At 38.7% G+C, this 560,212-nt stretch overlaps 4 protein-coding genes and 1 long non-coding RNA gene across 14 annotated transcripts; 3 read left to right on the forward strand and 2 right to left on the reverse strand.

The window, feature by feature from the left end:
• Positions 1 to 176,446: 176,446 nt before the first annotated feature.
• Positions 176,447 to 449,342, forward strand: MYCBP2 (MYC binding protein 2). 8 transcript variants are annotated; one of them, XM_070408907.1, is made up of 86 exons: positions 176,447 to 177,046; positions 207,103 to 207,178; positions 213,306 to 213,521; positions 219,763 to 219,916; positions 224,955 to 225,151; positions 229,466 to 229,708; positions 229,933 to 230,004; positions 231,756 to 231,852; positions 235,781 to 235,854; positions 235,994 to 236,132; positions 237,502 to 237,578; positions 239,945 to 240,149; positions 241,491 to 241,655; positions 243,654 to 243,812; positions 249,958 to 250,162; positions 253,344 to 253,489; positions 254,065 to 254,166; positions 263,460 to 263,567; positions 269,802 to 269,921; positions 271,075 to 271,156; positions 280,302 to 280,419; positions 285,009 to 285,213; positions 286,356 to 286,509; positions 289,570 to 289,742; positions 290,862 to 290,987; positions 291,082 to 291,209; positions 297,284 to 297,375; positions 298,109 to 298,243; positions 298,984 to 299,067; positions 300,388 to 300,484; positions 303,153 to 303,345; positions 303,947 to 304,221; positions 307,411 to 307,632; positions 309,143 to 309,334; positions 313,734 to 313,940; positions 314,761 to 314,892; positions 316,248 to 316,426; positions 319,241 to 319,383; positions 321,560 to 321,660; positions 322,355 to 322,573; positions 326,342 to 326,567; positions 328,028 to 328,146; positions 328,737 to 328,824; positions 331,541 to 331,593; positions 333,685 to 333,857; positions 336,377 to 336,521; positions 339,859 to 340,074; positions 344,489 to 344,544; positions 347,747 to 347,862; positions 356,019 to 356,116; positions 356,822 to 356,938; positions 357,887 to 358,027; positions 366,719 to 366,793; positions 369,629 to 369,853; positions 370,701 to 370,833; positions 374,398 to 374,520; positions 377,765 to 377,920; positions 387,936 to 388,037; positions 391,710 to 393,353; positions 394,222 to 394,391; positions 395,135 to 395,376; positions 397,286 to 397,453; positions 398,814 to 398,971; positions 400,477 to 400,676; positions 401,526 to 401,675; positions 407,029 to 407,189; positions 408,579 to 408,735; positions 408,860 to 409,084; positions 413,661 to 413,726; positions 415,492 to 415,731; positions 416,040 to 416,138; positions 421,093 to 421,173; positions 422,682 to 422,948; positions 423,438 to 423,721; positions 425,090 to 425,186; positions 426,704 to 426,823; positions 432,926 to 433,027; positions 433,988 to 434,116; positions 434,465 to 434,597; positions 437,100 to 437,203; positions 438,261 to 438,449; positions 439,145 to 439,252; positions 440,515 to 440,724; positions 443,612 to 443,719; positions 444,313 to 444,478; positions 448,516 to 449,342. In XM_070408907.1, exons 1-86 carry the CDS (start codon positions 176,748 to 176,750, stop codon positions 448,629 to 448,631), a joined length of 14,367 nt encoding a protein of 4,788 aa, XP_070265008.1. In that variant the 5' UTR covers positions 176,447 to 176,747; the 3' UTR covers positions 448,632 to 449,342. The 8 variants fall into 8 exon arrangements, with proteins under 8 accessions (XP_070265008.1, XP_070265009.1, XP_070265011.1 ...); XM_070408908.1 differs by lacking the exon at positions 387,936 to 388,037 and having other exon boundaries at positions 377,741 to 377,920; XM_070408910.1 differs by lacking the exon at positions 387,936 to 388,037.
• A 9,054-nt stretch (positions 449,343 to 458,396) lies between these two features.
• FBXL3 (F-box and leucine rich repeat protein 3) lies at positions 458,397 to 482,512 on the forward strand. The gene is made up of 5 exons (XM_070408915.1): positions 458,397 to 459,021; positions 463,992 to 464,340; positions 467,687 to 467,809; positions 471,150 to 471,321; positions 480,033 to 482,512. Exons 2-5 carry the CDS (start codon positions 463,993 to 463,995, stop codon positions 480,674 to 480,676), a joined length of 1,287 nt encoding a protein of 428 aa, XP_070265016.1. The 5' UTR covers positions 458,397 to 459,021; position 463,992; the 3' UTR covers positions 480,677 to 482,512.
• Positions 463,993 to 497,883, reverse strand: CLN5 (CLN5 intracellular trafficking protein). Of its 2 annotated transcripts, none has more exons than XM_070408917.1 (4): positions 497,707 to 497,883; positions 494,409 to 494,574; positions 493,306 to 493,531; positions 463,993 to 465,873 (listed from the first exon to the last, which is right to left on the reverse strand). In XM_070408917.1, exons 1-4 carry the CDS (start codon positions 497,859 to 497,861, stop codon positions 465,674 to 465,676), a joined length of 747 nt encoding a protein of 248 aa, XP_070265018.1. In that variant the 5' UTR covers positions 497,862 to 497,883; the 3' UTR covers positions 463,993 to 465,673. The 2 variants fall into 2 exon arrangements, with proteins under 2 accessions (XP_070265018.1, XP_070265017.1); XM_070408916.1 differs by lacking the exon at positions 463,993 to 465,873 and adding an exon at positions 487,483 to 490,234.
• Positions 497,884 to 500,072: 2,189 nt separating this feature from the next.
• On the forward strand, positions 500,073 to 508,941 carry LOC139004996 (uncharacterized). The gene is made up of 3 exons (XR_011470635.1): positions 500,073 to 500,650; positions 505,732 to 505,918; positions 508,371 to 508,941. It is a non-coding gene; the product is annotated as an uncharacterized lncRNA (long non-coding RNA).
• Positions 508,942 to 514,276: 5,335 nt separating this feature from the next.
• Positions 514,277 to 521,256, reverse strand: ACOD1 (aconitate decarboxylase 1). 2 transcript variants are annotated; one of them, XM_070407445.1, is made up of 5 exons: positions 521,172 to 521,256; positions 518,852 to 519,013; positions 518,006 to 518,095; positions 516,486 to 516,691; positions 514,277 to 515,652 (listed from the first exon to the last, which is right to left on the reverse strand). In XM_070407445.1, the coding sequence occupies exons 1-5, from the start codon at positions 521,181 to 521,183 to the stop codon at positions 514,707 to 514,709; spliced, it is 1,416 nt and encodes a 471-aa protein (XP_070263546.1). In that variant the 5' UTR covers positions 521,184 to 521,256; the 3' UTR covers positions 514,277 to 514,706. The 2 variants fall into 2 exon arrangements, with proteins under 2 accessions (XP_070263546.1, XP_070263545.1); XM_070407444.1 differs by lacking the exon at positions 521,172 to 521,256 and having other exon boundaries at positions 518,852 to 519,069.
• Between the last annotated feature and the right edge of the window lie 38,956 nt (positions 521,257 to 560,212).

Here is a 560,212-nt window from a genome sequence, read left to right on the forward strand (position 1 = left end):
CCAGGCTGGCCACACACCCCCAGCGGGGACCCTCACCCCATGGTGGTGTGGCCGGCCTGCAAACCACCACAGGCCCCTCACCCAGGCTGCCCCACGCCCCAAGGGAACCCCCACTCTGATCCGGGACACCCTTCAGGGCAAACCAGCCGGCCCCCACCTGTGCACCAGGCCTCTATCTATACTAATAAAAGGGTAATATGCTAATTAGACTGAGAGACCTTCCAGGAGACCTTCCGGACGTTCTTCTGGACGAAGCCATGGTGGCAGGGCCAAGGTAGAGGCAGTTAGAGGCTCAAAGGGGAGGGCAGTTGTGGGTGATCAGGCTGGTGGGGGGCGGGGCCGTTGGGGGCAAGCAGGCCATCAGTGGGGATCATTTGGAGGCGATCAGGACAGCGGGCGGGGACAGTTTGGAGTGAGCAGGCCAGCAGGGGGGGCAGTTGGGGGTGATCAGGCTGGTGGCAGGGGGCAGTTGGGGGCAAGCAGGCCAGCAGGCAGAGTGGTTAGGGACAATCAGGCAAGCAGGCAGGCAGGCAGGTGAGCGGTTAGGAGTCAGCAGTCCTGGATTGTGAGAGGGATGTCCGACTGCCAGTTTAGGCCCAATCCCTGTAAACCAGAAGTAGGACATCCTTCGAGAGGTCCCAGATTGGAGAGGGTGCAGGCTGGGCTGAGGAACACCCCCTCCCCCGTGCACGAATTTCATGCACCGGGTCACTTAGTTATATATATAATAGAACAAATCAGCATCTCTAATCTATTATGCTGGGACTTTCTGGGGTTGAAAGGGTTGAAAGATAGAGGGTCCCCAATCTCCCTCCCAGGTGGAGAAAGTAAATGTTATGTGCATGTTAAAACAAGAGACTTATCATTATGGTGATAATTACAGAACCAGTTTCTCTTTGGCTGGGAGTGGACAGAGGTCAGTGCTGCAGGAGCTGGTGCATTGCTTCATCCACTTCGATGGCACCGCCGTGATGCAGATGTGGAGCACAGCAGAGAGCCCTCAGGAGCCTGACACCCATTTTCTGTGCAGACCCACTATTCACTATGGCAAAGCTCTTATCCCTTCTGCCCAGGTCTTCCTTGGTGCCATCAGACCAATGAGTCAATCTCTTTATCAACTGGACAGATCACAATGACGGTGTCAGGTGTTTTAAACCAGGGCTCCGAGCCTGTGCTCCAATAGAGGACATAACGAGGGACCAAGAAGTCAGGCCAGAGTTCCTAAGTGAGGCTTTCTGACTCTTCCTCATGCTTCAAACCAGCAACTACTCTTGCCCAAAGAAACCAGCAGAGATTAGGCGTGGCAGATGATAATGGTAACAGTAACAACACAACAACAGTTTTAGTGTGTGCCAATCAGTGCTAAGTGCTCTACATGTAGTATTTCATTTGGTCCTCACAAAAGCCCTACAATATAGGAACTGCTGTTATATCCATGATAGAGATAAAAAACCAAAGCCCAAGGTCACATAACTAGGAAATAGATGTGTCTAAAATCCCAGGCTAGGCAGGCTGACTTCGAGCCCACATTCTTGGGTATGAGGCTCCAAAGTGCCAGAAAAGAGCACAGGCACTTGGGCCAGGAGACTGTGGCCAGACTGCAGGGTGAGCTAAATTTACAGCAGGCCTGAGCCCGACTACTAGGTGACAGAAAAGTGCAGTGGCTAATGGCAGGAAATGTATGTATATATGCATGGATGTATGCACCTATCCACTCACAGCACCAACAATAATATACCACAGCCCACATACATTAAGTCACAATGTCAGACCACAGAATGACCAGGAATCACTTCAGAATTTAGGGCCCTTGAATGATAGTGTAAATCTAACTACTAGTGGGGTTTTTTTTCTTCCTTTTTAAATAGACTACATTTAGAACAATTTTAAGTTCACAGCAAAATGAAGAGGTACAGAGAGTTCCTATATACTCCTGCCCTTATACATGCAGAGCCTCCTCTATTATCAACATCTCCCACCAGAGTGGTACATTTGTCACAACTGATGAACCTACACTGACACATCATAATCACCCAATGTCCCTAATTTGCATTAGGGTATCACTCTTGGTGCTGTACATTTTAGGGGTTTGATGAATGTATAATGACATGTATCTGCCATTGTACTATCATGCAGAATAGTTTTACAGTCTTAAAAATCCTCTGCGCTCTGCCTAGTCATCCCTCTCTACCACAGAGCCCCTGGCAACTATTGACTATTTTTACTGTCTACACAATTTTGTCTTTTCCAAAATGTCATATAGTTGGAATCACAGCATGTAGCCTTTTCAGATTGGTTTCTTTCGCTTAATAATATGCATTTAAGTTTTCTATATGTCTTTCATGGCTTCACAACTCCTTTTTTTTTTTTTTAGCACTGAATAATACTTCATTGTCTTGGTATATCACAGTTTATTTATTCATTCACTTAATGAAGCCAACTTGGCTGCTACCAAGTCTTGGCAATGTTTATAAAGTTTCTCTAATCATCCAAAGGCAGTTTTGTGTTGTTGTTTTTTTAATCCTCACACATGTGCCTGGATTGCCTGGGTATGTGTCAGGAATCAAACCTGCAACCCTTTGATGTATGGGACAACACTCTAACCACTGAACCATACTGGCCAGGGCATATGCAGGTTTTAAAAATATTATTTACACAATATTTTGAATCAGTCATTTATTTATATTTTTCAGAAATTAAAAGTATAAAAAGGAATATAATTAAAAGCCTTTCTCTCCCTCCAAATAAAAAGTAGTTATTAGTTTCATCTGGGTCCTTTCAAATATATATATAATACAAATGTAAGATATAGATATTTCCTCCATTTTTACACTATTTTTTGTGTATTACACTGTTCTGAATCTTGCTTTATTCCTTTAACATTATATCCTGAAGACCTTTCTATATTGTAATTTTCACAGCTGCTTGGCATTCCACAATATGAATTATTCCATAATCTATTTCATCAATATTAGTGGACATTTCCGTCATCTCCAAGCTTTTGCTAACAAACAATGCTAAAGTGAATAGCACTTTACACAAATCTTTGGCACATGTTTGTACTGTATATGACTGTAGGATTAATTTTTAGAGATGTAATTGCTGGATCTAAGGATTAGTACATTTTAACTTTGGTAGATAAATGTTACCAGATTGTCCTCTGTAATGGATTTACCAACTTATCCCTCTTACTTTATTTAGCTTCTTTCATTATTTGTTCATTTAAGATATTAGGCACTCAGTATGCTTTTAGTACTGTTTCAGGTCCAAGGGATAGAAAAATTAGTGAGACCTAGTACTTGCTCTCCAAGAGTTCACCATGTTTCGGGAGACAGACATTGGATTAAATAGCCATACTACACCAGAAGTCATGCAGAGCAATTTTCAATGCTGGGTATGGTATAGCAGAGAGACTGAAGAAGTCTACCTGAACCTGGGAGGTGATGTTGACCGACTTTAAGGTTAAGTGGGCAGTAATTAGATGGTCAAGTGGAAAAAGAGTCACTCATCCACTCTGTCTTCCCAGATCTTCTTCTTAATGTCTTCCAGATTTCTGTTCTTCTTATGGATATAGTTCACAGTTTGGCAATCTGAGCAATCATTAATCACTCCAATTAGTGAGAGAAGTAGGAGCAGAGCTATAATTGGGTAAACAGGACTCACAGCCAAACTCTCCTTAATAGTGCCAACACTGAGAAACCCTGCTTAAAAGTTTTTCTACTCATTCCTACCCACCAAACCCAGCATTTTTGCAGCCCAGCAATACTCAGGGGGCTTAAAATTTCCTAGTCTCATGGTCTTCTTTAGAGAAACATGAGATTCACTACAGATATACTGCAATCCTCCTGGCCACAGGCTGAAATAAACCATTTCACAAAGATTGAAAGAATCATTCTTTCTTCCATTGAAAAACTTAGACTCACAAATCTAATCTTATAATTAAAATCTTACCTTTATATCTAGATTGTTATTTTGTAATTTCATGACTATCATTTCTGATTTTTTCTTTTTTTTTTAAATTAAATCTTTATTGTTCAGATTACATTTGTTCCTCTTCCCCCTCCCCCCATACCTCCCCTCCTTCCAGTTCCCGCCCCACCCTCCGCCTTCACTCCCCACCCACTGTCCTCATCCATAGGTGCACGATTTTTGTCCAGTCTCTTCCTGCATCTCCCATTCCCCTTTCCCCCCCAAGAATAGTCTGTCCATTCCCTTTCTATGTCCTTGATTCATTATAATCACCAGTTCATTCTGTACATCAGATTATTTATTCACTTGATTTTTAGATTCACTTGTTGATAGATGCATGTTTGTTGTTCACAATTTGTATCTTTACCTTTTTCTTCTTCCTCTTCTTAAAGGATACCGTTCAGCATTTCGTATAATACTGGTTTAGTGGTGATGAACTCCTTTAGCTTTTCCTTATCTGTGAAGCTCTTTATCTGACCTTCAATTCTGAATGATAGCTTTGCTGGATAAAGTACTCTTGGTTGTAGGTTCTTGGTATTCATCACTTTGAATATTTCTTGCCATTCCCTTCTGGCCTGCAAAGTTTCTGTTGAGAAATCAGCTGACAGTCGTATGGGTATTCCCTTGTAGGTAATTGAGTCTCTTTCTCTTGCTGCTTTTAAGATTCTCTCTTTGTCTTTTGCTCTTGGCATTTTAATGATGATGTGTCTTGGTGTGGTCCTCTTTGGATTCCTTTTGTTTGGGGTTCTCTGCGCTTCTTGGACCTGTAAGTCCATTTCTTTCACCAGGTGGGGGAAGTTTTCTGCCATTATTTCTTCAAATAGGTTTTCAATATCTTGCTGTCTCTCATCTTCTGGCACTCCTATTATTCTAATATTAGTCCGCTTGAAGTTGTCCCAGAGGCTCCTTACACTATCTTCACACTTTCAGATTCTTTTTTCATTTTGCTTTTCCAGTTGGGTGTTTTTTGCTTTCAAATCTTTGGTTTGATTCTTGTGCTCCTCTGGTCTGCTATTGGGTATAATATTCTTTATTTCAGTCCATGTATGCTTACTTTCTAATTTCTTTATCGTAGCATTGAGGGTCTCATTAGTTTTCGTGAGGCTCTGCTCAAGTTTATTGCAAGCCCTCAAAATTGCAATTTTTAGCTCCCTATCCTCCATTTCTGTCATGTTTTTTGTCTCCGCATCTTTTATGCTTTCTTGGTGCACCCCCTTGTGGTCTTTGTGCACAGTCTTGTTCTAGTTAAGCCTTAATTGTTGTAGTTAATACTAGAGGGATTTGACCACCAGGCCGACTGGCTGTGAGAATCAGCTTTGGGAAAACTTCAGTCCTCTGGGGAGGTGCTAATCTAGCCTTTGCCTGAGGCGATTCGGCAAATGCCTCTGCGCAGGGCTTGGGCGGGGCGGGCTCAACAGGGTGGGTGGAGGGAGCAGCTATGGCTGCTCTCAGTCCGTCCCCAGGGGCTCCGCCTCTCTGTCCCAGCAACCGCTGCAAACCTCGGAGGGACCGTAGCCAGACAGTCCCGCTTCTCCCGTTTGAGTCTGGGTCCCTAGAGACTCGCCCGAATCTGTAGCCCAGAGTCTGAGACTCCCTCCTGATTGAAAACGACAACCGCGCCCTCAGCCACCAGCCCGCTTTGCACGCGCACCACCGTACCTTTAAATTTTCCACACTGCGCCTCTTCTGAGCCTCGTAATGCTGTTGTTTTTCCTTCTAGTTGAAGAGTCTCTCCTCAGCCAGCCTTCCTGTGGTTCTGGTTGATGTCCGTTCCGTCTTTTAGTTGTATTTTTGAAGTGGTTGTTTGTGGCAGCAGTCTCCGGTGTTTACCTATGCCGCCATCTTCGATTCTCCTCCATTTCTGATTTTTTCAATTTGCAGTCAATTCATCCACTTTGCACTAGTCTCTTCATCGCTAAATATTCCGTAGTATTATATCATAAGCCTTTTGAGATTAGAGACCAGGCCTTTAAATTAGTCTTTATTCTAAATACATAGAACAGTTTTTGACTCATAATAGAATTCAGTAATTGTTCATTGAATGAAGGAGTGAAGATCATAAACAGTAAGTATGAATACACAAAGGGTATCCACCGTTTTCCAAAAATTTGGATTATCTGTTTTATAAATCTGATTTTCTTATCAGACAAGTCTATCTCTGGCTAAATTATAGACTATAATATGCTCAAGACTATAAAATTAGCTCTTCAACTCACTTGTAACACTGACTATTCTCTTAAAACAGTAGAAGGTTTCTCTAGATTATATAGAGATTGCTCAAATAACAATTACCATAGCTAAATTTATTGCCCAAGGTTGGAACCTCCTCCCTCACTCTCTTCACATCCACATCCAATTAAATGGTCACTAGCCTACCACTGCCGATTCTATCTTCCAATTCAGTCTAACGCTCACCTCCCGTTGACTCTCACGACCCCTGCTTTGGTTCCAACCTAATCATCTCGAGGGAATACTACTTTAATGACCTGCTTATTGGGCTCTTCCCTGTTCACATCTTTCCTCTGCTTTGTCAGCCTCCTTCAGACTATAAAGATGAGAGATAAGCTCCAGAAAACTCAGTTGATAGGAACCCACTAATAGTGGCCGTTCAACAGGGAAGACCCACAGCACCCAAAATGATAATACCTAGAAATCTGCACTTTATTATAGGAAAGAGATGCAATGTAGCAATCACATTAAAGATAAGCGTCACAGCTAAGGCTGTCTCATAGTAACAGGTCAGAGGAGACACTTGCAAGCTCCCTGGAAGTTATCTTCTTCCTGGAAGCATCTTTATAGGATCCACTTGTTCAGACCAAGAACCACTGAATTCATAAGGAAAAAATGCACAAAAAAGGAAGGAAGGAAGGAAGGAAGGAAGGAAGGAAGGAAGGAAGGAAGGAAGGAAAGGAGGAAGGAGAGAGAGAGAGAGAGAGAGAGAGAGAGAGAACCAAAAGGAAATTGTGGAGAAAGTCTATAATATTCTGTACCTTTCAATTGGTAGAAAAATGTCTAAATCATGCACTCATGCACCTAACCCCCAAATCAAGCAAATTAAAGTTTTTCACTTCATGGAAAATAAATAAATAAATAAATAATAAATAAGAACACTGACTTGTGAAGAGAACACCCAAAGGGATCTCAGTTGGAATTCCTTACACCATGCTAGTCACATAGGCACATTCCTGCTAGGTGACCAGGCCTTCTGATGTCTGTCCCTAAAGAATGCTGACAAGCCATCCTGAAACGCAGAGGTGCATGGTTACTATTCCTCAGTGTTCTCTATAATTTTGTGTATTTTTACAATTTAAAAAGCTAAACATTTTGTTAAGTAACCAAAAGTTCAAAATGCATGCAATTATTTGATTTAGTGAATTTAAAAAAAAATCTATGCTCTTAAAAATAAGTGACATTTTTAGGATTGTGTCTAAAATTTGATATTTTAAAAATCATAAAATGCTAGAAACACATGCAATATTTTAAACAGTTGTTTTCTACATTCCAATTATGAGTAAGATTAACAATATTAATTTAATAGGCATGTTTTCAAAATATCACTGGTTGCTTGAGTATTGGTTACCAGCTAAGTCTTAGGGGAAACATACATAAGCTGTACATATAAGCAAACATATATACATACCTTCATATACATGCATACCTCCATATATTCATATTCACACATGTAATACATATATTTATGCACGCATCTCATATATATTAGATTTACACACATAGAGCACATGTATATTAGATTTATATATACCCATCAATAGTTCTACCTGTACTTATCTCCCCTATTAGAATGTAAATGTCTTTTCCCAGCCAGCATGCTCAGTGGTTAGAGTGTCAGCCTGCACATGGAAGGGTCATGGGTTCAATTCCCGGTAAAGGACACATACTTGGTTTGCAGGTTCAATCTTGGCCCCAGTCAGGGCTCGTGCAGGAGCAACCATTCAATGTGCCTTTCTCACATTGATGTTTCTCTCTCTCTCTCTCTCTCTCTCTCTCTCTCCCCCTAGCCGCCCCCCTTTCCACTTTCTTTAAAAATCAATGGAATAATAATCCTCGGGTAAGGTTTAACAAAAAAGAAAAATGTAAACGTCTTTAGTCAGGAGCCCAAGTGTCTACACTGGGCCTGATCTAGCCAGTTCTCAATGTAATTTCTTTTCTCTCTCTCTTTTTTTTTAAAAAGGAGCTTTTCATTTTCCATTTATTTATTTTTTATTGATTTTAGAGATAGAGGAAGGGAAAGGGAGAGAAACATCAATGCAAGAGAGAAATATCAACTGGTTGCCTCTCTTACCCACCCTAACCAGGGATGGAACCCACAACCTGGCATGTGCCCTGACAAGGAATCAAACCAATGACCTTTCAGTGCACTGGAGACTCTCAACCATGTGAGCAACAATGGCCAGGACTCAGTGATTGTTTCTTAATTGAACATACTCACATTACCATGTGGCACATGGGAACATGGACTGAAGACTCCTGACAAGAAAATGAAATCATCAGACCCTTTCTTCTCTTGCATCTACCTTGTCGGTATCTCAGCCTTTGATAGACTCCTTCATGCCTATGACTCTATTGTCATTTACCTCTTACACATTCTGACTGACTGAATTTCTCCCAAATTGTGTCTCTCCACACATAATGTCTGAAGAGCCCCCACTGACCATAACTTCAGCCTCTCCCACTCATTTCCTGCACCCATTCCTCCCACCCACTTCCTCCCCCTCTCACAGTCCTTCTCACAATTCATCTCAAAATGGTCTTCCATTTCTTTCACTTTGTATAAGCAAAGTGTAAATCCTGTAAAAGAGAGCAGAGATTCTAGAAAAAGTTTAATTTCCAAACATTATTTAAACTAATGGATTAGCCTTTACTGAAACAAAATTTATGACATTAATGATGTCCCTAAAAAACAGTGATTTTTAAATTCTTTGGAGTTGATGTGCATTATTATCACTTTGACTTCACAATTCCCCCTGCCGACACTCCAGTCCTCTCCTTAAAAAATTATATATGTTTATACATTCAGATGTCTACCATAAAAACACATCTTGACTTTCACCAGTTCTAACGCTAATGCCTAAAGAAAAAGAAAGAAATAAAGAATAAAGAAAGTGAGGAAAGTTTCAACTAACAAACCAGTCAAATCCTTAAGACATACTAAAAAGTAATCGAAAGACTCAACTAAATTCATTTTTATACATAAAAGGCACTACTAACCTATAATTCCAAAGTCAATACTGTTTAAAATATTAGTTACTTTTTAAAAAAACGCATCATATAGAACATTTCCTCCCAATTAGAGAAACCATCAAGATCCTTATTCACAAACCCTACATTAGCCAATAAAATATGACAGTCCTTGGCTCTGAGCACAGAAAGAAACCAAGATTGATATGGTAGCATCAAACAGAATAAAAATGTTATAAAATAAAAAATATAAAGCTTTTTATTAACATAACTGATACAACTCAGAATCAACCCTCCTCTTTGTTCTTTTTCCTTATGGCCACAGGTTAGCAATCCTTTCCTTAAAGGGCCAGATAGCAAATATTTTATTTTAGACTTTGTGAGCAATGTCCAAAAACTCACCTCTGCTGTTGTAGCATAAAGCAGCCATAGACAATATGGTAAAGAATGAGCAGGGGAAGAATGGTCTGGAGTGGCTGGAGCTGGCAGTGCTGGGCCAGTCTCTGGTCTGTGCAACTAACCCTATGGGGGAAAAAGCAAAACAAAACAAAACATAACAAAACAAACAAACAAAACAAAAAAAAACATGCCTCTTATTGTGTCTCCTCCCCTGTGGAGAGGGAATGCTAAAAAGGTCATTAAGTTGAAACTTCACTTTCAAAACAAAAATACTGAGGTTCTGAATGGTCAGGTGACTTGCCAAAGACCCCACAAGTTCATCTGTGTGGCAGTCAGAACAGAGCCCATTCAAAATGATGCAACACTTCTTGATCACTTACCATGCCTGGTAAGCTTAGAAGCACTTACACCTTATCTGATTTCATCGTAACAACTTTCTAAAGTGACACTGACATCTTCATTTCACAAATGAAGAAACTGAGATTCAGAGAAGTTAAGCAACGTGCTTCGAGTTTCACAGCAGGCACATGGTAGAGAAAGAGTCAGGGTTTTTAACCCTCTGCTACTGGCTGTGGCTCCTCCTGCTGCTGCTGTTGCAACATGCCTGCCATTCCACCCTCCACTGCTACTATCCCATGATCCCCTCGAGGAAAAGCCTTCTCATTTTAGTCTGTGTATTGTCTGTCCTTGGAAGCCAACAGTAGACTTCCCACTGTTGCATCTGACCTAAGGTGTCATGGCTAGGAATTTCTCCCCCAGAAGTGCTCACATCACCTGACTTGTCAATCCAGTCTAACTGTAATTCTGCAACACAGAAACAGGGAGTGGACCTTGACTTCACACACCCACGGCCAACCCCACGTAGAAAGGCTGAGAATGGAAGTGTTTGGTGTTTGCTTCTGCAACACCAATCCCAGAAGCCCCACCTAAGTGTCCCTCCTACTCTGTTAGCTGCTTGGAGCAACTCTGGGGCTCACTCCAGTGTCTGTCACCAGGCATCCAGGGAAGGCCTCAGACAAGCTGGACTGTAATTCCCTTTTGTCTCACAGCTAAAATGTGTGATTCTTTTAGGAAGTCCGGCCTTTCCGGCACCCCTAACATTGTACTACATCAGCATCCACCCACTCTACCCTCTTTGTTTCTTCATAAGCTCTGTGGAACAAGTAGGTGTAGAAAATGTAGGAAGAAATAAAGAGACATTCAGTGCACACTTCTTATCTGAATAAATGTATTTCCTCCTGAAGGTTTGGAAAGTGTCACACCATTAAAAGAAAAGGCCATCACAGATGGCAAGCTCTGAGCTGAAAAAGAGAAAGTTTTATAAACTGATGTGTTCATGTCAGAGAATTCAGTATTAATCTTCATGGATCCTACGCATGAATGTACGCCACCATTACTTGTCCATTTACTTAAGAAGTTATGTGGTCTGCCCACTTTTATTTCCATCTTAGACTGTAGGAAAGGGTATCTATAAAGTGTATGATCCTCAGATTACTGAAACCTAGAAGCATACACTGAGTGGCCAGATTATTATGACCACCCCATCAGTACTTCATTGACACTTCCAAAAATACTGAATATTGAAAACTTCCTAAGCAAATACTCTCAAAGTTTTATTATTATTTGCATAACTAATTCACTTCATTGTACTGATGGGGTGGTCATAATAATCTGGCCATTCAGATTCCTTCTCTGCCTTTCCTTTCCCAACCAAGCCCATTTGCCTCTGTTAAAATAGATAGGTTCAAATGGGAGCCAACTTCTATCTTGCAGCAAGGTCTAATAAAGCTACTCCATAGTGTCTGTTGTCCTTTACTCTTTCATCCAAATCCGTATTTCTCCAACAGTAACGGAGAAAAAAATCTGGAGTCAAATTAGGTGAGACAGCCCATAGGAATCTCCAATAAAGTAGGACAAGACTGGGATAATGAAGCAATGGGTCCTATCATCAAAACAGCTGTATTACTAGCAAATGCCTTCCTTTTCCTTTCACTCACCCAGCAGAGCCCATGGCAGAGAGAAACAGTGCGGATGGGTTTCTTTCAGGGACTTCCTGGGTTAACTCCAAAGATTAGAAGGAAAGAAAGCCAACATATTTCACATAACCATATAATTTGTCAAGATAGCAGAGGCAAATCAAGAAATGTTAAAAAATTATGTCGTTGAAGTCATTTACTGAAGGTAAACAGAGTTATTTTAAAATAACTAAAAAATTTTACCACCAAGAGGATCTCACTGGAGCACTTCAGATACCTCTGGGCAAATGCCTAACCACAGTAAACAAACCCGAATGTCCTACCTGAAGTTTCCACAGCCATGTGCGTGGCTGGCAGCTTCCTGGGTCTCCCAGGGAAGGTATGCAGCCCGCCCTGTGGGCTGACCCACCCTGCACAGCCAAAGCTGACAGGGCCTGAGCAAATACACTGGCAAAGGCAAAAGCAGAGGAATTTGGCAGCTCTGCCTTCCTCACAAGGTGTGGCATAAGGAGCAAGTCCCTCAGCCAGGGGCGATGGATTATCTACAGCCTCTCTACAGGAAAGTACTATTAAATTGTCTTTATCCAGAAATCCACATTCACATTAAAACACCTGTAGCTTTGCTTTCCTTCCCTACTGACATCTTTAAACCATTGAAACAAAATTCAAAGCAAAACAAAACTTACTCTGGCAAATGTACTGAACCAAGTACATGGTGGAACTAATACAGGATCTTTTACATAAATATCATATCTGCTTCCCTTCATGGAACACCAGAGACAGCTCCTGACATTCGGGGTGCATCGTGGGAACCCAGTAAGGATGACGCAAGTACCTCTAACATCCCACAGGGAATGATAGGCTTCAGGCCCAGAACAGGCCCTCCTCTATAGGGACCATTTCCAGTTCTAAAGGGCACTATGTGTATAGGGAGATAATAATGTCTCTAACTATACCCTTGTTTCCACAGGCCACATCAATCACGGAAAATGCCAAAGGCTTGAGAGGAGTTTGGTTCCAGCCCCTATCTTTTTATCTCAAGGATTCCTATTAGATGCAACGTGGAGTTGGTCACTATCCTTACGGTTTTGTTGTGGTTCTGCTTACTTTGGACACAATCCAATGTTGGGTCATAAAGGTACTCTGTTGGCCTGCATGTGGGTAAAACTCCTTCTCTAATGGAGGGGAGGAATGTTATGCTGAGTGAGGAATCAGGGAGACTGAAGAGGTAAGCTGAGTTGTCACTGAGCAAAGGGCTGAGTCTCCTCTTGTTTCTCAATGGAAATCAATTGTCATGGTCCTGTGAATCACTGGTGACCTAAGTATGACCCTCTTGAAAAAACATCGGGTGGGTGGAGCACTGAAGTGTTCTTTTTGTTGTTATTTTGTTTTTTTCAATAAGGAAGACTGACTTACCATAGGTAGGGGTAAATGAAACAATAAGCCAGTTCCTGGAGACCAAAAAAACAAACTAATAGACAACAAGGAAGTCTGGATGTAACTGGACAACCAAGGAATCCAGGCTGCCTGTCACTATTTCAGCCAATTAAGCAGAGACAGGGGTGACTCATATATGAGCATTTATTCCAATAATGCTGGCAGCATGGGAGAGCAGCAGGTTATCCACAAAAATCTGCTCTGCCTCTCCCATAAGCCAGCTGCTTATATTTGATAGAAGGTCAAAAATTATGTAGGAAAGTAGGAATTATAGGTATGAGAAAGTAGGCACTGGATAATCATTACAGGTTACAAGTCATGCAGTCTAGGGGTGGTGGGGGGTGCGGGTATAAAGAGCAGGTGACTCCGGGACTAGATTGTTTCAGCTACCAGGTTGTAAATCTTTCCATAATGATAGGCAACTCTCAGGACAGGAGGATGGACTGCATTCCAATGTTAGCTCCCATGTCCCAGGGCGTTCAACTCTCAGCCAGGTTAGAATGTGCTTTCTCTAATCAGAACAGAACAATCATGGTTAACAGAGCATGATTGATATTTCTTATAATTCTAGCTGGTCCCCAATATTCTATTTCTGCCCCTAATATTTTCCACTGCTATTTCTATCATCTCATATCTATGAGATTAGTTTTAGCTGAAAAGTCTCATCCTACTGGATTTCCTTTGCTTTTGTCTTGAAAGAAGTTCATGGGGATGGAAAATAGGGAATGCAGGATCTAAAAAGAGGAAGACATTGAACAAGCAGTAAGCAATCAGTCTACAAAAATAAACAGGGGAAAAATCAAGCCTGATTCTCTAGAACTGCTTCCCTGACCTGGCTTAGCTCTTGATTTATCCCATGTACACACCTGGAGGTGGCATTCAGGGCTTTTACCATGCTACAAGCCAGTCCAGTCACTTCCGCATTAAGGGAACCTACAATTACCAGCATAACATAAATGGTTAAAGCAACAGATTCAGCAGGGCTCCACAGGTGATCGTTTTGCAGTCAGTGAGAAGGTCTCTTTTGGTTCGGACCCTCGGTGTTTCTGGGGAACAAGGCCCCCTGGTGAAGTTGGCAGGGATATAGGAATAAACAGTTACCCCACATATCAGAAACAATCAGCCAGCACCTTAGTATGTCTATTACTATAAGGGAGAGTGGAATTATCAGAAGAGTTTATATTGTAGTTATTAGAAACTTAAAAACTAGAACACCCATTAAAAGTCAGACAGTCACCCTAGGAAGCTACTACAGCAACCTTTAGAGAAAACATTCCTGCATCCTTTTTCCAGACAGTGTGTCCCAACACATAAAGGTCTCCGTATGTGACTTTCCTCCCAAAATGAATAGAATGAGTATAATTCTATATATTAGTAATAGGTGCCCCAACTCCTACTTGGCAAGATTAAAAGTCTCTTCTACAAAGGTTCCTCCCCTTGCCAGCTTCAGAGCAGCTGGAGTGGTGAGAAGCACCTCTCACCATTTCTCCTCCGGTTGGCCCATCATCCTTGCTCTGCTCATGTCTGTCTAACTGCCTACCACATCCCCTCAAGGATCTTGGCACTGAATTCTTTCAGAGAAAAGGGGTGTAGGGTCACTTCCATAACTGCTTCATATTGAGGAAGGATGAAGTTTTCTTTCAGAGCCAAGAGATCCTTATAGTAATGGACATACTAAGGGCCAATGGAAGGAGTCTAGAGGTGGTCTTCCCTGAGTACGGGTAGGGCTTGTACCCTGGTGGAGACAAACTGTGTTATAACTTTTAGTATTATTGGGGTAAAAGCTAGAGATAAATCCAGGATCCATTTCAATTCATAAGTGAAAAATAAAGCTTTGAACCTAATATTCACAACTGTGCATTATAGACTCTACTGAAACACAATTTTCCCCCTAAAATCACCCTCATTTTCATTAAGGAGCCAAATTAAGACCAACTTATTTACTATTTTAAGTCTAGTTTTGTTTCCATGAATACAATAAGAATAGAAATTGATCATATAAGCTTTAATAAAAAATCTACTTTGCTGGAATCTCATGATTGAGCTTTAATTAGCCCCTCAGGACAAAGAAGCTGAGCCACTTAGTTGCCATCAGGTTTTCCTGCAATACCTGTAGATTGCAGTGAATTCCTCACATTCTTGAGGTTCCTTCCTTGCCATCTCTCAGGAAAGCAACTTTCATTCCTTACTTGGAAAGACTGCTATGAACCATTGACCAAGCAAGGTACCAGGCTATTTCTCCAAGGCACTCCTACTGGCTTCAAAGTCAGTCTTCATTCTTTAAAACTTTCTGGCAACATCCAGAGTCCAGGCATGTCTCTTTTAGACATGACATTTCAGTCAAAGTCATGGTTAATAAAACCATAATCAAAAACTGATCTTATTGAATTCATACAAAGGAATGTCTTGCCATGACTCACTTATTAAGAATTGCCAAATTCTGGGGGGATCGGGTAGGGAGAAAAATACATAATTTACTGAATTGTTTTAAGAAAAGAAATGTTTCCTTATGTCTGAAAAACAAAAATTAAAAATCAGCAATACTTTCAACAAAAGTAGAAAACTATATAATTATTTTCAGTTCATTCAGTCCCATAATCAATTTTTGTTTCTCTATTTGACTCACCAGTACTGCTATAAATCCAGATAAATTTATAGACTCCTGGAGATTTTTGCATCTATTTTAATAATACGCATATATAAATACTAGAAGCCTGGTGCATGAATTCATGCATGGGTGGGGCCTGGCCAGCCCGCCCCAATCAGGCTGACTGGGGTGGGGCTGGCTGGGAGGAGGGGCTTCAGGCAGTTGGCCGGCTGGCCCTACCCTGTGGTTGAACTCCCAGCTGAACTCCCGGTCAAACTCCTGATCAAGGGGACAATTTGCATATTAGCCTTTTATTATATAGGATAATATAGTTATTATTTCTTTATTTGACAAAGCTTCCCATGTACTGTAAGTATAAAATTTTCCTTCATAAGGAGAGAAAACAAATCCTTAAGGCATTCTAGGGCCTATTGAAATGACCAAAAGCCAATTATAGGTCAAAAAAGTTTCTTAAAATTCAAACCCTGGGAAGGTTGTCAAACTTATTTCACCAAAAGATTATATATCATCCTTATTATTATGAAACAGTATTAGATTATTCATTCAAAGTGACAAAAGGGTATTCAACACAAACATGGGCTAGCAAAACTTCAGTTCCTGCAATTAAGAAGACAGCCTTTTTAAGTAATCAAATACCTGATTAATATAACATAATATATAATCATTTTAATAACTTATAGAACTTTTGCTTCCTGTGCAAAAACAGGAAAGACCTTTTCCCCTTTTAACAGACTAGAAAAGAATAAACAAATTCTGCATTAGCTTACTTTAGTTTTATTTATCTAATTAAATTTATTATCCAGATTACCTATAATTTCCTTTTAAGATTTCTCTTCATAACCTTTCAACTTTCACAAACCTTCTTACCCATTTAGAGATAACCAGCTTTAGAACTCACTTTATTTTTTCCTTTAAAATGCATCTCCATGCCTCATGCTTTCTATTACCTAAACTATACAATTTCTTTTCACTTGGTTAGAATTCTTAACTCTTAGAAATCTTAATTTTTAGGCGATCACTAAAAAGTAAGCAGTTAGCATTCTTTAGATTGGCAAATACATTTATACTTTTGAGAGACATATTTCTAATAAAAAACATTCACTAATAGTTCCAAGTTTTTTCTAACTTTTCTGTAATAAAAGGTCAAAAGTAGATAAACTCAAATAAATTAATATTTCAGTATCCTGTTATTTCAAAATACCTAGATATTTAATAATTTCTACTATTTAAACAGCAGAACTCCAAAGTTTTAAGTTATCAAAGTCTTTACTATTTTATTTTTCCCTTTACAAAGTAGGAGTGGTCCCTGCACGAGGGCACTTCTACAGATCTGGCCCTTCTAGGAGAAAAACTTGGGGGGTTTAGAGGGTTTATTTCTTATAATTTTCTTTCTGAGTAGACTGTAGCAACATGAAATCTTGCATATAAGAAGAAATCGTATCCTATTTCAAGACAGAAACAAAAACAATTCCTAAAGTAAATAAATGAGTACTCCCAAAAGGAGGGACTGGGACATTAGCCTGAGAATCCCAAACAGCAAATAACCTTTGGTTCTGAGTGGCACAAAGCCCAAATAGCAGAGACAGAGGATTCCCTGTGTTCATAAAATGGTGAAGAGTAAACTAAGTCCCTAAAAGGTAAGAAAGCAAGCAAAGAACATCCTTATCCAAAGTTACATTACAGACAGACAAAACTCTTACTAGCTAAGCATTTGGGGTGGCTGGTGCCTTGAGAAGGAGAGCAGGGAGGGTCCCCAAGATTAAAAACTCAGCAGTTCCTAGGAAGTTCTTGCAATCCATGCCACAGGTTCAGCCTGTCACAAGCAGCTAGGGCCCCCCAGCAAAATGAAATATGCCCCATCTTTAAAAAAAATTAAACCAGGTTGGGAACGACTAGGGAGAGATCAATGGGGGGAAAAGGAGACATATGTAATACTTTAAGCAATAAAGAATTTTTAAAAATTAAACCAAACAACAAAGAGACATAAAACAATCAATAGAGATACTCTTATATACAATACTGCTGGCATGCACAACCCACAGACAAGAGCTTCACACCATGCATTTCTCAACAGTAATCTCCACTTCTCTCCAAATAAGAGGCTATTTAAGAATGAGGCCAAGTAGTATTGCAGTAAGACACCCTTTTCCTTTTTTCATTGATGGATAAACATAAGTAGCCCAATACCCCAAGATCCGTACCAATGGAGTATCTTTTGGGATCGAGCCACTAGCACCCATCCTTGAACAATTTAAGCAAGATTCCAGGCAAAGTTACAACAGGCTAAAACCACCCTAATATACAATATTTATGAGTGCGCACAACAGACAGACAATCATTGTGGCTAACTGCACAGCCAGACCTTACCATGCACAGCCAGACAAAATACCAAGGCAAGAACCTTTCGACTCGCAGCGGTTCTCAACCTGTGGGTCGCGACCCCTTTGGGGGTCGAACGACCCTTTCACAGGGGTCGCCTAAGACCATCCTGCATATGAGATATTTACATTATGATTCATAACAGTAGCAACATTACAGTTATGAAGTAGCAATGAAAATAATTTTATGGTTGGGTCACAACATGAGGAACTGTATTTAAAGGGCCAGAAGGTTGAGAACTACTGCTTTAGGGGCTGTTTGCAACCAGGAACTGATCAAACTCACCCCAAACAGGAGGCAACAGACAACTGGCTTCCCCCATTACAGAGTTTCAGAACGGGAAAATTCCTGGCAGTGCTACAAATAAAAAAGGTCAGGCCTCAGCCCTGGAGATCCCCAGTCCAGAGAGCAAACAGGATCCTCCATACTCACCCAAGAGAACGCCCCACTTGTGTCCCACCAGAGTCATCAAATTATGTAACTGGACAACCAAAGGGTCCAGGCTGCCTGTTACTACCTCAGACAATTAAGCAGAGACAGAATTGAATCATATATGAGCATTTCTTCCAATAATGCCGGCAGCATCGGAGAGCTGCAGGTCATCCACAAAAATCTGCTCTGCCTCTTCCCAGAAGCCAGCAGCTTTTGTTGGGTAGAAGGATAAATATTACGTTCGAAAGTAGGCAACGGATAATCATGCGGGCTGGGAGGGGGGAAGGTTGCAGAGGGCTGGCGCCTTTAGGCACCCTGGGACCAGATTATAGGCAATAGGGGCTGAGGGCTGTAAGGAGCGGGTGCCTCCGGGACTAGACTGTGTCAGCCACCAGGTTGTAAATCTTTCCATAATAATAGGCAGCTCTCAGGACAGGAGGATGGACTGCATTCCGATGTTAGCTCCCATGTCCCAGGGCGTACAACTCTCAGCCAGGTTAGAATGTGCTTTCTCTTATCAGAACAGAACAATCATAGTTAACAGAGCATTTCTTATCATTGTAGCTGGTCCCCAAAATTCTATTTCTGCCCCTAACATGGAGAAAGAAGTTATACAAAATGCATGTGGGATGCTATCAACCCTTTGGGATTAGACTAGAGTTAGCTCAGATACAGAAAGCTGTACTATCTATAATTATTTCTGTTTTTGTGTGCTGAAGCAAATATATTAATGAAGAGGGTTTTTTAGTCTTCCCTTCTCCCCAGCCCTTATTAGAGCATTTGAACATTGCTCACTCAACTGTACCCTCTACTGTCTATATTTCTGGTCAATTTTCAGGAAGAACGTATTTATAGCCAAAGATCAACTATACATCATAGGACCTGCAAAGGATGGAGGAGGAGGAAATTGATGCATTCTGTAAGTCTGTTGTGTCCTAAACATTTACTGAAGTCACCTTTTTGAAGAATGTGATAAAAAATCAAAATGTTAGGGAAAAGAATTACGAATTAGAGAGTAACTAGGGAATAAGAGAGTGAGAGACTCCCTAGAGTTACTGGGCTCTAGAAAAGTACAATCCAAAATTTTTTTATTACATATAAGAGGCCCGGCGCATGAAATTCATGCACTGATAGGGTTCCTAGGTCTGGCCTATGATCAGGGCTGATTTCCCTGGCTGCCGGCAACTAGACCTGCCCCCCACCACTGACACCAGTAGCCCTCTGTGTTTGGGGCAACCAGCAGGGCGATCAGGGCCTGCTCGCTCACACCCATCTTGGCCTGGCACCGCCCGTGTCTGCTGCCACCCATCCCCAGTTCCCCATTCCCCATTGAGCAATCAGAGCTTGTAGGCCAGGGGGAGGGACCGAGAGATTGGCTGTTCCTGCCTGCTCACCAGCCCCGCCCCTGCTGCTGGTTGCCCTCTGTGTGTGGGGCGACTGGCAGGGGAATTAGGGTCCCACTCACTCACACCCGCCTTGGCCTGGTGTCGCCTGCATACACCACAATCCACCCCCCCCCCCCCCCCCCCCGAGCCTGCCAGCTGGGGAGAGGGACTGAAAGGTTGGCCGGCAGGCCCTAATTGAGCAATCGGGGCCTGCAGGCTGGGGGCAGCTCCTGCATTGAGCGTCTGCCCCCTGGTGGTCAGTACGTGTCATAGCAACCAGTCATTCTGCCATCTGGTTGATTTGCATATTACTCTTTTGTATATATATAGATCTCCATCAACATTAAAACATTTCAAGTGCATATACCTATATAGTATATTGACTTTATTTTTGTATTTTTTGTTGTGCAAATTATCTGTGGTTAACCCAATACTCTTTACCGCCCAAGATCTCTTATTAACAAGGGCTAGACTAGGAACAACATTCTCAGAATCCCTGCTTCAGGGTTTTACATTATATTCTAACACCAGCTTTAGAAGGTGGGAGAGAAGCAGAAATCATAATATTGTTCCTCTCTCCCTTGAAGGCATATCATGTTCTTTGGCAGATTTTAGATGTAAGATGTTTCTAGAAGCTTCTGGGCATCCTCATGTGAATTATTTCATTTCAGTGCTAAACAGATAGCTAAATCATAGTCAGCCATTTCTTGCATTTCCTGCAAGTCCTGATTTCCTGAAAGCCATCAGCAGCTCTGCTCTTCATTCTCCCAGCCTTTATGTTTTCTTAGCAAAAATCTTATTGATACGTATTTCTTATAAAGCATTCCTTATTAGACATACACCATAGAAATAAAAAAGAATAGCATAAAAGCATTTTTCTCAATAAAAATATTAGTTTATAGTTAATTCTTTTCTATTAATAGCATATTTGAATATTTGATTCTAATAGCTATAAGAGCTTTCAAAAGTCCCACAAATATATATAGATTAAAATGGGAGGTGAACCTCATTATGCTTACTAAATTGTGATATGCAAGAAAATTATGATATGCAGCCTGGATGGTGTGGCTCAGTTGGTTGAGCATCATCCCATGCACCAGGAGGTCGCCAGTCTGATTCCTGGCCAAAGTACGTGCCTGGGTTGCAAGCTCGATCCTCAGTAGGCGGCATGCAGGAGACAGCTAATCGATGTTTCTCTCTCATTGATGTTTCTATTTCTCTTACCCTTCCTCTCTCTGAAATCATTAAAAAACATACTTAAAATATTTAAAAATAAAAATAAATAAATTAAATTAAAAAATAAAAAAGACTATAAAAATTAAAATTATGATATGCAGAAAATTATGAAACTTTCTAGGACATCTAATCTAATAAAAGACAAAAAGGGTAATTGACTATACCTTCGCTACGCTTCCCATTGGCTAATCAGGGCGATATGCAAATTAACTGCCAAGAAAGATAGCGGTTAACTGCCAACAAAGATGGCAGTTAATTTGCACATGTAGGCACAATGATGAGAGGCGAAAGGGGAAGGACGGTTATTGGAAACCCAGGTGGCAAGCAAGAGCCAGGAGGCAGGCAAGAGCCAAGATCCTGGGGGTCACCTTAGCCCTGCCCCCCGGCCCTGGATCGGAGAACCAGGGCCGCCTTTGCTCGACCCCCAGCCGGTGATCGGAGAAGCTGCGACAATCCCACAGCAGGCAAGGGCAGCCTGCAGCCAGCCCCCGTGTGCACCTGCCCCTGGGTCGCCACAGCAATCCCACAGCAGGAAAGGATGGCCCCACCCTAGCCACAGCTCAAGGGAGAGTACAACACACAGTGGAGCCAGAAGCCTGAGAGATCAACACAGAGGGGCGCCTGCTCCAAGCCTCCACAGTGTGGCTGAGTGCAGGTCCCCAGCAGACACACACACACACACACACACACACACACACACACACACGGGACGCCTGCTCCGAGCCTCTGCTGCCAGACTGTAGCCATCAGTAGGACATCCACTGAGGGCTCCCGGACTGAGGGGCGGGCTGGGCTGAGGGAACCCCACCCCCCAGTGCGCGAATTTCGTGCACCGGGCCTCTAGTCTTATATAACAAAAGCCTAATATGCAAATTGTCCCCTCGGGAGGCCATTCGACCAGGAGTTCAACCAGGAGACCGAAAGTTTGACTGCTCTCTATGACATGTGCTGACCACCAGGGGGTAGTGACCAGGTGGCGGGTGGGGGGCTGCAACCTCTCACCAGCTACATGGGAGTGGGGGTGATGGAGATGGAGGTGCAGTGAGAATACAGGGTGTCTGCCAAGCTTGCTCTCACTCCCTCTGTTACCCTCGCCTGGGACACCAAGGCTCACGCACTGGGGAAGCCCCCACACTCAGGTGCTGGGCGCCCGTGAGGAGCCTGCCTCACACCTGCACAGCATCTTCCATCTTCCAAGTGAGCCAGGCTGCAGCCACTGGGACTGCAGAGGCCAGTCAGGCTCCCCATGGGTTTGCTGGCCAGCTGGGAGACAGCACGCTACCTGCCTGGCTTCCAAGCAGCGCCACTGGGCAGCCCAGAGGCCCACGCTGTGCCCAGGCCTGTAGTGTCCAGCTACACTCACCACATCTCTGCATGGGGACTCGGGTGCCACAACTCAGGTGGAAGAGGGCGTGCGGGGGCTCGGGGGCCCAGGTGCTGCCTAAGGCCCAGAGGTCAGCTGGGAGCTGCCTTCCCATGCCAGACGCTTGCACTTTGATCGCCAGCCAGGCCTAGGGACCACACCTGTGCATGAATTTCGTGCACCGGGCCTCTAGTTAAATAATCCTATATAATAAAAGGCTAATATGCAAATTGTCCCTTGACCGGAGTTCTACCAGGGGATGGGGCTGGCCAGCCAACTGCCCGTGGCCCCTCCCCCCAGTTAGCCCTGCCTCCAATCGGCCCCCTCTACCCTGATTGGGGCAGATTGGCTGGACCCCACCTGTGCACAAATTTTGCACCAGGCCTCTAGTCTATAATAATAAAAGCATAATATGCTAATTAGATTGGACAGCTGAACAACCTTCCAGACGACCTTCTGGATGAAGCTGGGGCTGTGAGGGCTGAGGCAGCCACCATGGCTGCGAGGGCTGAGCCCCTTGCACGAATTTCATGCATCAGGCCTCTAGTAATTAAGTAAAATGGAAACAGATCTTGTGTACTTGGATAGGAAGATTTAATAGTAGAAAGACAGTAATTTTCCCCAAAATAATCTATACACTTAATGTAATTCCAATCAAAGCATCATGGATGTCAATGAGTTGATTTCATAGAAGAGAGAGAATACCCTAGAACTTTCTCAATAAGAAGACAGTGTTGGCCCTAGCAGGTTTGGCTCATCGGTCCACAGACTGCAGGATGCCAAGTTTGATTCCGGTCAAGGACCCATACCTTAGTTGCAGACTCAATCTCTGGCCCTGGTTGGGGTGTGTGTGGGAAGCAACCAATTCATCACTCTCATGTAGATGTTTCTTTCTCTGTATCTCTACCACTCCCCTCCCCTCTCTCTGAAAAAATCAATGGAAAAATATCCTCAGGTGGGGATTTACAAAGAGAGAGAGAGAGAGAGAAGACAATGTTGGGGTGCAGGACTTATCCCTTCAGATGTAAGAACTTGTTATAAAGCTGTACTAATTAATACAGTATAAGGATAGCTAAGTTGATTCATTGCACAATTACCATAGAAGAAAACCCACAAGAATATTTAACTTTTTATACAACAGAGTAGTATGTATTAAGCCACCCAATTCATAGTACTTTATTATGGCAACGCTATCTAACTACCATAGTCCCCAAGCTGAATTTCTAGCAGCACTCTTCCATATTTCCAGTTTTGTATGAGGGTACAGCGAAGACCGAAACAAACCAACACTTTCTGCAGAATGACTTTTTGGCATTGTTACAGAAAAAGGAAACTGATAAATATTATTAGATTCTAAACTCATCAAATTCTCTTCTGGTTGTAAAATGTCACCTAGTTGCTGCAAATGTGTGTATCAGTCCTACATTTTGCTCCTTTTTGGTGATAATTAGCAGGTATTATGTTGACAACAGACCACAAGCCTGTCATTATTAATACCTACATAATATGCCTTTATGTTCATGAAATGTATAAAATGACTGGCATGAAAAGGTTATGCTGTCATCATAAATGGTTACCAGGGAAACGACATGAAACACAGACTGCAAGAGACATTGGAACCACCCTTGAAAACTACACTTCCCATCAGAGCCAGCCACCTCCAGGCTGCTGCTCTCTCTATCCTTCTGAGCCAAGAGAAACCAAGAGAGCAGAACATAGAGGCAGCTAGGCAACAAGGACACAGTTTCAGGGCATGGCTACATGGTTACACTCAGAATAAGAGAAGCCATTCTCCAAGTCACATAATGACAGGCACAAGAATTTTGCTGAGGATCATAGAGCAACTGCAGTGCAATGTGATATAGGTGATTGAGATCACTGTCCTAAAGACGCAGAGAAAGAGACTCATTTGTCCTGACCAATAAGGGCCCTGATATAAAACATGACCTCCTTGTCAGAGTGACTCAAATTTCTTCCCTGAGCTGTGTTTTTGTGGCCACAGAAAGCTAGTAAGACTACTAGTATATGCCTTCCCAGGAGTCAGGTCAGAAACACGGCTGCTACTCCACAGCTAGGGAACTAGGAGGCTCAGGGAAGAGCAGGCACAAGTGAGGAGTTTGCTAATCTGAACTCAGATTCAGTGGGCTGGCCACTGAGAACAGTCCAGAAAAATCTGTAGCTCTGTAGCTCTCAGGAGGGTACACAAGGCAGAAGGAAACTTGCCCCGGCAGATCTGTGAGAGTTTATTTTAAAGATGGCTTGAAAAGCACTCATTGAAAGCCAAATAAAATACAGGAGTAGACAAAAGTAGGTTTACAGTTATGAATACGCAAAACACAGAGTTTATTCTTGTAATATTATTTATTAATTATTGTATTATTTTCCATGTGAACAACTGTAAACCTACTTTTGCCCCACCCTGTATAATTGTTTTCTACTTCCGAAAATCTCCAAATTTATTATAACTTTTAAAAAGCAGAAAAAAAAACAGTTGATCAAAACAACAAAAAACCCTTTGACAATATTTAGATCAGCTTCTAGAAGATAAAGTAATTAATATCTGTGCCAGGTGTGTTTGGAAAGCTCACATTAATATATAGGCTCTCTGTTTCTCTAGTTGATTTTTTCTAGATTTGAAACTTGCAATTTTTAAATTAATAGACTTTATTTTTTAAAGAGTTTTTTAGGTTTACAGAAGAACTAGGCAAAATGTACAGTTCCTATATGCTCCCTTGCCCATTCCACCCACCTCATTTCCTTTATTTTTATCCTCTTGCCTAAGTGTGGTGCATTTGTTAGAGTTGATGAGGCAATATTGATAGATTATTATTAACTGAAGTTCATAGTTTACATTAGGGTTCACTCTTGGTGTTTTACCATTCTATGGATTTTGATAAATGCATAATGTCATGTATCCATCATTATACATTACAAAAATAGTTACACTGCCCTAAAAATTCCATGCTCTACCTATCCCCTTTCCCTCTCCCCACCAATCCTCTGGCAACCACTAATCTTTTTATTGCCTCTATAGTTTTGCCTCTTCCAGAGTAACATATACTTGGAATCATATATATGTAGCCTTTTCAAACTGGCTTCTTTCACCTAGCAGTGTTCATTCAAGGTACAACTTGCTATTTTTCTTTATGGAGTGGGGAAAAGGGAAAAGGACAAAGAGAACACAGTCAATTTTAAAAGAAATACTCTTAGTGCCTTGCCAATAAATTCTCTCTCTCTCTCTCTCTCTCTCTCTCTCTCTCTCTCTCCTACACACACCACTCACACACATATTCACACACCAGTCATTGAGGATTTACACTCAACAAGGTGAATGTGCCAAATACAGGGAACACTGAAGCTTGTAGTAAGGACTATTTCCACATTAAATTTATAGTCTCAGGCCAATAGTAGCTACAAACCCCACACTGGTGATTTTGAAATTTGTTCTCCCATTAATATAATATTTATGGGATGGAAAATTTTGTAAATAAATGCTAAGTTCTTTTTAGTAGATATATTTATTGTAGAGGTTTGAGTGAAGTGATTCTGAAACAATTGAGATATTTTATAGGATTTAGCAATGAGTAACTCTTAATTTCTAAAATGTTGAAATTGTATATGCATGTGTTTATGCATATACAGATGTACATGCATGTACACACATCTCTGTTTGTATGTATATGTCAATATACATATATATGTATACATAGATACATATTTCCTAGCTTTGTGTACCAGAAGAGCCAAGAAGCAGAGACATCTAAGTAATCAAAAGCATACCTAATCCCAAAATTTGTCCTCTAATACCAATCCAACTAAAAGGAACTAGGGCTCAACTTCATGAAGATATGCTGAGCTAAATACTTTTAAATTAATATCTAACTTATCTGCACAAAGACTTGCAATATCACTTAGGCTAAGGATTCAAAGACATGATGTGGTACTCACTAATCACCCACAAGGTGAGTAAGGAAAGTATTGTTATGTCTGCAAGTGAAGAAGTGCCCTAAAATAAAATGATAGGGTCTTGCAACAAGGACAAGGAACCAACTTGAATAGGCCTTCAGTTGCCAAATCAAATTGGGGATAATTTGAGCACCAAATTATTAAGTACAGTAATGAATTATAAACCATTGAAAAATATGAGCTAATAAGTGTTACTGTTAAAGAATAGATAAAAAAGTAAATGAGAGAGAAAGGAGGTTTCATGCTTTTAAGGCAGAATGGGGAGTGCTGACTGGTTAACATGGAAGTGGCACTACATTTGGATCATTGTTTCGCAGCATCATTGTAAAGATTAGACCTAATCTAGAGAGAAAATTGTATGAAAATCAGGAACTTGGAATGAACTTAAAGTGCCTTATCACAAACTGCTAATTAGTTTCAAGTGAAAAAAAAAGTAATTATACAGGGGAGAAGCCAGTCAACACCTTCAGTGGAAGATTAATATTAATGCCACTGGGGTGAAGAGTAGATGGCCATTGTGTGCCTCCAGGTGGGATGTCTTGAGAAGAACACTGCATTGCCAATGAAGTATTTGGTTTAGAATGTATAAACTGATTCTAATTATGAGGAACATCAGGCCAATGAGGACTAGTCTATTTAAAATGTCATTGGCATCATCCTTTAGAATTGCTCCAGGAGCTCCAGCCATCCTAGCCACATTCCAGCTATTTATTCCCACACTAAGTAGACTTCCCAGAAGTCCAATCCCAAAACTTCCACTTGCATCTCATTAGCCAAAACTTACTCTCTTGGCCACATCTAGCTGCAAGCTGGATAGAAAAATGCAGCTTTTAACAGCATTTTTTCAACCTGGTATAAAATTGGAGTTCTTTTATAAGAAAGAAAGGAGGGATTAATACTGGGTAGGCAATTATCAGTCTCTGAATACCCCTGTGTTGTGAAATTTTTCATTATTCTGTACATATTCCATTATTACAAGGTACTATTTATTTATTTATTTATTTATTTATTTATTTAAGGGAGGAGAGGGACACCCACCTAGCCAGCCAGATCAGCCAAATCAACCCTGGTGATCAATGGGGTAACAGATGTTATAGCCAGATCACCCTCACATCCACAAGGTATCATATTTTGTTTGTAGTCATGTCACTATCCTATCACTAAACTATAGTATACAATTTTTGGATATGAGATATCTGTGTTGACTTTTAATTGCTCCAATGCCTGGTTCAGGGCCAGTCCCACAGTAATTGCTCATGTAAAGTTGATGAAATTAAAGGAGTTGATATTCAAGATATTCCAGATACATACATTTGATATTTCACAGGAATTTCCTGTAATTATGAAAAGCCCTTGAGAACCAACTTCTCAAAGTTTACTTTGGTTGTAAGACCCAAGTTTAATGTTGGTGCTGGTAAAGCTCCCTGATGATGACAGGGCATAGAGTATAGAAAATAGTTTACAACTAAAGGTTTTAACAGCAAAATACAATCCTTTGCCTTAGTTTCAATGACTCATGCTTTGTAGACTCTGAATCCAGAGAGTTCCTTCATTTATTAAATGTCATAAAACAATCAGTGAAGAAGTAGTTTTAGGAACAACCTAATTGCCATGCTCAACAAGGAGCAACAGAATAGGAAACAGGAAGCAAGGGATTTCGGATTTCTGAAGGATGTGTCATCTTCATAGGCACACAATACACTGCAGAACCCAACTCATCTTCAGAAAAGAGCAATAGGTCAGTCTTTTTATATGAAAACACTAACTCAAAAAGAATGTTCATGCACAGAAAAAAACTTACTGCTCATGTAGCCATTAAACATATTTGAGCTTTCACTGTGTGTTAGACCACTTGCTAGATACAAAAGGCAGAATGGCATAAAAGAAAAGAGAGATTCTTAATTTCATGAAGTCTTTAACCTCCGAGAGTTCTCCCAACTAGTAACTGGTCAGCATGTTTTCAGCCTCAAGGTTGTATACTTCCAAAACCCATGCACTTGACACTATATTTTTACATTAAGAATGAAATCATTAAATACTTCCATCCTAAATGTTGGTCAAGTTTTAGTGGAAGATCCTAAATTGCTGCCTTTTGCAATGTCATTGCCATTAAAAAAAAAAATGAAGCTGGTGGCCATGGGTAAGAGAACTGGAATAATTTTTTAAGTAAAGTAAGATGTTTATTTATATATATTTTGAAGTCTCACTTTACTGAGTTCTACATAAATGAGTTGCCAAAATTTTGGAGTGTTAAGATTGCTTTATGGTTTGTCTCACCATCACAACCAAAATTCTGAACTTCGAGGCAATAATCTTTCTAATGGATGCTAAAAATTAAAATTATTCAATTTTTTCCCCTAAGTTGACCAGGTAATTTGGCACTGTGAGAAGCCTCAGCACAGCTGCCAGAGAAATTGGAGAAAATATTATCCAAAATAAGAGGTGGGGCTCCAGAATGAGTAAAATGAAAGCTGTGCCAAGAAAGATAAACACACACCCTCCTTTGAAGATTACTGCCAAGTAATCTTTGAAATAATGCCAAAGAAAACTTCTCATCCAGGTTGACTTTATCTCACCCTTGCCGGCTCGAATTCTAAATAACCAGGATGTCACCTGCTACACAGCAGTTCTGTCGTGGACTGTACAAACAAATTAGAAAACTGACTGACTGAAAGTCAAGTGATGCTGTTTTATTGTGTTTCCTGATTATCATCTGATAGAGAACAGGCAAGAGGTGTGAATTTGAAGTTAAGACCACAAAAGGTCAAGGTTGGACAAGCTCACAGTGTATCTGTGAGTTTCCCTGTTGGCTTGTCTAGTACCTTCCTTTCTGAGAAGAGGACAAAGCCATCGCCTGACTGGTTGTCACACCTAGATTCTCTAATGAATAAACCTGTCATTGTGGAGAGTTGTCCAGTATGCACTGTGAGATCATCAAACCCTGGAAAAGCTATAAAATATCATTTGGTCATATGTACCTTAAGGAGCCTCCTGCCAAAAGGCATTTTAAGCAGCTCTGAACCCCAGTTCCAGAGAACCAGCCCAGAGTGACTGCAAAGCATATTGATCCTCATTTAGAATATCAATAAGGTAGTAATTCTCCCCCAAAGTAATAATTCTTGCTATGGTAGCAAGTCCTGATCATTGTTCTTTCTTAAGATCAGGGGAAAGACTCCTATTGTCTCAGATGCTCAAGAATGATCAGAAATATGACAAGGATGGAGACTCTGGGTCAAAAATAGAATGCTTGGCCCCTGAAATCCATATATTAATCCAATTCCCTCTTTTAAAAATCCTATCTGTATATGTTATTTTGGCATAATAAAGTGGATATTTGTATTAAGGCTTACATTAATTTGATTGTATTAACCTATAAGCTACAAATCGTTCCAATTTGAACCTAATACCTGCACATCATCATAATTTGCAGCACTATTAAATTCAGACATAATACCAGGACCAGGCAGAAGACATGGAAACAAACACAGTCTCTTGAAATCTGAGTACAACCAGGACAAGAGGTATGTAGGGGTGCTGGTGAGTTGGGGAAGAAGAGGGAGTTCCAGACATCATCCTGAATGGGGTAATAATGCCAGATAAAGGGACAATAAGAGTGAATATTCCCAGTTCCTTTTAAATGAACAAATACCTTTGAGTTAGACATGTCTCTCTATATAATCCTCATGTACTTTGCACTTTGGAGCACTAGAGGGAAACAAAGTAAGAAAAATGAGAAAATCTAGTGTATTAAACTAAGAGAACACTCCCCTCCCCCCCCTTTTATTAATGTATATTTCTGCTTCTTTAGGGGAGAAAAAAGCTTTCAACTGGTAGCCTGGTTCCAAAATATACCAGTTTGGATTTTATTTCATAATATTTCAGTCCTGTTTCTCAGGGACAAATCTACAGCTGGAATCTCAGAAGAACCATTACCCCCAAAGAGAGCAGAAAAAATAGTGAAGCTGAAAGTCAGGTCAGAGAAGGATTTGGGGTTACACAAGCTTATGATGAAAGGCCTATTTAAATTCTCTTTAGGAAAGTACTTTCCCAATTACATGTAGGAGCATATATTTTACTGTTATTAAGAACAGGAGGCAACCACCATTTCTGACTTCAGTTTCCTTTTTAAGTATGCCAATAGGAAGTTCATGTCTTTCAGAAATAAAAAAAATTTAAAAAGACACATCACAAGTTAGTGCACACATTTCATCACTATCTTCCCATAAAGAAAATATGTCTGGGGTTTTCGTTGTCGATGATGACAAGTGTCATTAAACCTTTTTGGGAGTTCACAGTCTCTAACCCTCCCATCTGCTGTCCATTCCCATCTTCTAGTGGAGCAAAATCTTCAATAAAGTAAGCCTCATCTTCTAAGTCTACCACAGTGACTATTTTAAATTGTGTTTTATGTATATATAATACTTTTATAACTCATTTGGTATTGAAATGTAATAATGTTTGAACTTGTAACTGGCCTTACTCAACCAAACTTCAAATTAGGGATTATTCTTACTGGGTGATGGGGGAGGGTGAGAGAAAGGAAACCTCACTGGGTCCCAGTAAATTTACTCAAAGTACTTGGTGAAGTAACACCTGACTATAAAATGTATACATGGAATGTGTGTGTTAATAGTTTGTCAAGAGCCAGCCATTGTTAAAATAGGAAAACGAAGTGATAAATGCCAATCTTACTTATTTGAATTCTTTTTATAAAAACAAAGTATGTATTTTGAGACCTGGTGTACATTTGGTATTTATTTGCAGAGCTGAATGAGTATAAATCTAATCCTTAGTCTTGCCTGGGTCCTTAAAATCTGGGGATTTATAAATTAAAAGATGTTTAACGCCACTAAATTTTTTTCATGTATTAATAGAATGACTCTGAAAAGGTAACTAATGCTTCATTTCATTTATTCCTGAGTTTCCAAACTTAACAGCTCTCACAAATCCCATGGGTTATTATAATTAAACTAGAGGCCCGATGCACAAAAATTTGTGCGCTCGGGGCGGGGGGGGGGGTTCCCCAGCCCGGCCTGTGCCCTCTCGAAGTCTGGGACCCCTCGGGAGATAACAACCTGCTGGCTTAGGCCTGCTCCCGGGTGGCAGAGGGCAGGCCCAATCCCTAAGTGCAGCCCCTGGTCAGGCTCAGAGCAGAGCCGATTGGGGAGTTGGGGGGCCGCCCCGTCATGCACAGAGTAGGGCAGATCGGGAGGTTACGATGCCACCCTCAGTCATGCTCAGGGTAGGGCCGATTGGGGGGTTGGGGCACCGCCCCCTGTCACACTCAAGGCAGGGTCGATGGGGAGGTTGCGGCGCCACCCCCTGTCATGCACAGAGCAGGGCCTATCAGGGGGTTGGGGAGCTCCCCCCTGTCACGCACAGAGTAGGGGCGATAGGGGAGTTGGGGCACCGCCCCCTGTCACACACAGAGCAGGGTGGATCAGGGGGTTGGGGCGCTGCACCCTGTCACACTCAGGGCAGGGCCAATGGGTTATGGCTCTACCCTGTCACACACAGAGCAAGGCCCGTGGAGGGGGGTTGGGGTGCCACCCTCTATCACCCACAGAGCAGGGCCGATAAGGGGGTTGGTGCGCTGCACCCTGTCAAACACAGAGCCGCAGGGCAATCAGGGGATTGGGGAGCTCTCCCCTATCAGGCACAGAGCAGGGCCTGTTGGGGGGGGGGGTTGGGGTGCCTTCCCCTGTCATGAACAGAGCAGGGTGGATAGGGAGGTTGTGCCCCCGCCCCCGTCACACACAGAGCCGCAGGGCAATCAGGGGGTTTGGTCGCTGCCCCCTGTCACACTGATCCCAGTGCCGGGAGCCTCGCTGCTCCGCTGATCCCGGTGCTGGGAGGCATATTACTCTTTTACTATATAGGATAGAGGCCTGGTGCATGGGTGGGGGCCGGCTGGTTTGCCCTGAAGTGTGTCCTGGATCAGGGTGGGGGTCCCCACTGGGGTGCCTGGCCAGTCTGGTTGAGGGACTGAGGGCTGTTTTCCGGAAGCGAGTGACTGAAGCTTCCAACCCCTCCTTGTTTTCTTTTCTTTTTTCTTTTTATTCTGGGTCGGCTTTAGCTCTGAGGCCTTGCTGCTGAAAACATCGATACAATCTTGCGGTCCAGCTGGATGAAGCCCGGCTGAATGAAAGCCGGTTTCTGGGGTTTTGTTTAGCTTCTTATTTGCAACATAGTACATAGCTGCTTAGAGTTGCAGCTGAGAGGCCAGCAAGTTAGGCGGGGAACGTTGGAGTCTGCAGTTACTGAAGCAAGCAAGCCTCATGTTCGCTTCCAGCTGCCTGGCTGCCGGCCGCCATCTTGGCTGACAGTTAATTTGCATAAGGATATGCTGATTAGCCAATAGGAAGGGTAGCGGTCGTACGCTAATTACCATGTTTCTCTTTTATTAGTGTAGATAACAATAGCAGCATTTTTTCTTTTGATCGTCGAGTTTTGTGTTTGTATGCTTACATAGAAGTTACAGAAATGCAGCAAGCCATGCCCTATAGAAATTTTTCTGAAACAGAAAGGAAAAGTGAATGTTGCAAACACACTTACAATTTAGATAGTTATTACTAGGATGTAAGCTCCCTGAGAATAGCGTCTCTCTCTGACTTGCTCAGTATTGTTTGTCACCAGGATAGTGCTGAGCACATGGAGGACACTCAGTCTTGACTGAATAAACGTAAGTTGGGCTTGAGAAATGGAAATGGGAAACCTGTCCTCATCTTTAAAACAGGAGAGTTTAAGTTGCATAAGTTCTATATAGATTAGTCTTGGCTAGCAACTCAGGGTTCCCTAGGAAATGGACTGATCACACAGTGCCTTCTATCTGACCCTAAAAGCTGTGGGAGTGATTAGGGAAAGAACCATTAATAAAATGCCCATTTTATAGATGAGAAAACTGATTTACTCTAGTTTGCATAGAAGTAATTGGCAGAGATGGGACTTAAACTCTGTTAACACAAAACGTGCGGGCTTTACCACTGTTCCAGTTTAGGCCCAGGTAAGAAACAAAATAAGGGATATAGTAATTTAAACAGTATTGTTACTTTCTCACCAAAGGCAAGACCAAAGCTCATGACTAATAAACGGGAGAGAAGACAGAATTAGGGAACATAGAATTTTTTAATAAATTGGTTGAAACAGACAGTGAGATCCATCACTATGACATAACTATTTCTAAAATGTGAATAAAACACATGATGTTAAATACTCTTCAACTCAATGTCTCTCTGGGGATCTCGTCATAAAGCAGATTCTGACTTAGTTTTTTAGGGTGGGGCCTGAGATTCTGCATTTCCAGCAGGCTCTTGGATGATGTTGATATGCTGACCCACAAACTGCTCTGTGTGTGGCAAAGCTTTAGCTGATACCTGTTTGAAACACCAGGTAAGAACTGCATCTCTTTACTTTCTCAAATGGAGCAAGAACTCTTTAGGTTTCACCAGCTTGAAATGGGCACGGTAATAGCCAGTTGCACCAGAAATCAAAGCAGGCCTAACGTGAGATTTGGGAGATTAGAATTGGGGTTTAGGTGGAGTAATAATTATGTAAATATTCTGGAACACATCCCTTTGGGTTTCCTTATTGGACCTGGCATATCCACTTAACTTCTCATCACTCTTAAAACTAGAGTATAAACACCACAGTAATGAAGCTGAGTGCTATGTGATGGTAGAACATGCCATGAATCATGATTTTGTGGTCATCAGAGGCAGAGGGTAGGAGGAGGGAATTGGATGAAGGTGGTCGAAACATGCACACTTCCAGTTATAAAGTGATAAAAAGTATGACATATATGAAAGTTGTTAAGAGAGTAGATCCTAAGAGTTTTTATCACAAGCAAAAATATTTTTGTGTCCATATGATATGATGGGTGTTAAGTACATTTATTGTGGTAATCACTTCATGATATTGTAAATCAAATCATTATGCTGACACCTTAAACTTACACAGTGCTATGTGTACTATGAAGAATCATGCTATGTTGTTGGTTTTTCTTTATCTGATATGTGATTCCTCACTTGCTCATTTAAAAAACAGCAATGAAGTTATAGTTAGATTAGTATCTTCCTTGCTTTTTTAAGCTGGTATTTATTAAGGACATGTAATGTGTAGATAATACACTAAGTATTTAAATGAATTATTTCCTTTCTATTCAGAATAACCCTATAAGCACTACTCTCATACCCATTTTAAAGATGAGAAAACAGGTTTAAGGAGATGATGCAGCTTTCACATAGCAGATAAGTGAGACAGTCAGGGTTCCCTGAGAGCTTCCTGAATCCAAATCCCACACTTTTATCCACTTTGCCTTGACAGTTTCTTTCCTGAAAGAAAGGAGTACATTGTATATTAAATATTTGTGAAGAGCAAGTTTGAGGATCCTTTTTGTAAGCCATTTTTAAGCAAAAAAAGGAACTCCTGGCTTGCTGCATGAAGTCATGTTACTCATCCTGGCCTGGATGGCCAATAATATCCAGTCAAGTATACGTGACTTTGCAAGATGATGATGGTGTATATGTTTGTTCCTGTGAGGAATCCTTTACGCTATGCATCAGTCAATTCCAATTTAATTTGTAGTTGCAGCTACCATAAGCAGTGTCATCCCACTGACAGCCCATCCATCTTGGACTGTGTCTCTACAATGACAAATATATAAGGACTTAGGTTTCAGGGGGAGGAGGTTTGCATCATACAAATAGGACTTAGAATGAGCCATGGAACCTCTCCTGTCATCTGGATCATTAGCTATATGAAGATATAGGCTTTCTGAAAGGGACTGGAATAGGAAAGCAGAAACACAGAGGATAAGACACCCCAGCAGAACAAGCAGTGCAGAGATCTGCAGGCAGTGCCCGGAAGCCCAGAGTGGCCTAATGGTTCACAGTGGGTACCAGTTAGGTGTCTCAGCACCAGGGAACAGTACCAGGTCGTCCAGGGAATGTAAACCTGGATGCGGATGACATCTCAGGGACAGATGCTGACATGACCTCAGAGACAGGCTTAGGGCATTTGTTCCCACAGAGGAATGCTGAGAACACTGGTCCTAGAGGACCCATTAATGAAGTTCACGGCAGGGGCTTGTTTATTTAAGAAAAAGTCAAAGTTTAGAAGCGGTTCAAGTGTCTAAGAGGGAAATCCACAAAATGTGCCCTGATGCTGAGCACCCGTGCCTAGATTTCTCTCTACTTTTTCCAGCTTATCATGGAATTAATCCTCCAGTCAGGTATGTTCTGGGAAACGTCTATGGGAATTTAACAATTGTGGGTTTAGGAAGCTAAAATCACCAAAATTACATCTTCTTTGCTTAAACGTATAATTCACTGATTGAAATAGATAAGCATCTTTTGTGATAATTAAGTGCTATATTTTAGGAAACTGAGCAGTTGTAGATGTTGCTGAAATACTTAGATGTACATTTAAGTTCATGTACATTGTATCTTATTGTACAGGTTGACTCAGAGTCCCCCTAGATCCAGGATGGCAAAGGCTGCATAGCTGGTCTCCCTTCTGCCTTGGTACATCACTGTTCATAATAACAGTAAAGCTCTGTTTCCCTTACAAGTAGACATACCCCTGTGCCTAAGTTCTGGCTAGTGGGATGTGAGTGGAGTATTGTGCGAAGCACCAGAAAGTGTCCTTGGGCATGTCAAGAAGTGGAGCTTCCTGCCATCAGAGTCATGAAATGCCTACGTCCAGGCATTAATGTGAGAGAGAAATGAACTTTCTTGATAAAAGTGCTGTCATTTGAGTTTTATTGATAGTTACAACCAAACCCAATTCTAAGTAATTCACTGTGCCATCATCTTGTAAAAGTCGCATCCAGAAAAAAAGTATTAATGCTATGTGTTCATAGTGGCTATCAAGATACAACGTGTTAGAAAGAGGATAAATCTTCGGAAAATCAGATCATCTGTTTTAGCCATTTAACATCCCACTTAAGGCAGCATACAAGTTGAGCAGTGACATTGACACTCCCCAAATAAAGCATGATTACTTCCCTCACTTTTCTTTGAGAAATTTTCAATCATCAAATTTTCTTACAAAGACATATAATAGACATTAAAGAACCTTTATAGTCCCATTGCTTAGTACCAAAAGCTTAGTTAAATTAATGAAACTGAAGTGGGGGGAAACTAACTAAGGGAACCGGAAAACTCTCTCACTGACAAACAAAAGAATAGTGGACTATAATTTGAGAGAGATTTACACTAATCTTTCTCTGGGAATCACAGTGGTAAAGGTGCTTTAATTAGTGTGGCTGGATGCAAAATTATGAAAATTAATAACTGACACCCACTACCCCTCAGGGTGGGCTCTTTATGTTATTTTCTAGCACTCCCACTGTTTCAGCCCTAATGTCCTTATGACGTCCCTTGGCTGCTACACACACACACACACACATACCCCTCACTAAGGTCTGATTCCATTCTCCAGACATTTCCTCTCATCAACGTAATAGGTGTTGATACTTATATAGTGTTTATATATATTAGCTCATTCAACCTTATGAAGTATATGACTATGAGGTAGCCTTATTACCCCAAACCCCAATACACACACACCTTAAAAGATGAGAGTGTGAGTCACAGAGCTGGTAAATGGTGGAGCTGAAATCCAAAAGCAGGCAGCCTGGCTCAAAGTGAGTCTGTTCTACAAATACATTCCATTCATTCAGGAATATTTGCAAAATAAATATGGTTGGCATTATTTATCAGGTAATCACATCTTCCACAAAACAGAACTCCTTAGCTTAGCTAAAATGTGTTTTCTCAAGGAGAATACAGAACTGAGCCGTCTATTGAAATAGTACTTGGGGAAGGGAGCTACCTGTACCCCTCAAATCACACTCTGTAGACACATCCATTTAGTGCAAGTTTTTCTTCCATCAGAATCTTATATGTAACTAAGTTCGACCTATTAATATACAACATGAACATTAGAAAGTAAGTTAAATTTGCAATTTTTAAAGTGAGATTAGAAAGAGCAAACCCTGCTTTCCCTGAGCCCAAATTCTTAAAATGGTTTCTTTTTCTCTTTTATGAGGCCCAAGTCTTTGATCTAAGGAAATTGCGGGAATTTTATTATTTCCAGCTTAGTATTGAGCTGCTGTTCTTTAATATCATTTATACTTTATTGTTATATTCAGTCTACCATTGATTTTTTTCTCTGTGTTACCAGCCTTTTGATCCTGGCAAGCACAGACATTAAAAAGACCTTTTATCTATTGTAATGATGACACACTTTATATTTTTGAATTCTGATGCAGAGTTTTTCTGTAAAGGCTGAAGCTACTCCTTATAAAATAGTGTATGTCAAATGATAACTGATATCTTGCATTCCATGAGATAGATTTTTGTTCCTGTTTGCAGATGAAGAAAGTGATTCTCAGAGAGAGATCATGCATCGCCAGGATTAACCATGACTTGGGGCAGGAGCCAGACTCATCCAGATCACCTGACTCCAAACTTTGTGCTCTTTCTACAACACGATGGTGTCTTTACCCTTTAAGGGTCTACGTTCATAACAGTAAGAAGTCCATGAATTATATCTTTGAAGTTATAAAGTCAATGAAAATCATGGTTTGATTTGTAAAAACTCACTTAAGATTCAATGTTTCTATCCACATATTCACTTACATCTTTTGCAGTACAGGTTTTATGGTGTCCACTGGTTGGAAACTGGGAAACTGACTGACCATACCTGGTGAAAGACAGCAACCATATTGAGTCCCTGGGATCTCACCCCAGACCCCTGTAAATAGAATGTGAGCAGAGCATGGCATCTGCATAAAAACAGCCAATCCACTGGCCTGCTAGGAACTGATAGAATGGAAGAGATTCCTTTCTTGAGAATACGGGACTGAGTTAGCAATAGTGTCAGAGCTATCATGTATAAAGTATCAAGACGACCATGGTAATAAATTGGGGGAATTGCTATGATATAATGGTAATGATAAAAGAGTAGACCTCAAATATTATGCACTACAGAATGATGACTATTGCTGAAACTGGATGGTGGAGTTCATGAGAGTTTAATCTTCTTTCTATTTTAGTGTATATTTGAAACTTTAAATAATACAAAGGAAAAATGTTATGGCAAGCCCGGTGCATGAAATTCGTGCACAGGATGGGTCCCCTCAGCTCAGCCTGCACCCTCTTCAATCTGGGAACCCTCGGGGGATGTCCAACTACCGGTTTAGGCCCGATCCTGGGGATTGGACCTAAACCGGCAGTCAGACATCCCTCTCACAATCCTGGACCACTGGCTCCTAATCACTCACCTGCCTGCCTGCCTGCCTGGTCACCTCTAACTGCCCCCCTGCTGGTCTGATCACCCCTCACTGCCTCTGCATGCCAGCCTGATCGCCCCTAACTGCCCCCACTGCTGACCTGATCACCCCCAACTTCCCCCTCCCTGCTGGCCTGGTCACCCCCAACTGCCCTCCTCTGCTGACCTGGTCACCCCCAGCTGCCCCCTTGCCAGCCTAGTCGTCCCTCACTGCCTCCCCGCTAGCCTAATCACCCTCAACTTCCCCCCCCCCCCACTGGCCTGTTCACCTTTTACTGCCCCCCTGCCAGCCTGGTCGTGGGCAGCCATCTTGTGAGGGTGTGAGGGTTAATTTGCATATTACCTCCTTATTATATAGGATAATTTGAGTATTATTTTTCTGTGGTGGCAGAATTCTAAGAGTGCCCATGTGTTTGTTAACCAAACTGTGAATAAGATGAGCTCCTATATCTGTGATTAAGATACATTTGGCAAAAATGAAGGAATTTTGCAGTGGTAACCAAAGTCCCTTCTCAGCTGACTTTGAGTTAATAACAAAGGAGATTATCCTGGGTGGGTCTGGCCTAATCAAGTGAGCTCTTTAAAAAACAAAACCACAACAACATAAAACCCTGGATCTTCCCTCAAAGGAGCGACTGCCATGATGAAGCGGCGCCACCATGAGCAGTAGTGCTGCAGGAAATGAATTCTGCCAGCAGTGACTTGAGCTTGGAATCAGACCCTGAATCTCAGATGAGACCACAGACCTGACCAGCCCCACGAGGGCAGCCTCTGAGCAGAGGGCCCAGTGAAGCTGTGCCCACGCTCCTGACCCATGGAATCTGTGAGACCATAAATATGTGTTGTTTTAAGCCACTAAGCCTGTGATAATTTCTCACGCATCAATAGCGAATTAATACATTTCCTTTCCACCTTTCTGATTTTCCAGATTTTCTGTAATAAATGTTTATTTTGTAGCAGAATAAAAAATTGATAACATTTTTTTTAATTACTGTAGATCAATTCAGGACAACTGTCATATTTTGCAAAAGAGTGGGATTGACATCATTTTTTTAAGGTTGTTAACAAAGAGCTACATTAAATAGGAGGAAATCTCTTTTTTTGTATTTTAATGCTTGGGCTTGATTCCAAAGTTACCCAGCTCAAGGACAAAAGCTAATACACTCTATATAATCAAACTGGCTTGGTTCTGAAAACAAACGCACTGAAAGATAGACCTTTGCATAAATCATTCTTCTCTTGCTGTACTAAGCATCCATGAAACCATCCTGAACAAACAGATTTTAATTTCAGGTTAGACACCAACACACAACAGGCTACCCTGCTGATTAATGATGATAAAACTGAGTGGAAAGGGAAGCCATTCATGAAAGGAACAATATAACAAACAATCAAGCCCACAGCTGATAATATTCAAATACTGTATAGTACTTGACTCTCTAGCACCACTCCATGGAGACCTGCTGAGCTGCTAAACACTTAAAATTACTACCAAAATTATCAGTGCAATGAGCTGGCTTCTCTCTCTGTTGCATGCTTAGCTTAAATCCTAAAATAGAAACACAAACACTTTTTTCTCCAATACCAATCTGCCTCCTGCATCTGCCACATAGACAAGCTAAATGGAGATCAGATAGGAAATAATCACCCTGTATCTTTTAAGCCCTTGGTGGTGACTGTGATTCCTTCTGTCACGTGAAATTGTTTGTTTGTTTGTTTATTATTTTTTGCATTTGGTATTGGATATTATTTCATTGTTCCTTCAACCTACATTGGTCACCATAAGAGGTCCAGGGCCCCCACATCAGCCCCCATTTCCTTGATTTTGATACCAATTAGCTGTATGAGAAATGAAGCAATCCCTCCACATCCCACCCCACTCCAGATTTTTTTTTCATAGCATTAATCACTACCTGACAATTATTTGGTCTTCTTCCTCTAGTATTTTTGTTCCATTAAGGCAAAAATGTTTGTTTGTTTTGTTACTAATAAATTACCAGTGCATAGTGTCTAACACATAGTAATCAATCAACAAAAATTTGTTGAAAAAAATGAACAAATAAATAGTATTTTTGGGGGGGCGGGCATTAGGAAGAATCCAGGGGATCTGACTCAGCTCTTCTAATCATAATAACCCTTATTCCATGTGTCAGGAAGTCAACAAGGAGATTTTGTGGTTGCTGGGGGTTTTAATCTCAATCATAAAATCAGGAACAGAGTTAAAAAACAGAGCCCAGGTTCCATTAAGGTAGATTCAGCTCAAAACCTCATTTGTTACCTGGTCCCCATAGCCCTCACACTAACTGATAGGGCACAGTGGTGTTCTGGATCCCCACCCCCACCCCGGAAACAGTGTTAGCTCAGAGCAGCTGTTGTATTACACCTGAAAGGTCTGGACTTTTGCCTTTTCCAAAGTATAGTCATCCCAAGAGACAAAGGTCCCTTGGCAGAAGACTAGGAGAAATACACACTTACAATAACATCACAAATTTATTTTCAAGAACCTAGCCTTCTGCATTGCAATGGAGTTTAAGTTTGAAAATTGGGTAAAAGGCCAACCCTTTCATATGGGTTAGTTCAAGTTGGGACCATGATTGCCATACCTCGAGTTTCTGTGTTTTGGTTGGTGTTGGTGTTGTTTTACAAATTGAATGTTCATACAGTTCATGTCTAGAATACCTATGACTGATTAGCAAACACAAAGATGTCGGAGGTTGGACCATTTTGATTACTACACTGACCTGCCCTCTCCCTCCCCATGCACCTGCCCAACTCTAATGGCCTCCAATGTTTACACGCTGTTACATGGCTGCTGCCACTCTGGGATTCTAGTATCTCAGTGAAATCAGAAAGCTCATTTCACTGCATTTTAGGCCCATGAATCTCCTCTCACTGCATTTTAGGCCCATGAAGAACAGTCTCTATAGAGATTTTCTAAAAGGCTGGGTCTCTCCTCACCAATGTGTTTTTCAAGGCATGGCTCAGTGAAGGCCTTGGGGCTACAGGGAATGAATTGCAAACCAGAAACTCACTCCCACTTCTATACATCTTTTAGTTTTTTTAATGTCTTCCTCTCTATTATGCCAGAGATGTCGAGGTCACTGTTGAGTTCAAGTTTAGCAGTAGTCTAAAAAAAGTAGCCAAAATCACCCCCAGATGAATATACATTTACATATAGGTACCTGTACACATAGTGACATATTCTTCTTGATCTAAATCTCATTCCTCCATCCTTGGCCAACAATCCTCAAAACTCACTCCCACATGTATCAGCCAGATTTCTGCAATATAAGTTTAAAAAATGTTGTAATTCTTTTGAGTTGACTTTGTAATAGGCCTTGGGGCATGCTTTCACTGAGGGAAAGGGGCGGAGAGAATGGGGGCTCAGTGGCTTTGAATGTTTGAACACTGAGCAACCCAACTCTTCTCACATATCTACACCCTATGTCAGGATCTCTGCTTAGCATCTTATGTTAGTCAAAGTAGAAATGGTCACATAAGAGACTAGGAAATGTTATACTAGATTGATGTAAGCAACATGGAGGATTAAACCTTTGAGTATCGGTTCCAATGACCTCAGCACTGTGACTAAAAGAGATTATACATTCTTTGAGAACCATTAGAAAGTGACTAGCTTTCAGTTGGGGTCTTGAACTGAGAGCCAAGGAGTGAATTGGTCATTTTCTGTTGGTAAACTGTCTATTGCACCACTATTCAGTCCTTGAACTATCCTCTTGCAGCAATCACTTTGTCTCACAAACCCAGCCTTTAATGGGACTATCACTTAAGGGAACAAAGGGTGACAATTTAATTAGCTGTTTTTTTCACAAATTTCAATAGTTGCTCAGGTCTAGTTTCTTAACATCAACTTGACTTCCATTTCCCCTTACTCCTTCCAAGGACAGGTAATAAATTCCAGTTTCCTCCTTTTTTGTCTGAAGGTCTATTACCTGTAACCTCTCCTGGTACACTTTCCAGTAGCAATCAGGTTTGGGGATGCTAATAAAAGAAACTGACTCTGGCTAATGTAAATTATTCAAAAGATATGGGATAGCTCATATATTCTCTTGAGAAGACTGAAAAAGCAAACTTAGGAATTTTACAGCAACAAACAATTCCCAAAAGCAAACCACAGGACTAATCAAGTAAAGACATCTTTAAACTCCTTCTGGGCAGATGCTGCAGCACATTCAGGCGGCCTCGGCAACCAGACACCCCAACCCCACATGTTGCCCACTTACATTCTGGGCGGCCCCTGCTTCTGGGTGTCACTGGTCACTGATTCATACTTTGGAGAGCAGGTGGATCTGATTGGCAGAACCCCTAACCCCACACCCTAACTGCAAGGAACCTGCAAAGGTGAGTACCTGGCAAGGCATCATAGGGGAGAACGTTTTTCAAACACAGAAAGTGGATCCTGGTACTTGGATGAACAGAAAATGATAAATGCCCACTGCAGATGCTTTATGAGAAATGGCGGGGCTGTGGCTACAGACAGACCCAGATTTAATTTGCACACCCCCTTCACTTTCTCTTAATATCTCTTAATTTTATTTTTTCTTATAAGCAAAACGGATATGAAATCTCTCTTACAGGAATTAAAAGTAAGGTGTGTGGACTAGATGTTCAAACACTGAAAGATATTACTTGAAAAATCAATAAAAATATACACTATTTTGAGAGTCCTCATCTTGGTAAAATATTTCACTTTTAATGAAATTTTCATACACTTATGCTTTTCCTCCCCAACTAAAGATCACTTTAGATTATTGACCATGATACTCTTTATTTCCCACACCATTGCGCGCGCACGCACACACACACAATGAACTAATATCTCATAAATCTCCATGAGATATAGCAATGTTTTATTCTATGGCAGTAAATCGCAGAATGTGTAAGTACAGGATATATCACACTCCAACTATAAAGTGGGTGCCTAGGAAGACTCCATGGATGACTGTGCAGTAACAGGTGTGCTGTTCTGCATTGCAATGGGCTCTAAAGGTCACTGAGCATGAATGATACCAAACTGCTCAACCCTGTCAAGTGCAACTCAAAAGTTTCAACTATCTGAACTAAGCCAATTCAAGGAGAAACAAACGGCACTATCTGGAAATATGGTAGTAGCAAAAGGGTGTAATATGTTTCTTGTACACGTCAAAAACAGAAATCCTGCAAATAAAACTAGCTTGAATTAATAAAAGCACAGTGAGAAATGTTTTGACTAGATATAGTTTTTTTAATTCACTCAGAGTGCTCAGGAATACTCCTACTAGAATAACTTTCTAAAGTGTAAATCTAATCATTTCACTGTCCTCCTCAAATTCCCCTCTGATTTTCAAAATAGACCCTACTTGAAATGGAGATTGTACATAAAGAAAAGGCAAATTAAATTTGACTTAAATTTTTAAAAAATTCCTCTTTCATTTACCCGGTACTAAAGAATGGAGTTTTTGCTACTGTCTCTACCAAATATTAATGATTCTACAATAATTCATCCAAAGAGAGAAAACGTGGCTTCCTATTTCTGCTTCCACGGGCGGCCTTGGCAAGCCACTTGGCCTCTGTAAATCCCATCTCCACGCTGCAAAATAAAGAAATTGGACAAGATTCTTTCCAGCCCTGAAAGACTGTCAACTCTATTTGGGCCAAAGTTCACTTGCTTGTGCCCTGCCCCCACCTAAAGTGGGCCCTATTTCCATTTGGCTTGATTGATCAAGGTAATCAGCCAAAGGAGATAAAACACAAATTGTAAAGTTGCCAATGCTGAGTCATACAAGCAAAAAATAACCTAGTTACTCAGCATTCCCATAATGCTTTATTATATTTTTAATAGTATTTAGACATAAATTAATACAAATTGTAAACACAGACTATAAGGGAAGACCCAGAGATGAAGAAAATTGTCATTGATAAAATTTGCCAAACAGGTCAAAAGCAGAGAAAATGCATTTAAAAATTGTGGGTCAATAATCCCAGGCGGGACTGGGTACCACATGCATTGTTGGTTGGTACAGGGTCGCAACATAAAGCTCAGATGAGAGAAGGACACCAGTCTCACAATCTGAATTGGGCCCTACTTCTTGGGTCCTCATCCCAGCTCTATTCCACTCCCCTGGGCTCCCCTGGAGCAGGGATGATGACAGTTACTCTCCCACCTGATAACCAGGAACCATTAATCTGACCTTCCCACCCATCCACCCTTGTTACAGTTAGATAATTCATTCAGTCTTCCATGAGCATTTGTTATGCATGCCAATGTTTCACATAACTCCCAAACAAATAAATCTTCCCTCACCCGCATCACCTCTCTAGCCTCCACTCTCTCCCCTGTTCTGCTCCAGTAACCCTGGCCTCTCTTCCCCTTCACGGTAGAAGTCTCCGTGTTTCCCCCTCCCCACCTCTTCCTTGGACTGTACCCATCTGTGTCTGTCCAGTTCCATCTCTGTCTCTTCCTGTTCTCCTAGCCCTACTTTCCCCCTTATAACAGCCATCCCTAAACCTTGGCCTTTATCTTGCATGTGTGGGACTCCCTTAAGGTTCAGTTTGGTATTCCTCAGATATATCTCCCTCTCTTCATTTAAATTTCAACCAGATGGTTTTTAAATTTATTGTGGTGATCACCTTGTTAGGTATATAAATGTTGAATAACTATGTTGTACACCTGAAACTAAAATAATATTGCATGTTAACTATACTTTAATAAAAAAAATTTTCAAATAATATGTTAGAAAAAATTTTTTTTCAATCAGATTAGAGGTGACATTGAACAGTGACTGAACCTTAATTTCTGGTAAGGAAGTAACTTATAGAATTTCAGGATAAAACTTGTACTCTTAAATAGTAATAACATATTAGGAATTATATTTCTAAAAATTAATAATTTATTCAGTGAAAATATAATGGAATCATACTTTAGTCAATAAATATTTAGTGCCTACAGTGGTTCTCAACCTGTGGGTCACAACCCCTTTGGTGGTCGAACGACCCTTTCACAGGGGTCGCCTAAGACCATCCTGCATAGCAGATATTTACATTATGATTCATAATAGTAGCAACATTACAGTTATGAAGTAGCAATGAAAATAATTTTATGGTTGGGTCACAACAAGAGGAACTGTATTTAAAGGGCCAGAAGGTTGAGAACCACTGGCTAATATATCCTGGGTATAAAAAGGTGAGTAAGATATATTCTTGAGCTCAAAAAGACAGAGGTAGATATGCAAACAACTAACTCATAATGGCATAGTTGCTGCAATAGAGATATGATTTAGATGGAGGAAAATGCAAGGTATCGCTCTGTCGTAGCTCTATCATGGTACTATTTACTGGAAGATATTAAAGTTGTATATTTATGTCTCTGCTTCTCCCTTTAAATTATAGGCTATTGAGGAACAAAACAATGTCTTTGACATCTTTGATATCTCTAGGACCTAATACTATAATTTGCATAATAACCACTTAATAAGTATTGACCTGAATTTTAAGTTCTGCCTGGGGCAGGGGAAAGATTCCTGGATGGGTTTATAGAAAAGGTAACATCTGAGCTGAATCTTAAAAGGTGAGTTGTAATTTTCTATGAAGATAAAGGAATATATCTGTGAAATCATGAAAGGCATAAAATAGTAGTAATAGCAGCTAACATATAATATATAAGGAATTATGCTAATCACTTATTGCATTATGATTTTATTCTTACATCAACCAAATGACATAGGTACAATTTTTACAAAGGAGGAGAGTGAGGAGATAGCAGTTAAAAATTATGTCCCATTTCACCCAGCAGGTGAGTGGTGAAGCTGGGATTTATCTCAGCTCCTGGATCCTCTGACTCCAAAGTCTGTGAGCTAGGTAACACTACATGCTCCTCTGGAACTGAGCCAGCTCCACTGCCCCAAGCAATCCAGCACATATGGTCACCAGTTGCTTCATCACCCCCTGAGTGGACACCAATCTATTCCTTCTCACAACTCTACCATTTTCATGACAGTATCTCTATGTTCCAGCTGTTCTTTGAGTCTATCCCATCTTTGCTTCTCTTGGCTATTGCTTCTATGTTTCTACTGCTTTCTATTTCTCTTTTCTCTGTGTCTCATGTCCTTGCTCTTCAGAAGAGCATCTCATTGTGTTAGAGAACTATTTATAGTTACCATTTCTTTTTTTTTATTTTCTATCCTATCTAATAATAGACAAACATGGTAATTGACTGTACCTTCACTACGCCTCCCATTGGCTAACCCGTGCAATATGCAAATTAACCACCAACAAAGATGGTGGCTAATTTGCACACTGCAGGCAGGTAACTATTTATAGTTACCATTTCTTGGTGTGGGCTGTCCAGCATCCAATTCCTGTTAACACTCCCATTTCCTTTTAGGGGAATCTCTTACTTACTATGCATAGAATGCAAGGAGCCCTGCATTCTCTTCCTAAATGGCCTGGCTGTGGGGAAGCACATCAGTTGGCCTAGGCCAGTCAGACAAGTGTAGGGACAACTGCAGACCACCCCCATTGAAGGGGCAGCAGCAGAAGCAGCAGGCTCACACACTGCTCTTCTTGTTTACCTTTTGCTGCGCTTCCCACTGTACTCTTCAGAGCACCTTGGTTTTTTCTTCTTTTCTAAGCCAAGTCCTCCAGGCCCCTGCAGATATGTGAACCACAGACATCCTTCCAGTGAATATCTATTGAGGTGAAATTAGCCAGAATAGCTTTCTATTGCTGGCAAACAGGAACCCAAACAGGACTCAGACACCATGTAGTTTTGGCTCTCCCATCTGAACTGCCTTTAGCTATGGCCCCTATTCATAACCCAAATCCCTGAGGCCAGGGTGGCAGCGCCACATAACCCAAAGCTTGGCAACTTCTGTCAAAGCAGCCACCTGTGGCCTCTGTGTTCAGGAGGGAGCTGGGGGCCCTCACCTGGACTCTCAGGGACCCTAACTCAATACTTCTCTGCAAGAGATTGTGTCAGGTTTATATGCTGACAGAACTAAGTCAGTGACCAGTAGGAGGTTGAAGATATGTGAGAGAGAAGAGACAAGGATGGAGCAAGGGCTCTGAGGAAATGAGAGTGAGGTGGAGGAGTTGGTCTTGGAAAATTCAGGAGTCTCCTTGCCCCCCACCCAGACCCCACTCTTGACATGGCAGAGATAGGTATGTTTATTGAGTGGAAGGAACTTGAAGGCGTTATTGCAAGTAGAGACTTTCTTCTGTTAGCCAAGAGCCAAGGTAATCTGCTGATGTGAGTGTAGGGAGCTGAGGGGATATTTGAAGAGAAGGATGAAGACTTGGGAAAGCCACAAAGAGAACAGGAGAGGGGAACAGGCAAAAGGATCATTAAGCTGCATTGAGGCAACTGATTCTATTTGCATTCACTAATAGCAATTAGCCACTCTGGAGACATTTTTTTTTTTTTAACAAGGACCCTAACAAAGGACAACAGAAGCCTTCCCTGAAACTGCTTCAGTGTAAAATTGGGGATTTGGCAAAAATTTAACAAATTTTACAAAGCAGAAAAAACGTTTAACCTGACTTCTCAGTTTTGCAATTTTATAGGTTTGGAACTTTTCAGAGTAAGCTCCTTTGCTGCCCAGAAGGCAATAATTACTGGATGAGAAAATAAAATTTAAAGATAGTAGAAATTTGTTCTTAAGGAATCTGGATTCTGTCTGATTTAGTTCTTCTTCACCCTAAGAAGTTGGTCCATTTTATACACAAAAGTATAAAAGAAAAGTTGGGGGGGAAAAAGGACATTTAAGGCCTTACAGAAATATTTAGTGATACTTATATTGACAAATTTATTCACAGTGGTCTTTATTATTCTTGATGAAAAATGTAACCACCCAAATAATCCTTGTTGAAATGCAAATAGACAAAGGAAAGCTCCTCTCTAAAGGGTAATAACCACGCCTTATGCGTGTGATTATGTCTGATGATTCAGCACGCTGAATTAATCCTTAACATGCCCTGCCTGCTGGTCCTGGTGAGCAACTCAACCGATACATAAATGATAGACTTCGTTTTAGATTGTTGGTTAGATTCATGAAGTAAAGATGTGCTTCTGACATGTTACAAGTAAACGAACAATTGCTCTGCATCGGTTAGCGTGTCGTAAAAGAAGACAGCACCTGGATAAACTTCAACATACAATTTTAGCTTCTGGCACATTTTGAATAGAAATAGTTGGCTGAACAACTACCTACTTAAATTATTGAAAGCTGGTGATTACAAATAAGCATCCTGGCTAATCATTAGAGTGGCAGTAAAAATCATTCGGAGTGTGAAGAGCTTGGATAGGATTCTAGAAGTAGTTGTCCCTTAAACTGAGTGGTGCAGACAAAAGCAGTTTGTTTTTCAAAGAACGAGGGAAAACTATTGCATTCACTGGGGGAGGCTGCACAGACGGTGGGTAAATTTACGTAGCCATTTCAGAGGTCTGGGGTTTTCAAACTGCAACAAAGATGAGGCAAAACAGAGATTAGAATTCATCATTATTCTTGGTTCTTTTTCAAACATGAAGGCATTGCATTCTTAAAGGGCGACTCCCAGCAGACAGGTTTTTATTTGAGACTCAGGAAAGAAACAAAACAATAAATTCTTTTTGAAACATAAGAGGATTCAGAATAGCCGCTAGAGGACAGTCAAAACACTGGGGATGTGACAAGGCAAGTCCTTAGATCCGACCTTTAAAATGAAAGCTGTTTTGCCAGATTTTTAAAGCATTTATTTGGTTGTTTAAGGGGCTAGGGGTGTAGAGAGAATCTTCTTGATCACATTAATGTGCCACTAATGAGAAACAGCAGTGACAATATCACACAAGCCTGAGCGGATTTTTACTGGCGCACATTTTTATGACGATGGGACGGCAATGCAAATCTGCCCGGTGCCTTGGGGACAGCAGTAGTAGGACAGTGATTCAGCACATGTAATGTAATGAGGTCAGTCTCCCAGCACACTGCGATTTAACGCTGCTTCCAAGACAGAAAATCAAGGATAATACACCAAAACACAAATCACTGGTGTCGGCCGCATGGAACATTTACAGTCAGCTGTATTGGTAGGTCTTTTGCTGTTTATGTGTGTTTTTAATGAAAGTGGTGTCTTTTTAGATTCTGAAGTCAGAATGCTTACTCTTAAAAAAAAAAATCCGTGTGGCTCTATTTTACCCACGTTATTTGTGGGAGGTGAGGAAGAAATGACTCAGGGGATTGCTAAAATGCTTATGAAAATGCAGATAAAATGGTGCCAGACATTGGAGCACTCAGCTTATTCTTTAAAAAATCTTTCCAAAAAGAGAATTGGGCTAGGAGGAAGGAGGCCATAACCAGGAATCCTAAGCATTACATAGCACCCTAGACTTCAAAACCAAAAAGTATTTAAGGGCCTCAGCATATACTATTTTCCATTATTTCCAGCCTGTAGTTTTTCCTCACAGTCATTTTAAAGTAGAACAATCTGTATGCCATGACATTACATGCAAGAAGCATTTTTCCAAATCAGCTACTGCTGAATGGCCCTTGGAAATGTGGCTATAACTGTAGTTTACAATTGTTCAAAGTATCTAAGAATCGTTAGCAATTCTAGGCATAAGTGAATGAATTAGGACAGACGTCAGGGCCAATCTGTTTTGATTTCCGGAAGCAGAGCGCTGCCAGCTGTGTGGGGACTTCAACGGCACCCTGGCTCCTAGGAGGAAATGGCTCTGGGCACTTCAAACCGAGACAATGGGAAATGACCACATCCTGTTCCCCAGATTGAGATGACTGATCCTCACTTGCTGACAGTACAAGGGAGAAAGCATGATACTTGGTCCAAGACAGTTTCTTCGATCTGTCTGAATTATAACTGCAATTAATATATTGAACATATTCACATATTTTTATCAGGAAATACTTTTTTTTTTTCAAATGAATGCACAGAAAAGCAAATCATTGAGTCTAATGCAAGGCATCTTATAGTAGACTTTCTGACATTTTATTCTAATCGCCTCTCTAATAATCCACATGACTTTCGTTTGCCTTTCCTTTTCTTTCCATAAAAGAGAGTTGCATGTGAGCAGTAGAATCAGGCACGCCTTAAATATTTGGCCCCTTGGAATCACTGGATTCATTCTAGTTACTGGAAGAGATAGAAAACCTAAATTAGTGAATCCTAAGATTCCTGAAGAGGCCTTTATAAACTACAGTGACTATGAGCACCAAAGGATTTTTTTATATCTGTTTCTACTGCAAGCAAAAAAACCTAGCCTATAGGACAGGTTGTAAAATTAAAATTAGCCATAAACAATGATAAAAGTTATGATTCTAAAGTGCCTGCCAAGTTTGAGACCTGAGGGGCTCAGTTAAAGTATGCAGTGGAATCGATTCTAGAAATTTCTCTCAGAAGCTTCCCTCTTATTGCCAAATACCAGAGAGATGTGCAACCCCAGTGGTCCTAATTGTATCTTTCAGATGGCCCCAGCCATTTTATATTACAGTTACTGTACACTCCTAAAAAGCAGGTTGTGTTTCACATATCATTCAATTACCCCCGGCTGTCTTGTACACTTGTAATTCAATAAATGTTGACTGGGTGAATGAGATTGCAAGGTAGAAGGAAGCAAAGAATGGGGCCCACCCAGCATACTTCCCTGGGTGCTTTGCTTCTCATGCAATTTAATCTTCTATCCAGAAGTAAGACCCTGAGCTTCCATGGATGGTGCTCCACTTTGTTCACAGGTGTCTGTGCTGTCTCAGGCCATGCCCTCTAGATGCACCCGCTGTTCAGCCTTTGCCAATGATTTTAAGGTTCTTGAACTGCTGGACAGTGTTAGCTGATATTCCTCAATCTGATGTATTGACTGACTTGTGTCTAGTCCAGTGTCTCTCACATTGGAAGTGCTCTATGCGAGAGGAAGGAACAAAAGAATGGCTAGATAAAAAAAGCCACTAAGCTTTAGTTCCTTGAATATAGAAAGAATTTTCAACACCAAACCTGTCAGACTGCTAGTGAGGCCACTTGTTGTTCTATTCTGAGCCCTTTCTGTCTCTTCCACCTTCAGGCCCAATAATGCCATTTGAATGAGCCATTTAGCTTCTCAGACAACAGTTTCATAAACTTAAATGCTTCAAGAGAATATTGGGTTCTTTGATCTCTTATCAGGTTTGTAGCTATGTTTCTACTTATTCTTTGCAGGCTCTGTCTATTCTTCTTCCCAAACTTCCTTCAGGTTACGGTGTTTGTGAAATTGCTTGCACTTTATTGTTTTTAATGTGTATGCCACCAGAAGCACACAGAACTCCTGTACTAGGAGTCCTGCCTGCGTGAATGCTGGTAGACAGAGGAATGAGCTGGTATAACTAAACAAAAAGAAAATAATTAAACCTGATGCCAAAATAAACACTGAAATAAAATTCTGCCCATTATCTATTCACAGTTAGGAGAAATTTTTCAAAAATAATGGGATCAATCATTTAAGAAAACAGCACCAAAATGGTCATAAGTGTGGGAGTGCTTATATACTATGATTTTTTTTCCTTCCTTCCTTTCTCCCTCCCTTTCTTCCTTCTTTCCTCACTTCTTTCTTCCTTCCTTCCCTTTTTTCTTGCTTTAACTTGTTCATTCATTTTTTCATGATTATACATATAAGCAGATAAAATAAAGGGGCTTTTCTACTTTTGAAAATATCAAAAATGAGAGAAATGGAAAAGGGTCAAACTGTCTTCAATGTATGCTATAAAACTGTTAATTGTTTTGCCATGAGAAAATTTTAACATAGTGGCAAAGTCACAATTCTGGTATACCAATTATGCATATTTTAAAATTTAATATGCTTTCATATACTTAATTTCATTTCTATAATTCGGTATATCAGAGTATAATGTTATTCCAACTGTAAGAATTTTTGAGGACTTTGTATAAACCCTTTAAGGCTGCCTTACTTTTTCTTTAACACTTTAGTTAGAATCATTTGACAAATAGAAAGAGACTCACTAATGGCATCTCTGCCAGCAACGAGGTAGTTGTTCACCAAACAATTATTCCTTTCATCCCAAGGACACTGTGATATGTCACAGCCTCCTTTCCACTTGGATGTCGCCTGGTGACGGGGTGTTGGTCAATGAAATAGGAACATAGTGAATAGTAATAGTATATGAATCGTGATATATATGACTTTTAGGCCTCACGTACAAATTTCTCTCTCTTTTTCCCGTGTACCCATTGAGTGGCGACATCTAAGGATCAAGAGAATGATGCAGAGCCTACCTTGCTGCTTGGAGGAAAGCTGCCCAGTAGAGCCAGCCAACCAAACTAAGAATGTAATATGAGTGACAAACTTTTATTTTGGATTCTTAATCCAAATTTTAAACATTGATGTTTTTAAACTGTGTGCTCTGGCAGCTGACCTGTTCCAACGCATACACCAGTCTGAGAAAACTGATGTTGTTCTAAAGATCTTGGACATGAGCTGGAATGGCAAAACCAAGCTGCTGGGAATGTGTGTGACTGTAGAGAACTGCTGTTTTCTCCCTCTCTCTGTCACTGGTCCATGAAGCACGAGACTAAAGTAAGATAGCTGTGCCAAGATTCTGTGAATATTCAATTCAAAACATTTAGTAAGCACAAGCCACGTGCCAGAAACTAACAGGAAGGGTCTTCGCCTATTTAGTCACCAAATGAGTGTGGTGAATCGTTCTTCTGAAAAGGGTAGAGACCCAGAAAACAACACAGCTGACTAAGACAATTAACTTAGTTGAGTAATAAGAAACAATCCAGGTATGAAAAAATTAGAGATTTAGGGAGGAGGGATACCAGAAAAGGAGGCATGGAACAGGCTTAAGAAGCCAGGGTTGGAGAGTTTACTTGAGGTACTCCAGGGATTTTCAAAGGGACCTTGAGGTCCTGCCCAGGGCGGGGAGGGGGCGGGGGAAGAGTAAAAATAAAATCATCAATACTGGATCTGATGCTTTCAGTCTTCTCTTCATTATTCCCCATCTTCTTTAATCTTCTCTCATAAGTGTTATTTTCTAACCATTTAACTATTTCATTCCCTTAGCTCTCTTTCAAAATAGATAGACTATTTCCTGGTTTTGCATAGACATTTTCAATTAAAATCACCTAACTCAGTGGTCGGCAAACTGCAGCTCGAGAGCCACACGTGGCTCTTTGGTCACTTGAGTGTGGCTCTTCCACAAAATACCAACTTCTGAGCATGGGCCACGAAGTTTCAATCGCACTGTATGTGCGTACCCGCATGTGGTATTTTGTGGAAGAGCCACACTCAAGGGGCCAAAGAGCCGCATGTGGCTCGCGAGCCGCAGTTTGCCGACCACTGACCTAACCGAATACAGGCTAAAAGACTAACCAGGGGGAGCACTTCCCCATAGTTCCCCAAGCCGTGATCCATAGTTATACTTCAAGGATACGCCAGATATCGGTCGGAGGCTTGAGGACACTCTCACACCAATCAGGCAATAACAACTCTGGATCTGTCCCTGCCACAGTGAAGCACAGGCCACAGTGCAGTGCCTTAGATTTCTGTGCGGTTCTTTTTGTAAGATATGAAAACAATAAATCATGCCCTAATTTTTGTGATTTTTCTAGAGTTGGCTGCCACCAAACAAGCTTGAGCAATCTATTTCTCTGAAGGGAACACCCATATTTCTGGGAAAAATCAGGCACATTCCTTCCTAGAAGAGAAGGGAAAGACTAAGTGGCCTTTGGCAGAATTGTAAGACCAACTATCTAAAAAAATGACATTTTACAATGATGAGATGGTGTGGCAGTGAACATTTTGCTTTGATGTTGCCCACTAGCTTCAAAAGATTCACAGTGCTCTTGTACAAACATCATGTAGCCCTAATATCCTTAGTTTGGTAATGCCTCACTTACAGAGCAAGGTAGGTTATTTGTCCAAGGTTTCCCAGAGACTATTATAGGCCTAGAACTGGTGCTTTTGTTCAAGGAATAACTAGACATATGCTGGAATTCTCGTATTATCCTTTTTGAGTTAAAGGGCCTTGAGTAGGATGGGTAAGTCTGATCTCTGGATCTTTCTCTGTGAAATGAGAATAAAATGGGTGGACCAATTTCCCTTCCAACTCACTCCTTTGATTCATCCCATTGCATCCCATGGGTCAAGTCAGGTTCTCTTCATTTCCACTCTCACCTTGGAGAAGAAGGATTTGTAATATAATTTTACGAACTTTACTGACTTCCCAATCTAAAATAAACATTCAGTAATTCTGCATCACATTACCCTGATTTATTTTCTTTATATATATTTTTTATTAATTTCAGAGAGGAGGGAAGAGGGAGAGAGAGATAGAAACATCAATGATGAGAGAGAATCATTGATTGGCTGCCTCCTGCACGCTCCGCACTGGGAAACAAACCCACAACCCAGGCATGTGCCCTTGACCGGAATCAAACCTGGGACCTTTTAGTCTGCAGGTCAATGGTCTAACCACTGAGAAAACTGGCTAGGGCTCACTGGTTTATTTTCTTCAGAGAATTCATCATTATCTGAAATTATCTTTCTTTTTAATTTATTGGTTCACTGGTCAATCATTGGCACCACCACCTCTCCACCCCTTGCCCCCCACACACACATTTTAGAACACAAGCTCCATGCCTGCTTGCTCAGCAGTGCATAGTACAGTGGTTACTCAGGTGAATAAATCCACGATGCATTTTGGGAAGTGATCAGCATTAACTTTTGTTGGTCTCATGGGTACTTTCTCAAAATGAGGAGACACAGTGCAAAGAGAACTTGCCCACAGAGGTAAAAGTAGTATAGCGACATAAAGTCAGAACTGAGGGAGAGAGCCCCTCTGAGGGCAAACTTGGCAGTGACTGGAAGGCAGCTAAGGGGAGTAGTAGAGGAACATCTGCATTTTCATTTGTACATCAAGGAGATTCCTAATAGATGTGTAAACCTGGGCCTTTCTCATTAGACTTTCAAGCCATTTGAAATGTAACAAGATGTTAAAACTGTGATACTTATCCCTAGTGGTGTTGAGAGGATTGAAATGGATTAAGTATATAATACCCTTAATACCCCATTACAGAATAAGTAGTAGCCCCAACTCCTTGAATCTCTCATCTCCCAGGCATCTTCCACGTCTCCTCTCCTCATTATTCCCATCAGCATTCAGACTGCTCACTTCTATGTTTTAAATAAACTCTTTGTTCCTGCATCTATCTCTAGTTACCTCTCTGCTTCTCTACTCCCCTTCACAACTAAACTTTCAAAAAAGAAATGGTCTTCTCCTCTCCCCTCCTAATTGGTCTACCATGATCAAATTACAAAAACTGCCTTGCTAAAGAACCCAATAACTGCTCTGATGTCTCTCTCTCGCATCAATGTCCCTTTCTCTCTCTCTCTCTCCCCCCTCCCTCCCTTTCTCTCTCTCTAAAAATCAGTGAAAAGACATGTCTTGGGTGAGAATTTAAAAATAAAATGGGCCTGCCTTTTGGCCCAGCGATCAAACTGCTTGGAATATATCCTAATAATCTCACCAATCAGAAAGAAGATATGCACCCCTATGTTCATAGCAGCTTATTTACAATGGCCAAGACCGGGAAACAGCCAAGTGCTCATAAGTAGATAAGTGCATTAAAAAGTTTTAGTACAGTGCTGACCAGTGTGGCTCAGTTGGTTGGAGTATTGTCCCTGCACCAGAAGGTCATGGGTTCGATTCCAGGTCAGGGCACATAACTAGGTTGAGGGTTTGACCCCCGGCTGGGGGTCATGTGTAGGAGGCAACTAAATGATGTTTCTCTTTCATATCAATCTCTCTCTCTCTCTCTCTCCCCCTCTCTCTCTCTCTCTCTCTCTCTCGTTCCCTTTCTGGAATCAATTTTTTAAAATGCTGTGGCATATTTAAACAATGGAATACTATACAGCTGTAAAAAAGAAAGAACTCTTACTCTTTGAGAAAGCTTGGATGGACCTGAAAATTATCATGCTAAACAAAATAAGCTAGTCAAAGAAAGACAAATACGATATTATCTCATGTATATGTGGAATCTAATAAACAAAGTAAACTGACAAACAAAATAGGACCAGAGGTATGGATACATGGAACAGACAGATCTCAGAGTGGAGGGAAGTGGGGGAACAGAAGAGGTTAACCAAAGAACACATATGCATGTACTAGTATACATAGCCCAAGGACATACACAACAATGCGATGAAGGCCAGGGGTGTGAAGGGGGCTGGGAAGAGGAGAACAAAGGGGAGGGGGCCACCTGTTATAGTATCAACAACAACAACAAAAACACCTCCCCATTTTGTAACAGACTTGGGAGGAAAAATAAAATTAAGGAATCTGTCCAAAGCCAGAGTTGCTGCTGCCCAAGATGCATTTTACAATACTTGTTCTGCTTTGCCTATCTCCACCCCCGTTTCCACTCAGGACATGCAGTACTTCTCTGCTAATAACATTCCTAAAACTTCCAACTGTGTTTTGCTTGCATTGTAAATGCTTTCACCTTTAAATTCAATGCAATGCTACCAATTATTGCTTATTCTTTGTAATAATTGCTTTATTTTAAATCATTTTACCTATAAAAGAATTAAGCATTTAGGAAAAATATCTCTCAAAATTTAATAACATACTCATAAAAAAAGGAACTAATCTAGAGGAAAATTTCAAGATGCTTTCCATTTCATCCAAAATATGTCTGTATATACGTGCTTGGAGTCCTCCTACTTTTTTTTTTTTTTTTTTTTTTTTTTTTTTGCCACCATCCTGAAAGTGTGGGGGCAACATCTTCTAAAATAAATATCATACATGTTTTTGGATGGGAACCAGAATTTTAAAGCACCTGATAAGTTACTGTGACTTGTCCTTAAAAATGGAAAAATAATTCTCACTTTAGTGTTATTGTCATGAAACTATAGTGTTATTTGGCATGAAAATTTACATCAGAAATCTGAGTTATTACATCAGAAAATAAACAGAAAAATAAGCAACTTTGGGATGTATTATTAGAATACTTTAAGCATCATATAAAAGTAAGAGTAATATTTGGTCAAACATTCATAAGGAAACAAGAAACATAACATCAATAAGTGGGGTTCACTTAGAAATTAGAAAATATTTTATAAGTATCTTTAACTTGATGTTGAAATGTGCATTTAAAAATGTGTTCCATAATAAGAAAACATGGTAATATTACATCTTTAATGGAAACTGTTATGTACACAATCTCCTAAAGGGCAATTTTCTATGATAACATTATTTTCTTAATTTACCTTCCATATTTGTAATTGTAATTATAAAACAAAAACTGGATACAACTCTATCTTATCTGACTTCAGAGCCACAGAATTTTGGAGAAATGAAACATTCCCCTCTTAAATTAGGAAAAAAGATAAGCATGAAGTCATTATTTTCTTAAATGTTATAACATAAAATTTGCCATTTTAAGCATTGTGCACAGTTCTGTGGCTTTAAGTACACCCACATTGTTATGCAACCATCACCACTACCCATCTCCAAACTTTTTTTCACTTCTGAAACTGAAACTCTGTTTCCATTAAACACTAACTTCCCATTCCCCCCTCTCCCAGCACCTGGTAATCACCATTCTACTTTCTGTCACTGTAAGTTGGACTATTAGGTACCCCATGTAAGGGGAATCACACAAAATTTGTTCTTTTCTGACTGGCTTATTTCACTTTCAGAATGTGTCAGAATTTCATTCCCTTTTAAGGCTGAATAATAATAGTCCCTTGTATGTATATTACATTTGTTCATCCATTCATCTGTCAATGATACTTACTTGGATTACTTTCATCATTGGGCTATTATGAATAATATGTTTTCTTGTAAAATATTGGCTAGAAAAATTTCTCAGTAGGATAAAACAGACACCCTTTGCTTCAAGAGGAAATCTATTCAGTCAGGAAAGAAAGTCCATGTTGCTGAGTAATCCTACAATCAGCTTCCCACAAGTCGAGTTATTTTTATTAGGTGAAAGCATACTGTCCTCTTAACCTCCTCCCCTCCTACTTAGCTTTATAACTCATGTAATATAGAGATTATAATAAAAACATTCTCCTGTTGTTAACTAAATGTATGACAACAATTTGCCAAATTCACCGAGTTAGCAACAAGAATGGAGAATAAAACTTTATCTCCTAATTTTTCAGGGAACTAATTTTACATTAACTTTGTGGATACATGTGTGCTTCAGAATCACAACAGTCCAACTACATCATAGATTCTAGGATGCATTTAAGTCTATCTTAAACTCCCCATAAGGAGGTATATTATTAATTTCACCTTAATATGGTCCCTTTGATACTGTTGTAATAATCTGGTTATTATTTAACAGGAAAGGAATAAAGCAAAGACTAAGTAATATAAGCATGCCATTTATACAGCTTTGCCAGAAAGCTGTAATTTAACATTCTCCAAGTCTCTTCCCCACAAATCAATTGGGGAAGGAACTGGGCAAGAGACACATGCCCAGTAAAGTCTGGATGACGAGGGAAGGTGCTTATCTATCAGTCACACCTGGGAACAAGTCAGTGGCCAGAATAGGTGTGGCCACTGCAAGGGTTTAAAACCTGAATATTTAAACTCCTAGACAAAGGGAGTTCTCTCCCTTGGCTCTTGGCCTCTAGCTCTCTTGGGACTCCTGTTGCAGAGAGTACACTCTCTTGCATTCACCCACGTGGCCCACAGCCATGGGGACTCCACACAATGGACTAATGGTCTTTAATTAGCCTGATGCTGAACTGCGACATGGAACGGAAGCTCTGGACATTGGCCCTGCTTCTGACTTTGCTGAGTCCACAGCTGCCCCTTTTTCAGGACTCAGTTAAGGGCCATGGGACTTTGCCACCTGAGGAATGTAACTCCATGCAAATAAAGTCTTTTACCACATCTCAGTCTCCCCTGGGGGATTCTGGAAAATGCTTATTTCACTGGTACCCTAAGAACCCCATCCCCATGAGCGATGGCAAAATCTGGCTCACTAATTTCTCCGGCAACAACTTGTAATGAAGTTTTAAAAAACAGACTCCCCAAATTTTTTTCATAAAAAGTGTGATATGGAAGACACCTCAGAAATTATCTCATTTTACTTCAGGCCAAGTAGTAGTATTTCCCCATTATATTATTCTAGAGGCCCGATGCACGAAATTTGTGCAAGAGTAGGCCTTCTTTCCCCCGGCTGCTGGCACCAGCTTCCCTCTGGCACCCGGGACCTGGGCTTCCCTCACAGCCCTGGCTTCATCCAGAAGGTCATCTGGTCTAATTAGCATATTACCCTTTTATTATTATAGATAGCCAGTTGCCAGAAATCATTTCAGAAATAAATAGAAAGTTGGGGGGGGGGGGTGTGGAAAAGGTAAAGGGATTAAGCAAAATAAATAAAATAAAATGAACCTCATAGACAGACAGCAGTATGGAGATTAGCAGAGAAAAAAGAGGGTGTGGGGGGAGGTAGAAGAGGGTATGGGGGGATAAATAGTGATGGAAGGAGACTTCACATGGGGTAGTAAACCCACAATACAATATACAGATGATGTATTATAAAATTGTACCCCCTGAAACCTATATAATTTTATTAAACAACTAGAGGCCTGGTGCACAAAATTCATGCACAGGTGCAGTCCCTAGGCCTGGCCAGCATTCGAAGCACAAGCATCTGGCATGGAAGGGCAGGTCCCAGCTGACCTCTGGGCCCTGGGCAGCACCTGGGTCCCCAGGCCCCCATGCACCTCCCTCCGCCTGAGTCACAGCGCCCGAGTTCCCACACAGAGATGCAGTAAGCGCAGCCGGACACCGCGGGCTGAGGCACTGCACGGAAGCCAGGTGGGCAGCATGCTTTCTCCCAGCCGGCCGGCCTCACAGACCGGCTCCTGTGCAAACCCAAGAGGAACCCAACCTGCCCCTGTGGTCCCGGCAGCTGTGGCCCGGCTCACCCAGAAGACGCCACACGGGTATGGGGCAGGCTCCTCGCGGGCACCTGCCACCTGAGCGCAAGGGCTTTCCTGGTGCATGAGCCCTGGTGTCCCAGGGGTGGGTAACAGGGGGAGTGAGAGCGAGCTCAGCAGACACCCTGCATTCTCACTGGACCTCTGTTCCTGTCACCCCCAACCCCAGGTAGCTGGCAAGAAGTCACAGCATGTCGCTGACACCCGCCATGTTTTGCGCCACCCTCTGGTGGTCAGTGCATGTCATAGCAAGTGATCGAACTCCCGGTCGAGGGGACAATTTGCATATTAGGCTTTTATTATATAAGATGATAAATTCAATAAAAAAATAAAATAGAAAAAAAATTACCAAAAGAAGAGGGAGTTGAATTAATTAGTAACATCTTCTGTCTTTCTTCTGTCTAAAAGAAGATTCTAGCATAATTTTATGGGTTTAGAGGCAGCTTTTCATCTTTTCAGGCTTCAGAGATTGAGTGCCATGAATCTCTTTCCTTGAAAGAAACCAAACCTTTCATCTCAGGAACTGCTATTAAAGTGAATGCGTTTATCAAAGGCCAGATCTTGTTGATAGTTCCACTGATTGAATGCTTGTTGGAGGTGAACTATTCATGTGGGAGAGTCATCACATTGCTCAATAATACATGCAATTATCTTCTCGAACATCTAGTGCTATTTCCTTAGATGAAAATTATACTGCTCTCCTCACACTCGCCTTTCTTCCCAATCACTGAATTAATGTTGCCTCTCAATGTGATTTCATCAGGGAGGCACAGAGGAATAACTCTGAGGTTCATACTGTAAAGAAATCATAATAAAACACTACTGTTGTTACTAAATTTATGCCACTCAATGGTGACACTTTGTCATCTGTTTAAAAATACCGAGCTTAGTCTCTCAAATAATGTCACATAAAAAGTAAGCCAGAGGGAAAAAATTAATTCACCTTTTTGTCAACTAAAGAATTCAGTGCTGGCAGCAAATGTGGAACAAGCAGGTATTCCTTACTTTAAAGGGGAACACGCTGCTCTTAACAATTCTAAATTTGCAAAATCAATAAATTGGGAAAATTGTTATTTATATTTCAAAGGTATTCTTATTTTTTTCATATATGGATTCACTGAGCCTTATTCTACCTTCAGAACCTTGTATGAATTCATTTCATTGACAGAATATATAATGTGCACCCAGAACATCAACAGAAAAGGAGTCTGGGAAATAAGGTTCTCAGGCTTCTAGCCCTGTGAAGGGGAGAGCATAAAAGAGTGTGGAAATAAATGCTGATGATTGATGATAGATGATAGATAGATAGATAGATAGATAGATAGATGATAGATAGATAGATAGATAGATAGATAGATAGATAGATAGATAGATAATACATACATACACAGTAATAGAGAGAATAGAGGCCTGGTGCACGGATTCATGCACTGGTGGGGTCCCTCAGCCTGGCCTGCACGATTGGGGCCAGAGAGAGACAGCAGGAGGGCTCCAGGGAGTGTCTGGCCCATCTCACCCAGTCCCCATTGGCCAGACTCCAGAAGCAAGCTAACCTACCGGTCGGACTGTCTGACCCCTGATGGTCAGTGTACATCATAGCAACTGGTCCAGTTGAATAAATGGTCAGACACTTAGCATATTAGGCTTTTATTATATACTAGAGGCCCGGTGCACAAAAATTTGTGCACTCAGGGGGGTGGGGGTCCCTCAGCCTGGCCTAAGCTTGCAGTCAGACATCCTTCTGGCAGCCAGGGAGCCCTCGGGGGATGTCCAACTAAAGGCTTAGGCCCCCAACGGATCAGGTCTAAACCATTAGTTGGACATTCTTAGTGCTGCCACGGAGGTGGGAGAGGCTCCTGCCACCACCTCTGCGCTGGCCAGCCATGAGCCAGCTTCTGGCTGAGTGGCACTCCCCATATGGATCTTCTGGGTCCTGCCCTGCCTTGCCTTTTTTTTTTTTCTAAGACATTTCACTTTATTTAAAAGAAGCCAATATACAGGATATAAAGGGTATGATATTTACAATAGTACAGTAAACAGGTTGGTTTCCCAGTAGGATCAGTAGTCTTTCAGTAAGTATAAACCCTCCTTCCCCTTGATGCTCAACCCAGCTGGCAGACAAACAGCAACAGTGGGGTGGGATGGGACTGCAGGATAGAAAGTCTCCCTGAAGGGATTAAAAATCATGTAGATGCTAAAATGTCCACGAAGGGGTCTTGGGGGTGAGGGGTGCCTCTGCCTCATTCCTTTGAGGGCTTGGCAGCAGGAATGTTGAGGGATTTGCCCCAAACTAACACATGGCCCACCCTGAGCCTGTAAATCTTCCATCCATGGAATATTCCCTTCCTGAGAGAATCAGCCCTAATCTCTCAGCCAGGGCCTGGAGGAGCAGCCCAGGTCGTGGGCACAGCCAGGACTGTGGACATTTCATGGCCTTTCCACTCCCACTCCAGCTGCCTAGCAACTCTGCACTGCTCCCCTTGCCCACCTCCCCCGTCACCCCAACAGGACACCGTGCACAGGAGGGGACACTGGTTTTCCCATGCACATTGGGAACTGGCTGTTTCTGTTTTCTGAAGTAAAAAGGTTCCTGTGGGTTGGGTAAGCTCTCTGCTTGGCAAGAAGTTCTGTAACAGAGCCACTGACCACACCCACCTCCTCTGGGCATGGAGAAGTTTGGGCCCTTGGAGCTCATCTCTCCAGCAGAATTAAAGGGAAGACTGTGTGTACCCTTCTGTCCCTCACCTTTCACATGCCCAGAACCATCAGTGTCACACTTCCTAATTCCTATCACTGTATTTCATTAGTGCCATACTGTTTTACTAATCCTGAATCTAAACAGATTGGTTCAAAATGAGATTGTTCTATTCTTAAAGTATTTAGTGATGTACCTGTGAGCTTTGCATGGACGAACTAAGCACATGACCCTTTCTTGTACATCAGAACCTGCACACACATGTAAAAAGAAGATCCGTTTTTGACAGATGTGAAACCACCGTTTATTTGTAATAAATAATTACACAATCTAAAAAAAAAAAAAAGACCTGTTCTGGGTCCCTCCCTGCCTCCAGGGGTCACCAATCACCACCGGGGTGGGGGCAGGGAAGAGGCAGACACTGGCGGCCTCTTCTCTGCCCCGCCTGGCTTCTCTGATCACCAGCTGGGGGGCAGGCCTTTGCCCGGGTTCTTGGATCCAGGGCAGGGGACAGGGAAAAGTGCCTTTACCCTGCCACCTGGCTCTTGCCTGCCGCCTGGGTTTCTGATCACTGTTCTTCTGTCCTTCCCCTTTCGCCTCCCATCATTGAGCTTACATATGCAAATTAGCTGCCATCTTTGTTGGCAGTTAACCGCCATCTTTGTTGGCAGTTAATTTGCATATAGCCCTGATTAGCCAATGAGAAGGGTAGCAAGTTATGGTTAATTACCATGTTTGTCTATTATTAGATAGGATGATTATATAGGACATGTATATGGAGAAAGAGAGAGTCATAATATGGAATACATTACAACAAATTCATTTGAGACATGCCAACTACACTTCCAAGTGGAATAAAACATGGTTTGGCTAAGGGTGGAAAGTGGATGCAGATCTAATGACTCAAGGTAGTAGTTCCCAAACATCATCATTTGTGCCCTGGCTACAGTTTCTATAACCATATTTAATGTGACCCTAACCCATCTCTCTGCTGGAAGGAAGGAAGGAAAGAAGGAAGGAAGGAAGGAAGGAAGGAAGGAAGGAAGGAAGGAAGGAAGGAAGGAAGGAAGGAAGGAAGGGAGGAGGGAGGGAGGGAGGGAGGGAGGGAGGGAGGGAGGGAGGGAGGAAGGAAGGGTTTCTAAGATTTCAAAACTTGTGGATTTTGTAGAAATGGGCTACTGAGAGGAAATATGTTATGAATCCTAGAATGTAATTCAAATTTTTAAAACTGAAAAAAAATAGTTTAAATAAAAAAATTAACAGGAATGAGATGTAGAAAGCATACAGAAAAACAGCCTTACTTGACTGAGATCTCATTGGGAGCATGTATCAGTTTTATTCATTTTTCTGTACCCATGCCCTAGCATAGTACCTAATATAAAGTAGGAGCTTACTGAGTATTTGTTGCACGAATAAATATAGGCTCTAGAGAAGTAGGCTCCAGGGAAGGAGGAGGGAGTTTGTTGCATCCACAGGGTACCCAGTGCAGTGAGCAGTGCAGTGAGTATACCTGCTCAGTGAAGGACGGAATGTCTGGTAAGCAAGGCTGGAGCCAAAGTTTTCTTTCCAGAGACCAATCTTTCTTCTGGTTTAATAAATTAGTATAGCCAGTGTGCACACGAGAGACAGGGAGAGCTCTGATCCATTTCCAGATTGAGTAACGATGGAGGCAGGCAGAGTTAGCATTTGGTTAACAGTTTAGTCATCCCTTCTTTAGTTTACTAACCATTGTCCCGGCAACGCTCAGAGCCAACTCCCTCTCAGAGCCAGGAAGGTCAGATCTTCAGTGCCTGTGGCAAATTTAAGCAAGGAGCGGGCAGAGGGTTGCGACATTGTACAAATTTAGAAGAAAGTCAAATGGGGAACTGTTACTTGTATCTCATGACTTTGGCTAGGTTAAACTTTTTTTTAACAGCACTTTTTTATAAATTAGAAAATATCTTGAGTGCCAGCTTAAGGAAATTTTATGAAGTCGACAAAATGATTTTGATCTTCTCACGCTGCTTCTTGGCTTGCTCCCCTACCCTCCTCTTGCCTTGCTCAGCTCAGACAGACGCTCCCTGTATTTCTTCCTCTGTCAGGTCTTGCTGCAAAGAGCCTCCCCATTCCCAGCTGACTAGAAAATGCTGAGCTCTCCAGCTCTTCCCAGCCGATCCCTGTTAGCAGCCTGAGATGTTCCTCCCTACCAGGGAGTGCACAGAGACCTTTCCTGGGCCTCAAGAAATGCAACTTGGCATACATGATTCTCACTAAAAAGGCTTCTCACCCAGCAGAAGTCTGATTGTAAATTTGATAATGGCTCCCCCTCTGGAAGGCCTGTCTCTGTGAATGTTACCCTCCAGGAGTCAGACAAGGGGCATCACAGCATGCAGAGATCCAATCATGTGCAGGAAGACTCTTTCTATTGCCTTGCAAATAAGATGATGGAGGAAAAGTAAAACTATATTCTGTCACGTGCTGCTCTGGTGTATTATTGCCCTGTATATCAGGTTCATTTTTGAAATATCCAACAAACATCTCAAGGGTGTCTGCTTCTGTGTCATGATTTTGTAAACGTAACATTTTCCGCTTACCAAGATGTTCTTCTTTGGAAAGCAGTCTAACAGAATTTCACTGCATTACAAAGAGCTCTGCCCAGGGTATATTTTTAATCTCCTTTAGAGACTTCAGAATATATCTAAATCAGAATGAGCAAAAAAATTTTTTTTAATGAGATCTGGCCCACCAGTATAAACTCTTTTTTTTTTAAATATGTTTTATTGATTTTTTACAGAGAAGAAGGGAGAGGGATAGAGAGTTAGAAACATTGATGAGAGAGAAACATTTATCAGCTGCCTCCTGCACACTTCCCACTGGGAATGTGCACGCAACCAAGGTATATGCCCTTGACTGGAATCGAACCTGGGACCCTTGAGTCCGCAGGCCGATGCTCTATCCACTGAGCCAAACTGGTTAGGGCAACAAATTTTTAAACAGATTACATACAGGGGCTTTTTTAGGAAGTGATACTATTTTCAAAGTGATACAAACTATGTAAATGCTGCTGCTACATATAACATGCTGACCCAAGACATATAGCGGATAGAAAATTCATTTTGGGAAATAGTTTGTATAATATAACCAGTATCATCTTCCTCATAGCTTGTTTGCAATGACATACATGTCCTGAGGTTGACTTGCCAAGCCCTGGGAAGAGGTTCATTAGTGGAATAGGGTTGTGTAGGTAGGTTTGTCAATATGTCTGAAGTGGCATGTGTAGCAATCGTTTTTATGGCTATAAGCACTAGTGAGGATATTTTAAAATCACAACTAGGGAGAGATAAAAACATGGACTGTAATCATCGTGGTTGTTGCCTGTCATTTTAGATCTATTCTTTTGTTGGTTGCCACTAGCAACAAGAAAATCAAGCTGAAGAAATTTTAATCAAATAAATACTGCTCTTTCCTTCCCTGATCATATACTTCACCTCATTGCACTGAAAAGTAGGCAATAGAAATCAATAATCTGAGATGTGAATTCTTTGGATGAATTTTTTAATGGTAAAACAACAATCATCAATCATAAAGATTAGGTTCTTGGAGCCATGAAAAATAACCTCCATTGAGCTCCGCAGGGTAGGGAACAATGAAATTGGCTTCTCTAGCACTCATAAAGAGAGGCACAGATAAAATTGAATATCCAATACATGAACCAGAAATTGATCTGAGCTCTACCATTGCTGATTTCAATTCTAAGGGTTTTGATCATTAGAACACAGTGAAAATAGAAGGCACCTTGGGGAAAAAAACATAAAAAAATCTTAATATAATGATATAACTAAAGCTACTCTTTTTTTAAAAAGTGCCAAAACTATTTTATTTTTTTAAGTTATAACTTTATAAGAATTTACCCATAGGCATTACATATCACATCAAAATCTTATTTCTTCTTTCAAAAATAACCTTAAGGTTTCATTTTCCCCGTACAACTGTAATGTAACAGTAGGTAAATGGGAATGAAGTAATCTAAGAGAATTATCTGAACCAGGATTAGAAACCATGGATTTACCTTGAGAAATAATTCCCAATTCCTTATAAATTATATCAATTATATCACCTCTATAATTATTTTAATACTGCTTATGTCTATCTCTAGCATGACCTCTTTAAAAATCAAAACCCCTCTTTTTGTGAGTAGCAAAATCATTTTCACTGATATAAGGTAAGCCTTTGATTCTCTCACATTCCTAAAATGCCTTTGCAAATTTTTAAAAATCATTTATTATTTTTCAATAATAATTGACATACAATATTATATTAGTTTCAGGTGTACACTCCAGTGATTAGACATTACATAATTTACTAAGTGATCATCCCAATAAATCTCATAACCATCTGACACCATACATAGTTATTAGAATATTATTGGTTATATTCCTTATGCTGTTCTTTATTCCCCCATGACTATTTGGTTACTACCAATTTGTACCAATTCTTAATCCCTTCACTTTTTTCACCCAACCCCCAAACCCCCTCCCATTTGGAAACCATCAATATGTTTTCTGTATCCATCAGTCTATTTCTGTTCTGCTTGTTTGTTTATTTTGTGTTTTAGACTCAATTGTTGACAGATATGTATTTATTGACATTTTATTATTCATATTTTTAATTCTTCTTTTTCTCTTTCTTCTAGAAGACTCTGAGAAACTATATGTCCTTCGGTTATAAATGATAGCTTGGCTGAGTAAAGTAATCTTGGTTGTAGGGCCCCTGCTTTTCATCACTTTGAATATGTTTTGCCACTCCCTTCTGGCCTGAAAAGTTCCTGTTCAGAAATAATCTGCAGTCTTACGGGAGCTCCCTTATAGGTAACTAACTGCTTTTCTCTTACTGCTTTTAAGAATCTCTCTTCGTCTTTCACTCTTTGCATTTTAATTATGATGTGTCTTGATTTGGGCCTCTTGGGGTTAATTTTGTTTGGGACTCTTTGCACTTCCTGGACTTGAATGTCTATTTCCTTCACTAGGTTAGGAAAGTTTCCGTCATTATTTTTTCAAATAGGTTTTCAATTTCTTATTTTCTCTTTTCTCCTTCTGGCACCCTGATAATACAAGTATTGGTACACCTGAAGTTGTCTTAGAGGCTCCTTACACTATCCTCATTTTTTAAATTCTTTTTTCTTTTTTCTGTTCTGATTGGGTATTTTCTGCTTTCTTATCTTTCAAACCGCTGATTCAGTCCTCTGCTTCTTCTCTTCCACTGTTGATTCCTTGTAATGTATCCTTCATTTCAGTTACTGTATCCTTCATTTCTAACTGATAATTTTTATGGTTTCCATGTCCTTTTTTATGTTGTTGAGGTTCTCACCAAGTTTATCTACTCTCCCCCTACATTCATTGAGCATCCTTTTAACCAGTGTTTTGAACTCTGCATCTAACAGATTGCTTGTCTCCATTTTGTTTAGTCTTTTCATGGAGTTTTGTTATCTTCTTTCATTTGATACATGTTTCTTTGTCTCCTCTTTTGGCAGCCTCCCTGTGTTTTTTTCTACGCATTAGGTAGAGCTTCAACATCTCCTGGGCTTGGTTATGTGACCTAATGTAGTAGGTGTCCTTTAGGGTCCTGTGGCATAGCCTCCCCATTCATCCAAGCTGGGCACTCCAGCTGTGCCCCAACGTGTGGACTGTGTACACACTCTTGTTGTAGTTGAACATTGATTGCTATTGGCACATCAATGGTAGGGGTTTATCCCAAAGCCTATTGGCTGCAAGGACTGGCTGTTACTTCTATGGAGGATCAAGTCTGTAGGGGCCCACCCCACAGAGCAGGATTAACTTCAGCAGGGCTCTGGCACCTGCTGAGTTCACCCCTGAGTATGTCACTTGTGGAGGTGGTTGAGTGGTGTTTCAACATAGTCTGAAGCTGTCCACTGAGTGTGCTGGCTCTGGAGCCTCCCCCAAGAGGTGCAGGCTAAGGTCAGCCACTGCTTGTGTTCTGTCTGGGGCAACCAGGCATGATCTACAAAGCAATTTGCAGATGACTTCTACTTGTGCTGGGCTTGGAGGTGTCCAGGAGAGAACAAACAGCAAACCATGGCCAGCTGCCACTAGTGCTGGGCCTGGAGCCACTTAGCAAGAGGTACAGGGCATGCTGAGGTCAGATGCTGCATGTTTAAGAGATTTTAGGAAAGTCTGAAGTATGAGCCAAGACAGACTATTCCTATGGAAAAGTCATTGGAAACCAACTGAAGAATTAATACACCAGGCACTGTGCTACACATTTACATATCATAACTCCTTGTGTCTGCAAATACAATCTTTTTTTTTATCCTCGCTCGAGGATTCGTTTCTATTGATTTTAGAGAGAGAGGGAGAGGGAGAGATAGAAAGAGAGAGAGAGAAAGAGAGAGAGAGAGATCAATGTGAGAGAGAGAAACATCCATTGGTTGCTTACCGTACTCATCCTGACCATGGATTAAACTCACAACCTAGGTACGTGCCCTGACTGGGAATTGAACCCACAATCTTTTGGTGTATGGACAACATTCCAACCACCTGAGCCACCTGAGCCAATCTTTTTTATATACATGGGGAAACAGAGAGTTAAAGAGGCTAAAGTCAGACAGCCAATGAGTGGCAAGGAGAGTGAGGTTGATTTTGTGCAACTACAAAGGCCTTGCTCTTTCCACTGTGCCACACTAGCTCCCTGAAATTACAGAAAGTCACTAGTTGTTAATGGTATATTATTATATTATAGGTCAAGGAGGAAAGAAAACAGAGGACCTCCTATGTGCCAGGCACTTCACATACTTTATCATTTACATACATATAGGTGTCCCCCAAAAGGTATACACACACTTTGAATAATTATAAAGGCAGTGTTTATTAAAATACACTTCATTTTCAAAATTGAACCCTTGAAGTGTCTATAAATTTGGGGTGGAAACCTTGTATAAAGCACAGTGTAAGCTTGCAAAGCAGAAATATTGACCTTTTAAGGGACATAGTCAAGATTGCAGAAATAGTAGGTGGCTCAGCTAGTATTTGAAACCATGTCTGTTTGACACAAAGGCATGTTCTTTCTGCTCTCCCATCCCACCTCCTACAAAGTGGAGCTTTATATAATGCTGGTATTTGTGAATTGAATAATTATCACCTTATATGAGGCTTTTTAAAAAATAAAATGTAGTTATGTTTCAGAAAATATTTGACTTATGGCATAGCCAAATCTGTATCCATCACAAATTGTTATATATCAAAGTTGTTCTGTATTTTTTAGTTTCCATTTTAGAGGTCAAAAATCTACTTTAAAATAATTTTTTCTTTTTCTTCTCTTTCTACTTCCGTGATAAAAAGGCAAGAAAGGCACAGTGGAACAAAAGAATGTTATGGTTAAATGGTATAAGAATAAAATGCAATTACTTATGCATGACCTACTTAAACTTTTATTGAGTCTTATGAATGCCACTTAAGAAAAAACTGTTTAAATTGAAGCTCAAATTCAAATGGAAACTAACCAAAATTTCATTAATCAAATTGCCATTTCCTATAGACTGTATTGTTACTTACATTCTTACAAGTGTACATTGGATTTGCAAATTTCAGCAGCATGTTAAACTCAAGCAAGAATAGGTAGCCCTCTCTTCTAGATGGTATTTTCCTGGAGACCCTTAGCCAAGACCAAAACCAGCCCTAAAGGCACTACATTTTGAATGTAATATACATTAGTTTGCATATTGCTGAGAATCAGCAAAGGTAATGGGAGTGAGAAACCAAGTAGAGGATCTCATCGTCTGAATACACCAAGGTTGCAGGTTCGATCCCAGGTCAAGGTACATACAAGAAGCAACCAATGAATTCATAAATATGTGGAACAACAAGTCAGTGTTTCTCTCCCACCCCCTTCCTCTCTCTCTCTCTCTCTAAAATCAATAAAATCTATAATAATAAAAGGGTAATATGCTAATTAGACTGGATGTTCTTCTGGACATCATTCTGGACGAAGCTGGGGCCAGAGAGAAGCCTGGGTCCCGGGTGTCTGGGGGTGGCTGGAGAGAAGCCAGCTGGGATCCTGGGTGCCAGAGGGAAGCCGGTGGTGCTGGCAGCCAGGGGAAGGAAGGCCTACTCTTGCACGAATTTCGTGCATCGGGCCTCTAGTAATAAAATAAAATAAAGAGGTTCTCATCAACAGTGGTGAACGGCAAAGAGAGAAAGGAGAAGCATAGAAAAGTGGAAGTCACTACCTTTATTTTGAATGATATAAAATTATGCCAATATTTTAAATTATAAAATGCTGTTAAAAATAATATATGCCTCACAACACTTTGTATACAAGCAAAACAATAGTGTCAATAAGACCCCTCACATGACAGGGTGTTTTCCACAAAGACCTGATGGCACGTGGGGCATTCTCCGCCTCAGACCACTGTTCCACATGGTTGGCATCCCCAGATCACTCAGCTTCTTTCCCTCTGACCCTGGGCTTTGATAAATTTCTTATGTTCTTCAATTTAATTGATTTTTGTTCTTATCTTTATTTCTTTCCTTTTATTTCTTTTCATGTTACTTTGCTTTTCATTTTCAACCTGTGGTAGGCAGTTAGACAGACATGTGCAGAACAAGGACAATGGGGCCAGGTACAGACCATTACCAAGGTGGAAAGCCCCAGGTGCCTAGCAAAAGAAAATTATAGGGTAGAACTCATCACCACCCCCACCCGCACCCCGCCCCAGGGTGATCTTCCTCTCCTAGCTTATCGCTAGTCTTGTGGTTGACCCCTGACTTTTCCTCCCTAGAGATAACATCTAGGCCACAGTTCTATTTCAGCTCCAGACCCAGAAAGCAGCAAAACCAGACAAGTGACCCCATGGCTGACCTCAGGACCAACTGCATAGGATAATGACACCTTGCCCTCGCACCGACCAATGAATCATTGGAGACCTAGACCCAGAAAGGACATACCTGGAAAGCTGCTGAATATTCTATAGAGATCTTCCCCTGGGACCTCCCCTAAAATCTCCAGCCTTAAAACCCTTAGGACACAGGACCCAAGGACATCCCCTTTTCCCATGCTCCCTCCTGGGAGCTTGCTAGAGCCTTTCCCTTCCCCCTCTCCCTCAGCCTTCCCTCCAGGCACCTTACCTCACTCCCAAACTCCAAGGGCCCTTCCTTTACTTCTATAACTTGTTTCCTAATCCCACTAATTCTACAAATAACTTCTTCTACCTCTGTGATTTTCCAAATAAATGTTCTCTTATAGTTTGGGTCTTGGCTCTGAATTCTTTCCTAGCCAGCACTCAAGTGCTGAGGTTTCTGAACTTAGGTCTGGTCCTATCCCACCAGTCTAGCCCTGCTGCTGTTCCCACTGCCTACAACAAACCTTCCTAAGATGGTACTTTACATCATTGATTTGAGACCGTTTTTCTTTCCTAATATAAGCCTTTAAAATTTTAAATTTCTAAGTCCTGCTTTTGCTGTAGCTCACAAATTTAGATACATTGTCATTTTGTTCTCAGTTTGAAGTGTTTTCTAATTTTCCTTATTATTTCTTTGATCCATAGGTTATTTATAAGCTTGTTGTTTAATTTCCAAAATTTGGGATTTTCCTTAAAGATATCATTGTTGTTGATTCTGGGGGGCAGGAAAAATAATATTTCTTCTACCCTTCTATGTTCTTCTGGTTGGTCTAATAATCAAATTAACATGAGACAGATTAATAGAAAAGAATGACCAAATTTATTACATATGTACATACAGGGTTTCACTAAGAATATGGAACCCAAGACAGGTTGGGCAGTAAAGCTTATATGTCAACTCGAGCAAAGGAGAAAGGGAAAGGGGGAGTTTTATGGTTTGGGGCTTCAAAGGGGAGGGAGGAAGGCAATTCACATGGAGATTAAAAAGCAAATGTCTGGCAAATAAATGTTCTGCTATCTTGAACAATAGGATACAGAGAGGACTGATCAAATGGGCCCCTTGCTAGTTTCTCCCTATTACATGTAGTTCATATTAAACTATAGTTATCTATGATAATAGCTCCCTTCCTGATTCTTTTAGGCAATTAGGTGGAAATATATAAAAAAAAAAATTCCTAAAGCTTTTATTTCTTAAAAATAACCAGTTTAAAATAATCAAATATCTTTAAAAAAAAAAAAAAAGACATATTTGGGGTTAGCAAACTCTGCTTCCCCTTAATCCCTAATTGAATTGTGGTTAGAAAATGTACTCTGGCCCTAACCGGTTTGGCTCAGTGGATAGAGCATCAGCCTGCAGACTCAAAAGTCCCAGGTTCGATTCCGGTCAAGGGCATGTACTTTGGTTGCAGGCACATCCCCAGTAGGGAGTGTGCAGGAAGCAGCTGATCGATGTTTCTCTCTCATCGATGTTTCTAACTCTCTATCCCTCTCCCTTCCTCTCTGTAAAAAATCAATAAAATATATACTTAGAAAATGTACTCTGTATGATTTTAATCCTTTTAAATTTATTGAGGCTTATTTTATAGCCTAGCATAGTGTATGTTGTACATTTTTTTAAATATGCATTTTACAGTTGCTGAGTGTAGTGTTCTATAAATATCAGCTAGATTGTGATGGTTGATAGTGTTGTTCACATCTTCTATGTCCTTACCGATTCCTTTGTCTAGTTCAGTGATGGCAAACCTATGACATGCGTGTCAGAGGTGACACGCGAACTCATTTTTTTGGTTGATTTTTCTTTGTTAAATGGCATTTAAATATATAAAATAAATATCAAAAATATAAGTCTTTAACTATGGTTGCAAATATCAAAAAATTTCTATATGTGACACGGCACCAGAGTTAAGTTAGCGTTTTTCAAAATGCTGATACGCCGATCTCAAAAGGTTCGCCATTACTGGTCTAGTTGCTCTATCGATGAATGAGAATGGAGTTTTAACATCTCCAAATTGATTGTGGACTTGTTTATTTCTCCTTTTAATTCTGTGAATTCTGCTTTGTAAATTTGGAGTCTTTGTTACTAGCTATAGTGGCATAATAAAAAATAAATATTTGACTTTGCCTCCAATTCCTGGCACAGAGCTCCTAATTTACCACCTTCTTTATGTTTATAAGGTGATCCATGGAAGGGCCCTACATAGCTTCAAGAAAAGCCAATCAAGTGACTAGAGCAGTGGTTCTCAACCTTCCTAATGCCGCAACCCTTTAATATAGTTCCTCATGTTGTGGTAACCCCCAATTTCATTGTTACAAATTGAACATAATTAAAGCATAGTGATTAATCACAAAAACAATATGTAATTATATATGTGTTTTTCCGATGGTCTTAGGCAATCCCTGTGAAAGGGTCGTTCGACCCCCAAAGGGGTCGCGACCCACAGGTTGAGGACCGCTGGATTAGAGGTTTAGACCTCTGGGAAGCAAGAGGAGGTAGAGATAGTTCAATCACCAATGGCTAACGATTTAATGAGTAGTGATACATAAAATTTTCATTAAAACCCTGAAAGACAGAGTTGGGAGCTTGTGAGTTGGTGAACACCTCAGCATGCTGGGAGGGGGTGCGCCTGGAGAGGGCCTGGAAGCTCTGCACTGCTTTCCCCTGTGCATTGCCCAGTGCATTGCTTCCATTTGCCTGTTCCTGAGTTGTCTCCTTTATAATAAACCAGTAACTGAAGTAAAGTGCTTTCCTGAGTTCTGTGATTCATCTTAGTGAATTATTGACTCTGAGGGAGGGCCTTAGCAATCCAAAATCTGTAGTCAATCTAGAAGAAATGTAGGTCTCCTGGGGACCCCATTTGTGGCTGGTGTCTGAATTGGGACAGTCTGTGGACTTCAGCCTTTACTTGTGGTGTCTGCACCAGGTCTGGGTAGTTATTGTCAGAATTGAAGTGAATTCAATTGTAGGATCCCCAGTTGGTGTCAGTTTTGGAGAATTGGTTGGTGTCAGGAAAAAACACCCAGGTGTATAAACATATATAATTGTAATGGTTTTCTGCTGAATTGACTCTTTTAGCATTAAGAATTTTCCTATTTGTCTTTAATAATACTCTGTCTTCCAGCCTGTTTTACCTAACATTTGTATGCCATCTCTTTTTGTATTCTTGCACATAATACATAATCGAATCTCTCTTCATTTAAAAACCCATTTTGAAAAAAATAAAATAATAAATTTAAAAAATAAATAAATAAATAAATATCCATTTTGACTGTTTCTGTTTCCAACATTGTCTAGAACTTTCTGCCTTGATGGAAATGTTTCACATCTGCACCATCCAATATGGTAGTCACTCTCCACGTGTAGCTATTGAGCATTTGAAATGTTGCTAGTGCAACTGAGAAACTGAATTTTAATTATATTTAATTTTAATAAATTTAAAATAGTCACATGTGGCAATGACAGCCATATTAAAAAGCACTGGTTTAGATCATTAACATTTAATGTAATTACTGATATGGGATGTAGGGAGTGGCTATAGGGTTAAGCCTCTGACTGACCTGTTGGCAAAGCCACAAACAAGTCCCAGCTTAGAGGGCACAGCCCTCTTAGCATAATTAGGCTGGACCATCTTGTGGTGGCCATCTTGTGATGACATCACGCACAAGAGCGCAAGGACCGCCTAGGCTTTTATTAGTATAGGTAACTTTTCTTTGTCCAAACCAAGAAAAAGCCTAAACTAACAACCTTTCATGACAACTGTAAAATCCACCACATATTTATTTCACTGCAGGCCCATTCATTCTCAAACAAGTAGAATTCTTGTTCCACAAGGACAAATGGAATAATAGCTCATCAACTCATTAACTTCAATGTAGGTCAATAATGGAAATTACAGGTGCATGTTAGTTGATACATGTTCTTTCTTTCCTTTGCAACTTTCATAGTTCTTTTTTATCATTTTTAAGTTTTATTTTATTATTTTATTTATAAATTTTTTTATTTATGATTAAGGTATTACATATGTGTCCTTATCCCCTCATTGTCCCCCCACCCCCCAACCCCCACTAATACCCTCATCCCCCTGGTGTCTGTTTAAATGTACATATTTAAAGTGCCTGGCAAATAAAGTTTATGTTGAAAAAATAGAAATTGTCAATGTTATTAATTTTTTAAGTATTATAACTATTGTTTTCATTTATAGCATACATTTAGACAAATGCATTGGAACCAATTTAGGGCATATTAAGGCTGATTTGATCATTATTCTTGGCAATATATTCTTTTTTGCACGAATTCAAAAGTCTCCAAAGTTTCATTTTATTCTAGCTATTCCTAGCACTTATAATTCAACCTATGAGAAGGGAATTTCAGACCGAAAAAGAGTCTTCAGGATAACAGGTCAACAGCAGAAAAAGGTGTCACTTACCAAGCCCTGACCATGTGCCAGGTACCATGCTAGTGCTTTACCTGCATTACCTAATTTACTCCTTACAACAACCATTTTAGGCAGGATTGTTGCAAAAGAAGAAAACAAAGCTTTTGAGAGGCTGAACAACTTGCCCAAGTTCATACAGTGAAATACAAAGCTGGGACTCCAAGTCATATCTCTAAAGCCCTCGCCCTTTAATTGCCACTCAATACTGTTTTCCAGATGATCCAAACCCTCTGTTCTCCAATCCTGCTAGCTCACTGGGAGCCAATCCAGGGTTTGCACCTCCTTAACCATAAAGCTAACAGTAAAACCAACATGAACCAGAAAAGAAACCACATTATTTTACAGGTGCCAAAGATTACTTCTTCTAACAAAGCAAGGGACAACCAGTATTGGTAGGCTTTAACAGTCCCGACATAGGATTAGCTTTTCTTCCAAACACTTAGCTATGTATTGCACTAACACTCAAAAGGGTCTCCTGACTGAGCTGTCTCTGGCCCTGTTTATCAACAGAGAGAGCAGAGCCTGCTTCTGCCCACAGACACTGCCCACACAACAGACTGAATCACCCTCAGAGCTAGTGAAAGCACAAGTCCTCTTTCTCATCATCAGAATTCTTTCCACTTTGTTGCTTCAGCTTAATTAATGAGAAACTTCTGTAGAAAGAAGATAAGGATTAAAAGGAACAACAAGAGAAACTGAGATCCATCCACAGAGATCACATTTTTTAAGGCATTTGGGGACAGAAAAATCAATGTTCCAACCAGAGAGCATGCAAACTAAATTGAAACATCCTCTTCTCCAAAGAATGTTTAAACTTGAAAAATTCTGTAGTCTTTATTTAAGGTAAATACAAATATTCCTCTTGAAAGGCATGTTATAGCACAGTGATATTCAAGGCCAAAGGCTTTCATTGGCTTTTCCTTTAGTCAAGAAAGGAATTTTGGGTTTAATTCTTTGATTTTTGTAGTGTGTGTGTGTGTGTGTGTGTGCGTGTGTGTGTGTGTGTGTGCAAGTGATATGAAGTAGAGTTTTAACATATCAGCTTTAATAAATTCTTCCTGGAAAACTTACTATGATGATCATTTGTAATTAATTGGAGATGCTTAGAGAACCACTTATTCCAAATGAAATTGTTTCTTGCTATGAATCAGGTTGCCCCTAAATTCCCACTTAGTGCAGAAAAGCTGTGTGTGTGTGTGTGTGTGTGTGTGTGTGTGTGTGTGTGAAAGAAAGAGAGAGAGAGAGAGAGAGAATAAATCTGGAAGAGAAATATGATTTCATGTCTTTTAGAATCTGGCTTTAGCTACTTTTTTTTTTCTACTGGTTCATCTAACACAAAATAAGAATGGCACAAGATCAGTAGAACATTTGCAGAATGTTCCAATACTAAAATACCCAGGTTTGGAGTTCAATATTTTTGGTTTCTAAAATCTGATCCTATAAAAATTATTTATAGATTGAAGTATAAGGAGGGAAGGAACTAGTCTACCTAATGCACTCTCCTTGAGAACTGAAAAGACTGACATGGGTGTTTAATACAGTATCAATCCATAGGATATAATTATTTTACATCTTTTTTCAAATGGAGCAGACTATTACTCTTGATTAAGAAAGACAAAAGAACTCTTGCCCTCCTCTCCAAAATCAAGGGGAGATGAAGTAAACTAGACCACCCCATCCAGTTGGACATTTTGTGTACTGCTGCAACATGCCTGAGCAAGGGGGCAAATGGTTGGAAATCTAAGCTCTATTTGCTTAACTGAACTCCGTGAGTCTCTAGAGCAGGCTCTCTGCCAGGTGGGCCAAGTCAGACAGAGCACATCTACCTAGTAGGTGACTTGTCCTACTTGAAAAAGGCCCTATAGAGGTTGGCTATGGCCTGATAAAAAGACCACATTCTTTATGATATACATTTTCTTTGTTTAAATCTAAAATTGCCTGTGCTCAATTTCTTATATGCTTTATTCACTCAACAAGTATTTATTGGTCCCTTGGTGATGCCAGACGCTGATACACGCAGGAACAAACCATAGATCCTGACCACAGGGAGCTTTTTAGTCTGGGGACATGGAGAAAAGCAACAACAGATTACAATGTGTAGTCTCTTGTGTGGTCATGCCCCTGAAACTACCACGACTGTCTAACTGAAGCTTGCAAAATGAAGATCTAATTTATATATATAAAAGCCTAAACGACCGAACAACCGAACAACCGAACAACCGAACCACTGGTCGACCAGTCGCTATGATGCACAGTGACCAACTGGGGACAGACGCTCAACACAGGAGCTGCCCCCTGGTGGTCAGTGCATTCCCATAGCGGGAGTGCTGCTCAGCTGCTGGGCACCAGATGCCAGGCTCACGGCTGGCAAGCGCAGCTGCGGCAGCACTACCAAGCAGCAGCGGCGGGGAAGGCGCAGCGGGGCGCGGATGAGCAGGAATGGCGTGGCACCCAGCCCCAGGCTCCTCCCCGGCCACATTGCAGCTTCTCGCACTACTACATCCTCCAAGGGGTCCCAGATTGGGACAGGGTACAGGCCAGGCTGAGGGACCCAATGGTGCACAAATCTGTGCACCGGGCCTCTAGTAGTAAATATTTCTATTGACTAATTCTATTCAATTATTCAGAAACCATTGCTGCATTCCTATGATTTTGAAATCTGTGGGATTTTCTAGCAATTCCATAATTTCTGGATTCTCTAGTTCTTATACAAACTTATCCTTTATTAGTACATGAACTGGGGCAGGTTCTGTGCCTCAGTTCCTCACTTGTTAGATATGATTATATTAATGTATTTGCCTTACAAAATTGTTATGAGGATTAAATAAGATAAATCATATAAAGTGACTAGTACATAATAAATATTTTCTCTTTTCTGCATTTATTTTAAAGCTTATAAATATAAGTTGCTGGCAAGTTTAAGTATAATGAGTGCTTTGGGTTCTGGGGTTTTAAAACAATTTTCCCCTTGGTTTATTTTCATAATTTTAAATACAATTTGTATTTTCATGAACCTTTCACAAGTATAATAGTTGAGAACTGATTGATTCTCTGAATTTGAAGAGCAGAGCATAGTGATAAAAATATTGCTGCTGAAGTCGTACAGTTCTGAGTTCAAACTAGCCTCTGCCACACCTCAATTCAAATGCATTTGACATCTGAATCTTAGAATTAATGTGTGTGGATAAGGCCATGTTTCCCTCTCTCCCTGAAAAGCTATTGCTAAACCAATAGTGTTTTGGTTGTTAGAGTTTTTTTTGTGTTTAGAGTCTTTTCCCCCCTTGTTTTGTTTTATTTTTACAACCAATGATATCTGACATTTAGAAAAACAATAATTTGTGTAATGATAAGCAATTGCTTTAAACTCCTTAAGTTTCTATTTCTTTTATTTGTAAATTTGTTTTACGCATAAACCTAGTTCTTAAAGTTAATATGAGAAGTAAATGAAATAATGACTATATGGTGCCTGGCATAGTGCCTGGCATGTAGTGATGATTTATACATGTTAGCCTTTAATCATTTGTATCTACATTTTTCCATTGAAATGATGAGATATAAACCGATCCTATTTCTCTGCAGTAAACCATAAAGCTGCCCCCAGAAGGGTTTATACGAGGGGGAATCTTCATCATGTCCTTTAAAAAAGGGAAATACATTAGAAGATTAGAGATCTCACATTTGAAGGCTATTTCAATAGGATGAGTAGAATCCAAAGAGAATTTGCAGATCAGGCCCCTAGAGATCATCTATGGAAATCATCCTTGAGAAAGTGACAGACTAGGACAGACTAGGACCTAGAGGAGGAGCAGGAGTTAGCAAGGTAAGCACAGGGAAAAGATGGGTATGTTAGAGACTAAGTAATGCTATTAATAAAACTTTACTAGATTTACAAAGCACACTGCCTATTTGACCATTAGTAATCAATGCACTTCTGTGAAGATTAGGGGATCATTCCTAAATTACAGACCTCTAGATTCTTAAAGAGCTTAGAGATTAAATTAAAGCCTTTTGTTTTTGTGATAAGAAAACCAAAGTTAAGAGATGAAAGAAAGGGAAGAGGGGGAGATAAAGAGAATGTAGCTAACATGATGGGCACCTATTATCTACACTAATAAAAGAGAAACATGCAAATTGGTGTCATTCCACTATGCCCACCAGCCAATCAGATGAGTATGCAAATTAACCCAACAAAGATGGTGGTTAATTTGCATATGCAGGCACCGAGCAAAGACTGAAGACAACATAGAAGGAACCCAAGAGCTGCAGAAGGGAGCAAAGCTGCGGAGAAGCAAGTGGGGTGGCGGAGGCAGGAGGGAAGCAAGCGGGGCGGTGGAGGTGGGAGCGAAGCCTGCCTTGGGGGGTTTCACTCCCTTTTCTGCTTCGCTCCGGCCGCAGGAAGCCCTATTCTTTCAGGAATCTTCCTGCAACGGGCCTCTAGTGTATAAAATAAGTGACATTATGCACATACTAGAGGCCTGGTGCACAAAATTTGTGCATGGGTAGGGTCCCTAGGCCTGGTTGGCAATCAGGGCTAATTTTTGGGGTGACCAGCAGGGCGATCAGGGGGCCCCCACTGGCACCTGTTATGCCCAGATTTCAAGATCCCCAGCAGACCAACAGGGAGCCAGCCAGTCCGATGCAAAAGCAAAGAGTCCTTTATATTTCAAGCTAGCTTGAGCTCCCCGTCCACCACACTCACCGACACAACGGCAAGCCAAGTGGCCGAGAGAGCGAACCCTGCGTAGAGACGGGTTTTATGGGGGGGGGGGGGGGTTGGAATAAGGGGAGGAGAAAGGACTGTGCTCTTCCGATTGACCAGGCGCAAGTCAGTGACTTGTTCCTGGGTGTGGTTAGCAGAGTCTTAGACTTCCGGGAAGAAGCTCCTTGCCAAGCACGTGGCCAAGGTAAGATGGAGGGCGTAGCCCTTACCCTGGGGCAAGATGGAGGGCCTAGCCCTCACCCTTTCAGCACCCACCTTGGCTGGTGGCCTGGCACTGCCCACTAGCCAGCCCCACCCCCCACCGCCGCCGCCGCCGCCACTGTCAGTTGGGGCCTGTGAGCTGGGGGCAGCTCCTGCACTGAGTATCTGCCCCCTGGTGGTCAGTGCATGTCATAGTGACCAGTCGTTCCTCCAGTTGTTCCATTGTTCGTCTAATTTGCATATTAGGGTTTTATGATATAGGATAATAGATAAGGAGGCTGAGACAGAGAGAGATGTTAAATAACTCACTCAAAGCTATAGCTTTAATAAGAGTAGAGCCAGAATTCAAATTTCGATCTATGATCCTCCAGATTCTTGGATCATTTTCACTAGAATTTGTGTGAGTTCATCCACGTGTGACTTTATCTCCACATTGGCATTGTAATTGCTTGTGTATTTACTTCTACACTAGTCTAAAGGAGAAAACCAATCTGACTTCAAAGAAAATTTTTTATTTTCAAGTATATTTCCTGGCAGATGGACAAATCTAACAAGAGATCAGATGATTCGATGGATGGATGGATGGATGAATGGACGGATGGACAAATGAGCATTTGAGAGATTACTTGGGTGAACTTTTCTGAGGGTCTATCCAATTATCCCTCAAGCATATTGTGATACTCCCAGATATATTTCTAAATCTAATTAATCATCTACATTACAAAAAATCAATAAGAAATCTACCACAATTTTAAACTTTAAAAATGTAAAATGGAGTGGTTCTGAATAAAGTAATAAGTGGCAAATTCAGGAATAGAAGTTCCTAGCAGATACAGTCCATGGCCAATTCACCCTTTGTCCCTAATATCTGTCCCCTGAACATATTTGGCATGCAAATACTGAACAGTTCTGGTTAGAGTTATGCATTGCTGGCCTTTTAAATGATTGAAACAGTCTAATTCTGAAAACAAAAATTTTTGGTGGGAAAATAATTCTAAAATGATTCCTAAAGGAAGAAAAGAGCTCATATTTTACCACATAAAGGATCTACATTTACTATCTTCATACTGAGACTCCAATGATACTATTACAGACCTCTAGATTCTTAAGGAGCTTAGAAATCAGATTAAAGCCTTTTGTTTTTGTGATAAGAAAACCAAAGTTTAGAGATGAATGAAAGGGAAGAGGCGGAGATAAAGCGAAGGTAGCTAACATGATGGGCACCTATTATGTGTCAAATAAGTGACATTATGCTCATACTAGAGGCCTGATGCACGAAATTCATTGATTATGGGTGGGAATGACATGGAACATATCTAACCACTGGTACATGTAGGCACCAACCAGTCAGAACAGCTGCCTTGGTCTCGCAGAAGATTGCCTCAATACATCAGAACAGATGCCAGTGTAAGTGAACAGTCCACTGCACTACATAGGCATGATTATCAGCCCTGCTCAGAGTTTCCTTGGAAATGAGGGACAGAGATGTGGAAGATAAGGAGCAGAGAGAAATTGATAAGAGGATAGAGGCCCATAAAACTAGGCTATAATGTGAGGGCTTGTTTAATCCATATCAATCTTGTAGCAAGGCACAGGGGTTACTTTAGCAAGAATCAGATGCTTGCTTATTTGGTGCTTGATAACCTGAGTATTGACCTGGAGGTCCTGACCAAGGATGGGGTTGGTCCAATGGTCTCTGGGTTAAATTAAACCGCTAGATGGAGACTACTTGATTCAGCTGTGGGGAAAAGAGAAAACCAATCTGACTTCAAAAAGACTATCATATGCGTTAGCAGGATCAGCTTCCTTTCTTCTTTCCCTCTTTTGCTTCTCTTCTGTCTGAGTTACCTAGAATCAGTTTCTGTTGTTTGTAATCAGAGAATAACTGTTACATAAAATACTTTGCCTTATTCTTGACACAATATCCCTATTAATTCTATCTAAGTTCATTAGCTATTTGGAACAACCCACTGTTTACTCATTAGGTATTTCTATAGATGCTCATGTAATTTGTGGATTTTGTCCTAAAATATTTTGATTCAAGATAATGGACAAAAACTACTTGCATAAGATTCATCAATACATGTAACAGACTTTCCCCCATGGCTTTTTATTGAAGAGGCCATTGTGAGTACTGGTCACCCAAGTTCCAGTACGCTTTCTCCACAGATCCATCCCTTGGTTCATGCTGCTTTTTCTCACAGAAATGCTCTTGATAATACCTCTACCTGTAAAGAGCATATTTATCCTTAAAGAACTGATTTAAATACCAGCTCTGCAAAGCCTTCCTTATTTCACAAGATAGAACTATCACTCTACATCTGTGATTCCTGGAAACATCACCACTGTTGGAACAAGGCCCTGGTGGGCCTTGCACTGCAGATAACCGGACTCCTCAAGAATTCACCTTAGGTTACCCAGGGCTACAATATATATTAAAAGTTACATTTATGACACATTGGCATAAGTATGAATATATTAATGTTACATTCTAAAAATTGACTTTGACCTAAAAGTTCATTTTTTCTTTCAATTTCAAAAGAAATTAAGCCATATTCATGGACCCCTTGGCACCGAACCCAAGGTCTAATGAGTAAGGTTCCCTGTGTGCATGTGCTCTTACTCACACATTTTTCTCACTAATATAATCTACAGCTTAAAGGGGCTTTTCTAAAGAAGGCCAGGATTGGTTCCAGAATGTGGGACCAAACCTGAGGTAAGGGTAAAATGATTCGGCTTCAAGCAGGTTATCTTAAAAGAATATTATACTCTTGTTCAAACTGAATGATTCAAACATATAATGATTTTTTGAAGAGATTCTAAACCCATTTACAGTTTGCTAGGGCTACTACAGGCATTAGCAGTCATGTCCTTTGTTTGAGCAATATTTGAGTTAACCTGAACTAAAATAACTATACTTTGCATAATGCTTTATAATTTACAAAGCACTTTCACACATTATTCCTTTAATCTGCACATACAGCCAGAAGGTTAGCATCTTTTATTTTTCATTTGACAGGAAAGAAAAACAAGCCTCAGATGGATTGAGTGACTTACCCAAGGTCACACAGCTGGTGGTGCAGAGTTTGGGATTCATGCCCAGTTGTTCTAGTTCCAGAATCTCATATTCTTTCCACTATGTCATGCTGCCCATGGGGGGGTGGGGAGGGGAGGATCTATGTAAACATATACACAGAAATGTTGAGCTCATACTTCTAAATAGATTGATGTACTTTTAGAAAACCTAGTGGTATTTCTGGAGATGTAACTGTGTTGTGGGTTTATTTCTAAATCATTTTAATGCCTTGTGAAGAAGATGGCTGACAAAATTTGTTTTTTAATGGAAGTCCAAATAAACTGAACAATATTTTGAATTTACATGAAATTCTATGGATCATGAATTCTGGTCAAAATTATAGTAAATATAATGGGAATGTACAGGCAGGTACATATTTTTAACTCCAAGTTCCAAATCTTTATTCTGTGGTTTGTTAGATATCCATTCTCTTCCATTCTCGTCTCAGTCTCTTGAGCCTCACCTCGCAGGTAGGCTCCTTTCAGATTCTCATTTGGTAAACAAACTAAAACAAACTTGACTGTGAGAAGTATGTGTTATCAACTCCTTTGCTCCTGAAAGGGGTAATTTCCTCACAAAAGAAACAAGTGGAAGGAAAGAAATGGCACTGAGCAAGTCTTAGCTTGAAAAAGGCAAAATCCTGCAAATCCTGATGACTAAATCATACATTACAGCTTGGGTATTCACTCTTCATAAGAAAGTTGGGCTAAACAAAGAATGAGACTTCAGAAACTTCAGAAGGACATGTGACACAATGCCATACAATCCATAAATGAACTATTTCAAGTATACATTCAATATTAGTTCCCTAGTTCTAAAACTTAGTCTGACCATAAGCTAAGTTTGCAAGGTCAGGAAGTAAATAATTGCTTATGTGAACATGTCATCTCAGTTCAACCTCATTGTGATTACCCACAGAGAAGTGTCAGGAAATAGTTAGAAAACATTTCAGGTATGCACCTCTAAAGCTTTAAAATACATGTGTATTATTTTACTCAGAAATAAAAATCAAGTTAATTTTACAATGGTTTTATGTATCTTAGCATGTTTTGATTTTACATATCATACAGTATGTTATTCTCATTTGCCATAAGAACACAGATAATTACATGAATGATTTTTTTACATGAATGATTTTTAAATATGTAACCTAATTTCTTTTTACATTCTATATTCCTCAACTTTTTAGTTTCTGGATCACACAATAAAAGACATATTGTAAAGCTGCACAAACGGCTTTATCTACAACAGACATCCCAACCAGAAAGTCAGCAAGTCAACCAAATGTTCCAATGAAGTCCTTGAAGCCATGTTTGCATAGTGTGTGTTCCTTGTACTCAGGCAATTTGTTGCTGTAGTAGTGAATTTCATTTGAAAAATCTAAGAAAAATATTTGCTCCCCCAACTGATTCGTACATGGAATCATCTCAAGAATTTGAATAAACACAATTGGAACTAAGAGAAAATACTCAATCCAGATGAGATGTTTTCCAGGGCAGATGGGCACTTTGGGGATACTGTTATTTTTTAAATGTTATAGAATTCATTGAGGTGACATTGGTTCATAAAGTTATATAGGTTTCTAGTGTACAATTCTAAAATACATCATCCGTATATTGTATTGTGTGTTAACCGCCCAAAGTCAGTCCCCTTCTGACTCCATTTATCCCCCTTCACCCTCTTATACCTACCCCCACCCCCTTTCTCTCTGAAAAGTCTGCTGTGGGTCAGGTGTGTGTCCAGCACGAGGATAAAGAAGACATAACCCCAAACCACAAAGGACTATCTTATCTTCAAAATCGATCTTGATGGTTGGCACGTAACAGGTACTGAATAAATCTGCTGAATCAGTGGGAGACCTGCTACTATTACAGAGACTACAACAAACATAAACACACTAGGAAGCTCTAAGCCAGAGGGTCAGAGTAAGTAGAAGGAGGAGGCATGAATGGAATGAAGGAAGTAATAATAGGTGTGGCTGGTATTAGACAACATGGAAGCAAAATGTGATGTGGAAAATATTCTTAAATTGAAATATGTAAGTGAATCCTAAGAGAAAAAAGAAGCCAATGAAGACACTAGCAAAAAATTTGCACTAGAAAACCAAATTTACTTTGAAACTGAAAATTTAACTTCATTAATGAATATAAAAATGTTGTGCCAACTTAAAGTGTAAAATTTAAAACACAAATTGGAGACTTTATCATAACTTGCCATTAACAAAATCATCCATGTTTATTTGTAATGTATCTTTATTGTTGAAAGTTCCCTTCCTCCCCCCCGCATTGAATCCCTCCACCCCTTCCTCACCCCACCACTCTCCCCCCCGAGGCCTTCACCACACTAATTTTTGCAACCATTTGTGCTTTTATGTTGACTAAGGATAGATTATTAAACATTGTTCCTCCATAGTATTCCTTAAATGTTTTTTTTAAGTTTTTTGAAACTTAGAGAAGGAATGTTGTGTTATAGATGGTGATGAGAACTGTCAAAAGTAAAATTGATAAAGAGCATACTTTAGGAAAAACTAGCACTGACATAATGTATGACTATCCCAGGAAAAATCTTAGTTTAATTTTTATTTTACTTTTAATAAAATTACACAAAACAATAAGTGGAAATGATTTGCACAAGCATACTGAAAATACTTTTTTCATTTTCACAATTACATTTTTATCTATTAAACTTAATAGGATTGGAATCAGAAACACAAAGAAGCCATCAACTTTAATTGTTGAAATCTGCCAAGGTTCAGAGAGCAATTGGCAAAACAGAAAAAGCAGAAAATGCAAGCATTTGATATTTCAGATCTTAGTGACATTTTGGCTATAGGAGTTATTTGGATTGGAACACATGATTTGTTGACATATAAATTAATAGGAGATTCTGACAGATTTATTCATTCTAATGGCTAAAATTTACCCAATAATCAAAGAATTATCTGCTGCTAAGACAGCTCTTATTTTGTTATTGCCAATGGAGACTTTTCTATTCTAAAAATCTAACAATGATAAAGCCCTTTCAAAAAGGCCTTGACTTCCTAATCCTATCTAATAAAAGAGAAACATGGTAATTAGCCATACCTCCGCTACCCTTCCCATTGGCTAATCAGGGCGATATGCAAATTAACTGCCAGCCAAGATGGCAGCCGGCAGCCAGGCAGCTGGAAGCGAACAAGAGGCTTGCTTGCTTCAGTGACGGAGGACTCCAACGTTCCCTGCCTGTCGCTGCCGGCCTCTGAGCTTGCAGTTTGAAACATTGTTACAAATATAGAAGCTAAACAAAACCCCAGAAACCTGCTTTCAGCCAGCCGGGATCTCAGAGCTGGAGTTGAAACAGTGTTTCGATTATAGAACCCAAACAAACCAGATACCTGCTTTCAGCAGCCGAGGCCTAAGAGCTGGAGCCAAGCCTCAGAGCTAAAGCTGGCCCAGAATAAAAAAAAAAGAAAAGAAAAAAAGGAGCAGTTGGGAGCTTCAGTCACCCGCCAGCCTAAAAACAGCCCTCAGCCCCTCACCCAGACTGGCCAGGCACCCCAGTGGGGACCCCCACCCTGATCCAGGACACCCTTCAGGGCAAACCAGCCGGCCCCCACCCGTGCACCAGGCCTCTATCCTATATAGTAAAAGGGTAATATGCCTCCCAGCACCGGGATCAGCGGAGCCACGAGGCCTCCCGGCACTGGGATCAGCATGACGGGGGCAGCGCCCAAACCCCCTGATCGCCCTGTGGCTCTGTATGTGACAGGGGGAGGGGCCACAACCTCCCTATCTGCCCTGCTCTGTTCGTGACAGGGGAAGGTGCCCCAACCCCCTGATCCACCCTGCTCTGTGAGTGACAGGGGGCGGTGCCCTAACTCCCCTATCAGCCCTACTCTGAGTGACAGGGGGGAGCTCCTCAACCCCCTGATGGGTCCTGCTCTGTGCGTGACAGGGGGGAGCTCCCCAACCCCCTGATCAACCCTGCTCTGTGCGTGACAGGGTACGGAGTCCCAACCCCCCTGATGGGCCCTGCTCTGTGTGTGACAGGGGGCAGCGCCCCAACCCCCTGATTGGCCCTGCTCTGTGTGTGACAGGGGGCAGCGCCCCAACCCCCTGATTGGCCCTGCTCTGTGCATGACAGGGGGTGGTACCACAACCTCCCCATCGATCCTGCCTTGAGTGTGACAGGGGGCAGTGCCCCAACCCCCTAATTGGCCCTACCCTGAGCGTGACTGAGGGTGGCATCGCAACCTCCCAATCCGCCCTGCTCTGTGCATGACGGGGGCAGCGCCCCAACTCCCCAATTGGCCCTGCTCTGAGCCCGACCAGGGGCTGCACCTAGGGATTGGGCCTGCCCTCTGCCACCCGGGAGCAGGCCTAAGCCAGCAGGTCGTTATCTCCCGAGGGGTCCCAGACTGCGAGAGGGCACAGGCCAGGCTGAGGGACCCCCCCGCCCCGAGTGCACAAATTTTTGTGCACAGGGCTTCTAGTAAAATATATTTATGCTTTCTTTACACAGTAAAATCATACAGTCATGACACATATTTAACCAAAGATTTATACAATATTAATTGCATTTATTTCATTTTAATCTTTTTTTCGTTAACCAGAAAAATTCTGAATTGCAAAGGACAAATTTGAACTGCTCAGTGATTTTTTTAGAGGTGAATTTTATATTTTACTAGAGACCCAGTGCACAACATTCACGCATGGGTGGGGTCCAGCCGGCCCCGCCCCAATGGGGGTGGACTGGGGCCAGGCCTGTTGGGAGGAGGAGACAGTGGGAGGTTGGCCGGCTGGCCCACCCCCACCCCAATCGGGGCCTGACCAGCATCAGGCCAGCTGGGGGGAGGAGCCGAGGGCAATTGGCCAGCGGGCCCCACCCCTGATAGGGATGGGGGCTGATTGGAGGTGGGGCCAGCTGTGGGGAGAGGCTGTAGGTGGTGGGCTGGCCAGCCCCACCCCCAATTGGTGTGTGGGAGGGCCAATTGGGGGCAGAGATGGCTGAAGGGAGGGGCCGTGGGCTGATCAGGGTGGTTGGGGTCCATTGGGGCATGGGGCCAGCTGGGGGGGGGGGGGGCGTGGGAGGTTGGCCAGCTGGCCCCACCCCCCGACCACAGTGGGCGTCATGGCGACTGGTTGTTCTGGTAGTTATGGCATTCCAGTCTCTGGCTTTTTATACATATATACTAGAGGCCCAGTACACAACATTTGTGTATTTGGGGGGTCCCTCAACCAGGCCTGCGCCCTTATAGCATATGGACTCCAGTGTATCTCAAGGCAGCAATAACAAGTTTTCCTCTATTTTATATATGTATATATACATTAATCCACACTGAAGGATACACTAGTAATTTTTATTGATTTTTTTTTAGAGAGAGAAAGAGGGTGGGAGAGACAGAGAGAGAAAGAGAGAGAGAGAGAGAGAGAGAGAGAAACATCGATGTGAGAGAAACATCGATCAGTTGCCTGACACATGCATTCCACCCAGGGATCAAACCTACAACCAAGCCCTGACCAGGAATCAAACCTGCAACCTTTTTGGTGTATGGAACAACAGTCCAACCAACTGAACCACCTGACTGGGGTAAGTTTTCCTCTATTTTAAATAAAATTTTAAAAATAGATTTGGCGCAAGCTGGTTTGGCTCAGTGGATAGAGTGTCAGCCTTCAGACTAAAGGCTGATTCTGGTCAAGGGCATATACCTTGGTTGCACGCTCCACCCCAGCCTGGGCCCCGGTCGGGGCTCCTGCAGGTGGCAACCAATCGATGTGTTTCTCTCACATGGATGTTTCTCTCTGTCTTTCCCTCTCTCTTCCACTCTCCCTAAAAAAAAATTAAAAAAAAAAATCAATGGAAAAATATCCTCAGGTAAGGATTAACAAAAATAAATGAATAAATAAAAATAAAAAATAGATTTGAACTTATGAATTCATTTTGGAAATAAAGGGAATAATTCCACTAGAAACAATAGGAGCAACATTGGAATAAAGACCCTTCCATTGGAAGCAAAATGAATATTTTCTACAATACTGGGAAGAGACTACTGAGAAGATGCTAATGTTCTGAAGGCATTAAGGGAAGTCTAACCAAGAACAAATGACTTGCAGAAGGTCAAGAAAGGCAAGATGTTGCAGTTCCAGAAAGTACTAAGGTTCAGGAAATTTAAAAAGAGATGATAGGAATAGAGCATAGAAAGGTTTGGTTCAGAAAAAATTGCTTTGAATTTAACTAAAATAGAGAATGGTTGCTTCTTTTCTGCAAACATCTTCTCAGTACCTTAAGGAAAGACCTAGATGTTCATTTGCATCTCTTCCTGTAAGTGTGTGACAACATCTCCTTGACTACAGGAAGTGTATTGCTGTATCTAAGACAAAAACCAACAGAATCAATGAAAATAATTATATGATATACTTATTTCCTGTAATTAGCTATGGGTTTTTTGTTTGTTAAAACTTAATAGACTCTATCTGGAAAACTATGTGATTTCAAATAAATCAACATTCCTATAACTCCTACTAAAAATTGTTCACTATCATAAAATACGTTCTTATGTTGCTAGCAAATAAACACTCTAGACAATTGAATTCAATTACTCTACAATCGAAACAGTTTTGTTAGAAAAATCAGCATTTTAACTGTCATTACTAAACATCCTCCCATTCTCCCATTTTATTTCTTTACAAGAGAACACTCATTTTACTCCACTAGTATTATTTGAAATTTGGGAACTAAATTATTTTTGAAATCCTCTAATAGCATAATTTATCTGAAATGATAGAGGATAGTGAGAAATGTGTAAAGTACAAAATTAGCAAATATTTAGGCAAACAAATGAAGAACCTAAAAGGGGAATTTATTCTTTTTTTTCCTATGCCTGGAAATTCAAAAGAGCTCATAATCATCTTTCCTTCATACTCTCTCCATTTCATTTTGTATTATTGCCTTCTAATGAGTGAGTTATCTTGTGTGCACATCTTATCTTCCTTGCCAGGGACTTTCCCATGCCCACATATTCACATCTGCAGCACTAGAATAATAATGAGTCAAAATAAGTTGATTAAATTACCCACTCCAGTGAGTTCCCATCAACTAGAGTATTTTCATCTCTATTGATAAGGCAATGAAAGGATTTCTGTGAACCTTGTCTGCTTTCATAACAGGATTAGATCCTGGCTCAAGTTGGCTAGACCTTAACTTTGGTGTGGAACTTTCTTTTTTTTTAAAATATATTTTTAAAATTGATTTTAGAGAGAGGAAAAGAGAGGGAGAGATAGAAACATCAATGATGAGAGAGAATCACTGATTGGCTGCCTTCTGCACACCCCACACTAGGGATCAAGCCTGTACCCCAAGCATGTACTCTGACCGGGAATCAAAGCATGACCTTATGGTTCATAAATCAACCCTCAAGCACTGAACCACACCGGCCAGGTGGGGTGGGCCTTTCTTTAATAAGAAGGTGTAGAGGGGATAAATGGTGATGGAAAGAGACTCTACTTGGAGTAGTAAACCGATAATATACCGTTGATGTACTATAGAATTGTACACCTGAAACCTATATAATTTTATTAATCTATGTCACCCCAATAAAGTCAATTTTTTAAGAGAAAGTTTCTTTAGAACATCACAGAAGCAGTAAAAGTGAGCCAGCTGGGCTGTGCAGGCTCAGGAAACAAGTTACAGAACCAAAAGAAGGGCTCTTGGAGCTTAGCAAGAGAACAGTAAAGGTAAAGCAGATGGGGGGAAGAAGAGGGGAGAGAGAAAGGCATGGGTCTGCTCCTGAGAGGAAGAGCTTGCCAATAAATTCAATTGCTTAAAAAATGTATTAATTATGAACCTAACGAACATAGCATGTTATATTCCCCTGACATGTAAAATATGTCATCCTTTTTTCTATTGAAATAGGTTCTCTTATGAGAACAATAGCTTTTCAATGTACTGTATGGTAGGTTTTTGTTTTTGTTTGTTTTTCTTGCTTGTTTTTGTCTCGACTAAGATGCACTAGTATCTGCAAGCTTTGACATGACAGTTCCTAAGAGCACAGCAAAGTTTACTGCAACAAATGTGTTTACTTCCAAAGGGCAAATTTACCAGAACACTTTTCAGCTGCTGGCTTTGTTTGTTGCCTGGGAATGGACTTGAGGAGCCGCACTAAAAGACCTTGTTACTCTGAGTGCTATTCATGAAAGAACCCAAGTGTGTCCTACCCTCTGATTTACCATCTCCATATCTCCTCCTCAGGACTGTCTCATTTTCTCTGTGTGCTCTGGGAGGGGTGGCTCAACCTTACAGTAATCAAACATGGTAGGGGCTTCCTACTAAATCCAGTGGTTTTAAAGGGAATTCTATTTGCAATATCTGGAGGATCTCACTCAGTCTTCTTTGAATTTTTCCAAAGCAACTTATCTGCATATCTTTTGTGACCCTTATGTAGTTTATATGCTGAAGTGCAAATTCTCAGTACCTTGGAATGTGGCTGTGTTTGGCCATAGGATCTTTACAGAGGTAATTAAGGTACAAATGAAGTCATTAGGGTGGGCCTTACCTCAATATGGCTTGTGTCCTTAGTAGAAGAGAAGATTAAGACACAGACATGCACAGAAGGAAGGCCATGTGAAGACACAGGAAGAAGGGGGAACATCTGCAAGCCAGAGAGAGCGATCTCAGAAGAAACCAACCCTGATGACACCTAGAATAATACCTATTATGATGTTATGTTATATATGATAATAATTTGATATAGATAATAATAATTAGTTTCCTATGGCTGCTGTAACAAATTATCAAATTAATGGCTTAAACTAGCACATTTATTTTCTTTCGGTTCTAGAAGTCAGAATTCTAAAATCAAGGTGTTGCCTGGACCAGATCCTTCTGGAGCAGTGGTCAGCAAACTGCGGCTCTCGAGCCACATGTGGCTCTTTGGCCCCTTGAGTGTGGCTCTTCCTAAGCCTTAGGAGTACCCTAATTAAGTTAATAACAATGTACCTACCTATATAGTTTAAGTTTAACAAATTTGGCTCTCAAAAGAAATTTCAATCGTTGTACTGTTGATATTTGGCTCTGTTGACTAATGAGTTTGCCGACCACTATTCTGGAGGCTTCAGGGGAGAACCTGCTTCCTTCCCTTTCCCAGCTTCTCAAAGCCACCTGCTTAGCTTGGCTTCTGGCTCATTCTCTGCCCTTGCTAATGGCCCATCGTCTCCTGCTGCTCTACACTCTAAATGCTCCTCTGTAAATGGTTTTCTTTGTCTTTGTTATAGCTTGTCAAAGTAGCTTGTCTGTCTGCTCTTTGCATGGTAGAACTAAGATCACTCCAACCTCTGGTTCTCTGGTCACTACTTTTTCTGACTTTGATCCTCCTGCCTCCCTTGCCATTACATTGGGCCCACCTAGATAATCCATGACAACCTCCCCATCTCAGAATCTTTAATTTAGTCAGCCCGCCACAATCTTGGGTCAGGATCTGAGACTAGTAATGCTGTCATAGAGGCACACAAAGAGGCTCAGGCAGCCTTGGAGACTCACAGAAAAGGAAGTGGAGAAGGGAACCTGCTCAAATAGTGAGAACTAGTAAGAGCAACTGGCTAGGCTGAGGGCCAGTGTTTAAAAAGCTCAAGGGTGGTCTGCACATATGGCAAACTCTTTTTCTTAACAGTTTTCTCATAATTGCATATTAACCATAAGTGCTCCTTTACCCGGCTAAGGTCTGCCTGTCCTGTCCGCATTGCAGTGGGTACCACTAGCACCCACTGGTTATGTGTGGAAAACACTGAGGCATGTTTGTAGAGAACAGATGGGTGCATATGGTTGTAGGCAGTCCTGTCTTCCCTGAAGAACCAGCTTGTTCTGGCAGAAGGGTTTAGAAAATGAGCGGAAGGAACCACTTTGTTCAGACAAAGCAAAAACACTATCATTTCCCTTTCACATGCATAACTGGACACTACATGCTTTACACCTCCTGATTGCAAAAAGCCAGTAAACAAGTGGAATATTGACAGTTTTCTGCTACCAAATGAGAATGAACTAGGTTACTGGGGACTAGGGTGGGGAAAGGCACATTGTCTCACTAAAGATTGTTGAAAATAAAACAAATTTGGTCATCGATGCTACTAAAGTCTTTAGAAAACAAAACATCCCCTGACCACTAACCGAAGTTTGACTCACGATGAAGATAATGGTTGCATAGACAAAACAAAAGCAAAATTTTTTTTAAAAAAGCAAAATTTAAGCAATTATCTAATTATCTATATGAAAGACATAATCTGAGCTGCTTTGACCACCAATATGCTTTTTCTTTTGGGGAGGGGGGTGTCTCTCCCTTAAAATCAGGCACATAAAATGGAAAATCTAGGTAATTTCATTTAAAGCAAAGTAGGAAATAGTTTTTCAGGAAAAAATCACATTCTCAAGTGAGTGCCAAGAAAAGACAATGTTCTTCCTCATTTGTTTGTTTTTTTCTGGCTTGTTACTCATCACCTCATCACTGATCACAGGGACAAGACTGGCACATTTACCAATGGACAGGTGTCCTTCCTTAGACCTAGCATGTGATTACAAAGAAAGCTAAAATTGAAAGAACATAGGCAAACAACTTTGAACATAGTTGCTCAGAGTCTGTTTAAGGCAAGCTGGTGGATACAGGCAGAAGTCCAAATTGCCCAAACACTTGAAGGTTTGTAGTATCACAGAACATTAGATTTTGAAGGGTAGGCTGACATTCTAACACCCAAAGCGGAAGCACCCAAAACAAGTTTCCAGGCACAAGATACAGCTCTCTCGCTTGTCTTGCCCCAGTGGTGAGAATTACAGTATTTGACAGATAAATGACAGATCCTTTAGGCAATTGCATACCTATGAATATTAGATATTCATGTATATGAGACTATTACTCCTTTAAACTAAGTTTTAAATATAGATATTCACATTAATTTTGTTCCTCAAAGTGGGGTTTTTGAAAATGATTGAGTAGCAAGGCCATCAGGTTAACATATTTGGTAGGAAACCTGAGTATAGCTAGTCTATGTTTCTAACTATGTGCAAATCTACAGTCTTTCCAATCAACTAGTGATTATCTTGTATGAGTGCTGAAAAAGCTAAACTAGGACTCATGGACACCAAACATATCCATGGAGATGCAATAAACATTGCCATTGTGGACATCAATCACCTCTTAAGCTAGCAGTTAAACATCACTCTTGGGATAACATATTACTTAAATTAAAAAAGAGAGAGTTCCAATATTACTTTATGATAATTTTTTATTTTTCACTAAAATAGACGAAGATGTCTATTATTTCATTGTGTATGAGTGTGTGTGTGTGTGTGTGTGTGTGTGTGCGTGTGTGTGAAAACTGGAGCAAATTAACCCAGCAAGGTAAGAGAACGATTGAATTAGAAATAATTTCTTCATGCTAAACTGCTCTACCTGATGCCTAAGCAACTAGACACTTCAGTTAAAACCAGTGATTGAGAGTAGAGAGGGCAAATAACTATGTGATTGAATTTTCCACTTTCAGCCAGTCTGCTTCATAAAGCTAGTAGTAAATTTTTTCAACTATCTCATCTGCAGAACAGTACAAGTCTCAAGGAACAATTTCAAAATTCTTTGTGAAGATAAGCCATTGAGCAACAAAATCTACAAATTACTTGCTACTAAAAGACAGGCAAAATTATATTTTCTTTCACATGACATCAGACAGAAATCACTCAAATTCAAAATAAAGCATTAGGTCTGTGATGTAACCAGATTATCTTAATTTTATAAGCCAAATGTTTTTCTATTGCATTATGGAAGCAAAACAGCAGGACTGTTACTGTTGCATGTTCATAGGTCAATATGCAGCTCCTTGGAGATGTTTATGTAGACATGTAATAATTTTAAAATCAGAAAGGTTGCCTAATCTTTTACTGGAGAAGAAAAAAGGACAATGTCTTGAGCATATCTTCTCTATCAGATCAGTTCATCTCTCAGATGTATTTTAAATTTTATTCAAAATTGTTTTCCATAAAATTTTTATGTGATATATGATATATCCATAAAATGAAAAAGGATTCAAGGTAATAGAATACTAATGAATTTTAAATCTGCACACAACCAAAGGTATTTCATATTAAACACATAAAAGCTTTTGCTAACATTGTACTGGCTGTCATGGAAATGCAAAGATATTCTACAAAAATATCTATGAAAGATATTCTACCAAATTCCATTTTAAAAAAAAGATCTGATTGGCTTTATATGACAATTCATGAGTCAGTCAGCATCCAGTATAGCAACTAGAAGGGTGCCCCCTAAATTCCCTTTTTTAACATACAACTTGCCCCTGCTTTGGTAAACATGAGCCTTCCTAGTCATGTTGTAAGAACTAAAGTTCCAATCTGTGAAAAGATTTCACAACGTTTAAGCTGATGTTTGAACATCTGTTTCTCAGTAAACAAACAAAAAGTGAACAGGCCCTTCAGAGAGGTGCCCCATGTGACAACATTGCTTGTGCTGTGTTTCGCGGTCAGTTTTGCATATTGGAAAATGTGCCCAGAGGCCTGAAATAGCTAAAAGGTGACATATGCCTCAACCACAAACAACGATGTCCACAATGACTGTTTAGGGCAAAGACCATGCTGGATTCAGAGCAGACTGCAGGTGGGTATGAATTAGTGAACAGTCATCAAATATTTTAATATGAATCAAACAGAGTGAAGGAAGGAAAGCTGACTCCCCACGGGGACAGTCTGAGAGCTGCTTGCCAGTCTCTGAGGAAGAGGCTGATGTAATGGTGTCTAACCTTCAGGTCACGGAGCTACAGAGAATAGCCCAAGGGGCCCTGCGCAAAGATGATGTTGCTTTCATCTGGTCTCAGGTGGAAACATGTAAGTGGGAAATCAGAACTGAAAGGGTTGCCTACATAGGAATCAGATAACCTGGATTTTTAAATCTGTTCTAAGTGTGCTCTGGATGTGCCTGTGCCCAAGTCCCAGTCCTGAGGGTCTCGGTGTAGGGCCTGTGTGGTGGGATAATGGTACCTTTTATGGGGCTTTTAGGAAGACTCTGGGGAAGAGCTCTGAACAGGGAGTTCAGATGTAGCCGCAGGTTAGTCCTCACCTGTAAACCTCTCTTTCATTTCTGTTTGTATTTTTTGTCAATTTCCTTTTTGATTGATTATCTTTTTCATATTTATTAAAGGAATGTTAGTAAAATTTGGATATTAACCTTTTGTCTTTACATATATTTTTCTCCCATTTACTCACTTATCTTTAAATTTTATTTTTATCTTCTCAAATAAAAGTATTTTAATTTTTAATATGTTCATTTTTATGGTCTGAGTTTATTGTGTATGTGTAAGTTGGTGGTCTAGTTTCATCTTTTTGCATGTGTCTGTCCAGTTTTGCCAACACCATCTGTAGACTTCATCTGAAAGGCAGCAAAAATGTCTATGGTCTCTAGGGCTTAAAAAGATAAATAGAAGTATGCTCAAGAAACTCTGATTTACTTATTAAAAACCAATTATATTCAAAAGCACACACACAATGATGTTTAATAAGTTCTTTTAAAATATTTCAAAATATGTTGTTTAAATTAATATGCAAAATACATTGCAGAAAGTATTTCTTTTTAACATCTCACCATCTGGTTGAAAAAGAAAAGCTTTTCCAAAGAGCAATTTTCTGTCATTTCTTTAAATTATTACTACCACAATTTACAGTTCATGTCATGACACAGCTTCAATTAGAAAACAACTTAGTCTGTCCAGTGAGACAGAATAAATGGCTCGCAGTGGCAGTCTATTTTGCCATTGCCAGGCCTCTAACCCAACAGAAATACAATTTTTTTCACAGATGGGTAGTTCCCAAGACACCATGACTCTGCAATCTTCTCTCAGAGTTTGTCTTCATTAATAGATATATATATATATATACATATACATATATATATATATATATATATATATATATATATATATATCTTTGTTTCAACACAAAAGAAACAATTTTATACTAAGCATTATTCTTACTGGCACCAAAGTATGAGAAAAGATACTTTTTTAAAAGATTGTTTAATAATCTAGACAGAGCTAGAAAAAGGATATTATCAATGAGGAGTTTTTATTGGCATAAGATATTATAGTATAAACCCAACCACTCCTTCAGCAACAGTGAACATTCACTAGAAGAAAAAAGGGCATGGGGACAGGGTAGCAAAGAGACACCACAAAACCACGACTTCAACTCAGAAGGCTAGTCTTCCGGACTCCTCCATGTCTGCGCCATTGTTATGCGGTATAAACATCTTCGAAAGGAGAATGAATGGAAATGTGCACAAGCCAATGAATTATTAATGTTTTTCACACTGTGAAGTTAAGTGATGAAATGTTCCCTAAATTAGCTTGACATGAAGATGTGGGTTTTTTCACCACTAGGCTGTCTTTGTAGCTGCTGAAGAATATTCAAGTAAAGGTCATACATAGTAGAATACTTTTTGAGATCAGATCTTCTAAAGAATGTAATATCAATTGGAATCACTGAACATCCCCCACCTCCATAAAAAGACATAGATTAAGTGTTCCCAAGGGAGTGTCAGCATCTGGCTTCACACTCGATTGTCTGCTTCTTCAAATTGATAGAGATAATTAAGCTAGGCATAATTTGCATCTTGAGTATATATCTATTCTTTTTCTTAGCCAACACCATGCCATTACTATTAACACTGCTTTCTTATCCTTTAAAGACTGTATTGGCTACCCTGCTTTGTGCCCATATCTATGTGTAATTTTCTTAATCCCTCTACACTAGTAAAACACTGACTATGTTTTACTCATTTGTATATCCCAAACTCATTTTTATAACCCTTACAGCATATTGCCTTGCACAGAGTAAACATAGTAGGTGAATTATATGAAATATTTTCTAGAATAATATGAACTAGGTGGTCACCTAGTCCAATATGATTCATATAAGAAGTCAGTGCTCCTTCAAAATGTAATATTTAATGTAAAAAGATAGTCATCAGATTTTTTTAAACCACTGTGTAGAATAACAGTTTACAGATATGAATTGTAAATCAGATAAGTCTCAAATTCTTTTGGATTAGCTCTTGTGTTACATACCAAAAGAATGAAATGGACATCTAACACCTTAAACATATACCTGCTTGTTCCTCTATACATTAAGAATTTAATAGTTACTACATTAGTTGTGCTCTTATGCAAATTTCTTTATATAGCCCTCAAAACTAAGCAGGAAACACTTTAAACACTTAAAAGAAAGGTAACGAACTGATACCATAGTAATTAACCTAGTTATTAACAACAGGAAAGGCACAAAGGAAAGGCCAGATATAGTAGGCATGTTATTTAGGCAGCTTCATTAGGAAGCTAAAATTTTACATTCCTCAGGGAGCCACCATTCTATTCCTCTGCAGATCACTGGGGGAAGGTATGGATAGGGAGGAGAACAGACCCATGCCCAGTAAAGTTTGGGTGATGTTGGGAAGGTACTTGTCTGCCAGTCACACCTGGAAAAGGTCATTAGCCAGAATGGGCGTGGCTACTGCAAGGGTTTGAAATTTGGGATATTTAATCCCCAAAACAAAGGAGATTGTTCTCTTGTGCCCTTATGCTCTTGGTTCCTCTTATGCTCTTGGGATTCTTATTGCTCAGGATGTGCTCTCCTGGTTTTGCCCACATGGCCCACTGCCATGTGGACCCCCACACACAATGGACTAGTGGACTGAAAGTAGTCTGATGCTGAACTGGACTCAGCTCCAACATGGAAAGGAAACTCTGGACACTGGCTTTGCTTTTAGCTTTACTGAAACCCCAGCTACACTTCTTTTATGGCTGGAATGGTACGCTGGAAACCCAGGGATGTAGTTCCATGCAAATAATCACTCATCCTGCCGGGGCTGACCAGCAGACCCTGAATGATGGATGAGCAGATTGCTCTGACACACGTTTCTGTGAAAGAGAGGGCTAAGGCACTACCTGGTTATTGCCACCAAGTAGCCCTGTTGGCCTGCCTCCTTTGGCTTTTATTGTCATAACAGCTTGAACTAAAATTAAGCTCTAGATACAATTAGCAGGGTAAGTATCCTCTAGAAAGTATATGCTTCTACAAGGTCGGGTCTTTATAGACTAAACATAGAGATTCTATCAAAACACCCCAGGGATGGGATTTGTTTAGAAAAGTCAAGGTAGGGGCTGCCGCCTTCCACAAGGTCCCGTCAAAGGCCCCTGACATTTTGGAGAATCCTCCTTATAGACATTCCAACCAAGTCCAGTGCTTCCTCACATCATCCTCCCATGTGAGCCTCAGAAAATACTGTAAGGACTCCACTCCTACCACCCACTGGAGAAGAAGACACACCAGTATCTCTGATAACAAAACTGCAGGTCAATTATCTAATACTTGGGTGGCTCTCCTTAGAACCACAGCCATATCAGTTTTATGGTTCTAAGTTGTTGTTGTTTTTTTAACTTAATAGGTATTTTAGAGAGAATTCCAAGAAAAGGGGTTGACAGGGTTAAGAAAGAATATAGGATCCCATACAAGATGGCTAAGGTTAGAAGCATAACATCCATTCTGAAGGAGAAACTAGAATACAGAAAAAGAAATCATGACAAGAATTTTGTCATTTTACAATATATGCTATATCATTATGTTATGGAGGATATATGAAATCTTATGCTAACCAATAAAATAACCTCCTTGATTAAATAACATGTAATAAACAATGCTTCTCCCCAAATCCAGGAAAAGGATGTATGCCTTAAAATAACGTCCCATTTATCATGCCTGCCATAAATCATTAATAGCCTTTACAGCATATTATAGGATCTAGCTTCAAGGAAGAAGGCTCACTCCAACAACTGGCCATTCTGGCTCCAAGAGACTTGCTGACTCACAACCATAAAAACTGAACCTCAGTTTGACCAGTTTCAAGATAATCATTGGAACAAACTGTGCTGACTTACACATAGAGAACCTTCAACCTCCCTCCCCCTAATTTCTTCATTGTGCTTTCCCTCTCTCTCCTGATAAAAACTCTTGCCTTCACTGAAATGTTAAATGAGCTTTGGGACAAGAGTTCCCCATCTTCTCAGGTGGCCTGCACTTGAATAAACCACTTTCTTTCTTACCAGCACCTGTCTCACAAGTTTGGCTTTTGCTGTAGCAGGTAGCCAAACCTGTGTTCAGTTATAATTATGCTGTACATCCTTAAACTTATACAATGCTGCATGTCAATTCTGTCTTAATAAAAATGAGAAAGAAAAAATAATTTTGTCATAGATTTGTACAAACACAATGAGAGGACTGGGAGTCAGGATAATGGTTAAGGGGGTGGTTCTTAGGGAGATGCTACTCAACTTAGACTCATTCCAGACCCTACCATCAGCTACTTTTGAAAATGGTGATATATTGTTGCCTTGCAAGAGATTACTTCAGAGGCGGGGCAGGAGAGGAGCCTGTTACATACATCCTCTGTATGGTCAGCTGAATGGATCTGGGACAGGCAGAAACAGACCAAGGCATTACATTTATTAATGGACGAGCATTCTCTCCCCACTATCCCACTCATACCCAGTGACCATATCCTAAATTTAAATATACTGCTTTAAAATATTCATTTTAAGTAATGAAATCATCATTTTATCATCATTCTCTTTTAAAGATGGTAGGAGTTGATGAGATAAACAAGGAGAGTAGGTGGAAATTTACATAAAATGTGTAAAATAATTTGTAAAACTGATTTTATGGTTTGAATTACATGATGTAATGTCCATCAAGCTTATAAACAATGTATGAAGTGAATATCAGTATAAAGCTACCCTTGGGCCTATTCTATGAAATTGTTTTTAAATTTATTTAAATATATATTTATTAAAATATATATTTACACTTCATCCAATAAATTATGTGAGGTAGGATAAAGAAGATTCCATTTTATACCAAATTTCCCTCCACCAAGGATTGTAACAGACTACCATGGACTGGATTCTGGAAAAAAGACCTTGGAACAGGAAAATAAAAATTAGTATCATGGTAAAACACTCTAGGTCAAGGTCAGAAACCTGAATCAGAATAACCAGCAAAATGAAGAGAGTAGTAAAACAGTACGGAAAACAGCCAAAAGAAGCAAAACTAGATTTAGATTCTAAAATACAGTAAGAGTCCAAATAAGGGTTCAAAATAATATGATTACTAGATCAAAATGCCAGGAAAACATAAACCAGTGATAGATTAATGGGCTATCACTCATTAAAGAGAATTCTGAGACTTGGTGTTTGTGAGAGATTGTTGAGAGCAGGTGTAAGACGACGGCTTACCATCCCCTTATCAGAACAGGCTAGCTGGTCAGCCTCAAAATAGTCTAAATAGTTAATAAACTTTAAACTTAAAAGAAAAAAAAAACAATTCCAGGGTATTTTGTGAAAGTATATTAGAAAAGCTTTCAGTAAAATCTTACCTTTGCTTAACCTAATCTTATCTACCTCATTCTATAATATGAGCCCACTAAAACAGACTTACTCATATCTCCCAAACATGCCTTGTATCTTTCTACCTATATATCTTTTGCTAGATATTCTCCTAGTCAAATAATGGCTTCAATCATACTCCCCTTTACCCAAGCATTCTCTATCCAATAGGACCAATTCAAATCCCACATCTATCATGAAGCCCTTTTTATTCATCCCAACTTGAAATCATTTCTCACTCCTCTGAACTCAGGTCAGTCCATAGACCTTCACATTAATATTATTTTCCTGTTCCTGTGATTCACTGGATTGCTAGCTATGTGAGGAGACAGTGATTGTATATCACCACCTCTGGATCTCTATTGTACATTAAAGCACTCAATGAGGGTTTACTGGAAGTAAAATGAACTGGTAGTCATGTCTTAGAGTATATATCTCTATCTTTCCAGGCCCAGCACACACTTTGCTATAAAGCTAAGCAACTCAAAATAATACCCAGTACTGGCTGTGATACGTTAAAATACAAAATTTTCTTTTGCCAGTACATTTCTTCTTTCCAAAACAACATCATATTGCTAGAATTTGAAAATTCTCTACCAAATGGAATTAGTCCCAAACTACATACTACAGAGGGAAAGGTACAAATCATATTGTAGTGATCTTATTTCCTTATTTCCAAAATCATAAATAATCATTACAGAAAAAAATAGTAAATAGAGAAACACAAAAATATATATATATAAATAATTTATAATCCCACCACTCAAAAATTGCCACTATTAATTTTCTGGTACCTAATCTTTCCTTACTAAAGTTATATTATGTAGCCTATCTGCCTAGGTCTTTCTAAATGAAATTACACTACCTACACCCTTTAACATATGCAATTTATCACCCCAGCTCAGCACCCCAGCCTCGGGTGGCATCTCCCTAAAGGAGGTAATCCAGAAACAAATCCAGACCAATAAAATAAGCCAAACAATAGGCTCTATCTTGAGAATTTAAACTAAAAACAGTTAGCAGTAAGATCTGAAACCAAAAGGTTATGAATTGGAAAAAACCATAATGTGATACAGGTGAGTTAAATTTACAAAGAGCAGATTATAATGAGTAAATTGAAAGTACAACAGAAATAAGTCGTACTCAAGGGGAATATTAGAGGGAAGGCTCTGAACTTTGATCCCCCAGAGCAGTGGTCGGCAAACTGTGGCCCCTTGAGTGTGGCTCTTCCACAAAATACCACGTGTGGGCGCACACGTAAAGTGCGATTGAAACTTTGTGGCCACACTCAAGGGGCGAAAGAGCCGCATGTGGCTCGAGAGCCACAGTTTGCCGACCTCCGCCCTAGAGCAGTGGTTCTCAACCTTGGCTGCACAATAGAATCACCTGGGAATCTTTTTAAAATCCTGATTACTGGGCCTCATGCTCTGGAAATTCTGTTTCTTTGTTATGGGGTGGGGCCACAACATTAGTAACAAAGAAACAGAATTTCCGGAGGATGAGGCCCAGAAATCAGGATTTTAAAAAGATTCCCAAGTGATTCTAATATGCAGCCAAGGTTGAGAACCACTGCCCTAGAGCCTCCTTAAATCCAGAACTACCTCTAACTCCATACACAATGATGTCAGGAGATTTCCTTTAAATTTTCTTATGTGGCACATCAATGAGTATCAGTTGAGTAGTATCTTCCTAAGAATCACTCCCTCAACCATCATTCTGACCCCCAAGCCTCTCATTGTGTTTGCACAAATGTGAATTATTGATACACTCCCCAAAAAAGATGAATCTAAACTAATTATGCCCAGTGAAAGAAGACAGACAAAAAGAGTACATACTACACAATTACTTTTATATTAAATTCTAAAACATGCAAACTAATCTATAGTGACAAAAAGCAGATCATGGTTTCTTAGGGATACAAGGTATGGAGGGAGGGTAGAGAGAAGGGGTTATAAGGCACAAAAAACTTTTAGCTGTGGTAGATTTATTCACTATCATGATTATGGTATATAAGTAAGCTAAAACTTATATTTTATACTTCAAATATATGCAGTATATTGTATTTCAATTATACCACAATAATGCTGTTAAAAAAACACACAAAACACACAAAAAATCTTTCCCAGACTATCAAATGGCAAATATCACTTGAAGTTTCAAATTGGCAGCAACATTAAAAATTGCTAATATTCATGTCAACTTTCTAATTTCTAAATAGTCTGCAGTAGCCTGAAATAAATGGTTATTTGGAATTAAAGAAAGCCATTGACTTAGCAATAGGATGGTAACACTTTTATCTCATCTATATTATAGGTTGTTCACTCTACTATGTGCCAGGCCTACTATGTATACCAAGCATACAAGAGTAATTATAAGGTCTCTACCTGAAGCAACTCATACTTTAGCATTATCATAATATCAACAATCAATGCTATTATGTAATGAACATAATTTAGAAGACATATTGCTAAGAATAAGTTGCAACACTATAATTGCAGAAATAATTGCTTTGGATTTATAAGGAAGATGGTTGTATGCCCATGAAAGAATAAAGATTACTGGAGTATGGTTTTGACTTGGCAACACCCTGTCAATCAGGCATTTTAATACAAAAGAAACCAAGCACAGAACATAAATAGTGCAAAGAAAAATGAAAATCTAACATTGTGTAAAAAATTATCTTTTCACTAGGCCTAAATTAACTTTAAGTTGAATTTGTTCTTGCCAAATGCAAAAATTGCTGCTTCCATATAGGCTTTCTATTGACATCTGTAGAATGTTTCAAGTTGACTCATTACCTTGGTGATAGACTTCAAATTCTATTTCAAGGCTTTTTAAAATTTTTGCAGATGCCAGGATGAAAACTAACTCCCCCTGTGATCATTTCTCAAATTAGAAAGTATTTTGCATCATTCACATAGATGTGTCCAAGATTATGACCAACAGGTTTAAATAAACAAATGCATCTAATGGGTGTAGTACTGGTAAATGAGTGTGATTAGGCAGGCATTTCCCTGTCATTAGTTTGTAACCTTTCACAACAACCCTCCCTCCCATTAATAAGCCTTTTTTTTTATTTTGCACTTAATCCTGCTTCTGAAATTTGAGTTAAATTCTAAATACTCTAACCATATCTACACAACACAGAGCAAACTAAAGATCCAGGGAAGTAAAGCTTGCTACAGTAAATCTGAATGATTCACATTCAAGTATATTGCTAATATTTGAAAGCTAAGTCACTATTCAATCCTAAATTGTCTCTTCCACTAGAAGTTAAAAAATTAATTCAGCTAATACAAATTAGAAATAATTATATATTGTATCTCTGGTTAACATGTCCAATCTTAATTCTAAGAGGTGTCTCAGCTCATTCTATGATTTCAAATTTTCATTTCAAACACCAAATACTATAAAAAGAAAGTACAATAGAAAAACTATATTCTGAGTTTAGTAATACAAAATAACATATTATTTTCAAGACTAACATTAGTTGAGCTAGAAACTACATTACCATACTCACAGAACACTTTAAAAGTGTTTCATTCTCTCATTCTTTTTCTTTTTTCAAAAAGGTTTTCCTTATAAAAAACAAAACGAAAACAAAAAAAAACCTGTTTTTATTGATTTCAGAGAGACGAAGGGAGAGGGAGAGAGAAACATCCATCTGCTGCCTCCCACCGGGGATTGAGCCCACAATCCGGCCTTGTGCCCTGACCAGGAATCAAATCGGTGACTTCCTGGTACATGGACCATGCTCAACCAACTGAGCCTCACCGGCCAGGCAATTCTCTCATTCTTAGATAACATCAATCATAGCAAGTACAGTGATGCTGTAGAAGCTTATTTTTAACATCAAGAACCAAAGTAAAATCAATACACACTGATTTAGCTTACTGGAGTACATTCTTAGAGTAAATAAATATCAACTTGACTTCAGTTTTTTTGTTTTCAATTTGCTTACACACTGAAATCTTGGTATACTGTTTTCAATGCTAATAAACTGAATACATGTAGAGAATTACTAACAGTACATTTATTTCTCCTCCAGTGTTCTCTGCCCTCTTAATTATATATTTCAATTGCATTAACATTACCTCTTTGGAGAATTTCCCATTAACTGATCAATCTGTCCATTAGGACATTTTCCCTAAAATAATATTGAGCTCCTGTTCTCATTTGCTATTTTGCTCCCATTAGTGCTAATTAGGTCCCCTTGGATGAGGGAGATAATACTGTCCCATCATGTCATTCTCTTTCAAATGCTGAAGACAATGATGCACAGCTTTATTTATTATGCACTGAATATTGTTAAATTGTCCTGAATAATTCTGTCTGAGATTGTAATTATGTTGACTTTACACTCTTCCTTGACAGTTCTTAAACTTTCTGATCTTTTCAAAGCTAAGGTATATAAATGTTAATATATTAGAAAAAGGTGTCAGCTTTCATACCAATGACTTCTGATTGTAGCTAGAGAAGAAAATAAAGAAGGGAAGGAAGGAAGGAAGGAATGAAGGAGGGAGGGAGGGAGGGGAGAGAAAAGAAGGGAAAGGAGAAAGAGAGAAAGAGGGGAAAAAAGTGTGATTTACCAAAGAAAATTACATAATTTAACACAAAATAAATTTATGACCATTTTAATTATGAGATTGATTAACTAAATCTCGAATTTAAAACAAAAATATTAGAAATTTAAAATTAGCTCAGGTCTTATACTTAATGAGCTTAAATAGTTGATGATTTTGTCTTTTTTCCTTTTTGTATTCCTCCTTTCCTCTACTGTTATCCTCTCAAAATGTCTTTTGCTCAAACCATCTTAGACATTCAATAAATATTGGTTAATTGTTAAGTACATTTCTGATGGATAAGAAATACAAATAGGATTAAAATATCTTACTTTCATAGGATTTAATGTGTGCCAGGGGTTGCCATAATTTAAGTATCTATGGGAACCCCTCTTTTAATTGTTTTAATTATTACTAAATTACAGCAAGTTAATGGCATGAAAACACTGAGATAGACTGTTCTAGGTTAAAAGAGGGAAGAAAAGATCTAAAAATCCTATATAATAAAGAGGTAATATGCAAATTGACCGTCACACCCTCGCACAAATGGCCAGCAGGGAGGGTAGTTGTGGGCAATCAGGCCAGCAGGGGAGGGCAGTTGGGAGCAACCAGACCTGCAGGGGAGAGAAGTTGGAGGGGACCAGGCCTGCAGGGGAGGGCATTTGGGGGCAAAATCAGGCTGGCAGGGGAGGGCAGTTGGGAACAATCAGGCCACCAGGGGAGGGCAGTTGGGGGCAATCGGGCAGGGAGGGGAGCAGTTAGGTGTCTTTCAGGCTGGCAGGGGAGTAGTTAGGGGCAATCAAGCAGGCAGGCAGTTGAGTGGTTGGGAGCCAGCAGTCCTGGACTGTGAGAGGGATGTCCGACTGCTGGTTTAGGCCGGATCCCTCAGGCATCAGGCCTAAACCGGCAGTTGGAATCTTTTGAGGGGGTGCCAGATTGGAGAGGGTGCAGGTTGGGTTGAGGGATAACTCCCAATGCACAAATTTCATGCACCGGGCCTCTAGTTAAATATAATATGAGAACCTTGCTTGATCCTATTTTAAATAAACCAACTATATAAAGACATTTTCAAGGCAATTGGTAAATCTGATTATGGATTGGGTGTTTCATGATACCAAGGGATTATTGTCAATTTGTGAGGTAAGATAATGGCACTTGGTTGTGTAATAAAATTTCTATAATTCTTATTCATGCATACTGAGTTAGGAGTGAAATGGTATGCTGTCTGAGATTACCAGTAAGGTATTTTAACAAAGGAAAAAAAACAAGTCGGGACTATATAAAGTAAATAAGGTAAAATACTGATAATTATTGATTATGATACATGCAGAGTGGGACAAAAGTAGGTTTACAGTTATGGGTATGCAAAACACAGTTTACTCTTATGTTATTATTTATTAGCTAGAGGCCCAGTGCACAAAATTTGTGCATGGATAGGGTCCCTAGGCCTGGCCAGTGATCAGGGCCAATCTGTGGGGCAACCAGTGTGGCAATCAAGGAGCCACACTGTTGACATCTGCCTTGGCCGGCCTGGCATTACCTGCTCACCGGCCCCGCCCCCAATTGCCCTGCCACTGCTGCCGCCGGTTGCCTCCCTCTTTGGGGTGACCAGTGGGACAATTGGGGGACCCCCACTGGCACCCACCTTGATTGTCTGCCCCCTGGTGGTCAGTGTGCATCATAGCAATCAGTTGTTCCACTGGCGGTCGTTCTGCCATTTGGTCAATTTGAATATTAGGCTTTTATTATATAGGACTAGAGGCCCAGTGCACAAAATTCATGCACAGGAAGGGGTGTCCCTCAGCCCAGCCTGCACCTTTTCCAATCTGGGACCCCTCAGGGGATTTCCAACATTCCTCTCATAATCCGGGACTGCTGGCTCCTGCTCCCCTGCCTGCCGGCCTGATCGCCCCCAACTGCCCTCCCCTGCTGGCCTGATCGCCCACGACTGCCCTCCCCTGCTACGACCCATCTCCTCCACCAGGACCTGCCTCCTCCACGTGAGGCAGCAGAGACACCGAGACCAGCCTCCTCTGTGCTGCACGTAGCCGTGGGACCCACAGGCCTCACCATGTGAAGTGGCCACTGGACCCCACCTCCACTGTGCACACAGCCATCTTGTGGCGGCCATCTTGTGACAATGTTGAGCGCAAGGGCCACCTAGGCTTTTATTAGTATAGATTATTGTATTATTTTCCATACAAACAACTATAAATCTACTTTTGCTATACCCTGTATATAGAGATACATTATTCTATTTTCTACTTTTGCATACATTAAAAAATTTCATTAAAAAATGTTTTAAATAATATAAAAGTGATACATATTCAGTATATGAAAGTACAAATAATACAAGGTATGTATAAGTTAAAATGCAAAAGTTCTCCCTCACCATCACCCAATCCTACTCATAGGAGGAAACCACTATTAACATTTTGGTATGTATACCAATATGAACATTTCTATCAACATATATACATATAGAGATATTTAATATTTTACCAAAATGCTTGTTAATTTTTTCTATATTAAAATTATATATTGGATATTTTACCATGTCAGTAAGTTTAAGTCTACATTATTCTTACTAGCTGGTGCATAGTATTCCATTTTTTGCATATTTTTCATGGGTGACTTTATTTTTACAGTCTCAGATGAATGAATATTTAGTCTATTCCCAGTTTTTAATTATTGCAAGCAATAGTTCAGGGGAGTGTTTTGTACACGCCTCTTCATAAACGTGTGTGACCATGTCTGTAGAATGAGATTTTACAAGTAGAACTGAGAGGCAGTCTAAATTAGTGGACACTCCAGTTAGGCTGCCTGGGTCCTATTCTCAGAGCTGTTACTGACCATCTGCATGATCATGGGCATATTATCTAACTCTCCGAATGTTGGTTTTCCTTCTGAAAATAGGATCAATAATAATCTTATTCACTTCATAACATTATAATAAGAATAAACAATATATAAAGTGTTTAGAATGACTGTAAAATAATAAAAAATATATACATATTGGTCTGTGTTCCCAGTTCCTGCTACTATTTGGTCTTTGATCTCATTTCCTGACACAGAGCTCCTACAATCTTTGTAACTTCCTGAGTGATAGGAGTATCTCACACAGAAAATCCTTTGGAATTTCCTGGGTAATAGCAACTTCTTTTGTTCTAATGATGTGACTTGGTGGGCTCCTGCATGGGGGCTGGCCACTAGAAAGACCAAGTCATGATCATAAGCTTGGAACTTTCAGTCCCACACCCCTACCCTGTTCTCTGGAGAGAGGAGAGGAGCTAAAAATTGAATTAATAATTATTATCATGCCTACGTGATGAAGCCTCCATAAAAATCCTTAAAGTATAGGGTTTGGAGAGCTTCTGGATTAGTAAACACACACACTGGAAGGGTGGCACACCCCAACTCCACAGCCACGGAAGCTCCTGTGCTGAGAACCTCTTTGGCCTCACCCTATGTAGCTCTTCACCTAACTCTCCATCTGTATCCCTTATTACTCCCTTTATAATAAAATGTAAATGTAAATAAGGGGTTCCTTGATTTTTGTGAGCTATTCTAGAAAACATATAGCTAGTCATAGAGGTGACAACCTGGGACATTTTTTTGGTGTCTGGAGTGTGGGTAGTCTTGTGGGATTGAACCTTTTGCTTGTGGGATCTGATGCTAACTCCAGGTAGTCTCAAAACTGAACTGAATTGTAAGACATGCAGCTGATGTCAGAGAATTGGTAATGTAGCAAAAACCCCGCACACCTGGTCATAGAAGTGTTCTGTATGAGTGTAGTAAGTAAGGGGGGGGGGGGGCGCGGGGAGACACACCCATTTTCCCCTTAACTTGGTATAGAGAGTATTTTCCTTCCTATAAAACAGGTCGTGACACATACAAGAAGTGCTCAATAAATGTCAGTTATCATTATTGTTCATGTAGATTGGGTTGATGTACATTTCCACCTATAGTAAGAAAACATTTTTTTCCCTGGTAGAAGAAAACTATCTCCTTGCTTCAATTTCTACTTTCTTAATATTTATTGAGGTTGAACATTTGTTTAGAGATTTCCTGACCACTTTTATATTATTCCTGTGAACTATAAATTAATTTCCTTTGCCCATTTTTTCACTGAGACAAAATTTAGCGATGGCACATTCCAGAGAGATGAACAGTCACCTACAAGTTCTGATCAGACCTGAATTTCCAGGTAAGAGAATATGTATACATTAGCTTCAACCTGGTTTTTAAAAATTCCAGAGAACATCTACTTCCAGGTATGTATCAGATCAACACTCTCACCATTAATCTAAACAAATTTTTATAAAAGAAATAAACTACTTGAAGGCACTAGAGAGCAATATAGGCAGCCAACTCTTAGAGGAAAGATAAGGGAAGCACATAAATGTGAGCTCACCATTCCCCTCCACTTTGTCCCTTTAAAAATTGGCTAATATTTAAGCAGCACAGGGCTTAGTAGCCAGGCAGAGCATTCACCTTTCCAGCTCAGAGCTTTCAGCATGTTAATGGAAAAAAAAATGATGCTCAAGAACCATCAGGTACACACCTTGGCTTTTCCTTAGAAACCAGAAATGCTGTGTCCCAGCATTGAGAACAAACCAAAATATGCCAGACCCTACATAGACTTAAATTCCACCACAAATCATCTTAATCATGGATTAAATCAAAGAGATTGTCTGCCTTCCAACAGAATAGTAAATCCTCTTTGGAAGAAATATAAAATCATCCAAATGCCTATACATTTTTATAGCTAATATATAGCACTCAATAAAATAATATTAGGCATTCCAGGAGACACGACCAAATCACTAACAACTAAAAGCCAAAAGAACAACAGCAACAGTAGGAACAAAATGGACAACAGAAATGGATCCACAGATAGTCAAATAAAAAAGTTTTTATAACAAAGAAACAAGAAACATTTCCTTCAAATAAGCAATAATAATATTGATGACTGACCTTTTATCATAAATGTTAAAAGAAAAAATGTCAAGCTATATTTCTATACCCACCAAAATAAAAAGCAAAGGAGAAATTTTGCAAGATAAAAAAGTTCTAGATATTGGTTTCATGACAAAGTGGATATACTTAACACTACTGAACTATACAGTTAAAAAAAAAGTTAAGATGGTAAATTTTTATATTGTGTATTTTATCATAAATTTTTTGAAGTGAAGAAGAGTTAAAAATAGAGTAAAGAATAAGGTAACTTTTGTGTATGTAAATTGTACCTCATTAAAGCTGGGGTTTTTTTTAAGTGAAGAAGAAATATATATTTTAAAATAAGAAAATTCATCATTAGCAGACCAACATTAAATGAAATAGTAAAGGTAGTTTTTCAGACAGAAAAAAATAATACCAGATAAAAACACAGAAATGTAAGACAGGATGAAATGCAATGGAAAGGAACTATATTAATTGTAATGGTAAGAAACAATAATACTCTTGAATATGTACATATATATGAAAACATAAGGAAACTGTCAAGAGTGTAGTACATGGAGTCAAAGTATTCTAATGTCCTGACATTGTTAAGATGGGGTAAAAGTACTAACTTTTATACAATACTCTAATAAGTCAAGAAAGCATGTTGTAATGTCAATGGTAACAACTAGAAAATATTATAAAATAACATAATCAACAATTAATATAGAAGAAAATAGATTTATGAAAATAATTAATCAATTTAAATGAGACTAGAGGGGAATGAAAGAAAACACAAAGACAAATAGGAAACAAATAATAATATGGTAAATTTAAAACCCAAAAATATCAGCAATTTGAATAAAATCTTCTAAATAAAGAAACCATCAGACTAGATTAAAAAATAAAACTCAACTATGTATTTCTTACAAGAGACATACCTTAAACATAAGGACAAAGAAGTGCTAAAAACAAAATATTGGAAAAAGACATAATGCAAAAAAAAGTTGCTATATCTATATTAATATCTGGAAGAAAAGAAGCATTACTATAAGTAGCAAATATTTTATAAAGATAGAAGAGTCAATCCACAAATTGACTTAATGAATAAAAATGTATGTGCTGATAATAACACAGCCTCATAGAATCAAAGAAAAAATTAGTGCATCACAATTACATTTGAAGATGTGATGCATTTCTTCCAGTTAAGGAGAGAGCAAACAAAAATAAATCATGGGATTTAGAAGATTTTAACAACATGATTAATGAGCCTCATTTAACTGCTGTATATAACACAATAGCATACATGTTTTTTTCAAGTGCACATAAACCATTTGCCAAAATTAACCAAATGTTGGACCATAAATCAAGTCTCAGCAAATTTCAAAGCATTTAAATTATTAATATTATGAAATAAGGCTGGGAATCGATAATAAAATATAACTAGAAAAAGCCCAAATGTTTGGGTAAAAGGCAGTACACTTCTTAACCCACTGGTCAAAAAAAAAAAAAAAACACAATTAAAAATTTTGAACTGAATTATAACAGAAAATATGACATATCAAAATGTATGAGATGCAACTCAAACTGTGATTTAAAGCCTTAAATGCTGACATTTGGGAAACAAAGGGCTACATTTCAATGATCCAAGCATCCATCACAATAAATGAACATCCACTTTTAACTTCTCCAATTTTAAGTAAGTATGTCCTACTTCAATTTTTAAAAGTTTACTTAAAAACTTTTAAAAAATCCTTTATTGTTTAAAGTATTACATATGTCTCCTTTCTACCCCCCATTGACCTCTCCCCAGCCACTCCCACCCCCCAGCACATGCCCTCACCCCCCTAGTGTCTATGTCCATTGGTTATGTTTATATGCATGCATACAAACCCTTTGGTTGATCTCTTATCCCCTAAAAACTTTGTTTTTTCAAGAAAAGTAAGCTCCCCAAGGTCCAGTCTCTGGTTGTACACCATCAAAAGATCTCAAAATCTGTGAATGTGCTTGATAAGCCAGTCAGCTCTATACTCTCCTTAGAATGCATTTAAAATCTAATGCAACCCAGCTGGCATGGCTCAGTGGTTGAGCCTCGACCTACGAACCAGGAGATCACGGTTTAAGAGGTCACAGTTAGATTCCTGGTTAGGGCAAATGTCAGGGTTGTGGGCTCCATCCCCGTGTGGGGCATGCAGGAGGCAGCTGATCAATGATTCTTTCTCATCAGTGATGTTTCTATCTCTCTCTCTCTCCCCCCGTCTCTGAAATCAACACAAATATATTTTTTATAAAAATAAAATCAAATCTAATGCATACTCTAATCTCCTAGTGCAGTGATGGCGAACCTATGACACGTGTGATAGAGGTGACACGCGAACTCATTTTTTGGGTTGATTTTTCTTTGTGAAATGGCATTTAAATATATCAAATAAATATCAAAAATATAAATCTTTGTTTTACTATGGTTGCAAATATCAAAAAATTTCTATATGTGACATGGCACCAGAGTTAAGTTAGGGTTTTTTAAAATGCTGACATGCCGAGCTCAAAAGGTTCACCATCACTGTCCTAGTGTGTTGAGGGGCTTTTTTGGTGTGTTTCGGTTTTCCCCCCATTTTACGTATGATTTAAGGTTAGGATAGCCTATTTAGAACCATTCTGCAGCAGAAAAAAAAAACAACAACAAACGGAAAAAAAAACACACACACACAACCAAACACTGCATGGTTCAGGCTCATTGTTCCAGAAACAGGCTTATAAGAAAAAAAAAAAGTTACTTGCAAGTAGTTATCTCACCATACTCATTCAGCAAGAAATATCTGTTTAGCATATGCTATTACATTAGCCTCAAACCAAGATTTGCTTAGTATATTACATAGGCAGTATCTTTAAAAAGTTTCTGACATTTTTTCGTAACATAATCTATATAGATAAAAAGCCAGTGACCAGAATGACTGGTCACTATGACACCCACTGCGGCCAGCAAACTGGCCCAATCTGGGGGTGGGGCTGGCTAGCCAACCTCCCACAGCCCCTCCCCCAAGCCAGCCCCACCCCTGATACCCCCCCATCCCAATAGGGGGCAGGGCCAGCCAGCCAACCTCCCTTCCCCCAGCCGGCCCCGCCCCTGATGGGCCCCCACCACCCCAATTGGCCCACATCCCCTCCCCCCAGCCAGCTCTGCCCCATCAGCTGCCCCCACACCAATCAAGTGTGGGGCTGGCCAGCCAACTTCCCATGGCACCTCCCACAGCCCCACCCCAAATCGTCCCCCCAACCCAATCGGGGGTGGGGCCCGCCAGCCAATCATTCGCTGCCCCTCCCCCCAGCTGGCCCGGCCCTGCTCGGGCCCTGATGGGGTGGGCTGGCCAGCCAACCTCCCGCCATCTCCTCCTCCCAACAGGCCTGGCCCCGATCTGGCCCGAATGGGGCCGTGCCGGCCAGACCCCACCTGTGCACAAATTCGTGCACTGGGCCTCTAGTAATATATAAAGTTAAAAGTCTATATTAGCTGCATGTTTTAAATTATTAAGCAACAGACATTTCATCACTATAATCTATTGTGATTGACACTACTAATGTACCTTATTCATGAAATTGAATATTGCTATGAGAAAAACAATTAATTCAGTATTTTAGTTCTAGAACTTAATAACTAAAGTACTAAAAGATAATTTTCATAATGTACTTTTGAATTTGAATTTTTTGGTGTGGCTATGTGTATATTGTAAAGGTATCCAAATTTCTATCCCCATAAATAGATTTAGATGATCTGTGAATGCTAATTAGAAAGACTTCATTGAAAACATCAGATAAACATTATAAACATAATTCCCAGCTGCATTAAATATTCAAGAACTTCAAGTTTTTCTTGCCTTCATTTCAACTACCAGTACGGCACCGGTCTCTTTATATCATTTATATTAAATAAAATGCTAGGAAATTGCTTCTTCATTAAAATTACTAACTTCAGCCAGGCCAGCATGGCTCAGCAGTTGATAGTGAAACCAGAAACCAAGAGGTCGCACCAGTTCTATTCTGGATCAGGGCACATGCCAGGGTTGCAGGCTCAACCCCCAGTGCAGGTGCGTGCAAGAGGCAGCATTTACCTCTCTCATCCATATTTCTATCTCTCCATCCTTCTCCCTTCCTCTCTCTAAAAATCAATAAAAGCATATTTTTAAAAATTACCAATTTTCTACTTATAGAAATAATAGAGGCCTGTTGCACGAAATCTGTGCAAGGGGCTTGGCCCTCACAGCCCTGTCTTTGTCCAGAAGGGCGATTGGCTATCTGGTCTAATTAGCATGTTATGCTTTTATTATTATAGACTAGACTCCCGGTGCATGAAATTCATGCAAGAGCAGGCCTTCCTTTTCCCAGCTGCTGGCACTGGCTTCCCTCTGGCACCCAGGAACCGGGCTTCCCTCAAAGCCCCTGCTTCATCTGGAAGGTCATCCGGAAGGACGTCCAGAAGGTCATTCGGCTGTATAGTCTAATAAATATATTATGCTTTTATTACTATCGATTATTAGAAAGAATACTCTTGATAAATCTGAGGTCAAAGCTCCCCGCTGAGTACAAGCAATGTATTTCCTTGATCATGGAAGGTCAAAGAAACCTCACCCCGCCCTGCACCTTGATTCCTGTGGGAGCAGGTCACCTCTGCCCACCATTACATGACTTCTTTAGTGAGGACAGAAAAATCGGGGGCAGGGATGGAGTCTCTGCTCTAGCCAGTTCTCCTCGGCAGGTTTCCGAGGCTCAAGACAATGTCCACTGCCCTGGGAAACTATGAAAGAAAGATGCTTCTTCCCACAGAAAACACACAAAGATTCTCTCTGGAGGTTCAAGACAGCTTGGTAAGCAGGAAGGAGGAGCTAATTTTATTCCAGACATTGATCATTGCCAAAGGGAAGATCTGTGCCCTTTTCGCAACACTCATGCATGGAGCACCACCCTTTGTTGAAAGATTAGCATCTCGCTTATCTTCATCCACCTCAACCTATTTCCTCACTTCCCATCTCCCTTGCACATTTAAACTATTAAGACAGACAGGCATGCTGCTCCTACTGCTCCTACTGCTCCCACTAATTCTGATCTGATCTGACCTGCTCCCTGTCTGGTTTCTGCACTCATTTTTTAATGCACCCTTGTAAATTACCAATACCTTTCAGCGAAACCTAAAGCTCTCTTTTAAAGCCATTTATCTTTTTAAAAAATTGCTACCTACTTCAATGCTCCTGCATCAAAATATATTGACTTATGAAATCAAATATCTGTCCATTTGCAAATAGAGCTCTAAATACAGATAAAGAAAGGAACACTAAATATTATTCAAAGTATTGAGACACTATTTAAAAAGTCCTAAATGACAGCACTTTTAACAGTTGGGTTTTTTTTTTTTTTGTTTTGCATGTCAATGTTTCATTGAAGTGTCTTTAATACCATGGTAACTCATTCCTAGTTAAATTATATATTTCAGAAAAAAATGATTATTTTTAGAAAGCTAGACAACTAGCTTAGGAGCAAGTCAACTAATAACACCTTATGTTTATACAGCATCCTAGTAACACTTCATTTTCACATACGTCCTGTAATTTAACCTTTCAAATAACCACTGGAGGTGGGCAAGGCATACCTCATCATTTGCATTCCAGCACCAGGGCCATCAGAATCTTGCGGCTAATATAACATTCTAGCACTTTCACTTTAACACACACTCTGCCTTCTCAAGCATTCATAGCAGCAATCCTTCACTATAGCTACTATCTAAGCAATACTAAACAAACATGACATTCTCATTTTCTGTAACATCTTTAGATCATACAGGAAGACACTAAATATGAATTCAGCCCAAGGACTGTAGGACCTAAAGGATATGACAGCTTTGTCTCCAGGGAGGGTTGGGCGGGGTGGGGGGGGGGGGGGGTTCAATTGCCATAAACACATGACCCAGAGTCTGCTATTTATTTTGACAGGTATGGGTCCACATCCTCTGCTAAGGAGAGGGCTTATGAAGAAAGTCATCGTGGGTTTAGCCAGGTATGCTGGTTGGTGACTTTATTCCAAAGACTTGAGAGGGAGGAGGGCTAGAACCTCAGCATGTGGGTCTATGTGTAATGAAGAGGTCATTTCTACTCTCCCCCTCTACCCCCATCCCTTGAAGAGAGAGCTTGGACTCTATTTTGTGGTGAGGACAAAATCCTAGCAAGGTTAAGCTTGCCTAGAGAAGAGCCAAAATATAAATAAGAGAGCCACTCTCACCCATGATTGGAGCCGGTCTGAGAGACCTAACAGTGAGTGGTTGAGTGTCTCTACCAAAATCAAGATGCTTCTTACGGCTCTCCAGCCTCCGCTACCCTGAAATCTTGAAGGTTCCTGAATGTATCATGCTCTCTCTGAAGTCACAGGCTTCGCACAAACCTCAGTTTAGAACAAGATTCACCTTTACTTATCCCTTTTGATCACTGCCTCCTGCAGAAAGCCCGCTTCACAATCTGCATTCCTCACCACCACTTTGCATGCACCTGGAGGACCTTGGGCTTATCTTTAGCATTGTGCCTACCACACTGGATGGCAATCAGCTAGTCTAGTTTACCTACCAGACTCTAAATTATTGGAGGGCACGGGCTATGTCTTATTTTTGTATTCCCAAAGCATAGCATAGACCTGGGCATGTACGGAGTGGGGCAAAAGCAGGTTTACATTAGTTCGTATGGGAAATAACACAACAATTAATGAATAGGAATATAAGAATAATCTGTGTTTTGTGTATACACAACTATAAACCTACTTTTGCCCCACCCTGTATTAGACACTGAATGGATGAAGGAATGCAGGAAAGCTTATCTCTGACCCCATTCCAGAAATTCTGATATCTCCTGGCCTTTCAGTTTGGCAATATATACACATCCCTCTGAATCACTGCCTTTAGCTGTAGCTTTACTCCTGCTTGTACTCGCCCTGTATTTTGGTTGAGAGGCTTTTGACAACACAAACCTGGTGGGAACCTCCCAGTTGGGGGAACTTTGTCCTCAAGCCAAAGGAGAGAGATACAAACAGCCCTTCTTGTTCCAGTTGCTCCTAACATCACTGCTCTCACCAGGCAGTTCCACCCAGTCCCAGAACAAACTGGGTTCCAGTTTGGCAGGTTATTCGTAGCTCCCTCTCCTCCTACTGTGCTTTGTTAAAATAGTCAGGCTCTCACTGTCTGGGGGTGTTTTGCTGTATTATCCTATCTGCACCCTGAGCTGCCAATTTGCCTGAATGGTCCTTCTGCCCATATTTGCTTTTCCCAGTTTCTGCCATGAAGCTGAACTTTCTTTTGTCTTCCTGCACTTCAGATCAGATGGGCTTCCCTCTTAACAAGCTGTCCTTGAAACCAAGTGTGACCCAAAATTCCTGACGCCGTGTCATTCTGTCTGTTCTCTTGGACTGCCTTCCCCCTTCGCCCTTCAATTTCCACACCCCCTTTCAAATTCGGTTTATGACAGCCAGTTCTGCTCTGGACCAGGACCTGGACTCCACCTGGAGTTTTTTCCACTTATGTTTGTTTTTTTAAATTTTTATTCCAAATTCATCTTCTAGAAGCACGTTCCCACTGAAGATAAGAATAATCAAACTGAAGGGCGACATAGGAGATTATATACTTCCAAAATACTTAAACTACCCCTACATGTTCCCCTTAAAGTAATACAAATTTTATTTTTTGCCCATTCTAAATGGCTGACCCACCATTTAGAAGGTCACATAAATCAGACCAAAATTAAGAGTTCGAAATAGCTGGAGAAGTTTTCTCCGCAAACTTTCGTGTGATGACACTGTGGCCATTGCGTTTCACGACGGCCGTTTTTATAAGGCTATTTATGAGTCCTGGGAGCCTTCGCCGCCACCGCCTTGGTTGCCAGCTTGGACTGACTGGGCCGACTGCTGCTATTTTAACCACATCCCCCTTCAGAAAGAGCACAGCCAACTGTTCCAAATTCCTGAGGGAACCATAACTGTTTATACTGAGAAAACCGAATGACACATCATTGGGAAATTTGTTACTATTTAAGCCACTATTGACTTTTTTTTTTTTCCCCAGAGTAATCTTTTAAGGGCCAAAGTGCCATACTTCCACCCGGACACTCAGCATGATGGGTCCCAGGAATGGAAGACAGTCCTGGAAAAGAACCTGGACAACTGGACACCAGGAACCACCACACCCTAAAAAAGGAAAGTCTTGGGGCTCAGCTAACATTCCCCACCAGGCAAAAACACCATTTTCTCTTAAACACTAACAGTGAAAATGACTACAGCCTGCCATGTCTGGGGCTAAAAAAGTCCAAGAACTTAGCAACTTTAAGAACTCAAAGTCTTACTTAAGGATCCCTTTGGAGGAGGGAAAAGAACCCAATCTGTATGAAAAGGAATCAGGTGGTTTCTGCTAACCTGCTTCCAACCACTTGTGTCTGGGATATGTGCTTATCTGGGCCATCCTAACCTGAGGGCTACTCATTTCCTAGTCTGACTATTCCTCATTCCACTCTGAACTGAGCTGAGGTGGCTTTTCTTAGATAATATGTACCTGATAAGCCCTGTTTACTTGATATTTGCCTGGGTTTGCATCACAGCCGAGAAACTCTGAGCTTTGGAAACCCAATCCCTTTTTTTAAAAAAAAAAATTGTATTGATTTCAGAGAGGAAGTCATAGGGAGAGGGAGATAGGCCTCCTGCATGCCCCCCACTGGGGATCGAACCCACAACCCAGGCATGTGCCTGACCTGGAATCGAACTGTGACTTCCTGGTTCATAGGTTGACACTCAAACACTGAGCCACACCTGTTGGGCAACCCCAATCTTTACTATAAAAGATTGATCCGACCCTAGCCGGTTTGGCTCAGGGGATAAGGCATTGGCCTGCGGACTGAAGGGTCCCAGGTTTGATTCTGGTCAAAGGCACGTGCCGGATTGCAGGCTCGATCCCCAGTAGGGAGCATGCAGAAGGCAGTCGGTCAATGATTCTCTCTCATCATTGATATTTCTATCTCTCTCTCCCTCTCCCTTCCTCTTAGAATAAATAGAAATATACTAAAAAAAAATAAAAAAGATTGGGCGGCCAGAAAACCTGTCCAAAGTTGCTCCAGAGGAAGACATTATTTTTATTATACTGGACAGCAAAATAACTGAACCTCTACTCCTGAAGGAGATACTATCTGCTAACGTACCCCCTGTTCACTATCAAACATCTTTGAGAAGATCATCCAGAACAAATGGCTTTCAGTGCCTCTGCTAACAAGATACAAAGAAAAATGAGAAATCCAAGGGAATTGCCTTTTAAGAGTAAGTTGAGCCCTAACCAGTTTGGCTCAGTGGATAGAGCGTCAGCCTGTGGACTCGAGGGTTCCAGGTTCGATTCCAGTCAAGGGCACATACCCAGTAGGGAATGTGCAGGAGGCAGCTGATCGATGTTTCTAACTCTCTATCCCTCTCCCTTCCTCTCTGTAAAAAAATCAATAAAATATATTTTTAAAAAAAATTTTAAAAAAGAGTAAGTTGAAAAAATGAGGGAATGAATGAATGACACAATTTACAGACATCTTAGAAAAACACACAGAGCAATGAGTATTCAATACCAATAGTACATTCATTCTCTACTTCTCTAAATAAGCACATAAGCATCTGTCAACAGAGGTCATTTCTGCTCACCAAGATTCTCATTTTATTTTATTATTTTAAATGTATGTCACTCTTCCAATAATTGGTACTCATTCGATAAAGCCTCAAAAACGTAACTTACCAAATGCCATCTACTTCATGAAAACAAATTGTTTCAAATATTATTCCAACGTACCACCCATACGTTATATGTCTTTTGATTCTAAAAAATGCTTATTCCCCAAACTTAAAGGCAAATGACACAGAGACTGAAATTAGCCAAAATGAAGAAGGAATACAGAAATCTGTACTTAAAGACTGTGCTTCCAACTTCAAAGTGGAGAGCTGACCACAGGCCTTGGAGGACAGATAGACATAGGTTTGAGTCACAAAATTAGTTCACAAGTCCCCCACCGTCTTTTACGCCTTCCTTCTTATCTGTGTCTTGGAATATTTTTTTGAGTATGAGTCCTTTTCTAAACAAATTAAGTTATTCCATTCAGAAGTGAGTGACATTCAAGACATTCCAAGCATTATGACAGCTAAACAAAGCATTTATAAACAGTATTCTAGGGAACACAGTACTTTTATGGTATTAATAAATACTCTATCATCCAAAAAAAATTCCTTGGCCAACTAAGTTTGGTAAATGATGCTGAAAACTGGTTTCTCATTGCATAATTCTTCAGAGCCTCTAATTGGGTTAATGTCATTCTAATTGGGCTAATGAGGTTAATTTATCATTGAATTTCCTATAGGTGGATTAGGGATGCGGTTTGAAACATTTCCTTAACTTGTTTCACCATACAATATTTTTAACATCAGATGTTTTTGTCTTAGAGACATGCTTTATATTAGGGAACACAAGAGTTCCATAGAACACAAAAAGACTCTGGACCAGGACCCAGGCTAGATGTGGGACAGAAACCATGAAGGCGAGAAAGTTGGGAGTTAGTTTTGCAAAGGACCTTGAATTATGCTAAGATATTTGGAGTTTATTTTGTATTTGGTATGTTCATTTTAGTCCAAAACATATTAAACGATCCTAGGAAGTTTCTATTGTGTCATAGGTTCCTCCACAGAAGAAGAGATCTATAGAGGAGAATTACCTCTGTAAACATCCAATTTCAAAGCTTAGCAGCCTTCAAGGTTAAGAAAGTCTTCTTTATGTCTAAGGATTCCTATTTAGTAGATTAATTTTACTTTTTTCATCTCTTCTGTGTTCATTGTACTTCCTTTTTTCTGAATTCCAGCTCTACAACTTAAGCTTGCAACAGGGACCAGCTGAGACACCACATCCATTTATGAATTGTCCCAGTCTGGATAAACTCATGCTCCAGGTTTTCATGACTGAGGCTTATATTTCAAAGTTTGATCATAGTCAGGACTATGTTGGATATTCTAACCAAGTTTCTTTGTTCTGTCATTTAAGGAATCTTTAATGAGCCCCTACCTGATATAAAGCATTGTAATAAGAAATAAAGGAGGATTTAGACATATCCCCCTTAAAACTTGCATACATTTTGGAATATTTTGCTTTAAGATCCAATCAACTTAATTTATTTAAAGTTTGACTCATTTGTGCAACCAGTAAGGACCAAGTATATAAAGAACAACTCCGTGCATCAGTCAGTGAATATTTATTGAACTCCTACAATATGCCAAACATCATGTTAGGTGCTGGGGATGCAGAATGAGCATGACAGACCTAGTACCTGCCCTCATAGAGCTCATTTATATCTAGTTGTGGCTAAAGACAATAAAATGAGTGTGAAATTTTTATTAGTTATTTGTTCTAAACACTTTTAAAAGGCTATTAATTATAAAGGGGGATAAAACATGATGGCAAAATGTTAACAACTTGTGAACCTAGGAGAACAGGATATTGATACTCATTTTACTATTCTTTTATTATCTTTCTGTTGAGTTGAAAATTTTTAAAATAAGAAGATGGATGAAAGTTTAATAAGTATAGTAAAAAAAATAAAACATGTGGAGTCAGATTTCTCCCATAATTTAAGAAGACTCTGTGCTTAGTTGTGACATTTCAGTGTTCTATGACTTCTGATTTGGTTATTTCCATATGAGAACCCACAAGGCAGAAGTCAAAGCATTATCATAAGAATACAAGAAAAGACTTGGATTACATTTTTCCTACCACAGAATGTCTTGCTACAAGTGAACACTGTGTCTCTTGAATTTGACCATCACTTTCATTAAACGCTCTGTAAAATATGACCCCATACTCAGTCTGTGGCTAAGTAAATAAGGAGAATTACAGTGACCAGACATGCTATTTGCTGTCATTCATTTGGCATTTCTTAAACCAGCAGTTCAACCTTTTTTATCTCATGGCACACATAAACTAATTACTAAAATTGTGTGGCACACCAAAAAATATAATTTTTTGCCTATCTGACAAAAAATATGCATAATTTTGATTCTTTCATACCAGATGGCTATTGCTATTGTTGGCTGTTGTCATTTTTTTTATTTGACAATCTAAAGGAAAAGAGGTCAGTGCTCCTGACTAAACAGTCTGGTATTGTATGTTTTAAACATTCTTGTGGCACACCAGTGTTCCTGGTTGAAAATCGCTGTCTTAAACCATTCTCAAAGGCATATATATATATATATATATATATATATATAAAATTTAATAACTTAAAACAAAGAACAAGGTCAATGTATTTGGTGTATCATGCTAAAATGCACAAAGCAAAAACTCTTAATTTTACTAAAGCAAGGACAGGATTAACACCACCTATAGTATATCCAAACAAACAATAGGTTAGAGAAAGTATGGATAAATTTTAATGGCTTTTAATAATTTCTTCCCATGACTTTTAACCCCCAATTCACCAAATAGATGTTATTATTTGCATTTTTATTTTCTTGCCATTTCAAGTTGCCAGATACAACTTTGTCTCTGATGCACAATATAGCTGTATTTTCAGCAAGGGATGCATACAGAAAAAAAAAATAAGTGCATAAAAGTGCAGGGCAGTGATTAAAAGGGAAAAGGAACATGAAGAAATTTTATGGGGGAAGTAAATGTGAAACCAAAGAGCTGCTACAGGTATTCCTAAAGAATAAGGCAACAGGCAAGTGACATATTTCCTCTATTCATGTATTTAAAAAATGCATCCCCTGTCTGCCTTGTGTCAGATACTATGCCAGTGGAGATTAAGCATGCAATATAGTCTCTACCTTTAAAAAAAACTAACCAGATCTAAATAATCAGACTGGCAAAAGAGAATTCAATGTGCATGGTGGAGATAAGAGAGGCAAAGAGAGGCGATAAGTGTAGTGGAAACAGCAACGTGGGCCTACGACTCAAACTCAAATTAAGTTTCTGTCATTGATAAACTTAAAACTAGTATGTTGTCCAAATTACCTAACCTTTCTAAGCTTCAAGTTCTCCATCTTTAACGCAAATAGTAATATCTGCCTTGTCCTACAGTTAAGAATTAGTCATAAGATATGCAAAATGTTGGGCACACGAAAGTACTCAAAAACATTACTACAAATATTTCAATAGAGATATGTACATAATAACTAAGGAACACAAAATTTACCCCTCCTAAAATTTTATGACCTGAGAAATCCCAAAAGTTATGCTACCAAACAGTAGCCTAAAGGAAAGAAGTTTTGAGTAGAAATTAATGAAGGGACTTTTAAGGGATGAGGGCAGGGTTGGAGGACCCAACAAGGCACACTGAGTCCTCCAGTGGCCAGCAATGCAAGGGAACTATTACCACCCTGAGGCCTGAGTCCAGTGAGAGGAAGACACTTGGAAGAGGATCATCCCCTTCACAGACATGACAAAATGAAACCTGAGGGAGCTTTTGCTCTTATAATAATGTGAAAGTAATAGTCTAACTATTGCCCTAATAGTGAACATTGAACTGATTCCAATTGAGTCTTAATTATTAATCAGACGGTGACAAACATCTTTTTGCATGGAGAGGCTCTGTTTCCACCATCCATTGTGCTGATTGAGCAGAATCCTGGAAATCATCCTTTCAAGAATGGCTTCCCACTCCCATCTGCATTCCACCACCCTCCCATGTAATTATAAATTGATTGTCTTTCAGTCTGCAACTCAAATTTAGTCCTCATTCCACATCCACTCTTAACCAAGTTCTCTGGTGTCCCACCTTCTTAGAAACATATTCCTTTCCTTTTGAATATTCATCTTTATAATAATACCTGTCTCCCCCATAAAATTTTAAACTCCATGAGGGCAAAGACTCTCTCCATTTTTCTTATTACTGAATATTTAGCCCCTGTCAAAGTGTAAGCACATAGTAGGTACTAATTAATTATTTGCTAAAGGCAGGAAAGTGAGCCAGAAGAAAGGAAGCCCTCTGCACAGTAATATATAAAACTATTTCCCACACAGAATTGTGTTACATTCAGACATTTTGTTCCTTATAACGTGAATGAATTTATTTCATTTACATGATACATTAGCTAAGCTTTTTAAAATTGTAACAAACAAATTCTGGATAACTTAAACATGAAAAGTGGAGAGAGGGATTTACTGAATGAATACTCTGGCATCTTACACGTCCTGTGGAAGAAGCAATCAAACCCCAGGAAGACAGAGGCAAGGTCAACTAGGAAACCCCAGAGCAAGAGTTCATAGATCTTTACTCTGGGCACTGCCATAATACAACAGGTTTCCAATAAGACTAGTCTACATGCCTCTCTCTTTGAAGTTTTAAATTGCAAGAAGAAAGAGTGTGACTGGTCCAGCTTGTGTCAACTGTCTGCCTATACTTGGATCAGTCAACTTTGGCTGAAGTCTCAGTAGTCACCTAGTATAGGCATGGTGATTAGAGGCCCACTCCTGTGTTTTGATCCATTTCCAGAAAAGAGAAACTATTGTGAACAAAGTGGCCAACCTTGATGACATCCCTTTTAGATAAGGACAGGACAAATCGTGCAAGAAGGGGTAATTTCAGGGGTCCATTCTGTTAACAAACGAGTATTTGCATTTAGAGGTTTTTTATATCTATTACTTATATATTAGTATATATATAATTTATATTTATAATATAACTTTTATTATGGAAATTTTCAATAAAGTACAATGCCCCAATGTGCTCATCACCCAGTTTTATCAATTACCAATATTTTATTATCCTTATTTTATTTTCTCTGTATCCCAAAATGTGTTTCCTAGGTACTCTTAAATAAAGCTCAGATATCATATTTTATCTTATAAATATTTCAGTATATATCTCAATTAGATAAAGAATTATAAAACCATAACCATATCATTATAATACTAAACAAAGTAATAATAATTCATTAATGTTAGAAGTAATTGGTATACATCCAATTCTATAAGACTTTTACCCTGCTATCAAAGAGTTTACAATTTAGAAAGTTATGGCTACCACCTGTATCAGTTAGAATCCTATCAGGATACAGTATAGAGAAAGTTTAATGGAGAGATCCTTAGAAAGGGTGGGCAGTGCGAAGGAAATCAAAAAGTGATAATGAAACACCCATGGCTAAAATAATTGGGAATTATTATCAGCCCTAGATCTGAAAGAGCCAGAGCAGCACTTGGAACCTGAAAAGGGTTCTAACTCTATGTTTTGGAAAAAGATACTTAGAAGAAGTTGCGAACTCAGGTAGAGTAAAGCAGATGTGAGGCCCTGCAGAGAAGGGACTGAGTGAATAAATACACTAATCTTACTCCTGCCCTTCAGATTTCCTTCCAATGCCTCCTATTGGCTGAACCCAAGTGGAAGCCAGAGGACAGGGAGCAAATTGAATCAGTCCATAAAGATCAGTCAGAGTAGGATGGACGTGGTCTGGAAGGGCAACGGGAAATCTCACACACATCCCTTTCCACCACGATAAAGCCAGTTTGACTAGCCTTACACCATTTTCAACAGTTTCTTTCATCCCTACGACGGTCAAATAAAGAAGCAATCTCATTTGTATTTAGGAAGTCTATCCATATTCTAGCACTACATTAAACTCTTACAGAAAAATATAAAGAAATACAAGACATGGATTCTTTCCCCAACATAAAGACTGTGGAACAAATGGGATATATATATATAACAAGTTATAGATCATGAAAAGATTGAAGATTTGGTTTCAGGCAAGACCATGTGTGTCCTCTAAGGCAGTTTTTAGAAGGTTGTGTTGTGTAAGGTGCAGTTTTTGTAATTTTTGTACATAATGCAGGACAAGAAAGTTTCAGAGCAAAGATGTTCTTTGGAAGTGACAGTAACCTAACATCCTTAGGAACACTCTAGTAGCAACCTGGAGCTTTGCCCAGTCCATTTTGCTGAGTAACCTGTTCTAGGAGAGAAAAGCTAAAGGAAATTGCCTATTCTTTTTGTCCTCTTACTATGAACATTTCCAGAAAGAGCAAAGACTGAGAATCATCATAATACCTGTTTTCAATAGTTGCAGGACCATCACATAAAAGCTAAAGCCAACATCAACTGGTGAAGGGTATTTTCTCTACCCCAAATTCTTTCCCCACTTCCTCATTGTGCAGATGCCCATTCATTTTTCAAGACTCCACTCAAACATGAACTCTACATAGCTTTTTCTGAGCAGTCCAAGCAAAGCCAGACCCTCCTCTGAACTACAACTTCTAAAATAATTAAAAGGCATATCTTTTCAATAGTATCCTGGTTTGTATAATCATTTTTTACAGTTTTTTTTGAAATGCTTGTTTTTTCCCCCCTTTATTAAGATATTACAAATGTGTCCTTATCCCCCCAATGTCCTCTCATCCCCCCAATCCTGCCCTCACCCTGACCCCCTGTTGTCCACATCTATCGCTTATGCTTATATGCATGCATACAAGTCCTTTGGTTGGTCTCTCCCCCTCACCTCCACCCTCCCCTACCTTCCCTCTGAATTTTGAGCATCTGATCGATGCTTCTCTGTCTCTACATCTGTTTTTGTTCATCAGTTTATGTTGTTCATTATAATCCACAAATGAGTGAGAGCATGTGATATTTATCTTTCTCTCACTGACTTATTTCACTTAGCATAATGCTCTCCAGTTCCATCCATGCTGTTGCAAATGGTAGGAGTTCCTTCCTTTTTACAGCAGCATAGTATTCCATTGTGTAGATGTGTCAAAGTTTTTAATCCATTCATCTGCTGATGGGCACTTAGGCTGATTCCAAATCTTAGCTATTGTAAATTGTGCTGCTATGAACATAGGGGTGCATATATCCTTTCTGATTAGTGTTTCTGGTTTCTTGGGATATATTCCTAGAAGTGGGATCACAGGGTCAAATGGGAGTTCCATTTTTAGTTTTTTGAGGAAACTCCATACTGTCTTCCATAGTGGCTGCACCAGTCTGCATTCCCACCAGCAGTGCACAAGTGTTCCTTTTTCTCCACATCCTCTCCAGCACTTGTCGTTGGTTGATTTGTTAATGATAGCCAGTATGACAGGTGTGAGATGGTACCTCATTGTTGTTTTGATTTGCATTTCTCGGATGATTAGTGACTTTGAGCATGTTTTCATATGTCTCTCAGCCTTATGTATGTCCTCTTTCAAAAAGTGTCTATTTAGGTCCGTTAGGTTTTTTGATTGGGTTGTTTATCTTCCTTTTGTTAAGTTGTATGAGTTCCCTGTAAATATTGGAGATTAAACCTTTATCAGAGATATCATTGGCAAATATGTTCTCCCATGCAGTGAGCTTTCTTGTTGTTTTGTTGATGGTTTCTTTTGCTGTGCAGAAGCTTTTTATTTTGATATAGTCCCATTTGTTTATTTTCCCTTTAGTTTCCACATAATCATTTTTGAAGAAGCTATTATTTTTTACTGTGGAATAAATGGGAGATATATACAACAAGTTATAGATCATGAAAAGACTGACGATTTCATAAAATATATATATGACTTGTTTGTTCAGGATCAAGCCATCGCCCCATGATCGCACCACAGAGGGAGACCCAGGCCACCAGCCAGAGGGCGATCGATGTGGGGTGGGGGGGGGCTCCACGATCGCCCCAAAGAGGGAGGCCCAGGCCGCCTTCTGCAGGGAGCTCCATGGAACCAGGGGTGTGTGGTGGACGCGAGCAGCGCCAGGCCAAGGCAGGTGTGGGCAGGGGGCGGGGCCACAAGGCAGCCGAGGCTGCGAAGGCCTACCCTTACACAAATTTCGTGCATCGGGCCTGTAGTAATAGTTCTTTTTTATGGTTAATAAAATTTTCTAAAAGATAAAAATAAAAACTTGCAATAACCATTGTACCTTCTAAGACAATAACTCTAAATTTAAAATATGAAAGCTTTTGGTGTAGCAGTGAAAGAAAAACTCGGCCGGCAGGGCTCAGTGGTTGAGTGTGGACCTATGAACTAGGACAGTGATGGCAAACCTTTTGAGCTCACGTGTCAGCATTTTGAAAAACCCCTAACTTAACTCTGGTGCCATGTCACATATAGAAATTTTTTGATATTTGCAACTATAGTAAAACAAAGACTTATATTTTTGATATTTATTTGATATATTTAAATGCCATTTAACAAAGAAAAATCAACCAAAAAAATGAGTTCGCGTGTCACCTCTGACACGCGTGTCATAGGTTCACCATCACTGAACTAGGAGGTCACAGTTTGATTCCTGGTCAGGGGCACATGCCTGGGTTGCGGGCTCAATCCCAGTGTGGGACATGCAGGAGGCAGCCAATTGATGATTCTATCTCATCATTGATTTTTCTCTCTCTCTCTCTCTCCCTCTCCCTTCTTCACTGAAATCAATAAAAATATATTTCTTTAAAAAAGAAAGAAAAAATCTCTTCTTCCATTAAATATCTCATTCTTTGTCGAATGAAAAGCTATTACCCAACCAACAGATATTTATTTTTATAGATTTTTCACAGCAATAAGGTTGTCACTTTCTTGTTTTGTAAGCATTCCTACAGGATCTAATGACTTCATAACTTAAAGCCATCAGTAAGCCTGGTTAGTTTTGAGAGAGAATACAGAAATTACTTATAGATTCTCAATAATTACCTTTTTAGTTGAAAACCAACCATGATGAAACTGGGGAGGGTAGGTCAGGGAACTACATAGAGCAAAATAATCTAAATAGAATGAAAAGCTAAATAAAATTCATATAAATACTAGAGGCCCGGTGCACAAAATTCATGCATGGGGGGGGGGGGTCCCTTAGCCCGGTCTGCACCCTCTCGCAATCCAGGACCACTGGCTCCTAACCACTCACCTGCCTGCCTGATCATCCCTACCCATTAACTTCCTGCCTGATGACCCCTAACTGCTTGCCTGCCTGCCTGATTGCCCCTAACCGCCTCTGCCTCAGCCCCCGCCTCCATGGCTTCATGTGGAAGGTTGTCGGGAAGGACGTCTGGAATGATGTCTGGAAGGTCGTTCGGTTGTCTGGTCTAATTAGCATATTATGCTTTTATTATTATAGATGATGAAAAAATATTTTTCATTTAAAATTTTGATGTAAGATTTTACAAAGTATGACCATTTGGAATCCAAAACAAGTTGGAGATGGGTGAGACAGTTAAATAGCCGCAACCTTATCCATTTTTCCATTTGAAACTGGCAAGTGTCTGGTGTGAATATAGAACTGTTCACTTAAACCAGGTAAAAAGCCACAACTTTCTGTGAAATTTGAGAAAAATTGGTGCTATTCATTCATTCTTTAAAGATTTATTAAGTGCTTGTTCTGGCCCATAGGCTGTGCTACATCTTTCCCTGCCTGTGTCATCTAGTGGGAGATATAAGCATATTAAAAGTATACATGTTATATGCTGAAAGGGGAAGCAAAGAGTTTTTAGCATCTATTAATGGGCATAGCACATTGGATACAGAATCCTATTTAATCCTCACAATGACCCTATGAGCTAGGTACTATTTGTCCAATTTTACAAGTGGGAAACCAAGGTTAGAGAGACTCAATGAGTCATCAAGTTTACCCCCCTAATGAGTGATAGGGTTTAAATTCCAACTAAGATAGGTCTGAATCCATCGTACCTTCTCTTTTCTCTATCCACTGAAGGAAAGTAAATCTGGAGGCACCTCTGCATACATTACCTTACAGTGTATACAGTGTGAAAAACCACTGTCAGACACTATGCCTAGAAGAGCAGAGATAGGAGTAATTGATTCTGTGTGGTAGAGCCAGGTCTGTGTTCACAGAGAAAATGAACAGAAACCGGACAGGCTAAGGTAGGGAAGGGAATTCCAGGGAAAGAAATAAAAATATTGCCTACTTTGTACAAACATTAAAGACCACAGCTAATTTGGAGAAGTCTAATCTCTGGGCTAGGCAGGTGGTATGAATGGAAAGTGAGGCTGAGTCACATTACAAAAGTTTAAGAGGCATTTAGCCATGCTGACAGGTAGCATGATGGTGTATTACATACCCAAATTCAGATTTTAGAAAATAATGGAAAGATTAAAAAATATTAATTTAAAAATATTAATGTGTCCTACAGACACCAAACCTTTCATTAAGAAAAACCCAGCTTGGTTGGTGTGGCTCAGTAGTTGAGTGTCGACCTATGAATTGCGGGAAGTCAAGGTTCAATTCCCTGTCAGGGCACATGCCTGAGTTGCAGGCTGGATCCCTAGTAGGGGGCATGCAGGAGGCAGCAGATGGATGATTCTCTCTCATCAATGTTTCTATCTCTCTCTCCTTCTCCCTTCCTCTCTGAAATCAATAAAATATACTAAAAGAGAGAGAGAGAGAAAATCAAATGCCAAGTTTTTCCAAAGCCAAGGAAATTATTGTTATGCAAATTGCTGTTGTGTTTCTGTTAGGCTTGTTCTCAATGGAAAAAGAAAAGTTATCTTTAAAAATAGTAATTAAACAAATTTTAAAATATACAGTGACACTCAACAAAATTGCAAAGCCTGTTTTCTATAATTAACACTTTTTAGTGACTCCGTTTTCTCCGCTGTCAGTATACAGTGTCCCCACAATTGTGTTTTTGTCATTCATTAGTATTCAGTAATTTAGTAGTTTTATCTTTCAGTGATAGTAAATCCCCATGATTTGCTATAACTTTTACAAAAAGCAAACAGAAGTTCATGTGGAAGATGAATAAGCATTTAACAACACTTTTAAAAATTCCTCCCAAGCCAAAAATATAAGGCTAGGGTTGTTTAATTTATTTGTTTACTCCTGGCTAATTGGATCTGGAGTTAATTCTGTAACCTATGCTTAGTACTTAAGACAAACTTTGGAATTCCATGAGTTCTAAAAATGAAGAATTTTCCTCACGCTCAACAATATCATCTAGTCTATGTGGCTGGTCTTGTGGCCCAAGTCCTGTCTCCTGCATTGAGACAAAGGTCTGTACACTTTCCTGCTAGGACTCTGGTTCTGACATTCTTGCCAGACCCTCCACTAGGGGAATGGACTGATAGCCAAGTTCTGCTCCATACTGAGTATATCTTTGCAAATCATGATGCCACTTCTAGCCAGATGGTTTGAGTATCATCCCTGCCAAGATATTCCTGCTGCTATGCTCACTAAGACTACCACTCACCTGGCCAGCATGGCTCAGTGGTTGAGCATCAACCTATGAACCAGGATGTCATGGTTTGATTCCCAGTCAGGGCACAAGCCCCAGTTGCAGGCTAGAGCCCCAGTGTGGGGCATGCAGGAGGCAGCCAATCAATGATTCTCTCACATCATTAATATTTCTCTCTCTCCCTCTCCCTTCCTCTCTAAAATCAATAAAATGTATATTTTTAAAAAGACTGCCACTCACCCCATCCTCACTCCAACATCCAAGCACCCTTCATTTGGCTTCTTTCTCCTCCTAATAGCAGGTACCCTGAGATGCCAGCAAGTCTCATATAATCAGATGACTTTTGTCACTGTCACTGAGCTCGTTCAACTTTGCTAAAAGTGAAAAATGTAGGTATTTTTTGTTTTATGTTAATGAGCATTAACATAAATGAGGCAAAGGTACTAGGCTGGCAAGGCCATAAGCAAAAATAGAAAAGTTGCTTTCTACTAGTCATCAACATTTATATCTTTGTATGATTGACATCAAATATTCAACCCTTCAAACCCTATTACTAAAACATTTTGCAATGGCAATAACTTTATTATTAGTTGATAGCCACTAACATTTTAGGATTATTTTCATGGCATATTTTTATTGAGATATACTTTACATACCATAAAAAGAGCCATTTTAAAGTGAATTAGTGATTGTTAGTATAATAACAAGGTTGTACGACCATCACCACTATCTAATCAAGAAAATTTTCTTCACTTCAAAAAGAAACTTCATAATTCTGTAATGCCCTGCATTGGTCATTTGGCAAATATTGGCTCACTGAGTTATACAGATCTTCCAAATGTTGGCACCGTTCATTATATATTTTTAAAAATCAGATCCATTAATTTCACCAACAATCTCATTAGAAATTCTTTAAGTGTTATGATGCAGTCAGACTTATGGTGGTAAATAAAAGTTTTTCAAAATCCTAATTTTATCAATGGCAATAAAAATATTGTTTTCCTAAAGGGATAGACTCATTTCATTCACTATCAAGAAGATATATACCAACTTGCTAAGGGTAAATATATTGATATGGCTGTCAGTTGTTCTCTCACATAAAAATGATGTTCTATGGGGAGGGAAAAAGCTGGTTCAGCCTCAATCCAAACAATTGTGCAAGTGTTTTCCTTGAGAGAACTGCACGTGTTGATGGGAAGTAGAAGTGTTTTATTTGTGCTTTCAGTTCCATCACGCTGATTATAAAAAAGCTGCACACTTAAGGGTCAAGATTTAATAAAATTGGAGAGAAATCGAAGATGGCGGCATAGGTAAACACCGGAGACTGCCGCCGTGGACAACCACTTCAAAAATACAACTAAAAGTCGGAGCGGACATCAACCAGAACCACGGAGAGGCTGGCTGAGGAGAGTCTCTTCAACTAGAAGCAAAAACAACAGCATTCCGATGCTCAGCGGAGGCGCAGTGTGGAAAATTTAAAGGTACGGCAGTGTGGTGGTGAGGGTGCGCGCGCAAAGCGGGCTGGCGGCTGAGGGCGCGATTGTCGTTTTCAATCAGGAGCGAGTCTCAGACTCTGGGCTACAGATCCGGGCGAGTCTCTAAGGACCCAGACTCAAACGGGAGAAGCGGGACTGTTTGGCTACGGCCCCTCCGAGGTTTGCAGCGATTGCTGGGACAGAGAGGCAGAGCCCCTGGGGACCGACTGAGAGCGGCCATAGCTGCTCCCTCCCCCCGCCCTGTTGAGCCCGCCCCGCCCAAACCCTGCGCACAGCCATTTGCCGATCGCCTCAGGCAAGGGCTGGACTAGCGCCTCCCCTGAGGACTGAAGTTTTCCCACAGCTGATTTCCACAGCCAGTCGGCCTGGTGGTCAAATCCCTCTAGTGTTAACTACAACAATTAAGGCTTGGCTAGAACAAGACTGCGCACAGAGACCACAAGGGGGTGCACCAAGAAAGCATAAAAGATGCGGAGACAAAAAAACATGACAGAAATGGAGGATATGGAGCTAAGAATCGCAATTTTGAGGGCTTGCCATAAATTTGTGCAGAGCCTCACGAAAACTAATGAGACCCTCGATGCTACGATAAAGAAATTAGAAAGTAAGCATACACGGACTGAAATAAAGAATATTATACCCAATAGCAGACCAGAGGAGCACAAGAATCAAACCAAAGATTTGACAAAAAACACCCAATTGGAAAGCAAAATGAAAAAAGAATCCGAAAGTGTGAAGATAGTGTAAGGAGCCTCTGGGATAGCTTTAAGCGGACTAATATCAGAGTCATTGGAGTGCCAGAAGATGAGAGACAGCAAGATATTGAAAACCTATTTCAAGAAATAATGGCAGAAAACTTCCCCCACCTGGAGAAAGAAATGGACTTACAGGTCCAAGAAGCGCAGAGAACCCCAAACAAAAGGAATCCAAAGAGGACCACACCAAGACACATCATCATTAAAATGCCAAGAGCAAAAGACAAAGAGAAAATCTTAAAAGCAGCAAGAGAAAGAGGCTCAATTACCTACAAGGGAATACCCATACAACTGTCAGCTGATTTCTCAACAGAAACTTTGCAGGCCAGAAGGGAATGGCAAGAAATATTCAAAGTGCTGAATACCAAGAACCTACAACCAAGATTACTTTATCCAGCAAAGCTATCATTCAGAATTGAAGGTCAGATAAAGAGCTTCACAGATAAGGAAAAACTAAAGGAGTTCATCACCGCCAAACCAGTATTATATGAAATGCTGAAAGGTATCCTTTAAGAAGAGGAAGAAGAAGAAAAAGGTAAAGATACAAATTATGAACAACAAATATGCATCTATCAACAAATGAATCTAAGAATCAAGTGAATAAATAACCTGATGTACAGAATGAACTGGTGACTATAATGAATCAGGGACATAGAAAGGGAATGGACTGACTATTCTTGGGGGAAAAGGGGTGTGGGAGATGCGGGAAGTGACTGGACAAAAATCATGCACCTATGGATGAACTCAGTGGGTGGGGAGTGAGGGTGGAGGGTGGGGTGGGAGCTGGAAGGAGGGGAGTTATGGGGGGAAAAAAAAGAGGAACAAATGTAATAATCTGAACAATAAAGATTTATAAAAAAAAAAGATTTAATAAAATTAATACTTTTTACTCTATCATCAAGATATTCTTATGTGAATTAGCTGCTTTTTTCTTCCCACAAGTGTATGGGTAAAGAATACAATGATTCCTACGTATTACTGACACAGTTTAGAGCCACTTCCTTGATTTATGCTAAGGATCAATTTTAGCCATTATCACTTTTCACCATGGTCATATGGGCAAATAACTTCTTAGTATTGTTATGGACATAGCAGATTTGCTGCAAGTGTCTCAAGACCCCAGCTGTTCATACGTTGAGGATTACTACCTTAGGCAGCCGCTAAATTCACTATGGAAAAGAATACTTCTGAATGAGATATATTGGTATGTACACTATCAAGAAAATTGAATGAGTTACTTTGGAGAGAAGTGGATATTTCTTCTTCTCCTTCTTCTTCTTCTTCTTCTTCTTCTTCTTCTTCTTCTTCTCCTTCTCCTTCTCCTCCTCCTCCTCCTCCTCCTCCTCCTCCTCCTCCTCCTCCTCCTCCTCCTCCTTCTCCTCTTTCTCCTCCTTCTCCTTCTTCTTTTTGTTAATCCTCACCTTAGGATATTTTTGCATTGACTTTTTTTCTTTTTTAATTTTATCTTTATTGTTTAAAGTATTATAGATGTCCCTTTTTTTCCCATTGATCTCCCACCCCACTCCCATTCCCACTCTAGGCCTTCACCCCACTACTGTCTGTCTCCATGGGTTATGACTAGGCATACGAGTTCTTTGGTTGATCTCTTTCCTCCCATCCTCCTTTCCTCTGAGGATCCTCAGTCTGTTGCATGCTTCCATGTCTCTGGATCTATTTTGTTCATTACTTTATTTTGTTTATTAGATTCCACATATAAGTGAGATCATGTGATACTTGTCTTATTCTGACTAACTTATTTCACTTAGATAATACTCTCCAGGTCCCTCCATGCTGCCTCAAAGGGTAAGAGATCCCACTTTTTTACAGCTGCACAATATTCTATTGTGTAAATGTACCACATTTTTTTTATCCACTCATCTACTGATGGGCACTTGGGCTATTTCCAGATCTTAGCTATTGTAAATAGTGCTGCTATGAACATCAGGGTGCATATGTTCTTTCTGATTGGTGATATATTCCTAGAAGTGGGATAACTGGGTCAAATAGCAGTTCTATTTTTTATTCTTAAAGAAATCCACACTGATTCCCATAGTGGCTGTACAGTCTGCATTCCCACCAGCTGTGCACTAGGGTTCCTTTTTCTCCACATCCTCACCAGCATTTGTTGTTTGTTGATTTATTGGTGACAGCCATTCTGACAGTGTGAGGTGGCACCTCATTGTTGTTTTCATTTGCATCTCTCTGATGATTAATGACAACTTCTCCACTGACTTTCAGAAAGAGTGGAAGGGTGGGGGAGAGACAGAAACATCAACGTGAGAGACACACATTGATTGGCTGCAACCACCGACTGGGGCCAGGGAACAAGTCTGCAACCAAGGCACGTGCCATTGACTGGAATAGAACCTATGACCCTTCAGTCCATAGGCCAGTGCTCTATCCACTGAGCAAAACTGGCTGGAGCGAGAAGTGGATCCTTTAAGGAAGTTCTAGAATTTAATATCTGCAATTATCTCACCTATTCTTTCACCTACTTTGCTACAGATACTAAGTTCGGGTACCTATCATTTTATAATTGGATAACTCCTTGGATTGTTCATTTCTCTGCCTTGAAAATCTCCTTTCTCCAAATGCTCTCCTACACAAACTCTAGTTCATAAGTATTCCTAAAACCCACTTTGATCTCTTTGTGCAGAAATTTCCAGTGACCTTTTCTGCCTACCAAATAAAATCTAAATGCCTTAGTTTGATTTCCAGAGTTCCCCTTGTTCTAGGTCCAACTTCCAGAGTGTTTTCCCACTCACTCTCCATGTTTTCCATCCCCAGAATATACATAGCATCTCCCAACTTGTAGTGTCTTTGTCTAGCACCCTTTCATGCCTGGGCACTCCTCACCTTTTGAATCTTCATATACAACAGAGTCTACCTCTCGCTAAAAAACCTACAAAGAATGGATACTTGCTTTCCCAAACAGTGTAGTGGTTAGGACATGGGTACATGAGCAAGACTCAGCCAATCCTCAGGATCAAACGCTGGAGCTAGTGACATAAACAGCCATAAAGACGTTGAGATGGCAGATAAATCTGCCAGTGTTGGGGGAAGGCAACGCACCACATTGGTTGCTCCAGTAGCATCCGGTGTCCAAGGGGCTACTGTGGTGTCAGTGCCAGCAGCAGTGGTGCCCAAGCATATCTGGTGGTGCCAGTGGCATTGGAGCTGCAAGCTGTAAAGTCTGGCTCTTCGCCTCCCCTGCATGAACTTGGCTGGAGGGACTGCTCCTACCGAAGAGGAAATGGGTTTTGCTGCTGCACAGTAAAGTCAAGGGGCAAAATCAACAGGCCCCAAATAAATTTGTATTCACGTTTGCCATGTAAGAGAGAAAAGAGTGGAAGGTCATATAGAAGATTTTTATCTTCAGCCAGTTATTTCCGGATAGTTTATTCGAGCTCAGAACTAATGAGGGAACAGTCACTATTCTAAAGGCCAGGAAGTTAAGTCAGCTGTTCTGAGCTGTTGGTCACACACCAGAGGTGGCAGGTAGTCATAGTATAGTCCCAGCATAAGGAAATATTTGGGTCAATGTCAATATTAAGATCACATGCTAAATGCATGGTTCAGTGAATCAGTTTGAGTGTCTTTTTATATGAGAACTAGAGTCCATTGACTACATATGCCCCTTAAAACCTAATCTTGCAGAAAATTCCACTTATTTCAGGAAATTTGAATTGGCACTCACTTCCTTGCTACTTATACCGGTACACTAAGGGAAGAGAAACATTTCCCCACTATTAGGCTCACAGGATGACTAACACAAAGGAGCCCACGTTAAACAAACCCTCTGCCCTAGAAGGCTGATGCAGGCGGTTATTAGGCCTTTACTAATTTCTTTCATTCCCTAAGTTTGCTCTTGTTTTTATGATTCCACTGACCTCTGGATCCCACAAGTATACAAATGACTCACACTGTGCAAACAACAATGCATTAGTCAGAACTTTTGTAAAGTTCTGCATGGCAATTTTGAGAAAGTCCATTCTAAAGGAGTAGATATAATTTAAAGTTTCATAGTAAGAAGTGTGAGTAAAGGAGTTAAATTTATATGACCTGAAGTAAAAAAGGTTTAAGAGAGACAGACTTTTATTTTTGAGTATGTTTTCTATAAGTGATAGAAAACAATTATTTCCAATAACATATGGCAGACAAAAATTACAGCATGAAGAATTTAAACTAAGTATTAGAAGCTCTCTAAGAATTGTGAAATGTGGGTATATATTGCCACAGGATTATAGTTTTTGTTTTGTTTTGTTTTAAATACTTTTATTGATTTTAGAGAGGGAAGGAGAGAAGGGGAGAGAGAAACGTCAATGATGACAGATAATCATTGATTGGCCGCCTCCTGCACGCCCCACACTGAAAATTGAGCCCGCAGCCCAGGCATGTGCCCCTGACCGAACTAAACTCGAGATCCTTCAGTCCACAGGCTGATGCTTTATCCACTGAGCCAAACCAGCTAGGGCTATAGTTTTTTAATATATCAATTTTAATTAAAAATAACATCTTTCTAGCCCTGGCCAGTTTGGTTCAGTGCTTAGAGTGCCGACCCTCAATTCCAAGTCAAGGGCACGTACTTTGGTTGCAGGCTTGATCCCCACACCAGTTAGGGTGCGTGCAGGAAGCAACAGTCAAGGTGTGTGTCTTTAACATTGCTGTTCCTCTCTTTCTCTCTCCTCCTCCTCCCTCACCTTCACTGTCTCTAAAAATAAAAAAAGATCAATGGAAAAAATAGCCTAGGGTGAGGATAAAAACAAATAAGTAAATAAATAAAAAGTCTTTCTTGATAAATAATTACAACATTGTATTTTTGGATAACTGGAATAACTCACAATTGAGGGAAAGACATTGACTCCCTTTGAAAAAGCAATTAAGTTATATTTTTAAAAAAAACAGGATAGAGTTGATAGCTATTTTAAAATATTTTTAACATAAACTAAAAATAGAATGATCAGTTAAATTTTCTAAAATGAAAATCCACACCAAGACTCTTCGCAGGGATGGAGTAATGTGACGTGTTTCTGCCCTCAGAGAGTTACAATATTGAAAGGAGATTGAACAGAATTAGGCAAATATAAAAGTAACTGCAAAATACAGCAAATTATAACTGACAAACACCAAAAAGAAAACCCCGTATTTCTGCAGATCATGTAATTTTAATAACAACTTATCAGGTTACATCGCTGGTGACAAAAACTATGATTCAGACGTCTCAGCCCAGAGAGCACTGTTTGCCTCTCAGAGTGGAGCTGAGCATTGGTGTAATGACCATTAGATGAACCCACGACAGAAAATAAAAAGAAGCTGCCATTCGACTATGCTGTACAGAAATATTATTTAACACAATTTGGTAAGCAGGGTTGAGCATTTTTGGTTTTCTCATCTTTGAGGAAGTGCATATATAAGGAAGGACGAGGTTTCAAGTTAGCAAAGCTTATAGAAGGAAGATGTGCTTAAAGAAGAATTTTACATTTCAAAAATTCCAATTTTAAAAATAGGCCTAGAAGAATTATAATTTTAAAGTTTCTCCAGTATGTCCATGGATACGTGACTATGATCATTGAAAGCATGACCATATCAAAAATACCATAAGGCAGTGGTTCTCAACCTTCCTAATGCCGCGACCCTTTATACAGTTCCTCATATTGTGGTGACCCACAACCATAAAATTATTTTTGTTGCTACTTCATAACTGTAATTTTGCAACTGTAAACAATATGTAATTATACATGTGTTTTTCGATGGTCTTAGGTGACCCCTGTGAAAGGGTCATTCGACCCCTAAAGGGGTCTTGACCCACAGGTTGAGAACCACTGCCATAAGGGCACTCTACAGAGGAGACAAGTAGCAATGAAAGTAGTTTTAAAACTTGTTCCATGCTCAGTACTATGCTTTGGATCCTTAGTATGTATATATTCAGATTCACTGAAGAAATATTTACTAAAATCAAATACCCACTTAGAAATGGCATTGCCTTTGAAATCACTTAGCCTGCCTGATCCTCATATGTGTGTGCTACAAACAAGCCTTCTGGAACCAAGATGCAGAGAAACCCTCCCCCCCGCGCGCCCCCCCCCCCCCCCCCATACACACACACATTTCCTAGTGTCCCTCTAGAGCTGGCAAGATCATGGAAACAGCCTTGTTCAAAAGTCAAACTGGAAAAAATAATTTGCATTGAAATATAATTTAACATACAGTTAGTCAACATTCATTATACAAATTAAAACAGATCAAACATTTGAAGTCAAATGTCTGCAAAATTTTGAATTTGGAAATTATGTCAACATTTCTTTCTTTCTTTCTTTTTTTTGTAATGTTGTAGTCCAAAAATAAACATTGGGCTCATAAAAAAAAAAAATACTGAAACTGCAGTAGAAAAGTTAGAAATGGTATAACCAAAATAATGTACAGAAAAGTTACACTTATTACAAAATAAATGAAAAAATGTAAGCAAAGAAATACAAATAAAACATTTTTTCTATTATATTCAGAAAAGATTTTTAATTTTAATGATTAGCATTGAGAAGTATGATATTTAAATGAACACTCACAAACAGGTGGTGTCAGTGAAACTTGGTAGACTCTTTATGGAAAGCTAACCAGGAATTCAGATCCTAATCCTTAAATTCTATAACCTTGACCAAGTTTTTCTACTTTTAAGAATTTACCCTAATGGTGCAGCCATTATGAAAAACAGTAGGAGAATCCTCAAAAAATTAAAAATAGAACTACCACATCATCCAGCAATTTCACTCTGGGTAGATATCTAAAAGCAATGAAAACATGACCTTGAAGAAATGTTTGTACTCCCACATATACTGCAGCATTATTTACCGTGGCAAATAAATAAAAACAACTTCAGTGTTCAATGAATGAATGGATATAGAAAATGTTTTATACATATACTAGAGGCCCGGTGCACAAAAATTTGTCCACTCGCTGGGGAGAGGGGGGTCCCTCAGCCTGGCCTGTGCTCTCTCGCAGTCTGGGACCTCTCGGGAGATAATGACCTGTTGGCTTAGGCCTGCTCCCTGGTGGCAGAGGGCAGGCCCAATCCCTAGGTGCAGCCCCTGGTCGGGCTCAGAGCAGGGCTGATTGGGGAGTTGGGGTGCCGCCCCCTGTCATGCACAGAGCAGGGCGGATGAGGAGGTTGCGATGCCACCCCTAGTCACGCTCAGGGTAGGGCCAATTGGGGGGTTAGGGCACTGTCACACTCAAGGTAGGGTCGATAGGGAGGTTGTGGCGCCACCCCCTGTCATGCACAGAGCAGGACCGATCAGGGGGTTGGGGCCCTGCCCCCTATCACGCACAGAGCAGGGCCCATCAGGGGGTTGAGGAGCTCCCCCCTGTCACACACAGAGCAGGGACCATCAGGGGGTTGAGGAGCTCCCCCCTGTCACGCATGAGCAGGGCCGATCAGGGGGTTGAGGAGCTCCCCCCTGTCACTCACAGAGCAGGGCTGATAGGGGAGTTGGGGCACCGCCCCCTGTCACACACAGAGCAGAGCGGATCAGGGGGTTGGGGCGCTGCACCCTGTCACACACAGAGCTGCAGGGTGATCAGTGGGTTGGGGAGCTACCCCCTGTCACGCACAGAGCAGGGCCGATCAGGGGGTTGAGGAGCTCCCCCGTCACGAACAGAGCAGGGCGGACAGGGAGGTTGTGGCCCCACCCCCTGTCACACACAGAGCTGCAGGGCGATCAGGGGGTTTGGTCGCTGCCCCCTGTCACACTGATCCCCGTGCCGGGAGGCCTCGCTGCTCCGCTGATCCCGGTGCTGGGAGGCATATTACCCTTTTACTATATAGGATAGAAGCCTGGTGCACGGGTGGGGGCCGGCTGGTTTGCCCTGAAGGGTGTCCTGGATCAGGGTGGGGGTCCCGCTTGGGTGCCTGGCTAGCCTGGGTGAGGGGATGATGGCTGTTTGCATCTGGTCGCACCCCCTTTAGGGTGGGGGTCCCCACTGGGGTGCCTGGCCAGCCTGGGTGAGGGGATGAGGGCCATTTTCGGGTGACTGAAGCTCCCAACCTGTCCTTTTTTCCTTTTTTTTTTATTCTGGGCCAGCTTTAGCTCTGAGGCTCAGCTCCAGCTATGAGAGCTCCGCTGCTGGCCTTTGTTTACCTTTCTGTATTTGAAACAATGTTGCGGTCCTGCTGGCTGAAGCCCGGGGTTTTGTTTAGCTTCTATATTTGTTACAATGTTGCTTAGAGTGCAGCTGAGAGGCCAGCAAGGCAGGCGGGGAAGCTTGGCTTCCTCCGTCACTGAAGCAAGCAAGCCTCCCTCTTCATGTCAGCTGCCTGGCTGCCGGCCGCCATCTTGGTTGGCAGTTAATTTGCATATCGCCCTGATTAGCCAATGGGAAGGGTAGCGGCCATACGGCTAATTACCATGTTTCTCTTTTATTAGATAGGATATGTAATAGAGGCCTGGTGTACAAAATTCGTGCACTCGGGGGGGGGGGTTAGGGTTAGGGTTAGTGCGCATCATAGCAACCAGTCGTTCTGCCATTTGATTGATTTGCATATTAGCCTTTTATTATATAGGACTAGGGCCCAGTGCACAAATTCTTGCACCTTAAAAGGAACTGTAGGCCATGAGGCTGTGATGGGCATAGGCGTGGGTCTCAGCCCATCCTCCGCGCCCCTGCCCAGCCTCTACCATCGTGGCCCCCAACCCCCTGTCTGCCGGCAGCCTCACTCCTGCCGCTGCCACTCCCATGCACTGCCAGCACTGGCCCTGCTCACACCCGCTGACAGCACAGAGCAATTGGGACCGGTGCTGGGCGCTGGCAGTGGGTGCGAGCGGGGCCGGTGCTGGCAGCAGGTGTGATCACTGGGCAGGACCGCGGCTTGAGGGAGCAAAGAATTTTTAGTAACCATCAGAGGCTCGTCTAGATAACAGTGACCTGCACCCCGCCTTGGTCTGGCATTCCCACTCACCTGATCCATCATCCTGCCGTGGCCGACACCCGCCACATTCCACGCTCTGGCACCTGCTGCCAGCACCCTCCATGTTCCGCACGCACCCCCTGGTGGTCAGCGCACTTCATAATGACCGGTTGTTCGGTTGTTCCACTGCTGGTCTATTTGCATATTAGCCTTTTATTATATAGGATGTACATATGTATACATATACACACACGCTGAAATATTATTCAGTCATGACAAGAACATCCTGCTGTTTGCAACAACATTGATGGACTGTGAAGGGCATTATGCTAAAGAAAATAAGTCAGACAGAGAAAACAAATACCATGTGATATCAAATATACGTAATCTATAAAAGCCAAACTCATAGAAACAGAGACTAGATGGTGGTTACCAGGGGCTGAGGGTGAGGGAAAGGAGAGATGTTGGTCAAAGCGTACAGACTGCCAGTTGTAAGATGAGTAAGCTCTGGGGATCTAAGATACAACATAGTGATTATAGTTAATATTGTATTATATACTTGAGAGTTGCTAAGAGACTGGATCTTAAATGTTCTCATCACAAAAAAGAAATGGTAATTATATGATGTGTTGCAGGTGTTAGCTAGCACTATGGTGGAAATCAATTAAGTATATCAAATTAACACATTGTACATCTTAAAGTTACACAATGCTATATGTAAATTAAATCTCAATAAAGGTGGGGGAGGAGAAAAAGAATTTATATTAAGTAGAAAGATCTATACTCAACAATATTCACTCTTTATTAATAGTGGAAAGTTGGCCCCATAAATGAGAATGCTTTATTTAGGATCACCTTTGTCTACACTGTAATGACTACACAAAAAATAGTTTCATTTCCTTCGAAATTTGGTATGAGTGGGGCTGGGACAAGGGGTTCTATAATACTTAGAAAACTATATATTAGTGTACTCAGGCTGCCATTTCAAAATGCTGTAGACTAAGTGACTTAAATAACAGAAAGTTATTTTCTCACAGTTCTAGAGGCTGGATATCCAAGAGATCAGAGAGCCAGTATGGTAAGGGTCTGGTGAGAGTTCTCTTCCTGGCTTGCGGACAGACACCTTTCTCTGTGTCCTCACTTGATCGGTGGGGGGGTGGGGGAAGAGAGGGGGGTTAAGGTTAGAGAAATAGAGGGAGGGAGAGAGAAAGAGAGAGAGAGAGCTCTATGGGGTCTCTTCCTTTAAGAATACTAATCCCATGAAAAGGACTCTACCCTCATGACCTTATCTAAACCTAATAATGTCCCAAAGGCTTCATCTCCAAATACTATCACATTGAGGGGTTAGGGCTTCAACATATGAATTTTGTGGGAACAATTTATTCCATAATTAGCATTATATTAAAGAATAATATTTCTAGGTCAACCTATATAATAAAACTATCCTATATAATAAAAGCCTGATATGCTAAGTGTCTATCCGTTTGACTGTTTGCTATGATGCACACTGACCACCAGGGGGCAGATGCTCCGACAAGTAGGTTAGCTTGCTGCTGGGGACTGGCTTATCAGGGTTTGGCGAGTGGGGCCAGACATGTCCTGGGACCCCACTGGTGCACAAATCTGTGCACTGGGCCTCTATAGAACAATAATAAATGATAATCATGTTAAATTTTAAGTCATTTATATAAACTAAAGACCTAGCACCCTAATGCAATTCTTTAAAACAAAATAAAGGTACTGAAAAGAAAAAATTTCCCTTTAGTATGACAGAATTAGAAAATCGAGATTTCACAATACCTAGTAGGTGGGTACTACAACCATTGAATGGGACGCTATTGGGAAAACAGGATATTCCCACAGTGCCCAAGTACGTATTACCTCTCAGATTGCTTATTAATTCCAAAGGTTAAAGGCACCTCTGCCATGTGGCAATCTGGCAGTAGCCATCCAAATTTAACAATCACACAAAGTATCACTAGTAGTAGGACAACCTGACATTATATGTCTCCTGAAGAGTTGTGAAGTCACAACATTACCTGTGTTGTGAAAGAAGGATTCTGGAAAAATAGGTTTTAGCTAAAATTAATCAAATCTAGACCTAAATTTCAGTCTACATGAAGTACAGAACAGGCTTAAGAACAACCTGGAAAACAATCAGGATATATAAAAAACACTGGCCTGGATTCTTCAAGGTCATGAATAAAGGAGTCAAAAATTGTTCTGAATTAAAAGAGACAACCATTAAATTCAATGTATCAAATTCAATGCATTCAAATATACATCTATAAAAAGCATTTGAAAATAATTGGGAGAATTTGAATATGGAGTGGATATTAAATAGCAATATAAAATTATTATTATATTTTTCTTAGGTATAATAATGGCATTGGGATTAAATAACACATTCTTATCCTTATGGGTGTATGGTGAAATAGTAAGAGTGGAGTTTCATATTTCTGAAAATGACTTTCATATTATTCAGCAATAAATCAAATTTATGCATGTACATTGAAATATTTCTAAATTTGGTAATGTTAACAATTGTTAAATTTAGTGGGGGTATATGAATTTTTTTTGTATTACTCTTTCAACTTTTCCCTGTATTTAAATTTTTTAAATAAAAAGGTTATCAGTTAATTAAGAACTTTTTCATTTAAAAATAAATACTAAGTAAACAATATATACAATAAGTATGTTGTTATAAAACATAAATACCCATAAATATACCACCCAACCCAAGATCTAGAACACTAACAATGTCATTAAATCTCTCTCTCTCTCTCTCTCTCTCTCTCTATATATATATATATATATATATATATATATATATATAGCCTTCCCCATCCTATTCCTTAAACTCTTCCCCAACTACCTTGATATTTTTTTAATTTCTTATGGAAATTTTCAAATACATACAAAAAAGCTCTAGCCCCAGCTTTGAAGTTTTTGGGTGTGGTTTTTTATTTTTCATTTTAAGGGTTATCCTTAGAGACTTCCCCTATCATTTGCAAAATGAGTAGTAGTGCCTCCAAGGTTTATACTTTACATGTTCTGTAAAGGAAGATACTCTCAGAGCAATTTAGACCAAGGTATCTGAAGGAGAAATCCATAATGCAGATTTTTTAAACTTTTTGTGGACGGATATACATTATTCCGGTTGGGATCAGTGCTAAACATTAGCATTGTTTTGGATAAAATGATTCTTTCTATGCAAAAACAAATAGATTTTTAATATGAAATACAGAATGTCTTGTAACTAACAACACTTGAAGAGCTGATCTAGTATTTCATTCAGTTTAATTCATTACTATGGTGAAATGAGCTTGTAAAACAGAAATGAAATTTAGTTCTTTGTTCTGAAAACCAATTGAATGGAAAGCAAGTATGCCAATCAGAAGATTGATATTCTTGGTCTTAAATAATTAAATAGCTAGCACTTAGTCAAGGATAAAAAAAAGAATTCTAGTTAGTAAATGAAATGAATCTAGCAGAACATTGAATGATTAAGAACAAGAAGCATTAACAAAACGAAAGAAGGAACTAAGTCAAAGTTTAGAGTACTGCTAAATCAGAAATTAGAAAAGGAAGTGGTTTATAAAGTCAGGGTTTTTATGTATTATCTTAAGATTTTTACCTCTATTGACAGGAAATGCACACACATATATACTTTAAATATGTGTATAATACATATACATACATATATTTTTAAATACCACTCTAGTAAACCAAAAATGACAAACATCACATCCATTTTGTCTATCAACTTGGCAAATTTATTTTATTGTTGGCAAGATTGTTATGACATCGGTGTTTCCATAATTGCTCAATGGAGTCAAAATTGACATCATCTTTCTTAAGAGCAATGTATAGTATGCAAAAGCTTCAAAAAGAAAACCTGTTCATCTAGTATGTCCATGTCCAGGAATCTAGACCTACAGAAATAAAATGTAAGAGCATAATAAAATGTTATGGAAAAGAATGTACATTTAAATATTTTTTATAAGGGATGAAGAATGGGAACAATTGAACAACAGGGGAATTATTGAATAAAACATTGTACTTTCATACATTACTTGTTATGCAGCCATTAAAATAAGTTTCTCAATTATTAATTATATAAAAATGATTACAGCATAATTTTTAGGGGGGAAAGCAAGATATAATGCTGGATATCTATACTAATAAAAGCTTAGGTGGCCCTTGCACCCTTGCACCCTCGTGCAACATCCTCATGTCATCACAAGATGAACAGCCCCACGTCATCACAAGATGGCCACCACAAGATGGCCAGCGGGGGTGGGGGGGCAGTTGTGGGCAATCAGGCTGGCAGGGGAGGGCAGTTGGGGGCAACCAGGCTGGCAGGGAGCAGTTAGGGAGCGATCAGGCTGGCAGGCAGGCGAGTGGTTAGGAGCCAGCAGTCCTGGATTGTGAGAGGGATGTCCAACTGCCAGTTTAGGCCCGATCCCACAGTGATCGGGCCTAAACCGGCAATTGGACATTCCCCAAGGGGTCCCAGATTGGAGAGGGTGCAGGCTGGGTTGAGGGACAACCCCCTGCACAAATTTCATGCACCAGGCCTCTAGTCTATATAGTAAAAGCCTAAGTGACCGTTATGGTGGAATGACCAGAACAATTGGTCGCTATGATGCACACTGACCACCAGGGGGCAGATGCTCAATGCAGGAGCTGCCCCTGGTGGTCAGAGAGCTCCCACAGGGGGAGGCCGCTCAGCCAGAAGCCGGGCTCACAGCTGGCGAGCGCAACGGCAGTGGTGGGAGCCTCTCCCACCTCTGCAGCAGCACTAAGGAGCAGCGAGCTGAGCAGTAAGGAGCAGCGAGCAGGCAGTGGTAAGGAGCGAGGGCTCCCAGACTGCAAGAGGGATGTCCGACTGCCAGCTTAGGCCTGTTCCCCATGCGTGCCTAAGCCAGCAGTCAAACATCCCCCTATGGGTTCTGGACTGCAAGAGGGATCAGGCCAGGCTGAGGGACCCTCCCACCCCAGTGCACAAATTTCATGCACCAGGCCTCTAGTAAAGTTTAATCATTGAATATTTTTAGAAATTTATACATACATAGAGAAGAAATATTAAACAAAATAAAAATTCACCAAAATATTAACATGTTATTTCTATGTTGTGTATTTATGGGTGAATTTTTATACTGCATTCCCAAAATTTTCTGTAAGTGTGCACATGTTAATGTATAATAAAAAACTATAAATCTGATATTTTAAATGTCAAGGTTTAGCATCTTTTATTGATATACCAGTAGTAGTAATAATGATTCCTATTAAAGAATAAAGTCTCAACCCTTGGATTCACTTACTTTTAAAATTTATTTGCCCATACCAACATTTTGTATATTTTCACTCTTCTTCCTAGTAATTATTCAAATCTTCTGCTTCTTTTTGATTTGGTCATGGCATATTGTATGTTTCTAAGAATATTTCCATTTCTTCTAGGTTGTCCAGTTTGTTGGCATGTAGTTTTTCATAGCAGACTCTTATGACCCTTTGTATTTCTGTATCATCAGCTGTAATGTTTCCTTTTTCATTTTTAACTTTATTGATTTGTGTCCTCTTTTTTCCTTGGTTAGTCCAGCTAAGGTTTTGTCAATTTTCTTTATCTTTTTCAAAGAACCAACTCTTAGTTTAGTTAATCTTTTCTATTGTTTTTCTGTTTCTATTTCATTTACTCTTGCTCTAATCTTTATTATTTCCTTCCTTCTGCTATCTTTGGGCTCAGTTTTTTCTTTTTCTAGTCTGTTAAGACATAGAGCTGGGTTGTTTATTTGGGACCTTTCTTTCTTCCTCTCCTCCTCCTCCTCCTCTTCCTCCTCCTCCTCCTCCTCCTCCTCCTCCTCCTCCTTCTTCTTCTTCTTCTCTTGATGTATTGATTATATATTTTTTATATTCGTTTCTTATTGTCTAAAGTTTCACATATGTCTCCTTTTTCCCTCTTGACCCCCCGCCAAAGTCATTCCCACCCCGGGCAAACCCCCACTGCCCCAGTGTCCATTGGTTATACTAATATGCATGCATACAAGTCCTTTGGTGGCTCTCTATCCCCCCCTCCCCTGCCATTTGTCTCTGGATCTATTCTTGTTCATCAAGTTATGTTGATCATTATATCCCACATATGAGTGAAATTATGTAATATTTGTCTTTCTCCAACTGGCTTATTTCGCTTAGCATAATGCTCTCCAGTTTCATCCATGCTGTTGCAAATGATAAAAGTTCCTTCTTTTTTATAGCGGCTTAGTATTCCATTGTGTAGATGTACCACAATTTTTTAATCCACATCTACTGATGGGCACTTAAGTTGTTTCTAAATCTTAGCTATTGTAAATTTCTTTCTTGCTTCTTAATGCAGGCATTTATTGCATGAACTTCCCTCTGAGAACTGCTTTGCTACAGCCCATAAGTTTTGACATGTTGTGTTTTCATTTTTGTTTGTCTCAAGAAACTTTTTATTTCCCCCTTAATTTCTTTCTTTCTTGTTTTTTTTTTTTTTTTTGGAAGTTTTTTAAATTTTATTTTATGTACAAAGGGATAGCATTCTGCTTCAAGGGTCAAATTGATACTAAGTTCAGAGTCTTTTGTTATGTTCCTAATCACTTTATCCTTCATTTTTAAAAAACAAACAATTCTATATTTTTTATTTCAAAATTTGAAGGTAACCACAATTATGTTTTCCTCACAATGGTATATTCAAAAGAGTATAAAGGTGGCAGCTTTAGTCTCAATATTAACAAATATTCAACTGTTACAATGGATGTTATTCTTAAAAGATAATGTAACAAATTATCTCAGAAAGCAGAAACAGATACAGCAATATCTTTCCCACTCCAGACAGATAAACACTTCATTACAACATGAACAGCTAAAGAAATAGCAACAGTTTTATTGCATGCACACACACACACAGAAAAGAACCCTCCCTTCCCCCACTGTACTCTTCCCCCATAAAGTTTGTTATGAAATTACAATCTATATATATATAAAAGGCTAATATGCAAAGTGTCCCTTTGGAAATTCGACCAGGAGAACAGTTCAATTGCTCGCTATGACGTGCGCTGACCACCAGGGGATGGCACGGAACATGGCAGGCGACCAGGGGTGGCGGCAGCAGGGTGCTGAAGTAATGAGGGAAGGAGGAGGTTTGGAGGCAGGAGGGGGGGACCACGCAGTGGTGGGTGGTGACACAGGTGGCTAGGAAAGGAGAAGGCGGGGAGGCGGGGAGGCAGGGAACCTGATTGGCCCTGATGGCTGGCCAGGCTTAGAGACCCTACCTGTGCACATTTTTCATGCACCGGGCCTCTATTCCTATATAATAAAAGTGTAGTATGCAAATTGTCCCCTCAGCAGAAGTTCTTCTGGGAGTTTCATCAGGCGGCAGGCAGCTGGGGAAAGGGAGGGAGGTCCTGGCCAGCTGCAGTGGCAGGCGGCTGGGGGAATGAAGGGAGGCCCTGGTCTGCAGTCAGCAACCAGCAGCCGCTAAGGACCCTACCCGTACATGAATTTCATACACTGGGCCTCTAGTTAATAGTAAATGTCACTGTATATATCCATCTTGGCATCTGCTTCCTAGAGAAACCAAACTAACAAAGAATGAACAGGCAATTTACTAAAAAAACAAACAAAAAAACCTCTCAGTGTAAGTATACAAAGGTACGTATGCAAATGAAACTAAACAACTTTCTTACACTATATACAAAAATAAACTCAAAATGGATTAAAGACTTAAATATAAGACCTGAAATCACTCCTGGAAGAAAACATAGGCAATAAACTCTTTAATAGCAGTCTTAGCAATATTTGGGGGGATATAGATCTCCTTGGGCAAGGCAACAAACCAAAAATAAAAAAGGGAACTACATAAAACTAAAAAGCTTTTACACAGTGAAGGAAACCATTAACAAGACTAAAAGGCAATCTAATGAATGGTAGAAAATATTTGAAGATGATATATCCAATAAGGGATTAATATCCAAATGTATATAAAGAACTCTTACAACTCAACATTAAAAGAACACAATCCAATTAAAAATTTGGCAAAGAATTTGAATAAACCTTTCTCCAAAGAAAACATATAAATGACCAAGAGACACATGAAAAAAATGCTCAACATCACTAATCATCAGAGAAATGCAAGTCAAAACCACAAAGAGATATCACCTCACACTTGCCAGAATGGCTATTATGAAAAAGACAACAAATAACAGGTGTGGAGAAAAGGGAACACTTATGCACTATTGGTGGGGTTGCAAATTAGTTCAGTCACTATGGAAAACAGTATGTAGATTTCTCCAAGAATTAAAAATATAACTACAATACAATCAGCAATTTCACTTCTGGGTATTTATTTTATTTTAAAAAACTACAGTTCAGAAAGGAATATGCACCTCTTTTATTGCTGCATTGTTTATAATAGGCAAAATATGGAAGCAACCAAGGTGTCCATTAACAGATAAATAGAGAAAGAAGATGTGGTGTATATATATACAGGGGTGACCAAAAGTACATTTACAGTTGTGAGTATGCAAAAGAATTTATTCTTGCCCTGCTGTGGTGGCTCAGTGGACTGAGCACCGTCCCATAGACCAAGAGATCCTGGGTTTGATTCCCAGTCAGGGCACATGCCTGGGTTGCGGGCTTGATTCCCAGTGGGGGGTGTGCAGGAGGCAGCCAATCACAGATTCCCTCTCATCATTGATGTTTCTATCTCTCTCTCCTTCTCCCTTCCTCTTGGAAACCAATACAAATATATTTTTTAAAAATAATTTATTCTTATATTATTTATTAATTATTGCATAATTGATTTATATTATTTGTCTTCATATTATTATTATTTTGTATCCTTACTAATGGTTTATCTTTTAGGTAATGATGGCTGATAATTTACCTACTTTTGTATAACCCCGTATATACAATGGAATATTACTCAGTTACAAAAAGAATGAAATCTTGCCTTTTGCAACAATATGGATTGACCTAGAAAGTATGATATTAAGTGAAATAACTTGGACAGAGAAGGACAAACACCATATGATTCCACTTATATGTGGAATCTAGAAAATAAATGAACATACAAAATGAAACAGAAACAAACTCACAGATACAGAGTACTAACTGATGGTTGCCAGAGGGGAGGGGAGAGGGAGGTTGGGTGGAAGGGGAAAGGAAATTAAGTGCAAGCTTCCAGTTATAAATTACAGGGATGTAATGAACAGCATAGAGAATAAAGGCAATAATATTGTAATAATTTATGTACAGTGACAGATTGTTACTAGACTTATTGTAGTTATCACTCTGAAAGGCATATAAAAGTTGAATCACTATGTTATACAACTGAAACTAATATAAAACTGTATATCAACTATAGTCCTATATAATAAAAGGCTAATATGCAAATTGACTGAATGGCAGAATGACTGGTCGCTATGACACGCACTAACCACCAGGGGGGCAGACGCTCAACGCAGGAGCTGCCCCCTGGTGGTCAGTGTGCTCCCACAGGGGGAACGCCACTCAGCTAGAAGCCGGGCTCACGGCTGGCAAGCGCAGTGGCGGTGGCAGGAGCCTCTCCCGCCTCCACAGCAGTGCTATGGATGTCCGACTGACAGCTTAGGCCCTCTCCTTGTTATCTCTATGTCCTATCCTCTCACATTTTAACTCTCCAATATGATTATTATCACTTTACGAACTAGGGTTGTTTTCTTTCTGAATTTTAGCTGTATTAAGGAGTCTAATAAATTAAATGGTACAATGGCCCCAGATGTATTTTGGCTTTTTAAATTTATTAATAGGGCTACATCATGATCCCACACAGTAATTAGCTCATTTCATATAAAACTGTTTACTGTGGTATTCTAAAACTGCATTGTTCTATCACTAATTACATAAGAGTATGGGATCATAGCAGTGAGCTTTACATCGTTTGTTATCAGAACTGTGCAATTATATAAAACTAATAACTAATAAGTGGAAATCCATAAAATAACCTTAATATTTTGAATATTAAAATTGTAATACTACTATTCACTAATGTGCTTATTATTTTTAAATGAGTCTCATGCTACACTTTGAATTTGGGGATGCATTTTCCCTGTACAGGATAGGAAGTTGATTCTTTCCTTTGTACTATTTTATGTTTTTATATCATAGTAAAGAAAGTAATGATGTAGGGATGGTGCTCTGTTCTGTGATGGTGGCTAGAAAATGAATTAATGAGGCAAGACATTGTACACACACTTTGAGACAATGCTTCTGTTTGTCAATAGAATTAATTTTCTCTTTCATTCTGTAAACATCCTTGGAACAGGCCAATGTTCACTTCTAGAACCTTATATTGCTTTGAAATAATAAAGAATATCAGAGATATAATATTAACTCAAAGAGACTATGCACCTATATTATGAACAATATTGGTGTGTTGTTCTAAAATTTACTTTATTTGGTTTTCTTCTTATATTTTCCTTGGTTCAAAGATTAAGCAAAGTTAACTTTTTTCTTTTACTCCTCACCGAGGATATTTTCCCATTGATTTTTAGAGAGAGTGGGCAGAATGGATAGAGGGAGGGAGAAAGAGAGCAAAAGAAACATCTATATGTGTGAGAGAGACAGAGACATCGATGTGAGAGAGACACATCAATTGGTTGTTTCCTGCATGCACCCGACAGGCCAGGGATTGAGCTTGCAACCGAAGTATGTGCCCTTGACCCAGAATCAAACCCACAACCCTTTGGTCCTCGAGCCGACACTCTAACCATTGAGCTAACTGGCCAGGGCGAGCAAAGTTAACTTTTTTTTAATTAATTTTTTTAAAGTTATCTTTATTGTTGAAAGTATTACAGATGTCTGCTTTGTTTTTGTGTGTGCATATGTGTGTGTGTGTGTTTTCAACATTGACCCCCTTTTCCCTACTCCCATCCCTTCCAAGCCTTCGCCACACTATTGTCTGTGTCCATGGGCTATGCATATATCATATAAGTTCCCCGATTAATCCCCCTGCCCCAACTCCCACCACCACAAAGTTAACTTTTTAACACACTGATTTGTGTCAAGAGGAGTAAAAAGGTGACAAAGGAAATGAGTATGTCAAAAAAAATTTGTAATAGCTTTCAATACTGTATGTTGCCAATGTTTTAAGAATTAATGGTTAAATTAGTCACTATTTGCACTTATAAGGAGCCAGACTAATTTTTCTCTTACCACAACAGAACAGAGGCTGACCTAGTTCCCCAAACTAAAACTGAAGTAGACGCAGTGGTTGGCTTAGAGTGGGGATTTTCTCTGTGGTTGAATGTTCGAGGGGTTTTCACGCCAGTCTTCAGCTTATAAACTATGTCAATAAAGCTTGATGAGAAGCTGGATTTCTCTTGCCCCTGCTCAAAACAGTTTAGGAGGGAAATGCTAGTGTTTATCTGAGCCTACTATGGTAACAGTAGTTAAGTAATTATGTCTCTTCCATCCTTTTCATGATATACTTCTTAGGGGCCATTTATGCCTTACACCAGTGGAAACTAACAAAGAATCATTTACTCTGTTTTCTGAGCAGAAGCTGAGTGATGATTTATAGAACAGCTTTAGATTGAGACCTTGCTCCTTTGGTGCTCTATCAGACCAGAAGGGCAAAATCTGTCCACTAGACCAGGAAAGTAGCATCTTACCTAATAATAGACAAACATGTAAATTGACCATTCCTCTGCTACGCTTACCAGCCAACCAGGAGAGCATGCAAATTAACCCAACAAAGATGGCGGTTAATTTGCATACGTAGGCACAAAGCGGCAGAGCGAAGATGGAAGCCTTCAGGCTGGAGCAAAGGCCTGGGTCCGAAGTGCCAGAGGAAAACCTATGCCGGCAGCCAGGGGAAGGGAAGGCCTATTGCACAAATATCTTCATGCAATAGGCCTCTAGTCTATCTATAAACAAGGAAGTAGAACATGTCTACCAGACCAGGAAGAGAGAATCTGCGAAGCAGACCAGGAGAGTAGCACCTGTCTAGCAGATCAGGAGGTTATTATCTCCTAGACCAGGAGGGGAGTATCTGTCTACCAGAACCAATCTATCCTATATAATAAAAGGGTAATATGCAAATTGACCCTAACAGCAGAACGACTGGGAATGACTGGTCACTATGACACACACTGACCACTAGGGGGCAGATGCTCAATGCAGGAGCTATCCCCTGGTGGTCAGTGCGCTCCCACAGGGGGAGCTCTGCTCAGCCACAAGCCAGGCTTATGGCTGCCAGCACAGCGGTGGTGGCGGGAGCTTCTCCCGCCTCCTCAGCAGCACTAAGGATGTCCAACTACAGCTTAGATCTGCTCCCTGCTGTTAAGTGGACATCCCCCGAGGGCTGCCAGGCTGCCAGAGGGATGTCTGACTGCCAGCTTGGGCCCGATCCCCCAGGGAGCAGGCCTAAGCCAGCAGGTGGACATCCTCCAAGGGGTCCCAGACTGCAAGAGGGCATAGTTCAGGCTGAGGGACCCCCCGAGTGCACAAATTTTTGTGCATATATATATATATATAGTTAATATGCAAAGTGTCCCCTCGAGAGTTGGACAGGAAGACCAAGAGTTCGATCGCTCGGTATAATGTGCACTGACCACCAAGGGGTGACACGGAATAAAGGAAGGCCCCAGCCGGCAGCCAGCAGCTGGGGAGGGGGCCCCCCCAGCCAGCAGCTGGAAGAAAGGCCCCGGCCAGCAGCCGGAAGGCCCTGATTGGCCCTGATCACCAGCCAGGCCTAGGGACCCTACACGTGCAGAAATCACTGGGCCTCTAGTGTCTAATATCTATCCAACAACCGGGAGAACAGCTTTTGCCTCCCAGACCAGGGTGAGTAGCATTTTTCAGAGCCCACGGCATAGGACATTAAGTAAATTTGGTTTTTATATTTGTCTACTTGATTAAAAAATCATGTTATAGGAAATTCTGGTGACTTAATAATCAGACTCATTTATATATTTTGGTATGAAAGTATAAATATTAGAAAGCAAACTTTTAAATATAGAATAATGTATTAAACCTGTATAAGTAGTACAAGGTCACAAGTGCAGATTATCAGTACTTACAGCTCTATAGAATTTAGTTTCAGATGGAAAATATATCCTAAGTATAGTATTTACTCAGCTTGATATTTAAGGAAAGCTATGGAATAAGTACATTTGTAGGCTGGCTTCACTAAAAGGTATAATGATTTTTTTTCTTGAGGATATCTTAATATGAGATAAAACACTTTGCAATGCCAGAAATCTAAAATAGTTATGTATAATTTCAGTCTTATTTCAAAAATATGATTATGTAGTAGATAAATTAAGGAATGATTCATATCCAGGTACACTAATAAAATATGTTATATGACACATATATAGACATTCTTATTAATCTGGTCCAAATTAGAAAGTAACACATGACTATTTCTGTGGGAGAAAACACAGTTTTAAAAGATAAATGCCTTATTTTCTATAAGAATTATATATTTTAATAATTGGGGAAATATAGACACAGAACTGCTATTTACTTAATAATTCATTAATTTATATCCCTATAAAGATCCCCTTAGAGATTGGAGTTGATTTATGTCAGGAGAACATACTGTGAGTTAACAAAATATAAATCAGAGTAAAAAATGAAGATCAAGAAGAAAACAAATATGCAAACTGAAAGGGAATCCCAGAGTATCAGCCCGGTTCCCATAGATCAGTGATCTTTCTCAACACTATTATATAATACTAGAAGCCTGGTGCATGAAATTCGTGCACTCAGGTACTTAGCCCGGCCTGTGCCCTCTTGCAGTCCAGAAGCCCTTGGGGAATGTCCTACATCTTTAGTGCTGCCGAGAGAGGCTCCCACCACCAACACTGCACTTGTCAGCCATGAGCCTGGCTGAGCCGCACTCCCCCTGTAGGAGCTCACTGACCACCAGGGGGTAGCTCCTGCCTTGAGCATCTGTCCCCTGGTGGTCAGTGTGTGTCATAGTGACCAGTTGTTCTATGGTTAGGTCAATTTGCATATTATCCTTTATTATATTGGATTTGCTATAAGTAGCAGATGTAGTAACAACTTCTTTACTATCTTAATATAAATTAATAAATATAACATCTTTTGACAGTGGTTCTCAACCAGTGGGTCGCGACCCCTTTGAGGGTCAAAAGACCCTTTCACAGGGGTCGCCTAAGACCATCGGAAAACACATATATAATTACATTTTGTTTTTGTGATTAATCACTATGCTTTAATTATGTTTAATTTGTAACAATGAAAATACATCCTACATATCAGATATTTACATTACAATTCATAACAGTAGCAAAATTATAGTTATGAAGTAGCAATGAAAATAATTTTATGGCTGGGGGTCACCACAACATGAGGAACTGTATTAAAGGGTTGCAGCATTAGGAAGGTTGAGAACCACTGCCCTAAGATAAAGAAAAACTAAAATGAAAGTTTGTAACTATCTACCTTTCTATATGTAAATATTTTGATGTTATATATCCTATATAATAAAAAGGATACTATGCAAATAGACCAAGCGGCAGAACAACTGAACAACAGGTCACTATGACGTGCGCTGACCACCAGGCAACAGAGAGTGGAACATGGCAGGCGTCGGCTGTGGCAGGATGGTGGAGCAGGTGAGTGGGGGTGCAGACCAAGGCAGGGTGCCGGTCGCTGTCATTGGGGCGAGCCTCTGGTGGTTACTGAAAATTCTTTATCCCCATGTGCCATGGTCCCACCCAGCGCTTGCCCCCACTGCCGGCCTCGATCGCTCAGCACTGTCAGTGGGTGTGAGTGGAGGCTGCCAGCCCCGATTGCCCCTGAGGGCGTCTCCACCTTGCCCTGCTCCTGAGGGGCAATCAGGGCAGCAGCCGCCACTCACACCTGCTGCTGGCACTGGCCCCAATCGGTCTTTACCATCAGCAACGCAAGCAGGGCCAGCGTGTCAGCACATGGGAGCGGTGGCGGCGGCGGGAGTGGGGCTGCTGGCAGACAGAGAACCAAGGGCTGTGGCAGGAGGGGACAGGCAGGGGCACAGAGGATGGGCCAAGACCTGTCCCTGTGCCCACTGCAGCCTCAAGGCCCACAGTTCCTTTCAAGGTGCACAAATTCATGCACTGGGCCCCTAGTATATTTAATAAATAAGATAAATATAGTTATAGTTATAATTTTATAAAATATAATTATTTTCATATATAAATATGCATATATATATATATATATATATAAAATAAATATTTATAAAGATTTCACTAGGAGACTTAAAAGAAATAATCTGATACTTGGATGTAAATGTTGCCTCACCAGGAATGTGACAACTACAAAGGCAGACTGATGCTGGTATTTTACAGTGGTGACTCAAATACAATGAATAAAATGCCAAACAAAACAAAGGTCAATTTCCTCTTGATTTATACCTTTGTTATATATTTAGAAAATTCTTAAAACAGGACAAAAATCACTTAGTGTCTACAATCTCTACTCTCCAAAGATTGCCCTTAATATCTTCTCCTTCCTGTATAGGCAAGCAGCCTCTCACATCAAGAGGGGGCGTTTATTTGTCCTTACCTAAATTTGGACTGGGCTTGACCAATGGAAAGCAGCCCAAGTGCTGTTCTGGAACTTCTGAGCCCAAGCCTGAAGGAGACTGGCAGCTTCCACGTGCCACCTTTTGGAACCAGCCACTATGATATGAGACACCTAAGCCATGTAGAGAGACCACATGAGGGAGGCGCTCCAATCAACAGCTCCAGGTCAACTTCCTCCCAAGGGCCAGTGGTTGTCAAGCCCAACTGCAGCAAGTCAACATCCCCTGGAACAAAACTGCCCTTCTGAGCCAGTCATGCCACAGGATCGCAGGAGACAATAAACTCTTGTTGTTTTAAGCCTCTATGTTTTGGGCTGTTTTATTATACAGCAATAAAAACAGCATTTGTATGTAAAGCTGAAGTGGGTTCTAAGTTCAGGCCCATATGGACTGATTTTTTTCATCTATTTGAAAATCTAGTAGAACCTAAAAACATCTTGCAGATAGAAAAGAGTTCTTCATTACGAGGGACTGCACTACATACGCAGGATATTTATTATCTCTAGTCCCTACCCTAAATGTCAGTAGTGTTTCCTGGTTATTATGACAACCAAAAACACTTCTACAAATTTCCAAAATGCTCTCTAGGTCAGTGATGGCGAACCTTTTGAGCTCAGCGTGTCAGCATTTTGAAAAACCCTAACTTAACTCTGGTGCTGTGTCACATATAGAAATTTTTTGATATTTGCAACCATAGTAAAACAAAGACTTATATTTTTGATATTTATTTTATATATTTAAATGCCATTTAACAAAGAAAAATCAACCAAAAAATGAGTTCGCGTGTCATAGGTTCGCCATCACTGCTCTAGGGGGATGGTACTGACTTTGCTAAGAACTGCTAACTATATAGAATAATTATTTGTAAAGTGACTACAATGTTAGGGAATGGAAAGAGAGAAATGAAATCTAATCCATGCCTTCAAGAAACTCGCAGCTCAGTTGACAAGATAACAAAACGAATGACATTATAACAGAATGATAAAGATTTCGCAGTGCCAGGAGATATTTTCCTGGCACTGTGGTAGTACACAGAACCAACAGTTAAACTAGTCAGGGTAAGTGTCCTGGAGGAGTTAATTATTGAGTTGAGTTAGCCAGTTGGAGAAGAGATTGAATAGAAACTCAGAGGAAAGAGCTTGTGCAAAAGCACAGTGAGACACTAGCAGCCATAAGGGTGACAAGGTAGGCTGGGGCCAGATGGTGATGTATCTGTAATGCTTTGCTAAAGAGTTCATTTAAACCTGAAGGCAACTTTGAAGTACTAGCCAGAGATAATGTCATATATTCACCACACCACGATCCCAGCCTCTCTTGCAGTTGGCTTGGTGCCCTGTGACTTGCTCTGGGCATTGAATGTGGGTGGAAGAGATGTAAGCCAGTGCAGCCCTGGTTCTTGATAGCATCCCCTGCAATCCTCTAATTCACTCTTTTCCTGCCTTATTTTGGAGGCCACACGGTCCAGATGGCAAAGCTCCAAGAAGCAAGAAGGCTATCTGACTTGTATCAGATATATGAGAGGTCTACTTTTATTGTATTAAGCCACTGAGGTTTTGGGGTTATCCCTCAGAATTCTGCCAGGAAACAAATCACTCCAGATGGTTCAAATGAAGAGACTCTAATGAAGGAAATCCTTTCAGAGGTGTGGACAGGGTGAGCAAGGGAAGAAACACGGGAGTCAGGAAGCTGTTCTCACTCTTAGAACTGAAGAGGCAAAGAGAGGAAATAGACTTGTTAGAGCCTGAGAGCTGGTGCCAAGGAGGAGGAGCCAGCAGCGGGAACTCTGGTCATGGAGCATTGTCACCACTGCCAGAAGGAGGCGGAAAGCTGGGACAATATACCCTGACCTGCCTTTCTCCTGTCCTGTAGTCTCCTGAGAGGTTGTTCCCACTGGCGGAACAAAATCAGAATGCAGCCCCAAGGGAGCCCAGGCAATGCTCCTGCGGGGGGTTGGGCGGGGGGGGGGGGGGGGGGGGGGGGGGGCTGTTAAAGAAGGTAAGTAGTTCCTGAGGTTTGTCTGTTGTGGCAACTAGCTTTAATTACACTAATACAAAATCCAAAATCACTGGAGGTTTTAAAGCAGATTTTTAAAATAAGTTTCCTTAAACAATTTACACACAGTAAAGTTCATCCTTTTGAAGTGTACAAGTCAGTGGTTTTTAGTATATTCACACAGTTGTATAATCATCCACACTATCTAATTTTAGGACAATTTCATCACATCCTCCCCCCTCCCCAATCCCACACCCATCAAGTAGTCCCTCCCCATCCTCCCCATTCCCCCAGCCACTGGCAACCACCGATCTACTTTCTGTTTCAATGCATTTGTCTATTCTGGATTTAAATGCAGTCTTATAGTATGTGGCCTCTATGTTTGGCTTCTTTAATTTAGCATAACACCTTCAAGCTTCATCCATGCTATAACATGTATTCCTTTTTAATGCTGAGTAATATTTCATTGCATATGGAACAGTTTTCAAAGATGACAGCTATGTAGAGAATAGGTTGGAGTGAGCCAAAAATCAATGGCAGAGGAATGTGTGTAATTTAGGGAGTGATCACATTCTCTAAAAACATTCTCTCAAATTATTTTTAGACCCAGAAACAAGTGAGGGGCGATAAATAGCACTCTTCGTCTCCTATCCTAAAATAGCCTCCTTTTCCTGGGTTCCCTTCTCAATGAATGACATCATTATCCACCAAGAATCTGGGAGTCATGTCAGAATCCTCCATGTCTCTCACCCTCCACATTAGATCCCTTTTTTGCTATGCATCCTACCTCTTGAACATTGCCTTAGTTGAGACCCTCAACAGGTCATGGTGAACTACAACAATAAGTGCCTAACTGGTATTCTTTGTCCATGGTACCCAGGTACAGTCTATCCTCAGGTACAGCAATGATGACAGAAGACAGATGGATGGGTGGGTGGGTGGGGTGCAGAAATCAGGCATTTTATACCCTAGCCCCTTCTTCCTTTTATTCAATTGAGAGGTAGGTGCCTTTGGTGAGCACACAGTCTCTTCCCCATTGCTTAAGGGGGACTGCCCGGCTAAAATTGCTAATATCTGGGGTTCAGCAGAGAGAGAGATTGATTCTTAGGTTTTCCATTAAGCTCTGTCCTCTCACTTATTATTGTAATGAAAACGAGTTTTTGCCTCAATTTGCGACAGACCATTTTGCTTTTATTTTTTTCAGAACTTAAAAAGGGACTATAGCAAATTTACTATTTCTCAGTAGCTAAATGTAAATGGAATCATGATCAATTATGAAAAAGAACAGGTTTTAGGAAAAGTAATGTTTTTCTGGGTATTTAAATGTTAGGTAAAATTTGGAACATGGCACGTTATAAATGTCATCAAAACTTCAAGTATCCTTGCCAACACTTGTTTGTTGATTTGTTGATGATAGCCATTCTGAGATGAACAAAAAAGGATCCAGAGACATAGAAGCATGGAACAGGCTGTCAAACCTCAGAGGGAAGACAGGGGAGGGTGGGTGGGAAGAGATCAACCAATGAACTTGAATGCATATATGCATAACCCATGGCCACAGACAATAGGGTGGTGAAGGCCTGAGGTGGGGGGCAGGGGCAGGCTGGAAGAGATCAATGGGGGGGGGGGGGCATATGTAATACTTTCAACAATAAAGATTTTTAAAAGCCCACAAAAACAAAACAAAATATTTCAAACAAATGCAATGACAAATTTTATATATTTTAATCACAGTAATTACCTTATTTTAACTTCCCCAGGAAGTCAGCTCTGAAACAAATACTTGAATGCAGGAAGAACACAAGGGAGTACACTTAGGAACAACATCTGTAAAGAAGTGAGGGAAATAGTTTAAGTAGGTTTAGGGAGAAGTGGAACTGAAGATCAGTTAAAAAGAGAAGCATCAGCCAAACCCACAGAGAGCTCTGGACTTGCGAAGATCCTTAGAGTTCTCCCCAAATTAAGGCAACAGGGCTAGGCCTCTGTACCTCTTCAATGTTAAGTCATTGAAGCAACTGCACCTCAGGGAAGAGATGTAACTATGGTTCAGGCAGCAACCTTCTGCTGAAGACAATGCTCAGAGAGGGGCTCAGCTGTGAGCTGTCAGCAGCCAACACTTGTAACCAATGGGAAATAATTGACTCAGTCCCAAAAGTGCAGTAATCAGGGCAATAATTATAGTATCCATTTCAATCCACCCATAGCATTGCTTCTTTAGAGAATTCACTTTATATCAAGGACCCTGGGTAGTCTTTTTTTCTGCAGAAACCTAAAAGAGGAGAAGTGGAATGAAACACAGACCTAGTTGCTGCAGCTGGTCTCAATTGTAACACAAATTCATATTGAGCCTCCTCCACACCTGTTCTAGATTGCCTTCACCTCAATTAAAACCATTGCTAGTCTAGGTGCTTTACCTTGTAAGGTCACCTACACCCTCATCCTGATAACTCTGGGTAAAGCCATGGGGACTGTACCTGTTCATTTAACACCAAAATTGTGCTGAGAGACACACCCATGGCTCACCTAAGTGCTATACATACTCTTCTCTGCTCCCACATGTAACAGCAACACTATCTGCTTCTGATCATAGGGGTCAGTTACTCCTGCCAGTATAGGGACTCCTTTCTTGGTCTGCTGGTCTCTTGGACTGAGGAGCCTGAAGTGACTGAGAGCAACCATAATCTACCAAGCAAAACAGAGACAGTCTCATGCATACAGAGCAAGCAGACAGCTCTAGTGGTGTGTGTGTGTGTGTGTGTGTCGGGGGGGCGGGGGGCGATTGAGCAAAAAAGAAAAAAAAAGAGAACTTATTGCCCAGGGGAGGAGCAGGGGGGAGGGGGTGGGGGCTGGGGGGAGAGGGAGGTGTAAGAGGGCATCGAAGGGATAAATGGTGATGAAAAAAATAAAATAAAGTCCAATGGGGTCCTTACTATGTTCTCTGATGAAAGCGTTAGACATTTGGGAAACAGGAATTCTAAAGCTACAGAGCCTGAGCAGGACAAAAAGCACCTATTCTTCAAGGGGTCACTGGGAGTAGGGCCACTTCTATTTTCAGTTCTCAGACTCACATGTTCTACCTATTAGGGACCCAGCTGTTAATTCAAAGTGTATTATGTGTAGCTTGTGTCCCAACGGCATCTACAATTCTATCAATAGCAGGTTCTGAGCGGCATTTTATGTGATAGAAGGGTATTCAATGGACATTATTAGTTTCCTTTTGCTGCTGGAACAAGTTTACTGGGTTAAAAAAAATAACAAATTTACTAACTTACATTTCTGGCACTCTGAAGTCCAAAATCAAGTTGTTGTGGGGCTATATTTCCTCAGGAGGTTCTAGGGAAGATCTTTTCCAGCTTTTGGAGACCACCTATATTTCTTGGCTCACGGCTCCTCCTCCACCATCAAAGCTCCTCCTCCACCATCAAAGCTAGCAGCACAGCATCTTCAACAAATCTCTCTTCTCTGCTTCTGTCATCACATCTTTGCTAACTCTTTTCCTACTGTTACATTACCTTCTCTCACTCTGACCCTCCTGCCTCACTCTTATAACAGTGGTTCTCAACCTTGGCTGCACATTAGAATCACCTGGGAATCTTTTTAAAATCCTGATTTCCGGGCCTCATCCTCTGGAAATTCTGTTTCTTTGTTACTAATGTTGTGGCCCCACCCCATAACAAAGAAACAGAATTTCCGGAGGATGAGGCCTGGAAATCAGGATTTTAAAAAGATTCCCAGGTGATTCTAATGTGCAGCCAAGGTTGAGAACTACCATCTTATAAGAACTCTTGTGACTATATTGGTCCCACCTGGATAATCCAGGATAATCTCCCCATCTGAAGATCCTCAACTTAACTACACCTGCAAAGCCTCTTTTGCCACATCCTATATAATCCTATATAATAAAAGGCTAATATGCAAATTGTCCCCTCAACCAGGAGTTTGACCAAGAGTTCAACAGGGAGTTCAACCAGGGGGCAGGGCCGGTAGGCCAACCACCCATGGCCCTGATTGGGTGGTTGGGTGGGCCAGCCAGGCCTAATTGGCCCCGATTGGGGCGGGTGGGCCAGACCCCACCCATGCACGAATTCGTGCACCGGCCTCTAGTAAGATAATATATTCCAAGTTCTGAGGATTACAATGTGGATAATTTTGGAAAGAGTCATTAGTCTACAGCAGACATATACATGCTAGCATGCCTCATGGTCGGAGACAATGCTTTTTAGGATCCATACAGATCCTTCAGATAATGGTTTTGGTCAATGTGGGCAAAAAGGGCAAATCTGTAGCAGAATATGTATCAATTCTAGCCAAGTTGAATCACTGGCCCATCCAGGTAGAATATAAATCAACGATCCAGTGAGTGGCTGGCTGGTTCCTTTTCGGGATAGTGCTGCATTGGGGGCTTAGTGTCGGTCTCTTGTGCTGCCATGTTGTACACTTGGCAGTAGCAGGAGCCAGGTCAGCACTGTGAAGTAAGAGCCTTCCCTGTAAATTCCACGCAGAGAACTTCCACCCTTGCCACCAGGCACAGCTTCCATCTCTATGGCTACTCTGCATGTGCCCTCTGTGACCCCACTAGGTGGACAAAAGCAGAGTCTAGCTGATATGACTGACGGAATCATCATGTCTATGTGGTCATTTATTGTCTCTTCCATGATGGTACATTACCTGATGGACACCACCATGTGATTCAGGTAGCCACACTTTGTGCCCATTCACATGCCTCCTCCACAGGCCTTCTCCTCATTCATCCAACATTTCTACTTCCAGGCACCTATGAAATAGCCAGGCCATATGCCACTACCCAGGAGTCTTACATATTCTTACTTTAGGCCACTTCTCATCATGTGCGAAATGGATGACCACGGGCAGTGCATGAGGTTTGAACCACTGGGAGGATTTTGCTTGATCACTACCAGGTCAGTGTGCAGCAGCAGCTCATTTCAGTTTGCACCTCCTTACCAATTCAACCATACTTGATCCAAGCTCAGCCTTTTTTCTGGTGTCAGTCATAAGGGACACCCCAATTGCATGCAGATTTGTATTTGACCAGGTATCATTAATGACATAGTACTCTGGCCACACATTCATGCAGCTTACTTATATTCTGGCCCTGCACATGTCCAATCCTGGGTATATTACCTCCAACTTACCATAGGTTTTTGCTGGGTTCACCAGACCTCATGAGTTGGTGGGTCTGGCAAAAACCCAGCTTCTGATGGGTAATTATAACCACCTGCCATCTCATGGTGAGGTATCTCTTGCAGGGCTGAAATAGCCTTCCAGGAATCATTTTTAAATAGTGTTGTTTTTTGTTTGTTTGTTTGTTTTGTGTGTGGTTTTTGTGTGTGTTTTTTTTTTTTTTTTTTTTGCTAAAAAATGTTTGCCTTTGGCCCTGGCCGGTGTGGCTCAGTTGGTTGGAGCATCATCCCATACACCAGGGTACATACCCAGGTTGTGGGTTTGTTCCCCAGTTAGGGCACAATCAATGTTTTTCTCTCACATCAATGTTTCTTTCTCTCTTTCTCTCTCTCTCTCCCCCATCCTCTTCTCTCTCAGATGAATTGAACATTTTATTTTGCCTTGGTCCAGAACCTTTGGATTTCTCCATTGAAACTTCCCATTCATTCTACACCACCTTTCCCCACCTCTGATACATCTAATAGCATAGATTCTATTGCATTGTATGGTCTGAGAAGCAGAAATGCTTGCCCCAAAGTTAAGAGATAATGTTAAGCGCTTTCCTGCTCTGGATACCACTTAAAGTCATTCAGGAAATGTGTCAGAGCAATATTCTCAAGTAAATGTTATGCCTGCAGAACCCAGAGAAGCCTAGCGGGTATTGTCCCTCCTTTGTGGTAGGAAGTGCAAGATGTGATAAATTACCCTTCATGTCTCATGCCGTCAGAACCTTAACTTTCAGCATTTCATTGTCTTTCTTCAGTGTATCTTTGGACGTCATCAAGAGAATTCTACTTCCATGTCTTTATAATGAACACTTACCTCGAACCTCTCAAAAGCTTGCAAGTGCATTCCCACCTGCAAGTGTCACATCTTAATTCACCTCCAGTGAAATTTCAGCAGCTGCACAATTCCACCCATCATATGTCAGGCCTATCAATGTTCCATCTAGCATCGATGATAGTCTATTCGTTTTCTATTGCTGCACAGCAATATTATCACAAACATAGTGGCTTAATATGATGCACATTAACTAGTTGTTCAGTTTCTGTGAATTAGAAGACTAGGAATGGTTTAGCTCTGTCCTCTGCAAGGCTGCAATCAAGGTGTCAGCTGGGGCTACAGTCTCATCTGAGACTAAACTGGGAAAGGAAATATTTCCAAACATATGGTTTTTGGTGGAATTTAGTTCCTTGCCAGACTGAGGGACTGGGTCCTTGTTGATTGTTGGCCAGAGGCTACCATCAGCTCCTAGCCACCTGTACCTCTCCATGTGCTGGCTCACAATATGGCACCTTACACCTTCAAAGTCAGCAAGGGAGAGGGGTTCCAGCAAGATGAGAGGGATGATATTATGTAACTTAATCACATATGTGTCATCATGTACATCCTGTCACTTATTCTGTGTTCTGTTGGTTAGGAGAAATTTGTAGGGCCTGCCCACACATAAGGGGAGAAATTTTTACAGGGTGGGGATACGAAGAGATGGATATCATGGGGTCTGTCACCTTAGAAACAATCTGTCACAGATTGGGTCCTTATTGCTGCCTAACAGTGGATGATCCAGCTCCCAAATCCCATGTTAGAGTCCACTTCTTCCTAGTAAACAGACTCAGAGATGGAGACTTGCATGTAAGAAGTTTACTGTGGAGTGCTTTCAATAATGTTGCCTGTGAATGAGTGAGAAAAACAGGATCAGTCAAGAGAAAAAAAGAAAATGAATGGCAATGCAGTTGCGACAAAAGCCTTAGCTAATTTCATGGGGAGATCTAGAGCATGGTTGACTCTTCTGAGTATTCTTGAATTAAGGTCAGAGGACCAGGTCTTTGCCTACCACATGAGGAGGGTTGGCACTTTGGGTGAGACAGCTCCTTAAGACCCAGAGCAATTTATGGGAAGAGGCACAGCTGTAAGCAACCAACAATCAAAACTCCCAGCAGCTGGGGGAATCAGTGCCTCAGGCCTGGAAGGGTATCTGGGAGACACATCACAGTAGAAATCTTTAATAAACCAAAGGTGTGATATAAAATAAAATGTAGGGAACTTTCTGATGGTTGACTTGAGTAAAACAAACAAACAAACAAACAAAAATGTAGGCCCTAAGAAAGAGAATGGATTTTTATGCTTTTTAAATTATTTTCCATAAATATTTTTTTTTTCCCCAGAAAGACTACTGATAGAAGCTAGAGGGTGTCCTCTTTGATAAGATGTTGAGGTTGGTACATCTGGTAAAAACATTTTTAATTACAAGTAACAGAATACTTTGATAACAGTCACTGAGACAATTTGGAGTTTTTTTCTTGCACAAAAATAAGTTTGAAACTTTGTTCAATTGCCCTGCAATGTCAAGGCTAAGTCAGTGATGCTCTTGGCCTTTATCTCAGACCTAGTGTCTCATGGCTACAAAATCAACCATCCTGCTCATCTTTAAGAAAGAAAGACAGAAGTAGTGCCAGCAGACTTTCTTCCATCTGACTGGCCCGAATTGTGTCCCAAAGTCAACCCTAGATGCAGGAGAGGCTTATAGAAAGAATATTTCCTACCTTTTAGTTTTTATAGTAGAGGCAGGCAAGGAAGAAGGGGATATGGAATAGGTACAGGTGAGTCAATCCATATTGCTTTCAAAGCATTTTTCTGTTTTGCTGATTGAGGTCAGATCCATAAACTTCGAAGGCTAGATGAAAAATGACAGATACCATCATTTGGCTGAGAAGTCAAATCAGGTCTATTATTTGAATGGAAGATTCTCTGTATCATTCAGGATCCAAACAGGAAAACAGAGAAGTGCATGCCAGGTCATTAAGAGAGGGAACTGAATACATATGGGGAACTAATTGCAAGAGTGTTAAAGGAGCTGAGAAACCAAACAAGGTACAGAGACATTAACATCAGCAGGAAGCCACTACAATCCCCCAAGCTGAAGAGACCAAAGGAAGAGATGCTGTTACCAGATTCCAGGAGCAAGGGCTGCCCAGTGAGAACTGGTTCCACATCAGAGTTTACCTGGCTGGAGCTGGATCATGGAGGGAGAAGCTGCCCAGCAGGAGTTGGAACCACAGAGATGATATTGTGCAAGCAGAAAGAGGCAAAGAAGGGGGAGGGGGAACATGATTTCTCCCCTTCCCACTTTCCATCTCACCCACAGGTTGAACCTAACTTGAAGCTAGCTGGCCTGGAAAATGTAGTTTGCAGGAGTCATTCCCCTGCTGTACACAGCAGAGCAGGGAAATGAAGAGGAAGGGACTCAAATGCAAACAAGCAAACTACTGGCACACCATCCCACACCCACGTAGAGGTGGACTTTCGGAATACCCGTAGGGAAACCACAGTTTTCCCCTGGAAGCAGTGTGGTCTCTACCACATAAAGAATTAACTCAGTTCCCAATATTTGACATCCTACAGATAAGATTATTCTGCCTAAACTGAAGAAAAGCTGTCACATGTTACAAATTAGTCTAGAAAAAATATAAACAAATTTTCATAAATTGTGTGTTCTAAATACTTTTAAAATAGTTTCTGGCCCAGTTTGAAGGCAAACCTGACATGATTTGTAAAAAAAAAAAAAAAGGGTGTGTGTGTGTGTGTGTGCGCGATTTGAACTATTTTTAAGAGAATTACTTATGAACAACTAATAACTTGACTCCTTTTTACTCTCAAAATATAGAAGTAAAAATATTGATCAAAACAGGAAGTTGAACTAGGTGGGGCTAAGATTTTGATGTTATTACAAAAAAATTAACAGAGAGTGTGAGTCATGGATGATAATTTTTGACCCTAAAAGTGTACTATAGCACTTGAGGAGAAACTATAATCTGTTTTAATTATTGTGTGTCAAATTGTAGCCATCAGTTAAAATTGTAATAACTCACCCTTCACCCCGCCCGTGTTGTTCAGTGGTTGAGCACCCACCCATGAACCAGGGGGGTCACGATTCCTACCCCACCCCCTCTTCCACATGCCTGGGTTTGGGGCTCCATCCCCAGTAGGGGTTGTGTAGGAGCCAGCCGCTCAATGAATCTCTCTCATCATTGATGTTTCTAGCTCTCTCTCCATCTCCCTTCCTCTCTCTGAAATCAATAAAAATATATTTTTTTAAAAACTCGAAAACCTCACTATACTGAAGAAGTTTTTGAAATTATAATGATGTGGTTCTTCCATTTCTCTCAAGGAGTTATACTTTTAAAATATATATATATATGTATATATATTTTATTGATTTTTTTACAGAGAGGAAAGGAGAGGGATAGAGAGCTAGAAACATCGATCAGCTGCCTCCTGCACACCTGCTAATGGGGATGTGCCTGCAACCAAGGTACATGCCTTGACTGGAATTGAACCTGGGACCCTTCAGTCTGCAAGCCAACGCTCTATCCACTGAGCAAACTGGTCAGGGCTCAAGGAGTTAATCTTTATATGACTTTCTATACCAGCTGTGAAAGCATCCTATAGTCTAAAATGCATCACAACAATGTGGTTAAAAAAATGTGACACATTAAATATAGAGTGTTCCAAAAATGTATACACACACTTTGAATAATCATAAAGGCAGTGTTTATTAAAATACATTTCATTTTCAAAATTGAGTGATTAGCTGTTTAAGTGTGTATACTTATTTTGGGGACACCCTGTATATATTATTGAATTCACTACTTCAAAGAATACTCTCACCCACTAACAAATATTTTAGTATAAATTTTCAGCGACAAAAATGTTCATTTATAAGCCAGGCTCCCTAAATATAAATTTTTTATCTGTAGGAAAACTTGGACATATAATTTGTATATATTTAAAACTTTAAAAAGTAATATGAATAAAAATGAAAAAGATTCAGTCTTCATGCTTACAAATTACTGAATCTTCTAAGGCTCTAAAAATACAGCTGTTTAAAGCAAGAGTCAAGATTTCTAGGGAAGCCAACATGTAACTTATGTTTAAAAGAATTTCAATTGCCATGTTGAATTTTCCTGTTCAGCTTTATTTATAAATAGATTATATAAAATATATTTTATTTTAAAGTGCAATATGGTCATATTTTTAAAGGATCCAGAATCCTGTGGTCCTTAAAAAGCAAAGATGACTGAGGGGTGAAGCAGTTCTTCACTCTTTAAGCTTGAGCATTTTTTTCCCTTCCTCATTGTTCTCAGCTACCCAAGTTTGTTTTAAAATGTTCTCAACTACCAATTTTATTTTTAATACATCATTATACAAACGGGAGAAATCAACTCAGACTCTTGTCCACAGCATTTTCAACAGTCTAGATTAGTGATGGCGAACCTTTTGAGCTTGGCGTGTCAGCATTTTGAAAAACCCTAACTTAACTCTGGTGCCGTGTCACATATAGAAATTTTTTGATATTTGCAACCATAGTAAAACAAAGACTTATATTTTTGATATTTATTTTATATATTTAAATGCCATTTAACAAAGAAAAATCAACCAAAAAAATGAGTTCGCGTGTCACCTCTGACGTGCGTGTCATAGGTTCGCCATCACTGGTCTAGATGTTCCTGATAATATACATGCTTCCTGTGTTTGTAATCTTGAAACATTAGTACAATATTAACCTCTAGAATGAATCTAACAACATCAACCATTGTCCACTTACATACACTTCATGGTTTCTGCTATGTTTTTAAATATGTCAGTGCTGATGGCCTTCTTTAAAAAAACAAAACAAAAAAAAACATACCCTTAAAGAAACAGGGTGTAAAATCTGTAAATCTGTAGAGAGTTTAGAACATTATATAGTCGCAGGCTTCAAATCTCAATGTAAAGAGTGACAAAATCTGTGACCACACCAACGAAAGACGAGGCCATAGCCTTATATGATCATAGACTAGAGAGATAGATGCTTTTGAGAAATGAACATGATACCAACCACAAAGCCTACAACATACTACGCATGTTTTTTAAATAATAAAATGGTGAAAACCAGGATTTGCCTTAGTCCAATGTTGAGGACAGCTGTGCCCTGAACTCCCATCTAGCCAATTCTGACACCCAACCTGCCCAGTGCTCCTTCCATCCACTCTCCCCCAAGCCTCTAGCCCCCCTCCTAACCCAAACGCGCACACCCCAGCCTGGAGAGAAGATAAAGCTAAGATGGCAGCGCGGAAAGTGCAGGAGCCGCACTCAGTGGGACAGGAAAAACAAAGCAATGTTCTTTCATTCTGCACATTTCTTTAATAACCAGACCCCACCCACCTCACCTCCAGCACAGCAGCGGAAGACACTGAATAGTAGGGTGTGCAAAATTGGCGGGAGGGAAGGCTTGCTTTGCATATTGCCAGAAACCCAAATCATCCGTCAGCGGGGACGGTTCAGGTGACCCTTGCGACTTGCCTTGGGGGCCACCCTCCCTTCAAGTCCCCTTGACAGTGGAATTAAAGGAGACTCCAATCGTTTTTTTGTTTTGTTTTTTGTTTTTCTCCTTCCCGGCCACCCAGGGAAGCCTTCCAAGGTGCCCAGCTGCCAAGGCAGAAGCTGTAGCAGTTGCAGTGACCGGGGAGTGCACACTGCAGAGGCAGGAAGAGGAGGAGGAGGAGGAAAGAAAACGCAGCGTCTGCTATTAATTTACAGTATCGCTGCCGCCCGCTGTTGCTGCCGCGGCGGTGGAAGGATACGCCACCCTGGGTCAGAAACCGAAGTGAGCAAGTGTGGGTATTGCGCACGCCTAGCTGTGCTGCTCAATGACAAGGGGTTCCTTATGAAATTCTCCAGTTACCGGGTTTTGTGTGTACCCAGAGGCTCAGGAAAGGGCCTGCCTGGGACTGAAGGGTATGGCGAAGCCCCAGGTGAAATGAAGGAAGGGGTGGGAAGAACTTGAGACCAGTGCAGCCCATAGGGTCAGTCCCACTAGATACTGTACATGGACAATGACTGCACATGCTGCCACCTAAGACTAAGCTGGAAATGGTTTTCTGGGTACTCATCATCCATCCATCCATTCAACCAATATGTATTTCCCTCCTGCTGAGGGCTAGAGCCTGTGTAGAAGGATCTGGGAATGTAATGGGGGGACACAGACGCCATACTTGTCCTTATGAAAAATATTTAGAATGTTTTGTTTTGTGTGCTACCACTTGCACAAAGCCATGTGCCAAGGTGGACATCCTAGATGCTTGAAGCCCTCCCATAATATCATGTAGTATTATTTTGACCATTATTCATTCAGAAGTTGAAACTTGCCCAAAGACACAAATAGAAGGGTTAGGATCCAAACCCTGGTCTGTCAGAGCCTTTTGGCTACCTCCTCGACTTCTGCAACAGTGAGGAGCCTTATAGCAGCTCCTACATGCAGTTCAGGCCTTTAACTCCACCTGCCATTAGCTGCCTCTCTACCTGTGTCTTAGCTCTCATCCCAGGGTTGGGGAAGAGGGCTTCCTGTTCAATACTGAACTTGTAACTCTGCTGAAACTTGAGAACAAATACTAATTGAATACTTTCTATGTACAAGGGTCTATACAAGAAGCTAAGGAAGACACAAAGATAAATAAGAATCTCTGAAGGAGCTTATAGAATAGTTGAAGAAATAAGACAAAAATTGTTTAACAGGGCTACTCACTGTACGAAAATACTATAATTCTGCAGGCCTGCCCTTGGTCCCTATGTTTTTATTATCCCACTTCTGGCTATTTTGTTTTTTAATGTTATTAAAAATGACATCCGTCTATCATTTAAAGCCCCAGAAAAAATGCATTCCTTTACCACTTGCTCCCCTCCCCTCCAACTAGAATTAATTTACTTACCCAAGGTTTTTTTTTGTTTTTTGTTTTTTTTTAATTCTTTTTAAGTGAAGGACGTTCAGGGAAGAGGCACAGACATAGGAGCTAGTAATTGGATAAAGAATATAGTACTGGGAGGCCAGGACTTAATGATTTTGTCAGGAGTATAAATTTATACTCTTCAAATAAAGATAAAACTAATAGGAAACAGGATGCATTGGCAAATATAATTCTAGAGCATTTACTTAGAAGGGGTTAGTAGAATAGCTTGGAACAGGGAACTCAGCAAGTGTTACATTATATAGATAACAATGATAAGATCTTTGGTAGATATGACATTTCCAGATGTTGTACAAACACAGTCACAACTATAGTTTCAGGCCATATTCAAGAATTATCTTTAGTAATGTAAGTCTAGGCAGAAAAAGATAAGCCATTAAGCAACCACTTTTAAGAGAATGTGGAGTCAACAAAAGAGTATTTAAGAATAGAATAATGCCTTAAGATTTAACTCTGATGTAAATGTTGAGAACAATACTTTTGGAATGACTCTGGCTTGTGAATACTGTCCTAACTGTGAATTCTACTTTCACAGGAAAAAAAAAAAAAAAAGAATGCACTAATTTACTACCTGTCTTTTGTAAGTAAATGCCATTTTAAATAGACTTAAATCCTAAAGACAAAAATTCTGCAAAGGGACTTGTAATCCGGTTGGCCTTCTGGGCCTTGAATTCGGAATTGATCAGCACTGCTCAGGCCGGGAGAGGTGGCAGGGTTACGTAACACTCTACTCTGGCGGGAGGCACGTTCCCTCTGTTGCGGGTCCCAGCTCTCCCACCTGGTTGGAAACCATTACCTGCAGCCCAGCGTCTACAGCTGACAGCCTGCCTAGCACTCTCCTCACTCTTCCTCAAGCTGCTAGTAAAGCCCGGAGAAGTGGATTTCTTTCAGGTTCCGTAGGGACTCACAGCCCCACTCCCGAAGCCGAGAGGCAGAGGGAGTGGCGGAGGAGAGGGGGAGGGGAGGGGAACAGGCTGGAGTTACTGAGCATGTGCGGGGCGTAGCGCATGCCCAGTGCAGCCGGCAGCTTCCCATTGCGGGCAGTCCGGGCGGTGGGAGCGGTGGTGGCGGCAGCTGCGGCGGCTACGCCTCCTCCTTACACTCCGGAGGTGGCGGGGTTAGATGAGCGGCCCCGGTAGCGGCGAAGGCGGCGCGGGGGGGAGGAGGAAAAGAAGGAGGAGAAGAAGGAGGAGGTCGTCGCTGTCTTTGTAGTCTCCCGGCTGCTGGAGCGAGAGGCCACTGCCGGAGCCGTCGTCGTTGGAAAAGCTGTGTGTGCGCGCGCGTGTCTGCCTGTCCGGCCCGCGGGGACCAGGCAGCGGCGGCGGCGAGGAGGATGATGTGCGCAGCGACTGCCTCCCCCGCCGCCTCCTCCTCGGGGCCCGGCGGGGACGGATTCTTCCAAGCCGCCACCATCTCTTCCTTCCCGGCGCCGGGGGCGCTGTTCATGCCGGTTCCCGAGGGCTCCGTGGCTGCCGCGGGGCTGGGGCTGGGGCTGCCCGCCGCGGACTCCCGGGGTCACTACCAGCTGCTGCTGTCAGGCCGGGCCTTGGCCGACCGCTACCGGAGGATTTACACAGCTGCGCTCAGTGACAGGGACCAGGGAGGCAGCGGCGCTGGACACTCGGCCTCCAGGTGCGTGTCCGGGTGCCCTTCCTTGCGCCACATGCTGCATGCGCTCCCGTGTGCGTGTGTGTGTGTGTGCGCGCGCGTGTCTACGTACCTATTGACTGAGCTCCCTTTCAGCAATGCCTGATGCTGTGCGGTAGAAACCCTTAATTGAAGTAGGAGGGTGCGGTGGCAGCAGTTTCTGCTCTTAGTGTGTGTCTTTGTGGGTGGTTGGCGAGGGTGGGAGGATAGCGTGTGATGTTCCAGAAAAGGTGATGGCGCGGGTCGGTTATGACACGTGTGTGTATTGTTGAGAAAGGAGGAGGGATGGGTAAAGAGTAAGGGGGTAATTAATACACGGAGAGAATTTGCAAGAGTGGTGAAGGCAGTGGCGTTTCCAGTGTCTGTCGCAATAGGATTTGCAAGAATTTCTCACCCCTCCCATCCCCCATGACATTCCATCCTCCCCTTTCCAACTCCCCCTAAAAAAAAAAAAAAAGTAAATAAAAAAAATCTGCCAACCTTTCACTTAGGGGTGGAATGGTATAGGCTAAGGATATTGTCGTGTGTGTGTGTGTGTGTGTGTATACATATATACATATATTTATGTATATGACGAGTTTTAGATAATCAGGCAGTTGGATAAGGCATGGAGTTTCAATGTAAGAGAATTAAGCAAGAGGGATGCAGATGGAGATTTACGTGGATGCCAAAGGTATTTGATTCAGATCTCTAGAGCTGCACTTTGATAACTGGTCTTCTAGAAATGTGGTTGCAGCTGCTCTTGTGTTCTGATGTCCCATCAGCCATTTCATTCGTCTGTCACAGGCTTTAGAATAGAGCGGGTTTTGTGGGAAAAGGGGAACGCTGAACTTCAAAATATGACAGCTGGGTAGGAAGTGTTCAGCTGTCACCAATGAGAAAATTTGAATAGCTCCTAGATCTTTTCCTAGACTCCCTGTTCCTTTAGCTTCCGTGATATGTAGGAGATGTTAAATCACTTTCATTTTCTTTTTCTTAAAATATGGGTGTCTTTCTGCTGAGGGCTCTTCTGTGGTTTTCTTTTCCATGCCCTTACATGCCACACACCCTGAAGGAGGGTGACTGACTCGTTTCACCAGCTTGGCTTTTGACAGTGGTATTTGGGAGTTAGCATCATCATTTTTCTCACAGCTTCTTGCAATATATGGGGAAATGGGGAAAGCATTGTAGAATTTTGTTAAATGTCACCGAGTTTACTGTATTTATTGAATGCGCAGTTTGTTAGGCAATAACCAGATGTCATTTTCTCCCAATATGAGAGGGGTAGGTTGTAAGTATTGGAATTTTACCAGTATGTACTGTGGCTCTATCTATTGCAGAGTTGTAAAGGTGGAGCTTTGTTCACACTTTTTTCTGGGTAAACCTGTCTTCTCATATCTGTGATTGTTTACAGGATTAGATGCATGAGTAGTTTTATCATATGGTTATAAATGTATTTAACTACCTTATGCTATCTAAGCTAAAGGCCATAATGGCACAAATCTGTTTCTTGCTAATGTTTTTTAAAATAGAAAACCTTACACTGTGCTCTGATAATTAGGTGTAATTTTGAGCTATGAGTCTCTAAATTATGGTACTAAGGATACATCTTTACAAAGCTCTTCCAAAGAATTTGAATTTACTTTGTATGTTATTTCCTGACTTACACAATAACGTGCGACTGGTATAATCCTATTTTAACTTCTTACTATTATTATACTTGTGTAATGCAATTTCTATATATCTAGAACTGTATTCAAGTTTTAAAATTTGTGAATGTTTTTTAGCTTTTGGCCCATTCTTGTACAAGCTGTCAGTTAAAATTAATGAAGAATTAGTTCAAGTATATCAAGAAGTACTCATGGAAACTGCCTTAACTTGTATAATATTACCTTCAACAGCATGTTCAGAACATTATTGTTTATTATCGTTCACATTATTTTTTCTAAGTCTTAGCCTGCAACCAACCTTTATTGAGAATTTGCTTAAAAATTCAATCACATTTCTTAATAAATATGATGGGAAAGTGGAAATGGGATTTAGGTACTGAATGAATAATATTATTATAACTAGCTGAGTTGGAGGAGCAAATGAGATATTTCAGAGACAGAGAGAGCAAGAATAGAAGACAAAGCTCTAGTGAGATGAAGTTTAAAGGATGAGAGAAAGGAAACAGGAAGAAAGCTTTAAAAAAATAAAAATATTAGGAAGAGAGCCATGAGATCGTAGCATTTCTGGTCCTAGGAAAGTAGATTGAAAGTCCACAGCAGTGTTAAATGATGAAGAAAGTGAGAACACTTTCCAGGTCACTGATGACTTTTGAGGAAGTGGTCATAGTAGAGAGATGTGGTGAAGAGTCAGTGGGAGATGTTGAGGAAATGGGGAGATTAACAGGTTATCAGTAAGTGGAGAAGGAGAAATTAAAGAAGTGAGAAGAAGGATAATTGATGGGGAGTGGTCAAAGGGAGATCTCAGGGACTGGTTTAAGATGTCAGGTGGAGCCTCGCAGGTGGGGATCAGTGGTTGAGCATTGACTATGAACCCGGAGGTCACAGTTTGATTCCTGGTCAGGGCATATGCCTTGGGTTGCAGGCTCGATATCCAGTGCAGGAGGCAGCTGATCAGTGATTCTCGCTCATCAGTGATGTTTCCATCTCTCTATCCCTCTTCTAGCCCTCTCCCTTCCTCTCTAAAATCAATAAAAATATTTAAAAAAAAACACAGGTAGAGTGGTTACCTGTTAAAAAAAGTAAGGAGCTAGTCTTTAATATACAAGAGGAGGAGGTGTTTAAAAATATAAAAACTAAGAGTTTATTGAGAATAAGAATTATATCCTATTTATTTTGGTAATTCAAATATCTAGAACAATATTTGGCATCCATTCTGTAAATATCAATGCCTCCTGTGAGCCAGGCACTGGTTTAGATGCATAAGATACAGCATTGAGCAAGATACACAAGGTCTCCACTCTCTTGGAACTTCTACTCCAGTGGGGAGAAATGAAAAACTGATAATATCAGGCAGTGATAAATATAGAGAAAATAAAACCAATTTCGTTGATAGACAATTTGTAGGTGGTGGTGGGGGGGGTGCTGTTTTAGGTAGGGTGGTCAGGATAGGTCTCTGGGAATTGACATTTAAGTGGAATTGTAATAATGGGAAGACAGATCTAGAGGAAGAGTCTTTTAGGTAATTATAATAAAGGCTCAGGTGAGAACAAGCTTGTGTTTAAGGAACAAAACAAGGTGAGTTAGTTATCAGTCAGTAGCGAATGAATTCATTACCATGGATTATTTTTTATGTGTATAGTAGAGACATTGAGGGATGCACACCTAATGGAGTTAATGACTTTGATGGTATTATGGTGAAGTGGGTAAGAGCTTAGATTCTTAAGTCCACTAGTTTGTTTTTTTAAATATATTTTATTGATTTTTTACAGAGAGGAAGGGAGAGGGACAAAGAGTTAGAAACATCAATGAGAGAGAAACATCGATCAGCTGCCTCCTGCACACCTCCTATTGGGGATGTGCCCGCAACCAAGGTACATGCCCTTGACCGGAATCGAACCTGGGACCTTTCAGTCCACAGGCCGACGTTCTATCCACCGAGCCAAACCGGTTAGGGCACGTCCACTAGTCTTAAATATTGGCTCTGCCACTTTTTAGCTGTGTGACCTTGCATACGTTACATAACTTCTATACCTCAATTTTCTTAATTATTTATTTTAAGTTGAGATGTAATTGATATATAACCTTAATTTCAGGTATATAACATAACAGTTCCTTTTTTGTATATATTGTGAAATGAATCACCATTACCACACATAGTTATAATTTTTTTCTTATGATGAAAACTAAGATTTATTCTCAGCATTTTCAAATACAAGGCAGGGCAAAAGTAGATTTATAGTTGTTCATATGGAAAATAATGCAATAATTAATAAATAATAATACAAGAATAAACTCTTTGTTTTGCATACTTACAACTGTAAACCTACTTTTATCTCACCCTGTATACAATACTGTATTATTAACTATAGTCACCCTGCTGTCCATTGGATCTCCATGACTTATTTATATCTGGAAGTTTGTACATCTTCACCCATTTTGCCCAATCTTCCCTCCCTTGCCCATCCCCCACCCCCTTCTGGCAACTACTATTTTATTCTCTGTATCTATGAGTTTGGTTTTTGTGTTCTGGATTTCACATATAAGTGAGATCATATGGTATTTGTCATTCTCTGAGGTATTTCACATAGCATCATGCTCTTAAGATCTATCTGTGGTGTTGCAAATGGCAAGATTTTTGTTTTTCAATGGCTGAATAATAATAGTATTTTCTTTATTCATTCATCCAATGATGGGCACTTAGGCTTAGGTTGCTTCCATGTGTTGGCTATTGTAGATAGCTGCTGCAGAGAATAAGGAGGGAGGTGCAGATATCTTATTGAGTTAGTGTTTTCCTTTCCTTTTGGATAAATACCCAGAAGTAGAATTGCTGGATCATGTGGTAGTCCAATTTTTAATTTTTTGAGGAACCTCCATACTGTTTTCCATAGTGGCTGCACCAATTTACAGTCCCACCAACAGTGCACAAGAGTTCCTTTTTCTCCACATGGCCACCCACAGTTGTTATCACTTGTTTATTTTGATAACAGCCATTCTGACAGGTGTAAAGTGATACCTCCTTGTGGTTTTGATTTGCATTTCCCTGATGATTAGTTATGTTGAGTGCCCTTTTTCATGTGCCTGTTGGCCATATGTATTTTTTTCTTGGAATTCTTTACTGGGATTGCTTGTTTTGTTGTTACTGAATTATATTAGAGTGTGTGTGTGTGTGTGTGTGTGTGTAGGATGTCTCCCAAAAATGTATAAACACACTTTGAATAATTATAAAGGCAGTGTTTATTAAAATACATTTCATTTTCAAAATTGAGCTATTAGCCCTGGCCATTGTGGCTCAGTTGGTTGAGTATCGTCCCATGTACCAGGAGGTTGCAGGTTAGATTCCCGGTCAAGGGCACATGCCCCATTGAGGGGCATGCAGGAGGCAGCCAATTAGTGAATCTCTCTCATCGTTGTTTCTATCTCTCCCTCTCACTTCCTCTCTGAAATCAATAAAAATATATTTTAAAAAATTGGGTTATCAGCTGTTAAAGCTTGTATACATTTTTTGGCACACCCTGTGTGTGTGTGTGTGTGTGTGTGTGTATGTGTGTGTATATATATATATATATAATTTGGATATTAACCCCTTATCAGATATATGATTTGCAAATGTTTTTCACATTCTGTAGATTGTCTTTTCATTTTGTTGATTTTTTTTTCCTGCGCAAAAGCTTTTTAGATTGTTGTAGTTCCACTTGTTTATTACTTTTGTTTATCGCTTTGTTTTCTTGTATGTAGAATGAAGTTAATAATAAGGATTGTTTTTGTAGAGTAAATGAATCCATATATGTAAAGTGCTTGGCACATTAAGTGCTATTAAATATTAGTTATTGATTTCTGCTGAGAGTGAGGGGGCATATGGAATTTGGGGACTTAAAGAGAAGGCAAGGATCATGTCTTGTTCTTTTATTTTTGGTCCCAGTGACTATGTTGAACGTGGGAATAAGTATTTCATTTATTCAGTGATTGAATACATATATTTTGTATCAATGAACCAATCAAAATGAGAATATCAGTTGGGGAAAGAAATGGGACAGGAAATGAATAAAGGAATGTTTGATCAGTTCTGTGTGTGAATGGCAGCACAACAGTGCACTTGGATGAAACCATAGCTCAGTGGCTAAATCTACTCTGGAGACAGATTACCTTAGTTCAAATCCTAGTTCTACCTTTTTCTATCTTAAGTTGAGCAAGTTAACTAGTATTCCTTTGTCTGTTTCTTTACTTGTAACCTTATTAGTATTGAAAGGACATTGTGCCTGTGCATGATAAGTGCTTAGTAAGTAAAGTTAGCTGTTGGCTGCTGCTGTTATCATTATGGTTATTATTATCATCAAAATCACATATTTAAAATTCTAATCAGCATGATAAGTTTTTCCACAAAAAAGAGAAATGGCTAGTTGAGTTGATTCAAAGTTGAAGTGTGGGCTCAAATTAAAAACAACAACACAGAGCCTACCAGCCATTTCTGCAAAGGAGCCTCTCATGCAAATTGCACTTCCTGGAGAAGCCTGGGCTGAACTGCCTGCCTATACTGTGTTTCTGCCATCTGAGCCAATCCTTACTAGGTGTACCAGTTAATAATGTGGATTTTTTTCAATAGATGGAGTTACACATATGATGATATATAAGCGATTTGATATGTATGCTATTTTGTTGTATTGACAACAAGCTTCAAAACTTCATATGTCAAATTTGCTGAAGGTGTTAACATCATAGATATTTTTACACTTAAACGTTGAATTTCATGCCAAAAAAAGAGCATTTGCAGGAAGTTATAATTCATTACTTTATTTTGAAAAGTGTTGCTGAGTAGTTTGGGAAGTTTATGGTGAACATGCTCCATCTTAAGATACTTGTGAACTCTGGTTTAAACACTTTAAAAGTGATGATTTCGATGGGAAAGACAAAGATGTCCAGGTCAACCAAAAAAGTTAGAAGACCAACAATTACAAGCATTGTTGGATGAAGATGCATATCAAATTCAAAAACAACTTGCAGAAAGATTAAATGTTGCTCAGCAAACAATTTCTGATCATTTATAAGCAAAGGGAAAGATTTTAAAGGAAGGAAAATGGGTGCCACATCAACCTAACGAAAGACAAATGGAAAACTGAAAAGTCAGCAGTAAAATGTTGCTTCAACGGCACGAAAGAAAGTCTTTTTTACATCGAATTGTGACTGGCGATGAAAAGTGGATTTATTTTGAGAATCCCAAATGCACAAGATCATGGGTTGATCCAGGTTAACCATCAACATCGACTGCAAGGCCAAATCGCTTTGGAAAGAAGACAATGCTCTGCATTTGGTGGGATCAGGAAGGTGTGGTGTATTATGAGCTTCTAAAACCAGATGAAACCGTTAATAATGATTGCTACTGACAACAAATAATCAATTTGAACCATGCTTTGATCGTGAAACGACCAGAATGTTCCAGAAGACACAGCAAAGTAATTTTGCTTCATGATGATGCACCATCACACACTTCAAAACCAGCTAAAGACACGTCACTCGCTGTATTCACCAGGCCTTGCTCCTTCAGATTACCACTTGTTCTGATCAATGGGGCACACACTTTCTGAGCAGCACTTCAAAACATAGCAAGAAGTAGAAAATTGGGCCTCTGAATGGTTTGCCTCAAAACAATAATAGTTCTATTGGGACAGTATCCACAAATTACCTGAAAGATGGGGAAATGTGTAGCTAGAGATGGACATTACTTTGAATGAAGCACTTTTGATATTTCTCTTGAAATTACCATGTTTTCTTTGATTACAAAATCCCCATTATTAACTGGTACACCTGCTATAAAGGTTTCCTGGAATCTTATTTCAACCATTAGGATTGAGGCTTTCCTCATCTAGTCATAGCTGTGCAGCTCTGACCAATCTGAGCGACTCTATACTGACCCATCAGGACGGTGCCTTTTGGACCAGTCAAACTGCAGGGTTTTGGAGTCCTCATTTGCATGAGCATGGACCAATCAGGGACCTGGGGTGGGAACTCCTGTCTTTATGAGCCAGCTTCTTGAAAGTACATCCCCCCCCCCCCCCGCCATTGATTAATGGAGACTGTCTCCTTGTCTGAGCTGAAACATGGAAGATGTCTCCTAGAGCAGAGTGAAGCACACTGGCACAAAGAGTAAGAGAGAAGACCATCCTGGTGCGGGGCAAACTCACGCATTGCAAAGCAGACCAGTCTAACTAGAGAGGGGTCTGGCCCCAGGGCCCTTCTACAGTTGTGCTGTTTTCACAGCTGTGCTGTATCACAATAGAACTGTTTTGCACTAAATCAAGTTTCCTTTTTCACTGCACCCCCTTCCCCCAAAGTTGAAGTGTGATGGAAGATCAAAGAAAAAAAGTGATATTGTGGTTAAAGGGGGGAATTGCTTTTCTTCTCTAAGCTAAACCCACTCAGTTCTGTTAGCTGCTTTATCTCTTTGTTGTTAAAAATTATATTTGAGCCTGTATTTCAGATGCATGGAATTTTGGTTGTAAGAAGTTAAGTAGTCAGTTAATCCAAAAAAGGTTCAGGGATTATTACTGTTGGCCCTGTAGAGATTTATAAGACAAAGTTTCTACACTTCAGTTTATTGTCTGGATGGGGGTGAAAGATACAAAGGAGGTACTGATAAAAGTGTTAAATGAAACCATTGTGAAAGCCTAGTGTATTATGACAAAGGGATGGCATTCCCTGCTGGCTCAAAAGCATGAGCAAGAGGTGAGAAAGCATAGTTTGTGTGCAGATAATGGTAAGAATCCCATTAGAGCTGGAATGTAGGTATTATGAGGGAGACCAGTGGGAATTCATTCTGGAAATGGAGACTGTGGCCAGAGGGCAGGGAAGATTGAACAGCAAGGTAAGAATTTGGTTTTATTCAGTAGACACTGATAGGTTTGAGTTATTGGAGATTATTGTAGGAGTGTTTTAGGAAGTGATGTAGGATTGATACCCTATATTTGTGGATAGGTAGTAATTTAGTTCATGTAGTTGTTACATCTATGGAATTGTATATCAACACATGTTAAGACAAAAACTGTTCTTTTAGTGTATTGGTAGGTAGAAATATGAAATGAATTACTCTCTTAGCTTAACATAAGAAAAATCTTGCCTTTGCGCTTATAAAGTAAATAAAAATGTTAATTTAAAAATACTTTTGCACTTTAAGATACTTGTTTAAAAATATCAACAGAAAAGTCTGTTTTATTCAAAAACATTAAACATTCAGGTTTTTGGAGGAGGGAATCCATTATCGAGATTTCATTTACATGCAATAAAATTCATTCTTTTAAAAGTATTCATATGAGGGGTCTTAGAGCTATCACTAGTCAAGTATAGAACATTTACATCACTCTAAAAAGTTTCTTCAGTTAATTCCCTCCTCCTCTCTTAACCCATTTTTTGTCACTTAATATTTTACCTTTTCTAGAGTATCTTATAAATCCAGTTCCTTAAGGACAGGTGTCCCCAGATATTGTTAATCTCTATCTTCCATCCCATATCTCCTATAAGTGGAAGTTAGTTTTAAAGCTTCATTAGGTTTTGGTTAAACATTTTTTTAGCAATTGTATTTTGTACGTAGCTATGGATATTGCATATTGCATCCTATCTAGAGGTTGGCTAAGGCCATCAGAGATTTTCAAATTGTCTCACTGTTTAATAATGCTCAGTCTAATTACTTGGGTAAGATGGTAGGCACCCTTTAGATCTCTTTTCTATAAATGTATGCCTTTTCCATTTGCAATGAGTAATCATGGGTAGTAACTTTTGCATACTGTGTATATCTTTCACCTAATGGGTTTGACATCCTTTAATAATCCTTGTCTGAGTCAATAATTTTATTAGGGGTTTCAAAATGATGATTTTTATAATTCTATTATTTCTTCTATGTTTATTAGCTGGTTCTGTTCTGCAAAGAAGCGTTTCCCTCATCAACTAGTGATGAATTGTAGTTTCTCCTAAGAAATCAGGATAAATGTTTAATTCTCTCCCTTCGTTAGCCAAATTGGTGTACTAGTCCAGTAGTGGTATAGCAGGTGCTGTGGTTCACCACTCAGATCCCTCTGTTCAGGTACAGGTTCCCCTAGCTGTTGTGAATATTGGCAGCTAAAACTGATTGTCTCCAAGTCCCTCTCCAGGCATTCCCCTTAGCCAACAGATCTGCTTCCCTCTAAGTCAGTGGTTCTCAACCTTCCTAATGCCGCAGCCCTTTAATACAGTTCCTCACCTTGTGGTGACCCCCAATTTCATTGTTACAAATTGAACATAATTAAAGCATAGTGATTAATCACAAAAACAATATGTAATTATATATATGTTTTCCAATGGTCTTAGGTGACCCCTGTGAAAGGGTCGTTCGACCCCCAAAGAGATCGTGACCCACAGGTTGAGAACCGCTGCTCTAAGTCATGCTTCTTCTTCAGGGTCAGCTAGTAGCCAATGCCTGTATTATGTGAGGATATAAATACCTAGCCCTTTTACACTAAGACAGGACAACTTTGAAGATCCCAACTCCAAAGCCCCCCAGGGGATTGGCTGAGGCCATCCTGTGATTTTATTGTAATTCAACTCCTTTCTCTGTTCAGATCTTACTTTCTTCACTCTCCCACAGTTGTTGATTTGGGAGGCATTCTTCAATAAACTTCTGGTGTGCAAATCTCCAGTTCAGAGTCTGTTTCCTGAGGAACCTTACCCAAGACAATTATGGTACCAGGAATGGTCTGAGGAAGTAGACTTTAAAAAATGGAATTTTGGGGCTAGATTATCTGCTGGTGGCTGGCTGGCAATGTTTGAACCCCACTACAGGTTGTATAAGATGGAGCACTGGTACTGATAACCTTTGGCATGCCCTTTAGCTGTGCAACTGTTTAAACTTTCACAGGTGGTGAATTATAATAGGATACCTGTAGAAGGAAATGTACTGATTGGTATAATATCTCAGGCTTTTAAGAGGTTTGGGGAAGTTGTTAATTATAAGGATACTAGAGGCCTGGTGCATGGATTTGTGTGCTGGTGGGGTCCCTCAGCCCGGCCTGCGCCCTCTCTCAATCCAGGACCCCTTGGGGGATGTTGGACTGCGGTTTCGGAAACTGGCAGTCCGACATCCCCTGAGGGTTGTAGTAGCGCGCAAAGTGGCAGGTGGCCAGGGATGAGCCTGCACCGCTCCGCTCATCCCAGCCCTGCTGCGCCTGCCACTGAGCTGCTCGTTAAGCTCGCCGAGCGTTGCTCCATCTGTGGGAGTGCACTGACCACCAGGGGGAAGCTCCTGTTTGAGCATCTGCCCCCTGGTGATCAGTGCACATCATAGTGACTGGTCATCTGGTTGGCCTTTTGGTAGTTTGGTTGCTTTGGCTTTTATATATCCTATCTAATAAAAGGCTAATATGCAAATTGACCGAACAGCGGAACGACCGGTCACTATCACGTGCACTGATCACCAGAGGGCAGACACTCAATGCAGGAGCTGCCCCCTGGTGGTCAGTGCACTCCCACAGGGGGAGCACCGCTCAGCCAGAAGTCCTGAGCCAGGCTCATGGCTGGTGAGCACAAAGGCAGTGGCAGGAGCCTCTACTGCCTCCATGCAGAGCTAAGCATGTACAACTGATGGCTTAGGCCCTATCTCCATAGGAGCGGGCCTAAGCCATCAGTTGGACATCACTCGAGGGCTTCCAGACTGTGAGAGATCACAGGACAGGCTCAGGGGACCCCCCTCCCTCCCCCCGCAAGTGCACGAATTTTGTGCACCAGGCCTCTACTATAGAAGATAAGGATAGTGTGATCAAATGGCTGTTGGTGAGTGACATTGTTAGAATGGAGACAGACAATGAAAGGCCGAAGGTAATTGGGAGGCAAAATGAGAAAATTAGGTGATTTCTTCAGTATTATGTAAGGAAACTTACTTTTGTAGTAGGAAGAAAGAAAAGCTAATGATTAGGCCCAAGACTTAATTTTAAGTGTAGTAGAGCTCCTGGATGTGTTGAATTCTTAGCAAGTCTGCCATGCCAGTGTCTGTTCTCTAGTTAGAAGTGGGGGTGGACCCTGACTCTCAGAATGGAATATCTGAGTTATCGAATATGAAAACTTTTTTTGTTAATCCTCACCCGAGGATATTTTTCCATTGATTTTTAGAGAGAGTACAGGGGGAGAGACAGAGAGAGAAACATCGATGTGAGAGAGACACATTGATTGGTTGCCTCCCACTCAGGGTTGGAATCTGCAACTGAGGTATGTGCCCTTGACTAGACTTGAACCTGGGACCTTTCAGTCCGAGGGCCGACGCTCTGTCCACTAAGTCAAACTGGCTAAGACTGAAATCTTTGAAACCCCAAATTCCCCTGAGTCCTCTGGGCTTACAGAAGTGAACTGCTTCCTCTGGATAGAGGGTAGTTGCTTGAAGACTATACTGCTGCTACAACCTCCATCTGCTCTTGTCCTAACTACTGCTATCACCAAACCAATAATTAGAGGTAAGTTAAAACAAAATCTATTAGGAGGTGTTAGCCTGCTAAGGGAGGAAAGGGACTGTATATATGTGCTTATGGCCGTACACACACACACACATAGATTCTCAAACTGTGTGCTGAGGCACCCCAAAACACCACAGCAGAAACACATGAATACCATGGGATATTTCAGAATTTCAAAGGAAACACAGCAACATCTATTGCAAACTACTAGCTTAAGGTAGTTCACATTTTTGACATTAGGTCATGCTAATATTCCTTTTGAGGATGTCGTAACTTTTCAAAGTTTTTTGGTACTTGCTGTGATACTAATCAAGCACTGCACAAAAATCAGTGTGGAACAGGAAAGGAGTATGGCATGTTCAATATGATTCCAAGTTTGGGAAGTTGTGCAGTGCCTAGAAGGTGTACATGTCCTATTATTAAGGAACTATAGTTATTTAAGAATGAAAAAAAATACTGTTTTTCAATTTATGTGTATTTTTTTTCAAAGTTCTTAGGATATAAATTCTTTTTTTAAAGAATTTTTTTAAACATATTTTTATTGATTTCAGAGAGGAAGGGAGAGAGAGAGATAGAAACATCCATGATGAGAGAGAATCATGGATTGGCTGCCTCCTGCAAGTCCCCCACTGGGGATCAAGTCCACAATCCGGGCATGTGCCCTTGACCAGAATTGAGTGATGGTCAATTTGCATATTACCTCTTTATTGTATAGGATATATATATACACATACACACATATATATATCAATTTGTCCATATATATTATATATTTATATATATATTCATTTTTGCTTTTTAATGCCCCAAGAATGTTTGGATGGACACACACACACACACACACACACACCATTCACAGCATATTTACAGTTGCTATTGTACTACATCATTTAAAATGGAGAAAATTTACAGTCATATAGATCCTTTATTTTCCTTCTGCTGTCCCCCTCCCCTTTTATGTTATAGTTGTCACATGTGTTATGGCTATATACTTTGAAAACCTCAACATACAATTAATAGTTTTTGCTGTCAAAAGTCATATATATTTTAAAGAACTTAAATGAAAAAAGTAAGATTTTATGTTTACTTATTTATTTCTTTTGTTCTTCCTTCATTCCCGAAGATGCTAAATTTCCTTTCAACCTAAAGTACTTACTTTAGCATTTCTTGTAGAGTAGTCTGTTGGGGATAAACTCTGCTTGATCTGAGAATGTCTTTATTTGGCTTTTATTCCTAAAGGATATTTTTGGAGCATATAGAATTCTGAGCAGACACTTGTTCCCTTTCAGTATTTTAATCATGTTCCGACTTTTCACCATTATGATTTCTGAGAGAAACTTGTGGTAATTTGAATTATATTTCCTTCTATAGTATACCATTTTTTTCAGTCTGCTTTCAATAACATTTTCTTTGTTTTTCAGCAGTTTGATTTGATCTGTCAAGTGATTTTCTTTTGAGTTTTATCCTCTTTGGAGAATGCTCAGCTTCTTGAATCTGGAGATTTGTCTTTCATCAAATTTGGGATGCTTTCTGCCGTTGCTTCTTTTCTGTTTGTTTTCTGTGTGTGTGTGTGTGTGTGTGTGTGTGTGTGTGTGTACCAGTATGTGTGTGTGTTAATCCTCACCTGAGAATATTTTTTCCATTGATTTTTAGAGAGAGTGGAAGGGAGAGAGAAAGAGAAAGAGAGAGAGAGAGACAAAAACATTGATGTGACACACATTGATTGGGTTCCTCCTGCATGCACCTTGACCAGGGCTGCAGGACCAGATTGAACCTATAACCCAGGTAAGTGCCCTTGACTGGGAATCAAACCTGCGACCCTTCAGTGCAGAGGCCCATGCTCTAACCACTAAGCCACACAGGCCAGGGCCTGCTAATGTTTCTTAAAATATTCTGCCCTAGTTTCTTTCTTTACTTCTTTCAAGATTCCAATGACAATTACGATAAAACTCTTGAGATAGTCCCACAAGTATCTGTTTATTTTTCCTTTGTCAATATTTTTTTCTTTTTGTTCTTCAGATTGGATTATTTTATTGATTCATTTTTAGATTCACATTTTCCTCTATCATCTCCATTCTCTTACTGAGTCCAGGGAATTTTTTTTATTTCAAATATTACATTGTTCAGTTTTAAAATTTACATTTTAAAAATAATTTCTCTTTGTCTTCCGAAAACTATTTTCCATTCAGTTCAAGTGTATTTGCCTTTACTTGATGGAACATACTTACAGGAGTTGCTCTAGAGCAGCAGTTCTCAACCTGTGGGTCGTGACCCCTTTGGGGGTCAAATGACCCTTTCACAGGAGTCGCCTAAGATCATTGGAAAACACATATATAATTACATATTGTTTTTGTGATTAATCACTATGCTTTAATTATGTTCAATTTGTAACAATGAAATTGGGGGTCACCACAACATGAGGAACTGTATTAAAGGGTCGCGGCATTAGGAGGGTTGAGAACCACTGCTCTAGAGGTATTGTTGGATTACAGCATCTGGATCATCTCAGGGTTGGCATCTATTGTTTTTTTCCTTGAAATGTATCATATTTTTTCTTGATTTTTGCATTGTGAGAATTTTGAGTTGTGAATGTTATGTTTTATAAACTCGGGCTTATCACAATTCTTTGGAGAACATTGATTTTTGTTGTTTCTATTAGCAGACTATCAACCCATTTCGGTTCAGATGGCAGATTTGGTCTTGCCTTCTGTGAGTAGTGGTTCAAATTTGAGTTCAATTCTCAGAGCCTTTGCTATGTTTGTACATACCTGTACAACTCCAAAGTAAGCCCAAAATTTGTGTTGGCTTATAGACAGAATTAGGGAATCTTCTTTTCGATCTTTTCTCCTTTCCAGGTTTTCTTCCACCTTCTCTAGCAGGCATGAGCCCCTTTCCCCCAATTTCTGTGGCCAGAAAAATAAGGTTTCTCTTGGAATTTTAATTTCTGGATTGTTGCTTTGTATGCAGTGATTGCTTCCTGGCCTTTGGGCAAAACTATTAGAAAAAGAAAAAAAAAAGGAGAACAAAAAACAAAACCAGGATGGGAAGCTCACTCTAACTATGGGTCATTTTTCTAAGTTTGACTCCCCTCCACAATCTGCTTTTGTTTGCTTTTCAGAGTTCTCAAGTAATTCATCCTCCCTTCCTCTCTTTCTCCTTCCTTCTTTCCTTTTCTTTTTTCTTTTTGGTATTTTGTCTAGTTTTTAATTGTAAACAGTGGGAAAGACAAGCTGTATCACATTGGAACTAGAATTCCTTCTCTGGCTGTTTTGAAGATGTTCCTCTTTATATTTAATTTTTAGTAATTTGACTATACAGTGCCTAAATATTTTTTTGTGTGTATATCCTGTGCTTAGTGTTCATTGAACTTCTTAGCTCTGCATAATGTGAATTTTTGTTTAATTTGTCACATTTTGGCCATTATCTCCTCAAATGTTATTTCAAACCCAACCTCTTATTTCCTTCTCAGAATCCAGTTATACATATATGAGACTGCTTGATATGGATGAGGGGGTCAGCAAATTTATTTTGTAAAGGGCAAGATACTAAATACTTTAGGCTTTGCAGGCAATATAGTCTCTGTTCCAACTATTCTACCCTGTGGTTAAAGCTTGAAAGCAGCCATAGTCAGTATGTAAATAGAGGAACATGGCTGTGTTTCACTATAATTGTATTTACAGAAATAGATGGCAGGCTAGATTTGAACTGTAGGCTGTAGTTTGCTGACTCCTGAGGTAGACAGTGAAAATCGTTGGAGCAATATTGTGAATTCAGGGGTAAAATCAAATAAGTGAAGAACACAAATATTGGCAATAATTAATGTTTGGGGAACTGGGTGAATGAGGATAAGGGTGTAGAAGAGACTAGAAAGAAAAGTTTAGGACCGGGTTATTATGTTCTAGGTACTGGTTTACTTGAGAACAGTAGTTAAACTTTCAATTTATAAAAATATCTCTAATAACATTCTGGAGGCTGAAAGGGTGCAGATTCCCAAAGCAGGACTATCTTTAAAGTAGCAGTTATAGTATTGACAGGTGATAATGAATCCTGGGAAATGGCAGTCAGAACAGATGAAATAGAACAAGTTTGAGAGACATTTTGGTGTGAATGTGTAACAGGTACTAGATTTCAAGAAATAATGCCTTTCCTCTAGATAGCATGGGAGGAAGAACTAGTTTCTCAAGAGTCCATTTTTTGGTACCCTTCTATATAAATTTCTTTCTTGGCTATTTCAGCCAGTTCTATGATTTCAATTATTGCCTAAATATTTCTGACTTCCTGGTCTGTGGTTTGTAGCTAAAACCTTTCCCAGGATACCTGGATTTTGACAGTTCTAATGCTGGGAGTCTCTCAATCCTGTCAGTATATTAAAAGGTTCCTCATGAATATACTATTACTTAGAACCTACCTCTTTTTCTGTAGGTCTGAGACATTATCTTGAAGTTGGCATTAAGAGATCATAATGATCTAACACCCACTCACTCCTACCTTTTGTACAGAAGGCAGGGAGAAGCAACATTTTATTGGGAAAGTGAATTGAGGTCAGAGAAGGGACTAGAGAATTTAGAAATTAATGTTTAAAGGGAAAGAGGAAGGAGACAAAGAATTAATTTATCTTTTGGATAAGAGACTTTGTAGCTGGTGTTCTTAGTGTCCTAGCCATATGTCTTTGACATTCATCTCCATACTGTCTACTTACATCTCTGACTTTCTGCCTGAGACCTTTCGTACTGCCCATGGAGACATGCTTGAAATACCAGAAGGTAAATCCCTTCAGAAGGACTTCAACCAGTGATGGGTGAGGAGTTGGTGGATAAATACCTCATTTTTCTCATCCTTTAGTTAGGATAACTGAGCCATGTTCTTTACCAGCGGTTCTCAACCTGTGGGTTGCTTCCCCTTTGGCAGTTGAACGACCCTTTCACAGGGGTCGCCTAAGACCATCCTGCATATCAGATATTTACATTACAATTCATAACAGTAGCAACATTACAGTTATGAAGTAGCAACGAAAATAATTTTATGGTTGGGTCACAACATGAGGAACTATATTTAAAGGGCCAGAAGGTTGAGAACCACTGTTCTATACCATCTATTAGAGTTCTCCAGTAGGATCATGCTCTAGTTGCCCATCTCAGGGTAACTGCATGGTCTAAAGTCATAACTTTTCAAAGATTTATTTCCTTACTATCCTCCTACCCTCTTCCCCACCCTTTTGCTTTATCTTTTGTTCTCCCCTCCTTTTTATTTTTTTTCTTCTGCTGCCCTGCCCACTACAATGGTAGCTTTATTTATAATTCTTACTCCTACCTCTCAACCCTATGTGAAGATTTCCAAATAAGATTAAGAGACTGAAGCTATATATAGGGAATCAGTTTGCATCTTGCCCTTAGATCAACTTAAAATCTCATTTCTTGTTGAGTAAATAAAAGTTTTCTACTTAGTAATTAGATGACTATTCCTCTCTAATTTACTTGGTGATGCTTGAACGCAGAGATGAAAGTATCATTACATTAATTACACAGAAGTCTGCTTCTATAGAAAAGCTTCAGTTTACATATAGTGTTTTATAAATTACTTGATTTTTAAAAATTGGTGTTATATTCAGTGACTTCGATAATTCAATTTTTAATTCCTTATTGTTTGTGGATTATTTTTAAATTTCTATAAAAGTAATTATGTTATCCTATATAATAAAGAGGTAATATGCAAATTGACCATCATGCCCTCACACAAGATGGCCGCCCCCATGTGGTCACAAGATGGCTGGCAGGGGAGGGCAGTTGTGGGCGATCAGGCCACTAGGGGAGGGCAGTTAGGGGCAACCAGGCCAGCAGGGGAGGACAGTAGGGGCGACCAGGCCAGCAGGGGAGAGCAGGTGGGGGTGACCGGACTGGCAGGGGAGGGCAGTTGGAGGCAATCGGGCTGGTAGGGGAGTGGTTTGGTGGTGATCAGGTTGGCAGGCAGAAGCGGTTAGGGTCAATCAGGCAGGCAGGCAGGCGAGTGGTTGGGAGCCAGCAGTCCGGATTGTGGGTCCCAGATTGGAGAGGGTGCAGGCTGGGCTGAGGGACACCTCCCCTCCGCCCCCACTGCCAGTGCATGAATTTCGTGCACTGGGCCTCTAGTTTTACAAATAAAGGTGCTTTACTTTTTCCTTTCAACCATTATGACTTTTTTTTTTTTTTTTTTTTTTTTTGTCTTGACTTACTTCCAGTACAGTATTAAGTAGATGTGGTGGTGATAGTATAAGTCCATCTGTTTTTTTCCCATACTTAGTGGAGGTATTTAATTTTTCATCATTGAATATAATTAATGTTAGTACAGGTTTTTTAATAGATAATCTTTACCAGATTAAGTAACATCTTTTTCTAGCTCACTGAGGCATGCCATCATAAATAGTTGTTTTAAAAAATTTTTTCTGCTAATATAGTTTCTAGTTTTTGAAAATACTTTTTATGCTACTATTGAAGTGATCATATTCTTCTCCCTCCCCCCATTCTGATATTATGTTGAATTGCATCAATTGGATTTTTTATTTTACCTATTTTCCCTTTTGTATGTTTCTGGACATTGAGATTATTTTTAGGTTGATGACTTTTTTCTTCTTATTTTTTAATGAGATATAATTCACATAACCATAAAATATACCTTATAAAAGTATACAACTTAGTGGTTTTTAGTATATTCACAAAGTTGTACAAGCAGACTATTTCTTTTTCACTCCAGAAAAGAAATTCCATACCTATTAATAATCACTCCCCTTCTCATTTCCATAGCCCCTGGCAACCACTAATCAACTTCTTGTTTCTATGTATTTGTGTGTCTGGACATCTATAATAATAAAAGTGTAATATGCTAATTAGACCGGTTGTCCTTCCTTCCAGACAAAGCCACAGTGAGTGGGGGCCAAGGCGGAGGTGGCAGTGGCCCCTGGCCTTGGTGGTGGGCGGGGGCCAGAGTGGCGAGGCCGGGGCCAAGGCCCTTGCATGAATTTCGTGCATCGGGCCTCAAGTTTCATATAAATGGAATCATACAATTTGTGACCTTTCCTGGTCTTTGTTTCTTTCACTTTGCGTAATTTTTTTAAGCTTTGTTTATATTGTAGCATGTGTCTACTTCATTCCTAATTATGGCTGACTAATATTTCATTAAGTGGATGTCTCACATTTTGTTTATCTATTTATCAATTGATGAACATTTGGGTTATTTCCACTTTTGGCCTGTGTGGCATTTTTTGTTTCTTGGTTCATGGGAGATATTGGCCTGAAATTTCCTTATTTCAAAATACCCTTTTTAAAAGATTTTGTATGATTTGTTTTGTATGAAATGTTTCTTCTTTTTATATTCTTAGGAAGAGTTCATCTAAGATCAGTATTGTTTAAAAGAATGTATCAGCTAATTCCTTAAATGTTTGGAGGAATTCACTGGCAAAGCCATCTAAGTCCAGAGTTTTCTTTGTGGCAAGGTTTTGATTAGAGATTCAGATACTGTATTTTTTCCTTGGTTAGTGTTTGGAAGTTATATTTTTCAAGAAATTTGTTCATCTTATTTAAGTTATGCAACTTATGGGCACATCTGTAGTGACATCCCCCTTTTTATTTCTCAAATTGGTAATACACACTTTTATTTTTTTCCTGCTCAATCTTGCTAGAGGTTTATTATATTTATTAATTTTTGGCTCTTTGATTTTCTTTCTTGAACGTTTGTTCTCCATTTCATTGATAACTGCTCTTATTTTATATTCCTCTCTTTTTACAACCTTTCCATTCAATTTGCTGCATTTTTGTTTTTACTAGCTTCTTAAGTTGTAAGCCTGGATAATTTATTTTCATACTTGATTTTCATTATATGCATTTATGTATTTGCAAAAGCTATATGTTTCCCATGGGCAAATACTTTGGCTGCATTTCATAAGTTTTTATATGTCATATTTCATTTTCATTTAATTGAACATATTTTCTAATTTCCATTGTAACTTTTTATTATATCTCTTCGACACATAGTTTATTTAGAAATCTTGTTTTTAGGTTACCAGACATTTGGGAATTTCTTAATTTTCTTTCTGTTGATTTCTAGTTTAATTTTCCAGTGATCACAGTCCTTGTAAATTTGTTGTGACTTTGTGGTCCAGCATATTGTTGATTTTGGTAAGTATTCTACATACATTAGAAAATAATGTGCATTCTTCAGTTGTTGGTTGTGTTTTTCTTTATATGTCAATTAGGTCAAGTTGATTATGTTTTTGAATTTTTCTGTACCCATGCTATTTTGTCCTCTTCTTGTTCTGTCAGTTGGAAGATACGTTAAAATCTGCCCTTTTGTGAATGTTTTTTCTACTATTCTCAATTTTGCTTCATATGTTTTGAAGCTATGTTATTAATAGATGCATTTAAATTTAGAATTGTTATGTTTTCCTTTTATTTGACCCTTTTAGCATTATGAACTGCTTTGCTCATCTTTAATAATACTTGGAGCCTTAAATATTACTTTGTCAAATACTACTATTTGGGGAGGCTGGTGAATTGAATTTATTGAGGTGGTATTGGTTAAGAAAATTGTATAGGTTTCGAGTGTACAGTTCTATAATACATCATCTGTATATTGTATTCTGTGTTCACCACTCAAAGTCAAGTCTCCTGTCACCATAGTAATTATTAAAGGAAGACTTTCCTTTTGTTATTTTAGTTTGTTTTATTTATTTTTTATTATTGACATTATTACAGATGTCCCCTATTCTTCCCCCCACTTCCTCCCTCCACCCAGCCCCCACCTCACCCCATATATCGCTATGCAAATATGAATATAAGTTCTTTGATTTATTTCTTCTGCCCCCCCCCCCCCCCCCCGCCCCACACACACACCGCTCTCCCTTCTGAGATGTTAGTCTTTTCCATGCATCTGGACCTATTTTGTTCATCAGTTTATTTTGTTCATTAGATTCCAAATCTGACTAGCTTATTTCACTCAGCATAATTGTCTCCAGGTCTATCCATGCTTTTGCAAAGGGTAAGAAATCCTTCTTTTTTATAGCCACATAGTATTCTATTGTGTAGATGTGCCATAGCACTTTTATCCCTGACTGGGAATCGAACCATGACCTACTGATGGGCACTTGGGCTGTTTCCAGATCTTAACTACTGTAAATAATGCTGCTATGAACATAGGGGTGCACATAGTCTTTCTGATTGGTGTTTCGGGTTTCTTCTTATCAGAAGGGGAATCGCTGGGTCAAATGGCAGTTCCATTTTTTTTTTTTTTTTGAGGAGACTTCATACTGCTTCCCATAGTGGCTGCACCAGTCTGCCTCCCACCAGCAGTGTACTAGGGATCCCTTTTCTCACCATCCTTGCCAGCACTTATTGTTTGCTGATTATTGATGGTAGCCACTCTGGCAGGTGTGAGGTGATATCTCATTGTAGTCTTTTTTAAAATCTTTATTGTTGAAAGTATTTCATGTGTCCCCATTTCCCCCTATTAACTCCTTCTAGCCCACTCCCACCCATTGCCCCAGGCCTTCACTATCCTATTATCTGTGTCCATGGGTTATGCATATATACATACAAGTTCTTTGGTTGATCTCTTCGCACCCACCCACCCATCCACCCCTGCCTTCCCTCTGAGAGTCAGCAGTCTGTTTCATGCTTCTATGTCTCTGGAACTATTTTGTTCATCAGTTTATTTTGTTCATTAGATTCCACATATGAGTGAGATCATGTGATATTTGTCTTTCTCTGACGGGCTTATTTTACTTAGCATAATACTCATTGTAGTTTTAATTTGCATCTCTCTAAGTTTGTATTTCTGATAGTGTTGGCATGTTGATAATGAATTATATCAGGTTTTGTGGGTTTAAAATATCTCTATTTTTGTCTTTGTTTTTAAAGGATATATAAAGGATATATTTGATAGGTATATAGTTCTAGATTACTAGGTCTCTCCCCCACCCCCCACAAGCACTTTTCAGCACAAAGAATGGAAGTGATCAATCTTATTGTTGTTCCCTTGAGTCTATCATTTATCTCTGGATGCTTTAAGATTTTTTTTCTTTATCCTTCAATTCAGCAGTTTGTGCCTAGCATTTGGTGTGCCAAGGTGTAGTTTTTCTTTACATTTTCCTGATTTTCTTGCATCTGGGTGGTTGATTTCTTCCCTCACTTTTGTAAAATTGTCATGAATTATCTATCTCTTCACATAGTGCTTTTGGCTCATTCTTTTTTCCTTTTTGTTTTGTCTTGGATTCCTATTACATAAATATGAGACCATATGACTTTGTCCCACATGTTACACTCTCTATTTTGTTCATCTGTTCTCTCTTTTTTTTAAATATGTTTTTTAAAGAATATATCTTTATTGATTTCAGAGAGGAAGGGAGAGGGAGAGAGAGAGAGAACCATCGATGAGAGAGAGACATTGATTGGGTGCCTCCTGCACTCGCCCTATTGGGGATCAAGCCCTGCAACCCGGGCATATGCCCTATCTGGGAATCAAACCGTGACCTCCTGGTTCATAGGTTGATGCTCAACCACTGAGCCACACCAGCTGAACATCAGTTGCCTCTTGTATGCACCCTGCTTGGGGATCGAACCTCTTGATTATCTGTATCATTCTTTTGTTTCTTTGGATGTCTCATAATGTTTACTGGTATTGTGTGCCTAACGTTGTGTGTAAAAGAACAGTTATTTTCTTTCAGAGAAGTTTGTTCTTTGCTGTGTTAGACAGATAGGGTGAAGTATTGACTACCTCAGTCCAATCAAGGATTAAATAGACTTCTCTCTCTACTGGGATTTTGTCTTTTAAACGCTGGGAGACTGTGAGAAATTGACTTTGGCCTATTGGCATAGTCTTCTTATTCTTCCTCCATTCCCCATCACTAAGCAGATCTACCATTGGGAAAACTGGCCACATATTTGGGGCTTTTCTTGATTTCAAGTCCATCATTCCAACCCATGCAAGACATCTAAAGCACCAGTAGCTTCTGGTTTCCCTTAGTAGAGTACCTTGTTTAAGCTAAGCTCGATTTTCACTTGTCCCCAAACTCTGCAAATGCCCCCTTGGAAGAATATGAATACCCTTGGAAGTGCTCTTTCATCTCTGGATTTTTAGTTCATCTAGTCCTAAATTACTTCCATAGCTTCTTATGTTTAAATTTATCTTTATTATTGAAATATTACAGATGTCTCCCTTTTTTCCCCATTGACCCCCTCCACACACCCCCCCCCCCCCAAGCCTTCATGGCACTATTGTCTGTGTCCATGGGTTTTGCATATCCTATATAATAAAAGCCTAATATGCGAATTGTCCCCTCTGGCGGTCGTTCTACTGAGAGACTGGGAGTTCGACCGCTCGCTATGATGTGCGCTGACCAGCAGGGGGTGGCGCGGAACATGGCAAGCATTGGCGACACGCTGTGACCTCTCACCGGCTACCCGGGGGCGGGGGTGATGGGGACGGAGAATGCGGGGTGTCCGCCGAGTTCGCTCTCACTCCCCCTGCTACTCTCCCCTGGGACACCAGGGTGCGCTGGGGAAACCCCTGCGCTCAGATGCCGGTGCCCGCGAGGAGCCTGCCCCGCACCCACGCAGCCTCTTCAGGGTTAGCTGGGCTGTAGCTGCTGGGACCACAGGGCCAGTCAGGTGTCACTAAGGAGCCAATCTGCGAGGTCGGCTGTGAGAGAGCGTTCTGCCGGCCAGGCTTCCGTGTGGCACCACTGGGTGGCCCAGAGGCCCACGCTGCACCCTGGCCCGCAGCCAGCTGCGCTTACCGCATCTCTGCATGGGGACTCTGGTGTTGTGACTCAGGTGGAGGAGGGCGCATGGAGGCCTGGGGGCCCAGGTGCTGCCCAGGGCCCAGAGGTCAGCTGGGACCTTCCCTTCCACACCAGATGCTTGCACTTCGATAGCTGGCCAGGCCTTAGGGACCACACCCATGCATGAATTTCGTGCACCGGGCTTCTAGTATACATATAAGTTCTTTGCTTAATCTTCTCCTGACCCTTTTCCCCTTTCCTCTGAGACTTGTCAGTCTGTTCCATGCTTCCATATCTCTGGATCTATTTTTTTCATCAGTTTACTTTATTCATTAGATTCCACATATGAGTGAGATCATGTGATACCTGTCTTTCTCTGACTGTCTTATTTTTGAAGGAAGAGTAGTGGCTTGCCCCTATCTAGTATCCTACTTTAGAAAAGTGGAAGTCAGGAGTTAATCTTGGTAAAAAGAAAAGGCAGATAATTTTAGAGTGCTTATTTGTATAAGCATAGTGATGTTTTGAATAGTTTTATCTGTGTTGCATACAGTAGGTCCTCGGGTTATGTTGGAGATCTGTTCATACGGCATGACATAACATGATTTCCGCCATAAGTCGGAACCCACCTACGTCATAAGCACCTGCGTCACTCACATGGAGCACATACACAGCAGTAATGAAGTGAAACAGTGAAAAAAATTTAAAAGAAAGATGACAATTCCTTACCTTTACTTGTGGTAAATAAATAATAAAAAACATAAAGCACATATGTACATATGTCAAAATGACGGAACTTTTTTTTTTTTTTTTTTTTACAAATGGAGATGGCGATGTAACCATGAAACGATGTATGTTGAGTCCGACGTAACCCGAGGACTGCCTGTACTATTAATTATGGCGTTTTTTTTTCTTTCTGACATGAGCCTGTTAATCAAAATATGTTCTAGACTGGGAGTCGTCAAACTGGTCCACAGACCAGATCAGCACAATTCCTGTTTTTGTATGACCTGTGAGCTAAGAAAACATTCTCCCAGAAATAAAGTTTTATTGTAATACAACTATGCTCATCTATGTGCTGTCTATGGATGTTTTTATGCTGTAAAAGTTGAGTAGTTGCAACAGAGATTCAATGGTCTACAAAGGATAAAATATTTGCTATCTGATCTTTTACAGAAAAAAAAAATATTTGCCTTTTCCTTCCTTAGACCATAGATTTCGGGAATTTTTAAATTTCTCATTGCTAAGGCAAATTGAACAAAAGATTGAAACCCATGGCTCTGTGGTTGAGCGTTGACCTATGAACCAATAGGTCATGGTTTGATTCCTGGTCAGAGCATATGCTCGGGTTGTGGGCTTGATCCCCAGTGTGGGGCATGCAGGAGGCAGCTGATCAGTGATTCTTTCTCATCACTGATGTTTCTGTCTCTCTCTCCCTCTCCCTTCCTCTCTGAAATCAACAAAAATATATTTTAAAAAAACACCCTCTTATTCCTGAAGTTCTTTGAATTTGGATTTACTAAAATCCTAGCATTTTAGAATTAAAAGGAATCTCAGAGATAATCTCCTTAATCTTGTTATTTTCCAGATGAAGAAACAGATTCAGAGAGAGGTTTTACAATTAAATTATGACTAATTTTTGTTTTGTTAGAAAACAGACTCAGTAGTAATCTGGTAGAGAAACTAATGAACTATATCATGGAATAACTTGCAAAATTCATTGGTCCTCATATTGCAGAGTGTTTGGTTTTCCTTAAACAGTGATTGTCATTATGAATGTTCCTTCTTTGGCATTTTTAAAGTAAACATTTTAAAATAAATATTTAAAGCATGTTAATAGCCTTTGCCTTTCATTACTACACATAATTCTTTCAAATCTCATGGGTAGGGGGTTCTTTGTGTGAAAAGACTAAAAATCTTATAGGATCAATTCCAGACATTCTTCATTAAGCTCCTATTTGATACAGGATTTAAAGTGCTAAATTACCAGAAATTCCAAGATGAATTGTTCATCTGTAAGACTGCTTTCTAGAGTTTTTCTTTTATCCATTCTCAGATATTATGAAAAATTTATTTAAGCTTAGTTTTCAAATGCAGTCATGTAATGGGATCTTATCCTATCTAATAAAGAGGGAATATGCTAATTGACCCTCATGCTGTTGCAAAGATGGTGGCGCCCACAGCCAATAAGGAAGGAATATGCTATTTGACTGCCCCGCCCTCAAAGATGGCAGTGCCCACAGCCAGTAAGGAGGGAATATGCTAATGGACTGCCATGCCCTCAAAGATGGCCACGTGCCTGCCTCCAGAATCCCCCAGTCCCCTTAGCTCCCCAGTCTCCTAGGGCCACTTTAGTTGCAGGCAAGCCTCAGATGGCGGCTGCCCAGCCGCCCAGGGCTGCTCGAGGCTCAGGTAACCAGGGCCCGCTGAGGCTTGCGCTGCTGGCAGTGGTAGCTGCCGGCAGTGGCAGCAGCAGAGGTATGATGGGGGCATCGCCTTCCCCTGATCGCTGGGTTGCCTCCCGCCCCTAAGGGCTCCCGGACTGTGAGAGGGGGCAGGCCAGGCTGAGGGACCCCCCTCCAGTGCATGAATTTTCATGCACTGGGCCTTTAGTACTACTAATAAATAGCATTTTTATTTTCTAATGTTGAAATGAGTTTTCATTATATAATGTTTAATTTATTACTGGCTCTTTTTGATAGCCCTCTACTTCTAAAACAATCCAAATCAACAAAGAACACACACAGTAAAATTAATTTCTGGGGATTTGGGAAAGCTGATTCTTCAGCTGATCTATATTCAGGAATTAGTAGGTTCAGTTTTATTTAAATTGTTATAACTAATTAAATGTAAAATGCATAGAAAGAACTCTCTCTTGTAATTTGAACATTCAAGAAGTCCATTAAAGCCCGCCTGGTGTGGCTCCAGTGGTTGAGTGTCATCCCAGGTACCAGGAGGTCACAGGTTCAATTCCTGGTCAGGGCACATACCCTGGTTATGGGCTTGATACCCTGTAGAAGGTGTGCAGGAGGGAGCCTTCCTCTCATCAGTGTTTCTAACTCTCTCCCTCTCCCTTTTCTCTCTCTGAAATCAATTAAAAAATTTTTGAAGTCTGTTAAGCAAGGCAGATAAAAATATTGATGTATACTGGTGAAAATTTAGGTTCATGATAACTAGGCTTCAGGAAATTCATCTTAATTTGGATTTATATATTCGTTCCTCTGACAGTTCATTTTGAGTGAACTTTGATGCTTTTATAAATTGCATAGAAGGAGCTAACCTTTTAGCAGTTACATACTCCTGTTGCTCAGATAACTGATTTCACTCAAGTAAACCTTAGTATAAAGGGAGGTTGGTTTCCTAAGTCATATATGAGAAATATTTTCATTAATGTGTTTGTTCATCTAATATTTCTTGAACATCCATGATGTGTCAGACACTGATGCAGGTGCTGAAAGTGTGGAGTTGAAGTAGACATTCTTCATGCTCTCACATTACTCGTAGTTGAATAGATTATGTAAGCAGGTATATCTGCTCATGTGTAGCATTTGATAGCTGTTGGTCACTCTCTTTACTTTTGTAGCTTACTCTACTGGGGAAATCTCATTCACATACGTGGTTTCCATTACCTTTTTTGCACCACAATCTGCATAAAATAATTCTATGGGTAACTCCTTAATGGACATTTCTGGCTAGATATCCTTTAATGTTTGGTCTATCTATGGATCTATCCTTTGTTCTCTCCTTATTTACTCTTTGTGTGAGGCTCATAGCTATAGCTCTGAACTTTCTTTCAACCCTTCCTTTCTCTTTCATCCTACTTTCTCTTTCTCAAAATAGTATTGGGTTCCAGGTACTATTCTGGGCAAAGAGCTAGAGTAATAAAAAAGACATGGTCTCCGCACTCTTGAGGTATACAGGTTGTGAGGGAGTGATGCATTTAACAGATAATCCCATACACAATTATATTTGTAGATTACACAATGAAACACAAGTACAAAATGAAATGAGGGTGTGTATTAGGGAAACTAACCCAGTCTGGGACATTCCTGAGTAAGTGACTCATATACTGGGACCTCAGAGAATAAGAGTGGTTAGCAGGGAATGTGGGAGAGAATTCCAGGTAGAGGGAGAACCTCTTTGAAAGTCCCTGAGGAGCTTAGCCAGTCCAGACCATTGAAAAAGATGTCTTTGTGGCTCGAGTATGAAGAACAAGTTGGAAATGACTGCATAATGAGGCAGGAGAGACTGGCAGAGGTCAGATATCGGTAGAGGAGCTTTTAAGCCTTCATTTCCTTTAGACCAGTGGTTCTCAACCTTCTGGCCCTTTAAATACAGTTCCTCATGTTGTGACCCAACCATAAAATTATTGTCGTTGCTACTTCATAACTGTAATGTTGCTACTGTTATGAATCATAATGTAAATATCTGATATGCAGGGATTGTCTTAGGCGACCCCTGTGAAAGGGTCGTTTGACCGCCAAAGGGGTCGTGACCCACAGGTTGAGAACCACTGCTTTAGACTTTATCCTAAGAGAATCGAGAAGATATTAATAGAGTTGTTTGGTATGTGTGTGTTGTTGTTGTTTTCTATGTTTTTGGTGTATTTTTTTTCATTTGTTTCTTTTTGTCAATAGTTTTAGGTGGGGGAATTACCTACTCAGATTTGTGTTTTAAGGAGTTGACTTGCGTTTTTAATGTGAAGAATGGATTGAAGGGGACGCAAATATCAATGTGCAGAAATGTGTTATGAAGGTTTTGCAGTGGTCCAGGCAGGATGTGGTGGTGACTTAGATTATTAGCTTAGCAGCAGTAGAGATGTAGGTAAATTCAAGAACTGTATGATATACAATTGACAGGATTTCTTGATTATTTTGGTTTATGGAGTGAAGCTGAAGGAAGTGTCAAGGAAAAAATTTACATATGCTTGTTCACATCTATCTTGTTAACATTTTAGAATCTTCAAAATCTTTTTCATTAGTCAAACATCTTCAAAATCAAATCCATTTTTTTCTTTCGCAAAGTAATTCTTCCTTTTGACTTCCATACTTTTGTGAATGACATCCCTACCTCTAAGTGACTTAGCCTTACTACAGCTTCCACTAATTGCTTACCAAGTGTTATGGATTTGAACTCTGTATCATGTAGAGTCTCTTTCTTCTCCTCTTCCTCCTCCTCTTCCTCTCCCCTTCTCCTCCTGCTTCTCCTCCCTCTTCACATTTTGTCTTTATTATAGCAATAGCACCCTCTTGCTTTTTATCCAAGTCACTGAGCTCCTTGAGGGCTAGAACTGTCTTTTTTATCTAAATTTAGTACCTAGAAGTGTGAACTTCAGCATGATAGACATAAAAAATATTAAATGAAATTAAAATAAAATGTTTTCTTTGAGTCATATTTCTTCCACTCTAATTCTCATTATTTGCCTCATTTATTTTTTCTTTCTCAGAGTCATTTAGGGACTTCCTTTGCTTATAAGAATAATTTGGCCTCAGGGCTGTGAGGTAGTGAAAAACTGGCTGCTGGATGTGAGAAGTCTATGAGTTGGGGTTTATTTATAGTAATTTGCCAAAAATGGACTCCTGGCCATTTTTGCACTGTAGTCCTCTCTACTACAAAGAGCAGATTTTTCTGGGAAGGGAACATAGTTGATATTTATTAGCATTTCCACTGTTAAATAAAGTTTAAAAACCTCTATTTGATGCCTTTAAATTTTTTTAAATTTTATAAAACTATTTGCAGAATTCAAGTCTTTTATCATTTCATGTGTATTGCTTAGATAATCTAGTATTGTGTTATTTCAATAGCTACATTATATGGTAGTATCTTACATGTATATCTAGAGCAGGGGTCCTCAAACATTTTAAACAGGGGGCCAGTTCACTGTCCCTCAGACCGTTGGAGGGCCGGACTATAGTTAAAAAAAAAAGACTATGAACAAATTCCTATGCACAGTGCACAAATCTTATTTTGAAGTAAAAAACAAAATGGGAACAAATACAATATTTGTATTTGCATGTGGCCTGCGGGCCATAGTTTGAGGACCCCTGATCTAGAGTATATTGTTTCATAGAAAGAAAGTTTGTAGGATACATATTTAAGTCTCTACTTTGGAAGTACCTATTTTTAATAGCTTTGTATGTTCTAATATTGAACTTTCATAATTTTTCCACGTTTTTGCATTTTTAGGAATAAGAAAATTTTAAATAAGAAGAAGTTGAAAAGAAAACAGAAGAGCAAATCAAAAGTCAAGACAAGAAGCAAGGTAAAACTGCTGGCAGTTTATCAGAAATAAGGAATTTTTTTATATAGTAATTTGAATTACAATGCCAAGATTAAAAAGGTGTGAGTATAATTAGCACATCATTTCACGTCTCTGTGTTAAAGTAATTTTTTAGAAGCCTCTTAGTATTTAATTACACTGCTTAGCTTCATATTTTGATCAGTAGCCTAGAAGTTAATAACTGGATCCTGAAAATTGTTTATTATTTATTCTTATTTTTGATTTGGGGGAAACATAATCATTTCTCTTCTTTTTTACACTCTGACTACCTGTACTACAAACTGAGTAAAATTGGCTTGTGAGTTGGGACCTGAATTTGGGTTCATCATATGCCTATGCATGTGTCATGAATTACGGAGAATCTTGGTGCATCTATATTGCTCTGAGATTCTTTTGACTGGGTGGCAGTGCAAAAGAAAATGCAATATAGAATATTTCAATTAGATGGGATCTTAGCAATCAAAGATCTCATTTTCTACCTAATACAAAAATCTTTGCTATAAAATCCATCTAGTTTTTTCTTAAACATTTTCAGGGTCCAGATTCTGCTTTCTATATAAGAGTCTCTTTTCTTTTGAACAGTACTAAGAAGCCTAGATAGGAGGAAGAGAAGAGTCATAACTATGATTTCTGAACAGCTCCACTTTTGGTTAATATAGCTTACCTTGGCCTGTATATTATATTTAAGTTCTAGAGACAGTTTCCTGCTCTTTCCAATTAGTATTCTTGCTATTGTAACTGAGAGAAATCAACTTTAAAGTAGTAAACAAACAAAAAACTTCCAAAAGGATAAGGGACAAAATTTATTTGGTGGCTCTGTCTTGAGACAGAGATGGATTCAGGGATTAAATAATTCATCAAATCTATGTCTTTGTCTCTTGCTTCGGTGTGGGCTTATTGCCTGTGGCTGAGCACTAAGGCTGCTGGCAGCTCCATCTTCATTTTCTTTGAGCAAGAGACATCTCTCCTACTGGTTCTAGCAGAATGTCTTGGGTATGATTTTTTTATTAACCTGTATCATTTACATTGGTGTTGGAGATTAGGTACTTTGGTTAGAGGTGAGCACCCCAATGAGCAGGCCATGTAAAATGGGAGAAGGGTTACCCTAAGGAAAATGTTGCTGGGTGGGCAGATAATATATTTTCACTCTATCACCTCTTACTACTTCTGCTTTTGATATAGAAGAGGAAAGTGGAGAGCATTCTTAATATACTTACTATATATATAAAAAAATTAACAGATTTATATTCATTTAGATTTCCAACCTCCTTTACCCCTTCTCCACTTTTTGGATTTATGTGCAGAGTCATAGTATGGGAATCTTGAAGATCTTTTTAAGTTCTTTTAAGCTTTCATTTAGTGATATTCCTAAAGGTGGTAGTATATGATATCAGGATAATGTGGCATAGTGAAGATTTTTTTGTCCCTTTCAATTCTGTCTCTATCTGTGTGCCCTTTGTAATTCTCAGTTCTTGTCTAGCTTCAGGTTTTATATCTGCTATCGCCTTTATAGGAGCAGCTTGTAATAAGAATGATATAAAAATGCATTCTTTTATTCCTCAAATATTAATTGCATACTGACTATGTGTAGGTATTATGCTAGATATTTGGGATAGGAACATAAATAAGAAACATTTCCTACTTATGGTAAGCATATAAAATAGTAACATTTTTTTAGTCACCTTGCCCTCTGTTACTGTTTTTGGACTATTTTTCATCCACCCTCTTTTTTAAAAAGTTATGTAAAAAATGCCAATGGGCTTTTTTTCCCATATTTTTTAAAAACAAGTATTTCTTTTCAGCAAAACAAACTAACAAAAAATCCATTTATCTATACTACCATATCTCCTTTCTTACTGTCATTGACCCCTCTACTAGTATTTCTCCTCATCCATTAGCCATGTCCTTTATTTAATTCCTTCTTATTCAGTTTAGTTACCACAGTTGTTGGTTTTTTGTTTTTTTTTGGAATAACTCTTGCTTAATTAATCTACAGTATTAGTTCCCTATGGCTGCTGTACCAAATCACACAAACTTGCTGGTTTAAAACAGTGCAAATTATCTTACAGTTCTCAAAGTCTGAAGTTCAAAATGAGTCTCACTGGACTAAAGTTAAGATGTATGTGAGGCTATATTCCTCTGGAGTCTCTAGGAGAGAATTCTTTTTTTTTTTTTTTTTTTTTTTTTTTTTTACCTTTTCCAGCTTTAGAGGCTGCCTGTATCCCCTTCTTCAGGCAGGGGATACAGGCAGCCTCTAAAGCTTAGTATTGCAAACTCAAAGCCAGCAATGGTTGGTTGAGTTTTCTCATGCTGCATCAGTCCAACACTTTCTCCTTCTCTGACTGTCCTGACACCCTCTCACATTTATAAGGACCCTTGTGATTAATTGGACCCACCCAGGTAATCCACATAAATCTCTCCATCCTAAGATTTAATTTAATCATGTCTTAAGGGCCCTTTTACCAGGTGAGGTAACATAGTCACAGGTTCCTGGGATTAGGGTGAATACATTTTTGCAGGCCATTATTCTGCCTACCACATTTTCCTTTCCTCCATCTATATTTGTTGCATCCATCTTACAAAACTCAATCTTATACGAATCCAGCTGTTTTCTCTTCTCCTTCAGAGAATATCATGTGCTGCTAAGAGGAGTTTAAAAAAGAGTTAATTGGTACCAGTACATGTTCAAATGAACCTTCCATAGCCAGACTATCTTCTTATTTTTTCTGGTCAATTAGGTCTTTCATTTTCTCCTATTACTATTTCAGACCTTTGCTAGTCTCCTCAGACTTCTGATAAATCCTACCCTCTAGCAAATGACTTTACTTTTTTATAGGAGAAATAAAATCCGTTACACAGGAAATTTCCTCAACATCCTGCTTCAAATGGGTCTTTAGGTCAGTATCTTAGTAGCAGAACCTGAGACTGGGATTTGAAGTGTACATTTTAGTGAGTTTTGAATGATACAATCAAGGTTCAGAAAATTTTCATCATCCCTGGGAGTTTCCTCTTCCTTTGCTGCATTCCATTTCTCCCTGAAGCCCTGGGTGTAGGCAACCACAGATGTATTTTTTGTGTGGTTATAGATTATTTGTCATTTTCTAGAATTTCATATAAATGTGATCATACAGTGTGTACTTTTTAATATCTGGCTTCTTTCCCTCAGGATAGTGATTTTGAGTTGTGTACATGTTGTGCATATTAATCAGCTTAGTCTATTTTTTGCTGATTAGTTATCCCATTATATGGATATATCCTGATTTGTTAATCCATTCACCCTTTTGACATTTACATGTTGTTTCCAGTTTATGGCCATTGCAGATGAAGCTTTTATGAACATTTATCTAGTAGTCTTTGTGTGAATATATGTGTTGGTGGGTTTTTTTTCGGGGGGGGGGGGGGGGGATGGTGTAAATATCTAGGAGTAGAATGATTAGGTAGTGTTTCCTTCCATGACTTGCCAGAGGATTCAGAAGACCCAAAGCAATTTATACTAATGACTAAGACTTAGTACAACAAAAGGTACATACAGAGTAGGCAGCAGGAAAAAAATGTTTTGGAGGTGTCTAAGGAGTTATGGCACAGGCTTCCTAATTTTCCCTTGGACATGCTTCCTCTTAGGCAGTGAACTACAGGGGTATGTGTAGAATGTTTCTGCCCAGGAAAGCTCATTAGAGTCAGGATCCAAGACTTTTATGGGGGTCTGGTCATATAGTTATATCCTGCTGTGTAGCCAGCATGGCAAGTGAATCTCAGGTGATATCACATAGTATATCACAGATTGAAACTCAGGTTCAATCTTGATATTTGTACAAAGCAATAGGACAAGCCAGAATCATCCATAGCTAACAAAGAAAACTCTAAAGACCACATTCCCAAGGATTTACCAAGGATCAGTCATGGTTCCCTTGGAGAATTACAAGGAATAAGAAATCATACCTGCAATGTTAACTCTTTCCTCACAGGAGTACAATTGCTGGAATTTATTGTAAGCACATGTTTAATTTTATAAGAAACTGCCACACTTTTTCCAAGGTAGCAGTATCATTTTACATTCCTTTTAGCAATGTGTGAGAGATCCAGTTTCTCCACATTCTCACCAGCATTTGTTATCACTATTTTTTATTCTAGCCAGTGTGATAGGTATGTTATATATATATATATGTATATATATATATATATATATACACATATATATGTATATATATATACATATATATATAATTTTGTTTTAATTTATATTTCCTAATGGTTTATGATATTGAACCTTTTTCTATGTGCTTATTTTATTTGCCTTCTGTGTATCTTCTTTAGTGATATGTCTGTTAATGTGTTTTGCCCATTTTTTTGACTGGATTACCTGTTTGTTTTTTACTGTTGAGTTTTGAAAATTCTTTGTATATTCTAGATGCTAGTCCTTTGTCGGGTATATGGTTTGCCAATATTTTCTCCCAGTCTGTAACTTACTTTATTTTTAATCCTCACCCAAGGACATGCTTATTGATTTTAGAAAGAGGGGAAGAAGGGATGGGGGGGGGGGGAGGGGGAAGAGAGAGAGAGAAAGAAAGAGAGAGAGAGAGAGAGAACATTGATGTGAGAAGAACATCTATTGGTTGGGATCAAACTTGAAACCTAGGAATGTGCCCTGACCTTTTAATATATGGGATGATGCTCCAACCAACTGATTCAACTGATTTGCTCTGACCAGGGCTCCCAGTCTGTAACTGTAATGTTATTTTAAAATTACATTTTCAGTTATTCACTTCTAGTATACAGATATATTACTCATTTTTATATAGAGAGCTGGTATCCTGTGACTTGGCTAAATCTACACCTTATTTCTAATGGCTTTTTTTGCAGACTTCTTAAGATTCTTTAAGCATCTTCTGCAAATAAAGGCATTTTGTTTTCTAGAAGATACTTTCTAAGTATACTTTTTATTTCTTTTTCTTGGCTTATTGCACTGGCATATCTGGTACAGTTTTGAATCAAATTGCTTAGAATAGATATCTTTGCCTTGTTTGCAGTCTTAGTTTGCAAGCATTGTTTTTTACTGTGTTAGCTATGGTATGCATATGGGAAATTACACTGCTTTTCCAGTGTTGAGCCAACCTTGATTTTGGGTTATCATGATGTGTTATCTTTTTATATATTGTTAGATTTGGATTGCTAATATTTTCTTTTTTAAATATCTCTAGAGGACATATTCACATATTATGTCTCAGTTAACTTTAGTACATTTTTTATTTAATAAAGAGTTTTTCATTTTTCACCAATTATTTATGGAAGAAGTGTAGCATATTTTGAGATCAAGTGTTTTTGGTACTTGAGTTATTTTATTTATCTTGCATACTTCCTAGAAATACTCTAATTATTGGAACTTGCATTTGTAGAATATCTTAAACCAGTCATCTGTATATTTATAATGTAAATGTTGATATAAAAGAGTGGTTGTAGTCTGATGAATAAAATGCTGGGAGAAGACAGAAATTATTTAATTTTAACAATTAAATTACTAAGCATGTGATTTTTATCAAGTATTTATCAAGACTGATAGCAAAGAAACAGCTTTAGGAAAGTGTATGTTCATAATCTACAGTTTTCATAGTATTGCCACTATTTGAATGAGAATGAAATTTGAAGAATTAACTAAAATTAAGGGTTTTTCTTTTTAGCCCTATTATCTGTTTAGCCCTTATATCTACTTTTAAAAGAAATAAAAATGTAATACAACATTTGTGGTAAGTCATTGAGACTTTACAATACATTTGGTGTCTCTTAGAAAAGCCCCCAATTAATGTCCTTTGAGACTATAGCAGTTAAGCTATATTGGCTCAATTCCCATCATGGGATAATAAGGTATTCCTAAGTTCTTCACCTACCCCTTTCTAGCCCTTGTCAAGTTGGTTATTGCTGTGTTACTCAGAAAGTAATGAAGTATAGTAGAAAGGGCACTGTAAGTAGATTTAGATTATTTTTGCTCTGCCAATTATGTGACTTCTGCAGGTCATCTAGCCTGTCTAATTCTAATTTTTTTATTTTTTTATTTAAAATTAGAATTGATGATGGAAAGGAATATGAAATTGAAGTATTATATCTTGTATTTCAGTCTGAAAACTTGGAGAATACAGTAATCATACCAGATATCAAACTACATAGCAATCCTTCTGCATTTAATATTTATTGCAATGTACGCCATTGCGTTCTGGAATGGCAGAAAAAGGAAACATCATTGGCAGCTGCATCTAAGAACTCTGTTCAGAGTGGAGAATCAGATAGTGATGAAGAGGAGGAATCCAAAGAGCCCCCTATCAAGCTTCCAAAGGTAAGTCACTAAGTTCCACTTAGATGCATAACGTATGGGTGTCTTGGCTATTACACATATATTTGCATTGCTAAAATACCTTGCTTTTTATAAGACTGTGCACTAAAAATGACGTGGCTTAAGAGTAAAAATAGGTTCGGAGCAGACCAGGAAAGCTCTATGCAACTTTGTAACTGGAGTGCTAACAAAGTTAATAATTGGTAACTCAAAGGAGTACTTGGAAAACCCAGGAAAGGGAGATCAATAAGTTGGAGTCTATACAGTGGAAATGGTGCTTTGAAGGCATGGAGTTACTGCTGATGGAAGTGGAGATCTGAGCCTGTGGGCTGCCATTATGGTGGGCTCAGGAGAAGTGCCAGCTACCATAAAGCCAAGAAAAACCACGGAAAGCTGGGGGTGCTGCCCGCTGGGGAGGGAGCTCTTGTACAGGTACACATTTTTATTTTTCTTGAAATAGAACTAGAAGGGCTCCTGTCTGTGCAGTAGCTGAGCTGAGAGCTTTTACCTTTTTTTCCTAAGGTTATTGTTGTACTATTGCTATTCTGGCTCCCTTGCCTAGAAAAAATTACATATGAACCAACAAAACTTCCACATTGTTCCGAGATTGCTCCCTTATTTACCAGAGGCATGTAAGCTAATTGATGTAATAGAAATAGGTACTACAGTAGAACAAACTATTCTTAAAGTACTCTGTTCTATTAAAGTATTGGTATATTTCAAGACTATAATGTTATTATATATATTTTTTTCTTTTCTGTATAGTAGGTGTAGTTAGTAATTCTAAAAAGAATGGGCAAAAATGTAGACATTTAAAAAATGTACCTTTGTCATAAATGATGTATGCGTCTGCTTTTTTCTAAATACAGACATTTTAGAATGATTTTTTTGTAAATGATTCATGTATGTTGTCCTTTTACTAAAGTAATACCTTAAGACTATGCCTTGAAAATGTCTTTATATGTGTATATGGCATATCATATAAATATTTTATTACTTGGAAATAGCAGCTAAGGTACAACCTGTGTTTCTGATCTGGTTTCTTTCACACACTTCACGGTGGATATTTCTAAGGGTACCACTGTCCTTAATCATTACTGTTGATTTCTTCTCACCTTATTCTCAGCAGATGACTTGCTTCCTATTTCATAGGGTAATAGAGGTTTTGTGACTTTCCTCATTCAGCCTATTAACAACCATCTTCAGGTGTCCTTATCTCTTCTCTTTCCCTTAGTCCCTATCTCTTCAGTGTCCTTAATTGTACCTCCTCCAGTAGCTTCTTTCTTTAACTTAAAACAAACTGGCTCATCTTTCCATGTGAACTTCTCCAGTTAGAGATCCTGGTCTCTAATTCTTATTTCTTATACTTAATTAGGGGAGGTTGAGGAAAAATACATTGTTAAGTTAGGATATGAGCCTATGTAATATACTTTTGATAGCAATTCTATTCTATGTGTGGGTAATTCACACTGTACTATAATTACCCAGCTTAAGTTTAGCATTGGGAAGGAAAATAAAAACCCTGAGAAATCTTTCACACAGATCTTCAGATTTTGAACAGTAAGCTGTAGTTGAAATGAAAAGATACTGCACAGTTGAAAACAACCAACCCTTAGAATGGTTTTAATGAGTATTAAAAAAATAAAATATCAGGCATTTTTTAACATAGTTGAAACTATAAAAAGATTCTAAGTCAAAAGGGATCTTTCAAAGAAAATCAGATAATCCAAATAATTAAAAAGAGTTTTTCATCAAATACTGATCCATCAGGAAAAAGGGTATACAGATTAAGAACATGGGGAGTAGAGTCAAACTGCCTGGGTTCAAGCACTCACCATTAAACATACTAGCTGTGTGAATCTGGGAAAGTTATTCAACCTCTGTGTGCCTTAGTTTTGACATGTATGAAATGGGGATAATACCTATTCAGAGTTGTAGTGTGAAGATTCTGTGAATTAGTAAATGTCAAATGCATGCCTGCTCAATAAATGATATCTGTAGTTATAAATATCAGTTAGGTACAAACAAGAAAATGTGTAGGTGCAAATAAATTTTATTACTTTTCAAGGAACTCTTCATTTTATTAGGAAATACTTTATATCCAGGGAAATGAAGCTTCTTGCATGCCCACCACTGCCACTACACTAATTCCAACCCCCATTAATACTTTTTAGACTACTGCCGTACTGTCTGCTCTAATCTCACCACTCTCTCATGGATCTGTCTTACTAACAACCAGTATCTTTACTAAGAAATACAAGTTTGATCAAACTCTTTTGTTCAAAATCTTCAATAATTCCAATTCACAAGACAAAATCTGAAAGTGGTTACATGACATCTAAGGCCCTTCATGGGCCAAACTTCTGCTCTCTGCCTTTTGCCCTAATCCGCCACTCCACTCTAGCCAAAATAGACCACTGGTACTTTCCTAATGATGCTGTTTCTTCTGCCTAAAAGTGCATCTTCAGTCAATGTTGCATCCTTACTCCCCGGTGTGTTCCACTATACCTACCATGCCCCTGTCAACCCTTAAGACACTAGACGTGCCTCTTATCCTTACTACACATAACTTCCTTAAGGGTTGGGACAGTGTTGCGTCATTTTGAATATAATATAATATAATATAATATAATATAATATAATATAATATAATAATATAATATAATTAATATAATGTAATAAATATAAGCTAAGCTATAAACTCAAAAACTTTTACTGAATTAAGAAGTAAATTAGTCTATGTAAGTCTACTTCTTTTAATAAAATATCTGGCATGACTAGCCTCAAATATGATTAGATGGGAAGTGTGAATCCTAAATTTCATTATTACAAATTATGTAGCTACCCAGGCCAGTGTGGCTTAGTGGTTGAGTGTGGATCAATGAACCAGGAGGTCACAGTTAGATTCCCGGTCAGAGTACATGCCCGGGTTGCATTCTCGATTCTCAGTAGGGGGCATGCAGGAGGCAGCTGATCAATGATTCTCTCTCATCATGGATGCTTCTATCCCTCTCTCCCTCTCCCTTCCTCTCTCCAAAATCAATAATAATAAAACAATTATGTAGCTATAAAATTTGGAACTCTAGAGGATCTGGAAATTAGATAATTAAAGACAATTTGAGCTGTGTAAAACTGTTTTGAGTAAAAAAAACTTAATATAGAAACATTTAGGTGGGGATTAAAAAAAAGTCCTTTTTAAAATGTTAATGATTAATGATCCACAAAAAACATAAACCAAAAAAACCCTGACAAGCAAGGTCTATATAACAAATTTATTTTAACTTTTAAAAGTCAAAAAGAGGAAAAAATTGTTTCAAAAGGATACTTTAACAACAAAAAAAACCTCTCTCCATTATGTGAGAGAAAAAGGAAGAGAGAAAGAAACCTTAGGTGAGGAGAAGGAAAGTAAGTCACACATCAGGAGGAGCACGAGAGGAACAACAGAGAAAATGAAAGAACTGACATAAAAGACTAGCATCTGGAACAAAGGCACAGACCTGTCAAAAGAAAAGCAAAATGCCAGCATTTCTTGCCTACCCTCAAATTCCAATCACTTCAAACCCTAAAGACCTCATCATCTCTTCTGTGTCAATCCTTTATGTCATGTAAATGGCTGCCAAAAACATCACCTGTTTCACTCCCCACCCTGCCCGAACCCATAGCATTCTGACTGCCTCTCTCTCCCCTCTAGATTTTTATTTTTTTGTTATTTGTAAATGTTGTCTGTACCAGATGTTTACTTTATATAAAAAGTTTTTAAGAAAACAGTATACTTCACTCGATAGTAGTATATAAATCTGCTTCTGTTTTCCTCTTGAACTTTTAAAAATGTATTTTGGAAGTACTAGAACTGATAATCAGGATTGTAATAGAATAGGATACAAGTTCTAATGGCAGAGAGATAATTATTAAATCTAAATGTGATGTAATTAAATTCTCTTGTTCACACTTATTAGTGAAATAATAAAATCACCTTTGGAAATATATGATTGGAGGAGAGGAAAATAAAACTTTGAAAGGCTCATTCAATCATTTTTCTTATGCCAAGTATGTTTTTATCTCACTTTTCCCAGTAGTGATATTGGATTGGCTGTATCAGGGAGTTATTTGGATTTTGTGTTCTTTCAGGTATAATAGAGAGCCTTCATGATTTAATTATTTGAAAGCAACAGTAAAGGTAAAATTCAGAAAATTCACAAAAGACTGTTTTCTGAAGAGAAGTAGAAGACCATGTTCATTGGTAGTTATGGTTTATTATTGAATGTATTAAAGCTTATTGCGTTATCTGATTATCATAATGAACCACTTAAAAGTTACATTTATTGATTTATTTAGCTAATTATAAAGATAGTACATATTGTAGATAATTAAAAAATGCAGAAAATTTTTTATAAAGAGGAAATATGAATTAAAAGTTAGAAAGTACTTCTAAAATCCTAATAACCAAAAATACCCACTAGAAACTTTTTTATATACACACATTAAAAATATATGTTTGCACAAATGAAATCTTACTGTATTTGATGTATTACATAGTTTTCTCCTTATATACCCTTTCTTCCTAATATTGAGGGAGCAGGAAGTATAGTGTGCTGTTCTCAGTGACTGTAAGTCAGGCTTCAAAGTGTAAAGTGTGTTTGCTGCACAACCCGCAGCTGGTGGAGCGAGTGGCAGCCTATCCAGGTGTGCGGCGCAGCTCACTACCTTGGCCCTGCTGCAGGCCCAGCCATGCAGCCAGGACTCGGCCCGGCATCTGGGAGGGTCCAGGTTCGATTCTGATTAAGGACATGTTCCTAGGTTGCAGGCTCCTCCCTGGCCGGAGCCCAGGTCAGGGCTCATGCAGGAGGCAACCAATCGAAGTGTCCCTCTTACATTGATGGTTCTCTATGTCTTTTCCTTCTCTTCTACGCTCTCTAAAAATCAATGGAAAAATATCCTCAGGTGAGGATAAAAAAAAAAGAAAGAAAGAAATGTCATATACTATGAAAGAGACATCTTGAAAATGCCTAAAGAAAGTTGTTATTTTTTCGTGGTGAAGGGACTGGAGTCCATGTTGATGAAAACAGCTTGGTGGCTGCGGCAGCCGGCAGTGGCAGCAGCAGCAGGGTGATGGGGGTGGCGTCCTCTTCTGATCAGCCCGGTCGCCTCCCACAGAGGGAGGCCAGCTGCAGCTAAGCTGTCAGTAGGACATCCCCTGAGGGCTCTCGGACTATGAGAGGGGGCAGGCTGAACTGAGGGACCCCCCCCCTCCTCCAGTGCACGAATTTTGTGCACTGAGTCTGTCTGTGTGTGTGTGTGTGTGTGCATATATATGTGTGTGTGTGTGTGTGTGTGTGTATGTATGCATATATATAATATGTATGAATTAATGCACACATCTCAGTAGAGAGAATACTCTTCCATTGTTATATCTAATGGTATTAATGCTTTGATAAATTTATACTAATTATTCTTACTTTAACTTTTTATGTTACTTCTCCAAATTTAACACCTGAAAATATCATATACCTGGCATTAACTGAGAAGTGGAATTTCATTATCTATTGGTATATCAGTCTGAAGCTACCTGCTTATACCAGTTCATCACATTTCTCTCTAATTCTTTAGTTACTGCCTTATTTATCTTTGGCTAGATCCTGATAAGGAATAATAAGATAAAGTACAAGTAGTAGTGATATTTTAGCTAGACAGTTTTAAATCCTTTTCATGATAAAACTTAAAAGAAGAAGGGCCACTGTCTATAAATAATAATATGACAATTGTGCCATAATAGGATAGGGTAAGGTGAAAAACTCCTACTTTCATCTTTTCACCATGTATGCTTTGTAGACTTTTTTTCCTGGCTATAAGTAGCAATTAACATGATCATGAACAAAAAGAATGCTGATTTGCTTGAGTATAGCCAAATGAACTTTGTAAATTAATAGTTTATTTTTTCTGAGTGAATGCATTCTGTAGTACTTAGTTCACTGTTACAAACAATTTTCATGATATTTTATTATGGCTTCATTCTAAAATTCCTTTTTAAACAGTGCCACTATTTTTTAACCATCCATTTAACTGAATGGTTTTTTAAACCTAAATCTTAAAATTAAACATATTTGGGTCTTCCTTTTTTTAAAAAAAAATGTGTTTCTTTTTGCTTTTTAAATATTGCAGCATTAATAATTTGCTTTGGAAGTAAGCTGTTCCTATTAAACTGTCTGGTTATAAGGTATAATTTTTTTTTTCCCATCTTAAATAGATCATTGAGGTTGGACTTTGTGAAGTTTTTGAACTGATCAAGGAGACACGATTTTCTCATCCATCCCTGTGCCTCAGGAGTCTCCAAGCCCTGCTGAACGTGCTTCAGGGTCAGCAGCCAGAAGGCCTCCAGTCAGAGCCACCAGAGGTCCTAGGTAAGAACTCAGGGGCATTGAAGTCTTTAATGTAAAGAGTTTCTCCTGAAGCACATACAGCAACCTGTAATTCAGTCTTTGTTTAATTATGGTATTGAAACAGCAGGGATATAAATTTTAAGGTATTTTGCTATATTCTACCATAGTTATGGTTCAAGAGTTACAGTTCATGTACAGACAGACATATTTTTATTATTCTGATGATAAATAGCAAAACATAAATCCTTGGTACCCAGAAGTAATCCTCAAGCTTTATAGTCACTATTAACTTAAATTATTCTTATTAAACTTTTGGCCAAAATATCTTATACTGACTTTTTCTAACTTTATATGTTGCTCTGGACAATTAAAAAGATAGGAAAAACAGGACAAATGCTACCAACCCAAACAGTGCGATATGTTTCTAAGCAAAGGGCTTTTAAAAAAAATTCATAATAGATAAAAGTATAGTTTTGTTATAAAGCTTCTAAATTAGTAGCAACTTCTATTAAATAAAAATCTTTGCTTTCTTTTAAAGTGTATTAGAATTCTATAAATACTTGCTTACATGCCATTGACTTAGGAGTTCTTAAGAAATAGAAATAGAGATGGAGACCTAATTTTGAAATTGGTAATTGCTTTTCTCTGAAGCTATCCATGCCTTTGAAGAGTTTGCATTTTTTTAAAATCTCAAGCATCAAGCATGTATCAGTCACATGGGCCCCATCTGTGGAATTTCTGGTTCTCTAGATTTGGAGCGGGACCCAGGAATTTGCATTTGGAATAGTTTTTGGCTGATGCCAATACTCCCAGTCTAGGGATCACACTGCTGATCTGGACTAGAGTTTGATCCTTCTTCTTTACTTGACTATTTGGAATAGTAATTTGGAAATTACTATTTGAGAAGTAATTTCATGAACTTAATTACATGTCAGATTATTCTTTTTCGGTCATATATGATGATTAGTTTTTGTAATTGATGTTTGTTGTTTTATTTTAGTGGGGGAAGGGAGTGCTGGCTATGAAAGCAAGCTGAGGATTTTTAAAAACAATAGCCATCCCCAACCACCCCCGGCTTCCCACCCCATGTTATTAAATGCTACTACCAAATAAAAGCTGTCATGCTTGTTGGTTATTAACATGGTAGCACAAGTATTACTGTTGTAATGCACTACTTGATTTCATGGCATTTTACTGAAGAATTTATTGATTAATTGATTAATTTTACTTAAGAATATTTTACTAGTTATTCTTAGCTATGGTTTGTCAATTAACAAATTGAAATATTAAAAATATCCACTAACACCTGTATATCCTATTTCTTACTTTTAACAACATGATAATCATTCTTCTCCTAGACCTTTTACCATTCTGTTGTCTTTTATCAGTTGTTATATACTTTTTTCTGTATCTAGCCTACACCTAAATACTCCCTTTCATTTATTCTTTTAAAAATAGATCTTGTTCATAATACTGAGTTTTGAAATTATAATGTGTGCTTTAGCTTAATCATCTTCTATCAAAACTTTCAACTGATTAATTTGTTTGCCTTTATTTTCTTGTTAACCTTTGTTCTCTCTTCTATCCTTTTTTTTTTAAATACTTCAATACTTATTTATTCTTCCACATATATTTTAGGATGCATTTAAAAGAAAAAACCATTTTTGGTATTAAATTAAATTCATAACTTAATTTTAGGATTGACATTTGATGATATAATATCTATTGAGGAAATATTTTTACTTGTTACCTTATCTCCTGTATTTTAAAAAATTACATTGCTGGATTTGATTTGCTAGTCTCTTCTATCCTTTAAGTGCTTCTTTCTGATTACTACTTTGACTTATTTTTCTTTTGAAGGATTTATGATCACTTCATATATTTTATTTTGTTTCATTAGATCAAAGATGTAAGTAATTTTTTTTAACTAAATTTATATTGAAATCTGTCGCTTTTTTCTTTTGCTCTAATATAACCACATTAGTTATACTTTTTTTCTACTTTGGTATATTTCATTAAATGTATGTATATGTTTCACTTTTGCTATTGGAATAGCTTGATGATTATTATACACTAAGTTTCTTTTTTTTTTAAATGGATTTTGGTTTACAAATTGTATAGTTAAAAAAATATTCCTTTATATCATACTTCTGTTCAATTTAAGGTTATAATATATGTTCTCAAGTAGTTACTTAAATGTAATAGCACCTCCTATGTTCTGTGCTAAGAGCTATCATTCAAGGGTAATCAATCCAGACATAGTTATTGCTGTTATGGGACTTAGCACCAGACAGTTGGACACATATATGATTTCAAATGTGGAGTAGCATAGAAGAAAGCAGAGGGAATTCTGAGAGTCTATAACAGACTTTCCTCAAGATGTGGCATTTGAGATTTAAAGGGTAAGTAGGAAGCAATTAACTAAGTTTCTAGGCAGAAAGGACAGCATGCGGGAAGGCTCTGAGACAGGAAGGAAAATGACTAAAAAGAGAGACAGCTTTGCCAGAGGTGAGGAAAAAGTCAGGGACTAGATCATGTGGCGTTTGATAGGCCATGTTAAAGGAGTCTGATTAGTGCTCTAGAAGGAATGGAAAATTACTCTCTATTTTCTTATGCTTTAAAACATTATTTTATATCACTTACACTGTTTCCTTTCACTTGAATCTAACATTTGATGACAGAAGCATTCTTTGTCTTGTTTGCCAATGTACTATGCTAACCTTGAATAGTTCCTGATGTATAGGAAGAATTCAGCAAGTATTTACTGAATAATTAAAAGATTAATGGACCGAAGGATAATAATAGAAGGAAGGAAGGACAAAGGATGGAAAGAAGGATGGAGGAAAGGAGGAAAAGGTGGAGGGAAGGCAAAGGGGAAGGTTAGATGGAAAAAGGAAACACAAGTGAAGAAAGGGACGGAGACTAGAAAGAAGGAAGAGGAGCAAAAAGGAATTAACAAAGAAGAAAATGGATACTAAGTGAAAAACCAAATTTTTGGTTTGAAAATTTTCTTTGGCTATAAAGAGGAAAAAGTGAATGGTAGGAGCTAAAATTTATGAACACTTTTTAGTAGTCTGATTAAGAGATGAAGACAGGCCCTAACCAGTTTGGCTCAGTGGATAGAGCGTCAGCCTGCGGACTAAAGGGTCCCAGGTTCGATTCCGGTCAAGGGCATGTACCTTGGTTGCGGGCACATCCCCAGTAGGGAGTGTGCAGGAGGCAGCTGATTAATGTTTCTCTCTCATTGATGTTTCTAACTCTATCCCTCTCCCTTCTTCTCTGTAAAAAATCAATAAAATATATTTTTTAAAAAAGAGATGAAGATAGCATGTGTTGGGAAGATAGTACTGAGATAGAAAAGTGGAGGAATTAATTAGGAAGCAAAATTGGCAGGACTTAATTAGGGATCAGGTATGGATGATGAGGAATAGAGGAAGCCTAGATTTCCATGAGTTAGCAAAACCCCCCAACCCCCCAAAGAAACAAACTAAATGGCTTCGTAATTTTAAGAGAATTGTGATACATTAATTCTCTTTTTCTCGTTCTCCTTCTTCCTTCCCCTTTCCTTCTCCCTCTCTTTATCTTTCTCAGTTTTTCTGTCTTTTTCTGACTGAGTAGTCACTCTTTAAAGATTTTCAAATTCCCCTTCCCTTCTAGAAAAGAGGTATCCAGAAGTCTGTTGATTAAATCTTGGGCAGAGTTGTTCAGGGAATTTTGTGTGGAGACTTCTGATAGCCATAGAACATTCATGTGTTATTTTTCCATTTTTGCCACTACATGGGTTTATGATTTAGGAGAATCTTTTAACCTCCCTGTGCTTCCATTTTCATTACTAATCAAAGGAGGAGGACATCTGTTTTTTTGGATTGGAGGTTTTTCTAGGGTATAAAATGAATTACATATCACCTCTGTAAGTGTGAACTGCTATGTTAGCAATAAAGGTAGTCTATATATATAAACTACCAAAATGACGTTAACGACCAGAACAACTGGTTGCTATGATGCCCACTGCAGCCAGCGAACCGGCTGGATGGGGTGGGACTGGCCAGCCAACCTCCCGTGGCCCCTCCCCCAAGTCTGCCCTGCCCCTGATCGCCCCCCCCCCCCCATAGGGGGTGGGACCAGCTGGATAACCTTCTGCAGCTCCTATCCCTGCCCAGCCACACCCCAGATCAGCCCCCCTACCCAAATCAGGGGCAGGGCTAGCTGGCCAACCACTGTGGCCCCTCCCCCTGGCCAGCCCCGCCCCGTTGGGCTCTCACCACCCTGATTGGCCTGCGGCCCTCCCCCAAGCAAGCTGTGCCCCCAATTGGCCCCCCCCCCCCACTCCGATCAGGGGCAGGACTGGCTGGCCAACCACCCATAGCCCCGCCTCATGGCTGGCCCCACACCCAATCAGCCTCCCCACCCCAATCGGGGGCGGGAGTCACCAGCTAATCGCCCACAGCCCCTCCCCCCAGATGGCCAAGCCCTGATTGGGCCCCGATCTGGGCGGGCTGGCCAGCCAACCTCCCACTGTCTCCTCCTCCAGACAGGCCCAGCCCGATCCACCCCGGTTGGGGTCAGGCCGGCTGGCCCTCACCTGTGCACAAATTCATGCACTGGGCCTCTAGTTTTATAATAAAGTAAATTACAGCACATATTTTATGTATTCTGTTGTTTTGCAAATAAATACATAATTTTCTGGGCACTTAACATTTTAAGAAGCTCGTATTTTTCCCTTAAAGATAAAATCAGTGCAATAAATAGTCTATTACTTAATAGGATGTTTCTGGCATATGTGAATGCCTCAAGGAAAGTTTCTTATAAATTACCTTGGATATATTCCATGTCTTTATTGATAAAAATGAGGAACTGAACTAATGTTTTCTAAGGTCCTCTGTATATAAATCTTCTAACTTCTTTGAAAAAAAGGGTAACTAGAAGGAACTAATGCAAAAATAAGTATTCAAGCTGCCTTAAATATTTTTTTTTGTAATGAGGCAAAGGTAAAAATAAATATATGCATATAATGTTCTGTCTGTTGAGTGAATATAATTGAATTCTATTTTATCTACAGAGTCTCTCTTCCAACTCCTTTTGGAAATCACTGTTCGAAGTACTGGCATGAATGACAGCACAGGACAGTCTCTGACAGCACTTTCCTGTGCTTGCCTCTTTAGTCTGGTGGCTTCTTGGGGAGAAACAGGAAGGACACTTCAGGCCATCTCTGCTATCCTCACCAACAATGGCAGCCATGCTTGCCAAACTATTCAGGTATTTCATGTTTATAGCTGCTTTGAAAATGATAAGATACTGATTTCATCTTGATTTCTATCGGTAGGAGTTCCTGATTTTTCTCAGTCTGTGTAATAGTTTGATCTGTCCAAAGTTGATATATAAGTAATGTATCATATTCAAGCTAAGCTACATGTGTGTTTAACTCTGTAGCATTAAAGGTAATAAATGAAATTTGGCAAAAATGCAGATCTTGAGCTTAGTTTTGTGTCAGCACCACAGCCTTATCTTTCTCTCTGGCATCATGCTCTCCAACCTCTCCCACCTCTCTTGCCCTAAATTTTCAAATATGGAATTTCTTCATAGTTTCCAAACATCTTTTCTCTGTTTAAAGAAAAAGATATGGTATTATTCTACTATATTTTTGATCGGTTGATTATAGTTTTTCATGATTTGTTTCTGAGCTACTTTAACTTGCATAATACATTTTAAGCTTTTAATATTTATGGAATAAAGTTTCTGTCATTGTTAGTGGTGGGAAATATCATCCTAATATGTAAACTTGATTTAATTATTTTGGATGGTTTTGGAAATTGAGTAAGAAGTTACTACTTTTCTCTGGCCCCTTGGATAAGCTCCAGAACACATGGAAAGGCTACCTCCATCCTGTTTTAAGCAGGCCAAAGATAGCAAAAGGAGTATAATGAATCATTTCTGGGACTTACTCAGTGATATTGAACTCTCCTTATCAAACATGAGTTGTGCCCTTACTTTAATTTTCTATTCTTACTCTTTTTCCTCTTTCTGTCCTGCCTGAAATCCTCTTTTCCCTCTTTATGATCCTTCATTTTTGTTGTTGTTAATCCTCACCCGAGGATATTTTTCCATTAATTTTTAGAGAGAGTGGAAGGGACAGGGAAAGACAGAGAGAGAAACATTGATGTGAGAGGGACACATCATCGGTTGCCTCCCATACAGTCACCCTGGCCAGGGCCAGAGATCAAACCTACAAACGAGGTACGTGCCTTTGATCAGAATCCGAACCCTTGACCCTTCGGTTTGCAGGTCAACACTCTATCCACTGAGCCAAACCAACTAGGGTTATCCTGAATTATTTTGAAGTTCCTCTATGCAGTGTTTTTCAAAATATGTTCTGCTGCTGTGCTTTAAAAGTTTGGCAAAAATTTTAATATAAATATATACTGAAATATATAAATACTTCTTAAATTTTAATAAAATAACAAACATTCTGATATCATATACCAAATTTTAAAAGTATAGTGAACATAAACACATGAGCTTATTAGGCACCCATGTGATTTGTGTGTGTGTGTGTGTGTGTGTTTTGTTCTTGTTTTTTTTAACCAGGATATGAGGTGAGATTTAAATGATGAGTTAAAAATGAGACACTCCAGAGGCAGGAGGTGTTAGTGTTGGGGGTATGGAGAGAATATTCTTGGTATCACTGTGCTATGGCATGGAGGTAAGAATAAGAGTGGAATGTTGAAGACTGAAAAACGTTTAGTATAGTTGTAATATAGAAGATCAGGTTGAAGAGGTCCTCAGAAAATAAGAGAAAGAGAAGGGAGGTGGGGAGGAGAGACAGCGAAAAGGGGTGGGTAGAGGGGGGAGGAGAGGAAAGAGAATTGGTGAATGGGAGAGAGGGAGAGAGAGAGATGTGTAACATAAAATAAAATTAGAGGATCCAACTAGGAAATCCAATATCTAGGTATCCAGCAGAGAGGAAGAAATTACCCAAGAAAATTTACAAAGAAAACTTCTTCACCACAAATATAAACATTTCATATTGACAAAAAAAAAAAAAAAATGCACTGAGTGCCTAATACAATGAATGAAAAAGGCTTACACTAGACATACCTTACAAAATCAGAACAGTGGTAATAAAGAGATGATAAAGCTTCCAGAAAGCAAAGACAGGTTGTGTACCAAAAAGATCAAGCAGAATGGCCTTGCACTTCTCAGAAGCAACACTGACATAGAAAATAGCTGAACAGTGCCTTTAAAGAGAGGGAGGTGGGGAAATGCTGTTTACCATCCCTAGCTCAATCATCGGTCATGTTTGGGTAAAGATAACGATGCATTCAAACATGGTAGGTATGGAACAATTTTTACTTTTATGTTTGCTACTGTCCTTAGTCTCTACTAAAGCAGGGGAAAAATGGAAATGATGTTTTACTTTATTGAGAGGAGTATGGGTAACACTTAAAGATAGTTATAGAGATAACTTGTGGGTCAGTTGTTGACTGGACAAAACAAAGAAAAGTTATGTAAGGTGAGAAATGTTTTATAATTTGACTTAGTTCTTGAATATGATTACACATTCATAACAAAGTGACCTCTGTATACTGATTTAACCAGAAATTATTAACCCATTGTACACCATAAGCGTCCATTGACGCAAGTGGCGGACCTTCCCCACAAGCCACGTGTGTCTATTAAAAAAAAATAAATCTTTTCCCTAAGTGGCAGCCTCGACTAACTATAAATCCTTTTTAGTGAGAATTTTCAGCTGAAAATATTCAAGAACACCTGAATTGTGAGTAATATATTTATTTTTATAGTATTCATTGCAAATTGATTTTTTAAATTAAATTCAAAATATCGTGGCATGTGGGGATGGTTTCCATTTTGGATGCGTGTTAGTTAACTGGTTAAGTAGCTCCATTTTGAGGATTAGGAAGGGGAGGGGCATCATCTTTCATAGTAGACATCAATATAAAGTATCTGAAACAAAAAGTAAAAATGAAAACTTTCATATGTTGTATGAATGAAACTCTAGGTTCATTGCAAGTGACAAGTTTTCATTCTTTTTTATGACTAAGTAATATTCCATTGTTTATGTGTACTACATCTTGTCTATCCATTCATCTATTGATGAGCACTGAGGTTGCTTCCATATCTTGGCTATTGTAAATAATGCTGCAGTGAATATTAGGGTGCATATATCATTTCAAATTAGTGTCTTCAGTTCCTTTGGATAAATACCAAGAAGTGTGATTGCTGGATTGTATGCTAGTTCTTTTTTTAAATATTTGAGGAACACCTCTATACTGTTTTCCATAGTGGCTGTACCAATTTACATTCTCACTAACAGTGCACAATGGTTTCCTTTTTGCCAGATCCTTGCCAACACTATTGTTAATTGTTTTTATGATGATAATCATTCCCACAGGTGTGAGGTGATATCTCATTGTGGTTTTAATTTGCATTTCCCTGACGATTAGTGATGTTGAGCATCTTTTCATGTATTTGTTGGTCATTTGTATATCTTCTTCGGAAAAATATCTATTTAGGTCCTCTTCTCATTTTTTATCAGATTTTTTATCTGTTTAATTGTATGGGTTCTTTATATATTTTGGATATCTGATATAGCATTTGCAAATATCTTTTCTCATTTACTAGGTTGCCTTTTTGTTTTGTTGATGGTTTTCTTCACTATGCAAAGCTTTTTAGTTCCATATAGTCCCATTTGTTTATTTTTTTGCTTTTGTTCCCCTTGCCATAGGAGACAAATCCAAAAAAAATATTGCTAAGAATGATGTCAAAGAGTTTGTTGCTTATATTTTTTTAGAATAATTTTTTGGTTTCACGTTGCATATCTTAGTCTTTAATCCATTTTGAATTTATTTTTATATATGGTGTAAGGAAGTGGTCCTGTTTCATGTTTTTATATGTGTCTGTTCAGTTTTGCCAACAACACTTATTGAAGAGACTTACTTTTCCCCATTGTTTCTTGCTTCCTTTGTCATAGATTTATTGACCATGTAAACATGGGTTTATTTCTGGGCTCTCTATTCTGTTCCATTAATCCGTGTGTCTGTTTTTGTGCCAGCATCATACTGTTTTGGTTACTATAGCTTTGTAGTATAGTTTGAAATCAGGACGTGTGATATCTTTAGCTTTGTTTTTCTTTCTCAAGATTGCTTTGTCTAGTCAGGGTCTTTTGTGACTCTATATACATTTTAGGACTATTTGTTCTATTTCTGTGAAAAATGTCATTAGTATTTTGATAGGGATTTCATTGAATCTGTAGATTACTTGGATAGTATTGGCATTTTAACAATATTAATTCTAATCTATGAACAGTATATTTTTCCATTTGTTGTGTCGTCTTTAATTTCTTTTATTAGTGTCTTATAGTTTTCAGATTACAGGTCTTTAACATCATTGATTAAATTTATTCCTAGGTATTTTATTCTATTGATGCAATTGTAACAATTTATTTTCTTATAAATGATTATACATGATTAAAGTGTCTTTATTTTGTCTGTTTTATGTTTGCCACATTTAACAATGTCTTTTTATGGTTTTTTTTCCTTCTCTTTTGTATAGGTGCCAACGATACTAAATTCACTACAGAGAAGTGTGCAGGCAGTGTTGGTGGGAAAAATTCAAATTCAGGACTGGTTTAGCAACGGCATTAAGAAAGCAGCTTTAATGCACAGGTGGCCATTAAAAGAAATATCTGTTGATGAAGATGATCAGTGTCTACTTCAGAATGATGGATTTTTTCTTTATCTGCTATGCAAGGATGGATTATACAAAATAGGCTCTGGATACAGTGGAACAGTTAGGGTAATGTGATTTCTTATGGTTCTTAATCATAACAGAAATTATATCCACACTGATTTGTGTTCTGTTTGTTTCTAGCTTCATTTTCAGAGTACCATCTAATTTTGATATAATAGTATTTCTTTGAAAAATTATAATGGAAACAAATATGTTAAATATCATTCATCTATTTTTTATTGGTTATTAATGATGAAACTATTGGTAGACTAACTTTTGTTATTTTGCAGGGCCATATATATAATTCTACATCTCGCATCAGAAACAGAAAAGAAAAAAAGTCTTGGTTAGGGTATGCTCAGGTAGGAGAATATCGACAAAACTTTTCTTTCTCATTTTTTAAAAACGTGGTTTGTACTTGTTTAATCAATAAATAATATCGCTTCTATTTAAATTGATATGGTATATTTTTAATAATATGTCTATAACAGTGGCATGGTATAGTGTAAAGAACTTGGCTTAGAATTCATTAGATGCCTACTTTTAATTTTTGCCCTGCTTCTTACTAGCTATGTGACTTTGGTCAACTCAGTTAAATTATTTTATTGTCTATGATTTAGCTGTGAAATGGGGATAAAATGTCTTCTGTTGGACTTCTCTTTTAAGTGAGTCTTTAGATAAAAATCAAAGACTGCCTTTATCATTAGCAAATCTGCAATAGGAATATAGCTGTGACCTGAGGCCAAGTTAGAACTTCCTGTAAACTCGTTTATTCTTCATCTAAACAAGTACCTTACAGGGAACAGTGTATAGTCTTTCCAGTAGATAGCTACCTACACAGAGGATCATGCAAAGTATCACAAAAGAGAAAAAAGAGCTGGGCCTATGTTGCTTTCTTAATGCTGCTGTCTTATCACCTGACTAACATGGCCAAATGGGTGTCCACGATCAGATACATCACTCCTCCTCCTCTGGAGAGAAGCAAATAAACGATGCACAGAGGGGTCAGAAGTGTTGATTTCTATACTATCCCTATTTGAGAAGTGAAGCCAAAGTAGAGAATAAAGACGTCCCTTGCCCAGCTCACTGTTTGTTGTTAGTATCAAATAGTAAAAGATATTCAAAAGCATTTTGAAAATTAAAGAAATTACTATTGTTAAATGAAAAATAATCCTACTATACCAACTATTGGGGGGATTTTGAAATTAAAATTTAAAATGTCAGTTTCTCAGTAATTGTCTCTTAAAACTTAACCTGGTTTAAAATGTCTCATCGAATTTTTATTTGCCACTACTATATTTTATCTAAGAAATAATTCCATGGAAAATAATCATTACAAAAATATGTTCAGGGGCATATCACTATCTAAAACTACTACTTTATTTATTTTTAAATACTAACTTAAATATTTCTGTTATTGTTCCTTAAAATATTTGTTAAACTAACAGTGGTCATTTCTATTATTTACTTAGCAAGTGATATAATAATTTTGAACAAAATGTGCTCTCCAGTGCAGAACCTATATATATAAAAGCCTAAGCAACTGTTATGACTGAAAGACTGGAACAGATGGTTGCTATGATGCGCAGTGACCATCAGGGGGCAGACGCTCAATGCAGGAACTGCCCCCTGATGATCAGTGCGCTCCCACAGCTAACCTCCTGTGGTCCCTCCCCCCTGCCAGCCAACCTCCTGCGGTCCCTCCCCCCTGGCCGGCCAACCTCCGGCGGTCCCTCCCCCCTGGCCGGTTAACCTCCCGCAGCTCCTCCCCCTGGCCAGCCAACTTCCCATGGTCCCTTCCCCAGCTGGCCAACCTCCCATGGTTCTCCCCACCCCCATACACGAATTCGTGCACTGGGCCTCTAGGGTCTAATAAATGTATCTGAGAATATAACAGGTTAATTGATACCCAATGATATACAATTTCTCCTTATTAAAGTTTACCCATGTTCTTATATATTTTTAATCTTTACCCTATTTTACACATCAATAGTGATGTATTATTGTATCTCAAAAAACCATAATACACAACTGTATGACTACTTTTACTGCTAAGTTGGTAATGAAAAAAAAAATTAACACATAATATAGCAAAATTTTTTGTTGTTATCAGGGTTATTTATTGTATAGAGATGTGAATAACCACAGCATGACAGCCATAAGAATAAGCCCTGAAACACTGGAACAAGATGGTACTGTCATGTTACCAGGTATGTTAGTGAACACCTCATTTTTTTCTTCATATTTGATTTTAAGAGATGTGCATGTTAAGCCATTTAGACATATAAAGAATGAGTAGCAAGGAAAAGTGCTTGTTTACAAATAGGTTAAAAAAAATCTTGACATGCAAAATATTTTATAGTCTATATAAAGTTAATACATCTAAGGAAAACAAACATCAAGGATATAGTATAAGCTGGTCAATGTTTCTCTCTCATTGATGTTTCTAACTCTCTATCCCTCTCTCTTCCTCTCTGTAAAAAATCAATAAAATATATTTAAAAAAAAAAAAAGGATATAGTATAAAGTGTTTTCTTATTTTATTTTAAATTATTGCCCATGTGCAGCCTGACCCCCCACCAAGGCTATTTCAGTTGCTGAATTAGTGGGGTGATGTTTGTTGTTCTTGATAAAACCACAGCTTTGGCTCTCATAGCTGGAATAAAGAACCTCCTGTTTATTTTTACTTCAACAATGCACTTTGGGTTTTCTTCTATTTTTAAAAGGTTTTCACACAAAGATTTCAGGGCAGGTCAGGAATTTTTAAAAATTCCATTTATGCTTTTAATAATACTCTGATAAGATTCCTTTGGTTTAATTGTGAGGTTTTACTCATATTTATCACTCAAATCACTGAGCTGTCTAAATTCTGAGGGAGTAGATCTTAAATTTTGTGGAATATTGGGCAAATGTATAATATATTCTCAATTGGAAAGTCTTTGAATTTGCTTATACCTTTAGTAGATTCTGAAAGACTTTATATTAAAATATTGAATACTTAATATATTTATCAATAATTTCATGGTAAGCAGCAATATTACCTCTTGTGCACTTCGTCATCTGAAAATGATAGAGAACTACTTCTGAAGATCACATTGGGAAGGATAGTTGCTCCCAGCCTGCTTGTGAATTTTTTAATATATTTTTATAACTTCATCAAACATTTATTTGAGCATTGCTATATATACACATATCCAAATTAGTATAAATGACACTCTGTTAAAGAAAATGCCACATTTTATGTGTGTTTCATAAAAAAAGCTACTTTGGAAAACAGATGACTTATTAAAACAATTTGTAAATAGTCATCTGTTTTTTAGATATCTGTTCAGAATTTTTTTTAATATCACAAGTTTGGACCATGTCTCTGGTTTGAATAACAGTAATAATAGTAATATTACATATTTTAAAGTAATAATGTGTGTCCCCATATAAAAGGGATTATACAGGGTCAGGGAAAGTAGATTTATAATTGTAAATACACAAAACACAGTTTGTTCTTGTATTATTATTTATTAATTGTATTTTCCATACAAACAACTGTAAACCTACTTTTGTCCCACCTTGTATTTAATGTATAGTATTATCTAAACAAAAAGAATAAAATTCATTGTAACTCCACTTCCCATATATAAATATTATAACATATTGGTGAATGCCCTTCCTATCTTTTTCCTATGTATGTGTACATACTTGTAAAAAAGTGATTTTATGCTACATACTGCTTTTTAACCTATCCTGTTCACTAATCATTATGAATAAATTTCCAGGCTATTAGTCTTCCACAATATAATTTTAATGTTACAAAATATATTCCATTCATTAACATATTGAGATGGAAGTTTCTTCCAATTTTTTGCAATATAAATTACACCATAATGAGTGTCCCTATTGCTCTGTCTTTGTGCAAGTTATTTTAGGATAATATACTGAAAGAAATTCTTAACCTTCATCCAACAGATGGATACTAATATAAACAATTTACTTCTGAAAAACCCTCATTTAATAGAGATTGACTGAGAAGACCATTTTTAAATGGTCTATCTTCAGCCATTGTATTTATTACACCATGATAAAAAATAACTTACTACTGTCTTCAGCTTACATTATTTAACATATGAAATGCGACTTTTTACCAATATAAGTGTGGCTTTCTGTGTTTCATAAATATGTATCATATTCACGGTGAAGAATGAAACAAACTTTGGGAGGATAGTCCCATGTTGTGTGCCTTACGAACTGGCAGATGTTGCTCGATATTTCCTGAAGATGCTGTCTTATAACATTACATGATGGATAAAGAAAGGATAAAGAGAAAACCTTTTTGAAATCACACAGCAGGAAGACTTGCCCTCAAGCCTGAAGAAGCCTTTTTCCATCTTTCCATTTCTTTGACCTGGACTGCAATTTCTTCAACAGCACTTTTTTTTTCTTCTCTCTTTCTAGCTACAGGCAGCTCTACCCTATAGCTTTATAATCAAGTACAAGCAGAAGTGAATTGTCTGGATATAGACAGAATTGAATACCATGTTTAAAATTGATATAAATCTGGTAATTCTTTGAACTTCATGATCCAACTTGTCTTATAGTCTAGTTCATAAATTAGTTGTTTTAAACCTAGCATTGATGAACTTAAAACGTAATTTTTCCCCTATTAATTGTTATTTTAGCCTTTATGTGTTGGCATATTTTTTGTATTGTATCCTTATGTCATTTACTCTCCATGTCTGGTGACAGGTTGCCTCAGATCATGAGGGTTTTTGCTACTCTTCTTGCGCCGCTTCAGTCCTCACCCCTGCAATTATCTGAATTATAATGAGTTTTTCTTCTTTGCTTTTTAGTTTAAAATCTTACTGCTTAGAGCTTGAGAAGCATCTTTCTTGCGCCTCTTTGTATTCTGTACAGTGGACTAGGAACTCTTTCTTTCGATTTCTCCTCTCTTTGATTACCAAGTCTCTTGGGCTACCAGTGGGCCTTGTCTCCCAGTTTCTATTTCCAGTTTGTGATCACTGAATTCTCTATTTGGTAAGGGTCTGCCTGTGTTTTGCATATTTATAATAAAGAAGTATGCTAGTATGAAGCTCCTGGGCAAAGATACAGAGTAATCCATCTTATTTGGGTGGGTTCCATTACTGCATTCCAAAAACAGAATTTTATGTTTTGTTGATTCAGGTGCAAATAGAAATTAAATATTATTTTCTTGGTATTGTAAATTAATGGAGTGATTCATCCTAGTTCTCTGCAGTTATTTTGGGAAGCGTGTGTGCTTTTTTACTTGCTTGCTGAACATTTATTTTTCCAAAAGGATACAGTTTATGCTTAGATGTTGATTTTGCTTGTAGATTCATGTTATTTAGTAGCAGTCACTAACACATGCCCCAGTGGTCCTTCTGTAATACTGGTATCCCTTGTTATAATCGTGCTTGTGCATTATTTTGATCAAAGTATATAGTATACTGTTCCACATACGGACATATTGACAAAATATGGTATTCCAGCCAAAATTTATGAGCACTTTCAGACAAAAAGAACTACATAAGCATAGATTTGTCTGTTCTATGAAGGATGAACATTTAAAAATTGTATAACATGCTAACTGTTAAAAATGCTGGGAATAAGCATGAAACGTCTAAGTAGAAACTGTAAACCCAGTTCTGTTTTATAAAGCAAGGGATATCTGTAGTTGGGCACCATAGACTCAAGTACAGAAGTTTTAGGTCCGTCTGTATTTTTCTGTGACACTAATACCTGTTATGTATGTCCGAGGAAGAGTGTTGCTTACATTCGCATGTGATTGTATTGAAATGATTATAACCAATGACTGTAGTTTGTTTATTGTGGTGCATGTTTATGATCAGACTTTAATACTAATTCATTTTGAAAGTAGGTGGGCTCTGAGTTTCTTGATTATGGAAGATTTATAAATGTAAGCACAAAATGTAATAAGTATTATTAGTTGAATTATTTAGTTCCTGCTAATTTGTAATTCTTTATTAAAAAGCACAGTCTCCCTTTGAGTTTTAAGTTTATCCTTATTGCGTGGAAAAGTCTCATTCTGACTTCATCAGAGGAGTAAAGTCATTTTGTGAGGTGTTGGTTTATATTGTAAAAGAATTACTTTTTCTTCCTTCTGCACAGATTGCCACACTGAAGGTCAAAATATTTTATTCACTGATGGAGAATATATTAATCAGATAGCTGCTTCAAGAGATGTAAGTACTCTGAATCATGAGTAGCTGATGTAAATGGAATTCCTTTCTTATATATTACTTGATTTGTGTTAAATGGAATATAGAGCCTTAAAAGATCAATTTATGCAACATAATACTGTGGATGTTTTATTTGTTTTAGGATGGCTTTGTTGTCAGAATATTTGCCACCAGCACTGAACCTGTTCTACAACAAGAATTACAACTTAAACTGGCCAGAAAATGCTTACACGCCTGTGGTATCTCGCTATTTGATCTGGAAAAGGACTTGCATATTATAAGTACGATGGTCAAATAAGCCTTTATTCCATATTTTAATTTTTAAGTTCTTTATTCTTTTGAAGACTAGCACTGTTTTCAGCAGTGTAGCTTATATTTTAGCAGCTATTTTGCTGTTATTTTAAAGAACACTTATGAATTAATATGTATAAGTATCCAGGAAATATGGCCTTTAAACAGTATGATATATGAATGCCATTTTAAGGAAGTGACTAATAATTTTCCATTTTCATTTTCAATAGATCAAAAGAAAATAAGTTTTCATTTGATAAGACTTAGATGGACAACACTTGTGGACATCATTAGTTTATATGCTCCATCTATATTCAATTATTTAAAATTTGAACACTTCTTTTGTAAAATTTTACTACAGTGATATACATAGTTATCTTTTTGAAACATTTAATTTTGGTTTGAAAATATTTTCAGGATAGCCATAGAATGATCCTATAAATTGTGGAAATGGTAATTGACCTAACAAATTGATTAATAATCTTTCATTTTGATACAGATATAGAGACAACCTCAGTGTATTTCTCAGACTTAGTGTAATTATTCTTGCAGTGTTGTAGTAGTGATTAGTACTACTAGTTTCTGTGGGGTTTCACTTTTGGGTTAAACCTGCTGCAGGGTTAATAGTGCCCCTTTTTAACATACAGTGATTTACTTTGCATACTAATTGAATTTTGTAGTATTTTTTCATAGAAAAATATTGAATTGAAATGATAGTTTTAAAATTTAACAATGCTATGAGCTAATTAATTAGTAGTTTGTATAATTGGACAAAATCATAAAATGTGCCATATATAATTATTTACTATTAGTTTTATAATTTGAAAATGCACACATATGTGCTCAAATTCATAAAAATTTTCTGTAGTAAAAAGCATGGAATGGAGAATTTGAAGTACCTTAATTTAGATATTTGCATGGCATTATTCATGCTCAAAGGTCTGGACAACCCTCATCAAGCTTTATATTTATTTATTTAGAAACTAGACAGTATAATTGTGAGGATCAAATAGAATAAGGTTAAATGCATTCTATAATGTCTGCGCACTAAAAATGTGTTATTCGTTCAATAATTCAAGGCATATTGCTGGCATTGCTTTAAAAAACTTTTTTATATTTAAAAAATTAATCTGGCACTAGTTTGGAGCAAATTAAGAAGTTTATGGTAACCATATCTTTTCTTGGAGTAATGTACCTATTGTTAATAATTTTCAAAAATTCAGGCATATGACATTTTGTCGTACTTGTTTTTGTTTATATTAATTGAATTGACTTTTTAATTACTCAAAATAGTCCAATTTGTGCGTGAAAATATTTCTATTAAAATAATAGAATTTATTAGTCTTGTTGTATTATCAGGTACAGGATTTGATGAGGAGTCAGCAATTCTTGGTGCAGGACGAGAGTTTGCACTAATGAAAACGGCAAATGGAAAGGTAAATTACTATTTTAGGATTAAAAATTAACATTCTCTGCTTTAAGAGATAGTCAGTACAATCAGTTGATTAGTTTATATAGTTCACATGTGTAAACAATCTTTTTAAATTTTGATTTAAATTATTTCATGTTATATGGTAAAATTTTGTGCTGAAGTATGAAAGAAAATTGACATTTAAGAATATAAAACTTTATGAAATCTTATATTTTTATAAATATTTACTTTTTAATTATGGGACTCTGTGTAATATTTTGAGTTGGGGATAAATTCACATTTTGTGTTTATTTTGATGAATAGGATATCCATTGCAAATTTCTATAAATGAGCAGAAATATACAGACTACAAGTTGGAGGAAGTAGGAGCATGTGTAATTCAGTTATAGATTGTAGAGGTCAATCTATGGACTTGAAAACTTTTTTCTTATCTAGTGCCTCTGAGGATAAAGTAAGGTAATTAAAATAATTCTAAAATTTCTATGCAAACACAGTGTTTTTGTATATAGGGCTTTTTATACTGGAGAAAATGACTTGAGAATTTTCTGAACTTGTTAAGTGTTTTAAGTTTTGTGTATATTTATTAAACATATTTTTTCATATTTATCCAGGATACTTATAAAGTATCTTATAAAATTGAAAGATGATCTGTCAGTCTGTGCCATGCTTCCATGCCTGTGGGCCTATTTTGTTTGTGGATTTATTTTGTTCATTAGATTATACCTGTAAGTGAAATCATGTGATACTTGTCTTTCTCTGACTGGCTTATTTTACTTAGCATAATACTCTCCATGTCCCTCCATGGTGTCTGAAAGGGTAAGAGATCCTTCTTTTGTACAGCTGCATAGTATTCCATTCTGTAAATGTATCACAGCTTTTTTAATCTTCTCATCTACTTTGGACAGTTTGGCTGTTTTCAAATCTTAGCTATTGTAAATAGCATTGTTGTGAATATAGGGGTGCCTATATTCTTTCTGGTTGGTGTTTTGGGATTCTTAGGATATATTCCTGTAAGTGGGATCATTGGATCACATATTTAATTTTTTTAGGAAATTCCATATTCTTTTCCATAGTGGCTTACCAGTTTGCATTCCCACCATCAGTGTACTAGGTTCCCTTTTCTCTATATCCTTGTCAACACTTGTTGTTTCTTGATTTATTGGTGGTAGCCAATTTGGCAGGTGGGAGGTGATACCTCATTGTCATTTTAATTTGTATCTCTCTGATGATTAGTGCCTTTGAGCACTTTTTTATATGCTGTCCATATGTCCTCTTTGGATTCCTTTTGTTGAGTTTGAGTTGTAAAGTAAACCAAGGAACAAAATAGGCCCAGAGGCATGGAAGTATGGCTGGGACTGATGGATCTCAGAGGGAAGTGTGTGTGTGTGTGTGTGTGTGTATATGTGTGCGCGCGCGTGGAGCCAGCTCAGACAAGGGTTCGAAAGCCTGAGTGAGGGCGGCGAATGGATGAAGAAATGACAAAGAGAATAAGCTGGGTCTAGGTGGATCTTCCTGTGCCTGACTGAGGCCACAGAGAGAGATCCAGAGGCAAGCTGAGCCTTTATTTTATAGCCAGAGGTAAACAAGGTAGTGGTCACCATAGTTACAATGTTCTTGTGAGTTTCATTTGTTTTGGCAGGGCTTGCTGCATCTCCCACAGCCTATTAGCTTCCCAGATAAGGACTAGGGAGCATCATAAGGTCAAGCCTAATTATGCTAAGAGGACTGTGCCTCTAAGCTGGGACTTGTTTGTGGCTTTGCCAACAGGTCAGATCGAGGCTTAACCCTATAGCTGCGCCCTACATATATGTGTGGGGGGGGGTGGGGGTGTGTGTGAGGGGAAACACAGAGAATAACCAAATAATTTATTTGCATATATGCATATTCCATGGACATAGGCAATAGCTTGGTTAAGGCCTGAGGAGGGGCAATGGGGGGAAATGGGGGACATCAACAATAAAGATAAATATTTTTTCTTAAAAAAAGCTAAATTAAATTAAGGCATCAATTTAATTTTTGTAGATTTTATTTTTATAATACTCTCAACAATAAAGATAAATGATTTTTTTAAAGAAATACTAAAAAATAAAATTGAGAGACAAAAGATAAGTATTCTGAATAGATAGGAAAAACCTATTATGAACTCTGTCTTTTTGGAAAAATATGCCTGTTTCTGTCCTCAGCTCACGTAAGTCAAATAGTATTAAAAAAGAGTTTGGGTTCTTGTTATTTTTGTTCTTCAATAAAACATGGAAGGTTGTTTTTTTCTGTCAGGTAAAACCTGGTGCACTACTCCAAAAGTCATTATAAGTCCTGTTTTCTATTCTTTCTTCTTCTTCTTCTTCTTCTTTTTTTTTTTTTACATATCAGATATATTACACTGGAAAATACCAGAGTCTTGGAATCAAACAAGGTGGTCCTTCAGCAGGAAAATGGGTTGAACTACCAATTACAAAATCTCCAAAGATTGTGCATTTTTCCGTTGGACATGATGGCTCTCATGCCCTTTTAGTTGCAGAGGATGGAAGCATATTTTTTACAGGATCTGCTAGTAAAGGAGAAGATGGAGAGTCAAGTAAGTAAACTAATCAACTGGATAGTCAGTAAAAATAGTGTAGAATTTATTAACATAAGGCATATCAATTTTAACCGCAGTTACCTCACCAAGTTAATAGAGGATTTTAAATTGGGGCTTATTCAGTTAATGGTGGTGGTATACTGTTTATTAAAGAACTGTGATTGCAGATTGTATTCTGCAGTTCATATGCATGAATTTTTATATGCTTTATGTTTAATTGGCTATTTCTCTGTTTTTGTCAGTTGTTACTATTTTTACAAACTTACTTATTTCAATGTATTATTTTAAGTAACCCCAAATTTTGAGAGCAATATATATTTCAGAATAAAGTAAACCTTATGTAACCTTCTGTATTAGTGTCAGTTATTGATGGATCACTGCTCTTGGTGTTATTTCTCTAAGATGAAAGCAAACCCTTAGCAATGAAGTCTTCCTCAAAGTGTCCTGTTTCTCTTTTTATAACTTTGCATTTACTTTATACAGTCTAGCACACTGGGGTAGCATCTTATGAGGAGTAGGTTTGAAGTCAACATCTAATGTAAAAATCATGTGTAAATAAAAAGACCTTGAAAGAAATCCCTTAAAATAGTCAGAAGCTTTAGCACAGCCACTTTTTCCTTCTAGCATTCAGAGTACCAAATAACACAGTTGCTGTGTATCTATGTGGATAGTGCTATATGAAAAGATATAATGGCATTTTTAAGTCCCAGAACTGTACCCCGCACAGCAGAATGTTTTATTCTGAAAGGCATGCAAAATTCGGGTTGAATAAAGAAACAGGAAGATGGATATTTCCCATATTTTACTGATTTTAGGGATTTAGGTTTAGAAAGCAGAGGTTGCTTGAATCCTCTACCTTGAATTTATTTACTTTCCCTCCTTCTGTATATTTCCCTTTCTTACACATTGACTATGTGTAGCTACTTAATATGCTTTGAATGAATGAGGAACTGATTTTACTTTCAAGGTTCTAACATAAGAATATATGTAAGATAGAGTTTGAGAGAAAAGGGAATTTTTAAACATATGGTAATGAAATGGTTTTGATAATGTAAATAGCTAATCTTGAGATTGGGCTTCCCAGAAGTTTGGTAGAAGATTGTGTTTCCCATTGGGAATTTCATTGTGCTACAAAGAAGATATGACACTGATAGCCTAAATTTAATTAACTAGATGAGGCTTGTAAGGTTGACACATTTTAATTAACATGTTGGGAAACCTAGGCCTTTGTGAAAATAAAGTGTGTCATAAGTGCAAATAACATGTCTTTTTCCCTTGTGGTTTATATACAAATTATTTTTACTTGTACATTGATGCCTTAATTTAACTTTTTTAAAGCTAAGAGCAGACGGCAATCAAAACCCTATAAACCTAAAAAGATAATTAAGATGGAAGGAAAAATTGTGGTGTATACTGCCTGCAATAATGGAAGTAGTTCTGTTATTTCTAAAGATGGAGAGTTATACATGTTTGGAAAAGATGCCATTTACTCTGATAGTTCAAGTAAGTTAAATTTAAACACTATTTCACTTTTATGCAAAGAAAGTTCAAGACTAGACATTATGTATTGCATAGATATGTCTAGAAAATTAATATTTATAGACTGCTTTCTCTACATTTTTCACATTTACTTACAAATACAACATTTTGTGATTCCTTCCTGAATTATTTTTGGGAACACACTCTCGTTTTATCAGAATGAATTATGGCACTTGGCTAGTGCAGCTGTATTTCAGCTGTTACTTTATCTGGAAAGCTTTCCCTAAGCTCAGTTAGATGCTCATGTGACATGTTTCTGGTAGTGCTGTGGGGAAATTATTTTTATAACACAACTGATTTATATATGATAAATTACTTATCTCCTCTCCTCCCCCTGTTAGGTAGTTAGGGAGAGATTCTCTTCCCCCTATTTACTACTAGAGGCCCGGTGCACTGGTGGGGTCCCTCGGCTTGGCCTGCAGGGATTGGGCCGAAACTGGCTCTCCAACATCTCCCGAGGGGTCCCAGATTGCAAGAGGGTGTAAGCCAGGCCGAGGGACCCCACCGGTGCATCATCGGGGCAGGGAGGGACCACGGGAGGGCTCCAGGGAGTGTACAGCCCATCTCACCCAGTCCCGATCAGCCAGACCCTAGCAGCAAGCTAACCTACTGGTTGGAGCATCTGCCCCCTGGTGGTCAGTGTGCATCATAGCAACTGGCTGAATGGTCAAACGAATGATCAAGACATTTAGCATATTAGGCTTTTATTACATAGTACTAGAAGCCCATTGCATGAAGATTCGCGGAATAGGCCTTCCTTCCCCTGGCTGCTGGCACCGGTTTTCCTCTGGCACCCGGGACCCAGGCCTTTGGTCCAGCCGCAGCAGAGATGCCAAACCTCGAGGCTAGGCTTTTCCCCTCTGGCTGCAGCGAGGCTTGGCTTCTCCGCTGCAGCTACAGCGGAGAAGCCAAGCCTCTTCAGTCTTCAGTCTTCAGTCTTCACTTCGGCTGGACCCTTCTGTCTTTGCTCCACGCCCGCATATGCAAATTAACCGCCATCTTTGTTGAATTAATTTGCATAGTCGCTCTGATTGGCTGCTGGGCATAGCGGAGTGACACCAATTTTCATGTTTCTCTTTTATTAGCGTAGATTATATCCCCAGTGCCCAGCACAGCATCTGATGCATAATAGGGGCTGAAGAATTACTTGTTAAGTGATTGAGTGACATGTAAGACAAAAGCTTAAGAAGTGAATATGAAGGATAGAACTAACTAGATAGTTTTTTATTTATGAATTTTGATTTTAAAAACATCGTATTTGTTTGCTAGGTTTTCTTTCTGGCACTTAGAATTGAGTATAATGATTGGGCAACCCACTTAGTAGGTGTTTATATGAGGTAAACATGTAAAGCCTAGGGAAATGACGTATAGCAAACATTCATAGCAATTATTAAGTTGAAATGTGCTCAGGTGATATGTGAGTTGCTTAATGTGGTAATAATTAGATTTGTAGTTGGCCTTTATGTCAAATGAATCAAAATTTTGGGATGGGCTCATGTATAGTTTAAAAATAATACTCAGTGTAACTATTGCTTGCTAAAATCCTTTTGGCTAGGGATTCATTATAACATTACAAAATTAATTTAGTACCAGTCTTATGACCACTTATTTCTCATGTTGGTGGGTTATTTTATCCCAGAAATGAAAAGTTCTGCATTGAGCCCTGGTGTTGTTTGGCTAAGTGGTTAGAGCATCGGCCCTTGGACCCAAGGGTCACAGTTCAATTCCCTGTCAAGGGTGTGTTTGATCCCCGGCTTCAGTTGAGGAGTGTGTGGGAGGCAACCAGTGTCTCTCGCACATTGATGTTTCTCTCTCCCCCATCTCCTTCCCTTCCATTCTCTAAGATCAATTGAAAAAATACCTTTGGGTGAGGATTTAAAAAAAAAAAAAGTTCAGCATTGAGGTGGTAGGCTCAGAAAGGCTTTTTTGTTGTTTCTTATTAAATTCATATCTTTCCTATAGGTTTGGTAACAGATTTGAAGGGCCATTTTGTAATTCAGGTAGCTATGGGCAAAGCACACACTTGTGTTTTAATGAAGAATGGAGAAGTTTGGACCTTTGGTGTAAATAATAAAGGACAGTGTGGACGAGACACTGGTGCCATGAACCAAGGTGGGAAAGGTAGGTGTTACTGTATTAATGTTAACTTGTGTGTAGCCTTTCATTAGCTTTTCAGAACAACATGGTAAAGAATCTTACTATTTTCAAAACAAGTGACGCCTTGATTTCACACTCACAAATTAGGAAAACCACTGAATTTCTTGTTTATTTGACAGTATATCACTGGAATAATCAAATATACTTTACACCTTTAATTTCTGAGCAAGTGTTTTTTACTTGTATGTTTTCTTAATTTTATATAAATATAAGAGCACTTCTTTGATTTAGCATCTTTGGTGACTAAATTTTTCTAAAAAAGCATTTTCAAACCATTTTTGGCAGCAGTCTGTCTGGCAAGTATTATCTTCCCGTTTAACAGTATACACTGCCTGTAATTCAGTCAGTTCTTAACAATTAAGAATGATCCTTAAGAATATTTGACCCTTTATCAAGTCATAAATTGTGGATACCCCCCATCCACCGTATCCTTTGCTTAAACACTAAAGGTATTGAAGGTAAGCGAGGCATTGATCCATGCTTGTTGTGATTTTGTTTTTATAATAGTTTGTGTCTACTTCATTCTTGCTCTCAAGTTTTACTGTAGCTGCTATCAGTGCCTTCTTATACCCTTCCCTCCAATGTCTGGTTTTCTTTTTTTAATTTTGTGTGGACTTGAGAATAGGAAATATATACATATTATTAGAACTAAGTATTAAGCTGTGTTTAAAGTACAAATACTTTAAACTATGGCCTACATAGTTTCAGGATTAATATTTGTATAAATTAACAAAATCAAGTTTAGCTCTTTGGGGGTCTTCTTGATGGCAGACCCATCTGGATATTAAAGCCTACTGGTTTTTCCCCCCTTAGCTTCTTTATATATGTGTGTTTTTACAATTCTTTAGTTTTTTTAAATTCTTTTGTTTTTAAAAAAGTAAGTCTGTTAGAGGAATATTAATTTTTTAAAAAGAAGGAAGAACAAAAGAAAAAAAAATGGATAACTCCAAAATAGAAATATTGCTAAACTAGTGAACCACAGTTTTGGATAAGACCTACTAGGCAAAGAGGAGAGAACCCTTTTAGTTTCCTCTATTTAAATATGTATTCAAATTATGTTTTATAAGACTTGTGAGCTGAACAAAATTGTTTCTTTATTATTCTGAAACTTTTGTGAAATTTGGCATACATTTACAACTATATTGTAGATTCTTAGCGTAAATTTTGTAATAATCAAAATTAAATTGTTAAAATATTTTTTATTTACTAGAAGTCACACCTATTCTGTAAGTATTGAATTAGAAAGCATGCGAAGATAGTAGTGTAAGACACATAATGAATACAGATTCCTGACTCATAAAGAACATAAAGGGATTTTTAAAAGTTTAAAAAACTTGAAAAGTATAGAAAATAATAATGAAATATTAAAAAGTTGTATGTCTACCACCATGTCTTATAATTTTTCAATTTAAAAAATTATAGATAAGATTCCAGTGTCCTGTATTCCTATTCCAAGGCTTAATATTATACTCTCTCTCCAGAACTAACCACATCATGACTTTGATTAATATTCTTTCAGTTGTGTTCTATTTATTTTTTCTTTTTAAATTTTATTTACTTATTTGTTTGTTTGTTTGCTTCTCTATTTTAAAATCTTTATTGCTGAGAATAGTACAGATGACCTTTTATCCCCCATTGCCCCCTTCCATCTGGTTCCCTCCCCGCCCCAAGCTTTCGCCATAGGTAGTGTCTGTGTCCATAGGTAATGCATATATGCATATAAGATCTTTGTTTAATCCCCCCCGCCCCCCCGCATCCCCTTCCCTCTGAAAATCATCAGTCTGTTCCATTTCCATGTCTCTGATTCTATTTTTATTCACCAGTTTATTCTGTTCATTAGATGTTTTTAAAATATATATTTTATTGATTTTTTACAGAGAGGAAGGGAGAGGGATAGAGAGTTAGAAACATTGACGAGAGAGAAACATCAATCAGCTGCCTCCCGCACACTCCCTACTGGGTATGTGCCTGCAACCACGGTACATGCCCTTGACCGGAATTGAACCTGGGACCCTTGAGTCCGCAGGCTGACGCTCTATCCACTGAGCCAAACTGGTTAGGGCTCATTAGATCTTTTATTTCTTTATTTTGATTTTTAGAATCAATTGTTGATAGGTATTTATTGCCTTTTTATTGTTCATATTTTTTATGTTGTTGTTGTTGTTCTTCTTCCTCCTCCTCCTCCTCCTCCTCCTCCTCCTCCTCCTCCTCCTCCTTTCTTCCTTCTTCTTCTTCTTCTTCCTTCTTTCCTTCTTCCCTCCCTTCTTTCCTTCTTTCCTTCTTCCCTCCCTCCTTCCTTCCTTCCTTCCTTCCTTCCTTCCTTCCTTCCTTCCTTCCTCCCTTCCTTCCTCCCTTCCCTTCCCTTCCCTTCCCTTCCCTTCCCTTCCCTTCCCTTCCTTCCTTCCCTTCCTTTCTTCCCTTCCTTTCTTCCCTTTCTTTCTTTCCTTTCTTTCTTTCCTTTCTTTCTTTTCTTTCTTTCTCTTTCTTTCTTTCTTTCTTTCTTTCTTTCTTTCTTTCTTTCTTTCTTTCTTTCTTTCTTTCTTTCCTTTCTTTCCTTTCTTTCCTTTCTTTCCTTTCTTTCCTTTCTTTTCTTTCTTTCCTTTCTTTCCTTTCTCTCCTCCTCCTCCTCCTCTTAAAGAATACCCTTTAACATTTCATGTAATACTGGTTTGGTGGTGATGAACTTTTGCTTTTTCTTGTCTGTGAAGCTCTTTATCTAACCTGCAATTCTAAATGATAGCTTTGCTGGGTAGAGTAATCTTGGTTGTAGGTCTTAATTATTCATCACTTTGAATATTTCTTGCCACTCCCTTCTAGCCTGCATAGTTTCTGTTGAGAAATAAGTTTACAGTCATATGGGTACTCCCTTGTAGGTTGTTCTTATATTTTATGTGAAATACATTGCACACATATATTTTACAAATAAAAGTAAAGTACTTTATAAGTGCTTATCTAGAAGTGACCAAATGACCAGTTGACTGGACAACCAGTCGTTATGACGCTCACTGACCACCAGGGGGCAGACACTCAACGCAGGAGCTGCCTCCTGGTGGTCAGTGCACTCCCACAGCAAACTCACCGCAGTCAGCTAACCTCTTGTGGTCCCTTCCCCTGGCAGGCTGAGCCTCCTGTGGCCCCTCCCCATGGCCAACCTCCCTCGGCCCCATTTGGGGCCCCTGAACGCCAGCCAGGCTGAGGGACCCCACCCATGCATGAATTCATGCACTGGGCCTCTAGTCTATTCATATTTTTCTGCAAAATTTTTTTTGTCTTTTCACCATCATGTTTGAAATATGTCCATGTTGGTACACATAAAACTAGATGATTCATGTTAATTGCTGTGTAATAAAAACCATAACACTAACAGACCACAATACATTCATTCTCCTGCTAATAGATGAATTTATTTCTAATTTTTCACTATTATAAATAATTTTAAAACCTTTATACATATTTCTTGGTAAACATGTGAGACTTTTTCTAGTGAAATTACTATGCTATAAATTTCAGCTTTGTGCTAGATTTTTCTTGGAAGAGATTGTACCAATTTATACTCTTACTAATAGAGTTTGATTTTCCACATTACTCAAGCAGTCAATATTGACAGACTCTGATTTTTGCCAGTGTAATGGCTGTGACATTGTAATTTTTTACTTGTTATATTGAAGTATAATATATGTGCAGAAAAATACACCTAGCATAGGTATATATTTTTATGAATTTTCACAAACTGAACATATTCTCGTAATCTGCACCCAGGTTAAGAAAGTTTCTTAACAGTACCCAAAGAAGTCCCTTTTATGTTCCTCTCCAGTTGCTACCCTCCTCTTCAGTTAACACTGTACATTACTTTTGCATACTTTTGTACTTTATAGATGGAATTATGTAGTATCAATTCTTTTATGTCTGGTTTCTTTTCATTCAGCTTTACTTCATGAGATTCATCTATGTTGATATGGTTAGCTGTAAGTTGTTCATTATCATCATTGTGTAAATATGCCACAGTTTTAAAACTTTTGCTAGTATTATGAACATTTGGGTAGTTTCTAGTTTGGGTTATTATGAATAGTGTTGCTCTGAACATTTCTAGTAAATATTGGTGAAAATATGTTTGCATTTCTTTGGGGTATACAATTAGGAAAATTTCTGGGTCTCTCATTTTTCTTTTAATTTGTATTCCATTGGTTATGAATTGTGAGTTAGACTATCTTTTCAAATTTTTCTTACTTTTCTAGCTTTTTCTTATTAATTTGTAGGAATATTTAATATATTATGTTGTATGTGTTACAAATATTTTTTACTAATTTGTGGATTCTCTCTTATATTTATGGTTTTACTTGTATATAACTTTTCAATTTTGATGGCAAGTTTTTTGTGTTTGTTTTTTTAATAAATTTTTGCTTTATGTAGTTAGGTTGGGCCTTTTTTCCATATGGATGAGAGTATGCTTTTCTACTTGGCAATGTGATTGATATTGCTTTGAATTTTAGAGATTATTTTGAGGATAATAATTATAGTACAGTTGGGATGATTAAGTATTATATATAGACCCAAATAAGTGCTCAATATATTTTAGCTCCTGTTCTTATGAAAAATAGTCACTTTGGCCGTCTTTGGGATTGCTTTATTTTAACTGTAGACATGCATAGTTATCCAATACATGGTTATCTAATTTTCCAGCCTGTACATAGATTAGAAGTGGCAAAAATAAAAAAGGTTATATATCCCATGAGTTTATTTCTTGATTTGACAGACCTATATACTGAGTCTATTATAGGTATAAGTGTAAAAGAGAATAAGGTTGACTAAGTTAAGAGGTAATGTGAGTAAGGTAATACCTTGTCTTTGAGGATCTAAGTCTAATAGAAAAGACAAAGATTAAAAATAATTACCTGATTCCCACAGATTTGTTTTTTTATTATATGCTCGTGTAGCACTATATGTTCCTTTATAAGTCTATCAAAGTTGTAGATTTACTCTTTTCTGTATGGCTGTTCAATTAATGTGTGTCTTTATCACTAAGTTATAAGGTTTATAATAAATAGTTCATTATCATAGTCCTCAGTGCCTAAAGCAGAGACCTACAAGCCATCTGCTCAATAGCCTGTTTTTGTATGGCCTTCCAAGCTAAAAATGGATTTTCTACTTTTAAAGGGTTATTTTTAAAAAGTGTGACATGGACTTAATATGGCCCATAAAGCCTGTATTATTCACAATCTGGCCCTTTACAAAAAATGATTTGTCTCTGCCATCAAGGGAAATGCCTGCGGCATTTAGGTAGGTATTCAGTAAAAAAAAGAATAGTTGAAGGAATTATAACACAATTAAGTTGTAATTGAGGTATAAACAGGTTTGAGAAGATAGTGTCTGTTTCCTTCAGAAAAGTGGTAAGTGCTTTCCTAGGAAATGACGTCTGAGCTGAGTGTTTGAGGGCTGAAAACCGCTCTGGTTGATGAGGTGTAGAGAGGCAGGTATATGAGATAGAAAGAGAGATGGAGCAGGATTGAGCAAAGGCCTAGAGCATGAGAAAGGACACAGGATGTTTAGAAAGCAGAGGGAATTTAGGTTTGGGTAGAATGCAGTTTGCATGGAAGAAGTGAGTTTGGAGAAAATTGGGAGCCATCTTGTCAATGACTGTATCTTGCTGAGGAATTTTGTAAATTGTGAAGTCATAGGATCAAGTATATGTTTTACAAAGCTGATTGCTAGCAGTGGGAGGATGTTCTAGTTGGAGGGACTCTTAGCTTAAAGTGTGGTTAGGAATCATTCTTTGGTCTATTGGACAAAAGTGTTGGCAGTGAAGATGGAAAAGAGGGACTAAAATTAAAATCCGAAAAAATTAAAAATATGATTGACAGAAAGCAACAACAGCTAAGAGATGTTTCTGTCTTCCCTCTTTTTGCAGAAAGGGAAATGGGGAGAGCACTTACTAGTAGTCCCTCAACTAAATTTCATTTTTCTTGCTCTTCTATTTTAGCATTTCTTTGTATACTCATTTGTATTAGTATATGTTATATGTACATACAGTATTTAATTGGGAAATATAAATGTCAGTTTTCTAGACATGGAAATAATCTACTAAAATGTTATAAATTGATCTCTCCAATAGGGTTTGGAGTTGAAAATATGGCCACAGCAATGGATGAAGACCTAGAAGAAGAACTAGATGAAAAAGATGAGAAGTCTATGATGTGCCCTCCAGGCATGCATAAGTGGAAGCTGGAGCAGTGCATGGTGTGTACTGTGTGTGGAGATTGTACAGGTTATGGAGCCAGCTGTGTCAGTAGTGGGCGTCCAGACAGAGTTCCTGGAGGGTAAGAAAAAGAATTAATATTGAAGAAATAAAAAGTTACTAGAAAATGCATACAACACATTTCTTTTCAATATTATTTCAGAGTATTCTGTGTTATTTCTTTTTTTCTTTTTTCTTTTTAATCCTCACCTGAGGACATACTTAGAGCAGGGGTGGGGAATTATAATCAATTCTAATTTAGTGTCATTTTTATATAATTTGATCCATTTAAAGCATTATTTTTAAAAAGGTCATCTTTTTCAAGGCTTGGGCTGTGCCTTCATTTGTATTTTTTTTTTTTAAATATGTTTTTATTGATTTCAGAGAAAGGAAGGGAAAGGGACAATGATTCGAGAGAATCATTGATGGGCTACCTCCTACACTCCCCACACTGGGGATTGAGCTTGCAACTGGAGCATGTGCCCTGACCAGGAATCGAACCATAACCTCCTGGTTCATAGGTTGAAGCTCAACCACTGAGCCATTTGTATTCTTTCTAAGACTGCTTTAATAACACATAAGAATTTTTTTCTGAGTAGAATTGTAAAAAAAACACATATAGAATGTTTTATTAGGGATATATCCTTTTAAATTGAATTTACTTTTTGCAATTTTAGGAGTTCTAGGAACTATGGTGGCTCAAGTTGCATTGCACCTGCTACATATAGTTTTTATTCTTACTGGACCACTTTTTTTTTCAGGGTCTGTATTGTCGTTTTAAAGTTAAGGTGTGAGTGAGGCACAATCAGAATGCAGATTTTTCCCTAGAATGTTAGGGATGATTTTGATTCTTATTTTTGTGTTGCCATTTGTAGCCAATGTAACATAATGGGGTATCCTTTGTAAGATTAAATTAATTATGGTAGATCTTTGTATTATGATATATCTGATCTTTATAAGATCAGATTTTGATAATTAGTTTACTTTGGAAATTAAAGGGAATCTTGTGGGAAAAATATCAGCCATGGTGAGGACAGCCAACCAACCCCTATAGTTGACCTTCCTATTTGACATCTCCTTAGTATAGTCAGGTGCTTCATCCCAAATAATGTCTGGATCTACTCTGAGTACATTTCCAGAATTATACTATGGCCTAACATAGTGAAATAGATCTTAAATAACAGGTCTTTTCTCTTAAACTACTGAAACACTATGATTTTTAAACAGTACATTTGATTTGCTTTTTTAGTATATGTTAAAATATTTTGGCTCTCTTTATCAAAGGATAATTTTTCTTTTTTTCCTTTTTTTTTTTTTTTTTTTGTTAATCCTCACCCAAGGATATTTTTTCCATTGATTTTTAGAGAGAGTGGAAGGGAGAGGGAGAGAAAGATAGACTGGTTGCCTCCCGCACCACACGCCTGGACCAGGCCAGGAATTGAACCTGCAACCCAAGTATGTGTCCTTGACTGGGAATTGAACCTGTGACCCTTTGGTGCATGGGCCAATGCTCTAACCACTGAGCTGCCAACCAGAGCTAAAGATAATATTTCTTTTATAAGGAGTTGAAATTTATCCTCCTGGAGATGTCTCAATCTATTTCCATTAAAATTAAATGTCTCCAATATCTGAACTTAAGTAATCAATGCATATTATAAATGAATTTACAATTCTCTTATCCTTCCTGAAATTATTCATTCTTCTTTATATGCTTCCCCCCCTGAGATTTACTGTCAGTTTTCAATAATTATTTATAGATCAAATGGACAATACCTAACCAAGTACAATAATTTCTTTACTAATGAAGCAGAAATGAATACATGAATAAAGTCAACATAGGAATTTGTGCCGGGACATTAAGCACTATTAAAAATGACTTCAGTAATAAAATTATGACTATATATTTTAGAATAAGTTTAGAAATAAACATTATTTTTTAAATAGTGCCCACATACAATTCATTAGGGCTTTTTAAAAAAATAGATTTTATTGATTTTTTACAGAAAGGAAGGGAGAGGGATAGACAGTTAGAAACATCGATGAGTGAGAAACTTCGATCAGCTGTCTCCTACACACCCCCAACTCAGGATGTGCCCGCAACCAAGGTACATGCCCTTGACTGGAATCGAACCTGGGACCTTTCAGTCCTCAGGCCGACGCTTTAGCCACTGAGCCAAACCGGTTAGGGCAGTAGGGCTTTATTTTTTATTTAAATACATTTCATTGATTTTTTACAGAGAGGAAGGGAGAGGAATAGATAGTTAGAAACATCGATTAGAGAGAAACATCGATGAGCTGCCTCCTGCACACTCCTTATTGGTGATGTGCCCGCAACCAAGGTACATGCCCTTGACCGAAATAGAACCTGGTCCACAGGCTGAGTCTCCATCCACCAAGCCAAACTGGCTAGTGCTCAGTAGGGCTTTTTATCCTTTTTAGGATAGGGAGGGAAATGGAGAGTAATACATTAAGCTGGCAAGGTGGGCTGTCCACACCTCCCTTAACTTATCTGGTAGGTAGGAATATTTGTTTGTTTACTAACCAAGCCATCCAGACCACTTAATAGTAAAGCTGCTGGTCCTTCAATAATTGTGAAAACGTGAAAAATACTTGTTAATAGCAGCTTTGAAGATAGAATACATTTGTATTTTCTGTAGAAATATGAGGAACTTAATAAGCTTTTTTTAAAATTATTCATATATTCATACCTTTCCTTAAAAATTGACACATCCTGCTCCTGATCTGAAGGGTTAATTTCATTTTTGCCTCATTTAATTTAATCTCAAAAATGCAGAAAATTTTTTTTTCCAATTCTTTATTCTTGAAAGTATTACATATGTCCCCTTCCCCCCCCATTGTCCTCTCCCAGCCTGCCCCTGCTCCCCAGCCCTAGCCTCCCCCCAACCCCCATTGTCTGTGTCCATTGGTTATGAACATAGGGATGCATATGTTCTTTCTGATTGGTGTTTCTGACTTTTGGGAATATATTCCTAGAAGTGGGATCACTGGGTCAAATGGGAGTTCCATTTTTAATTTTTGAGGAAACTCCATACTGTTTCCCACAGTGGCTGCACGTCTGCATTTCCACCAGCAGTGTGCGAGGGTTCCCTTTTCTCCACATCCTTGCCAGCACTTGTTGTTTGTTGATTTGTTGATGATAGCCATTCTGACAGGTGTGAGATGGTACCTCATTATAGAAAAGTGTTTTAAGGAAAGAGTAGAAGGATTTCAGTTAATTCTTTTTTTTGTTTGTTTGTTTTAAGTATCTGTGGTTGTGGTTCCGGAGAATCTGGCTGTGCTGTGTGTGGATGTTGCAAGGCTTGTGCAAGAGAGTTGGATGGTCAAGAGGCAAGACAAAGAGGAATTCTTGATGCGGTGAAAGAGATGATACCTTTAGACCTTCTATTAGGTAATTTGCTTTATTGTACCAAACATCTTGTCCTCATCTCAGTAATAAGGATAGTTTATACAATTTCTATTAGGTATGTGCTAAAAAGTTAAGATAATCCTATATAATGAAAGGCTAATGTGCATATTGTCCCTTTGGGAGTTCGACAGACCAGAAGTTCGACCGCTCGCTATGACATGCGCTGACCACCAGGGGGTGGTGCAGAACAGAGGAAGGCCCCAGCCGGCAGCTGGAAGGCCCTGATAGGCCCTGATTGCCGGCCAGGCCTAGTGAACCTACCTGTGCATGAATTTCATGCACCAGGCCTCTAGTAGTTAATAATATAATACCACATGTATTGTAACTGAAAATATGTCATTAATAAAGGGAAGAAATTATTTTTTTCCTTTTTGCTAAGATTTTTGCATTAAAAATAATTTTTTTAGACTATTTTCGTTAGCTTTTATGTTCTTGAATTTCATATAGTTCTGTTATGTCTATTATCATATCTATTATATTATGGGTTTGTGTGTGTATAAACATATATCTATATATATTTATATAACTATCTATAAATTTTTTTGGTCAATCATTAGCTGTCCCAGTGCCTGGGGTTAACATTGAAGAACACCTTCAGTTAAGACAAGAAGAAAAACGGCAGCGAGTAATCAGGAGACACAGATTAGAGGAAGGAAGAGGTAAGATGTAGCTGCAGAGAAAAAGTATTTGAAAATCCATTTTCTTACCCTCTACTGAGACCACTGAAGATACAGAATAGGCTGATTTGGTAAGAAATTGAAGTTAAAGTTAGTAACATTCTAGTACTCATGAAAATAATGTGAAAATATTCAGGGTATTTATGATTGTGCTAATTAATAACATACATTTAATTCAGTACAGTAAAGTGTTTATGGCAAAAATAAATTGTTTTAAGAATTGTTGTGCCATCAGCCAAGCATTAAAAACTATTAGCAAAGGCAATTATTTAAAAACTATACATTCTAAGAACTAGTTCTTCACCCAGATTTTGGAATCATCTATCCTATATAATAAAAGGCAAATATGCAAATTGTCCCCTCGGGAGTTCAACCAGCAGACCGGGAGTTTGATCACTCGTTATGATGTGTGCTGACCATGAGGGGGTGACGTGGAACATGGCAGGCGACCAGCAGTGGAGGTGGGGTGCTGAGGGTGCAAGGGAAGGAGGAGGCAGGGAGGCAGGGAACCTGATTGGCCCTGATCACCAGCCAGGCCTGGGGACCCTACCAGTGCACAGATTTCATGCTCCCGACCTCTAGTTTAATAATAAACTAGATTTTCTGTTTTCTTACTAATTTGTAATCATTATCATTTGGGCATAGTCCTACTACCTTTCATTTCAATCCAGTGCATAGCTATGCTATTATATGTCTTTTTTGTTTGTTTGTTTGAAAAATCTTATTCTGGTTATGTACAAGAAGGAGTGTATGCAGGTGTTAATTGTGAAGATAGATTTATTATTTAACTAGTCCTCTTTGTTTGTGATAATTTTTCAGGCTAAGATACATTTAATGGTGATTATAATAGGTGTTTGAGTATATATACAATAAACATAAATATGTGTTACTAAAGCTCTTTATGCTTAATAGAATCGTTTGTTGTAGGATTAAGATGGATTATTACAGAGGTCTGTGATTTTATTTCTCTGCTAGGCAAAAGATTGATTAGAAACATTTATTGATATTGTATATTTTAAACACTTATTAGAAATGATATATTATTTAATACATGATATAGAACCTATTATTCATTAACCATCATTACAAATTGTTTTTTTCTAGGCAGTTTTTAATGTAAAATGTAATAAGCAATGAAATATATAGCATAAGTGGTACATTCCATTTTTATTACACTTAAGTTGTAAAATATATGCTTGGATTACTCTTTATCAGAGCCTGATAAGCAGTGTTGATTAATTGGTAACAGTGATTATTTGCTGTTGGTTTGGCTTTGTTTACGTAAAGTCTTTGCCTTTAAATGATATTTTAATAAGATTAATGTATATACTGTTATTGTTTACATAATAAAAATACATGGAAAATTGCACATTAAATGTTTTATAGAAAATAGGGTAAAATTTAACTTTTGGGTCTTATGACTTATGGTAATTGGATGGTAATTCCTCAATGATATGATTTGCCTAAAGTTAATTATCAGTGTATCTTTTTACTACCTGTTTTTTCTCTTTTTAAAACTATTAGGTTGAATCATATGAATTGACCTACAAAACTCACCAAATCCTTGTGATGACATTTTTCACTTGCCTAATGCTGTGTATTTTGTTCATCTTTTTCTATAAAAAGCTGTTCTTCTCTTGCTAGAGTATATTCTGCATATCAAAAGTAAAGACATTGATTATGCATTGGTTATTCAATAAAACTTTGTAATTACAGAATATTCTTTTACCATTTATTTTTAAAATGTAAACTCTAATCTTTTATAAAGATTTAAAACTCTATTATTTAAATATTTACAGAATTTATGTTGTTGTATCTGATTTTATAAGCACAGACTTAGGTTCCAGGTTGGGAGGCAACCGATAGATGTTTCTCTCTCACATGAATGTTTCTCTGCCTCTCTCCCCCTTTCTCTCTCTTTCTCTAAAAAAAAAAAATAATAAAATCAGTAAACATCCTCAGGTGAAGATTAAAAAGTATCTATTTATAGATATATATAGAGATTGGTTCTAAGGCATTAATATTTTAACTTTGTTTTAAAAAATACTTTTAATTGGATGGAGTAATCCCTTTTAGGTACTATGCTTTAATTATTTCGGCTCAGGGGTTATTAAAGTGCTCTCATAGGGACCAACTTGACTTGGGCTTTAGTTACAATTGCCTATTCTTGCCCTGGCTCAGTTGGTTGAACGTCATCCCATGCACAAAAAGTCATAGGTTCAATTCTAGGTCAGAGCACATACCCAGGTTGTGGGTTTGGTCTCCTGTCGGAGTGTGTGCAGGAGGCAACCAACCTTTCCCCCCCCCCCCTCTTCCTTTCTCTCTCTCTCAAATCATTAAAAATATATTTCAAAAAGTGGACCCATAACAATTAACCAAGAAATGTAGTACTTAAAAAACACACACAATTACCTTTTCTCAGGTCCCATCCCAGAATTACTGAATCAAAAACTCAGGACCCAGCAAACTATTTAAACAAGCCCACCAGGTGATGCTGATGGTGCTGAAGTGTGAGAACCACTGCTCTAGGGATTTTCTACATAAGCATCAAATGGGTCTAATGAAATAGAATTTCTGCATGAGAGTCCTGGATACAGATTTGAGTCACATGTACAGTACTGCAGGGCTCGTTTGGCTCCATGCTAGGATTGTTAGTCTTGTTTTGTCCTTACGAGGAACAGGAATTTCAAAAAAATTTAGTGTTCCAACTGCCATACATACATGTGTTTTTTTTTTTCTTCTTGGCTTCTGCTTGTTACTTTTTTAGATACTAAGAGTTTAGTAATATGTTAATAATTATGCTCATTAGTAATTGGCTTTTACCTATGTTGAAATTTCTTAACTTCAGGGTTATGTTATGTTAAATATTTTTATTTAACTTGTTTATCTTATCTTCTTTACCAAGCTTGTGTTAACTGTTTCAAAGTGGATCAAAATTTCAGGACCACGCTTTTAACAACCAACACAAAGGTCTCTGTATCTTTGTGTCTGTTTCTGTTCTCCTTGGTCATTTTGTTTGTAGATTCAGTTGCTAGATATGTGTTTATTGCCATTTTATTGTTCATATATTTTTTATATTTTTTCTTTGTTATTTATTTTTAATTCATCACAGAGAGAGGAAGGGAGAGGGAGAGATGGAAACATCGATGATGAAAGAGAATCATTAATCGGCTGCTTCCTGCATGCCCCCTACTGGTGATTGCGCCCACAACCCAGGCATGTGCCCTGATGGGAATAAAAACCATGATCTCCTGGCTCATAGGTTGATGCTCAACCACTGAGCTACACCAGCCAGTGATCTTTTTTCTTCTTAAATAAGACCTTTTAACATCCTATATAATAAAGAGCTAATATGAAAATGGTCATCACGCCCTCACACTGTAACAGCTCAGACACTCAACACTGGGGAGAGAGGAATGGGGACCAGCCAGGCACAAATGAGCTCTCAAGAGAGGAATGGGGACCAGCCAGGCACAAATGAGCTCTCAAGAGAGGAATGGGGACCAGCCGGGCTGCGGCCCAGGAGAGGGACAAGCTGTCCATCCCACAGTCCCAGGCGCCAGCGGCTGGGGCTGTGGCCTGGGAGAGGAACAAGCCACCCACCCCGCGGTCCCGGATGCCAGTGGCTGGGACTGTGGCCTGGGAGAGGAACAAGCCACCCACCCTGCGGTCCCAGATGCCAGTGGCTGGGACTGTGGCCCTGGAGAGGGACAAGCCACCCGTCCTGCGGTCCCGGATGCCAGTGGCTGGGACTGTGGCCCTGGAGAGGGACAAGCCGCCCGCCCCGTGGTCCCGGGCGCCAGCGCCTGTGGCTACGGCCCAGGAGAGGTATAAGCTGCCTGCCCCGCGATCCTGGTCGCCTGCACTGCGGCCCAGGTGAAGACGCCCACCCACGGTCCCCTGTGGCTGCGGTCAGCCTAGGTGAAGCCGGCCCGGGTCCTGGGTGCCTGCGACTGGCTGGAGGAGGGAATCCTGGGTCCCAGGTGTGGGGCGAGGCAGAGGCAGTTAGGGGTGATCAGGTCAGCAGGGGAGCAGTTAGGGGTGATCAGGCAGGCAGGGAGGTTAGGGGCAATTAGGCAGGCAGGCAGAGGGGTTAGGGGCGATCAGGCAGGCAAGCAGTTAGGAGCCAGCGGTTCTAGATTGCGAGAGGTAGTCGGACATCCCTTGAGGGGTCCTGGATTGGAGAGGGTGAAGACTGGGCTTAGGAACCGCCCCCCTCCAATGCCAAATTTCATGCACTAGGCCTTAGTTTCATATAATATTGGTTTGGTGGTGCTCTGTCCTCTGATTCTAAATGATAGCTTTGCAGGGTCAAGTAATATTGGTTGTAGGTCCTTGCTTTTATCACTTTGAATATTTCTTGCCACTCCCTTCTGGCCTGCAAGGTTTCTATTGAGAAAACAACTGACAGTCCTATTGGAGTTCCCTTGTAGATAACTAACTGAATTTCTCTTGTTGCTTTTAAGATTCTCTCTTTATCTTTAAACTTTTGCATTTTAATTTTAATGTATCTTGGTGTGGGCCTTTTAGGGTTCATCTTGTTTGAGACTATCTGTGCTTCCCGAACTTGTATGTCTGTTTCTTTCACCAGGTTAGGGAAGTTTTATGTCATTTTTTCAAATAAGTTTTCAATTTCTTGCTCTTCCTCTTCTCCTCTGGCATCCCCGTGATGTGAATGTTGGTACACAGAGGCTCCTTACACTATCCTCATTATTTATTACTAGAGGCCTGGTACACGACATTCATGCACTGGGGGCTGTGGGGGCCCCTCAGCCCGAACTGCACCCTCTCCAATCTGGGAGCCCTCAGGGGAGCCCTCTCCAATCCGGGAGTTTCTGTCTGTCTTTGCAATTATATGAGCGAATTGTCTGAGACCCCAACACAGTTTGGTTTATTGCTCACAGAATAATAGAGGCATTTTTTTTCCTTTGCTTCATTGGTGGAGATTTCCTGGAAGTTTTAGGATATCTTCCCTTTAATTATTCCTAGACACTCTGATTTTACTTATGTCTCTCACCTTTGCTTTCCCTCCATCCCCCACTGCAACAGTAATTTGCTCCAGGCTCACTTTGCTATAGTGCAGTGGTTCTCAACCTTCTGGCCCTTTAAATACAGTTCCTCATGTTGTGACCCAACCATAAAATTATTTTCGTTGTGCCCTAACTGGTTTGGCTCAGTGGATAGAGCGTCAGCCTGCAGACTCAAGGGTCCCAGGTTCGATTCCGGTCAAGGGCATGTACCTTGTTTATGGGCACATCCCCAGTGGGGAGTGTGCAGGAGGCAGCTGATCTATGTTTCTCTCTCATTGATGTTTCTAACTCTCTATTCCTCTCCCTTCCTCTCTGTAAAAAAATCAATAAAATATATTTAAAAATAAAAATTATTTTCGTTGCTACTTCATAACTGTAATGTTGCTACTGTTATGAATTGTAATGTAAATATCTGATATGCAGGATGGTCTTAGGCGACCCCTGTGAAAGGGTCATTCCACCGCCAAAGGGGTTGCAACCCACAGGTTGAGAACCGCTGCTCTAGTGTCTAGGAGATCCGTCTGCCACCAGAACTACAATTCCCAGCATTCCTAGTGCTCCCCATGCTCTGGGCTTCTGGTCCTGGGGCTGCCACCAGAACTACTATTCCCAGAATTCCTAGTGCTCCCCACGCTCTTGGTTTTCCTTTCCTGCTCTGTCTCCATCCCATGGCCTCCCTCTCTGCCAAGTCCTCCAAGCCGCCAGCTGTCCTTCTCTGCTCTCCCTCTGGCAGCTTGGGGAGCCAAGTTCCCCAAGCCGCTACACTTTCTGCCAGCTCTCCTGCTCTGCTCTCCACCCAGCGGCTTGGGGGAGCGACCGAGGGAGTCATGTCCCCACAAGCCGCTGGCTCTCCCGCTCTGCTCTTCGCCGGGCACTTGTGTATGCAAATTAACCCACCATCTTTGTCGGGTTAATTTGCATACTCCTGATTGGCTGGTGAGCGTCGTGGAGGGACGGTCAATTTACATGTTTCTCTTTTACTATATAGGATTTTTTCTTTTTGCCATTTTCATTGGCTATTTTTTGCTTTCTTATATTCCAAATCGCTGATTGAATCTCAGCTTCATCTACTCTGTTGTTGATTCCCTATAAATTATTCTTTATTTTAATTAGTGTAGCCTTCATTTCTAAATGTTGTTGTTTTTTTTAATGCTGTTGAGGTCCTCACTAAGTTCCTTGAGCATCCTTATAACCAATGTTTTGAACTCTGCATCTAGTAGATTGCTTATCTCCATTTTGTTTAATTATTTTTCTGGAGTTTTATTCTGTTGTTTCATTTGGGCCATGTTTCTTTGTCTCCTCATTGTGGCAGCCTCCCTGTGTTTGTTTCTATGTATTAGGTAGAGCTGCTACATCTCCTAGGCTTGATAGCTTGGCCTAATATAGTAGGTGTCCTGTAGGTTCCAGAGGCACAGCCTCCTTGATCACCCCAGCTGGGCACTTGTGGTGGGCTCCCCATGTGGTCTGTACACCCTCCTATTGTAGTTGAGTCTTGATTGCTCTTGGCATGTCAATGGGAGGGATTTATCCATGCCAGTCAGCTGCAAGGACTGGCTGTGACCTTTAACCTCCTTGGAAGTTCAGCTGTGCAGGGGCCCACTACACAGAGCAGGACTTACTTCATCAGGGCTCTGATGCCCGCTGAGTCTGCCTTGAGTGTGTTGCTTATGGAGGTGGTTGGGTGGTGGTGCTTTGACATGGTCTGAAGCTGTCAACTGGGTGTGCTGGCTCTGGAGCCTTCCAGGTGGTGCAGGCCAAGGTCATCTGCTGCCTGTGTTCTGCCCAGGGCCACCAGGCATAAGCTACAAAGCGATCTGCAGACGGCTGCTTCTTGTGTTTGAAGGTGCCCAGGCAAGGCCAACCTGTGAACCAGGTAAGGCCAGCTGCTTCTAGTGCCAGTCCTGGGGTCACTTAGCTAGAGGTACAGGGCTTGCTGAGGCCAGATGCTGCTCATTTGAGAGATTTTAGTTAAATCTGAAGCATGAGCCAAGACAGGCCATTCCAATGGGAAAGCCACTGGAAACAGCTTGGGTGGGCCTGAAAGTTGGGTGAGCAAGGTTTCAGGGAATCAACAGTGTGCTGTAAATCCTATGTGCCAAGTTGATGGAGCCTCAGATATGGCTCTATAAGGGAGGGCTCATCAAGGGAATAATGACTCTGTCAGCACTTCTGTCTGGGAGAAAGCTGTCCCTCCAGCTCTCTCTGATCCCAAACAATTCAGTTCCTCCCTGTATGTCTCTGGTGCTTTCAAGATGCTGTCCCTGTGATGGAGCTCAGAGGAAGTGACTCTTTGCGCTGGCCCTTTAAGAGGAGCTGCCTGGGACTGCAGCAGCCCTTAGTCTCATTCAGCCTCAATCCCCACTGGTTTTCACAGGCAGAAGTTAAGGGGACTTACTTCCTGGGACTGGGACCCCATGCTCCTCAGGGGGGACCTCCTCAGCCAAGGTATCCCTCCTGATTTTTATCCACCACACATGGGTGTGGGACCACCCATTGTGAGCCTCTGCCTCTTGTACCAGTCTCAGTGCGGCTGCTTCTTTCATTTCTTAGTTGTAGGACTTGCATTCAGCCAGATTCAGGTGGTTCTGAAAGAGGGTTGTTCTGTATTTTAGTTGTAATTTTGATGTGGTTGTGGGAGGATGTGAGTACTGCATTTACTTATGCCGCCATCATGGTTCCTCCCCATTTACTACATTTTAAAAAGAGCTCAATTTAAATAGCTTTCGTCTAAAAAGAATTGATACTGTATTACTGGGAAATAATACAGGGTGGGGCAAAAGTAGTTTTACAGTGTTTATGTGCAAAATAATACAGTAATAAATAATACAAAGCATAAACTTTTGCATACTCAAAACTGTAGACCTACTTTTGCCTCATTCGTTATTGGATTAGCATATTTCTTTGTAATAATCATAGAATATGTTTGTTATTCTTGTTGTCTTTATAGAACTGGTACTGCTTGTATTTTTATCTATATCTAAAGACATAATGAAATATATTTTCTGTACCCATTTTTAAATGTTTATAAAGGGTATTTTGGTATTTTAATTTGACATTTGTCAAATTTTATAAAAGGGCAGTAGTTTTGTTTTAATCCATTGTTAGAAAAAGTAATTATAGCTGAAGATCTCTAGAGAATTATGAATTAAAAATGTTCACTGTTTCACAGTATATAATGTCAATTTTCTTTTCAAATACTTCTTAACTGTCAAATTTAGAGTGTTTTGAAATTTGTAGGCATATTGCTAAAACTTAAGGAAGCAGTTCTGTACTATAAAAAAAAGAACTGAAAATTTAAGGTATAATTTAAAGTTTCCTTTCTTTTCAAGGGGAAAAGCAATTTTTAAATTTTATTGAAATTACTTTTGCTACACATTTTTTTCATTTAATACTAAAAAGTGGAAATAATGGTGCTCTATGTGACTATGTATTTGTGTATGTTTGTGTATATACATAGTGGAGCTTCAGAAGGAAATTATTTTATGAGAGATGACTACTGTTCTATAAATGTTACTGGGTTTAGATTCCCCTCCTTAGCATCAATATGAAGCTCACTTTATCCTTGTTTCTGATTTTGTGTATGTGGTTAAAGAAATTATAAAGTTAGATTTAACGTTTTTAGAAAGTTAAATAAGTGTGTATCAGATCATACTAAATTTTTGTGTGTTTTTTTTTGTTTTGGCCGTCTTGTTTCCTTACTTCTGTGACAGAATGTAGTTAAGTCAATAACACTTACCTTAATTTTGTAGTAAGACTGATATGTATATTAAATCTTCAAGACCCAATTTAAATTTAATCCTGAATTTAAAAATGAGTTGGTTTTTGGTATTGCAGTTTATTTCATTGCAGTATGAAAGATATTTTTTAATGATCATGTAGATTACTAAGTTTGAATATATATAATGTTAAAAATATTTGTAAGGTAAAATATTTCATTTATTCTGTTTGAACTTTTTCTAATTGTTTACTTGAGACTGTTAGTAGCTACCTGATAATTTTATAAGTATAAAAGATAGAATTTGTACTATATAAACTATAAGACATTAAAGATATTAAAACTTGTGTGTGGAATGGTAAATAGGTTATAGTTGGGGGTGGGAGAGTTAATGTGGGGGAATTGGGAGAAAAGTATGTTGTCTGAAACAATAAGGAATAAATTTCCATGCTTTTTAGTTTGACTTTTTTTCATTGTAGTGTTTTCATTTTGTGAGCTTTTCTATGCACATACAAAATGTTTCTCCTCAGGCCCCCTTGTATTTGCTGGTCCTATTTTTATGAACCATCGAGAACAGGCTCTAGCCAGACTCAGATCCCATCCAGCACAGCTAAAGCATAAACGGGACAAGCACAAAGGTATTTGGTCTTCCTTATCACTAGGTGGGACACTTTCCCAATTTCTTCCACTCATTTGAGTTTCATCTCTGGGAAAATGCACAAACCTAATTCTTCCACTTTGCTTCTCTCATTACTATATATAGCCTGAGGAGAAAGAACATGCTGAATGTTGTACTGTTTGTTGATGACTATCAATCTTATTTCTTTTTTTGTTGTTAAATTTAAGACATTTTATGGTATATCTTTTTCTTTTCCATTTCTTTTCGATTTTCATACAGTTAAGGGAAGGTGGAAAAAGTAATTATTGCTTCCTATTTTTATCCTTTGTTATCTGTTCTTAATTGACTGCCATCTGGCATTTTACTTGTTTAAAATGCTGTGTATTTGCTTTAGAATTAACAAAACTACTCAATTCATTTATAAAGTAATAATGAGTTGACTGCGATTATGCTTTTCCATTGTTTTAATATTAAAGTTTATGTTTTAATATACAACACACATGACTTACTTGATAGTGGAGGGTTAAGTAGTGATAGGTGTAAGAAACAGTTATGTAGACCTACTCTAGATCTCAGAAAATGACAGAAGTCTAAAAAAGTTGGTGAGGAAGCTGTTTATATACAATTCTTTGAGGTATCAGAGTTATGTATTAATTAAAAATATATAAAGCAAGCTTATTTACTTTTAAACCACAGATTATGGGTCAACTAAGATCAGGAAGGAATTGAATATAGAGAATTTATAAATTGACATATAAATTCTGTCTTGACTCCTAGCATGTGAACCAGGGGTCTTTGACTAGTGAAACTTATACTTGCTATTTTCTTAAATGCCTGAGATATACCACCAAATAGAATAGAAAGTTTTAAAATCACACATTCTGTATAGTCAAATTTATCTAATGTGTCTGCCTTAAAATTTTGGGGGGTTGCAAAACTGTTATAGACTAATTTTATTTTTAAACTTTCACATAAAATATAATCAACTTTAATTTTATTTGTCTCTCTCACTTTGTCAGTTTGCCACTCAAAGCAAAGGCCAAAGAGACAAAACCCCTGTATTTAGTATAAAAACAAGTAGAGCAATCCTTAAGATGCTTTATTTACTGATTGCTGTAACAATACCATAAATATTTAAATATAAGGAATGATATTTGGGATATGCTATGAAAAAATATTTTAGTATTTGCCAGAATCTCTGATCTCATATTTTCCACTATGCCACTAATTAGAACAGATACTCTCAGTGTCTCCCCCTCTGCTCCTAATTATATAAAAGTGAAGTTTTTCCAGTGCTTTACCTGAGGTTAAATATTGACAATACACAAAACAGTTTAAAACTTTTTCAGCTCCATGTTTCAGCTCCTTGTGGACAAACATCTTTATTTTTTCCAAAAATTTAAAATGAAATGCCAAATGAAGACTAAGGTTACAAATTTAAAACACATTTTACATTGTCACATTGATTAGCTGTAGAAATTACTCAACAATAGGTAGCCCTCCATCTTTTCTGACACAGGGTTATTTCATAACAAGACTCTTTGTTTATTCGTGGCAGCCTTTTTGGAAGGACTTATTTTATAGTATGGTGGCCGGCCAGTTTTTTAAAAAACAGATTTTATGGTTTCATTGTGTGAAACAGTTTATCCCTTTACCACCAAAATTTAAAGTAATGGTGCCCTATTTTATATAAAGAGTATTAACTCTTTCTAACTAAATCCTATATACCAATAAATTCCCTCTCTCTTACCCCTATAGCATTCACTATTAGTAACTAGCATTTAATTATCTAACTATTCACTGCTTTTTACTCTTGATACATATACTGTCTTTTTAAAAAAATTTATTGGTTGACTTTTTAAATTTTTATTTTTAGAGAGTGAGAGAAAGAGACAGACAAACATTGATTTATTGTTCCACTTATTTACCCATTCATTGGTTGATTCTTGTATGTGCCCTAGCCAGGGATTGAACCTGCAACTTTGGCATATCGGGATGATGCTTTAACCAACTAAGCTACCTGGCCAGGGCATAGTCAGTCTTTTAATAATATTTTTTCTACATATTTTTCCCCTCTCTTTTTTTTTAACCCTATTTGTCTTCCCGTGAAAAATTCACTATATTAATTGCTGTGTTCTGTTTTACAATCAGTTATGTTGATGGTACAAATTGTGGGATGATGATAATTAAAATTTTCTAGATTATGATTTTTTGTTTGGGGGTGTATGGAGGGTAAGCACTGTGGATTTATTGTTAACAGGAGTGAGTTCTAAGATGGAATGTTGGAGAGCTTCTGGCTGATTGGAGAGAATTCAGAGAAGGTCACGGAATCCATCCTATGCAGGCAAATTTTGATTAGAGGCATAATAGAGTATTTAAGGCTGAATCAATAAGTATAACATATATAATCCATGTAACATATAGTAAGTTATTTTTTAAATGTAACCATAGACTATATTTCAAACAGATATCTAGATTAATATATATATTTTTTAGCAGTTTAGTGCCTTACATATAAAAGGATATTAACATAATATTTTAGTTAGGAACATCTGAATTGTTCTGGAGGTAGTCTTGAAAGGCCTTAGTTTTAATCCTAAATTTTTCATGTACAAGAACTGTGTGGCCATTCATAAATTTCTTAAATTTTTTATCTTTAGTTTTCTTATTTTAAAAATAAGAATGATAATTTCTGACTATGTTGATATGAAGATTAAATTAAGATACAGATGTGGATGTATATAAATACATGTATATATTCTTTGCAAATAGAAATCCTCCATGAATACTTTAATTCTTTAAATTGAATTCTTTGCTTTCTCTTTTATTATTATTCTAAAGTTACAAAATTTGAGATTTTTTAAATACACAATAAGTTTATTTTTTCAAAAAAGTTTAAAATGTAAGTCATTTGGTGGTGGTAAAATGCATGAGCCTTATTTTTTATCAGTCTCTAAAACTGCTCTATTTATAAGCCATAGTTTTCCCAACTGCAAAATGCAATAACAGTACCTATATCATCAGATTATTGTATTGACTAAAGAAAGCAATAGTAGTGAATATTGATTGAGCACTTTCCGTACATTATTTTACTTAATCTTCATAAGAGCCTTGTGAGGTGGTGTACAATTATTGCTATTTAATAGATGGGAAAGCTAACTAAGACTTACAAAATCCAGTCATCATACAACTAGCGAATAGGAGAGCCAGAATTCCAATCCAGGTCTCTTAGGCCCTAGTGCCCCAAAGCATTTATCCACTGTGCTATTTAAGTTTTCAGTGTATAGCACAGAGCCAAGTGGTTAGCAAATTGTACTTACTACTGCTTTGCTCTTTTATTTAGTGATTTTGCTTAAAGTACTCACTGTGTTATATATACATTTTGTGATATACATGACCATAAGGTTACCCCAAAAATAAATAGATTTAAATAAAAATTAAAATAAGTTGGAGTCCTTTAGGTACTGAGTCTTTTCTCTATGTATGTATACAAATGTGCATGAACTATATATATATACATATGCATATCCAAACAATATTTTAGATACATCTGTCAAAACTTTATAGCTATTATAATTTCAATATCATATAATGTATATATGAACCTTCTTATATTAGGAAAATTATAGATATTCTTATACCTAAATGGTCACTTATAAGAATATTCAGAACAATGATTTTTCATACAAATGTGAGATTAATTTTACTGCTGCTTATTAACACATTACTGAATAATGAACTTGAGCAGAATTAATCTCCCTGAGTTTCACTTGGAATTTACACTAAATTTTTGCCTACTTATTAGGCACATTTTTTATAAACTTTAATAAATTTCTAAATTATTAGAATTGTATTGGATTTAATTGACATCAATTACAGATATCTTTTTAATTCTGCCACTGATGCTGATAATGATCAAAAGCCTCATCCTTATTTTTTTGCTTCTTAACCAACTATAATAATATTTTAACCAACTATAATAATTGAGAAATTATATAGATATAGGTTTGTTTAGATGAACTTGAACAAAATGTTTCTAGTATTATTTTTACTTTTAAATACTAGCTGAAACTCTTTTAATCACTATGGTTTTAATCGGTAAATTACTAGGCTTTTTTTTCTCCTTCCCTGATGCTATGTCTCTATTGTGGGATTTGTATCTATATTTAATCTCTGACTTAAGGAAGAGGGCAAATTGCTAAATTCAGAGGTAAAAGATTGTACTAGGCCTCAATCCATTTACATAAAGTGGAATGATACTTGTAATAATTGAATTTAGTTAAGTTTGGTAACATCGTATGAACGCAATTTGTTTTCTATGTTAAATCAGATTTGGTTTTAGTAATTAGATATTTTTAACAATGGAGATAAAGTTGTGAAATTTCTATACATCTTTCATCTTCTTTAAATAGTCTTTGGAAGCTGGTTGTTTCTTTTGTATTGGCCTTTGTTTATGTTTAACCATTCCACTGTCTTTCCAAATTGAGGAGTCATTGAACTAAGACTATATTTTGTTTTGGGTGAAGTGAAACTAAATGTTGTAATCTTTTTTTTGTAGTCCATCCAGTCTTGTCAAACCCGCATTAGATAATTTAGCAGAAGTGGAATCGTATTCTTTATCCTATTAAAGTAAAACCTCTCACTAATTCAGAATTTATTATACTACAGATGCAGTATTTGTGATCTTTTTTGAGTAAAAATTCAAAGTAATTTCTTCCTCTGAATTTTCAGGGTCATACTTATAAGGGGAAACCTGTCTAAAATCACTAGCTTTTCAAACCAAGGGCTCAAGAAATGAAGGATTCCTTCAACGTGCCTTCAACCTCTGGGTCGAGCAATTAATTCTTGTATGTTAAAGGACTTTTATGTTTATGGTACATTTTTATGTAATATAGGCCTATTTTGAGTTATAATGTAGGTAACCACCTTTCATTTATTGTAGCATTTAGTTTATAATCTGTACTGCTTCCAGGTAATAAAATTGAATTTTTTCTTAAATGTTCTATGACTGAGACCTTTTCAGTAAGTCATATAGGCCAAACCTTTCTATGTTATTCCGAATTAGTGAGGTTTTACTGTCCTAGTGTTATAAGGAGTGGGAAGCTTTTCAGAACGATAGTCATTTTGTTATAGAAAGGAAAGTCATAATTTAGGCCAATCTGGTCTGACCTGGATATTACTAATGTGAGAAATAGGAGATAAAAAAAGAAAGGATAACATGAACATGATTTGATGTTATTCTGTTTAGCTTTCTAAAATGGGCAATGAAAATGTAGAATTAAAAATGTGTGTGTCTGTAGATCCACATGTTTACCTGCATGTTATATAGATTTGTTTAGAGTGCTATGCCACAGTAGAGTGGCTTAGATTGATATTTATTCCAAGGAATAAATTCCTTATACAAATGTACAAGGAATTTGAATCTTGATGATACAGAGGTCATGTTTTAGTGATGTGTAGTTTTAGATTAGGAAAAATAGATTACCTCCCTTTTTTATGCATTCTAAATTAAAATATTTATATTCTGGTGTGTGTTTTTTAACTTTATAGTTAGAATGCCAGAATATTAAAATCAAATGTAGAAATCAGGGAAGGTGTAAAGCAAGCTTAAGGGAGGAAATTATAAGAAGGGAAGAGGAAAAAAGAAATGAAAGCAGAAAGATTTGGTTGAGAGTAGTTAGTGGTTGGGGGCCAGAAGGTGGGGCAGGGAAAAAGAATGAGCTAGTTAGTGTTCATACATTTTTTAAAGTTTAATTGAGTTTAGCAATACTGATAGATAGGGTAGCCTTTCTAAGATTGGAAAATAAAAGTTATTTTTGAGTCAACTAGGAATTTTTTTTAATGACTAGTACTAACAATATCACTAAGTATAAAATAATTATTAAATGACATTGCATGCAGTTATTTTTTGTGCAAACTAAATTTTCCCATACAAATTGTTATATTTGTAATTTTATTTTTATAACACATGGATTTGTTTATATTATATAACTGATTAGCTTAATAGGTTTTATTCATAATTAGATTTCTGTTTTTATTGATTTAGCAATATTTGCAAGCAGAACTGTATAGTACTATATCTCTTCAAAATTGCTTCTTTGCAGGTAGATTCTTGATCTATCACTTCTAACAGTTGCAGATTCTTCTTGCTTGTTCCTTTTAACATTTTTCTCTTGTTCTTCCATAGTAAACTGATTTAAAATTTTATTTTGAAGATGAATAATGGCTTACTTACAAATTATAACACTTACAGATGGAAGTGGAGAACGAGGAGAAAAGGATGCAAGCAAAATCACGACATATCCTCCAGGCTCTGTGCGATTTGATTGTGAGCTCCGGGCAGTACAAGTCAGCTGTGGATTTCACCATTCAGGTAGCAGCTGGAACTTTAGGGTATAACTGCATTTTTACAATTGTGCTAAATCAATTATTTGTTTAGTATAGACCAGTGGTCGGCAAACTCATTAGTCAACAGAGCCAAATATCAACAGTACAACGATTGAAATTTCTTTTGAGAGCCAAATTTTTTAAACTTAAACTATATAGGTAGGTACATTGTTATTAACTTAATTAGGGTACTCCTAAGGCTTAGGAAGAGCCACACTCAAGGGGCCAAAGAGCCGCATGTAGCTCACGAGCCACAGTTTACCGACCACTGGAGATGAATGTAGTCAGTTAAATGTGTGTTAAAATCTATAGTGTGGCTATACCTCTCAAATATAAACAAAAAAGCTTTGTATTTATTACAGAATTCCTTTTAAAAACTAGGGCATGATGAAATAGGTACTTGTCTAGAGATCTAACTTTTATTCTGTCTTCTGATGGATTTATATTATAATTCAATTCAGAAAATTCCTGAAGATGAAATAATCTCTGAAATTTTTTTAGACTCTAGAATTCTTAGTTTTTATAATCAGGTAACCTATTTTGTTACTGTTTATTGAGAAATGTATATCAATAAATTTCTTTATTTTTTAAATTTAAAAAGTAATTAATTGCTTAGTAAATTATTGCATTTAGGTTATATAGCTTAGGTTGTACTATTCAACCTTTATAAAAATAAAAAATGTTAAATTTTTCTTTGATGCCAAATATATTTCCTTATTCAATAAGGCATTGGCAGTTATTGAAGTTCTGACCGTTCATTGATGTTGTACATAATTATGCAGAGCTCAGATCTGTCTGTTACCTATATAATTATCCTAGATTTGAGATAAAAATATTTTATATGTAGTTACTTACAATTACAAACTTTACAGTTGACCCAAACCAATGTTTCATGTTATTCAATAGCATTTATTTAAATTTTACAGTATTTATTATGAAAAACACTGCATTTTTGTAACCTACAAAAATATCTTTCTGACCTAAAATTATATTTTTTATTAAATATAAACATATTTCAATTGCCTATTTTAATGGCTCTATAAATTTTAAATAGTGAAAATTGCACTGCTTTTACTATAGTGTGATAGAAATATAAAATGTACATAATGAAATAATAAAGCTCTCTTTTTTGGTTTCAGTGGTTTTAATGGAAAACGGAGATGTCTATACGTTTGGATATGGACAACATGGGCAGCTAGGACATGGAGATGTCAATTCCAGGTACTCTGACTCAGCGGTCGCCCACCGGTGGTCTGCAGACCACTGGTGTTCTGCGAGGTCCGAAAGGTTGGCGACCGCTGCTCTGACTTATTGTTTGAAGATACTGGGATTGTTTTTTTTCTTTTCCTTTCTTTTTTCTTTCCTTCTTTTTTGTCTAAATATATATTTCTATACTTAAAATAGTATTTATACCACTGTTTTATAGAGTGTGGCCTGTAAAATTATAGGTGATTCTTGATTTTATGGTTGAGTGTTTTTATGGGGATAGATTTATAGTTTCAGTAGAAAAAATTATTTACATTCTATACATTTAAAATATAAGTGATTATGATTATCACAAAAATTCTATATTTTTAATAATTATCTTTTTAAAGGTTGCTCGTGGCAATAAAAAAGACAGTGAATATCCCCAGATTGCATTTTTAAAAATCAGTAATGGATTTATTTATATTACTTGATGTTGGTTCAGAATTAAAAAGAAGATATTGAAGCTTTTGAATAATTTTTAAGTAAAACAATGGTCTCTCAGAGAAACAGTTTTGACTTACCCAGAATAGTGAAGAGCTAATTGTGGTGGAGACAGCTAGACATTTCCTAATACCCATTCTTTTCTATTCATTGGGTAGTCAAGTATTAGTGGTGACATAGCAAGGCAGCTAAAGACTTCAGTTCCCTACCTTATTGCAGCAAGATAAGGCTTTGAGAACTAAAGAGATAGATGCAACATTGGAATCATGCAGTTAAAAGGAAGGTGGAATCCCTTCATTTCCCCTTCTCCTCTCCCAGCTTGCTGCCTGGAATCCATGCACGGTTGCAGGAACTGGAGAAGTCGTCATCATAGTGATCATAAGTTGGAAACCATGTATTGAGAACACCAGAGCTACATAATAGAAATAGCCTGGATCCCTGACACCATGGAACTGCCACCTCAGCTCTTTGCAATTGGATGCTTAACTAAATCAAAAATAGACTTCTGTCTTAAGTCCCTGTTTTTTGGCTTTCCTTATAACAGCTGAATCCATTTCCTGCTTACTACAGTGAGAGTGCTTTTGGTCAAAAGTATAGAAAATCCTTCTTTATTAGTTCAGGTCTTCCAAGAAGTAGATTCTAAGACAGGATTAAATGTTCAAAGAATTTATTGGGAGAAAACTCCTATGAAAGATAAAAGGGAAAAGAGCAGAAATAGGCAGGGAAAACCCTCTAGGCATGATGTAGGTCTGACTCCTGTGAAAAGAATGAAGAAAAATGGAGTAGGCAGAATCTAGAATAGTGTGCAGTTCAGAGAGAGGTCAGCCAGGCCAGTGGGTGTCCTCAAGCCAATATTACCTCTGAAAGAGGCCCAGCTTGGGCAGCATGGGCAGTTTAATACCCTCACTGTGCTCAGTCGCAGGCTGTTAGCATCCCGGGAAAGAATGGCCTTATGAATCCAAAGAGACAGCCTCTAAGGATCAGTCAGCTATGCTCCCTGCAGCAGATTGTCTTGAAGATCTGAGTGATCCATGTGTGTGGCTGCCCACCATTGAAACCAGGCTTCTTCATCAAGTCTGGAGAGATATAGGGGGCTTCAGGCCAGACTTGACTCATTAATGCAATTTACCACAAGAACCTTCTTTCTTTTTGCCTTTCCACAATGTCTTATTCTCCCTATAGTCTTAAGATACCCCCAGAATCAAGTGGGCCTACATGGCTTCTCATTTACATACGTGAATTACTCTAATCTATCTATAATAATAAAAGCGTAATATGCAAATAGACTGAACAACCAAACAGCAGAATGACCGTCCTGACAACCTTCCTGACGACCACGCTATGACACGCACTGGCACCAAGCCAGCCAAGGCGGGTGCAATGCGATTGGTCGGGGGGCCCCGCCATCACCCCAAGATCGCCCTGCTGAGGGAGGCCCAGGACACCCTCTTGCGGCGATCGATCATGGAGTCCCAGCTGAGTGGGCGGGGCCTCTCTCTGCACAGTGATTGATCGCGGAGCTCTGCGATCAATCACCCCAAAGCAGGAGGCCCAGGCCACCAGCCAGCAACACTGTGACGGTGTGCAGACCTGGCAAGTGATTGCCCTGCAGCGGGAGGCCCAGGCCTGCCAAATGATCACACCCCATGACTGTCGCCCACAGAAGGTGGCAGGGGAGAGGGGTAGTGTTGCACAGATGGCAAGCAGTGGCGGGGGCGGGGGCGGGGGCAGCTGCTGGCAGCCAGGGGAAGGAAAGCCCTGATAGGCCCTGATTGCCAGCCAGGCCTAGGGACCCTACCTGAGGGGTCCCTGATTGCGAGAGGGCGTAGGCCAGGCTGAGGGACAGCCCCCCCCCCCCCCCCCCCGCGCCCCCGTGCACAAATTTCATGCACTGGGCCTCTTATCTACACTAATAAAAGAGAAACATGGTAATTAGCGTACGACCACTACCCTTTTCATTGGCTAATCAGTGAGTATATGCAAATGAACTGTCAGCCAAGATGGTGGCCGGCAGCCAGGCAGCTGGAAGCAAACATGAGGCTTGCTTGCTTCAGTGAAGGAGGACTCCAACGTTCCCCGCCTTCGCTGCCGGCCTCTGAGCTGGCAGTTTGAAACTTTGTAACAAATATAGAAGCTAAACAAAACCACGGGATCTCAGAGCTGGAGTTACACATTGTTTCGATTATAGAATGCAAACAAACCAGTGGAAGCCTCAGAGCTAGAGCCAGAGCTAAAGCTGGCCCAGAATAAAAAAAGAAAAAAGAAAAAAAGGAGCGGTTGGGAGCTTCAGTCAATCGCCAGCCTTAAGGCAGCCCTCAGCCCCTCACCCAGACTGGCCAGGCACCCCAGTGGGGACCACTACCCTGAAAGGTGTGTGACCAGCTGCAAACAGCCATCATCCCCTCATCCAGGCTGTACAGCCACCCCAGTGGGGACCCCCACCCTGACCCAGGACACCCTTCAGGGCAAACCAGCCTGCCCCCAGGCCTCTATCCTATATAGTAAAAGGGTAATATGCCTCCCAGCACCGGGATCAGCAGAGCAGCGAGGCCTCCTGGCATCGGATCAGCGTGACAGAGGGTAGCGCCCAACCCCCTGATCGCCCTGCGGCTCTGTGTGTGACAGGGTGCGGCGTCCCAACTCCCTGATCCGCCCTGCTCTGTGTGTGACAGGGGGCAGTGCCCTAACTCCCCTATCGGCCTTACTCTGTGAGTGACAGGGGGGAGCTCCTCAACCCCCTGATGGGCCCTGCTCTGTGAGTGACAGTGGGGAGCTCCCCAACCCCCTGATGGGCCCTGCTCTGTGCATGACAGGGGGGAGCTCCTCAACCCCCTGATGGGCCCTGCTCTGTGAGTGACAAGGTACGGAGCCCCAACCCCCTAATGGGCCCTGCTCTGTGCATGACAGTGGGTGGCACCGCAACCCCCCCATCGACCCTGCCTTGAGTGTGACAGGGGGCGGTGCTCCAACCCCCCAATCGGCCCCACCCTGAGCGTGACTGAGGGTGGCATCGCAACCTCCCAATCCGCCCTGCTCTGTGCATGACAGGGGGCGGCGCCCCAACTCCGCAATCGGCCCTGCTCTGAGCCTGACCAGGGGCTGCACCTAGGGATGGGGCCTGCCCTCTGCTACCCGGGAGCAGGCCTAAGCCAGCAGGTCGTTATCTCCTGAGGGGTCCCAGACTGCGAGAGGGCATAGGCCAGGCTGAGGGACCCCCTTTCCCCCCCGAGTGCACAAATTTTTGTGCACCGGGCCTCTAGTATGTACATAAAGGCCTAAGGGACGGAACAACTGGTCGACCGGTCGCTATGACACACACCACCAGGGGTCAGTGTGCTCCCACAGTGGGAGTGCCGCTCAGCTGACCGACGGCCGCCATACGCCTGGCTCACTGCTGGCATGAGCCTCTCTTGCCTCCGTAGCAGCACTACTGAGCAGGAGCAGTGTGGCACCTGACCCAGGCTTGGGCTCCTCCCCGGCTGCCTGCTGCTTCTCCCATTACTACATCCTCGGGAGTCCCGGATTGTGAGAGGGTGCAGGCCAGACTGAGGGACCCCACCAATGCACAAATCTGTGCACCGGGCCTCTAGTTATTACATAAAATCCATATTGCTACTTTGGTCTGAAATCATTCCATTATGGTGACAGGGATGGAATTATGCCAACTACATAGTAAAGATTCATGATTCTTAATCCTGGCTGCACACTAAATTCACTTGGACAACTTCAGAAATACCATGTATAGATTCTACAGCTAGAATTTCTAAGAGGTTTGTGTTGGGGGTGAGGGTTGGTATTAGAGGCAGTTAGTGCAGTCCTATATAGGATGGCAGCAACTGTCTTTTAAAAGCCCCAGATTCTAATGCTCGTCCAGAATTGAGAACTCCTGTTTATCCCGAGAGGATTGGGTCAGGTTCATTTGCAATGCACAGAAAATGAGGATGAACAGAATGTCCTCAGTTACTTTGATGAATGTTGTTGCTAATGAGAAGGGATGATTGAGGTATAATTGAGTTAAGCTCACTAAAAATACCAGAGCAACATACATTTGACATTATTGTCAAGAGGTTTGTAAGACTATCACAATCTTAATGACAAATACTGTGCTTGTAAAGAGAGCAAAAGGTCTTTGGCAAAATTACTTTTATCAAATGTCACTGGACATGACATTTGGATATTGGACACTGCATATGACAGAATATGAATGGCTTGCAAGGTTGAGCAATTACTTTCACAGATGTTAGAGGCAGCATATATTTTGCTTCACCTTTGAATGGCCTCACTGATGTGTAGAGACTGAGTCAGGGCTTATAGTTTGTGTGAAAGAGAATTTAGCAACTTTTTGTTCTGTTTCTCACTGAAGACTCACAACATAGAACAAGAGGGTTTATTATCATGACATTATCAGTATTGCTGCTGTTATTTAGCTGGTGATTATTTTGTGAGTCATGATATAAACTGGGAAAGGTGCATTGTAGTTAGACATGACGGAGCATTGATCATGTTTGCAGCAAGGAGAGCAGTTCTCCACAGATCAGACTGTACTTGGTTGTCATTCCACAGAAAATGGGTAAATCGTTATATTTCATGGTCTTGACTTCTTGGAAGGGAAATTGTGAAAATCATGACTATAATAAAAATCACAGACCTCTGGTAACTGTGAAATATGAAGAATGAACAGCATAAGCCAAGATCCTGCCATACCACATTAAGGTGTAATTGCTATTGAAAGGGAAGGTGCTCATGTCAGTTTTTAATATGAAGAGGTTACCCAAAAACTTGACCTCAGTGTCCTGATTATACCAATGCGCACCATCCTTGATTAGCAGTGACTTGTTCGGGTGATAATACCAACAATCTTCTGAGTATGTTAAATAGCTTGAATTGATCATTTTCATGAATATGATAGCTTTTGATGTTAAAAATAAAATATTAGGATTTGTTAAGAAAATTAAACTCTAGTGAGTTTTGCTTTAACTGCCCAAAGTTGTTCTTTTCTAATGTGTAAATGTCCACTTCTGTTTCCATTGATTGAGTTGTAACTGTAAGGCTGAGTATATGTGCTGTGTGGAGAGCTAAGATGGATAGCCCAGTGAAATAATGCCTACACACTGTGCCTGGTGGATCAAGCAATTATTCAAAACCATTTTTGCTGTAAACATTCTAGTTACCCTCTTTGTCCTAATGTATTAGGACTTGGAAGGCAGGAGTAAAGAGCTGGGTTATTGATTCAAAAAGGAATTGACCCACTTTTATGGTGGAGCAATCCCAGGAGGAGTAAAGCCCCTGTAGCCAACATATTAACTACCACAAAGCAAAACATTTATAGACAGTTGAAATAAGTGTAGAGTTGGTGAGTCTTTTTTTAAGTTTCCAGTAATCAAGTGCTTTTAACTGGAATTTATTGTATAGCACACATTGATAATGGGTGATTAATGTCAGATAAATATTGCAGTGTGCATGATGATAAAGATAGATAAATATTATTTGTATTTTCTTTATTTAATGTATTGACTTGCCAAAATGACTGAGCTCAATCTCTAGTTTGGGTCCTGATTCTATCACTTGGTACCTATATGACCTTGGCCAAGTTACTTGACTTTCCTATGTCTCAATTGCTTTCTCTATTAAATGGGAGTAAGTATATTTCCCTCAGAAGGTTGTTGTGAGAATTCAGTGAGATGATGCACTTAGCACAGGGCGTAGCCCATAGTAAGTGCTCAACAAATGTTAGTTGTTGTTATTCTCTCTTCTTAAAGTGAATGTAAGAAAAGTTTATGATGGCTTTTATACATTCACTTATGACATGAGTCTACCAACCCACTTTTTTGCTTATTTTGTCCAGTATGCTTCTAAATTTCTGAATTCCAAATTCTTTTACCATTTTCAATAAATTTAAACCTGGATGTTGGGAAATAAATTATATAGTTTAGATGTTTTTATTCTTCTTTTCCAATAGAATTTTGCTAGTTTTTATAATGTTTCTGAGTTTCATCTTTTTCTTGCTATACTGTTCTCCTTCTGCATTAATATTGTATGCCATCATTGTGTCTGGAACAATTTAGACAAGGTTCAAATCTTTGCTTCATCTCTTACCAACTATATGACTGTAATTTATTAAGCCTTAGTTTGAATAAAGATTGTTGAGAAATTAAAATTCATCTCTTACACAACCATAATCTGATCACAATTTCTCCTTCTTTTACTTAGCTTTACTTAACTTTACTTGGCCATTGACATTATCAGTACTCAGTTCCCTATAGCCCTCTGCTTTTTTACTCTTTCACCCTTTTATTTATTTATTTATTTATTTTATTACCTAAGTTAGAGATTATTTATTCTCTTCACCTATACTCTTGCCAGTATCCTCATTTTCTTTACCCTCTTGGTCTTGATGCTAAGGCATGGCAAAACTTCAGGCATAAATCAATCTGTATATTTTTCATGTCTAACTTGGGTTTCAGAAAAAAATTCACATGTGTACAGTTTATTATATGGTTTCCAGGTTCAATTAATTCCACTATGATGGGCAGTAATCCTCCTGTTTTGTTGTTTTAAACTATTTGGTTTGAGATCTTTTGAGAATTTGATGAAAGATATGTGCTCTCTCTTCAGAATAGATACAAGAGCATATACACAGAAATTGACTTACAGATTTAGGAGATTCACAGATCTCCTGAAGCTCATTAAAAGACTGTCCAGAAGCCCTTTGGATTGGGTTTAAAACTTCTGATCTCAGTATTTTATTTGTTCCATTCAGCATCGTACCTTTTCGGTAATCTTCAGATTCTCTACTCACCTATTTCCTTTTCCATCTCAGCACATGACCTCTATTAGAACAAAAATAAAAACTGTTAAGTGGGAAATTCTTTAGCCGGCCAACTCTACAAACATACTTGCATCTATACTACTACTTTGCTACTTTTTAATGTAATATTTATGAAGCCTATCTACACCTTTTCCTTAGGGATCTAGTTCTGTTTCTTGTCTCCTCTCTGACCTGTATCTTTAGCCTCTTTGTTTTTATTCTTTTAAACTTCAACTCTCCATCATTTTAAAGGACCAAAGTCTCTCCTTCAACTTCATTTTCCCTTTAGCTGGTGGTTCTTTCTTTTTCTCTTTCCTGCTGAGATGCCTAAGGGATTTTGCGTAGTCTCTGACCCCACTGTTAACTTCTTGTCTGCTACAGTGTTGTGCCTACTCCTACCAGAGACTTTCTTCTTGCTAAAAAGTTGAGTGGTCAGTTGATATCTCTCTAAAGCATTTGGCATGTAGAGTATTTCCCCCTTCTTGAAACCATCTCTTCCAATAACTCACTTCATTTTCCAGAATTCATTATTCCTCATTGGTATGTCATAGATTTCTACTGGTATTTCTTTCTCTGTCCATACTGACAGTGTTAGGAGAGACTCAGAATGAAAACCAGGATTTCTTCTTTTCTCTTTTTAATCATCTTCATTCTCATAGCTTAAGAATGTTACCACTGTGTACCTTTTTACATAAGCAAAAATCCTTCCTGGCCTCATATCAATCATTTGCCAAGTCCAATCGTTTGGGTTTTGTTTGTTTGTTTGTTTTTTAGATAGCTGTCAAGTTCATTCATTGCTTTCAATCCACTCTGTTCCTAGTTTGTGCCTTCATCTTAACTCACCCAGTTATTGTGAAATTTTTTAACTAGGTTTCCAGCTGTTAATCTTGCCTCTTTCAATTCATTTTTTCATTGCAGCCTGAAAAATTATTAAAAATATATTTTATGTAATTTTTAAAGTTTAAAGTATCATAATAACATTGTCTCAAAATCAGAGCCCTTCTGTTATGTGTGGATTATATCTATAGTGATGATTATTCTAATTACAGACAATGAGTACTAAAAATGGTTAATAAATGGTAAATAGAGTGATATAAGAATCGATATAAGGATGTTATTTATCATAATTGTTTATCATTTATTAAGTGTTAACTGTGTGCCAAGCACTTGACATATGTGAGCTTCCTTATTGTTCATAAGAACCCTATGGATTATTAGTATCTTCTGTGTTATAGCAGAGAAAAATGAAATGCAGAAAGGATGAGTAACTTGTTCAAAGTCATGGTCATGTTGGTGTTACTTATTGGAGCCAGGTTTCACACCCATATCTTTAAGCTTAAGCTTTTAGCAACTGCTGCAGAGCCTCTCATGATACTGTATTCTGATTCATTAACTACTGTGTTAAAATCTTAAGTTATAGTCTAGTGAAAAAAAGTAGAAAAGAGGACATAAAAATCAGTTGTTTCTTATAGTTCCTGGATTGAATTCCTGTTAAATTATTGCATGATTATATCATCCAATAAATATTTATAGAGATCTTTAACATGCTATTCACTGGTAAAGATTAAAGAAATTTCTTCTACAACAAAAGTAGCACCAATCTTTCAGAACAATTAAAAATTTTGTCTATAATTAGGATAATAAATTTAGGAAATCTTTTAAATAATCTCCTTAAAATCAGTGATTATGTCATTTTCATCTTTGTGTCCTGAGCACCTAGAATGGAGACAGGAATATAGCACTTAAATAAGTTTTTACTGATTATTCATATTAGTGCCTATTATCTCTTTTCCTTATGCATTGTTTGTTTATGGTTTTTTATTTCAGTTGGGTCTTTTAAGATACTGACTTAATTTTTTTTTAACCTAGGGGATGTCCCACTCTTGTTCAAGCATTGCCAGGCCCTAGCACACAAGTTACTGCAGGCAGCAACCATACGGCAGTACTTTTAATGGATGGACAGGTCTTCACATTTGGAAGTTTTTCTGTAAGGAATTTTTAAAGCATTGATAATATTCATTGTACCATTGTCTTACAATTTGTCTACGTAAGCTATTTTTTCTGGTTTCAGTGAAATTCTTGTATTATAATTATTGCATTTGCATATTTCCTGTCTCCAACCTCAATATACACAAAACTTGAATGACATTACTTTGAAATAATTTACTTTTCTAGTTTAGTATTAGAATTTATTGAATTTAACAGCTATGTTATAATTAGAATGTTTATTCCACGTCAAAGTCCTTTAAGCTTTCATTAGAGCTAATTCTGTCATTTGAAAACTCATTTCTCATCTAATTTGTAAAGATTCATTTTTCTTTAACATATAGAATTCTATCTTAGAACTTTTTAAAAGTCTAGTTTTATTAGATTTGTTTAAAATTATAGCTTCCTTTTTCTTCTTTCTCCATTTGCCTGTCCGCTTCATTCTCTTTCTATTGACTACAGTAGAGATCAAGGAAAAGCTCCATAAGATTGCTAATAAACCTGTATCATCTCTGACATGGATAAATATTCAGAACTCTGTAACCTAAGTCCTTGGGATGCAATTTGCAACTCTTGATTATTTAAAAATTTTTAATGTGAACTTTAAAAAAATATTTTATTTGGAAATTATTTTACGCATATAAAAAGGTTGTTTAGTTCCTCTAGTTATGTCCCTGGCAATTTTGAGCTGCTGCCTCTGTGCTGGGAGTGCGTTTATGAGTGAGCGACTTCATGGGCCAGCCCTTTAAGGGGAGCATCTCAGTTTCCCACAGCCCTTTGTCTTTCTCAGATGTAACCCCCACTGGTCTGGCAGCCAAATGTTATGGCTGGTTCCTGGGCTGGAGAGCCCGGTTTGAGGCTGAAAGCTCTGAAGCTGTTATCCCTCCTGATTCTTTTTTAAAAAAAATTATTTCTTTATTGATTTCAGAGAAAAAGGGAGAGGGAGAAAGAGAGAAACATTAATGATGAGAGAGAATAATTGATTGGCTGCCTCCTGCACACCACCTATTGGGGATGGAGCCTGCAACCTAGGCATGTGCCCTTGGCTGGAATTGAACCAGCTGTCTCTCTGTCTGCTGAGCCAAACTGGCTAGGGCCCTCCTGATTCTTAATCGCCAAACTGTGGGTGTGGGACCTGCCCAGTCTGCATCTCCACCCCTCCTACCAGTCTAGACGTGGTTTCTTCTTTTTATCCTTAGTTATAGGAACTCTGTTCAGCTAGTCTTCAGGTGGTTCTCAGTGTTAGTTGTTTTAGAATCCTATCTAATAAAGAGGGAATATGCTAAATGACTCTCATGCCGTCGCAACGATGGCGGCACCCACAGCCAATAAGGAGGGAATATGCTAATTGATTGCCATGCCCTCAAAGATGGTGGCACTCACAGCCACAAGATGGTGGCATCCAGTCCCCTCAGCCCCGCCAGGGTGGCAGGCGTGTGGCAAGGCCGGGCCCACCCCCAGGTGGGCCCAGCCGCTCCGCGCGCCTGCCTCCAGAGTCCCCCAGTCCCCTCAGCCCCCCAGCCTCCCAGGGCCACCTGAGGTGCAGGCAAGCCTCGGATGGCGGCTGCCCAGCCGCCCAGGGCCGCCCAAGGCTCAGGTAACCAGGGCCGGCCGAGGTTTGTGCTGCCAGCAGTGGCAGTAGCAGAGGTGTGATGGGGCGTCGTCTTCCCCTGATCGCCAGGTTGCCTACTACCCCTGAGGGCTCCCGGACTGTGAGAGGGGGCAGGCAGGGCTGAGGGACCCCCCTCCAGTGCATGAATTTTCATGCAACGGGCCTCTAGTTTAGTTATAATTTTGATGTGGTCATGGGAGAAGGCTAGCTCAGAGTTTACTTTCTCTGCCATCTTGACCGGAAGTCTCAAGATCTCTTTTTTTTTTTTTACATCTACATAATACTCCACTTTGAATATATACTATAGTTTTTTCAATTAATTTTTATATAGTTAAAGAACAAAATTTTATTCAGGGGTCTGAAAATTTGCAAATCATAAAACAGGAGCAGGTAACAACCAGAGTATTTTGAAGGAAAGAGAAAAATTGACAGTTTTTATAGTAAAAAGTACGTTCTTGAAATGAGTAAGTCCTACAGTCTTAGCTTCTGGATTAGTTTTAGATTGTAATCTTCCAGATGTCTGGTGGTATGGACACATGAACATTCTTTCCTAAATTCTTCAGAGCATAATCTTTAGGATTTATATTCTAGTACATATCTCCAGGAATTGATAAATAACGGAAAAGTTCAAAAGTTTATGTCTTTGGGCTAGTTATCATAAAATAAAACCTATTCCTCATGTTTCAGTACATTCTGATTTAAATGGTTTTTGTTAGCTTTGATCTGGTGATTCAATCAATTTTTTATGCTTGGTTATTTAAGTATTTTCCAATATTTTGCAGTGATAGCAATAAATATTGTTAGAGATGTATCTGTGAGGAAAATTTTTAAAAGTAAGATTGCTGGGTTGAAGGTTAAATACCTAGGTAGTTTTGTGAGATAGTATCAATTCCCTTCTCTTTTGTAGTCTCACCAGCAGTGTATGAGGTTGCCTATTTGTTCACAATCTTGTCAACAAAATGTGTTAGCAAACTTTTTAATTTACATCAGTCAGATGGGTGGAAAAACGGCCCTGAATACTGTGAGAAGTCTTTTTCTTGTAGCTAGTGCTGTGAACCTTCAAGTCTTTACCCGTATTTAGTTTTCTGACATTAAGGGTTGGATTTTCTTTTTGTGGGGATGCTTTTGCCAGTGCCTTTTCTAAGACCTGCATACTCTTCTTCTCAAGCTCCCCATACCCCTTTGTGCTCTCCACCCCACAGGCTTGCAGTGGCACGTGGCTGAAAAAAAACTCTGTTGAATTAGTTTTTCCCTCTGGTTACAGATAACTTAAGGTTATGAAATCTGCTTTTTCTTAAAACTGCTGAAGGCTTGATTTATTTGTAGTTTTATTTGGTCTGTGTGTTGGTTTTGGGGGGAATGTGAATGGTAATACTTGAAATCAGACAGTCATTATTGTCCTCTAGTGCCAAAAGTCCTATTTGTGAACTTTAATGAACTTAAATATGGTTTATTTATAATCAGGCATCTATCATATTTTTGGTCTGCTTTCACGTTAGTTGGTTGATAGTAAAGGAATAGATATTTATTTCAAAAGTCAATGAAAAATATTTCTTTTCTCTCCCAAAGCATAATATATATCCCTGAATATGATGCACTTTGCTCACTGTTACATTTTTATGCTCTTCTTTTTCTTTGTCAAAAAATAAGGATAGTCATTGAAAGAAGCTGAGAGAGAACACTGAATTATTTTGGCTTCTTCTCCAGTCATGTGCTTGAATTTTTGGGCTGTTTCCAGCCATTTTACCTTCCCCTGTTTATCAAGGGGTTGAACCTCAGGTGCTTTTACAGTCAGTTTATAGCTGTATTTTCTTTCTGTGGTATTGAAGGAGTAACAACAAAACTCATGAGAAACCTGGTAGTTGGCTCAGAACTTAACTAAGCTATGGGCAGTACACAGGTATTTTTGTTCTTTTTTAAAAAATATAGTTTATAATTCCCATTACTTATAAATATCCCTGGGTACTCTGATGCAGCATTTTCTGCCCTCCAGAGGATTTTTGGAAGAGGGACACTATGGGGAGAGAGAAAGATCCTATGCCAGGGGGTGGATAAATATTTACCAATCCATCTACATTCTTTTACAGCTAGTAGCATAGAGAAATTTCCTGTTACTTTTCAAATTAAATTCTTACCAAACCAGGTACCTGTAGACAGCAAATAAGTGAATTAGCAGTTATTTGCTTAAGACATCATTCCTTACTGTTGATTCTGTTGTTTATATTGAACCATAAATGAAATGACATGATCATGTGAAAATGTACTTTTCTAGTTGTATTCACAGTTGTGGTATTTGTTAGTTTGGTCTTTTACTCAAATGTTTCCAGATTGTGTGAATTCAATAGATTTTCTGTGATGCTGTCAACTTTAAAATGGTAAAGTGATTTTTTAAATGTGCTATTTGTAATACTAATTTTTAAATATATTATGCATTTATATTCTTTTCATTTAAATATAAATGAAGACAGTCACAGTATTTCAGGGAGATTTCTTACATGGAAAAGTATTTCAAGTTTGTTATTATTTTTTTAATAATACACTTTGTGCCGCCAGCGTGGCTCAGTGGTTGAGCGTCTATCTATGAACCAGGAGGTTGCTGGTTTGATTCCTGGTCAGGGCACATGCCCAGGTTGTGAGCTTGATCTCCAGTAGGGGGCGTGCAGGAGGCAGCCAATCAATGATTCTCTCTCATCATTAATGTTTCTATCTCTCTCCCTCTCCCTTCCTCTCTGAAATCAATAAAAATATGTTTTAAAAAATAATACACTGTGATTTCTTAGGAGAAGAATTCCTAGGAATAATAAAAATTATTTTATACCTTTATAAATATTTGGTATAAATTTCACATGAATTTATTTTAAAAATTAACAATTGATGACTAATAATGTCTTATAGAGCTGTTTTTAACTACTGTCTCACTTTATAAAAATTATAGATTGTTCAGTAATATTGTTAATATGGTGTATTTAATCTTTTAGAAAGGACAGCTGGGCAGACCAATTCTGGATGTGCCATATTGGAATGCAAAACCAGCTCCCATGCCTAACATTGGATCAAAATATGGAAGAAAAGCTACCTGGATAGGTGCAAGTGGGGACCAGACTTTCTTACGAATTGATGAAGCACTTATTAATTCTCATGTGCTTGCTACATCCGAAATTTTTGCCAGTAAACACATAATAGGTAATACCCAAAACAAACCGACATCCCCACTGTAAATCCTTATCTTGATTAATAGTAAATGGTTCATTTTTCCCTATTATGAGATATAATCTTATAGCTTTTTGTTTTCTTTCTGTCTGAAGAAATTTAAAAGAAGCTTCTGAGTGTCTTTTTTATATTTGTCTGTTTGCTGGAAGATTGCAATAACTGGGAGATCAAGAAACAAAGTATAAGCTAGAGAGTGGTAGAAATATAAGCTACATTGTAACCTAATTGAAAGGAGGAATTTTTCTATATTGGTTCTTATAAATTATAGAAATTAATTTTAGAAGGTTTCATAAATCAAACTTATCAATCCATACTTGTGTCCATGATATCATCCTATATAATAAAAGCCAAGTGACCAAAAGGACCAGAGACCAGAATGACCATGGCCCCTCACCCCAGCGGGCAGCCCCCCAGTGAGCGGATAGGGACGATCAGGCAGGCAGGCGAGCAGTTAGGGGTGATCAGGGAGGAAGACAGAGTAGTAGTTAGGGGCAATCAGGCAGGCAGAGTGCTTAGGGGCAGTCAGGCAGGCAGAGGTGGTTAGGGGTGATCAGGCAGGCAGAGGCAGTTAGGGGCAATCAGGCAAGCAGGCAGAGGTGGTTAGGGATAATCGGGCAGGCAAGTGAGTGGTTAGGGGTGATCAGGCAGGCAGAGGTGGTTAGGGGTGATCAGGCAGGCAGGTGAGTGGTTAGGAACTATTAGGCAGGCAGGTGAATGGTTAGGGGCGATCAGGCAGGCAAGTGAGCAGTTAGGGGCCAGTGTCCCGGATTGCAAGAGTAATGTCTGGCAGTTGGACATCCCCTGCAGGCCGGGTTGAGGGCCTCCCCCTCTGCTCCTCTCCCCCACCCCTCTCCCCTGGTGCATGAATTTCATGCACCGGGCCTCTAGTTAATTATATAATAGAGTAGTATAGTGTAGAAATTAACAGCATGTGTTGTAGATTTAGACAGCCTGAGATTTTAGTCCTAATTCTGCTATTTAAAGGTTTTTAGTTATTTAACCTCTTTAACTTTCAGTTTCTTCGTCTGTAAAATGGAGAAAATAATAATACTTGTAAGTTGGGGAAATATAAAAAAGTAATGCATCTTTAAAATATGTAAATATTTTTTCTCAAGGTTTGGTACCTGCTTCTATGTCAGAACCTCCTCCATTTAAATGTCTTCTGATAAATAAAGTGGATGGGAGTTGTAAAACGTTTAATGACTCTGAACAAGAGGATCTGCAAGGATTTGGTGTGTGTCTTGATCCTGTATATGATGTCATTTGGAGGTAAGCTTCTCTTTTTATAAACTAGAGTAGTAAATAAATTTTGATCAAATTCCCTTCTTGTGGTACTATGAAATTTATGTATGGATAGACTTTTCATACCTGAGAACTCCTGTTTAACTATTAACTACACTTTTATCATAGTGATTTATAGGGACCCTTACAGTATAGTGTATTGACTAAGAGCAAGTGTTCCAGGCCAAACTGCCTATAGGTGTATTCCAGCTCTACACTTTACTTTCTGTGTGCCTTTGGAAAAGTTATTGTGACTCTGTGTTCCTCACTTTTTTCACTTATAAAATAACTAGTGTCCTGATGCACGAAAATTCATGCAAGAGTAGGCCTTCCTTCCCCCAGCTGCCGGCACCGGCTTTCCTCCCTCCGCCGCCCGCAGGCACCCGGGACTGCGGGCGGCTTTCCCTAGGCTGGGCCCTGGCTTTGTCAGGAAGGATGTCCTGTAGACGCCTGGTCTGTCTGGTCTAATTAGCATGTTACCCTTTTTTAGTATAGATAATAGTCAGTCTACCTCCTAGATTGGTATGAGAATTGGGGAACTTAGAGGCACATAGTAAGTGCTGTAGAAGTGTTTGCTACTGTCTTTATAATTAGAAGTTTTACTTTCAAGAGTTCTGTTGATTATTTTAGTCTGTCAGCAATGTTATCTAAAATTGTATAGAATTCAATGTTTATTGATGCCATAAATATCTAATTATTACTAACTCTGTAGCAGAAATTATGCCAAAGACATTCGAGAATAAGATATGAGCTTGCCCTTCAGGAATGTACATAACCAAATTCCCATATTAGTAGAGAAATATGCAGGGTTATTAAACTCTAGAAATTATAAAAAATGGAGAGGTGGATATAGGTACTCAAGAAATTATATTGCATTTGTTTATGATTTATTATGGCACTTTATATACAAAATGAGTAAAGAAAAGAGTTATCCTCAGAAATTTTAGCTTTGAATGCTATAGGAAGTGTACCCTGCCATTACCAGAGTGGCTCATCAAAGCATTTACTATTTTTTCCCCCCACTTGCTTAGTTTATTTGGCCTGTATAGTTTAGTAGGCCAGAATTCAGATAAGTTGAAAGGTCGAAGTGGTATGAGTGAGGAGGGGGAAAGACTTTTTCATGGTCTTCCTTCTGCCCGTGCCTGCTTTCACTTCTATCAGTCCACCAAGAGGGATGTTTTTTATCAGTCCTGAGGCCTGCATTCAGAGTGAAGGATTACAGTGCTCCCCAGGTTGCTGATCAGCTTACTATCTTATTTGGGCATTTCATTGGAAGTGCTGGAGGCCAGAATTGAATTGAGTAGTGCTTTTGGATCTTCCTGGAAGCTTTATACAATATAAATTAAATAACAAGAGACTAGAGGTGAGTCATGTGTAGTAATTCTTATGAAGACAATGAGGTACTAAGAACCAAAATTAGAGTGTTTACAGTGCAATAGAATGGATAGAATGGCGGGGATAGAGAGGCGAATTGTGTACAGATAGAATTATTTACTGATTAGAAGTCAATGTACAAGAGATTTAGTTTTATTTTCTATATTCCTTATATATTTTATTTTTAAATGAAGTAAATTTGCATTAAAAAAAAGTAAAAGTTGGCAGTTTGCAATTTGTTTCTAGGCACATTCACTAAATTAGAAATGCATTCTCTGAACTAGAGATTATAGAACTAAGGTTCTAAACAGCCATTTCCCTGGGGTCTTAGCAGAACTCTGAAGTGTGAAGTGTAGTGTACAGTTAGTTGAACCTTGCCTTTTTCACAAATGGTGGCAGCAATGGGACAGATGATCTTAAATACCTTGCCAGGTCCTTGATCCAAAATAGATATTAAAAGATGAAGGACAGTCTTCTCCATGTTCTAGTAAACTAGCTAGAATGTGTTTTTCTTTCATTAGGATCAGACTTCCATTTTATTATCCTAACTTCTGTCTGCTTTGTGTTTTTTAGTAGTGTATTTTTGTTTTACAGCTCTTAAGGCATTTTGAATTTTTTATAATTTTTACTAGAGGCCCGATGCACGAAATTCGTGCAAGAGTAGGACTTTGCAGCCCCGGCTGCCTCGGCCCTTGCAGCCCTGGCTTCATCCAAAAGGGTTGTTCCACTGTTAGGCCATTCAGTCGATTTGCATATTACGCTTTTATTATTATAGACTAGTGGCCCCATGTATGAAATTCATGCACAGGTGTTGGGGGGAGCTGTGTCCCTCAGCCTAGCCTGAACCTTCTCCAATCTGGGACCCCTCGGCGGGTGTCCGACTGCTGGTTTAAGCCCGAAACAGCAGTTGGACATCCCTCTCGCAATTTGGGACCGCTGGCTCCTAACTGCTCACCTGCCTGCCTGTCTAATCGCCCCTTACCACTCTGCCTGCTGGCCTGATCGCACCCAACTGCCACCCCCTGCTGGCCTGCTTGCCCCTAACTACCACCCCCTGCTTGCCCCCAGTGGCCCTCCCCTGCTGGCCTGATCGCCCCTAACCACCTCTGCCTTGGCCCGACCACCATGGCTTTGTCTGGAAGGATGTCCAGAAGGTCTCCCTGAAGGTCTCCCTGTATAATTAGCATATTACCCTTTTATTAGTATAGATTGCTGCTTTACTGTTAGTAGGGTTGAACATCTGCATAATTCTGTTTGTGCTTGCTTTTTGAGAACAGCATTCCATGTCTTTTGACCATCATTGATTGTCTCTTACTGGCTTTCAGGAGCTCTTATAATTGTGGATATTGTTTTACCTCATATTTTCTTTTGACATGTCCTTTGTCTTTCAACTTTTAAAATGGAATTTTTATTGTACACATGCTTCATACCTATATGTATGCATCAGTTAAGTATACTGTTGCTCTATATTCATGAAGTATTGTGATCTATATTACTATTTTATTTAAATTGTTTTACTTATAAGTGACATAAGTTCTTTATATGTTTAGTTCAGATATGAAAATAATGAGCTATATTTGTCCTGTTTAAACTGCCTTATTCTCTTTGTATCATCAATTATGTTTTACAAATGAAACTGTATGTTGAGGTGCTGTAATTATTCTCTCTTGAAAGGTTTCGACCAAATACTAGAGAACTGTGGTGTTACAATGCAGTGGTTGCTGATGCCAGACTTCCTTCTGCAACAGACATGCAGTCCAGATGCAGTATTCTAAGTCCTGAACTTGCATTACCAACAGGATCAAGGGCTCTCACCACCCGATCTCATGCAGCTTTGCACATTCTAGGTAGGGCTGCTATACGATGATCAGATAATTTTAGCTAATTTTCATTGTGTGCCGAGTATTTTTAAAGAGAATTTAATTTTGTATATTATTTTGTCATGTTTGTTAAACAATATGCTAGATGTAAAATAGGTTATATCCTATTGAGAGATTTTTGCTACAGAAAGCAATACCTCAAACTTGTACCAACACCATGAAAGATTCATATATACCAAATATAAAGCAGCCTGGATATAATTTTCCAATATAACTATTGTAGATATTTAAAACTAATTTTAGCTCAACCCGAATACATAAAGTTTAGAGATCTACACTGGATATTCAAATGTAAAAGTATATTTAATTTATATACATTATTTTAAATTCTATAAAATATTATATTAATTTTATAGATTACTTCTCTTTATACAGTACAGTTTTCCACAGCACATCAACTTCATCTCTATTTAATTAATTTGGGATATAGCATTCTCTCTCTTCTTATATATATGTATGTGTGTGTGCATATATATCTATATGCATACACATACATACATACATACATACATACACGCTGTTGTGGAAATTTTATACTTTTACACATAACTGCTTATTCCATTTCTTTAAAAATACCCTTAAAAAGATTCAATTATGTTTATGTAGAATTTTCAATTGTGAAATCGTATCTCTAAGCATAATTACTAGATCACAAATATAATTGCTTGCTTTTTTCACAAATTTCATCTGTTAACCATTGTGAACATCCAGAACTACCATCAGTTGAAGTTATCTCAGGCTAATGTGTTTTCTTCAAATAGTATTTTAAAATGAAACTAAAATAATTCAGAGTTTTATAAAAGGAAGAAGTTTGTAAGGTCTCAAAGATTAAGCAATTTCATCTTTTCAGAGATACGGTTTTGTGCAGTACATTGTCATACCATGTATTTTTAAATATAATAATGACCCGATGGAGAGTGTTTATTCATTGCATATGTCCATGAAATGCTGTTCAACGCTTTGAATACATTTGTTGAGCACACTTATAGTTTATTATTTTAATTTATCCCCTATAGTATTTCATCTCATTAATATAATGGGAGATTATAACTTAAAGGAATTGAGTGCTTGCTTATTTGTTTTTAGGTTGTCTTGATACCTTAGCAACTATGCAGGATTTAAAAATGGGTGTTGCAAGTACGGAGGAGGAGACTCAAGCAGTAATGAAGGTTTACTCCAAAGAAGATTATAATGTAGTGAACAGGTTTGAAAGTATGTATATTTACATTTAGGAGATATTGTCTTCTAACTGAAATATGTCTGACTATTTTAAAACATGAATCGTCTTTTTTTTTTTTTTTTTTAGGTCATGGAGGGGGCTGGGGTTACTCTGCTCATTCAGTAGAAGCTATACGTTTTAGTGCTGACACTGACATTTTACTTGGTGGTCTTGGTCTGTTTGGCGGTAGAGGAGAATATACTGCTAAAATTAAGGTAAGCAGTTCATTGACACTGTTGCCTTTTTTGTTTAAAGATGTTTTGACTTGGTTCATTCTTTTCATATTGCTTTCATTTAAAAAGAACTTGCAGAAACTGGTAAAATCTATAAGTATTAATACTTTATATACTACTAAAATCTTATGTACAATAATACTAAGTCATTAATTCATTAAAAACTTAAAAGTTAAGTAAGAAGGGATCAAATAAGTGGAAGATGATTTTTTTAATAGCCTTGCTATATATAGTAATGTTGGTTTCAGATACTTGCTTTTCATTACATTGAATACTTCATGCCATTCCCTTCTGGCCTGTAGAGTTTCTGATGAGAAATCACTTATAACCTTACTAGAGGTCTGGTGCACAAAATTTGTGCACTTGGGTTGTCCCTCAGGCTGGCCTGTGCCCTCTCACAGTCCAGGACCACTCGGGGGATGTCCGACTGATGGCAGGGAATGGGCTTAAGCAGGCTGTTGGACATCCTTAGTGCTGTTGCAGAGGCGGGAGAGGTTCCACCACTGCTACTGCACTCGTCAGCCATGAGCCTGGCTTCTGGCTGAGCAGTGCTCCCCCTGTGGGAGTGCACTGACCACCAGGGGGCATATCCTGCATCGAGTGTCTGCCCCCTGGTGGTCAGTGTGCATCACAGCAACCGGTTCTTCCACCATTCAGTCAATTTGCATATTAGCCTTTTATTATATAGGACTAGAGGACCGGTGCACAAAAATTTGTGCACTCGGGAGGTGGGGAGGGGGGTCCCCTAGCCCGGCCTGTGCCCTCTCACAGTCTGGGACCCCTCGGGAGATAACGACCTGCTGGCTTAGGCCTGCTCCCGGGTGGCAGAGGGCACATCCAATCCCTAGGTGCAGCCCCTGGTCAGGCTCAGAGCAGGGCCGATTGGGGAGTTGGGGCGCCGCCCCCTGTCATGCACAGAGAAGGGCGGATCGGAAGGTTGCGATGCCACCCTCAGTCACACTCAGGGTAGGGCTGATTGGGGGGTTGGGGCATCGCCCCCTATCACACTCAAGGCAGGGTCGATGGGGAGGTTGCAATGCCACCCCCTGTCACGCACAGAGCAGGGCCAATCAGGGGGTTGGGGTGCTGCCCCCTGTCACTCACAGAGCAGGGCCAATCGGGGTTGGGGCGCTGCCCCCTGTCACTCACAGAGCAGGGCCCATCAGGGGGTTGAGGAGCTCCCCCCTGTCACTCACAGAGTAGGGCCAATAGGGGAGTAGAGGCACCGCCCCCGTCACACACAGAGCAGGGCAGATCAGGGGGTTGGGGTGCTGCACCCTGTCACACTCAGGGCTGGGTCAATGGGGAGGTTATGGCTCTACCCTGTCACACACAGAGCAAGGCCCATGGAGGGGGGTTGGGGCGCCACCCTCTATCACCCACAGAGCAGGGCTGATCAGTGGGTTGGGGCACCGCCACTGTCACACTCGGGACAGGGCCGATGGAGAGGTTATGGCTCTATCCTGTCACACACAGAGCAGGGCCCGTGGGGGCGGGGGGGTTGGGGCACCTTCCCCTGTCACACACAGAGCAGGGCCGATCAGGGGGTTAGCGTGCTGCACCCTGTCAAATACAGAGCCGCAGGGCAATCAGGGGATTGGGGAGCTCCCCCCTATCAGGCACAGAGCAGGTCTGATCAGGGGGTTGGGGCGCCTTCCCCTGTCACGAACAGAGCAGGCCAGATAGGGAGGTTGTGGCCCCGTCCCCTGTCACACACAGAGCCACAGGGTGATCAGGGGATTGGGGAGCTCCACCCTATCAGGCACAGAGCAGGGCTGTTCAGGGGGTTGGGGCGCCTTACCCTGTCACGCTGATCCCAGTGCCGGGAGCCTCGCTGCTCCGCTGATCCCGGTGCCGGCAGGCATATTACCCTTTTACTATATAGGATAGAGGCCTGGTGCATGGGTAGGGGCTGGCTGGTTTGCCCTGAAGGGTGTCCTGGATCAAGGTGGGGGTCCCCACTGAGATGCCTGGCCAGTCTGGGTCAGGGGCTGAGGGCTGTTTTCCGGAAGCGGGTGACTGAAGCTCCCAACTGCTCCTTTTTTTCTTTTTTTTTTTTTTATTCTGGGCCAGCTTTAGCTCTGAGGCCTTGCTGCTGAAAACATCGATACAATGTTTCGGTTCGGCTGGCTGAAGCCTGGCTGAATGAAAGCCGATTTCTGGGGTTTTGTTTAGCTTCTTATTTGCAACATAGTACATAGTTCCTTAGAGTTGCAGCTGAGAGGCCGGCAGTGGCAGGCGGGGAACATTGGAGTTCGCCGTCACTGGAGCAAGCAAGCCTCCCTGCTCGCTTCAGTGCATGGCTGCCGGCCGCCATCTTGGCTGACAGTTAATTTGCATAAGGATATGCTGATTAGCCAATGGGAAGGGTAGCGGTCGTATGCTAATTACCATGTTTCTCTTTTATTAATGTAGATAGGAGCTCCTTTGTAGGCAACTACCTGCTTTTCTTCTGCTGCCTTTATGATTCTCTCTCTGTCTTTAATTTTTGGCATTTTAATTATGATGTGTCTGGGCATAGATCTGTTTGGGTTCTTCTTGTTTGGGACTCTTTGCCTCCTAGACTTGTGTGACGTTTTTCTTCACCAGGTTTGGGATGTTTTCTGCCATTATTTCTTCAAACAGGTTCTCTAGCCCTTGCTCAATTTCTTCATTTCTTGGTACTTCTCTGATGCAAATATTGGTATATTTTATGGTGTCCCACAGCTCCCTTAAGCTGTCCTCCTGTTTTTTAATTGTTTTTTTTTTCTTTTTGCTTCTCTGATTGAGTGATTTTCTCTACCCTATTTCCTAATTCACTGATATAATCCTTGACTTCCCCTAATCTGCTTTGTATTCCTTCCAATGTGTTCTTTATTAGTGCTGTGTCATTCTTCATTCCTGACTGGGCTTTTATTTGTTACCATATCTTTTCTCATGCTAGTGAGCATCCTTGCTATCATTATTCTAAACTCTATATCTGATAAAGTTCTTATCTCTATTTCCTTTAGCTCTTCTTCTAGAGAATTCTCTTGTTCTTTCATTTGGGGCTTGTTTTTTTGTCTCCCCATTTTGGCTGCCTGTTTGAGTTTGTGTCTGTGTATTAGATAGATCTGCTATGAATCCCAATCTCTAGTGCAGGACAGTGTCAGACACTGTTTGTGACTGGCCCTGAGTGCCCTTTTTGGATCTATCAGCAATCCACAGTTGTGGCTCTGTCAGCTGGGACTGGAAACTTTTGGAAAGGACCAATATGTGCACCAAGATCTGCTTTTCCTAGCCCCTAGCCCTCAATTAGATCAGGCAAAGACTCAAAGCCTCCAGAGATCCATATCTCTCTGTTTCCTGATTGTTACTCAGTTTTGATTAGCCTGAGGCTATCCACCACAGGGTGGAACAAGAGGTTTTCCAACAGGGTGGGGCAGTTGCATCTGCCTGCAGGCTGGTTGTTATTCTCAGTCTCTTAATGGGCCTCAGAAACTCCACAGGGTGGGGCAAAGGTGTTTCCAATAGGGTGGAGCAATTGCTTCCCCCTCAGGCAAAACTGCCTGGATGGTAAAGGTCTCTAGAGAAAGGTGTCCTTTGCAGTATGAAGAATGACTCAGCACAAGAAATCAGGGTGTCTGCCTTCTGAGCTCTAACCCCAGACTCTCCAACTCTGGCTTTTGCTCACACAGCTCCATTCCACTCTGCCCTCCCTCTGCCAGAGCCCAAGGTGAGCAGCTACAAACCAGATTTTGTGGCTTGGCCCTTTAAGAGGGTGCTTGCATTTCCAGCCCCCATTTTTTGTTTGTATCATTCACCCCTGTATGCCCAGTTCCTAGAACTGTATGTATTCAAAGAGATTTGTTAAAAATAAGCAAGGGAGCCAGGTTGGGGCGACTTATTAAGGAGTTTTATATCATGCTGCAAAGATAGAAATGAGAAACTGCTACATAACTTTAAGGAAGTATGCTGATCAATTGTTCATTTTAAAACATTAAAAGAAGAAATTCTCAGCTTTGTGGAATATGGGTTAGAGCAAGGAGAGAAAGGAGATAAGACTAATTACTTGTTGTTGAGCTATTCTAGCAAATACCAGTGGATATGGGTGAACCAACCAGCTTTGGTACCAGGAATAGAGTGGACATAGTGATGGTAGAGAGGTATGGAAAAAGGGAGCATTCCAGGTCTCTTCTCTCAGTAACTAGCAAAGAATGATAGTGCCATTTATCAGAATGTTGAAGGCAGGAGGAGGGAGAGATGAGTCACTTCAGAATGAGTAAGATGGAGCTGCTGGGGGAATCATTGGACTGTGGAGATTAAGATCTGCGCTGGAGATGGATTTCAAATTATCCTGTATAATAAAAGCCCAGCAACCGAAATGGCGGAATGACCAGAGACCAGAATGACCACGGCCCCTTGCTCCAGCCAGCCCCGCCCCCCAGGAGGGACCCCACCCCAATCGGGGGCATGGCCGGCCAGCAAACCACGCCCGGCCCCTGGTGCCCCAGCGGGGACCCCCGCCCTGACCGGGGGTGTGGGCAGCCCCTTGCTCCTGCCAGCCCCGCCCCTGAGCAAGGACCCCAAGCCCAATCCAGGGCCCCCATCAGGGCAGGCCAGCCAGCCCCTACCCATGCACAGGGCCTCTATCCTATATAATAAAAAGGGTAATATGCAAATTGACCCTAACGGCAGAACGACCACTCGACCAGTCACTGTGAGGTGCACTGACCACCTTTCGGTCCCTTTCCCTGGCCAGTAGGCTCTGATCGCCCAATGGTGAACATGGAACCTGGAGTGGATGGCAGGGGACCTGGGTGGTGCCAGGCCAAAGCCCCCCCGCCCCCCCACTAGTCGCCCCACACACAGGGGGCAGGGCCGGCGAGCAGGCAGGAACGGCTGACTTCTTGGTCCCTTCCCCCAGCCGTCAAGCTCCGATTGCCCAATGGCAAATGGAGATCTGGGGAGGGTGGCAGCGTGGGGTGGGGCTGGCGAGTGGGTGGAACGGCTGACCTCTTGGTTCCTCCCCCCGGCTCCCATCACCCAATGGAAAACAGGGAACCAGGGGTGGGTGGCGGCAGGGGGTGGGGCCAGCTGCAGGTAGCTGGGGAAGACCCTGATCTCAGGCCAGGCCTAGGGACCGTACCTGCGCACGGATTTGTGCGCCAGGCCTCTAGTTAGTGTATAATTGAAAAATCAAGACATGCACACAATAATTGTGCAGTAAATTTTAATGCTCATTTCTTTTCCTTCTGAGTATTTTATCCACCTTTCTTATAGTTTGCCTGCTATAATTCTTCAGAGAAATAGGGAATTTTTTAAATGTATTAGTTCATTAAAAAAATAAACTCTTCCTCATAATACTCTATTTTTACTTGATCTCATAACCTTTGCTAATTTGATATCTTCTCTTTTATTCCTTTTCAGAGACTCTGTGTCCTCTCCTTTTTTTATAACCATTTTATTCACACTCTTCATCTCTCCTTTTCCCATGCCATATTATTTTGAACTGTTTTTTCATTACCTGTGTTTTTAACGATTTTTATTTTCTATTATTCCTCTCTCTCTCCATAGCTAACATTTTCTAGCCTTTTTTTCTGGGCATTTTTCTGAGCATTTTTCCACAAATATTATTCCATTTAATTTTCACAGTTATTATTGAAGTAGGCTGTGTTAGTATCCATCTCTTTTTTATGGATAAGAAAACTGGTTCCTAGGATCTCTCAGCTAGTAAATGTTGAAGCAAGATTTAACCTCACTTAGATATATACTTTGATTGAGTGCTCTCTTTCAAATTATAAACTTCTCTCCTCAGAGGTTTATATTTGGTACAGAACTATTTGGAGCACTTGACATTAAATAAATTAATAGGAAGGAAAACAGATTAATATAGACTGTAAGTCATGGTATGTGTTTCTTAACTTAATTATATATGTCTGTATATTTTCCTTAATAACGTTTAAAAATAGGTGCTCTGATTTTTCACATTTTGCAGTGTTCAGAAAATATTGAGACATGCAAAATTATGAGCATGTTATTCAGCAGATTTATGTGACCGAAAGATTGAGCACAGTATGTTTTTCCCCTTCCCCCAGCTGTTTGAGTTGGGACCTGATGGAGGAGATCATGAAACTGATGGAGACCTTCTTGCAGAGACTGATGTGCTGGCTTATGACTGTGCTGCTAGGTAATGATTTTTTCATTATTCAGTGTAGTCCTTTCAGATATTTAATGTGAAAAATTCATTATAAATAAGTAAACATAATTTTAAAAGGAAGTTTTAAGTAATCAGTGATCACATACTTGAGAAATTAAATTATATATTAGATAATGTGTTGCTTTTAACAATGCCACATTAAAAATAATAGTATTTCTACATTGAAGATAAGATGAAAATATTATACATAACATTTTGCACACTTTTATTTTTATGCATTGCTTAGAAAACACCTAATATGCTAATGCTCTATTGATGCGATGCAATTATTTACTACCTAACATTATATATATAGTGTCAAATAGTCATACTGGGCCATAATTCAGATCAACTGTATACTTTAACGTCATGCATATAATATCTGCTTAATTATAACACACTTGGAGGGAGGTAGTCGGCTTTACTGTTTTTTTTTAAAACAATTTTTAAAAATTTGGTCTTATTTTAATATAAAAGTTTTATAGCACTTAAGCAAGTTTTAGGATTCAAGATGGAGGAGGAAGAAATGTCATGTTATGACCACAACACAAGTAAATATTATTTGTGTTCTTGTCTAGGCATTTTTAAATAAAGGGTTTTAAATACTTGACACAGGTCTTATAATGCAATGGATTTCATGTTTTATTTATAAAGGATTTTAAAAACAAATGTTTGTAGTGGAAATGCAAAGACATTGTTTTTGATTCACTATTTTTTTTCGCAGAGAAAAATACGCAATGATGTTTGATGAACCAGTTCTTCTGCAAGCTGGGTGGTGGTACGTAGCCTGGGCTCGAGTGTCAGGACCCAGCAGTGACTGTGGATCTCATGGACAAGCTTCTATCACCACAGATGATGGGTAAGTGGAATGTTTAAGTGTTCTTTAAGCAGCTCTCATTTTTGGTAGTGGAATATTGTTTAGAAATCTCAGAAGTTTTTTTGGTAGGATAAAATCTTAGTAAGGCTAGAGCATAATATGACTTCTAAAATTAAATTCATATAATCTTATACCAAATTAAAGTCTAGACCAGTGATGGCGAACCTTTTGAGCTCGGCGTGTCAACATTTTGAAAAACCGTAACTTAACTCTGGTGCCGTGTCACATATAGAAATTTTTTTATATTTGCAACCATAGTAAAACAAAGACTTATATTTTTGATATTTATTTTATATATTTAAATGCCATTTAACAAAGAAAAATCAACCAAAAAAATGAGTTCGCTTGTCACCTCTGACACGCGTGTCATAGGTTCGCCATCACTGGTCTAGACAGTAAAGGGAGATAATGGCACTGCAATTCTTAGCTCTTGTCAGGTGGCATTTGTGTATATTTCTGGGTGTTACATCACATTACTAAATTAGAAATTATATAGAGGAAAGTGACAATGATGGGGGAGTTTGGAAACCATAAAAAAAGAAATATATACGTGTTATAAAATTTGACAGTGCTTATGAAAACAGTTTATTAATTGCAAAGCTTCAGTAGTATGAAATGGTATGGCGTTAATAAAATGTTGGGGGAACATTGTTGAATTATTACTTTCAATGAATCCTGCACCATGTTGGTTTTGATATCATTGTTATTTTTTCTCTTCTTAGGGTTGTTTTCCAATTTAAGAGTTCAAAGAAATCAAATAATGGTACAGATGTTAACGCTGGTCAGATACCTCAATTACTATACAGGTATTTAGCATGCTTATTGTTAATTAATAAGGTTTATTCTTTTGCTATAATGAACTAGGATCACTATAAAATATATACACATTTGAAGCATTCAGAACATTTTAATATAATAGAAATATGGGTGCATTTAACAAAATCATTTAATGTTTTGTATATTTTAAATTATTTTCTGCATCAAGCTTAATTTTAAATTTTACCTCATAACTCAGATTATTCGTATTATGCCAGTAACATTTTAATGACTTATACAGGGCAAGGCAGATGTAGGTTTACAGTTGTTTGTGAACCAGGGTTTATCTTGCATTATTTATTATTATTTTCCATATGAACAACTGAAAACCTACTTTTACCCCACACTGTATTTTTAATGTCTTTATTATTTTACCAGTTTCAGAATGTTGTAAACTAATAAAATTTGTCTTAGAGAAATTAAATTATGGTGTTAGATGGAGACTTTGGAGTAGGCCTGATTTATTTGCTGCAGTCTTATGTTTTCTTGTTCATCTTGTGATGCAGTGAATTGGAAAATCCCTTACTGCTGAAAATTTGGGGGAGGGAACGTGGGTGGTTGGCCGGCCAGCCCTTTGCTTGATATATCAAATAATAACTTGCTTATGTATAATATTTATTGTATTTTACCAATATTTAAGAGTTTTAATTACATTATGGTAATTGATACATATATGGAGGCGTATGTCTCCACCTACTTGTAGACATTTACTGCAATAATTTTTAGAATAAAGTATGCAAATAGATATAAAACCTCACTAAAAAATGTCATTCTTACTTTATGTAGTAAAAATCAAAGGAAGTACTTCTAGAACAGTGATTCTCTGTCTCCTATATCTTCCTTTCTAGTAATCACTTCAAGAATCTGGATGATATGTGTAAACTTAATTTACCCAAGAAGGGATTTTTGTTTATTTTTATGCTCTTTATTATAGTTACTATTTGTAATATGTAGTATTATGAACATAACAAGTTGCTGGGGTGACTTCTGGGTACACTTGTTGAATAACTTTTAAATAGTAGAATTTAGTAGTGGCATTACTACAGAACATAAGTTACATATGTTGTCTAGTAAGAGATACTTTACTACCCAGTCTTACAAATGTGGGATTTAAATGCTGAAATGCTCAGATGCTAACAATTTTGCTTAGCATTGGAAAATGTTTTTTAAAAGCCCCATATTGTAATTTTACCTAACAAAAATATTTAAATACATAATTCAATTTTTTATTATTGCAAAAATGTATATTATGAACAGAAAAATGTCATTGGCCTTTGCAGCATAAATTTATGTTTGTCTGCTACCTTCAGACTTCCAACCAGTGATGGCAGCGCTTCAAAAGGCAAACAGCAAACAAGTGAACCGGTACACATTTTAAAGAGATCTTTTGCAAGAACTGTCTCAGTGGTGAGCCATTTTTTTAAATTTCAGCTTTTCTATTCAATGCTCAGTTTCATTTTGATGCTTTAGCATTTAGCCACTCCTCTTAGTTGTTATTTCAGCATAGCAATAAGCTTTATGAACTCTAATTTGTTTTTGTATTGGCATTGACAGTCTAGGCCAAATAGCATGCACTTTAAATAATGGGAAAATAGAGATCGTGACTGATTTTAACATGTCTTGCTATTTCTGAAATAACTGCTCAATTTTCTGATAAATCATGTATGAATGAATATATATGCTGAAAGAGTTAGAAAGTGAAGGATAACTTAAGGGTGGTGTTGACCAAAAAGTTTTATTTTATTGCTTTAGGAAATAGAAGTCTCATATCTAACTCTAGGGACTTTATTGAACTACTTGACATCACCATTCTACATTTAAAGATACAACATGCTATTGGGGCTACCTTTGTAGAATGGAAAGTCAGCATGATGTAATTGAAATATGGCATGTTCAGGAAGTCTTGCTCTTTCATTTATTAGTTGTGGATGTTTACACAGCTTACCTGCATAAATATGTCATAGCGTCATTATGAATTTTAATGACATAAGGGATGCAAAAATTCTTTTTAAATTGTAAGGCACTATATGACTGTGATTTACCAATGTAGCTGGTAATCTGTTCTATTAGTAAAAGGCTTTGGGAAATGCTTTTCTTCTTTTTTATTAATTTTTTAAAACAAAATTAATACATATCCCTTGTGAAATAAGGTAGAGTAGGAATAAAACCAAGCTAAATGTATATTAAACTTTCCCCTATAATCACCCTGTTTTTACTATATATAACTACTATTTACATTTTGATGTATATTCTTTCAGACTATATTTTTATACATACACATACTTATTATTCTGCATATACAATATGCTGTGAACCTTCTTATTTATGTTTGATCATACTGCAGGTTTTGCATTTTCTTTTTTAAAAATTTCATAGTCTATGCTGTGGACACATTTGGCCCTATTTTAATCTTTTCTAATGTTTGCATCATATTCCATCGAATGGTTGTACAGTAAGTCCTCACTTAATGTTATTGATAATAGATTCTGCACCTTAAGCTAAATGATGTATAATGAAACCAATTTTACCATAGGCTAATTGATAAAAACAAGAGCTAAGCTCCTACACATCTCATGAATGTTAAAAGAAATGATGTTGAATGAAATGACATTATTTGAAGACCCTCTGTATTGGACTCTATTCCTATCAAAGGACTGTTTATTTCTCATTTTTACTATTATATTGATACGTATGTCTTTGAAATTACTTATGCATTTATGTCAACATTTCTACTGGAAGTGTCATTTAAAATTTGGTATATTATGCTGCATTAGCCCTCCAAAAGAGATGGGACAGTTTACAGAGAATGTGCTTTGAATAAAAGAGCACAAGAATTTTTGCTACTTGGTAACTTGGATCCTTTAGTATTATGATCAGTTTGGTATCTTTTGATTCAAATAAGTATCTTTGATTCTGTTGCGTGTGTTTTTTAGTGATACTTTATTTTGTGCTTAGTAATTTTTTTGTATTTATGTATGAGTGGTTTTATGGTTATTAGGTAATTGAAATCTTTATATAGGAAACTTATAAATCATTTCTTTAAAAGTTAAGGTATAAACTCTTATTCTTGGTATTACTATACGAGAGGATGAAAATTTGGTGGGAGTGAGAGAATAAGTGCTTTTCTTTAAGATTCATCTAGTATCCATTATCATGTAAGCATGATAAAACCTGCAGACCAACTAGAACTACAGGGATGCTCAACCCTCCAAACCCATATTTTGGAATTTTAAAAATATCCAAGTAAGAATTTTTATTATTTTTATAGTCAATTTTTATCTTCTGTTAACTTGTTTATCAAGAATTGGCTTCGGTTGTATTGTAAAATTTAATAGGTAGATACAAAATAAGCTTTTTATGTTGTTGATATGCTAAAGTGGTTTATTATATTAAAAATTATTTAACTGTTAAAATACTTTTGGTTTATTTACACATTACTACCTTGAAAATGTAGAGTGTAATTTTCCTTTCAAGTAAACATCCTATATAATAAAAGGCTAATATGCAAATTGTCCCCTCGACCAGGAGTTTGACCCCAACAAGCCCCACTCCTGATCGCCAACTGCCCACGCGCCCCCCCCCCCCCCCCCCCACTGGCCATGCCCTTGATCTACCCCACCACCTTGATCGGGGGCGGGGCTGGCCGGCCAACCACCCACGTTCCCTTCCCCAAGCCAGCCCAGCCCTATGGGCCCCGATCGGGGCAGCCTGGCCAGACCCCATCCATACACAAATTCGTGCACCAGGCCTCTAATTTATTTATAAGTGATTTTCTTTTATTTCTTTACTTATATGACAAACTAGATAGGTTGGTAGCAGAGAAACTTAGAAATGTATTTTTAAATAAGAAAATATTAAAGAATGTTGTTTTATAGATGCCTAACTACTTTACTATTTTTGTCAAGCTTCAGAAATGCTCCTAATGGTAATTTAATGAATGAACTAATAAGATGTCTTTTAATTGGTCTACCAAAACTCAACAAAAAATGTCAAGTTCAAATAAAGCTTTCGATTTGATTCATCTTATAGTATAATTTGGACTAATTTGTATCTAATTCTTCGTGTTTTGGATTAGGAATGTTTTGAGTCATTGTTGAGTATTCTTCACTGGAGCTGGACCACCTTAGTCTTAGGAGTTGAAGAACTTAGAGGATTAAAAGGATTCCAGTTTACAGCTACCCTTCTAGATTTGGAGAGACTGCGCTTTGTGGGTACCTGTTGTCTGAGGTTACTGCGTGTCTATACCTGTGAAATTTACCCAGTGTCAGGTATGATCTTTTTTTAAAATGTCTTTGAGGAGAAAATATATGAGAACTGAGAAGGTTTATGTAGGGATATCCAAGAGTTTAAGATCCCTTGGTGAACACACAATACAATATCCAGATGATGTATTATAGAATTGTACACCTGAAACCTATATAATTGTATTAACCAATGTCACTCCAATAAATTCAATTTTAAAAAAGCCCTAACTGCCTCATCTTGCTTCTTAAAAGAGGGGAGAAAGTCAGCTTGCTGGGATACTTGTAAAGAATAAAATACATTACATGTCATTCTGATAACAAAAAATCATGTTGGACTAAAATTAAATACTCTTAATAAAGTGGTTTTTTAAACAGGTTCTGTCAAATAGAAATTTTTGAACAACTGATTTGGATTTACATGCAGAAACCAGTGTTTTGTTTATTTTTCTATATAGGTTTTAAAAAGAAATAAGTTTGGACCATACTTAATTTCTAAATTGTTTCCTTTCTAGGTTATGAGTACTTAAGATTTTTAGTTATATGGGAAATTACATGAATTATATTGAATGTTTTCATGCATATTTATTATTCTATTCAATTAGCAGCCTGTTTTGTTTCCTTAAAGCTACAGGAAAAGCAGTTGTAGAAGAAACTAGCAAATTAGCAGAATGTATTGGAAAAACCAGAACTTTGTTAAGGAAAATCTTATCAGAAGGAGTTGATCACTGCATGGTGAAGTTGGATAATGATCCTCAAGGATATCTCAGTCAACCCTTGAGTCTCCTGGAAGCTGTCCTTCAGGAGTGTCATAACACCTTTACTGCCTGCTTCCATTCCTTCTACCCAACCCCTGCCTTGCAGTGGGCTTGCCTTTGTGATCTGCTGAATTGTTTGGATCAGGTAATTTAAGTTTATAAAATGTTAGTTGATATAAAATAAGTATGGTATACTTACTTAATAAGTACTCTTCAAGATAATAAATATCAGTTGCCTCAGTCTTTCTAACTTTTATAAAAGGTAAATCAGGAAATCAGTTTGGTATGTGAGATTTAATAATCAATGTTCAAAAAATATTTTTTCTATTTGCTTTATTATTATTTTTAGTTATAAAATTGGCAGGCACAATGTACAGCTGCTGATTTGCTCTTTAAACCTGTGTGTGTGTGTGTGTGTGTGTGTATGTGTGTAAGAGGGAAAGAACAATAGTGAGTGAATATGTGAGAGCCAGTATAGTACTAGAAGGGTAGCCCCCACCACTCCATATCTGCAAAACCGTCAGGAGAGAAAGCTGTGAGTGAACTTGCACGTTGACATCCGTTCCCTCATAAGGAAACCACACCCTCATAAATGCACATGCCCCAAATCACAGTTTCAAACCATCTGAGGCAAAACAGTTATAAAACTACAGGGAAAAATAGACAAATTCACATTGATAGTTGGAGACTTCAATACTGCTTCTTCAGTAATTTATAGAACAACTAGACAAAAAAAATCAGTAGGTTTATAGGGATTTGAACAGTACTATCAACCCCCTTGGTCTAAGTGACATTTAAGAAGCAGAAGGTGCAACTGCAATATACATATTCTTTCCAACTATACATATAATATTCACAAAGATAGATCCTAGATGAGTTGGTAGGTCATAAAATGTCTTGGTAAACTTCATAATATTAAAATTTTAAGGGAAGTGTTTTCAGAGCACAATAGAATTAAATTAGAAGTAAATAGCAAAATATATCAAGAAAAGCACCAAATATTTGGAAAATAGACACACTTTTAAAAACCTATAAATCAAAGAACAAATCCAAGTAAATTAAAAAATATTTCACACTGAAAGATAAAAATATAATATAAAAATTTGTAAGAAGTAGGTATAGCATTGCTTTTAGAGGAAATGTATGCTTTTACATGCTTACTAGTATACAAACACAGAAAGGTTTAAAACCAATGATCTTAGTTTCTACCTTAAGAAGCCAGAAAGAAAAGCAAATCAAATCCAAAGAAAGAAGAAAGTAACAAAGAGAAAGGAAAGAAATAAAGGTAAGGACAGAAATTTGTAAAATAGTAAATAGAGAAAATTAATAAAGTCAGAAGTTGGTTCTTTGAAAATATAACAAAATTTTAAAACTCCTAGAAAGTCTGACTGAGAGACAAGAGAAAGAAAAAATATAAAATACCATTATCAGGAATAAAATAGGAAATATCACTATAGATCCAACAGACATCAAAATGATAAGAAGGGAATATTATGAACAAGTTTATACCAATAAATTATAACTTTTAATAAAAAAATTCTTGAAAAATATAACTTAAGCAAATCTTGCACAATAAGAAAGAGAAAATCTGAATTGCCTTATATCTGTTAAAAATTGAATTCATTATCAAAGACTAATACAAGGAAAATTCCAGCCCTAGATATTGTCATTGGAGAATTCTTTTAAACATATAAGAGAGCAATAATAACAATCTTTTACAAACTCTTTCAGAAAATACAGGAGGCAACACTTCCCAACTAATTCATCAAGTTAGCTTTATCCTGATACCAAAATTTGACAAAGATATTAAAATATTAGGATAGACAAATATTACTCAGAAACATAGATGGAAAAGTTCTTAAAAATATTGTCAAATCAAATCGAACAATATAAAAAATGTATCATACCAAGTGGGATTTATCTCAGAAATGCAAGGGTAGATTAATATTCAAAATTCATTGTAATTCACCATATTAACTAAGTAAAGAGGGAAAATTATATGATCCTCTCCATAGATGCAGAAAAAGTATAGTTGACCCTTGAACAATATGAGGGTTAGGTGGGCTGACCACCCACACAATGGAAAATTGCATGTAACTTAGGTCAGCACTTCAAATACGCAGATTCCCAACTGCAGATTGAAAATAGTATTTGACAAAATTTTATTCAGCGATAAAAATTCAGCAAACTAGGATTTAAGGAAACTTTCTAAAGAAAGATAAAGAATATCTACAGCTAACATAAAAATTAATGGTGAAATATTTATTGTTTCCCTAAATTTGGGAACAATATACAAGGTATCTATTCTCACCACTCCTACTCAACATTGTACTGGAAGTTATAGAGCCCCCTCTCAAGCTCACCCCTCCCACAAAAAAGAAATTCACTGGCATCAATCACCAGGGTATCCTAGCCTAGTGGAAAGGTATTCTAGTAATGACATCTGGGTGGGCAACTTTGTTTTTATTTTATTTAGCCATTTAGATACTGACCTTATTTTTCTTGGCATTTTAAAAAAGTGTTATTGTGGTAAGGACACTTAACATAAGATGTACCCTCTCAACACATATTGAGTGTGTAAGTACAATATTGTTATCTGTAGGTACAATGTTATGTAGCAGATCTCTAGCACTTACCTTTCATAGCTAAATGCTGCTGAGTAGACTGACTTTGACAAACATTGGTTTAACATTTAGAATATTTTACTTTTAGCCTGTCTTTGTGACACGTGTTTAATGAACTAAGTAATGTGTGCAGTGCATACACAAATTCCTTTGTGAATTAGGATATCCTGTGCAGATAACTCTTTAAATCTTTGTTTTAAAATTTTACATGTTTGCTTACTACTTTTCCTGAATAAACTGTGCAATGTGATGGCATAATTTTGTGATCTTAGTGAGATGTTAACATTAGTGAAATGTTATAGGAGCACAGAATTACAATTTAATTTATTTGAGGAAAGTAGTTTCAATGCTTGTTACTGGAAATGCTTCAGATATATACTAATTGGGGCCTTTTTTATGTCTTTGAGAATATTGCTGGACATAACTGTGATTCTGAAGATACAGAAATATATATAAGCTCATTTACTAGAGAACAGGAGTTGGTTTTTCTTGACCATATTTAATAGTTTTCCATTGTCATTGGGTAGTAACTTAAACAAGTGTTTCAAAGTATTGATGTAATATTATTCTGTAACAACACAATTACAATGATTGAACTCTAGAAAATTTTGGTATGATTTAAAATGGTGTTTCCCATTTGTATATCCAGAAACTTGCATTATATTGATGCAGTATTTTTTTAGTGGGTTACATATTTTTGTTTTTAAAAGGACATTCAAGAAGCAAACTTCAAGACATCAAGTAGTCGACTCCTAGCAGCTGTTATGTCAGCTCTGTGTCACACCTCTGTTAAACTGACTTCTATCTTCCCTATTGCTTATGATGGAGAAGTACTACTACGATCAATTGTTAAACAAGTTAGCACAGAGAATGACTCAACACTAGTTCACCGTTTTCCCCTTTTGGTAGCCCAGATGGAAAAACTCAGCCAGGTAGGTTTTCTAAAATATATTTTATATTGAAGCAATAAAACTGTCAAATGGAGACATATTTAGCTTAGTGCTTATTCTTCTATATCAGTAAATATATTTACCAAATAATTTTGTGTTTCACAAAAAAGACTAAAATTAAGGCAAAAAAAAGTCACATGTTTACCTATAAATAAGTACTCTTTTTTCTCTAATTTTTTTTTGAATGATTCCTAACCTATAAGAAATTTAAGAGTGTTATATAAAGCATTCCTGTGTAATTTTTTTGGCTGAACCATTTGAAAATTGCAGATATTATAAAACACTTGTATCTTCTAATATATTTTATATTGCCAAGATAGAATTCTAAGGAAATAAATAACTTTTAAAACATTTTCTGTAACATTTTGTTATATTAAAATAAGCATTACAAAACAATAGTCATAGAACATTCTTTATAATTTTTAATTAAATCTTTATTGTGAAAGTATTACATATATCCCTCTTTTTCCCTCATTGACCCCTTGATGAAATTAAATACATTTTGCTTTCTGTCCACAACTGGCTAAGAAATATTGAGGTTGGTAAAGGAGATAAATAATGTTCATGCTGGACATCAATTAAAATCAATTATCATCTTTTTCCTTTTTTTCTGGAGGAAAAAAGTATTCTCCCATTCATCTTTCTTTTTAAAAAATATGTTTTTATTTATTTCAGAGAAGGGGGAGGGAGGGAGGAAAGGAGGAAGAGAGATAGAAACATCAATGATGAGAGAGAATCATTGATTGGTTGCCTCCTGCCCACCCCCAACTGGGGATGGAGGCCACAACCCGAGCATGTGCCCTGACTGGGAATTGAACCATGACCTTTTGGTTCATAAGTCAACACTCAACCACTGAGCCATGCCGTTTGGACTTCCCATTGGTCTTTAGTGAGAGTCTGTAATTTCTTATTTTGATTTTTTTCCATTGGTAGGTGTTAGAATTTTTCTCTCTTTGTTTATGAAGTCAAATACATAGAAGTTATAAAATTGTATAGGAATAGTTATAGAATTCCATATTTTTATTACATACACGTACAGAAAGAATTTTGTTAGAAAATAGATTTGCAGAGATTACAATGTTTCTTAGTTGCTTTACCTCTAAATATACCAGAAATAATTATCTGAGATTGGAATCTTGTCTAAAGAGAAAGCTTTTTAAATGGGAAGAGTTTTATTCTGTTTGTCATAAAGAATTGTTACTGAAAAGTTAAGAAAATAAGTTAAAATGACAAAAAGCTAATAAAACATAGCTTGTAAATGTGTGATACTTTTATGATACACAGAGGCTAATAATTTAAAAAGAACTGCTAAGTGAAAAATAGATATAATGACTCCACGTACAACTGGATAGATTTATGGAATTAGACTCAAGTCTGAATTTTAAGGTTCTCTTCTAGAAAGACAAGATTTTGAAATTGAGTGTCCCTGAGAAGGAAAACAAAGCAGTATCTTGGAACTGTTTTTGTTGTTGTTTTTTTTAATGTATCACAGAGTGAAGAGAACATCTCTGGGATGACAAGCTTCCGTGAAGTTCTGGAGAAAATGCTAGTTATTGTTGTGCTCCCAGTCAGGAACAGCCTGAGGAGGGAAAATGAGCTGTTCTCCTCCCACCTCGTCTACAACACCTGTGGATTACTGGCCAGTATTGTCAGTGAACTGACAGCCTCAGCCCTGGGATCTGAGGTAATGTTCTACTTTGAGATTGGATAATAAGCACATGTTTAAACTTTCCACATAGTTTCTTTTTTCAAATATTTTGGTTTCATAGAAACTGATTTCAGTCCCACTGTTGTTTTTTTACTTTAAAAAAATACATTTAAGCTAACTAGGCTGTTTTCCCCTTTCTTATACCTCTTCTTTGCTCTTATTTGCTTCCTCTCTCACCAGTTTACCCAGGATGTCACACATATACAAATATATATGTTTTTCTCTTAGCTGCTTCATTGCACTATCCCAGTAAATGAAAGTTTGGCCCTGGCTGGTGTTGCTCAGTTAGTCGAGTATCGTCCCATGCACCTAAGGGTCATCAGTTCGAGATTCCCAGTCAGGGCACATGCCAGGATTGCCAGCTCCATCCCCAGTGCGGGGCATGCAGGAGGCAGCCAATCAATGTTTCTCTCTCTCTCTCCCTTCCTCTCTCTCAGAATCAATTAAAATATATAATATGTGTGTGTGTGTGTGTGTGTGTGTATATATATATATATACACACACACACACACATATATACACTAGAGGCCCGGTGCACAAAAATTTGTGCACTCGGGAGGGTCCCTCAGCCCGGCCTGTGCCCTCTCGCAATCTGGTACCCCTCGGGGGATGACCACCTGCTGGCTTAGGCCCGCTCCTAGGAGGATTGGGCCTAAGCTGGCAGTCAGACATCCCTCTGGCAGCCCAGGAGCCCTCGGGGGATGTCCACTTGCCAGAGGGGAGCAGGCCTAGCTGCAGTCGGACATCCTTAGCCCTGCTGAGGAGGTGGGAGAGGCTCCCACCACCACCGCTGTACTGGCAGCCATCAGCCTGGCTTGTGACTGAGCAGAGCTCCCCCTGTGGGAGCACACTGACCACCAGGGGGCAACTCCTGCATTAAGCATCTGCCCCCTGGTGGTCAGTGTGTGTCATAGTGACCAGTGATTCCCAGTCGCTCTGCTGTTAGGGTCAATTTGCATATTACCCTTTTATTATATAGGACTAGAGGCCCAGTGCACAAAAATTTATGCACTCGGGGGGGGGGGGGGAGGGGGGAGTCCCTCAGCCCGGCCTGTGCCCTCTCGCAGTCTGGGACCCCTCAGGAGATAACGACCTGCTGGCTTAGGCCTGCTCCCGGGTGACAGAGGGCAGGCCCAATCCCTAGGTGCAGCCCCTGGTCGGGCTCAGAGCAGGGCCGATTGGGGAGTTGGGGCACCGCCCCCTGTCATGCACAGAGCAGGACGGATTGGGAGGTTGTGATGCCACCCTCAGTCATGCTCAGGGTAGGGCCGATTGGGGGGTTGGGGCACTGCCCCTGTCACAGAGCAGGGCCCATCAGGGAGGTTGGGGAGCTCCCCCCTGTCACTCACAGAGCTGGGCCTATCAGGGGGTTGGGGAGCTCCCCCCTGTCACGCACAGAGCAGGGCCCATCAGGGGGTTGGGGAACTCCCCCCTGTCACGCACAGAGTAGGGCCGATAGGGGAGTTGGGGCACCGCCCCCTGTCACACACAGAGCAGGGCGGATCAGGGGGTTGGGGCACCGCCCTCTATCACCCACAGAGCAGGACCGATCAGGGGGTTGGGGCGCTGCCACTCTCACACTCAGGGCAGGGCCGATGGGGAGGTTATGGCTCTACCCCGTCACACACAGAGCAGGGCCCGTGGGGGGGGGTGTTGGGGCGCCACACCCTGTCACACACAGAGCCACAGGGCGATCAGGGGGTTGGGGAGCTTCCCCCTATCAGGCACAGAGCAGGGCTGATCTGGGGCGCCTTCCCCTGTCACGAACAGAGCAGGGCGGATAGGGAAATTGTGGCCCCGCCCCCTGTCACACACAGAGCCGCAGGGCAATCAGGGGGTTTGGGCACTGCCCCCTGTCACTCTGATCCTGGTGCCAGGAGGCCTGCGGCTCCGCTGATCCCGGTGCTGGGAGGCATATTACCCTTTTACTATATAGGACAGAGGCCTGGTGCATGGGTAGGGGCTGGCTGGTTTGCCCTGAAGGGTGTCCTGGATCAGAGTGGGGGTCCCCACTGGGGTGGCTGTACAGCCTGGATGAGGGGATGATGGCTGTTTGCAGCTGGTCACACACCCTTCAGGGTGGTGGTCCCCACTGGGGTGCCTGGCCAGTCTGGGTGAGGGACTGAGGGCTGTTTTCAGGCTGGTGGGTGACTGAAGCTCTCAACTGCTCCTTTTTTTCTTTCTTTTTTTATTCTGTGCCAAGGCCTCTGCTGCTAAAAGCAGGTATCTGGTTTGTTTCGGTTCTATAATCGAAACACTGTATAACTCCAGCTCTGAGATCCCAGCCAGCTGAAAGCTGGTTTCTGGCATTTTGTTTAGCTTCTATATTTGTTACAATGTTTCAAACTGCCAGCTCAGAGGCCGGCAAGGCAGGCGAGGAATGTTGGAGTCCTCCTTCACTGAAGCAAGCAAGCCTCATGTTCGCTTCCAGCTGCCTGGCTGCGGCTGCCATCTTGGCTGGCAGTTAATTTGCATATCGCCCTGATTAGCCAATGTGAACAGTAGCGGTCGTACGCTAATTACCATGTTTCTCTTTTATTAGATAGGATATATATATATGTATATATATATATAAAATAAAATATATAATAAAATAATTTGCGTTGCTGCATAATGAGTAATGGAAGTAGGACTATTACTAAAGAATGAATGGCATGGAAAGGGTAAAAAGGTAGCTATGCCCACTTGATTGACTCTAGACAAATACACATGTAAAATGGGAATAATAATTTTTATCTTACCTAAGTCACAAAGTATTTTTAATGTAGTAAAATATAAATAACATAAAATTTATTCTAATTTTCTGTGTATAGTTCAATGGCATTGAGTACAGTACATTCACATTGTTGTATAGCCATAACACAAAGTTTTAAAAGGATCAAATATTATGTTTGAGAAAACCATTTTAAGTGCCTTTACATTTTGTAAAGTAGCATTATATTTCACTATTTCACTGGTCTATAGTATCTGTTTTATAATTTATCTAAACATTTTGGCTGTATTTGGTAAGTGATTTTATTTTTCCCCCCAAAAGTAGATAGTACATTGGTCTTGAAAATCATGTCATGATATGAATTATCTTATATCATTGGAATGAATATTTAATAACTAGCATATATTCAGTGGTCCCAGGTCTCAAATTTTTTACAAAGGAACTTTTTTTCTCTATTTTACTTTCATAATTCCTAGTCTTTGCTTTTTCTTACTTTTAGATTTATTTTAGAATCTATTCTGAATTAGCCCATTTAGTCTACACTCATTATTGATTAATTGTGACAGTTTAGCCTTTAGGATTTCCTAGTGATTATATGCACCTAAGCAGTTTAGTATCTCACCTGGGAAGCCTTCCCCCAGTTCTTAGTTAGCTTAGGCTTTGGCCTCAGGTGCCATTAAAGCCCTGTCAGAACATTAAAAAAAATTTTAAGTTATTAATTCAGCCTATATAATATGCTTATCTTCTGTAGTAGATCTGATAGAGAAAGTTTGTAGTGCACACATAGGTCCCACCCAGAATGTTACTATATACTTATCCCCTATGAACTAACCTGTCTAGTGAAAAGGAATGCTCAAAATTGCAGGTTCCTAATATACAGCCTTTGGAGTTCCCAATAGTCCTGTCTAGACGTTCATATATCTTTCTTTCCCAGAGCAGTTTTTCTTTCTCTTCAATTTTCTTTCTCAAATTTCTGAAGCCAACTTAGATCAGCAACAAGGTTTATAATTAAAAAGAGTGGTTTTAAACCAAAGTAAGTTCTCTGATCCTCTCTAATGAAAGTCTGTGTGGTTGTATTTGTGTGTGTGTGTGTGTATTCAAAATTTTTTGAATGCCAAGTTTTAATATCACTATACACTAGTGTTCTTCAGACCTAAGAGAACATTTTCTGCAAATGAAGTCTTACTTGTAAACTTACAGATAAAAGGAGTGGTGGTCTGACTGAAGAGGGGAACCTGAGTTTACTACTTTCTTGAATACCTATCTGCAGAATTCCTAGAGCTCTGTGTGGTATAGTTTGCAATTTGTTGGTCTATAGAATATTGATGACATTTTTTTGCTATCTGTTTTCAAAGTGAGTGTTCATTCATATGGTATGACTGTAATAACAAGTTTATAGTTCTGGCATTATAAATTAAGTGAAATGCATCATTTAATATGCCTAAGAGAAGAAAATACTCTCAAGTGATAATGATGTATAAATATAGAATGAGAAAATCTGCTTTTATTGCTGGATATCTTTTAATAGAAATGTACCATTTGGAAGGTTTTACCTCACGTATTAAATGTAGGTTACTTAACTGAACTTAGAAACCTTTGCATAGATTTTTTTAAAGGTATGTTATTAACACTACTGTTGTAATTGCTTTTGTCATTCACAGATCGATGGACTTAATTCTCTGCACTCTGTTAAAGCCAGTGCCAACCGATTTACAAAAACAAGTCAGGGAAGAAGTTGGAACACTGGGAATGGGTCTCCTGATGCAATCTGTTTTTCAGTTGACAAGCCTGGAATAGTTGTGGTTGGTTTTTCTGTCTATGGAGGAGGTGGAATTCATGAATATGAATTAGAGGTGCTGGTTGATGATGTAAGTACCACTCTCAGAGTGTTCATGTTGCTGTGTGGGTTGTGTATCAGGATGTCTTATCATAGTATGATAGTCCAAATCTTTGAGGGTAGATCAGTCATAGATGGAAGATTTTAAGAAAATTGAAAGAGAGTGATTCTACCCGATTGCTATAGGCCATCTTGGATCACTCCTGCCTCATATTTTTTACACTTCCAGGAAAGATTTTAAATGATAAGACTAGAAATAATATAGCTGAGCCTCTGATTACAGTCTTGAGTAAATTTTTTTCTGCTATTGTAAGTTCTCCAGAAACAAGAACAATATTCTCATATTACTACCTGTATCTGTGGTTAAGCATTTTTGTCATAGTGTACTAATAGATGATTCTTGTAAAGATACTTATTGATTGTTTTAGCTGTATTTTGCTATATGCTCTAAATAGAAGTACCTGAGTTTTCACAAAGCTTTATTAATGGAACAGAAAGTAGTTTTTCCTAATATATAGTAATTTGTCTGTGTTTTATATTTTTAAACAGTTAAATTAATTCTTTATTTCATTAGGCTTTATAATTATATATAGCATTATTCTTATGAAGAACTAGGAATCCCTTGAGGACATCAGATGAGAAAAGTGCATTTATATGATTTCGGTTTTAGACTCCACAAGAAATCAGATAAAAGTAAATAGTTTATAGAGTACAAAGAATTTTTTGTGTGATATAAATGAGGAAGTGCTAATACCTAATGTTATATGCTTTAAAACAGTTAGGGATTATACATCAAAACTGTTCTTGTAATAAAGAGTGTGATGGACTTTGTTTTGTCTTATTTTAATTAGAGTGAACATGCAGGAGATTCTACTCATTCTCATAGATGGACATCTCTAGAATTAGTCAAAGGAACCTATACAACAGATGATTCACCCAGTGATATCGCTGAAATCAGACTTGACAAAGTTGTTCCTTTAAAGGTAGCTTTACTAATATGTTTCTTTTGTAAATAATAGGTATTATTATGTAGTTTACTTAAAAATATCAAAAAGTACTCCTTATGTGGTGCTTTAAATGTTTAGGGAGTACATTTATATTCTTGTCATTGTACTGTATAATATTCCTAATTGCAAAAGATCTCTTAAAGTCTGGTATAGTAAAAAGTACAGTATAATGAAAGGTATTGTTAGATTTGGGAGTCAAACAGATCTAGCTTCTTCAGATACCCGCTCTTTCACATATTAGCTCCAAGATATTGGACATGTCATCATTTAACCAGTTTGAGACATCCTGTAGATTGGGAAGGATAATATCTATATTGTAGTGCTGTTCAGATTACATAATGGAATTAAGTACTTATCTCACTGTCTAGTACAGTTTAGAAACTCAATAAATATTAATTCCTGCCCTTTCTTCTCTTCTGTGCCAGAACTCTTTAAAAAATAATTAATATTAACAAATAGTATTCACTATTAAAGTTACATTATATAACTTAAATATCTAGCAGTAAATAACTTTAACTTTATCAAAACAGAAATTTTACTTAATACTAAAATACTTATTAATAAAGTAATGCTGCAGTCAACTGTAATAATTTTCATTATAGAGCAGAATTTTAGGTAAGTTCACCAGAAACCTCACCAAAGAGTTCAGATACCAGAAACCAAAAACCTTTATTGTGAATTTTATATCATGAATCATAAGTTATCAGTATCTGTATCTTACATTTTCTATATATAGTGCATCATATTTTGGACAACTTTTTCCTATGGATATTTCTTGTATATCTGCCTATTTATTTCTGTCTCTGAGTATATTTTCTTAAAATAAAAATATAATGGACTCACCATTATTTTTCTCTCTTTTAAATTATTTCAAAAGTTAAATTCAAAGAAAATATTGTCTTATGTATTTATAATCTTTTAGTATGGCTAATTCTTGGTAGTGTTATTAAGAGCAAGAACTAGAATCACACTGCCTGTATTCAAATCCTAGTTCCATTTTTTACTAGCTTTGTGACTACAGGCAAGTTACTTAACTTCTCTGTGCCTCAAATGCCTCATCTATAAAATAGGGATAATAACAGTACTTCATGAGGTTTTTTTAATGATTAATTTAATTAAATCACACAAAGTACTCAGGACAGCTTCTGTTAAAAAATAAATATCAATAAGTGTTAGTTACCCTGTTTGATTCATTAAAAACTCATGTAAACAAATTATCTATATAAATGACAATGAAATTCAATATATTTGCCCAGTTTACTTGAGAGATCCTTCTGTATATTTCTACACATTATGAATAAACATAAACATGTTTTACATTTATTGTGAAGGAAAATGTTAAATATGCTGTGCGCTTGAGGAATTATGGAAGCCGAACGGCCAATGGAGATGGAGGAATGACCACAGTTCAGTGCCCTGATGGTGTGACGTTTACATTCAGCACGTGCAGCTTGAGTAGTAATGGCACAAACCAAACCAGAGGACAGATTCCACAAATACTTTACTATCGGTAGGTGTGTGTATAGAAATCAGCAACTATTTTAAAGTAGTAGAACATACATAATTTACTCTCTAGTTAAATACGCTGAATGGGTAAATTATAATTAAATTATACAGTATCTCTTCTTTGCACATAGTACTTGTGCTAATTAATATTTAAAAAGTCTCATTTTTAATATCTAAATTCAGTTTCATCTTAAAGGTGAATACTTTGAAATTTTCATTATTTCGATAATATATTTGAAACTTTTATGTTGTCACTTTTATAGTTTGTGGTCTGCAGTTTCTAATTTAAATGGAATGTATTTTTTTCCAAAAATACCTAAAAATGGTGATCAATCAATTCTACCCGAGTACTAGTATTGCCTTGATTCTGTTGTCCAGTCTGCAGAATATTTTTATGTCTATGACTCTAGTACTAGAGTATAAAATTATATATTTCTTATGTGTTTAACAAAAACCATTTCTTATGTAAATAGTGAGACATAAAAAAATATTATTTTGGTTTAAAAAACTTCTAAGTATACATTTCTGAGTCTAAATTTTTGTTTTAACAACTTAGCTGGAATCCTAAGGAGTAGTGTGTACCAATCACTTTTGTCCTCAACCTGACTTTGCATCAAATTACTGAAATTGCATATCACTTTCAGAGGTTTGCTGTTTTCTGTTTCTTCATAAACAATCTGGAGAAACTGCTTGGGCAATTAGCACAAAATAGTTTCCCTGAGTGTAGACTTTCTACCTCCTTTCTCCATGTGAAATAGGATACAAATAATACACATTAAATAGCTACATTGGCATGTTGCTGCTGAGTACAAAAGGTTTTTTTAAGCATTTCACCCGTCATGAAAACTGTCACATAGCACTACAGGAAACACTACATTATTCTTTTCACAAATCATAGAGTAAAAACTATGTTATACACAAAAGAAGATATATCTTTAATTGACATATCTTCTACATAATACAGTGCTTCAGGTGTCTTGATTGTTTTTTACCAAGCTTTAACATAAATACACTTAGCTTCAATTTAAAAAAATAGTTAAGTTTAAAGATTAAAATCTCTTAACTTTAAATACCATTTTACTCTGAGGCTCCCAAGGTTATATCTTTAGTTTTTATCTCATCTGAGCCCCAGACTGAATATCTAGTTTCCACTTTGATATCTTTATTTGAGTGACAGTAATAGAAATGATGGTGATAGTTAATGTAGGATGAGCACTTACTGTATGCCATGCAATGCTCTCAGTGTTTTACCTGTGCTGTCAGCTAGTCCTCACAGTAACCTGATGAGGGGTAGGCTCTTTTCCTATCCCTGCTTTACTGATGAGGAACTGAGACAGTGATTAAACACCTTGCCTACAGACATGCTTCTAGTAGAATTGTGGCCCTGGGATTGCAGGCAGGAAATCAAACACTCACTCTTACCTCTATGTCATATATCCACTTTAAGGCTGCTCTAGGTAGTTGGCTAATAGAAATCTTAATGTGTCCAAAGTAATTCTTCTCATCTACAGTTTCAGCCAAACTCCTTGGAGTCTTGTTTCTTTTTCTTTTGGTTTTTAAAATAACTTTTTTTTTAAAGTTAACATGTGCATATAATAGTAAACTGAAAACACAAGAAATAAAGAACAAAGTCATCCATAACCACAAGCAGCTTACAGTCTGACTTATTTTTTTAATTCCCCTGTGTATCTACACAACTAAGCTTCCATTTTTGTGTAATTAAGATGGTACAGTTTTATATATCATACTTTTTTACACATCATGAATATATACCATTTCAAAGTCCCAGAACTATATGAGTATTTTGATAATCCAGAATACACTACACTAACTCAACCTGGAAGAAAAAAAAGTGTAATCCTGCCTTTTGTGGTGACAAGATATTGGCAAAGTTACAATTAAAATACTGCATTCCCTAATGCTCAATAAAAAATGAGACACAGAGAAACAGAGTATACAAAGTATGATGCTTCTAAGAGAATCCATTATGATCTATACTTTTAAAATACTAGCAAGGAGGCAGATTCAACTTAATTACTAATAATGTATTCCGATAGTACGGTACACAAGAAGAGGTGCATGCTCATCAGTGGTCGTGCCTTCTTTTTTCTCTTACTTTACATCTAGTTCATCAAGTACTGACAGCTGTACCTTTAAAATGTCAGATTACTCCCATGATTAACAGTTACTTCAAGCCATCACTTCTACCTGGATAACTGTAATAGCCTCTAAACCAGTCTCCCTCCTGTTGTGTTGCCCTCCTAGAGTCAGTTCTCAACAGCACAGCCAGAGTGATCTACTGAAAATGTAAATCATTTCAAGTTCTGCCCTTGCTCAAAATCCTCTCATAAATTTCCATCCCCATTCCAGTATAAAATGTAAAGTTGTTATTTGGCATACTCATTTCACGTGATCTAACTTTCCCACCTTGTCACTTGTTCTCCTTTCATTCCAGATACCCTTATCTGCATTCTGGTCCTTGAACTCACCAATCTTGTTCCTTTCTGAAATTTTATCTTACTGTTCCTTTTGCCTGAATACTTTTCCCTCAGAATTTTTAAAAATACATAATTCAGGCCTTTGTTTAATAGCAGTTTTAAGATAGACTGTCCTTGATCTTATTTAAAATAACTTTATATCCTATGTTCTTTTTTTTGATGCCCTGTTGCTCCTTGAAATTATATAATTACCTATTTACTTTTTAAAATTTTAACTTTTTAAACTGTATATGAGGAGCTCTGATTTAGATATGATTCCTAGAGTTAGATCATGTTTTGCCTACCATGTAAAATAATCTCATGTGTTATTCATGTTCTAGGAGTGAATTTGATGGAGATTTACAGTCCCAACTTCTGAGTAAAGCCAATGAGGAAGATAAAAACTGTAGCAGAGCTCTCTCTGTGGTAAGCACCGTTGTTCGAGCTGCAAAAGACCTTTTGCACAGAGCTCTTGCTGTGGATGGTAAGACTTTTACTTTCTTAATAATCATCATATTAGGTTAATTATGCACAGTTACTGAAGAGGAACCATCTGGTAGACTTCCAGAGTGTTTTGTTCATTGTAGATCTACACATACACATACAATCATTTTGGATCAGTCATATACTTCATACAGCATTGCAGACTTTTTTAGAATGTTCAAAAGCCTGGTAATTATTATTTTCTTAAACTAGTAAAAGAAAAACTCTTGATTAAACTGAGTGTAAACTTTATCTTTTCATAGTCAAAAAGCATTTTGTTTTCTCCTTTAGACCAATTTTTCTTCCTATATGTCTTATTTCCAGTAATGTTATTGCCATTTACCCAAAGTCTGAGTAACCCTAGACATTTCCCCTAATTCATCTGTCTAAATTGAGCTTTATGAGTTCTCCCACCGGAAACTCCAGTTTGTATTCTCCATTCTGTCTGTTCTCTCCTAGTTCAGGGTGCCATGGTGCAAGCATATGTCCTCTTTTTTATGGGTGGATCACAGCCTAATAATCTCACTGCCACCTTTCCCTTATTCCCTGTCTAGTTATCGAGGCCTCTTCCTCACTGGCAATAGAGTTATATTTACAAAAACATTCACTGTTACACACCCACCTTACTGTTACTTATAACACTTGTTCCTAAGCCTAGCTGCATATCAGAATTACCTGAGAAACTTGCTAAAAATGAAGAATATTTGGCCCATTCAAATTATGGGTTTTGGCTGGGCTAGGAATCTGTATCCTATCTACACTAATAAAAGAGAAAGATGCAAATTGACCGTACCTTAGTGACACCCACCAGTCAATCAGGCGTGAGTATGCAAATTAACCCAACAAAGATGGCTGGTTAATTTGCATACACAGACACTGAGCAGCCAGGGGAGGGGTGGGATGCTTGTGTCATCGCCATGGCGACGATGTAGGAGTTCCGCACCACCCCAGCTGCTCCGGGCCTCTGGGCAGCGTGGGAAGGCAGAAAGGCAGCTCCGGGCTGGAACGAAGGCAGTGCTGGCAGCCAGGGGAAGGAAGGCCCATTCTGCACGAATCTTCATGCATTGGGTCTCTAGTCCTATTATAATAAAAGGCTAATATGCAAATCAACCGAACAGCGGAATGGCCGGTCGCTATGACACACACTGACCACAAGGGGGCAGAAGCTCAATGCAGGAGCTGCTCCCTGGTGGTCAGTGTGCGCCCACAGCGGGAGTGCCACTCAGCCAGAAGCCCTGAGTTGGGCTCACAGCTGGTGAGCACAGTGGCAGTGGCGGGAGCCTCTCCTGCCTCCGTGGCAGCGCTAAGGATGTCTGACTGCCGGCTTAGGCCCTCTCTCCCCGGAGAACAGGCCTAAGTTATCAGTTGGACATCCCCGAGGGCTCCTGGACTGCGAGAGGTCACAGGCCGGGCTGAGGGACAACCCCCCCACTCCCCAAGTGCATGAATTTCATGCACTGGACCTCTAGTTTTTAAATAAGCACCTAGCCTATTCTGATGCAATAGCTGACTTAAAAACAAGTATTTTGGAATAATTGATTGGCTTTCAACGTAAAAGTCTTTATAGTGTAGACTCAATTTATTTTTCAGCACCATGTGCATGGGTAAAAATGAGTAAAATGTCCATCAGCAAAGTACTTTACATGGGAAAACAGAAGGCATTATAGCTTAACAGCAAACATTTTTGGAGTGCTTAATATGTATAGGAATTGTTCTAAGTATTTTAGGTATATTAACTCACTTAATCTTTATAACATCATATAAGGGAAGTACTGTTAATATCCTTTTTTATAGGTGATTACTGAGGCATATACAGATTAAGTAATTTGCCTAATGTCACAAAAAGCCAGGTGTGATACCAAGAGTAGTGGTTTAAAATCATGACTGTTACTCTAGGTTTTAATCCTGGCTCTATCATTTTACAGATGTGTGATTTTGGGCAAGGTACTTAAACACTATGTGCCTTGGTTTCCCTTCTAAAAAGTAGTGATAATAAAAGTTTCTTATTGATTGAGATAATACATGTAAATAAAGCCCTTACAATAGTGTCAGGTCCTGATAAGCACTCGTCGACATCAACTATAATTTTGCTTAAAATAATAAAATATAAATTTAGTACAGCATATATTCATTACAGTGAAATTACTTTCTAATTATAGTTTTAATACCCTTTTTAGCTGATGACATTCCAGAACTGCTTAGCTCTTCCAGTCTGTTTTCCATGCTGCTTCCCCTTATTATAGCCTACATAGGACCAGTAGCTGCTGCTATTCCCAAGGTATGTAATTTAATTTTATAACTTTGAATCTTTTTTTAAACAAAATCATTTTTTTAGACTTTGTATCCTTTCTTTAAGAATATTTTAATCTTTGAAGTACCTGGGTTACAGGTAACAAGCAGAGATAGACATGTTAATTGATAGAAATTATTAAATCTCTTTGTGTTATTGGTATTGTTTACTGCATTGCTATGCTTACTTATTGGCTTTACATTTGAAAAATTTGGGAATAGGAAATATATTTTAGAAATATGGCATGTAAGGGAAGCTTAAGTTAACTGAAATTTTTAAATTTATGAGATTGATGCCAAATTTCCATTTTGAATAAAAATAGCCAGTATAAAAGGAGAGGAGTATTTTTTAAATTGTGAAATAGTCAAGACAAGGAAGAAATGATAAACTATTGATGCTTTGCCATAATTATTGAGTGAACTTAATTTACTGTAGATCACAAAAAGGCAAAAGTATTTAAAAATACAGACTAATTTATCTTCATATAACATTTAAGACATCTATGATAAATCTTTTTTTCTCATTGAACAAATTTCTTGTTAAACAAACACGTAGCTAAAAGAAACTCTAGATGGGAATTCTTAATAATAAGAATAACCAATAATTATAATAATAATTTTAAAGCAACTTTCACATTTATTATCTCACTTAATCTTTTCTTTTATATATGTAAATGTACTAGGTTGCTGTAGAAGTCTTTGGCCTTGTCCAACAGCTGCTTCCCTCAGTTGCCATTTTGAATCAGAAGTATGCGCCTCCTGCGTTCAATCCTAATCAGTCAACTGATAGCACCACAGGAAACCAGCCCGAACAAGGCCTCTCTGCTTGTACAACCTCTAATCACTATGCTGTCATAGAGAGTGAACACCCCTATAAACCTGCATGTGTGATGCACTACAAGGTAGGCACCGATTTTTAAGGAGAGTTTAAAACTTGGTTTGATGTTCTATAATGATATCTTAAAGGATACTTAGCCTCTGCTCAGAAGTGTAACTTCGTCTGTATTATTTAAACATAGAGAATCACAAGGTAATTAGGCATTGTCAGATACACAAAAGAACGGAATTTTTATCATTAAAGAGCAGTTTTGCAGGGTTTATAAGAGTTGTTCTCATAGTTTTTACAAGTACAGTGCAGTATATAATGCTTAACTGCATATTATATATTTTAATAGTAGATAGAACCATTAAAACTTAAAAAGCATACTTTTGGAACTGAAATTGTTTGTACTATAGCCTCAGCTCTCACAATTTATATATATAATGTAGGATTTAAAGTACTCTATTAATGGGAGGTTAAAAGTTTACTGCTGTTGCCAGAAAAAGTATTTATACAGATAATGGATGAACTACAACTTTTTAATAGTACAAATGAACCTCTTCATGTTTCTTTCTTTTTTTAATCCTCACCTGAGGATATTTTTCCCTTGATTTTCAGACAGAGTGGAAGGGAGGGAGAAGGAGGAAAGAGAGAGAGAAACATCAATGTGAAAGAAATACACTGATTGGTTGCCTTCCACACATGCCCAGACCAGGGCTGGGGATTGAACCCGCAACTGAGGTATATGCCCTTGACTGAAATTGAACCTATGACTCTTCAGTCCTCAGGCCGACGCTCTAACCATTGAGAAAACTGGCCAGGGCCCTCTTCATGTTTCTTAACCATTCTTTGTGGTTGGCCTGTTTGCTTTTTAAAGTGTAAATAAAAGTGTCTGGATTAAAAAAGAAAAAGTAATCTTTTGTACATAATGTAAAAAATACATGAAACATTTATAAATATAATATAGAGTATTCAAAATCTTTATTTCTTGCTTTTTAAATTGTATCATGTAAATTGAAGAGAATTGAATTATAAGTTTGTTTTATGTGTTTATAAAGTATTTAGCTTTTTATTGTAGACTATGGTAAACATAAAATGACAAACTAGTACAGTTACCTCATTTTATCCATCATCCTAGATTCAACAGTTAGTTATCACCTCTTGGCCTAACCTATTTCATTTATTTTCTGCCCATTTTGTTCTTTCGTAAATTGTTTTAAAGCACAACCATGGATATTTCATTATGTATCTTTAAAATATGAGGACCCATAAAAAATAGCCATATTATCACACTAAAAAACTAATAGTTCCTTTCTAACACCAAATATGCATATTTTAATTATTTGAATTACAATCCAGATAAGATCCATACATTGTGATTGGTTCTATCTCTTAAGTTCATAGGTTTCCCTCCATCTCTCTTTTTTTGTTTCCTTGAATTTTATTTAAGAAGTTAGATCATAGGTCTTTGTTGGATAGGAGCCTCTAGCTCGCTTCCTGTGTTCATTAGACACCCTGTTGTCATTCATAGCATTCTTTCTCTCTGGTATGATAAGATGTTCTAGGATCATTTTATACATTTCTTGCCTCATATCTGAAACCAGCCATTTTTTTCAAAGTGCCCTGGTTCCTTTTAAGGGTGATGGGTATTTAAAAGCCGAAATCTAGCACTAGAGTTGCTCATTTCTCCTGGGTTGGTCATTGTTTTTAAATATTTATAGTGCCATAACTAATACATACACTCACACATAAACACATGTTTATACACACAGGCAATTGTTATTTTATATATGTATATGTTTATATATTTCTATACAAATTTATGTAGTCATCGTTTAAAAATATACAATATGTGTATATGTATATACACTTATTTTCCTTCTTTATTTAAAAATGGTAGCACAATATATATACTATTTTGTACTTTGTTTTTTTTAACAATGTGTATAGAAATCTCCCTATATCCATTTAAAGAGATTTAAAAAAAAGTTTATTCATTCAGTCTTATGGGTGTGTGCATTCAAGGTGTTTTTAGTATTTTGCTTTTTTTTTCCTTTTGCAATGAATAATTTGTGTATATGTTTGGGTGTTTTTTTTCATGTTGTTGGAAGCATATCTTCAAAGTAAATTTTAGAAGTGGGATTGCTGGGTTAAACAAATGTAAAATAAGGAACCTTGTGTTTCGTAGATCTGGGATAGCTGATTCAGAGTGTGAATGCATATGTAGTTTTGCTAGTTGTGGATAAATTCCCTTACACAGAGGTTTATACTGTTCCATGTCCCTCCCCCCAACCCCAACAATGAATGAGAGTACTTGTTTTCTCAAGGCCTCCCTTAACACAGAGTATGTGCTTAAATTTGGGGCTGTTTGCCAATATAATGGGAGAAATGGTATCTCAGTTGAGTTTTAATTTACATATATGTTATTTTGAACAAAGTTGAACTTTTAATTTAAATGGATAATTTTAAAAATCCTTTACTAAAAATGTTTGCCTTAGTTCTAGGTAATTTTTTTAGATTAATATTATATTTAAGAAATAGTTAAGGCTCATTTTATACTCTACAACCAATTCATAGTTTACTATTTAACATGGACCTACTTAACTGTAATTTGACTACCATGACAGAATTCTGTCTGTGGTGATGGTGACCAAAGCTTAAAAGTGGCCTTAAAAATACATGTAATTATGTGCCATTATAAACTCATATATACAGTAAAACTTCAGGTTAGGTAAATCTAAAAATCTACGTTTTTACCATGTGTGTAAGTTCTGTGTGTGTGTGTTTACTAGTATATTTTCCTAATATATGAAGGTTTTTTTCCTAATGAAAAGAAGCATTTGTAATAGATACTATGAATGCTAGATAACTTAAAAGTGACTAAAACCTTACATTTTAGTAATTTATTCATTTTCCATTAAATCTTTATATTTTATAGGTAAAATATTATTTTAATTTATCTACTTATATTCCTTAAATGTATACTTACTGAAATGGAAAATTTATTAAATAAGTAAACTATTCCATAAAAACTCATATAGCTAAATGTTTATGGATATTAAGTAGCTTTGTAATGTTTTTTATGATATCAATGTGTATTTACAAATATTATTAATTTTTTAAAATCTTTATTGTTCAGATTATTACAGTTGTTCCTCTTTTTTACCCCCATAGCTCCCCTCCACCCGGTTCCCATCCCACCCTCTGCCCTTACCCCCCCTCCCCCACTGTCCTCGTCCATAGGTGTACAATTTTTCCCCAGTCTCTTCCCACACCCCCCCACACCCCTTTCCCCCCAAGAATTGTCAGTCCACTCCCTTTCTATGCCCCTGATTTTATTATATTCACCAGTTTATTCTGTTCAACAGATTTTTTATTCACTTGATTTTTAGATTCACTTGTTGATAGATATGTATTTGTTCATAATTTTTATCTTTACCTTTTTCTTCTTCTTCCTCTTCTTAAAGAATACCTTTCAGCATTTCATATTACACTGGTTTGGTGGTGATGAACTCCTTTAGTTTTGCTTTTTCTTATCTGAGAAGCTCTTTATCTGACCTTCAATTCTGAATGATAGCTTTGCTGGGTAAATAATCTTGGTTGTAGATTCTATGTAATGTCAACCAAATATTAGGTAGAGAGCAATAAGTATTGCAAGTGGGAACAGTTTATATTGAACATTAATAACTTGAGTTCTTATATTAATCTACTTGATTAGTTTTCTATGTAAAAATCATTTTTTAAATGTTGAAAATATCGTCTTTGAAGTATGATGTCCTGTTTTTAAGAGAGAGAGCAAAATCTAATTCTTCTTAACAAATGCAAGTGTCCTGTTGCCTGCTGATCTCAGGTGACATTTCCAGAGTGTGTACGGTGGATGACCATCGAGTTTGACCCTCAGTGTGGTACTGCACAATCAGAAGATGTCCTGCGTTTGTTGATTCCAGTCAGAACTATTCAGAATTTAGGATATGGACCAAAATTGACATCTATTCACGAAAATCTTAATTCATGGATCGAATTAAAGAAATTTTCAGGATCTTCTGGGTGGCCTACTATGGTTTTAGTGTTGCCAGGTAAGTTATATTTTTTCTCTTCTGTTTAATATGGTAATATATATACATTTATGGTAATTATGATTAGTACGGATAAATTATTAAAAATGTTTATTTAAGTTTTAAAAGAATTTCTTCAAGTCCTACTATGTATCTGGATTACAAGGGAAAAGTAAGGAAAAATGGATAAGGAGTGGCATATCATGACCAAGTTTTAGAAGAGAGAATGTTAGCTTGATTGGAGCAGAGACTTAATATTGAGGGGGTGCAGTTTATAATTGAGATCAAACTATAGACAAAGTGGATTAGATCTTTTTTCCCAGTAGGTGTCCTGTTGCCTGCTGACCTCAGGTGACATTACTCAAGAACTTCCTAGAATTCCTTTCTTTCAAAAAATTGGTGAACCATGTAGCCTACAAAGCTATTGTTTTGTTTTTTAAATATTTTTATTGATTTCAGAGAGGAAAGAAGAGGAAGAGAGAGATAGAAACATCAATGATGAGAGAGAATCATTGACTGGCTGCCTCCTGCATCCTCCACAGTGGGGATCAAATCTGCAACCCTGCATGTGCCCTGGCCAGGAATCAAACTGTCACCTCCTGGTTCATAGGTTGGCATTCAACCCCTGGGCAAAGCCATCACTTGTAGTCCTTAAAATGTATGAGAGAGAGAGAGAGAGAGAGAGAGAGAGAGAGAGAGAGAGAGAATGTGTGTGTGTGTGTGTGTGAGAGAGAGAGAGAGAGAGAGGCAGAGAGAGAAAGAGAGAGAGAAGAACCTTTGTTATTGTTATTGCTGGTGTTTTTCTTTAAAAGAAAGTTTGTTTTTAAAAGTATATGTAATCTATTGTGTTTTTAACCAGCTATCTATAACTACTCGTATAATCCCTCAAACTAATAACCAGTTTGAATTCAGAAGCTTTTTTTCTTCTAGTCAGACCTGTTTTGTTTGTGAAGACATCCGACTAAGTCAAATACCAGGGTATTGAATAACTCACTTTAGTAATTGACAGATAATTGATTGCTCGTGTAACTTAAAGGTAGGATGTTTGATTAAGGAGAATTTGATCATAAAGAAAAATCACAGTTCACTTGGGTGGTTCCATTATTTCTAGGGTTGTTTTAGCACAGGTTTATTCAAGTAAATACAGGAACCCTTCCAAAATGACTAGGTTTTTAGAATCTAATTGGTATTGCTACCAATCCTGGGATAGATAAAAGATACAAGTTGAGCCCAACCAGTGTGGCTCAGTGGTTGAGCATCAACCTATGAACAAGGAGCTCACAGTTTGATTCCCATTCAGGGTACAGGCCTGAGTTGGGGCTCGATCCTCAATAGGGGGAGAGCAGGAGGCAACCGATCAATGATTCTCATCATTGATGTTTCTCTCTCTCCCTCTCCCTTCCTCTCTGAAATCAATAAAAAAATATAAGAAGGTAAGAGTTGTTTCAGATTTTGAATTCAATGTTACCTTTTTTTCTTAGGAAATGAGGCCCTTTTTTCATTGGAGACTGCATCAGATTATGTGAAAGATGACAAAGCTTCTTTCTATGGTTTCAAATGTTTTGCAATTGGGTATGAATTTAGCCCTGGACCTGATGAGGTAAGAATGAATTATCTCATTCTGTTAAGGAAGATTATGTTTCTGCGGCTGCTATTGACTTAAATTTATTTGTTGCCTATATTTAAGAAGTCTGAAGTGTATTTTAAGCTAGATTATATACTTTAAAATAGTTTTGTATTCTGTGCAGTAATCTGTTTTTGCTACTTTTAATACATGAAGAGATTGGAGTCTGTGCAACATGACTCAGCCTTTGACAACTTAGTATAGTTGCACCTGTTCCAAACTAGCTCAGGTGTTTATACTTTTTTGAGTAAATAATTGAACTTGTTAGTAACTCTTCTAAATGTTTTAATTCATACAGTAAAATATAATCAAGGTGAAAAATGATTATGTTTCCTCAAAGAAAACGAAAAATTCTTTTGATGATGAACCTGTGGGCCCAAACTTTATAACCAGCATAAGACATAAAATTTAACCTCTTTCACTCTTAATTTAACCATTAGCTAGCTAATGACATGCTTCCTTCCAGTTTCAAAAGTTATGCTGAATGCAAGTCACATTTGTTGATTATCCACATTATATTTCAAACATTTTTTAAAACAGCTGATAACGTTTTTGCAATTCTACAGGGAGTCATTCAGTTGGAAAAAGAATTAGCCAACCTTGGTGGGGTTTGTGCAGCAGCTTTGATGAAAAAGGATCTAGCACTTCCTATTGGTAAGTCTAGTCAAATACTAGGTGTTTGTTTATGATTTTTTTAATTTTAGGAATAGAATATGCGTATTATAGAACATTCTGAAAATTGATAAATAGATTAGCAAATGACTTTTATAGTCACACACACTCATGAGCAATAACTGCTTAATATATTGATAGTTTGGGATTTTTAAAATGGAGTCTAGAGACTGAGGCGTATTCTCTAGTCCAGTGATGGCGAACCTATGACACGCGTGTCAGAGGTGACACGCGAACTCATTTTTTTGGTTGATTTTTCTTTGTTAAATGGCATTTAAATATATAAAATACATATCAAAAATATAAGTCTTTGTTTTACTATGGTTGCAAATATAAAAAAATTTCTATATGTGACACGGTACCAGAGTTAAGTTAGGGTTTTTCAAAATGCTGACATGCCGAGCTCAAAAGGTTCGCCATCACTGCTCTAGTCTTTTAAATACACTCACACACACACACACACACACACAAACATACACCACATCCTCCCTCATCCACATACATGCTTTGTGCCAGGCACTGGTTTAGGCACTAGATACATAGTATGAAACCAAAAGTTTGAGATATTTTTTAAATATTCTAGTGGACATACCAAGTGGACAATTGGAACTAGTCTGGAGTTCGGGGAACAAGTCAATGCAAATGTCATTTAAACATAGTTGATACTTAAACACATGGGGCCATATGAAAGATGATTAGGAAGAGAATGCAAATGAGAAAGATAAGAGCCCAGGAACAAAGCTGGGACTTTCCAAAACTTCAGAGGTAGACAGAATAGAAAAAAGAAACTGCAAAAAAGATTGGGAAGGAACAGTAGCCAATGTGGTAGGAGTAAAACCCAGAGAGTGGGATTTTCTAAGCTGCTGAGAAGTCAATTAAAATCTTTCCTTGATTGATAAACTTGCTGCTTATATACTCAGTAAGAAGTATATCATTAAGCCCTGGCCCGTGTGGCTCAGTTGGTTGGGCATTGTCCTATCACTGAAGAGTTGCTGGTTTGATTCCAGATTAGGGCATATGCCTGGGTTGCAGGCTCAATCCAAGTAGGGGGCATGCAGGAAGCAGCTGATCAATATTTCGCTCTTGCATCAGTGTTTTTCTCTCTCCTCCACCCCTCTCCTTTACTCTCTCTAAAAATAAAAATAAATATTTTTTTAAAAGAAATGTATCAGTCAAATGAAAAAGAGAGAGATAAGCCCTTTTAAAGTTCAGTGAGAGAATAGAAAGTCAGGAAGGGGAGTCAGGCTGAACATGGATAGCTCTTTGGAAGAGTTTTCATGTGAGCAGAACAGAGAATTGAGGCCGTGGCAGAAATGGTACCTCCTTCTAAAGTGCAAATATGTATGATATGTAAGTAGACTTAAAATCAAGGTGGCAAAGACAAAAATAAAGTTAAAAATATTTACTAATTCTATGATGTTTATACATAGATTAGCATTTTATCTCATAGTATTTGGGGAATAAAAGGTATTATTATTTGATTTCCCTAGTGCTCATCTCCAAAAGTTTATATGTATCTCTTCCATCAGGGACTACCCTTCCTACTTGATCCTTCCTTTCTTCCCTTCACTTTCTCTACTTTCGTCTTGTCTGTTTCCTTTCTCCTTCAGCTCCCTTGTTCCTACTTAATATTGATATATATGTGAGGAAATGAGAAATCTTATATTCTATTCATATGAGGAAAATGAGTACAATGTCTTTGGAGACTATGTGTCAATAACTTCAGATTTTACATGCTTATAGTTTTTGATGTAGCAATTTTTTTATACATACTTGTACAAGTGCTCAAAAATATATGTTGTAAGATAGATTAATGTAACAATACTGGTGATTGTACTATGTCTAAGTAATCAAAATGCATATCGTTGGAAACTGGTTAAGTAAGTAATGTTATAGCCATGCATTGAAATGTATGCAGCTGTTAAAAAACAACAAAAAAGTATGTCCTAACCAAGAAAGATGTCCAAATTATATTAACCGAGAAAAGCAAGTTGAAGGGTCCCATTTTTGCCAACATTATCTTATATATGTTATTTATTATATATATGTAAGTTGACACATACATATATACATTTATTATTTGCAACAAAATCTCTATATCAATACATAAGAAACTGTTGATACTATTTATGTTTGGGAGGGGGCTAGTAGCAGAATTATTCTGTACCTTAATATAATTTGAATATTTTCCTTTAAACATGTATTACTTCAGTAGTAATAATATATACATTATACTATCAAAGAAAATTCAATAAATAAAATATGTTCTATATTAAGCAATAAAAGAGAAAATGACTAGAGGATGCAATCACTATCTCTGTTTTCCTGCAAGTTACTGTTGTTTACTAAAAGTATATCTCTTTTATAAGACAACCAAAATAAAAAGGCTCAGATTCTGAATAATTAGTTTCCTTATATTTTTTTGTAAAAAAGTAAGTACTCAAAATTACAAATTTATATGCATAAATATAGTGTAAGTCTTTTATACATCACTCAATGGATGCATTTTGAGTATTATTTTGAGAATTATAGCTTGTATTCACACTGAAAATTTAAAATGTAAACCACTGAGATTTATCCAGAATGATAATAGTTCTTTTCATTCTGGGATATTAGAATTGTGAACAAAGTATAAAGAATGCAAAAGACTGAAAAATTAAGTATTGCTTTATTTTAGTAAAACTTTTTATTTATACAGCAGGTAATGAATTAGAGGAAGATCTTGAAATTCTTGAAGAGGCTGCATTACAGGTATTGCCCCAAACATTGTATGGATAAATTTTGTACATTAATTTAAAACCAATATATTCACTTAGATCAACCCTATTTTTCTTGAACATAGGACTCATTCATTAAATACTTCATGCTATTCATTGGCAGTTATAAAGATAAATAACTTATAATTTTCCCCTGTGATGGGAGAGACTATGTGAGCCCTCGCTTTACTGTATGATGGGTTTAATTCCGAAGTGAGACATAAATCCTTTGGGAGAAAGAAGCTCTCCCAAGTGCCAAGGGGCTCAGGGAAGGCATTGCAGAGCTGTGGGCATGTGAAATGGGTCCTGAAAGTTTTATTAACCACTTAGAAAGGGGGAAATGAGGTGTTGGTAATTTAAATAACATCTGCAGAACACTCTCAAATTTACAGTATCTTTATCTATTTTTGCAGTTTTACTTTGAGGTCAGTATTATCTCTTGTATTTTACAATTACAATAACTGAAGTTCAGAAAGTTATACAACTTGTCTAAGAATTCAGCTAATTGGGAAAAAGAGCCTAGCATTTAGGTCTTCTAATACCTACAACTAGTGGTTAGTTATATTGTATTTCCTGAGATAAACTTATCACAGCAGTAATAATAAAAACAAACATTTATTTGATCTTAATTTTATCAAGTACTATTTCAAACATTTTGCATACTTTTAACTCATTTAGCCTTCGACAACCATATGAATTACATTATCTCCATTTACAGAGAAGAAAACTGAAGCAGGGAGAACTTAAATAATTTTTAGGCATCACACAGCTAATGAGCAACTGGGCTAAAGTTTGACCTCTGGCAATTTGGTGATAAAGTGCATAACCTTGATCACTATGCTTTAATCACAGAGAGTCATGGTGTCCTCATAATGTTAAAAAAAATAGCTTTTTAAAAAAAGGAGTTAAATCTTAGTATATTAATATACAAAAATAAAAATTAATTTAATAAAAATTTAATAAACACAGTATTCTAGTTAAAGAGAACCATCAAAGAGTTCATATATTATTCATCATTATAGGGATTATTATTTATAAAATGTCATTTAGGCCAGATATAAATAGATCTTTATTGTACTGTGGTTCAACAACAACAAAAAATGATGTCCAAAATTGCCCACCTTTGACGCATATAAAGTAGTTGTGATGGTGGTCTAACGTATTAAACAACTTCTACTTCTTAGGTAAAGTAGTGTGCATTTTATTTGTGTTATTTAATTTAACTTTTATAATAACCACAAAAAAGAGATATTATTTCATCACCAGTTTATAAATTTTACAGATTTAGGAAGGTCTATAACTTGTTAGCTCATGAGCTCACAGCTATGACTTGTCCAGAGCCAGGATTCAAACTCAAGTCTGTTTGATTTTAAAGATTATGATTTTTGAAATTGCATAGATTTTAGAATGCAAAAGGTAACATTGTATAAATTAGATAGTACTGGAAGTATAATCCTTTTCCATGAAAAATGTTTTGTTTTGAAATTTATAGTATAGTCATTAAAAAATTTCTAGAGTTTTCAGCATTGAAAGCAGGTCTTCCCAAAACATAGGCTTGCTTGTCAGATAGGTGAGAATTAAATTTTCAGTTTTATCTGCTTCTTTTTCTTTACTTCAGTCAGGCTTAGACAGACTACTGCAATTTATATGCCACCACAGTAAAGCTTCCATCCACTTTTTGCCCAAGTCTAGACCGTAGTACCCACCCATCCATGACAGCAGACACAACCTACACATGATAGCTGCCAATAATGGGGAGACAAAAAGAAAGAGACTTCCACAGCTGCCTACAGGAGGGAGCCATGGCCCTGACAAATGGGGATGTAGCATGTAGAGGGCTAGAATGGAAGGAGGAGTTAACACCATTTCAACTGACATGCAGAGCTCATAAGTCACTTTTTTGTGGAAGGAGATTGAAAGTATTTTTTCATTTTTTCCTCATGGAAGATGTCTACTTTATAGGCTAAAGGAATACGGGGAGAAAATGATTTCCCCAAAAAGGCCTAGCAAAATTTGTTTGCAAGTTCAAAAATTCATGTATTTAAAGTTTTATATTTTAAAATAAATGTTCTCTTTTATCCAACAGGTGTGCAAAACCCATTCTGGTATTCTTGGAAAGGGGTTAGCTCTTTCTCATTCACCAACTATATTAGAGGCACTTGAAGGAAACTTACCACTACAAATCCAAAGCAATGAACAGTCCTTCCTGGATGATTTTATTGCTTGTGTTCCAGGCTCAAGTGGTGGAAGGCTTGCAAGGTAATATTCTTTTAGTACTACGATTACTTTCTTTCAGGGCTTGTCTCAGTTGAAAGGGGAATCATTAGGATGTAAAAATGCTACCTAAGATAGTCATATTTTTGTGTTTTGAATCTATTGAAACATAAAATGGTAGTTAATATTTCAAAATATTTTTTAAATATGTGATAGTTCTTAGTTGATTATCTTAAAGTTTCATACATGAACTTTTATTTTAAAAATATGTGGAATATGTGGTGTAATTGAGAAGTGTTGTGTTTTGGATAGTGACTTTTAATAATTCACTAAACTAAGTTTATCACTATATTCTATTTTAATGATTTTTTTTTCAAATCTACACCTAATAGAAGTATAAACTTATAATTAAAATCAAATCATTTGAGATTGTAGAGTTCTCATTTGTTTTTGTTTTTTAAGCTAAAGAAAAAAATATTTTTCAATATGGAAACCTAACTTAATTCTGATTTTAACTTTTGTGGGGAAGCACGGGGCTTGGTTGGAAAGTTTGTAGGGAGGAATCTCTGAAAGGTCGAGGGCCCCTAGGGCAGTGATGGCGAACCTATGACACGCGTGTCAGAGGTGACACGCAAACTCATTTTTTTTGGTTGATTTTTCTTTGTTAAATGGCATTTAAATATATAAAATAAATATCAAAAATATAAGTCTTTGTTTTACTATGGTTGCAAATATAAAAAAATTTCTATATGTGACATGGCACCAGAGTTAAGTTAGGGTTTTTCAAAATGTTGACACGCTGAGCTCAAAAGGTTCGCCATCACTGGTCTAGGGGGACCTTGCCGAAGGCGGTAGCCCTTGCCTTGCCTTGCCTTTTCCAAACAAGTCTGAGCCCCTGGGTGTTTTACTGAAATCTTTGTTTCATCTTTAGATGTTCTTGCTTAAAGGACACTGCAGATATATGTGTTTTCTCAAGGATGCTTACCCAGCTGATAGTACCTAGAAGTTAATTTTAGTTTAAGCTGTTGTTACAATAAAAGCCTAACGAGGCAGGCGAACAGGGCTGTTTGGTTTCTCAAGCCAAGCAGTTCCTTAGCCCTCTCTTTCACAGAAATGTGTGTCAGAGTAATCATTCATCCGTTGCTCAGGGTCTGCCTGTCAGCCCTGGCAAGGAGGCTCTGGCTCTTGGCAATCCCCATGGAACTGGGCATTGGCAAGTTTACAAGGATATATTGGGACGTCTGTACTTGGTAAGGCCAGGGGGCAATTAACAGCAGGTTAATCATAGTCTACTCACTTATTTACTTAGTCATTTTTTGATGAAGTCAATAACTTTTGGATGGATTTTTAATCCCTGTGAGGCACCTACGATGTGAAGGTGACAATAGGTAATTAACAAGGCAACAGGTGACAAATGACAGTGACCTTACAAGGAAGAGAAAGTCCTGTCCCCAATCTCTTGGTTTCATAAACAGAGAAAATATTTTGAGAAAGTTAAAACCGGTGATATAGAAGATGTCAAGAGAGAACATCACCTTGTAAACCTCATTGTGACTGATGCAGCTTTAGAAAACGCAAACTTTTATCATCTTTGTGGCATTATTAGAACTAGAGAATCAAGACTAAAGAACTATAAGCTGTTGCCCTTTGTGTTGGAAGCAATCAGACTACTCTAGTCACTCTCTCAGAGAGGTACAAGGGCCAATCTGAAGCTAGTGATGTGGATATTTAGGAAGAGGGCTGTGATAATAAACCCTAGCTCACAGGGATTGATGCCAAGGTAGCTCAAATTTAGGGAGAACCAAGCACCTGCTTGGGAAGGCAAAGCAAGGAAACATATGAGAGACCCCCAGTCCTGGAGCTCAGGATGTCCATGGCTTAGATTCTCTCCTCCTCTGGCCTTCGCTGGAAGCAGTGTCCTGGATGGCCTGTTGATGGCAGCAAGTCTGGTGGGCTTGCCTGCTTTGCAGTCTCAGAATATTGCATGGATGAGACAGCAGTTGCCAAGTCAGACTCCAGGGGTAGAGTAGCTTAGGAGGTTTCCTATAGAAAGGTCACTAACCAGGCAAGCCACCAGGAGGCCACAGGAGAACCAGCTTGTATTTTGCCAAGAACCATTTATCTGTGCCTTAGTCCATCATGGCTGAATAGCTAATCTGTGCCTGATGCCAGAAGATTACACATCTGCCTCAGATTAAATCCCAGGTGGGGGGTATAAGGCCTTTACCCTTCCCAGAAAGTTGCTGCCAGGTAGTAATGAAAAAGTAGTTTCAGGATTTCCAAAATAAAACAGCTTATTTGAAAAATTTTTGATAGAGAAATGATAGATTTGCAGTGCAGGTCACACTATAAGGTGGCTGTAAATCCCCTGGGGATCTTGTTTAAATGCAGATTCTGGCTCAGCATGTCTGGGGCAGGCCTGACATGCTACACTTTAACAAGCTCCCAAAGTGATGCTGCTACTAGTGATCCCAGGCCACTGCTGGCTTAGTTTCAGGTTAATCATTGAAGATATTGATGAATTTTTTATTTGTTTGTTTGCTTGTTTTTTTCATTACTGCTAGGTGGCTTCAGCCAGATTCCTATGCAGATCCTCAGAAAACATCTTTGATCCTGAATAAGGATGATATTCGTTGTGGTTGGCCTACCACCATAACTGTTCAAACAAAAGACCAGTATGGGGATGTGGTGCATGTTCCCAATATGAAGGTAATTATATCAAAATTAAAGTAGTGGACATCTATGCACTGATTGTGACTAATAAAATTTTAGAAATGGTAAGTGTCTAGAAGCCATTTGCCAGACCTTCTTTACATATATGTAATGGAGGAAGCAAAAAAAATTTTGTTTATATTATTAGCATCTGATTTTCCAAGTTATATATTTTTTTGTTTTTTACATTTTGCTGGGTGCTATCGTGATGCAAAGGAAGGATAAAAGAAGTGTCCATAATAAAGAGTGCCAAGCACATAGAAGGAAGGCCCTCAATGCATAGTGATAGAATTAATCAATAAAAGAAGACATTGTAAAATTTTATGTGTGTATATATATATTTTTTAATATATTTTATTGATTTTTTACATAGAGGAAGGGAGAGGGATAGACAGTTAGAAACATCGATGAGAGAGAAACATCGATCAGCTGCCTCCTGCACACCTCCCACTGGGGATGTGCCCGCAACTGAGGTACATGCCCTTGACCAGAATCAAACCTGGGGCCCCTAAGTTCGCAGGCTGACGCTCTATCCACTGAACCAAATGGGTCAGGGCTGTATATATTTTTTAAAATTCAAATACATTCTGCATTCTGTGCTATTGAATAAACATTGAAAATATAATAGTGATACTTATTAAATAAATTAGAAATAAATGAATTTGGATTGTAAAAGAATGAAGAATGTAAATAATCATGTGCTGTATTGATGAATATAGTTCTTTGGATACCTTTTCCCCAAGACATTAACACTTGGAGTGCGGGAAATGAGTTAAGTCGGCTCGCGTGAATTGCGCGTACTCCGAGGGAGCCGTCTTTAACTCGGTTCATATAGATTTGCGGTGGAGTGCGGGAAACGTGTAAACTCGGGCCGATTGTAACTGCGTATTACCAAATATTTGTTTGTAATCCACCCTTTTGGTGGATGGAACAAAACCAAAAGACAGAGCCATCTTATATTTTGGCGGGAAATTCACCCGCACTCCAAGTGTTAATAAAGACATTTAGACTATATCGTAATGTATAAAGTTAAGTCCTTTGTGATATAATCTATTAATGTAAATATCTCATTTTAAACTTTTATTATATTTCTGAGAAAAATCAATATTGAATGAAAATTTGTATAGGCAAACCCCAGCTGCCCCCACACCTCACTCAAAGTTACTGTATTACAAAGTGATTTGATTGTTTGGAGTTTAGCGTTTATCAGTCCACAAAATCCCTGTTAATTACATAGCAGATAATTTTACCTTAATATTACTTTTAGTAGAAATATTACAACTACTTGGTATATTCTTTGATTTATATCACAAAGAAGTACAATGCCAGTGGAACCTTTTACCTGACTCTTAGTAAAAAAGACAAGAGCCTTGTATGAAGACCAATAAGTAAACCTGTATGGGAAAGTATTTAAACCTGATACTAAACAAAAATCAGGCTTTACCAGTGTCGTTTAAAGTTTTGACAATGACTCACACCATTAGGATTTGCACCAGGTCCCAAACATACATATATAGGATGAAATATTATATGCTCTTTATTTATATACAACATATATAATACATATTTACACAATATGTTGCACTATGGTTGTTTTCTATTTGATTTTTTTATGGAAGGTAATGCCCCATCAAAATGATTTTATAGCCACTGTGAATTACTCTGTGGAATGGAAAAAGAAAATTATAAGGAAAAAAATTGCAAAGAGAAAAAAATAATCCTGATAGTGACACAGACACACAAAAAAGATGCTTGAGGAAAGAATTTTTATCAAAATACAATACACATTAATATATTGAGGGGAGAATGTATTATTCACTGATGAATATCTCACCTAAGTGTATGTAGTGAGTTGTTAAAATCCAGTCTTTGAGCCCACAATAAGTTCCTTATTTGTATGACTACATTGTAATAACATTTTCCAGGTCAGCATAACATTTTAATGTTAATATTGTTATGTGTATAGTATTTCTTTCATTGTATTTTTTTATGTTTCCTCCTTTGCACCTTTTATTGTATTTTATTCCATTTTGGTATCTGGGTTATTTATATCTTACATTTCAAAGTCAGACTTTATGCTTTTATCTTTTGCTTTCTTCCTTTTTGGTTTCTTTTTTTGCCCACATGATCTATGTATCTTCTGGACTCCCTTTTTTTTCTCCTACTCTGTCCTCCGTTATACTAAACTTCTCATTCATTATACTCAAAATCCATATCAGATTTATCTCTAATTTGGAAGCCATATCTAGGAAATTTCTGTAAATACTATTTAGGAAAAGTGATTTCCATACCTATTGATGTTTAATTTATCAATATATTGTCATATTAGCTGAAAAATGCGTTTTTAGTTTTAGCAGCACATGAAGTTTTAAGAACATTTTAGACTTACCAAAATTATTGAAGGATCCTTACCTAATAATAGCCAGTTTTTGAAACATAAAAATTTGTAGCTAATATTTCAGTGAGATCTGAAATGCCTTTTTAAGCAGCAACTGTTTGTTATTTAGTGAACAAAAAAGTCACATTGGAAATAAAGAATAACAAAAATTATTTAAAGGAAGCACAGTTTGTAAAAGAAAGCAGAGTACTTACCATTCTATAATATCTTAATACTTAGTGTGCAAAAGTGTTCAGTGGTTTACTTCAAGGTTAATGGACAAATACACTTCTAATGTTAATTTATTTAGGGTGAATGTAGTTGTTTAAAACAATATTAAATCAAAATAGCATATATAAAAAGTGGCTATAATTTAAAATCAAATATTTTGAAATATGAAGCTTTTTCTTTTTAAAAAGTTTAAAGCTTTTAATGGTGGCCATGTATATATGAGTTTAAGAAGTATACTATATATCTTTAAACTTCTGTTTTAATTTTAGATGGATTTTTTTATATTTTTAGGGCATTATGTCAGTTCAAATACTGATCTGCTTGGGTGTGTTTTGCTACCTTCCAAACCACTGCTTCATCCTCTACACTGTTGATTCTCTGTAATGTATTCTTCATTTCAGTTATTGCAGTCTTAATTTCTCATTTTTATAGGTGGCTCATTTTTACAGTTTTTATCTTCATTGTTATGTTTCTTATCTCTTTGTTGAAGTTCTCACTTAATTCATCTACTCTTTCACTAAATTCATTCAGCATCCTTATAATCAGGGTTTTGAACTCTGCATCTCATCTGGCAGTTGAATAAGCCTTTGACAGGAATGCCCAAGATGGACCAATGATAACATATTTATAAAACTATGAGTCCATAATTATAAATTGCTTCTTTTCATATGTCACAGACAATTATATAATATAATATTTGGGTTTTTTTTATAATATCATGGTTAGGTGGAAGTGAAAGCTGTTCCTGTTTCTCAGAAAAAAACATCTTTACAACAAGAGCAAGTAAAGAAACCTCAAAGGATTCCTGGCAGTCCTGCCATAACAGCTGTATCTTCTAATACTGACAAGACTTTTGGTGGATTGGCATCACCAAAGCTAGATGTTTCATATGAACCAATGATAGTGAAGGAGGCCCGATATATTGCCATAACAATGATGAAGGTAATTTATTTTTCTTATCAGAAAAATTTTATTTCTTACCAATTATTCACTTAGTAAACATTTCAGTCATTCAAATTCAGACATAAAATTATAGGACTATAGAGCTGTTGGTAGTTGGAAAACTTGTAACATATTGTTGAGGATGGTGTTATTTTTCTTCAAAGAGGGTTTTCATTTGTTTTTGGAAGACATCTAGAAGGGATTGCCAATAATAGATCAAATTGATTCAATCAGAGATTGAAATGGTTGAAAATTATATTTCAGTTCCTACAGAAGTACTTGTTTGTTTTTAATTTACCATTGCTCTTAGGACATAGCCCTTCAGAGATTCAGTTTACCTAACCAGCCCCCTTCAATTTTGGAATTCTCCCAAATGCCACCTTCATCTCTGTTGGTTTCTTCAGGCTTTTTAGCCTCCTGATATCTTCAGACAGATTTTTAAAAAATATTTTGTCCAGCTTTTTAATTCTCTTCAGAGGCAGCTTTAGTCTAAATTACCAACATGTTATTAATTAAAGCAGAAATTGTTATCATTAATTGAAGCCGAAACTGGTAATTTTGCCATTATTAGAATGAAGTGGTAAGCCATTCAACGCTTTCATTTAGAGGAATGGCATAATTAGGTTTGTGTTTTATAAAGATCATGGTGGATTATAGAGAATGTGATTGGGTAGATGATCAAGAGTCATGGTTTAGTTTAAGTCTCTTTAGGAGACTCTTGATTTAGTCTTTTGGGATATGCTGATGCCTTGGACTACAGAGTTGTCGAAATAGATTCCAGAGATATTTAGACTCAATGGGAATGGTGGCTAATGGGGTTGGAGTAAAGAGAAAGAAATAGGAAATAAAAAATGAAGTTAACATTTTGAGCTTCAGCAGTGAAATTGATAATCTAGGAGGAGAAGCGTCTTTTGGTTGAGGAAAATAATAGTTATGGATGTGATGAGTTTTAGATATCTCTGAAATAACCATATGAAAATATATATAAAAGGAAGTTGGATAGAAACTTGGAATGATCACAGTCTGACCACAAGAACAGAATTTGAGGACAGTTAGCACTTGAACTCCTCATGAAGATAGATATCTACTTTCATGAGTGAAAAGAGAAGTTCCAGGACAGAATCCTGAGAAAAACCAGTAGAGTGATTCTCAAATTTTGTCTACATCATATAAATGAATAAATAGTTTAAGAAAACAAACTTTTGTCTATATCAGAATAATCTGAAGCACCTATTTAAAAGAAAAAGATCTTTCATTCATCCAAAGACTTAGATCCATTAAATCTAGAGAGAGGTTCAAGAATTTGCTAAAAATCATATGCAGAGTGTTTCAAGTTTAAAACCTAAACTTTGAGAAATATTGATTTACAAGATAGATAAGAAAAAGAAAGAAGGAAAAGAAAAAAACACACACAAACATTGATAAGAATACCAGCCAAGGAGCTAAGACATAAACTAGTACCAACGATTACTATTGCCACTTTTACCACCACTTTACATATGGTAATTCATTTACCCCTCATAAGAACCCTATAGATTTTGTTTTCATTCCCATTTTACATATGTGGAAACTGAAGCATGGAGAGGTTAAATAACATCTACGGCTAGGAGTCTGACTCCAGATTTAATTTTCCTACCTGACCCTAACTGCCTTATGGCATGTTTTGAAAGTCAAGGAAAGAATCCTGCAGGAGTGAAGTTTTGAAAAGGATCTAGCAACAATGAATTCATCAATGTTCTTGGTAATAGCAGTTTTACAGGCATAGTGGATTGATGAAGAGGAAGTGAAGATAGCTAAAGGCAAAATGAGTATAGTTTTTTAAGATGTCTGGTTATAAAAAGAAACAGGAAACAGAATTGAGTGAAAACTTTTGAGACGGGATTGAATATAGAAAGATAAGTTTTAATACTGATGAGGAGAAAATTGAAAGGAATGAAACCATGAAGACAGTCTGGGAGAGATTAAAAAAAAAATAGAGTTTAGGTGGAGAGATTAGCCTTAAATAGAAGGAATATTGCCTCTTTTCTTCAGTCAGGAAATAGAATTAATACAGATCCTAGTAAATCTGGAGGTTGTGCAGTAATTTATAATTACTTATAATAGTAATTGTTTTTTAGGCAGGAGAGGGAAGTAAGGAATCTTAGGGTCAGGAATTTGAAACAAAGGGAAAAAATAAAATATTCATTGTGGAGAATTAAGGAGAACTGATTTGAAAGATTTTCAGTCATCCTTGAAGAATCAGTTGAAATTGATGATCTACAGTGCAGTGTGAGTCATATAAACATGGGTAATATAATTATGGGATTGATTCAGAATTGAATATTGTCAGCTAATTCAACACATGAATAGTGAGAGAAGGGAGTTGAGCACATGGTGGTTAAAGAAAGCAACAACGACCTTAAACAACACACTAGATCTGATGGAGTTAATTGATATTTACAGAACATTTAATCCCAAAGCTGCGGAATATACATTCTTCTCAAGTGCACATGGAACATTCTGAAAAAAAAAAAAAAAAAGTATTAACAGATTCAAGAAGATTGAAATCATCTCAAGCATGTTCTCAGATCACAATGTCTTGAAACCAGAAATCAACTACAATAAAAAAAAAACCCACTTTAAACACATGGAGGCTAAATAGCATTTTATTAAACAATGAATGAGTTACCAATAAAGAAATAAAAAATTACCTGGAAGCAAATGAAAATGAGCACACAACAACCCCAAATCTATGGGACATAGTGAAAGCAGTCATGAGAGGAAATTCATAGCATTATAGGCCTACCTTGAGAAGCAAGAAATATCTCAAACAATCTACCCCTAAAAAGAACTGATAAAAGAACAAGAAATGCTCAGAGTAAGCAGAAGGAAGGACGTAATAAAGATCAGACTGGATATAAATGACATAGAGACTAAAAAACAATACAAAAGATCGGTGCAACCAGGAGCTGGTTCTTTGAAAAGATAAATTAAGATTGATGAACCTTTAACCATACTCATCAAAAAAAAAAAGAGAGAGAGGACTGAATAAATGAAGTCAGAAATGAAACAAGAGAAGTAACACCTGACATAGAAATACAGAGGATTGTAGGAAAGTATCATACAACTATATGCCAACAAATTAGACAACCTGGGCAAAATGGACAAATTCCTAGAAACATACAGTCTTTCAAAACTGAATCAGGATGATTCAGAAAACCTGAGGAAGCCAATTTAAAAAAGCAGTAAACAAAAAACTCCCAGCAAACTAAAGTCCTGGACCAGATGGCTTCACAGGCAAATTTTACCAAACATTCAGAGAAGAACTAACATCTCCCCTTCTCAAATACTGCAAAAAATTTAAGAGGAGGGAAGACTTCCAAGCTCTTTTTACGAGGCCAGCATTATCCTAATTTCAAAACCAGATAAAGTCACTACAAAGAAATAAAATTATAGTCCAATATCCTTGATGAACATACATGCTAAAATCCTCAACAAAATATAAGCAAATTGGATCCAGCAGTACATTAAAAATATTATATACCATGATCAAGTGGGATTTATTCTGGGGTGCAAAGTTAGTACAATATTCACAAATTAGTAAATATATATGGAACCAAAAAAGACCCCAACTATTCCAGTATATTAACTGTTCCGTCATTTTCACATTCTCCTGTTGATGGACATTTAAGTTGTTTCTAGTTTTTTTCACTATTATAAACTGTACTGAAATAAACATACTTGTATATGTTTCCTTTTCTATGTGTGCAAGAGGTTTTTTTTTTTCCTCAAAGATATATCTAGAGGTAGGATTGCTGGATTATAGGGCATGGCTGTCTTCAGCTATATCAAATATGATCAAAATTTATACTCCACCAGCGTTGTATAAAAGTACTAGGAACTTAATATTCTCATCAGCATATGATTCTTACCAACACAGTTTGATAACTGTAATATGATTATTTTGTTGTTTTAATTCACATTTCCTTCATTCCCAGTCTAGTTGAATCAGATTTCTTCTTCATTGACATGTCTTTACACACTTTTCATTTATGTTTCTCTTTTTTGTATTCATTTATTTTTTTATATATTAATGATACATATCACATTTTAGTTATGTGAATTACAAATCTCCTTCTTCCAAGGGAAAGCTTATCTTTGCCCTTTCTTTATAGTGTCTTTGTTTTAGAGAAATTTAAATTTTAATGTACTCAGATTTCTTCTAAATTTGTAGGTGCTGTTATTTTTACATTTGGGTCTTAAACACACCTAGAATTTATTTTTGTAAATTGTGTGATGTAGCTAATTGAGGTTTTACTTTTTCACTTATGCGGATAACCATTTCTCTCTGCACCATTTGTTGGATGTTCTATCACTGAATTAAACAAGAATGTTCCTAATGATTTTGTGATTCTTACTGGTCTCTTTCTTAAAGGTTTATGAAAACTACTCATTTGAAGAACTACGTTTTGCATCACCAACTCCTAAGAGGTAAGGATCCTTTCCTCCACACATATCCAAAATGTGTTGTCAACTGGATTTCAACTTTATTTTCCACAAATAAATATAGCATTTTTAAAGTTTTTCCGTAGAGATCTACTAAAAATTGTATAATGTGTAGATTATCAGCTACAGTACTGCTAGCTGATAATATGTTACATAATTATTAAGGTAATAGAGAACAAATAATATCTATACAGTTGATGTGCTATAGAATTGTACACCTGAAACATATAATTTTATTAACCAGTGTCTCCCCAATAAATTCAATTTCAAAAATAAATATAAATTAAGAAAGAAAGAAAGAAAGAAAGAAAAAAAGGAATGTAAAAAAAGTCTCATGAATAATTTTTAATATTGATTACCTATGGAAATTTTTTTGATATATTGGGTTAAATGAAATATATCACTAAAATTTAAAAAAGAATAATATCTAAAAGATATAATTTGGCTCGTTGAGGGCTAGGTGTTGTTCTTTTTTCTGTTTTTGCTTCCTTCTCTCCATCTGATGAGCTGCAGAGCACTTAGTGTTTTTTTTATTATGAAGTCTTAATTTTTCAGCCCCTGATTAATTCTGTTAACACCAGATTTAAGCATATATTTTTACCTACTGTTTTAGTTGGTGGTTAGGAGAAATACTTTTTAGAATAGATGCTTGGGGGGGTGGAAATTTAGATGGATTATACTTTAAAGATCACATCCATAGAATTTAGAAAAAGGTCTAAAGTGAGTCTGAAAAAGTATAATTATATGTTTTATTGTATCATATCACATGACTTACCAGGAATTAGCAGGTTACTATGACTTCCTTTTGATGTATGCACAGTAGAGTTTTAATGCATAGTCTAGAGAGTTTTTTGTCAAAATAGCCCAAGTTTTGAGAGTGTATCTTTGTCTAGAAATAGGGAAGGTAGTATTTTATTCTCTGGTGTAATTTTAGTTACAAAATGTCTATACAGTGGAAGTATATGCTTTTTATGAAATAAATATTAACTGTATATACGTATATAGCATGTTAAATAAGAACTGATTGACCATTTGCTAGTAAATAAGTTTTCATATGCATTGTGCATTTTAAACCTAATTAAAATAGTATTTTATCTAAATAAATACATTTATTCATCAAATACTGTTAAGCATCTGCTCTGTGAAATACACTGGTATAGGCCATGGCATATATTTCTGAACAAGATAGACAAGGTACTGGCTGGTTCTCATAGCATTTATGTTGCTGTAGAGAAGCAAACTATGAATAAGTAACCAAAATAGTAATAATAAATAAGGTTACTTAATAGTGAGGGGGTTGGGGAAAGTTCATTCTAGGCAATGAAAAAATTGGTGAATGAAGCTTTTGATGTGTTTGAGGAACAGAAACATAATGTGGCCGGGAAATAGTGAGCAAGAGAAAATGATCGAAGATGACACTATAGAACTATATGATGGCCATATTATATAGAAACTGGTAGGCTATCTTAAGGAGTTGACATTTTTCCTAAGTGAGTGTATTTGGAGGGTTTTAAGCAGGGGAATTATATAATCTGATTTATAGTTTTAAAAGATTATTCTGCTACTTTCTGGAGAATGAATTATAGGGGATCAAGAGTGGGAACAGAGAGATTAGTTTGACTATTAAGGAGTGGAATGGAACTGAAGAAATGGGTGGATTTGGGATATATTTAGAAGGCAAAGCCAATAGCCTTGCTGCTAGACTAGAAATAGGGGATGAAGGAAAGAGAAGAATCAAGAATGTTTATAGATTTCTTCAGCTTTAGCAACAGTATAGCGTATTTGCTGTAAAGGGGTCAGCCAACTTTGGCCTGCAGACTAATTCGGACCTGTTTTTTAAAATAAAGTTGTATTGGATACAGCCTTACTCGTTAGCTTAAATTTTGTCTATGGCTTCTTTCCCACTATGTGTAATTGTGACAGACTATTTAGCATAGTAGATTAAAGTATTATTACAGAAAATGCATTTGACCCCTGGTATAGATTATCATGATTTTTACGAGGATCAAAAAGCCTCAGAAATTAACAAGTGTTTTTTATTCTGTTTTGTTTTGTTAGATGGTAGGATGAGTAGGAAATAAGAGTCCTTCTTAGGATATATTGCAGTTGAGATGCCAGGATGCCTCTTAGTTTTCTAAGTAGGGGTATTTCCAGAGCAACTAGAAATAATCAGTTTGGAATTCAGGGGACAAATAATTTTGGAGTCATCTATATAGAGATGGCATTTAAAACTGAGTAATAGGTGAATGATCAACTAGAGAGATGCTATTCAAAGGGAGGAAAAAAAAAAAAAGACCTAGACCAAAATCTTGGGACATTCCATAGTTAAAGGGTGGTCAAGAGAGAGAGAGCCAACAAGACACTTAGAATGGTCAGTGAGATTAGAGGAACCAGGAGCAAAAAGCAGGCATTTCAGGAAATCAAAAGTTGTCAGCCATCAAGTATTACTGAGAGATTGCTGAAGACGAAGAAAACAACTGTTTAAATTGGTGGTGTGATAATGACTTTGCCATAAGCAATTGCAGTGAAGTGTTGGGAACAAAAGCCTAGTTAGGATAAATTGTAGAAGAGAATTGGAAATGAGGAAATAAACATGGTGATTATAGACAATTGTTTAGGTAAGTTTTGATATAAATGGAAAAAAAGAGATAAGACTTTATTTGAAAGGGCTGTATATCAAGAAGTGGTTAGAATAAGAGATTCTGAGGCTTCTTTGTATAGAAATAAAAGAGAAATAGAAATGATCCAGTAAAGTGAGAGAAATTGATGATGAATGAGAGAGAGCAAGGTAATTGTAGCATGGAAGTGCTGAGGGAATGAGATTCACAGCACAAGTGAGGGGCTGACTTTGAATAAGACCCAGGATACTTCTACCATTGTAACAAGATAGAAGGTAGAGGAAAGTAGGTTTATTAATCTTATTGCAACTTTGAGGTTGTATCTCTAGCTTCTGCTTCTCACTGAAGAAAGTGATGTCATGATCAACAGAGGAGGTTTGAAGTGAGAAAGAAAAAAATGAAACTCAGTCATTTTGGAGAGTAGGAAAACCTACTATGGCGGAACAGTAGGATTGTCATTTATTGTAATAATTCAATCAGAAATTAAATGTTTGCTGATATATTTTAATGATATTGTCAGCTGTTTAACTACAGGTAAATTTTCCAATATTCATCATATTTCTTTTCAGACCCAGTGAGAATATGTTGATCCGTGTCAATAATGATGGCACTTATTGTGCAAATTGGACTCCAGGGGCTATTGGACTCTACACTATTCATGTTACCATTGATGGCATTGAAATAGGTAATTTTTTTGAAATAGGTATTTTTTTAAAGTTATGAGTTACTAAGTCCAAAGAACTAGAATCAAAATTATCTATCTGTTCTATTTTGCTCTTTAACTTGTATCATAGACATGGACAAATTTCATAACTTATTTGGGGCTTTGTTTTCTCCTTTATAATGAGTAGCGAATTAGTATATTCATAAGGCCTTAAAATTTTGTAATAATTTTGTGGTGTCATTATAGCCCCCATGATTCCTTCCCTTCATTCCCTGATGTGACTGATTAGGTATGATATCCTTCAAGCTGCTATATAACTGTGCACATACCTTGCATCCACCTCATGGTATATCTGTCTTCCTTTCCTGTCTTCCTTTCCTGTCTCTGATCCATTCATCTTTGGATCTCCCAATCTAGCTCAGTGCCTGGCACATAATGGCTGCCTGATAAATACTTGTTGCATGAATGAATTTTCTTTATCGACTACTAACTTGGGATAGTTTACTGCTTTTACTTTGGATATTAATCTTTTTTATTTTTTTTAACTATCCATATAATAGGATAACAGTAGAACAAGAAAACTCTAATAAGTGTCTGTCAATATGAATTCCTTGTGGCACTATCTTTCCTGATGCTCCTTAAGAAAAAGGGCTCCTATGTTCAGGTGGATTTAGAAAACCTCGTGTACTGTGGTCTCAGCTTAGACACTCATACCATGCACATTCACACATTAGAGATTCCAAGAAGTTCTGAAATTAAGAATCTTGTCTCAGATGGAAAAAGTCAAGAACCACATGAGTTCACTGATATATAGGATATAAAACTGAAAGCAACAAATGAACAGACAAAATAATTATAAATAAGAACGTATAGACAGAGATAGCAGTATGGTCATTATCAAAGGGGGGGTGAGGGGTAGTAGAAGAGTGTAAAGGGGGAAAACGTGATAGAAGAAAACTTGACTTTGGGGTGGAGAACACACAATACACTATACAAACGATGTATTATAGAATTGTATGCTTGAAAACTATATAATTTTATTAACCAATCTCACTCCAGTAGATTTAATAAAAAAAAATTTTTTTAAAGAATATTTGTTTAATCCTTACATGAAACCCTTGAATGTGAGGAAAAGGGAGACAAGTAGAGATAAAAATAATCCTGGTTAACATTCCACCAGGATATCCTTTGGGAAACTAGTACAAGTAGTTTGTTTTTACAGTGAAGGTAAAGGGGTACTTTACATTGATGTAACTATAAGGAATATACATTAATGAGCTATCTGTAGAATCAGATATCTCAAATTCATCTATCTCATTCCAAAGACCTTTATCCTCAGCCTTTGTTACACTCTCCTTTATTTCAACATATCCATAAAGCCTTAATTCAGCAAACTTTTTGGTTCTGAGGTGTACAAACTGTCAGTAGACTGGGGCCTTATTTGAGCATAGAAAAGGGCAGATATTAGAATGATCTTTAATAATAAAAGCATAATATGCTAATTAGACCGGATGTCCTTCTAGATGTCCTTCTTTCTGGACAAAGCCACAGTGGGCTGGGGCCACGGCAGAGGCAGCAGAGGCCCCCAGCCACAGTGGCGGCGGCGGGCAGGGGCCGAGGCCAAGGCACTTGCACAAATTTTGTGCATCAGGCCTCTAGTTATAATAATAATAGCTAACATTTATTGAGCACTTAATATATGTCCAACCTTATATATTTTAAATAATTTCATTCTCACAACAGCATAGTCAGGTAGGTGCTGTTCTTGCACAGAGAATCACATAGCAGCAGAAATGGGTACAAACAAGACAGTCTAATGTATGCACTCCAGTTCTTAACCATCATACTGTGTTATACCTTAGTGATAGAGGTGATTGCTATAGATAATGAGTCACACTCTGGTCTGATGTTGCGAGATAATGTTTAATCATGCAAGGGTTTCTTTTTCTTTTTAATTTTTTCATTATGATTTCTTTCTGTTTTGGGGGGGAGAGGGCTCACAATTTATTCTTTTTTTTTTTTTTTTTTTTACTGTTTAAAGTATAAAAATAGTAATACATATGTCTCCTTTTTTCCCCTATTTACCTCACTCGGGCTCCCGTCACATGCCCTCACCCCTCTAGTGTCTGTGTCCATTGGATATGCTTATATGCATGCATACAAGTTTTTTGGTTGATCTTTTACGCCTCCCCCCAACTCTCTCCTGCCTTCCCGCTGAAGTTTGACAGTCTGTTCAATGCTTCTTTGTCTCTGTATCTATTTTTGTTCATCGCTTTATGATGTTCTTTATATTCCACAAATGAGTGAGATCATGTGATATTTATCTTTCTCTGCCTGGCTTATTTCGCTTAGCATAATGCTCTCCAGTTCCATCCATGCTGTTGCAAATGGAAGAATTCCTTCTTTTTTACCGCAGCGTAGTATTCCATTGTGTAGATGTACCACAGTTTCCTAATCCATTCATCTGCTGATGGGCACTTAGGCTGTTTCCAGATCTTAGTATGGTGAATTGTGCTGCTATGAACAGGGGGGGTGGGGGGGCATATATCCTTTCTGATTGGTGTTTCTGGTTTTTTGGGATATATCCTTTCTGATTGGTGTTTCTGGTTTTTTGGGATATATTCCTAGAAGTGAGATCACAGGGTCAAATGGGAGTTCCATTTTTAGTTTTTTGAGGAAACTCCATACTGTTTTCCTCAGTGGCTGCACCAGTCTGCATTCCCACCAGCAGTGCAAGGGGGTTCCTTTTTCTCCACATCCTCTCCAGCACTTGTCGTTTGTTGATTTGTTGATGATAGCCATTCTGACAGGTGTGAGATGGTACCTCATTGTTGTTTTGATTTGCATCTCTTGGATGATTAGTGACTTTGAGCAAGTTTTCATATGTCTCTTGGCTTTCTGAATGTCCTCTTTTGAAAGGTGTCTATTTAGGTCCTTTGCCCATTTTTTGATTGGATTGTTTATCTTCCTTTTGTTAAGTTGTATAAGTTCCCTATAAATGTTGGAGATTAAACCCTTATCGGTGATAACATTGGCTAATATATTCTCCCATGCAGTGGGCTTTCTTGTTGTTTTGTTGATGGTTTTTTTTGCTGTGCAGAAGGTTTTATTTTGATGTAGTCCCATTTGTTTATTTTCTCCATAGTTTCCATTGCTCTAGGAGCTGTATCAGTAAAGATATTGCTACGACAAATGTCTGCTATTTTGCTGCCTATGACTTTTTCTAAGATTTTTATGGTTTCCCTACTTACATTTAAGTTTTTTATCCATTTTTAGTTTATTTTTGTGTATGGTGTAAGTTGGTGGCCTAGTTTCATTTTTTTGCATGTTTCTGTCCAATTTTCCCAACACCGTTTATTGAAGTGACTGTCTTGACTCCATTGTATGCTGTTGCCTCCTTTGTCAAATATTAAGTGAGCATAATGGCTTGGGTCAATTTCTGGGTTCTCTATTCTGTTCCACTGGTCTATATGTCTGTTCTTGTGCCAGTACCAGGCAGTTTTGAGAACGGCGGCTTTGTAGTATAGCTAGATATCTGGTATTGTGATCTCTCCAACTTTGTTCTTTCTCAAGATTACTGCAGCTACTCAAGGTCTTTTTTATATCAGATGAATTTTTGGAGAGTTTGTTTTAGGTTTTGGAAATATGCCATTGGTATTTTAATGGGAATTGCATTGAACTTACAGATTGCTTTGGGTAGTATGGACATTTTAATGATGTTGATTCTACCAATCCAAGAACATGATATATTCTTCCATTGGTTTATGTCTTCTTCTGTCTCTTTTTGTCTGTGTCCTGTAATTTTCTGAGTACAGGTCTCTTACCTCCTTGGTTAAATTTATTCCTAGGTATCTTAATTATTTTGTTGCAATAGTAAATGGGATTTTTTTTAGTTTCTCTTTCTGTGAGTTCATTATTGGTGTATAAAAAAGCCATAGATTTCAGGGTGTTAATTTTGTATCCTGCTATATTGCCAAATTCATTTTTTAATTCTAGTAGTTTTTTGATGGAATCTTTAGGATTTTCTATGTCAATATCATGTCATATGCAGATAAGGACAGTTTTACTTCTTCTTTTCCAATTTGAATGTCTTTTATTTCTTCTTCTTGTCTAATCGCTATGGCTAGTACTTCTAGTGCTATGTGGAACAGGAGTGGTGAGAGCGGGCATCCCTATTTGTTCCTGTTCTTAGGGGAAATGGTTTTAGTTTTTGCCCATTGAGTATGATGTTTGCTGTAGGTTTGTCACATATGGCTTAATATGTTGAGGTATAATCCTTCTATTCCTACCTTGCTGAGAGTTTTTATCAAGAAAGGGTGTTGGATTTTGTCAAATGTTTTTTCTGCATCAATAATATGATTATTTGGTTTTTATTTCTCAATTTGCTTATGTGGTATATCATGTTTATTGATTTGCAGATATTGTACCATCCTTGCATGCCTGGAATAAATCCTACTTGGTCATGGTGTATGATCTTTCTGATGTACTGCTGGATCCGATTTGCTAGAATTTTGTTGATAATTTTGGCATCTATGTTCATGAGGGGTATTTTTTGAAATAGTCTGAGTAGGATAGGTTTAAATTCTTCTTTGAATGCTTGAGAAAACTCCCCTGTTAAGTTGTCTGGTCCAGGGCTTTTGTTTGTTGGAATTTTTTTTATTACTGCTTCAATTTCCTCCATAGTTATCGGCCTACTCAGATTTTTTTATTCTTCCTGATTGAGTTTTGGAAGGTCGTATTTTTCTAGGAATATGTCCATTTCTTCTAGGTTTACCAGTTTGTTGAAATAGAGTTGCTCATAGTTTGTTTGTTTTTTTACGATTCTTCTTATTTCTGTGGGGTCTGTTGTTATTTTGCCTCTTTCATTTCTGATTTTGTTTATTTGGGTCTTCTCTCTTTGCTTCTTGGTGAGCCTGGCTAGAGGTTCATCAATCTTGTTTATCCTTTCAAAGAACCAGCTCTTGGTTTCATTGATCTTTTGTATTGTTTTTTGGTCACCATGTCATTTTTTCCACTCTGATCTTTATTATTTTCTTCCTTCTGCTCATTCTGGGATTTTCTTGTTGCTCTCTTTCTAATTCTTCACGTTGCTGAGTTAAATGGTTTATTCTCAGTTTTTCTGTTTTTTTGAGGTAGGCCTGTAATGCTATGAACTTCCCTCTCAGGACTGCTTTCACTGTGCCCCATAGAGTTTGAATTGTTGTGTTGTCATTGTCATTTGTTTCCAGGATGTTTTTTATTTCTTCTTTGATCTCTTTGGTAACCCAATCATTGTTTAATAGCATGCCATTCAGCCTTCAAATGTTTGGGTTTTTTTCATTGTTTGTATTGTAGTTGATTTCTAATTTTATGTCATTGTGATCTGAGAAGATGCTTGATATGATATTAACCTTCTTGAATTTGAAGAGACTTTGCTTGTGTTCCAATATGTGGTCTATCTTTGAAAATGTCCCATCTGCACTTGAGAAGAATGTATATTCTGTAGCTTTGGGTTGGAATGTCCTGAAGATGTTAATTAAGTCCATCTGATCCCATGAGTCATTTAAGATTGCTGTTTCTTTGCTGAATTTTTGTCTAGAGTATTTACCCAGTGTTGTCAGTGCAGTATTAGTCCCATACTATGACTGTATTGCTGTCAATTCTCTCCCTTGATATCTTCCAAAAGTTTTTTTATCTATTTGGGTGATCCTGCATTGGGTGCATATATGTTTACCAGAGCTATATCCTCTTGTTGTATCAATCCCTTTAGGATTATGAAGTGGCCTTACTTGTCTCTTGTTATGGCCTTCACTTTGAGATCTATTTTGTCCGATATAAGTATTACTACCCCAGCTTTTATTTCATTTCCATTTGTCTGAAAGATATTTTTCTATCCTTTCAGTCTGTATGAGTCCCTTGTTTTGAGGTGGGTCTCTTGTAGACAGCATATATATGGGTCATGTTTCCTTATCCAGTCACTCGATGTCTTTTGATTAGAGCATTTAGTCCATTTACATTTAATGTTATTATTGATAGGTACTTGTCTGTAGCCATTTATATTCTTTATGCCTGTGTTCCTTCTTCCCTTTCTATTCTTTTTACAACAGTCCCTTTAGCATTTCTTGCATTGCTGGCTTGGTAGTGATAAACTCCCTTAGCCTTTTTTTGTCTGTGAAGCTCCTGATTTCCCCTTCAATTTTGATTGATATCCTTGCTGGATAGAGTATTCTTGGGTTCAGTTCCTTGCTTTGCATCGCTTTGTATACTTTATTCCATTTCCTTCTGGCCTGATATGTTTCTGTTGAGAAATCATTTGATAATCTGATGGGAGATCCTTTGTAGGTAACTCTCTGTCTCTCTCTCTTGCAGCCTTTAAGATTCTCTCTTTGTTGTTAATGTTTGCCTTTGTAATGATGATGTGTTTTGGTGTGGGTCTTTTTGGGTTCATCTTATTTGGGACCTTGTGCTTGTGTGACTTTTTCTTCCGCATCTCAGAGAAGTTTTCTGTCTTATTTCTTCAGATAATCCTTGTTGCTCATCTTGTCCTTCTGGCACCCCTATTATGTGTATGTTACTTCGTTTCATGTTGTCCCAAAGCTCCCTTAGGCTCCTGCTTTTTAATTTTTTTCTCCAATTGCTGTTCAGATTGGGCTTGTTTCTCTACTTAATTTAACTCACTAATTCAGTCCTCTACTTCTAGTCTACTGTTGAAACCTTCCATCGTGTTCCTTAGTGTAGCTATCTAACTTTTGATTTCCTCCTGATTCTTGCATAGGTTGTTGACTTTCTCGTCCATCCGGTTTATGAACTGTATGACCATTACTCTGAATCCTTTTTCTGACATATTGCATGCCTCTTTTTTTAAATATATTTTCTCGATTTTTTTACAGAGAGGTAGGGAGAGGGATAGAGAGTTAGAAACATCAATGAGAGAGAAACACCGATCAGCTGCCTCCTGCACACCCCCCACTGGGGATGTGCCGGCAACCAAGGTACATGCCCTTGACCAGAATCGAACCTGGGACCTTCAGTCCACAAGCCAATGCTCTATCCACTGAGCCAAACCGGTTAGGGCTTGCATGCCTCTTTTACATTTAGCTCCTTTCTTGTTGATTCCTCCTTTTCTTTCCTTTTTTTGATTTTTTTCTTGTCTCCCCATTTTGGCTATCACCAGAAGGTCCAAGTGCAGAATTGCAGGGGCCTGAGCCACGTGCGTGCGGTGGGAGCGTTGCGCAACCCGAGCACAGGCGCCCAGGCGCATAGCTGCCTTGGGTTGGCGGGAGTCACGAGCACCGAGAATCAGAGTCCCCGCATGCATGCGCTGAGAATCAGTCATTGGTGCTGGGTTCGGCTTCGCGCACGTGCCGAGAATCAGATTTCCCACGCACACTTGCACCGAGAATCCAAGCCCCCGCGTCTGGATCACTGGTGCTTGATGCGGCCACGCGTGCACTGATTATCAGAATCCCTGCCCACGTGTGCTGAGAATCAGAGTCCCTGTGCACTCATACGCTGAGACTTAGAGTCACTGGCGCTCAGTGTGGCCTCTCCCGCACGCCAAGAGTCAGAGTCCCCATATGTATGCACTGAGACTCTGAGTCATTGGCGCTCCTTGCAGCCTCGCACAGGTGCCAAGAATCAGAGTTGCAGGCCTGCTAGGGGACTGGGTTGCACTGGGCGCCTTGTGTCAGCGGGAGGCCCACTCATGCACTATGGGTTAGGCAGGCCCTATGCTGCTGCAGCGGGCCAGCGGGAGGGGGATGCACTCTGTGACTCACAGGAATCTGCGGCCAGGATGCCTGGAGTTTCGGTGTCCATGGGTCTGCAGCTGTGGTAACAGGTCTTTGTCCATAGAGGCTGTAGGGTCCCAGTTTGCATCTGAGGCCAGTCTGGGTGGTGGTGAGTTTGGGTTTCCCTTCACAGCAGTTCTGCCCTTCAGGATCTCATTATGATTTCATGTGTCCAGATAAAGAATGTGAACTCTTTTCCTTGAACTCTAAGACACCAATTTGGAATCTCAGGGCCATGTTTCAAATACTTCTCTTTGTTAACTATAAATATCAGTGACCTTAGAAGAACAGAATTCAGATATTTGTTTCAACTGTTTAAAATAGCCTGTGATAGTTTATAAGGTTAGGTATAAGAATCCTCCCTTTCTTGTATTCTCAAACATTACAGTTCACTTCCTTTTCTTACAGATGCTGGCCTAGAAGTAAAAGTCAAAGACCCACCTAAAGGGATGATACCACCGGGAACTCAGCTGGTCAAACCAAAGACTGAACCTCAACCAAATAAGGTTAGGATAGGATGAAATCAGAATCTGAATCAGTCAGAGATTTATTAATTTTCTTCATTGTTGCTGCAGGTGGCCATCAAACATCTGATATTTTATTTGACTTTAATATTTGAATTCTATATCTCCCTCAATAATTTTAAAGAGTTGTCCATGGTAATTCTAATCATTTCTAAATAGTATAACCTGTACTTTTTGGCTTCTTTGTATAAGACTTAAGTAATTTATAGGCCTTGTGTACTTTCTGTTCATTGAAAATTTACAACTAACAAAAAGTCTACTGCTCAGAAGTGTATAAAGTTTGCAAAGTTAAAGTATCCTTGCTACTAAGAAAAATTAATTTCCTAACATTGAAAGTAAATAGAGGAATTTTTGTAAACTTTATTAAAAAGGAAACATTGGTAAAGAATTTATATTATACTTTTCTAACAATAAAATTATAGTTCTTTTCTCCTTTTTATCATGTTTTCAAAATTTAGAGAGGAAAATATAAATATATATTAATAATTTTCTAATTTTTTTAGTAATGTACACTTTAATACTTTTGTTATAAACAAACCACTGTTACTTGCACAAGGAAAGCAGCTACCAATAATTTTAGAAACTTTATTAGAATTAATAATACATTCAAATCTGTTTAATTTTATCTCTTACTACTTATGTGATCTCTATCCCATGATTTTCCCTATCTATCTTTGCTTTTCTCAGGTTCGAAAATTTGTGGCCAAGGACAGTGCAGGGCTCCGTATCCGCAGTCACCCTTCCCTTCAGAGTGAGCAGATAGGCATAGTGAAAGTCAATGGAACGATCACTTTTATTGATGAGGTAATTTATAATGAAACACCTGGTAATCTTGAACAGAAAGTTTTTGCTTTTGTTTGCACAATAATAAGGTTACTAAATTTTTTGTTAGAATATCTTTTAACTAGTTTGGGTAGTGTTTGGAAAATTGTTTTTCAAAATGTGTTCATTGAGTTTTAAGCATTACATTTATTTTTCTTTATCAATAAGAAAATAACTAAAGAGATAGATAGACTAGATAGATAGATAGATAGATAGATAGATAGATAGATAGATAGATTTCAGAGAGGAAGGGAAAGGGAGAAAAGGAGAGACAAAAACATCAATGATGAGAGAGAATCATTGACTGACTGGCTGCCTCCTGCAAGCCCCTCACTGGATGGATCCCACAACCCAGGCATGTGCCCTGACTGGGAATCAAACTGTGACCTCCTGGTTCATAGGTTAATACTCAACCACTAAGCCATCCTGTCTGACTAAAATTATATTTTTAAAATGAAAGGAACTCAGTTAACATAGCAGTCAGAATCTGTATAAGCACTCATTGAAAATGCATATAGTTCATGTTGTTTATTTTTAAATGTGTTTATTGCTTTAACTTTGACAGTATATTTTTCTAATAAAACAACCAAATAAGTTCTGATTATTAAAACCTAAATTGAGGGGAAGGAAGACATGTTTTTTTGGGAAACATCTGGTTTTATGTTTCAAGTTTTTATTTTAAAGTGTAATATCTTTGTCCTTTTACTCCTACGTGACATTATTTTTACAATCTCACCATGTGAAATATATTGCTTGGTGTGCCCTTGATGCTTTTTTCCTTAAAGGTTCTCTCATACTTACCTTCTGCAAAACTAGATGCTTAATCTCCATGTCCACCATTATTTGCCTGCTTTGTAGCCTTTCAGCCCTTGCTAGCCTCATAGGAGTTACAGGAGGCCATGGCTCGTTTTTGATGCTTATTTCTCACAGATTCACAATGATGATGGTGTATGGCTGAGACTGAATGATGAGACAATAAAGAAGTATGTTCCTAATATGAATGGTTACACTGAAGCCTGGTGCCTCTCTTTTAATCAACATCTTGGCAAGAGTCTTCTGGTCCCTATTGACGTAAGTAAAGGGTTATTTTTAAAAGCATTATAGGTGCACTCTGTCCTCATCACAGGACTTTAAGCTAATTAAGGCTTTTCAGTTCTGAGGTATACCACAACTAAATAACTTTTACTTTAAAAGTTCTTGAATTCTTGAGAGCTTCTATGTAATAAAGGTGGAGTTGGCAAGGCTGAGCACCTTAATACTATGATCCATCACAGGCAGAAAGTAATAATTGAAAACTGGGTCTACTGAGTTCCTTTCAAAGAGGTGGGAATGAGAGTGGTTGCATTTTCTTTTATTTTAACTTTCTTATTCACACTACTGTTTGGAATGAATTCCGCACTAAATTTATGAATTCAGTATTATTATATACATTAAAAAATATGTATAATTATTTGTTTCTTATGTTGGCATTTTGTAATTAGTTCTCTGTGTTTTGTCTAAGTTTGAATGTTTCCTTCTTAGCTTATAATATTGTGTTAAAATAAGATGGATTTTTAGACTTGTGGTGCTCCAGTATTCTAGCTGAAGCTTGATCTTACTGTCTGAGAGAATTCATTGAACCTCTTTAATAAATGCATTAGAAAATTCACAAGATTGCTACATCACTAAATGTGATAGTAATCCACAACTCTTTATAATTTAAACATAAAAGTATGATTTTCTTTCTTTTCATCACAATCAAATGTATGTATTCCTTATGACACTGCGAATAAATAGCACTATTAAAATTTTATTTTTAAAAAACCTTAACATTTTAAACAGATTAATTTCTTACAAATCAATGTATAAAGTTAGTGTGATATCAAACCATTCAATATGTTGTTTGTTTTTCTTCTTGGTAGTCCAGAGTAATCTTCTCCAATGGGGCAGTTATACATGATGATTCTTTGGAAAAGAAAATACAAGAACTTCTATTTATATTTATTGATCGAATTCTTTTTATATTTTATTTATGCTTTATAGTAGTACAGTGAGGAGAGATATATCTGTATATATTTTTACTAATAGGTCTGTTATTCAAAAAAAGCTTGGAGTGTGTTGGCCTCCTGTTTTACTGAGGTTAAGCTAAAAAATGACAAATCTATAATTAAAATATAAAATTTTAAATAAATGAGATCTTCTTAAATTTTCCACTGATTTGTATCTGCAGGTAATAATGAAAAGGATTTTGATCCTCTTGAAAAGAGGTACTTCTCTGAAAGAGAAATAAGAATTCTTTATCATCTATGGCTAATAGGTTGGCTTTAAATTGTTTGAAATAATTTTTCCATTATAGTAACCAAATATTCCTCAGGATTATGAAAATTATATTTTATTTTATTTTATTTTTTAAATATATTTTGTTGATTTTTTACAGAGAGGAAGGGAGAGAGATAGAGAGTTAGAAACATCGATGAGAGAGAAACATCGATCAGCTGCCTCCTGCACATCCCTCACCGGGGATGTGCCCGCAACCCAGGTACATGCCCTTGACCTGAATCGAATCTGGGACCCTTCAGTCCACAGGCCGACGCTCTATCCACCGAGCCAAACCGGCTTTGGCGAAAATTATATTTTAAATGAATAACTGTAACCGCCATTTTATTTCTTCTGTTTAGAGCTTACTTTTAAAATTTTCACCAATTTAGACTTTTTTGTATTTAAACCCCTAATAAGGCATTATCTTTACTACCTCCCCCATCCAAAACTGTTTTCCTAATTCCTTTGCTTGTTCATTTGAAGAGATGCTTTTGAGAGAGGAAGGCATTCATAGGTAAAACAAGAGAATAAACAGGAGAAAGAAAGAGCAAGAAGTGCTGTGTGTTGAAGTTCTAAATGCCATGGTTCATTTTGGAACCTTTGTGTTCCGTTATTTGACGATTTGAAACCCCATCCAAAAGACATTTTTTAGTAGACAGTATTCTTGAGGCCAGAGAGAGAAGGCCAGTAACAAAGGTAAGAAAGAAAGCTAAAGGGAGTGAGCCATACAGATACTTGTTGTGGGTTTTCACTGGAATGTGAATGAGAAGGTTGTCACTGACTTACTTTAAAAAATCTTGATGTAGAATATTGGAGATAGAAAGTGAAATGAAGTAAGCGGCTTTGGAATTTTCTGGTTTTTATGTTTAAGAATGACACGAGTTCTCTTTTCATGTAAATAATTCAGAGTGTTTAGTATCACTAAGGAGACTGAGGTTTTTCTGGTTCCTTTATTTTAAAGATGGTAGCAACTTGAGATTTTTATAAATTGAAGTCGCCAGTAGGAAAGAGGTAAATTAAAGATGTACATAGAAATCTGAAGACTGAAAAAGGAGGAGAAAATGGAATTAAGGCCATATTTGGAGAGGTGTTTCTGTGAAGGAGGAGGGGATGTATGTGGCAGTAGATATGTTTTTAGGGAAGGAGGGAAGACAGGGAGAGGTTGAAGGAGGATGCCATGATACTTCATAGACTAGAAGAGAGCAAGCCATCAGTTGGGATAGAAACAAATGAGTTATGTTAAAGGATTCAGAAATGTCATAATTTGGAATAATGTTTGATAGAAGTAGAAGAGGGATCTGACGTAGAAACTACTTGTTTGGGGATTATTGGTCCACTAAGGACCCAGTGAGACCACTGGATCGACCCATTCTGGACGACCTTCCTCCCACATAGCCCTAAGTGTTTAGAATTAAAAGAGCTAAGAAAGCAGATTCTAGCACTAACTGGAATTATCCAAAGTGCTGTGACAGAAAAATAGGGTTGAAGAGGAATTACAGATGGTGATGGAGGAGCAGTTGAGATCATCAGCTGGGAACTGGCCTGAGTTATAAATGTGAAAGGACAAATGGAGGGCCCAAGGGACTTGGGGGACTTAATACGATCCCAGAACAACATAGTGAGTGCACTGTAGTTAAAGAGTTGGAAGGATATAGGCAGTTTGTGTGTGAAAGTAGAATATTTTAATTTGACTTAATAGTTAGAACATTTTATTGAATGGATGGCCCATTACTGTGACCACACAAAGGTAGCTGAAGTGCAGTGAAAGTCATTGGAACTGCTTTAGTCTAAGAACTAATAGGCAAGGCAGCTGGATGATCATTCACATCGATAGGAAGACACACATGTGATGGCAACACTGTGACCTGCAAGGTTTAAGATAAAAGTGAGTTTGTTTACCATTACATACAGTATAAAGTTATGGGGCAAATGGGAATAGTTTGATATTGGATCAGGAAAAAGCATAGAGCAGTTTTGGTGTAAAAATAAGAGAAGAGGTAGATGATATAAGGGTTTTGTTTTTGTGTGGTGACTCAAGATGGCAGGATACAGTGTAGCAAAATTAACTGGTCTAGGGCTCCAAACAGATCTAATATAAGGTTACTTCAATGCAGGTGTTAGATGATGACCAACACAGAGTTAGAAGCTGGCATCGGTAAGGACGGGCTTCTTTTCCAGGGTTTTGTCGTAGGGAATGAGGCAGGCAGGCCCTTATACAGTCAATAAGTTTTTAATGAGTACCTTACTCTACAATGCTAAACGTGGTAAGGCACAGGGGGAATAATGATATTTGCACAGAGGAAATAACAGTTCCATCTCATCCCCTAAAGCAGTGGTTCTCAACCTTGGCTGCACATTAGAATCACCTGGGAATCTTTTTAAAATCCTGATTTCTGGGCCTCATCCTCCGGAAATTCTGTATCTTTACTAATGATGAGGCCCAGAAATCAGGATTTTAAAAAGATTCCCAGGTGATTCTAATGTGCAGCCAAGGTTGAGAACCACTGCCCTAAAGGAACTAATACAGCCAAATAAATGCATTGTATTACTTTTCCCTTTGCATCTCAAAACATTTACTTCTGGGAAAGCACTTTACACTATTTTTTCTTTTTACTTCAGTCCATTTGTAAATAAGTCAACTATAATTCTGGCTTATAATTGCAAAACACTGATAAATTAAAAAATGAAGAACCAATGTCACTAACTTAAGATGCAAAAGTACAGAAACGTTGCCCTCAGCAATCTTTACATCTGCCCTTCAACCTGTTCTAGTTTAAAATTTTTTTCATTTACTTCAGTGTTTTTTCATATTTGGGTCCTGACTCAAACAAACTGTTGGGAAGAGTGTGGATAAGGATTGGAAATTTAAATAGTGCTTAAATACTTGATTAACTACTATTTTTTTTAAAAAAGATGAACATAGTCATATTTAGAATAAGCTTTAAAGTTATTTTTGTTGAACTGTCTTGTTTATTTACTCATATTATAGAACTTTTCTTTTCATTGTACATATGTACTTTAGCTAAATTTTAGCCACCTAGCAAGTTCTATTTAAACATCATTACTTTACTAAGAAACAGTGGCATCCTAACTTAGTTCAAATGGGACTTTAACTAAAGTTTTAGCATGTTATGTTCTAATTTAGAGATTAAATAGCATTAGACATTTGTATTATAACTAGGTATTTTAAAAATATTTTTAAGTAATGGAAAAAATAGGGATAAATATGAAGGATGCAGATTCTTTTCTGTGAGGTGCTCATGGTCTATTAGAACTTCTCGCCCTTTTGAATCATCGTGGGCAGAGTTCAATTTTACATCCTACAGTCTTTGTTTATGTTGTTTCCTTTGTCCAGAATGCTTTTGCTCCCATTTTTCCCCCTAACCTTGCTAATATTTTCGTAGTTGACAGGGCTAAAAGTTTCCCTTGACATTTTTCTTCTCTGTAATTCCCAATAATTCTGTAGTTATTTATTAATTGTTCATTCAACAAATATTTATTGGGTCCTAATTATGTGCCAAACACTAAGCTGAGAAGTAGGTGTTGGGTGGAGAGGCAGAGGAGAGGGATACAAAATAAATAAGATGTAGTAAAGTTTTTGTTCTTGAGGTACTCGCTATCTGGTGTGATAGACATACTATATTCAATAATTAAGTTGCATTTTGATAAGTTTTAAAATGGCTTCACTTAGGAGGACATTTGAAGAGGTCTTAAAGAAAAGTTGCCAAGAAAAAGAGAAGGAATTTCTAGACATAGACTCAAATTCCAAATTTATGGAGGTATACTATGTTTGGGAACTGATAGTTTATATGAATGAAGCAATGAACTGGGGAAGGAAAGCGTGTAAGTTCTAGGGAAATTAGGTTTCCCTCCCCCTTCTCAGGTAGCACTTAGTCTGTAAAAGTAGAAAGGCCTTACTTCTCTTTCCAACTACCCATAATGTTGTTTTCTTTTTTCTTGCCTTGAGCTCATTTGTATTTATATACCTTTTATTTCTGTTAAGGACTCACAAGGGTCCCTTCTTACTCATATTTGTTTCTCCCCAGTGTTAAGTATTACACATTTTGCTCATGGAAGGCTTTCAGTGTTTGTTGAATACTAAATTTGAATTCTTGGTATTTGGTATGATCATACTGTTTTAAAGAATTCCTAACATATATGCTCTTTATCTTAATTCTCTCACTTAATTCTGTGTGATTTTGTGATGTTAAGTATTTTAACATTCTCATTTTTTTATGATAAAAGGTAGCTTCTCCCCCAAGATCACAAGTAGAAAGTAGTGGAGCTACTAGAACCCCAGTTGATGTGATTAAAGCCCATGCTTTTATGTATAGTCTACCTTAATCTAGTAAAGAGAAAAGGATAAATATAGTTATAAAGAGATAAAGTAAATATACCTATAAAAATCATATTACTTTTATTACATCTCCCAAATTAAATAAATATGAATATTCATGACCTTAATAGTTGAATGAGGACTGTGATATATGTTGAAGGTGACATGGATGAGTTTGAGAAGGCAAATTAAAATTGTGAACATTTGGAAACTACAAAGTGTGAACTAGTAGAATGTTTCATCAAGGAAAATGTAAGTAAAAAGAAGAGAGAATTTGTTAAGCACATGACATGGGAGATATTTGACTGCCTAGGACTAGAACTTAAATTTTTGGAAAACCATTTTACTTCTAGGATAAGGAGATATTTAGTGATTTGAAACTTAGAGGCACAATTCTATGGATACTTAGTCAAAAATGAAGTATCGCAACATTATGAAGTAAGTTGAATAGTAGAGAAAGTTTATATCAAGGAAAGTAGATGGTACCTCATTAGAAGTGTTCTAAGATATCTTCATAAAGTCCGTATTACCTGAATTCTTGCAGAAGCAACACTAGTCTCTGAACATCTCCATGCATTATTTATATAAACCACTTCTTACCTGCTTAAGCCAAATGGAGTTCAAATATGGAAAGTAGGTTGATTTTTTTCCAAAATTGAGAGCCCTGAAGATTTGGAGGAGAAATGAAGGGAAAATATTTGGAAATCTCTCTTAGAGTATTACCCAGGGTAATTGGTAAAATTAGAAAATGTTTCTGGCATTTTATGTTCAGTTTCATGCTTTTGGGATACCTACTGGTGTCTGATAGTCACAGCTTCAAGCATACACCAAGTTTCTTGGTTTGTTTTGTTAATAGGTCTGTGTGTATGTGTATGCGTAACCTATTTTTCAATCTTAGTAAATTATAAATATTTACTCAATGTAGCATTAGTAAATGTGCTGTCCTTGATGATTATTTATTATCTTTTTTTTTTTTGCATGAGCATTTGACGTGTTTGGTCATGTATTTTCACCATGAAAATTTTTCACTTATTTGATCTCTTCTATGCCTTGAAAGATTATCAGCTTGGAGTTGCGATTTGGTAATCATTAATTTACTTAGGTTTTTAATATGCTTTACTTTTCTTCACACAACTCTTTTTGCCTTTAAAATAATCTTTGAGAATAAAATGATTTAGATTTTTGTAGCTATATGTGTGTATATATACATGCATATATACTAAACTTTCCTAAATATTCAAAAGAACACTTTGCAAGTACATTTTATTTTTAAACTCCAGCTTTCTATTTGGTAAATCTTTTATTTCTAATAAATGCAATTTTGTCAGGTTACTACATTTTGAAAATAACCTTAATACTCTTATAGTAAACCACTGCAGACTAAGAATTTTCTATAAATGCAGAACAAAGGCAAAAAAAGTGTGAAATTTGAATCCACACATAATTAACATGTATAAAATAGAATTTTATTCACAATATATAACTGTGATTAGCACTTACATGACTTTGACATATCCATGTACATATTAACTCATGTACTCAGACTTAGAAAATACTTGTTTGCACTTTGAAATTTAAAAAAAAAGGTGCAAGCTTTAAATATTGTCAGTCGCCACATTGCTTCTTTATAACTAACTCCATCGGCATTACTTTTCATATTATTTTAATACTAAAAAAAATTAACCTAAAAAATAAAAAATGCTTTAAAAACTCTTTATGCTGTTTTGTCAACAATCTGCAACACCATTCCCTGTGAAGGAGAAAAACCATTGAGCAAACATTTCACAAATTCTTATATAGTACATGGATGAGTTAGTAAGGGCATTCCCCCCCCCCCCCCCCAAAAAAAAAAAAAACCACACAAACAAACAAAAAAACAAACAAAGAACATCATTTCAAAATGCTTTGAAACATGTTTCCAATTCACCTAAAGAGAAAGGACCCTATCCTTTATCCATTTTTAAATGTGGAAGGGGATTTGGTTTGGGGGTTTGATTTTGTTTTATATTTATTTGTAGGTATATTATTAGAAACTCGTTTTTAGGGCTTTTATGTGTCTTATATTTATGAATTAGCATATATGTATGTATATGGGTGTGTGTCTATGTCTGTCTATACACATATATACATGAGGAGATTACAGAACTAGAGCATACTAAATAAAATCTTGTTATCTAAAATGGTTTATAATTGGATGGGAATTATATTCTTTCCTTTGTGTTGCAGTCTTTAGATGATGACAGCTTTTATTAACATTTTGAATGTCCTCATTTTCTCCAAAATAACCATTTATCACAGTATTTACATAAGCAGTAAAATCGTATAATTACCACTCACTGGGAAGATTTTAATTTAAGATCAGATAAATACAATAGAATGATATATCTATGTAAAATGTATATCATTGTGAAAATATTTCTTCTGGGACTATGCTGCTTTAACAAAATATTTTTAGACTTTTACATAGTGACTAAATGATCTGTGTATTTCCTAAACTTTGAAATGGAGAAAACTTGGCCTGTCTTTTGATAAAAGATTCAGATTGTGTGTTTTTCTTTATGCTTGCTTAACAAAATTTGCTAACGGCTTTCAATAACATTTCCAAATGATTTTTTCCATTTATAGAAGACAGAAAAATTACTTAAGATTTTTTTATTTATTTACTTTTGGGGGAGTATTTTAAGAGGTGATAACTAGTTCACATATACTACATGCCATTATTATTCATAGTAATAGTTGCACTATCTATGCAATCTGTATTCACATTTTCTTTATAAAACTGCACTGTTTTCTGTCATGAAACAAATCTGGTTATTTTGGAACAGATAAGTTGTCAGATAAGGGGTTTTAAGGTTTCCTTCTTGCATTGATGGTGTTAAGCTTTCAGTCAATTTTAGTAAATGGCATGACACACTATATCCATGGAAAGCTTTTGACAAAACTTATTTATCAGAATTTCCTTGATGTATGGTTTACTCAGGTGGCTTCAGTTTCCCTTTAATAAAATAATATTTCAGTGCTGGTGCTAGAGTACAGAACAATGTTGTTACTGTGAACGCATCTTCTGCAGCTGATATCCTGTTCCCTTTCTTTGTTGATATTTTTCTTTCTTAAACTTTGTTGCTCAGAATATCTTTAATGCTAGCCAAGGAGTCAGGGATTTGGACGTATTTTCATGGACTTCCAAAGCTTTTTCCCCCCAGGTGAGTTAACTGTAAGGAACAATCATATATTATTCAGGTATTTCAGCATGTATAACAAATTTACATGATATCCTTTGAAGTCTTTGCTTAAAATTAATAATTTTTTTAACCAAAAAAGACCTATACAAAGTGCTGCAGTTGAGTTTCCCCTGTAACCCTTTCCCCTCTACTTCTCCCAGAGAGTGTATTATTAGTTTTTAAGTTAAACTTTTACATGACTTCAAATTCATTGTTTAATTTTATAACCAGTTTCTCCCACAATTACATCCAAGTCTAGCTTTTTCAGAACCAGCTTATGTAAGTGGGAGAAACTTGACCCTATGGTTCTTCTTTTTTTTTCATATTCTTTCACAATGCCTTCTTGAATGTTTATCTGAGAATGGGGAGGGACTACAAATAATATTCTGGTACCAGTCTTATTTTACTGTGTTGAATTAAACATGTACTTTAGGATTGCTTGAGAGTGAAAAGCACAGTTCTGACTTTATGTCTGTCAGTTCTTTTTATACTGTTTAATATTGAAAAGTTGGATAGACTTTGTTTTACATTTATTAATTAATATAGTTTATTCAATTAGGTATTTTAATAAAAGTTCTCATATATTACCTTTCAGTGAATAACTTGCAAATATTATTAGTTTTTGCCAACACACCTCTCATTGTTACCCTGAATAACCAAAAGTTGGAAATACTATTATAATAAAACGCTCCAGATGTATCATTAAATACCAATGAGATTATTTTTTCTCTAAATCTATTAATATTTGCTTGTGGTTTTTGATCTTATACTATGTAATTTTTTAACTTCAGTTGTAATAAGGACTAACTTGCCTTTATCCAACTTTGAAATAGCATGATGTATTTACTAAAATTGCTCACCAACAACAAAACGTTTTTAAATGTTTACTGAAATCCTTGTGAGTGCAATAGCACAATTTAAACTTTAGACCCTACTCTCAATTCATGAGTGCTCTTTGTATTCATATTGAAGTGTTTGCAAGTATACATGCATGGGTATATAAAATGGATATTTTAAGCTTATTTTAGATTGTGAATCTAGTCTGAATTTTTCAAGTAAAATTCTCATTTCCATTAAATTGCCTATATATAGATAAAAATTTTAGGATAAGTAAAGTATGATAATTATAGTAAATGTAAATAAATATTGTCCATAGTGCATATTTGTATAATTACAAAGTAATAATTATTAATCACCACAATGATATATACAAAATATAATGTGAAGGTTGCTAGTTGCTCTAAAATTTTCCCTGCCCAAACATACTGAATTAAAGCCACAAGTACACAGAATTATTGAATCTACATTTTTTTTAACCTCAGGATTTTATTTTTTATTTCCTACTACATAATGAACATATTTACATACCTCTTAATATGAGACTATTTATAGTGATAGAGCTAATTAATAATATTTTATCTTGTATAATGTGTTACTGTTTTTTTATTTTATTCTAACATTACTAAATATTAATTCTTTAAAAAGTTGATTTTTTAAATCCTCATCCAAGGATATGTTTATTGATTTAGAAAGAGAGGAAGAAGAGAAAGAGAGAGAGAGAGAGAAAAGCATAGATGTGAGAGAAACATTGATCAGTTGCCTCCCATACAAGTCCAGACCAGAGACCAAACCCGAAACCCGAACCTAGGTATGTGCCCTGACTAGGAATGGAATCTGCAACTTTTTGGTGTATGGGATGATGCTCTAACCAACTGAGCCACCCAGCCAGGGCTACTAAATATTAATTTTAACTTCATGTTTAAGTAAGTATCTCATTATGATAATCTTTTACTGACTTTCTATATAGAGCAATTTGTAGAGTGCATATTACTGTATTTAAGATTGTAGTTTAAATCTGTTTTAAAGAAGTAATGATGAAAATGGAAGAATTCTTGGTGTGGAACTTTGATTTACATTTAGTTGGGAGAACAAAAAATATGGGAAGGTTGTTATTCCTCTTCATTGCATTTACATAGGAACAATTCATCACAGCACAGTCAACAGAAAATTTAGGGCATGTTCTTTTCTTTCATTGTGGAAATGACTCTTTCATATCCAAATGCATTATATCTATGTAAAAATGTCTCTTTAATGTTAATCTGTCCTCTTTACTAAAAGTATAATTATTTTCTAAAAGTCCTCTTTACTAAAAGTATAATTAATAATGGCCTAATCTAGCAAGACATTTTTATTTATACTATATTAAGAAGTATGAGTTGTTAAAATCTTATAAACATTCTTATTTCATTCATAACTAGTAAATATTAACATGTAGGTATATTTTATGTACATTTCATCATTGTTATCTCTGTTGATAGCTAAGTCTCCAGAGCCTTCGCACTTATTTTCTCTATTTTTAAATAATTATTACAGACAAAAATGGAAGGAAATGAATATTTAGGCTTTTTAACCCATACCAACATGCAGTAATACAGTAATAATGATTCAAAATTATTCAGCTATGGTTCACATAGTAAATTATTTTTGTTTCTCCTACTGTTAAATATTTTATTAAAAGAAAAATCAAGTACTATTATAGTTCTCAAATTGTGGTATGGTAGTCAAAAGTCTGGGGTTCAATAGCTGTTCTGCTATATTTTCTTCAACTTTATTTTAATTATTATTTAGCATTGAAAAACTGAATGACTCTTTAATGGTAGTATTGACTAATACTTCAGTTATCTTTGTTTGTATATTCTCTTTCTTAATTGACAGTACCTGCATTATAGAATTGTTGTGAAAGCTATTAATAAGAATATGTTGCAAGTGATAATAGATTGTATTTTGTTTATTTTCTTTTCCTATTCAAATTTTCAGGAACCTAAAACTAATACTGATGACTTTTTCAAAGACATAAACTCCTGCTGCCCACAGGAAGCAACAATGCAAGAACAAGATATGCCGTTCTTGCGAGGAGGTCCGGGCATGTACAAGGTAGTAAAGACGGGACCTTCCGGCCACAACATCAGAAGCTGCCCTAACCTTAGAGGTATCCCAATTGGAATGTTAGTTCTGGGAAACAAAGTCAAAGCAGTGGGAGAGGTATGGATTCTTGTAGCTTCATGACTTTAAGATACTCATTTTTAATGTAGTACAATCAAAGCATCTCTTTTTTCCAAAGGTTGCCATTTCCATCCCAGGTTTTTTAATGCTAATGTTATTTATCTTTATTTGTATTGGAAATACTAATGTAATTTTTCTGTGCTTTTCTAATAATTTTGTTCTCATAATTATCCTTGTGAAAACAATATGTATATTAACAAAATGATGTGTCTGTATATATAAGTGTTTGGTATTACATATATCTTTTTCTTATTATAAATGTACTATACTGTCATGGATTAACAGCACTTTAAAATATTTGCTATGGATCAGTATGGAGATGTGATATATACAAGAGGTTTCAGTTCTTTGTTCCCATTCATGTGTCTTACTGAAGTCCTGAGCAAATAAAATTACCATTTCATCAACTGTGGCATTTGCCTCAGATGATGAGCTTGAAGATGTAGTGTGTCATGCTATTTCTTAGTGTCAGGGTCATTTTCAAGTTGCATTATAGGCACTACCTAAATAATGGAGTATGTTGTGTTATGACATTTTAGGTGTCTAAAAAAAGAGCCATGTGTTTTTGGATAACACTTAAAATTATTTAGGGATTATCCTTGTGCCTTAAAAATTATTTTAACAAGTCATAAATAAGCAGTATTTTACATAACTTTTATTGATTTTTGTCTTACCTTGGGCAGTGGTTTTAATTTCAGAAACTAATTTCATGGTAGATATTCATTGGAATGATTACACTGTTCAAACTCTTAAACTTTTGCTGCTTTTCAGCCTGAATGCCCTGAAAGAATCAAGCCAATCAATCATGCTTTTTGTTATGTACTAGGTAACCAATTCTGAAGGTACATGGGTGCAGCTGGATAAGAACAGCATGGTAGAGTTCTGTGAGAGTGATGAAGGAGAGGCATGGTCCTTAGCTAGAGACAGAGGCGGAAACCAGTACCTCCGACATGAAGATGGCAAGTTGGCTTACATTTGTGATTTATTCTGATTAACCTTTGAAAGCAGAAGTTTAAAGTCTATTTCTTTTATCATAAAGAGCTTTTCAAGTGTTTATTTTTTTTAAAATATGTTTTATTGATTTTTTACAGAGAGGAAGGGGGAGGGATAGAGAGTTAGAAACATCGATGAGAGAGAAACATTGATCAGCTGCCTCCTGCACACCTCCTACTGGGGATGTGCCCGCAACCAAGGTACCTGCCCTTGACCAGAATCGAACCTGGGACCCTTGAGTCCGCAGGCTGACGCTCTACCCACTGAGCCAAACCGGTTAGGGCTGTGTGTTTATTTTTTTTAAGTAAAAGCAAAGCTAAGCATAATAAAATCTTGCAATTGTTAATATTTATTTGTAAAATACATGGGTACTAAATGAATGCACATCAAAGAAGAGAATTAAAAGAAAATGTAGAACATATGAATCCATCTCTGTAAGAAATGCTTTTCATTAATATGAATCTGTGAGATCATTCTTCTGTGCCAGTCCAGGACTGAATTTACCCTTCCTACCACTAAATGGAAGTTTGGTTCTCAAACCATCAATCATAGCACTTCTCCCAGGCAGTTTCATTTGATTGAATTTTGTCTCAGGAAAAAACATTGAATAAATGCAAAGCATCTTCTGGGGGTTTCCTATTTTGTTGTTAGAGTTTCAACTTGAAACTTCATTTACGTTTTTCAACAGTGATCTCATTTAATAAAATATTTTCCATTTTGTCTCCCTTTCTATTCACATGATGGAAAAACTTGTTCTTCAGAGTTCAGACCACACTGATCTGACAGAGTCAAGAATTCCCTCAGTGTTCCTAAAGAACTGTATTCACCACTGGAGCAAAACTGATACTATATTGAAGTTAATTTTTACTTCTGCATACCCAGATTCTTCCTATGGACAGGCGCAGAGTTTTTTGCTCACTAAGTTTATAACTTTAAGTTGAGTCACAAAAATATTATTAAGGACATCAAAATAAATGGGTAAATTAAGCATATACTTTTCTACCAAATCCCAAAAATATAGAATAATGTCAGATAGATAATACTATATGCTTTTTTATCTAAGAAAGAATAAACGTAAAATATTCATTATCCAAGAGGCAATATGGCCATAAATATAAATTCAAAACAGTTTGAAACCTGCTTGAATGATAGAGTACATTTAGATGTATTAGAATTATAAATAAAACATTCCCCCTTTTTTCCACAATAAGCCTTTGTGATAGGTTATATAATCTTCATTTTACTGGTAAGGAAACTAAAACTCATAAAATTTAAAATTACTTTGCCTACGATTATACAACTGGATAGATGGCAGATATAAGACTTGAGCCAGAATCTTCATTTCTGTTTCAAAATCTGTGCTCATTACACCATACCTACTGTATCAGTAATTCATGGAACGCAGGGAGAGGTCAATGGGGAAAAAAGGAGACATATGTAATACTTTAAACAATAAAGAATTTAAGTAAAAAATAATAATTCATTGAACATTATTTGGGAACCTACTCCCTTGTCTTTACAGATAAATTTTTCTTAGAGATGATGTGGTCATAAAATGTTGACATGGTAGAACTATTTTGAAAAAGAAAAAGTCTCCATTTGATGTAAATCTGACATTTTACAAAATGACCTCATTTATAACATACTACATATTACAGTATATTAACTACATATTCATAAATTCTCAAAGATTTTCATTTTATAGGCATATTCAGATATAAATTAAAATACCTGAAGTGAGATCAGATTTATGTAGGATATAGTTAAATAATATGAGAATGGTTTAAGTGACTAGCAAAGGGTCTTTTCTAGCTTAATAGTCATTTTACCTGGCCATGTAGTTTAATGTATAAGAGAGGACTCTGGAGCTGGACTGCCAGGGCACAGACGCCAACTCTACAACTTTTCTAGTTATGAGACCTCAGCCAGTTTACCTAGTAGCTCTGTGCCTCAGTTTTCTCATTTACAAAACGAAGATACTTTGTGAGTTTGATATGAAAGACAAATGAACAAATAACAGTCACGTAATGCTTTGCTCTTTATCTATACATATAGTCATAATGTGAGTCTTAATATTTTTTTACATAAACACTGAGGTGAAAAGGAAAGAAATGATAAGAAGTTAGTGCTTTAAAACCACTAAGATTAGTTGATACAGTATCCAAATAGTCTGCTCATTGGTATTAGTATGTAACTATTTAATATGGAAATAAGAGGACTTGGCATTATAGTAATTTATTTCTATAAAGTAGTATGAGCAAAACAAAGGCTTTCCTCTTTGTAAAAATTCTTTATTGGTCTTTGGTATCCATAGTTAAAACCTAGTAAGCAAAGTTACTGCTATGGTCAAAACAGTTTACACTTGGTGCCAGACCATTTTGACTCTACAGGGTGAAAGCGATGCTATCTTTTCCATTCAGATGACTGTTCATGAGTGTTTTCCAGAAGAAATATTCCACTGCTGAAATATCTTATACTAAAGACCATTGCCTAAGGGAAGTGCTATGATTGGTTTATTAAAAAAAGTCTAAAAATGCTGGTAAAGGGTAGATTGTACACTACCATAGTTACAGCAGAATTCCAATTTACCCCACCATGTTCTTCTAGTTCTGTTTTCTATTTAAAGGGATGTTGACTTTTAAAAAATAAATTTAAAACTTTTTATTATTTATAAAGTTATTTTTAAAGAAGTACTTTTCCTTTTTACCTTTCATTCAGCAGTTTTTATTTTTGCTTTCTTTTAGCTGGCATTATATGACTTTAATTAAGATATTAGTGTTTTTAGTATTATATCAGTTAGAATTTTATAGCCACTGGATTGTTAATAGAGGATTAATTTAGCTTACCAATTTTATGTTGTATTGTTGCAATTGGTAAACTAGGTAAAATATTTGCCATTTCTTTCTTGAAATAAGAATTCTGATACATTTGTTGACTTCAGGATGCATTAATAACTCTGACTGCATGTCCTGGTTTATTATCTTTTTATTTAGGGGAAACTATCTTTATATAATAAGTAAAAGTAAGTTAAAATTTAAATTTTCAATAATTTTTGCATTCAAAACTTAAAATATTTCACAAGTGAAAATTTCTTTTGGTACCATATCCTTAGACATTTTGAAGATGTTTTTCCTGTTTGAATAAAAATATACAAAATATTTTGATTTCTGGTTATAGGGCATCTATTTTTGTTTTGTAAAATGCCCTTGTTTAAATTTGTTATAAATATGAGTTTCTGGTCCAGAAATATTAGTGTACTATATTCAGTGATGTATTTCTACCACAATAAAAGTAAATTGGCTCCATAAGAGAATATCCCATTTATAAATTTTACTGTGTATTTAATAAATGAAAACAAAGATTTGTCATGTACTTTGTCAGTAACCTAATTGGTAAACTTATTATCAGATCTAAATGTGAGGTATTTTTAAATCTGACTATCATAAACATTTTCTTGAATTATCTCTTTGTTCTTTGAACAGGGGATAACACATAAAAAACTAATTTTATAGCTTTGCCTTTTATTGTAGAACAAGTTCTTCTGGATCAAAATTCTCAAACTCCTCCTCCAAGCCCTTTCTCAGTACAAGCGTTTAATAAAGGGGCAAGTTGCAGTGCCCAAGGATTTGATTATGGACTTGGAAATAATAAAGGTAGGTTTTTAAAAGTAGTCTTTGACATACCTTATTTTAATATTTTTATTACCTTCTCTTGTACTCATTTTAATTATTCTTGACCTACAAAACTTCATTAAAGTTTGTTCCTAGAAAACCAAGAGCCAAATGTTTACAAAGATGTTTCTTTAGTATTTGTGTTTTTGTCAGTTTTAGTTTAAGTTTATAATTAAGTTTACTTATTTGTTACTATTTTAGAGACACTCATTTTGAACTTGCATCATAAAGATTTTGTGTCACTATAGTCAAAGAATTCTAATTATTAGGAGTAATGTTAATAAGCAAAAAAGAACTTTCTAAAATGATCCACTTAAAATAAAAACATTTTAAGTAATATTTTTAAATAATATTGTATATCAGTTTTATTAAATTTGTGGGGTTTTGAATGTCTAACCAAGTTATCTTAGTTCATTTACAATTGCATTACATTATATCTTTGGGTTTGGTATGTATAATGAACCCTAAGCCATCTATAATAATAAAAGCATAATGTACTAATTAGACTGGACAGCCGAAAGACCTTCCGGGCGTCATTCCAGATGACCTTCTGGACGAAGCTGCGGTGGCAGGGGCCGAGGCAGAGGCGGCCGCCACAGTGGGCGGGGGCCAAGGCAGAGTGGTTAGGGGCAATTAGGCAGGCATGCAGAGTGGTTAGGGGCGATCAGGCAGGCGAGCAGTTAGGGGTGATCAGGCAGGCAGGCGAGCAGTTAGGGGTGATCAGGCAGGCAGGTGAGTGGTTAGGGGAGATCAAGCAGGTAGAGGCAGTTGGGGCGATCAGGCAGGCAGGCAGAGGGTTTAGGAGCAATTGGGCAGGCAGGCAGAGTGGTTAGGGGCGATCAGGCAGGTAGGCAGGCCAGCAGTTAGGAGCCAGTGGTCCTGGATTGCGAGAGGGTGCAGGCCAGGCTAAGGGACCCCCCCCCGCCCGCACTAATTTCGTGCATCGGACCTCTAGTATGGATACAAAATGTATGTAACTTTTTGAGCTACATGAATGGAAAAGAGCAGCATCATGGACAGTTGAAACAACAGTTATTTTGAAACTAGAAGCCCGATGCATGAAATTTGTGCAAGGGGCTCGGCCCTCGCAGCCCTTGCTGCCCTGGCCCTCACAGCCCTGGCTTTATCCTTAAGGTTGTCTGGACGTTCGTCCGGAAGTTCATCTGGACAGTTGTTCTGCTCTTTGTTCTAATTAGTATATTAGCTTTTTATTATTTTGAAATAATTTATACCTGAATTTTAATCAAAATTTCATTTGTATATCAGTTCAGAAACATTCATGTTCTTTCCTATGAGTCTGACTCCTGCAAAATTAGCCATATAGTCAACAGGTTGCATTCAGTTGGATGATAGGTAAGAGGGAGAATAATTCATGGAAATAATTTTAATTTAAAGTGTTATTTAAACTAATTCTCCTGATGATTTCAAGAAATAAATAGTTTCATTATACCTTTCTTACAGAGCAAGTAAAATAATGAGTCTATAAAAAATAAAATTACCTCAATTAGAGGAAATATTCCATTTAAAATAAAGCCACTTCATATATTATTTTCCACAGAATATTTATATGAAGGAAGCCTAACCACAAGATTTCCTTTTGGTTTGGCTCTCCCTGCTCTGTTGTGCTGATCTCTTCTACAGGTTTGCGTACCATATGCTTACTCATTTCTGGTAGTTCAGATTTCAACTAACTTTAGCTAGATCTTCATATTTAAGTAGGGTAAATTCTTGGTGGTGTTTTCTTTATGTCCCTTTCAACCTTTGTCAATCCTTAAGTTAAAATATCGACGCTTACTTACCACTACTATACTTCTGTAGTAATCTGTTTTAAAGCCATGTTTAGTTCAATTTGTATGTTTTCAGTCTCTAAAATGTCTAAATTGTACTGGTGGCTATCACTTTAAAATCAGCATTTAAAATATAATTTATAGGGCATCCATAAAAATCAACTTTTAAGAGATACAAACGTTGCCGACAACATGTGTTATTAATAAAAATGATATATTACTTTTTAGAAATGTAATTTGCTAATATGGCTCAAAAATAGCATGTAATTATTAATAGGCTTTTAAAGTATTTAGGTGAAGCAAAGAAATATTAAGAACTTTAATCTGAATAAATATCTAACATTTATTTATTATCATACCTTTAATAATAGTTCCCATTTTATTTAACTCATACTATTCAAGATCAAGAAATTATTTTTCTTTATAAAATTCATCATAATCTTTAAAATCCTTTTTTAACCTATAGCATTAATTTTTTTAAAAACAGTAAAAATGTACAGCTTGTGTGCACAGCTCTTTCCATATAAGTCTATTCCTGTTGGTGCTTCATTTGAAATGTTCATTCATGAAGGTTTATTATACATAAGAAATGTGGCTCTGAGAGGTGCTGTTTTCCAGTTGTGCCTTTGTCTGGGAATATTTTTTTCTCTTTAGCATCATTTAAACTATTTTATATATATTCTCATAAATGAGAAACTATTATCTATCCAGTTACATTACTTCATATATTTTAAAATGTTCTTCTGTTATTTTCCTTTATATTTAAGTTTAAGGGAAAATGTCAGAATTCATATTTGAGATACTATTCTAATAAATTAGATACCTCATATTCCTTTTTATATTATTGTCATATAGATTTTTATATTACTCATTAAAGCAAAAGAGATCATGCTTTTCAAAATGTATAATTTCTTCAACATTAACTTTTAAAAATGAAAATTTTAACTATAATATAAATATATTACTAAGTTAATAACATATACTTTGCCACCCTTGAATTCCACATTTTAAAAAAACAAAACCTCATCTTATTTGCTTATTTTTTGCCTGAAGTGTACTGTATATGAGGTAGGGTGATATTTAGTCATTGTCAGGTACTACATACAAGACATTTAGATCTTCACTTATTCTTACATGATGTTCAATGTATCATAGGTTCTTCATAGACTTGGTATTCTCACATGCTGCTGCTAGATGGTGTATATGAATTTAAATCGATTTGGGCTATTATAATAGATTTTGTGGGGTGCTTCCAATAGTAAAACAACATGAAACTTTTGGTCCCTAATTTCAGGATAATGATCACCAACTTCCACGTATTTCTGAACTGGCATAGTTTTATTTAGTGTTTGACTATCTGAATGTCATAAAACACGGCTTACTTTGCCATTTTGGGTGTTAATAACAAGTTGTAGTTTTGACTGTTTTGCCCACTGCAGGTGACCAACTGAGTGCCATATTGAATTCAATTCAGTCACGGCCCAATCTCCCAGCTCCTTCCATCTTTGATCAAGCTGCAAAACCTCCCTCTTCCCTAGTCCACAGCCCATTTGTGTTCGGACAGCCCCTTTCCTTCCAGCAGCCTCAGCTTCAGAGTAAGTCTGTCAGTCTTACCTGCCTCATTAAGCTATTGCTGAAGCTTTGTTTTGAGTTGTTTATCAGTTACTAATTATTTATCAACTCAACAGATTGGTTTTACTTAATGAGGACTGTTATTCCTTCCCACATTTTTTAAGCATTTAAGCTATTCTGAGCTAAGACATTCTGCAGCTAAGACATTTGTTTTTAATCACACTTTTTAAAGTGTAGTTATTAAAATATGACTTACACTTTCTAATTCCTGTATTCGCAAATATGTACCATAAAACATGTTAGAAAAAACATATTTAATTTAAAATTTTATTTTATAATATGCATGACTATGCTAAGCACCAGTTATAGGGATAATGTTCTTTGTTTTATGTTGGATTTCTGTTACTTAGAGATTCCCCAAGAGAATAAACCTATTTCACTATTCCAGTAGGTGGAGGAGAGAATGTACTGGGCACGTTTGTTTCATTTAAGTGAATTTGTTGCTCATAAAAATGTATAGCAATTTAGGTTTCCAAATTTTTTCAAATTGGTTTTTCTTCTCTTGCTTTTTATTTTTTTGCTGCTGTTCTCATTCTTAACACATTAAACTGATCATTTGATTCCAGTTCAGCCTCCTAGGATTACTCTAGCCTTTCATCCATGATAATACCTCACACCAATATGGAAAATAAACCCAAAAAAATTACACTTAACTGAGTGTTCCTTTATCTTAATGACCTCCTGATGCTTCCACGTAAACTTCTCTAAGCTCCTTACAATATGACAGTATGTTCTTCTTGGCCTTCAGTTCACATGTTGGCTATATAATATATAAATACACTCACTGAGTGAGATAGTTTATCAAAGTCTTAGCTTACACAACCATTATTTGGATTCAAATGCATGACCTCTTTGCTTTAATAAACTACATCCACACTGATGTCTAAGTTATTTTTCTTCAAAATTACTTTGATAACTGTTATTAGGATTACTTAAGATAATGCTAGTTCATTTAGTTTTTATTAGGAACCAGGGTAGTATATATATAGTTAGCAAATGATGGTATTCACTGTGATATAATTATCTAACTAAGGTAAAACATATGCAAGATTATAAACTTCTAGATTTGTGCTATATATTAGGTAAGTTCAACTAATGAAGTTAGTTTAGAAATATAAGCAGTATCAATTTAGCTAATCATCTCTATATATGACATTCACTTGAGTGTCTCTTAAAAGAATTTTGAAGAAATACAATAGTGTCACATGTATGAAATAGTTTTTTTTTCTTTCTTGATAAGCATTATTGAAGGATATAGAGGAGTAAAGACTTAATTAGTTTATTCATTTTATGGAGCAATAGACTTTTTTATTTAGATGTATTCAGATTGCAGGAAGTTTTAAAGGTAAGAACAAGGGAAAAAAACAAAGGAAAATAAGTCATAATCAGGAAATTCATATTATATGTATAAATTTTAAACAGAAATTACTCTGATAATGTCTTGGTGACAATAGGCAGGAGAACTAAGAATAAGGAGCTGTTTGTTCTATCTAAAGCAGGGGTAGGAAACCCTTTTTTTCCCCCAAAGACCATTGGATATTTATGTCATTTGCGGGCCATCCAAAATTATCAACTTAAAAATTAGCCTGCTGTATTTGGTCAAACATTTAATTAATTCACTCCTAATGGTTTGGCAGGAGCATTCCAAATTATTTTGTAAGTTTTTTGCGGCCCATGGGTCGGATGTTTCCCACCCCTGATCTAAAGGGTCATTACAAGTCTTCTCAAAAACAAGTGTAATACTATTTTTATTTTACTAAGTTATTTAATGAAATATTTTTAAATGAACTATAAAGACTAAGATAAATCAGATTTGTCTCTTCGAAAGGATAAATTTCCTGCCGGCAGGTGTCAATAGAATTTTATGCATATTGTGTCTAAGTGTTATCAATATCCCCACTTCTTTGCCACCGTCTTGGGATAAATTTGAAATTGTTGCCTAGAAATGTCTCACGAATTTTCTGAATCATTACTTGCCTGTACTGTAACAGGAATTACTTAGATCTTTTTATATACCTCTTATTCTCAGCAGCATTTCACTGAAGTTTGACTTCCAAATTCCAGAAACCAGAAGATTTAATCTTTAGCATAACTAAAAAAAGGCTATGGAATCCAAAAATAGTTTTTAATATGTTGGAAATAAATTAGAATTGTATTCATCATATCTTATTAGGAAAATTAAATGTGGCAGAGTGCCCATTATTAGGACTACCTGAGTAAGTTATCCTTTCCTGAACTTCACTGCCATCCATTCCACCAGCATTTCATCTTGCTTTAGAAGGTGGATTGCGTATACTGCCTTTACTAGTTAGTAAAATGAGAATCACTTTTGTCTTATACTTTTGTGATACTAAAATAAAACATATAGGAAATCATATTGTTAATTTTTGCTAGTATGGATCATCATCACTGTGTATTAAACACTGTACTTAAGCACTCTAATACATCCTCATTTGAGATAATGTCTCCATTTTACAGATAAGGAAACAAGCTTAGAGAAGATAAATGATTTACTATAGAAACAGTCATAGTAAGATGGTATATCCAGAACATGAGGTAGTTCTATTAACTACAAAGGCCATGTTTTCAAATATTCAACTTTGCCTACTGATGATTAATACAAAATCTATTCATATACATAATTTCTGCTTACATTTAGTTCTAGCATCTAGAGCAGTGGTTCTCAACCTTCCTAATGCCGAGACCCTTTAATACAGTTCCTCACGTTGCGGTGACCCCCAATTTCATTGTTATAAATTGAACATAATTAAAGCATAGTGATTAATCACAAAAACAATATGTAATTATATATGTATTTTCCAATGGTCTTAGGTGACCCCTGTGAAAGGGTCATTCGACCTCCCAAAGGGGTCACGACCCACAGGTTGAGAACCGCTGATCTAGAGTATTAGCTTTAGATTGGTTATTTTCCCCTTTATAGTTTAATTTTAAGAATGTAGCTTGGTTTGAAAGGAAAAGATTTCCAAAATGTCATAACTCAAGTTCCCAGCTAAGTAGATGAGCTCTACAGAAATACACATGAACTACCCCCATGTCAACTTTATCTAACATTTCTATGAGCATTATTAGTAACTAGAGGCCCGGTGCATGAAATTTGTGCACTGGGCGGGGGAGGAGGGGGAGCTTCCCACAGCCCAACCTGCACCTTCTCCAGTCTGGGACTCCTCGGGGGATATCCAACTGCCGGTTTAGGGATTGGGCCTAAACTGACAGTCGAACATCACTCTCACAATCCGGGACTGCTGGCTCCCAACCGCTCACCTGCCTGCCTGCCTGATTGCCCCTAACCACTCCCCTGCCAGCCTGATCAATGCCTAACTGCTCCCCTGCCATCCCATTCGCCCCCAACTGCCCTCCCCTGCCAGCCCAGTTGCCCCCAACTGCCCTGCCATGCTGGCCCAGTCGCCCTCAACTGCCCTCCCCTGCCGGCCTGGTCGCCCCCATCTTTGAGGGCATGGCAGTCAATTAGTATATTCCCTCCTTATTGGTTGTGGGCGCCGCCATCTTTGTGACGGCATGAGGGTCAATTAGCTTATTCCCTCTTTATTAGATAGGATTCTTTAGGGTGTGTTTTTTCTGAAGCATAGTTTTTTTCACTAATCTCTGCAATTTGAAATAATATGGCAAATTAATTTGTTGATTTTTTAATTAGCAAAATTATTTTATTATAAATGTACACATACCTATATATATAAACAAGTTACTTCACCAGTTATTCTAGTGAAATAGAAAAATTTCAGAAATGAAAGTTATAAATTTTCCTTGTCTTACCATGCATGAGAGAGAAAGAAGTATGTTCTATAATTTACTTTTTTATTTCAAAATTATTTGTGTAGTTTTTAGACCTAGTAAGCAAATCGGCAATAAGATTCTAGTGGACTGAGGTAGAGAATGACATCTGTACCTGCTCTCTTAAGATTTACTCTACAGGGAAAAGAAAACAAAGTGAAACTAGGAGAGATGATGTGACGTCTGGAGATGTTTTTGACTTACTTGTTTTTTAATGGAAAAAAATAATATCAAGGTTGTTTTCTAAGGAGAATGATCCAATAGAGAGAGTGAGAAATTGATGATGCAAGAGACAGGAGAATTGCTTGAACAATATTCTTGCATAGGAGAGAGGATGAAATCTAGCACCAAGTGGGAAGGTCGGCTAAGTAGGAGCACACATCGTTTATCTGTCATAACAGGAGAGAAAGAAGAAGGTATAGTGTTAGGAGCTTGAGGATGTTCTTTTGTGTTTGTTTGTTTGTTTGTTTGTTTGTTTCAGTAAAAAAGGAAGCTGGTAACATCCCAGAGTTAACATATGGAGAGTATGTTGGTAGTTTGAGGAAAGAAGAAAAGGTATGAAATAGAAATGGCAAACACATTTCAAACATTTACCATATAACAGACACCATTTTAACCACTTCGTATGAATCAGCTCATTTGATCATGCTGGAAAACATGCTTCAGTTGAGAAACTTAATGCATTTGTAGCTGAGAGTGTTAATGCCCTAGTGGCAGCATTTTAAACTAGGGAGAATGGGGCCATTGTAAAGGGTCTTATAAGCCATACTTAGTAGATTAGATTTTATCCTCTAAGTATAGGAAATAAGAGGGAGGGAGCAGAGGAGGGAAATATGTAGCTCCACAGAATTTTAAACAAAAGAGTGACAGGATCAGTTTTACATTTATGCAAGAACTGAAAATATTATGAAAAAGATCCTGGAGAAAGGGTGAAAGTTAGAGGCAAGAAGTCCAAAGAAATGCTGAGTAGGGCTTTTAAACTAAGTAAATTACAGTGGGAATGTAAAGGTAGAAACAAGTTTAGAAATATTTAGGCTATAAAATGCACAGGACATGCTAATCACAGTTAGGGGAGCCAGTCTAGAAGGAAGTCAGTTTTCTTGTTTTTGTTTTGAAAGATAAAATTCTTACCTAATATCATTAACAGAATAAAAAGTAGATTTTAAGAAAAAAATTAGGTCATTTGGGTAATTTAGCTCCAGTAAACTGTAATATAATTTGAATATGAAAAGCATATTTGGGAAAAACATATTGGCATTTTCATAACTAACAAATTGCTGACTGATAAGTTGTAAATACACCATCAAATTATTTCTATGTACATTTAGAGTAAAAATGAATCATTAAAGTATTTTCATGATTTGCAATTAATTTAATTTAGAAAGCTTTTTTTTTTTCAATCCTCACCCAAAGACATTTTTTTTCATTGATTCCAGAGAGAAAGAAAAAGGTGAGAGGGAGAGGGAGAAACATTGATGTGAAAGAGAAACATCAATTGACTGCCTCATACACCCTAATTGGGGATAGAATCTGCAACCTGGGTTTGTGCTCTGACCGGGAATCGAACCCATGATCCTTTGGTGTGAGGGACAATGTTCTAATCACTGAGATACATCAGCCATGACTAGAAAACAGTTCTCAAAGAATTTAAATTCTACTTTCATATTAGGTCTTCCTTATTTCTCACTTTTCTCTAAAACTTCTACACTGTAGTATATCTCATTGCTTAGACTTAGCAAAATTAAAACTATATATTGTTACAGCTTAATTGAAATTTAAATGTATACATTTTGATGAGTTTGAACATATGCATACACCATGATACCATCACCAAAGTCAACTAAATATTTATCTTTTTAAATGAGACTTTTCATCACTTATCATTAGGGAATGACTTTCTTCTCCCTCTCCCTTCAGTTTATTTAAGGAATATGTCATATGATGGCATAATTAATTGCTAGTGTTCAAGATGCATAAAAAGTCATCCAGCTCTTATTTTGGAGATACAAGAATTCTCAGTGACTTGCCCAAAGTTATAGTTAACTGGTAACTGGAAAACCTAAGACTTAAATAAGAGAGACTTAACTCCAGTAATTTTGTTTTTCCAATTACATCTCAATTACCTTACATAAACTGTAAAAATTGGAAAAGCCAAGAGGTCATTTCCTCTAACCTTCTTATTTGTACCTTAAATCCCTTGGCAACATCCCTGATAAACTACTAGATGGGAAAGTCACACTGTCACAGGCTGCTCTGGTTGTCTGCTCTCAGTTTGATAGAGAATATGGAAACAAAGTCCTGCCCCCTGCCTCCGAACAACAATGAAAGAATGGAACATGCCTCTAATTTATCTGTGGTTCATTCTTTTCCTGGGTTCGAGGCAGTGACTGGTTCTTGCTTTTTTATTCTTTCTACAAACAAGTATTTTATCCTGAAAGCCTTTTAGTTTTGTTTGCAATTTTAGCTGTCTTTGTGCTACATACATGTTATATCCTTCTGAAGGCAGGACATGATTATGGTTATTGTTAATCACCTGAACAAACACGTCTTGTTTCTCTGATGTATAAAAACTATTTTTTCCTTTGCAACTAATAAGCAATTTGGGGAAACCAGATTTTTCTTTTTGTGTGTCTCTAGTCACTGTTCAAGGAGCAATCTTTAATCTTTTGTTGGAATTTTTTAAGACCTAGGATGTATATCATATTTTGCTCCGAATTTTTCTATCTCATCCACCACAAACTCTGAAATGATATGCTTTTCCTTAATGTTATATCTCTTAACCATATTTACTAGGGATTTACTATGTAATCAGTAATATGTTACCTATGTTTTATCCAAGTACAGTTACATCTAGAAGTCATTTAGAGACACATCATGTTTGAGGGTTATCCATCTTACATATTTTCATTCCTCTTTCTGCATTCGTATCATGTGGGTTACTGTTATTTTCTAATGAAAAGCTTATTTCTGTTTTATCCTTATTTGGAAATTTTGTTCTATCTTTCATTCTTTTATTATTCATTTAGTATACTAACATTTATGTAAATAATTTTTAGTTCCTATTCCACGTCTTAGGTTCCTTTATCATTCACATAATTCCACTTTTCTCCCAATACATTTATAGGTTTCTGGACATACATATATATTATGCAGTGATATTGCTTACTATCAGTTTACTTTCTTTTTTTAAAATTGAAAAACGTGAATCTTTTAAAAAGTTAACTATATCAAAGTATATTTAAATGAGCAAACTTTATTATAAATTATATGCATAGCACAAGTGTTATCTGTAGTCACAGCTTAATTTATTAGGCATTTAACAATAACCTTTTGCCCTAGCCGGTTTGGCTCAGTGGGTTGAGGGTTGGCCTGCAGACCAAAGGGTCCCGGGTTCAATTCTGGTCAAGGGCACTTAACCTCGGTTGCAGGCTTCTCCCTGGCCCGGGCCTGGTTGGGGCTCATGCAAGAGGCAACCAATGGATGTGTTTCTCTCACATTGATGTTTCTCTCTGTCTTCCCTCTCTCTTCCATTCTCTCTAAAAATCAATAGAAAAATATCCTCATGTGAGGATTAAAAAAATAAAGTTTTTCTTCTTACCCACTCTGAATAATGCCTAGGAATCCAATCTCTCTAGGCTTTTTAAATTGAAAAAGACTTAAAGTCTATTTTGTCTTCAAAACCTTTTCCAGGAGTTTGTTCTTAAACCTCTGCCATCTTATCCTACAATTATCCTCATAGTTTTTCACATTTATGTTTATGGTGGCTCCTAATTAAGATAGTATTCTGATTTCCTGCTTCTGTGTCCTTCTGACAAACTCGGTTTTCACAGACTTTAGCGGCCAAGCCACGAGACTGTATCCTTACATTGGCATTTGGAATTCCCCTTGAATTAACTCTTCAGTCAAAAGCTAACATCCTTCTAACTGATATTTTCAATGATAGTTAGAGACTATGTATTACATGATATTTAAATAGCATAAGAATTTCTTTTGCAATGCCTGGTATCTTTTGAGTTTTATAGTCTTCAAACAGAAGGATGCTCAAAAATATTAAAACCTGAACATTTTTTACCTGACCGTTGTGGCTCAGTGGTTGAACATCAATCTATGAACCAGAAGGAAGTCACAGTACGATTCCCAATTGGGGCACATGCCTGGGTTGCAGGCTTGGTCCCCAGTGAGAGGCATGCAGGAGGCAGCCGATCAATGATTTTCTATTATCATTAATGTTTTTATCTCTCTATCCCTCTACCTTCCTCTCTCTGAAATCAATGGAGACATATCTAAGAAAAAAACAAAAACACTAACATTTTTACACTTTGTTTAGAATGATTTGGTGGCATGTAGTACATCTCTATCCACTCCTGCCATTCCCTTTTGAACCCACTGCAGGTTATTCTTGTAGTTGTCCTTACCCACAGAAATTGCTAGAGTCAGTCTTTGGCTTTTTTTTTTTTTTTTTTCTAATTCACTTGTCAATTCTAAGATCTCATTTTACTTGAGTTATCAACAGTGTTTGACAAAATTGACTTTCTTCCTTGAATTTCCTTCTTTGCCTGCTGAATATTTCCTATCTCAGCAAGTGTTCATTTCCAGTCTCTTTTTTACATCCTGCTGTATTCTGGATCCTAGGAATGTCCCAGAGCTTTGGTCTCTTCTAGACCTCACACCCTAAGTGGTCTTATCCAAGCATGTAATAGTTTCCAACATCTGCATGCTTATGACTCCCAAGTTTATCACCACTTGATCAAGTGTGTATGTATTTGTTCATTTCTTCCTTCACCTTAAGATAAGCTCCATAAAAGCTGGGACTTTATTTCTAGTCATCATTTTATCTTCAATGGCTAGGACAATGTCTGATACATAATATGTACTCAGTATCTTACATGGAATAACTTTTTGGTTTATGAGTAGTTCACCTTTATAATCTTGGCCGTAATAATGAATCAGTCAACTATTTTCTGTTTTGAGCAAAATACATGTTGTATCCAGTTTTTTTTATTTCAATAATATTAAAAAGCTATCTCATTACCTGAATATATTTCAGCTCAATTACTTATATTTATTTTAATTGCTGAAATTTAAATTTTAAATAAATGGATTTTTTAAAAGATTTAGATAGAGATATTTTTGGCATACTGCTTTTAAAAGACTATACTTTTAAGATTCTATTCTTTTTAAAAGATAGATTATTTAACTTTACTTCATTTTTGGCATGGTAAATCATGGCTATTTAACATAGTTCATTGACTTGTAATTTCTTTTGCTGTGTTTGTGTTGTGAAATGTATAAAAAAATGTGTGGTACCTCAATAATAAGATCTATTAAAAAAAACACTAAGTATATGGGTTGGTACTAACATTTTTCACTGAAGATAAACTAAGAAAAATAATCATAAATGCTAACTTGAGTCCATTCTGAGATACATATTGCAATCATCATAGTCACATGTCCCTACAGAAATCAAGGGGACAATAGATTCAGTTATAATTATATAATACATCATCTGTATACTGTATTTTATGTTCACCACTCCAATTCAGATTTTCTTCCATCACTATTATCTCCCCTTTATTATCGTCTACAACCCCTACCCTCAACCCCCTTACCTCTGGTAATCTCCATGATGTTGTCTGTGCCTATGAGTTGGGTTGTTTTTATTTTCCTTAATTCCTTCACCTTTTCATCCAGCCCACAACCCCCCTCTCCTCTGACATTTATTCTCTAATTATGAGACTATTCTGTTTTTGTTCGTTTATTTTGTTCATTAGATTTACATATGAGTGACATCATATGATTCTTGTCTTTCTCTGACTGGCTTATTTCACTTAACATAGTACTCTCCAGGTCCATAAAGAAAAGCGAGTTTAAGTAGTATTAATCTAAAAAGAAATGCTCAGATTTGATTTATCAGAGCTATAAGCCTTACTTAGCTTTTAAATTACCACATTTAAAGCTGTCATTATTAATCTAAATTAACTAATTTGACCTATGTTTTCTGTTTGAATTTTAGAAAAATATAAACTTGTTGAAAAATCTAGCTGAATAAATTTTATTAATAGTTAAGTCGTGCATACCATTTGAAATGCTTTGTTGCTGCTTGTGTTCTCTGCTAACTTTTTTTCCATTGAATCTGTGCTGCTTCTTTGCCACTGTTTTTCACTGTAGAATCTCCATCTCGCAACCTTGCTTCTCGTGAGCGCATTTACAAAAATTATGGTGTAGCTGGGCCTGCCTCTGCTCTTTCATCTCTGTCTCACAAACTGAAGGGTGGGTATGCGTGCATTCGTGGATGGGCCGTTCTTAATGAACATAGGCGGTTTCAATGAAGACGTTTTAGTTCACTCCAGTCATGTTCATCCCATTCCATTTTTTAAGATTAAAGTTTATTATTTTATTTAAATTTTGGTATTTGGGATTAATTTGTGATATATCTGCTCAATACTATAGTAGCGATTATCCTGACTGATATGCATGTTGACAATATCTGTAGGCTAAATATTACTCTTATTTAATTTCAAACCTGTATGAGATCTTAAAAAATAAAATAGTATATAGAAAGAAGTGCCTGATTTGAGGAATTGTAAAATCATTATTTTCAGAAAAATGTGGAATATATAGGGTGGGGCAAAAATAGGTTTCTCATTGTGAGTACAAGAAACAGAGAGTTTATTCTTGTATTATTATTAATTATTATATTCTTTTCCATACAAACAGCTGTAAATCTACTTTTGTCCCACCTGCATATGTCATGAGGCACATTGTGACCTATAAGAATATAATATCTTTTGTAACAAGTTAGTCTTTAAGTCATTTTTCTGTTATATAATGCAGGATTTACTTTCCTACTTTAGTCTTTTATTTGAAACACAGATAATTAGGTTAATTTTTTTTTTAGCTTAACTTAGTTATCAGTTACCTGTCCTGTCTGACATGAGTCTTCCTTATAGTATTTTGTTAGTCACTTCATTTTAAAAATTTAAACTTAGTAATGCTTAAACGATATGGACAATTGATAAAATTTCAGACAATTTAAAAATGTTTTAGTTTTCTAAAATACTATAGCTGCCTACTTACATATTTTTGTGTGACAGTAATATTTAAACTTTTAAAGTCCTGTATTTTAGGAAAATTTTATTAAAAAGTGTTGTAGCAATGGCTAATATACTGTATACATTTTAAAGGTAATATTTAGATTTCTTTTTTTCTTAGAAATTAATAAAACAGTTTTACATTTCTTTATATAGTTGACAGTGATACTTTATAATACTGTAGTATATTAAATAGTATTATAGAAGCTGATCTTTATCGGACCTGATCTCTATAATATATACTGTTATGTAACCTGATAAATATTACATATTATGCATGTAATGTTACAGTGTAAGATATTGTTATAGTATGGATCATATAATTTGAGGATTTACAATTTTGGCATAAAAAATTATGCAGGTCGTTATTGAATGAATACTTAAGATTAAACATGATTACTAATTTTATTTGAATGTACTAAACTTCTATTCTGTCCTGTATTTTTTTCCAGAATTCTTTTGAGGTTAGAAAATATTTTGCCTATTATCATTTAAATTTACATATGACAAATATAATCATGAAATTAGTTTAATGATGAATTAGTTAAGTGATGAATGTGAAAGTATTATGTGACCTAAAGATTTTTAGCAAAATATTTGTTTATGTTTATTGATCTTTCAAGCAGCCATATCATGACAAATTTTAGTAATATTTACTACCTGCCTCAAAATTTTTGAAACCCAAATGAAGATAAACATCGGTTACCATATAGTTTTACCACACATAGCAAATGATATATTCTTTTTAAATATATATGGTTCAGCTTCTGAAATAAATGTGATTATGAAGGCATTGTCCACTATCAGATTACAAAAAAACAGTACTCCAAATATTACACACTCAAAATTAGTGGCAAGGATTCAGTATATACGTTTACAAAATTTTCTCTTTGGTTCTATTACTACATCAGAAAAATAGGCAGCAATTTCTTAAACTACTTTTATACAATTTGAAAGCACTTATCAAGTTTGTAACATCTATTTATCTGTTTTGTGACAGCATAAATATCTGGATTATTTTTGTGTGTGTTGTGGTTTGTTTCACCACTTTTCCTCTGAATTTAGCCCAGTCTCTTATATTGGTTTTATAATACATATATGTTCAATGAAATTGATGACAGAATAATAAAGAATTACAAGAAACTGAAGAGCAGTATATTTAGTAGTTATTTTTATTCATCCAGAGAATGAGTAATTATTTTAAACACTGGCATGATGCAATTAAAATATGTTCCAAATATGCTGTTTGCCATACTTAGTTATTTCAGAATTACTTAACTTGCAAGCATCCGACTCTTACACAACAACAGTTACTGTCGCCTCTGCCCTGTGGCCTTGGGAGCCATAATTGTAAGAAGTGGATTTTTGGAGAATATGACGATTTGGGACTAGCAGAAGAAACATTAAGAAAACAAGAATTCATTTACTCATTCAACAAATATTCTTTGAGCACTTATTATTCCAGGGACCCATTCCTGACATTATATCTGTGAAGAGTAATAGATAAAAATAACAGTTCTTGCAGACCTTCCATCAGAAGGTCAGATTCTGTAGCAACATTGCCTTGACCTGTAGATAGCTAGAGTGTGATTACACACACATATGTGCACCTGCATGCACGAACACACACACACACACACACACACACAAGCAAGCCAAAACACATTACCCTAAAAAATACCTGAAATGTAACCAGTTAACAGATGTATTTGAATTTGCTAAGCACCCTTTTTAAAAATATATAAATACATCTAGCAAGCAAGATTTATGAATTTTCAGTTGTTTATACCACATGCATCACTTTAATCAGATTGCTTTTCTCATAACAACTAATTACTATCACTTGCACTAAGACTGGAAATTTTTATTTTAGGGAGGAAAGGTAATGTTGTAGGTTGTACCACTTACTGGTGACAGATGCCTCAAAGGGAAGCAGGAAATAGTAGAAAGGAGATACACCGATTGAGGGTCAGGATACCCAAAACAGTGGTGTCCATGTAGATATATCTAGTTTTTACTATAAAAGAGGTTGAATATTTTTCTTTTATCTTTTTATCTGTTATTTTCCTGACTCCTTATTTCAAGGTCCCCCACAATTCAGATTTGAACTAATTCTGGGGATCCTTTTATTCCAAGGGGACACAAGCTCAAAATTCTAACCAGCTAAGCTTAATAAACTAAATAAACTTTTAGAGTACGATCTTTTTATAAACACTGCCTAAATTACATGTAATTAAATAGTAACCTTTGGGCATTCATATGTTAATTATAAATTGTTGTAATTCAAGCATTAAAATTTAGTGTCTCCTTAGCAGTTCTATTTTAACCTAATTGTATCTGTTTGTGGACTTGAAAATGATAAATGTGTTTATAAATTCAGTTTCCTAATTTAACAAGACTTGCACCATTAACATCCCTAATAAGGATGGGAGATACCATTGTACTGGAAATTTAGCTCAACTACTTCATATTTAAAAAACATATATGTTTTCCCCCAATATTTTATTCCAAAAAAAAGCAGTTAGGTTTTTTTTCTTTCTAGTCTCTCACTGAATTGAAATTCTCACTAATTCTTCTAAGGCTGAGGTTCAGATATGGTGGATAATTCATATTGGTACATAGCTACTGTTTGTTCAGTCTGTTTTGCATCCATGAAAATTGTTTTTGGTGGAAATAGTTGTATAATTATGTAATAGAAATTTTATGAAAAATAGTTTCCTTTATTTTTCAAGTCTTTTTGTCTGTGACAAGCAATATAAATGTTTTAGCTCTATTTTTTTTAAATCAGTGACTACATTACCAGTAAGTTGTAATTTTATTAACAAGTTTTACTATGAAATGGACCACACAGGTGACCGAGGAACTATCTCAACATCTTCTAGACCAGTCTCTACATCAGGAAAATCAGAACTGTCCTCCAAGCACAGCAGATCAGTTAAACCTGATGGACGTATGAGCCGGACTACTGCTGATCCAAAGAAACCAAGGGGCACCGAAGGTTTATCAGCTAGTGAATCCCTCATGTTGAAGTCTGATGCTGCGAAGTTGAGGTCAGATTCTCACAGTAGGTCATTGTCCCCCAACCATAACACCTTGCAGACGTTGAAATCTGATGGGAGGGTGTCTTCTAGTTTCAGAGCTGAATCCCCGGGACCAGGTTCTCGGTCATCGTCTCCTAAACCAAAGACTCTCCCAACCAATCGGTCTAGCCCATCTGGTGCTAGTTCTCCCCGCTCCTCCTCACCACATGATAAAAATCTACCTCAAAAAAGTACCACTCCTGTTAAGACAAAACTTGATCCTCCTCGGGAACGTTCCAAATCAGACTCTTACACACTTGATCCAGATACCCTCCGCAAGAAGAAAATCCCCCTCACAGAACCATTAAGGGGACGATCAACATCACCAAAACCAAAACAAGTACCAAAGGATTCAAAAGATTCCCCCGGATCTGAAAATAGAGCTCCTTCTCCCCATGTGGTACAAGAAAACCTTCACAGTGAGGTGGTTGAAGTCTGCACTTCAAGTACTTTAAAAACGAACAGTCTAACAGATAGTACCTGTGATGAAAGCAGTGAATTTAAGAGTGGGGAAGAAGGTTCAAATAAAGTTCATTTCAGCATAGGAAAAGCCCCACTGAAAGAGGAACAGGACATGAGAGCATCCCCCAAAATAAGTCGAAAATGTGCTAATAGACACACCAGGCCCAAAAAGGAAAAATCCAGCTTTCTCTTCAAAGGAGACGGAACCAAACCTTTAGAGCCAGCCAAACAAGCCATGTCTCCCTCTGTGGCCGAGTGTGCCAGAGCAGTCTTTGCCTCTTTCCTGTGGCACGAAGGCATAGTGCACGATGCAATGGCTTGTTCTTCTTTCTTAAAATTTAATCCTGAACTTTCCAAAGAACATGCCCCTATAAGAAGTAGTTTAAACAGCCAACAACCTACAGAAGAAAAGGAAACCAAGTTAAAAAATAGACACTCATTGGAAATATCATCTGCTCTGAATATGTTTAATATTGCACCTCATGGACCAGATATATCTAAAATGGGTAGTATCAACAAAAATAAGGTGTTGTCTATGCTTAAGGAGCCACCTCTGCATGAAAAATGTGAGGATGGGAAAACTGAAGCCACTTTTGAAATGTCCATGCACCACCCAATGAAGTCTAAATCTCCTCTTCCCTTAACTTTACAACATTTAGTGGCTTTCTGGGAAGACATCTCTTTGGCTACTATCAAAGCAGCTTCCCAGAATATGATTTTTCCAAGTCCTGGTTCTTGTGCAGTCCTTAAAAAGAAAGAGTGTGAAAAAGAGAATAAGAAGGCCAAAAAAGAAAAAAAGAAAAAAGAAAAGGCAGAAGTTCGGCCCAGGGGTAATTTATTTGGTGAGATGGCCCAGCTGGCAGTGGGAGGACCAGAGAAAGATACCATCTGTGAGCTGTGTGGAGAGTCACATCCATACCCAGTGACGTACCATATGAGACAAGCTCACCCAGGTAAATGATATTATTAAACATATATAAGTACTTTTCGTAAAAATACTAAATAGGTATTTTTAACTTGAAATGTTCTATAAATTATGTTAAAATACAGAGAAACTGGCTCAGAATTTATAGTATCTTATAACTTAGGAGTTTTTTTGTGAAAAATAGGTAAGGCAATTTAGTACTATTTTATTTTAATATATTACATTTTGAAACATTGTTTATTTTTTAAATGTTTTGTGTTACCCAAATCTTGCTGTTAAGTTATGTCACACAGTAGAAATCATGACGTGTCCATACACGGAGGAAAGATCCCAGTATGAGGTTTACTTTGGTTTCAGATTTTCCTGCTCAAAATTGCAAACTAAATTATGTTATACTGATTTAGGGGAGTGGGGACATTTTCCTATGGAAGTGATATCAACTTTTATCAGAAGACTGTATTTTAGTTAAATGTAAGGATTTCTATAACAATTGATTAGTATTCCAAAATTTACCCATTACAAGTTTGGTTAAAAGGTTTCTCTTTCTATAGATTATACCTGAAACCTTTTACAAAATATGTGATTCCTTAAAATATATCATTTTTACAGAATATTTTATTCCTCTTTTGTTTAATTTTATTGGCATACTTACGTAAATCTAAATGTACCCAGATTGCACATTGTATATTTCTTTCCATCTGCCTGTATGGACTATTTTAGCTATCATTTAATTGATTACTTTTTGGTAATCAGTTTTTCTGACATAGTTAATAGCCATAAAAAAAAGTGAGATACTTGCTTCAGTATTTTGCTTACTTGAGAAGGTAAATCTGTCATTAATGTATAAATTGCAAGGATCAGACCACTAAGGTCACTTGCTTTGTTCTTGTTTCAAGGTTGTGGCCGTTATGCTGGTGGACAAGGTTACAATAGCATTGGGCATTTTTGTGGAGGATGGGCTGGTAACTGTGGTGATGGTGGCATAGGAGGAAGCACTTGGTATCTGGTATGTGATCGCTGCAGAGAAAAATACCTCCGGGAAAAACAGGCTGCTGCAAGGGAAAAGGTATTTTTATTCTGTCCTGGTTATACTGTTAATGATAAAGATAAACCTTATAAAAATATTTTTATGATCATATTACATCAGATAACTCCACATAAATTCAATGAAAGACCAGCTTTATAACTGGACTAATAGACAAATTTAATATTTGTGCTAGGCCAGCTATTTTTATTACAAAAATAAATTATATCTATGATAGCACAAGACAACTAGCCTGTGGCACATATGCCTTATTAACTGATGTTATGTAATTCTACATATATACATAGCTTTTCTCTTCACCTTCCCCTCTCTCTCAACTTTCCCTCTTTTCCTTTTTCCTTTTTTATTTGTACTCTTTATCTCCTCTCTCTTTTTCTTAATCCCTAATTGTGTTGTAGAACTCATGGAAACTCAAGATCATTCACAATAGTGCTACACATGACTAAAAATGTTTGCTGAATATGTACACATAGAGAGAGCTTATTGATTCTTTTTTTTCTTAAATAACTCCATTTAGATATTACTAGTTAGCTTTTTAATTTTCCCAAGGACATAAGAGTTGTATAGTTTATCTTCAATATAAAATCATTTCAATCAGTTCAGGACAAGCATGAAGTGAATGTTGTTCTGGTAGTCACTGTTATTATTTTTAAATGATTCTACAATTGTTTAATAATTTGTATTACAGACTCAAAATACTTAGGTTATGAAATAAGATTTTGAATATAAGTAGGAAAAGACCACTACACATTTTCCGTTGCCAGGTCAAACAATCTAGGAGGAAGCCAATGCAAGTCAAGACTCCTCGTGCCTTGCCCACTATGGAAGCTCACCAGGTGATTAAAGCAAATGCACTCTTCCTGCTGTCTCTGAGCAGTGCAGCCGAGCCGAGCATTCTGTGTTATCCTGCAAAGCCATTCCAGTCTCAGCTTCCCAGCGTGAAAGAGGGCATTTCTGAGGATCTTCCTGTTAAAATGCCTTGTCTTTACCTGCAGACATTAGCTAGGTAATATAACTGAGTTTTTTATTTAATCGCTTGTGATTAACAGCTGTTGTTGATTAACTAATGTCATGTTCTGAATATCCATGCTATATTAACACATTGTGTAGAATAAAAAGACCTCCAGGAATTCATATTCTGAGTTGCCTTGACCAGCATTTGACTGGTAGGGACACACCTGAAAGTACTAGGTGTGTTTTTTTTTTTTTTAAAAAAAAAACATCTTGTAAATACTATGTCAATTTGTATTATTATTCATATAAAAATATGTCTTAGAAAGTAAGACTTTAGCTATCTTTTATTCTTTGGTAGGCTGACTTCATTCTGCTAAAAGGGGGCAATGCTAAAGTAGAAAAAAACTATTTCCTAAAAAATTCTTTAATTTTTTAAAATTATTCATTCTGTTATTTAAATAAGTACCAGCTGGGTAACCAGCTTTGTACTAGACCTTGAAGATACCAAGATGAGTATAATAAAATTCTGGCTTCCATGTGCTCATACTCTGTGGACATTTAAGACATGTAAATAGAATATTAAAAATATTATACAATCAGTACTATATTAGAAGTATGTACAAGATGCTCTTAGAGCATACAATATGGAGAGTTCCTGAATCTTCCCCAGGAGATTAGGACCAGAGAATCTGACCCTTTACAAGAGTCTTAAAAGATAAATAGGAATTAAATCAAATAGGTAATGAGAGGCAAGTGTTCCTGACAGAGTAAACCATGTGTGTGAAAACACAAATGGATTCACAGGCTTATTAAAACTGACTACTGGGAGAAATATAGAAATGCCACTAGAAGTGGTTACCCAAGACCCAGTAATGTGGGGCCCTATCGCCCATGCTAAGGTTAGATTTTACCCCACAGAGGAAACAGTGGAAGAATCTTAAATAGGGAAATACATGAACTGGTTTGCAGTTAGATCACTCAGCTACTAATGTGGGAACTGGATGAAAGGGCATTACTGAAGATGGAGGGGAGCCTATAAATAGTATGCCATATTGGATTTGTGTGGTACAATCTGTAGTTTCACACTCTTAAACACTGACACTCTAAAACAGCCTTTCATATACCAAGTTCAGATTTTTTTTATTGGGTGACGAAGATTTTAGAAATTCCCTGCCGGCATAACTTGCCAGCCAACAATTTCATTTTGGCAATGTTGTCCTCTTTGTGTAGCAGAGTTATGTCAGGGTATAAGACTAAATATATTTGAGACCAAGATGGAAATCATCAGATATCCCAATAGCAACAAATCGTTAGCTTCATTCAGACCACTTAGTAGACTTAAATTAACAACTCTGTTCCAGTTTGAAAAGGAAAGAATTGTAAAACATGTAAAAATGCTAGCATACCATAATTATGGATTTCATAATTTTAGCTCTCTGGGGAATGGACATTCCCTCAATCCATGGAACATTTTACATATCTTCCTCAAATTTGACTCATATATGTTCCTACCAAAAAGGTGACTGTGCAAGAAACATGGGCCTAAACCAAGGCAGTGGTGATAGAGAATGAGAAGAAAGTATGGTTATGAGAGGAAACCTAGTACTGAGGCCTGAGTGATGGGTCATGGTTGAGGACTAAGCCTACTACAGCGCTGAGATACTTTAACTTAGGCCCCTGGATAATTGGTGGGATCATTCACCAAAATACCAGAAGAGATAAAAGCTCTCAAAAGGAAAGAAAATGAATTCAATTTTGGTTTTTGAAATGTTTGTGGTACCTGGAATATCTATGTGTAAAACTGTCCGACTTTTATATCCTTCTATTTACATCTGTGGTTAGTTTAGTACTTCACTCATATAGATTTAAATGTGCTGCTTTTGCTTTTACGAAGGAGATTGAAAATGGAAACTGTCTGTATTGCCTTCATACTTAAAGTTACTGGGTTTGATTTAATGTAGGCATCATCATGAAAATTTTGTGGGCTATCAAGATGACAACCTATTTCAGGATGAAATGAGATATCTCCGTTCAACATCTGTACCTGCCCCGTACATATCAGTAACTCCTGATGCAAGTCCTAATGTATTTGAAGAGCCAGAGAGCAATATGAAGTCTATGCCACCAAGGTATTTGGGTTCTCTCCTCTCTGTTGAATAGCCAGTGTTTGGTTTGGAAGAATGACAGCTGGAAAAGAATGGTCTAGAAGTTTTTTAGTACATCCTTCCATCTCAAAAAGGACATTGAGTCAGCTCTGCTAACTATTAGAGCAGTAAGAAAAAGCCTTACATACATAAGTAAGGTACAAGGTCTTTGATAGCAGAAGCAGACTAGTTGGAAAAAACCACTAATGAAGTTATAGTAAAACTTCCCATTATATAATGTCATTTAGTGCTGTAGTAAACCAGACTAGAGAAAGGTCACTTTGAGGCAGTACTTAGGGAAAGTTACATGAGAGAGGAAGCACTGAAAATAAATCTTGAACTTCTTGAAATATTGCTTACAATTTTCTCCTATCCACTCACCCCCAACTAGGTATAGTAGTATCAGAATAAAGAGCTTTTTGGAAACTGAGTAGAAGTATATAAATGTAATACAGAGGGAACTGGGTACCACTAAGACTTTTAAAAAAGAGGAATGACATGGTAAACATGCAAGGATAATCTGACAGTTCAATTGAGAAGCTGATACATTTAGTCAAAGATTTCAGTAAGCTATGTGGAATTGAATAATGTTGACAATGATTATGAAACAAGGTAGATAAATGAAGTATTTTGTAGGAAAAATTAAATTAACATATCCCTATACCCTGGTCATTCAGGAATCAAGCAGCCCAAACCGACATCTAGGCACATTAACCCCAGTCAGTTATGTACAACGTTTATAGTCCATTCAAACAAGAACATACACACACTTAAAGAGGTGGTAAGTTAAGAAAATGGCCAGGGGGTTAGCCACTAACTAGAAAATATATAAGATTCAAACATGGCTTGAATGATGGAAAATAAATAACTCCAGAACTCAAGGTGAGCAAAAATGTCACAATTTGGAATGAGGTGACAGAAAAAAAGAACACATGAAAAGAACAGTTTGTAAATTTGTCTTAGAGGAAAAGGAAGGGAAGCTACTTCTCTTTTTAATAAAATGCCGCATAAAGGAAATTATATAATCATCTTAACTTTACAAGTGTTTTTTAATGGTGGTATAGTTAATAGAAAAAATTGTTAGTTTACTTTAACCTGAATGAAAATCACTAAGTTCTCATATAGTCTGTTCTAACTGTAATATAACTGCAATGCTAAAAACTAGTTTTTTACCTCTCATTACACTACTTAAAGAGAGAATATTAAGTTGGCTTTGAATTTGTGTTTTTTCACATGAAATACAGGTTCACATATTTGATTACACTATTATAAACTAAATATAGTTTTTCTTCATTTACTTTTTCACCTAAATTTTTATCAGTCGGTCCTCTTATTTTATCTGCAGTTTGGAAACTAGTCCCATAACTGATACTGATCTTGCAAAGAGAACTGTCTTCCAAAGATCATACTCAGTTGTTGCTTCTGAATATGATAAACAACACTCCATTTTACCTGCACGAGTTAAAGCCATTCCTAGAAGAAGAGTTAACAGTGGAGACACTGGTAAGTATAAAGATAAAAAGGGAAGATTGAATAACCCAAATAGTTTTATTTGCAGGTATTTTTTTCTTTTTAAATATATTTTTACTGACTTGAGAGAGAAAGGGGAAGAGAGATGGAAACATCAATGATGATAGAGACTCATTGATTGGCTGCCTCCTGCATGCCCCCTACTGGTGATCGAACCCACAACTCTGGCATGTGCCCTGACTGGGAATCGAACAGTGACCTCCTGGTTCATAGGTCGATGCTCACCCTCTGAGCTACACTGGCAGGGCACAGATATTTTTTAATATTCAATATTTGAAGGGAAAGAAATGGATTACTTTTAAATTGTGGTAGACATTCCTTCTATGTAACATGGCTCTAAGTGTGCCCCTCTAAATTTTGTTTTGTAGTGGGGTTTTTTAATCCTCACTGAGGATAATTTTCCATTGATTTTTAGAGAGAGTGGAAGAGAGAGGTAAAGAGAGAGAAATATCAATGTGAGAGAAACACATCAATTGGTTGCCTACTGCAGGGCCCTGACCAGGGCCCCGGACAGAGAGGAGCCTGCAACCAAGGTACGTGCCCTTGACTGGAATCAAACCTGGGACCCTTTGGTCCACAGGCTGATGCTCTATCCACTGAGCCAAACCAGCTAGGGCATAAATTTTGCATCTCAGTTTAAAGAGACACCCAAAGATCATCCAGTCATTACTCAAGAATAAATTGACATTTAAAATCTTATTTGTGAGGCATCTAAGCCAAACGTTGCTACCATTATCCCTTCAACTAAGCTTCAGTGAACCAGCAGTTCCAGTGACTTATACTTTCACATTTATCTTCTCCCTCCCAATAGAAGCTTAAACTCTTTACAGCTAAGAGATAATAAAATTTGTGGTTTTGAAACTCTTAATCAGTAAAAAAGTCAGGTAATCTGGAGGAGTTGGTATCAAGACACAAATTGGGGATGGTTGACTCTATCCCAAGAGTAAAGAAAGAAACCCAAGAGAAAAGATAATATGGTTATTAAGTAGATCACTAGTAAAATGAAGATATGGCTTAATATTTATAGGTAGATGACTTTTTATCTTATTGAAGATCTTCAAGAAAAATATTGAGCATCCCCCAATGACTTCTATGTTCATTTAACAAATATTTTTGAGCTTTTATTGAGGCATATTCATTACAAAGCATTTAGAAAATGTTGGGGATGAAATACAGATTTCATTTAAGGAGAAAAATCACTTAGTGTTTAGTGTTTTCGAAGCATGAACTTTAGATTCAACCCGGGATTCAAAACTTGCCCCCTACAATTTATTAGCTGTATGACTTTAGGAAAATAAGATATTTAATCTTTTTAAGCCTCAAGAAATATCTAAGTCATTGTGATTTATGTGAAGTGAAAAAAAAAAATCCCAAAGCTCTAAAGTGAATAAGTTAGATTCTATTATTTTAAAATATAATCTTAAGTATATTAACCTGATGTATTGCCTATGAAAATTAATACCTTTTTTTCTTAATAGAAGTTGGTTCTTCTCTCTTGAGACATCCATCTCCTGAGCTTTCCCGGCTAATCTCAGCCCACAGCTCTCTTTCCAAAGGAGAACGAAATTTCCAATGGCCAGTTTTAGCTTTTGTTATACAGCATCATGATCTAGAAGGTCTTGAAATAGCAATGAAACAGGCCCTAAGGAAATCTGCTTGTCGAGTTTTTGCTATGGAGGTATGAATACATCAGCGTGGTTATTGATTCATTGATCATACAAATCATGTGATGATTCTATTTAATGATGTCACCTTTTTACCAAACAGAAATTGCAATAAGTTAAGAGACATTAGCCAATTGAAAATATCAAATGTTCCCATCAAAATTAAACTCTTAAGTTTATGAATAGAAATGATTTTAGAGTTCCATATGTAAGCATTCTAAAGAAATTTATTTCTACATTGCTTTATTATTTGAATCCTTGTATTATCTTTGTTGAAAAAGTTTTTGTCATCACAGTGTTATTTCAGTTAGAATGATCATGCAAAGGGGATAAATATGCTTTTGAGTTATAAACCTAACAATTATAATTTATCTGAGTCTCTGTTCTCTGGAAATCATAGGACTGCTGAATATCATAGACTTACATATAGTAAATTTTTTTCTTTATTACACATATGATAACCTACTACTTTATTGATGGGAACAAATAAATATATTTAATTAAATGGTAGCTTGTGTTGAGCTTGAGAAACGGTCTATGTTGATCCTAAATGCAAGCTGGGGGGAAAAATGTGTTTGAGTAAATTAAGACAAATTTTTAAAATAAAATGTGGTTTAAAAAAGTGTTTCGGTATTGCATTTTATAAGTATTATTTTTCCTATTATTATTAGTTTTTTAATTTAGGACCAAAATTTGTGACTATTTCAAGTTCAGTGTATTTCAGTGAAACAAAGGTCAGGCTTCCTAGTCTTCCTTGAAACACTTAATCTGGAGGTACTTTGTTTCCAATTAAGAAAAGCCCTGAATTTTTTTACTTACATATTTTCTTTTCATCTTGAACTCATTTACTATTATTTATTCAGGCTTTCAACTGGCTTCTATGCAATGTCATCCAAACAACTTCTCTCCATGATATTCTATGGCATTTTGTGGCATCACTGACTCCTGCTCCAGTGGAACCAGAGGAAGAAGAGGATGAGGAAAATAAAACAAACAAAGAAAACGCAGAACAAGTAAGACAGATTTTTGTTTTTTTAATTGTCAGTATTTTTATAGGACAGTAGAAATACCTTCAGATAGTATAATAATTTGCATGAGGTCATGCACAGATTATATAACCTAAAGAAAAGAATACAATTTCAATGCTATGAGCAACATATTAAATATACTTGGTGTTCTCTCTGGTAAAAATGCTGTCAGTCAATTCTGATTTCTCACTAAGCATCATTATCATTAATCAACTGGAAGAAACTGTTACAGTACAATATTAAATAAACAGGGCAACATTATTACATAGATCAGTCTACTTTACAATTCTGTAAGATATCAGCATTGATTCTGTGTAGGGACATGAAATTTCAGTGTTTGTTTGTCTTGAAGGGACTTGGATTTTATTGGAGACAGCCTGCATAATGGACAAATATTGAACTAGGACACTGGAAGCCTGGGACCAGCCTGGTTTTTACCTCTGGGCTTCATTTCCATATCTGGAATAAAATTAGAGGACTAAATCTTTCATTTAAATATCAAAACTGTCACAATAGATAGAGAATAAAAAAAACGCTAGTATCACATCCAAAACAGTGATCCAGGAAGATAAAAAGTAAGAAAAAAGATAACATCAGAAAAAAATAGACTTCAAGAAAAATTATTAAGAGGGATAAAGATGCTGTCTACAAAATTATAAAAGATTAATTTTGAGCATGTATGTGCCTAATAAAGCCTTTAAGAAATAAGTAAAACTTGAAAGAACTATAAGGAAAAATAGAAAAAATCCACAGTTACAATGTGAGATTGTTACATACCTGTAACAGCATTCTATCCCTACGTAACTAACCACCGCAAAACTCACTGAGTTAAAACAACTACTTTATTGGCTCACAAGTCTTTGGCTCAACAATCTGGGTGAGGCTCAAAGAGAAGAATAGCTCATTCCTTCTGCTGATAGATTTGTGATTACACCAGAATAGATACTTTTATGTGGTTTTCATTCCTACAAATAATACAAACATGATTAATCTTTCTTTTTTCATTCTTTATTGTTTAAAGTATTATATATGTCTCCTTTTTCACCCATTGACCTCTCCCCAGCCACCCCAACCTCACAGCACATTCCCTTACCCCTCCTAGTGTCTGTGTCCATTGGTTATGCTTATATGCATGCATACAAGTCCTTTGATTGATCTCTTACCACCACCCCCCCTCGTACCCTCCCCTGTCTTCCCTCTGAAGTTTAATGGTCTGTTTGATGCTTCTCTGTCTCTGTATCTATTTTTGTTCATAAGTTTATGTTGTTCATTATATTCCACAGATGAGTGAGATCATGTGATGTTTATCTTTCTCTGACTGGCTTATATAGCTTAGCATAATGCTCTCCAGGTCCATCCATGCTGTTGCGAGTGATAGGAGTTCTTTTCTTTTTTTTTTTTAAGGGGAGAATGATGATTTTTTTTTTTATTGTAATATATTTTATTGATTTTTTTTTTTTTAAATTCAATCTTTATTGTTCAGATTATTACATTTGTTCCTCTTTTTTCCCCCCATAACTCCCCTCCTTCCAGCTCCCACCCCACCCTCCACCCTCACTCCCCACCCACTGTGTTCATCCATAGGTGCATGATTTTTGTCCAGTCACTTCCCGCATCTCCCACACCCCTTTTTCCCCCAAGAATAGTCAGTCTATTCCCTTTCTATGTCCCTGATTCTATTATAATCACCAGTTCATTCTGTACATCAGGTTATTTATTCACTTGATTCTTAGATTCATTTGTTGATAGATGCATGTTTGTTGTTCATAGTTTGTATCTTTACCTTTTTCTTCTTCTTCCTCTTCTTAAAGGATACCTTTCAGCATTTCATATAATACTGGTTTGGCGGTGATGAACTCCTTTAGCTTTTCCTTATCTGTGAAGCTCTTTATCTGACCTTCAATTCTGAATGATAGCTTTGCTGGATAAAGTAATCTTGGTTGTAGGTTCTTGGTATTCAGCACTTTGAATATTTCTTGCCATTCCCTTCTGGCCTGCAAAGTTTCTGTTGAGAAATCAGCTGACAGTCGTATGGGTATTCCCTTGTAGGTAATTGAGCCTCTTTCTCTTGCTGCTTTTAAGATTTTCTCTTTGTCTTTTGCTCTTGGCATTTTAATGATGATGTGTCTTGGTGTGGTCCTCTTTGGATTCCTTTTGTTTGGGGTTCTCTGCGCTTCTTGGACCTGTAAGTCCATTTCTTTCACCAGGTGGGGGAAGTTTTCTGCCATTATTTCTTGAAATAGGTTTTCAATATCTTGCTGTCTCTCATCTTCTGGCACTCCAATGACTCTGATATTAGACCGCTTAAAGCTGTCCCAGAGGCTCCTTACACTATCTTCACACTTTCGAATTCTTTTTTCATTTTGCTTTTCCAATTGGGTGTTTTTTGTCGAATCTTTGGTTTGATTATTGTACTCCTCTGGTCTGCTATTGGGTATAATATTCTTTATTTCAGTCCGTGTATGCTTGCTTTCTAATTTCTTTATCGTAGCATCGAGGGTCTCATTAGTTTTCGTGAGGCTCTGCACAAATTTATGGCAAGCCCTCAAAATTGCGATTCTTAGCTCCATATCCTCCATTTCTGTCATGTTTCTTTGTCTCCGCATCTTTTATGCTTTCTTGGTGCACCCCCTTGTGGTCTCTGTGCGCAGTCTTGTTCTAGCCAAGCCTTAATTGTTGTAGTTAACACTAGAGGGGTTTGACCACCAGGCCGGCTGGCTGTGGAAATCAGCTGTGTGGAAAACGTCTGCCTTCTGGGGAGGTGCTAATCCAGCCTTTGCCTGAGGCAATCGGCAAATGGCTGTGCGCAGGTTTTGGGCGGGGCGGGATCAACAGGGAGGGCGGAGGGAGCAGTTATGGCCACGCTCAGTCCCGTTCCCAGAGGCTCTGCTTCTCAGAACCCCGGCAGCCGCTGCAAACCTCGGAGAGAAAGCTGCCCTCAGGTCCCAACTGATGCCGGATAATCCCGCTTCTCCCGTTTGAGTCTGGGTCCCTAGAGACTCGCCCGGATCTGGAGCCCAGAGTCTGAGACTCACTCCCGGCAGAAAACGACAACCGCGCCCTCAGCCACCAGCCCGCTTTCGCGCGCACCTCGGTACCTTTGTATTTTCCACACTGCGCCGCCTCTGAGCCTCGATTTGCTGTTCTCTTTCCTTCTAGTTGTAGAGTCTCTCTTCAGCCAGCCTTCCTGTGGTTCTGGGTGATGTCTGTTCAGTCTTTTAGTTGTATTTTTGAAATGGTTGTTTGCGGCAGCGGTCTCCGGTGTTTACCTACGCCGCCATCTTGGTCTCTCTCATTTTATTGATTTTTTTACAGAGAGGAAGGGAAAGGGATAGAGAGTTAGAAACATCGATGAGAGAGAAACATCGATCAGCTGCCTTCTGCACACTCCCTACTGGGGATGTGCCCACAACCAAGGTACATGCCCTTGACCGGAATTAAACCTGGGACCCTTGAGTCCGCAGGCTGACGCTCTCCACTGAGCCAAACCGGTTAGGGCTTTTTTTTTTTTTTTTTTTTTTTTTTTTTTACAGCAGCGTAGTATTCCATTGTGTAGATGTGCCACAGTTTTTAATCTACTCATCTGCTGATGGGCACTTAGGCTGTTTCCAAATAGTAGCTATTGTAAATTGTGCTGTTATGAGCATAAGTGTTTCTGATTGGTGTTTATGATTTCTTGGGATATATTCCTAGAAGTGGGATTACTGGGTCAAATGGGAGTTCCATTTTTAATTTTTTGAGGAAACTCCATACTGTTTTCCACAGTCGCTGCACCAGTCTGCATTCCCACCAGCAGTGCAAGAGGGTTGCTTTTTCTCCACATCCTCTCCAGCACTTGTCATTTGTCAATTTGTTGATGATAGCCATTCTGACCAGTGTGAGATGGTACCTCGTTGTTGTTTTTATAGGCATCTCTCTGATGATTAGTGACTTTGAGTATGTTTTCATAAGTCTCTTGGCCTTCTGTATGTCCACTTTCGAAAAGTGTCTATTTAAGTTCTTTGCCCATTTTTTGATTGGATTGTTTATCTTTTTTGTTAAGATGTATGAGTTCCCTATAAATTTTGGAGATTAGGCCCTTATTGGATATAACATTGGCAAATATGTTCTCCCATACAGTGGGCTTTCTTGTTGTTTTGTGATGGTTTCTTTTGCTGTGCAGAAGCTTTTATTTTGATATGGTCTCATTTGTTTGTTTTCTCTTTAGTTTCCATTGCCCTAGGACAGTGATGGCAAACCTATGACACTCGTGTCAGAGGTGACACACAAACTCATATTTTGGTTGATATTTCTTTGTTAAATGGCATTTAAATATATAAAATGAATATCAAGAATACAAGTCTTTGTTTTACTATGGTTGCAAATATCAAAAAATTTCTATATGTGACACGGCACCGGAGTTAAGTTAGGGTTTTTCAAAATGCTGACACGCCGAGCTCAAAAGGTTCGCCATCACTGCCCTAGGAGCTGTGTCTGTAAAGATATTGCTCCAACAAATGTCTGCTATTTTGCTTCCTGTGACTTCTAAGATTTTTATGGGTTCTCATCTTACATTTAAGTCCTTTATCCATTTTGTGTTTATTTTTATGTATGGTGTAAGTTGGTGGCCTAGTTTCATTTTTTTGCATGTATCCAATTTTCCCAACACCATTTATGGAAGAGACTGTCTTGACTCCATTGTATGCTCTTGCCTCCTTTGTCAAATATTAATTGAGCAAAATGGTTTGGGTCAATTTCTGGGTTCTCTCTTCTGTTCTATTGGTCTATACGTATATCTTTTCTTGTGTCAGTACCAGGCAGTTTTGAGAACAGTGGTTTTGTAGTATAGCTTGATATCTGGTATTGTGATCCCTCCAACTTTGTTCTTCTTTCTCAAGATTGCTGCTGCTATTCGGGGTCTTTTTTTATTCCATATGAATTTTTGCAGAGTTTGTTCTAGGTCTGTGAAATATGCCATTGGTATTTTAATGGAGATTGCATTAAATCTATAGATTGCTTTGGGTAGTATGGACATTTTAATGATGTTGATTCTACCAATCCATGAACACGGTATATTCTTCCATTTGTTTATGTCTTCCTCTATCTCTTTTCTCAATGTCCTGTAGTTTTCCACATACGAGTCTTTTACCTCCTTAGTCAAGTTTATTCCTAGGTATCTTAATTTTTTAGGTGCAATCTTAATGTATGTTTTGGGTATGGTTTGATTTTGTTGTTTACATTTCTGTCACAGGAGTATTTGAAAGTAACACAATACTTTTAAGTATATATAAGATTCTTTTGTGGGGGAAATTCCTTTCAATACAACAACTAGTCAACTTGCTTTCAATTTCTGTCTTAGGACAAAGATACAAGAGTATGTGAACATCCACTCTCAGATATAGTGATTGCAGGTGAAGCCGCTCATCCTTTACCACATACATTTCATCGCTTACTTCAAACAATCTCCGATCTTATGATGTCTCTCCCCAGTGGCAGTTCATTACAGCAAATGGCCCTAAGGTAATTTTATATCTAAATATTCTAGGTACATTGGAGAGGATATTTTATGGGCTATTCAAAGTTCAAAATGCTTGGAAGGCCCTCTAAATAGTAAGATACAAAGAATCCCTATATATGTGAATGGTGCCTCCCTCATTCCTGTCATAACTAGAATTGTTCCTCTTCTTAGCTTACACTTGTTTGCTCCTCTATACAATATGGATCTTCTTCACTTTTCCCTCTTTCCTAACCAAAATTACTTTTCTGAGTGCTGCCTAAGAGTGGAATCTTAAATGTCACAAAATGAGAGAGGGAGAATGAAATTTGAAAAACATAAATCAAAATAGGGTTTTGAATTGAAAGTAATCTTAAGAAAAATGAAGTTATATATAACTAATCTTAAAACTTCCTTGAGGAGCATCACCTCCTTTTAAGTCCAAACCTGCTGAGTTTTTAACATTTACATTGTGAACCTTGTTATTAGATCCACATATACTGGAGACTAACATATAAATAAATCCTCTATTGATTTTTATAAAAGATAAGTCATTGCAGTGATTTGGGCTACCCATACCCCTAATTGGTAAGACCAACAGAGGGGAGATTTGTTTCCTCTTCACAAAATTTTTGAAGTGCAAGTAGTATGGAATTGTAAGACTAATAAATTTGAGAGTCTGTCATAGTTTGTCTACAAAACTGATTTATTACATTTTTTTGATTTTATAGCTTCATCTTCATGTATACAATCCTCCTATATAATAAAAGGGTAATATGCAAATTGATCCTAACAGCAGAATGACCGGAAACAACAGTCGCTATGGTGCGCACTGACCACCAGGGGGCAGATGCTCAATGCAGGAGCTGCCCCCTGGTGGTCAGTGTGCTTCCACAGGGGGAGTGCAGCTCAGCCAGAAGCTGGCTCATGGCTGGCCAGTGCAGCAGCAGTGGCAGGAGCCTCTCCCGCCTCTGTGGCAGCACTAAGGATGTCTGACTAACGGCTTAGGCCTGCTCCCCCCAGGCTGTCAGAGGGATGTCTGACTGCCTGCTTAGGCCTGGTCCCCCGGGCAGTAGGCTTAAGCCATCAGTTGGACATCCCCCTAGGGGACCCGGATTGCAAGAGGGCACAGGCCAGGCTGCGGGGAACCCCCCCGGCCCCCACCGAGTACACAAATTTTCATGCACTGGGCCTCTAGTTTATCTATATTTAAAATGAGTGAACTTGCCTTAGAACTTATCCCATTTTTTCTTAGAAATTAATTTTACTTTATAAAAGGACTAATACTAATGTTTTGTTTCCTGAACTTTTTAAATTTCCATTTTTATCTAGATCATTACGATTTATTAAAATGTTAGGATTTCTTAGAAATTCCTGAAAAAGAATTATTTAATATATTGCTTATGTCTTTTTAGATGCTGGAGTCTGAAATTCAAGCAATCTGATCACCAGTTCCTCCATCAGAGCAATGTATTTCATCACATTAACAACATTTTGTCAAAATCAGATGATGGAGATAGCGAAGAGAGTTTTAGCATCAGTATACAATCTGGCTTTGAAGCTATGAGTCAGGTCAGTCATTTAACAATTATCCTGTTTCTATACAACAGTGTATTATTTCTTATCTCATGTCTGTTTTATTATCATGGGAGATTTCCATTTGAGTATTATAATTACTTATAATTGTTTCCGGTAGGAATTATGCATAGTAATGTGCTTAAAGGACTTAACCAGCATTGTTGACATAAAAACTTCAAGCCGGCCTGCCATGATTGGCAGTTTGACAGATGGTTCCACAGAAACCTTTTGGGAATCAGGAGATGAGGATAAAAACAAAACTAAGAACATCACCATCAACTGTGTAAAAGGAATCAACGCTCGCTATGTTTCTGTTCACGTGGACAATTCCCGAGATCTTGGGGTAAGAAAGGAATTTAATTTGTAGCACATTGGTTCTTTTCAGACAGTTAGTAATAATGTACTCTCATTTCTGAGTTTAGCAAAAGGATGGAACTTTACCAATCACACAGCATTTTGTATTTACCAAAGAAACTATAAGTCTAACAACAGATTAATATGACTGGGGGTACTGTGGAATACCATTTCAAGAAAGAGGTCTTATTACAAATATAGCATGGCTACATCTGAGCAAAATAAATGTCTCCTCTATATTTTCCTACCTCTATGCCCTTGTTTTAGCTAGTCCCTTGGCCGGAAGTCATCCCCTTAAACTCTCTCTCATATCCTCCACATCTCTAGACCCAACAGAGAAAGCCTCTCCCAGCACCTCCTCTATAAAAATTACTCTTTCCCTTCTCTGAGTTATTTGTATATTACTTTGATGGCACTTAATACATTTTGACCTACCGGTATACTGTCACAGTTTTCTATTCCTAAGCCTCACCCCAAGCTGTCATGGAGGGAGTGAGGGGACTTTCTGTACTAACCCAAGTAACCATGATTTATACTTTACCTAGCCCTGCCTGTCCATATGTTTCAAATGGGTGAAGCACACTTTTAAAAATTACTAAACAAAGGGGAAAGAGTCCTATTTGAGTGTTAAGAACCACTGCCAAATCCCCATACTTCTAACCCGATTCCTAAGGAAGGTTATTTCTGGGAATTATTTTCCCCCAAAAATAGATGTGGCTTGTTATCAGATACAGTGTTAATCTCCTTGGATCATTACCAAGCTACTCCCATCCATTTGCATATTTCCTTTTCCAGGAAGAGCCAGAGTAGGGGGTTGGGTCTCGGAGAACCTGGATGGAATATGCCAACCACGGAAGTCCAGTACGCAAGTCAGAGCATTCCTTGCCATTCTTAGCCACTCCAAAGCCTGTCCATCAGTGCAGATTCAGTTCTTCCCTGGAGCTGGCTAAGAAAAAGGAGCATAGCTAATATATCATGAACTTACCTTACTAGAAGGTCAAGTGTAATAAATCAATACATTTTTCTGATTAGAACTCACTGCTCATTACAAACTTATCTTTTTTTGTGTGTTTTTTTAAATTAAATCTTTATTGTTTAGATTACAGTGTTCCTCTTTTTTCCCCCCATAGCTCCCCTCCACCCGGTTCCCACCCCACCCTCTGCCCTTACTCCCCCCCCCCCCGCCCCCACTGTCCTCATCCATAGGTGTACGATTTTTGTCCAGTCTCTTCCTGCTCCTCCCACACCCCTTTCCCCCCTGAGAATACTCAGTCCACTCCCTTTCTATGCCCCTGATTCTATTATATTCACCAGTTTATTCTGTTCATCAGATTATTTATTCACTTGATTTTTAGATTCACTTGTTGATAGATGTGTATTTGTTGTTCACAATTTGTATCTTTACCCTTTTCTTCTTCTTCCTCTTCTTAAAGGATACCTTTCAGCATTTCATATAATACTGGTTTGGTGGTGATGAACTCCTTTAGCATTTTCTTATCTGTGAAGCTCTTTATCTGACCTTCAATTCTGAATGATAGCTTTGCTGGATAAAGTAATCTTCGTTGTAGGTTCTTGCTATTCATCACTTTGAATATGTCTTGCCACTCCCTTCTGGCCTGCATAGTTTCTGTTGAGAAATCATCTGACAGTCGTATGGGTACTCCCTTGTAGGTAACTAACTGTTTTTCTCTTGCTGCTTTTAAGATTCTCTCTTTGTCTTTTGCTCTTGGCATTTTAATTATGATGTGTCTTAGTGTGGTCCTCTTTGAATTCCTTTTGTTTGGGGTTCTCTGTGCTTCCTGGACTTGTAAGTCTATTTCTTTCACCAGGTAGGGGAAGTTTTCTGTCATTATTTTTTCAAATAGGTTTTCAATATCTTGTTCTTTCTCTTCTTCTGGCACCCCCATAATTCGGATGTTGGTTCACTTGAAGTTGTCCCAGAGGCTCCTTACACTATCTTCATATTTTTGGATTCTTTTTTCTTTTTGTTTTTCTGGTTGGGTGTTTTTTGCTTCTTCGTATTTCAAATCTTTGACTTGATTCTTAGGATCCTCTAGTCTGCTGTTGGAAATCTGTATAATATTCTTTATTTCAGTCAGTGTATGCTTAATTTCTAGTTGGTCCTTTTTCATATCCTCGAGGGTCTCACTAGATTTCTTGAGGGTCTCACTCAATTTATCGGTGGTTTCTAGAAAATTCTTGAAAAACCTTATAAGTGTGGTTTTGAACTCTATATCCTGTAGTGTGCTTTCCTCCGTTTCTGTCATTTGTGACCTGTTTCTTTGTCTCCGCATTTTTTATGCTTCCCTGTGTTGATAGAGTGGCATTCTGTGCTAGGTGTCCTATAGGGCCCAGTGGCTCAGCCTCCCCAATTACCTGAGGTGGACACTCTTGGTGCACCCCTTTGTGGGCTTTGTGCACAGTCTTGTTGTAGTTAAGCCTTGATTGTTGTAGGTATCACTGGGAGGAATTGACCTGCAGGCCAATTGGCTGTGAGAATCAGCTGTGTCTGTAGTGGGAGAACTACTGTGGTGGAGACACCCTTCTGGGGCAATACTTGCTTCAGTGGGGCTTTGGTGCTCACTGAGTCTGCCCCCTGAGTGTGTCCCTTATGGATCTGAGGAGTTGTAATCTGGATGGTCCCACTCTGACCAATGGGTACACTGGCTCTTGGATCTCTAAGGAGGTGCTAATTTAGCCTCTGCCTGAGGCTATCCAGCAGGAGATATGGAGAGATCTGCAGATTCCTCTACTTTGTTTGGGGTTTGGAGGTGCCCAGATGAGGCCCAGCTGTGAAGCAATGCAAGCTGCTGTGGAGCCTTGGGCCTTTTGGAAGTTCTCGATTTCTCTGACCCAGATGCAGTCTGTTGGGTAATTTTCAGATTGCAAAGGGCCAGGCCTTTCATATGCAAAAGGCTCCGTGCACAGCTTGGGTGGGGCGGGGTCTTAGGGGATCAACAGGGCAGAGCAAGCAGCTATAGCTGCTCCTCAGTCCTGCCCTAAGAGGCCCTGCGTCTCAGTGTCCCACAGTAATCGCTGCAAGCACCTCTGAGAGAAAGCCGCCCCTGAGTTCCAACCGATGCCAGATAATCCAGTTTCTCCCTGTATGAGTCTGGGTCCCCAGAGACTCGCCCGACTGGAGTTCAGAGCTGTCCGGGGCTTGAGACTCCCTCCCAATTGAAAAAGACAACCGTGTCCTCAGTTGCCAGCCCTTGCCCCGTGCGCCTCCATACCTCTGCACTTTACTTCCGCACCTCCTCTGAATCTCAGTGTGCTTTTCTCTTTCCTTCTAGTTGTAGAATTTCCACTCAGCCAGCCTTCCTGTGGTTGGTTCTGGATGATGTCCGTTTTGTCTTTTAGTTGTATTTTTGAAGTGGTTGTTGGAGGCAGCAATTTCCGGTGTTTACCTATGCCGCCATCTTGGTTTCTCCTACAAACTTACCTTTGATTCATGGTCCATTTTAAGCCAGGAAATATTCTCCCTCAGAACAGTGATTCTGCCGAAACCAGTTTGGCTCAGTGGATAGAGCGTCGGCCTGCGGACTGAAAGGTCCCGGGTTCGATTCCGGTCAAGAGCATGTACCTGGGTTGCGGGCACATCCCCGGTGAGGGGTGTACAGGAGGCAGCTGATGGATGTTTCTCTCTCATCGATGTTTCTAACTCTCTATCTCTCTCCCTTCCTCTCTGTGAAAAATCAATAAAATATATTAAAAAAAAAAAAAAAGAACAGTGATTCTAATCAATTTGAAATATTCACCTTTTAAAGGAGATCATCTTAACTCTTCATTTTTAAAAGTTTCAGTACGTAAGCTGACATCTGCTTTTCTTTTAAGAAATTTCCTCTAAGTTACGCATCCTTGAGGCTCACTTACTTCTGTGTCCCCCAGCCTGCCCACCAGAGTACCTTATAGACCAGCATTTGTTGATTTGAATTCCATTAGCCTATAGCACTTAAAGTGTACAGTTCCCCAAAGAAGTAATATTAATCTGTTTCTTGATGTACTTTACATAAAATTTATTTAACCTTAAGGTCTGTGGCTCCAATGCCAGCATGACTCTTTTCACTAAAGAGTATTGAACTTCTACTGTTTGACATTTATTTTTTTGTGTTAATGTTCCTTCTCTGGTTTAGCAAGGGTCTCCAGAGGATAGAACCCATCATTCTTATACATCCTTCTCAAAGGCACATTATGACAGTCACAAGTATTAGTTAAGCCTTCCTTCTTTTTACTTAAAGAGAGAGTGGGACATGAGTGACAAGCAGAATTATTGAAAGACTTCATGATAAAGAATTTAAATGTTTAGATTTTGAGTAAAAAGGGGGAATGGCAAGCAACTCTCTCAGAGCTCATGGAGAAAGGTTGAAATGTGAGATTTAAAGTAGAGTTTGTGAGAATAAGAAATTACTGGAGTTGAGAAATTATGGTTGGTTGGACAAATGGAGTGAGGTTAGTTGGGAAGGACCATTAAAGACAGACAGAAAAGGTGATGTAGGCTTTAAGAAATCATTGAAAATTCTGGAAAAGGAATATGGCATAATAACTATTTGAATTGTCTATTTCAGAATAAAGTTACTTCAATGACCTTCTTAACTGGCAAAGCAGTAGAAGATTTGTGCAGAATAAAGCAGGTAATTAAAATTTTGTCATTAAATGTTTTGCTATCTAGGGAGAAATTTCTTCTCAGTCTCCACTGTTGAGTTCTAATTTTGGCATTATAAGAAATCATCTATTTAAAAATGCTAAATTGACAAGTGGTCCATATAAAGGAACAATTACAACCATCCATGTACTAAAATTGTACCCATTACTGCCCTAATTTATCATAGATTTGATTCACAATTGACACCTGAATTCACCTACACTTCAGGTTAAAACATAGGTTGTTGTCCTCTAAAAATCTGTCACTTATAATATTGCAACTACATCCAGTTTGCAAGTCAATTTACAAACCAACTCTAGAAACAGGTTAGATTTTATCTGGGAATGTATCTGAGATTATAAACTCAGATGGGAGAAATTTTATCAGAGCTGTTCTTCTATAGCTACTTTGTCCCATGGACACTGACCATTTATTGTTGGTTTTTAATCATATTGAAAGAATGAATTGAGATTTAGATTAAACAAACAATAAATTTTGTTTAAATTGTTAAAGAATTTGGGGAATCCAAACGGTATAACTCAGTGGTTGAGTATCGACCCATGAACCAGAAGGTCATGGTTCAATTCCCTGCCAGGGCACATGTCTGGGTTTGGAGCTCTATCTCCAGTAGGGGGCATGCAGGAGACAGCCAATGGATGATTCTCTCTCATCATTGATGTTTCTCCCTCTTCCTCCCTCTCTCTAAAAATCAATAAAAACATATTTTTAAAAAAAGAATTTGGGGAAATAATCTTATTCATTGAGATAGTGTGTGTTTATACATAATGCTCTTTTTAGGAAATTGACATCAATTAAAATTATATTAAATTAGATGTCTATAATATAAGTAATATAGACATCTTGGATTATTCCTTGGATGTCAAATGCCCCCCAAAAAATTTTCATTTTATCAAGTGAATAGTGCCAAAAACCATTTCATAGTGCATTGAAATTTAATCTTTGAATAAAGCCTATATTCTCAATGAAATATCTATATATATAAAAGCCCAGTGACCGAATGGTGGAATGACCGGTGGCTATGATGCACACTGCAGCAGCCAACCATCCTGATCCGGATCCGGGCCCCGATCGGTCCCCCAGTCCCACACACCCTCCCCCCAGCCGTCCTGGCCCCCAGTCGGCCCCCAATACCCCAATAGGGGCCGGGGCCGGCCGGCCAACTGCCCACAGCCCCTCCCCGCTGCCGGCCCCACCTGATGGGCCCCCATTGGGGCAGGCCAGCTGGACCCCACCCATGCACGAATTCGTGCACCAGGCCTCTAGCTGTAAAATAATCACAAATACGAAGTTACTTATTATATAATTCTTTTAAAAAGTAAAACATAGATAACTGCATATCAAAATGCTTATCTTTAAATGGATTTAATGTGAAAATGCACAAAACAGAACCTCGTTGTGAGTGTTTCTACTTATGGTCAGTATAGATAAAGTACAATCATATAGATTGTGTGTAATGGTTTCACTTCTGTAACTTGTGCATTTTAATTCTCAACTCCATCCCTTAGTGACAATCCTTCTACTTGTGTTAACTTACTTTCTTCATCTGTATAATAGCTACTGTAGTATTACTTATCCTGACAAAGTTTAAATGAGATAATCAGTATAAAATTACCTAGAAAACTTTACTCTGGATACAATTATGTGTATTTGTGCTGTTATTGGTGCTAAGTCTAGGACAGTGATAAAAAGTGATACAGCTGTGTCAGGTTTCTGTGCCCTTTCTGCTCTGCCAGGTTGATCTGGATTCCAGGCACATTGGTTGGATAACAAGTGAACTTCCAGGAGGGGATAATCACATCATCAAAATTGAATTAAAGGGCCCAGAAAATACACTGAGAGTTCGACAAGTAAAGGTCTTGGGCTGGAAGGATGGCGAAAGCACAAAAATTGCTGGCCAGATTTCAGCCAGTGTAGCCCAGCAGAGGAACTGTGAAGCTGAGACTCTGCGAGTGTTCAGACTCATCACATCACAGGTGAGTGTCCTCACTACGAATTCCAGCATAGGATATATTATTTCAACAATAATATCAAGCGGGTTGACAAAATATTTTGTAGAACTTACTAGAGATTGCTGGCTACAAATGTGGCCCATTTTTCGTGTCATAGCCCTAAACTCCTGTATTTCACTTTACCTTCATAATTCTGAAAAGCAGTGGTGTAGAGCAGGAACAACATGGTAATATTAATAAAGCCTGCACACAATCAGCTGATGAGTCTTCTACCTTTCACCGTGGTAATTCCTGCCATTAATTTCTTCTCATACCCTTGTCTTCTTCATCAGGTATTTGGAAAACTCATCTCTGGAGATGCTGAACCCACCCCTGAACAAGAGGAAAAAGCACTGTTGTCATCACCTGAAGGAGAGGAAAAAGTATACAATGTATTTATTTGTATTCTAAAAATATTTTTATTTCCCTTTTTCATTTTCTTTTGTTCAGTGAAGTAATCCATGTATTGCTATGTATTTAAATAGATATGTGATAATTAGTTTATGTGCAGTTCATATTCTTTACTTTAATTAGAAGATAAACTGTCAAAAGAAATTCATTATTCATGTGTGATCTAGCTAGTATTTTAAGTAGCAACAAAATTTACTCTATACTTTGGGCTGTTGTATTCAAGTGTTAGTATTTGTAAAATTAACTTAGTCATTTACTGCGCAGTATACCATCAGTCATCTTCTTCCTCCATTTCCTCTGTCTTCACAGTATAGCCTAAAGATTGTCTTCTCCATGAACTTTCTTCATGCTTTCCCCCAAACATAACATAGTTTCCTTCTGCTAAACTTCTTAGTAACCTCTATATGTCTCTTGGTTTCTCACTTGTTATGCTTATTTGTATACATGTTTTATCTCTTCTTCTACTGAATCGTAGTCTCTTAAAAACCAAGTACATGTCTTGTTTGTCTTTGTATCCACCATGGCATAAACACCCATGTGTTGAGTAAATTTTTATTGGAATAACCTGTTCTTAGCACTATTTTTGAGATTTCTTCTAAAATGCAGTTATGTTACTTAATTTGGTCAAAAGCACTGTACCTAAGAGGAAACCCTCACTCGTTTCCAAAAAGGGAAGTCAACTCTGATTAATCTCATTATTTTTGTGTCTTTAGATGTTACAAATAACCATCTTGGCAGCCCTTTGAAAGATACTTTAAAGGATTTACCTAGTTTAACACTGCCTTCTGAATCACCCACATTTTTCTATTAGGGGGTCTGTAAAAAAATAAGATTTCATAAACAGGTCATTTCTTTCAGCATCTTTTGCAGATATCATTTTAAAGACTCCAGGACTCTGTAACTACTCATTAAACCAACTGAATTTTAGCAAGTGACAGTTCTATCCTTTAAAACCTTGAGAACTGGCCTCAAAAACACTTGCATTCTGTCCTAAATATTAAGCCCCTTGCCCCCAATAAATCAACAAGGTACTATATATAGTATATAAATAACTTATTGAATATGTGAAAAAAATTGCACTTGTGATAGGATTTCAGAGTACATTGAGATAGACCATTGTGCCCTGGAGTGATCAGAGAAGGCTTCTTGGGAGAATATTGGACATGAGTTAGACTTGAAAGAGAATGGATGAAAGTTAGATTAATCGGGAAATGGGCCCAAGAGTTCATTGGAGAGGCTGGCCTAATAGGAGAGTATATATTGAGCTGTTACGATTGAATAGGAAAGATTATACCAGCAGTTGGATGCCTATGAAATAACAACTTCTAAGAGAATCATTTTACATCAGTTTTTTTAAGTAAGGTTTACACAGAAAAATTTTATCCTTTTCAACTGTATCATTTGATGAATTTTGACCAATATGTAAACAGCAGTGAAATCATCACTGTAATCAAGTTTTAAAGCACATCACTCCCAAAATTTCCCTCATGCTTCTTTGTAGTCAGTCCCCTCATCTCATGCTTAGACCCTGTCAACCACTTTAGTGTAGCATCTGTTTGGATCTTTCACTCATGTTTTTATATTGGGTTATTTGTATTATTATTGGGTTATAAAATCTCTTTATACATTCAGTATATTCAGGCTATACATCCTGTGTGTTCAAATATTTTCTCCTACTCTGAAGCTTATCTTTTAGAGAGCAGAAGTTCTATTTAATGAAGTCCACTGTATTTTTTTCTAAATGACTCATGATTTTTGTGTCGAACCTAAAATGTAAAGTCACAAATATTTTTACCATATTTTCTTCTAGAAACAGAGTTTTAGTTATTTTATTTAGAACTATATACATTTTAAGTTAATTTATCTGGATTCTCTATTTTATATCTTCTATATATATAAAAGCTTAATATGCAAAGTGTCCCCTCGGGAGTTCAACCGGGAGACTGGGAGTTTGATCGCTCGCTATGACGTGCACTGACCACCAGGGGGCAGCACAGAAGGAAGGGAGGCCCCGGCCAGCGGCCAGCGGCCAGCAACTGGGGAAGGGAGGCCCTGGCCGGCAGCCAGAAGGCCCTGATCAGCCCTGATCGCCGGCCAGGCCTAGGAACCCTACCCATGCACGAATTTTGTGCACCGGGTCTCTAGTATATATATATATATATATATATATAATGTTACACCACCATCTGACTGTCTTGATTACTGCAGCTATATAGAAAATCATGGAATCAAATTCCAACCTGGTTCTCTTTCAGTGCTGTTTTCTAGGTCCTTTGCATATTCATATAAAGCTTAAAATTAGTTTCTCAGTTCCCCTCCTGCCCCCCAAAATATATTCTTGTATATTGATTGAAATTGCACCAGATTTATAAGTCAATTTGGAGAGAATCGGTATCTTAATAATATTGAGTACTTTTATCCACAAGCATGATATAGTCTCTCCATTTATTTGGATCTTATTCAATTTCTGTCAACAGTGTGCAGTAGTTCAGTGTATAGGTCTTATTAAATTGTTCCCTAAACATTTTATGGTTTTTATACTATGTAAATGGTGTTTTCTTTTTGCTTTCCAGTTGTTCATGTCTAGCATATAGTTGACTTTTGTGTATTGAATTACGTCCTGTGATCTTAAGTCCACTTATTCTTTCTTTTTTGTGGAACCTTTGAGATTTTCTTCATAGATAATCATGTACTCTGTAAGAGGTGGCTTTATGTCTTCCTTTCCAATCTATATGCTTTAAATTTTTATTGTGTCTTTGGAATGTTGAAGAGCTTCAGTACCATGTTGAATAGAAGTGTTAGGATCAGACATCTTTTCCTTCTCTGGATCTTAAAAGGAAAGCATTCAGTCTTTCATCATTATGTGTGATGTTAGCTATAGATTTTTTTATAAATGCTCTTAATCAGATTGAGGATATTTCCTTCTGTTCCTGGCTTGTTAAGAAATTTTGTCATAATGGATATTTTCACATATTTCTCTTTTTGTATTTTCTTTCATTCAGTAAAATAATCCATATATTATTATGTCTGTTAATAAATATGTAATATAAGTTGATATGCATTTCATTTTTCTTTAGTAAACGAGAAGGTAAACTAGGGGAGTGGTTGTTAAATGGTACAGTGTTTCTTTTGGGATGATCAAAGTGTTCGAAAACTGACTGCGGTGAGGATTGCACATATCTGCGAATATGCTATAAACCATTGATTGCACATTTCAAATGACATGGTATAGTATGGTGTGTGAACTATATCTCAGTAATGCTAACTTTAAAAACCACAAATTATGAAGAATGTTAAAAAGTAAGAAAACTCATTTGTTTCTGTATGATTTAGCTAGTATTTTAAGTAGCAAAAAAATTATTCTACAAATTTACTTTCTTTAATAGATACAGGCTATTGCAGTTATCTATTGTTCTTGAGGGGGGCTATGGTAGTTCTTTATGTAATTTGTCCATTTCATCTAATAGGCTGAGTTTATTAGCATAAGTTGTTCATTATATACTCTGGTTATCTTTAATATCAGTAGAATCTGTGGTGGTATCTCTTCTTTTATTATTCTTTTCATCTGTTTACTTGGGTTTGATTTTTTTCTAGTTTTATAATAACCAAACATAGAGCATAGACTAGAGACCTTTCTTTTCTCAAGTAATGCTGTGATTTTTCTTCTAACCACTGCTTTAGTTGCACACACAATTTTAATGTGGTGTGTGTTTGTCTGGCATTTTTTTTTTTTTTCATTTTATTCAGTTCAAAATATTTTCTGACTCCCATTTTGATTTCTTCTTTGACCCCTGGATAAATATTTAGAAGTGTTTTGTTTAATTTCTAGATATTTGGGGATGTCCCTCATAGCTTTCTATATTAATTTCTAGTTTAATTCCATTGTGATAAAAATATATACTTTGTATAATTTTGGTCCTTTTAAAATTGTTAAGCCTTAGCTGATTTGGCTTAGTGGATAGAGCATCCACCTGCAGACTGAAGGGTCCCAGGTTTGATTCTGGTCAAGGGCACATGCCCAGGTTGCAGGCTCGATCCCTAGTAGGGGGTGTGCAAGAGGCAGCCGATCAATGATTCTCTCTCACCATTGATGTTTCTATCTCTCTCTCCATCTCCCTTCCTCTCTGAAATCAATAAAAATATTAAATAAATAAATAAATAGAAAGAAAAGAAAATTGTTAAAATTTTATTTCTGGCTCATAATATGATATATTTTAGTGAATGTCCATGTGAACTTGAAAAAAATATGAGCTCTGTTTTTGTTCTTTGATGGGGTTCTATAAATATCAGTTAATTCAAGATGGTTGGTAGTTTTGTTCATGTCTTCAAGAGCCTTTAAGCAAAAGAGTGCATTGCCTCAGTTTTCTTTACCTGTAAAATAGACAGGACATCAGATTTTACCTTAGGGGTTGTTGTAAAGATTAAATAAGAATATATTTATATATCCGATTTACATTCCCAACAACACGGTGCATAAAGGTTCCTTTTACTCCACATCCTTGCCAACACGTGTTATTCTTGTCTTTTTCATAATACCCATTCTAACAGGTGTGAGGTGGCATCTCATTTGTGGTTTTGATTTGTATTTTTCTGATGATTAGTGATGTAGAGCACCTTTTCATGTACCTGTTGGTCATCATCTGTATGTCTTCTTTGGAAAAATGTCTGTTCAGATCTTCTTATTTTTTAATCAGTTGTTTGGTTTTTTTGCTATTGAGTTATATTTTAGAGATTAGTCCCTTAACAGATACATGATTTGCAATTTTTTTTCCATTCATTAGGTTGCTTTTTCATTTTATTGATGGTTTCCTTTGCTGTGCAGAAGCTTTTTAGTGTGATGTAGTCCCACATGTTTTATTTTGATACCTTAAAATGTCAAATGTACAAGTTTTATTCACAGAGCTTGCTTTTTCTTTTTCCTTTTTCTATGTAAAGGCAACGTCAGATGCTGACCTGAAAGAACATATGGTTGGAATCATATTCAGTAGGAGTAAACTGACTAACTTACAAAAACAGGTTGGTTCAGATACATTTCATTGTCTTTATCACTTTTTTATCGTTTTCCAAAATCTATGGAGGCTTTCTTATGCTAACTCTTTTATAGATCCTGCAGAATATATCTGCCTTTTTCTAGAGAGAAAAGAGTATATTGGTATACCTGCATCACTTTAAAGATTCCTTTTGCGTGTTAACTTTCCTACTTTGCTGCTCTTTGTTATGTATTTTCAGGTAGATTATTTCATTTTGGTGACAAATGCCCAATTATATCAGATTTCATTTGCATGTCTTGTGTTCCTTTAACCACTTTTTTTTGTTTGTTGATTGATTTCTTTTTAATTTGCTGAGCAATTATGTTAACTAAACCAGTGTTAATATTTTTACACTGGTGTAAGAGGATTGGGAAGTACCATGACATTGTTCAAATGTGCCCAAATAACATAAAAATTAGCCCTTCAAAAGTCAAGTAAAATATTGGTTTTAAATTAGCCCATTATTGCCCGGCCAGTGTAGCTTAGCAGTTGAGTGTTGACCTATGAACCAGGGAGTCACGGTTTCATTCCTGGTCAGGGCACATGCCAGGGTTCCGGGCTCGATCACTTGTGGGAGGCATGCAGAAGGCAGCAGATCCATGATTCTCTCTCATCATTGATATTTCTATCTCTCCCTCCCTCTCCTTTACGCTCTGAAATCAATAAAAATATATTTTTTAAAAATAAATTAGTCCATTATTTTAACTTTAAATACCATTAAATAAATGACAATTTTATTTGTGCTTTATCTCTTTTTAACAGCTTTTTGTTGAATCTTAGTTGTAAAATGTACTGTTATTTTATATATCACTTAAAAAGAAAATTTGCTGCATATTAAGTTGTGAATGCCATTAATTATAAAATACATTATGAATTTAAGTGTTATAATGTAGGTGATAGAAGTGATAAAATATGGTAATTTATGTTTGTTTGATGTCTTAAACCAGCAATTTTCAACCTTCTCATCTCATGGCATACATAAATTAATTGCTAAAATTCTGTGGCACACCAAAATATGTATTATTTGAGGATCTAACAAAAAAATAGGTATAATTTTGATTTATTCACACCAACCAGCTCTTGTTGTATTGGCTGTTATGTTTTTATTTGGCAATCTAAGGGAAAAGAGGTCAGTGCCCCTGACTAAATAGTCAGGTATTGCATATTTTAAAAATTCTTGTAGCACACCAGTTGAAAATCTCTATCTTAAACTATAGGCAGCAGCATTAGTAGCTTATATATAAGTAGATTAAGTAAATTCTACATATCAGTTGATTTAGATATTCAGATTTTTAATCATGGTTCCCCTAGTTTTTTAAAAAATTGTTTTTTAAGACAAATTGAGAGAATGGTATGATGTAGAATTAACTGGGAGGAAGAGTATTGAGTATCAACTATATTCTTGTCTTTTTATAAGAAAACTAAGAGTAGTAAATCAAACTTACAAATATGTTAATATGTTTTCCTTATGTTGCTATGTCACCTTTTAAATAGGTATGTGCTCACATAGTCCAGGCTATTCGCATGGAAGCCACCAGAGTTCGTGAAGAATGGGAACATGCCATATCAAGCAAAGAAAATGCCAATTCTCAGCCCAGTGATGAAGATGCCTCCTCTGATGCTTACTGCTTTGAGCTGCTCTCTATGGTTTTAGCATTGAGTGGCTCTAATGTGGGCCGGCAGTATCTGGCTCAGCAGCTAACTCTGCTCCAGGATCTCTTCTCACTGCTCCACACAGCATCCCCTCGAGTCCAGAGACAGGTGACTGTTCGTACCACTACCCTTTTGTATTATTTTCTTACTTAAAACATTGTTAAAAATTAAACTAGTAAAGTATAGAACTTTATCAATTTTGTTTTATTTTGTTATGTTTTAGGTTTTTGGAATGTATTTTAACTCCATGCTTTTTATTTTTGACTCATTGTGATGAGAATACAGAAGAGGAGAATACAGTTTATTTTACTGATGTGCTGTTGTGATAAGAGTGTTCTGGCTATGAGTTTCTTATTACCCTGAGATCTATAATTGAATTTTCCCTTAATCCTAACCAAATAAAAGACATCTTTTTTCTTGCTGCCCTGAAGTGGTAATTACCATCTGGGAAATTTTTTTTAAATAGTGTTTAAATCATATTTCTTTGCTTCTCAAATATTTGAAGTCATAGAATGGCAACTATGTTCATTTAAAAAGTTGAAAACTTTAAAACACCAATCTTTAAATGGAATTCTTTCCTTTTATTTTTCTTACCAGGTGACCTCCTTATTAAGGCGAGTTTTACCTGAAGTGACACCTAATCGTCTGGCCAGCATCATAGGAGTAAAATCTCTCCCCCCAGCAGATATCAGTGATATCATTCACTCAACAGAGAAAGGAGATTGGAATAAGCTAGGTATTTTGGACATGTTTCTAGGATGCATTGCCAAAGCCCTCACAGTACAGCTCAAAGCCAAAGGAACCACCATCACAGGAACAGCTGGAACCACCGTGGGCAAAGGAGTTACAACAGTTACCCTTCCAATGATTTTCAATTCCAGGTTGGTCATTATGGCTGCTTTATACTAAAATAGAACAGAATGAGCTACTGTTTGGAGAATTCAGACATAATATCAAATTCTACCTTATTTTCTTATTCACCAAATAAACGCCATATATACTGACCCATGTATAATAAAGAATGCTGTATATAATAAAAATCATTTGGGGATTAGTGGAGAAAAGAGTCTGCTAAATATATTTTTCCCGTGTAGAAAAATAATTATAGGCCCTTACCTCACACCATATACAAAAATAAACAAGATTCATTAAAGCTTTATATATATATTTCTTTTAAAATTCTACAAGGACAAATCATAGAAGAATATTTTTGTAATCTCCAATTTGGGAAAACTTTAAACAAAACACAGAACCCAAAAGTCAGAGAGGAAAAGATTCACAGATTTGACTACATAAAAATGGAAATTAATTGATAGACAGTACTTTAAAATACAAGCAACTGACTTGGAAAAAATATTTAACATTTATGTAGTGGACAATGAATTATTAGGCATAATATTAGAAGAATGAGTACAAATCATTGAGAAAAAAACAACTGATAAATGACAAGAAAAGTAAATTCAGAGAAGAAAAATTACAAATGCCAGGGGACAAATGAAAAGACACTTCATTGGTAATCAGAGAAACATAGATAAAACAATAGAGAATATCTTTGCATTGGCCGAATTATTAAGAAATAGGCATTTTTTATTATATGTAATGTAGATTGCTACAGTTTTTTTGGATATCAGTTTGATTGCATATCACTATATTTATAATATGCATTTCTTTTGACCTACCAATTCTACTTCTACAGTTGTTTCCATCAGAGGTGTCCATACATGTGCACAGATATACAAGAGTGTTTATTCCAGAAATGTATGTTACAGCAGAAAATTGGGAACATGCTAGTAAAAGAGACAATCCATGATATTAAGCAAAGAAACATCAGAATGTAAATCAGCATATTGCTTCCTTTATCTCCATAGTCTTGCTAAGGAAAAAAATGCCAGCTGAACTCAACAGTAGTTTACTCAGTGATATAGTTGACATATTCTGGTGCAAACTCTTTATTATCTCTGTGGACAAAGAGTGTGGACTATGGATATACATTGAATAGCACTGTTCTAGAAGATGCATACACAAATAATATATCAACAAATATTTCAAAGGGAGCACATATTAGAATAGCTAGTCTCTTGATGTTGAAGACAGATAATGGGTAATGTGTTGATTAATATTCTTTAAAAAGGCTTTACTTGACTGTATCATTTAAAGAATTAAAATGCTACATATTGAAATAACAGCTTTTACCTAATTCATCTGTAACTATCACTGACTGGTTTGCAAATGCTGACTTTTCTTTGTAGTTATATTCGACGAGGTGAAAGTCATTGGTGGATGAAGGGCTCAACTCCTACTCAGATCTCAGAGATTATCATTAAACTTATTAAGGATATGGCAGCAGTAAGTTCCCATCCTCCTGATCATTGTCAATGAAATGCAGTAGAAATCTTAACAAAACAAGCAGCTTATTCTACTGAATTAATAGGAGAAGTACATTAGTATTATTTTGGTTTACTTAGAGGCTCTGTTTAATAGGTTAACCCTTTTACCATTTATCTTTTAGTTATAAATTTGTCCATTGTGTAAATTACCTTCATTTCAAGCTTCTCAGTTCATTTACTTGAGAATTATAACATAAGTCTTCCAAGACTTTAAAACAATATGTATATATTCTTTGAACCCTAAAAATTAGCCTGATTCTGAAACAAAAAGGAAAAAATGGGTTCCCAAAGTGGACATTTCTCCTCTTCAGTTTTCATGGTTTATAAAAATTGTACTCTTTTTTTAATATGTTTTTATTGATTTTTAGAGAGGAAGGTAAAGGGAGAGAAAGAGAGATAGAAACATCGAGGAGAGAGAAACATCCATCAGCTGCTTCCTGCATGCCTTCTTCTGGGGACAGAGCCTACAACCCGGGCATGTGCCCTGACCAGGACTAGAACCAGCAACCTCTTTCTTGGTGCATAGGACAACACTCAATCCACTGAGCCACACCAGCCAGACTACTCTTCTTTATTAATGTCCAACACCACTATCTTTAGATGTTGGCTTTGTGGGAAGATCTGGGGGTGTGGAGGAAAGGGAATTACTTATCAGAGTGCCTTGCTCTTTCTGGGTGCTCCATAACGTTAGTTCACTTACATTCCATTATATCCAGGAGTCCAGCCAGAAGAGGGCAAGATACTCAGATTATAGACTCCTAAGAGGTAGAATAGATGGCAGGCCATTTTGAAGGAGGAGAAATTTGAACTGATCCTTAAAAGACTGATAGAACATGGATATGAGATAAGAAAAGTTATTCTGGGGAAATATTAAATCCTATCACTTTTCCAACAGATGGACATTTCCTCAATCAGAGAAATGGAGAATTGTTTCAGTTCTCAAATAGGCTTTCTCAATAGGTTCACTAGATGAAAATATTTAGGAAAACTGTTTAGGAATATCTAAATTCTATAGAAATTAAAAAGTGATGATGATTGGTAAAAATCAAGTTAGCAAATTAAGGTAGTTGTAATTTGAACCCATTTATGCTCTTGGGTTCCAGTAATTCTCATCTAAAGCAATTAGCTGTATAAATTTCATGTTAAGCAACAATGTTTCATAATCAAAATTTCTCAAGCATAGAAACCTTAGTACTTCTGTTATATATTTATCAAAATGTAAAAGGAAATACCCTTGAACTCTATAGAGTATTGAGAACCTAATTTATTTACTTTGATTTTGTATTATCAAAATAGTGATTAGAAGTTGAATTTTTTAGAGGGTGTTGAAAAATTTTTATTTCAAAACTATGCCCCTTGATTAAAATTCCATTAATCTTTCCTTATGGGTGAGAGATGTTATTTCAGAGAGTAGAATTTGATACTATGACTACACATTTCTGGTTGCTTGTTAAATTATTGTGTCCTGCTCAATAGGGTCATCTCTCCGAAGCATGGTCCCGAGTGACAAAAAATGCCATTGCAGAAACCATCATTGCCTTGACCAAGATGGAGGAAGAATTTAGATCTCCAGTGAGATGTATTGCAACAACTAGGGTAGGTTTTTTTCATTTGGTCTATATCCTTGCATGTTCTTTTTTTTCAGTAATAGGTTTGAATTAATAGGTCAGCTATTATTTTTACCAAATATTTATTTAAAAAGCATTAAGTTTTTTTGAATTATGAAATAAGTATAGTGGTTATTAATATTCCCTGTTACGTGTTCTTTACCACTTGTTTTTGTTATCAATTATGGAAACTCAGGATATACTGGCTAGAAAGGGCTAACTTTCCATATGTCACTATATTATCTTTTTAATGGTGTATTTACCATAGCTTACACAGTAAGTTTAGTGTCGGCATTATGCTGTGATACACTGAGGGCCTTTGAAGACAAGGTCCTCCCTATTACTTTTGGTATGGCCCAGTTGTCCAAAAGTAGAGCCCTATAGCATACTCACTGAGTGTACAGGCCTTGCTTTTTTAAAAAGCAAAAAATTTGTGCCTGCAGTGGGGTAGGGCAGAATCTTTTAGAGCAAGCATGTCAAACTCAAAGGCTAACACAGGCCAAATGAACAAGGTTTAAGTTTTTGTGTGCTGCAAAAAAAACAAAAGCTTAAATTTTCATAGAAACGTAGGTTTATTTTGATAGAGATGTGCTGAATACAAAGGGCTGAAATAAATGAGTAATCGTTAACATAAAATAATAGAACATTTTAATAAAAATTAATATTTTTTCTTGAACGTTAACTTATCAGACACTCAATAACTGCACAAATTAATAAGTGTAATGCACATAAACCTATTTTTCTTGTTCTCTGAAGTGAAATATTTTCTGTTGCACACACCAAACAAGTCAGTACAAGACTAATGACGTGGCAGTCAGCTGCTAAAATATTCACTGCTAGTATTAGTGGAGAGAAATGGTGCGCCTGCGCATAAGGGAAATGAATGCAACACGATTACAGTAATCAGTCATTAACAAATGTTGTAGTCATTATTAACTGGAGGCCCGGTGCATGAAATTTGTGCTCTGGAGTGGTCCCCTCAGCCCAGCCTGTGCCCTCTAGCAGTCTGGGAGCCTTCAGGGGATGTCTGACTGATGGCTTAGATAGCGGACCTAACTGGCAGTCAGACATCCTTAGCGTTGCTGCGAGGCAGGAGAGGCTTCTGCCACCACCGCTGCGCTCGCCAGTGTGAGCCCGGCTCAGGGCTTCTGGCTGAACGGCATTCCCCCTGTGGGAGCACATTGACCACCAGGGGGTAGCTCTTGCGTTGAGCGTCTGCCCCTTGGTGGTCAGTGCGTGTCATAGTGACCGGTTGTTCCGCCATTCAGTCGATTTGCATATTAGCCTTTTATTATATAGGATTATGTATAACAGGATATTGTAAAATTTAAGTTACAAAATTTTTATTAAAACGTTTCTTACACATCATTATATTGGCTGGGCAAAAAAAAATATTCATTGTGGGCCGACAAATTTGACATGCATGTTTTAGAGAGTAGGATTGCATTCTTCAGATGAGACATCTGCAGGAATTTGTAACCTACCAAATTTCATGTCCCATGTGCTTCCAAAAGAGATTTGAGATCTTGAAGTAGGGCAATGTGACAGCATTGGGAAGAAGTAAACACTGATGGATAGTGCTTAAGTTAATTCTCAGAAGTCTAAAAAAGAAGATAAATTATATTTCCCTAGGGCAGAAAAAAACCAATTTGGGCTATGTTGCTAGTGAGTGTGGCATCTGAAGCACTTATTCTTTTTTTTTTAAGTTTTTTTTTAACCTAATCTTTACTGTTGAGATTATTACAGATGTCCCTCTTCTCCCCCCCCCCCCCCCCCCCCCATAGCTCGCCTCCACCCAGTTTCCACCCAGCCTTAGGCCCTCACCACCCTATTGTCTGTATCCATAGGTAATGCCTACATGTATAAAAGATCTTTGTCTAATCTCTTCCCACCGCCCTTCTCTCCCGCTTCCCTCTAAGTATTGTCAATCTGTTCCATTTCCATGCCCCTGGTTCTATTCCATTCACCAGTTTATCCTTTTCATCAGATTTTTTATTCGTTTGATTTTTAGATTCAATTGTTGATAGGTATATATTTGTTGCCACTTTGTTGTTCATATTTTTTATCTTTACCTTTTTCTTCTTTCTTCTCTTCTTAAAGAATACCCACCCTTCAGCATTTCATATAATACTGGTTTGGTGGTGATGAACTTCTTTAGCTTTTTCTTGTCTGTGAAGTTCTTTATCTGACCTCCAATTCTAAATGATAGCTTTGCTGGGTAGAGTAATCTTGGTTGTAGGTTCTTGCTATTCATCACTTTGAATATGTCTTGCCACTCCCTTCTACCCTGCATGTTTTTTTTTGAGAAATCAACTGACAGTTGTATGGGCACTTCCTTGTAGGTAACTACTTTTCTCTAGCTGCTTTTAAGATTCTCTCTTTGTCTTTTCCCCTTGGCATTTTAAGTATGATGTGTCTTGGTGTGGTCTTCTTTGGGTTCCTCTTGTTTGGGATTCTCTGTGCTTCCTGGATTTGTAAGTCTATTTCTTTCACCATGTAGGGGAAGTTTCCTATCATTATTTCTTCAAAAGGTTTTCAATATCTTGCACTCTCTCTCTCTCTCTCTCTCTATCTTCTTCTGGTACTTACATAATTCGGATGCTTGGTATGCTTGAAGTTGTCTCAGAGGCTCCTTACAACTATCTTCATATTTTTGGATTCTTTTTGCTCTTCTGGTTGGGTATTTTTTGCTTCCTCATATTTCAAATCATTACTTTGATTCCCAGGATCCTCTAGTCTATTGTTGAATCCTTGTATATTATTCTTTATGTCAGTCAGTGTATGCTTTTCCATTTTTTTGGCTTTCTCACTAGATCCTTGAAAGTCTCACGTAGTCCTATGGAGGTTCCTAGAAGATTCTTGAGTAACTTTATAACTCTGGTTTTGAACTCTATATCCAGTAGTTTGCTTTCTTCATTTCTTTCTTTTGTGACATGTTTCTTTGTCTCCACATTTTGTCTGCTTCCCTGTATTTGTTTCTATGTATTGGGTAGAGCTGCTAAGTCTCCTTGAGTTGATAGAGTGGCTTTGTGTGCTAGTGTTCTATAAAGCCCAGTGGTTCAGCCTCCCCAGTCACCTGAGGTGGACACTCTAGGTGCACCCCTTTGTGGGCTCTGTGCACAATCTTGTTGTAGTTGAGCCTTGACCTCTAGGCCAATTAGCTGTGGGGACCAGCTGTGACTTCAGTGGGAGAGCTGCTGTGCAGGAGACATCCTTTTGGGGCAGAACTTGCTTCAATGGGGCTTTGGTGCTCACTGAGTCTGCCTCTTGAGTGTGTCACTTGTGGATGTGAAGAATTGTAATCTGGTATGGTCTCATGCTGACCACTGGGTACACTGGCTCTTGGGTCTCCAGGGAGGTGCAAAGTCAGCCACTGCCTGGGGACACCCAGCAGGAGCTACAGAGAGATCTGCAGATTCCTCCTCTTTGTATTGGGTTTGGAAGTGCCCAGATAAGTCCCAGCTGTGAAGCAAGGCAGGCTGGTGCTGTTGCTGGTGCTGGGTCTTGGGCCTTTTTATTGATAGGTTTGGTGCTCCCTGACCCAGCTGCAGATTTTTTGACAGGTTTTTAGCCTAAGAAAGGACAGGCCATTCATATGCAAAAGCCACTGGGCACAGTTTGGGTGGGTTGTAAATTGGGTGGGGCAGGGTCTCAGGGAATCACCAGGGCGGAGCAAAGAGAAATGGCTGCCAGTCAGTCCTGCAGCCAGGAACAATGACTTCTGTGAGCACCTCCATCTGGAAGAAAGCCGCCCTTGAGTTCGTGCCCGGATGCCAGACAGTCCAGTTTCTCCTTGTATGAGTCTGGGTCCCCCAGAGCCTCGCCCAGCACTGGAGCTCAGAGGAAGCAGGAGCTTGTAAACTCAGTTCATGGTGCCGGCCTTTTAAGAGGAGCAGCTGGGTCCCCAGCAGCCTGTGCGTCACTCAGCCCCAAAGTGCACTGGTTTTTACAGCCTGTAGTTCTTACTGCCCATAGAAACTTCTTTTCCCAGCTCTGGGCTAGGATTCTCGTGTGGAGCTGGGACACTTGCTCCTCCCTGGGGCCTCTGCAGAGACAATCTCCCTCCCAATTAAAAAAGCAGCCCACATGGGTGCCGGATCAGGCTGTTCTGCACCTCTGCACCTCCTACCAGTCTCAGTGTGCTTTCTTTACTTCTCTAGTTGTAGGACTTCCATTCAGCCAGCTTTCAAGTGGTTCTGGATGATGGTTGTTCGATATTTCACTTGTAATTTTGATGTGGCTGTGGGAGGCAGTGAGAACAGGCATTTGCCTATGCTGCCATCTTGGTTCTCTGCCAATATCTAAAAAGCTTTTATTTTATTTTTATTTTTTAAAATATATTTTATTGATTTTTTACAGAGAGGAAGGGAGAGAGATAGAGAGCTAGAAACATCGATGAGAGAGAAATATCGATCAGCTGCCTCCTGCACATCTCCCACTGGGGATGCGCCCACAACCCAGGCACATGCCCTTAACCAGAATCGAACCTGGGACCCTTCAGTCCGCAAGCCGACGCTCTATCCACTGAGCCAAACCGGTTTCGGCTAAAAAGCTTTTATAGTATGGGAAAAAATGAGACCTGTCTCACTCTTAAAATTAAATTAAAGCACCTTTCAAAATTCATGGAAGCAGGAAGATAACACAAAGGATATGCTCGCTCTCTCCTGATTAAAAAGGTGGCACACGTGGGTACCGGACCAGCCCATTCCATGCCTCCGCACCTCCTGTGAGTCTCAGTGTGCTTTCTTTTTTACTCCTCTATATGTAGGGCTTCCATTCAGCCAGCTTTCAGGCAGTTCTGGATGATGGTTGTTCTCTATTTTAGTTGTAATTTTGATGTGGCTATGGGAGGCAGCGAGTACAGGTGTTTGACTTCACTACCATCTTGGTTCTCCTGAAGCAGTTATTCTGACTAATCCTCACCCACCCTGCATGTGTTCTTCTCTTTATTCTGTGCCCCCTTTTTTTAGCATATTTTATTTTTATTTTTCTGGCTTTTCTTTCCCTAATTTTTCCCCTCTTACTCTTCATATCCAGTGACACTCCCATATACTTCTGAATTAAGACAGTTAATTATTTTTTTCAGTAATGAAGAAATATTTAATTCTATGTAAAACTGAAACTTATTCTTTAAGCCTCAGAAAGTGTTCAACTATTTTTTAGGGCAATTTTCTAGAGTTGTTAAACACTTGCTTTATTTGTTAGACATTTACTTATTTCTGACAAAGTGCACCAAGCATAGTGCTAGGTGATTAGGGGCATACAGAGACTTGCAAGTAACTGTTATTACCTACAAGAATTTAATATGAACCCAACTACTCATGGGACTCTACAAAATTAAACATCCATTGTACCACCTTCCTTGGAATTTAATGTCTCTGGCAAATGATAATGGATGGAAAAATTTGCAGGAGTCATTGGAATATTAAATATGAAAATTCATATATTGCTATATTATTTTTGTAGTAGCCCAATCCTACATAATAAAAGGCTAATATGCAAATTGACCGAATGGCAGAATGACCAGTCACTATGATGAGCACTGACCACCAGGGGGCAGAGGCTCAACGTGGGAGCTGCTCCCTGGTGGTTAGTGCACTCCCACAAGTGGAGCGCCGCTCAGCCAGGAGCCGGGCTCATGGCTGGCGAGCACAGCGGCAATGACAGGAGCCTCTCCCACCTCCACGGCAGCACTAAGGATGTAGTTCATCCCCTGAGGGTTCCCGGACTTCGAGAGGGTGCAGGCCAGGCTGAGGGACCCCCTCGCGCCCACCCCCCCCCCCCCCCGAGTGCATGAATTTCGTGCACCAGGCCTCTAGTAAAGGATAATTTTATATATCAGGCAGGAAATAGAGTGCTTAATCAGAGGAACATTTATTCAATAAATATTTGAGTGCATACTATGTGCATGGCACATACAGCAATCGTGTACGTGTCTGATGCGACATCAGGAAATTTTGAGTACCACTGGGTATTTACATATCTTCAGATACAGCTGGAATTTATTAAACTATTATCATGTGTCAGACAGTCAACATTTTATAAGTCTTTCCTAAGTATTCAGTAGTGTAACAGCCTTTCCTTTCAACAGCTCTGGCTTGCTCTAGCATCACTGTGCGTTCTTGACCAGGACCATGTAGATCGTCTCTCCTCAGGGAGATGGATGGGAAAGGATGGACAACAAAAACAAATGGTAAGATGAAAATTATCTTATATAAAATGATCTTGTTTTTCTTTATAGTCAGCGGTAGCTTAGCTTTAAAAAAAAAAAGTACTACAAGTCAAAATACATAATTAGTGAAACTCTTGAAAAATTGTGTTACATTGCCAAAGTTCATCTCACAAGGGTTCCTTCTTTATAGTATATTAGGGGCCCCTTCCTTTCCCCCGCAGCTGCCAGCACCGGCTTCCATCTGGCACCCAGGACCTGGGCTTCTTCTGGCACCCAGGACCCTGGCTTCCCTCCAGCTACCAGCACCCAGGACTGGGGCTTCCCCCCAGCCACCAGCAGGCACCCAGGACCTGAGCTTCCCTCACAGCCCCGCTTCATTCGGAAGGTCGTCCAGAAGGATGTCCAGTCTAATTAGCATATTACACTTTTATTATTATAGATTAGGGGCTTTAGGTATACAAAAGAGCTTTCCCCTTCTCTGAGACATGTCTGCATAGTATCAAAATTTGTTTTTAGCCAGACTTTGATTTCATATCTCAATTTTTGTAGTAAAATGTAATCAATCTTATGGCAAGGAGAAAAAGCAGTAAGAGAGGCAATATGATATACCATTTCTTCAGAAATGTGCTTAAAGTAGGTTGGATATTTATCGTTTCATTCACTGAAAGAAGACTTTATATGATTCTTTCAACACTTTCTTATTAATGGTTAAAGTTTCAAAAATGAATGTTTGAATATAATGGGGAGAAATTTTCTCAATCGCTAAGCAAAATATACTGTTTATTTTATTAATCATTGATTTAGGCCTTTGAGGAAATTTTAAATTTAATACACTTGCCATCATTCAGTTTAATGTTCAGATTCCAAATTCTTAATAGACTTCAGTTACTGTTACTGGCAAAAATAAATTACATTCAATTTGTGTGAATATTGATACTTTCTTATTAATCTAATGTAACCTGTGGAAATGTTTTATTTTAGCCTATGTGTGATAACCATGATGATGGTGAAACTGCAGCAATCATTTTATGCAACGTATGTGGAAATCTATGTACTGACTGTGACAGATTCCTTCATCTTCATCGACGAACCAAAACTCATCAAAGACAGGTGAAGATTTCTGTCTTTACACACAGAACAGTATCTAGAACATAAAGTGTATTCAGTAACTTTTGTGGAAGACTTAGGGTAATGAGAAAAAATGGACTTGGGAATGACAGCAGCTGTTTCACTTACCAACTGTGTAAATCAAGCAAGTTGTTTAACATCTCTAAAACTTAGTTTCCACATTTATACAAACAGAACTGTTGTAAAGATTAAAGAGAAGATTGGAAATATATGGAACTTTTTAGAATGCTTACTTAATAAAAGCCATTATTATTATTGAATAATTAAATTTGTACTTCTCTTTCAGGATCATAAATAAATATATTTTCCCTTCTCTTAATGATATAATAGGTCTTCAAAGAAGAAGAAGAAGCTATAAAGGTTGACCTTCATGAAGGTTGTGGTCGAACTAAATTGTTCTGGTTGATGGCACTTGCAGATTCTAAAACAATGAAAGCAATGGTGGAATTCCGAGAACACACAGGTAAAAGAGGATTTAAGATTGAACCATGCCTGTTGGTTACCATTAAACTAGATGTTACTTTAAAATTATTTAATGTGATTAATTGAGTATATTCTGATAAGTAATTATCATGACATCATTGATCCCTGTCTATCTACAGTAATAAAAGAGAAACATGGTAATTAGCGTACGACCGCTACCCTTTCCATTGGCTATCAGCGTATCTTTATGCAAATTAACTGACAGCCAAGATGGCGGCCGGCAGCCAGGCAGCTGGAAGCGAACATGAGGCTTGCTTGCTCCTGTGACTGCAGACTCCAACGTTCCCCACCTGCCTTGCCGGCCTCTCAGCTGGCAGTTTGAAACATTCTAACAAATATAGGCTGGGATCTCAGAGCTGAAGTTATACATTGTTTCGATTATAGAACCGAAACAAACCAGATACCTGCTCTCAGAGCTAGAGCCAGAGCTAAAGCTGGCCCAGAAGAAAATAAAAAAAAGGAGCTGTTGGGAGCGTCAATCAACAACCGCCAGCCTGAAAGCAGCCCTCAGCCCCTCACCCAGACTGGCCAGGCACCCCAGTGGGGACCCCCACTCTGAAGGGTGTGTGACCAGCTGCAAACAGCCATCATCCCCTCATCCAGGCTGGCCAGGCACCCCAGTGGGGACCCCCACCCTGATCCAGGACACCCTTCAGGGCAAACCAGCCGGCCCCCAGGCCTCTATCCTATATAGTAAAAGGGTAATATGCCTCCCAGCACCGGGATCAGCATGACAGGGGGCAGCGCCCAAACCCCCTGATTGGCCCTGCTCTGTGCGTGACAGGGGGTGGCGCCGCAACCTCCCCATCGACCCTGCCTTGAGTGTGACAGGGAGCGGTGCCCCAACCCCCCAATCGGCCCTACCCTGAGCGAGACTGAGGGTGACATCACAACCTCCCAATCCGCCCTGCTCTGTGCATGACGGGGCGGCGCCCCAACTCCCCAATCGGCCCTGCTCTGAGCCCGACCAGGGGCTGCATCTAGGGATTGGGCGTGCCCTCTGCCACCTGGGAGCAGGCCTAAGCCAGCAGGTCATTATCTCCCAAGGGGTCCCAGACTGCGAGAGGGCACAGGCCGGGCTGAGGCCTCCCGCCCCTTCCTAACCCCCGAGTGCACAAATTTTTGTGCAGTGGGCCTCTAGTATTATTATATTTATGAGACAATGTTCAATGGTAGAAAAAGCATCACGCTAAAAGTCAGGAAACCTGGTTTGCCACTAACTAGTTATGTAATCTTGAGCCAGTTATTTTATCTCCAGAACATGTGGGTTTTCATTTTGATTGATTTTTTAAAAAGTAAGTCTGCTATATTCCCAGTTTTGTTATATTAGATCTTACAAATTCTCAATTTTCAGTACCTCTGTCATCTGCCATTTGACTAACATGAATTTCGAATGTTAGAATTAGGTATAAACCTGAACAAACTTAACTCTAGGTAGGAGTAACTTTTCATGCTATAAAAGCATCGTCTTTTTTTCTTAGAGCTGATTTTTTTTTCCTATAATCTTACTATGACATAACATAACATTAATAAATGTTCTAATGTTGAACCATCATTGTATTAATGATATAAACTATCCTTTTTTTTAAAGAATATTTTTTAAAATGTATTTTTATTGATTTCAGAGAGGAAGGGAGAGGGAGAGAGAGATAGAAATAGCAATGATGAGAATTATTGATTGGCTGCCTCCTGCAAGCCCCACACTTGGAATCGAGCCCACAACCTGGACATGTGCCCTGACTGGGAATCAAACCATGAGCTCTTGGTTCGTAGGTTGACACTTAACCACTGAGCCACACCGGCCAGGCTAAAAAGGATATTTTTAAGTTCAATGTATTACTATTATATTTTGAATTTTTCTATCTGTGTTTATAAAATGATCTTTGTCTATATTTTTCAATCTTCCTGTTCTTTTTCATATTATTCTGTTCTTGTTTTTATGGGTCTGTTCCTTTTTTATTTCGAAATGTAAATTTCTTTCCAAATTATTCTATTATCTCTACTTCCTTGGGTGGGAATTCTGTTTTTCAAGTTTCATATTCTCTGATGAGGTTTTCTCCTATGAATTTTAATATTGCCATTGTGGAAAGGTACTTAAAGCTTTATTTCCCTTTGTTTTATATACTTTTATTCAGTTTTTGTGTTATATTTTGTCTGGTATTGTGCTTTTTTAGTGGGGGGCTTGCCATATCTGCTCAACCTGCTATCTTGACTAGAAGTCTAGTCTATTTCTTTTTACTGAAAAAGTATAAATGAAACAGTTAATTTATTTGGCTTTAGGTATAGCTTTTCAGTTTTTTATCCCTTTTCTTGTGTAATTTGTAATTAGTGTAGCTTACAACCCTTCAGCTTGTAATTGCCAGACTGATTTCCCAGTGATGACAACTGACACAAACTTGGTTTGCTTGTTTGTTTTTAATGAGTTATATTAAAATATGTAGAAAATATTCTTCAGGGGGATTTTTTTTCTGCTTGAACCTAGGCAAACCCACCACAAGTAGCTCAGAAGCATGCCGCTTCTGTGGTTCCAGAAGTGGAACAGAGTTATCTGCTGTTGGCAGTGTTTGTTCTGATGCAGACTGCCAGGTGAGTATCCCAGTAAGGAGAGCATGTATTCCCACATGACATCTTTACTTCATATAAGTAAGAGTTCCAACTCAGCATCATTTGTGTTCTAAATTAGTGTAGTACTCATGTTATGAGTTAAATGCTTTATCAAAGCTGGCAAATGGGTCAAATAAAGCACTCAAGCCCAAACCAGATTCCTTTTGTGTGTGTTTCCCATCGACCGTCAGTATATATAATTAACATTTACTTATGTGCTAGAAACTTAAAAATCTATGGGCTGTATTTTCTTTGCCTCTCATAGATATTTTATTCACTTATTTTCCTAAAATAAATTTCCATTACCTGAAAGTTCTTTAGTCTTAAACATCTATACACATTTCATGTTATGCAAAATTTTTTGTTGTTGTTAATCCTCACCCGTGGATATTTTTTCCATTGATTTTAGAGTGGAAGCGGGTGAGGGAAGATCAAAGAAAGAGGGAGAGAGAGAGAGAGAGAGAGAGAGAGAGAGAGAGAGAGAGAGAGAGAGAGAGAGAATGATAAACACATCGCTTGGTTGTACGTGCCCTTGACTGGGAATCAAACCCACTACCCTTGGTGCACGGGATGATGCTTCAACCAACTGAGCCACACTGGTCAGGGCTGTCCAGATATTTGTGATGCCTCAATTTAGTTAACAAGAATTTAGATAGTGCCCAAATAGTGAAAGATACCTGTATTTTATTTCATCCCCATTTTGGCCAGGGGGTGGGTGGTGATGGGGAGATTGTGAGGCAGTAATTTTTTGTTGATCTGTGGCTATGTATAATAACAAATAGATTAAATTTGTAATTCACTTTTAATCAGCATTCCCTTTATGTGGAGTGAAAATTTTTAAAATCACATTAAAACAAAAATAGACTTTGTTAATAATCCTAAATTATATTCAAAGAATAAAAATCACTTTATTGTAACTTAGCCTTAATATGTATTTCCTGTGGGAAAAATATATTGGAAAACTACTATAATAGATATGATTACTAGGATGTGTGCTTTTTTTTATATTTTGTGTGCCATTGTAATTCATTTTTAATAGGAATATGCTAAGATAGCCTGTAGTAAGACACATCCTTGTGGCCATCCATGTGGAGGTGTGAAAAACGAAGAGCATTGTCTGCCCTGTCTGCATGGCTGTGATAAAAGTGCCACAACACTGAAGCAAGATGCTGATGACATGTGCATGATATGTTTCACTGAAGCACTCTCGGCAGCACCAGCCATTCAGGTTGTCTCAGCTTTTAAAGTATTAATTGTGTCTAGATTGTCATTGAGAGAAAATGTCCCATTAATACCTACCAGTTTATTAAAGAGAATATTCTGTTTACATTTTGTGTGTTTAGCTTTAATTTGTGATTTACATAATCAATAAAATGTTCATAAGGAATGAAAAACAGATTATCCAATATCTACTCTTTTCTTAATTTTCAATCCAGAATGATACTTAATAGCATTATATAACTGATCTGTACATAATGATGCAATGATACATACCTCTATACATAATGTACATACATATTAATATAGACGTTACTATGCTAAATATCTTTTATATACTTTTACTGGTTGCTTATTTATATTTCCAGTTCTTGTAATTCCAAGGTAGTAGTCTCAAAAAAAATCTTAAATCTCTAAGTCAGTAGTTTCCTCTTCTTTTTATAAAATACAGAATTGAGTAATTTTGCATTTTTCCTAACCCAGCTTACTCTCTATAATGTGGCATTAATATATGTATGCTAAAATATTGGGAGCACCTGAAGACTTAGTTAGTGTCCTATGAATAGTGGGAAAGGGCTAAAATATCATTGTACTAAATTGCTTGCTTTTTCTCTTATCTCCTTTCAGTATACATTGAATAATCTGCTAGTTACGGTGTTTATCACTGTTACCTTTGCTTATATTCTTCTCTTTTCTTTATTTAAGCTGGACTGTAGTCATGTATTCCACTTACAGTGCTGTCGACGGGTTTTGGAAAACAGATGGCTTGGTCCAAGGATAACATTTGGATTTATATCTTGTCCCATCTGCAAGGTATGGAAAGAATCAGAAATTATCTACTTTCTATTTACTTTCATTTTTATCTTCATCTTTCAGAATAAACTGTCAGTGTCTCTCAGTGTCCTTCCCAGCTTACTTTTTTTTACCACCATCCCCCACCTGCTCTCTTTATCCAAGTGGTACCTAAGACTATAATATATTTATTATGATACGTTTCAAAATAGTAATTGTCAATTAAAAGCTAGTTAAATTAAGCATACTGCATCATAAAATTTATTTAAACATCATCAAGCATTGACAGGCATGCATCTCTGTTTTCAGACCCCCTGAAAATTCAGGTCATGTGACATGACAAGGGGTAACTACCAAAAAGAAGAATGAGCCTGTGGTGCTTGTAGGTACTGATACCTGCCATTGAAGAGTAAAAGCTGAACTTTCAGTGCCATTAAAACACTTTTAGAGCTCAAATAAGAAAATTTTTGACACATGTCTACAAAGATAGTAATAAGCAAAGTAGCAAATTGTTTTGGCAAGCTAATAATGATTAACAAAAAAAACCTTTAAGAATGTGATTAGCAATGCCATCTCTATTAATTCCTTTTTTTTTCCTATTTAGTTCTCCCTATTTTCTTCATATTTGCCGACTGATATATAGGGAAAGGCTTAACACAAACAATCCTTGCTTAGGTAAACTGAGAAATAATAAAAAAAAGATTGTAGTATTTGCTCTCCCATCTCATATAGTGCCACCAGAAAAAGTCACATTTAAGTGGTATAGAAAATACTACCTGCTTATTTCTACCATATGACATTCTACCCTAGCTCCAAGGAACACACAGAGAAGGGGTGTCTTATTTGTGGCAGCAAGGTAATAACCTTTTATTCCCAGAACAGCTAAGGCAGCAGGAGATATGTTCCATACTCAGGAATATAAAGCTAATAAAGTGGAATTTTCACATTCTGTGCCCCACTTATCTCCATTTTCCCTGTGCGGCTTGCGAGAACTTTACAAGATTATTTTTAAATGGCATTTTCTTTAGAAACTAGAGGCCCGATGCATGAAATTCGTGCACGGGGCTCAGCCCCCACCACTGCAGCGGCTGCCTCGGCCCCCACCCACCGCGGCTTTGTCCAGAAGGTCATCCAGAAGGATGTCTGTCAGTCTAATTAGCATATTATGCTTTTATTATTATAGATTTTTGAGTTACCTCCTAGCACAGTGCTTTGGCACTTTGGTACACAGTTTGTTGAGTTAATAAATGGCTCTCTTAACATGTTCATTTTTTAAATTTCAGAACAAAATAAATCATGTAGTATTAAAAGACCTGCTTGATCCAATAAAAGAACTCTATGAGGATGTCAGAAGAAAAGCCTTAATGAGATTGGAATATGAAGGTCTACATAAGAGTGAAGCTATCACAACTCCTGGTGTGAGATTTTATAATGACCCAGCTGGCTACGCCATGAATAGATATGCATATTATGTTTGCTACAAATGCAAAAAGGTATGCTATAAATTATACTAAGAATTTTTAAGAACTAGAGATTATATGATTAAAAAGTTGAATTCTGTATACTGATAATTCAATTATTCTTAAATCTGAAGTTAAAAATGAGAAAGCTTGGTACTGTGTTTCAAGTTTAATTTATTTACTTAATTTGTTTTGGGATATTTGTTAATCTCTACAGGCTATTTCCAAAACATGAAATATTTCTGTACATAAGCTACTTCCCATCAGTAAAAACCTCCTGTTTTCCAAATCCAGGTGGTTCTTGAATAAATTTCTCTTACTTGACTCTTTTGAGCATTTCCTCCTTAAATTCTTACTTCCTTGGTTTCCAAGACAACACTTTTTTTATATCCTCCTTCCTTTCTGGTCATTTGTCTTTAATCACTCCTAGGGTTTCTTTGCATTCACCTACCCTTTACCATATTTGTTTCCCCAGCACTCCATCCTTGGCCAATAATACCTCCTCATCTTTGATTTACTTCCTGTACACCCATGCCTTTGCCAACTACCTATAATATTATGACCTTCCAAAATCTTTGAGATTTAGATACAAATGTCAATCTGCCTTTCAGACATTTGGATTTCTCACACATACTTCAAAGTCCGTATGTCCAGTATTATATTCAACTTGGACTCTCATCTCCAATGTTAATTTACAAAGTCCTGTCAATTTTGTCTCCAAATGTCTTGAGGGTATTTTTCCCCTAATGATTTTCTTTGGTAATTACAGCAGCTTTCTTTCCTGAACTGCTTTTGTGGAGCCCCTAACGCCTCCATGCGATCGTTTATACTTACACTACTACTCATAGATAACTATTTCTCAAATCTGATTGCATCGTTGTTTTGCTTATAAGCCTTTAACCCTGTCCACCCTTCATCTCATCCCCCAAGCTGCTACCTTTTGCACCCTATGCTATAGAATACTGAACAACTCAGCTTCCCAAACTCGGCCATGTCTACTCGCTCACTAACACTTCCATGCCATCACATAGGCAATTTCTCTTCATGAAATGCTCTTCTCTACCTCTCTATCTTCTGCTCTGCGTTTTACTCTCACCTGCCACCTACTTACACACATGCTCAGGTGCAGAGCCAAATCTTTCTATCATACTTTTAGATTCATATCAAGTTTCACCTCCTCTACAATGTGCCCACACTTACCCATTACCACCATGTGATTTAGAAATCTGGCATACATCCATCATAGCCCTCATTATCCTGCATTATGATTACTGGTTCACTTATCTCTCTGCCTCACTTGATAAGTTCCGTGAGGACAAAGACTATATTTTTTCATTTCTCTGTCTTCACTACTGGCACTTTATTAGACACTAAGTTAATTAGAAAATGAATAAATGAACAAAGGAATCAGTAAATGAAAGATACACTCCCAGTGTAGCAAACAAAAAATACAGATAATGAAGAGAAGGATAAATAGACAGATGGTAGCCAGAAAGGAAGACAAATATACATACACCCAAGAAAGATCAATACTGTATGTTTGTGAATTGTATTGTTACAAATAATACATTATTTCTGGGTGTTTAATGTACTAAACATTATAAATGAATATTGTGCCACCACAAGGATGGCAGTCAAATGTCCAGGAAGCCACACAGGGAATGCAGAGAAGTAAAACAGCCGGAATAGACCCTGGGACAAATGGAATATTTCTGAGGCCATATTCAGCTAGGGGAAGACGATTTAATAACTCTGTATCAATGCAGCCTGTCTTTTGACCTGTTTTCTAGTACAGATAATAGATTTATATTGATTCATCTTGTTTATCCTCAATTTTTTGGCTATGGGACATATGCATATAGATGGCCCCAATTATAATTGACTTCATTTGTTTTGTGCCCAGAGCAAATTCAGATAAATCATTTATTATGATAATTTCATTTATTCAAATATCTGTATTAGATACTGTTCAGTTATTGCATATAGTATAGTTCTATAAGTATGAGCAGTATTCTGAACAGAATTACCCAATTTGCCTTTGCTTTTTAAAAAATTTTATATGATTAAAATTGATTTTTTTCCTTTCCCATTAGCCTGAGGATTATAATTCTGTACTAATATTCACTTTAGCCATATTTTTTGTTCTCAGTATTAAAATTGGAGAAGTTCTAAACATATTTTTAGAGCAATAAAAAGAAAGATGTTATTTACAATTTCAAAATAATGAAAGACTATTTAAACTTTGCTCTAAAAACGCATTTTTTCTTTATTACTTAACTAGAGGCTCAGTGCACGACATTCATGCGCTGGAGGGGGGTCCCTCAGCTCAGCCTGTGCCCTCTCACAGTCCAGGACCCCTTGGGGAATGTCCACCTGCTGGTTGCAGTCGTACATTCCCTGAGGGGTCCTTAGCGTGCCATGGACGCGGGAAAGGTTCCCGCCACTGCTACTGCAGTCACCAGCCATGAGCCCGGCTTCTGGCTGAGCGGTGCTCCCCCTGTGGGAGTGCACTGACCACCAGGGGGCAGCTCCTGCGTTGAGCATCTGTCCCCTGGTGGTCAGTGCATTTGGTCAATTTGCATATTAGGGTTTTATTACATAGGATATCCTATTTTGATATTTATTTGTAATATTGTATATTATTTTTTTATTTTGCTTTGACAGTACAGTGTTTCAACTTCCTACTGTAAGCATAAATTCATTCCAGAATTTAAAAACCCTTTATTTCTATAAGAATAAATATAGCTTTATTTCTTACCCTGCTCTGCCCTCTGGGCAGCAATGGGGGCATCCACTTGACATGCAAGGGAGTGTCTAATAGACAATGCTGTTTCCTAAGACCTCTTGATCTTATGTCCACTGTGCCCAAAGTATACGGCCGAGTTCTTCCCTGCTGTAATCTCAGTGCATTGTTTCCTAGGCATATTTTGGTGGTGAAGCTCGCTGTGATGCTGAGGCTGGACAAGGGGATGACTATGATCCCAGAGAGCTCATTTGTGGTGCTTGTTCTGATGTGTCCCGAGCTCAGGTGGGTAGACCATTTTATTAGAAATGACAATTTAGAAACATTAAACCTCTAATTTTTTTAAAATAATAATATAACCAGTATTGTAGAAATGGCATAGCAGGTTTTCCCACCGTTTTCTGGTGTTTGTACAGCAATGTATAATTTTCCAACTTATTCATATATATTATCTATTTTGGATGGGATTTGCATTTTATACTTTTGTCTCCCATAAAATAATTACCAGATTTCACACTTCTAGATTTTCTCCTCTTCAATGAAATCTTCATAGTACATCTATGAGATTGATAGGTAAATGAATTATTAATTTTTTTAACTTGGCTGACCAGGAAACATTCACAAGGAAATTAAGAGGCTAGCTTATAAATCAAATTAGTTATGATGGAGCTGGGATTAGAACTTGAAGCTTGTCCAGATCTTGTGGGCAAAGCCACACATTTATTCATTATTTTTTTAATGTGGTATCATCAATTTTTCAATCAGTTTTTAGAGTTGTGTATACTCTCAAAATATGAATCTCTGAGTTATATATATTACTACTTTAAGTATAATGAAATAGGTTCACTATAATCTTTGTCTGTTTTCTTTTGCTATAGATGTGTCCGAAACATGGCACAGACTTTTTGGAATATAAGTGTCGCTACTGCTGTTCAGTGGCTGTCTTTTTCTGTTTTGGAACAACACATTTTTGTAATGCTTGTCATGATGATTTTCAAAGGATGACTAGCATTCCTAAGGAAGAACTACCACACTGTCCTGCAGGTATGCTTTTAGTTTTTTAAATATGATTATGGTATCCAGTTTTATTTAATGACTAAAGGCTTGGTGCATGAAAATTCATGCGCTGGAGGAGGGTTCCCTCTCCTCCAGTGATTGCACTGGAGGCGACCTGGCGATCAGGGGAAGGCAACGCCCCATCACACCTCTGCTGCTGCCACTGCCGGCAGCGCAAGCCTTGGCTGGCCCGGGTCACCTGAGCCTTGGGCGGCCCTGGGCAGCTGGGCAGCTGCCATCTGAGGCTCACCTGCGCCTCGGACCAGCCTAGGGGGCTGGGGGCCTGAGTGGACTGGGGGTCTCCGGGGTGGCAGGCACGCAGCAAGTGGCAGAAACCTAGTTGACACTATCCTAAAGAATCCAAGGGGTTCCTTGGTTCTAAGAACTTCTGACTTTCTGAGTGAAGTAAAACGATCCTCATCACAAGTGAGGTTGGGAGCTATAGTGGAGCAGATTGCTTGGAGGATGAGAAGGAAGTCAACTAAAGATTAGTGAAAGGATTGCTGTTTGGCACTAAAGGGCCATGTGACGTTTGAAATTATAATGGGTAACAGAACCATTTAAAGGGATTTTGTGATTTTTTTTTTAAAGAAGCCTGGAACAGGCACCATAAAATGGACAACTGATTTAATCTAGAATGACTGGGAACTGGCAGTAGTGAGCATCAGACAGCCAAGGGAATTGAAGAAGCTACTGAAAATACAGGAAAATGATTATCTGTGCAGATCAGGCTGAGAAAAGTCAATATGAAACTAAAAAGAGACTGAAAGTTTGGAAGAGGTCAGGAGGCTGGTGCTCACAGTGAGGTGGAAATAAGAGGCTTAATGTAGTGGGAGAAGTGGAAGAAGAGGTAAATGTGATCATAGAAGAGAATTTTGCATGAAATGTATCTGAAATTAGGCAAAATACATACAGAACTACGTACACCACAATAGACAATGTTGTTAAATCTGGGAAACACACACTTTCATCCAATTCTTATCCGAGTGCAAATGGTAGACCCTGAGGTGCCTCTCAAAATTTCAAATTCATCTACCCTTCACCAATCCCACTTCTGGGGGACATACCTACATATGTGAAGAAAAGAAACAAGGAAAAATGTGCAAGGTTATTCACTGCAGCATTGCTTGTAATGATAAAAATTCATAAATGATACAAGTATCCACTGGGGGGGGGTGATTAAACACTAATATGCACCATTAAAAAAAGACTGAGGATGGAGTTTCTATGTACTGATATGGAAAGATCTATAGAAGAAAGTATTAAATGAAAAATTAAATTTTAAAAAGTATATATAGTATGCTGCCTTTGTAAGAAAGGAAAAATTTAGATATATATATATGTTTATATTTGCATAAAAACACTGGAAAGCTATACAAAAAATTAATAAGATTGGTTAATACTGGGGAAAACAGGGAAGATGGGAGAGAAATAGGGGAAGAGGTGACTTCTTACTGATTTTTAAACCATGAGAGATAAACAAAGATGATAAGGTAAAGAGGGTTTTTAAAGTAAGGCTACTTTTTGCTACTTGCTCATGTCTAATAAAAATTGTTACACTGTTCCACCTCTAAAAACCTTTTGAAAAAATAGAAGTGGTGGACTTTAAAGGAAGCAAGATCAGAATAATGTGAGGCTAGAGTGTTTAGGATAATAGCCAGAATAGAGACGTGAGCCATCATTAGTAGGAGGAAGGTCTGGAAGTGAAGGGAGTGAAAGGGGGCAGGCAGTATTCTCTCTCATTTGAGCTTGAAAGGAAGAGGGATTATTGAATGAAAGTTGTACGTTAGTGGTCTGGAAATAAAGGAACCAGAAAAGTCTATCTTGCTTCTTGCCCTTATGACATGCTAGAACTGGGGAGATAAAGAATTTTTAAAATACTAAAAACAAAAAGGAAGTTTGTTAGTCTTGAAACAGGTGTTGCAGAGAACACAGTGGCAGGTAGTCGCTGAGAGAAGGAGGATGGGCCAGGCAAAGGCAAGGCCTCCAGTCAAACATGCACGTGATCATCCAGGTCAGCCAAGAAAAAGGACTTTGCCCTCTAAACAATTGTGAATCACAGGAATGAGGCAGGAGAGGTGGTAGAAGGAAGAAACTGACATTGATCCTGGGCATTTTCACATGTATTTTCTCACCTAATTTTTACAGCCTACCAGGTAGATAGTATTATCCCCCACGTTCACAAATGGAAAATCAAGGCCTGGAGAGGTTAAATACCTGGCCTAAGATCATACACTTAGATTAAGGTGTGCTTTTCCTGTCTTTCATATTCCACTCACTCATCCATTCATTTAGAGAACTGTAGATAATTAAAGGAGGACTGACAGTGAAATTAGGGAAATGGTTGTGCAGTTTACTTAGAAAGACAGAAGGATCAATTCTCTAACCACTGTCAACCATTAATTTTAATTAATATGTAGATGAAAACAAGAGTCTGTTTAAGAAGTTAAATAACCCCTCTGTCCATTCCTTTCTAAACTACTTACTGATAACCTTCTTTGGTTCCAGGATACTTGTGCACATGAGCAAAACAAGTCTTTTAAATAATAGAAAAATGGGGTTTTTTTGTCCATTTTTAAGCCTACTTTATTTGATTATCTACAAATGTATCTTTCCCAAAGTGTTGCTTCCATATTATCATTCATATTTTAGGCTGATTAATTTTTATTTGCCTATAATCTCCCTCCCATATACTTTTCAAAAGAACACTGATAATGTCTTCCCATTTTACCAATGTATGCCTTTTTTTCAGAGAAAATGGAAGGGTAGCATGGCTTATTTACACTAAAATTTGTTTTTACCTGAAAAACATCCTATATAATAAACCCTAATATCCTATCTAATAAAACCCTAATATGCAAATCGACCGAACGGCAGAATGACCAGCGAAACGACCAGTCACTATGATGCATATTGATCACCAAGGGGCAGACATTCAATTGAGTGTTGAGTATCTGCCCCCCAACAGGGAGGCGACCAGTGGCAGTGTTGGATCAGGGGGGGAGGGGCGCCGGGGAGGGGCGGGGGGGGCGGGGCCGGCCAGCAGACAGCGCCAGGCTGCCAGCCAGGGTGGGTCCAGCAGGGGCCCCCCAATCACCCTGCCCACCAGTTGCCCCACAGGTGGCCCTGATCACCAGCCAGGCCTAGGGACCCTACCTTATATATTGGGAACAGTCTCTTAGATTTAAAAATTAAAACCTGGCAAGGCTACTCTAACCCTGAAAAAAACAGGATGATGCAGCGATGACCTGCATAGATTCTGGCTTGCACATTTTGTGGTCAGCCCTGACTCTGATGCTTATAACTGTGTGACAAAGCCAATTACTTAACTTCTCTCTGCTTCAGTTTTTCCACCCATAAGATGGGGAAAATGGTACTACTGCCTCAGAAGGATCATGTTATGTACTACTTTTTATAACCAGGGCAAAAAAATGTAGCTGCCCATATGACAGCAAGATGCCTTTCACCTGTATAAAAAGTACTATTATGGTCACTGGTGCATGCAACATCCCGGATTGTGAGAGGGATGTCCGACTGCCAGTTTAGGCCCGACATCCCCCAAGGGGTCCCGGATTGCAAGAGGATGCAGCCAGGCTGAGGGGACCCCCCCCCCCAAACTCCCGTGCACAGATTTCGTGTACCGGCCTCTAGTTTTATATAAAAATCTGTATTTTCTCATCCAGAATAATTTCCTGCTAGACTAAATTGAGAAATTTTTTGTGACCATTTTTGTTCATTGCTCTGCTTTAAAATGATGAACCAAATTCATCATTAGTGTTTATCTCTAGTCAGGATGCTGTGGTTAAGGGACCATGTCCCTTCTTCGACATATGTATCTGGTATGTTGAGTTTTTTATGGGGAACATTTTTACTTTTGTGGTTAGAAAACAAACAATTTTGTTATTTTATATTTGCATAATCATTGTCATATTTCTCTGAATAACTTAGCAGTGACTTATATTTATATTAGGTTTATGTGAATATATTTTAATTATATTCTTTTGCCTCCTTCAAAACTTATACAGGTCCCAAAGGCAAACAATTAGAAGGAACTGAATGTCCACTCCATGTTGTTCATCCACCTACTGGGGAAGAATTTGCTCTGGGTTGTGGAGTGTGCAGAAATGCTCACACTTTTTAAAACACTCAGATTCCTTTGTCTGTGGATAGAAAAGTTGCCTTCATCCCCCAAGCAGATGTGGTGAAGTTTAAACTGCTCAGGATAAGGACGGGACCATTTTTACATCCATGAAAATGAACCATTCACACGCAGTGCAAGAAGGATGCCAAATACCATGTACATAATTCTTGCTATGGAAAATTTCCCCATTAGTTTGATTTCTTTTCTTTTGAGCCAAGACATCAAACTTGTGAGGTGTTTGCATGTGGCCATTACCGTCATTGGCCTGTGAAGCATTGGACATTTATAGATAATCGATATAGAAAGAATCTCCATGCTCAAGGACTAAGAATGATGTTGGCTTCCAAGCAAAAAAGAAAAATAATCATTGTTTATTGTATACTGCCTTTTTGTAATCCTGTACAATTGCATCACGGGTGGGGATAAAAAGAAGAATATTCTGGTTTATTTCCTAGACTGTTATTTAAATAAAAATTGTGTTAGGATGGCATATAAATGTAATAAGTATCACAGTGTAAATAAAGATATCAATGTTTGTCCTCTATAATAATTACTAAATTACAAATGCAGTTTCATTTAAACTTCTAGGTTAAGTTTGAGCCTGAAATTTTAATGAAGTGCAATACTGAGTGTGCCTCATTATCTTGCAGCTGTAAACATATTGGAATGTACATGTCAATAAACCACTGTACATTTTTATACAGTGATAAAGCATAAAGATTGTGTAAAGTATTGCTTGAAAAACAAAATTTAAATATCTTTACGGTCTAAAGCTCCATCCAATTTTCCTTGGAAAAAAAGTTATTAACACAGCACAATCATAGCGTGTATAACTATTGCAGAAAATAAGAGAAGTAATGAAGTACAATGTTGGATCTTAATTGAATACTGGGTAGAAGATATATGTGTTTAGGAAATTGACCAACCTCTACCTTATTAATCAGTACCTTTTAGAACTTTCGAAAGAGTAATCAACAAAAGGTCGCCATGTCTAAATAAGATGCATCTGAACCATCACTATAAAAGAAATAATGCTTTTTAAAAAATACGTATTTCAAGAGAAGATGATACAAACATTTTTCCTTTGTAGTGTGTAACAGTGCCTTAACGTTGCAAGCAATTTCTAATTGCCCAAAGTGTGTGAAAGCAAGAGTAATTTGTTGTCATTTAGAGCACTATGGTGGTCCCAAGCCAAGCTGAAAGCATTGCGGGCAGAACTCATTCAAGTCCAGCCTCTAGATTACTTTGGGTTAATATTTTGTGGGAAAAAAAACCCTGATACCTGAAGCTGAAAAGGGTCCTAAAGGTATTCACATGTTTATATTCTCTCACATTTTTGGTTTTTTTTCATCTTTTTTTCAATTAGAGTTGGCATACAATATTATAGTTTCAAGTGTACACCTCAGTGATTAGACATTATAAAACTTACTAAGTGATCATCCTGAAAAATCTCATACCCATCTGACTCCATACATAGTTATTAGAATATTATTGACTATATTCCCTGTGCTGTACTTTAGACCCCCCATGACTACATTATAACTACTAATTTGTACTTTCAAATCTCTTCACTTTTGTCACTCCTCCCCCTCCCGTATGGCATCCATCAAAATGTTCTCTGTATCTATGAGTCTGTTTTTATTGTTTGTTTATTTTGATTTTTAGATCAATTGTTGATAGATATGTATTTATTGCCATTTTATTGTTCATATTTTTATTTTTTTTCTTCCTCTTAAAGAAAACCCTTTAACAGTTCAAGTAATACTGGTTTGGTGGTGATGAACTTTTTTAGTTTTTTGTCTGAGAAGCTCTTTATCTGATCTTCAATTCTAAATGATAGCTTTGCTGGGTAGAGTAATCTTGGTTGTAGGTCCTTGCTTTTCATCACTTTGCATCTTTCTTGCCATTCCCTTCTGGCCTGCAAAGTTTCTGTTGACAAATCAGCTGACAGTACCTACAAGGTGACTTCTTGTAGGTAAATAACTGATTTTCTCTTGCTGCTTTTAAGATTCTCTTTTTGTCTTTAACCTTTGGCATTTTAATTATGATGTGTCTTGGTGTGGTCTTTTTTGGGTTCATCTTGTTTGAGACTCTGTGCTTCCTGGACTTGTATTTCTTTCTTTTACCAGGTAAAGGAAGTTTTCTATTTTTTTTTCAAATAGGTTCTCAATTTCTTGCTCCCTCTCTTCTTCCCCATGATGCAAATGTTGGTATGTTTGAAGTTGTCCCAGAGGCTCCTTACACTACATTTTTTAAATTCTTTTTGCTATTTTGATTGGGTGTTTTTTGCTTCCTTATATTCCATATCAATGGTTTGATTCTCGGCTTCACCTACTCTACTGTTGATTCACTGTAAGTTATTCTCTATTTCAGTTAGGGTACTCTTCATTTCTGACTAGTCCTTTTCCTGTTGTTTATGTTCTCAGTAAGTTCCTTGAGCATCCTTACAACCATTGTTTTGAACTCTGTATCTGATAGATTTCCTGCTTCCATTCCATTTCATTTAGTTCTTTTTCTGGAGATTTCTCCTGTTCTTTCATTTGTGACCTATTTGTCTCTGCATTTTGGCTGCTTCCCTGTGTTAGTTTCTATGTATTAGGTAGATTTGCTGTGTCTCCTGGAATTGGTAGTGGCCTTGTGGTAGTAGGTGTCCTGTAGGGCCCAGTGACTCAGCCTCCCCAGTCACTTGAGCTGGGCATTCCAGGTGCACCCCTGTGTGAACTGTCCTATTATAGTTGAGCCTTGATTGATGATGGCATCACTGGAAAGGATTGACCCCCAGGCCAATCAGTTGGCTAGAATCTGCTGTGACCACAGCTAAAGAGCTGCTGTGCAGAAGCCAACCCTATGGAGCAGAACTTGCTTCAGTGGGGCTTTGGTGCTCACCAAGTCCACCCCTTGAGTGTGTCATGGTGGAAGTGGTTGGGTTTAATTCAGTGTGGTCAAAGTTGACCACCACGTGCACTAGTTTTGGGGTTTCCTGGAAGGTGCAAAGTCAGTCACTACCTGTGCCCTGCCTGGGGCCACCCAAATACAAAGCAATCTGCAGATGGCTATTTGTGTTGGGCTTGGAGCGGCCAAGCTGTGCACCAATGTGTGGAGTCTGGGGCCACTCATTGAGAGGTACAGGGCATGCTGAGGCCAGCTGCTGCTTGTTTAAGAGATTTTAGGAAAGGCCAAAATATGAGGCAAAAAAGGCCAGTTGTATGTAAAACCCACTGGAAATGGCTTGGATGAGTCTGCAAGTAGGGAGGGGTGGGAACTCAGGGAATCACAAGGTTGGGAGGAAAAGTGTGAACCAGATTGATGGAGATTCAGATATGGTACCCACCTGCTGTCTCTGTGGCGGGGAGCATTCAGCAAAGGAACACTGGCCTCTGCCAGTACTTCCTCAGGGAAAAGTTGCCTCTATAGCGGTCACCCTGACTCCAGACAAGTTAGTTCTTCCCCGAGTGCCCCAGGTTCCTTTCAAGCCCCAATGCTGGAGTTCAGAGGAGTGAGTCCGAGTAAGTCCAGGTATGGGCCTTTTAAGAGGAACTGCCTGGGATTCCGGCAGCCTGTGTGTCACTCAGCCACAATCCCCGCTGGTTTTCACAGCCTAAAGTTTTGGGGACTTCTCCTTCTGACAATGGAACCCTAGGCTGGGAGGCCTGGTGTGGGGTAGGGACCCCTCGTTCCTCAGGGAAACCTCCACAGCCAAGGTATCCCTCCACATTTTAAACTGCCACACATGAGTATGGGACCAGTCAGTTCCCCTCCTACCAGTCTCGATGTGCTGCTGCTTTCATTCCCTACTTGTAGGACTTCTGTTCAGCTAGATTTAAGGTGGTTCATTTCACTAATGACATAGGTAGCTTAGAAAAAAAAAAATACTAGACTCTAAAAGATAAATACTGGAGGGAATTACAGTGAAAAGAAATTATGAAAGAAAAGAGAAGCCAAGATTCGCGATGATTGTCCAGTAAAGAACCACACAGTCTTACATCATTGCTGGGGAACAGGCAATCAACTTCACAATAAGTTTCTTAGCTAACAAAGCAAGACAAGAAACTTGTTCAGTTACAAATTACAATGTCAATTTCATAAAAAAAAATTAAATGCGGATATTTGAGCCTAGTCTTGAAGGAAGTTTTGACAAGCAAAAGTGGGAAAGAGTATTCATTCCAGGAAGAAAGTGTGTTGAGAACCAAGGCATGATGTGTTCCTCAGAAGTGTAAGGAAGCTGTTTCGCTTCATTAAATCATTTAACAAATATTGGAGCACCTGTTCTATACCCACACTCAGCAGTACAGGCTCATAAGAGTGTTAACTACATTCCCGGTTGCTTAGTAACCATGACTTACACATAGAAGACGAGTGTATGAGTTAGTGAGTAAATAAAATGTGTGCAGCGCTGTTGCTGGGGGTGTGACATTCACAGAACACAAATACAGAAACAAATAATACAAAGTTATTAAGAACTATAACCAAGGTTTTCTAATAGAGATCATTATTTAGGGCTGACAGTGGCCAAGCACTGTGCTGATGCATGGGTGTGACAGGCAGAATAACAGGCCCCAATTACACCCATGTCCTAATCCCCAGGATATATAAATGTGTTGTCTTACATGTCAAAAGGGACTTTGCAGATATTATTAAGGGTACAGACCTAGAGATGGGGAAACTTTCTTGGATTAACACAATGTAATCACAAGGATCCTAATACGGGAAAGAGTAGGTAAAATCAGACATTGCCTTGATTTTAGCCCATTTCAGACTTTAGACCTCCAAAACTGTACAATGATATATTTGGGCTAAGCCACTGATTCTGTGGTCATTTGTTACAGTAGACACTTCTCCATTATTTTCCTTTTGCAGAGGAGGCAACTGAATCTCATAGAGGTTAAATTACTAGCCCAAGGTATTGCAAAAAAAGTGTTTAATATCTCAATAATTTAAAAACTGCTTACATATTGAAATGATATTTTAGATATACTAGGTATATCCTCCTATCTAATAACAGAAAAACATGGTAATTGACCGTACCTTCGCTACGCCTCCCATTGGCTAATCAGCAAGATATGCAAATTAACTGCCAACAAAGATGGCGGTTAATTTGCATACATAGGCGTGAAGTGGCGGAGCGAAGACTGAAGGCGGCTCTGGCTGGAGCAGCGAAGGCTTGAAGGCGGCTCCAGCTGGAGCGAAGGCCTGGGTCCCGGGTGCCAGAGGAAAACCGGTGCCGGCAGCCAGGGTAAGGGAAGGCCTATTGCACGAATCTTTTCGTGCAACAGGCCTCTAGTATTTAAATAAAATTACTACTAAAATTAATTTCACCTGTTCCTTTTTACTTTTTAAAATAATGTGGCTTCTAGAATATTTTAAATTACACATGTGGCTTGCATATATTTCTAATGTACAGTACTGGCCTAGAATCTCTTTCTCAATAGTTTGAATTTTATCACAATCTTTGGATTTTTTTGAGCAAAAGACATGTGGTTTAGGAATATCATTCAGGAAGCGGGTCAGGAGATAGCTGAAAAACACTGCCCCTGGAGACCCGTTGGAAAGTTCCAACTGATCTCAGGAAGAGTTGATAAAGGTTCTTGTCAGAGTCTCAAAGCATACTTCTTTCCTTTGAGGAACTTACAGTGTAATCTTAGTGTTAAAATTCAAAGACATGGCTTAAATGGAGATGGTTTAGTTAGGCTAATTCTCCAGAGAGGGGGGGGGGTATATGTTGGAGAAACTAAGAGGAGATTTGGGGTTGTTGAAGCAAAATGCCCAGGAGAAGTGAGTGTCCTCACTCATCATGCAGTTAGAGCAACAACAGCAGCAATGTAGCTAGCATTAACTGTGCCAAGCTAGCACAGCCAAGGGTTCAGTGAGCCTGAGGGGGTGTTGCGAAGGATGTAGAAAAGACAGGCAGAAAGAATAAGCTGGGTCTAGGTGGATCACCTGTGCCTGGCTGAGGCCACAGAGAGAGATCCAGACAGCAAGCTGAGCCTTTATTTTATAGCCAGAGGTAAACAAGGTAGTGGTCACCATAGTTACAATGTTCTTGAGTTTCACTTTTTTTGGCAGGGCTTGCTGCACTTCCCTCAGCCCATTAGCTACCCAGATAAGATCTAGGGAGCATCATAAGATCAAGCCTAATTATGCTAAGAGGACTGTGCCCTCTAAGCTGGGACTTGTTTGTGGCTTTGCCAACAGGTCAGGCCCAGGCTTAACCCTATAGCTGCTCCCTACAATTAACTGCTAGTATGTGCCTGCGACTGCCCTATGTGATTAAGTTAACTCATTTACTTCTCGTGCCAACTTTTTGGTAGTTGTTGCTGTTATTTTACAGATGAGGAAACTGAAGCACAAAGAATTCAAGTTGGAACTTGTCCAAGCTTGCATTTCCAGTGCAGGCAGAATCAGGATCAAAATCTAAGCTGCACATCTTCTCCCTCCAGATCTGGAGCAGCTTTGACTAAGCAGTGGAGACTTGTGGCTCTCAAATTTGCAAGATCCGGGAAGGGGATGAGGAGACAAGAGTTCCTCCTCAATACCAGATTGCAGGAACTGAGAGAAAAAGAAAACTTCAGAAAAGGGAGATCTGGGGAGAGAGGAAAAGAGGTGGGAAAGAACACTCTATAAGGCCCTTTCCTTGTATGATTCAAAGGAATGATTAAAATTGAAAGCTCTGCTCCTCTTCAACTCAACTGCTCTTCAACCTGCCCATCAGGAAATAACTTCATGCACCTTTCCCACAGTAAGATCTGTGGTTCGTCTGTCAACTTAGAAGGCAGAAAATTCATCAAAAGGGGGTAGTTGTCATGCCCATTCTCCTGGGGCTCCATCTAGACTGGCCCAGCCCCAGTGACCAGCATCCCTAATGTTACGTGGCAGAATTAGCCATGGTTAAAGGCAGCTATGGAGATGTCCAGCCCCGCCCCCCGCCCCTCCCCACTCCCAGATGCAGGATGCAGTGAGACCAAATTCCACGACTGCCTTTCAGTTAGAAGGAAAACTCATTTGAGACCCAAGGAGGAGCCTCCCAGGTCAAGTGTGCACTGGTAAGGAGTTTTGGTTGCAAGCAAAACAAAACAAATTCAAAATAACTTCAGCAAACAAGAAAAAAAAAATGCAATCGCTGTGATTCCTCCAGTCAGTGGAAATAGAGTAGAATCAGGGCTGCTCTGAGTCCGCCCTCTTGTAGGTCCTTTCTGCATCTCTTTTGCTGTTGCTCTTTCTCATCACAGGACACCTTTTTCTGCTTTCCAGATGATGTGGTAGAAAATGACCACCTATAGCTCCTGGGTTACAAATTCAAACACCCAAGGAAGGGATAAAGCTGACTTAAACGGTTTGCTTTTTATTATCACATGCATTGGCAATACTAAACAGGGTCAGTAATAAAATATTTTTTAATATATTTTATTGATTTTTTTACAGAGAGGAAAGGAGAGGAATAGAGAGTTAGAAACATCGATGAGAGAGAAAAATCGATCAGCTGCCTCCTGCACACCCCATACTGGGGATTTGCCCGCAACCAAGATACATGCCCTTGACCAGAATTGAACCCGGGACCCTTCAGTCCGCAGGCCGACGCTCTATCCACTGAGCAAACTGGCTAGGGCAGTAATAAAATATTTTTCCCTGCTGGACCAAACTATTCAGTAACTACCCTTCTCCCCCCACCACAACTGATAAATGTAAATAAGTATTTATTGATTTAAAAAAATAAGTCCAAGTTTTTGTTTTGTTTTTTCAAAAAGATGAAATAACATTTTTAAATAATAGGAGGAAGCATTTGATAGGTTAAAGTATGCCAAAATCCTTGTCTTCTTTAAAGATAGGATAGCTTATAATGAGGAATTAAAAAGGGACTATAGTTGGAGTTGAAAATTTTAATGTGGCATAATATAGGGCAGGGGTGGGCAACCCCTGGCACACGTGCCAAACATGGCACGCCAGTAACTTTTGCTGGCACGCAAAACCCTCTCTTATAATCATCCATTTACAATTTTTTTCTTAATATCGACTTTTTTATTTTTCAGATAAATTCAGTGTAGGTGCATCTTAGATAAATAAATAATTTTACATAACAAGTTATCTTAAAAACCATAGACGTGGATTGACGAGAGAGGGGAAGAGCAATTTCTATGCCTCTGCCTTAACTCTCCCTGCCTTCCTAGATCCGACCAGTGTTTTGGTTTCATCCACATACGCTTGTGAATCTCTGTTCTCAGTGATGAATTTTGTTAAGTCTCATAATAGAGTAGCCTGACGGATGAAAGTAGTAGCTCGTGCATATCTCTGAAAGTCACTAAATATAAACCTCATGTAAAATCTCTGTCATCAGTGATGCAGCAGCAAAAGTCCCACTGATAATATCAAACGGAGTCATAAAGTTTTCTGTCGGACTATCAGTGTACATGTATACATTAAAAAATAAATGTATTTTTAATCATCATATACTGTGTTTTTGTCGCTCAAATGAATTTTATTATTTCTCCAAGGTTCTTCACATACGTACACCTTAAGAGGTATCAAGTAGGCGTAACATGTTCTCCAAAAATTAGGGTTGTCACACAGAAGAATTTTGAGTCAGAGATTTTGCTGGTTTTGGCACGCACTCACACAAAGGTTGCCCACCCCTGATACAGGGTGTCTCCAAAAAATGTATACATACACTTTGAATAGTTATAAAGGCTTATTAAAATGCATTTCATTTTCAAAATTGAGATATCAGCTGTTAAAGTATGTGTATACATTTTGGAGGGACACCCTGTATACTCCTTATGTTTGCTGATTTAATTTAATGTGTTTTGCTGATCATTTATAATGTTAACCTAGCTTTAAATAAATGGGCCTGCATTTGATTTTTTTTTCTCCCTCTAATAATTATCATTGCCAGTCTTAAAACTTCCTATTGTCCTTCATCATCCAGTCATGGAGGGACCTAAAAAAATGTTGCAAAAACAGGGACAATCACATTTTTATGTTGCAGAGATTTTGTTCAGTTCCACTTGATGATCAGATCGTCAGGTTTCCCCCCCCAAAAAAACCACTGGCACTGTCCCACAATGAATCTGAGTGTAATTTTACACATGGCTTCCTAGCTCAGTTTTCCCGGGGAAGTGGAAGAGTGGAGGTCCCCCTGGGCATCACTGCCTTGTAGTATCTTACACATGGATCAAATGATTGAGAAGACATCTTTAGATGGAAAATACTCTCTTTATTTTTGAGGGAGGCAGGAAGGATGGTGCATGATTCAAGTTATGATTTTGCACCTAAGGACATTATAACTTTTTCAGAAATCCCAGAATCCCAAAATCCAAACAGTTAAAACAAGTAAGTAGCAGTTACAAAGATGCTTGGATTTACAAAAAAGCTGCAGCAGAGGTTTTTCTTTTAAATAACCATCTACTACTCCTTTACACTTTCCTTATTGGGTTGCACAAAGCTATTCACAAAGTTCAGGAGTCTATCCACCTTACAAAGCAGAGGCGCTTTTTTAAAAAGTAATAACTCCTTTTTAGGAAATACAAACATTTTAAATCTAAAGTTCATCTGTACTCCCTGCGTTAACACTGTCACCTGCTGGTATATTTCCTTGCTGTTTATAAAAACACCTTCTGTACACAGGTTTGCACACGTTTAGAGGCTGTATTACCTCCCGGGTCCGTGGCGCAGGCGTGGCCGCCCGAGGCCCCGCCCCCGCGGAGGCCCCGCCCCCCGCCCCCCGCGGAGGTGTGTCCCGGCGCCAGCGGTCCGCGCCCCTGTTTACTCCGGCCCTGCCCCGACTGAAGGCTCCCGGGGCTCCGGACACTCCCTCCTCGCGTCCTTCTGCCCCGCTCCCTGAACTTTCCAGTTCCCCCCGCACATTCTCTCTTGGGCTCCAGCCCTCCCACTACGGATTCAAATCGAAAGATCCCTAAAGCTGGAGGAGGAACGCCCCGACTCACCCTACGGACCCAGGAGGCGGAAGGCCCCGCTGTGCGGGCGGCGCGTGGGAGCGGCCCACTCCCGCCCTCGCGCGTGGACGCGCCGGGGAGAGCGCGCGCCCGCGAGCCCGGCGCCATTTTGGAGACGCTGTCTGGGCCGCGGCGCGGGACCTACGCGGCGGCCGCAGCTCGCAGAGGGGCATCTGTCAGAGCGACGAGGGCTCCCGGGAGGAGGACGCGGGCGGCGCGGGACCGAGAAGGAAGGCTTCTCGCTGGGCAGCCGGGGCCGCAGAGGTGGAGCCGCACTGGCGCCCGTCGCGGGACCAGCGCCTCGGATGCGGACGGAGCGCGGGGGGCCGCGTCGGCGGGAGCCGGAAGCGCGGGGCCAGGGGGGTCGCACGTGAAAGCCGCGGACCCAGCCGCCGCCGACCCCGGAGCCCCGGGTGGTGCGTGGAGGAAGCCGCCCGCGACAGCAGGTAACGGCGGGGCCAGAGCCGGAGCCCGCGGCCATCGCGGGGCCGGGCGCTCTGCCGACTGGGTGGGCGGCCGGGCGGGCTGGCGGCGCGGGGCTGGGGGGTGCCGGGCGCGCGCGATCCGCCCCTCGGCGCTCCGGTCGGGGCCGGGGGCGCGGCGGGCGCCCGGACCTTGGAGCCTGCTCGGGGGCGGTTCCCCGCTCGCCTGCTTCAAAACATGTCAGCCGGGCGCGGGGCGAGGAGCCCTCCAGCGCCGTCGCCGGCGTTCTCGCGGGGCGCGGGCGGGTGGTGGGCACCGTGCCGCTCGCGCCCCGCCGGGCTCCTCCCGGTGTGGGCTGCGCCCCTGCTTGGAGCGTGAGAAACGGGGGCTTTGAGATGTCAACACACAGTGCAGGGCGGGGCGCCGGAGGAATGTCAGCGCGGCCGGCCGGGGAGGTGGCGCGGGGCCGGGCCGGGCGGGCCGCGGGGCCAAGTGGAAAACTTGGTCAACTCGCGCAGCGCGGGCAGCCTCCCTGCTCCGGGCCGCGGGCGGCCGCCGGGTGGGATGGGACCCGGCCTGTGAAATGGTCGGCCTGCGTCTCTGAGCCAAGAGCTGAGGTTTCTATTGTTTTGTTGCTGATGATACCCAGTCGAATGGCCCTGATCTTTAATTTAATTTTATTTTTTTGCCATCCCTGAAATAGCTCTAAAATTGCCATCGCCCCCAGTTATCTACAGATGACCACTAGGCAGAATGCCATCACTACGCTTTCCCCGCCGGCCAGCTCTAAGAGTTCATCCCTTTCCACGGGCTTATGCTTGCATTCCGGCCAGAGTGCGCCTGTTCATTTTAATGTTAGTCAAGGGAGAGCGTAAATGGGAAGGAAATGTGATGCCAAAAGGAGCTGTTTAGAGCTCAGTGCAAAAGAGCTTCTAAAACGACCAGGAGCCCAGGGCACTGGCAGTGCCTGATGCGACGAGGGGCACCCGGTGAGCGTTCTCTGCTGCTCGCCCCCAGAGGAGGAGGTGTGACTGCTCGCTCTGCAACCCCCTGCGCTGCTCAGCTAGTCCACAGTCTTCCCGCATTCGTTTGCTTTTTGGTCCTTGGTGGGAATATCAGTCCCCCACCAAATGCTCTGGTGGCCTAAGTTGCATTAGGCCCCAATTATTTGGGGCCAGAAAAAGTTGCAGTTTGAAATTGAACTGCCGGAGCCCTGAAGAGACTTGGTTTTTGGTGCTCTACAAAGTCTCTCTGACATTTATTGTCCAGCTTCCATCTCTGCGCTTCTCTTTCTTTATTTTGTTAAGTATATTTTTATTGATTTCAGAGAGGAAGGGAGAGGGGAGAGAGAGAGAGAGAGACATCAATGATGAGAGAGAATCATTGATCGGCTCCCCTCCTGCACGTCACTTCTGGGGATCATGCCTGTAACCTGGGCATGTGCCCTTGGTCAGAACCGAACCCAGGACCCTTCAGTTCGCAGGCCAACGCTCGATCCACTGAGCCAAACCAGCGAGGACTGCCCTTCTCTTTAAATAAATATATGAGGTGTTTCACTTTGACGAAAAGTAGGAAATAGTTCATTGATGTAAATTCTTCGAAGACTAATGCGTGCTTTGAATTAACTTTTAAAAATACATGTATATGTATGTATGGATTTCAGAGAGAGGAAGGGAGGGGAGAGAAACATCAGTGATGAGAGAGAATCATTGACGTGCTGCCTCCTGCACACTCCCCACTGGGGATCCAGCCCACAACCCCTGGGTGGAACCCTGACATCCTGGTTCATGGGTTGACGCAACCACTGAGCCACACTGGCTGGGTTGAATTAACTTTTGATATAGCAGAGCTTCATATGTAAGTAGATTTTATAAAATACTTTGGAAAGCAATGTACATTTTTGCGTTGATAAATGAGATCATCTTGGAAAAAAATTGATACTTAAAAATTTTATTCGGTGCCCACTGTGTTCTGTTATTTTCATGCATAAATGAGGACGATGCAGAGACCATTTTTATTGGCATTTGGCTTAGAGTTTTTTCTGTTACTAAATGTACTATAATTCTGACATATTACAATCATATATGATAAATTACAGATTTTTTTGGCTAGTTATAAACTAGTAAATGCTTAAAATATACTTTGGTGGTCATTTAGTCTTAATATCTAGATCAGAGGTCCTCAAACTTTTTAAACAGGGGGCCAGGCCAGTTCACTGTCCCTCAGACATTCCACACATGCGCACTGCGGCCCGGGACGAGTTGGCTGCTAAGCAGGACAGGCAGCGGCGGCAAAAACACCCGGCGGGCCGGATAAATGTTTTCGGTGGGCTGTAGTTTGAGGACCCCTGATCTAGATGAAGAGATACTAGTCCTCAGTGTTGCATACTTGTTTTTAATATGTCAACTTTTCTCCCCTCAACTTGGAAAGGTATTGAAATATATTTTATTTAAAACAGAACTGTAATAAACAAAAGAATGTGTTAGGAACAGCAAAGTATTAACAAAGATATTTGCTTGGGTAAGACTGTCATTTTATTTTTGTTTGTGTGTCCATATATTCTAAAACAGTGGTTCTCAAGCTTCTGGCCCTTTAAATACAGTTCCTCATGTTGTGAACCAACCATAAAATTATTTTCATTGGTACTCATAACTGTAATGTTGCTACTGTTATGAATCGTAATGTAAATATCTGATATGCAGCATGGTCTTAGGCGACCCCTGTGAAAGGGTCGTTCGACCACCAAAGGGGTCGCGACCCACAGGTTGAGAGCCGCTGCTCTAAAGTAAGATGAATCATTTCATTTTTAAGTTGAACAGTTCTGGTTTTAGAAGACTTTTCTCCAAAAATAGGTGATCAGCATTCTATTATAGGGAGTAGAAATTATAAACATGGCTTCATTCTTTTTGAATCTCTGTATCTCAAAATACTAAAGAGTTTTAGATAGCCAGAAGAGAAATCAAGCCCTGGGTGGCAAACTCTTTGTTCTTTGACCCAAATTTTATATGCTAAAATTAAAGTAAGCCTTCAGGATAAGTTAAAGCAGAAAAATGGGTCATAATGACAGTGTTATTTCAACCTTTAGTAGGACATCATTACTGGAAGAGATTTTTTAATATTAAAGGTAACATTGTAGTTTATACTATCTTTTCTCTAAACACATTTTAAAATATGCATTCATAGATTCACACATAAGTTTTAGGCATCCATACAACTATCCTCTTTTTTTTTAAATATGTTTTTATTGATTTCAGAGAGGAAGGGGGAGAGAGAGAGAGAGAGATAGAAACATCAATGATGAGAGAGAATCATTGATGGGCCTCCTGCAAGCCCCCTGCTGGGGATCAAGCCCGCAACCCAGACATGTGCCCTTAACCGGAATGGAACCTGGGACCCTGCAGTCTGCAGGCCGATGCTCTATCCACTGAGCAAAACCAGCCAAGGCACAGCTATCCTCTTGCCATCACCTCTGTCATTCTGTTTTTTCCCTTCTCCGCCCTTTGCTCAAAAGGCTATACATCATTCACTTAACTCGAAAAGTTGGAAATAGGAGCAATGAGGAAAAAAGCAGTTTATTGCACATGTGCTAAGACCTCCTGGGCTGATTTTAATGCCATAAAGACCAGGGGGTCTCTTTCTTTCCCTTTCCCTGCATTCCCCCTTCCTTTTTCACAAATGTTGCTAGCTATTGGATAGAGAGAAAATCTGGAAACATATTTGGTTAAGATTCATGTATTTGCACATCCTTCATCCCACACAGGAATTGGAAATTCTTTTATAATAGTGTGCCAAGAAGAGAGTTGGAGCCAGTCATTCTTTTCAAAAACAATGACTCCAAATTTGAACCATTATCATGCCACAATTGCCGTCTAAAGACAAAAGTATTGCAGGCTCTGAAGTAAATAAGACCCGTTTAGTTTAGAGTCTGCAATACTTTTCAAAAACAACAAAAAGCCAAATTAAAACAAGATCTTTTTATCTGATTATAGTGTAATTTATTGAAATTAAAATAAATATGTATAATATAGAGAAGCATATTGGCAAAAAAAAGTTCACCTGTAATTCCACCACTATTAAATTCCAATATAATACAATATTCTATTAATATAATCCCACTATTATAGTTAGTTACTATATTAATGTGGTGAACCTACTTCCAGTGTGTGTTTCTCATACATAAATGTGTATTCTTGCACTCTCACACACACACTTTGTTTTAAAACAAACATAGGATCATTTTTTCTATTTTGTGTCATGTACTTTGATGTCTTTAGTACTGGACTGCTTTGCTGTAACTGAGTTTAACAATCATCTGTCTCCTTTCAAAAGCCCTAGTACTATTTAATTCCTCACAAGAACCCTATGTGTTATCTTCATTTTACAAACAAGCACAGGGAGGTCAAGTAACTTGTTCAAGGCCACATAACCAGTGAGTCATAGAGCCAGGATTCAAACCCAGGGAGCTTAGTTCCAGAGCCACACCAGTAAAGTGTCATTGCAGGTTCTCTTTTAGTTAGTTGACTAGAACTTTTTTTTAAAAAATTGGTTTTAGAGTGAAAGAGGGAGAGAGAAAGCTAGAAATTGATCGGTTTCCTCCTGTGCATACCTGGACACCGAATTGAACCTGCCACCTTTCGGTGTACAGGATGCACTCCAACTATCAGAGCCACATCAGCAAGGGCAGCTGACTATAACTTTTAAAACATAAATTCTTGGTTTTGTTTCAAAATCGTGATCAACTTTCCTCAAAAAATAGTACAATATAAATACAAATGTTTAAGCACCTGTATAAAATTTGTAAGATGATAGTTGGTCTCCACTTTTGTTTTCATTATATTTTGTTTTGATACTCTTGGAATTACTGGCCTAGTTCTTTCTGCATGTTTGTTTTTGCAAATACATGTATACACATCTCAGTGATAGAAAAATGAATTTTGAATTTACTTTCTTCAGAAGTTTAAGTATGAAAAAAATTATGCGTTTTTCTGAATAGGATGAAACGAGGAGGAAGCAATAGTGACCATAATTCATCAGAAGAAGATACTACAGAGAAATCAAAGAAACAGAGGACTATAAATGAGCATTCTCAGACTTGTGATTGGGGTAATCTCCTTCAGGACATTATTCTCCAAGTATTTAAGTATTTGCCTCTCCTTGATCGGGCTCATGCTTCACAAGTTTGCCGCAACTGGAACCAGGTATTTCACATGCCTGACTTATGGAGGTGTTTTGAATTTGAACTGAATCAGCCAGCTACATCTTACTTGAAAGCTACACATCCAGAGCTGATCAAACAGATCATTAAAAGACATTCAAACCATCTGCAATATGTCAGCTTCAAGGTAATACTTTAAATCCTTTTAAAAAAATAAAAGCATATTTAGTGACCTTTGTGTCTTAAATCAATTCATCTTCTCATGTCTTTGAAATTGCTTTTTAGGGAAACTGCTTAAAGATTTAGAATTATCAGGTTCCTTAGAAGCTGTAACAAATAATTATACTTGAGCTTAATTACTCCATTTTATTATAATTATTAATAATTTCTTAAAAGAGCAAAAGCATCCACTAAATAAGCATAAGTCATTGACCAAAGCTGTCAAACACATTATTGCAGACAATTTGAGGGAAAACAAATATACAATAACATTTTTTAGATGTGGAGATTATAACTAACACTTAATTCTTGTTCCTACCTAGTAGGGACTGAGTTTGCTTATTGATGGATTTATGATATGGGGTCTTCAAAGAAAAAGGAGATACAGAGCTTTTATGTAAAAGATTTAAAGCAGTGGTTCTCAACCTTCCTAATGCCGTGACCCTTTAATATAGTTTCTCATGTTGTGGTGATCCCCAATTTCATTGTTACAAATTGAACATAATTAAAGCATAGTGATTAATCACAAAAACAGTATGTAATTATATATGTGTTTTCCGATGGTCTTAGGCGACCCCTGTGAAAGGGTCGTTCGACCCCCAAAGGGGTTGCGACCCACAGGTTGAGAACCGCTGATTTAAAGACTATATTTTAGAGAGGTATAGAAAAGGTACACAGAAGAATGCCAAAAGAACTGTTTGGTTCTTTCATTGCTAGAAGGGACATACTGAAATCATGCAGTGATGAGATAAACGGAGTGGGGCGGCTTTTTGAGATGTCTAGAATAATTTAAGGAATCACGGTGGTTTGTATAAGGTCAGATGTTAGTAATGTTTTGTTTGGGGGATGAATAATGGAATATGGGTATGCTTATGTACTAAATGAGTAACACTGGTAATTGTTGAAAAGTGACGCCTGAATACCTGATTTAATTATATGTAGCAGTTATTAAACAGGTCAAGTTAAACCTAGATAAAACAGTGATTCTTACCCAGAGTTCCTTACCAAAACTAAAGTCTTATCTGCTCCCAAGAATGTTATTCCTTCGATGGAGATGACCAGCATATTCACCCATTATGTGTCCAAGAATGAGGAGAGACCTGGTGTTGGGAATGGTTGGGTGTATAATGGCCTCCTTCCTAGAAAAATGCATAAAGGCTCATAGGCCTCTGAGGGTAGGATTGTTAGACTTAGCAAATAAAAATAGAGGATGCCTAGTTAAATTTGAGTTCAGATGATCAACAGATAATTTTTAGTATAAATATGTCCCTTGCATTATTTAGAACATACTTCATACTTATTCATTGGATGTCCTGTATGTTATCTGGCAACCCTAATTGGGGGAAAGCGTGGGAGAAGGTAGGAGGATCAAACAAACAAAAAGCTGGAAACTTCTCATGTGTTGTCTCTCCCCCGCTTCCTGGTTTAGAAAACTCAAGAGCCTTCCCTTTGGTTTCTTCATTCATCTTTGAGTTGTCTAAGAATGTTCTAATGGTAAATTCTGTAAAAAAAAAAAAAGAAAAAAAAAAAAGAAATTAGTATAATATGTTACTCACATAGGTCAAAAGATCAAGTCCATCCATTGATTTGGCTGGATCAGTGTTAATCTTTTACAGCCCTGTGTTAATTCAGCTGCATCCAACTTGTATAATCCTCACAAAGTCACTTGTCCTATAAGTTTAAACATTTTTATTTTGTTTATTTTGCTGAGGAAATAATTTCTGATTTGCAAAAAGAGCCACATCACAGGATTTTTCTGACCTCCCCTGATAAAATTTGTATTTAATTCATTACTAACTTCGGTCCGTTGTTAGTGTAGAACAGGGGTTCTCCAACTTTAGGGGCAATCAGAACCACCAGTGCTTGTTGCAATAAAGATTGCTGGCTCCCACCTTCAGGGTTTCTGATTCCAGTGGTCTGGATTGACCATGAGAATTAACATTTCTAACAACTTTCCAGGGGATATTGATGCTGCTGTCCAGGGACCACACTTTGAGAACCACTGGTGTAGAGAAACTTAGCCAAAGGATATTATAAAAGGCTCTGAAACTTTAACATAAATCAGTACGACAGTTGTACAACCAGGTCCTCAGAACATTTTGGGGTTAAGGTAATGTACATCAATCTGTAATTAAAGTAAACACAATACTTTAAACTATTCTTTTTAGCCCAAGGAGCAACTTCCTTTTTGGAAAAAAAAAAAAAAAAAAAAGCTCTTGAGTTTTTTGGCCATGTTACCCTTCTACCTAGATATATCTATGCAGAAGAGTGTGTAGAAGCAGCTACTTAGTTTCACATTTTCATGCTTGACTGGTTGGAGTCCCTAATTTCACTTTGCATTCATTTTTTCAGTAATATCATGGACAGTGAATCCCCAGTTGTGATTTATTTGAACCTTCTGAGTAAATACTTCAGTTTCTTGTGTCTTGTAACATGGGTATTATACATAATGTACTTATATGTATGATTGTACCCATTACCAAATACATAATTATTTTTCAAAGATAAATTTTATGCAAGGTTATATAGTCAGTTTGGAATAAATAAACTCAAAGCCAAGGTCTTTCAACATTAATTATATATCTTTTCATAATGAAAGTTAAGTTTTGACAGTTGCCCTTATAATTTCTCAGGGTGACTCAGAAAAGTCCTAAAAGAGACAAAGTAAAACTGAGAAACAAGTATATTAGAAAAAGAGACGTAGCCCTAGCTGGTTTGGCTCATTGGATAGAGTATTGGCCTGCAGACTGAAGGGTCCCAGGTGTGATTCTCGTCAAGGGCACATGCCTGGGTTGCAGGCTCGATCCCCAGTAGGAGGCGTGCAGGAGGCAGCCGATCAATGATTCTCTCTCATCATTGATGTTCCTATCTCTCTCTCCCTCTCCTTTCCTCTCTGAAATCAATAAAAATATATTTTTTTAAAAAAAGAAGAAAAGAAAAAGAGACGTATAGGTATGCCTTTTTGGACATTTGGAGCAGATTGGTGAAATTAAAAATCAAAGAAAAATGGACAGTGTCAGTACTGAAAGCAGGTATGCTTGCTTATAAACATCGTCTGGTACTGTAAAGATGTATTCTTAAGCAAAGTTAGTGTCAGTACAGCTTGGATTAATTTACAGATTTTAGTTAAAGAAAACTTTCTGGTGAACAGTTAGGTTGATATATATTCATATTTATGTGAGGGTGGGTGATCAAAAGAATATAAATTCTTTAAATTATGATGCAATAAACTAATAACTATTTTTTGCTTTTGTAAAGTTAAGAAATGCACAGAGTAAATATACTGATGGGTAAATGGTGTTTTCTCTTCTAAGGTGGACAGCAGCAAAGAATCAGCTGAAGCAGCTTGTGATATATTATCACAACTTGTGAATTGCTCTTTAAAAACACTTGGACTTATTTCAACTGCTCGGCCAAGTTTTATGGATTTACCAAAGGTATCTTGCTGGTTTTCTTTTATTAGCTGTTACTGAGAAATCATTGAAACCCTATCCATTTCTTATACTGACATTGGGAATGTAAGAAAAGTAGTAGTATAATAGAAAATCAGTTGCTATGTAGAATGTTAATAGAATTTAAAAAAAAACTTTTCCTTTTTTTATGAGTAAGGTTGAAGAGTGAATGAATTTAGATTCTATAGGAAATTTTAAAAGAGACTAAAACTGAGAAAAAAGCATATTAGATAAGAGACATATCGGGATCGGGACTAAGCCGGCAGTTGGACATCCCTCTCACAGTCCGGGACCCCTCGCTCCTTACCCCACCCTCTTGCTCGCTCCTTACCGCTCTGCTCACTGCTTCTTAGCCCTGCTGTGGAAGCGGGAGAGGCTCCCACCATTGCTGCTATGCTCACCAACAGTGAGCCCGGCTTCAGGCTGAGTAGTGCTCCCCCTGTGGGAGCGCACTGACTACGAGGGGGCAGCTCCTGCGTTGGGCGTCTGCCCCCTGGTGGTCAGTGAGCACTATAGTGACCGGTCATTCCGCTGTAAAAAGTGGCTTAGGCTTTTATTATATATAGATGGGCCTCGGATGCTTGTACTGTTTTCCTTTTTTTCTTTTCCTATTAGGACTTCTGTAGAGATTGAAGTAAAGTGTTGCTATAATTTGGAAATCTTGTGAGAACCAAAGAGAACATGAAAGAAGTCTATTTGATCAAAGCTAAATCTGAGGGAAATGGGAAAATGAAGGCAGTGATGCAGTTATGAGTATACCAATGAAGAAATGTGGTTGTATGAGATATAATTGAGTTTGATAGGAAAATATTAGCATTTAAATAGTAAAATAGTTAATCAAAATTAAATAGTAAACAGTTATTTAATTATAGTACAAAAAAGGAATGTGACTAAGGAGATAGTGTTTCATTGTCCATTTGAGCCTTGAACAACATAGGGTTGGGAGGACCCACTCCTGAGCATTCTAAAATCTGGCTGTCAACATGTTGGGATTTCCAGCTGTGGGTCGAATATAATTGATCCATGAACAACCCCAGTTTAAGCTGCGTGGATCCACTTACACAAAATTTGAGATTTTTCAATTAAAAAAAAATCCACATATAAGTGGCCCTACACAGTTCAAACCCATCTTGTTCAAGGGTCAGTTGTACTTTCTGGCTATTAGCCTGCCCTCTTCCCAGTTTACTACTGAAGTAAATTTATAAAGCTAAAAGGAAGGTCAGATTGGCTCTGTGGAGAAATGTTTGACCAAGTATTGCCCTCTCTTTCCCCTCCTGGATTCTTTATCCACTGGTTATGGCTTCTTAATTTTTATTCAAACTTATATACTTTGACCATGCTTTTGTTTTAAACCTTTTTTTAGAAATCATCATCCAAGGCTATGTTTTTATTGACTTTGAGAGAGAGAGGGAGAGAAAGAGAGAAACATTGATTAGTTGCCTCCTGTACTCACCCCAACTGGGATTGAATCCACAAACTAGTATGTGCCCTGACTGGGAATCAAACCCACAACCTTTTGGTGTATGGGATGATGCTCCAACTGACTGAGCCACCAAGCCTTGACGATGCTTGAATTCCTGTATCCCTACAGTGGTTCCTTTAGGTTAGATTCTGTATCCAGCTGATAACTTAGTATCCTATATAATAAAAGGCCAGCCACATAAGCGGATCGACCAGAGACCAGAACCACCACGGCCCCTCACTGGGCTGGCCCCGCTCCCAACAAGTGGTTAGGGGCAATCAGGCAGGCAGACCAGCAGTTGGGGTGATCAGGTAGGCAGTCAGCCCCTCGCAGGGCTGGCCTCGCCCCCCAGCAAGCAGTTAGGGGTGATTAGGCAGACAGAGTGGTTAGGAGCGATCAGGTAGGCAGGCCAGCGGTTAGGGGTGATCAAGTAGACAGACGGCCCCTCACAGGGCTTGCCCCGCCCCCCAGCAAGCAGTTAGGGGCTATCAGGTACGCAGGCAGGCCAGTGGTTAGGGGCAATGAGGCAGCCAGAGTGATTAGGGGCGATCAGGCCGGCAGGGGAGAGTGGTTAGGCATGATCAGGCCACAGAGGAGAGTGGTTAGGGGCATCAGGCCGGCAGGCATAGGCGGTTAGGGTTGATCAGGCTGGCAGGCAGAGTGGTTACGGGCAATCAGGCCGGCAGGGGAGCAGATAGGGGCATCAGGCAGGCAGGCAGATGCGATTAGGGGCGATCAGGCAGTCAGGTAGAGGGGTTAGGGTGATCAGGCCGGCAGGGGAGAGCAGTTAGGGGCATCAGGCAGAGGGGTTAGGGGTGATCAGGCAGGCAGAGTGGTTAGGAGTGATCAGGCAGGCAGGCAGGTGAGTGGTCAGGAGCCAGAGGTCCCGGATTGCGAGAAGGATGTCCAACTGCCTGTGGGATCAGGCCTAAACCGGCAGTCGGACATCCCCCGAGGGGTCCCGGATTGGAGAGGCTGCAGGCTGGGCTGAGGGGGCCCCCCACTCCCCATGCACGAATTTTGTGCACCAGGCCTCTAATCTATAATAATAAAAGCATAATATGCTAATTAGACTGGACAGCCAGACGTCCTTCCGGACAAAGCTGCGGCAGCTGCGAGGGCCAAGGACAGGCACCTGCGGCGACTGGCAGTGGCAGCAGTGGTGGGGTAATGGGGGCGGTGCCTTCCCCTGATTGGCCTGGTCGCCTTCTGCAGAGTAAGACATCCCCTGAGGGCTCCCAGAGGGTGAGAGGCAGCAGGCCGGGCTGAGGGACCCTCCGCCAGTGCATGAATTTTCGTACACCAGGCCTTATCTTTACAAAAGTTATAGATAATTTAACATATTTAAAGGCATCTTAAATTTGAAATTTTATTTAGGTATGATTTTTATTATTTTATAATCAAATTTTATATAAGCTTTCATATTCCAAATGAGTCTTTCCTAGGTTGTGAGTTGATTGTTATTTTAATTTTTAGTGATTTTGCTAATAGTTATTACTGTTTTAACGGTCATTACTATCAAACCAAAAAATAATGCAATTTAATTGTTATAAAACACGAGAGTAGGGTTTCAGATAAGGTGATGTGAAATGTCTGAGAGGTATTATCAACCTGAATTCCAGAATTCCTGTTTTTCCTTACCAATAATTGTGATATAAACAGTCATCCTGAGGCTTGAAGTCTTTTTTTTTCTCCCAAAGGTAAAAAGGTGCTTCAACAGAGTGAAGGGGATGCTATCCCTAAGATAGTTATGAAATAATATCATTAAGGTTCAAATGAACCATATGTGTATTATGACAACTCCCTCAATTCGCATTTGTAGAATTGAAACAATGTTCTTTTTTTTTTTTTTTTGCTTTCCAGTCTCACTTTATCTCTGCACTGACAGTAGTGTTTGTAAACTCCAAATCCTTATCCTCGCTTAAGATAGATGATACCCCAGTAGATGATCCATCCCTCAAAGTACTGGTGGCCAACAACAGTGATACGCTCAAGCTGCTAAAAATGAGCAGCTGTCCTCACGTGTCCCCAGCAGGTATGTTTTGTTTTTGCCAGATAACATTTTAAATGTACTGATATTTTTATCAAATTAAGAAAAACTATGATTACTAATCTTGAAGGTGGATTAATGTGATTATTTCATCTATTTTACAAAAGTGTTCTTTTAAAAAAATATATATATCTATAGATATATATATATATATATATATATATATATATATATATATGTTTTTATTGATTTAAGAGAGAGAGGGAGAGGGAGAGAGAAACATCAATGATGAGAGAGAATCATTGATCCGCTGCCTCCTGCATGCCCCACACTGGGATCAAGCCTGCAACCCAGGCATGTGCCCTTGACCGGAATCAAACCTGGGACTCTTCAGTCCGTAGGCCGATGCTCTGTCTACTGAGCCAAACCAGCTAGGGCTACATAAGTGTTCTTAATGTCATGAATCAAATTTTGTAGCATTGACACTTCCAAATTATTTTCTAATCTTATTCGGCAATTTGTGTCCAACCTGTGTTAAAAACAAAATGGATAAATTTAAAAAATGAAAGGCCAAGAGTGCCCCTTTAGGTAAAATAGAACTTTCTCTTATTGTATTTGAGCTAACAGGGTAGGTTTTGAGTGTGTGTAATCTCATAATTGGATTTCTTCTCACTGTGTGGAGGACAGGAGTTGTGCTGAAGTTGTTGCCTTATATTTTGCAAGATATTTTGCTTTTCCTAAGTTGAAGTTTGGAGCCAAAGGCCACTTCAAATGGAGGAATAATAGCATTATAAACTCTCTACGCTTCTCATATAGAATTTAAGTATTCTACCTTATTCAGTTTTATTTCATTTAAATTCCAAATGGCTTGTATTGTAAAGTTACTATAAGCCCGTATTTTATACTACTCTCTGATGCTTCACTCCTGACTCAACCTCCCACTGTTGACTTTCCTCCCAATCCTTTGGTTTTTATTTGGGAAACCTATTATTTTTAAGGAACAGTGTTAAATTCTTGAACTCTTTACAGAATACTTCCCACTTTCTTGCCATAACTAAAGCCTGGCTTTTCCCCCAAGAAAATGAGTCTCTCTTGGATGGAGATGATTTGTTCATTCTCCCCTATCTCCCACACAGAGGATATTGGTGATGGGAATGGCTAGATTTCTTGCAATACAGTGGGCCCTCCATGTCCATGGATTCTGCATACATGGATTCAACCAACTGTGGATTGAAAATATTCAGGAAAAATAAAAAGGTTATGTTGTTGCTGATGTGTACTGTGTCTGTACTGAACATATACAGACTCCTTTTTGTCATTATTCCCTAAACAATGCAGGATAATAACTATTTACATAGCATTTAGATTGTATTAAGTATTATAAGTAATGTAGAGGTGATTTAGAGTATATGGGAGGATGTGCATAGGTTATGAGCAAATATTACACATTTTATATAAGGGACTAGAGCAGTGGTTCTCAACCTTTCTAATGCCGAGACCCTTTAATACAGTTCCTCATGTTGTAGTGACCCCCAATTTCATTGTTACAAATTGAACATAATTAAAGCATAGTGATTAATCACAAAAACAATATGTAATTATATATGTGTTTTCTGATGGTCTTAGGCGATCCCTGTGAAAGGGTCATTCGACCCCCAAAGGGGTTGCGACCCACAGGTTGAGAACCACTGGACTAGAGCATCGTGGATTTTGGTTTCTGCAGGGGGGAAAGGAGGAGTGGTATGGTATTGTGTGTTAGTCCTGGAACCAATCACCAGGGGATACCAAAAGATGACTATATTTTTTGAACTTCTGCCACTTCTAGATTATCACAAAATATGATAATCTAAATGAAAAAGAATGGGCTTTGGCAGTTACTTCTTATGTAACCTTGGTCACATTTTACTATCTACTGTATAGATTGCTCTGAGAGTAAGGTTCATAATTCAAAGCTTCATCGTGTACAAGGCCCTTTGTATCCTGATCTCCACCTATCTCTTTAATTATGTTTGCTGCTCCCTCACATGCAGCTTTTACTTGAGCCCTATGAAAACTACAGTTCTTTATACCTGTGTGTCATCAGAACCCTGTACCTTGTGGAATACCTGTTTTCCCCCACTTCATCTAGATTCTAGATAACTCCAGCTCAGATTTCAGAATTCAGTTCAGCTGTTTTAATTTTATTCCTGTTTCCTCCTCCTCTCTGCTTTAGCTGCCCTATCGTTTTTATAGTACTCTGAATGTAACTCGTAGCACTGTGTGGGAGCCTTTGGGTCTCTGGTTTCTCTGTGAGAGTGAGCTCAGTATTCTCTTTATCCCAATACATCCCATGTTTATTTTTATTAAATATACACATCAGTTCTGATAGTATGGTATAAGCTTGCTTAATGTGACCTAATGACTTTTGGACTAGTTGTTTAGGAATGAGATGGAGCACTTGTAATACTTTTTAAAAATCCTCTCCCAAAGATATGTATGCTTTTACTGATTTTAGAGAGAGGAAGGGAGAGAGAGAAAGACATCAATGTCAGAAATATCAACCGGTTACCTTCCATACACAATTGGACGAGGGATCAAACCTGCAACCTAGGTATGTGTCCTGACCAGAAATCTAACCTGCAACCTTTTGGTGTACGGGATGACACTTTAACCAACTGAGGCACCTGGCCAGGGCTATAACCGTTTTTAATTTAAGAGTATAACTATAAAGGATTTTAATTCAAAATTTAACATGTTTGTATATTTTCTTTCTACCCATGTTTTGCACATTTGGGCAGTTTCTCTAAGTTGAAATTACAGGCTATTTTCTATTTTGCTTTCTTCACTGAACATCTTATCAAACTTTTTTCCCATTTCATATCCTATGTAATAAAAAGGGAATATGCTAATTGACCCTCACACTGTCGCAAAAATGGTGGCCCCACAGCCAATAAGGAGGGAATATGCTAATTGACGGTCTTGCCCTCAAAGATGGCGGTGCCCACAGCCAATAAGGAGGGAATATGCTAATTGACTGCCCAGCCCTCAAAGATGGTGGTGCCCACAGCCAATAAGGAGGGAATATGCTCATTGACTGCCATGCCCTCAAAGATGGTGGTGCCCACAGCCACAAGATGGCCAGCAGGAGAGGGCAGTTGTGGGCGATCAGGCCAGCAGGGGAGGGCAGTTAGGGGCGACCAGGCTGGCAGGGGAGGACAGTTAGGGGCCACCAGGCCTGCAGGGGAGGGCAGTTGGGGGCGACCAGGCTGGCAGGGGAGCAGTTAGGCATCAAACGGGCTGGCAGGGGAGTGGTTAGGGGGTGATCAGGCTGGCAGGCAGAAGTGGTTGGGAGCCAGCAGTCCCAGATTGTGAGAGGGATGTCCACAGGGATCGGGTTTACACCGGCAGTTGGACATCCCCCGAGGGTCCCAGATTGGAGAGGGTGCAGGCTGGGCTGAGGGGGACCACCACCCCCCCCCCCCCCCAGTGCACCAATTTCGTGCACCGGGCCTCTAGTAGTCCTTATAATTGTCTATTACTGGGCCTCTAGGGACCACTTGACACCTGTTTTTTGCCTCTTTGATATCATACTCCTGATTTTCCTCTTTGTTCTCGGATTGTTTCTATGTTTTCTTTTCATTCCTTAAACTTTGATGTTTCACTGTCTTCTATATGGGTCCTTTTTTGTTTTACTGTGTAAACTCAGGGCTCTGTTCTCATCGCCTATGGCTTCAGTTACATTCTATATGTTAATACCTCCTACTTTTGGTGTCTCTGAAACTCTAGAGCTGTGTATTGAGTTGTGATGGCCCAGTGCCTCTACAATGTCTCACAGGCACTTCAAACAATGAACTTCCTTTTTCCCCCCTGTCCAAATTTGCTTTTCCCTTTTTACCATCTCATTGAATGGCATCATCCAACTGGTTGTCAGGGACCTGATAGACATCCTTGATTCCTCCTACTCTTACTTTGTACATTCCTTCCACTGAGGTCTGGTATCCCTGAAGTATGCTTTGAATCTCTATGATGCCATAGAATAAATATTTGTCATGTTCCCTCTCCCTTAACCCCAATCATGTGTTGAAACCCTAATCCCCAATGTATTTGGAGGTGGGTTGGTAGATAAACAGGTCATGAGAGTTGAGGCCTCATCAATAAAATTAGTACCCTTATAAGAGAGACGATCTCTTTCCACCATGTGAAAACACAGTGAGAAGTGGCCATCTACAAGCGGGGGGGAGTTCTGGCCCTCACCCAAACCTGATCATGCTGGCACCATGATCTTGGACTTCTAGTCTCAAGAACTGTAAGAAATAGATATTTATTTTTTAAGCCACTCACTTCTGTTAAATAACCCAAACTAACTAAGACACCGTACCTTTCTTATGTCCACTCTTACTGCTCTAGTCTAGGCCCCACAATCTTTGGGCTATACCTTCTTAATTGATTTCCTGACTTGCAGCCTTGCTCTTCTCTAATCTGATTTCCATGCTACAACCAGAGTAATCTTTCTAAGATATAAATCTGATGGTTTTTTTCCTCCAGTTTATTTAGAAACTTCTTACTGTTCTTTAAATAAGATCCAAACTCCTTTCTGAGGCTGGCAAGATCCTATATGATATTGTCCTTGCCTGTCTGTTGGGCTTCAACCTTTAAAATAATCTCTTACTTGGATAATCTGTGTTGAACTTCTGACAGTTCTTAGAATGCTTGTGTTTTCTTTCATGTCTGGGTGTTCACACAGGAAATACCGTTCACTTCCTTTCTTCACTGGATTTTTAAAGGGGTCATGCAATTACATTAGGACTACCTGAATAATCTTGTTTTAAAGCCAACTATGCTATCTACACTAATAAAAGAGAAACATGGTAATTAGCGTACGACCGCTACCCTTTTCATTGGCTAATCAGTGAGTATATGCAAATTAACTGTCAGCCAAGATGGCGGCCGGCAGCCAGGCAGCTGGAAGCAAACACGAGGCTTGCTTGCTTCAGTGACTACGGACTCCAATGTTCCCCGCCTCACTTTCCGGCCTCTCAGTTGCAACTCTAAGCAACTATCTACTATGTTGCAAATAAGAAAATAAACAAAAGCCCAGAAACCGGCTTTCAGTCAGCCGGGCTTTAGCAACATTGTATCGATGTTTTCAGTGGCGAGGCCTCAGAGCTAAAGCTGGCCCAGAATTAAAAAAAAAAAAAGAAAACAAGGAGCGGTTGGAAGCTTCAGTCACTCGCTTTCGGAAAACAGCCCTCAGCCCCTCACCCAGACTGGCCAGGCACCCCAGTGGGGACCCCCACCCTGATCCAGGACACCCTTCAGGGCAAACCAGCCGGCTCCCACCTGTGCACCAGGCCTCTATTCTATATAGTAAAAGGGTAATATGCCTCCCAGCACTGGGATCAGCGGAGCAGCGAGGCCTCCCGGCACCGGGATCAGCTTGACAGGGGGCAGCGCCCAAACCCCCTGATCGCCCTGCGGCTCTGTGTGTGACAGGGGGCGGGGCCACAACCTCCCTATCTGCCCTGCTCTGTGCCTGATAGGGGGGAGCTCCCCAATCCCCTGATTGCCCTGCAGCTCTGTGTTTGACAGGGTGCAGCCCACCAACCCCCTGATCGACCCTGCTCTGTGTGTGACAGGGTGCGGCACCCCAACGCCCCCCCCACCACGGGCCCTGCTCTGTGTGTGACAGGGTAGAGCCATAACCTCTCCATCGGCCCTGCCCCGAGTGTGACAGTGGCGGTGCCCCAACCCCCTGATCGGCCCTGCTCTGTGGGTGATAGAGGGTGGCGCCCCAACCCCCCTCCACGGGCCTTGCTCTGTGTATGACAGGGTAGAGCCATAACCTCCCCATTGGCCCTGCCCTGAGTGTGACAGGGTGCAGCGCCCCACCCCCCTGATCCACCCTGCTCTGTGTGTTACAGGGGGCGGTGCCCCAACTCCCCTATCGGCCCTACTCTGTGAGTGACAGGGGGGAGCTCCTCAACCCCCTGATCAGCCCTGCTCTGTGCGTGACAGGGGACAGCACCCCAACCCCCTGATGGGCCCTGCTCTGTGCGTGACAGGGGGTGGCGCTGCAACCTCCCCATCGACCCTGCCTTGAGTGTGACAGGGGGCGGTGCCCCAACCCCCCAATTGGCCCTACCCTGAGCGTGACTGAGGGTGGCATTGCAACCTCCCGATCCGCCCTGCTCTGTGCATGATGGGGCGGCGCCACAACTCCCCAATCGGCCCTGCTCTGAGCCTGACCAGGGGCTGCACTTAGGGATTGGGCCTGCCCTCTGCCACCTGGGAGCAGGCCTAAGCCAGCAGGTCATTATCTCCCGAGGTGTCCCAGACTTCGAGAGCGCACAGGCCGGGCTGGGGGACCCCCCCCCCCCCCAGCCCGAGTGCACAAATTTTTGTGCACCGGGCCTCTAGTCTTAATAGTAAAGGGCTAATATGCAAATGGTTGTTACGTGCAATCAGCAGGAAGCTTCATCCCTGGCCCAGCAGGGCTTGATGGGGGACCTGAGGCTGTGTCCCCCACCTGGCGGGGCTTGAGGCGGGTGGGGTCGACCTGGTCTGGGTCTCGCCCAGTGGGGGTGGGGCCAGCCGGGTTTGGGTCTCATGTGATTTTGAGGCAGGAACTTGATTCTGACAGGAGGGAGATTTTCATATACAATTTACTAATTTTCTTTCATCTCTGACACTTCTATTATAGAGAAAGGGCAAATAGCAATATTAAAATATTTCCTTTAATTCCCTTTTAATGTGCATGAATTTTGTGCACCAGGCCACTAGTATAACATAATCATGGGAGTGGTATCTTAATCACATTCACAAGTTCCAGGGATTAGGACATGGAATCTTAGGGACTACTTTGAGAATTAATGTCGGCCATACTGTTTTAGTAGTTATTACATGGTATCTCCAAGTTTCTTTTACAGTGGGGCCTTCACTTACGAGTTTAATTTGTTCCGTGACAGAGCTCATAACTCAAATTACTCGTATGTCAAATCACTGTGACGTTCGCTGCGCCAACTAGCGGTGGGGTATCTGAAGCTGGCTCGTAACCCAGTTTTTTTTGAGCTTGCAACTCAAAGTAAAAAATCGGCTGAGAGACAGCTCGTATCTCAAAAAATCTCTTTAGTCAGGATCAGGACACTTGTAAGTCAAGGCCCCACTGTATTTGCATCTTAGGTTACCATTTCCCATGTGTTTTTCTTTTTATATTAGGTTTATGAGATTGCAAAGAATGAAAATGTGTGCAGGTTACCTTGGGTGGTCAGAGTTTATTTTATAGTATGTACAAACCTTGTGGACACAGAAACTTGGCAGTGATTGAACATTAAAGCACAGATATCTTGTACTCCCTCTTCTGGTGACTCTCTTAAACTGGCCATTCCGTTTATCTCTTCACTGATTCTGTTGCCTGTATTTCTCCTCCTACTCTTAAAAAGTTTTTGGCTTGCCCTGACCAGTTTGGCTCAGTGGATGGATCGTTGGCCTGCGGACTGAAGGGTCCCAGGTTCGATTCCAGTCAAGGACATGTACCTTGGTTGCAGGCACATCCCCAGTGGGAGGTGTGCAGGAGGCAGCTCATCGATGTTTCTCTCCCATCGATGTTTCTAACTCTCTATCCCTCTCCCTTCCTCTCTGTAAAAAATCAATAAAACATTTTTTAAAAAAGTTTTTGGCTTATTGGTGATTTTAGTATTGTCACTCCTTAAGCAGTAACTACTGTGTTTGAATTCCAGTTGTGCTCTTTGAAGTTAGCTGCCTCAACATCAAAATAGGATACTTACCTTTCTAGACTTTTTTGAGTATTTGTAGGATAACATATCTAGTACCTGACATATCATTGTTTTACAATAGATAGTACATAATATGATGTGAGTTTTGTTGTTCCTATTCTTGTTTCTGAACACACAAAGGAAATGGTTTGAATGGGTCACTTATCAAGTAGTATACCAGCATATAGTGTGTGTCTTACTCGGCCACTTTGGAGATCGGGTATTAGCCTTTGGTAAATCATCTGCTGCTAGGGTTTTGGAGCAGTTTTGAAGCATAGTGCCCTACGCATTGGAACCTTAATTTAAGGAACTGCTTTGTGGGTATGTTAGAGCTTTCAAAGTCATAATGTATATTTCCACTAATGTGAGTTGGTAATTACCTTTTGACTCATTTATCTTGGTATTTTTTTCTTAGAAATGTGACATACTTATTATGTATACTATTTAGCAGCTAAACTCTGTTCATTTGATGAAAATCTCTTTACTTTTTTAATATTTCATTTCAAATGTTTTATTTACATAAATCATATTTCGTATGGTTTCTACCTTATTTTCATTTTAATTAAGATTTATTACGGTTTTGTATTTCAAAAAATGCCCTTTGGCTTCTGTTGCAATGATCATATAATTTTTCTTGCCTAACCTATAAGTTTAGTGCTAGTAAACAGTTCCTTAGAAAAATATGGATAAACCTTGCTTAGTCTTTGTATATTTTTAAATGACATAATTATTTATTAATTTTTCTGAATTGATAAGTGAGCTTCATTTCTTTCTAAGGTGTCATATTTAATTTGGGCTCATTTTATTATGGACAAAATTAGTAATATTTAAATACTGGTAACTTACCTTCTGCTAGTTCAATCATATAACTAAATTTTAAATTCTATAGCTTTGTGTAAAGGAAATATGGTAAGATTTTATTGTGGGACATGTATTTGATTAAATTTTTGAACAGATGACCTTGTGCAGAAATTTGTAAATAATTAGGTCTTTTTTTCTTCCAAGGTATCCTTTGTGTGGCTGATCAATGTCATGGCTTACGTGAACTGGCCCTGAATTACCACTTGTTAAGTGATGAATTGCTGCTGGCTTTATCTTCTGAAAAACACGTTCGATTAGAACATTTGCGCATTGATGTAGTCAGTGAGAATCCTGGACAGACACACTTCCATACTATTCAGAAGAGCAGCTGGGATGCTTTCATCAGACATTCACCCAAAGTGAACTTAGTGATGTATTTTTTTTTATATGAAGAGGAATTTGATCCATTCTTTCGGTATGAAATACCTGCCACCCATCTTTATTTTGGGAGATCAGTAAGCAAAGATGTGCTTGGCCGTGTGGGAATGACATGCCCTAGACTAGTTGAACTAGTAGTGTGTGCTAATGGATTACGGCCTCTTGATGAAGAGTTAATTCAAATTGCAGAACGTTGCAAAAATTTGTCAGCTATTGGACTAGGGGAATGTGAAGTCTCATGTAGTGCCTTTGTTGAGTTTGTGAAGATGTGTGGTGGCCGCCTGTCTCAGTTATCCATTATGGAAGAAGTATTAATTCCTGACCAAACGTATAGCTTGGAGCAGATTCATTGGGAAGTGTCCAAGCATCTTGGTAGGGTGTGGTTTCCAGACATGATGCCCACATGGTAAAGACTAAGTGATGTAAGGAATGATGAATAATAGCACCTTAACTTTAAGCATATTGTATTATATTAAAAGTTTATTTCCTGTAGCTCTGATATAATTCTATTTTGTGGAACAGAAATTTAATATCTGTATTGAGTATATAAGGACTGTTTATTGGAAGACCCATGAATCATTTTTGGTCGGAAAACTTTGTTTCTTTAGTCAGATTACAGATTTTTTTTTTAATTTGGTTCAAATCTGAAACCTGTTATAAAGATTGAATATTTTACAGTCTGAAGGAACAAAACCAATATATTATAATATCCAATAAGTGAGTACTAATAGATTTTACAAAATGTTGTGTTGTCTATGCATTTTTTTTTTAAATGTAAACTTGACATTTTAGGGTCTTCAGTTATACATATACCTGTTATAAGGTGTTTAATATAGCTCAGGAAAGTAAGCATTTTGTGAGAAAAAAATGTAGGTTATTTTGTATCTAATGAAAAAGATTGGTTGGATGTTCTCAAATGTTACAAAGCCGTTTAATGAGGTATAAATATAATTGTAACTCTTGGACATCTGATATATGTCACGCAGTAGTTATATTAGAAGGATAATAAACAGCCAAGATAAAATTAAAAGAAAATAAACACCAGAAGGGAGGCATTGTCTAGTATAGTATAAACTTTTAGGTTTGCTCTGTAACCTGCTAAACCATTATAATTCTTTTCTGCAATACATCACTCTATGTGGCACTTGAGGCATTGTATGTAAAGTAAGGAATGTTTTACCAGTTCTCCTTGGTTTTGTTTGTTTAAACTAGTTTTGAAGTATTAAACAATAATTGAAATGAAAAGTTTATTTTTAAAAAGCTAAATTCAAATAATTAAAGGTAGAACTTTAAAATATTTAAAAATTATTTCCATGAAAGAATATATTTTTAAGTCTCCAGTTAATTTCATTTTTCCATTTTGGAATTAAATAGTTATGTAAGTAGGACTTTCAAAAATCATAGAAGAAACATCAGTGTACAGTTCAGCATAAACTGTAAATTTAAAAGGATATATTTAAGTTCCTAATCATATTTTTAAGTAAATATTGCTCAGTAGACTGGAAAATGGTAAAAAAACAATGTCGATAGTTTTGTGATTGTTAATTTGGTTGAACTGATATTTTATTATTTAAGTTAGCATTTTTATTACTTTTCTTATGAATGAAGGTAATCCACAGATTGTAGAATCTGTAAAAATACTAAGTTTTGGGCTAAGTTTTTTTAGATATTATATAAACTTTGATTCTCAGCACTAGTGCTAGTAGATATTACCTTCCTAAGGGAAATTAGAAATGATTTACTACTCGTGGAATATATTAATGCTTCTAGAAAGCATTTTTGGTAATTATGGAAGTTAATAGTCTTACAGATCTAATCTATTTTTTAAATGGAATACCTTCCTAAGAATAAAGTAAAAGGTGACATTCTGCGTAATTTTTGCTTTTTAAAAGTGATGGTATTCTGGCCACATATAAATGATCTAGACTTGGAAATTAAAAGTTATTATTATACTATTTCCCCCCCTTACTAAATAGTAAAAAGCTTTGTACAGAAATACCTGTTAGTGAATGAAGCTTTTTTCCTTGCACAACTTTTGGAAAATGGATTTGACAGTACATAATCAGTTCTACCAAATAACCAAAGCTTTATTTGGAAATTTACTTTTTGTAAAAATGGAATTATATAATGCTTGAAATATTTTAAGTCATTTTATAAGCAAAATGTATAGCACTTAATTTGTTTATACTGTAAACTATGTGTTAAATGCTTTTGTCAATTTAAGAATAAAGGTAGTTACTACTGCTGTTGTATTACAATTTTTAAAAACTACCCTAACATATATACTTGACTGATTTTAAAACATGTTAAACTGAAACTTACGGTTTTAGTTTGAAATTCATAGTTGATGGATATAATGTTTAACATTAAATAAGCTTTATAGTAGAATGGCTTTTTTGTTAGGCAAATGGAATCTTTAAGCTCTGATGCCTAAAGTGATAGGAAATTAAAAATTGACCATGAAATGTCAATTTATTCTTCAAATTTTATGAAGAAAGTGGTTAAGTTGAAAATAAAAAATGAGTTTTTCCTACATTTAGAATAAGAATTTATAAAATAGATTATTTAGAACCCAGCTAGCCTTTTTAGAGAAAAATGTCTATATAATTCCAGTTAGGATGGTTTTTAAACTTGAAATTATTTTCATCTCCTGTCTTTTTTTTTTTTTTTTTTTTTTTTAAATATATTTTATTGAATTTTTACAGCGAGGAAGGGAGAGAGATAGAGAGTCAGAAACATCGATGAGAGAGAAACATCGACCAGCTGCCTCCTGCACATCTCCCACTGGGGATGTGCCCGCAACCCAGGTACATGCCCTTGACCGGAATCGAACCTGGGACCTTTCAGTCCGCAGGCCGACGCTCTATCCACTGAGCCAAACCGGTTTCGGCTTCATCTCCTGTCTTAACAGCTCCCATTAACTTCAATTTACCTTAATAATCTGGGCTATTTTAACAATATTATCAGAAAAAAAAAATAGGCATGATTGAAGATTAAATAAATTTACTACATTTGAACAATCCTATCTAATAATAGAGAAACATGGTAATTAACCATAACTTCGCTACCCTTCCCATTGCTAATCAGTGAGATATGCAAATTAACTGCCAACCAAGATGGCGGCCGGCAGCCAGGCAGCTGAAGCAAACAGGAGGCTTGCTTGCTCCAGTTATGGAGGAAGCCAAGGTTCCCTGCCTGCCGCTGCCGGCCTCTGAGCTGCACTCTAAGAAACAATGTTGCAATTATAGAAGCTAAACAAACCCCAGAAACCTGCTTTTAGCCAGCCGGGCCTCAGAGCTGGAGTTGCAACAGTGTTTCAATTATAGAAGCCAAATAAACCCAGATACCTGCTTTCAGCAGCTGAGGTCTAAGAGCTGGAGCCGAGCCTCAGAGCTAAAGCCGGCTCTCAGTTCCCGTGACAGCCATAGAAGGTAAATAAATCCCAGAATAAGAAAAAGAAAAAAAGGAGAGGTTGGGAGCTTCAGTCACCCGCCAGCCTGAAAACGGCCTTCAGCCCCTCACCCAGACTGGCCAGGCACCCCAGTGGGGACCCCCATCCTGGAGGGAGTGTGACCAGCTGCAAACAGCCATCATCCCCTCACCCAGGCTAGCCAGGCACCTAAGCGGGACCCCCACCCTGATCCGGGACACCCTTCAGGGCAAACCAGCCGGCTCCCACCTGTGCACCAGGCCTCTATCCTATATAGTAAAAGGGTAATATGCAAACTGACCCTAACAGCAGAAGGACTGGGAATGACTGGTCACTATGACACACACTGACCACCAGGGGTCAGATGCTCAATGCAGGAGCTGTCCCCTGGTGGTTAGGGCGCTCTCACATGGGAGGAGCTCTGCTCAGCCACAAGCCAGGCTGATGGCTGCCAGTACAGCAGTGGTGGTGGGAGCCTCTCCTGCCTCCTCAGCAGTGCTAAGGATGTCCAACTGCAGTGTAGGCCTGCTCCCCGCTGGCAAGTGGACATCCCCCAAGGGCTGCCGGGCTGCCAGAGGGATGTCTGCCATCTTAGGCCCAATCCCCCGGGGAGCGGGCTTAAGACAGCAGGTGGTCATCCCCTGAGGGGTCCCAGACTGCGAGAGGGCACAGGCCGGGCTGAGGGTCCCCCTCCCCCCCAAGTGCACAAATTTTTGTGCACCGGGCCTCTAGTCTATACATATAAAAGCCTAAGTGACCATTATGACCAAATGACATGCACTGACCACCAGGGGGCAGACCCTCAATGCAGGAGCTGCCCCCTAGTGGTCAGTGCGCTCCCAGAGCAGGAGCACCGCTCAGCCAGAAGCCGTGCTCATGGCTGGCGAGCGCAGCTGCAGTAGTGGGAGCCTCTCCCGCCTCTGTGGTAGTGCTACCAAGCCAGGTGGCAGGTGCAGCAGGGCCAGGATGAGTGGCAGTGGAGCTGTGCCCTGCCCCAGCTGGGGCTCCTCCCTGGCCACCTGTTGCTTTGGCACTGCTATATCCCTCGGGGGATGTCAGACTGCCAGGTTTCAAAACCCCAGCAGTCCAACATCCCGAGGGGTCCTGGATTGCGAGAGGGCACAGGCCAGGTTGAGGGACCCCACCTGTGCACGAATCCGTGCACCGGGCCTCTCATTTTTTATATTTACAGAAAAGCATTAGGATAGAAGGGAGGGGGTGATGTGAAGGAGCCTCAGGCCTGAACTAAAGTTCTTTAAGGAGATAGAAGTAATCTCTCCCCTATACATAGCTGGGGACAATCTTTGCACGGACTCCAGCCCCAGTTTATCTGAGAGGCTGTTTTTGATTGAATTTATTGTTTTTTTAAATAAAATTATGTTTACATTTATTATAAACTTTATAAAGTTCTTTGCACAATATAGACTTACAACTGCAAAAACTAATATCACTGGAAATACTCAGAACTCTTCATAAATTAAAAAATAAAAACAAGACAGCCCAGACTGCATTGCTCAGTGGTTGAGCATCGACCTGTGAATGAGGAGGTCACAGTTCAATTCCTGGCCAGGACATATCCGGGTTGCAAGTTCAGTCCCCAGTGTGGGGCGTGCAGGAGGCAGCTGATCAATGATTCTCGCCCATCATTGATGTGTCTATCTCTCACTCTCCCTTCTATGAAATCAATAAAAAATATATTAAAAATAACCAAGACAGAAAAATTGGGCTAGTCCATTTCCTTTTAAGAATTTGAAATATCAGTTTCAAATCAGTGAGTCAAGTAAGATGATGAGATAAGGATTGTGTAACTGTGGGGCCATTTGTTTCTAATTTCTAGCCCTTGATCTGGGTTGCATAGACTAGACACAAGGCAGAATAATGATGCATAAAATACCACTAAAAAGTCCATACTATAGTCCTAAATATCATACCTTATTTGTAGAGCAAGCATGTCAAACTCGAGGCTGGTGGGCCACATGTGGCCCGTCAGCCTTGAGTTTGACATGCTTATTATAGACAAAGCTTTAGAAGATTTCAAAATTTCTTTGATTTAGAAAAACTCATATTTACATTAAAAAGGTCTAGGCTCTTTATTGTAATAAGAGTTTTAAAAATTGAAAATGCATAATGAAAGGCTAAGCAGCAGCTATGCTGCTGTCTTTGAAGATGAAGGAAGGGGCCATGAACCAAGGAAAGGCAGCTGGAAAAGGCAGGAGGATGAATTCTCTGCTAGTGTATCCTAAAGGACTGAATTCCGCCTTCTAGTGAAAGGTCATTTTATTAATCTCAGTTGACATTCAATATTATTTTATGTTAGTTTCAGGTGTACAACATAATGGTTAAGACAATTACATCATTGACAAAGTGATCCCTGATAATTCTACTACCCACCTGGCACCATACTTAGTTATTACAATATTACTGACTGTATTCCCTATGCTGTACTTTACAGTATGACTACCAATTTGTACTTGTTAATCCCATTATTTTTTCACCCAGTCCTCTAACCCCCATCCCATCTGGCAACCCTCAGTTTGTTCTCTATAACTGTCAGTCTGTTTCTGTTTTGTTTAGTTTTTTCTTTAAATTCCACATATAAGTGAAATCATATGGTATTTGTCTTTCTCTGTCTGACTTATTTCACTTAGCATAATATCCTCCATCCATGTTCTCACAAACAGTAAAATTTCATTCTTTTTTTATAGCCGAGTAATATTCCATTGCATAACGTACCACCACTTTTTTATCCACTTTTCTATTGATGGGCACTTATGTTGCTTCAATATCTTGCCTATTGTAAAAAATGCAATGAACATAAGAGTGCATATATCTTTTCAAATTAGTGTTTTGCATTTCTTTGGATATATACCCAGAAGTGAAATTGCTGGGTTGTAAGGGGTCCTACTTTTAATTTTTTGAGGAACCTCCACACTTTCCATAGCAGCTGCACCAACCTGCAAACTGTGGGGCTTGTTTTAATACTACCAAGCAGCCAGAAAAGTTTTACCTGTTTGCTCACACTCAACATTCCTTTTAAAAAGGCCATATATGACATGTATAAAAGGACACAAAACCTTTTTCCTCCAAGTGAATTAAGAGCTTATCCTTGGAATAATCAGTCCAGTAAAAGAATATATAATTAATATCCTCTCTTGTTTTAAATAGGGGAGAGAAAATGTAGAAAGTTTAAGGAGCAGGAAGCTACTTGGACAATAAAGGATAAATGTGAGGAAGATGCTGGAAACAAACTGGCCAACCGTTTGGCTGTGAAAGGGGGAAAAAAAAAAACGTCGTTTTGGAGCACTGCTCTTTGTATAACATGCCAACAATTTCTTTAAAAAAATGAAGTCATCACCTTAAAGGAACTGCAGTCCCAGAGAAGTCATTAAATGCCACCAGAGCAGATCATAAAACGATAAACTTCCTAATCTTGTTTTTTCTGATTTCTAAAGAGCCAATTTTGATTGAGGGTTTCAAATACTTAGAGTTCAGTAATTTCACCTTTTGACTATATTCCTCTATAACAGTGGTTCTCAACCTTCCTAATGCTGTGACCCTTTAATACAGTTCTTGTTGTGGTGACCCCCAATTTCATTGTTACAAATTGAACATAATTAAAGCATAGTGATTAATCACAAAAACAATATGTAATTATATATGTGTTTTCTGATGGTCTTAGGCGACCCCTGTGAAAGGGTCGTTCGACCCACAGGTTGAGAACCGCTGCTCTATAAGACTATATTTATGCCAGTTTGTGGGTATACTTATCTTAATACTGAGCCAGAATTAATAAGTGAGAGTATATTTATTGTAAAGCCCTTATATAATTCAAACTTCAACAAAATGGTTTCTCTTAAACAGAGGAAATTTTATCAATTTACAACTTAACAGAAAAGTAGCAATCACACTGAAGTTATACAGTATTTCAAAGGTCTGCATTTAATTGGTAAATTCCTGCGTGGCCCAACTCCTATTTTGAAAACATTCTTGAATCATCTCTATCGCAAAGCCCTACTTCATCTTTTAAGGATAGTTCGAGAGGTTCAGAAAATTCTTAAAAAGTACTTACTTATATGAATGTTATGCTTTTTGTGCTAGTCACCTGAGTCTGCTACTTTCACGGAATTTCTTCATTTATTAGTATTCTTAGGAACTATTAAAACTCTTGAATGCTTTTTTAACGTAACTATTAGAATATTGCTTAAAAATTCAAGTTCCATCTACAGATGTCCTCATTCAGCTTTGCTCTTGAACCAAGTTCTGTCGTGCACAGCTAACAAACTTGGCACAGGAGTTTGCTTATTATCCCAATGCAACTCTGTAAATCTAAACTATTGTTTTCCTGGAACAACTTTCCTAAGAACCCAGTAAAAGACGGCCTTACCCAGTTGTAGCCAGTAGATAGAGATAATGCAAAGATCCAAGTTCTCCCTATGTACTTGAGTAAGGCTCTGCAATTTCTCAAGCTATCTGTAGTAACGGGCTGGGTTTTTATTTTCAGGCTATCGTATAGTGCCTATAATTTGAAAAATAAAAGTGAATTCCTAGACAAATGAATTATAAAATGACATAAAATACAAGCCCTATTTTTTAAAAAATTAGATTCAACAGAAACAAAATTACTCCAGCTAGTTGAAGTTTCTAAATGCTTCCTATCAGTATCTGTACTCCTCTCCTAAGGGCCATGATGCAGACATTGGTCTGAGGACACACCAGCGCTGACAAAGCTTGCTTGAGAGTGCATCCCGTTCAGTCAGTAGAACTTGGTTCAAATGTGGCTCTTAACGCTCGCTGGGTAGCCATGGAAAAGGTCACTTAAGCTTTCTAAAACCTATTTACTCGTGTGGACCAGGTAAATAATATCCATGCTTAGGCTTTTTATGAGACCTCAGAGATCATGTACTAACCTCTCAGGAAGCACTCAAATGTTAACAGAAACTGAATATGATTGGTACAGTGAACACTAAACACAGGTGTTTTTTTCCTCTGATTCTTGCTTCATCGTCTTACTGTTTTTTCCATGAATAGAGACAGTGTGTTTAGCAGATCATCAGACACTTAAAGGACCCTGTAACCTTGTTTGATGGCCCTAATTGGAAGTACAGCTACTTGGAGACCCCTGCCAAAAACCTGTCCTCTGGATGAGAAGTTTACCCTCTTCCTCCGAGCTGGCAGCTTCAGTGGGCAGAGGGGGGCTCCAGTGGCAGTGAAGGAGTCAGGGCACCTATCACCCAGACATGTCTGCAGTCAGTAACGCCCATTAGTTTCATTAGGCAAGATCCAGTTCATTCTTCGATTAATCTTTATAGCTACCATTTATTGTGACCTTACTATGTCAAACATACATGGCTTCAATCTTTACAACAGTCCTCACAGATGAATCATTTTAGAACTAAGGAAACTAAGGTTCGAAAGTATTAAGTTGCTTATATCACACAATGCCAGTTACTAGCTAGTTCTAAAATACTAGCCAAACACTTGTGCTCTTTTTCATCTGGAACCACAGCCACTCTACATATGGTGTCCAGATTAGTCTTTAGCTTTAAGTGGACAGAACAAAATCAAATAGAACAGTTCCAAAAGCTGCAAGAGCTGTAAAGTCAGTCTAAACTACCAAAGAGTACTTAAATGAAAAAGGGTAACTGCCATACCAGAAGACAATAGCTCCTACCATGAAAATGTCACCTGGGCTAATTTTAAAATCTTGGTACACTATATTCATGATTTTAAAATGTTGGGTCTAAAAAGCCTATATAGCTGATATAAACTGTAATTCTCCATGTTAATAAAGGGTTGGGAGATTGAAATCAAGATCACATAATGTGGTCACTTTGGCCAACACTATTAGAGTTTCAGCTTCTTTCCAAAAAAATTCCTGAGATATTATTATGCAGCAATTCTGCCCCTGTGCATTTTACCTTTTTGCCCCAAGGAAGAAAGGCCTAAAAAATACACAAATGTAAAACAACTCCATGAAAGACTGATATGCTGGTGGTAGAAGGATACAAATCAGTAGAATAAAGATTTTATAAACCAGAGATTGTGTTGTTTCTGTTAGGTAAAGGGATTTCTTCATATGTTATTTTAATAAAAGGAAATTTCATAGGTAAAAACCAATATTCAAAATTATAAAACAAATAGAACTGTCTGTGTATAATCACTGCATCAAAAATTTTTACAAGACTCAAGAGAAATTCTTTAGTTGACAAATGTGGTTTGAAGGGGTAATAAAACCTTTTTATGGCTAAAGCAAGAGTCTTATTTCCAGCTGGCCCAAAAACAGATGTTTCATTTCCCAAAAAAGTAGGTTCTCCACTGTAAAGAAATATCCTTGTGTAGTTGGTTTCTATCTTCTTGAACTCTGCTCCAAGTTCAGCCAACTTCTTATATGTCCTTAACACAAATTTGGAACAGTCGTAGGATTCAAACCATGTCTCTGCCCCTTTTTCTGGGCTGGCTTGGACAGTCCATGTCTCATAATAAATCCCTGTTTCATTGTCCTGTTTTACCCACTGTGCCATTTTGTTAAACATGTTTCCTAGTGAAAAAAAATGACATGTGAATATCAAAACTAATCATGTTAGTTTTAAGTCAAATGTTCTAACCAGATTAAGGCTATAGATGTACATACATAAACAATAGTTTTTGAATTTCCAAACCTGCATCTCACAATAGGAATCCAAGCTCAGCCAGTTTTTATTCCATGTTCAAGGCACTAGATGTTTCTTAATTGTAAACATTAGATATAATAATAGGCTGTATAAAGATGAGTTTTACATACACTAATTATTATAGTCATTTAAGCTATAATCAAAAGCAAAACTATACACATATAGAAGCTGTCTTTCTTTACCCCTCTCAACAAAACTTGTATTCAGAGGCAAAAGAGAAAAAGAAAGCAGGGGAAATTGTGTAAGAGCAAAGAGTGAATGGGGTAACACATACAAGAACTGAGGGGGGTGAAATGCGGAGCTCAGTCACAAGGCATGGCATGCGTGCAGTCTGTGTGGCTCCTGAGGATTAGCTAGAGAAGGCTGCCTTCCAATGTGATAAGACAGTGGTTCTCAACCTTCTGGCCCTTTAAATACAGTTCCTCATGTTGTGACCCAACCATAAAATTATTTTCGTTGCTACTTCATAACTGTAATGTTGCTACTGTTATGAATCGTAATGTAAATATCTAATATGCAGGATGGTCTTAGGCGACCCCTGTGAAAGGGTCGTTTAACCGCCAAAGGGGTTGCGACCCACAGGTTGGGAACCGCTATGATAAGAGGACGCACTGTACCCCACCCACCCAGAACATTTGGTATTTCCCTTTCTTCCTGTACCTGCAGCTGTTGAGATTCTGCTTACAACCTTCCTACCCACCACACACATTCTTCTAATAAATCAACTAAAACTGGAAATGTTTTTGGCCAAGTTCATAGACTATATGGACTCCTGGATGGCTAACAGTCCCTCCTACCACTTTGTACCAGAGCACAAGAGCCTCTAAATCAGTGGTTCTCAACCTTCTGGCCCTTTATTTATTTTATTTTATTTTATTTATTTTATTTATTTTTATTTTATTTATTTTATTTTATTATTTTATTTTATTTTATTTTATTTTTACCTTCTGGCCCTTTAAATATAGTTCCTCATGTTGTGACCCAACCATAAAATTATTTTCGTTACTACTTCATAACTGTAATGTTGCTACTGTTATGAATTGTAATGTAAATATCTGATATGCAGGATGGTCTTAGGTGACCCCTGTGAAAGGGTTGTTCGACCGCCAAAGGGGTCGCGACCCACAGGTTGAGAACCGCTGCTCTAAATGGTAACAAAACACTGTACTCTGCATGTTTACAAGCTCATCTGGGCATTTATGATGGCTAAAAGAGCCTGGCCACGACATTTCACTTTGTCACTATGGATGCTTCTTAGGTTACTCCAACTGGAATCTGTAAAATCAGTAGTTCATGCTATAAAATAGAGTGGCTGTTTTGTCAATTTGATAGAATTAAAATTTTATAGAATGAAACCTGTTTTCTTAAAACTTGGGAGACTGTTCTTAGTGTTCTTCAACTTGGAAAAGCCAGTGCTGTGATTAAGAGATAAGAATGCTTTGAAACACTGTTTTGTAACATGAGAAAAGGCCAATGGATAGGATTAATCACAGAGCAGATGGATAACTTAAAAGATTTAAGTACTGGCATACAGTGCTCTCTTGTTCATATGACTATATGTTTATGTCAGCAGGAAGAATTTTCAGATAATGAGCTGGGAGGAAATGAGAAAGGAGAGATGTGAACTGGCCTAGAATGAAAGAGTAGCTATTTATTATACCGAACACTGGTAAAAAAGAAATGAACTTTTATATTATTGGGATGCTTTGTAGCAATTAGGAAGTAGAAAACAGCATGGTATATAGTTGAAAGAAAGATTAGAAAACAGCACAGCATATAGTTAAAATGTCCCCAGATGACATGTAAGAGACACCAATTCTATTCCTGGTTCTACATTAACCTATGTGACCTTAAAAGACAGGTAGATCATGCCACCTGGCTGAACTTTAATTCCTTATTTGTAAAAAGAGTATTTTATCTTCCCAATTGAACACAATCTAAAATGCTCTGTAAAGAGCTGTATAAGCGGAAAGCATGGTAATTTCCTCAACTCCTGTGGTTCATTGAATAGTTCTTATAACAAACAGTGGTTTTATTATTTCCACTTTTGTGGAGAACAACAATTTATAATGTAGAGTCCTATAAATTATATGGGCACGCTCCCTACCTCTTATAGCCTCATCCTCATTCTACACACGAAGCAAGGAGTCAGTAAGATAAAATGTGACCAGTTTCTGATACAAGTTCTGCTGAACTCCTTTCTTTACCACTAACTAAATGCAATACGCACGCAGCAAAATTCCAACTGTTTTAGCAACTTTCAAATACTGGCACATGCAAGAGAACAGAAAATCTCAGAGATAAAATATTTAAATTGCTCAAGAGGCCTCAAATGTGTGAGATCATATGTTTTAGGAGGCAATGTACAAAGTAGTTAAGAAAAGAGTTAATAAAGCTTGACTGCCAAGTTTGCAGTCCCACTTCCTTAGTTGTGGGACTTTTAGCTCATTGTGCCTCAGTTTCCCTATCTGTAAAAATGGGAAAACTAATAGCAACTATCTCAGGGGGCTTCTGTGATTATAAATGCTGTGATATATGTAAAGTACTCAGAACATGAGTGGTGGCTATTATTATTTTAATGTATCATCACTAAAAGCCTCTTCCCAGATACAGTTAACGGGTCCTTTAATGAATTATTTTTTTCAGGCATTTTATGTATTTCCCTCTATTATTTAAGAAGTCCAATTACATTGTGTAAAGTGTTTTATCATGTCATTTATTTTTACCACGGGAATAAAGGAGATAAGCTACTCATCACTTACACTTGAAGTTTTGCATGAGTAATAGTTTGGGTCAAAGGTTAGTGGTTCTAGAAGTACATTTTATAAACTGACCCCTATAAAGTAAGACATTACTGAAATGCCTCAATGAAAAAAATTTCTATCATTTAGATAGTTAGATGCAATCATCAAATAATGCCGTATTTTTTTTAACTTACCTGATATGGTTGCTACTTGAACTAACGTCCCATTCTCCTTCCAGTGACCATCATCAATTCCTTCAAAAAAGCAGGCAGCTCCTTGATTACACCAGAATGGGGCATTCATTTCAGGTCGGAGATGGGGAAATGTGCAGTTTCCAAGTTGGAAAAGTTCATACCATTCCATTGTGTAGTTCTTGCCAGTTAAAGTACTCTTGAATCCAATGGCATCGTGCATAATTTTCTGTGTAAAGATCATACAGGCATAAAAGTATTTGTGAAGCAACCACTGGTCCAGGGACCAGAGGAAGCAAATGTGATAGATATACCACAAATGCAAGTCAAGCAGAACAACTGTTCAGCTGTTCCTTCTTCCATGATGCTACTCGGTCCACTTTATAGCTCCTCAAATTTCAGACCCTCATCCACTCTGACTGCCACTGCAGCTCACCTCAGATTGGGAAAACGTATGCTATGTGGACCGTTCCTAATTTCCTTACATCTTAGAATGAGTGTGAGAGGCCCCCATGCCACAGTCTCAGGAAGGAACTCTATGTACCTCACAGGGAGTGAGACACTCAAACGGTGGACTAACCCAGGAAAAGTACATTCAACAGGACCTGAAAATGAAGAAGTGTTTCCTGACTGCTTTGCCCCTTTCTCTGGGCCTCCTCCCTTCCTACTTTCCAGGAGCTGGGTACAGGAATTGAGTTTGGATTCAGAATATTAAAAGGAATGAGAGCAACTGCATTTATTATTGTCAGGATCACGAAACCTGATAATGTGGGGGTTTTTTTGATTATTCATTTTAAAAAAAATATTTTATCGATTTCAGAGAGGAAGGGAGAGGGAAAGATAGAAACATCATTGATGAGAGAATTTGATTGGTGGCCTCCTGCACACCCCCTACTGGGGATCAAGCCCGGACCCGGAATCAAACCCTGACCTCCTGGTTCATAGATCGATGCCCAACCACTGTGCCACGCTGGCAGGGCTTGACTACTCATTTTAAATACACGCAGAGCAAAACCAATAAACATAATCTAAACTATTTCCTCAAATCCACTTAATAATGACATAATTTAATTAACTGAACTTGTAAGATCAAGATACATCCTTACCAAGTGTCCCAGGAGGTCTCCATATTTAAATTCCCATACTGGGGCTTGTAACCGAAAGACTTCAATGACATCATCACCCTTCATAACTGGGGTAGGGGAGCCAGTTGGACAGAAAGTGTATTTAGCTTGACAGTAAGGATCTGGTGCCGGACGAAAGGAAAAGCGTCTAATAAAGAAAAGGAAACCATCAACTTAGGATGCTTCTTCTTGCACATTTTAAAATCCAAATTTTAACTTCACTGTCAATAACATTTTTAGAGAAAACATTTAAAGCTAAGCCCATAGCATATAAATATACATTTTATTTATCCTGTGAACAAACTCCAATGATTTCTTTTACAGCAAAAGATATATTAAAAACACGTGGATAATAACATGCTTCCCTGTTTCTTGCTCCCACTGGGAGAATTTTGAAGATGGGGACCATACCTTAAAGTGTTATAGCTCTAGATCTTATTTAGTAGACAAATGTTTACTGAATAAAGGAATAGTTTACAAACAATACTTAATTTCCCAAACAATCCATATGCTAAGTGCTAAGATTATTCAAAGATAATTATGATTAAATAGAATATGTTTACTATTTTCTTAAAAATTCACTAATATTCCTTAAACCAGTATTTATTGAGGACCTACTATGTGTAGGACGCTATACTAGGAAGGAGGGAAATAAATATTATAATGTCATTCCCTTCCTCGAGGCGCTTTGGGTCTGGGCTGGGAAGACATTAAACAATGAAGCGCAGTGTAGTAGGTGCTAGACCAGTGATGGCGAACCTTTTGAGCTCGGCGTGTCAGCATTTTGAAAAACCCTAACTTAACTCTGGTGCCGTGTCACATATAGAAATTTTTTGATATTTGCAACCATAGTAAAACAAAGACTTATATTTTTGATATTTATTTTATATATTTAAATGCCATTTAACAAAGAAAAATCAACCAAAAAAATGAGTTCACGTGTCACCTCTGATATGCGTGTCATAGGTTCGCCATCACTGAGCTAGACCAAAGAAATACACAAAGTCCTATGGACACAAAAGAGGAAGAAATCATTTCCACCTGTATGGGACAGGTGGGCGTGAGGAGGCCAAAGAGAGAGATGAAGATCTGGCCTAGGTTTTTAAGCTACTTTCCAAGATTAGGACAGAAAGGGAGAGAAAACACTAAGTATTATAAAGATAAGCACAACACACTGGAAGAGTCTCTGGTAGGTAATTAGACTGGCCTTTAGGCTTCCAGGCAGGAGTGGTGAGAGGAGAGGGAGGCAGCCCAACCCCCTGAGTCCTACCACCGGGAGGGCAGAGTCAGCATAAAGGATTTTAAGTAGCAGATCTGATATGACTGATTTTGCTGTAAAATAAACCTTATTTTATAAATTAGAAGAAGGTAGAGAGGCCAAATTAAGGCTGAGAGGTTAGTTTTAGGAGGCTACTTCAATAATGCAACAAGAAAAGAAAGTGGCCTGAGAAGGCCATGGCAATAGGACTACAGGGGAATTCAGCTGAATGATTGTTGGTCACCTCCCATATTAGACACGGGGAGAAAAGATGAAAGGGAAAGAAGCTACCTATATCTGTGCTCTAAGAATCCTAGATCCCTGAGGTTCCAGCTAGAGCTACTGTTTTACAATCCTAGCACATCAACAAAAATTCTTATTTTAATTGAAATCTAGATGTTAGCCAAAAATAGTAACAACCCTCAGGAACATTGCCCAGATTCAGGTATACTCACCTGTTTGATAGGTGCTTACCTGGTTTAAACAAACGTTTAATTATGTATGTCTCGCCTGCCCACTGCAAAACCTATTTTACGTCTAAGGTAATTTCTAAAGCATAATTTAAGTCCACACTTAATAAATTTTCTTATATACAGGTGAGGTTATTAGATAGCAACATATACTTCATATTTGAAAGTGTTAAACAAACATAAGAAGTCATACTCAATACCCTGCCCTTAAATCAAGTAGTTTTGCATTTACACTTTCCTCCTTGTTTTATTGAATATTTAATTTTTACTTCCTATGAACATTTTATTAACATTTCCCAGAACACAGGCATCAACCCCAAACTTCTCTTTTCATGTATATCAAGCAAACAAAACAAGAACTGGTGAAAACCACTCCGTGAGCAAAATCCACTAATATCCAGGTGTGACAACAGCTGGCATTTACTAGATTTAATCCTCCCAACAAAACTAAGGTAGCGCTACCACATCCCCACTTTCTGACGGAGGACACGTGGGCGCAGAGGTACTGAACAACTTTGCCAAGATCACACAGCTAGCCTTGATGGTGCCGGATCTGATCGGCGGCAGGTGGAATCCGAAGCTCACTCCCAACTCACTATTTTGTCATCATCTAAAATAGTTGTGTGTATATATATATATATATATAGAGAGAGAGAGAGAGAGAGAGAGAGAGAATGATTTTACTTTTTTTATTGATTTCAGAGAGGAAGGGAGAGGGAGAAAGAGACTGGAACATCAATGATGAGAATCACTGACTGGCTGCCTCCTGCACCCCCACACTGGGGATGAGACCCGCCTGCGCCCTGCCCTGAATGGAACCCTGATGGCCATGCTCAGCCACTGAGCCTCACCGGCTGGGCTAGTTTTTATGCGTTTTCAAAGCTGCTGGCCTTTCCCGAGCCCCATGTGACAGCATGTTTTCTTTCTCTGTGTTTAGCCACCTGACAGTATCAGGCCAAGTAAATACTCTTCTAGGTCAAAGGCTGGATTCCGCCTCACGGTTCTGCAGCCTCCGCGCTTGACTTGCGACCAGCGTCCTACCTCCGGGCTTCAGACGGCGGGCGAAGGAAGTGTCACCCGCCCGCCTGGGACTTCCCGGGACATCGGGCTTTCAGTGCTAAAAACGGGAAGTCCCGGCGAACCGAGACCAGGGGATGCTGCTGTAAAGTCTGCCAAAGGTTATGCACTCAATATAGCTAATGATGGTGCAACGTAATAAATGTGAAGTTAAAAGTCCCCACTGTTCAAAGAGTCTAGAAGTGACGCGATAAAATAGCTTTACTTCCCTTTTCTTCCATAATTCAGGTCAGCCCTGGGTCTGTTCCCTCCTCACTGACGCAAGTGTCCCTAAGAGAGAGGCCCCAGGGCGGCACGCAGCAGGCAGGGGCCCCTCCTGCGCTCCCAACTCCCTTCCACACCGCGCCGGGGTTTGCCCACGGCCCCGAGACCCGGACGCCACGCCCCGCGCGCGCCCGCCGCCCCGCGCGCGCCCGCCGCCCCCCGCGCGCGCCCGCCGCCCCGCGCGCGCGCCCGCCGCCCCGCGCGCGCTCACCTGTAGGGCACGGGCCACTGGCGCCTGGAGGGCGCGCCCGCGGCTGCCGCCTGCCCGAGCAGCGCCAGAGCCCAGAGCCAAGGCGCGCGCCCCAGGGCCGCGCCCGCGCGCCGCAGCCCCCGGGTCCGTAGGCCGGTGTCCCCTGTCTGCGCCATGCGGCGGCTCCCGGTGCTTCCGGCGCCTCCGGAGCCCGGCACTTGCGGAGGGCCGCGAGCTGAGCATGCGCGGAGCCACACCGCCGCCCCGTGGGCACTGGTGACTCAATCCCCGGCCTGCGCGTTCTGCCCTCTGCCCTCTGCCCTGGCCCTGGCCCGAGACTCGGTCGCCCCGCGCAGGAAGCCTTCCTGAGCCTGTGGCGGGTCTCCCGCGGCCCAGTTCCCTTCCTCCCGGGTGTTCTGAAGCTCCATCAGGTCTTGGCCTCTATTCTTTCTAAACACACTGGGTGCTGGGGGCGGGGTGGGGTGGGGGGGCAGGGTTGGGGGAAGGGACTGGATGTGTTGGGTCTTCTGACCTAACTTCTCCGTTTAAAGATCACCTTTCCTTTGGAGCTTCTTCTGAACCCCCCCTCCCCTTTGGGCTCCTTTCTGCCCTGTCCCACAGGCCCAGACTAGGTGACAACGAACATTTGAGTGAAGGAGAGTCTTTGTTTGGGTGTTGGATGCAATGGGAAGACAGTCTTGGAGGGATGGCTTGATCTCACGTGACCTAATCGGTGATACAGTGGCCAACACTAACAAATACTGCAGGGGCTACTGCTCCAGGTGTGGGAGACAGACAGACATGAGCAGAGCAAGAGGACCCGCCAGGTACAGAAGGTCGCCAGGGTGGGACATGGGTACCTGGTAAAGGGAGCATTCTAAGAACAAGGGTCTCGCCCCAGCGTGACTTTTCCTCCCCTGGCATGTCGCTAGTCATGCTGATTTGCCCCTTTAGAGAGGAACAAGGGGGCTGAGAACAGCCTTTAAGCACGAAGCCCCAGGGACAGTGAGGTTCTGACCCTCATCCAATACATTTAGGCCTCGGTTGTGTTTCAGCTCCGGGCTCAGAAAAGCAGCAAAACCAGACAAGTAACTTCACAGCTGGCCACAGGGCCAGCTGCATTGACTAAGACCTGGTGCCGACCAATCAGGGCGCACCTGGCAAGCTGATGAATATTCTGTTGGGTCATCCCCTGGGATCTCTCCTAAAATCACCCTTAAAAGCCCTTTGGACAGCGGACCCAGCATGGTCTCCCGGCTCAGGAGCAGGCTGGTGTCTTTCCCCTCCCCTCTCCTTCCCACGGATGCATTACCTTTACCCTCTTCTCCTAAGCTCCAAGGGCTCTTTTTCTTTTTCTTTTTTTTGCCTCTGTAACTTGTTTCCTGAGCCCATTTCTTCTAGAAATTACTTTTTCCACCTTTGTGATTTGCCAAATACTGTTCTCTTATAGTTTGAGTTTTGGTTCTGAATGCTTTCCTAGCCAGAACTTAAGTACTGAGGTTGCTGAACCCAGGTCCGATCTGACCCCACGGGTCTAACAGCAGGTGCCATTCTCGCAGCCATCAACATAAACTCTAATCTACTCACTCATTTCCCCCCAGACGTTCCTCCTTGTTTGGCTCTACCACTTCACTAGGGAAGAAGATTCTGTATTATCCTCTTTTTTTGACAGTTCAGCCACCTCAAGAAAACCACAGATCAGCTGCCTTGCTTTATGACTTACCATGCTGTTACACACAGATGTTGGGTTATGTCTGTAAATAGAACATTAAAGGCGTCCCTTATAGTCACTTGTTTTACAAGAGATCAGCAGACTGCTGTGCTGTTAGGCCAGAGCTTTCCAATGCCCTCACTTCACTCTGAAAGGAGTTTTAGGGACAAAATAGGCAGGTTTAGAGAGTTTTAGGAATAAAGAGTTTTCTTCCACTACTATTTGCAGAGTCACTCTGAAACGAGTTTTAGGGATAAAATAGGCAGGTTTCAGGAGTTTTCGGAATAAAGAGGGCCCATGGGGGAGGAATGCATAGGTGAGGGCTTGGAGCTGCCAGAAGGCATACATTCATGGCAGGGCGGGGCGGGGGGAGGGTCGGGGCGCGGGAGGGAAGGTGCCACAGGATAAGGGGAGAGGAAGACATTCATTCACAGAAGATAAGGAAAAGCCACAGCATATAGGGAAAAAGGGAAACTGAAAAATTAGACAGAGGCCGAAAAACCAGGACTACGGGCTTTATTAGAGGAGAAGGACCTGCCGGGCTGTCTCGCAAGGGGAGAACAGCAGCACGTGCAGGGATGGGCACGCCTTTTGAGGGGTGGAATGGGAAGGGGTGGGGGGCTTAGTGTACTCGGCGCACTGATTGGTGGCTTACTGCATTGTCCATATAGGACAAGGGCTTAGGGTATTTGGCAGGTGTGGATTGGTGGTCCAATGTATAGTTCATATAAGGTACCTGGTTAGTCACTCAGGTATTTCCGGGCTGCAGGTTACGTCATACTCTGCCCACCAGTTGGGGAAGGGAGGATCTATCAGAAACAAACTTTCACAGAGGGTAGAGAAATGTCTGCCGATAAATGGGAGAAAGAGGAAAACAGATTTTCACAGGCGATAGAGAAATGTTACAAGATAAGGGGGAGAGAAAAAGGGGGGCACCAAGTGGGGTTTGGGCTTTGAAGGTGATATTCTGCCAAAGGAGTGACCAATTAGAAGGGAGTATCAAGAGACAAAGAACTACAACCTTTATAAACCTTTACAAAAAAAGAGTTTAGTGGGCTGCCCCTGGGACCCCCTCATTATGTGGGAGTCTGTATTTGTTCCCAATAAATTTCCACTCTTTTTATCTATCACCTTTTGTCCATGGCTTCATGCTTCCAATCCATCTGGACAAGGAACCAAGAAAGAAATCACCCTTGCATCCTGCTCAGGAAAACAACCCAAATCAACTCACATGACTGAGCCATCACAATACTTGTAAGTATATAATAAGCGAGGTGACTACAATGGCCAGAGTTGACCACCTTGATGAGATCATCACTGGCTTCTCCTGGCCTGCCAGGCCTTCTGAGGGCTGATGGGAAGTAGTTCTGCATCCCTTCCTGCCCCCACCAAACACCTTTGCCCACTTGCTGCACCAGGTTGGGGAGTTCTGTGGAGGTTCAGGCAGGGCCCCATTTTAACACCCGCTTATCTAAGCATTTAGGTGGCTCCAATCCTAGCCCTCCTCCACATATAAGCCTAGTTCAAAGTCAAGTCTAAAGACCCACCCAAGATGAGAGGGGCCAAATCCTTGCCATGAAAGCTGAAATGTGATGTTGGATTTGTAGGATTTCCTGCCGACTAGCACTTGAGGATGGCTTAAGACTAATTAAAAGAAACAGTTCTCCAATGCAATATTGTACAAATAATGGGACCATACACTAGACCAGTGGTTGGCAAACCGCGGCTCAAGAGCCACATGTGTCTCTTGGGCCCCTTGAGTGTGGCTCTTCCACAAAATACCACGTGCGGGCGTGCACGTACAGTGTGATTGAAACTTCGTGGCCCATTCGCAGAAGTTGGTTTTCAGCCTCAGCGAGTCTATTTTGAAGAGGTGGCGTTAGAAGAAGTGGGGGTATGTTTGCTGAGGTCAACCCCTCAGATTGAGGACGTTTTTAGCAAAGGCCAGCTTAGGAGTACCCTAATTAAGTTAATAACAATGTACCTGCCTATATAGTTGAAGTTTAAAAAATTTGGCTCTCAAAAGAAATTTCAATCGTTGTACTGTTGATATTTGGCTCTGTTGACTAATGAGTTTGCCGACCACTGCACTAGACAGTCACAGTCAGTGGAACTTCCAGTCCTGCTCAGGACTTTCCAGAACTACAAAAGTAAACTTCAGGCTGACCTTGATTGGTGGCGGGATTTCCTATTTTGGGTCTACAGCTCTAACGTGAGAAAGCGGTTTCTCATATTGGCCTTAACTTAGCATCTTACTAGCTGCGGTCTGCTGCGGTCTGCTCTGGTCCGGTTCTGCCTCTGTTCCTCTTGGTGATGACCCCAGCACACCAGGATAAAGATGGTTGTAGAATATTGTTGCCTAATCCCTTCCTGTCCTGGTTACTTCCCCCTGCTACGTAGCTGTTAAACCTTGAGGGTCCATTGACACTAAGGGCCCTAGCAGGTTTGGCTCAGTGGATAGAACATTGGCTCATGGACTGAAAGGTCCCGGGTTCAATTCTAGTCAAGGGCACAAGGGCATGTACCTTGGTTATAGGCTCTATCCCCTGCCCCAGTCAGGGCATTTCTGTCTCTCCCTCTCCCTTCCACTCTCTGTAAAATTCAATGAAAAAATATCCTCAGAAGAGGATTAACAAACAAACCAAGATAAACCATTGAAACCAAGGGTCCTTATGACTTTGACACTTTACAACTCTACTGTGTTACTATGCTTTGAAGAAATACTGTTTTCTGCTAATTTTGCAACTGGTTTTTATCTGCCTTTTATTCCAGGCTATGAATGGCAGGGCAGATTTTTACATTCCAAGCTAATTTTTACTTTCTCATTTATAATGTGATGGTTTTGAATTATTCTTTTAGACATTAAAAAAAACCAATAGTCTGCCAAAGAGGTCCACAGAGAAAAGTTAAGAGGACTTGCTCTGAGCACACTAATTTTCTGCACTAATTTAATTTAATTTTGTTTATTTTTTAAAATATATTTTATTGATTTTTACAGAGAGGAAGGGAGAGGGAGAAGGATACAGAGTTAGAAACATCGATGAGAGAGAAACACCGATTCAGCTGCCTCCTGCACTCCCCCTACTGGGGATGTGCCTGCAACCCAGGTACATGCCCCTGACCGGAATCAAACCTGGGACACCCCCCCCCCCCCTCACCCGCTGAGCCAAACCGGCCAGGGCTGCACTAATTTTAGTGTAAGAGGTTAACAATATCTTTTTTTAAAATGTATTTTTATTGATTTCAGAGAGGAAAAGAGAGGGAGAGAGAGATTGAAACCTCAATGATGAGAGAGAATCATTAATTGGCTGCCTCCTGCATGCCCCTTACTGGGGATTGAGCCCGCAACATGGGCTTGTACCCTGACCAGGAATCGAACCATGGCCTTCTTGTTTATAGGTCAATGCTCAACTACTGAGCCACACTGGCCGGGCAACAATATCTTGATGTTAACAAAATATTAACCACTTCCTCCCCCCTGACCCAAAGCCTATGAGACAGGTATAGTTACCTGTTCTATAGGTGCTTAACTGGTTTAAACAAATACATCAACTATATATAGGTCCTATTTTCAGATTTTTATTCGCAGTTTCACTTACCTATAGCAGAATTTATTTTAGATCAAAGATAACAAAGAATAACTTAAATGTGAATTTGATAAAATTTAAAATTATAATATTCCTTTCAAGGCATTAGAGGGGCTATCTATTTAATATGCAATACTTTTAAAACAAACAGCCAGCTCTGGAACTATAGTTAACATCTCACCCTAATCCTAAATCAAGTAATTTTGCATTTATACTCCTTTGATACCACTGTGATAATCTGGTCACTATTTAACAGGAAAGGAGTAAAGGGGAGACTAGATAATATAGACATGCCATTTACACAGCTCTGCTAATTTAGCACTCTCCAAGTCTGTTCCCCGATGATTGATGGAGGAAGGGACTGAACAAAGGCAGTTTGGACACATGCCCTGTAAGGTCTGAGTAATGTGGGAAGGTTCTTATTGTCTGTCAGTCACACCTGGGAGTGAGTCAGTGGCCAGAATAGGTGTGGCCACTGCAAGGGCTTGAAACCTAAATATTTAAGTTTATGAACAAAGGGAGTTCCTACCTTTTTGCCTCTCTTGGCCTTTGGCTCAGAGGCCCTCTTGGGACTCTTGTTGTAGGGGGCTCACTCCCCTGTGCCCATATGGCCCACAGCCTTGATGGCCCCACACATAATGGCCTAATGGACTATAAGTAGCCTGAATGCTAGACTGGACCCAGCTGCAATATGGAATGGAAGCTTTGGCATTGCTTTTGGCTCTGCTGGAACCCCAGCTACACCTCTTTCAGGACCAGATTAAGGGTCCTGGGACTTTACAACCCGAGGAATGCAATTCCACGCCAATAAAGTCGTCTACCACACCCCACTCTCACATGGGGGCTTCTGAAAATGCTCATTTCAGCTGTACTCCAAGAACCCCATTCCTACTCGTATCTGGGAAATGTGGCCCATTAATTCCTCCGGTAACACTTTTACTTGCTGCATTAAATCTCTTAAACCAGGCTTTACAATTCTGTATGTATTCATTGAATATACAGGGTGAGCAAAAGTAGGTTTATGGTTGCATTGTGACATTCTTTTGAGTTAATAAAGCTATTGTAATAATCATAACCTGCATGTTTTTTCTATACAAACAACTGTTAACTTACTTTTACTCAATCCTGTATTTTTTACAGTTTATTCTCAAGAAAACCATTTTTAGAATGAAAACTTAACTTTTCTCCATGTATATCAAACAAAAAGAAGCAGTGTCTACCACTCAGTAGAGGAAATACATTAGTATTGAGGTTTCGACACAGCTGGCATTTACTATATTTAATCCTCCCCAAAACCCTATGACAAAGGTGTTATTACTTCCTACTTTCAGACTGAAGAAATGTAGGCAGAGATATTGAGTAACATTCCCAATATCACACAAGGTATAGATGTCCAGCAGTCAGACCCAGAATCTGCTCCTAACCCTGTGTCCTGCTTCTCAGGTTCACTATTATATTCCTCCTCCTCCTCTTACCTTTCCACCTATCCTCTTTCTTTGCCTCACCCTTCTCCTTCCCTTCCCTTCCCCTTTTCCCTCTCCCACCCTATCCTCCTCAAAGAAGTGAGTGGATACATATGTGTATTCACAGCAGGGGATCTTTCCCCTTCCTGATGCTTATACCAGTTTATTTCCTCTTTCTACGTGTGGGCATCACTGACAGCCATGTAAGTAGCCTTCTAGGTTAAGAATTAGAATTCACTTCATGAGTTTGCAATTTTCCATCCATGGCTTATTGGGATTTTAACTCAGGGCCGTGAGGTTGTCAGTGTTAGCTCCCATTTGCTTTAGATCCAGAGGTTGCCAACCCTGACAAGTGATGGAATCACCTGTGGAGATTTTACCACATCCCAATGCCCACTCTCATGCTTCACTCACATGTAACTGGTTTGTTTGGGCCTCAAACAACTGTGGTGATTCTAATATGTAGCCAGTGTTGAGAATCATTGCTTTAGAATGGTTTCAAGGGCAGATTTCATTAATCCTTTAATTTTAAAAAATATATATTTTTTTATTGATTTCAGAGAGGAAGGAGAGGAGAGATAGAAACATCAATGATGAGAGAGAATAATCCACTGCCTCCTGCATGCCCCCACGCACATGGGACTGGGAATCAAATTGTGACCTCCTGGTTCATAGCTCAGTACTCAACCACTGAACCATTCCAGACAGGCTCTCTCATGTTTTTGAGACCCATATGCTCTGATCTATAAAATCATATCTTCTCTTCCATCTCCTTAAAAAGCGTATGTATTATATGGTATATACATGTGTATTTGAAAACCAAACTCTGTTGTGGTCTTTCTTTCTTTCTTTCTTTCTTTCTTGCTTTCTTGCTTTCTTGCTTTCTTGCTTTCTTGCTTTCTTGCTTTCTTTTTCTTTTTTCTTTTGATTGGCATTTTATTTTATTTTATTGAAAGCATTACAGATGTTCCCCTTTCCCCCCAGTATCTCCTTCTAGCTGTTCTGGTTTCTTTCTGGAAGCTAATTTATAGCACTTCTCTCTCTCTCTCTCTCTCTCTCTCTCTCTCTCTCTCTCTCTCTCTCTCCCTCCCTCCCTCACTCCCTCTCTGCAATTTCTTTCTTGACATTGAGCTGTATTACTTGTTGTTGGTGTTGACCTAAAGGCATATACTAGTAGAATTACTTAGTGGTTTTCTCACTTTCCCTTCTGATTTAGACTCTGAGATTGATTTGCTTGATTTTTTCACAAAGGCAATGACATTTGTTTTTATTTCTATCTTTGAAGGTGAAGATATGTGCTCCAAATGCCGAGCAGCTGCACATGGTTAATCACTTGAAAAGTAGCCCAACAGCAGAGAAGAGAAATGCGCTGGAGGGAAGTGCCAGGAGAGCCTGGGACTCACCTAGTTGGGTAGGCCTGAGCTCCAGCGAGCTTGATGCTGTCATTATACCTGGTGACTTAGCTGAAAGCGGTGAGACCAACTGTTCATTTTAATTGCTCACTGACTTCAGAATCCTCTTCCCCAAAGGGTAGTGCAGGCTCAGCTACCAACTTGAACTCTCTGTGTCAGGCTCTAGGTCTGCGGCTCTCAAACTTTCCTGCACATGAGAATCATTCAGGGAGTTTAAAAAATTTCTTGTGCTTGGGTCACACTTGAGATCAGTAACATCAGATTCTTTGGGGCTAGAAACAGACATATATATATTTACATTTATATTTATATTTATATTTATATTTATATTTATATTTATATTTATATTTATATTTATATTTATATTTATATTTCAGAGAGGAAGGGAGAGGGAGAGAGAGAAACATCAACGATGAGAATCATTGATTGGCTGCCTCCTGCACGCCCCCCACTGGGGGTGGAGCCCGCAACCCAGGCATGTGCCCTTGATCAGAGTAAAACCCGGGACTCTTCAGTCCACAGGCCGATGCTCTATCCATTAAGCCAAACCAGCTAGGGTGAATTTTATTTGCCACATCAAAAACACACAGCAAAATAAGGAAGGGCATAAAAGAAACAACAGGAGATCCCAGGCTGGGCTGCTTTGGCTCATTGGGAAGTCAGAGAAATGGGGGCCTTGAGACAGGTTCAGGGGGTTAGTCCGGCACAAGCTGTCACTGCCCATTGCGCCCCTGGTTCCAAGTATCCTGAGGTTCCTTAAAGGGAAGAATTGAGGAAGGAAATGGCTTGGCATGTTTCCCTGGGGAAGAATGTGTGCTGGGTCCTTTGTGTTGAGGGTATTGTGTTGAGTCTCTTGAAGGTGGGACTCTTAGGGGAGGTTTCAGGGGAGGGTCCAGTAGATTATTCATCGGCTTTCCAGGTGTGCTCTTTCAGGATCATGGTCTCCACTGATTGGTCATTGAGTGGGCAGGGGGTCATTAGTTAATGCATCTGGTCCTGAGGCAACAAAGGCATCTGGTTTTGCTGCTTTTCTTGTCCTGGAGCTGAAATACAACTGAGACCTTTTCAGTTCAAGGATCACTGATAGATAGGTGACCCTATCTTTTAAAATAAAAGATTGATTTACTAGTATAATTTAATTTTTAAAATTTAATTCCCTTCATAAAAAGCTATCCTATCAAATAAAGAAGGAATATGCTAATTGACCATCATGCCTTCACAAAGATGGCAACACCCACAACCACAAGATGGCGGTGCTCAGTCCCATCAGCCCCGCTGGGGCAGCAGGTGTGCGGCATGGCTGGGCCCGCTCCCTGGCGGGTCCGGCCGCTCTGTGTGCCTGCCTCCAGAGTCGCCCAGCCGATGCCCGAGGCACAGGTAAGCCTTGGATGGTGGCTGCCTAGCTGCCCAGGGCCAGCCCGAGGTGCAGGCAAGCCTTGGATGGCAGCTGCCCAGCCGCCCAAGGCCGCCCGAGGCTCAGGTAACCAGGGCTGGCTGAGACTTGCGCTACCAGTAGTGGCAGCAGCAGAGGTGTGATGGGGACGTCACCTTCCCCTGATCGTTGGGTCATCTCCCGCCCCTGAGGGCTCCTGGACTGTGAGAGGGGGCAAGCTGGGCTGAGGGACCCTTCCCTCCAGTGCATGAATTTTCATGCACCGAGCCTCTACTATGTTATATATTATATTTTCCAAACTAAACAATAAAGTCAATTGTATTTTAAGACTAGAGGCCGGTGCATGAATTTGTGCATGGGTGGGGTCCGGCTGACCCTCCGCAATGAGGGCCAATTGGGGCAGGGCTGGCAAGGGCAAGGGGACATAGGAAGTTGGATGGCAGACCCTGCCCCCGATCGAGTTGGGGGAGCTGATCAGGGGGCCAGGCTGGCCGGGCCGTGGGAGGTTGAGGGGGGCCGACCAGGGCCCCGATCAGGCTGGTTGGCCGCTGCAGTGCACATCATAGTGACTGGTCGTTCCAGTCATTCCATTGTTCCAGTTGCTTGGTGTTTATATATATGTAGATTATTCTAAACATACACAATATTCTTGAAATTTTTGGAGGCAATTTGGAGATGTCCCAGTGAGAACTGAGAATCATTGCTTTAGATCAGGAGTGTGTTGCTTGTGAATACTTACACATATTTATCTAAATAGGTTGCTTCTTGTTATTTTACATATAAAGTAGTTCAGATATCTATTGCTATGTAACAAATATCACCAAAATTTAGTGGCTTAAACAACAACTTAGTATCTTCCTGGTTCTGTTGGCTGACTGGGCATAGCTGGGCTTTGCTTGAGGTCTCTCATGCAGTTGCAATCAAGAAGCAGTGGGGACTGCAGACATCTGAAGGCTTTACTGGGCTGGAAGATACCACAGTGGGTGTGGGCTTGGGCTGGGATTGGCTGGAACACCTGAGGGCTGGCTGGGTGGCCATTCCACCTGGTGAGCTTGGGCGTCCTCATAATGGTAGCCCTTGGGAAACATTTTCTCCCACTCAGATCTCCTTTTCTGATAGGTTTGCTGATGTAGACCAAGCAACTGCTGTAAAAGAGCCGAGATGCAAACTCAGCTGCGGGGATGTGAGTGAATCTGCCAGGATGCCACCAAGCGGTGCAGACATGCGCTTTCCTGGCACGGCCCCTCTGCATGAAATTTGTGATGAAATGAGGGAAAGGGTGGGGATGTTTTGTAGTGTATTTGAAAAATGATGCTTTAGTTATAATATTTAGAAGAAATTATGCACGTGAAAATATTTTTGCTCTGACCAAATGAATTACATACACACTCTATCATGTGGTGATAGATACTTTCAGTGTGATCTTGACCCAAAGATGAAATAACCATTATTGAATTTTTTAGACACATAGTGTTCCTAGACAAACACATTGTCATTTTTTTTATTTTATTTATTTATTTATTTATTTTTAAATTAAATCTTTATTGTTCACCCTCCGCCCTCACTCCCCACCCACTGTCCTCATCCATAGGTGCACAATTATTGTCCAATCTCCTCCCGCACCCCCACACCCTTTCCCCCACCCCAAGAATAGTCAGTCCATTCCCTTTCTATGTCCCTGATTCTATTACAATCACCAGCTCATACTGTTCATCATATTATTTATTCACTTGATTTTTAGATTCACTTGTTGATAGATGTGTATTTGTTGTTCATAATTTGTATCTTTACCTTTTTCTTCTTCTTCCTCTTCTTAAAGGATACCTTTCAGCATTTCATATAATACTGGTTTGGTGGTGATGAACTCCTTTAACTTTTTCTTATCTGTGAAGCTCTTTATCTGACCTTCACTTCTGAATGATAGCTTTGCTGGATAAAGTAGCCTTGGTTGTAGGTTCTTGGTACTCATCACTTTGAATATTTCTTGCCACTCCCTTCTGGCCTGCAAAGTTTCTGTTGAGAAATCAGCTGACATTCGTATGGGTACTCCCTTGTAGGTAACTGATTTTTCTTTCTCTTGCTGCTTTTAGGATTCTCTCTTTGTCTTTTGCTCTTGGCATTTTAATTATGATGTGTCTTGGTGTGGTCCTCTTTGGATTCCTTTTGTTTGGGGTTATATGCGCTTCCTGGACTTGGAAGTCTAATTCTTTGACCAGGTAGGGGAAGTTTTCTGTCATTATTTCTTCAAATAGGTTTTCAATATCTTGCTCTCTCTCTTCTTCTGGCACCCCTATAATTCTGATGTTGGTACACTTGAAGCTGTCCCAGAGGCTCCTTACACTATCTTCGTATTTTTGTATTCTTTTTTCCTTTTGCTTTTCCTGTTGGGTGTTTTTTGCTTCTTCGTATTTCAAATCTTTGACTTGATTCTTGCGATCCTCTGGTCTGCTGTTGGGAGTCTGTATAATATTCTTTATTTCAGTCAGTGTATGCTTAATTTCTAGTTGGTTGTTTATCACAACATCGAGGGTCTCACTAGATTTCTTGAAGATCTCAATACATTTATCAGCAGTCTCACCAGTCTTTTTGAGGGCCTTACTAAATTTATCGGTGGCTTCTAGACAATTCTTTAAAGACCTTAAAAGTGTGGTTTTGAACTCTATATCCTGCAGTTTGCTTTCCTCCATTTCTGTCATTTGTGTCCTGTTTCTTTGTCTCGGCATTTTTTATGCTTCGCTGTGTCGATAGAGTGCCTTTCTGTGCTAAGTGTCCCAATTACCTGAGGTAGACACTCTTGGTGCACCCCCTTGTGGGCTTTGTGCACAGTCTTGTTGTAGTTAAGCCTTGATTGTTGTAGTTATCACTGGGAAGAATTGACCTCCAGGCCAATTGGCTGTGAGAATCAGCTGTGTCTGCAGTGGGAGAACTTCTGTGCTGGAGACACCCCTCTGGGGCAAGACTTGCTTCAATGGGGCTTTGGTGCTCACTAAGTCTGCCCCCTGAGTGTGTCCTTTATGTTTCCCTGGAGCTGCAAACTGGATGGTCCCACTCTGACCTCTGGGCTTCCTGGCTCCTGGATCTGTAGGGAGGTGCTAATCTAGCCTTTGCCTGCGGCTATCCAGCAAAAGCCTCCCTGCAGGGCTTGGGCGGGGCAGGTCCCATGGGATCAACAGAGCAGGGTTAGCAGTTATGGCTGCTCTCAGTCTTGTCCTCAGAGGCTCTGCTTCTCAGTGTCCCAGTAGTCGCTGCAAGCCCCTTGGAGAGAAAGCTGCCCTAGGGTTCTGACCGATGCCAGACAGTCCTGCTTCTCCCATATGAGTCTGGGTCCCTAGAGACTCGCCTGGAACTGGAGCTCAGAGCCTGAGACTCTCTCCCGATTGAAAACGACAACCGTGCCCTCAGCCGCCAGCCCGCTCCACATGCACTCCGCACCTTAGTATTTTACTTCTGCACTGCGCCTCCTCTGAGTCTGGGTATGCTTTTCTCTTTCCTTCTAGTTGTAGAATTTCCACTCAGCCAGCCTTCCAGTGGCTCTGGCTGACGTCCGTTCCGTCTTTTAGTTGTATTTTTGAAGTGGTTGTTCGAGGCAACAAACTCTGGTGTTTACCTATGCCGCCATCTTGGGTGTCTCCCGGATTTTGCCACATTGTCATTTTTATCTACTTATCTCAAAGGCTTTTTCCTGAACCTCCAGGTTGGTTCCAATATTGAAAGGAATTTTTAGGGGTAAAATAGGCAGGTTTAGGAAGTCTTAGGAATTAAGGGGTCCATGGAAAAAGCACAGGGCTACAGAGCAGCAGAAGATACATTTCCATAAGATAAGGGAGCTGGGACTTGCAGAAGGTACATTTCCATAGAATAAGGGAGCTGCAGAAGGTACATTTCCATAGAATAATAGAGCAGGAGCTGCAGAAGGTATACATTTACAGAATTAAGGGAAGGAAGCCCCTTATTCAGAAAGGGAAGAGGAGAGCCCAAAGGGAATAGGAAAACAATAAGGGAGAAGAAGAGGAGAACCTCACACAACTCACCTGAGGTTTGAGCTCTGAAGTTGCTATAGTGACCAAATTAGAGGGGATAGTGACCAGTCAGAGGGGATGCCAGGGCACAAAGAACTGCAACCTTTATAAACCGTGGAAAAAAGGGACTTAGTGGGACTCTCCCTCCCCATGTGGGAGTCTGTGCTTGTTTCTCAATAAATTTCCATCTTTTGCTATACCACCTTCTATCCGTGGTGTCATTCTTCGACTTCATGAGACAAGAACCCGAAAGAACACCACATGTTCCAGTTTAATTTTCCCATTTCAATATGAGCAACAACTATAACTGTGTTGGATTGACTTGTGTTTAATAATAATGACAACAAAAAGCAAGGAGAATTTTTTAAGTGACAGGATGATACCTGAACGTTGGTTTCTGCATTTACAACTGAACAAGATGACTAGACTAGTTTTCATTGTTTCTGCGAAGGTATTTGTTCTGCTCTGAGCTTCAGATAAGGCCATGATCTATTTTTTACGTTACTGTGTATCATACGTTCTTCTGATGTGCTATGTAGCCCTCTAGAGTTTAGCGGGAGCCAGTGCAGCTGCTCCTGAAACATCCCCTGCCTTCAAGGTGTTTTGAATGATTGCTTTCTGTGAACGATCCCTATGCTATTTTTCTTTTTAATCCTCACCAGAGTGAGGGTGGAGGGGCTCAACGGAGGGAGGGGAGGGGGGGACGGGGACATCTGTAATACTTTCAACAATGAAGATACATTTCAAAAAAGAAACAATTGGCAAAAATGTGCAAGAATTAGTCATGAAGGAAATGCAAATTAAAATCATCATGAGATACTATTGCACACTTACCAGACTGGTTAAAATGTAAAAAAGTGACAATTCTAAGGGTTGATGAAGATATGGAGAAACTAGGACCCTTAGACATTGCTGGTGGAAATGTAACATGATAGAGCTAGTTTAAAAACAGTTTTTTATAAAGTTGAACATATACTTACCAGATGGCCCAGCATTCCCACTCTTAGGTATCTACCCAAGAGACATAGAAAGATATGCCTACAGAAGGACGTGCATGAGATTGTTCATGGAGGCTTTATTCATAATAGCCCCAAACTGAAAACAACGCTACCCATTAACTAATGACGGGTAAACAAAGTGTGGTACCTCTGTTACAGGCAGCCAGAGACCCCCGAAAAGGTATCATCAGACAACCCCCTCAGTTGAAGGAAGAGGGCGGTCTCCTTCTCAATTCTTATCTTCTAGTATAAACGAATTTAAAGGAGAGACCCTGATTGTATTATGACAAAGCCAATTTATTAAAGCAAGCAAATTTATTAAAGAAGCAAGGCAAGCAAGTCTGTTTCAGTTCATTGGGCTCAGAGGGCAGACAGGCTTTTCCAGCTAACCCCGGAGAGCAAATGCCATGTGCGGGTTTGAGGAGTTCTATACTCCCCTGTCTATGTGTTTCAAGAATTCCTCTGTTGAATATCTTGGTATAGATTAATTTTCAAGGTCCTTTTTTACTTCTCAGAATTCATGAGAAGCACCTGGCAGTTTTATCTTGCCAAGCCTTGAGACTGCTGGCTTCTCTGTTAATGAGTTAAACAAAAAATAATAATAAAACTTCCTTTTGTTCCTTTCCCCTTCCTCCCTCTTTTTCTGCATTCTCTCATTAGGGAGGTTTTTAACCATTTTCTCTCAAGTGTCCTTGGCTGGGAAGATAAAAGCTTGTTATTTACAAGCCAGCTGTAAATTGCCCACACCATTGGCCTTGTTTTAACTTCTTTATCTCAGTTTCCCTACTCATCTTGCCCTGGAATTTTCCTAGCTTTTCACTGCCCTGTAACATATCCATACGATGGAGTGTTACTCAGCAATGCAAGGGAATAAAGTGCTCTGATACATATGTAGAAAAATCTTAAAAATTTATGCTAAGTGAATGAGTCAGACACATAAGCCTACATATTGTATGATTCCACTTATTAGAGAAAATATTTGGAAAAGATAAAACTATTGAGATAGAAAGCAGATTATTGCTTGCTGAGAGCTGGAGAGGGAACTGGGGATTGATTGCAAGCAGTCATGAGGAATTTTTTTAGAATGATAGAAGTATTCCAAAAACTGAATTATGGTGATGTTTGCACAAATCTATAAATTTATTAGAACTCATTGAACTGTACACCTAAAATGGATGAATTAATAGTATGTAAAGTTGATATTAATAAAGCCAAGAAACATTTTTAACAATGTGTTCATGGTCTATCTTTTTAACTGAGCATTTAGTCCATTTACTGTTTTTGTAATTATAGATATACTAGAGGCCCAGAGCACAAAATTTGTGCATGGCGGGTGAGGGTGTTGTCCCTCAACCTGGCCTGCACCCTCTCCAATCTGGGACCCCTCGGGAGATGTCTGACTGCCGGTTTAGAGCAGGCTGGGCTGAGGGACCCTCCCCAAGTGCATGAATTTTGTGCACCAGGCCTCTAGTTTACTATAAAAGTCTCTGCTAATGTTACCATTTTAAACCCATAAGACATTTGATTATTTTATACAGTCAATATTTATTTAATTGTAGACATATACATTTTTTGTTGTCATTCACATATATATGTATATATAGTACAGAGAGGAAGGGAGAGGGAGAGAGATAGAAACATCAATGGTGAGAGAAAATCAATAATTGGCTGCCTCCTGTACACCCACACTGGGGATTGAGCCCACACCCTGGGCACATGCCCTGACCAGGAATTGAACTGTGAGCTCCTGATTCATAGGTTGACGCTCTTGTTGTCATTCTTTATTATATCTCAGACTCTTCATTCATTATTCATTTCTCAAAAACCTTTCTTTTTAATAATGAAAGGTGACATAATGCAGTGGTTAAGAGCGTGGCTTCTGAAGCAAAGCCGCTTTGTTTTTTAAACTGCTTTTTATTTCTGCTTTACAAAATAGAGAAACTATGGCAGAAGGATACCTAGTAACATCTAGTAAGTTGCAGAGGCAGGATTTTAACCCACTAAGCTCTTATATTTAAGCCCAACAGCATCCCCACCACCGTGGAAAGCTTCTATAACCCCTGATCTAAGAAATCTGTCGGTGGCACAGCAGACCAGAGCCCTTCTCCACTGTCAGCAAAAAAAATGTACAGGTTCAAAGTCTTCTCACACCTGAGGTTCATGAAGTTCATAAAATTCTTCTGAAAATATTAATTTTATAAGGAAGTCACAGGTGACTTGAAATTCAGCTTTATGAATGCTTATAGGTCATTGGAATAGTCTTGCAAATGAACAGGACAAGACCCCTTCCATAGATATCCAGTTCTGTCTGGACTCCCTCCACCATGCTGCATTTAGTTCTGGGCAAACCAAGAGCAGACCTTTTCTCTGGGAAGCCAATCATTGAATTTCTCCAAATATAAAGTCATTTAGATATTGTACTATGGAATTATTAAATGCTAGATAGATTGTGAAATCATCTCTGATGGAGAGGGTCCTTTCAGAAGTGAGGTTAACACAGAACAGTCCTCTAGACCTTCCAGATTGTCTACTATCTTTATAAGTCTTTCTACTGCATCACAGGACAGCATCCTGGAGGCATTGGCTCTGAACTTGGCCTCTAGGTCCTTCTGGCTCAGTGGCTTCCTCCAGTGACCATAGAAGGTATCGGCGCGCTCCGTGAAGGTGGCTCCATCCTTGAGGGTGACGCTTATTTCACAGTATAGTGTGTTGAAGTTTGGCAGGTTGTCCTGAGGATGCTCCAGCTCCACCTTGCAAAGTAACTCTCTCACCTGCGGCCTGTTGATCTGGTGTTTGTGGAATGATGAAACCATGATGCCACCATCGAGCAGCATGGCACAGGCCACATACTGGAAGGAGTGACGGGCTTCATGCTCCGAGTCTGGGAAAGGCCGGTTTACATACTGGACATCTGGAATTCTGAGCACAATTCTCTCAATGTGGTCAATGGGACACATGGCTCTGTCTGTTACAAGGTGCTTCCTCACGGATGCAGCGGCGTCTGCCACCCAGTGGGTGGCCAGATGTGCAGGGAAACTCTTGAAAGCCACATCCTGCTGGTCCAGGAGCCACGTGTAAGAATCTAGGTTTGGAAGGACTTTGGGGGAGTAGTTGGTATAGAAGGCCCCGAATCCAGTCTGCGTGTCCAAGACCTGCTTGTTTCCCTGGAGACCCAGCATTGCCAGAAAAACAGCTTCTATCCCGTGCCTGGCAGCATTGCCCATATGAAGAGGCTTGGTCTGAGTGGCGGCATTTGCCATGGGTGCCCCGGCATGAGAAACAGCAATAGCCAAGGCCTTCTGGCAGTTTGTCATGCTGAGCCCTAAAATCTTGGATGCAGCAGCAGCACTACCCAAAGTTCCTACCACCGATGGGGGATGGAATCTGAAAAGCAAAAGGCAGTATTAGAGATTTACAAACCTCAACCACCAGGAGGCAGTATAGTATAGAGATCAGGAACTTAGATCATGGGGCTATACTTCAAATCTCAGCTCTTCCACTTACTAGCTGAGTGATCTTGGGGAAAGTTATTCAACTTCTCTGTACTGTTTTCTCTTACTAAAATGGCAATAATAATAGTATCTACCTTATAGGGTTTTGTGAGTTTTGAATGGATTCACATGCTTACAACAGTGCCGGAAACAGTAAATTCTTTATAAATGGTACTTTTATAATTACTGTAGAAAGGTGAAAGTTGTTGATTGCTGAAAGATCATGTAAGTAACTATAAAAATTAAGGGCCTTTTAGAAACTGTGTAAGTTCACTCAGTATTCCAATTTACACCTCTCCTAGCAGGCTGGACCAAGTGACAAGATAAATATTGTATTGAACCATATGATACAGCCCGCATTTGACCTTTTTTGCGCTATGGCTTGAACAGTCAGGTTTGGGATATTCTGTGTGTTCTCATTAGTCTGAAGAACCCTAACAAATATCAAAGTAGATTCTGCTTTGATGGGATCAGGAATATTCAGGGAGGGTACCCATAGGTCCTGGATGATGTTCTACACCCAAAGGGAAATTTTCATGAGCACTTCTGAAGTCCTATCTTTGTATATATAGTTTGATATGTGACTGGTGACCTGACTTATCTGCCAGCACTAATATTAACATCTTCAGTTGAGCCACACTTTATGCCAGAAAGCTCTACAGAAGTAACGATTCACAGATGAAAGGGAATATGACTGTCTCTTCGTGGGGCAAATATTTTCCATACCTTTTCGGTATGTCATTGGCGTCTTTGGAAAAATTCATTAGTCGGCCTTGCACTTCAATCCCAACATTGAAAGCAAGCAGAAGGTCGAGACCGGAACACTTTGGACTTGGAGGTAGGGCTTCTGATAAAGCCATGAGGACAGGAAGGACAGCTCCAGAAGGGTGGGTGGCAGGATACCACGTGTCATCAAAATCCATTGAGTGAATCTATGAAGGCAGACACACAAACAACAACCAAAACCAAAACGTATTTCCCTGGATGCAATGGCTTTTGGACCACTAAGCATTTAGTTTAGTAATAGCCTTGTTGGATGTGAGATTTTAGATCTGATTCCTGAAAATAAAACCTATGAACAGGCTGTGATTCTTTTTTTTTTTTTTTTTTTTTTCAGGCTGTGATTCTTGATCACATAGCTGGGCACTTGACAGACTGTCCTCTGCCAAAAGCAGGCAGTACCTTGGGGAGCAGCTAGTGAGCCCCAAGAAGCTCGCGTCTTACCCAGGTGACCAGAGCTCTCTGCCACAGCCCCTGAAAAGATCTATATTTCCCTTATAAACAAAGCAGTGGGATTAGATGGTTGCTTCATCCTTCCCTCCCCCACTTCCTCCTCCACCCTTCAAATAAGTTGCACTAAAACTTTAATGTCATTTGTTCCATATCGGGCCATATATTTGTGTACTTTTTATTATGAAATAATTTTAGACTTATGGAGAAGTTGCAAGAACTTTTGAACCAAGATTACATACTAAGCTATATTTTAAAACCATTATTTTCTGCTATGAGGTTTTAGTCCTCTTTAACCCCTTTACTTTAACCTCTTTAATTTTTTCTTATATGAAATAGTAATAACCAGAAGTTCATTTAAAATAGATTTTTTATGTTTATTGGATGTGGCCGGTGCACTTTCTACTGCTTACTGGACATTTATTCCTTGGATGTACCATTGGGTTTGACTTTCAATATTCTGCGCTACTATCCCCTCAAACCATAAATATATCTCAAAAACCCAACATATTCATGTCCAAATTATATCTTCTATAAAGCATAAAAATTGTCTCTTAGACAAGAAATGCTGATTTTTGTTTCAGAAAATAAAGATATCATATAGCCATTATTTCTTTTTCAGTAAATATTTGTTGAATGAATCAATTAATGAATTAATGAATAAATAAATAAAAGGCTGGTTACTGGATAGAAAGTGGTACTCAAGAAATTGAGTCTGGATATTGGGTTTTATATTCTCTGCTATATACATTCAGAGTTTAGAGTTTGAGCTACCTTAGAGGTTGAGCTATCTAAATCCTATCTTATTTCCTCTACTTCACAATTGATTTAGAAAGTATCAATTCACTATGAAAACTGAGATTACTACATAGGAAGGAGGGCAGTCCACGTCATCTCTATGAATTTCAATGATGTCATTAGTAAAATATGGAAATTTAGCAATTTCTGAGATATTTCCTGGCTCTGAAAATTATTGTATTTGTCTAACAATGGAAAAGACATGGAAATCTCCTTACAGCCACACCGTTGACAAAAGCAGCATATGTCGGTGGGAGTCTCAAGGTTGGCCGCCCCCAAACAGTGCTGGATAGATTGGAACTGTAGATCTGGAACAAAAGAATATCAATCAGTGATATAAAGTGTGAACATAGCATGCCAAGCTTTCATTGCAGGAGTCATTCTTCATCTTTGGAGGCATTACATTAATAGTCCTTAATTGAACCCTTTGTGCTATGTTAAATCAAAGCCTTAATCATTAGATTCTTCTCTTCCTTGTAGGACAATACATGACTTTCTCCATTGAAGTGAGAAGAGATACTGTTGCTTGACCCAGACCACGATTCATAAGTGCTCTAGGGAGTAGAGTCTGAATTTACTCTTATTACTCCTCATGGGTAAGTACTAGGAAAAGTGAACTAACTGCCTATACCAAGCACATCCTCTGGAGGGTGGATGCTATGTCTCCCACATACACACCCCTCTCTGCTCAGAGTGCTGGCCCAGCCCTTTCCCCAGAGACTCTCAAAGTCTTTGCATGAAGAAATCATCTTGGGTAGGTACTATTGCTTCTAAGACTCTCAGATAAAAAAAGCTTTCAGTCATATTAAAAAATAGGAGATATTACTAGTGTTAAGGTAAAGCCAGTGACTTAGTGAAATATATGGATTAATATTAAAACTCAGATAATAGAACATAGAAAAGCATAACACTATATACAACAATGCTGTATACACCAAGTAGTATCCCTAACACGAGGAGCAGAGCAGTAGAACACACACACAGCTCTGGCACACTCACGGGTACACTCATAAGCAGGCATGTGTGCACACTGGCTTTTACTTCTACAGCAGGCATGAACTTACTTTACTATATTCGTTGGCTTTGTGAAACACTTCTGTACTGGTTCCCAGGAATCCAACGCCCAGCGTATCCAGAATCATCCTCTTGCTCCTCTGAATGACATGATCTGTCAGGTGTCCCACTTTCAAGCCATGGATCACTTTGGCAAAGCTTTCTGTGACGGACTTTAAAGGGAAGAGGCTTAGAACAGTGACACACTCACTGTGTATCTGCATGCGTCTTTTCTAGATGAAAACTCGAGGTACTTTTATGTAAAGAGTTTATTCCACTAGAGGAGTCATTCTTCATCTTTGGAGGCATTACATTAATAGTCCTTAATTGAACCCTTTTGATTCAATTGATCAAATGAAGTTTAATTTCTAAAAAATGAAACTAGACCACCAACTTACACCTTACACAAGAATAAACGCAAAATGGATAAAAGACTTAAATGTAAGTCAGAAATCATAAATATCCTAGAGAAAAACATAGGCAATAAAATCTCAGCCATCTCTGGCAGCAATATTTTGCCAATATGTCTCCGATGGCAAGGGAAACTGAGGAAAGATAAACAAATGGGACTACATCAAACAAAAAAGCTTCTGCAAAGCAAAAGGAAACATCAACAAAATAAAAAGGGAACCCAATGTATGGGAGAACATATTCACCAATGATACATCTGATAAGGGGTTAATTTCCAAAATATATAAAAAACTTATATAACTGAATACCAGGAAGACAAACAATCCAATAAAAACATGGGCAAAGGCCCTAAAAAGATACTTTTGAAGTATCCATCTTATATAAAAACTGCTGTTTGAAAATTTAACCCTGATAGTATGGCTTCTGTCTTAAATAATAAGGAAAATAAGACTACTCCCATTCCAGAGAGGTCCTAAACTATGCCCCAGATAGAGTTGTCAGTGCTGACACCCAGACAGTTGCCAGGCCTTGCGATATAGTCTCATGGCCCCTTCCCAGCACGCAGGCCTTCTTTTTCAGAAGGCCCGGAAATCTCATTCCAAATTTGGGAGACAAAGGACTGGAAAAAGTATAAATAAAGAGAGTTTCCTCCATATTGGGGCCCAGAATTTGAAAGAAACATTTTTCTCTGGGCCTGCACAGAATTTAATAATAAAATGTAACTCCTGTAGTCAGCACTTCAGTTTAACCTCTGCTTTGGCAGCGTGCTATAACTGTAGTTGCTGGCCATGGAAGTCGGCACTGCAGTTCAGCCTCTGCTTCGGTAAGGTGCTGTAACTGTAGTCGCTGGCCAGCTTAATAAAGGCTCCTAAATATTGATCTGAGTCCCTGGTGGTCATCTCTGCGGGTCACCCCATTACACTTTTCTAAAGAGAACATACAGATGGCCAATAGACATATGAAAAAATGTTCAAGGTCATTAATTATCAGAGAGATGCAAATAAAAACTACAATGAAGTATTACCCCACACTTGCTAGAATGGCTACCATGAACAAATCAACAAACAAATGTCAGCACGGATGTGGAGAAGAGGGAACCTTCATGCACTGCTGGTGGGAATGCAGATTTGTGCAGCCACTATGGAAAACAGTATGGAGCTTCCTCAAAAAATTAAAAATGGAACTGTTTGTTGACCCAGTGATTCCAGTTCTGCAATATGTCCTAAGAATCCTGAAATAGGAATCAGAAAGAATCTACTGTGGTTGCAGGTTCCTCCCTGGCCTCGGCCCTGGTCAGAGCTCCTTCTGGCAGCTAAGGAAGAGGCCATGAGGAAATAGAGATGCAGCTGCTCAGCTGTCTATAGACTGGGTGACCATCTATTTCTAAAATATTATTTTGGTCTTTTTGACTTTCTCCTGATATTTACATCTCTTTTTAGTAAAATACTGTGATAATGTATAAATTAAGACAAAATATTCAATCTTAATAAATATTTCACAAGTTCTTGCTATGTGTCTGGCATTGTGCTAAGGTCTCTAGAATAACAAACTGAAACGTTATGGTTCTTTCTGTAGAAATCTTACCTTCTCTGGGGGTCTAAATACAGTAAACATATCATTATAAATACAATCTGGCAAAGCCAACGTTAACATACACAAAACTAGGAGGTTAAAATTCAATGAACGTATAATGATTCATTTTCTTCCTAGCTTTATACAACAGACATAAGTCTGTCATTGGTAGAACATTGCTAAAAAAAAAACCAAGTTGCAGTTAATTAGATATCCCAGAGGCTATGAGAAACAGTAAAATGCCATTTTTGAAGTAGAAGCAGGTGGCTCTTCAAGGGAGAGGAAATGGAGACAATAGAGGTAAGCTAGAAAACCAATTTAAATTAGCCACATAAAATAGAACAATACCTTGAGCTTCATGGTCTAAAGAAGAGGTTTGTCTCAGGAGTGAATCCAAGAAGTAATTCCTTTTCTGTGTGATTGCCTTTTATACCCGTCACTCCTCTCAAACCCAACCTCTTTCTCTTTGTTCTAACCTTAAAATTTGTACCATTTCAACACTTCCCACTTAAACTCATTTTGAGGAACCAGAGGTTTCCAGGGAGATAATGAGTGACCTAGGTCATGCCTGATCACAAAGAAGAATAGTAACTCTGATGCAACCAAATCTCCACGTAATAAGGAAATGATTAACTGGATACCGGCTGTGTGGACCAGCACATAGTTCCTGCTGTTTTCCACCCTGCCTCCCTTTAAAACTCTTCTCCTTGGTTCAGAACTTCAGAGATGGTTTTTGGACATTAGTCCACCATATTCCCAGGCTGCTGGCTTCCTGAATAAAGCAACCTTTCCTTTCCACCCAACACTTGTCTCTCAAGTATTGACTTTCAAGCAGTGAGCAGCTGGGTTTTTCAGTAACAATTTGTCAAAATTAGGAAAATATTCACTCCTTTATGTAAGTATTACACTTCTAAAAAGTTATCCTAAGAATATAAACATGGATGTATGGAAATTTGGGGGAAAAATAAAATTTATAGCCTTGCTTCTTATTTAGTTAAAAATGAAACAGTTTCTTCTCAAGGTGATGGAGTAGGTGGATTCTGCACTCACTTCCTCCCATGACTGCATGCAAATGAAAACTAAGTTATAGAACAGTCAACCTGGATAACCTTCTGGAGACTAGCTGAACAGAAGTCCTATAACTAAGGATATAAAGAAGAAGCCATGTCAAGACTGGTAGGAAGGGCAGAGACTTGAAACAGGCTGGCCCTGCACCTAGGTGTGACAGTGGAGAGTCTAGAGCAGCAGTTCTCAACCTGTGGGTCATGACCCCTTTGGCGGTTGAATGATCCTTTCACAGGGGTTGCCTAAGACCATCCTGCATATCAGATATTTACATTATGATTCATAACAGTAGCAACATTACAGTTATGAAGTAGCAACGAAAATAATTTTATGGTTGGGTCACAACATGAGGAACTGTATTTAAAGGGCCAGAAGGTTGAGAACGACTGGTCTAGAGCAGGGGTGGGCAAACTTTTTGACTCGAGGGCCACAATGGGTTCTTAAACTGGACCGGAGGGCCGGAACAAAAGCATGGATGGAGTGTTTGTGTGAACTAATATAAATTCAAAGTAAACATCATTACATAAAAGGGTACGGTCTTTTTTTTTTTTAGTTTTATTCATTTCAAATGGGCCGGATTCGGCCCACGGGCCGTAGTTTGCCCACGGCTGGTCTAGAGGGATATCTCAGCTGTAGAGGCCCCCTTTGAGGAACAAGGAGTCTCAGTCCCATGCTGGGCTCCTCAGCCTGTAACACTGGTGTGGGAAGAGGAGTCCACATAATTTCTGTCTGTGAAATGTCCAGGTAGGATGGAAGGCTGCTGGAAACCTCTTAAAGGGTCAGTGCAAAGACTCTGGCTGGCAGGCACACACCTTGGGATCTAGCAAGGGATAGTGGCTTGGGTCAGGAGGTGGCGGAGACATATAGGCAGAAACTGAGTTGTGTGGCTTTGGGTGAGGGCTGGAGCGACAGCTGCCATTGTTCCTGTCTCAAGCCCTTGCCTCAACACAACCAAACCTGGATCTGTATCAGCCTGGTGAACTCTATTAGCTCCACCCTGAAAACTCCCTGAGATTCAGCCCAACATCCAGGCTGGTCTCAGGGTGCCTTTGGCCAACATGACTAAACCTGGATCTGTATCAGCCTGGTGAACTCTATTAGCTCCACCCTGAAAACTCCCTGAGATTCAGCCCAACATCCAGGCTAGTCTCAGGGTGCAATAGGCACCACGATGAAGATCAGAGCTTATTATACTTAGGGTTTTATACACACCAGTTCCCCCAGTAAATGCAAATTTAACAAAATTTAGACATGTCATATGTTCAAAATGCTCATGACAAACAATCATTTTGCATTCCCACAAATAAAATTGTTTTATACTGTAAGCTGGAGGCGAGTGCAACTTATTTTTGTAATAAAGTTTTTATTTTTTTATGTGTCATTAATATAAACGTGAGTTAGTATACAGATATTCTGGTTTAAAAACTTAGAATTGCACACATTTCAGTATGTTTATTTGTACTTACATAATTTTAGAATAGTGGTTGCCAATAGCCTGTATGTTTCACATTACCTGGTTTTTTATGTTATCTTAATAAACCATTTTAGTATGTTGTAAAAACAAAACAAAACAAAACAAAAAAACCCAAAAACCTACCTCAGGCCTGGTACTGGTGACAGTCAGCCTTGGTTTGCAAAGTGGCCCCTCTCACCTGCATCCAGGCCTAGGACAGGCAGCTACCAAATTCATATTGCTTTATAGCTCCCAATGGGTAGCCCCAGGCCAGTCACAAGCAACATCTGACATGACCTTGGCATTGGAGTTCCTCTCAAGAGGCCCCAGAACCAACACACCCAATGGCTGGATTTAGACCACAAGAGAGCATTATGCAATTAGCTATACAAGTGGCACGCCCAAAGCAATATCTCAGAAATCATGGATCCTACTGGGGCAAATCCCATTCTGGAGCCCCCTTGCCCACCATCGCCCCCTATACACACACACACACACACACACACACACACACACACACACACAGACACACACACACACACAGCAATTCATATACTGTTGTTGTGGCCAATTCACACAGCCAGCCAGCCAGAGGGTCAATCTTCTCAACTGATGTGCCAACAGCAATCAGAGCTCAATAGAAGGTCACACACAACCCACACAAGGGACACTGTTGGAGCAGCTGACTCAGGTAATCAGGGAGACAAAATCCATATTATTTCTTTTTTTAAAAATATATTTTATTGATTTTTTACAGAGAGGAAGGGAGAGAGATAGAAAGTTAGAAACATCGATCAGCTGCCTCCTGCACATCTCCTACTGGGGATGTGCCCGTAACCCAGGTACATGCCCTTGACCGGAATCGAACCTGGGACCTTTCAGTCCTCAGGTCGATGCTCTATCCACTGAGCCAAACTGGTTTCGGCATCCATATTATTTCACTTATATGTGAAATCTAAAGAACAAAATAAACAAAACAGAGATAGACTCATAGATACAGAGAACAAAACTGAAGGTTGCCAGATGGGAAGGTGAATGGGGAATTGAGTGAAAAAGGTGAAAGAATTAAGAAGTAAAAAATTGATAGTTACAGAATTGTCATGGGGATATATGGTATAGTATATAGGATATAGTCAGTAATATTTTAATAACTATGTATGGTGCCAGGTGGACGCTTGAATTATTGGGAAGATCACTTCATCAATTATATAATTGTCTAACCACTATATGTACACCTGAAACTAATATAAAATAACATTGAATGTCAACTGTAATTGAAAAATAAAATTTTAAAAGGTTAAAAATGTAAACAATCAAATTCACCCAAAGAGTGGATTGGTTAAGTTATAGTATTTAAGACACATTCTCAGCTTCCCCTTCTACTTCATCCATTGTCGAGGGCAGTGATGGCGAACTTATGACACGTGTGTCAGAGGTGACACACGAACTCATTTTTTTGGTTGATTTTTCTTTGTTAAATGGCATTTAAATATATAAAATAAATATCAAAAATATAAGTCTTTGTTTTACTATGGTTGCAAATATCAAAAAATTTCTATATGTGACACGGCACCAGAGTTAAGTTAGGGTTTTTCAAAATGCTGACATGCCGAGCTCTAAAGGTTTGCCATCACTGGTCTAGGGACACATGTGCCAACCGGAATTTCCTGGTAGCTTGAGATGAAGGGCATTGGGAGTTAATCATGCTTCTTCCCAGCTTGTTCTCTTGTGTGTTTTTCAACTGCATTTTCCATATATGCAGATTTTTGGTTCCTGGTCCTCTACTGCCTTTCTCCCTTACTCCCTATCATTGCCCAAATATGCTTCAACACAGCTTGTCCAAGCCCCTTCTCTTATAAGAGTCACTATGGCTTGTCTTGTCTGACCTAACTGCTCCTGTGGGTAATTGTCATTTCCTTTGGGCTGTCTAGTCTTGGCCAATTGGTTTGTACTTATAGTGGGTACAAAAACCACTATACTATTTAATTTAATATTTGAGCCTGTTGTTCCAGATGTAGTGGCAGAACATCTTTAGGGAAGATTGCATTTCAATTTTGGAGGAAATATCCATGAACCTTGTTATTCTCCCCCAGTCCTACTACAGAAGGGAGAGTTTGGGACAAAGGAATTAAACTGCTCTGCATTAAAATGTAAAAGGTGGTGTCTCTGGGAGAAGAGGTTAATATTTTTCCCTCTTGGTTGGAGCCTGTGGAGAAAGAGTGTTGAGGCCCTGAAGAGAGGGCCAAGGCAGGGCCATGGATTGGGGGTGAGGGGTGAGGGGGTGATGCCCTGGTTATAAGCCAGAACCATATGGGAGAGTGGGAGAGGTGGTCAACAAGGTACTCCATGTGGAGGGATACAGACACATTTAAGGAGCAGTGAGATATAATATCCAATTTGAAGTTTTTCTTTACAACATGATAATTCCCTATGTGATCCTTAGGACATTTGTTAAATAGTACAAGCTAGTATCAGCCGTGCTTTGGAGAATGAAGAGTTGAAAAGTTGTTTGGACATGAAGGGCTGGAGAATGAAGCTCAAGGTACCAATCAGGGGGAGAAGTGACTGGCGACTTGGGAAATGGAGGTGCCCTTTGGCTATCCTACATAGTTAAGGAAGAGTCAAAGGAAAGGGGTATGATTGTACCTACTTGGGGGTATAAGGAAGAGGGACTCAGAAACATGAGGACTTGGGGACATTTGGATTCTTAAGTCCATTGCTGCTTAAACTATGGTCTAGACTGGGGAAAACCAGACGTAGGTTCAGTATTTACACAGATGGTGGTGGTATGCATCAAGGTACCATTTCAGATGATCTTTATTTTATATCATTGGACTCTAAATCCACCAGTGAAAGGGTGGATTTCTATATTCAAAGAATCGATGGGCATTTGGGCATGATGTTCAAGAAACATATTTTCAGGTCATTTGCATAGACTCCAACAAGTAAAAACAATCACAGATTTTGTGATTTATTGCTGGATAGTCTACATATATTGGTAAAAAAAAAAAAAAAAAGTAATCTGACTGAGTTGAAAGAAAATAGACATCTGATTTGACAGACACTTAAAACAGAACTATCCTAAGCATGATTCCAGTTGGATTTCTGGAGTTTTCAGCTTACATTTCTGTGCTTAGACATTTAGGGAGTCCTAAGACCACTTTTACATGAAGAATGGGCTATGATGACCTCCACCATCTCACCGTGGACAAGCTTGATAAATGAGGAACTTTATTAAATCTGGTAAGCTTTAATGGAAGTTTTCTTTTTCAGCTTCTCTGGGCCTCAGGTTTTGTCACTATTGACTTCAGAAGAAGAGTTGGTTCAATTATTTTCTGGTTTAATTACTGTGTGCTTTTTATGGAATTGTGATCAATTTAAAGACGAAGGCTCTCTGTAATTAGTCACTTTCTAACTATCTAGGGGCTTAAATAGTAAATTGTATATTGATGGCACCTCTCCAATCAAAAACAACTGATGACTTCCTGTTGCCTTTTGCTCCTTGCTCTAAGTAGAAGCTAGAGCAATTGTTTCTAAATGCAGATCTACTCTTCCATCTCTCTCTGGAGGAAAGCAAGGGCAGTGAGCAGCCAGAGATGTGTTTGTCCCTGAAGGGACATTTGGCCATGTCTGGAGACATTCACCAAATCATGACCTCTAGTGGATAGGGTCCAGGGATGGGGCTAAACATTCTACAATGTAGAGGCCTACACCCTCACCCCCCAACAACAAATTAGCTGGCAAAAATGCTAATTGTATCAAAATTGAGAAATCCTTATGTGTAGGGGTTAATTCTAGGAGCCCTCCAAAATATCCTAAGCTCAAAGTGACTGCATGTTTCTATGGGGCAAAAGAGTTCCCAGTTTATATCCCTTTTAAAATCAGAAAGTTCTGTTTAGTGAGGAATCTGATCTACTCTGTTGATCACTCATTCCAGGATCTCAAGCAGAGTCCACACGTAGTAGGTATTTAATAAATTTTTTGTTGAATGAATTAATACAAACCTGATGTTCTCATTAAGTCAATCATACTAACACATGAATGAAATTTAACCCCCTGTTTTTCCCAGTAGAAATGTGTCAAGAAGATATATACCTTTTTTAATGGCGATGGCTTGTATTCTACTATGAAATGCTGCTCTGACAGCAGTAAAATACAATGAAGAGATCTCTCTTTATATTGGCAAGAGCAACTCCAGCTACAAGATATTATTTATGAATAAATTATTTGTGAATAAATTAAGAATATTTGAAACAATAAATCAGGAATGTAAGAATGTAAGAATGTAGACTATTTCTAAGAAAGAGAAACCATTTAATGTTGCAAAATACCCCAGAATAGCTGATTTGGGGTATTTGAATTTCAGTTTTTCTTTTCCTGCCTTGTACTTCCTGTGCCACTATTGAACAAAATCTTGATGAGTCAGTCTCTGGATTATAATTATTGTTTCATTTTTTTGAAAGCTTATATTTTATCAGAGATCACAGTGGTAGTGTTACCCAAATGGCAAACTGGAGTCCTGATTCCAGGTCTTCGTCCTATGAAGAATAAAATTCGTGGACTAAAAGATTTTAAGCAAAAGAGTAGAAATTTATTGCAAGCCTATGCAAACTCCCCGCCTAGGGGCTGGGATCCCAAAAAGAGTAACCCCTGACCCTCTTTGTCTAAGGGTTTATGAATGCTGGCTGCTTCTTTGTCTGTCTATGCTACTGTCTAATTGGATCCCTCCTCATTTTATGTCCCCTCCAGTTTTTTCCTAATTGGTCGATTCCCTGCTCTTGTAACATTCTGCTGCCCTCTGTGCTTATAAGATAAACATTCCAGCCATTTGGAGCTGGCTCCACCCATCAAGTATGCATTTCTTTCCCATGACCCTACCCTATCTGCCTCTCTTGTCTCTAAATCCTCTCAGTAGCAACCAGGGTTTTTTTCCCTGATTAGTTCCTTGTTAATTCATCTGAAATATTGAAACATACAATGAAAATGTTTTTGTAAAAGAGGAAACTCTGGGGCAAAGTATATTTAATTTCCTTAAAACAACAGCAGCAACCACAATAACTGTGGTACATCTACACAATGGAACACTGCACTGCTGTAAAAAAGAAGGAAGTCTTACCATTTGCAACAGCATGGATGAACTGGAGAGCATTATGCTTAAGCGAAATAAGCCAGTCAGAGAAAGATAAATATCACATGATCTCACTCATTTGTGGAATATAACGAACAACATAAACTGATGAACAAAAATAGAACCAGAGACATAGAAGCATTGAACAGACTGTCCAACCTATGAGGGAAGGTGGGGGCTGAAGGGGTAAGAGGTCAACCAAAGGACTGGTATTCATGCATATGAGCATAACCAATGGACACAGACAGTAGGGGGGTGAGGGCATGTGCTGGGGAGTGGGGGTGGCCGGGGAGAGGTCAATGGGGGACAAAGGTGACTCATGCAATACTTTAAACAATAAAGAATTTAAATAAAAAACTCTCAATCTACTATTGTTCTGGCTCCATTTTCCCCCAAACTCTAGGCAATAAGAGAAAATCAGACTTTTACAAGGATGCTGAAAACTTCAATAAAAGAGCAAAGAGAATATTTCAAAATAATATTTAAGAGAGTGCCTTGCAGAGTCAATGGTTATTTTGTATGTATGTGTTCTCCATATGTTCTTTTGTGTGTGTGTATGTGTCTGTGTATGATCCTTTATTGCAAGCCTATGCAAACTCCCCACCTAGGGGCTGGGGCCCCAAAAAGAGTAACCCCTGAGTCTCTTTGTCTAAGGGTTATAAATGCTTTCTTTACCCAGTTATTAAACTTTCAATGGAACTTGTTAAGTGCACAGGAAGTGAGGAATTTGAACTATTGAATTAATGTGTGACTGTAAAAATCATTGCTTAAATACAATCGATTCAACACATTTTCTTGTGAAGAAATCTTTCCATTTGTGAAAGCTCAGGATGGTTATAATTTATTCTCTAAATCACTTTATGTAAAAGAAAAGTATTGCTTGTAGCTTTTCTCATAAGCATAAAATAGCCCGCCTGCATTTCTTAGTTAACTAGCAAATACTGAGTGATTATCCACTGACTATATTACTCTGCACCAGATGTTGGCTAAAAGCAGAATAAAATGAATGGATATCTTATTTGAATACATCTGGCAGACATTTAAAAAACTTTCATGCATAAATTGTGTATGCACAGTTAACAGACAGAATAGATTCTAGGTAGTTCTTGCTCTTTTGAAGTTATATTTAAACTAGAGGTCCGGTGCACGAATTCATGCACAGGTGGGGTCCAGCCGGCCTGATCGGGGCCCGATTGGGGCCAGGCCAGTTGGGGGTGGGGCTGCAGGAGGTTGGCTGGCCCTGCCCCTGATGGGGGTGAGGGTCGATTGGGGGCTGGGCTGGCCAGGGAAGGGGCTGCAGGAGGTTGACTGGCTGGCTCCACCCCCTATCAGGCCAGTTGGCCAGCTGCTGTGCGTGTCATAGCAACCAATCATTCTGATCGCTTGGCTTTTATATATATAGATAAAGATTTGTCATGGATCTCAAAAGGAATGCGGTTAAGTATTTCAGCAGCAAAGATCTAGGTATCCCCTTTTGATTTTGTTATAGAACAGTAAGAGTTCATCCACCCAGTGTTAGCAGAGGCAAACACTAGACACCGAGAATTGCAGTGGAGAAATATTGGCTATTTTATTATGAATGTTGTGAAGGAGGACGAGAAGCTAATGCTCAAAAGCCTGAACTACCCAATAGCATGTAGATTACAGATTTTATTGGGCAAAATTACAAGACACTGTGGGTTAGGGGTTTGGGATCCTGCTGAGCTGATTGGTTAGAAGTGAGGTAAGGTTAATGGCTCATTTCTTCAGGTCTGGAGGATGGCTTTGAGGTCTTTTCTGGCATTCTTCTGTCTGGTTTCAGGGGAAAGTAGCCAGAGGGTTGTTCCACCTTAGGCTCAGGAACTGAAGCATAACTTGGGTCAAGGTATTATCTTTAGCTTGCCAGAGGTCAGGACCTTGTGATCATTAGTCAGGTGTGGGCTACAGTCTTCTGCTGCTTTGGTGGTTGCTGATTACCTGGGGAAAAGGCTAGGTCTCTCTCTCTCTATGAAATAGATTATTTTTAGAGCTAGGATTTAAACTCAATTTAATCAAAGTCATAAGGACCCTCAGTTTCACTATTCCTATTTCACACCAGAGGCTCTTTTTCAAGTGATCTTTCTTCAGCTCAGAGAAATTTTCTTCTGTTGTTTTCTTGATCCAGTTTCCTCTCTATTCTTCTTCTGAACAAATATTAGTGGCCGATTGCATTTATCTTGCATTTATCCTCCATGTTTCCACTTGATTCCTGTAATTTCCATATTTTTGCATTTCTGTTCAATGCTCTGATAAGGATTGTATGACTTGGTCTTCCAATCACTAAGTTGATCTTAAGTTGTGCCAATTCTGATATTCAGCTCTTATAATGAGTTTTTTATTTTGGCAATCATGTTTTTATCTTATAAGAACTCTATTGATCTCTGGTTAGTAGTTTACATATCAGCCTTCTCTTGTTTTATAAACACTGTAACTTAATCTCTTTGAGAAAAGTACTTGAACAATTATTTATTTATTAATTGCCATTTCTTTCAGGATCATTCACAATGTGTCTATATCTTAGTGCCTCTCATTCTGTTGTTTTCCCTCATTTGCTCATAATAACTTCCACATGAAGTTATTTGCTGGTGTTTGGATGTACTCTCAACTGCAGGATCACTCTGTCTGTGAAGGATGCTCTATCTCCTCAATCCCCCAGTCTAGGATGACCACCCAAAGTCTTGGAGACCATGGAGCTCTTAAGGAAGCTCTCAAGCTCAGCTAAAGAGCGAGGTACTGGTCAGGGTACAAAAATAGGAGGGCTAATATGATCATACACACTTGCATATTACTGTTTTAACATTTAAAAAATCTATAGGTAACAGGACCTACAGAGAGAATTCAGGTTTACTCACTGTCATCTCACTTTGGTGGAACTTTGGATGGAACCACCTCTTTAGTTTGCTCTTCTTAGATCAGCATCCATTGCTAGTTCAATCAGTTGTGGCCAGAGGTGCTGGGGTTTCATGGGACCTGTGTGGTTACTTAGTCTTTAGAGGAGGACCACAGGTGTGCTGGTCATTATTTGGTGTGGCTTCTCATGTATAATGATATTTTCCAAGAACTGTCATCATCTACTTTTCATATTTTTTCTTTGTGTGTGTGTGTGGCTTTGCCCCATTTAGTTGAACATAGACCACTAAACAGGATATTTTGCTGATGTCTCAGTGATTTTTTTTCTTTTATCTCATTTCCATTTGCATATTTTCTTCATGGTTAATAAACTAAAGTTCTAAAAATTGGTTTATGAAGTTAGAGAAGAGAGAGAAAGGGAGAGAGTACAAAGAGACATGAACTGATTCCAAGTCATTGCCAAGGCCGGGCCTCATGTAACATCACCTGTGGGCTCACCTTGGCAGATGATGACATTCACAGGACTGATTATCTATAATCTACCCCACCATTTTTGACATTATTTCTGTAAATGATGACCTATTAACTAATATGTGACTGCAGGTAAACAGCCTGTTTGCTTAAGAATTCTAGGAACTAACTTCAAAAGAATCAGACTCCTACCTTCAGACATTCAAGCTCTGGGAGATTTGCTGACCTTCAACCAGTTATCTGAACAGACTGTACTGACTTGCATGCCCCCTCCTTTTAATTCCTTTGTTCTGTTTTTTTTTTCCCCCTACTCCTCCCTTCTTACAAAAACCCTTGCCTGCATCCATTTATTAAGATGGTCTTTGCAATGTTAGTCCCCCATCTTCTTAGGCTGCCAGCTCTTGAATAAACCTACTTTCCTCCTACGAGTCCTTTTTTCTCCAGGCTTTTGAGCGGCAGGCAGCCAAACCTGGGTTTGATAGTATATCAATTTTGCAAATCTTGATTTTTATCTGTGCACCCAAAGATGACTAGTATCCTAGAGATTGACTCTCACTAACCCAAGTTATATGAGAATGAGGAGTTAATCATAATTTCAATTTATTAATTTACATCAATCAGAATTTTATAATTTCTAGTGTCCATAGAAGTCTGCTATTTAGGCCCTTTTCTGTATCAAAGTGCTTGAGAAGGAGATTTAGCAATGCTCACTTGGTTAGTAGCAGAGGCATGGATGGAAAGCTGCCTTATACAGATCATGAAAAAGCCAGATGCTATCCTTGCTCTTGAAGTCATCCACCTCTCTGGTGCCAGAGTATAAGGGTTCACCAGATTTTCTACTAGATGCACTTGGCCAAATTCTTATTTGTTTCTCATAAATTACCTTTATTTTGTTTACCTTTTACTTTGCTCTGTGAAAACATGATACTTACAGCACAATGCAATCAATATTCCATTTAAGTTTTACATCTAAACATAATATCCTGGTCTGTCAGTGGGGTGGGTGAGATTTGTACCCTCCAAGTTTACCACACAATAAAACATAGAATCTGGATATGAAAGGGATGACAACTAACAGGTAAAATATACTATTGTCATGTTTCAATGAAAGAAAACTTCCTGTCAGCTGAAATATCTGTCATGACTCATTCAAAGCATACAAATTAGTTAGGCATTTCCACATCTTAGGATTCCCTCAAACTTTTACAAATATATTTAGAATTAATGTGACCTCTTGTGTAGTTAGACTATTTGTGTTCTGCTTTTCAGAATTTCTACTGAGCCCTGCACTTTTCCTTCCTCCTTCTATATTCTTTGATATCCACAAAGAATATTTTTCCATTTTCTACAGTTTAATATTCATAATAGAATCTAGTTTGCAAAGATTTTCAAACCTTCTGACTATGGTTTCATTCTTTGAATCAGTATTATTCTTTTTTCCACCAACTAAACATTTTTTTTTTGCTTAGTCTCAGATGTGTAAAAGATGGGGAGAGGAATGGGTAAAATCAACAAAAGATCTCCTAAATGTGAGAAAGCATTGTGTTAAGAACTGTGGGTGTGGAAGAATAAGATGTTGGGGAAATATAACTAAAAGCAAAATCTCTCAATCCAGAATCATTTCCACAGAGGTAAAAGAAAAAAATTCACTTTAAATATTGAATAAGCTTCAAACCAGAATGTGATGAGCATCACAGGCAACCCCCTAAGAAATTGCCAAGAAAAGAATCTCACCCTTATACAGCCAGGCAGACACAACCCTACGACAGTGTGGCTGGTAAGTCCGATGAGTAATGAGGTGCTGTTTGCTGAGTGTGGGACTAAGGAAAGCAGTGGCAGAAATTTGATGGGCATCTACCAAGGCTTCGGGAGAGCTGGATGGAAGTTCCTGCGTCCACATAATGGATATTTCTCTGTCAGACCTCATCAGGTGCCAGGTCTACCCAGGACATGGGTGTCAGTCTCTTTTCACTTCTTTTTCTTTGTTCTTCTTTTAAAATTCTGTGTTGATCATCTTCCTGTTGTTGCAACACTCAGACACATGACAGAATTTTCTTGTTTGTTCACCACCTTTTCGGTGTAGTTCTTAAGAGAATTAAATTTGAATTCGTAAGATGGCAGCTTACTCCACAGCCTGTCTTCCTGAAGTATCCTCACAGTCCCAAGACCATGTCATACGTCTTAGAAATCGATCATTTTATCTCTTCCTTAGCAGGGGTCCTTGGTGCAGCACTCAGTCACTTCCTGTGGATTTTGCTAGTTTAACTTTGAGAAGAAATCTGTGTGTTCTGATCCGGGGCGGGGTGGGGGGCGCACCATATGTGCCTCCAGTGTGCTAATAACAAGGACTCAGGCTCATGAGTGTAAGGGGCTAATCATATCTAAAAGTATCAAAATCTTAAGGCAAATAACTGGTGGAAAGTTGAGAAGGAAGAAAGAAACTGATTAGGAATACCATGAATGAAAAAAATAAATGTCTGAAAGCAAGGCTGAATAGGAAACAGGAATAGAGAAGAAAAGCAAGATAAAAATATACAACGGAGACGCAGTGCCCTGGGGTACAGCTGTGCAGGTTGTGAACTGCTCAGTAATGTCATATATAAGAAGGCTCCACTCACATCTTAGACAGTGTAATTTTGCATATTTATTCTGTTCATTGCAGAGCAGAGGACATAGTATTTTTCATTCTAATGAAATCAGTGTATTTATAACATTTTTCTGACAATGAAAGTAAAGTGTGCTGGACTTCTCCAGGCTCTCACATGTTTCTTCACATTTTGCCAGCAAAAGCAGATTGTATTATTTCAGATGATCTTTTCAAGGGTGTGTATAGCCATCAGCCTTGGAATAAAGGGCAGGCGGGCTTACTCCCCCGATAAAAGATCTATGCTCTTTAATTTCAGGGTTTCTCTCCTGTAATAAAACTTACTAAATGTGCAGATGCCACCTGGCTCTCTTCCCATTCATGTGGGAAAGGGACCTTGGGATCTTAGTGCAAGAAAAAGTTGATGTCTGGCTACTGCTATTTCTGCGAGTAATAAAGTCATTTGTTTCTGACCCAGGAGTCTCGTATCTACTGCCACCATCCATGAAAGTATGGCAGGAAGCTTGTTAGCTTGCATGGAGGGTAACCTCACAGACCCTTCTCAATTCTTGACAGAGTGTCTTGAAGAAGAGGAGCATTTTTCTGAGTAGTAAAAACACACGTTGGACTACCAGCAACCAGGGAGGAGGCAAGTTCAGAGCATTCATGCAGAGAGGAGAGAAGGTGGGGATAAATAAGAAGGGACAATGTTTTCTTAGCTTTTTTGTTTCACATTTACCAACAGTTGGGTCCCTCACACCTTCAAAGATGAATACTGACAAACTTAAAGGAGTGTAAAACCCTCAACCTTAGTTATCTAATAAATTCACTAGGGGAAAGATTTCAGAAATCTCCTGCCCTGGTAATTGCCCAGGCCAATGAAACAGACTGTCTAGGGGTGAGACACAGGCATCAGTATTTTTTAAACCTCCCAGGTGATTCCATGTGCAGCCAAGGTGAGAGCCAGTGATCCACCTAAAGTTCTGAGATTTACTGATGACATCCTGGTGGGTGTCCAGCACTTACCATCCCTGACTCACACGTCAGAACTTAAGTTTGCTTCTTCTCCTGACATGCACCTGACTTTGTGGAGACCCCTTGGCTTCTCTAGTTCTATTATGCTCTTGCTGGTCTTCCCTTGGGACCCAAGACCCCTCTAAAGGCTGTCTCTTTTTTTTTATTTTTTATTGATTTTTTACAGAGAGGAAGGGAGAGTAATAGAGAGTTAGAAACATCAATGAGAGAGAAACATCGATCAACTGCCTCCTGCACACCCCCTATTGGGGATGTGCCTACAACCAAGGTACATGCCTTTGACCAGAATCGAACCTGGGACCTTTCAATCCGCAGGCCGACGCGCTATCCACTGAGCCAAACCAGTTAGGGTTAAAGGCTGTCTCTTATTGCCTTACATTTCTAACTTTTGTCACAAGCTGTGTGAAGTTCTATCGGGGAGAACAGATTAATTCTTCTAAGACCCTAAACACTGAAAAAAATGTGGGAGCCTTCTTCCCTTTCTGTCCACATGCAATAAAAATAAATATTTACGAAGCACTTATTGAATACCAAGCACTATTCTAAGAGCTTTAAGTATACTAATGCAATGGTTGATTCTCATAACACATCATTGTGCTCATTTTACAGATAAAGAAACCGAAGCAGTGAGAGATAAATACCTTGCCTGGGATTCCCCAGCTAGTCCATGGTACAGCCAGGATTTAGAGACAGGCAGCCTGATTCCAGAGATGATACTAAGCTACACTACACAGTAACTGAGGGTGAAGAACTTGGCTAATGGGATTTTCCCCATGACGTCTACTTTAATGCTCTTCTTTTGAAATGTTAAATTATTTCCAAAATATTTTTTCTCATTATTTTCATGTCCCTGTTTCGCAGATACCGTAATTACGTACCTATTTCCTGAGTTGGGCAATTAAGCACCTTGTTAACTCATGTCAGACTTCCTTGATGCTGAGTGCTGGCGTCAATGCTTGACGAGGTATAGAGAATGTATCTGCTTGACGAGGTTTCAGCCAGCAACCTGCCAAGCTCTGTCTCCCCAAAGCCCATTCACCAGTGTGGGCCCAGCTGCGTTCCTTTCCTGAGGCCAGACAGTTAACTGAGGGCAGTTAACTGAGCATTGCCCTGCCTGGCCTCAGACCCGGTATCTCACACCCAAGGCAACCTTGGTTCCTTTCCTCATGGGAACTAACAATACGTAGGCCAACTAGGGAAGCAGACTTACTGTCTGCTGCGGTGGTTCTCAAACTGTGTGTTTTGGAGTCACCTAGAGGGCTATTCAAACTCAGACTAGGGAGCCTCACCACAGAGTTTCTCATTCAGAAATCCAGGGCCTGAGAATTTGCATTTCTGACAATTTCCCAGGTGAGTTCCATGCTGCTGGGCCCCTGACCACACTGAGAACCACCCCTGAGCCCGTGCTGCTGCAGTGTGGTCTGCAGACCACGTCAGCATCCCCTGTGAGCTTCCTAGAAACGCAGAATCCGGGTCCCCACGCCACACCTGTAGCATCAGCATCTGTGCTCAACAGGTTTCCCCAAATGTGATTTGTGTGCACATTTGAATCTGAGAAGCACTGATTGGCATCATGTGTTTTGATCCCAGTTAGGACTTTTAATGACAAACAAAGATAAACCGCATTTGACAGCAATATCCCAAATAGTCACCACATTAAACTATATTATGGCCACAAAGGAGACCAAGTAAGATTATATGGGTGATTTGGGGAAAATCTATCACCGCTCACTCCAAATGGCTCAGCATGATGTCCTCCTAACAGAGGGAGGTGATGTCTTCAGATCCATAGCAATTTAAAGATTGTTAATAAGCACATGCTCAATGCAGCCTAAGGCCAGGCAGTGGGGGCAGCAGAAACACGCTTTTTATTCTATAAGTAAAACAATGCCCAACATAAATGCACACTCAATTGAAAGGGTATTTAGAGTTTGAATGCTTTGAAAATCAGCCAGTTCGAAATGAAAACTGTTAGTTCTGGGTCACTGGTGAGGAGGTGGGAAGAAGGGAAAACTATTTTTCAGTTGCTTTTGCATTTCGGGAAAACGGGATAAGCAGACAAGATAAAGTAGATCACGTTTGTGCTTTAAAAAATGAAAACAAACCATTGATGTTATTGTCATTTCTCCCTAAATCTCCAGAAAGGTTTTTGGATTTTGAAAATCAAAGGTTGATTGATCAGTTAAGTGTCCAAACACAGTAAGAGAAAATATTTCGCATCTGTCAATAGATTCTGACTTGCTGTGTGATTAAAAATCCAGCAATATAAACAATGCTGCTGCTTCAAAGCAGAAATGTGGAAAATCAAAGCAGTTAGTAACTGTTTCCAAAATATAACATCTAAGTGCTACCAAAGTCTTCAACTTAATAATCAAAATAGCTATCATTCTTGAGTGCTTACTGTGTTCCAGGAACTAAGCTAAGTGCTTTATCTACATTCTATAAAATTTCACTAATCCTCACCAAAGCTTTATGGTTATATATATATATTTGGATTTTGCAGATGAGAAACTGAAGCTTAAAGAAGCTTAAGAATGTATGTGTGTATATATATGCATATATATTTATATATATTTATATATGCATATTTATACATTGTAAATATGCATATTTATATACATATACAGCAATTGTAGACACTCCTGCATAATCTGCCTCTTGAAGAAATAATTATTAGCTTATTTTGCCTGAACATTGCTGACAATGTTCTTTGCAGATTTGCCTTTTATGAGGAAGAGAAAAAAATGTTTACCGTGACCAGCTGTCTGGATTTGCCCAAGACTGAGGTGTTTCAGTGTGAAAACCTGGAAAGTCCCAGGGAACTGGATGGCTAATGCGTCCACAAAAATTTCAGGGAAGGAAAGCACCGGGCCAAGCCTTTGAAAGCAGATTGCTCAAGCTTTGCTGCGTTGATTGAGCAAGTGGCTCTTATGAGAAAGGGAAACCAGAGGTATTTGAAGGTCTGTTCATAATGGAGTAATGAATGCTGACTCTGCCATCACTAGAACTGGCTTTGTTTTGTTTTTCTCTGCAGTGGTGATGGAGTTATGTGAGATGGTTGGCTAGAGAGAATCATAGTCTGAAATCATAGAGCTGAATACTGTGACATGCCCCACCGGAGGGAACACAGGGAAGAAATCAGCTTTGAACGACCCTCGGACTGCAGGAGTCTGAAGACTTCACGCCCTTGGACTTATTTAGCTGGCAGGTGAAAGAGCCCGCATCGCCTGCTGTACACAAACTACCACTCTCACCTCTGTCTGTCACTTTGGGTTGTGAGTTCATCCTTTTTAAAAAAAAAAATTTTAATTGGTTTTTAGATAGGGAGCAGGAGAGAGAGAGAGATAGAAACATCAATGATGAGAGAGAATCATTGATTGGCTGGTTCCTGCACATCCCCTATGGGGGATCAAGCACACAACCTGGGCATGTGCCCTTGACCAGAATGGAACCTGGGACCCTTCAGTCCATAGGCAGATGCTCTATCCACTGAGCCAAACCTGCTAGGGCAGGTCGTGAGTTCATCTTTAGCGAGGCCTTGTCTGGGGACCTCCACAGTGGCTTGAGTAGAGGGTGTGACCCTCCCCACCCGGAGCAGGTGTGTATTTGCCTGTTAGGAATCCTGGGGTATCATGGTCTGGGGACATTTCTTATGTTCATGTCTGGCTTGGTAGATGAGGATCATGCAGGCAGCAGAAGTTGCATCATAAATCCATGTAAGGCAGAAGTATGATTGCTAATTCCTGGGGGGATACCCCTCCACCCCACTCAGAGCCCACATGGAGATAGACAAGCATTCTTGTTGATTCCCTCTACTAGAGGGTAATTTTTCTGGTGTACCTACGATTGCCAGATAAAATACGGAATTTCAGATAAACAAATACTTTTTTAGTGTAAGTGTCCAAAATGCTGCACTGGACATACTTATGTTAAAACTTTATTTGTTGTTCATCTGTAATACCAATTTAGCTGGATGTCGTGTATTTTTTTTCCCCTGGGGTGGGGGAAGGGGGAGGGGAGGAATGGGAAGGGAAGGACATGGTGAGCTCCAGGGAGGGAGAGTGCTATACCTGGATGTCATGTATTTTTATTTGCTAAACACGGCAACACTGTATCTTACATGGGCTGAGTTCCCTTGGGGGCTTCAAGCTTTATTTGGGGTCTCAACTAGAACTCCTCACACTTTCTTCTTATTTTGCCTGAATGTTGCTGGTGGGAGGAGAAAGAGGAAAACCTCCACAGATGTACTTAATTAGCCTTTTATTAGGATCTCCTGCTTCCGGAAGCCTTTAAAGCAGTGGTTCTCAACCTTGGCTGCACATTAGTAACAAAGAAACAGAATTTCCGGAGGATGAGGCCCAGAAATCAGGATTTTAAAAAGATTCCCAGGTGATTCTAATGTGCAGCCAAAGTTGAGAACCACTGCTTTAACCCCTAGAGTGCCGGGGAGCGTGATCCCTGTCTTTCGCCAAAAGTGCCGGGAGCTCTATCGAGCTCCTTCTGCAGTGTCACTATTAGATGCTAGTAGTTCACTCTTTATTGACAGATGGCACCTAAGTGCAGATTATTTATGATGCCGAATGTTTGTAGTTCTAAAATTGACCACTGGCATTTATCTGCCTAATTTTTTATAGGTACTACGTTTTTATGAAGTTTACTCAGATTTTGTAGCCCTAAAGCTTCGAAATGGCGTCCAGTTCTAAATCTGCTTTTATTAGTGATGATGATATTGCTAAATATGTCAATTCTTGCTGTGAAGATGACGATTTTGTGGAAGATATTGAAGAAGGGTGTCCCTCTATTTTAACATTATACGTTTTGTCCAAATTTTTTTCTACTAGTATTTTATAATACAATCAGCAAACAATATATGTCAAAGATGAAAACAAATGTAGTAAAGGTTTCCTTAAGTTTTTGAATATGTAACTTCATTTACTTGCGATTCATGATTGTTTTCCTAAACTGCTGTAAAATCAGCAAAAATGCCTTGGCAATTTTAGCATAGTTCCTAGGATATTGGTTGGCACTCAAAGGGTTAAAGCCTCAGCCCTGGGCTTTGTGATGCTAGCATGGAGCTGGGAAGTCCTGGGCCCACAGGACTGCTGCTCGCTCGCTGGCTTTCTGCCCCAGCTCTCAATTTCATTTTCTTTTTGGCCCCTGGAATTCCCTCATCTTCTTCCAAGCTCAGGCGTGCCTTTAAGATAGTGTTTGTCTATTCTGTCCAGTTTTTCAGGTGTTTTGAAGTGAACAGTTTCAGGTTATCTGGCCTACCCTATCCCAGGAGCCGGAAACGGACACAGCCTCTGTTACCATCCACAGAGGCCTCTGATGGTACATTGATGTTGGGAAAGGAAGCATGCTGCTCGTAGACTTTTTTTTTCCACGGCCCTTTAATACAGTTCCTCATGTTGTGGTGACCCCCATCTCGTAGACTTTCCGAGTTCCTTGTGGGAGGGAGATATTATGGGTGATGAGGCATATTTGACCTAAGTATAACCATGTTGTAGTATGGTGAGATACTTTGCAGTTAGGTTATTAGACAACACACAACTTTCAAATGTAACGAAGGTAAAAGATACATGGAAAGACATAATTAAAGAGCACCTAACTAATTTAAGAAAAATGTGATTTGTAAGTCCAGATGACTAAATCCCTGGGGTGGTGTTATAGATGGTATTACTATTCACCAAATGTTATGTTGCCTTTCTGCAGGGCGCCCTCCTGGCCCTTCGTGGGGTTTGGCTAGTGAAGTGAAAATACTAGCAAGTGACTTGTGGTTTGTCAGATCTCTTTTCTCTTTGCCGTGGTAATCTTCTAGGGCAGTGGTTCTCAACCTTCTGGCCCTTTAAATACAGTTCCTCATGTTGTGACCCAAACATAAAATTATTTTCGTTGCTACTTCATAACTGTAATGCTGCTACTGTTATGAATCGTAATGTAAATATCTGATATGCAGGATGGTCTTAGGTGACCCCTGTGAAAGGGTCGTTCGATCGCCAAAGGGGTCGCGACCCACAGGTTGAGAACCGCTGTTCTAGGGGCTATTAGGTGGGGCAGACCTGTGGCCAACCTCGAGGACAGAAATGTAGAATGAGCAAGAAAAAACCCTTTGTTCTTTGAACCCACGGGGGTCTTTAGGCTTCTTGTTACTACAGCACAGCTCCGTCTATCTTGACTGACACAGGCACCATCGGCCAGCTGGCATGATGCTAGGCATGAAGATACAATAGTGAGCCTATTACATGGAGTTCTCCCCTCATAGAGGAAACAGATAGAAAAATGAATTTAAAAATACAACTGAGATAAAGGTTTTAAAAGAAACCAATTCTTGATAAAATTAAAAGGCATTTTTTAAAAAAAATTATAGCCACCTATTTTCAGGAAAGCTGGAGGCTACTGACAAAAACAAACACAATGCACAATTTAGACCAGGGGCACCTAATATCACAGAGAAATCAATGTCAGGGCGCTGGGCATAAATCAGTTACTGCAGGAGGGCACAATAACTTCCGCTCTTCTTGAGCTAAGGCAAAGAAATGTAATTCTCATTGTTTGACGGCAGGGTGCAGGCTAGCACTTTGAGGAACTGAACGTTTTCTTGCTCTGAATCAAAGAAGCAACTTAGTGACTGGGTCCTCACATGAGGAACATTTCACAACGTAACTGCGCTGCATGTGGCAATGACTCTAAATGTGGCCTTGCAAAAGTCACAGGGTCGTTGTTTAAATGGGTTTTCCCTGTAACAGTCTATAAAGTTGAAGAGAACACAGGTTGTAGTTAAGGGAAGCCACTTTTGTATAGAGCTTAGGTAATGTGAGCAGGACTGGTTGCTTTCTGCTCTCTAACCCATTGGTGGGGGCAGTGCCGGAAGTGGGCAGGAAGTGACCCTTATATGACCCTTCGGACTCCATCACAGTCTCCCTGAGCCTTGCGGAAGGGCTGGGCTTACGTTGGTTTGTGATTGGGGATTTTTTCCAACCCAGACTTTAAATTAAATTATGTTCTGTGTTGTTGGCAGAGGACCCCATCCATTCATTTTAGAGACCAGGAGGAGGCGTCGTTGCCAATGTGTCATTGAAGGTCAAGAGCCCGATTTCTGCTCTTTGTCAGATGACGGTCACACAGGCTCCTGCTGGAAGGAACAACGTTCTCCTTAAAGGGGAGCATTTGCTTTCCTGAAGTACTCCAATAGGTTAGTTAAGAAACCAGCATTTGGCACCATAAAACATAAAAGATTTGGGGGACTAAAATTTTAAGGGCTTTAATTTATAATGGACTACTTCAGCCAAACCAGAAACCAGCAGTGTATACCTGGCTCATCAAACAGAAAGATGGTGAACACTTGGTCTAGATCTGTACTTGGTCTAGATCAACACTTGGTCTACATCAGAGCTTGGTCTAGATCTGCACTTGGTCTAGATCAGTGCTGATGGTAGAAGAAAAGGCTTGCCACAGTCAAAGTCATCTCACTTCCTTCTTGGAAAGCCAATTGGGCTCTGTGAGCCAGGGTGAGGCCATGGACTTGACCACAGTGCTCTGTGATCTCATGAAGTGTGTTAAGTGGATATGATAGAGTTCTAGCAGCCCTTGTGGACCATGAAGGCAACTTGGATGAAAGTTAGTGATAGGGTAGAGCAGAAAAAAGAGAGGACTCAGGTCTCTGATTTTGTGGACACACAGTAAGGTGACTCCCAATGAGTTATGCCCTTGTAGAATCCCCTCTCACTGAGTTGGGACGAAACCTATGAGTTGCTTCTTCTAATCAATAGAATATGGCAAAGGAGACGGGATATTTCTCTAATGATTATGTTACATTATATGTCAAGGGTGAATGAATTGTACAGATGTAATTAAGGTCCCTAATCAGTTGACTTTAACTTTATCAAAAGGGAGATTCTTCTGGGTATGTGTGACCATTAAAAGAGCGCCTATGCTTTCCCTGGATTCAAACTCCAAGCAGTAGAGGTGCTTTTTCGCTGTTGCTGGCCTGAAGACATGATGCTTCCTGAATTTTACAGCCACAAGGAAGTGAATTCTGCCAATAATTCTGTTCTGAGGGAGCTTGGAAGTGGATTCTTTCCTACTCTGTAAATGAGAATGCAGCCTGATCAACACCTTGATTTTGGTCTTGTGAGATCACCCAGCTAAGCCATGGCCAGATTCCTGACCCATGGAAATTGTAAGATAATAAATGTGACTGGTAAAAGCTGCTAAGTCTGTGCTAATTTGTTATGCAGCGTAGGACACTAATACATAGATGTCCATGTTGTTGCTGTCACAACCCAGTACCTCCACTTCTTTAAGTTGTTGTGTGTATGTTCTTATTTATAGACAGTTAAACCTTAACTGATTCAGTAATGAGGAAGGATTTATGGAAGATCAATCATTTGTGGGTGAACTTGAAAAATGGGTACAGTTGTAGAAGGTTGAACCTGTATTGCTGAAGGTGGAAAATAAAATAATTTCCATGGTCAGAATCAATAAGGGAAAGTAGTAGGTATTTTGAAAAAGTAAAGAATAATAAAATGTCACTAGATTGAGTGAGATGAAGTTGGAAAGGTAGATTAGGGCCAACTCACAAAACAAACAAACGTGGAGATTATTTTCAAGCAATAAAGAGCATGGAGATTTTCTGACCAGGGTGGTAGCATGATCAGAGCTATGCCTTATTTAACAAATGTAGTATGAGTCAGTTCTCTTTAGGTTGCAGGAACATATCTCTAAGTAGATTTTGTTTTAAAGAACTTTATGGGAAGAGAAACTGGGGAAAAGAAACAGGAACAGGAAATTAGAGCCAGGGACCTCAGAAACCAGAACAAGAGACTCATACCTTAAGGGTTCTTTCACCTCTAGTCCATCCTATTGGATTTGGCTCTCTTCTGTGGTAAGTTTCCTACAGCTGGAGCATCACAGGGTTACAGCTACCTACTACCAGGAAAGAAGGCATTGCCTGGTCAGCTCTGGTATAAGATATGGCTGCTGGAAGCTGAACTTTGATTGGATAACCTTTGAAAACCCCAAAGGAAGGGCAAGGGGTGGGATATGGTGATTTTAGGTGTGATTTGAATTTCATAATTCTATCTTTTTATATTAGGGTCTCAAAGACAGATGATACACTCATATGATTGTACTCCCACCAAAGGAATAAAATTTTAATTGAATTTACATTTAATTTAGGAATTGAAGTATGTATGCACAAGTAATTATTTATCTTTACCACCATCAATCTCAATAGAACTATGTTACATAATTAAAACTAATTTCCACTATAAAAGTTTTTTTAAGAGAGATTCCATGAGGTGGCCATGAGGATGGCAGTGAGGAAGACAGTGTGAGTGAGTGAGTGAGGGAGTGAAAGGGAAGTGTGTGGACGTGTGGTGTGTGTGTCTGTGTCTGAGTGAGGGACAGCTAGATATTGCAGGACCCTCAGGGGCTGGCGGACCAGGCTCACATAGCGGGGCAGCCTCTGCCACTGCTGTAATCTCTCTCAGAGCACCTGCTCTACTGCAAAGGCTGTGCCATCTTGAAGGGGAGAGCTGCTGTAACTGGGATCCCAGTCTCACCTCCACCCGGGGAGCCCTCAGACACCACCCAGGATCCTACAGCCACTCTGGCCAGGGACCTGCTGCCTCAGCTGCCAATTCACAGACACCGGGACTCCAGCTTCTCCAGCTGAGGGCTCCTGTGAGTTCCAGAGGGTGCTCCCCTCCTGCCAGCCAGATGCTTTAGGCCCGGGCATTGCAACCACGTGTGTGAACAGCCGAGCCTTACACAGCAGCCCCGGGCTCCATGACCACATGCACGAACAACTGAGCCTTACACAGCAGCCCCGGGCACCACGACCACTCCAGCAGCCATGCGAGCAGCTGCTACCCGTGACCACCAGAGGAATAGCCACTGCCCAAGACTGCATGAGGAGCAGCCACCCGTGATCCAACCTCTCCCCCAGGAGCAGTCACTGCCCCACAACCACATGAGGAGCAGCCACCCCACAACTGTGAGAAGAACAGGAGCCCTGTGACTGCATGAAGAGCAGCCACCTCCTGCAACTGCCCGAGGAGCAGCCGCTGCCCACGATTGTGTGACCTGCCACCAAGCCCACTGCTGCAGCCACAGGCCCAGCAAGACGCAACACCTAGATCCTTTAGTGAAAGCAAAAATGGGGAGACAGAAGAACAACCCCCAAAAGAAAGAAAAGGAGGAATCACCAGAAAAGAAACTAAATGAAATCGAGGCATGAAATATGTCAGAAAAAGGATTCAGAATAAGGGTCATACAGTTCATAAACTGGATGGATGAGAAAATCAACAACCTAACTAAGAACCAAGAAGAAATAAAGAGTAATATAGCCACAGTAAAAAAACACTATGGAAGCTTTCAGCATTAGACTAGGAGAAGTGGAGGACCGAATTAGCAAATTAGAAGACAGGGAGGCAAAACACACCCAATATGAATTGCAACTGGAGAAAAAAAATCAAAAGACAGGTAGAGAGCCTGAGGGAGCATTGGGACAACATGAAATGAAGTAACATACGTATAATAGGGGTGCCAGAATGACAAGAAGATTAGCAAGGGTTAGAAAACCCATTTGAAGAAATAATGTCAGAAAACTTCCCTGATTTGGGGAAGAAAAGTCACACAAGCACAGAGAGTCCCAAACAAGGTGAACCCAAAAGGACCCACACCAACACATGTTGTAATTACAATGGCAAACGTTAATGACAAAGACAGAATCTTAAAGACTGCAAGAGTGAGACAGAAGGTTATCTACAAGGGATCTCCCATTAGATTATCAAATGATTTCTCAACAGAAACACATCATGCCAGAAAGAAGTGTACAAAGTGATGCAAAGCAAGGGACTGAATCCAATAATACTCTATCCAGCAAGACTGTCAATCAAAATTGAAGGAGAAATCAGGAGCTTCACAGACAAAAAAAAAACAACACAACACAACACAAAACAAACAAACAAACAAAAAAAGAAAAACTAAGGGAGTTTATCACTACCAAGCCAGCAATGCAAGAAATGCTAAAGGGACTGTTGTAAAAAGAAGGGGAAAAAAAAGAAAGAAGGAACACAGACACAAAAAATAAAAATGGCTACAAATAAGTACCTATCAATAATAACTTTAAACGTCAATGGCCTAAATACTCCAATCAAAAGACATCAAATGGGTGAATAGATAAGAAAACACGACCCATATATATGCTGTCTATAAGAGACCCACCTCAGAACAAGGGACTCACACAGACTGAAAGTGAAGGGATGGAAAAATATCCTTGAGGCAAATGGAAATGAAAAAAAAAAAAAAACTGGGCTAGCAATACTTATATCTGACAAAATAGACCTCAGAGTGAAGGCCATAACAAGAGGTAAGGAAGACCACTTCATAATACTAAAGGGATCGATACAACAAGAGGATATAACTCTGGTAAACATATATGCACCCAATGCAGGAGCACTCAGATACATAAAAAATCTTTCTGGAAGATATCAAGGGAGAGCTCAACAGCAATACAGTCATAGTAGGGGATTTTAATACCCTATTAACATCACTAGATAAATCCTCTAGACAAAAAATCATCAAAGAAACAGCAATCCTAAATGACTCACTAGATCAAATGGACTTAATTGACATCTTCAGAACATTTCACCCCAAAGCTACAGAATATACATTCTTCTCAAGTGCACATGGGACATTTTCAAAGATAGACCACATTTTGGGTCACAAGCAAAGTCTCTCCAAATTCAAGAAGATTGAAATCATATCAAGCATCTTCTCAGACCACAATGGCATAATATTAGAAATCAACTACAATAAAAAGAATCACAAAAATTCAAACACTTGGAGGCTGAATAGAATGCTATTAAACAATGATTGGGTTACCAAAGAGATCAAAGAGGAAATTAAAAACATCCTGGAAACGAATGACAATGAAGACACAACAATCCAAAATCTATGGGACATAGTGAAAGCTGTCCTGAGCAGGAGTTTCATAGCATTACAGGCCTACCTCAAAAAAAAAAAAAAAAAGAAAGAAAGAAAAGAAAAACTGGTAATAAATGATCTAACTCTACAACTTAAAGAATCAGAAAGAGAGCAACAAAAAAAGCCCAGAGTGAGCAGAAGGAAGGAAATAATAAAGATCAGAGCAGAAATAAATGAAATAGAGTCCCCCCAAAACAATACAAGAGACCAATGAAATCAAGAGCTGGTTCTTTGAAAGGATAAACAAGATTGATGAACCTCTAGCCAGGCCCACCAAGAAGCAAAGAGAGAGGACCCAAATAAACAAAATCAGAAATGAAAGAGGCAAAATAACAACAGACCCTACAGAAATACAAAAGATTGCAAAAAAAAAAAAAAAAAATACTATGAACAACTCTACTCCAACAAACTAAACAACCTAGAGGAAATGGACATTTTCCTAGAAAAATACGACCTTCCAAAACTCAATCAAGAAGAATCAAAAAATCTCAACAGGCCTATAAGGAAGGAGGAAACTGAAGCAGTCATCAAAAAGCTTCCAGCAATCAAAAGCCCGGGGACAGACCGCTTCACAGGGGTTTTACCAAGCATTCAAAGAACTAAATTCTATCCTTCTCAGACTATTCCAAAAAATTTAAGAGGAAGGCACACTTCCAAGCTCTTTCAATGAAGCCAGAATTACCCTAATCTCAAAACCAGATAAAGACAACACAAAGAAAGAGAATTACAGGCCAATATCCCTCATGAACATAGATGCCAAAATCCTCAACAAAATTCTAGCAAATCAGATCCAGCATTACATTAGAAAGATCATACAGCATGACCAAGTAGGATTTATTCCAGGGTATAATATCCGCAAATCAATAAACGTGATACATCACATAAACAAATTGAAGGATAAAAATCACATAACCATATCAATTGATGGAGAAAAGGCATTTGACAAAATCCAACACCCTTTCCTGATAAAAACTCTCAGCAAAGTGGGAATAGAGGAATCATACCTCAACATAATAAAAGCCTTATATGACAAACCTACAGCTAACATTATACTTAATGGTCAAAAACTAAAACCATTTCCCCTAAGAACAGGAACAAGACAGGGATGCCCTCTCTCACCACTCCTGTTCAACATAGTATTGGAAGTGCTAGCCATAGCAATCAGACAAGAAGAAATAAAAGGCATCCAAATTGGAAAAGAAGAAGTAAAATTGTTATTCACAGATGATGTGATATTGTACATAGAAAACCCTAAAGACTCCATAAAAAAACTACTAGAACTAATAAATGAATTTGGCAATGTAGCAGGATACAAAATTAACACCCAAAAATCTATGGCTTTTTTATACACCAATAATGAACTCACAGAAAGAGAAACTAAAAAAAAAAAAAAAAACCCAACCAATCCCATTTATCATTGCAACAAAAAAATTAAGATACCCAGGAATAAACTTAACCAAGTGGGTAAAGGACCTGTACTCAGAAAAATACAGGACGGTGAATTAAGAGATAGAGGAAGATATAAACAAATGGAAAAATATATCATGTTCATGGATTGGTAGAATCAACATCATTAAAATGTCCATACTACCCAAAGCAATGTATAGATTCAATGAAATACCTATTAAAATACCAACGGCATACTTCAAAGACCTAGAACAATCTCTCCAAAAATTTATCTGGAATAAAAAGAAGACCCTGAGTAGCTGCAGCAATCTTGAGAAAGAAGAACGAAGTTGGAGGGATCACAGTGCAAGATATCAAGCTGTATTACAAAGCCACTGTTCTCAAAACTGCCTGGTACTGGCACAAGAACAGACATAGAGAACAATGGAACAGAACAGAGAACATAGAAATCAACACAAGCCATTATGCTCAATAATATTTGACAAAGGAGGCAAGAACATACAATGGAGTCAAGACAGTCTCTTCAATAAATTGTGTTGGGAAAATTGGTGTTGGAAAAATGAAATTAGACCACCAACTTACACCATACACAAAAATAAACTCGAAATGGATAAAGGACTTAAACGTAAGATGGGAAACCATAAAAATTCTAGAAGAACCCATAGGCAGCAAAATAGCAGACATTTGTCGTAGCAATAACTTTACCAATACAGCTCCTCAGGCAATGGAAACTAAGGAGAAAATAAACAAATGGGACTACATCAAAATAAAAAGCTCTGCACAGCAAAAGAAACCATCAGCAAAACAACAAGAAAGCCCACTGCATGGGAGAACATATTTGCCAATGTTATCTCTGATAAAGGTTTAATCTCCAACATTTACAGGGAACTCATACAACTTAACAAAAGGAGATAAACAACCCAATTAAAAAGTTGGCAATGGACCTAAATAGACATTTTTTGAAAGAGGACCGAAGGAAGGACAAGAGTCATATGAAAACATGCTCAAAGTCACTAATCATTCGAGAGATGCAAATCAAAACAACAATGAGGTACCATCTCACACCTGTCAGAATGGCTACATCAACAAATTAACAAACGACAAGTGCTGGCGAGGATGTGGAGAAAAAGGAACCCTCTTGCGCTGGTGGTGGGAATGCAGACTGGTGCAGCCACTGCGGAGAACAGTATGGAGTTTCCTCAAAAAACTAAAAATGGTATTCCATTTGACCCAGTGATCCCACTCCTAGGAATATAGCCCAAGAAACTAGAAACACCAATCAGAAAGGATATATGCATCCCTATGTTTTTAGTGGCACAATTTACCATAGCTAAGATTTGGAAACAGCCTAAGTGCCCATCAGCAGATGAGTGGATTAGAAAACTGTGATACATCTACATAATGGAATACTATGCTGCTGTAAAAAAGAAAGAAATCTTACCATTTGCAACAGCATGGATGGAACTGGAGAGCATTATGCTAAGCGAAATAAGCCAGTCAATGAAAGAAAAATACCACATGATCTCACTCATTTGTGGAATATAATGAACAACATAAACTGATGAACAAAAATAGAACCAGAGTCATGGAAGCATCTAACAGACTGTCCAACTTATGAGGGGAGGCAGGGGGTGAGGGTGATGGGGTAAGAGATCAACCTAAGGACTTGTATGCATGCCTATGAGCATAACCACTGGACACAGACAGAGAGGGTGGTGAGGGTATGTACTGGGGGTGGGGGTGGCCGGGGAGAGGTCAATGGGGGAAAAAGGAGACTTATGTAATACTTTAAACAATAAAAAATTTAAATTAAAAGAAGTTTTAAACGCTGAAGTATTAATATGTTATGTGTCCAAAGTGTGTAAAATATTCTGTTTATAGCACCCATAATTGGAAGAAAAGAGAATTTCAGAGTAGCTACTAATTAATTGCTAGTAGTAATTAAGGTATTTCTGAGTTCTTAAAATGATCTCAGTGAAGTACTAACTTGTTTAAGAAAGCAAAACGCCTTCACTTAAATGTACTATTAGACTTGGATAATTGTTAAATAAAATCTCAGACCATCTAATAAATATATTTAAGCCTGCACATTTTACCAGAGGTACTTGAGGTACCTGTGAAACATTTGGAAAGTTTAGGGTCTTTTTCTAAATTCTTAGATATATTGATTATCTCTAATTTTATTTAGAAATTTCATACATACAAAGTTGACTAGAATCTTTAATTGACATGGTAAATATCTGTCTCAGGAATCGAAGATGCCTGCATTTAAAATGCCTGAAGTGCATTTTTAAAAATGTGAAAGTAATACTTCCTGGGAGACTTCCAGTCGGCTCCCTGGTAGGTGCAGTGTATACTGTCTACCACTAGATGGTACTCTTTCTCCACCTATATGAATCTACCTTCTTAAGGCAAAGTGGCTGCAAAACCAACCCATTTTTTTTTTTTTTTTTTTAAATCTCCTGGCTACTATTTAAATACAGGATACAACTTTACCTCAAGTATTTACTCATAATTGTAACCATACAGTATTTTGAAAGTGGTTGGCTAAGCACAAAGCACTGTGGAAAGTGAAATTTATATCTGATTTCTGTAGTATCATCCCACACCACATTTCAGAAAACCAAAGACTATCGATACCTCTAGTTGCTGATGAATTTGCAATTAAAGAAAGCTACAGGGCTGTCATCTCTTTAAAAAGACAGTTGGCATACCCATGATTTGTCCACGAAAAGGTCACATATTGCAGTAACTAAACAATTTTACCTGTGAAATAAAAAAATACAAAATTCTAAGTTATTGGTTGTATATTACTAATCACTCAGGGTATTATTATTGGTAGACTGTAAATCTATGAAGGAGGAAAACACACGGATTCTGTCTGCGGTCTCATGCTGAATGCTTGTTATAGATCAAGCAGATGATTGATATGGCTAGTAACTCCTGATTGTTTAACCTTCCTAGGAGTGGTTCTCCCACCACGGCTTGTGAATGAAGAAGAGGACATAAACCTCCTTCACATTCATGTCCGCTGGGCCCTCTGGAGAAGAGATTTATATGTTTTACTTCAACATCTGATTTTAAAACCAGCAATTCTAAATGTTGAAACTTTAAAATTTCTCTCACCGATGGACGAAAGATAAGACAGGAAATAATTCAAAGCTAAATAAATTATGATTTAAAAACTAAAACAAGCCAACTGGGCGAATTAATGCTTGGAACATATATATTCACTTTTCCCCTCAGATTCACCTATCCAGTTTAGTTGTTCATTCACTGACTCAGTCAATCATTTATTCATGGAACAAACTTTTATTGCGCACACTCATGCATTTCAGATACAAAAGTAAGAAAAAATGGCCTCTACTTGTGGAGGCTTAAAGTTCAGGGTAAAGTGGAACCGCTAAGGAGGAGAGGGAGAATCAGATTTGTAAAGGGAAAAATGACACAGCGATAGCTCATAGGTGATCTTTCATTGGGACATAATGGCAGACACGAATGGAAAGATCTTTGGGTGACTTAACAGGCCTTGAGGCTAAGTGGACAAAAAGGTTCCACGGTCTGGATAGATGTGTTGCTGCACCTGCTGTGGCTTTGCTGTCTGTTGCCTGCAGGTTGGGCAGACAGAGTGCTCCCACCTGCCCACTGCGCTGCATGTGGCCACATGACCAAGTTTGGAGCAAAGAGACGGGTGTGAGAGTGTTGGGAGAGACTTTTGGGGACAGGTGAGTGGACAGGTGCTGCCCACCTCCTCTGAGCCACCAGCACACGCCACAGTCAGGGGTGGTGAGATCTACTCCCTTTCATTCGAATTGGATCAGGCATAAGCCGGGCATAAAATCAACACTGGTTTTTATTTTACTCATATCAGTTGAGTCTAGTTTCCCTGGTAAAGGTTTATTTCATTATAGGAACGAGAACCTGCTGTTTGTTCTAACTTCGGAAATAGAAATAGAAATATTCGTTTTTAGCCAGACAGAAATAGGTAGAAATAATGATCAAATGTAGCAATTAAACCTCTTTCCTACAAACAAGAGTGCAAGTCTTATCAAAGGTTAAGGAAGAAATAGCGACGACTCCATCAGAAGCTGACAGGCCCTGCTCTCACGGTGGACGCTAAGCTGCAGGGGTCAGACATCTAATGTTTATAATGGAAGCTAGAGAGGGACTGAGAGACAGGAAGGGTGGGAAGTGATTTTCCAAGGATCTCATCTTGATTAGAAATCCCACTTAATGCCCTATGGATGCCCTGAGCACCTCCTTTGAGGAGAAAAGAGTATTAAAGAGTAATCCCATGTTTTTAAGCGCTGTTTTTGAGAAAGCCCCACTCGTGTCCTCTTTTCCTGCCTTGCATAGATTGGGTTCATTCCATCAGTGGAATCACTCCCTTGTCTACTACACTTTCCACTCCCTCCCTGGGTAAATCCAACGCTTAGCTTTACCGGAGGAGCTGAAGGCAGTGGGAGGAAAAGCTGAAAGTAGTGGGAGGAAACGCACGATGGCTCTGACGCTTCTGGACAACTGTGTTGCTGCTTCTCATCCTGCTGGTAGCACAAAAAGACTGAGTTCACTCACTGCTCCTCGTGATCGAACCTCTGAGGTTTGGTCAGAACATTTAAATACCTAACACGTAGCCTTCCTAAAGTTCCCTAATGAGGCATTCATAGATAGTAATTATTCGGTCAGTAGAAGCTGCTTACTAGGGAAAGTATTTTAAATTAAAAATATGGCTTATCTGAAATACAATATTAGCTCAATGACTGTACCAGTATTTTAAAGAGATTCAGTATAAGCAGGTTGAATTATACATTGTTCTGTCTATGATATTATTTGTTCTTAGTAAACACTTCCTAGGTGGTATAAAGAAAACAATTAACAGAGTCTAGATTCTTTTCTTAATCAGATGAGTTCATTCATTCTTTTAACCAGTGTTTGTTGAGTGCATATTATGAATGTGATAAACACAGGGTTGTTTACTTATTGTAAACTTTGTTTAATGTCTGCATTTTCTACTGAGGACAGTAACTCTGTCTGCCTTAGGCATAGCTGCATCCCCAGAACCCACCAAAGGGCCTTACATGTGATAAGTACCTAACGAATGGAGACAGCTACCTCTGCTGACCAGATGAGCATCCTTGGATACTTAGGGCAGCTAGGATGGGTCAATATAAATTCTGGTTAGAGTCAGGAGGATAATGGAGATTGTTTCAGGAAAAAGGATCAGGTGATCCAAATATGTGTAAAACACTTATCCATGGAACAACATTCCCCTTGTCCTTGGAATATATTAAGGACATCTGCTTTTATATTAAACTAGAGGCCTGGTGCACAAAATTCGTGCAGTGTGTGTGTGTGTGTGTGTGTCCCCCTCAGCCCAGCCTGTGCCCTCTCGCACCTGGGGATCAGGCCTAAGCTGGCAGTTGGACATCCCTCTCGCAGTCCTGGACCCCTTGCTCTTTACCACCTGCCTGCCTGCTGCTCCTTACCGCTCAGCTCACTGCTCCTGAGTGCTGCTGCAGAGGTGGGAGAGGCTCCTGCCACTGCTGCTGCACTTGCCAGCGGTGAGCCCGGCTTCTGTCTGAGTGATGCTCCCCCTGTGGGAGCACACTGACCACCAGGGGGCAGCTCCTGTGTTGAGCCTCTGCCCCCTGGTGGTCAGTGCACATCATAGTGACCGGTCATTCTGGTCGTTCCACCATAGCGGTTGTTTAGGGCAAAGTTAAACATCAAGATTGTAACTAAGTCACACAGTGGGAAAATTTCTGAGATAAATGAAAGATGTTTCTTCCTATCTTTAGCATTTCTGTATCTCTATGAATGAGCTATTCAACAAGCAAATATGAACACAGGGTGATAGATCCTCTTAGGGCCTGGCCCAAGGGTAAGTAATCAGAGGGCTGGTGAAAGTTTGCTCACTTTTTTAAATTAACAGACTTTATTTCTTAGAGGAGTTTTAGGTTTACAGAAAATTTGAACAGAGTACAGAGTTTCCATATATTCCTCCCATGCCACAATTTCTTCTATTATTAATGTTTTGCATTGGTGTGGCACATTTGTTACAATTGATGAACCAATATGTATACATTATTTTTAGCTAAAGTCCATATTTTATCTTCTGGTTTTATTCTGTATCATGCAATTCTATGTATTTTGTCACATGCATAATGGCTCCAAGTTTTATCCAGCATATGGGCTAAATAAGACAAGATTTTAGTAGAATGAGCAGGTGAGAAACCAATAAAATTAAATCTATGTGTGCAATAAAATGATTTAAATTATGTAGATTGGTGCTGTGTTATTTAATAGGCTTTTACTTCCACTGTGAAGTGCTTATAAAAGTAGATTTATTAGTAAATGTTCACCTATTATACTTATATAGTTGGATTTATTTAAATCAATGAATAAAACTAATTATAAAACACTTTGGAAATATTTGATAATAGTGAGAGTATTGCCCTTACATTTAGTTAAAGATTTAACAATAAGAAGACAATTATGCCATTTTTTCAAATCTGCTAACTTCTGGGTATTCAGCTATTTAAGACAAGACTGGTTTATGTTTGTCATATATTTGGCCACATAGGAAGTACATAAGACATGCTAGCTATTGATTATTATTGTAACTTCTCTAATACAGAGGTGTTAAATCAAGTTTTTATCCCTGAAAATGAGAGAGAAAATTAGAAAAAAAACAAACCCAAACACCCATTTTTGCATGAGAAGTCGCTGAGGAAAATTGTTCTCTGAACAGACTCTTATAGATAGAAAGGAAGTAGAGATCACCCAGTGCAGCTTCGTAACCTAAGTCATAGAGCCCTTCCGCACTACCTGCCTCCATGGGCCTACAGCTTAAATCTACAGCAGGAATGGAACCCAGTTCCTGTGGAAGTGGCCTTTCCCATCAATGGGTAGCTGTAGTTGTCCAAGAGGTTTTTCTTAAGCTAAACTTGAACTTTTCCTGTTAATAATTTCTACCTGTGGGTCCTAGTTTTGCCTTTTGGTGTTGGAAAGAATGCAGCTGTCTTCTGCCTCTAACAGTCCCCCTTTCCAGGCTATTCTACTATAGTCTAGAGTAAAAAAAAAAAAAAAAAAAAAGAATCTTGCTGTTATCTTGTTTTTGGATTTCTCACACCTTGCTTACACTCCTGGAAATGACCCTTGCCTATTAAAATAACTTTTTTCTTTCTTTATTGTTTTTATTTGTGATAGGAACACTTAACATAAGACCTACCTTCTTAGCAAAACTTTAGGTATGATTGTCAGAGGGAAGGGGGTGGGGATTGGGGGAGGTAGAAGGTAAACAGGGGATAAATGGTGATGGAAGAAGACTTGACTTGGGGTGGTAAACACACAATACAATCTATAGATGATGTATTCTAGAATTGTATACCTGAAACCGATATAATTTTATTAACCAATTTCACCCGAATAAATTCAATTAAAATAAAATAAAAGGAACCTTTGTATGAAGAAAAAAAAGATTACTATACAGTATTGCTAACTATACGTAGTATACTGTGCTGTAGATCTCTAGGACTTACTCATCTTGTCTAACTGAACTGTTGTGTCCTTTGACTAATATGCCCCGTTTCCCCTCCCCTAACCCCTATCAACCACTATTCTGTTCTCTGCATCTATGAGTGTAACTATTATAGATTCTTCATATAAGTGATGCCATGTGGCATTTGTCTTGCTGTGTCTGACTTATTTCACTCAGCACAATGTCCTCCAGGCTCATCCACTTCCCAAATGACATGATTTCCTTTTTCTTTAAGGCTGAATAATCTTCCATTGTACGTATGTAAGACATTTTCTTTTTTCATCCATTGATGAATACTTAGACTATAAAAGCAAAAGTAGACAAGTGGAACCACATCAAACTACTGGCTTCTGAACAGCAAAGGAAACAATAAACAAAACGAAAAGGCAACCACGGAATGGAAGAAAATATTTGCAAACCATACATCTAGTATCCAAAATGTAAAGGAACGTCTATACCTCAATAGCAAACAAACAAAATGCCTACAAAATGGGCAAAGAAATCAAATAGACATTTAGATATTTCCCCAAAGAAGGCATAAAGATGCTCGATAGGTACATAAAAAGGGGCTCAATATCACTAATCATCAGGGAACCACACATCAAAACCAAAATAAAAGTACTCTTAAGATTGTGAGTCCCACAATGAAACATATATCGATACTAGATATAGTTTTGCTATCACTTATTGTGCTTCTATTGTTGAATGCTCAACTTTTACCTTTAAAATGAAGGATTTGACTTAAATAATTTCTAAGGACCTTTCCAACTTTTAAAAGATAATTTTATTGAGCGCGCGCGCGCGCGCGCGTGTGTGTGTGTGTGTGTGTGTGTGTGTATGTTCACGTGCATGTTACCGACTGGCTTCTTGAAATTGCAGCTGGTTCAGAGAACCAGGTAAATTTTCACATGAACTTCTGCTACACTGCATCCTAAGCAGCTTCCTAACTCTACATTTATGCTTATTACACCCTCCTTGTTTGTTTCTCTTTGTTGCTGAAGCTCATGTGGATAATTTTGAATGTTAATTCCATATTTGTTGGGTTAGTTAGCCCACCAAGATCTGTGTCATCTATGAATTTTATCAGCATGGTTCTTACATATTCATTTAATTTGTTTATAAAAGTTCAGTAGAGAAGGGATAACACAGAATCTTGTTCCCAGCCCTTTCCCTACAGCTCAACATCATTCTGTCCATCAACAATCTTTGAATACTCCTGTCTCACCACCCCAATGTTTCTAATTGATATCATTATACAGCCTACATCCCCCTAAATTGTCCAAAAAGAGATCATGAGTGGACTGTCAAATACTTTGCAAGAATACAATACACTGTGTCTCCAGTACTACCATGGACTCCTGAGATTACCAATGCTGCCCAAGGAGGAAAGGTTTTTGTTTGACCTGACTCGAGGTGACCTGCCCCATACTGTCTCCTAAAAGTCACTGTTCATTCTCTCTTTGTTTTAAGCTCCTAAGCAAAGTTTAATAACCCATTCTGGAGTTTTTTGGAAAAGGAATGTCAAGTTTTCCAGTCTCTATTTTCTGGGAACCATCTTTTCTCTATCCTTGGAAAGCAGAACAACATTTGTTTGTCTCTCATTTATGGGTAGAAAAGGTCACTCCTTTTATACTTGGTTCATATAGTGCCTAGAGATTAAAGGTACTAGTGGGTCGGAAAGTGATTTTTTAAAAAACATATTTTATTGATTTTTTTACAGAGAGGAAGGGAGAGGGATAGAGAGTTAGAAACATTGATCAGCTGCCTCCTGCACACCCCCTACTGGGGATGTGCCCGCAACCAAGGTACATGCCCTTGACCGGAATCGAACCTGGGACCTTTCAGTCCACAGGCCGACGCTTTATCCACTGAGCCAAACCAGTTAGGGCGGAAAAGTTATTTTTGAAGGGGACTGGACTTTGTCAGTTTAGTCATGAAATGCTTCCTTCCTCTATGATTCTTCATGCCCCTTTAATAGAGTCAATAAATGATGCATAATCAAGAAAATAATTTCATTAGTAAGTGAGCTAATTTAGGTACCTAATGCAATGCATCCAAACACCTAGTTTATTCTGCTCATGGCACAATGAATAAAGTTAGGGTCTCCCTCACCCCTATACTAATAAAGCTGTGAGTGGAACCACTCAGGTGGTTCCTGTTAACAAACAGCTTGGGTTTCAACAAGTCTGTTTGAAAATCCACTTGGTCCTAAGAACGAGGTGACTATGGGCTACACTTGTAATCGCAGGTGCTCTTACACCAAACACGAGTGTAGCATCAGTTCTTTACAGCTGAGGAAGCCATGGCTTCGTGCTGATGGACAGGCATCTTCACTCAGAGGCAGCTGTTTCATCTCTAATGAAACACTGTTTAAAGAGTATGATGGTGAATTTTATGTGTCAACTTGGCTAGCTTATGGTCCCCAGTTGTTTAGTCAAACACTAGTCTAGATGTTGCTCTGAAGGTATTTTAAAGATGTGATTAACATTTACAACTGGTTGGCTTTAAGTAAAGGAGATCAGCCTGGATAATGTGGGTGGGCCACATCCAATCAACTGAAGGCCATAAGATCAACAAACTGAGGGAGAAAACAACAACAACAAAACCGCTGAGGTTTCCCAGGGAAGAAGGCATTCCATCTGAAGACAGTAACATAGAAACCCTGCCCGAGTTTGTAGCCTTCCCACCTGCCTGCCATCCAGGTTTTAAACTCAAGACTTCAACTCTTGCCTGAGTTTCCAGCCAGCTGGCATGCCTTGCAGATTTCAGACTTACTGGCCCTCACAATCAAGTGAGCCAATTCTTTAAAATAAAACGATTTCTTTCTCTGCAATTATGTCGATGCATAGATATAGATATCCATCCTATTGGTTCTGATTCTTTGGAGAACCCTGCTTTACACGGGAAGGTAACTTCCCTCCTTATGATCTTCGCATGTGACACGTGGAACTGTTTGTGGCTCTTGCCATTGCTGGCCACTCACTCTGATGTTGTGCAGAATGTCCTGGGCCAGGGACCTGTGGCAGCCATTCCCCACGGCCAGAAAGATCAGGCACATAAGCAGACACTTCATAAATATTTGGAGGCACGTTGAATACAATGCAAAGAGAAGCTAACCCTTTCTTGTGCTGTTGACATGCCTCCCGGTAACATCTGCTACAATCATATAAAGCGTCTGTTTCCTGTGCAGCGTGCACATGTGTTCTTTCTCTGTGGACCCATTGCAGCCTTGGAGCTGTGGGGAGACACCACAGTTGCTGTTGCCGTTGGTGCTCTGGCTGCTGTGCCCTGTTTTAGGCTCAGTTCTTCATCATTTCCAGGTTCAGGCCCCTCGGTTGGGAACAGAGAGGAAGCCACTCTCTTTGGAGTCTAAGGACACTTGTTTTTAGGCCCCTTTATAGCACCCCTGCCCTTCACCCCCCAGACTTTACCTCCAAGACATTGCCAATGACTAAATTTCTAATTAGATAAAAGCAAACAATTTTACTGATTGTCACTCAAGTTGCAAAGTCTAGGCTGAGAAATAAGTTCTGAAACGGAGAGTTCCAAACTGTCTGAATTTTGATTAAATTTTCAACCAGAGGGAAAATTTGTGTTAGAAATGAGTGATTACTGGGAAGAATGGGGAATTGGAATTGAAATGTCATGTACCTTGTCCATTTTAGATACTACTGAAGCAACGTCATCCAAGAGAAAGATAAGGAAAACTAGTGAAAGACCAAGGTAAGCACACTGAAGAAGGAACTGGGTTACAGAAGAGCAGGCACTATGGAAGACAGTATGGAGATTTGTGAAAAAACTAAAAATAGAACTACCATATGACCCAGCAATTCTACCTTTGGGTATT

The sequence above is a fragment of the Myotis yumanensis genome, unplaced genomic scaffold (assembly GCF_028538775.1).
Source record: "Myotis yumanensis isolate MYYU_CA2020_CCGP unplaced genomic scaffold, mMyoYum1.0.hap1 SCAF_3, whole genome shotgun sequence".
Taxonomy (NCBI): Eukaryota; Metazoa; Chordata; class Mammalia; order Chiroptera; family Vespertilionidae; genus Myotis; species Myotis yumanensis.

Bases quoted from the DNA above. Each gene is read 5' to 3' on its own strand.
- ACOD1 (XM_070407444.1), bottom strand. From the start codon at position 519,064: ATGCAGATACACAGTGAGTGTGTCACTGTTCTAAGCCTCTTCCCTTTA. The intron at 516,692-518,005 runs GTAAGGAGATTT...CTGCCTTCATAG, and splicing joins CTTTTGTCAACGGTGTGGCT to ATTCACTCAATGGATTTTGA. The intron at 515,653-516,485 runs GTATGGAAAATA...TTTGCTTTTCAG, and splicing joins GCCAATGACATACCGAAAAG to ATTCCATCCCCCATCGGTGG.
- MYCBP2 (XM_070408907.1), top strand. From the start codon at position 176,748: ATGATGTGCGCAGCGACTGCCTCCCCCGCCGCCTCCTCCTCGGGGCCC. The intron at 356,939-357,886 runs GTAATTTATAAT...TATTTCTCACAG, and splicing joins CGATCACTTTTATTGATGAG to ATTCACAATGATGATGGTGT. The intron at 443,720-444,312 runs GTGGGTAGACCA...CTTTTGCTATAG, and splicing joins CTGATGTGTCCCGAGCTCAG to ATGTGTCCGAAACATGGCAC.
- FBXL3 (XM_070408915.1), top strand. From the start codon at position 463,993: ATGAAACGAGGAGGAAGCAATAGTGACCATAATTCATCAGAAGAAGAT. The intron at 464,341-467,686 runs GTAATACTTTAA...TTCTCTTCTAAG, and splicing joins TGCAATATGTCAGCTTCAAG to GTGGACAGCAGCAAAGAATC. The intron at 467,810-471,149 runs GTATCTTGCTGG...TTTGCTTTCCAG, and splicing joins GTTTTATGGATTTACCAAAG to TCTCACTTTATCTCTGCACT.
- CLN5 (XM_070408916.1), bottom strand. From the start codon at position 497,861: ATGGCGCAGACAGGGGACACCGGCCTACGGACCCGGGGGCTGCGGCGC. The intron at 494,575-497,706 runs GTGAGCGCGCGC...TTTCTTTATTAG, and splicing joins CAGTGGCCCGTGCCCTACAG to ACGCTTTTCCTTTCGTCCGG. The intron at 493,532-494,408 runs GTAAGGATGTAT...ATCTTTACACAG, and splicing joins GAGACCTCCTGGGACACTTG to AAAATTATGCACGATGCCAT.